General features: G+C 43.5%; 9 protein-coding genes across 10 annotated transcripts; 5 read left to right on the forward strand and 4 right to left on the reverse strand.

Moving 5' to 3' along the window:
- Positions 1-22,912: 22,912 nt before the first annotated feature.
- Positions 22,913-27,107, forward strand: Dbo (Kelch-like protein diablo). Of its 2 annotated transcripts, XM_076909929.1 has the most exons (7): positions 22,913-23,061; positions 23,143-23,277; positions 24,238-24,611; positions 24,683-24,998; positions 25,107-25,804; positions 25,985-26,327; positions 26,418-27,107. In XM_076909929.1, the coding sequence occupies exons 3-7, from the start codon at positions 24,298-24,300 to the stop codon at positions 26,607-26,609; spliced, it is 1,863 nt and encodes a 620-aa protein (XP_076766044.1). In that variant the 5' UTR covers positions 22,913-23,061; positions 23,143-23,277; positions 24,238-24,297; the 3' UTR covers positions 26,610-27,107. The 2 variants fall into 2 exon arrangements, with proteins under 2 accessions (XP_076766044.1, XP_076766045.1); XM_076909930.1 differs by lacking the exon at positions 23,143-23,277.
- A 2,999-nt stretch (positions 27,108-30,106) lies between these two features.
- Ndc1 (Nuclear division cycle 1) lies at positions 30,107-32,226 on the forward strand. Its single transcript, XM_076910231.1, has one exon. It carries the CDS (start codon positions 30,373-30,375, stop codon positions 32,101-32,103), a length of 1,731 nt encoding a protein of 576 aa, XP_076766346.1. The 5' UTR covers positions 30,107-30,372; the 3' UTR covers positions 32,104-32,226.
- Positions 32,227-32,626: 400 nt separating this feature from the next.
- LOC143432960 (WD repeat-containing protein 36) lies at positions 32,627-35,777 on the reverse strand. The gene is made up of 3 exons (XM_076909968.1): positions 34,132-35,777; positions 33,701-33,978; positions 32,627-33,516 (listed from the first exon to the last, which is right to left on the reverse strand). The coding sequence occupies exons 1-3, from the start codon at positions 35,663-35,665 to the stop codon at positions 32,662-32,664; spliced, it is 2,667 nt and encodes an 888-aa protein (XP_076766083.1). The 5' UTR covers positions 35,666-35,777; the 3' UTR covers positions 32,627-32,661.
- A 2,207-nt stretch (positions 35,778-37,984) lies between these two features.
- Positions 37,985-55,544, reverse strand: LOC143433006 (nuclear receptor subfamily 2 group E member 1). The gene is made up of 9 exons (XM_076910046.1): positions 55,508-55,544; positions 53,273-53,353; positions 52,591-52,752; positions 40,479-40,605; positions 39,977-40,184; positions 39,555-39,674; positions 39,132-39,371; positions 38,583-38,664; positions 37,985-38,238 (listed from the first exon to the last, which is right to left on the reverse strand). The coding sequence occupies exons 1-9, from the start codon at positions 55,542-55,544 to the stop codon at positions 37,985-37,987; spliced, it is 1,311 nt and encodes a 436-aa protein (XP_076766161.1).
- Positions 55,545-57,667: 2,123 nt separating this feature from the next.
- Positions 57,668-59,497, forward strand: LOC143433148 (cytochrome c oxidase assembly protein COX18, mitochondrial). The gene is made up of 6 exons (XM_076910300.1): positions 57,668-58,235; positions 58,320-58,457; positions 58,540-58,687; positions 58,767-58,891; positions 59,042-59,152; positions 59,240-59,497. The coding sequence occupies exons 1-6, from the start codon at positions 57,723-57,725 to the stop codon at positions 59,432-59,434; spliced, it is 1,230 nt and encodes a 409-aa protein (XP_076766415.1). The 5' UTR covers positions 57,668-57,722; the 3' UTR covers positions 59,435-59,497.
- Positions 59,498-64,229: 4,732 nt separating this feature from the next.
- Positions 64,230-64,661, forward strand: LOC143433070 (uncharacterized). The gene is made up of 2 exons (XM_076910185.1): positions 64,230-64,324; positions 64,494-64,661. Exons 1-2 carry the CDS (start codon positions 64,250-64,252, stop codon positions 64,653-64,655), a joined length of 237 nt encoding a protein of 78 aa, XP_076766300.1. The 5' UTR covers positions 64,230-64,249; the 3' UTR covers positions 64,656-64,661.
- A 592-nt stretch (positions 64,662-65,253) lies between these two features.
- LOC143433270 (uncharacterized) lies at positions 65,254-79,964 on the forward strand. Its single transcript, XM_076910556.1, has 28 exons — positions 65,254-65,435; positions 66,171-66,632; positions 66,833-67,186; positions 67,384-67,555; positions 67,631-67,918; positions 68,142-69,260; positions 70,084-70,233; positions 70,291-70,689; positions 70,768-71,673; positions 71,932-72,023; positions 72,129-72,277; positions 72,518-72,628; positions 73,041-73,385; positions 73,672-73,886; positions 74,141-74,253; positions 74,380-74,524; positions 74,608-74,708; positions 74,854-75,029; positions 75,191-75,477; positions 75,570-75,777; positions 75,920-76,103; positions 76,277-76,489; positions 76,781-76,906; positions 77,694-77,852; positions 78,130-78,279; positions 78,416-78,647; positions 78,907-79,086; positions 79,318-79,964. The coding sequence occupies exons 1-28, from the start codon at positions 65,361-65,363 to the stop codon at positions 79,452-79,454; spliced, it is 7,248 nt and encodes a 2,415-aa protein (XP_076766671.1). The 5' UTR covers positions 65,254-65,360; the 3' UTR covers positions 79,455-79,964.
- An 8,722-nt stretch (positions 79,965-88,686) lies between these two features.
- On the reverse strand, positions 88,687-482,609 carry LOC143433147 (uncharacterized). The gene is made up of 13 exons (XM_076910299.1): positions 479,465-482,609; positions 463,005-463,055; positions 328,163-328,222; positions 134,598-134,732; positions 117,584-117,793; positions 116,622-116,882; positions 106,379-106,495; positions 106,107-106,220; positions 105,757-105,900; positions 94,234-94,436; positions 89,341-89,492; positions 89,106-89,178; positions 88,687-88,873 (listed from the first exon to the last, which is right to left on the reverse strand). Exons 1-13 carry the CDS (start codon positions 482,573-482,575, stop codon positions 88,852-88,854), a joined length of 4,653 nt encoding a protein of 1,550 aa, XP_076766414.1. The 5' UTR covers positions 482,576-482,609; the 3' UTR covers positions 88,687-88,851.
- LOC143433171 (uncharacterized) lies at positions 385,327-387,580 on the reverse strand. The gene is made up of 3 exons (XM_076910333.1): positions 387,322-387,580; positions 385,921-386,010; positions 385,327-385,706 (listed from the first exon to the last, which is right to left on the reverse strand). The coding sequence occupies exons 1-3, from the start codon at positions 387,578-387,580 to the stop codon at positions 385,327-385,329; spliced, it is 729 nt and encodes a 242-aa protein (XP_076766448.1).
- Positions 482,610-576,716: the final 94,107 nt, after the last annotated feature.

The raw sequence follows: 576,716 nt of genomic DNA on the forward strand, positions 1-576,716 counted from the left end.
GGGAGGCAAGATTTCGGCAATTAACCGTTCGTTCCTTTATTTTCACCATTCATCGATACGTCACCAACAGTCGATTAATTATATTAATCTTCCGATTATGCGGTTACCGCCGCAGTGTTTAATGGTCCGCGTTTTGTACGGCGAATAATCGAAATCGATTGATCGTCTTAGCGATCTGCTCGATCTTAGCGAAGTAATTTTCCTCTAAGCGGAAGTGATTCAAAGTCTAGATGAGAGATTAAAAAAGCGAGAGGAGTTACTGGGAGAAATTAAGAAATATTTCATTACCGACCCACTAAAATAAATACCATGTATTAACAATTTCTCTCGAAGGGTGACGCTCAAGGTGCAAGTATAACCGCTCTCTCGTGTGATCCTCTTATCAGTCCAACGAAAGCAATACGGAAGAGCACTCGTATAATAAGTTTACTCCGATCAAAGGTAGTTACGAATGGATTTCCGTGTGTTATCGTACGCGAAATCTGTAATTAAAAATACCGCCGACAATTTCAGAGCGTGAACGGGTTCGGGAAAAGTCCAAATTATTTTTAATGGTTACCAATGCGCGGCGCAAGTCATCCGCGGTTCAAAATTAAACACGGAGCTGTATAATTGAATGTACGAGGGCAATCATCGGGTGGTCAGAGACAGAGTAGCGAGACGGAACGTTACAAAGTAATGTGCCGGATACACGCCCGTACGGAATGCTCGAAATGGTAGGCCGTTACACGACTCTCCGTGCGAGATCAAATATCGGGCAAGGAATCGCGATCGATTTGGCAGAGCCTGAAGGATGTTGGACGACAATTAATCGAATAACGTGGCAGCTGCTCCTTCACGGTTGATTTTCGTAATTACGATTTTCCTCATCGATTATTCCGTGTACGAAAACGGTTCCCCGTGCCCCGTAAAATTCGTCAGATCGCCTCGTACCGATCGTACAATCACAATCACGCGTTATTTAAATATTTAACGAACCGATTCGTCGCGGCGGCAATTACCCCGGCTAAGGATTCCACCGAGTTCACCGGTCGGCGTTCACTCTAATTAATACGCCGATAGCCTCCTTTTAATTGTTCCTGGTTCGTTTAAGGTAAACGACACGGTGTACTTGATTTCTCTTGGTCGCAAAAAAATTTATTTTATAGCCGAAATTCATTTTATTGCTTGTAAGGATGGCCAAATTCTCTTGTAGATGAAGGAGATTTTGCTGGACGCCCGTCAATTTGGGCCTCGTTCCCGATATACGGGCCGTCGTCGTACGCGTATGGTTATTCGGGTAATCGCTCGCGAATGCTCTTCAATAGTGACGTCAGGTACGCTTACGAACTAGGTGAACCGGCGAGGTGTTCCAATAACCCGAGGAAAGCTCGAGCGTGCCCAGTCTGTGCAGATGTCTCGTACGGAACTGTTTCTGTCAACCCTTTCGCTACCAGGGCCTCGAGAGTAAAGCCTGTTAGAAATGGGTTTTACAAATGATCAACAGCGATTCACTTTTCTATAATTGTTCTTTATTTCTACGCACTGGAAGTGACCTTTTGCTTGCACTCTCTGTAGAGAACTGAAGTAAAGTTAAAACACATAGAACCAATGACCTAAAGTATCGGTTACTAATCATGTGTGCGTGAGGCTCTATCGCCTTTTATATAAACAAACATTAGAAACATATATATGTAAAGTAATGCCATCTCTTCTCACTCGAGGACAAGAGATTAATTTTTGTATTTAGTTTCCAACGAAAACCAACAAAGCCATTATCGTCAGACCAATAACAATCTGTAGATATTTCATTGTTACGTAACATAATTTATCTGTACGATACAAACAATGATTGTAAACTGACAACGAACAGCTGTCACGTATTTTTTACGCTGGATTTAGGAAAGAAAATCGAGGTATCAAATATAATGTGACTTTGGTAGCGAAAGAGTTGAGCTACCCTTGAGCTAGGGAAGGACTCACTTCGTCAGAGTCCAAATGAATATTCCAGACATATCGTGTCGTGGACTACAGAAGTGCACATCGTAGGTAGAAACGTTTCTGTTTCTTTGAAATACTCGTGACAGATGTGTCGTTGGAAAGTGGCGGAGGATGTACCGATTAGGGCCTTTTATCTTTCCACTAAAAATTAATATGGGAACTCGAATCGGATTATGCTGTCCTAGAATTTATGTGCGAGGGACGCTAAACCGGATGTTGGTGACCACGCTGGCATCGTGTCAGAGTTCTATTTGCATTGGCTTATATACTGCGCTTCGTGCTGTTTTAGACGGTACCCCAAAGCTTTCTTAAACATGAATCCTGTTCCGTTTATCCCCCAAAGTCGAGTTCTTATGAAACTTTCAGTTTTCTACATAAGTAAATGGATTAGACATTGAAAAACGCCAGAATTCATTACATTTTCTATCCTTAGTTTATTTCAGTTATCAAATTGAAAAAAAACGAAGATGTAATGTGGATAAATGATTGCATCGATTTATTTTAATCGAAACACATAGAAATTCGTCAAACAACCGCGGCTCGAGTTCCCATGTTTCATTCCCCTAAATACGCAAGGCTATATATGTACATATACGCGTACAGTGGAATAAACGCAAAGATGAAAATACACGACATTCAACAGTTCGTGGAAGCAGCTGTTCCTCCGATGGCAATTCTGACAATGGCACGGCGCGAATAATTCTTGCTGGTAATTGCGACAGTTATTTCTCCCTTTCGAGCCGCATTGTCTTCTGTTCCCCCATCTGGTTCGCGAATCCTTTCTTCCCCTGCTTTCTCACGACAAGTGGAATCCTCGACGATTTCGCGACCTGTACGCGATAGCCACGACGTTCGAGACCGTTTGAACGTAGTTCGAGTGACGCGTTCGCGCTCGCATCGTCCACTCGCCACGATTCCATTAATTCTCCAGCAATTTTCGTGGCGCACGCACTGTATTTTAAAAGTTCGACGAAAATAAATATAAATTCGAGGACCCGATAAGAATCGTGACGAGACGAGAAATAGCAATTGAAGCGGATGCTCGAAGGCGGAGGAGAAGACGCAAGACCCCGGTGGATGTAGCAGTTCCAGCTCTGTAATTGGCAGCTTCGGAAATGCACTATATAGAGAGTGAAAATCAGCCGACAGCAATGGCAAACAACGAGCCCTTCTCGCTGTGGGTGGAAAGGACTCGAACGTAGTGATTACCAAGTTAATTCCTTCCATTATCGAGCCACGAGTGACCTACATCTTCGGGGTTTTCGCTTTCGAAGATGAAACAGCGATAGCTACGAGATCGCGCGAGTTCGTTCAATAGCTGAAGTTCCATTGAAAGAATTAAGTCTTCGATCCCACATGAGAATATAAAAAATCCAATTACATTAGTCGACGTCGAAGCCTGTAATTGTATCAAGCAAAGCGATTCAAATTGTAGATATTCATCGAAAATATACACGCGTATATACGCATCAGTAAGCTTGGAGAAATAAAAAAATGAATCAGTCGTGGGGATCAAAAGGGAAGAACGTGATCCGTACGATAATTCATGTCCACGGTTTGCATATACTTAAATACTTGCATAAAATTTGACTGTGAATGAGAACAGTCGTGATAAAACGACTGGGAATCGATTTAAAGAAGGCATACGATTAAAGTAATTAGCTCGATTGCCATGATATTTCACAGCTGATGAATTGTCGATAGCGGCGTATCGTAAATTCTGACAGAAATTCCTCGCCTCGGATATCGGTAAAAGGTCAATAATACGACTTGAACTAATGTGCTCAAATTATTGATCTTGTGGTTACCCGAATGTCGTTACAAGGTAGGAAGAAGTAATCGATTCCGATTACGATTTCTCCTCCTGATGCCACGAAAAACGTCGACACTTTCACAAAGAGACGCGTGCAGCTGTCCCAGGAGGAACTCTCCGTATTTGAAAATTGCAGACGAATGCGGATTGACAGGGTGAGTTACGTCGTCGTATTGACATTTTGACTTCCGCTTTGTGAATTATTGCTACGAATATACTAAACGCTTCGTACATTGAAAAGTTCTAATTATTTTTGAAGTAAAAGATTGTAGCTTGCATTGTCTAAACTTTATTATTTGAAAAAGCGTATTTATGTTTGCATTTTATGCCATATGGCGTTATAGAAAGTTAAACAGATACAATTATCCGAACTTTATTAATATATGCTGTCCGAATGATAGCTTCCAGGGATTAATAATGTATTTAACAATTAATAATGTTTTATTAAGTAGTCGACAGTTTTTCGCATGGGAACTAATTTCGTTCAAGACAACGTGGTACAATATTTTACAAAATTACCCGGAACTTTTCATTCGTAAATCACCATGATTTACACTTGGGACCTCATTTCCATCCGTTTTGCTTTTCATTACCGGCGTCATTACAAACATTATTCGAGGATCCTTCCATCACGAGCGGCATCATCGGCGCCGTCTCGAAGGAGAAACCCAGCACGAAGCGTTACCGTTTCAATTGCCGCGTCGAAACTTTAAACCGACAATTTATATGAATAATGCCCGGAAATTGTTGAAAGAACGAGAGTAGCAGCGTGATCAAGGAGAAAACGGTAGCTCGCAGCGACGAACTTGCGTGGATCGAGAACGAAACCGGCTTCGCGTAACAATGCAATCGAAGGACCAGCGTTAACGTGTAAAATGTCCAGGGAAAAGGGTTTCATACAACTTAAAACCATGTAAAAGGAAGAAGTCGACATAAATTTAAATATACGTACGTTTTAAATTTCCGCTATAATTACTTTACACGACAGGAACTATTTAAATATTTGCTATACAGAACGTTTTAAACGCGCACAAAACGTAGTAGCAATTACAAGGGGAGAAGGCTCTACTCTCAAAGTTATGGGGTCATAAAATCGTAAAGACGCAAAAGTAATCTTAAACGCTTTAAAATTTTATTACCCACAGCTGGGAGTGTATTAAACCGCTTATAATGAATCATTTAATAAATGTTTATTTATTTAATTACTTACGAACATAAAGCGTAATTGTTATGATACAGAAGCTGTAACAGTGACAACGAGAGAAAGGTATCAACAAAATAAAAACGAGAGAAGAAAGGATAATTTATAGTCAACTAAAAATAAAACTGGAATAAAAGTGGATGCGTACGAGAGGAAAATGATGTTACTCCATAAACATATATCACAGCAAGATTTAAGTAGTATGACTGCGTGTAGTGCATCCACTTCAGACGAAGGAACGCGTGGCGCGACCGTCCTATTAAACGTGGTTCTATCTACTTACTGTCCGGCTGACCAATTCAGAGTATCCGTATCTACTTACAACAGATCTCTGGACGGGCCCAGCCTCGCGTTTTAAGTTACTTTGTGAGACTAATAGAACCAGAGCTATTATTCGTATCTGCATTACGTTAAGTCTACCTTGACCAACGTACCTTTAGATTTATGTCGACTACTGTAAAACGAATTATGCAGGTTCGAGATTACGATTGCATAACTTCCTTATCGAATCCTACAATATCAAATGTCATACGCAAAGAACGTTTGCTCTACGCTAGTCTGTACCACGAATCGGTCATCCGTTAGCACCACTCAAGGATTTATCTTGTCACACTTTTCCCTGCGGCAGATAAGTTTCCCGTAAGTACCATCGACTGACCAACAAGTTATATAAATTCAATCATGCGTATGTATATCGATCACTGAAAGAGCTTCAAAATATCGCAGCCACCGGACAAAACAAGCAATCATGCCTGAAGGCGAACCAGTAACGAACGAATAGCCGTTGTTTGTCAAAAGTGAACGCGAGGTTTCAAACAGGAGGGGAAAAAACGGCACGACGCGCCGATGCAGGCCCGTAAATGGTGTACAGCTGCGAATACACGGCGTGGAGCGCGTATCGAGGGAAAAGAAACGATACCCGCGAAAGAATCTTCCAGTACAGATATTTCAGTTTCTCGATTGGACTGGCTCGGCTCGTTTTTGGACTTACTTTGCCACCGACTCGACCAGAACCGGAACCACCGTGCCGGCCTCACTCTGGGACGCCGCTAATTCCTGGAAGCTTATGATCCTTCCACGACGCGGACATCAACCATTGTTGGGTCGTGTCTCTGGTTTGAAAGTCGCTGAATAAATAAGTGTGAGCTCTAACAAACTATCAGTTGGCTGAACAATTTTTAAGCGTGGTTCGTGCAAACCAGATAAATATTTAGAAACAGAAAGCACATGAATAGGCAATTTTCTTAGCTCCATGCGTGCAATAAGACGTCGATGTTTAAAGTATCATCTTGTTTCGTGGTTTCGTCGACTATATCGGGTTTAAAACTTCAAGTCGTTCTTATCGCGATTCAGTAACGTCAAACAAATAGGACAGCAACAAGACGCGAATAATCGATAACTCGTAAAAAAAACAAGTGAAGAGCATCCGATCCTGCGAATGAATCAAAATCAAAGCTGATCGCTTGGGAGCGATAAGAGCACGGGGTAAAAGAGAACGGGCGAGGAAAAGAAAAAAAGACGCGAAGTGTTTAATGGTTAATTGGATATAAGCAGAAACGAGGGACGAAGAAACGTTAGCCAGTCAGGTGGACACGGTAACACGGTTAAATAACTGGGTCGATGGCACGTGTATCCGATTTCGATTGGATTCGATCGGACCGCGAAACCGTAGAAATTGATTTTCGATAGAATTCGAACAGATTCAGCGATGTATCGAACGTACTATCGTCGTTAGACCAAATGAGACCAATCTTCTTAAGAAATTTCTTCGGAATCTTCAGTTTGGTTTGCTATCTTTCATGTATTTCGAAATGACGGGCTCTTATTTTCTAAGAAGAGTTACGTATAGGAGACCATACTTCCTTCTGCAAGTAGATGTACTGACTCCCGTGTTCCAGAGTGTAACAGGGAGCTCGCATCGCGATGGAAGTACAATAAAATCTTCAGTCGATTTCAAAGGCAAGGCAGTACTCGAAATTCATCGATACCTGGTGTCTTTTTTTTTTGGCCTCGGGATGCGCACGCAGGGATGCTTATAAATATTCCGTAAAGACTTTCGGATTTACGATCGTATTAATCACGCGACAGTCTCGAATAAAAGGGAGCTTATCTAACCCGGAAACGGGGTTTCGTAATCGCAGGAGAAGCGGGCGCGTTTCATCGACGCGCAGTCTGCTGCACGCGCACCAAAATGGAGCGAGAGAGTGAGTAATTGTGGCGAACGCGATTGCCCGTGCGTGAGAGCGATCTGAGCGGACGGCACCTGTTGATATTTCCGAAGTTTTTGCAAGCAGGGACAGAGGTACCTGTTTCACGTCACGCTCCAATAAAAACTCCGATGATGGCCGACGTTCGTTACGGGACCATCGGTGAGTTAAACGCAATCGGCGATCGTACGATTCTGCCAATCATTGCAATTATAATTTCGGTTACTTTGAATTTATTTGAGGAGACGCGATACTTACTTGCATACTCGAGTCATCGCGATATTATCTGTCTCTTCAAGTTTGATATATTAACATTTCACCAAGAACGGCGAGACCCGCGTTAACTTCCCAGCCATTCTGCGCGTTTAGGATCGTTGTTACGTGTGACTGTAGCCGCGTGCCGCGAGAGGACACGGTGAATTTTATAGGAAACACTTTCAATTACACGAAGCACAAACCGAAGCTACTTTTACGTAATTTACAAATGCAATTTGTCTTTTAAAAGCGATTAACAGCTCGTGCAGACAACTATGTTGATATTATATATCGCTGTGGCGTAATAAAGAAATAAAACGATACGTTATAATGTATAGTAAGCTGGTCCGCGAGGTAATAAAAATTAATCTTGTAGCAGGTGGTCTAAAACGTTTGTACAATACATTCTGTACGTGTACACAGGTTACACAGAAGCCGTTTGTTTCGATTCTTACAGGTACACTTTCACCAGGATCGAATTTCATGTTGATTTTTTATGAATTTGTCGAAAAGTCGAACCCTCAGCGTATCGCGCAACGTACGACCGTTTAAATAATTAAATCCTCGAGGGGTAGAATATTCTAGATACGCGATGATGGTCTAGAAGTGGATGGAGAACAGTAATAGTCTAAAAGTAGATACAGGTGTACGGTAAAGACAAAGGAACTGAAATAACGTTAGCCCGTTTCGTTACACGTGCGTGAGAAAAGCCACCCTTAAAGACGTTAAAGGACTCCAAGGAAATGTTAGATTAAGACATTTAAATATACGGGAAAGATCGATGTTCTCTCTGGGTAATCGTTGCTACGAGACGACACGTGCACTACGATGCAATGCTCAATATAAGACTTTTTCCACTGCACAAATGTAAATTTTTTTGTGCTCGACAAAGAAATTTACTCGCACAATTTGTTTAACCACGTTATTCTCACCTGCGGGTGCTTAATCGTCATATTTATGTCAGAAGGGAGCGATCGATCAGCAATTGGTAGAAATACCTTATCTTTTAGCGAATATCCTCGAATAAGACGTCGCGTACACTTTATCTCTCCTACATGCCGATCGTGTTAAGCGATTAAGGAAAAGAAATTGTATAGAGTTCACATCCTTGAGGATGACGGTAATTTATGCACGGCGAACCGTTGAAATCGAGTCCATTATGTATCGTGCCGTACGCAGAGATAGCATTGAACAGTGGCGAGAAGGGAAAACGTAGGTCGCGAGTAAAACGGAAGTGGGATCCAATATTATCTGTACTATCTTCCGCGTCATTGGACAACTTGAATATGCATTACGTTCCTCGACTCCGCGCGCCCATAAAAAAGCATGCCCTGAGAACGATCCATTTATTTATATGCAAGTAAGCGTACGCTTCGCAGGTGTACCCTTGACTATCGACGGTTTCCTTCGTCTTGAGCTGGTTGCACGAACCGTGTGACATCTAACCGATCTACGACCGATGGGGAGGAACGAATTTCGGTATTGCTACCCGCATATTAGAATCAAACGGTCACTAGCGCCGTGGGAACGTTTCTTGCGTGATGTCGTAACTAATCGAAGACGTTGAACGTTATACGTAATAATTAAAAATAGTAATTACAGACACGTTCGCTTCTTTTCAAAGTAATTACGCGCAAACGAACGATACATTAACGAAAGGTGACCATGGCAAAGAATGCGGTACCCTAAAGAAAGAACAAAAAATTAAAATACGAGAAATCACAGGATTAAACATCAATCGTGAAGAGGAGGGGCAGTAAAAAATGAGTGGCAACGAGGAACCAGAGCGACAAGCTGAAAAACTCGAGTACAGAGTTGATGGAAGAACAAAATAGTGTGATACATACGAAAAAACGGTGGAACGGCGACCGAGAAACAGAGGGGGAAGGCCAGAAGGGGAAGAGAAATGGGAATCAGAGAGAGGCACGCAAAAGAGTTAATGATCACGAGGAAAAAGCGATGTACACGCAGAAAAGGACGAAGAGGAACGAAAAGGAACTCGCGGTAACTATGAGAGGGTACGGGTACAGAGTGCATAAGCAAAACGTGGGAGAAAGAGAGAGAGCGAAGACGAAGAAGGTGCAGAGCACGAGCCATGCGGCTCCTGCACCATCTGTTGCACCGTTTCGCTGCACGCCGAAGACGGTATCCGGTACATGCTCGGACTTCGCAGGGACACCATATGCTCTCTCTCTCTCTCTCTCTTTCTCTCCCCTTCCCCCGTATTATCGCTCCCTATACGTGCCCCGATCCAGACATATCTCATGTGCGTAATGTTCTACCGGTTTTCTCAATCACACCGTTTCATCACGATTTCCGTAAACCGTGTACCACATACCATACACTGTGCGTCATCCTTTCATTGCCAACGCGCCGTCTTCATTGAGTTTCCCAAGAAACCCTCGCTGGTATACTTTTTCAGAGAGTCTAACGGTTGTACTACTTGGAAAGGGATGTATCAATCAACCGTATAAGACTCTACTTGAAGAAAGAGAGAAAGATCTTCTTTATCAGAATACAGGTTACATAAGTATATCTGTAAAATTAATCGGGATTTATTAACTGTAAAATTGCACAGGACCTTCGTATAATTTCAATAGTAACGCGACAGCTGATCAAAGAATAAGAGCAAACGTTCGTCACATCGGATATCGAATAAAGCTTCATTCTGATAAATGAAGTTACATTCTATTTCGAATTCGACAAATCGCCAGGCGAAAATAGGTAAGTCTCTCTATATATGGTAGTCCGCGGAGGTGGCTCTCCGTTGTTTAATGAAAAAGAATGATTTCTTGAGAATGCACTGTTCGCGCCCTGCTGCGGGCTGGACAATGAATATTTATGCGTACACGAAATTTCGGAGATCGATTTTGCGATAAATCCACCCTATATGGAGAATGGTATAGCACCCGTATATTGGTTCGAAACTAATTCACACCGAGGACGAATTTTATTGCGTAAAACTGCTAATTTTTATACAACAGCATAACTCGCGCGAATGCTCGGACGTGTTTATTTACAGTCTTAACAATTTAAATGGCTAAGCGGAAATGGTAACACTCTGGCAAGGAGAAAGATTCGATGTTGGGGTCGATAAAACTAGAAGATAGTTCGATAAAATCTGTCTGTAGTAATATTATATCGCACTCGATAAAATGATTATTCACGAGAATCAAAATTCGAGCGTGTTAGGCAAGGGTGCACGTCCAGGAGGAACGGTAGCGTTAGTTCGTGTTGCAATATCGCGGAACGCACGATGCGACAGACGGAACATCAGCCGAGGGACCCTTGCAACTGTCCCCCGAGGCTAGCACGCGTCGCCACGTGGCGAAGCAACGAAAAAATAGAAGACGAGAAGGAAAAGGTAAAAGCCATTCCAGAGGAGCAAACTCACCTTTATATAGCGGTCTCGTTTCATGCTCGCGCTTTAGATCGGGGAGCCGACTCCCAATCAGCTGTCGTGTTTTATTAGGATTGCTGCCTCCGAATGACGCCAAGTCGAATGCCTATTCCCGCTCGAGAGCGTATTGATTGTAATCCTGGATTTATTGGACGCACTGATGTCGCAATTGTATGTGATTAGATTCTTGCGATTTTTATGAGAGTAACATTTAATCTTCTTAATGCATTAGATTCAGCTTTTCGAAGAGATAGTTGAAGCTAGAAAGTATTTTAATCCATCGCTTTTTTCAGTAATTAATTAATTGACATCGAATGAATATTTCTGAACGCTGGATACTATGCGCATTCTCAAAAGTTTGCTCGTGTTTACAATAGTTTGTGTTTTGTAGAATGAAAAATGGAAAGCGTAAAGGAAGACACGTAAAAGACATCTGTCCCGTATATTGAATCTGAAATCATACAACGTCCCCCCTTACAGTCTGTCACGTGATCTCGGAATGTTTTATATTGCCACTCAATATTTGCTGTGGGTCATACGCATGGGAACTTTTGAAAAAGCTGATACTCACGCGTTACTTAGGTTAATCAGACTACCGTGATCGGTTTCGTGGCAAATATTTGCGCCATTTAATCAAAAAGCTAGAGAATCTTCAACTGGCTATCGAGCACTCGATATATTTGTATTTAAACAAATTTAAACGTTTCTCGAAACACCTGCCAGAAGAAAATCATTCTATGCGTTATTTCTGCATCGAAATAAATATCAAAATTTACTACAAAGGTAGAAATCTTGTGAAAATATGGTACTCGGATATTATTTGCCACTCGTGGCGATAAAAGAAGCAATAATAGTTTCTAAATATGTACACGGCACGTGGTATGTACATTATAAATTAGCAACTGCGCGAAGATGCACGTGGGACGTTTATTTACTTGAGCGCAATTCGTTTTTCCATTAATTTACAGGCTTCTGCGAGTGGTAATCAGGTATACATGTATACCAGAAGATTATATTTGAACGTTTTACGGAATACAGTTCCTGCCGTTACGCATACAGCCGTTAGGTAATCAAGCAACACCGTGGAGCCTTCTCTTTGTAGTTTCATCCAATTAGGATCTCGGAAAATCGGGCGTGTCTGATCGAAGTGTGAAATTCTGTTTGCCACATGGCACACGCCCGCAGACAGATTGTTAGCGAGAAACTAGTAAAACTCTTTGTTCCTTTACGGCAAAACTCTTATCTTTGATCGTATCCGATTTTTGCAGACCTTATAATTACGACCGCAATTAATTCGCTAACACGGAGCAGCGCGGGGGTGCGAAGAGAGGTCTGCGTTATCCTTTTGACGTCCGCACATTTTAAATGGTAATTTTTTTAATGCTTCGATGTTTAAAAGCTTCATTGAATAATTATATCAATTTAATGAAGGAGAAAAGAGAGATATGATGTGTTTTATTTAGCTGTATCTCTTTAATTATTGTTTGTACGGAATTACAATTTTTTCTAAATAATATTGAATTAGATAGATTGCAATGTTTCTTTGATTTATCAGTTTGATTAGCATATTGCTCGTATGTATTAAATATAATATACTTACTTCCAATTTCTTTAAAAGCACACTGCGAGATTCGAGAGTACAGTTTGTTGGATTTGAAAAATCGCAGGAGCCAACTGACGTCCACACGGTAGCATGGCAGAACACGATGGGACTGGATTACCGATTAACAATTAACTTAGACCCTCCAGGAGTTCAACGTATGGCTGTGTGCTCTTCCTCGCTTGTTCCTCCCTGGCCAACGGCCCCCTCGCTGATTTCCGCCCCACGTGAACGTCATGTGGCGCATTAATTGGATCGCCACGAAATAAAGGAAGATTCATACTCGACGTCGCTGCTCAGAACTCTACCAACCGTCCTTTATTGAGATATAAATTCAAATATAATCTCTGTTGCTATCGATCTTCTTTAAAACTTGAACTCCAAATCTTTCTTAAAATTGTCACGAGTGTAAAACCATCTCAAAGACCAGAGACTCGTAGGTGTTATACGAAATCAGTTATTAGACATAAATCAGTCCCAGAACCATTCGTCTGGCGAAACTCAAATGCTCTATCAGATCTGAAACTAATGCTTTCCCACTTGGAAACGTTTCTCGTAGTTAATTAAAATTACGTCTGACACATTCTGGCTTGAGGAATACTCGTCTCGCGAATCACGGAAGCTTGGAACGTTCAGCGCGACCGCCATATCGAATCCTCCGGCAGGGCAGCTCTGGCGAGAGCATTCGCAGCGCGAAGTCGTCCACCCAGGAGGACAGGATTGTCGAACGATTAGCGAAAGAAGCGGACGAGGCACCGAAACGTACGGTGAGCCGGTTTTCTGTCGCGTTCCTCGGTTCACCGCGAAAAAGGAAGGGAATTTCCAGCGGCCGCGTCCGCCGTGTCGGATTTTACGGTGCCAACCGTAAGAAGACAGAGAAAGTCTTAACTCTCGACGTCGATGGCAAGAACGTGGTGACAAATTAAAATGGGTGAAAGAGGCAGGTGGTGTTATCTCGGTGCTTCGTTTAATGTTATGTATGCCGGCGAGTTTCCTGTACCGTGCGCCGCAAGGAGAGACATCGCAATTCATATCGCCGCAAAACATAACTCTCGATTCGTTGCTCCTTTTATTCGCGATGCGTGCCCACAGATCGGCAACGCGACTCGCTAGCCCGCCCCGTCACCGATACTTTGTCTTCGGCGTCGTTTGTGTTCCGGTGATACCAGCGTCGAATATCTTGATCGGCGTCCGATAATCTTGCGTTTGGCCAGGTTGGACTGGCTGGAATATTTCACGTTTATCGATCGCGCACCTCGCATCTCGTTCGACGAACGGCTAACGAATAGAAAGAGAGAGAGAGAGAGAGAGTGAGAGGGGAATGAATCGGCTGGAAAATTTAGAATGCCATCTAGCGAACTGTACGGTTTTTGTTATTATAATTCGGAGTGCCGTCCGAGAAAGGAGCAACGCGAGACATGAAGAAACAGGAAAACGGAAATACTGAAAGAAAAGTAAGAAAATGGAAAGAACAAAAGTGGAGTGGAAGGAGAGAAAGCTGTGTGTGTGTGCACGCGTGCACGTCAAAGAGAGAGGGAGAGAAGGGATGGAATCAACGGGTGCGTGACTGCCTTGAGAATGGTCAAGTAACGGAAGTAGAGCTCAGCTTTTGATCCTCGAGAAGCAGTGGGTCACAGGGATGAATAACAAGTTGACCGATAGTTCGATCCAACTGGCATCACACGAAGTGGACGTTCTCGCTGTTGATCGTCGTTTCTTGCTATCGTCGCATCAAAATCCCCAGTCTCTTAATCTTTATCGATTCGTTTACGAAATCGCAGAAGAGAGAGTAATGTTAACACGCTACAGAAGAATAACGAATATTAAGTAACGGATATCAATAATAAAACTGATATCGAGCGTGGAACGCGTGAAACGAATCGACCGTAATCGGCTTTAACGCCTGTGTCGCGTGATGATCCCGAAATGGATTTGCACAGATATCGAGGGACGAGCGATGCTCTAGCATCGTCAAAAAAAAAAAAAGTAAAAAAGGTATAACCCAGGGATCCCCTTCGCGTTTGTCATTAAACGCGCATTACCGCGCTGCTTGCACCGCAATCGACTCGTCCGCGTGACTTTTCATCGAATCGATCGACATCGCTCGTTACACGCGCATATCGTTCCGTAAAGTGACATTCAACAGCGTGAAACTGTCTGCGAGAGCGGCGTCGCTGCGAATACGTGCATCGCATGGATACGTCGCAGCCATTCTGTGGGATTAACAATTTTTAATCTGTGTGCCAGGTGAAAATTTCGATTCACCGTCTATCATTAACGAATGAATCAATAGGTGTATAGAATATTTATAGATATATAGAAACGAGTAATAGTTATTTCATCTAAGAAATTTAATTCATTAATCCTTTGAATACTGTTGGTACCTAAAGGGACTTGGAAAACTTACGCTTGTGATACTGTAGACGCTTGAAAAATTTAAACTTGCGATATTGCAAGTGCTTGGGACACATAAACTTGCGATACTGTAGGCGCTTAGAAAGTTTGAGCTTACAATATCGTAAACACTTGGAAAACTTGCGTTTGTGATACTGTAGACATTTGAAAAATTTGAGTTTGAGATACTGTAAGAGTTTGGAACAGTAGGCACTTGGAAAACCTGCGTTTGACACTGTAGACGCATAATCTATTCTATGCTCTGATATATTACACGTAGAGCAATCTTGACGCGATCAAATTGCTAAATTGATCGAGACACATAAGCAATCGAACATCTTCGAGCCTTCCAAGCTTGCAAAGCGAGTAACACATGCGCGTTATTACTCAACTTTCACTGGCCGAGGATCGTTGGACGCCGGTCACGTAGAAGGTGCTTAGGGCTGCACGGAAACCAGGGAAGGGAGAGCGCACAAAGTCTCGCAGGCTCGAAAAGCTCGCACGTGTTCGAACTCATGAGTTTCGATCTGATTGAGCGCTCAATTAGCCCGAGCCGCCGATCGTCCCGAGGCGGTCAATTATTACGATGGGTTCGAACGTCTCGAGAGCGTTCGAATTTTGTCACGTAAGTCCCGTGCCAACTGGACCGCCGATTTTTAACGTTTCGTATTTCTTCATTTATAAGGCTGCTAAAGATACGTTCTTAAATATCATAAAAACGTCGAATCGTTCGAATTAAATAAATCATTACCGTGGACATTTAAACGCGCGAAACGAAGAAATGAATGCGATAAACAATTTGATACAGCATTCGGTAGTAGAATAAATAAAACGGTATTAACGAAGAGAGTGAGAAACCTCGCATAAATGGAATCACTTCTTGGTTTCCTCGTAAGATCGTGATTTATCGTACGCGAAATGAGACGAAAGAATTTTAATAGCCAATCAGCTGTGGTAATATCGATTTGGATACGGGTGAGAGATGTGACTTATTCACTCAGCTAGCAACGAGCAAACGTATCTTTTATACGGATCTTTTAAAATTCACCAGCCTGGGACCGCAAAACGGAAAAGTATACACGAAAGGAAAAGAACGGTACAGGTGGCAATGGTCAGCTGCGCGTTCCAAGACACCGAGGACTGACTCCCGTACATCGATTGTAAGCACAGTTGCCGGGATGGTCGTGCTACCCGCATGAAGTCGAGTCGGCTTGCAATCTCTGCATCTTTTGTAATTCTGTCGTTTAACTCCTATTTTGGTCAATTTTCGAACAGTAGCTTCTCATAGACGAACGATCACTCTCTGAACCTCGAACAATCGTTTGAAATTAATAAAAAAACTGGGACAAATCGACGAGACAATTCTGATAGCACAGAGGTTTGATCGAAAGAGGGTAAATAAATTATCGCGTCCATGGTATTGAATATAAATATTTGTAAGTTTGTTTATGCAAAGGGTAGCGATGATAAAGAGATATCCATTAATTATCGTCGGTAAAGAAGGAAGAGGGGATCGGTAAGGAAGGAAAAGAAGACGTATGAAGAGTAGAAAAGAAATGGTAATTGAAGTGGGATAAAGAAAACATTGCAACTGAGGAGGAGTAGAGATACAAAGAATGCAAATAAAAAGAAGAAAAAATAAAGGCGACAGTAGAAGTTAAGATAGAATGAAAGATTATGGTAGAATGATATAGTTGCAATTTGAAGAGGGCTGTGCAAGAAAAGCAGAGAAGAAATAAAGTACTATTTTATGTATAAATTTTGTAGCAATCAGCAGGTTGCACTTGAATGATACCCCTTGTTAAACCGAGCCAAGTATATCATAAATAATTTATGCACCATATTCGATCCGGTTTAACACATACACGTTGTGTTATAGACGCATACAGGGTGTCCTAAAAAACCGCCACATATATCTAATAATTTTTTAGATCTATCGTACGAGATTTAAGTTACACTTTCTGCATAAGTAAATTTTTCTAATAATCTTCCATCGAACACTGCGAAACCTATTATATGCTTAATAAAACGTCAAATTTAACTCTGTAGTCTTAGAGTTAGACAAACGTTCATAGAGATACTTCGTTTTGCAAGGCGTAAGAAGCAACATACAAAATGTGGGCACATTGTTACGTAACAAAAGACAGTGGATAAAAGCGTGAAAACTGTACGTATCGTGCTTCATATGTTTGACCGTGTACAGCCACCAGTACGTCTTCAGCTGTCCCTCGTTATTTATGCCTCTCAGTCGAAAAAGTAACAACCGTGGACGAAGAGAGAGCAAATCGCTGCTCTGGAGCAGAAAGAAAGGAGTAGCGGTCGTGTAAAAAGAGCGAAAAGGAAGGGCTTGGCTCCCGCGTGACATTTACTTTCTTGCCCTCTCATTTTCGTCCGTTTATGGTAGAGCACGTGCTATCCAGATCGATCAAACGGAGTCCGCTGAGGTACCTCCATAACTCGTAACGAAACACTCGACTAAAGCCCGGTTCACATCCGACAAACAGACACAAATGAGCGCGAACGAACAGAGGGAACGAAAGAAAAAAAAAAGAAATAAAATAAACGAATATCATAAAGCGCGAACGGATGCATACGGACAGTCAAGGTCTGACTTGCTCATTTGTCAACGTTTTATCCGACAATCTAGGCTCGGTTATCGTCGATTGCAAAAACATCGATGAGGTACAGACACAAAACGGGACTGTTATTGTAACAGGTGGTATTGTTTTATGATGCGTTTGCTAAGAAGCATAAAAACTGTATGCGGTATTGCCGTTGAACGTTTCTGCGCCAGTATGCGTTATGAAAGGTGCCTTGAGGTGGCGTATTGAAGAATTGCTACTACGTAACAATTCCTCGAAAATATCAGTATTACTCCGTCTTAAAATGCTTTGGTAAATTATATATGTGTATCATTCTTATACGACGCAGTGGCCTAATTTGATCCTAACGATTGAACGGTGTTACATTAGTTAGCGTAAGATCCGTACGGCATTTGTCAAGAAAATATCGTTATTACGTCTCGAATTTGCAGCTTACAGTTTTAGAGTATGAGGGTTTCAAGTATCCCTCAAGGAACAGGTTCCGTTGGTGATAACTACATATATACGGTAGTAGTAAAAGTTATGCGGGTCCCTCCCAATAGCCGAACCAAGTGTGAGGGCTGCTAACCGAACCTTCCACTTTGTAATCGTCCTTTGCAATCGTTGCAGACTATCCGCTGTTATGCAAGAAGACTGCTGAGATCTACGTACTTATTACTCGAAGCAATGATAACTAATCGTTACTACTTAGGATGAAAATTACGTTTCTGATTATAGCCTTGCGGAGATAATACGAAGCGATGGCCGTCATTCATTAAATCTCTGTCGAAATCAGAAAATGAAACAAGAGAACAGAAAGAGGAGACACACAGGCCCCATAATTCCGAAATGAATTTCGAAAACCTGTTTATAAAGCTAGTTTCATCCTCGCCTCCGTAATTTTCTATCATTTTTTACCTTCCCCGTTGTTCTTTTGCTCAGAGTTCTCTTTAGTTCCATATACAAACGCTTGGATCGTACAGTTTTTATTAATACTCATCAACTTCCACTACAGACCTTCCTCTACCTCTAAACATCTCTTGATGTTCGAAAAACGATTAAGATTTGATATACGTATAGTTCTTCTATGTATGCGTGTGATACGTAAAGGTGCATACGTTGAATACGTATATTGATTAAATAAATTTTATGAAGTATCTTTATAGATAACATCCCCTGCCTACTATTACTTCCATGGTAGTCGTTCGTAACTTTATTTGCCTTCATCGAATTTTCAATTTGATTCAATTCTAATTACATTTATAGGTGTTACAAGAGGGAAGAGATAGCAGAACTTTAAAGGATCAGTGAAATTTAAGGAGTTTCTTCAATCAATCACTTCACAATTGTATGACTGGCAAGGGAGAAGAGGAAGAAGGAGCAGAGAGAAGAGGAAAGGGACTAGAGAAGAGAATAGTGCATTATATTATTAATTAGATTAGATTAAGTTTATTACTACATTTTGTACTACAATATATTTTAAGGTATTTAGTTGTAATAGTAGAAAAGAAAAACATAGTAATATAAGTATATCTACCATTGTAAAATACAAACTAATTGTAATTTATTGTATATTTTATTGATTTTATTAAATAAATAAATGATTTAAAACCAATGCAACAAGTTTTATCATTAACCCTCAAAGTTAAATTCCTCCACATTACGATACAAGTCGAGAAATCCGGGTCTTAAGCGAAAAATCTGAAAATCGCCATTTCCTGGAAAATGACGTCACTTCCAGGAATCGCCAAAATTCTCGGAATTTTCGATGACGTCATTTCCAAGAAGTGGCACGTTCGGATACCTCCTCACCACTTATGTTCTCCTGATACAAAGTCGAAAAATCAGGTTCTCAAGCGAAAAATCCGAAACTTGGCAATTCCTGGAAAATGACGTCACTTCCAGGAATCGCCGAAATTCTTGGAATTCTCGATGACGTAATTTCCCAGAAGTGGCACGTTCGGATACCTCCTCACCACTTATGTTCTCCTGATACAAAGTCCGATTTTCGGGTTTTCGATCCTAAAAATTGGAAATGTATCAGGAGAACATGACGTCATAGGAGGTATTCTTGCCACTTCTGGGAAAATGACGTCACTTCCAGGAATCGCCAAAATTCTCGGAATTTTCGATGACGTCATTTCCAAGAAGTGGCACGTTCGGATACCTCCTCACCACTTATGTTCTCCTGATACAAAGTCGGAAATCGGGGTTTCGCTGAGACAAAGTCCAGAAATTGATAGTTCTGGGAAAATGACGTCACTTCCAGGAATTGCCGAAATTCTCAGAATTTTCGATGACGTCATTTCCAAGAAATGGCATGTTCGAATACCTCCTATGACGTCATGTTCTCCTGATACAAAGTCCGATTTTCCGGTTTTCGATCGCAAAAATTGGAAATGTATCAGGAGAACATAAGTGGTGAGGAGGTATCCGAACTTGCCACTTCTTGGAAATGACGTCATCGAGAATTCCGAGAATTTCGGCGATTCCTGGAAGTGACGTCATTTTCCCAGAAGTGGCAAGAATACCTCCTATGACGTCATGTTCTCCTGATACATTTCCAATTTTTAGAATCGAAAACCCGAAAATCGGACTTTGTATCAGGAGAACATAAGTGGTGAGGAGGTATCCGAACGTGCCACTTCTTGGAAATGACGTCATCGAAAATTCCGAGAATTTTGGCGATTCCTGGAAGTGACGTCATTTTCCAGGAAATGGCGATTTTCAGATTTTTCGCTTAAGACCCGGATTTCTCGACTTGTATCGTAATGTGGAGGAATTTAACTTTGAGGGTTAATGATGAAACTTGTTGCATTGGTTTTAAATCATTTATTTATTTAATAAAATCAATAAAATATACAATAAATTACAATTAGTTTGTATATTACAATGGTAGATATACTTATATACCTATATTAATTATATTATTATTAATAGTAGATATACTTATATACTTATATTAATTATGTTATTATTAATAGTAGATATACTTATATACTTATATTATATCATGTTTTCCGCTTCTACTATTATAACTAAATATCTTGAAATATATTGTAGTACAAAATATAGTAATAAACTTAAACTAATCTAATTAATAATATAATGCACTATTCTCTTCTCTAGTCCCTTTCTTCTTCCCTCTGCTTCCTCTTCCTCTTCCTCTTCCTCTTCTCCCTTGCCAATCATACAATTGTGAAATGGTTGATTTGAGATATTCCTTAAATTTCATTGATCCTATGAACTTTTTCTATTTCTTCTCTCTTGTAATACCTGTAGTAAAAAGAGAAGAACCATTAGCATCTATATATACTCTACATTTCAAGAGCAACAAAAAAGTTCATATAAACCTAAGTCCTATTCGCGAAAATGGCAGAGAAAATTGGGATTTTTGGTTTCTTCAGAGAAACAGCAGTTTCACTCATATTATTGATTACATCTTCCAATCCGTAAGTCCTACACGAAAATGACAAACAATATTGAAAAGAGTAAGAAATTTTCTATTATAATAGTTGCTATTTTACCCTGAAACTCGAGAACAGCTGGAGGAATAAAAGTTTAAACTTATCTCAGGAGGCGAAATTTGTAAATTACGAGAATTTTTATCTATTTAACCAATTACTTTTAGACGTGGAGGGCAGTAACTTTCACAAAAACTTCTTTATTCACTAAGCTTTCTGATAATATAATAAGTTTTTTATTCCGCCGCACGGAGGCAAGGAAATTCTGTGTGAAATGGTGAAAACTGCAGGTGTTATTATATATAATAATGACTGTATATGCGTTCATAGTACTCAAAGTGTTAATTTCATTTTTAACTTTAAAGGCGGCTTTCCACAGAAAATTTGTAACGACCAATTTTATTAAATGGAAATAGAGGGTGCTGTAACTCCGCAGTGTCCGTATGTGAGCCATTTCTGTCACTCAAGAGACCCAATACTCTCTGCACTCCGGTCCAAGCCAGAGACTTCCTCATCCTTGGTTCTCTTGAGTGGCAGGTATGGTTTCTCAAGTGTAATATTTCTGGCCATGGCCATTGCCCCCGCTTGCCAAAACCAGTGAAAAAACTATATCTTTCTGTCGAATTATGGACTTTCCATTTCCAGCTTCATTCTGTTTCGCTCCACTATGCGTGCTTACAAGAAGCTATATCAAACAACACTCCATTCCTCACCCCTGTACGGCTCCAACGAAAATTCTCTGCCATTTTTGCCAATCGGACCTAGGTTTATGTGATCTTTTTGTTGCTTTTCACGTGTAGTATCAGCTGTAAAAATTTCTCACACAACTAGTGAATCACCCTATATATAACACATCTATCGCCTTCCTGGTTTCGTTTTCGCTTCTCTTTCCTTCTCTTTGCTGCGATCTCTCATCTTAATTACAGAATTTTAGAGAACTGCTGATTAAAATAAAGAAATTCCTTAATTTTCATTGAATAGAATGAGTAAGATAAATTATATCTCCCGCTTTAGGGGTAAGAGAAAGAAAGATATATAAGAAGGCTATAGGAAAAAGTGAGACAGATGATGGTGACTCTACTCTAGAACCTCTCGCGCCATCTCTGTGATAAGTGCTCAAACTGGTCGCACATAATTATCGACAGCGAAGTAAACTACTCAAGAACTACTAGCGCCATCTCTTGGAGAAGCACTGAACTTAATCGGGCATTAGTTTAAATACTTTCATCACAGATGGCGCTAATAGTACTTTAGAAGTTCACTTCGTTGTCGATAATTGTGTCCGATCAGTTTGAGCACTTTTCGCAGAGATAGCGCCAGAGATTCTAGAGTAGGGTCAGCATCATCTATTTCACTCTCTCTTATGGAATCTTTTTCTTTCTTACCTCTAAAGCGGTAGATATAATTTATCTTGCTCTTTCTATTAAATGAAAATTAAGGAATTTCTTTACTTAATCAGTAGTTGTCTAAAATACTGTAATTAAGATGAGAGAGAGAGAGCAGCAAATAGAAGAAAGAAGAAGCAGAAATGAAGTCAGGAAGGCAATAGTTGTGTAATACACACAGGGTGATTTACTACTCGCGTGAGAAATTTTTACAGCTAATACTACAATGAAAACTACATCAAAGACTGCACTCCTCACCCCTCTGCCATTTTTACAAATTGGACCTATAAGTCTATGTGAACTTTTTTGCTGCTTTTGAGGTGTAGCATCAACTGTAAAAATTTCTCACATGAGTAGTATATTATAATATATATAATATATTTTAATGTATTTACTTGTACGGAGCATTCTAACAGGTTTTAATGACTGTATCCTACAAAGTGATTGTGCACAATTCGAACTATGTCGGTAATATTGCGAGTGAAAGTATTTCCGATAGAACGAGAACTTTGCACGTGCCCCAAGACTGTACTCGCCATCTCTGGCTGGAAAGGGAAAACGTGGATAAAGATAATGGGATTCTGACCATTTAAAGAACATAGTACCTCCATCTATTAGGCGTGAACGGAAAGCAAAAGGTAGATTGACACAATTGGCACAACGCGAGCATAACCCTGGGATTCGGTTTGGAAACGAACGAATCAGTATTTAGTGCATTGTGTGTCATAAGCGGAGATATCAAAATGAAAATACCCTCGTGATATCTTCAGTGGAAAGCTGGTAAATTGCACTTTTAACGTGGCTCCGTTCCTCCCGAGTGTGCGACAGTATTCAGCGCCTAACATAATGCTATTTTAACAGTATCGTGAAAAAACGAAGCTGCGACAGTGATCAGATTTTTGTTTATCGTTCATTAGCTGGGGAACTACCCAAACTGTACAAAAATCCGAACGAATTTCACAGTCATACGTCAGAAACCCTCATACCCACCATACAGTGAGTGTCACGGCCGTTTGTACTATCACTTTCTCACGCCTATAAGTTATCGAATTCCTTAAAAACACTTTTACATGGAGCCATCATTAAGATACACACACACGCGAAGCGAGAACGTTAACCAGAATTTCTTTTATTCATCAGCATGGAAAAATATGCACATACCTATACTATACTCTTGTTACTTTGTCAGTTTTCGTTTTTTAATATTAACTTTAACGCCGATTTTGTAATGGCAGCATTATAATGTTCTAACCCGAGAGGAAAAATTGTAGTTTTATGTTATCTGTTTGCATTTGTACTTTATATAGATAGCATCCGAATAATTTTTAAGCTTGATACTTGGTCTGCACCGATGCTTTGGTGATATCTTTAAGATGCATCAAACATCATGTTCTATAGTAAATTCCTTACTTATATGTATTGTTAACACATACACACACATACACATATACACACATAATTTATGTGTAAACTGAATGTACAAATACTAATGAATTACAATGAAGTGATTACAGCTCCACTGACAGAAAACTTTTCTCACCTTTGTTATTTTTTTCTTTATTCACATACATTCTTTGGTTTTCTCACATCTCATCATTGTAAAGCAGGAAATTACTTTTAACGTTGCTCTGGTCAAAAGATAGAAATTGGAAACCCATTTTAGTGGCTTTTACAGTTTTAGCGTTAAATAAGTCAAACCTGTATACTAAATACATAAATAGTTCAGAATGTTGTAACTATCTTTTTGTATATTTTACTTTATAATAAAGTTCATTGCACATTGCGAAAACATACCCACAGCAACACACTTAAAAGTATAATTACCTTATAAATACCTCTCTAATAGAAGAACACAATCTTCATCACACAGTAGCTTCTAAGAATTAGATAAGTTCGATTAAAAACATTTACTCATATATTGTTGGTGTATAGAAAAAGAAAATTGTCTGATTGTAGGAATCTGCAAAGATCAGAAGGCCTGGTGCAGGCACGTTCGAGAGCCGAGGTGGTTAGTGAATGGTGTTGCAGATAGACTCGGTGTGGGGTTGGGCGTCACCCCCGCTGCGCCTCCAGCTAGGGGGGTCTAGGGGCGCCTCGGGGAGAGCGGCCGCGGGCGCCCCATCCTCACAGAGGATGGGTGAAATGGTCGTGGAACGCGCACCTTCACCAGCCTGCCTCAGCCACACTTCGGAAAAACATCCTCGAGCTACGCTTACAGAACTCAATGTTCTTCGCCGTCATCGAGAACTGTGCGATGTCGTTCTCAATGTCGGCTCTAGAAAAATATTTGCGCATCGCGTTATCCTGTCGGCGTGCAGCCCGTACTTCAGGTAAGGTGGTGCAGTTACAGCTGAGCGTTGGATAAGTTAGCTGATCCTAATATGTATGCTGATTTACGCAGAGCAATGTTTACTGGGGAGCTGGCGGAATCTCGACAAACTGAAGTGACGATCCGTGACATAGACGAAATGGCAATGGAATTATTGATAGACTTTTGTTACACTTCTCACATCATTGTCGAGGAAGCGAACGTTCAAACTCTCCTTCCAGCAGCGTGCCTTCTCCAGCTAGCAGAGATTCAAGATATATGTTGCGAGTTTCTGAAGCGCCAACTAGACCCCTCGAATTGTCTAGGTATACGAGCGTTTGCGGATACTCATTCTTGTCGTGAACTTTTACGTATCGCGGACAAGTTCACGCAGCACAACTTTCAAGAAGTATGTATATTTCCTCTACATTTCTCCAAGCCTTGGAAAAATATTCGCGTAATCATTGGATTTTCATTACCGATAGTATTACCTGTTAATTGTATCGTTTCAAACTAGGTAATGGAAAGCGAGGAATTTCTTTTATTACCTGTTAGCCAATTAGTAGACATTATTTCCTCGGACGAGTTAAATGTTCGTACAGAGGAGCAGGTGTTTAGCGCGGTTATGAATTGGGTCAAGTACAATGTCACAGAGAGAAGGCAACATTTGGCGCAAGTTCTTCAGCATGTACGACTACCCCTCCTTAGTCCGAAATTTTTAGTCGGGACCGTTGGGTCCGACCTTTTAGTTCGATCCGACGACGCGTGCAGGGACCTAGTGGACGAAGCGAAGAATTACTTGTTGCTTCCGCAAGAACGGCCGTTAATGCAAGGACCTAGAACACGACCTAGAAAACCAACTAGACGCGGCGAAGTTCTATTCGCCGTTGGTGGATGGTGCTCCGGTGATGCGATCGCCAGCGTAGAAAGATTCGATCCGAACACTGCAGATTGGAAGATGGTCGCACCGATGAGTAAACGAAGATGTGGTGTCGGAGTAGCCGTACTGAACGATTTGCTATACGCGGTAGGCGGTCACGACGGACAAAGCTACTTAAATAGTATCGAACGATACGACCCACAGACAAATCAGTGGTCTTGTGACGTTGCACCTACTACATCGTGTAGGACTAGCGTAGGTGTCGCGGTACTTGATGGTTTTCTTTACGCGGTAGGTGGCCAGGATGGTGTCCAATGTTTAAATCACGTCGAAAGGTAAATCATTCCATTATATACACTCTACATATAATTACATAATTTATCTTACTCGAGTTTTATCTCATTATTGTGAGAAGATATTTGATAAGTTGAAAAAAATAGTATTATATAAATAATGTGGATTTATCATCATACATATTGCACAGAAAACAGATACCAAGTGTTTATTTTGTATAGATACGATCCTAAAGAAAATAAATGGTCTAAAGTATCACCAATGACCACTAGAAGACTTGGTGTAGCTGTTGCTGTATTGGGCGGTTATTTGTACGCCATCGGCGGGTCTGATGGACAGTCGCCTTTAAACACAGTAGAAAGATACGATCCAAGGCAAAATAAATGGTCTCAAGTATCGCCTATGTCTACGAGACGTAAGCATCTAGGCTGTGCGGTATTTAATAATTTAATTTATGCTGTTGGAGGACGAGACGATTGCATGGAACTTTCGAGCGCAGAACGTTATAATCCCCACACTAATTCTTGGAGTCCAATAGTTGCTATGACGTCGAGAAGAAGCGGAGTAAGTTTAAAGAAGCGCAGTAATTATCAATGATCACTTTTAAACTGGATTGCATTAATAAAAACATTCGTTCGCTTGGCACATTTCCAGGTGGGTTTAGCAGTAGTGAATGGTTTATTATACGCAGTGGGTGGATTTGATGGAACTGCCTATTTAAAAACAATCGAAGTATACGATTCGGAACAAAATCAATGGAAATTGTGTGGTTGTATGAATTACAGAAGACTCGGTGGAGGTGTGGGTGTAATGCGGGCTCCACAAACCGAAAACTACATTTGGTAGCTCAGGCCCCCCTCTTCAGTCCAAATGACTGAAACTCCTTTAACTCCTCTTACACCGATAACTCCTGTTACACCCGTAACTCCTCCCGCTCCTCTATCGGTTCCTGTTGTTATAACTAATACTAGAAAACGCTACCGCCGATCGATGAGCATTATATAAGTAACATACCGTTTTACAAGACTTTGCCTTTCTCAATATCAAATAATTTTTCTCATAAAATACTCTACGTTCGTTCATAATAGACTTGTTTAGATAATCGTTCATTTGGAATCTCAATCACTTTTATTTAGATATGTGACAATTATTTTATATTATCTATGGATATATATTAAATATACTTCCCCGTTTACGAGGAGCATTTATTCTTTGTAAATGCTTTTAAAATGCCGTAATTTTATCATTCAACAATTATTCATTTTTTTATGTAAGGCTGTAAGATATTCTTTTTATGCTATTTATACATTTTATTATACATTAAAAGATTCCAGTCGTTTTAGACTTAAGCATTATATTCTTATAATTCCTTTGTTTAATAACGTAACTCTATGTATAATGTGAAAATCTAGGACGTTCAAAGCAACAGAAAGGCAAAATCTCTTTAAACACAATATTCACTTCAGTAGAAAGCTTGCAGCTTCCATATTTTCAGTGATTTCAGAGAACAAAATTTTTAAATCCATATTGACATCAGAACTTCGTTATGGAGGGGCTGCTTCTGCACCCACTAAAAAAAAAAGGAAGCAAAAATAAAGATTTAAGTAAACAAATTGTTTCTGTCTCGATAGTATACTTTCTATATGTATCGTACTTTTATCAGTAAGACTGAACTGAAACCAAACGTTTATGTAAAACTAATAAATGAAACAAATGTTTTGAAATGAAACAAAGGCTCTAAGCACATTTTTGTTTTAAGACAATATATGAAATGTATGTGAGTTGATTTCATCGTGTACTGAACATCAAAATTATTAAAATTACATTTCTCAGTACTTTTATATTTTTACAAAAGACAAAGCTTGATAAATTTACGTTGCGTTTGAAGCGATAAAGGAGTAGTCTTATTGTACAAAATGGTAATAGGGATCATTATCCAACAATTTCATAATGTAACGTTTGTGATAATAATATAATAAGAGCCAGTAAATTTTACTGATTGTGAGCAATATTTTACTAATATATATCAAAATATTGTTTTGTAATTAGTTAAATAGAAAGCTGTAAGGAAGGTATGTGAATTTGTGTCGATTAATTACAGAATTGAAAGTTTACGAATTACTAGTTGTGTTACATGTATGAGATTGTTGAAGAAAATAAAACATATGTATAGTATAAGGATATACTGACGATACAATGTAACTGTTTCTACACAACTGGTTACGAAACATCACTATTAGAAATTGTACAAGTTCTCGACAAACGTACGATTTTCTCTAATGGAATAACCGATTTCATTTAAACGAGGATCGCGAAAATGTTTCTATTTCTTTATAAACATAATACATTTATAAAGTCCGTGTAGCATAAATGAAATAATTAAGTTGAGTTCGATCAAAGATCATTCACACCAAGCAGATCAGTTTTGTACTTGATATCTGGAACTTTGTTAGGATTAAAATATATCGTGGGTTACGTGAAAATAGGGAGGGGTGTTTAAGTCAGAATATTCCTGGTTTCAAAATTATTCTTTCTAAAATTACAAAAGTATTTTTACCTTTTGATTTGCAATATTCCTGCGGTACTTACATTTATATCAATTTTGATGAATTGTGACCTTCATGAACCTCCCAAAACTGTCAACTTTGGGGATCTGTATTTTTAAAGAATTTCGAAACAATTCTATTTTCACATGGACTACAATATATTTCAATTTCAATAAAATCCTAAATATCGGATTTAAAAGTAATCCGCTTGGCATAGAATGACCAACAATTCACTTACAGATTTAAAATGGTACAAATTATTGCAATCACAATGCAAAGTTCAAATATATAAGTGTTCAATATTGCATTTAATTTACAAGTAGTTAAAACTGTAGTTTCAGAACAAAAAAATATTACTAATACCAGAGTATCTAAATTACAAATCTAATTTGGTTTAAAATTATACACGAAACATTTTTAGAAAATGATATTTACATTCCCTTCTATATTAATGAGGTTTATTATAACTTTAATTTTATAATCAACAGATATCCAATAGAAAATTAGTGGAATCTTAACTGTGTTGAAGTAAAATTACTTTATATTATTAAAATGTTTTGAATATAATGAAATAATTTTATTACATACGTGTACATGTATTATTTATTTGTCTATAAAAACTAGTGGAATTATTTAGATAGAACTATTCAATAAGTAACTAACATTCTAAAGTTGCAATTAATCAGTAAAATACTTAACGAACCTTATTCATTTTTGCACATTGAATTCACCTATTAAATTGTGCTCACGTATTTTCTATATTATATACAGTACTTTATAAAACGTTAAATATCACATTTCTATTTTAGACATTTTTGTACTATACTTTAAAGAATAATCAAATCATATGAGAACCAGCAGTTTCTAAATCTTTAGTCTTTTATCACTTAAAAAATTCATTATAATATCACTGTGTTTTTCAACTACAATTATTGTGCTAAATGTTTCAAAAGAATATCAGTATTTTTTATTCAGCTACTGCTAAAATCTAATCCCTTTTAGAAATATCTTATCGTTTGCTTATACTAATGTATCCGACAACCAAACATGCTCATAGTGTACATTTGAAAATGTGCATCTCGTATAACAGCAGTACAATGATAACGCATTGGCTAAAGTTTTTTGGGTAAGGCTATTTTTTGCCTTTTCCCTTTTCTTTTTCAAGGTATCTCATTTTTATATCCTCCTATTATACAATCTCGCAGAAGGAGACTACCGCCTCTCAGGACCTCTCACTTGGCACCGATTACTTAACAACTGGCAGTAAGAAGTCCTGATCCATTCCAGTCATCAAGACACAACACAGCTTTCCATACTAAAATATATCCATCCTCCTCTATCATCTCCTTACAGATTCTCCTCAGACACTTACCCAAGTATTTATTCCCGGTAAATATTAATTCAGAATATCTTTTGGTCATTTCTTTTCGTCCAATCTGGTGCTTTGCTACATGATGAACTTAAATGTATCGCCAATAATGTTGCCATCATCAATGATGTACCAGTCTGGATTACAAAGGGGATTCCCCTTAGGCGCGTATCCAACGTTATCGCTGGTGGGTCGACGTTTTTATACATTTTTCTTTCCTCTCTCATACTTTTCTCATTGCATATTGTATTATTCTTTTTTTTAGCTAAACTTTGTTACTCCTTTTCTACATTTCAACCCTTTTTTCCTCCTTTTAGTCGTCTGCTCTTACGATAAGCAGAGATTAATATGACTGTATTCTGATGCTTACTGCACAGGGATATTAACGAATACATTTAGTAGTAAGTAGCGAGTATCCTTAATGTTCGTTCCATGAGAATAACCATAATGGCGCGCTTAATAAATTCAACGGAAAATTTACAATTACCGGCTTTTCGAAAAGACGACATCGTATCGTTTTCATTTGATAATGAAATTGCACATTTGAAACGTTAACGTTGAATGAGAAGTTTGTGTAAATGTTACATCGTTAGAACGATGAGAATCTAAGAGTTACGTTCAGCTTATCGGGAACGAGTCCAGTAAAAACCTTTTGCAAGAAAGTAAGGGTTAACCAGCGCAAGTAAACAAAACGATGCAGACGAATAAAAAAGGTTGCAAAGAATTACTGATGTGGCGGATGTTTCTTGCTGTGATCTCCAGTATAGCCGTACAATTTCTTCTTGTCACCTGTTTACTATTAATTACAAATTTGGGTACGGATTACACGTCATGGATTCAAAATACATGGAACACGATAACCTCCCTCCGTATGTGGAGTTACTTCTGCGTCCTCGCCACCGTCACGTTCTTCCAGGGAGTTATTTGTAGCAAAAGCTACTCGAATACTCCGACCTATATGAAGAGTAGATTTAAGAAGTTTTGCGGGATATTCACGTCTCAGAATGTCTTGATGGGCACACTGCATGTAATTATCGGAGGCCTCCTAGTTTGGTTGCATTTGTCGGTGAAAGGAGGAAGATATGGATTTTTAACAACAGACTGCAGCATAATTTACGGATCTTGTTTAATAGAGGAGCATTACTTTTTATTCTTAAGTGGATTTTGGTGCGGATTATATTTCTTCTTGAAGACTGGCATCTTTCACATGAAATATTTGAAATTCCCTGTAATATTTTCATCGAAGCTGTCTCGATTTAAGGCAGGAATATGTACCTTGCTTCCATCGTTAATGGCTGAGTGCATATGGCCATCAATGTACTATTTAATTGCTTATTATTTTGTGGGTTCTTATTGTCGCTCTACAATATTATTACTAGCATCCGCACAATTAGAAAATAAGCCGTTGGACAGCGTTTACAGATTGCTCAATTTGTCACTGATCTTCCAATTGTGGTTGTATCATTTGGTATTTATATTGACAATTAACAGTATACATTTACTGTTCGAGTTACACTTGACAGAGTGGGTTCCTTTGGAATTCAAACAAACCCGTGTATTTAACAGCGATGAATCTGGAGTAACATTATCAGACGCACTATCCATGGATAAAGTGCCGATAATGCAACATCTGGGTTATTTGGACCTAGTTACGATAGCACAGAAAGACAAAGGAAGAAGAAGCATATTATTTACAATCAGTCAGCCCGGTGGTCATCCTTATAATTGGAACTGTGTCATAGAAAATTGTATTAATCACATAAAAAAATTTTCCGATGATCTTAGCGCAGCGTGCCTTAAAACTCAAGAGCCAACATGTTCGACTACTCAGAGTTCAACAACCGTGCCGAATTTCAGTGAATTTCACAAAGAATACATATATCGAATGCGCAATTTAATACCAGAAAAAGTGCCCGTACCTACCGAGCAAAGCGACATGAAAAAAGACGTCGACAGTGAAATGTTCATTCAGAAATTCATGAAAACTAAATGGAACAATTTTCTCGTGTATTTATATTCTAAACCACTGATCTTTTATATTTTCGGCGAAATAGAAGGTAGTAAAGTGTGTCACATCTTGTTTAATGCACAGACAATAATTTGGGCTGTAGATGCAATTTCGTCTTTGGCTGTATTATCGTTGAACGAAGATTCTTACGGAATCGCGCAAAAAGATCTACCGCTTATAATCAATACTTTACTTGCATTGAAACAAGCTCTTGATAAGCTGCAAAAATCAAATATTATGATAAAGAAACAAGACGGAGATGATAGATTTATTAAACAAATATTTCATTCTTTGCGTGCGGCAACAAAACGAAGTATTTACAGAATAGTTACGAGTTTCGAGACGTATATCGGTGATTTGGCATTGGAAACAGCAACAGTGGAACAGCTACATAGCTTCGTTGCATATAGAGAATAATAATTTTTATAGTTTCATAACAAGTCCCAATGTACATACTGCCATATTTATAAATATTTTACCTACTCTGTGAGATACTTTTTTTAGTATCAAAAGATATTGCAAAGATTTTAAGGTCATTTCTGTAATTGTTATATGCAAACGATACTGGTCTTTAACAGTCTTTTTTACTGAAATTTATGGTTAAGTGTAATCTACAGAAAGAAACTAGTTATATATTCCAAATTCTAAATGTGATGATACCTATAATTAAATTTATAACATGTTGCAATAAATTGATTATTTTTGAAGTAATTATATTTTTTCTTAATCACTCATCTGCTACAATGATATAATTCTAAATTTTTCATTTTTAGGATATGAATGTAGAAAGAATGATTCATGTATATTTTATACAAACTTGTTTTCCGAAAGTCCATGATTTTTGAGTTATATCATTGTTGCAAGAAATAGAAAATATGTATTTTAAAAAAGTCCTACATAATATACACGCGCGCATTGAAAAGCGTATATGAAAAATATATAAAAAATAATAACTAACTTTTATTACAATATATGTTACATTTTTTTCAAAGCTTGTACAACACTAAGATTATAAAATAACTTATCTCTCAACAAAAACCAAGCTTTCGATTGTATTTCTTGTAATGTCTTTAAATAATTTGTTAACGATTCCGTTTCTACTATTGCCGTTCCATGACATTTTAAAAATACGGCTAAATAAGCTTGTGCCAATTCGAAATCAGTTTTCTTTTCCATCATGTAGTGTATCATTTTCATAAATTTAAGCAACAAAGTGTCCGATGTTCTTTGGTCCGCTGTAAGTGACTGAATCTCAAAATCGATAGAACTCGGACTCATACATTTTAACTTTTCAATAATCTCTTTGAATTCATCATTCTGCACAGATAATAATGATTTGCTAAACAGAGTGAGATTCTGGAACTCGGGGTGCGTGATCAGCTTTTTGCTCGACTCTGTGCTTTGAACATCCGAGAAATCGAATTTCAATTCTAACGACGGAATTGTCGGCAAGAAAAATGGTGCATTTTCAGGAGCTTTCGGTGGTTCTTTTGGTTTGTTTCGTTTTCTTACAATATCTATGTTTAACAGATTTTGCCACCTCGAGTGAGCTAATCCAGACATCGTAATAAGATCGTCATGTAGTTGCTCTGGAGAAATGTAATGCGGTTCTGGTTCAATGAGTTCGTCATCTCTAGAGTCATTAGCTTCTATTATTGCACCAGGAAGGCCAATCATTGGGATCGGATCGTCTTTGTTTATTGCTTTTAGAGAAACATGAGAGTAAAGTGTGCGATTTGACCATAGATATATCCCTAAGTTACACACGTGTGCCGTGACAAGGAATTCTCCAGTCGGAGAGAAATGCAAAGACGTACACGCTTCTGGAACCTAAAATATTGTTACATTCGACTATCTAATATTTGTTGAACAATAATATTTCAAAATTATAATAGGATATATATTTAGGATGAAATTGAATCGATTTTTCTTTCGTTTTTCGCTAATGTCAAGACTTTAGAATAGCAATGAAGTATCGTTATTTCTATATTTATATAAAATTTGATAAAAATACCTGAAAGATATCCACTAAATTTGAAGAGGGTATATCCCATGTACGAATTGTACAATCCATAGATGCAGTTACTAGCCACCTAGAATCAGGACTGAAGCATGCATCTGTTAGTTGTGCTTCGTGTCCCTCAAAGTGTCGAACGATTTTTCTAGTATCAAAATCTATTAATATAATAGTAAAATCTTCCAATGCTACAGCTACAAGGGAACTTTCAGTCTGATATCTCAACCATTCAATTGGCTCATCCAGTATCATCTTTGCCACTGGCTCTGTTTCTCCTTGAAATTGTAATATACAATTATTGTATTTATGTATCATAAAATGTCTCATGATGTCAAGCCAAGTAATTCAAGTATTTAAATTGTATGATAGCAAACAATATATATATATATATTGTATACGCAAGTATATAATATATAATATATTTTTACCTTTCCTTGGTTTAAAAGTCCAAAATTTGATAATTGCATCTCTTCCAGCAGTAATTAAAGTTTGATTTAAAATATCTACCATTAGACCTTTTACAGGACCTTGATGAGCTCCTTTATCAGTACCATAACTAGCTCTGTGAATCCCTGATTGTATATTAAATTTTTCTACATGACCTGTGTTATATCCAATAACAACAAAATTTCCACATTTCGATAAACATACGCTAGTTGCTGTAACGTTAGGATTGTGCTTAAATTTTTCTGGCTTTAACTTGTGCTCTCCCATTTTCGCCTTGTCAAAAGACCATGTAGTAACTGTAGCCAAACCGGAATGTACAGCAACAATATTGTCCCATTCTTTCTCTCTTGTTGTTTCCGCCGCGATTTCAGTAATTGGTGGCATCAATAATGGATCTACAGCGGCTCTTCCCCTTTTCTTAGCAGCTTTTCTGTTGAATGATGCTCTTCCCAAACTTCTGTTGAATATTTCGGTAACTGTAGAGAATATCCTTAACGATGAATCACTTCCAGCTGTTAATATGTTGATACCCTCGTTTCCATAAAAACGAACAAGAGTAGGAGGTTCCGAGTGAGCCTCTCTGATCCTCAAAAGTCTGCCAGCCCCATCGGCCAAGTCAAATATCCATAATTTTAACGAATTGTCAGGAGAAGACGATACTAGTAATGGTTCGTTAGGTAAATATTTTAAACCAGTCACAGCTCCGAAATGGGCTTGAAGAAGTTGACTTTCTACTTTTCGCTGTTCCAAGTTCCAGAATACAATGTGACCGGACATACTTCCTGTAGCCATAATCGGATATTCATCTGTTCTGAAGCTAATCGATATTACGCTACCCCAGTCTTGTACCAATTCGAAAAGAGTTTCGTCAAACTTCAAATTATGTAATATAATTCGTCCATCGCTTAGACCTATAGCTACAACATCTATCGCAGGCGCTTGCTCGAGCGCAGTTATTGGCGCATTCCAACCATTAAACGTATGAATCATTTTCAGAACATTCAAATTCCACAGTTGCAATTGACCCTGTTCGCTTCCAAATAATACTTTGTTTATGTAAGTATTGGGGTGAATCAACGTGGTTATTTTAAACAGCTTATTGTTAAAATTGAGCTCCGTTATTAACTCCTGCGACTTGATATCCCACATTTTGACATTGCTGTTTTCATCAACGGATATCAAGTATATACCGAAAGGTAACAGAGTGTGTACCGTGTACTCGTGACCTTTGTAAGTCATCTTTAACTCTGTTCCTCTTCGCCAAGCATATATCTCGTTTCCACATGCTGTGTAAATGTGATAAGTGTCACCAGCGAGAGCTGTGATGTCGCCTGGATGCGTTCCTGACACGGTAAGAAGGGTGAAATGCGAACAGCCGTACGTGTGAAACGCATTACCCACGCATGTTACTATAAGATTTTCCTTCCGCCTTTGAATATATCTTGTTACTAGCGGAATATGATTGCTGACATAACCTAGTGCACGATTCTTTAAAAATATCTTACTGTGAACCATTGCTTCAATATTAATTCTATATCAAATACAATGTTTACATTTAAAAGTTAGGTTAGAATACACAATCATGCTTTCTATTAAGTGATCACGAATGCGGCCATATTGGAAGGCATGAACTACGTCATTTACTGAGGGTGTAGTCGGGTAACTTTTACGGTTTGAAAGAAAAATGCTTATAAAAAATATAATTTATAGTAGATACTGCCGTGTTTGTATTGAATTTAATTAATATTTAATTAATATAAAAATTGAATTAGGTGTTGAATAGACTTAGAAGAAACCTGTTACGATAGATTTGGTATAGAGCGTCATCTTGAGAAGAGATTCGTTAATTTATGGAACTTCAAGTCTTATTGTGACCTCTAGAATATTGAACGGAGAGTTCAGGAACTATTTTCAATTCAAATATCGAATAAATTTTTTCTCTCAGTAGGTACGAAGGAATTCTTCTTTGTCATTTATCTCTCTGCATTAATGATAGTTAAATAAAAAATTGAAATAATACAGCTTTATATTTATTTAAGACAATCATCGGTACAGAACAGTTTCGTCCCAGTTATTACCAATATAATTGTCTTTTGGTCAAACAACATTAGTATTTTAATATCTTTATTACAATAGCGATCCAACAATTGTTTAAAAAATTATTCTGTATCATTATATTCTTTAAGTACATTAGGTTTATAGAATCACGGCGAATATCTGTGTAAAGACTAATCTACTAAATGAAATATCAATTTTGTACATAGATAGGGGATGGATTGGAGAAAGCATTATTTTAATGCTAATTGTAAGTGACTTTTTTTTCTTTATAATTTCATTTTAGTTATCCGCTGTTTCCATACGTATATATACGGATTCGTATAAATCATTTGTATGCTAAGTAATTCTTACACGTACGTATGTATACGTATAAAACATTGTGTCTGTTCTATAAAATGAAAAAATTCCTTTTTTACAACAAATGTATTAATGCCAGTGAATATCGAATACACTGTAGTAACAAATACGATCGTGTATCAAGTGAAGTCACTCATAACTTTAAAACAATTATACATTATTATAGTATATATTGTAATACAAGATACAACTGTTAAATTACAATTATAATAACACTTTGATAATACTATCTACAAATGTGGAAGAGGAAGTAAGTACGTACATTGATATGTGTGAGATGCCGATAAATACGTTTAAAAAATATATCGTATAAATAATTTAAATATATATCACATGAATCACAAGGAAAACGTGTAATTGACTATGTAAATAACCATTAATTAACGTTCTATTATTAAGGTATTTACAAATTAGTAGAATATCCGTTACTTATGAAAGTTTATTCCCATTACGGGATCAGTTTTTACTCTGAAAATTATGTTTGCCTCGTATAGAAAATGAATGTAAAATTTGTTACTAACGATTCGCTTGGCTAATGAAGGGTGTCTTCTATTTATTGAGCTATTAATTTCGATTCCTCGATCGACCTAAACGAATTGTCAAGATTAATATCAACAGTGAATAAATGAAAATTCAACAGCTACGTAAATCTTGCTTATAAAGCAATCAAATTTCAGAAGAAACGAAGAATAATGAACACTAGATTCACCTTTCCTCGAAGATTCAACATCTCGAAGAGCGTGCTTTGTACACGGCAGTATCGTCGTAAAAAGTATTACGGAAACATAAACCGTGATGGCCATTTCTTACAAACGTTGTACGAGTAACACTCTCACGAACTCCTAAGCTACCAAACGGTATCTTACAGTTTATTACGATTACGGTTTTCTAAAAACCCCAGGTCCTATGATCACAAAAGGGGGACAAAAAAAAAACGAAATTTATACCTACTGCGAATTATACAAAATCATAACTAATAAAGCTTTACAAATATTCGTTCGTTATAATTAAAGAGCTTAGAGCAGGCGTAGGCGACCTTTTAAATTGAGTTTAAAATTGATCTGTCGCATCCCTGTATTTTTTTATCCACTAATTGGATCAATGAGACAATGTAGTTTATATAAGAATTTTCCATATAAACATCACTCGTTCTAGGGACTCAATTTTCAAACAAATATCACGCGACACCTTCATCCCCTAAGCCCTTCAATCCGTCCAACTGAATGTCGCTTCAAGGTCAGCGAAGATTTATCGATCTCTCGCGAAAAGGCGAGCGATCTTTCGTAGTTTTTCAGTCTCTGGCTGCGAGCTTTTTAAAAACTCGTTTCACCACCGACGATGGCTCGTTTAAGCTGTCGGAAAGACGTCGAAAAGCCAGAGGAAACGTTCACGTACGCGTTGGATACTGCTTAACAGGCCTCAGTTGGTGTGCCCTTTCATTTGGTACATGTCGACCAGCAAACGAGAAATGGGAATTTCGCCTATGGTTTCGTGGAAGAACAGACGCTCGACCAATTTCGGGAAGACGGACGTCAAACGACCGACCACGTGCATCAACGTCCCGCTTCTGCCCGGTTGCCGTTGATAACGCGACTTCGTGTAATCACCCAGGATGCATTGAGCCTGATCTTGCAACATTTTGATCGACTCGCTGGCGTGAAGCCCCTCTGTTTCTGTCGGGTGCGTCATTTACATTGAGCTCGCGATTATCGAGAAATATTTATTTGACGTACATTTCGAACAGATGCAATTTCAACCTCGAATCGTCAAATATATCTTCAATTTAAATGATTTAAATGAAAGTTAATTTTGTAAGCAGTTTAGTTTTCTTTTTCTTTTTCATGAAAGTAATTGTTTCAGAAAATCCCTTCTCTTTCGAGAATTCTCGCATGTATTTGTTTAACTATATTGAATTATAAGTTGAGAAAAGATTGTGTATATTATAATTAGATTTGCATGAACGTGTGTGTGCACGTGTTTTGTATTTTATGTTGAAATATTTGTGAAATTTTCTTACCTGGAGTGAACAGCGCTACCGCTTTCATACATCCCCATTCGCTCATGTCTGGTGAGAGTTGTCTAAAACGGCATATCGTATCCTGAAGCATAAATGTATCGTACGTAAGTCTACGATTTTTCTTTACCAAAATTCGTTCTTTTATATTGCTACATTTCTTTAAATTGTGATTAACCGCAAGTTATTCAGCCAGACGTAAGTAGATTCAGCTAGTTGGACACAGCCAGCGGCGTCTGGCTGAATCGTCGTGCAATCTGAAGTAACTATAGTTTTAATATTTTTGTATTAAAAATATGATTTTACGAGTAAAACAAAAAATTACTTGAAAAGAAGAAGATTTTGCAATTAGCAAGAAAATGAATAACGCTTCTATGATTAATAGTTGTTGGAATATAAAGAACTGTTTCAAGCTTTAAGATTCAAAGCCTGGCAAAACGATTACTTCTCTCCTATATTTCTCTAAAATATAACGTATGAAATGAAATCTCAGATATCCAATGCAAAATGAAATTACAAATGTTAAAATATCGCGACGATTGGGTTAATTACTTGGATTGTATTTAATTGTTGACTCGTTGTAGCCTCGTCCGGTAATCTTGCCCTCACTTGCTCGTCCTCCAATAAGCCAGTAATGTTCCAAGACACGGACCACTGTGCTAGATGAAGGAGGAAAAGCTGCGTCCAGGATCCCTCGAGTAACAGTAACTGATCGTTCTTTGAAAGAGACTGGAACAGTGGTAGACAGCAAACCCATCTTACAGCCATGAACAGTAAACGGGCTGTAGTTTCCTGAAATACATAAATAAATATTGTTTCTGAAATTTTCTAGCGCGTTCACAATGCACAGTAGAATATTAGATGATATTTTAAGATATCACGAACAATAATAAAGTTCAAAGAAGTGTTTTGTGAATTACTAGATCAACTTTATTATTTCAACTGTTTTAATTAATTCCTGGTATAATTTGCTACCTGTAATAGCTCTCGCGTCGGATTGGCATTTGGCAGAGTCCCCGTGGAAGTGTGACTAGTTTCCGTTTGTTCCAGAGAGTATTCCGTTTCCGATTGCAACGGCGCATTCCATACGAGTTCCTTGCGAATAGAGATGCAAATACATTTCAAAATATAAACGACACGATCGTTTAATCTTTATATTTGTATACTAAATTGCAAACAATTTCGCTGCTTATTGTATACGAACAAATTCCATTGTATCTGTTTGTCCCATAAAAAGCTAATTTCGCGGCAACGAACTCGAAACGAGGGGCGAAAGGACACGACAAAGCCGTGTCGTGGATCGTTCAGTTTCAGTTTGCCGCGTGGAAACGGACAGATTTGTGGGTTATAAAGTTTTCGAGGGGGGAATCACCAGAAAATCGGAGAGAATTACTTACCTGGCATTGCTCCGCGGACATTAGTATCTGGAGAAGGGGTGGTTGTGGCGTTAGGGCGACGCTCGAGGACGCCGAGTAGAAGGTCGTAGCTGATGGAGAATGGGGCAGAGCCAACGGCGCTGGGGACGAAGAGGAGTCCTCTGGTGGTTTCTGTACCAGTGCCACTGGTCGTGGATAGGGCGAGAACCTTTGGTCGCACCTGAACTTTCTGCACATATTATCCTTAGCGTCCTTTTATTTGAGTAGTTATCGAGATCTAACTACTAGGTGTACAGTTTTAATATTAAGATAATTCATTGTTGGATACAATAAAATTTCAGATGATTGAAGTTTTTCCAAGGTAACGTTACTTTCTTACTGTGTGTGTGATGTTTGATTTAAACAAATATTTCTTTAGTGTTATTGAGAGACGCTTATTTGAAATGGTAAGTAGCGTAGTTATAATATATAGTAGCACAGCTGTAAATTTGTAGCACAGTTTTGGTAAGAACTTTATACACACCTTTGCTGGAGGAGCACGTAAGGGGAACCAAGACCAGCCCTTAATCGATCGCTGTGTAAAGGTGGCGCGATCGATGACTGTTGTTGATGTTGCTTTGGTTTCCTTGGACCTCGCTCGTGTTGCACCGCTAAACAATTACAAGAGGAATTTAGATTATTTTTCTATTCAATTTTCTTTTATGAAGAATATTAAATTATTATAACGTGGAACTGGTTGACAGTATTTTTAACTCTCCAATTGCTGTCCAGTAAAATATTTAGAATGTAACTTGTAATATTCTACCGTGATTCTTGGTACATAGTGTTTAATATTTGAAATATACCTTCGATACGATCGCAAGTGATCTCTTAATGCCAGAGTATCGCCTTGAACGATTCTGTCGACGCCACTCAAGCGTCTAATGAGGGGAGCAAAAAGGAGCGCGTAGGATTGAATGCGGGGTTGTAAATTCCTTTAAATAGGATGAATTATATCACAAAAGTATCAATTATACGTCGGAAAATTGTAAATGAGAATTACAGTGGATTAGAATAAATTATTTGCGTGCGTAATTCAATGGAACTGTAGTCTGAATGGTGATTGTCAGTGTGAGTGCATGACTGATTAAGAGCTACGATCTGAGCGATAGAAATTGCATGCCGAGCGAAGTGTTTCTGTTATTATTGCATAGAACTATGCAAGTAGAACGTAGTAATGTCTCTATTCGTTACCTTTCTCTAATATAAAGAGATTTAACATATAAAATGACTGTTTATTTATCGCATACCCCACTGTGTATCTCCACAACCCCTAAAGTAATCTAAAGAAGACGAATTCATCTAAAATTGTATCTTCCCGCACAAACAATTAAGTCTTCCACCCCCACCTCCAGGTAGAAAATAACCTCGCCTTGTCCACGAGATCCTAATCTCACCCCTACAAGCGTCATCCGCCAACAAAGCAACCCTCGCGTCCATCCGTCTCAAAGAGGAGCGCCTTAGAAATCAAACTATTCAACGTCGTCCAATCAACCCTACCACGATCTTCCGCTTCGTTCGCGCGCCAAGAAAGGTCGCGTCACACTTTTCACGATCGCACCCCCCTCCCGCCTCCAACCTCTTTCACCAAATTATAAAAAAAAAATAAAGGGAATGTAGAGAAAAAAAAGGGCGAACTCGTTCTCGAACGCGCGATCTGTGATCACAAATCATCCGACGAGATAGAACGGTCCCTCGCTCGATCTCCCGACGCGGTCTCCTATTAATATCGCCTAAGAACTTAACTGTGGGAGCGAAAAAGTCCGCGCAGGTTGCGCGGAATTGGGATCAGGGGTAGGGAACGGTGTACGGCCTGTTCGAGATGTACGAGCTGTATTCCTCGTGGCCCGGTTGGCGGGGCGGAATAGCGGTAGATAGGTCGAATAGTACGCGTTTGGGGGTGGGTTTGAATCCGTCGAGAGGAAAAGAGATGGAGAGAGCGGTGGGAGGGGTGCACAGGGTGGAACGGGTGGGTGAAATGCGGTGGCTGGCCGGGCGTCAGCTTCCACGGGGTCTCCTTGTCAAGGCATCGTCAGGGTGGAAAGAGAGTGGTAGACGCGGAGGGCAGGTTGACGGAGGAAGACAGGATCCTCGAGCAGACACGGGTGTACACACGTTGAAATATGTAGAGGACGTGGGGGTGTACGCGTATGAGGGAGACAAAGGTAGTGGAAGACGGAGAGGTAGAGGGAGAGAATGGAACTGCAACTGGGTGGCAAGCACATCATCATTAATGAGGCTGAGCGGATAGCAGCCGTGGATTCCCACGTTCGCACTGGCGTCGCAATATCTGCGCTTTATCCGACCTCTCGCAGTGCCATTGGCGACGTAAGTAGTATATCGTTCGCCGATCCGCTTGACGATGGGATCGCGTGCGTGGAACTCGAGAGGAACCGGTCGCGTTTCGAGGAAGGTCACAGCTCGGGGGGTTGGGAACGGGGTCTTTTGTTACGGGGACAATTAGCAGTCTCCAGCTGATTTTCATCTTGGGGAATGCCTTTCGCGTTGATTGTGTATCGCATGGTCGGGAGGTTCGCGTGGCGTTCGACGAATAAAGTGTGGGAGTCAAAGTGCTGCTGCGAGCGTGAAACGCCTTTTAATGGCGTGGTTCGTTCACGTTTGCTGGGATCCCAGGTGCATCTGCATCTGAATTTAAACGTATTAAAATACGGGTTTCATCGTTGGTATTATATTATATTTTTATCTATGGTTCCTTTAGATTTGTATCATTTATTTTCTACTGTGTTTATTTAATAAAGTGGTCTAAAGAAAACCCACTAATTGACAATTTAGAGCTTTGATCGGAGAACGGTATTAACCTCTTTCGTAGTGGAATAAATTAACCCGTTTTGAGAGTTATCTCTTTCCAAAATATATTAATAGGAGATGTGAAAGTACGGTTCTGATCGAGCAACAAATCGAAATGGAAATTGAAAAAAATTGAACGCGACGAAGTACAAAATTGAAATAGATCGCATACCTAATGCGTACTCAATTATAAATGTGTTGGAACGGTTCGTTAAAAATACCTGCTACTCTTAAATCAATTACCAGTTCGAAACGATACGTTTTGTAAGCAGAAATACAACGTGCATCCAATTAGCTATAAAGTAAGGCGAGGTGAAATCCGCTTCGGGTCTGTTTGCTTTATCGTCGACTAAATTGTCCGTGCATCGGAACAGGCACAAATATTATTATTTTCCGAGAGTAATAATTGTTTTTTCATCGGAGAATTTTCAGCCGGGGGAAAAACCAGCGAGAGCCACGTGCTTGTTTGCTTTGTAAGCAAAGCTCCTCGCACGCTACGCGCAGCCGAGATATTAGAATATAAAATTCATTTTTAAAAGTGTTCTTCCTCTTTTTTGTCGGACTGTTTCTCGGTACGTTGTGTCAGCTTTTACACTACTGGTAACAACGTAAAAATATTTAAATTTGATTGTTAATGCCCGACAGATTATCACGTTTTACGTCAGCGTTCAGAATAATTGGTTAAAAGACAGCAGAAATAGAATAATTAAATGTAACTTTTAAATTTGCTACGTGAAATATCCTTGAAATAAAATAAATGGATTTTCTTATCGAATAATCTAACAATCAATGAAATTCGTTCAGATGTACCTTAAAGAAGTTTCCTTCGATATTACCTAAGGGAATTAAAGACTGTCGAACATTTAAATATATTTTAAACGATATGCGATTGTAATACGACTAAAATTGAAAATATAATAATTAGTTACAAGGACAATTCGTGTAAATCACGCAGATCGTACGTTACTTTTCTTATCGTAAGCAGGAGTGTTTTTTACTTCGCATGCGCTAAATTATAGAGCGAGGACTTTTTCTTCTTTTTTATAAAGCGTACCTATCCTTTGGTCTTAACATATTAATCAGTAATCAGAAAAATAGATAGTTGCGATTTAATCTCAGATATTTTTAAAAATCTTCATTTTCTAAATTAACATCATTTTTATATGGTCCAGCAAACATCACCAGTTCAGCAAACATTATTACTTACTTTAGCAAGGCTTGCAACAGCCACATAAGATATATAATAATATACAATAGCCGAATAAAATTAAATTAAAAGAAAAATAAAATACACAATACACGTGTACGTGAAATTAAATTGGAAAAGAAATGAAATTAATAGATAAAATCGTACCCCAGAATAGATGAGGCGATTTAATGATGCCTCGCACGAGAAACACCAGCGATAAATAAAGAACACGTCAATCAACGGTTCGAATATCCACGAAAAGTGGTCGCACGCAAGAATTCGCGCGCAGACGGACATCGTTGATCTCCGTCGCGGAACAAACCCCCAATTTCAACCCCGACGTTCGTGTCTCGACGGATCTGGGTAGCTAGAGGAGCGCACGTTCCTCTTAATTCACCGGGACAATTTTTCGCCCAGTATGGAGGGCGAGGGGGGGCTTAAGGGGACGATTTTCGAGTACGTGCGTGCTCGCGATCCGGACGTCGAATGGACGCGGGGATTTAGGATCGCATGCGCTGGAATGGACCGCGCCCTGTTCCCTTTTCATCCACCCGCTCTCTCTCTTTCTCTCTCTCTCTCTCGTCCACCCTGATTCGTTCCCTCTCTTTCCATCATCCCCTATTTCCCTCGCGTCTGGTTCCGTCCCGCTTTGCCAGCGAACGATGCTACATCCAGTGCACACAGAAGCCACGAGCCAGCGTAATACTCGCGTGCCACGTGTGGTCCACAATGCGAGTTCCCACAGTTGAGTGGCGTCGGGCTATGTACGCGCGACGCGGCCAGGTTAGGCGTTCGCGCTCTCCCATTCATCCTGGGGGTGAACGGGACGGAGGAGGATGACCGCTGGTAGGTCACGCGACGAACGGAGCTGGAGGATGCGAGCATTTGGGTTAGGCCGATAAGACGAGGGACAGCGGGCGAAGGAGCGGAGGCTTCGAAGGAAAAGGGAGCAACGGGGGGTGGTGTTTCGGGGACGGTCTCCCCTGGAGCAGTGAAGATGAATAAATTTCTAGCTGCGAATGAGACGGATTAGAGACGCAGGGAAATAATGTAATCGAATCGTATTAGGATTATACATCATATTATCCTATCATATTATCATTGGGGATCTTTATACATTGTAGACTATATAATATAACTTGTTTATTCTCTTACCATAAGCAATTTGTATTAGAGACTTGAAATGAAGCTTTGCTTTGTTGCAGACAAAATTTGAGTACAATAAAGAACGAAATGGTTACTATAAAATAACGAATTCAAGGTATCAATTGATAGCAAGATCAAACTAAGCGGATCAACAGTCTTACGATAGAACTAGAGCCGAATTAAACGGAAACTCGATTAAATGAAATTCCTCACCCTCTCCCGGAGTAGTCTAAAAAGAGTACTCGAAAGTGGAGTGGCAAAAGTGGACGAACAAGCGAAAGAAGCGGACGGGAAGGAGGTGAGGAACGGCGCGGGAGAGCGAACGGTAAAAAAGCAAGCGGATAATGCGGCACAAGTGTACCAAGTGACAGACATGGTCGTAGAACGGGAGCACGTGATGCACGTACGTATACGCGGGTTGGGGGAGTAACGAAGTTCGAATGGGCGCCGCGGTGCCGTGCGCGCGACCCTCCCGTGGATGTGCACCCTTGCGTGGGGTCGGTGCTCACACGGGCCATGGATCACGGTGGCTCACACTCTCTATCCTGCTAAACGGTAAACCGATCTGTGAACATTTCAGCAGTCAGCGATCTCGAAGGCTAATCCTCGAGTGAGTGGGGTTGATACATCGACTACCACTACCACCACCGCCGTCGACGGCCTCGCCTTCACCACCGTCAGCATCGCCATCAACGTTTCCGTGCCGACGATTTTAGCCGATTGGAGGGGCCGAATTCGCGATTCGTGTGTCGGACCCGCGTGTACGACGCGCCCGTACACGTGTTACCACTCCCGATAGATTCATATGGTCCCCGCGCGTGTATGTAACAAACGGTGTAAGGGCGCGAGGGTGTGTTGGGCGCGACGGATGCCGGAAAAGGGTGCCGACCCTGTGAACCTGTTTCCTGTCCTTCGAAAAATACTATGCGACTGTACATCGCCGCGTCGGGGACATCGAAGAGCTTGTTCGCGTTTACCGTGTTTTCGAAGCCCAGCTTCGAGATGTGCGAGCGCATCGAGGTGTTGCTGGTAGAAGAGTGCATCGTTATATTGGCGCAATGGTTTGATGAGATTGAATGTCAGATTTTAATAGATGTAATTTTATGACAGGTAGCTTGAGTGTAAATAGAAGTAGGTTTGTTTGGTTGAAACCTTCGAGGGAACTGAGCTTGATGTAACAGACCTTCTAATTACGATAAGGATTTTAACTACTTTAAATCATTTTAGATACTTGTATGAATATCTATTCAGTGATCTATCATATGAGGTTTTCTGAGAAAATAAGAGAATATTCTTTTAAATCGATGCAGTTAAAAATACTATTCGTCTCCTATATTATTGACTTATACTACTGCCTTTTTGGGGTATAACGTTATACTGTTAGATTCAAGCAGTAAGATGGCAAATGATTGTGTGTTAACTAATGTTCTATCAAAGAAAAACGAGTACAGCTTCTAACGGAACCTGTACAAAAGTATTACAACTTGATTTACAAAAAATAATGTTATTTAAAAATATTTAATCTTGTATTTTCGTACAAGAGAGCTATAAGTTTCGGTGCGAAGGGATGAGATAAAAGTTGTCTGTAATATTAAACTTTATGTTCCACGCGATACACACGGCATTAGTAGAATCTGATCTGTTGTCTCTCCCGGAAATTGTTGCCCGATCTATGACCCGAGTAGGTATGTATGTTATGCAGATTAACAGAGGAGGGACAGCGCGTGACATTTCACATATGTTTAAATGAGATGATCAATGATTAATGGACTGTCCAACAGGATTATGTGTCCAATAGGACCCTGCATAAAGGACCTGTACACGGAGATTCGTAGTTGCATAAATTCAGGCACAAATCAGTTGTCCCAGCGTGATTATGTTATCTACATTACGAACTCTGTGCAACTACAACTTGCACAAAAAATGCATTGAACCTAACACGTAAATTAATGAAATACTTTGAAATATCTCTAGATACTATGATCTACAAACATGTTATCCCTAGAACACAAACTCTATCGTTTACAAATGGGGATGTTCGAATAGATTGACGACGTATTCGTACAGCGTGTTTAAGCGACCAGGTAGATAGAAAACCATATGAATCTTTGCTTAAAAATTCAATGTTACCTGTATTACATAGTAATCACTCCATTTTGACAAGTTTTCAACTACGCAACGTCCAAATGATACGATATTAAGATAACTCTAATATCCCCTATCCAAGACATAGGGTTACTATATATCCAGCTTCATCGATAAGTCCACTAATAGTTCCTAACTCAAGAACAACCCTCCCTCTCCTCTCAATTTTCCTTACAGCTCCACACTGTCAACCCTTTAATTCCCAGCGACGCTACAAAACTGTGCATTCATCGTCGCCTTTCTTCGTCGGGGCGGTCTGAAATGGGGTGCTTGGATAGAGCAGTCCTCGTACGCCGACGGACGCGTATCACCTCGCGAGATGCGTAAGCTCGCGGATGGCGATTCCCGTGGCTCTGTGAACCGTGTCCATGGCAGGCTCTTCCGGGCGTTAGTATGACAGGTGACGATCAAAGCCTGGCTTAGCGCAACGACCCGTTCCGTCCGCACACATCACGCGTCCCACCGCAAGAGGGAGACCGTCCGTTTCGCTGTCTTCCTCTTTTCACCCTCGCGTCGACCCGCTTCCACCCCCGTCTCACTTCACTCGGATCCCGCTTTACAGTTTACCGTTTATGTGGATGGATTGATGCTGCCGGCCGCGTGTACGGCACGCCTCGCTTCGTTGCGTTACCAGCCGTCCACTCCCACGCGGCGCCCTACCATCGTTCTCTCACCCCTGCCGTCGATGGTTTCCCGCCTCGCGTCCGTCTTTCCTCGTTGGCGATCGGTGGTCGACGCGAGCACGCGGTCGAACGATCGCCCTGCGAAACGGCATCGCCTTAGGCTCGCTACTTTTCACCGTCCTTCCCCTTTTTTCGGCTCCTCGAAACGGTTCTGCTCTCCGCCTGGAAGGGAAGCTCTGCGGGCGTCCAGACACGCGCTCTGTGGCTTCCTCGCGAGGACTTCTCGGTGACCACAGCTGGCAGGCTTGTTGACTGTTTCGCGATTTTCAAGAAAGTCACTGACAGTGCGAAGATATCGTAAAGCAGACATCTCAAAGTATACGATGAAATGTACAAATTGATGCGCAATATAATCGTTTGTTGTTGAAACAGAGCTGATAGCGATCGCCTTTCCTGTTTGTCGATAGAGGAGTTCGATTTTCGAACGAACTTGGGTCAATTCGTAATCTTTCTTCTGAAGATGTTTCACTGAGATGCATCGTGTCGCGAGATGCTTCGAAACTTGTTAAAAATAAATCTCACGTCGATGGTAACGTTTGTATTTCGTTTGAAATGAAAACGGAAGCTAGATCGAACCGTAGTATCGCTCAGCGGTCGAAGTCATTCCAATTATTTCCTTCGCTACGGACGCGGGAAGCGCGAACGCTGGAAAGTTATCCTGGAAACGAAGTATCGGAAATAATCCTGATTTCCAACCGGCGAAAGGGGCAAACACGGGGGCGGCCTGGGTTTAATTCCGGTTCAAAGTGCTTGGGTTACTTCCAGAAAGGGTGGCTTCGAATTATGAACGGAAACAAAGAGATTTAAACTTGGAAGTTGCGGGCCGCGATCGATTGGGCATGAAACGAGGCGAAGTTCGAGGATTCCAAGGGCCTAGCCGCGATTCGAATGTGTACACTGGAAATTATGTTGACCGTACGGCCGGCTGGGACTAATTGCAACGGGCTCGTTTATTTCGTTTTAACAAGTCAAGACTTGATCTAGCGCGCTTTGCTGTTAATTGAAAAGCTTCGTTGCATCCTATCGGATTAACACGAATCCATATCGGATAGTATCGAAACGTACATACTAAATATATCTCCAATTTCGCAAATTCTTAGGTCGAACGAAAATATTTCATATTTTCGGTAATTTAAATTCAAGACACATACTAGATGAAGCTAATTGACGATAAAAGACAATTTCAATTATTGCGAAAGTCTATGTGCCATTTGCAACAAGATTCGAATATCAAGCGAACGAGAACCTCGAAAAAGACAGAGAAGAAAATTGGCAAATCAAAATCAGGCGAGCAGAGTCACTCGTGGTGCATAATTCTTTGAAAATTCGCGAGATGAAACGGAAGCCTCCTCTGCGGAAAGCGGATAGAAGACAGCTCGCCATGGGTCCCACTCTCTTTCCCTTTACAAGTTACAAATCCGACGCGGTAAGCCGCTTGGTAATCTTCTGATATCGTTTAACGGCATATTTCGCGAAATATACGGGTAGCTCGGGTCTGCGCGCGGCCGCCGGGGCATTTCGTCGGCAAGGTAGACGGGCAGAGCTAGTGACACCGCGGGAGGGACGAATTTCCCGTGGGGGTGGGCGCTGGTACACGCTGGTGCGAGGGGTTAGAGATCTCCGGGTTGTTAGGCGGCCGGATGATTGCACGCCTGCGGCGGCGCTTCGCGAAACGGCGGGCACCGCATACATAATATATACCACTTACCCGGTGGTCACCTACGTTTTATGGACGCCTCACAATGTTTCGTTGGCGCGCAGTGGTTGAAAGTACCGAGGCGAGAGTTCAATTCTAGATAAAGCTTCGTCGGATGGCTCCTTGTTGACTTCGATTGCAACATTTCATCGAGACTTGGAAATCTCTCAAGGATTGGATCTTGTCTAGAAGTCATCGGACACTCGCGAAATTCAAAACGAAAAATTCATTTTTAATGAGACTTTGGGAAAGAACAATTTGCTCTCTTAAAAGTATCAGTTTCTTCCAATAATTTTAGCCACCTTCGAACCGCTCGATAATTGCAAGAATCACCTGCGTTACTTCGTCTGATAGAATAACACGCAATCCCGTTCGTGTGTAAGAATCTCACCCCCGTCGCCTTCGCGAGTACAGCTAATTTCCAAGAAACTAAGAGCAGCCAGTGAAAGGGGTCTCGCAATGAGCAGACGCCGGTGCGTTTTCGCGGATGATGACCGTGAAAGGGGGCAAATAAACGAGAGGGACTGAGAGTGAGAGAGAAAGAGGGAGTGAGACGGTGGTAAGGAGTAAACGCAAGAACGCGAGGCTCACCTCACCCCGTGTGAAGTCTCCTTAACGTTAGGAAGCTCTGCCACTAATTGAATCTCCTCTCTTACTCGCGTCTGGAGCCTCAGCAACCGCTGGGAACCGGAGCACCCGTCCTGCATTAAACACCCCCGACACCCTGGCCGCCCTCATCCCCATCGAGCGGTCTGGTCCGCCCCTGGCTGCCTTTCTCTTTCGATATGTACCTCCATCTCTCATCCGCCCCTCTTCCGCCCGCTCGTTGCCTTCCTTTGAATATGCTCCACATTTCTTTCCGTGCCTCGCCGCTACATCCCGCCTTTTTCTTACTTCTCGTTCGTATCTCTGCTTCCTCTTATTCACCTGCCCCGTCTGCACTATTTTTCTCGTATTACTGCTCCTTGGGCGAACCTTCCACCGCCCTACGCAGAGATCCCTTTTCATGTTCGCGCTTTACTCGAACATTTTTTGTATTCCAGTTCACGGTTCCTTGGACGCGACCGTTTTTCCTCAGTTTCTGTTTTGAAGTCTCTCCTCGTTGTACAGCCGTTAATTTGATATCCAATTAGGCTTCCGGTTAAGTGATTAAAGTATTCTCGTTGATCAGGTAGAATAACATAAAATTGATCGAACGGTTTACAAAGAGGACAACAAAGTTCGTATTAAATAGATGTTAATTACTGTCCAACTTTTCGTCGAGCACATAGTGTAATGCTACATCGAAAGGAGATTACGCGTTTTCGAGCGATTGATTAATTAAATGGAAATGGCCGGCGACGTTCGTCGAAGGGAATACACACCGGTAACGTGAATGTTGCGGCGGCGTGTCGAGAGGTGGAAACGCGAAGTAATGATCAAGTGAGAGATCATGGAAAAGCGAAACCTGGCATGACGCTGCAAACTTGTTATTGAGCCTTCGCATCCGAGCGATGTCTATTGGGGTCCCTCGTCGTGTCGTCGATTAATAGAGACGCACAGCATGCCGCCTGATAATCGTCTCTCGAAAATGAACTTTCACTAGCGATTTCGTTGCTCTTCATTTTTCTCGCATTTCATCTAATTTCTGCAGTCAAGTGTATTTGACACAAACGAACAGTGGCATTCGACGTGTCAATAGTTCTTTTTTAGTATTAAAATTGATCAGTTTCATTAATCCATGTTGCGATAGAAAGTGAGAAAGTGATAAACAATTTTTATATATTTTTAAATAATAGCGAAATGTATATATGGCGGAACTAAACGTGACCTTCGATGAATCACATGTAAAACCGACGACAAACAGACTGTTTAACCATGATTGCTGTTTTACTAGGTCCGCGACTACGTTTGCTTAGGAAGGTCTGTCTGACCAATAGCCACCGAAGTCACTGTCCTTGCGGCGCATTCGTGGTACGAAAATCTTTGCTCCGTGAAACCACACGAAAATCGCGACGAGAATGTAAATTTAGTCCATTCGAATTTGAGATTCGTTCTCACGTGTTCTAAATAAATAATACATTTACTGGGCGCGACATTCTGAAGAAATCAGAGGAACCTTTAATCTTTGCTGGAAATTCTACTTCGTTTACTAGCGAAATTCGCTGCAAAATGATGGCACATTTTTTCATTGCAAAATTATCGAAGATTTATTTTCAATCGTCGAAGAATAGTATTCTCGAATCTGAGGGAACATTGCCAGAATAAATGATAACGTCCAACCTGTTTGGAAAATATATTTTCTTCCGTGTTAGGTACATTTAGTGTCAAATTGATTTTATTGCGAGGGAAAATTTTACAAATATTTCTAGACGTGCAATCATTTTGTCGCGAATTTACGATTCGATAAAGCATCTGTGTGTACGCGAAAAGAAATGTTTACTAAACAAGCTACATTTGTTAGTATAGCAAAGACAGAAGAAATAGACTGTTCTAGTGTAAACTTCATTCGTTCGAGAGACAAATCAATTTTGTACCGTTATATTCTTTACATCTTCAGATCTTTCTTCCATTTCATCAACGGTCAACTAACAGATTCGATTTTAATCTCGCGTTTGCAAAAGCAGCGACTCCAAAAATTCTCGATCGTTTATGTAAAGACCAAATCGATTGGCGATTACAACGCGAGGATCTATTTCTTTCGTCTCTGCTATAATTAACAATGGGTGTAGAGTCCGCGGGGAGAAAGATAGGCAGTCACAGCCTGCTCAGCTGGGAGCTCTTCGAGGCCCTCCTCTTGACTGGCAAGCACACCATTAGGCCGCTCCCGGTGTCCTATGATATCGTGGCATTCTTTCCTCGCGCGGAATCACACCTGCGATACCGTTTCTATAGGAGACGTCTCTGATCTCACGATTCTATGTAACCATTTACAAGTCTAACCACTCACCGTCCCTGTTCATGTTGGCCTCGAAACACTTGGCGAGCCGACACGCGCGGCACTGGTTCCTGTGCGTCTTGTCGATGGGGCAGCGCCCTTTCATGGCACCCTGGACCTTGCAGATGTACCTGCGATTGCTATGGATGCTCCTCTTGAAGAATCCCGAACAGCCTGTGCACGACAGAAGAAAATGCGTGCATCCTGTTAGAGGAGCGTCGATCGAGTCTTACACACCGACGGACAGGTCGTTGCGTGGATTTAACATTTCTGATATCGCCAAACGATAATATTAAACAATTATACATTTCACGATTTATTTAAAGGCTTTGATGGGTGGAGAAATTGTGCTGCAAGCATGTAAGTTTGAATTTCTGTATTAATTTTTGTTATTAGTATAATTGAATATTGAATAAAATGTAGCGCGATATTTGCACCCTTCAAGCCCTTCGATCATCCAGTTATAGCCAACAAGCGATTTAAACGAATCTACTGGAGGAAATGAAACTGATTAGAGGGTTATCGTGATACTTGAATGTAAACGGGTACTTTTGATCAGCTGTCAAGCGAACTAATCGTTAAACAAAAGCGAATTGTAATCAACGAATCTGTTATCTCTTATAGAGGGTAAATCAATGTTTGCTAAAGCGTTTCTTATGAGAAAAGTTAAAGTACAGAAGAGCTTGATAATTACCGTCGCAACTGTAGATGCCGTAGTGTTTTCCAGAGCTACGGTCACCGCATACCAGACACGGTATATCAAGTAATCTGTCCCCTACAACAGAAATTTACTTAACAAGTGTTACAAATATTTTTTTCGTCTTCTTTTTATATTTTTTGTCTATTCGAAAGTGAACAATCCCTTGCCTTATATTCTTTCCCGTTTTCGTGCCTCGATCGAACTGTGGCCAACAATTAACTGAACGAATGAAACCTCGATTTGTTTCTGATTGTCGCGAATACGTGATTTACATTGAAAATATCGAAATTCACTCGAGTATACTTTTGCTGTTACAATATATAAATCAATTAATTTATACCATTTAATTTGTAGTTTAAATTTAATTTCATTAACAGCTAGACTTTGGTTACATGAAAATTAAGAAATTAATAATCGCGATACGAATGTAACGAAATCGCTACTTTTCAACAAAATCAATGCATACATTCAATTGTGCGAACAAGCGAACGTTCAGAATATGAAAAGCAAAAAATATAAAAAGTTACATTTTCCATGGTTTAATTGTATAAAACAAATTCATTGATTACGATTTTGTGCCTGAAAGGGAATAGTTTCCGGTGAGTCTGACTATGCACAGACATTTCTACTTAAATCTTACTCTATGTTCTTATACACTTGAACAAGATTCTCGCTGAAAATTTCTTCCCCATATTTGTGTTTCACAAATTTAATTTTATCATTCTTAACAGCTTTACAATTGAAATAATACCATTAAGGCGATAAATATATATAAAAAATATAACAAACACTATTCTCTTACATTCACATCCCTGTACAGTCATCGCCTCGATCATAAAAACAGTTAAGATCACAAAAAACACATGTTTCTATATAAATATTTCACTGTGTCGTGCGCGTTCATAATATTTAATTAACCCACATAAAAGAACTGAACGAATACTGAGAAATGAAACGAGGAATTACAAATTAATTCCTATGCGATGTAAAGTACAATCTGAAACTATCGCATTTTAATTTAACAACCTCCGCGCTTGGAATTCTACGGATGAAATTTTTAAGTCCCCGTGGCAAAGGGGTTAAACCGTGCGATTAATCCGGCGCGAAAGGTATCGCGGAGCATTTGTACGTTTGAATTGAAAAAAAAAAACGTGAAAAGCTGGCGGAAAGAGGAGTACGTTTAAGAAAGCGAGGCGGACCGCAAGAAGAGCTCGAGCGTTAATCTGTTCTCCCCCTTTTCGGAGGAACCCTAATCGTCCTAATGATCCGCGGCAAGAAAAACACGGCCATGCCTAAGCCAACCAAAGCTTCCGTTCCTGGCCTGGGGAACCAACCACCTTCTTCTCACACCAAAAACCTACCAACCTAACCCGATCAGAGGAGTTCCTTCAACCTCAACAGATTACCTCTTTTGACGTTTACACATAGCTGCTAGTATCCTACACGTTATGGCTAAAATAATTATAAACAAATAAAGAAATAGTTGATTTTAAAATCGTTTGAAACGTTCGATCTTTTCACTGTCGTAGAGAATTCACGTACACTGCACACTCTAAACAGTACTTAAAAAAAAGAAATATGTGAAAAATTAGCTAAAACTTGACGTATCTCCGTGCAAATGAAACATCAATCAATGTGCACACAAACAAACAATTTTATACCGAAAACATCCACGAATATCAATTCCTCTGTTTAATAACCAACCGGAAATAATTGCTGTTCTATCTCCTCTATTCTAATCTCTGCTCAAACACTAACCCCAAACTGGAAGCTCACAAGTCAACCGTCGAAAGCGAATCCATTTCAGGGCCACCGAACGAGCCTCGACTAGCGATGAAAAATAAACCAAATTCTTCGGGGCGCGAAAAAAAAACCACGACGAAAACTCGTCCGATAACAGAACCGATCGGACGAACCGATTAAGCGCGCACGCAAAGCGGACGGTCGTCGACAGGTCGCAGGTTCGAGTCAGCTGTCGGGTCACGGAGTTGTCGAAACTCGTTCGACGACGATGGACAGCGAAAAGAAGGGAAAAACTGATCTCGTTGCCGATGAACAGAACGAAAGAGAAAAAAGAAAGAAAATAAAAATAAAAACAGAAAGCGAAAGAAAGGACACGCGTGTCACACTGTCTTCTCAGCACTGCGTACCCTCGTCGGGGGCTGGCGAACCACTCTCCTACGTATCACCGTCGAGAAAAGGAAGAGAGGCACGCCTTATAGAACTGACCTGTGCCCATCCTTCGCGACTGATCAAAGTCGAGCATCCCCAGACGGACGACTGGACCGGTGGTCGTTCCGACACGACGCCGAGGGAGTCGCGCAAAGTCTCGAAGCGTTCTCCGTGATGAGGTGGCTTCGAGCCTCGCCGAAGCTACTCATCTCTCGCTGGGAAGGGCGGGTACCCGTGATCGCATTCGTGTTCAGGCTGGCCGTGTCGGTGTGTGCACGATGCGTCTGTCCGCCTGTGCACGCACGTATAGGGGCTGCTGCCCGATTGGCTGTCGGAGTTACCCATCTCTCCTGACCGTAGCCATACTAGCTGGAATCACGGGTCGTTCTTCAACACGCTCGACGTGCTTCTAGGAGAGGGTGCCCGGCCAGGGTGTGGGCGATGCCTAACACACGTACAGAACTTCCTAAACGGCCGCGAGTCGGCGTAGCTATGACGTCGTTGAGCGGATAGCGAAAGTCTCGAACCTCTCGTGTTCTCAACTCGTCGCTCCAAGGGAACTACGTTGGATCGTGCGCCATCAAATATTGAATTCGTGACAATCTTATCCATTTCTGACACTCTTGACATAGCTGCTAAGATGATTTTCCAAATTCCAATGCCTCCAATTTCTTCACGATTACGAGATGGATAATGGTCTTCGATAATGCTCAAAGACAGTTACTTACCTAGCACTGTTAATGTTACGAACATCTTGAATTCGAGCTGAACGTTTCACAAAAATGATCTAACCACAGAGAAGACTGTAAAATCGAGAAACAATTTAATATAAATCGTTTCGCGTATCGAATCTTCTTCCTGGTCACAGTTCGTTCGTTTCCCCTGAACGAAAGTCAAACCGTTCGACTTCTCGCGAACGGAACAGGGGGATAGGGTCGTAACTATCGCTAGGTACGGGTTTAGTCAGGCTATCGCGCGATGTATACCACTTCTTCGATGTGGCTGGTACGTTGGCCTGGTGGTGGTACAGATGAAGAGGGGTCAGAGGAACGTGACAGGGGGGGATAGGTGGGGAATTCCAACGGGCGACTAGACGGCCCGGGGACTTGCTGGCCGAGTGGCTGACGCGACTATAGAGGGGTAGTGCTAGTTAGCCACGGGAAATGCGGGGGCGGCTCCAAAGGCCACGTTGTCAGACGAACGTTACCACCGTGTCATTGGTCGACTCCACCCCTGAGACAGTACAGGGGTGCAGATCTATGTAGCAAGGGTGGATGGGCGTTACCAGCACGCCCATTCGACGATGGAAAAGAGCCAGGATCCCGACGACCAACCACTGCCTCGAGATTAGACCGTCGTCGTAGGTGGCTGATAGGGCTGCGATGCCATTTGTCGACGAGATCCTACGCCGTCGTTTCTTCGGGTTCCTGGCCGACGGGGGTGGTTGGAAATCGACACGATGACGCGAGAATTGCGGCTTGGGCGGAAGAAGGGATGGTAAATGTTAATGCAAATCTCCCTCACTCTCTCTCTCTCTCTCTCTCTCTCTCTTTCTCTAATGCCTGAGTCGTGAAATGAACGTTGCGCTTCCATTCGAGAAAGTTTCTACGCCGAGGACATGGTATATGCATGGGTTCCACCCGCTTTTTCTTGTTCCTCTTGCGTTCTTTTTTAGCTTCTCTTCGTTTCTAGATGATTTGGAGGCATTTTATACCTGGATGGTTTAATTGTATTGTGTAGATTAAACAGTTGATCAGAATAGTTACTTAATTTGATAAGATTGCATGGACAGAAAGAGTAAGCTATTAGTCTACGTCAAAATTAATAAATATTGTCGGAATACGTGTTTGAATAGTATATACCTTATTTTATAAAATATTCGTGTTATTTCAAAATGTTGTTATTAAGAAGATGGAAAATGGAACGAAATACCTTTCTGTCTCTCCCTCGTCAATCTATATATAACTTATATATGTTATTTAGATTTTGGTCGATTTTAAAAAGCACTATATATTGATGAAATCAAGTTGCATTTAAAATTATTTTTAATTTGAACATTTTACCATTTATCGATTACAACGATGTTCGATTTTATCATATGATGTCAAGTAGTAGAAAATTATCACAGATGGTAATTGATTCAATCGTTAAAGGGTTAGCCTAACCTAAAAGCATCTAACCTGTTTACTTCTTTGCGCAGATGTAAACATAACCAAGTACGTCTTGCTCACACTTGTTTGAGGAGTGTCCAATCTATTTTTACTGTATTATTATGACTACGCGAACATTTAGAAAAATTCTATTGAACTTTAAATATGATAGCAGCAGTTTTATTAATTATTCTCGTTCTATTCATTATGCTTCTATTTCCTGTCCAAATATACATAACAATATTTTGCACAATAATAAAGTATCTGCGGTGTGCTTGTCAAATGAGAGGAAGTTCTCAAGTATTCAAAACACTATATCTCACAAAAATCTCCTTAAGAGATCATTATTGTCCAATAATGATACAATGTTAATTAACAGAATTACTTCTAGTCATTATCCCACTATTGTAAATAACGTTAGGCAGTATTCAGATTCGGCACCTGCAATTGTAAAAAACACGATTACATACAATGGTGGTATTTTTCAAACAATTTCTGAGAGTCTACCCGTGGAATGGGCAACAGAAATTTTAAGGCTAATGCACTATCAAACAGGCTTGCCATGGTGGGCAAGTATCATACTTACAACAGTTATTACAAGGACACTTATACATTTACCATTCACTATACTTGATGTAAGTACAACTAATGTATTTAATAAAGTAATTGCTACGAATGTTTGGGATTACCATACATTTAATATCTAATTATAATTGTAGCATCAAACTAGAGCCAAAAGAGAAAATCTCAAAGGTGAAATAATGGAAATTGCAAAAAAGATCAAAATGGAGGTGGAAATGGAAGTAGCAACTACTCAAATATCACCAGCACGTGCAATCGTTCTTTATACACGTGCTGTAATTATGTTCATTTTTTGTATAATCTGATTCTATTCTAATTTTTAATATACATAAAATAATTTATTATATCTCACAATAGATGTCAAAGGAGCAAAGAGAATTATTTGAAAGAGAAAATTGTCATCCTCTTAAAAGTCTTGTAATCACAATACTGCAAGCACCGATATGGATTAGCTTCTCAGTTGCAATGAGGAATATGTGCTATATGTTACCTCAAGTAAACGATGGTAAGAAGTATATTTCTTTGAGCAGTGTTTTTCCAACACACAGGCAATATAGAGCTAAATATTAAATGTTTCATATTAGCCACTCTGCAGGATTACAATGAGTTGAGTTATGGTGGTTTTGGATGGATACAAAATCTCATAGACATGGATCACTATTTTATATTACCTATATTCTTTGGAATTTCCAGTTTAGCCATAATAGAGGTTTGTAAGGAAATATTTCTTTCCTTTAACTTAAATGTACAGTGAAGAGCACAACTAAGCTTTGAAATGCAATTCATCTTTACCTCTTCTTTTTCAACATCGAATTTAATATTTTATATTTATTATATATTAATGCAATATATTTTTCAGATAAATCAACTATTATATAACGTACCACGTTCGAAGTTCGCCAAAAGATACACGACTTTTTGTAGGGTAGTTATAGTTGCTCTTATCCCTATAACGGTATTTGTACCATCGGTACGTTGTACTTGCATTTTGAGAATCAAAATGAATCGAAGTAAAATAATTAATATCCTTTCTTTTGCTGATTCTTAAATATTTCAGGGTCTATCTTTGTTCTGGATGACCAATAATTGCTGCTCATTGTTTCAAAGTTTATTACTCCTATCTCCAAAAATCCGTAGGCTGGCAAGAATTCCTAAAACTGACGTCGAAATTCAACAACCATATACAGAATTGCGTAATCGGCTTCTAGGCAAGGTGTATTTAAAGAAATCCGTAGCACGAGCACAAAACTAGAGTGAAATAATTTACATATTTTTATTTTGTCGAGTGTATGTAATAACGTAATTTATTAAGGACTGAATAAAAAAACTAATTATTCATCCGTTATTATTATTCGTCATCGATGTGTACGTTAATATGTAGCTCTAGAAGTATTAAACACTGATGGGATTTTAAACACGCATATCCCGTTTCAAAATATTCTTCTCGTAATGAACATAATCAAAATGTTATCCGCACTCTTTGATCTTGGACGTTCTATAGAACTTTAAGATCATAAAAAATGTCACCTTGCATACATGTTGCTGATTATGAAAACACTACATAGAGTTGGTGAAAAATATATGCCTACAGATAGCGTATTAAGTCATCTTTTTGCTTAGAAGAGATACAGCGTATATAACATTCATTTCGTTAACGAAGAACACATTTTGAAGTACGGATTTGCAGGTTCGAGGAACGGATTACAGAAGAAGTCATGGCTAATATCAAGCTTTACACGATTCTATTGTGTACGATTCTTTGTATCGGTTTCTTCTGTGGATTAACGCATGTACGTATTATTTTATAACATATATAATTACAGCGATCTTATTATTAATATTTTGATAACTATTACATCACATATATAACGCATATAATTATAAATAATAGGATAACATTACTTTTGCCTGCTTTTTTTGTTGCGCGTTTCACATTTTCCTTGACCATGCCTTCGCATATATCATTTTATGCTTTTTATTCTTTTTTCTGTATTCTTATATTTGTTTCTTCTCGTCGGATTGTGTTAAGTTTTTCGTCATGCTTCTTATATTTCTAATGTTTTTAATTTCTTGTATTAAAATGTTTTCTTCTTTCTATTCCTTAATCTTTTCGTTTTCTTGTTTCTCTCATCTACCTCTTTCGTGGCGCGCAAATGCATTGAAATTTCGAAAAGAAGAAAACGATTAATTTCTACAAAATATAAATTTTTTCTGCAAGTGCTAATTACATTTTATCAACTTTTAGGCCGAGGTTTATCCTTACCCAGGCGACTGTACAAAATACCAACATTGCGATGCCAGTGGCTGTTTCGTTTTAAGCTGCGGCACAGGAACGGAATTCAACCCAAACATCGGTACCTGTGACTACCCTCTGCAAAACCGTGAAAATTGTATGAACCGTGGATAATGTGGTCCTTAAAATTCTGGACCATCTGTAGATTACATCAATACACGAAAACCAGTTATATATCTTCGAACGAAGAAATGAACAAGCGATAGAGCGAAGGAACGAAGCACAATTTCTATTCCTTCAGCAGTTGTATTCAACAAAGTGAAGCAATTATAAATAAAATTTTTTTCGAACCTACATCATTGATGTTCCCTATTCTTAAACAATAGTAGAAGCTTCTATTCGTAAATTTCGTTGTTGCGATTGAAGCTTTATCCTTTTAACGATTAAACGTGAAATTCGATAAGCAATGTTGTGAACGCGTTTCATAGACTGTTCCATTCTTGTTCACGTAAGTATCGTTGACAATTGCTAATTTAGCTACGAGTGGCTCTGCATGTGGACTGAACAACGTTCGACGCTGCGTCCACGCAGGCCGCTGCTCTTAAAAAGTGCAGTGAAGTAGTCTAGAGACGACCTTTGCTCGGGTGTCAAGCAGATAATCCGTCGAGTAGTTTACGTTGTGAAAAATAACAAATATTCAACAAATAGTTGTGTTGATCGTTCATCGAATCGTGGCTTCTACGTTTCGCGATTTAAACGCGATATTTCTTAATATTGTTTGACACAGTACCGAAGTAATCTTTTGCATGAGAGAGGATGAGATCTCGATTGCTGATTTTGTTGTATGTATTATGTTGCTGGTTCCTCGTTTCCACAGCTAAAAGGGTGAAAGTGGTAAGCTATATATATAGTATAAGAAATCTTCTTGTACAGAAGCGGTCTTTGTTCACGCGTTTAACAGTTATAAACTGATTATATTAAATTAGGGGAAGTATCGATTAAAATGAAGAATCTGCACAATTGAGATATGTAATATGTAAACGAAACTGCACTTGAACAATTAATTCGACGATAAGAAGTAAAGTTCAAGAGTGAATGCTATAATATTCGATCGCTTTTTGTTGTAACTATTACCATTATTTTATTTCTGGATACTTGATAATTTTCCTTTTGTCACGATGTACCCTTTGTTCGTTTTATTACTTTTTTAATTATTTTAATTAATTTAATTTTTCCATCACGTGTACACATTGATTTGATCGAATGATATTTTTCATTTCTCGCAGATCGTTATTATCATAATTGTCAGAATTATTATCATAATTACAGGAATTAATAGATATTTCCGCTGAGTACTTAACTTTGCAACCACATTACTTCCTTTTTATGTACTTTACGATATTCGGCTACACGATGTTCGGCTACAAATGAATTGAAATGAAAGGGATGAATCAACTTTGAAATGAGATGAAAATTAAGAAGAATAAAATAGTGTCTGATGTTTCATCTAAAAAAAAAATACTTCGTAACATTTTTCACGTACGCGGATACAAAATGGTAGAACCCCTTGAGTTATCGCAACCCATGTGCACACGCATACCCAAATAGAACCTTGCCAGGCGCTGCACTATCTTGAATTTCTATTAAATACACGCGTACTCTATAGATTTTGAAAATCATTTTTATCGCAAACGAACCCTTCAATTAAATTTCACATTTTCAGTTCCTATTAAATTATAGTTTCTAGAATCAGTCCTATCATTTCGATCTCTAGCCAAACGTCTTGTAATGTAGGACACAGCGAAATATACAGTATGATCATAAAATTGGGCATTCACAGACGAAGCGAGCGCTTGATACAAGCTTCATTTAGTCCCGCAAAATTGGTTTTTCTATTTTAATACGTTCAACAAGAGTTTCTACAGCGATACATTTGATCAGATTGGTTCGATTGTGCTCTCATTAACCCATTCGCTGGCAGCGCAAAATTTTGTGATTGGTATTGCAATTTCTGTTTGAAGTTTCTGCGTTTCTATATAAACTCCGTTACTTCTATACTCTTTTGTTCTCCAATGCAAAAAAAATTAACATTAAGAAAAAAGACACATTTAAAATGTAACAACTAAATTGGTGTTAGCAATCAGTAAGGCCCTGCCATCTACGAGTATACTCGTGGTTGGCAGCGAATGGGTTAAGAAACGTCCCTGCGCGAGCATTACAAACGCGTTATTCTTCTATGCCCTGCTATAATTGCCCATGAATTCCCAGGAGGGCAAAGAGTTCGACGTGCGACCGTATCCAGAGGACTGCTCGAAGTACCTACTATGCAGAAAAGGCGTGTGCCACCTAACGAACTGTCAATATACCTACGTGTTCGACCCAGCGACCGGCACCTGTACCCATCGCACGCGTGGAAACATCAACTGCGGTCGTCGTACGTTGAAGAAGTACTGGTTCCCCTGATCAACTGATCGACCAGGAAAAACTGTTGTACGACACGAATAAAACCGTGCGAAAAGTGAATCGCTATGCGTAACTCATTCTCCCTTCCGGTTTCCGTCGTCCCAGCGTTCGCGAGCGGCTTCTTCATGCGTCTGATTGCTGCCAACGAGGGCCAATTTGTCCTCCTGGGGTTCAATTGACGCTCATCCGTGGTGTTTTCTACCAGCGCAATATAATCTGCTGTAACCCTTCAGTTCCGTTGATCCGTCGCGTCGCTTTCTTCCTCCCTCGTTTCAATTCGATCGTTCGTCTTCCTTTTCCGTTCGAGAGATCGAGGCGCTCGCTTCTTCCGCGAACGAATTTTCCCTTCTTCGAACCGTCGCGTTGTAATTGTCGAGTCGTTCAGAGAAATATGATGGGCTCGTGGATCGTGTAGGGAAAACGAGGTCAACTGGATGCGATGCTAGTGGTATCGTCGAAACGAGTCAAGGGTGACACGTTTTAATGTCAGTTGTTGTGGCATTCGCTCACGCGGTACATGTCTTTCTACTCTTTCAGCTGATGTTTCATAAAGCAGCTGTTATAGTGTTTGTCTGGCGAAATTTAAACTGGCAGAAGTAACGCACGTGGGTAGAAGAAGAAAGCGTGCGCGGTTTTGGATGCTGCGTTAGCTTCTACAATTAGTTTATTATTTTGTTAGATTAATTGCGCTACCGTTATGTAGAGTAATATTCTAAAGATAGATAATTGCATTTGCTTTAATTAATCTTACAAATGTCTCTTTGAAATTTCTTAACAGAAAATTAAATTCTTGCGACGCTCTTACCTTTGCGTTTCAGCTTTAATGAACGAAGCAACTATTTTGGAAATGTGCTGCTTCTGTGCAACGCGCGTCGAACGATCGACTACGATTAGGATGCGTATTACGACTGAATTTCCCATCGTTACGTGTACTTTAATAGCACGAGGAAAAGCTGAACGTTAAATTAGATTTGTTTACAGTTTAAGAATTGCATAATTTTAATCGATCGCATGATTCAGTTAGACTGATTTAAATGTTTCAGTTAGATACTGGTTCTGAAGATCGCACAGCTAGGTTGCGAAAGGTGTGAACGGCTAATGAACCGCGTATACTATTGACAGAGATCTGATTCATATCTTTGATTTCGAATGCCAGCAATAAAAGTGCATAAAATTTCATCAGGCGTGTACACAACTGTTTACGAAACCGGTAACGGAAGGATTAGGGAAAACGATAGTTTATGATAGCACGTGAAACGGTTTTCCTTGTTTATGTTTAAGAGCTTTTCAGTATATAAGATCCATTTCGTTGGCACAGAACTCATTCTGCGGTACGAATTCAGAGATAAACAGACAGATTGCAGAGAAGCCATGGCCAGCATCAAGTTCATCACGATTCTACTGTGCACGATCCTTTGCATGGGCTTATTTTACGGCTCAGCGCAGGTACGTATTACTTTCTAACATTTCTAACATAAATATTCTCGACACTTTCGCAGTTACATTTTATTAACGATAGAAATTTGCTGCTAGTTAAAAATTTCACTGTAAATGAGGGGATAACCACGAAGTTGATACAAATCAATTAATTTACATATGTTTTCATCAATTCTAGGGACAGATTTATCCTTATCCCGGCGATTGCTCCAAGTTCCAGCATTGCGACATGAGCGGCTGTATAATAAAAAGTTGTGGCGCAGGGACGGAATTTAATCCAGCCGTTAACACCTGCGACTACCCCCTGGCTAATCGACGGGGCTGTTACAACCGTGGATAATGCGATCAGTAAGACAAACCACAGGACGAATGTTACAACTATCCACCAAAGGAATCTATACAAGCTTCAAAATAAATAAATAAGACACGCGAATGTATTTATTGCGGCAGAGTACTTAAATAAAGTTTACTGAGACATACATCGCCGTAGTTCGACACCTTCTCGCGTATTCCTGCTCATCCGTTCCGATTCTCGAGGCTTGCAACCGCATAGCGGCGTTTTTATCAGCTCCCCGCTGTCTGATTGTTGTCAACGAGGGCCAATTTGTACTCTCGGGAGTCAATTGGCAAACAGTTCTGTGTGCACTCCATTGCCGTGTTGATAAAACCGTGCTTCGTCTTGTTTCTCTGTCGGCGCAATAAAACCCCTCTGCGCCCCTTTCGTTCCTCTTCTCGCGTACATCTTCGTTGCTCTCCCTCGCTCGAATCCGATCGTTCGTCTCCTCGCTCGTTCCGTTCCAGCTGGCTCTCGAGGCTCTCGTTTAACGAGCGCTGATCTCACCGGCGACCTCTCGACCTCCGTAACTGATAACCCTTTCCTTTCGTCGAATCGTCGCCCGTTTTTCCTCAAGAAAGGCTTCTGCTATCTGGTTGCTTCTTGGTAAGTACGCGGCGGCAACCAATGCGATCGTGATCGAACCGCGGTTTCGTAGGGAAAACGCGATCGGCTCGACGCGATGCCAGCAGTACCGTCGAAGCGTCGAGGATGATATCGCGGTGTCCCGATCGTTTCCACGCCGTTCTGGTCCTCCTCTGTGTCGTCGTCGCGATCGCACACGCGGTACGTCCTGTTGCACCCTTCTGCTCGCTGCGAGCGATCAGCTTGCGCCCTCCTGCTCGCGCGATTTTCATTACCCGCGAAGGGACCATCGTTCTTATCAACCAATCGATTTTTTCTTTCACGTTGGTTCTTTAACGTGTAGGATATTGCGCGCGATTTAAATTGGCTATTCTTGGTCGTATCTTATTTTTGTGGCAGTGAGACGAGAATTTTGTTCTTGATTCTTAGTTAGAAGCAGTGAGAGAACGTTGGTGGAGATCGTGAATTTGTTTTTTTTTTTGGACCACTGAGTTTTTCATGCGAATCAAGTGCGTCCAAAGTGTGTTTCGAGAAATATTGATACATGGACTCACGTTCGATTTCATCTGCGCATTTAGATTCGTATATTTTCCCGCTTATAATTACGTTTTAACGAGATAAGCGCTGATAAACCGAGCGATTTATATTATTAAAAGGAATATATGCAATGATGTTATTGATACTTGTTATACGCTGTTTCTTTATGTAAACGAAACACGGTGCAACGGGTGCAATTGTGCAATAATGCGTTCGTTTATCACCATTTGTGTTGGATATTATGTTTACGAATAACTCGATGTCGCAGGTCTAATTAAAAATATAGTCGCTCAAACAATTTACGTTAGAGTAGCGTCAACTTCAGATGAAAAAATATGCGCATATGCTTTATAATCTAATTCGTACGGTCTTTTAAATTAATTTTCTTCCTTCGTAAAGATCTACGATCCCAGAGAGGCGACGACAAAGCCTCCAAAGCGACGAGAGTCGATATTGCCATGGTTCTCGCTCAGCAAAGTCGATTCCAGTGAGGACCTAACGCGTTCACCAAAATGGACGGATCCGGACAGTCCAGTAACCAGAAAACCGTACGCGGCGGAAACTGGAACGAGCGAATGGGGTCCTTGGAGGAAGGAGCGCGGAAGCCAGCTAGAGCAGCGAACGATGGTCCCTGACGACTCTCAAAGCACGAGGGATTTCGAGCAACATGGCGACTTGGAGTACAGCCAGTTCGAGCAACAGGAGAATCGAAAATTGCCGCCAGATCCGGCTGTCCCCGGAGATCTACAAGAAAACGAGAATATTAAAGGAAGGAAGGAGAAACCTCCAGGACGAAATGATTTGCAGACGGATCGATGGGATGATCAGGATTATTACGAGGGAATACCTGCTGATAGCACGGTAATATATTATAATAATTTTCCTTTCGTTATTTTGTGCCACTCTTCCTTGCTGTTTCTTGCTGCTTCCTTTTTCTTCAATTCCTTCAACCTAAACGACATCGAGAATAGATGTGTTAATTATGTTGCTGAGTTTGTTATGAGGTAACAAAATTAATGGGAGAATTGAATGCGTTAATCAAGATTCTGATAATATTTCAGAAACCACGCAAGGAAAAGCTACACTTTCCAAAGGAACAGAAGTACACGGTGGCCCGTTACGACGCCAAATCGGGTGTACAGTGTCCACGATTCGATTCGACCGGGCAGTTCGTGTATCCTCCCGATTGCAAATTTTTCGTCAACTGCTGGAAGGGTCGAGCGTTCGTTCAACCCTGCGCCCCTGGCACACTCTTCAATCCAGCCACTTTGGAATGCGATTTCCCGCACAAAGTTCAATGTTACGGCGGCGAGGTGGCTGACTTCCCGTCGAATCTCCATTTGGAACCCTCGGGAAGACGCGAGCCATTGATGCCTGGTCATCGTCAGGGTAATATGCAAAACGAGAGGCTGAAGGTTAGTTAGAAATCCTTGAATAAATAATAGATACGTGTACTCAAAGATATTTGAATACAAAATTTGCGAAACAATAATAGTAACTACGTAGTGAAGAACATTACGAAACGATGGAGCTTGAATTTTTATAAAGAGACAGTAGAGCATACCTTGCAGAGGGAAGCAGAAAAGTTTGATTCAATTTTAATTGCACGCAGGAGCCACGGTGTCCACCCTTTGTCACAGGTTTAGTAGCGCATCCGTCGGATTGCACAAAATTCTTGCAATGTGCGAACGGAGGTACTTTCGTTATGGACTGTGGCCCAGGCACAGTGTTCAATCCTGCTATCAGTGTTTGCGATTGGCCCAACAACGTGCGCGGCTGCGAAGGTGATATGAAACACGCGCGAGTAAAGATACAGTGCATACGATGATTAAGCAACGCTGGTAATCTTTGTCAAATAGATGCTTTAAAATCGGAAGAAGAGGTTACGACACCGCTGATTCCTCCCGATTATGAAGAATTTGGGAACATTGGGAGGTTACATCACGTTAAACACGAGCATCAACCAGCCAAGAAGATCACCTGCCCCGCCTTTTATACAGGACTGTTGCCCCATCCGGAGACATGTACGAAGTTTCTTCAGTGCGCGAATGGTGGCACGTTCATCATGGATTGCGGTCCTGGAACAGCGTTCAACCCCTTAATCTCCGTCTGCGATTGGCCTTACAATGTACCTAGCTGCAAAAAAGGTAACTAATAACGACATCGTGCTGGAGAGCAAAAGGTAATGACTAGACAAAGCAAACGTGTTGCTTTGCAAATAGAAAGATAAAAACCGTGTCAGTAATCCACATTGCAAAGTAAAGATCGTAGTCTCTTAATAAACGTCGATTAAGAAATATCGTTTACGAGCCAGATCTTGTGACTTATATTATAACAAGGTACAATATCGATTTGACATTCGATGCACAGATAAACCACAGAACAAGCAACCGTCAGTAGTTCCAGTAACCACCCTCAGACCTTGGCCCACAGAGTCAAACCTCTGGCACCAGCCCAACCATACGTCACAAGATCATTACAGACCAACCTACAACCCATACGCTAATCATCCAGTATCAACGACGACCCATCCGGAACCCAATTGGGATTTCTTAAGACCAACGTGGAGACCAAGCTGGATATCCCCTCATTGGACGACTCCCTCTCCACAAACCAATCAGCGTACCGAACCTAATACAAATTACGGAAGTCCCGACGACCAGCAGCAACACCATCATAAATGGCACCAAACACCAGGAACAAGATATCCAGGACCATCACAATGGCCACACAATCATGGGACCGATCAGGACTCAAACTATGACGGCAGATATTATCACCATCATCATCACTTTCATCATGCCAATGGACACGCGCACGATTCGAACAAAAATACCGAAACGCAGCAACCAGCTCCACCGTATGGTCAAACGCATCCTCAAGCACCTGGTCAAGGAACCGACGAAGGACACCGTTTCCACTATCACGGTACACATCACGAGCATTGGCATTCCGGAGATTCTGGTCAACAGACGCAACAGCCAGCTTTCGACAAAACGGAGGATGGCTCGCTTGGTCCACCGGATCTTCAACAACCTGACCAAGAAAGTGGTGGCGGAACTTGGAGTACCAACGTGGGAGGCCATCAGGATCCTAACTTGCATCTGCATGGTAATTCTAATAAACTGCCTTCTGGTCCTGATCTGAGGTCCGAGGATCCTGGACAAGAAACGCAACAGCCCTCGTTTGAGCCAACGGACGAGCAGGAGAATACTTCCGATGGGAGAATCGTATTTCCTCAGAACAATAATGGCGGACTTGGTGGAGACAATATTGCGTTAAACGGGAGAGGTGGCAGGACTGGCCAAATGTTTCCTTCATCTTCAAGTACTAATGATCGTCGTAATTATACGCGATCTGGAGATGAAAATAGACAGACTGTGCAGAACAGGACACGTTCGATTGACCCTTTGACGGGATATACTCTTAATACTTGGAATCAATTGGGCCCAAATTACATGCAGCCTCAGAATCGACGTTGGAACCAAGGTGATTTTAAATTTTGGTTTTACAGCCTGATTGATCAATCGGTACAGAAATCGATACATCTTCCTGTTTCAAAATTTGCTTCGTTTTGCACGGAATTAGAAAATTTGGCAAACGAGTAAGAATACTTAGTGAATTATTGATTTTCTTTACTGATTGTATCAATATAAGTTAAATTTTGTCGCTTTCTCCTGTTTAACAATACTTCCTTTAATTGCACTTTTATTTGTTTTCGCTACTCGAGATTGATTTAAGGCATGCTTGAGTAAAATCAGAGAATGATCGCGGAGCTTGCGACAGTGCACGAAGGTCACCATTTTTGTACTTTATCATGCATCATGAGTTTCGAAAGTTAATTCTCACGTATCGTTAGAATAATCGAGATAAAATCTGGGCGCATGATCTTTGAAATAAAAAGCTTTAGGTACAATTTTCGAGATTGCATTCATTGTAATTAGAAACAAATCTGAAGAGATCTCTCCATATAAAAAAAAAAACTTTACTACGTAAGTAAAATTGAGTAAGAGAACTAATCGAAAAGACTTATCTCTATAATCTTCATTTCGGACGAATCAGGATGCTGATTGGCATTAAATGACCAAGGAACAGGTAAATATTCTTAAAGATTCTGAACAACTAATACCCCAAGTAGTATATGCATTATTCTCATTTCTGTTAACATATCAAGTACATAGTTGAATGAGATTATCAACAAAGGGATATAAATTACGTAGTCGGTATTATTGTCCTGCTTGGTGTAAAAAATTTGTTTTCTCCATTAAATGATACTAAACAATAAACGATCTTAAGAATCGATCTCTTTTAGGCACTGTTAACGAGGATGACAAATTTCGCGAGTGGGAATCCAGGACCAACATTTATCAGAGTACGGCTAATCGAGAAGCGGATTCGAAGTTAAATCAATGGACTTTGAGAACCAATGGTTCCCAGTATGGGAAAGGACAACGTCGACCAGGTATATAAAGCCATACATTCAAATATTTTTACATTTTTATCATTATCTATTTCACAGGAGTTAAGACCGCCACGTTTAATGTTTCGAGGCCTGTGTACCAAAATGGAGTATATTACGTGAACATGAATGGCACGAGAGGTTATTTCATAACGAAAGAACTCGAAGTGAATCAAAACCACTCGCAAACCAGATTTTACAGACCGAATGCACTTCCAGAGTCGAATAAATTCAACAGAAACGGTCAAACTGTCTACCTTAACTTCACGACAACGAATTCCAGTCGTACTTTACCTACGGTTATCCAACCAGTGTTTTATATTCCGAACAATCGTCCGTTTAGATATAACAATACCTCCCAAAGCAAGGATATATCTTTTCACGGACATAATCATCGAGCTCCCAAATATCACTGGACGATTAACTCGACATCCAAGAACCCTGATCTAAGAGAATCAGGTAACGTCCTTATTAATTCATAAAAAAATAGTACGCTATTTAAATTCTCCTTTTAAATCGACGTCAACGATTCAACAGGCAGCGGTTACCAGAACGTGTACGTGCCGTTAATAAGTCCACGTCCGCCTGTGCCATATCCATCGTTCAACAAATCGTACCTTTTCCCATTCATGATGGAAGCGAATTTCTCAAGAGGCAACAGTTATTATCCACCAGTACCATCTACCAATTTAGAACCACCGTACATTGAACCTCCTCGCGCGAACACGCATCCAATCGGTTGGCAATATCCAATTCCATCGGTGGTGCTTCAACCACCGCTTATGGAAGTGGAAAACAGTCCCAGAAATTCTTCAAATTATTCGTCAACCAGTAATTTTCAGTCTTTGAGTCAACTGACTCCTCCAACTTTCACGTGGAACGTTACTAACCAATATCCAAAGGTTCCATCGACCAGTCTCGAGCCACCGTTCGAAGAATACAATAATCCTCTGGATAACTCGTCTCGTCCGAGTACCACGCAAAGGACACTGGAGAACGTTGTGACGGATCCACCGGAGGGTGAAACAGTGAAACCTGTGAAGAGATCCGAGAATGCGAGCACCACGACCACCACGAACCCTACAACGACCAGTACGACCACCACGAACCCTACAACGACCAGTACGACCACCACGAACCCTGCAACGACCAATACGATCACCACCACAGATCCAAATGTGCCCACCGTTTGGATAGAAGATGTCAGCTCTAGCACGATCAAGTATACGGAGGATGTCGACCCGGATTCTGAGGTGGACGTTATGGTCAAGAAAGAAGAGTGGAAGCCAGTGTTGGTTTTCGAGAATAAAACTCGAATAAACGCGCAGAATGGGAAGAGGAGGGAACAGGATCGAACAACAACGGAGACTTCTATCATGAAAATTAATAAGAAGAAGACTGATGTTGAGCTGTTGAACATCGACGCTCCTCCGTTTGAAGAAGGTAAGTACACGCGTCAGTTATTAGAGTTCAGTGTTGGTGATGGTCAATTTGTGTTATGATTCAGGAAGGTACAGGTAAGCTTCTTTTCTGTTGTGATGTGTATGTTTTTCTCTGCATAATTGACTGGCTTTCAGCATGCATTGCTTTTGGAATGCGTTAACAGTGAGCTTGAAACACGTTGGAGTTGAATATTATTGTACAAATTGCGATTTAAATATCGTATATTACGGTAAAGTAGTAAAACATATTATTTTGCAGAGGAACCACCGTTCCCGTCGTACTACGTGCCACCAGTGGAACCAATAAATCGTTCTAAAAAAGACCGTTTACCAACGCCAGTCTCTGGTCAGGTATGTAATTTTCCTAAAATTTTAAATAGAGAATTATAAACCTTTTGATTACATTGTAAATAATTAATGTTTCATTTCAAATATGTATTTTTCATGTATTTATAGGTAGTTCGACTTAGGGGTGGTTTCGGGCCTCACGATGGCTACGTTGAAGTTCAGGGAGTAAATCCTGGATGGGGAGTCGTTTGTGACAGGAAAAACAGCTGGACTTTGAAGGAGGCGCATGTTGTGTGCAAACAACTGGGCTATGCCGGGTATATCATAAGGATATCTTCTTCTTAACAAAGTGTTTTGTATATTCTTCTTGAACGTCAACTCAAATATAATTCCTTTCCGCCACTGCCCTTCGCTTCTTTCGATTCGTTACATTTGGTAACGACATCCGATGGAAATGAATCGATAAAATTTACGTCGCTTATTTGAAATTCTACAACTGGAACGTATGAACGGGCGAATGTAAAGTGACAGGAATGTACTTTTGTTCTTCGTTGCAGAGGCGCCGAGATGGCTTGGCAAGGAAGAAATACGCGAAACGGCGTGCCAACTTGGATCGCCGCAAATTCCGTCTCGTGTCAAGGCAACGAGGCCAAATTTCAGACGTGCAAGTAAGACGCTGCAACGATCACGATTCATTTCATGATATCTTTTTCTGATAAGACGTTCGCGACGTTGTTGACGTTTGAAACAAATATTGCACAATTCTTTTCGCGAATTACGGAAATAGCGATGTGTTGGAATATCAAAAGTACGATTTTGAATCGAAAAAGTTCCACTGTTAAGATAAACATCGACTAAAACAACTTGAATTACTCGTGGCAATTATTTGATAATTAATTATGATCTTTTATATCGTTGCATAGGTATTAGTAGTGGCGAAGATTACTGTCAGCCAAATAATCGATGAATTCTGTTCCTCGTAAAGAAGACGCATCAGAAATTGCAAAATTGTGCAAAATTTCTTAGCTTGAGCAAATTTTTTCTTAAAAATCGTGTACGATAAAAGGGATATTTTACCAGATTCACGCACGAGCAACAATGTCGCGTGGAGAGAGATGCAATCGGTGTGAGGTGCGTCTTGAATCGATTCGCCCATTGTCGGAAGGACGAGATACCGTACGAAGGACAATGTTACCATCTGGCTGATCCTGAAAGCGGCTTAAATCACGCTGAAGCGTTGGATTATTGTTCGCGGAGACAATCGCGGCTCATCGATATCATCAGCCAAGGGGAGAACGACTTCATCTCTGAGTGGTTGGTGCAAACACAACCGGAAGTAGCGTCGATTATGACCTCTGGCGTCGGTTTCACTACCATGGGTCGTACCATGTGGCTCTGGGAGGATTCGTCCAAGGCGAAATTCAGGTAAAACCTTCTTGTACAATCTCCTGCGATATTTAACAGTGTTTAAATGTTAAACTAAAACTTGCTTTATCGTCAGGTATTCGAAAATTCTTAATTTTGTATAATTTGCGCAAGAGAATGACGTTTCTTTGAAAATTGTACAAAATTAAGCAACTTTTCGTTATATTTGGCAGAAACTTTTCAGCTGTTGCTAGAATATGAATAGAAAAATGATGGTGCATCAGATTTCAACCTTCTCCCGTATAATCGCGTTCATTTGCCTTTTATATTAATTGATCGTAATTAGGTTTGCAAAATGGTGGCCAGGCTGGATGGAGGACAAGAAACATCCCCCGTTCGTCGGCTCCCGACCGCTTTGTCTCGTAATGAAGCGCAAATTTCCCTGTCACGAAAGGCCGGACTCGATTTGCGTTGCTGATTACTTCTTCTGGGACACCGAGGACTGCGCTTCCTCTGGCAAAGGTCACTCCTACATCTGCAAGAGGCCTTACAACGATATTGGTACGAACTTTTTAATTAATGCTTTGGCACAGCTTGCCTCTTGATTCTTAGCTCGTTTGGATGCTAACTTTTGCGGGCTGCCAACAAAATTTTTTCATTTCAAGCAATTACTGACCGCGGGACGAGATTTAGTTACAATAAACACTACATTGGTGCTATAAGAACTATCGCACGCAGTTAACCATAAAAATTGCCACATAATCATCGATTGATCCCAACGCAAGTGATTAATAGATGAAAATGCAATTTTTCAGGTTGCACTTATGGAAAAGGAAGTCAGTATGCTGGAACTGCAAACGTAACATCTTCAGGAAAAGACTGTTTATCGTGGGGAGATCCAGAAGTGGCTCAACCGCTTTCAGTCAAAGTTAGTTCCCTATACTTGTTTACATTCCCATAACATCATTCTCAAAATCATTTCCAACACCCATAGTTAATTATCACTTCATTTCTCAATTATTTTTTTTTAAATAAATGATACGTTGTATCGCAGGTTCGTAATCGAGAGGTGAGAGAAAAATTGCAAACTCACAACTACTGTAGAAATCCAGATCCGAACAGAGATATCAGGCCATGGTGTTTTACTGGACCACGTGGCGAACGAGAGTACTGTGACATCCCACCTTGCGGAAATCTGGGTACACTTAAACAAAAAATACATCTGCAATATTCGTTTGCTTTTAGATAGAAAAATTTCCTTTTAGTACAAATAATTTCTCAGGTTCCCAAAGATCACGTTCAACTGGTCAATGCAAACCCAAACACTTTGAATGTATGCCAGGAGAATGCATCCCATCGCCGTGGGTCTGCGACGGAGAAGAGGTGTTTAATATTCGCTACTGTTAATTACTTTCTGAAAAATTTCGAAAATGAACATCGTACCAACACGATCGAATAATATGTAATATTGTTGAATTTTGTATTACGTACATTTATTAATTTTCACTTTCGTTTGTCGAATTTCAAGGATTGCACGAATGGAGCGGACGAAAGAACCTGTATCTCGCAAATGGACCTTTTCCAGAAGCACGCCAAGCATAAATTGGAGGGACACGACGTTCAGAAGTGGTTGAATACACCGTTGGAGACGTGCGCTCTTAGATGCAAGGACGCTGATTTTACATGTCGATCCTTCTCGCATACGTAAGTTGCCATATTAAATGCTTTCTTCACTTTGTCTGTAATAGAAAACCGTATAAATCAAAAACTTTAAACGACACGCTATAATTGCATAAAAAAATTAATGAGATATGATACTAAAAAATTGTCACTTTTAATTTTTAATTGATTGTGTCTCCATGAAGAACGGTAGGAAACGTCTGTCTCCTTAGCGACAGCAACGTGGGAATGACAGGATCGCTGAAACCCAACAAACAATTCGATTACTACGAAATGAAGGAAATGAGCATCAACTGCGACGGAATGTTCGTTTGTGAAAACCAAAAATGCATAAATCAAACCCAAGTGTGCAACGGGAAGAACGACTGCAACGATCGCAGTGACGAAAAAATTTGCACCGCGAAAAATTTGGATTACGACATACGACTGGCTGGCTCGGACAATAAGCACGAAGGCAGAATCGAAGTTAAAAGTACACTAAATATATTGATAAACTTTTTTTTTTTTTGCTTAAGAATGTAGAATCAGATAAAATTTATATGTTTTTATTGAAAATCGTTGTAGTTTTGGGCGTTTGGGGCCAAGTGTGCGACGATGGTTTTGGAATGATCGACGCCGATGTAATTTGCAAAGAGCTTGGCTTCAAGCTTGGCGCGTTAGAGATCTCACCAGGCGGTTATTTTGGTAATATGGATCCACCAACGACGTTTATGGTCGATCAATTAAAATGCCGTGGCAACGAGACTTCTCTGCGTGAATGCGACTTTGAAGGGTAATCTTACTGAAAGTACTAAACGAATTATTAAATCATATTGGAAGTAACATTCATTTTTGTTTTATGTGTCTTAAATTTTTCTTATGAAACTCGATATATAAATTACCGTGTAAGTTAATGCTTACATTTTTGTCTGTAGATGGGGAGTCCATGACTGTCAGCCGGAAGAAGCAGTGGGCGTCGTTTGTAAGACGGCAGCTAATAGCTGCCAGGATGGCCACTGGAAGTGCGACAAACATCCATTGTGCATTCCAATTGCGTTTATATGCGACGAAGTTGTCGACTGTCCAGATGGTTCTGATGAAAGTTCTAAACATTGCGACGTGAGTAATTGAATTCTATGTCTCTTCAAAACTTATCATTTGCACAAAATGATCACACATCTATAATATAGCTCGTGAAACTTGTAGCCAGACAATAATAAGAAAAAGATTTATGATTTTTACGTCTACATCTCAATAATAGTACGAAATGCAAATGTTAACGATCGCTCTAGGCACCCTTCGAGGTACGTCTGGCGAACGGAAGTTCACCCTTTGAAGGAAGAGTCGAGGTGCGTCATCATGGTATTTGGGGCACCGTTTGCGACGATGATTTTTCGAACGCAATAGCCGGGGTGATTTGCAGATCCTTGGGATACGGTGGACATGCCATTGCGAAGAAAGATGGCTACTTTGGACCTGGAGAAGGTCCGATATGGCTTGACGAAGTGAGTTCTGGTCAAATTTTAAAACTAATTTGTGGTTACCATACAACGTAACACTATTTCCAAAGTTAAACATTTTAATTAACCACTTGCCTTTCCTCTTGGTATTAATAATATATAACTTTAGTATACTCAATCTAAATATTCTATAATAATATGAGGGGTAGTTATCAACTCTTACCTTCGAAATTTCTTAGAACAATCCAACATCGAAACAATTCTCCAGTACGTTACGTTTCGCGTAATTTTATGTTCGATGTTATTTAAGTACAATTACCCTCTTTTCCGGGCAAGGTTATCTGTGTTGGAAACGAGACGCAGCTGAATCGGTGCGAGCACGATCACTGGGGTCAACATAATTGCAATCACGACGAGGACGCAGGTGTAATTTGTACACCTGGAGACGTTAACAATTCCAAGGTAAATCGAGACATTCTCCCCTGGCGGTGGGTGTAGATTCTAAGTAAGATCGTTATTTCCTCGGGTGTTTATTCAATCAAGTCCTGGTGTAGCTGCGTAGAGTCGTTAATGAAATGGCTGTGCTGCGAACAAATTGAAAATTAGACGACAAATTCTTGTCTCTCATAGAAAACGGATTAGGCGACAAATGGACTAACATTTGGAATTAGTTTCGTACGTTTGGAGATTTCTGTAATCGTAACAGGGCTTGAATTGTTTTTTTCAATAAAGAGATATATAGTTCTATAGGGGGAGCTAGAATTTTACTTCTTTAATCCTTCGCCGCGCACACGTGTTAACGTAAAATAAGATCGTACGTGCACAGTATGCACGAAGTTCTTGCACGTTCGAAGTATTGATATTACAGTTGACTTTACAAGAGTCTATTTCACGAATTTGTGCTCTCGAAACTTAAAGACAGGGAAGGAGTTAAAATAAATACAAATAGTATAATTTAGTTAATTTTCTATAACGAGTTTCTTATGTATCGTTTCGATTTCATTGTAAGCTCTAATCTAAGTGCAACGATGTCACGTCGGTTATTTAATAGCACGATTTACTGTTAATGTTGTAATAGTAAACCATCGCGGGATTTGTAAACGATCGATACGACATATTTACTTGTCAGTTCAATAAACGATGAGCTCACGCAACGATCACGAGGCTTGTTTACTTAAATCCTTGACCCAGATCATCCCCTTTGTCCGTCTGACCCACGTGAATGCAATCATCGAATAAATACTTACAGATCTGGGAGACTGTGTCGCATCTGCCGGCGATAAACATCAACGACATACTTCCGGCCAATTGTGGCAGACGATTCAAAGATTTTAACGAGGACGAGGATCTCATATTCCAGAAGGTGGTGCGGGGCAGCATCGCGCCTAAAGGCTCCTATCCTTGGCAGGTACATAAAAATTATTTATTAATAAATTAGTACTTTAATATATGTCAAAAACGAATTTAAAACAAACTGAAAAGTATAACGAGGAAAACTCGATTAATGTGTTGATTCGATAATGACAGTACAAGAGAAAGATAATGCAAAAAGATTGCATACTTTGCAATTCAAGTTATAGGTTAACGAAAACTACGTTCTTCTACGCTGTGCGAGAATGAAAATTCTCCAATAATTCAGAACTGAAAACTAAATTTAATTTGAACATTGTCTACAACATTCGCAGGCCAGTATTCGTGTACGAACGCACAGTAGATCGAATCATTGGTGCGGAGCGGTGGTTCTTACCCCATTGCACGTACTCACCGCTGCTCACTGTTTAGAAGGTTACAAGAAAGGCACTTATTTCGTCCGTGCTGGTGATTACAATACAGAGGTAACCAACGAATAAAAATCAATCAAATATAATTCGAGTAGCGATGTTTCCATTTTCACTTTTCAACGTGAGCTTTAAACTCACGTTTGCGTCTGACACAACTCATGTCTTGTCGTGTATACTTCGCATACGTTAGATAGAGGAGGGAACGGAAGCGGAAGCCAACATCGAGGATTATTACATTCACGAAGACTTCCGTAAAGGCCATCGAATGAACAACGATATCGCCCTCGTGTTGCTGAAAGGCCGTGGAATTTCTCTTGGCAAAGATGTTATGCCAATTTGTCTGCCCACTGAAGACACCGAGTATGTGGCGGGTCTTAATTGCACCATCAGTGGATTTGGCAGCGTCGAGACTGGACAATCAAGTGAGTAACTCGTCAGACTCGTCGCACTCCTTTTCACGATGTTGCTCACTGTTTTCTAATAAATATCTGGATTGCAAATTTTAAATTACACATTACACATTAAATTACTTAATTGCACTATCAGTGGATTTGGCAGCGTCGAGACTGGGCAATCAAGTGAGTAACTCGTCAGACTCGTCGCACTTCCTTTTACGATGTTACTCACTGTTTTCTAATAAATATCTGGATTGCAAATTTTAAACTACACGTATTACTGCAGCTCATGCGAAAGACCTGAGGTACGGTTGGGTACCGTTATTGGATCAGTCCGTGTGTCGTGCTGAATATGTTTATGGCGCTGGTGCAATCAGTGACGGAATGTTCTGCGCCGGATATCTCGACGAGGGTGTCGACACCTGCGACGGAGACTCTGGTGGACCATTAGCGTGTTTGCACAATGGTAACAATAATTTCTCTTGTTATATACAATGACCGTATTCATCAGAAATATCACTGTAATTAATGTATTCTGAGAACATTAGTATTTTCTATTTCTTATAAACTGGATTTCTTGCTCAAAGCAAGCTGTCGATCGACGAACGAAAAACGAAAAGAAAAAAAAAGAAATAGCTGAGTGGGCTATGGTCAACTTTCACCGAAGAATAATTTTCTTCGTTCCTTTGTGATGCAGGAGCTTTCACGTTGTATGGCCTCACCAGTTGGGGGCAACGTTGCGGAAGAGCCAATAAGCCTGGCGTTTACGTTCGAGTTTCTCACTACCGCCAGTGGATCGACCAGAAAATAAAAGAATCCCTCGGAGGAAGATAAAGTATATGGATTCGTGAAATTCTCTGCCATGCAATTATCGAATAAGATCTTTTACATTTAGAAAAATAAAAATATCCGAAGGATATGTTAGATCGTATGATATAAAATGTCGGATTTTCTTGCAATTGAAATTATTCTTTTTATAAATTTAGACAGACATCGTTATTCGTTAAAATAGCGACTGTGTGATTTTATGGTCCGCTACCAACGCGATTCTAAGAAAAAATGATCGTAAGACGAATTTTACGCGCTTCGCGTTGGATTTAAGTAGTACGAACGACCAAAAGTCCGACATTTCGTATTACGCGTCCCAATGCGTGCGATACTTATACTTAAACCGTTTACTTCGTTTGCATCGTACCATCGAGTAAGATGTATCCATCGTAAAGTCATACTTTCATAAATAAGTTTTAGATAAATTATCATGTAAGTTATTTTAAGCCTCTATCGTTGTTATTTGTAACGGTTTTAGTTCTTTAACGAAAATAAAGAATTTTACAGTTATTTGTATAAAATGTGGTACGAAGACTGTAGATGGCTGTATTAGTGGGTGGTGGTCATTCTGCACTTGAGAGAGACCACAGGGAAACTACATTATGAGACAGTTTTCCCACAAATTCTCACTCGCTTAACTATCCAGTTTCTGCATAAGGCTTTCCTGACCCAACTCCATTATCCTCGCGTTTAAGGCAGGCATGAATTTACTAGCAGGTCCAAGATGAAACACCCTTGCTATTCTCTTCCCTTGGTCTTCGTCGTTTTTTCTTTATTTCTTTTACACAGCTCCACAAACGTTGTCACGTGCTCTTATTTTCTTATAGTTTCGCGTAATTTTGAAATAAAGTTTAATTAGTAAAATTAACTTACCTTAGACGAAAGGTTGAATCAATTCATCGAATCGAGCACTGCTTAAGGAGTTTCCTTGTGAAATAAATATTATTTCGTAAATTATTTAGAAAACTTATTAAACTCTGTATCATGGCGTCTATACGTGTCTACTTACTGTTAGAAAAAATTAATTTGCGGCGACAGTTTCGTGTCTGCTGAACTAAAATTAAGCAAATAATATTATGTGATTATTGAAGTTACAAAAGCTTGAGAGTAATTAAATGAAAGCTCTGAATTAAGCTGGTTAAATTCTAACATGCTTTTGATATAATACTAGTTGAAAGAATACACATCGAAGAAACGTCCATTAATCTGTAGTTTATTTCGTAAGACATCATCGTTTCTACAATAATTGTAATTGCTGTCTTGTCGCTGTTACATGTTTGAGCCTATTTATGTACAATAGTCCCAACATATTCGATCGTACGAAAACGAAAAGCGTTGGAACGGAAATTTTCGACGTTTCCAGTTTCTTCTTTTTCTTTTTAGAATTAAATCGACACCTTGAAAAAAAAAAGAAAAAAAAAAAGAACGAAACGACATAGAAAGATAAACTGGGAAAGGGTTTCGGTAATCTACGTTACAGATTGCAAAAACTGTGTAGCATTAGTACGAAATCGTTGTACGCAATCTATTCAGGCTGTTTGATCGACAGCTTGATCAACCGTAAACAATATATTTTCTTTTATTGACTCTGTTGCAACTTTGGCAGTTATTCAGTTACATGAATTAACCCTTTCTGCTTGCTTCAACACGTTCTCCATCGTATTTATTCAGTGCGAAATTAACTAAAGAGTTGTCAAGTCAAGAGAAACGCGAACGATGAAATGTACAACTAATTGGGCTCGTAAATGCACGTAGAAAAGTTCATAACGAAGTCAAGTCACACATTGCTCTTACTTTAATTGTGCACAGGGTGGCCCAGCTTTTCTCGACGGAACTTTGTTAGTATGGAGAAATATTTCTAATTAAAATAAGAAAGATTTCGTTCTGTGACATTAAATGAAAAAAAAAAGAATATTGCACACGTAGAGTCTGATTTGATGGTTCGTTAAAAAGTTGTTACAAAAGTACGAGGTATGGAGTATGTAATATTATACTTGCACATACATATTATATGTCATCAGCGATAAAAAAATTAAATTTAGAATGTATTGATTCATTAATCATACGTGAAAGTGCATTTCTATTTTGCAGCAATAGTGAGTTCACTATTGTTCCCTTTGAATTGTCATTTTCGTTACCTTTTGCTACAGTAACGAACAAAATCGAACGTACTAACAAAGTCTGGAAAACGCTAGGTCCTCCTATATAAATATCTGAAAACGACATGGAAATAGAATGCTTTTAACTCGCTCGGATTTCCCGCATAATGCTCTAAGTGAAAACACATCGTGGTGAAAAACTGATAACGCATTTAACTGCGAACGAAAACGAAGACAGGTCCTCGCATTATAGTCTACATTTTGTTCTATACACCGCAGACTTAATCACTTTTCGATTAACAGTCCCGTAAATTTGATACTCTATATATATATTGACAAATATGTTCCTTAGTTTAAAAACTTTCAGTTACAGATCCGTTACTGGTAGAAAGAGGAAAATCGGGCTGTCGATTGTTCAGCTAGTTACACGAACTTTCTCGTTTCCGTGACGAATGTAAGAAAAGAAAAAAAAAAAAAAAAATAATGAGTAGCAGCGCAGCGGTTAAATTCGGTCGATAAAAAACCGTGACGATCGACTTTGCTCCTGTTCTCCAGTTTTCTTTTACTTTATACTGGAGGAAATCGTTTCCCTTTCGATGTTCGTCATCCTCGTCTGGAAACGGAAACAGCCGATCGTCGAGTGGTCGTTCTGGATGGAATCGAAGAGAAACGTAGAATAAACGGAATTACACGCAAGCGATATCGGCGAATGAAAAACACGCTGACCTACACGCAAACCTCTTTATCGTACAATTATATAAACGCCTTATAATTAAGGGAATGTCGAACAAAAATAGCCTTAGGACGAAACTTAACGTTAACTCTAACTCGAATATTCTTAATTTAGGCATAACGCGGTCCGTGTTCCGGCTCGATGGAAAAACATGCCGCCATATTTTTGTATACTTTCATGTCGATGCATTCGTTTACGTGTGTGTATCGCTCGTTTAATTAATTCGACGAACATTTCGATCCAATTTAAGATATATAGAAACACTACAACAGTACAAATTGATATATTTGGTTAATCGATAATACTTAATAATGTATAAATTTACCGCACTAATTTTAAAAGTATCATATAAAAACGGTATAAAAGATTGTATCTGTATACAAATAATAATTCACTGTATTACACCGTGTTCTTCCTGTTATGATTCATCAAATTAAAGTGATCAGAGTAGTACGTTCGTGTCTTACGTTTGCACGTACACACGTACGTCTCATAAACTGCAAATGCAATGCACATCGAATTATTTGCAACGACTCGATCGACTTAACCAATAAATTAATCAACATCCCGAAATCGCAATAAACCACGTCCTGACTTTATCTACAGCTTACGCGTATTCTTACGCGTAACGATAAAACTAAAAAGTAGAACAAAACGAATACGACAATAAAAAACCAAAGAATCGAATAAAAACTCGGCCCTGCCGTTTCTCTAAGTGATACCTCTCAATCCGAATAAATAAGTTCCTCGACGGGAACAAAACTTCGATACAAAAATATATACGCGACTAATAATCCTCTGTCTAATTAAAACCGAAATAAATAATCATCGATTGCATCGAGGCGAAAATCTGAAACCCGGACTTGAAGAACCACCGATACAGGCGGCCCGTTGTCTTCGAATCGCGACGCGAACACGGACCTCCGACTAACGATCTAGTGACTAGACAGTAAGCAAGTGTGTTCACGTATTCTCTCCTAATCAATCAATCAATCAATCAATCAATCAATCAGTCAATCAATCGTTTAAGGATGAAAGTAGTTCTTGTGTACTAGAAGGTATCGTTAGGCGATCTCGGGTCGATCGATCGGCGATTAACGTAGTCGACAGGCCTCGCCTCCTCGTCGACAAGCGACGGCGTACGAGAAGACCCCAAACGTCGGGACGGGGCGGTTTCAGCTTCGTCCCCTCGCCTTCTCCGCCGCCGTTGCTCCTCCATTTAAATTCGATATTACGGCCTATCCAACCTTACACCCTAGATAACGCATAGATATACGCATATGTTTATGTGTCATATAATTATATATATATACACGACTTTTTGTTCCTCTTATGTACAGAATCGCAACTATCAGGGTGTTCGTTACGTAGTACAATGTCCTCACCGGGCAGAGAGACGCTCTCGTGCGTGGCGTTGCCGTTTCGTCATCGTTCTGTTCTTCTTTCGTTTCATGTTCGCACGAAGAACGATTATCGCTGCACCCTCGACAGACTTTCGTGCTGGTCGTCGAAGAGTCGCTCGTACGGTCGTCCCAGGGACGCCGTCTTTCTTGTTTTCGGTGCTAGAAAAATCGTTAGAAAAAAAGCGATCGGTAGAAAATATCGCAACGAGGCTAGCCTGCGTCCAGCTCGCGTAGTCTGTCGAGGGGGCTGCGAATGAATTGTCGAATCGGCTGCCTTCGCGAGGGTCCCGTCTGTTTCTCACCCTGGGCGCGTGCAAAAGTGATCTTCCCGTGTGGTACAGGAGAGGGAAGTACTTTTGAGTTTGCAGGAGAGCGCGCGCGGTTTCGTTCGCGGGAACGAGACGCCTCGTCGGACACTGGACCTGACAAGATGGTGATCCGTTTCGATGCTTACGTGTGTGTGTGTGTGTTACCTCCTGTGCACGTGTGTGTACGTGTGTGTCCGTTTTGTGTGCGGTGCGATAGAGACATTCCTCTTGGAATATTGACAAACGCGACGGCGCTTACGCGATTAATACTCGTTTAACTATTTAGCCCTTACGAATAAGTCCGTACGGTTAATCGTGTATGGTTTATGATAAACGTGCATGTGGTTAATTGTCGACTGTTCGTTACAACTCTAACGTGAGAACGTTCTCGGGGCGGCCGTGTCGCCGGACTCCTTTCTTGGCCTCCTTTTTTTTCTCGTTTTTTTTTTTTTGAGCGACCATCTGGTTCGCGTCGTATGCTGTTTTTTTTATAAAATCGATGCAGGAAGAGATGAGATACCGAGATGGGTATTTACAGGTGTGTGAAGTGTTTCTAACGAAGTTTCGTACAAAGCGATATCGTCCTCCTTGTACCAATACCATAAAACGGTGACTGGATAGGTATACATTTTACAAAATTCATCATTGATTGCAATTAGATGTAATCGTGGTAATTCGTGGAATAGAAATTTCTAAAAAATATTGGTGTTCGCTTCTGGTTTAGGTTTAACTATGAAATATCGTTTTATGATTGCATCGTAAAGTGAAGGGTGAAAAATGGAGGCACTCTCCTATTTGGAAAGTGAATTTGCACATTTATGGTTCTGATGTAAGGGGGATGATATACGATATTTAGATGGATACGTAACGATTCGTAAAGTATGGCTTACGATGAAGTGTGACGTTCTAATAACTAAATAACAATAATAACGTGCGCGTTGCGACGGAAGTAATTAATTAGCGTACACGTTTTTGAATAATTATTACTTTATGTAATATTCTTTTTAGACTGTTTAATTTAGGAAAGAATTTGTTTCTGATTTCAGATAACTGAAACACGCGTGGAAAATGTACGCGGACTGTAAATTGTAATCACTGTGGAACGTATTTCTAATTAATCTGAGCGAGATCAAGAAATGCACCAAGTTAGAATTTGGTAGGGGATAGATGGGTCATCTAAGCTGCATTTCAATTAAGTCCAACGATTACGTTGGATTAGCTATAAGTTAGCCAGAAAATTACATCTAGATTGGGTTCAGATGTAAATTGGACTGGGAGAGAGTTGGCTGCAAGACATGTAAATTGATAGGTCGCCTTGAGTTACACTCAATATTAAATAAAGCTCAATTTCTCTAAATTGCAAAATACCAAGATTCCACATTAACAGTTCGACGAAGGATAATTAACGGTACGATTAAATTAGCTCCTTGGAAGCTCCAAATTAGCTACTCTCTTTACTTTTCGATACTTCCGTCCACGGTACGTACAATAATTTTGTATAAAAAATTAAATTATCCGAATTTCAATAAAGCTTACAGTAGAGGTAACGTTTTAATACTGTTCGAACACCCGAAGCTGTGTGTCAGTTGTCGATTTTTATCGAAGATGTCTCGAAAGAAAGGAGTCTGGCGTGCAAACGGGCCACCGATTTTTGGCGGCTCGATCGATGAATTATACTTTCTTTGTTGCGCGATATCTTCGCGTAGACTCTGGTTCGTCCTCGTGTGTGCATACGACGCTACTCTGTTGCATATATGATACACTTTTCTCTTTCTCGTACTGAGAGAACTACGCGAGCGAAATACGGGGGAAACTAAACTATTTACGCGACACAAAACAGGCCGTTTAAAAGAAGAATACACTTTCGTATAAATAAACGAAATGAACGCCTTTACGCGTTAGCCGTGCGATAGAGAAGTGTGTAGAAAAATATTCTGCGATATTAAAACATTGTATACTGAATATAATACGATCGTATAAATAAGATAGGAACAGTAGAAGAAATGATGCACCAAACTACAAGCTAAAAATTGTAGGCAAGAAGAGAATTGCCTTTGATTCGCGTGCGGTTTAAATAGCCTTTAAATCGATACATTCGACAATTAAAATACAACGAAATAAAGAAACTAACGCGGTTAATTAATAATAAAAAGAAAGTTTGTACACATTTATCGAATACATTAAAACTCGACCAATCTGCTACACTATCTTGAACACAAGCTCAACTTGCATCAAAGAACTCGCGGTGCAGAGTGCTGGAAAAACATACAAGAACATACGCTCGTATATAAATAATTAAATTAAAATAAAACAATGTATAATACATTTTTCGTTTGTCAACAGCGCGTTTGCGTAGTTTCTAATTACGCAAAAAACAGCTTCTCGCGTCTCCGCGCATCCTGCGAATATTAAAAATACAAGTATTCGATACGTTGTACGTGTCTCGCGATCGCTCGTAATTGTACGCTGATACTTAAACGTCTAATGACTGCAAATGGTGTTTCTCTCAGTACGCGAATTTGCGAATTAGCGAGCGGAAGGTTCGCACAGTCCGCGTTTGCGTTTCCTCCCTCCGTATGGCGAGTAGATCGCGATCTCTCGGTTCCCTTCACGTGTCTCGGAATAAACGAACTCTTGGTCCCCATTTTTATCCTCAAAATCCTTCCCCTCTCGCCTCGTCTTCGTCCATCCCCTCACCTCTGCGCTTCGTTCTGTCTATCGCGAGTCCATATCATAGAATTAAACGAAACGAAATCATCGCCACGACCTGTTACCCCGACGGATCTTGTGACCTCTTTCACTGGTTTCATTTTGCCCCGTCTGGAAAAGAAATCGTCGAGATCGTCGCCGAGGAAAAGCTCGAAGCCGCGTTTCAACGGTGACGAACGCGTTGGAGATCTGCCCTCTGTTCGATCGCATCGTGAACGATGCACCCCAGTGTCTATCGAACGCACGCTTAGAAAAAACTCAAGTCTACTTTGAAGTGTCTCGCCTTGTCGTTCATCCAGGAATTTCGATCGACGACATCGAGTTCAACTGCCAAGCTGAAACCAGCGTCGGTTTTTAATACAAGCCGGCGGCTAAATTTCACGAACGCATTTCCCAGCGACAACGGGCTGCGAATCAAACTGGCCGTCGGGGAACGGGAACGATTTACCCGCGCGTAACCGTTTTCCCATGGAAAAAAGTTTTAATCTCGCGCGCGCACCGCCATGTGAACCCTCGAAAAAACCCAAACGACACCGTCACCGTCGGGACAATGGAAATGCTTTCTGAAAAGCTGCTAACGGCGGAGCACCGTGGCGCGTTGCCTAGCGAGTCGTGCCCTCCCTTTCTTCTCGCGTCAAACGTTTCACCCCTATCTCCATCCCTCACACCACCCCCCTATCTCCCTCCCTTACCTCTGTCCTCTTTTTTCAATCTCATTCACGTTCGTTAAGTACTTGCGCGACGACCGTCGTCCGTCACTACGTGTAACCTAGAACCTTAAAACAACAACGTTCGAGCTTACTCTACAGGAACGAACCTATTTATTCTTTTTTATCATTTTTCCATTATTCTCTGTTCACACCTAGGAGTTTCGTTAGCGTATATCAAAAGGACTATGTACAAAATGGTCGGCCAGGCGGTGAAAGCATCCCCTCGAGCGCTGCGAGCGCGAGCCTCGACTGTTGGGTGCTCGTTCCGCGACCGAGGTCACGCTTGTCCGCCCGGCCTCGGGCTTAGGAACTATACTTACTGCTACGCGATACTGTTCAGTGAATCCTTTCTTTTTTTTTTTCTTCGTGCTCGTTCCAACGGATCGACTCGAGCTTCCAGCCTCGCGCGGGATCTCGAGGCTCGTCCCGTAGACGATGATACTCGACCGGTGCAATCGGTCGCCGTTTTCTCCGCGCGAACTTCGAACGTCTCGCGATTGTCTCTCTCCATCGAGGGGGAAAGAGTCTCCAATCGTTTGTCACGCTGTCAGAGGATTTGTAACAGAGAATGGTCGCGGTTCTACTTTCGTATACAAAGGAAGCTTGAAAAGTGGCACATGAATAGAAATCAACGATATCGTTTGAACGTGTAAAAAATGCACAACGCAGCAGTGCAAATAATTTTAGTTAAATATTAACTAATTGACCGTAGAGAAAAGATCTGGTGATCGTGGATGGATTTCACGGTGGCTCGCTACCGTCGAACGGTAGCGGTTGCGAGTGTACGTCCGATTGATTTGTGATTCGCGATCTTCTCAAGTCCCGCAGACGCGTGTAAGAAATGCTTGGAGAGGGTTGAACGCTGGATCGTCTCACCCCCGTCGCGTCCAAACGTGCAACGCTGCAAGTGGAACGCGATCGAAACGATCGCACGTAGCGTGTTACGTGCTGCTCTGTGCAATTAATGCGAGTGGATTGCGTCGTTGCGAATTGCATTTCAACGGCGTGGATACAGGGTGGAGGAATAAAGTTTCGAGGAAAGAAAGTGTTACGCTTCCGTGGAAAGCGTCAGGACGACTGCACCGATCTTCCTGCTATGCCTAAACGATGTCCTTAAACGATGCGAGATCACTACGATGAATCCTTTTCTGCCTTCTCTCGTTTTTTCTTGATCGCGAGCACAAATCGCTCCATTTTTTCCGGAATTTTCCCTCCTTCCCTCCTTCCTTCCTTCCTTTCGCTACACATCTCGCCTTGTTCACGATCCGCAGATGTTCGCCCTTCTCTCACCTCGCTCCCTCGACCGTTGACCCTTCTTGACTTTAGACTTTAGACTTTTCGCAGAAGTGATTCGTGGATAATTAATGTTTAGAACGAAATTCGGAAGAGTGCGTCTGGCTCAATATCGCTCCCATTCGACGCGGTGTACGGTTGCTCTTTTTCACTGAGCGTTCAATTCAGACCTGCCGACAGCACGTTAAGGAAAGGGGGATATGATTTAAAACAATTGACAAATGTACGCTGGGAAGGAATTCTGGCTGACTCGAACAGATGATTTTTCTTAGCAGCAATAATGAAATGGTTCTATCTTTGTTGTTGAAAGTTCGAAGGAAGTTACGAGAGAAAGATGACAATTTGAATAAATTTATCTTGGACGTAACAGATTTTAGATGTCATTTAGTTGCGTTTACTTACTTCAATGCTTTGTAACGTTCTTTCTCTGGATTGTTGTCTGGTGGCTCGCACTCGAAGGATGCCAAAGCTAGGGCTGCGTCACAACAAGAGAAAACATTATCTTTGTTAAACATCTGAGAACGCATCGAGGTTGAAATCTACTTCACCGACAAATAATTGAAATTTAATCTGCGATCTTAATTGATCTATGAAAAGGAGCAAGTAATGCTTGTAATTAATGCCAGCAAGTGTTTACCGTTTTCAGTCAGCACCGGGCTCGCCTGAAGAAAAGCAATGACACGCGGATTTTTCTCAAAGGGGCAAGCGACCTGTTTCCAAGCAATGAATTCCGTCACCTGCTTAGCCAACTGCCAGAATTTTTCGAAATTGATGTGTCCGTTTGGTAATCTGCAACGAAATCGCAGAAAAAGATACATATCTGTCCCAAGAAATTCGTAAATAGCACCCAAATTACGAATTCATCTTTCCAGATTTTTCCTGAGATGTTTAAAAGAATTCTCGCTCCTTCAAATCGCAAATATTGAAGTGGAACAATAAAATTATCCTTCGAAATTTTATTCACATGATGCTATCTTCATGAATAATACCAGTGGCCGGAAGTTCCATTGTTTTGAATAAATATTTGAATCCGTCTTTGCAAACTGAAGGTGCAAATATGTACTTTGAAAACATTTTTTTAAATTAAGGAAATCTCTCATTGGGAATACAAATTCCGCACTCTAAATTGTATTACATATTTCTAAAATACTATTACTAGATTATTTCAAAACTTATAGCAACTTAACAATAGTAAATCGATTATTTCCATTAGTTTACTCGCTTCATCTTTAAAATTAGAATTTTCAAAATTAAAGGAAAGCAAATCGCTTTTTAATTCCCATCTAATTCTTAAACCTTGAAAGCTGCATCAAAATCAAGGCGAAACACTTCGTCAGTTCCAACATCCAGTTAAAAACGCTCTCGTTAGAGCAATGTGGATCGATAGCAACAACGTTACATCCCTTAACGTACACGTTAGCCAGTGTTTACAAAATGTCAACACTTTCAAATAACGATCACTTGCAATTTTGTTGAATTCATTTCAGACGATTCTGACCGCGTCAGTCTACGCGAGATGCGCGTTGATATGTTTAGTTAATGATTGGCTTCGCTACGTCGTTCCGTTTAATTGCAAACACGATCAGTATCGTCGTCAATTCACTGCGCAGATTTGCGATTAATAAAATTCGAAACCAACCGTTCGGAAAGTTTTCGAGCTATTCAAGCTGCCTATTTATTGACCATCTGCGTTGCTCTTTATACTTTAGTGCACGTTCGCGTTTCATTGCGTTACGGCGCTTTGCAGTATTTAATATATCTAATAAAACAAGTTTATTTTATATCATTGAGCGTTCAGCTACAGGTGGGCTGCGACGAAAGAAATTAGTCTATGCAACGAACTGGACGAATATGGAAATTGAGTGGGACGAAATTGCGTTCGGTGCTCTATTATCGGGTAAAAGCAACTTTGCGTGCGTACACCCTCCTCTGATCCACGTGCTCTTATTGTACGCGGTTAATATCGAGAGTGAATATTTTATCTGGCAAAAGGAAAGTTGATGCAGTCTGCTGGCTTTCCGCGCTTCTTCATTTTGTAATTTCAGGAAGTGAGTTCAAAGCGGTCAGTTCGCGAGGAGGTCGCAGAAAGTTTCAGATTAGTCTTTTCAAGTTTTATATGCTTTCCGAAGGCAATGTAATTTTAAGTGCAAATAATCTTGGAACTTGTTAAGATCTTTCTCAAGGGGAAAGAAAAAGAGAGAGAGAGAGAAAACTAGAAGAAACGATCGCGCTTCAGATGAATCGTACAAAAAAAAAATGGTGTTTCAATATCAGTATAACATACAGTGTTAAACGTAACCATCGATACAATAACCGATTTCACATACAAACACTTATAATTACATTTGCATTTTGTCCAAAAACCTCATCCTTTTTTCTCTTCAATATACATCGTCCAACCTCCAACAATGCTCAGTAAATCGCATTGTCGACGAAAATGAGTCATGAATCTTCGTCGCAAGACAAAAGAAGCGATTGCTTCGCGGTTCAGGTTTCCGCCAGAGCCAAGACTTCCTTCGTGACAATCGAGAAAACGAAACAACATTGCGGATGGGCGCGCGAGGACACGTACACGGCGGCGCGCGAAAAGCGTCCTGGAAATTACGAGTCGAAGTTGGGCAATTTATCCTGGTTCGGAGGCGTGCGAAATCGCGTGGCTGCGATGCTCGGTTCCGGCCGCGCGATGCTCGCGTTACGTTCACGTAACAGACATTTACATATGCGCAGCCATTCGTCTTCACCCGGCGGATGCCTCGATCGGTCAATATCCATCTCGACGTAGCCTCGAGAAACCTATCTTTCCACGCGATGCCTCCACCTGCTCCTTTTCCTCCCTCGATTGGCCGGATCGAAATTCCATTACGGATTCGGTCCACGAACGACGAGGAGGGATAATTGTCAGAGACGTACTCCCCCCTTTTCATTATTAAAACTGTCCAACATATTGTTGGTATTTTTGTTCCAGAATATTGATGGGATTCAATTTCGTGTGATACTATTCGAGTTTTTAGAATTATCTTCTTTTCCATCTTACATACAACTGCAAGCTTTTGTTTTCTTTTTATTGTAGGATTACGTTTTTGTTGCTGATTTGCCATACTGGTTTCTTGATCTGGTTGGATGCTGGTACAACGTATTCGCAGATTCCATGAAGATGTGGCGACCACCATAGTCGCCTTTGCACCCTATGGCGCAGGACGGAAGAGAATACTTGACCCTCGAAGCGAAGAGACTGAAGACATTAAACATATGTTTGATTCCAAACTTTCTCTTCGTCTTCGAGGGTTAAGGACGTTTTCTGCGAACGTACCCCCTCCTTTTCGACATCGAAATGAGGGGGCGAAAACAGATATAATGTGAGGGAAAGGAGCCCTCAGCAGTTAGTTAGTTAGTAGTTATGTTTCGAACAGCATAGCGTCGATACCTTGAGCGAGTATAAAATTTGTTATTTATTATTTATCAAAATAAATTATTTTGTTCCTTTATTCAGAACGAGCATCATTCTACCTCATCCACGTAGGTTTTCCAAAAAGATTTTCACTGGAACCCTTTAAGTATTCGCTATATTCGACCATGCGTCGATCTGATCGTGAGATGCAGTGAAACGTTCCGCCACTGTTCAGACGTTGGCTGTCCGCTCGACTTCGCATATTCCATGGACCCTTCTTCCGTGCGTCCGTCATTTCGTTGATAATATACGCCGTTATGAGTTTAATGCACCACCGTTACCCCGTCTGGTGCATCCATAGACGTGTCCGCATGTACGTGGGTGTATTATGCACCGCTGTTATCCAGAAAATACCGCCTCAAGTAGAGGAACCACTCTGAGCAGGAAATTTTTTTTCTAATGAAACTTCTCGCGGCTTCGCCAGAACCTTTTCTGAGCGGCGCAGTTTCATTTCGTTCGTATGCGTGATGAGTTCCTCGAATGAAAAGCGTTCTGGCCCGATGACCCTTTGTGTAAAATGTATCCCACGGAACGCGATTTATTAGCGCACCGTAAGATGTTTCAATGGACCGTGCGAAAGTAACCGTGTCGAGGATATTAGTATACTGATTATGTATTTACTGTCGCAAGCTTTCTTTGTACCTTTTTTTGTTCAGCTTGTAACGTTAGATTACGATTCTCTTTAGTCTGAAGTAAACGGACCTTAATATTATGGTATTCACAAATTATTTAATTTTATGTAGGACAGTAATATCATAATAATCTATTTATCTACATTATGCTCTTTATCTATGCAGGAGAAAAGAAATGTAAGTTTTAGATTTTCAATATGGTAGAAATTTATGTTTAGAATTTTTAAGGAAAGTTAGGAATTTTCTTCAAAATTGGTTCAATTAACTCTTAACGAGTGCACCAATTTACCAATGAAATAAAAAGTATAACGAATTTTAGTAGCTGGACTAGTACAACCTGTGATCTAAAACGTGCAAGTAGTATCAGTCAATGACTTAGCAGACATTGGAAGAATTTCTAGAATCTATGTACTTTACGTTAATATTAACTTCCCTTACGTAGTGATTCGACAAAAAATGTATATAAAATTATAAATTCGAAGATAAAAACGCGTTAGTTGTCCGCTTTTTAAGCTAACAAGAAAATTTTCATGCTGTTTTAATAGAAAAGGATTTCGCCCCTCTCTCTCTTTCCGCGGCTGTTTTCTCTCCCTTTTCTCTACTTGCCTTCTTTTCAACAACTTCCAGTCAAGCTGCGCGGAAACAACTTTTGCTATTACAAGTTTAATAAGTTTACACGTACAGCTTTAGACGGGGTTGCGTCGCGGAAGGGAGAAGACGGCGGGGACGTTTTTCGCGCTCAGGAAGGCGAAAGAAACGGCACGGGCACATTCGTCGCTGTGATAAATACGTTCGACAAAAAGGAGCGGAAGGCAGAGGAGCACTTCTCGAAGAAAACGAGCTTTCCGTCGATGTACACCTCCGCGGAAACAGAATTATCGGAGGTTCGAGCAACAACTTGGCGAAAAAAAAAAGTTCGCGTTGGCCTCGATAGGAAATCGTCGATCGCGTTTCAACGCGAGGCTAAGCATTTCGCGCCTCTGCTTCCCGCCAATTTAAATTAGTTTATAAATATTCGTCCGTGGCCAAGTAACGTATTCATCGTTGAGCGTTCGCGCAGAAATGCGAAATTCTGAAATGGTTGGTTCAATCAAAGCGTTAAAAATACCGCCATTTTCGTTTAATTATCTTCACGCACATTTCATAATTCCTGTTAAAACGTCGCTCCTCCTATCCACAATTTAAATGCGTCCAACAGATAGAAGCATATTCAATTCGAAATAATTCAAAGGTAGTTTCTTTTTGTTCGTGGAATATTTAAAGAGATGGCAGCGAGAAAAGAGACACGAGCCAAAGGAGCTCGTCGACTGTGTTCCGAGACAAAAACATAATTATTTAAGTGATGAATATTAGAAGGGGAGATTTGAAATTTTCATTTGGCAAAAAAATCGCCGCGAGTGCTTTTAAATGATTAATGCCAGCGGAGTAAGAGCGGATGGTTTTTACTCACTTGTTGCTGCATCCCTCGTTCAGGAAATAGAGATCCTTGACCAGCAAGCTGAAGAAGGGCACGACGATCCTCTGTCGTTCGTCCGTGGCGCCCACGCTGCGCCACATAGCCGCTTTCAAGGTGCTGCGATAGCTGCTAAAGTTGCTGCTCGGATCCATTTGGTGCTCCAGGATCGAGAATTTCGCCAGCTGCACCTTTGACCACTGTAACAGAAAATAATTTCGCGTGTCTGTCAGCGGAAACGTTGCTTGTTAAGTTGTTGGGCCGGAGTTTCTGCATGCATCGGTAAATCTCGGACCGTGAAAACCTTCTACGTAACTTGCTTGCTCCTTGATATTCCCGATTTAATTAAGTAAATGCTTCGCGAGATTTAGCGGAGCTTCCAATATTTTCACGCAGAGTATTCGCAGTTTTCAACGCGCACGCATGCGTAAATACGTCAGCGACGAATTAGAAAAATCAGGTCGAAAAGTCAGCTACATTTTCGCCCGCGCTCCGCTCGATGCCGGGTATTTACGTTTATTTTCCGATCGCCCGTTTTTCCACGTACACACCTATAGAACGTCGCGTGTACACACGCGTAGGTGGAAAGCTCGAAACAGGAACGTGTTCACGACAGACAATAAGTGCATCTGACTCGGCCGTCTGGATACAATGCAATCGACCTGATCCCATTGCCTTTAACCCGATACCCCTTTCTCTCGTGTCTACCCTATACACATTGAATTCTATCCGCCGTTTGCACGGTCAGATAGTTACCTCTGCTTTCCGACCCCGCTCCCTTTCTTTCTTCTCCTCCTTATCCCTTTGATTTTTCGAACCCACTCGCCTCGCCACCCGTTCGTTTTCTATTCATCGCCGCATGCGTTTGACCTACTCTTCTCTCGTTCGTTCCGTCGTCGTCTGCCACCGTTTTTCGGCCCTTTGTGCCTTCTTCTATAATTTTCGGGTATCTCCACTCTTTCGTAGCCTCCTCGAACTGGTTCCTCCTCTTTCGAACTCGTCTTTAACCTCGCTTTGGTTCTCTTCCAGTTCTTTCATTTCAATCTGTGCCCATTACGATCTTAACGCGAATAATAACGCCATTTAGACTCCGTTTTCTCTTTCATGGACATCGTTGCGCTATTTTAATATCACGCGTATTATTCATCGATCGATGAACAGTATATTATAACATGATTGACATATAGCGATATAATTAAATGTAAGCACGAATTTTAATTAAACATGTATAATGTAAATGTTGCACTGACGCAGTATATTTGTAATGAATGATAAAGGATCGATCGATCACGATGTAATGAATAATTTCTTGAGCAGTGATATTTCGAATGCATCACGCGAACACATTGCAGGGTAATAATGAAACTAGAAGAAGACGACGGCGCACGCAACGTAACAGAAGAGGGCGGGTATAAAAACAATCAATTGGATTTCCATTTAAAGCGAGCGAATTAAACCGACGCATTACTATCGAGCGCAAAACGTGTAAACGAAGATAATTAATTTTACGCTGGAATAAACTTTCGAAAGTGTGCATGTCAAACACGCGCTGAAATTCTATCATTCCCAAATTAAAAAGAACACCCGTATCGATGCGCATTTTCGCAAATTGATATCGTTGGAATTTAGTAGGGCGGAAATGTGTATCGTCCCCCTTACGCTGAAACCATCCAGTTTAATGTCATTGCAATCATTTAAAACTACGTTCTATAGTACAATTTATCGTTCGAGCAGCAAATTGTTTCGTTGTATTTTCTCAAGAAAATTATTGAATCAATATACTTCCTTGGGGATGATTTCGCAATCATCTGTAGGAGGTGATTTAAGAAGACGTTCGATTTCAAAGTCTTTATTGCTCTTTTCCTTTCCAATGTTATATCGCCTTCACTGCCAACTGTATGCTACTCAAAAGGACACGGTTAAGGACGAATGTGTCCTCTTGAGGAAGTTTTTCCCACTTCCGTGTGGGCCGTTTCCCACGCGCACTTGGGTCCTGTCTGTGTCACCCACTCAAGACGAGCCGATAATGCCATAAACCAGTCTCTAAATGCCTACACGCTGTTACATTATTCGAAGATCACGCGAACATCACCCTTCATTCAAGTTCTATTCTCGAAACGAAATTCTAATAAACGCGTCGCCTCTCGTTCGTCTCTTCGAAATGCATCGCATCCTCGCACGCCACTTGGCGGAGTGCTGGGACGTTTTTACGGACGGCGACGAAGGCGTGAAATCGTGGCCAAACATTTACGAGTGGCGTGCTGACGCGTGAAAAACGCGAAACGTTACAGAATCTGTTAATCAAATCTAAAATCAGCCGTAACCAGATCACGGTACCTAATTGACGTCGGCTCGCGCGTTAAAAGCGAGGCTCGCCGGGAAACGCGCGGCGGGCGCGTACCCGGCGCTGGCCCGAATTAATTTACCGGAAACTATTTCACCGTTCCCCGTCGTTGTGTGCCGGCTGGCCGTGTTAATTCGCATTAATTAAACTGAATTTCGTTTAGCCCGGGACTTTTCCGGCCGACCAATTAAGCAACGTTGCGTCGATTTCGCGCGTATCGAACAGAAATCCCTCCTCATCGCCCTCTCGCCTTTTGCTCGCGAGATTCTTTCTTCTTGGCATCGCCAAGAATTTCCACGTCGATGGGAAGCGTTCAGCGAATGAACGGAACGCGAAAAATTCGTCCATCTCTGCGAGGAACGCGCTTACTATTTGAAGTTCGCGCAGGACGCGATAGAAGTAAATCCTGCGCTTTAGTTCGCTGCTATTCAACGTGATTCTTCGCGAGAAATATCTGCAAATTAGATACTTCGAGACGTAGAAGAAATATATAGAGAGATGCAATTTCTTTCAACGAACGATCGATGCTTCGTTCTCGAGAAAAACGGCATCGAAGATACTTCAATCGCGTGTATATTAGTGTCGCTGGAACATCCACGAGCGAAGCGAATGTTGGCGCGCAGCCCTGAACAAGATTTACGTATTGTGCAATTTGCTATACTGGGATCTCCACTTGATCGGGTACGAGTTTTATGCCAATCAAATTTATCGCGCGTGTAAGAATCCTTTAAAAATTTTCGCGTTATTGAAATTCGTGATATACGTTGCTTCGTTGAATGCAGGCTGGCGCGACCTTAAAACGCGAAAAATCGTCAGATTGATTGCAGAAATCGTGCTGAATATATGCTGATGAATTCCGGAATAAATGCAATCCGAAATATTCGCTCGCGACTCTTGCGATTCTTTTCCATAAACATGAAGCAAATTCGAACATCGACCAACGAACTTTACTCCGCGGGCAGATGCAACGTCTCCTCTCGCATCTCTGAAATTAGTAGTTTACCAGTAAGAATATTATTCTCAGTTCACGAAGGAAACCCGTGAAGAATTCGAACAACGTCGTCGAAAACGAGCAAAAAGAAGAACGCGATTCAACCTTCCGCTAGCTGCCCTCGAGATCTCCCATCGCGGCTCCTCTGCAGGAATCATCGTCCCGCGAACATCTCCAAGAATTATTAACCAGGGAATGATACATGGGCCGTGTTCCGGACGAGAATAAGGGGTCGAATGTTCGTCGCAGATGCGCTGGATCCAACCGTGGGAGGAGATCTATCTCGTGGGGACTAAATTCTTTAAGGATACGGGGTATCCCTTCGCGTGTGCGAGCGGCTGCATCTCACGGACGAGAGTGGGTTCCTTTGCTCGTCGCGGGAACCATTTTTCTCCACCGCGGCTGCGATTCGATTTCTCGGGAAATGCGCTCGCCCGCTCGAGAACAGGAAAAACAGTGCTGGATAGGGAGACGGAGAACAAGAGAGAACCGGCGGATCCGGTAAATTGAAACTGGATGGGAAATGGTCGGACGAGGCGGAAGGGGAAACAGACGCCTGGTATCTGCCCTCTCAGGCAGGAGGGAATCCCGCGAGACAACGCTGAAGAAACGAGAGGCTGCTTCGAGCGTCCCGCTCGAAATCGGGAATTCTAATTAGGCAAAATTGCGAATGCTACCCGAAGACGATGGCTTCGTGGATTTTTCAGACCCTTCCCGGCGCGGGAGCACGCGAAATAATGGCGGAGCGCGGGAAATGAAGACGGTCGAGGAGGTGGGAGAGGATGGGGATGGAATTTTTGGTTCTTTTCGTGGCTTAATTCGACTGAATCGCCTATTTCTATGGAAAAGATTGGATAATTTAGTCGAAACGGTATATATGTGTATGCAGTCTCGAGGTGAGGTTATGAAGTGGCGATCCGAAGAAAATGGTAATTTCTAAGTTTATACCGTTGCGAATTGAATAGCGCATTTAATCGAAGTAAGTTTGCGAAGTAATTGCTTTGTTGGTATTATTATTGAAAGATGAAGTATCAATTTTTTGCAAAGAAGAATTCGTAATTTTAGAAAATAGAACGCGCAAGATGGAATTTAATAACGTTTCTAACGAATAGTGAATTCCTTCGTGAAACGACAATCATACTAAATCTGATATTTAAATTCGACCGTCTATTTGACGTTCGTACCGGAATGATATCTTTCTTTCTGGCTATTTCGCGAGTTTTCCACCCCAGACGAATATCAAAGCTTTTCCCTGTAACGTAACATCATTCTGGTTATTCGTCATGTAATGTTCCGCCCGTGGTTCTCCGTTTTTCGCGTTTCCAGTTGATTTACATATTAAAAACCCCATTTGAATTGGACTCGGGCAGTTTTGTCGCGCAAAAGGGCATCGCGTCGCGTAGGATTGGACGGTCTCGACGTAAATTATTAGCGGCCAAGTGAAAGGGCCGAGTCAAAGGAAAAGAGAAATGTGTATATTCGCATTTCAAATCAACGTTTCAACGATTGGAACCCGGAAACGTGAAAAATACTGTTCGTATAAAGTAGTTTCTATTTTGAATGTAACGAAATTTCAGTTCAGCAATCACAAGTGAACAGACTTGATGATACTTAAAATTCTTTCTGTATACTTTTGATAGAATTTTAGAGGAAATTAAATATCCATCATGGTGAAATGTTCTTTTTTTCAAATGAATATTACCAGAGTTTATTTTATGTATAATTAACGCGACCAAATAAATCTTGTTTCATTTGTAAAACTCTGAATATTTTGTGAAAAATGTCTTCGTTATTCCCACTTCTGGGAATCGTTCAGCACGCGATCCATTAATTACAAATATCATTCATCATTCCATTTATAAACTTTACAAGCAATGCATTAAAAGGCAGTATATTACAAAAACGTCCTTACTATATTAGCTGATTATGGATGGATTATGCGTTACTTCATGAGGAGCAATGCACATGGAGTAATGAAGTTAGCGAATGATAAATAGCTTTTGAAAACGATGCTTTTCGTTCTAACAAAAATATTTCGATACTTCATCAATTTATTATCCCCTCTATATGAACACAAGACTTTCTATTTGAGAAAACTTAGTAAACTTTACTTTATATAGAACGTATCTAACATAGATAAATTTTGTTTAAAAAACATTTTGTCAATCACTTATAATTTCGTATCTTTCTCTATGGATTTTTCATTACTCTCGATTCGATGGAGTTTCGCAGTGTTTCAAAGACCATAGCTTTTAATTAAAAACCAGACATTTACGCACGGCGAAGCCAATAAATTTCGCGTAATTCCAGTGAAAATTATTCACGCAAAACGGTGGAAAAAAGTTGCTCGCGAGGGGAGGTAAATCGTCGTGATCAAGCGTAATTAAGTTTTCTAAAGTTCGCCAAGTTATGGTGAACGGTCGGATATTAAATATGCATTAGCTGAACTTAAACCGGCTGCGTGAAAATTTTATAAAGCGTCGAGGGGGTGCAGAAAAAGGGAAACTCCGGGCAAAGGGTCAGGTTCGGGAAAAAAAACCCGTGAAAAACAAAGTTTCGATCGAATTTTTCCGTCTTAACTGCGTCGCGAAAATTTCCCTTCAAATTCATGCAATCGTTTTAGACGCTTTCTATAACTCTCTGGATTCTTCACGGAACTGTTACCGGCTATTTGCATTTGTTTAAATTCCTCACATTCAAGTTTCTTGCTGTGTATTCTTAAACTAAGCATCTAACAACGTAACATAACTTTTTAAACTGACTTTCAAGAGACAGAAGTTGGATTATAAAGTGATAGAAATGGTTTGAACCAAACAAAAAAAGAAAAAAGATTATTGAAAGGTTTTTAATTATTTTAAGAGTTCGATAACTTAATAACTACATTCGTGTCATCTGAAATGAATCACCTTCGATCGAAGCAGTTAACTTCCATTTTCCACCAGTCTTAGACTTAAACGAGGCAGCAAATTGAAACCAATCCACACAGTTACATTCAATCCCTCCCCGTTTCTACCCTTCGATATTTCTCACCTCACTCTACGACTAATGGTGTTCCAATTTCTTCTCCTCCTCAAAACAATACTAAAACGGCGCGAGTCGTTCCTATCGAACGACCTTTCTTCGTCGAAGACTTCGAACGACCACCGTCGAACGCGAAACTTCCTTACCTCCGCGATAATGAACGCGGAGAGGGAGGATGGCTACGGGGGTGAGCGATATCTGGTCGGTGGATCGCAACGACCGAACGTAATTAGCTTTTTCATGGGACGAAAAGCGAGTTGGTGACTCCCTTTCATCGGGGAAGAAGAAGACGTCACTTGCAGATTATCTCCGTGGTAAATTAAGCCGCAGCGTCTGGCCTGGTATCGTTCATCTTCCGCGACGTCGCCAGTATCGGTGGCTTACCCTTCGAACGGGTGGAGGCAAGCTTCGAGATACCAGGCCATCGAGTCGTACACGTCGACTTTCGAGGAGAAACTCGCGGAACTTGGTAGTTCGACGGACGAGCAAAGAGAATATCCTCTTCCCTGGTAAATGGAGGACATCTCGGGTGGGTGTAGGTAGGGCGGGGGTGGGCGGTAGTTGCCCAAGGAGCTGAAACATCGACCTCCATTCGGAGATCCCGGATAGATTCTACGGGAGACGAGATCAATCTTTGGATTTACTCGGTGATTCGTGGTAGGGGGAGGATAAAGGGTTTTACGGGTACATTGCGGGCATGCAACCGAGGATGTTTGACGCTGATGATGTCGAACAAAGGGACGTGGGGGATGGATGTCCCTTTCAGGTTGAGATTGTTGCAAATGTTCAGAGAGAAATATGTTCTTGGAATGAAACAAATAAATTCTTCTTGTAAAATAAATATCATTCGAAATTGGTAAAAGCGACGAGTTTTATAAATCCAAAACATTAAAATCGATCGAATCAGCTGTCATTTTTCAATTAGCTCGAGAGTGTCGAAGTAAATTATTTATGATTGTCGAGTCGTTAGTTCCAAAGGGACAGACTTATCGGATGAAAAGTTGGCCAATGTTTACGCGATTGCGTCGATTTCTGCGTAGCACGGGGAGAGAAGCAACGCACGAGAGTGACTGAACAGAGGCGTTAAATTTTCATTAACGAAAATTACGAAGCTGGTCAAGCCGCGTGGTCGGTGATAGTTCCAGCAATTATTTTAAGCGTGGCCTCTGTAAATCAGCTGGCTGAACCAAATGAACCCTATATAGCAGCCCCCGTCGAATAGAGCCGGTGGGATATGTCCGCGGGACACACCGCGTAATTAAAAACCAGGAAAAAAGGGAAGGGACGTTTAATGGTTTCCCGGTCCCGCCTCGTAATTTGTCCGACGATAAAGTCGTGCACGTTCGTTGATTCGTCAGGAACTGTCGCGGTCGCTCTGAGAAATAGAATTATCTTACGTCCTCTCTGCCACTTTCGGTTTTGATCGTTTCAGCACTGCGAAATATGATGTCGGACGTTTCGATAGTTTCCAAATGTAGGATACAAGTTTTAAATTGACAATTGGGAATCAATTGGTTGGTTTTTGATCAGAGTAGAATTATAAATCAGTTATTATGTAATTTTTGATGACAGTTGTTATCATTCCAAGCGAATTTCTAGATAATAATCTGTTATAGTGAAAAATTTTACGAGCTTTACATTTAATTTTAAATTTCCCTTTGTGTTAATAATTTCGTTACTGCCTTTATCTCTTTAATCCACCCATTTCCCTCCTATTCTTCAAACGACACGCACAGGAACAAGTTCTGTGACAACTGCAAAGGGTCATAACGTTGCATGCTAACTACGTCACAGCGTCACAAATATTCATTTGCGGAGATGCATACATTGCAGCCTTTTCATTGCGAGCACTACTGACGCATGTCGTCTCTCGTTGTCTCGACTTGCATGAACGCTCGTTTGGAGCACAATGGCCGACCTTTTTTGTCCCCGAGTTTGTTCGCGCGACAGTTCGATATTCTATTCGTTTAAAGAAATAACTGATGCCAGAGTCTGTAACAAACGCGAAGTAAAACTTGACCACGATCGGAAACACACGGGTGTCGCAAATTTTGTTTAGACAGAGAACCGAGCAAAATTAAAAACGATAATTGATTTGAATTCGAGCGTCCATTTTGGTTCAGGATTCTTTGATTTACTCTGCTTTTCGCTTTATGACGCGGCTCGATTATTTTTAATAAACTAATATGTTTCAGAGGATACGATAAAATAATTACCTTTGGCGAAGCTTCTTTTTTACGAGGCGATAATCGTGGTAAGCTGGAGGTATTTACGAACATTTTCAGGCGTGGGCCATCGCGATGTGAAATCCTCCGGCGAATTTAGGAGCGAAAAACTGTCATTTTATTTATCATAATGGTCATTCCATTTACGCGCGCCGTCCTACCGTTTAATCCAATTCGCGGGGAAATCGTCGGCTTGATCGCCCGGGGAAATATTTCCATTTAAATCGGATCGTCGATACAGGATCGGAATCTCTGTTAATAGCTTTTGTTATGGGCCTGCACTGTTATTTTTAACCTTCGTCGTGTTATTTCGATCGTCCTCGAGAATTTAGCGACTCCATTAGCGCCGCCTGTAACACGTCAGGCCAGGTGCGTGCATTTTTAAACGCCGAACACGAGAACCGCCTTTTATTTTCGAGTCGCCCGATTGTCGATAGATGGTTACGGAAATTCTGTTCTGGAGCCATTTCTGTTTCCTCATAAATAGCAGCTATTTTTGTGGAATATAATTATTACATTCAAACAACAACTTCTTCTAAGAACCTCGTCTTTCAATTTTTAATTAATAATACACGTTTGTAATGGTAATTCTATAAATTTAATATCTTTCACATCCAGTTAAACGTACGAAGAATGAATCAAATTTTTTACGCGATCAATCTTTCATTCTCCGTTAACCACATCTTTCTTCTCAATCATTCATACAGATATCTTAATTTCCAATGATCCAGAAAATGCTGAAAAATCGTAAAACAGTTCCGCACCAATACGATTCTTTTCGAAACAATTCGTTTCCTCCGCAACAGAATTCGTTCCATCTTCATCCTTATATTTTAATAGAACTCCTTCGACCGATCGACCGATAAGTACAAGTTCGAACAGTCCATTACATTTTCTTTCGGAAATGCGGTCCTTTCATCTCGAGCAGATTTCTCAGCGGACGAAGAGAACAAGGCGACACGAGTAGTCGTCCTCGTTCCAGGAAGTAATATCGCGGTGGACTGACAGGAAGTACCGCGATATGTATCGACTTCTCTCGCAGCGGTTCCCTTTTTTTTCTCTCCACTTTTTCCTTCGCCGATTTTCCCTTCATTTTATTCCTACCGGTGGAAACGCAATCGTGGCAAGAGCGACACGGCATTCGATTATTTCGCCAGCGTCACGGATAGGAATGCGGTGTTTTCGTTTTTCCTCGCCCCTCAATAAATTCGCGTTACAGTCGCGTTTTGTTTTGCCGCTGAATTCTTTGTTATACCCGCGGACGGTGCCCGAATTGCGTTCATCTCTTGATTGAAACGCAGTCGTTTCCTCTTTGTGGCTCACCGAATCTCGCTTCATCTCGCGCGATGAAATACGGGACCGGCAAGTGGCGCAACGATTTTGCTGGGATCACAGTTCCATTCTACTCGAACTCGATCTCATTTGGCTAACGCAAATTACACCCTACCGACACGTAATTGTTTCGTCAACTTTCGCCTACGTTTTTGCTAGAAATTTTGCTGAATATACAGACCACTGGAGAGTGAATTGAAACCAAGGCGATCCGCAGAGTTGGATTATTCGAAGGTACTATTTTCCTTGGGAAACTCAACCATTATACGCAGCACTAATTCATTTTTTTACGTCCACTTGTACGCTGAAGCGTAAAATAAAATTTGATTTACGTTCAAATTCCGTGTGCGAGGGGGGGCTCAATTTTTCTTCCGGCTCCGTGCAGGTTGCGCAATCACGAATCCAATTAAAACAGCTTCGACTCTCCTCCACCTTTCGTTCTCTCTGTTCTTTCTTTCCTTTTTTTTTCTCTACGGCGCTGCTCTACCGTCAGAAATGTTCTCCGTTTTCGGAGTCCTCGTTCAGCGACGCGAAAATTCGATCCCCTGCGATTCGTCACGGCTAACGCTGGTCGCCGTGGCGCCACGCTCGATTTACGGGGATTACAGACCGCTTATTGCCGCGTGCGCCCTCCGCGCGATGCTGCAAACGAGCGTGGCCCAATCCGACCAGCCATCGACACCCTCCGACGACGACTGGACGCCGTCGTCATTTCGACGGAGGACGAAATAGGAAAGGGGACACCGCGGAGAAGCGTGTTCCCCCGTCCCGCATCGTCGATCATGTTTGGCTTCAACTTTTTGTATCGCGCGGTACAGTCGATCATTTTGTTCGTCGACGACTTCTATCGGACATGATCGATCGGCTGGACGTTCATTTTGCTTTTCGATACTCGACGGAGATCGTGAATATGCATCTCGAGCGGTGACTTGCTTTATGACGCGACAGCAGGAAGGAACCGTCGCGTTCAGACGTGAAATAGAGAGGAATGGCTTCGAAGCGCTGTGATTCTAATCAAATACTGTGTTACAGAGAGTGACGCAATATTAAAATTCTTGAGATTCTAGGAGTCGAGATTCGAGACGAAACTTCGAAGCATAGAATTGGATACAAGGATTTGATTTAACAAGAGAATTTATGTACTTTAAGTAATAAACGTGTTTGTGTAAAATATTTGTAATCTGATCTTGAGACAATAAAGATGCGATGCGATATTATTTAGAGGGAGGGAGTTGAAATGGTTCGATAGCAATTAATATCTAATTGTATAACTTAATTTGATACGTTTGTATAAAACAGATAATACGTTATTCGGTAGGCATGATTTAATAATAATTAATTGTAAATTAAATGCATCCATTTGACGAACTTCTATATAACCAATAATATCGTTCATTCTGGAACGATTTAATAACCTTAAATTATGTGCTTTATTTTCGTGCAATTGTATATTTAATAACAATTGCTTACTAATTGAATCGCTCGAGGCAGCGCACTTTTTTTTACGCGAACAGTTATATCACAATAGAGCACGTAGAATTCGATAGGGGAATCGATCGCGCACGCTCAATTTGTCAATTTCAGATAATGTAAAATATGAGACTCACCGTTTTCTTCAGGCGAGATATAGGCGACATGTTCAGGCCGGCGATGATCGCCATCAGGGAGTTGAAATTGCCAATGTTGAAGCACTCACGGGCTGTTTCGATCCAATATTCAACCACGCGGACACGTTGTTTCTTTTTTGCATGCTGTAAAACGGAAAACGCCATTTTTTCAATTATCATTTTCCAATTGTAAAATATCAGTGCACGAAATCAAACAATATCTCCGTGTCTCCCTTCAACAGAGAAATTACGTTACGAACTATTCTTTCGATATTTCTTTCCTCGAGCATTCGTCAAGGTAGAAAAGAAACTATTTCAACGATTATATATTATATTTATACCAAATTTACCTTGCACACTTCAGTTGCGACGAAGTAGCTCAGTCTATTAAACCATTGGATGTACGACTCGAGGTTGCGCGTTTTCTTCATGTCTTTGAACGATGTTTCGAAATGAGGGGATTCCTGTTCGCATAGAAACGAAAATTTATGATTAACACAACGCTCTCTTCATTCTATGTATCACTTGACAAGATTCTTCGAATATAGCTAAAAGCATCGACTAAAGGAGATTGGTATATAAGAAATAATCGTGTTCAGAGGCGGAAAGGAAGTGCACGGACCTTGGCGAATGCTTGGACGAATTCTTCGGGGCCGATGTACGAGAGCCTCTCCAGTTCCACGTGGGTCAATTGTTGTGCCAGGACCGTGGCCGACGGACACAGCTCGGTGATGTCCACCTGAAAAACGGGATGACAGTTCCATTCGGTTCGAGTGTCGAAGAAAGCGTCGCCGGGAAATCGTGCGAGAGCGCACTGGGTGGTGTGCCGGGCGATGATGAAAAGGAAGGCGTCAACGAGGAATCGATTCAGGCGAGCGCGGCAAGACAGAGACCGGAAACAGCCGGAAACCGGCGACCACGTCGCAACGCCTGCCTTTTTTCGATGCCAATTTCACGTGCTTCTGCAGCGTCGAGTAAATTCGCGCGAGTTCTTATCCGCTTTGAGCACGATTTCGAAACGGTCGATCAGCGTCGCGACCGCCTCGGACGCTGCTCGATGGAGAACTGTCGTCTGGCGTTACGTGTCGTTCGAACATTGCGATGTTTCGCGAACGATTCTGGGAAACGCTCGACGCTATTTCGCGTGCTCCTGCTTCCGGGAACGGTAATCTTTGCGACCGGATTTTCTGGACTGGTATTTATATTATCGTTCAGGACGATGATAACGTTTGCGAATTGGTAGCGAAGTAAATTTGTAGCGTCAATGTATTCTCTTCGCATTTCAACATGTACCATTGAATATTATATAAAAATATATAATCAAGTATAGCGTTAATAATAAATAGTAGATATTAGTGGATTATAGTATCTTCGATAACTATTCTTCTTTCTGTCTTAATATTTCTTTCACTACTGTAAAATACGAAAAATCGCACTGCATTGGGACATACAAATTTTCCATTACTGCGAAATTAAAATTCAAGCGTATAATTTCGAAGGAAACTCCAACAATTCGACAGACGACCGTTCGCTATTATGGAAACGAAAGTTTTTGATCCATTCCAATAGATCGAGCGCTAATCCCTCCGCCATTAATGTTACAATGGGCGAAAGGGAGGATGATTGATCGGTCGTTAAACCCAGAACAGAGGGACCTAAGTGGAACAAACGCTTCGCTGGCGAACAGCGAGCCCTTTGGCCATCGCTCGTGCCGCGTGTTCGTGGAAACACGTTCAAAGCCATCGTAATTATTTATGCCCATCGTCGCCATTGTAGACGCTAGTCGCGCAGAGTAAAAAAGGGTAAGTCCGACGGACATTTCAATTTGAATCGAACGCGCGAGCATTCATGCCCGCCTTCCTGTCGGACGGTGGCGAAGCCCGGAAAATTTATACCCTCTCGGCCAGGAGCGCGACGCTTCAAACGCTGACCCCCGGGTATCGCTGCTCCTGGCGTCGCTTGGCTCGAAAAGCGACGAAATTTCGTCGCCGACCATCTCGTCTATTACTCATGCCTTTATTGACGCGCGCCTTTTGTTCCGCTTGTTTCCCTTTTCGATTGGATTTCTGCCACCCTCGTCCCGCGATAACTGCCACCCCCTTCTACCCTTAAGTTTTCCTTTTGTTGTTTCACGTCTATGCCTCGCGAAACGATATTTATTCGCGAGCGTCAACGAAGAATCGGCGACGTAGGAAACGGTCGAGCTTCGCGATAATAATAACGAGAGACACTGTCAGATTTTACTGTTACAATTGACGGCAAAAAGAGGAATTTATTAACTGCATTACTCTCCTCGACTAACGTTAAAGCAATTCTAAAGAATTAATATCAGAGTATTTAGCCCGCGAATGGGCTGTAATTATTCTTCGATGAAATTTTTGCCGTCCCCGGTAAGGAATTACGAGCAGTTGAAAATGGCAATTAACGTGGTCAGATTAGGTAGAAGTAATTGCCCGAGTTATCACAATTAGTCGGCTGTTATTAACGTTTTAACGAAATATATGGAAATCGTTTCTAATTGCGGTTCCTCGTGGCGATCGTAGAGTGAATCGTAAAATGAAAATTCTTTAATCGCGTCCACTCGATTTGATCTAATTTTTAAAATAATCCCAATTTTTTCTGCACTCTGTTTAAAAGCAGGTGTAAGAACACGAATGTCAGTGTCTCATCGTTGCAACGCAATATCGCTGCAATCATTGAACTGCAGTCTTTTTGGCAACATTATAAATTCAATAATAAAGTATTTATGCTTCGAATCACCAACGCGAAACCGTGTCAGAATTTCTGGAACGTCACAACTCGTGTCTCTCCCGAGGAAGCAGGCGCAAAGAAGTCTTGGCGTTTTTCCCTCGAATTAAATGCAGTCGTTCCAGCGGCACCCAGTCGATAGTCGGGACGCGACGTTTCAAACGGCGCCCACCCCCATCCCCCATTCTCCTCCACGAAAACGTCATAACGTTTCCTTGACGCGACGAAAGTAAGAACCGTCGGATTCGAACGAGATCAGTGAGCCGCGTGATTCGGTTACGAGGTGAATGACGTGCCCGCGCACCCCCTCGCCACGTTCCCTCGAATTAGATCGCCGATCGAATTATCAATGAGGGGAACGGGCCGCGGTATAACAGCTGAGAACGATTTCGACGTTGGCTGACAGCATTGATTCCGATTGCTCGTGGCAAACAGAACGCCAGCGAAACGTTTTGATTTACGTGCAAATTCATCCCTCGCGCCCGTTCCACCCCCTGTAGCGCTGCGTAACTTCAACATGACGAATTATCGAAACAAATATAACTCTCTCTCTCTCTCTCTCTTTTTCGCTCGTGTTCTCAGCGTCTGTCTTTCAATTCGTTAAGTTTTCAGGCTCGATGCTCTTCCGTTTTCTTGTTCACTTTTTACGCGACAAAATGTATGAAGGATTCGAAAAATTATGTCGACACTGGACATTTTACGATGACGAATGAAACGAGGCACGTGTCATACGTAACTTCAACATGACGAATTATCGAAACAAATATAACTCTGTCTCTTTTTCTTTTTCGTTCGTGTTCTCAGCATCTGTCTTTCAATTCGTTACGTTTTCGAGCTTGGTGTTCTCTTGTTCTCTTATTCACTTTTTAGGCGACGAAACGTATGAAGGATACGAAAAATTATGTCGACACCGGACATTTTGCGATGACGAACGAAACGAGGCACGTGTCGACGGTACATAAAATCGAAGGAAGAGATCGTGCTCGGGTTGTCGAGCGATGTTCCGTGTTCGATTGTTTGGAATTAAGAGGAGTGCAAAGAAAGGCTCGGTATCAGCAAAAATATCAAGCAATCCCGCGGACTACCCTGTTCGCGCTGAAATTGGCAACGATCCCCGAGGATGGAATTAAATATCGCACGGTACGTGGTGGCTCGTTAAACGTGCGCGAGGTTCCAAAAATTTTCGAAGAAATTGAAAGCTTTCACCGTCCGTATAAATGAAGTTAATTTCCAGCGACCCGTTGGCTTTTTGTGAAGGGTATAGCGGGAAATTAACACCGGTTGAAACTAAAATCCGAAAGCAAATTTCAAATATAATGGCCGTACGACGTGCATACGGCAGTTTCTCTAATGTGTATTTTAAACATCGCTGTATCACCCCATATAGTTAAAAGCAAAAAATTAATTTTTGCGATACAATCTGAAATGTCGACTGTTCTAATGGTGAAAATTGTAATTTCGAAACAAACACGAGATTGACGCTAGATTATCGTGTATGTATCTCATTAATTGTTATTCCACGAACTTGAGATCATTGCGGAACAGAGAATTTCGCAAGTTTCACGTCGGTCGGACTTCGTGGACGATAATATTTGCGGTGTTCAAAGAAACCACGGGGAAGATGCTGCGCAATTCTCTCGGGGACCGTGATATGCAAGCAAATGCAACGATTCCCCGAGGACTGTTATAGTTTCTTGTATCGAACAATTAATGGTGGCTACGAAACAGTAATACACACAAAGTTTAGGACCAGTGTTACGATTTCATCCAATAATCGTTACTTGCAATATCAGTTGTTCAATTCAGAATGATTAAATGGCAGTTCCATAGTTTTCGCAATAGTTTTTGCACATTACAAGATTCTTGCTCTTTCAACAAATAATCGATTTACAGAATACAATTGATCGATCAAATTATACGGCATCAATAACTTTGATATCGTCTGGATGATTGTGCGCGAACAATTCTTTAAATAATTTTTGCAAAAGTGATGTACAAGGTGCATTAATTATTTACTCGAACATGATCAATATCACGCATTTCCACGAAAATACTAATTAATATAATAGCAAGCAATGCCTATACGATATTTCAATAAGAACAGCTGCAGCCGGTTGTTGGAAACGATTGTTATTATACTTTCATCGTTCGCAATCAGCCGGACACAGCGTCGACGCGATAACTGCATCGCGAACTGCGTACAATCGATAACAATAATAATCGAATTGCGCGCGATTACACAAAACTGATAGTGACACGCTTTGATCGTTTAAAAGCAGCCATTAAAATCGGGCCGGGCCGCTCGTCGACATATACAATACCATGTAACGGAGTTAATGCGGATTTTAACGCGTATTATCGCTATCAATTAAAGTCCCGTTATCTCCAGTAACAACGTTAACCCGTACATTTAAATACAACCCGATAGCGAGCAGCAACTGCGTTTCGAGGGCCTTTGTGTTTGTCCCTTGCATCCACCCCTCGAACCATAGCGCAGCCACCCCTCCCGGCAACCTTTCTCCCGTCATTACGCGGAAGAAAACGTAATTAAAAGCCCCGCACAGTTCGCGTAAAGCAGAAAAGACGGATGTTACGTTCTATTTCACTACTTTACATTTGTCGCACTACTGCTGGCAGTAAGTTATGATTAAAAGTAAAGCAGATTTTTGAGATTTCTTGTTAATAATTCCTTTCGTCGAGAAGGAGAGATTGCTAAACCGAAATAAGAAACTGCTGTGTGAAAAATATTGTTGAATGGAAGTTTATAGCTGCAAAAGGTTTAGGTTTGTTGTGAAAATGTTTGTTGCGAAACAAGTGGCGATGTTTTGTAACACGTAAAAAAAGAAAAGAAAACTTTAATTAAAAAGGGCAGCGTGTTTTTCGTAACGTTCGAGCTTGCACATATTTGTATATTTTTTGTAGAAGTTGTTTCTCGCTCACGTGTAATTTAATTAATTTATAAATACCTTTACCTTATTTTCAGAAGAGCTGAAAGCGAAGTGTTTGTTCTAATTAAATTGAAGCATTTTTCGAAGACTTATTAAACAATAGTTTTCACACTTCTGTCCCTGCAAATGGAATTTTAAAATCACAACTGGTATTTTTTTATTATTTTCAGGCTTTCGTTTCAATCTCTGCCAGCACGAGAGGAGAAATATAAATTGTCGATTATATCTGATGCTTCGAAGGTCAAAGAGTAATTTTATCAGAAGAGTAGCCATAGAATGCCCGTCACGTGAATTGCTCGTTGGCATTTTTCTCTTTTTAAATACCGAAGCCTTCGAGAAATGAGCCTTCCAGGCGAGCAGCCACTCAGGTGCAATAAAGGTCCTGTTCTGGTTGAGCAGTTTGGTGTGTTCCAAACTTCCTTTTAGCTTCGCGCAAAATGATTAAACTCGAGCTTTTCTTTGTATTGGGAATACATACAAAAATCCAATCAGCTCAGGGTGCGTAATAAATACCTTTAAAGGGCCTGGCTGGAATTTCAATTGCCATCGTAAAGGCGTATAATTTTTAAATTTTTAATCAAATTAATTATTATATTAGATACTGCGATAGTAGAAAATTATTGAAAAACATAGCGTAAATATTAAACGTTAATTATTTTAAATTAATTATTTTTGAAAAATGAAGAAAATCTACTTTATTGAAAACATCCTTAGTCGCAAGAACAGCGCACGGTGCATTCAACACACACATCAGACCATTCCTTTCGCGACGCTGACTGTACAAAAGGTTAAGATATTTAATTAGAATAGCTGAAAGAAAAGTCGCTACAATACTTTCCTTCTTATCTCGCATCGCATTAAAGATAGGAACTAAAACTTCTTCGCTTCTGTTAATAATATTCCTCTTCTCCTTACCCTTATCCTTAACTCCCTCTTATATATAATCCTCTTAAAATTTCCTTCTACTAAATAACGAAATAGAAGCTGCAGCTCCGCCAGGCAATATTAACTTCTTCTTTCTATTAAGCGAGATGCGCAGAATTTTATACCTAAATTAATCTCTCTAACCCCGCAATCGAAACTGTTATTGCTCGTCGAATTCGTCAGAAATATCTCTGCCTACGGCTACTCCTTCCGACGCCATTTTGGTTGCACTTGTCTCACGCTCTTTCCTACGCACTCACCGTGAGAACATCGACAAACCTACCCGACAATATCGTCGTTCGAGCGTTAACAACGTGGCTCCTCGATATAAAACAGGTTTGCAATCAAGTAGTTCCCGATCTTCCACGCTTAGAACTTTTCTGACGGAAGAAAAAAAAAGGAGGAACGACGGAACACAGCGTCGACGGGGACAGGAAAAGAGATTAAGGGCGTATTATTGGTTTCGCGAGTTACGGCCCGCTTCTTGAGAAAGTTGAACCGAAGCCGTCGTCGCGGCACGTCGCGGGAACGAGTTCAAAAAGCGCGGCGAACTTCCACTTTAATAAGTCGGATCTTCCTGAGAGCTCGGCCCGCCCCGTTTCCTTATCTACTTTTTTCTTCCCCGCCGCCGACGCCGCGATATTTCTATTGCTCTTCTACGACTTCCTGCATTTTCGATGCAATTCCAGCGTACGCCATGGCCGCAGATAGGCGAGCTACATGCAAATACCGTTCTCCAGGAGGGGACGTTCCGCGCCGTCCAATATTCTTCTTTATTCAACGGTGATACGTTTTTTCTCCGCCGCGGTTAACGTTAGTTTCGCGGTTGTTGCTTTGCGATCAGGCCAAAGTTTTTTCATTTCTTTTTTTTGCGTAACGTTGGTTATATTGGACAAAGAAAGGGAATTTTAATTGCGCGCGCTACTTTTTCGTCTGCTGCAATCCATTTTACGAGAATATTTTCAGGGGAAACAAGATGGAGCGTAGTTTTTTGCTTCTTGATGTAAACTGTTCGAACGTATCTCGTTATATATTTTCATACGAATTGATTGTTTAATCAAGTATAAATGCACAGATTATTAAATAGATAATGATACATGCATCAATTTTTTTCAAGTTATTATTATTTTAATATTAGTTTGTCAGAAAATAACTGTCTTATACTTATTTTGTTACGAAAAGGAGAGGAACAGGGAATAGCCATTTGTCGAACACGTATGATTACTTATTCTTCTTTTTGTTACGGGTGCGCGAGACTGCGTTTGCATTAAAATTTTTCATATATACTAGACAAACTCGTAGGTGCCTTCCAGCGCAAAGATGCATGTTATATTTATCGTAACAATTTCCACTGAATCACAAAGGAACGCGTTACGGGATACCTATTTGGAAAGAATGTTAAAGCAGCGGCTTTTAACAATTTCCGGAACCATCTGATAGGAAATGGAGCAATTTCGTCCACGTTTAAAGGAGGAAGTTATTTATTATGCCGCAGGAAATTTATCTCCCTTTGATCATAAAGATGCCACTGTTACTCGTTCCTTTCGGATGAAATATGCGTTTAACGTCAGGACACCAAGAAAATGAAAGATCCTAAACGTCATATCTATTGTCATTTGATACAAGAAGTAGAATATTAAAGATCGTCTGAAGGAAGTTTAATCACACATCAATCTCGAAATACCTACACGAACCAAATATCTCTTATGCGAGAATTCAATCTGAATATTCAGCCTAATATCATCCGATATGTCGAAAATGATCGCCTCGATCTCGAGTCCTCCTGTCATTTTCAGTTATCATCGCACGAGATAGAGTTCAATCTATCGAATAACGTTCTCACGGTCTTACGTATCGTATATCTTGCTGACTGCATTTGCTATCGAGGAGTCGAAAAAATCAAGAAGGATCGAGTACCGAAGTATCGACAAACTGGAACACTGTGTAGCAGCTAACGACGAGGTACGCTAGAACATCTTTTACTACAAAAATAGCGCGACAATCAAGTTACTTTTAAGGAATTGTTTTAAGCGTTTAATATTTTCTAGGCATGAAGTAATTAACTTTCTTCAAGGACCACGATGGCACATGCGGACGCTGTAAACCGAGGATTTCCGAAGGGTTGGCAATCCGTGGTCGAGCACCCTTCGACCACAACGGTAGAAATGTCGGAACCAGCGGAAATCTTGTTGCTTTGTCAAATTTCTTATCAGCGAATACACCCCTGTCGAACTTGTCGCCGTCCTTCTAAGCAAACACGCTAAGACTACAACAGGAGATTGACTTAAATTGATATTCTAGCTCAGCCAATCATAGGATCATAATAAAATTGTAAGAACATACTAAAAAATAAACAATCGTCAGACAGGCGGTCTTAAAAAGGGAGTCGAAGGAGACGCATCAAAGTAGAGGACACTAGTAAACGGAACTTGTTATATTTTAGTCACCCGATGGAAAACGCAGGATAAGAACTTTACAGCTACCCCTTCAACTGTTATATCAAGATGCACTGTACTAACGAAAGGATCAATCTGTCGAAATAGAAGAATTTTGGGACACTATAATTGTTTGAACATCAAGGGGTAGTTTTCTATAATATCGCATCGTCGACAAGTGAATCACGTGCATTATACTAACGAAAGGCTCAACCTGTCGAAATAGAAGAATTTTGAGACACTATAATTATATGAACATCAAGGGGTAGTTTTCTGCAATATCGCATCGTCGACAAGTGAATCGCGTGTTCGAACCTAAATAATAATCGCCTCGCTTAAATACTCCTCTTCCCTAGATGTAGTAATCGAGGAACGACGGTGCATGTATCCCGTCTGTCGAACGGGCGTTAACCTAACCAGGAATTCGAGGCGGCGGTATCCGAAATAGGTTTCCGGACGGGCGCGACAGCCGCACAACGAAACAATTGGGGGATGCGGTAATTTCTCCGGCCGCACGATCATCGATGAAGCTCGTGGCGGTCGCCGCTCACGCAATTCCGTCCTGATTAGCCGCGCGCGATACGCCGGCATATTTAACTAACTAATGCAGTTGCAAATTAGCTATTAGTAGGTGTTACACGGTGTGGCAGATAGGCGAGGGGTAATCAAATTAAACGGAATAGTTACCGTCTCCACGTGTCACGGCGCGGTAAGGTGGAGGGGGATGGGGGTCGGGAAACTGCGTAACCCTGTTAGCCTAACTGCACAAAGTGCACGCGTCCCGACGCGGGGGTGATCCCGTAACGCGCGTGCGCCACGTGAACGTGTGCATTACCAGCCACCGTGCGAATAACATGTATAAACAAGAATGATGCATAGGTGAAATCTCCGCGGGCGTGTCCCGCGCCCCTTTGCTTCCGGGGGTGCGTTATCAGTATCGCGTCTCCGTGTCGGTGGAAAATATTGAAACGTCTGTCAAAGAGGTGAACGTGGCTGGAAAATCGAGTTCGACGCGGGATTGCTTGATACCCGGGAAAGGAAGCTATTTTAGTCAGCCGACAGAGAGTAGGGGAACTTCTCACTTTTGACGCAGCCCGGCTACGGACACGTACAAAATGCATGCAAATTCGATCTATGATGGCGATGCGTCGTAATAAATTTCCCTCGGGGCCCGGGAACAGAGAGCGAGCTCGAGCGAGCCGCTCGTTTCCTTTTATTCGGGAAACTATTAGACGGCGTTGTTATTGTTATTTTTATCAATACACTCGCACGGATGCGTTCGTACTCGAGTTAACGCACTCGAAAGGAATGCTGCTACGGAACGTTCGACGGGGAAATCTGATCGCGAACGCGCGCACGTCGTCGAGTGTTCGTAACAAATGTGTGCTCGCGCGTGATGCTAATGCAAACGGTGGAAAGTGCGTTCGTATCGATGCGATCGCAAAGGATCACGGGCGAGCCGTTTAAACGGAAACAGACACCCTGCGTTGCGGGGATGGAATTAGTGTTTGAAACGAACGGAAGCCGGGTAGCGCAAGTAGCGAACGGGATATTATCGGTTCATTATGTTGAAAGTTGTTGCAGGTCTCTGAGCTGTTGCTATAAACCAAGTGATCGTTGTCAGACTCGATAGATACGATCAGGTTACACGATGCATCGAATATTTAACGTAAAGAGAGAGAGAATATAAATTGTTTCGTGCGTGTAGAATTTTTGTTGGCTAATTTACATTCTGTGCGATTATATAGACAGTTATTTACGATTTCACTGATTCGAACGGAAAATTCACGCTACGGTTTCTCATACGAACCTGCGAGAGCTGTTCAGTCGTCGCCTCGGTCGCGAGTCTGGCCAGGCCCTCCTCGTACCTCTCCAACGCCGTCAGTCTGAGCAGCAAGTTTTGCAGCAATGCCGAAACTTCCTGCCTGGCCGCAGCGTCGACCGCAGCGACCTTCTGCGTGATGGACCTGACGTGGCCCATCACCCTCTCATCCCGGAAGTCGTACGGGAATGTTTCCGTCCATTCGGCTAGCAGCTGCACCAGTCGCGGCACGAAACGCTGCAGACGTTCCTGGAACACGCCAGACAGTTTCCACCAACCTCCTGCGCTCCCTCCCTTTTTATTAGTCCAGTTCTATCCTCGCACGCGCGTTACCAAACAAGTTTCGAATCGGGCGAGAGAACATGGACGTCCGAGAGGACGCGCGGTGTAGACGCGTAAAGATTGAATTTACTAGGAACAGGGATGTTCGATGCTGTTTTCGATTAATTATTCATTCTATAAATTAAACATCTCAATTTTGAATAAATCAAAGAGACTAAAATGTTCGCATCTCGTAACATCCTCTCGTTTCAAGTTCCCGTTGCAATCCATACCCAGAGAAGAATCAAACGAGACAAAAAGGAAAAAGAGAAACATCGAAACGGAACTTCGAATTACAAAGAGAAAATAGAAAAACAAGGAGTAAAAAAAATATATATATATATAACCAAAGGTGGCAAAGGTAGACGTGTGGAGGGAAAGGGAAGAGTGCTCGCCGGGGTGGAAATTCATTTGCGAGTGAAACTTTTCTGGCCTGGATACGCGTGCTCGTTACCACGGCGTGGAACGAGAGCGAGCGTGCCGGGGTGATTCTCCGAAGGGGGTGAATGCGAGAAAGGGGGTCGTGCTCGCGAGACGATGAAACGATAATGCACGCGGTGGCCGTAAAGTGCACGCCCGGAAGCCCCTCTCGGCGGGGCTTTTGTGGGCCGAGGTATTCGCGGGCTCACCTTGCCGCCCTCCCCATTCAGGTTTTGCTGATGCTCGCAGAGGGCGCAGACCTCGCCCAGGAGCTCGTGCGGCTTGATGAAGAGCCTGGCGCTCAGCAAAAAGGCGAAGAGGTACGCCCGATCGGGATAATATTCCTCGGTGGGCACCATGTGCTGCACCAGAGCCTCCAGCGAGCCCGACACCAGGTTCCCGTCCCGATAGACCAGGGCCTGAAATGAAACGCGGAATTGGTTAATTGACTGCGACTGCTCCAAGGGCTCGCGGTTTGGGTGAGCGCCATCACGCCTTCGCGTTGCGAGAAGGAATTGTGGTTGCTCGCTTGAATAAATTGGGCATCGATGGCTTTCTTAACCGGTTAAGTGCGTTCGACGTCTATACTCGTCGGACCAAATCTCTACTACGGTGCGTTTCACGTGTACACTCGTCGTGTAAAATAAAAAATTAACATTCACTATAAAATCTGGAAATCTCAATAAAATGTAATAAGAATATTATTTGGTGGTATGTTCCCTTTAAATACATAGCTTGAAATTTTGTAAACTATTTTCTTGTTTTTCTTCTTTATTCTTGCTATCTTCAATTTTTCTTGTTTATGTATTTTATTATTTTTTGACAGTTTTGAAGCTTTTAGTAAGAATAACGTATTCAGAAACGAATTGTTAGCTTTTTTCACGAATAAAAATGTAATCTTTCCTCGTTTTTCGTATAATGTATAATAGTAACCACTTGCCCTGCGTTTGACGTGTATACACGTCGTTGCTTGTTTTTAATTTCGCACCCTGTGGTGATCTTTTGAAACTAAATTCCACAGTTAACTGGTTAAAGCGATTACTTGTGTCCTGTTAACTTACATTCAAATCAATTATTATACCATTAAGTGTACAAACGCGTGTTTTATTAAATTAAGTATTTTGTGATTCGTACACGTCGAATTGACGCGCGTAAAAAATGTGTGTAATTATTTATACATTTATTGCTAGATAAGCAGACGAATCGAGGGAACGACAACCCTAATTTTTTCCCCGCTTAAAGTAAACAGAGGTTGACACAGACGAAATGTAGGAAAAACAGAGAAAACGGGGAACTACAAGAATAAGCGAGGACCATTCGTTTGATAATATTTCAACTTGTATAATCGCAGGATTTTCGCTCGCCAGGAGTGGAATGCATAATGCGATGTTCCCTAGCGCCTAGTCCCACTGGTGCTTGCGATTCTCTATACAGTTTCAATCTTTTTCCCGCAAGTGCTCGCATCCGTTTCCATTTAAGGATGGGACGCGTATATAAATGGGAGCGCTTAAATGCCTTCACTATTTATAAGTCGGGCCAATTCGTTAGAGTCTTTTCCTGTTGCACGATTTTTTTCATTTGACAGTGGTATGCGTTAGTTGAAAAATACAAGATAACATTTTCACTCGACGAATTGAATTTAATCCGCGATTACTGTCGATTAGAATAATCCATTAATTGCAAGGAATGCCAGTGACGAAATGTTTGCGAATTAAATGTTTCGGATTTGAACTCCGTTACGAGTTTTAGGATTGAATTAGAATGGATTTAAATTCAAACTGCTCTCCCTCTGGAAGTACTGGCGGTCTGATCGACGCAATGGTGCGAATTGGTGCTGTGACCCTGGCTTCGACCGCCTGGGACAGGGTTTGTCTACAGAAGCCCTATTGATGACTTTAGCAAGCATCCTCAGGCGCAAACACTCATCCTTTATTTTTCTTACTTATCGTCACTCCTTCTCCTGCATACCTTTCTACCCTGTGCCATGTACAACAATGATGGGGTGAAATATTTTATCACGTCTCGCGTGACAATGGACACCTGTACAAATGGGCATGCGTCGATCGAGGCGAAATTGAAGTCACTAAAACAACGTAGGTTGAAGGCATAAGTAACGGACACGGTTAATTACTATTACGATCTTGTATTCTTTAATTGTCTTGAATATTTCAACGAAAAAAATTGATTAAGAATTATTAAAGTGTGGCAGATTTAAATTCTGAGCGTATTCGTGTGACGAACAACAGTTAACATGACAAATCGTATCGCAAACAATTACAAATTATCAATTGACAGTTTACATCACGTTAAATCATAGCCGTGCGATATTTAACGACAGATTAATGCGTTACCAGCAAACATATTAATTAAAGTAACGTCGTCGCGCGCGATTAAATATGCTGATGCATAAAGCCGAATCTGATTGGAGGGGAAATACGCATCCGGTCGATAATGTCGTTAAACCGATATTTAGCGGGGACAGGATTTAAATTCGTTTTAATCACACAGAGAGTCTATGAAACTGATTTTCGATGACTCGTTATCGGAACGGAGCTAAGCGCGTTGTAATAATCGTGGAAATTTTCCAGGATCGATCTTTCTGCAAAGTTCTGAGACGGATATGTTAAAAACCCAAGCTGTATTCTAACTTTATGGCGATATAATATGTAAATATATCATTTTGACTGCAAATGTTCATAAAATGAATACTAATAATGAACGATACTCAGATTCTTGATCTCAGTTAGACTCCATCTCTTTCTCACCCCTCTTCAGTAGCGATTACTTTTTAAAACAGCCTCTCAACGTTCATTTCTCCCCAACCCTTCTCTAACTCTTATCGCGAAAGGATACGCAACTCTGAGCATAAAATCCTTATACGACGGATATGTTAAAAACCGAAGCTGTGTTCCGGTTTCTAACTTTACGGCGATATAATATGTAAATATATTGACTGCAAATATTCATAAAATGAAAATTAATAATGAACGATATTCAGATTCTTGCTCTCAGTTAGACTTCTTCCCTTTCTAACCCTCTCTTCAGTAAAGATTACTTTTTAAAATAGTCTCTGAACGTTTATTTTTTCCCCAAAACCTTCTCTAACTCTTATCGCGAAAGGATACGCAACTCCTGAACATAAAATCCTGATCCCACGTCGTGGTTCTGCTGGTCGTCCCCCGTTAATGTCCGCGACGTTCCAAGGGCGGCGGTGCGACGGTAGAAAACTGTCGCAAGTTGGTATGTGAGCGAAATCAGAAATTCGTTTCGGCCAGGACACCGTCGAGTGCCTCCGAGCCTTTCACTCCGTCCGTTAACAAAGTTTCTACCTGCGCCCTGGTTAAATCTGCGAGCCATTAAAGTTGCGCGGACCTCCGCTGGGTAAAGTCCGTACGACTCGCCGTGGATTCGGACGGCTTAAACTTATCGCTGGAATTCCGTATTGACGGGGTGGGCCCAGTATTCCTGCCTCGTAAACTTGCCATCGACAACGCGGAACTGCGACGGAGGGTGAGGCGAAACGGTGGCGCGCACGTCTCTTCGGGGCTGATTCGACGAAAAACTTGCCGCTGGCCTCGTTCGAAATTTCGCCCCGCTGCGGAGCTTCATCCCGCTCGACGAATGCAAACGAACTACGGCCACGCGAGAAAATCTTGCGAACTTCCCTTCACCCGAAGTTCACGTTCTGTATAATTGCCGTTCGGATTGCGGTGAATGAAGGTTGATTGGGATTAATGAGAGGCCTTGAAAATGGGGGATGATTACGTGAGAGACTGCTAGGGTAGAATTCAAAGGAACATCCGTTCGACGATAAAATTATTTTTCATAACTACGAATTCTAATCGTCTACAGGAATTCAGAAACGCTGTGCTCAACAGCGTTCTTCTATTCATTGAACGATTCAAAAACCGCGGAACGAATGGCAACGTTAGAACCCAGGTTTAAAACGACTATAGCTCGCGAGCATGCTGAAAGCAATAGTTTATCCGAGATTTTAAACACACCAAACAAATCTCATCGCTGCCAGCGAACAATTAACTCGATTCCGCGGCGAGCTCGTCTCAATTCCGCGGTGGTTTCCGCCGCGGCGCGAATTCACTCCTGGTACCCTCATTCATTCCCACCTGCCATCCGGCGAACAATTACCGCGCGCGCCTTCTTCGTCCTCTAATCATGCGCCCCACAGTTACGGCCCACCTAAGAAGAGTCTCGCTTTTCGGAAGCGAACAATCGCGGCGCGCGTTTAATCGCCAAAGAAGCCGGGAAGCGAGCTCGCGGAACACGGGGGTCCCCTCTCTCGTGTCTCAGCTAAACTTTTGTCGTAGCCGTGACAATCGCGGCCATTCTAGCCGCGAAGCAGGGTCTCTCCTGCGTCGCTCCTGTCCGCGGTGGAAGAAGACTGGAGAGGGACAGGGAGAGGGGCGGAAAAGGGGAAAGGCGAGCAGGGACGAAGAAGAAATGCACGCGGTCCAACGGTTATAAAACATTCCAACGTGACGGGGCGGCCATCCGGGCTTCCACGGAGCTTGCGGGCTGCGGACCCACCGTTTTTGTTTCCGCCATCGATCCCGCGCGGTCCACCCCGCCAGACACCGTTTCTCCTTTCCGCGTTCTCGTCCCGCGCTTAAACCGCTTTTGTTTTGCGCCTCGTTTCACGTCCGCCTGGGAACAACACCGGCATTAAGCGAGCCTTCCCCGGATAAATTGGCGATAACGCTGTTCGTCATGCGCTGTCCCGCGTGCACCGTCCCGCCCAGCATGTTAATAAAACGGAGTGTTCGAGAAAATGTGGCCTGGCTGCTTTTGGGGGACGCGTGCTTTTTTTACGGGACGAGGACCAGGGTGGGTTTCTTGGTCAGGTAATCCGCTGGGACCCGCGTTGCATGACACTTTCTACGGGTAAAAAATAACAGGCGATTTTATGAGCTATGTATGTGTATACATTCGTCTGTGTTACTCGAATGGTTGCAGTTTTGACGCGCGTGGAAAGATGATTCAATTGGAGTCGCACGACTGATATTATTAATGACGATTGTTGCAATATTGTAAGAGGCATGAGAATTGGTGTATTTGTAATTGCAGTAATTTTTCAGACTTAGGTTCGCGGTGAGTAATTATGGCAGAACCAATACTAGATTTCTTCACAGCAACGAGATTATGAGATAACGACGAGGAGGTCGTTTTAATTAAAAGAGAGCTATAATCGAGCGACGATGGTTTCCGCTTTAAGGAGACAATGAGGCAAATGACCGGAAACTTTGGTTCTCGAAATCGTCTAGTTATTTCCGCCGCTCCCATGGTTTTGTTTCGATTTCTTATTGTGCCCCGCCGCTCTGCTATATTTCTTCCCTCTGCTATTTTATGAACACAGCCGTTCCATTACGTCCGCACTTCATTTATATGAAATAACAGACTCGGTTGTTACTAGTTAATTGAATTTTCGTCGACGTACTCATATCTGGTAATTAATGACCGATATTTCACCGGTGCAACAAGTATAATTTATCAAAATCCAGCCGTGAACAGTGATGGTACATCGCGAAATTCACGAGAGACAGCGAGCCTCGAGCGAATTTTTATGACTCGCGATAATTCAGAATTCTCTGAACTAATAGAATCTCGGTACGGGTCGAGCCAGCAGGCGCAGATTACCAATTAAGATAAATATAATTAAGGCAAGTTCAGACGTCCTTATTTGTCTTGGTAAGTATGACACGGGACCTCTGAAAGCCGACGTGACGCGATCTCGAATTTGCGCGGAGCCAAGGGAAACTTCAGCGTGAAATAACAAGCGCGGCGCCGCCGTGGGAAAATTTCATTTTCCGCGAGATGCGTCCGTATGCGGATTAGAAACCGTCAAACTCATCGAGCCCCGTTATTCCCCGGTAGACGCCCAGGCCCAAGAGGAATATCGAGAGGGATGAGAAGGTGAATTCAGGGCTGATGCATCGCGCCTAAGATCGCGTCGGGGAACGTAATAAGTGATCGCGAAATAATGAAGAGTTTTCGAGAGCCCCAGCGAAATTTATCCAGCCTGATGGATTCCATTAGAGCTCGTTCGCTTTTCATTACACCCGGCTCCTCGATCCGCGAGAAAAACGCGTCGCTGAAAGACGAAAGGTCGGCGAAACGGTAGAATAGTTTCAACGAAAATTAATCCGTCCAGCAAACAAAACAAACGCTCGAGAGCGGAGTTCTCGGTTTTTGATGAACTGAAAACGTTTCGAAGCGAGTCAAACGGTTGACGTTTGCGACACTCTGATTTCCAGGCGTGAAACGCGACGAAAGTGAGAAGATTATGGAAACGTATCAAGAATACGTTAGATAGTTTGATGAACTTCAATACTTGGAAGTAGAAAAAGTAATCTTCATTGAGAACCGTATGATTCTAACATTAACTGAACCTTTTAATATAACGATAAAATAGATTTTTAAGCAATTTTTAAAGCAATCCTTCTGAAAGATACGCATAGACACTCACAAAATAGCTCGATATTCTTTCATTGTTATCTCAAACAATTCCATTAGATACAACCGAGCTGACCAACGAAGCCTGCTGTTGTCTCGTTGATACCGACGGCTTCAAATTTACGGTGAACCCTTATGAAAAGCTGGATGCCTCGCAGGCGTGTCCGCGCTGAGCTTGCAGAAGCTTCGTCGTACAGATCGCAATCGCGTGCGTGAAGTCTCGAAAGGGTTGCAAACGTGACTTCTTTTCTTTGATCTTGGAGATATAAAACGTGGTACAGTGTCCAGTATTCGAATCTCCAAGAGAAGTGTCGATTTTCACGATATTAATCATCAACGATTCACTTGGTTTACCAATTTTGCCAGCCTCGCGACCATCGCATCGCGTCGCGAATGGTTCGATGTAAGCGACGCGTGTATTCTCAGTTGGTCGCGGGTAGCAATTCCGTCGATCGTATCCGAGGGCGAGAATCGTTCGCGATCAGCGTTCCGTTTCGTTTCACGGTCATCGTCGAACGGCGCCACCATTTTGGAGAAATTGGACGGAACGAGGGTCCGAGTGATCGCGATAACAAATTTTCCAAAGGCGACGCTGGAAAATAGGAAACGACGACCGGGCAGAGATTGCAGTTTACGAGCTGTCGAGCGTCCGAGGAATTTCGCCAGGGCTCGCGTGTACCATCCTTTGTCCACTAATCTTATCGTCCTTTCTTTTACGGCGACTTAATGGAATTTTAAACGCCCGCGCCTTATCGCGGGGCCAACGTCCGCCGCGAGGGTTAACGGGCACGTTACGGGAATCCTGATTAAGGACCCTGACCGTTGTAGAATGCAGGTGTAACGAGTGTACGTTTCGTTGCATCGGAATTTTAACCGCGCTTTATGTGAGAACGTATCGTTTGATTATGACAAGGGGATGTAACAAGGTTTTTTACGTGAGAAGAAAAAAAGTAGTGAAATACTAGCGGAAAATGATTTTATCTATTAAGAATTTCAAGAAAATCTGTACAATTCAACGTGTACGAACGTATCGTTTGATTGTGACAAGGAGATGGAACGAAGTTTCTCACGTGAGAAAAAAAAAAAAATAGTGAAATATTAATGGAAAATGATTTTGCCTAATCCTTAAGAATGGAACAATCTTTTGTTAAAAATGGGCATATACGTCTCAGTACAGAATTAATACAACTTTACCATCCACATGCTGTTCAATGTTACACGCATATATGTTTTCTAAACATATGTCTGACAAGAATTTCAAGAAAATCTGTACAGTTCAATGCGTACGAACGCATCGCTTGATTATGACAAGGGGATGGAATGAGGTTTCTCATGTGGGGAGAGAAAAATTAATGAAATATTAGCGGAAAATTATTTTACCTTTCGACGTACGCTATTCCAGCTGGATTATTCGCTTAACTATTTGAGATGTGTATTTATGGCGGGTAAACTGTTTTAATATCCGGTGCCAGTGCGTGGAACGTTTTTAGGATGAAAATAGAACTAAAAATTAACGGGTTGAAGTTTGTGAGTGGATTACGTAGAGCTGCAATTTGAAATCCAATTGATGGACTTTAGGTTATAAAACAAGATTCATTTCAGTGGATTTTCGCGACAAACGTAATTTATTTTAGATAGTCCCATAAAAGTTTAAATTAAAAGGAGTGATCGCTTCATGGAAATAGTTTATTCCTTGGATTTATTTAATTTTTGTACCCTTGCGCGTTATATCTTTAATTATTATTACACTTAGATAATAACGTTTTAATATTTTTTTGCGTATCTTCGAAAAATTGAAACTTACGAAATGTACGAAATGAAGGTATTCCACTCGAGCGGAGAAGCCAAGAGTAAAAGATATGTAAATAATAGTAGTTTACTGGAAAGAATAATGAACAGCCGCGTTTAAATTCCTGGCAACGTAGAAACAAAGGCTACTCGTCAAGGGACCGTATTTAATTAGTCCTTGTTGCGATTAATTTGCGCGAGGACCAGGGCGCGAAATGTTATTTATTTCTTAATTAAATTTCAGCGGAGTCAGTAAACTCTAGGGCGATTAAAAGTTATTAATGCGTCGCTCTCCCTAATAATCGTCGAATTTTCTTAACAAGAAGACGAATTGCATGTACGGATCGTAATTAATCGAACAATTGCAATAGCTAATTAAATAACACTTCCACAGAAATTTTATCATTAATTTATAATTTCTCACCTTCACCCTCTTGTTACGAATCCTCAAGAATGGAATAATCTTTTGCTAAAAACAGACATATACGTTTCAGCACAGAATTAATTACATTCACATGCTGTACAATGTTACACGTATATATAACTTCTAGACATACATCTGACAAGAATTTCAAGAGAACCCGTACAGTTCAACGCGTCGCACGACAGCCTTTACTTCCAAGCTTCGTTTCCACCCTAACGAAAGGGTTAACCCGTTCATTAAGAGGATAAAGTTCTCATTTCACCCAACCTCCACCACCACTTCAACACCGACGATAAAACGCGACCAAATAGACGTTGCTTAACACCCAGCGTTAACGTTCTCACAAAGCGGATCCGCGATCGCCTTTGAATTCGCTGGGACAACGGAAGCGAACACGGAAGTGGCATCCATTCCGCGACGCTTTCTACATTATGCAGTTCGAACGGGAGAAGGGAGAAAAAAAGGAAGTCGAGCAATATGCCAGAAAAAGTGGAGGCGGTCGATGGGGGTGGGCGTTGCGCGGAAGGAAAAATTCTGAAGGCACGCTGATGCTACGATCCTTTGTTGCACCGCGTTGAATCTTCCCTTCTTCTCCATTCATCTCATCCCCGCGCACCAGCGTTGCTCTCTCCACCCCTCCGCCATCCCCTTTCGACTCTTCCACTCCTTTATGGCGGTGGTTTTTATGTATCCGGCTTAATAAAACGTTCAACACTTCCGTCGTTACATCGCGTGTTTACCAGCATCCGATCCTCTCTTGCGTGATCATCTCTCGTCCCTGTTCTTGCGCTTAAATGTCGCGAAATGCGATTAAAATGCATGGAAAGAACGCCTGGGCGGGGACAAAGTGAACGGAGTTTTCCTCTTTTTCAGGTAAACACGGTGCTTGGTGATAAAGGGTGCGGTGTTTGCGAAGTACAGCGGCGGAAATGTGAAGTTCTCCTCGACTGAAATTAATTGGGTTACGTTTGGGGTTTGAGATAAAGCGTCGTCGAGTATCTTTATGTATTTAATTGTACTGTTTGTTGAACGTGTTGCTAGACGTCTTCAACTGAAACGAACGAAAATTTGAAGATACAGAAAACGAGAAAGTGAAGTCTGGAAAATGTAAGACAGGGTAACACGTACGACGTAACGCGAACGCGTACGCATGATTAATGTAATTTCAAGTATATTTTTGTATATACGTATAATGGATTTATGGCTTGTAAAAAGAGTTGGAAAATTTCTTCTGAAAGCAATCACGGATCGTGACACGGCGAATTAAAAGCGACGGAGGGTTCCAAGTTGGCGTTGCAGTTCGCAACTTTTGCTCGCGTGCAAACAGAGAACGGTAGCGGAGACGCAGATTGAACGCGAAATTGTAACTTTCCGTGTTTTCGATATACGCTCCGCGGAAACTTCCCGCGGTGAGATGATATAAAAGATGACCCCTTATTGCTTGTTTCAAAGTGAAACGAGAAGCTGACAGATGAGACGTTCTCCTCGTATAAACACGAATTATGGAAATACGACAGATGCGAAATCGTGGAGAATTGAAAAACTGGTGGAAGTCAGCTAGGGTGAGCCTGGTATAGTTTTCGACTCGAGATATTATGTCTTCTGCCACGTACTACGTGTGCGTGTATTTATTTTAAAGGAAGCTCAAACTACGATGCATTCTGATGAAAAAGGGAATTAAATCATTTATTAATTGTTATTCTGTTAGATTATCTATTATAATTGTTATTGTACTCCCACGATATTTTTGTTCTGAACGTTGAAAATATGTACTGTAATTCAGGATTGGCTTTCATTAATTTAATTTCACGTCCCCTTGGAATCAACAAATAAAACTTTGATTCGCAATTAGTAATTGCTACGCTTCTGCCCGTCATAAACTCACTTTAGACGGGTGTTAAATATTACAATCGTATAACCGCGTTTATATTCGATGTTAGCCCATGAATATGGAATCAGGATGGCCCGAGGATCAGATTGCGTAATTATCTTTTAATCGAATCAATCATTATTCGATACCGTTTTAGAGTGAGCTCTTTTCCATCGATTTTCGATGAGAATATTTGAATATATGTTGAAACGTGCATGCACGCAGCTCGCACAGTGTAATTCGAGAGTTCTCTGTCGAAACGATTTTAAATCCTAATAACCGATGCAAAGATGAATAAAATAAACATTTATTTCATGCTAGAATTTCTGTGCGGAGCGTTTTTTGGAAACTGTTGATAGAAAATTTAGGAGAGACTTCAGAAATCACTAAACAATTAAGAACGACAAATTTTTATGGTTACACAAAATTAATCGGTACGAAAATCATTCTTCGCGCTTCTTCTTGCGATTTGTATACTTTCCACAACGATTTCCACGATGATGCCCACGGTTCGAGCATCTTCGTGCAACTCTGACGATAAAACGGGCCACGATTTTACGGTCTAAAAAGCGAAGGAAGCATTCATCGGTAAATTGACGAAACAGTGGCCACCTTAAAGCAGAGCAGCCTTCAATGCACCCTGAGAAAGGGCTACTCGATGGAAGTGGTCGGGGAACACCGAAGTTAATTGGAGCGTGGTTCGAGGAAGCTGAAATGAAGACGAAAGAAGAAGAACATTTGGAATTGGCCTCGATAGAAGCAGCCGAGAAAACGTGACGAAAGGGGCAACGGGCTTCGCGAACCAGAGATACGAATAAAGAAAATACGAATTAGCGCCACCGTTCTAGCTTTCGCGTCTCCGTTAACCAAGAAGCCACTACAAATATTTTGCACGAGCGTTTCGAGGCTACCTGGTAAGGTAATTAATGAAAACAAATAACGCGTACAAATGAAACGTTAGCTGGAGTAGGAACAAGAGCCGCGAGGTCCCCCATAAATCACGCATTACGCGTACGATGAAGCGGAACGCGGGCGAAAGAAAAGCGGAGTAAACAGGGGTGGACGAAGAACTTCCGCGAAGAAAATAAATAAGACTAGAATTGTATGAAAGTGAAGGAAAAAGGGAGAGAGGTGTAGTTTCTACCTGGCGAGAAGAAAGCGGTGGAAAAACCGTGGGATACACAAAGAGAAACGGCGAAACAAAGGTTCCTAAGGGAGCAAAGACGGAGGGGAACGCGTCGAGAGTGGAAGGAACGGCGAAGAATGGCGCGGTTGGTTGGTTGGTCGCTGCAAAGAAATTTGGATCGCAATTACGGAATTAGTTTTTCCCCTGTTCAGCCGTTGGTGCGCGGAGAGTAGCGTGGAAAATAAAACCTGGACGGATGTGTAAGTGAAGTACGTGCTCGCCTCGCCAGAGCGAAGCCGCGCTTGTCGCGTCGTTTGCTACTTCCGGTCCTCCGCGGACGTCGTCTGACTGGTTCTCCGGCCGCTCGACTGTTTGGATCATTTTCGCGGACGTTCTTTGACATCGCAATGTGTTCTCACTTAAAAATCCACTTGTGTTAGTGGATAATTGTCCTGATGATTTGTAGTTGTTGTGGATATTCGTTAGTGTTACTATTTTTCACTTATTGCTGCTTTCTGTGTTTGAATATTCGTTAACGCGAGTAAATGATGAATTAAATTACACTGAAATATAATTCGGATAAAATAGGTAATACTTTGTAGATTTTGTTTTATATTTATTTATATAGAGCCAAGAGATATTTTTTGCTTTATAAGAAGAGTGGGGACCTTGATTTTGGATGCGAGGATGCACGATTTTTTCGCAGTTGCTAATAAATCAACCAATCTATTTCACGAACGTAATAAATCATTAGGACGAACTAAATTATTATGTATTACTGTTTCGAGTGTTAATTATTAAAGAATTGAACATAATTGTAATTAATCTACGCATTAATACTCCGAATGTATGCAAATAATCGAACGTTTGAATAAATATATATGTATATTGTATATGTTACCAATTACAATGGATTAAATGTGTTGTATTTCTACGCTAATTAAACGGCTATTGAATATTAATATGCATAGGATTCGTGTAGCAATGTGAAAGTAGAGAAATTACTCGCGCGACCGTGGATTCATCACAACTCAAATATTCTTAGGAATTCTCTTATTAAGAAATTAGCAAATGTATTTAACACAGAGAGAGAGAATGAGAGAGAGAGAGAGAGTGAGAAGCAGAGCGCAACTTCGTAGTCAGCATGGTTTCCGGTTAATTGGCCAACTCAGATAAGCCGAAATGTAGGGAACTCCCATGAAGATACGGTTAAGTCGATGCGATTCAGTTTCCGTGCAGACAGAATTATAGCGATCGCTCCGCTTTAATTAGCAAATCTACCTTTGCCTCCAAGCTTATTTGCGAGAAATAGATCGTTTAGGACATTAACGCGTGGGAAAGACTGATTAATTTTACGTGACCCTTTTTATGAAAAAAAACTAAAATTGATCGAATGCCTAATATTCGTAAAAATAAGCCATTGCATCGTTCGATGTGAAAAATTAAGGAGGACTTTCTTGACTTCGCGTAGGAATGGATAAGCTAAAAACTGCTTTGTCCATTCGAGGAAAGCGTTATTATAATAATTAGTACATTTTTTAAATTCTTAACATTCTCAATTTTACCACGATCAGATTTTAATAGTCATACGAAAATGCTTATTCTTAATCAGGTACGAGCTTAATCCTCCTTGCAGGTATACAAAAATTGATGACGATTTTTTTTTTTTGTTTCTCGCGCGGATCAAGGTATCCGTTCCAGGAAAGCCGTTGAAAATGTTACCAGGAAGGTAGAATGACTTGCTGAAAGCTCTTGTCTCTCAGCGAAGATGAAATATTCGGCTGCAGCCCCTCTCATTTTCCTCTGGCCCTATCTCGGTTTTTCGATTATAGAATCCATATAACCAGCGCGCGCGGGATCGACGAAGGCGGGCTATCTTTCTGCAGTCTCATGTAAATCGATAGCACATCGTCGAAAATTGCAAAAAAGCCGCTGGCATTAGAACGGCGAAAGGAGGTCGGGGGGGGGGGCGGTTGGAAAAAGGATCAGGGGGGAATGTCGGCGCGGTCGACCTGTAATGGTGGAATAAAGCAACGTGGGGGTAAAAAGAGAAACATGTGGTGGGGCGCGAATTAAAATTGTCGACGGAACGAGAAACAAAATACAAAAGATCGCGGTAGGAAATGCCTTGAAATGGGTTGCAGACATGCAAGGGAAATTCACTAACGGCGCACTCGTTTCTAACTCGCAAGGGGACGATTCTGCAATGCACGTTTAATGGAACTGCGGATTTCAAGGATAGCCAAAAATATTCGAGAAATTCCTGTCGGCTACTGATTAGTTTCCGATTTTCATGTAAATTCATTCGCGTAAATCCATAGCATCGACGTTTTGAAAATGATCTTAAAGAACCTTTAAACGTTCCACGTTGCAGAGTCGCAAGATCAACGATAAAGGAGAAACGTATAACAGATATCTTGCGTCTCGTGTCAAAGATAAAAGTCTATTCCCCCCTCGTTCCTATTTCCACAGACTTAAAGAATCTCTCTTGTACGGGCGCGATGTGAAAAATCGCAGATATGTGAAAGCGCGAGGAATAAATAGCCAAGATTTTTCAGTATCAAGGAATGAATAAAATGTGGCTGGGGGTGGAAAATGAAAAGATGAAAGGCGGCGGAGTCTGACAGAAAGGAATTAGGGCATGGTGCAAATAGTTCGCCGCGGAAAGAGAAAGAATAATAGAGTAGATTAACGCAGTGGATGCGCAGACGGTGGGCAAACCAGTAAGACAATGGTCATAACCAAAGCGAATATAGCTACATCGAGCAGGATTTAAAATCAAAGCTCGAAATTCGACAATAAAAAAATCTACAAATACTATAAACGAATGTTTAAGAAGCTTTACGATGCCATATCGAGAATTTCCAATCGTCAGTTCAAAGTGTTACGTTTAACAGGCAATAAGGAAAGTAAATTAACGCAGTGGATGCGCAGACAGTAGACGAACCAGTAAGACAATGGTCGAAACCAAAGCGAATATAGCTACATCGAGCAGGATTAAAAATCAAAGCACGAAAATCGACAATAAAAAAATCTACAAATACCATAAACGAGTGTCTAAGAAACTCTACGATGCCATATCGAGAATTTCCAATCGTCAGTTCAAAGTGTTACGTTTAACAGGCAATAAGGAGAGTAAATTAACGCAGTGGATGCGCAGACAGTAGACGAACCAGTAAGACAATGGTCAAAACCAAAGCGAATATAGCTACATCGAGCAGGATTAAAAATCAAAGCACGAAAATCGACAATAAAAAAATCTACAAATACTATAAACGAGTCTCCAAGAAACTCTGCGATGCCATATCGAGAATTTCCAATCGTCAGTTCAAAGTGTTACGTTTAACAGGCAATAAGGAAAGTAAATTAACGCAGTGGATGCGCAGACAGTAGACGAACCAGTAAGACAATGGTCGAAACCAAAGCGAATATAGCTACATCGAGCAGGATTAAAAATCAAAGCACGAAAATCGACAATAAAAAAATCTACAAATACTATAAACGAGTCTCCAAGAAACTCTGCGATGCCATATCGAGAATTTCCAATCGTCAGTTCAAAGTGTTACGTTTAACAGGCAATAAGGAAAGTAAATTAACGCAGTGGATGCGCAGACAGTAGACGAACCAGTAAGACAATGGTCGAAACCAAAGCGAATATAGCTACATCGAGCAGGATTAAAAATCAAAGCACGAAAATCGACAATAAAAAAATCTACAAATACCATAAACGAGTGTCTAAGAAACTCTACGATGCCATATCGAGAATTTCCAATCGTCAGTTCAAAGTGTTACGTTTAACAGGCAATAAGGAGAGTAAATTAACGCAGTGGATGCGCAGACAGTAGACGAACCAGTAAGACAATGGTCAAAACCAAAGCGAATATAGCTACATCGAGCAGGATTAAAAATCAAAGCACGAAAATCGACAATAAAAAAATCTACAAATACTATGAACGAGTCTCTAAGAAACTCTACGATGCCATATCGAGAATTTCCAATCATCAGTTTCAAAGTGTTACGTTTAACAGGCAATAAGGTGGCGCAAAAAGTCCGAGCCAGAAAATCGGGACGATGCAGAAATCGAGGATGCTTATCAGCATCGAAGCGCAGAAGCCGTTTCGATTCAGGCAGTCGTTCCGCGAGTTTCGAGCTGTCGATCGAAAGGCTCCACCCTCTCCATTCCGTCCCAGGAACGATCCCTGGTGCTCGTCCGTTCTCGCCGCTCGAAAACCTCGACCAGGCACAACGGAGGAACGTAGATAAAGGTTTTAATTCCGTGCGAATGGATCGACGCGCGAAAATCGGACGGGCGGATCGAACCGGTTGCCGTGGGTGGGATAGAAATCGCGCGTCCGACGGGCGGGTCCCGACTGATGGACCGGCTGAAACAATGGTTAACTTCGAAAGTAATCGCTTAATGCCAGGATTTCCGGGGTACGTCTAGGAGCCCTCTCGATCGAACCTTCTTCCCAGCTCTCTTTTTAAAACCCCGTCGGGATCGAATCCTGCGTGTGCTGGTAATAAGCGCTGAATCCCACCGTCTGGATGCCATATCCCCGTGGGATTTCGATTTAAGCAACGTTCTCTGGTTCATACTACTTTGCCTCCGATTGTTTCGTCGGATTTTATACAACTTTAATTCCTAGCTTTTCCCAGAGTGGAATTACTACTGACTAAAATGAAGAACGGACTAATGGAACAAAAATGGAACAATAAGAACGTAAGAAAATTATCGCCACGAGGATAAGGCGAAATTTAAGAGAACGCATTATGTCAATCCATCGTTAGATACAATGTGGAATACTTGCAGTCTATTCTGCATTTAATGCATAGTCGCATGCGCACAGAGAGAGAGAGAGAGAGAGAGAGAGGGATAGTTCTCCCAACAATGAGTGCACACTTCCGCAGTCTCGTTATCGAGAGTTATCGGGAAACGACGATAGCGAGCCGTTACGAGCCAACTCGACTGGCGAACGGTAGGGAAAATTTTCCTGGGCATTAGACCGGCGCACGCCAATGGCTTGTCCTCCCGCCTGTTTAGTTCCCCGATGGAGGCTGGCATCCGGCCGATGTGAAGGTGGCCGCGAAATAAGACGAGAGGCTGAGGGGGGAACAATGCCAGCCGTAGCGGTGAATGACTCACTTTGTTGCTTTCACTGCGAAACTTTCCTCGTCGTGGTACTACTTTTAAGGAAGTTCCGAAGGAACAGTAACGGCAATCATTGGCCGGGAGAACGGCCGATTTGTTCTTGCTCGCTTGCCCGGGAACTCTAGCCTTTTTCGCTCGCCCGTTTCTCCGCTCGAGCCGTTTCTCTACGATACTGTTACGCGCGTCGGAATCCTTCCGACGTTCTAGCGATCTTCTCGAGCAATTAAAGCGACGGAGCTGAACGGTATCGCGTTCGAACGGCGATGCTCCGTTTCCGTTCGAGCGTGTCACTCGATTTATTTAAAAATTTGTTCGAAACCATTGTATTAATTAGATTTATTGATTTCCTTCTCGCAACTGATGTACAGTTGATTTAGGGAAGATATAGAGCTACTCACGTGTTCTGTGTTTATAGCAGCACCGTCACGAATGTCCTGATGATCGGCACCGGAACCATTGACCATGCCAGAACCGGCGCCAGCACTTCCGCTTCCTTTCCCACCGATCCCGCCAGCTGGTGTTTGCGGCAGGCTCTGCGAGACAGAGGAGAACGTAATTAAAATAATGAATCGTCAACGCGCAAACATCAGGGGAGCCTGTTTGTTCCAAGTGAGACAAAAGACGCGAAAGAAATGCTTCTGTGTCCGGCTCTGTTAATATTTTAATACCGCTATCGCGTTTCCCACGGAAAAGACAGAGTAAAAGCTTATGTTTCCCGCGTCCTTGAAAATCTCTCCGCGCGTATCCAGCGTTAATTTCCCACCGAGGAGATTTACGCGCGGCAACCAGGAAACAAAATGAGACGGTATGCAAAAATTGCTGCGATACCACCGAGGAATTCAACGCTGTAAATTACCGCGGACAAAAGAAACGCCGCTAAGAAAGCCGCGGCGTTATTTGTTCGCCGCGCGTTTCCCCCAGCGGGATCCGCGCGGTGAAATCTTGCCCCGATTTCGCCACCCTTTCGCTCGTCCGTTTCTTCCATTCGAAAAGCTTTCCTCGAACCGTTCCAGCGCGCGTTCGAGCGCTCTCGCCCTCTTCCCGGTAGCGAGCGGCTTTTACGAGAGGGATTAGATGGTGCAAAGGTGCTCGTAAAGGGAAATTTCGTCGAACGTGTTTGCTCGTTCATATCAGTCTGAGACCGGGTAACGTTGCTGAAGAGTTCTCCGTAGCGAAGGGTGGAAGCGTGGCGCTGGAAATTGTCTCGCAATTATCTCCGCGAGTCTTCGCGACGATCGACTCGAGGATAGAAGTTGAATGAAATTTTACTCGATCTTAATTCTATCGTCTTCTTAAAGAATGCATCGAACGATAAAAGGAAATTAGAGTTGGCAGAAAATTCTTGAGCGATTGTATAACGACGCGGCGTGAAACTGAAGCAACGAAACGCGTTTCAATGAGAATAACGTTCAGCAGCGGAACTGCTTAAGATGCTGAACGGACACGGCGGGGCAACGGTATTTTAAATTGCACGAAAGAGGTGAACGCTGCACCTACTGCACTTGAAATTTTGTTTCAACCTTTTACAGTTTAAAGACCTTCCAGCACGTTGATATAAAAACTGCATGAAAACTCTTTCGACCTCTTAACCACTTAAAAATCTTATAATTTTTTACTTAGTTCTCGAAATCACTTCAACTTTTTACCACGGCGAAAGGAAAATGGGTAATCTCCGCGAAGAAATGAAGTTTTTCTATATTATCGTTACCACCTAAGAACCGATGAGAGCGATTAACATGATTAATGGCCCGATAAGGCCGTGTTTACGTCCCCTGCACGATTCAATCATCGATTTTTAAGGAGCCACGGGAATGGCTCGTAATTACGGCGGCGGTACGAAATATCGCGAAATTTCCGACGCAATATCGCGGCTTAATGACGGCTGCCTTTTAATGAAGGATTATGATACGCTCGTTAGATCGCTCGTCAAGGGAAACTTTTCCATTTCCACGTATTGGTATCGATCGAATCGAGAGGAAAAGGGGTGAAATATTCATGGAACGACAGGACGTGACGCCACGTCGATGGCAGGGCTCTGATGTTTTAATTATATCTCCCACGTCTAATACTTTCCCCCTATCAGAGCGTGCACGTGGTAGTCGTGGTATCCTCGCCATAATTCTAGGTATTGGTGTACGTACATTCCAATTTGCAGAAATAAAATTCCTTTGATCGAGGTTTAACGAAACATGATCAATCTGCCGCTCAGCCAATTATTTTCTACCTTCATAAAATGTAAAAAAAATCGCGACAGATGTAAATGATAATTTGTATTATATGTCATTTAAATGAAAATTCATATTATAAAATGTAAAATTATTAGATGTCTGATAGAATATTGTTGAAATTCGTATCCGTAACGTTTATAATAAATGTCTAAAATACGTTAAAAAATGGGGAGTACTTAATAAACCAACTCGAAATGTACCAAAAATCAGCGAGAGCATTGCTATCCCTCTTCCATCGATAAAAAGTACAGAATAGTAAAAAGAATAGTAAGAAGAATGTAATTACAAGAATCAAGAATCACGTAGCGACCAATCCATTACCGTCCCTCGTTGAACCAGATCCGGCCGGTTATTCAGCCTTAAATCGCCTTCACGATAACGCGGCTAGAAATGCAAACTTAATTGCTATCGTTCTTCATTTCTCAAAAATTTCTGCGAGAACACAGCACGCGTGATTGTTCATGGAGATAGTATAATTAATAGTGGTTGCGTGCTTAGTTTTTTTAATTCGACTGCAAAGTGTTACGCTTATCTTGCGCATAAATTACTCTTCGATTCGAACTCCATCATTAAACTATTTGATTACGAGTAGATTTAGATCGTTTAATATTTTTCTCTATATTGCTTCAGAAACGACGGAATAAACCTTTCTCTTTTGTTCTAATGCCACACTTTTCTCACTCTTCGATCTACGTTAGGATACGCGGACAGATAATCGAAGCGGCGAAGTCGACACGAAACGCGACATTCGCGGGTCGAAGGTTGCCGCGGAAGGTATCGCGTCGCGAGACGACGATGACGAGGATCCGTTCCATTAAAAACGCTTTTAAGAATAGAGGTCGAGAGTCGATAAAGCGATATTTGGCCTCCGTTAATGGATAGCGGCCGATCGAATGGCACTTTGTAGGTGGAAAAGGAGCTGGCAGGTCGATAGGCGAACGGGGCTCGAACAAGTGGAAGGAAACGGAACAGGGAGGGAATTGGTCGCGGGAAGAAGCGGCGGAGTGACGAAAGTGAGGCCAGGTGCGACCTCAAGCCCGCTACCCTCGCCGTCGCCGTTTACTCCTCATCCCTTTGGCTTTTATTTCATGTATTGGTAATAGCATAGAGTGCTTCTCTCTCTCAAAGTAATAGAGGCTTGAACAGCCTTTAAGTGACGTTCGCCATTTTACGATCGGCTCTTTATAGACGATCGCTCCCCGTTACCTTTATTCCACGCTCGATGCACCCCGGCTATCTTTTATATCAGCTGCAAGGAGGCAAGTCCGGGCAACCAGCCACCTGCCGGATGATATTTCTTTTCCTTTGTTTTTTTCTTTCCTTGCCGCAGCGACGGCGGAAAGCGATGGTCGCTGGGGGTGGTTTCGACGCGGCGTGTAAGAGCCACGATCCTTTGAACGTCTCTGGGTGTTAGGAAAATGATGGAATTGGATGCGAATCGTATCTTACGAATCTAGGACAATTGGGAAAATTGTTGACATCCAGCGACATTTTCCATTACCAAAAATCAGAAAAATGCATTGCTGTTCTTCTTTCATGGATAAAAAGAGGAATAGTAAAAAGAATGCAAGATGTAAAGTAGTAAAGACGTATAATAATCAATAGTAAAGATGTGTAATAACGTTGTGATTTGTGTTATGATTCAAACAGATTTGTGATTTAAATATTGTCGTTTGAACGGATTTCAATGAAATCTGATTTATATCAAATTTCAGTCTGTTAATTATTTCCCCATAATTTCCTAAATGTTACAAGACATTCGATGCGAGACACGAGACAGCTCCACATCCTATTACATACATATACATATTCTTATCATTAAATTAAGCCCTTCTAAGAGAACAACTCCTATCTGTATCGTATCTGAAACTTGCGCCTTTGAAGATTTATCTGAAACCGTGTCTTTGAATACAGAATCTTGTCACCGTGAAGGAGTTGCGATAGTAGCTACTAGTTTCTAAAGTCTATGCATAATTTTAGATTAACAAGCACCTACGTAGTACGTTGCACAGCATATTCGCATCATTAACTACTGGATTAAGTACTCGACAGTCAGGAGATGTTTGCAGTGCATTTAGAAGGAAACATACCTCGGTGTGAGCGATCGTAGAAAATGTAATTCGATGATAAACAGCTAGCCGTGACTTTCAACGGAACTCTAGGCGAAATCTGTTTCTCTTTGCGACGATGAAAATCCTCTTCGCGCATTCGCGACGTAACGTAACAAAAATTCAGGGTAAAATTCAAAATAACAGAAAATTCAGCCGTCTGACGTTCCTTTGAGGGCATTCGCGTGTTTCTTATTTTGCGGGGTTCCGAAGTAGGGAACGAGGATGGGCTTCCTTTCGCATCCGGGCATCCCCTCGACTTTTCGGCTCGCAACTTGCGCGCCGCATTTCGCCCGGACGCGTGCTACTTTTTTGCACCCCATTCGCACCCAGCTTTAATTATTGCGCCCGTTCCGCCGCCAGAAAAAGCGGCGAGCTCCGAGTGCACTCGTTCTTGCTTGGATAAGCGCGAGAAAGTATCGAGGAGGGAAGAAATACGAAGAATTTTGACTCTACTTTCCATCGTAACGTCATTGACGCTTTACAAGGGAGAGAATTAATAAATTCCGTGAACGTCGTCCGTCTAATCGAATTATTAATCGATCCTCGAGAACGCGTCAGTGGCCAAGCTCTTTCGATCGAATTCACGTTCGAACAGACCATCCGATAACTTTCGTCTCGAGCACCGCGCATCCATCCACCCTTGTCCTTCCTTCGAGCCCACGTCTTTTCACGACCCTCTGTTCCACGCGCAACGATTCGTCTTTATGAAACGCGACGAGGGCGCGCCTACGAGGCGACGGTAGTCGAGGACGGCCGCCCAACCGAGAATTCCCCGTACAAAACTGAATTTTCCCCGGCGAACGCTGCAAAGTGCAGGCTAAAAGAGCGGGTAACTCGTTTCCCGTGGAACTTGGCGTCGACCAGGGGGATGGAAAAAGAGAGAGGCGCGCAAAGAGTCGCGCAGAAAGGAGCCGGAAGAGTCTTTGCCGCTCAAAAGATTAAATCGCCGTGAACGTATTTATTCGGGCTTTCAAGCGAGGGGCCATGGATACCATATTCCATCAAATGGGATTCCATGGAGCGTGTCGGGCCGCGAACAGGTTTCCTGTTCCTGTGCAACGCCGCGATCGATGCAGATTCGCTGGCCACCGCTGTCTGGTCGCATCGTTGCCATCGATCGATTACGTATCACGCGTGATCGTGTTTCATGGAAAGTTTGCTGTCGTGATAGTGTCCAGATTTAATGGTATTTGATTTCAGTAGGCTAGGTTTGTTTCTACACAATTCTTCAGTGAACCTTTCATTTTTAATAACATTATTACCAATACTATCAGGAAGTTTGATTGTTTATACGATGTCCAAGCTTATTTCTATATTTTAAATGTAGATCGTAGAGAATTCCAGATTATATCAGTCATTACGCGTACAAACGACGTATATATACGCCCAATTTACATACACGCATTATTTATACGATCCATTTCTCTTGGTCTCTCCTGCAGTTTCTCTCCGTTTCTACATGACCGTTTCAATGGTAGCACTTAGAGAAATTATTATTAACAGCACGAAACATTGCGACACTGGGCACCCGGGGGAGTTGGAATTATTTTTCTTCACCGCGGGTCGCCTGATCGCCGCGTAGCGGCACGAAAACGGGCCGACGCACCGCAGCCGCTTAAGGCTAATGACTTTCCGTGTCGCGTTATGAATTTTAATGGGAATTATAATTATGAAACAGCTCGTGGCTGCTCGTATCGGGGAATGATCCTGGGATAAGGCTCGAACGGACGACGGAGGGTGATCGATCACTTTTGAACAGCAATTATTCCCCTTTGTTACTTCTGGCGTTTTAATTTCTCCCCGCGGGAGCGATGTGCATGCTACGCGGGAGAAAGCTGATGCTGTTTTCCTTTCACGATTTTATCCCTCCCACTTTGTCGAGCTAATTTACTGCGTTCGTTAGCGTGTCGTCCTTCGCGTGACGCAACGGGCCAGCAGAGATCGATATTTAACATGTCACTTAAGTTAGGAGAAGGAAATTTATTGAGTTAAAAAAATTCTATTATAATCTGAAAAGATGTAGCGAATTATCAGATTGCTAGATTTTTTAATATTGGATTGTTACTTCAATGGAAGATATAATTATTGCTGAACATGATCAATCCTTTCTCCATTAATAAAAAAAAGAAATTGATTAAACTGAACTCTCGAATAGCCAGAATCAGGTGGCATTAAAAAATGGTGAAAAGTAAAAAATGAAGGAGTGAAACGCGAATTGAAAGGTAAAAATCGCTTCTATCCACTTCCACGCACGAATTAATTCATCATCAGTGATCAAAAGCTGCTCGCGGTACGCGCAGCTTCCTATTAAGACCTACCGCAGAGCCGACCCGGCATTATAAAACGTGGCCGCGATCTCTGACGGATAAAACTGCAGCTACTCGATACGGGATAAAGTCCTGGCTCACTCGAAAGCGGAATAAAATTTCTGTTCAACTCTCGATCCGAGCCCACGAAGAGGGACAGGAGCCAAGAGCACGGAGAAATCCTCTTTAATCCGTCTGCTCGATGTCCTCGTGCTAAGTCACAGGGTTTTAAAGTCTGCCAGCTAGCCAGACAAGACACCGCGGGCTCGTGATCGGCTCTTTTCAGATCGATAATCGAACGTTCGTTCGAGGAAGCGATATATACGCGCGATATCGACGTGTGCTTATGGACAAACGCTTGCTCGTTGTTATTTTTTAGTTTATGTTTTAACAGAGGACACTTCACACTTGAAATTCATTTTTAATAGTAAGTTTCAAAAATAATTAAATATATTAGCATAATAGTACAGTTTTGCGTTCTACTTTAATTTTAAATATTTAATTCCACGTTTTATTCTCGTTCTCGTCTCAATTCGAAAGAATCGAGGTATGAAAGTCCTCCATTGATGTCATCTACGGAATAAAACAAAAAAGTTGCAACAACGACCGTATGATTTACACGCGTCCGTGTTCGCAGGAATCACTCAAAGTGTCCGCAACGGAGAAACAACTATCACCGTAGTCGTAATTTTTCCCCTCGCGTCGGCGTGGAATCACAATTTCCAGCGACACGGTGGTTCTATCTCCGCGTCCCCCTTCGCGGTCCGCTTTCAACCCCTTGGCGAGCGGCGTTTGTGTCGCAGCTAAAGTGAACTTCCTGGCTGAACTGGAATACCCGTTATGAACTGGATCCTCGTCGGCGCGAGTGCGAAAGTGGCGAGCGGGAGGGCGGAAATAAGGACTAAAGAGTGGATGTGCGAACGTGTTCAGGGGATGGGCTTTGTAAACGTGCGAGCACCCTGCGAGGGGATCGGCTAACGAAAGCTGACTGACTGAAGGCGAGAGGATGTAGCCTGCTCGACGCGTTTGTGTGGAATTTTCTTGCCTGGACATTATCGTACCTACTTGCGAACATTGTGTACGTAGGTGTTACGTGAGATTTAACAACAATTACGTATAAAATACAACAGCAATGGAATTATAATGTAGGTAAAGTGGAACCAAATATCAGCCAGAAATCTAGCTTACATCTAAACCACTTCAGCCTCGAGTCTGGCCATAAAACCAGCCTTAATATTCCTGAGACAAGGAGCGAAGTTTATCGAGATCTTAATTAACATATTACTCAGCGCACCAACAGGTTCGCGTTACAGTTCGCCCTGGTGAGCTGTTGCCAGCCTCCATAAAACACTGTCGTAAATACAAATGACCGCAACGGGCGAACAAATCGTGGCACACGCGAGTCGAGTAAAATATGAAAATCCAGAGATCGAGAAAGTCTGAGACGCGCGCGGCCGTGGATGTTCCCGGGAGAATGGCCCAAGGAGCGGCCGCGTAACGATTTCCATGGTAAACATTCGCCCATTGCTCACGCTCGTTGCTGCGGTTCAAGTTAAATTGCCTTCAAAATTGCATCCCCCGCCCGCTGTTATAATGTTAACCCAGCCACTGACTCGGATCGCTCGCATAAATTTCACCCGTTGCCCGCCGCCAGGATACGCGGCAGCTTGGCCGCGCTGGTAATTGACCGATGATAACGATAAACGGACAGTTTTATGTCGATCCATCGACGGTGACGTCGCTGCGCCCTTTGTAATTTAGCGTCCAAGTGATTCTGTTTGCTTCCCTTCTGGAAACTTTATTGCGAATTTTCTCGCATTGCATTCTATTTTTATGTTTTTATATTTTGTTTTTATTTAAGCATCGAGGAAATATCTGAACGTACTTATATTGGGGGAATTATGAAAATAAATTATAATTTGTAAGGTAAGTTTGAGTTAAGCTAAGTCAAGTTAAGTGAATGATAAATTGCAATTTGTAAGTCAAGTTTTGTTTGCCTTCTGGAAAGTTTATTGCGAATTCTCCCACATTGCATTCCATTTTTATTTTCTTTATATTTTGTTTTTATTTCAGAATTAAGGAAATATCTGAGCGTATTTATGTTAGGGGGACTATTGAAATAAATTATAATTTGTAAGTTGAGTTCAAGTTAATTTTCAATGATAAATTGCAATTTTTAAGTCAAGTTTGTACATGTAACAAGTATCTACCATATAGGTGGGAAAAGTCCATAAAAGTTCGAGAAGCTGTTTAAAACCGTTAATTACAACGGCAGCAAATTTCGCGTGAACTTTACTACTCACTGAAGCCTCTATGTTTATCAAGCAAAACTCAAATTTAATTTAACTTTTCGCATTTATCTAAGAGCGCGCAGGGATGTTTCGTTCGGACAATAAATAAAATCAAAACCGAAATACACCAAAGTTGCTAATATTTGGTAAAACATTCGTCGAGATGAAATATAGGTGACACAACAACGCGATAAATATTTACGAATTATAATTGTAACGTACGTTTTGTGGCGAACGACTGACAAAGAGGAATCCGTCTTCCCTTCCTGTTTGCAAAGCTGTAAATATGGCGTCACTTTTTCTGGTTGGCTTCTCCGCGAGACAAATATCTTGCGGACTCTTGATCAGGCAAATAAAAGTCCAGCGATTTGTGTGTATTAATCAAGAGGAGGGAGAGACGACGGACCATTGATATGCGACGCTCGTCTGCGCGCAGAAGAGCATGAAATATTTCCACGAATGGAACGAGGACAGAATTTATCTTCAGACTGATTTTACGAATCGCATAATTTCTTCGTCTCCGCCATGGAATAATAATACAGCTGAGTATTCTGTTCGTTGAGAATTAAACTTAATCAGAATTATTATTTCCGCGCGACGAGCTGCTGTTCTCCGTTACAATTCGCGATTAAATCTGCACAACGATCACGTTTATAAATCCCACCGTCTCGATTCCAGTTTCCGGGTGTAACATTTCCATCGTCCGCGTTGCAACATCTCAAACAACTCTCCGGCTGGTGAACCACAACAGAGAGCGAGAGGAGCCGCAAGAAGAAACGGAACCACAGTCCGCGTCTAAGAGCTCGAAATTCCGGCGAGTGGCTCGACGCGAGTGGCTGGAAGGACTTCCTGGTATCCAATTAGAAGACGAAAATCCGTTTAATGCGGAGGCTCCAGCGAATCCGTCCCCTGCGAACCTTCTCCCCGTGACAAAGTGTCGGATAAAAGTGGCTGGTCGGCTTTTTAAGCTTTTACGTTCGTAACATTTCGCGGACGTCTCGTGGGTGTCTGGCGCGTCCCGCCGGACGGTTCGTCCTCTGGCGTTACTCGTGGCGATGGAAGCCACCCAGCTGGGGACGGTGGGGTAGAAAAAGCTGAAGGGAGAACAGGGCGCGACTGAAGTGGACAATGGGTGTTCTGCCAGGGAGTACAAAGGCTCTTCTCCTCCAGTACGAAACTGGCGCTAGGTAACGTACTCTTCTTGGGAACAGAGACGAATTGAAACGCGAGAGGTACGAAGATCGCGGGTAATAAGACGCGAGGACGCGGAAGGAGGAACTTTGAACAAAGCCCTCCCAGCGGTCGCGTTAATTCTTAAGCACCGAATTACTTCCACGATCCTGCGAACCGAGGTCGCTTACCCTTGTCTCGAACGGGTTTTTACGGTGCACGCGAGGCGAAAGGAGGGTAAACGGATCGCTTGGATCCTCAACCGCTGTCTACAACGAACCTTAACGACGGAAGCGCGAACGAGTCGAACGTCGCTGAACGCGTATCGAGCAATGGAGCCGGGGACGCGTAAATCGCGGACAGAAAGCGTCGTTCCGCTGCATAATGGGTTTCCGATGTACCTACGGCGCGATCGAAACCAGCGCGCAATATTTATCGGCGGCCGCGCGCAGATAATGCGCGCTGCTACTGAAATTTACGCCGCGCGGCCGTCGAAACGGCGCGATCCGCGGCCGCCGCGACGCGACGCGCTCCTCTGGGCATTAATCTTGGCCGGATCGATCCCGTGGAACGGTATTGCATTTGTTTCACGGCCAGCGGTGAAACGGAACCCTGGCATCGACTTGTCGCCCGCTATATGAACGCTGCGAACGTTTCATCGGCGCTATCGATAAGCGGGACGGGGACGAGCGTGCAGGTTGATAATGGCCACGGATGATTGGACGGTTTGTGACTTTGACAGTGGTCTGTACGCCGCGTACGCGTGGGGGAGATTAGGGTATTCGAGTTGGGATCGATCGTGCGTTATGAGATACGTTGATGCTTCATAAGTCGACTCTTATTTCTTTGCGAAGAGAAAAATGGAACTGCCATTGCGATGTATAGAGTGTGAGATGGAAATCGAAATTTTTAGAGTTTATAGTACTCGATGAGAGGAACAAAAAATGTCTAATCGACATAGGTCCTAAAACCTATCCTTTCGCATGTAAATTCACTTTTACCGTAGCGCAAGTAGTACAAGTCAGTCATAAATAAGACATACATAGTTATTTCCCATTATCAATACTTTGGTCTATATTATTTAATTATTGTTACTTGTTTACGTATAAAATAGAACATTTGCGATCGTTTGAAGGGAAAAAAGCGAAAATACTTTTATTTTAAAAAAGCGAGCGAAGTATACGTTCCGTTAAATACAAAAGTACGTTTCATTGGAATTTAAACCCGTGACGGGTATTTGTAGCTACGCAGGAATATTTAGTAGTGGTATTTGCATTCTGGGGTAATATCATTACGTGTCTGTATGCATTTTTAATAATATTCGTAGCCATCGATTTAAATATTCGCATAAAGATTTCAATGAAATTAACGCGCACTCAAATTGTTACTCGCAAAATGCTGACTTAAAACAAGGATATAATGTTGAGTTCAAAGACCTTCGACAAACATTACGCACATTTATCCGTACATCCTCCTTCTTTTTACACCTTTCGAATCGAATAAAAAGTTTTCACGAATCACAATTCTTTTCACTTTAGAATAATCAAAAATGATATTTATGATCAAAATATATTTTGACAGATATTTTTGACAATTCTTTTCCCTCTTTCGTTCGCGATTTGTCGATGGCGATTCTCGATGACATTTCAACATGGAAATGTCCGGTTGCGCTGAAACATAATCGAATCGCTCGTCCTTACTTCAAACGATATCGGTCGATGAACCGTCATTTACATTTATGTATGGTCGCAGCCGCTGGAATAATGTCTGTTCAATGATGTGACAGTAGCCTGTGCAGGGCCTCGAACGCAACGTTGAAGAGACGAGCCGCCTAATTACCCCAGTCATCGACGAAGCCTCATTCGGGAGTAATCATCCGTATCGACTAATTCGACGGACAGGCAATCACCCGTTATCGTCCGTCCACCTCAACGTCCACGCTTCGTTCATTGGTACCCATCATTCGATGCTTAATTTTTTAACCCGCCTCTAAACGCGTTTGCTCGCCCAAATTTTCACGTTAGAAAACTGCAGTGATATTCATCGCATTAACACGAAGATTTCCATATTTCTTTTTCTTATCGATTGCGTTAACGAGACGGAGAAATAGCTGAATATACAGAGCATTAAAAAAGTTTAAGAAATTAATAATTCCTCTTCCGTTGATGTAAATTAAAAGCTCAAAATTATCGTCACAAAGGGTATACGTAAATGTAAAATAAATGCCAACATGTGTTTAACAAATTATTCCGAGTTACTTTGAAATTTATGAATTAAATAACTTATCCTCATAAATTATTTCCCTCGCGCTTTCAAAGGATTTACATCCTTCCCGTCCCGCGGAAATTATACGTGACTGCTTTTCTACGTGTAATTAAGTATTAGCTTCTTTTTGTGGACGCTCTAATGATTAAGAGCACCGTGTCTGACATCGGAAAGCAGGAAAACCGCGGTTACGAACGTTTCCGGTATCGCGTGCTCTTTTTGGAGTGTTAAGTAAAGCTAATTTCGACGAGCCGGTGAACTCGCGTAATTAGGAACGTGCCATGTTCATCCTGCATTTCACAAGTACACGCATCTTCGTTCCAAAGTATTAGAACGCTCTTGGAGCGCATTTAACGAATCTTTACCGTACCATACAAGTTATTACTTTATATTTTCCACTTTTTCGACGTATCGCACGGAATTGTAACCGAGCGAACTATTCTAGCAATCTCTGTTTGTTTGCGAGTTATTCGAAGCGGGAAATCAGTAATTACAGCGAACCACGATAATGAAACGGCAGAAATGCATTTAAATAACGCTGGTAGAACGAATTAATGCTACCAACGGTAACGATACAAAGGATCGAAGGCACGCGGTTGAATTAAATCGCTCGTGATTTAAATATTCGACCGTGCAACTTTCGTCTGAAATTGAAAAAGATGATAATGCAAAATGCACGCGCTCTCTTGTATTTCGTTATCGATGTTTGGCGTTGGTCCGACCGCGCGCATAATGAAGCCAGCACGAGCTGAACGAAGCTGAACGACGCGTAACGGAAAACGTGACGAGCGACAGAATTGTTTAACAAGATCGCAGGAATAACGAGCGCCACGTATAAGCTGAATTTTTTTCCTTTTTACGCGCTTTCGTTGGAATACCTTCGAGGCAAAAGACAGTTATTTAAGGAAATAAAGAAAAGTCACGGAACAAGGGGCTGAGTCCGTGAAACGAGGCGAGTTCCCCGTTTGAAGAAGGAAGCCTGGGTATCGCAGCGCTTCAAGGGTCTTGCGGTTCAAAGAGCGACGAATAAATTACGCGGCATCGCCGCGGAAACGAATACGCGCGCGAACCGTTTCTTCTTTTTCCGGCGCTGCCCGTATTTCTCCCGTTCGCCGTCTGTGAGCGGCACGGGAGGAGATTGTTACGGCTAGCAGCGAGAGAAATGAAAAATGGTCCGCTATAACCGTTCGTCTTACGCGGGAGCCTGTTGTCTCGTAAGCCGAGATGCAGAAGCTTGCAAAGCCCCCGCGACGCAGCCTCATCCGTGACATTAATAATTACGGCCTTGTGTACCCACGAAAATTACTCTCTTTATCTGTCCTCCTTGTCCTACGCCATCTTGCCGCGGCCGCGCCACCCCGCGCGCACGCCACACACCAACGCACGCTCGACTTTCCGCCCTCTTCTCTTCTTACCCTTTTTTTTATTCTTCTTCCGGCCACGGCGTTCCTTTTCCACCGGCTCCTTTTCACCGAGGTGGTTATATTTACGAAGCTTTAATCCCCTGCCAAGTAGAAAAGCCCGACTTTAGCCGTACCACCGCGAGCGTGGCAAAAGTGTGACCCCTTAGAAATTTCGTAAACGCTCTCCTGTCGTCCCGCCGCTTTTTATCGGTCCAAGTCTCGCGCGATAAAAGTCCTGACGCGCGTTCTCCCGTTGGTATTCGATGGACTTCCGGCCTCGTGCTTCTTCGAGTTGTTCTCGAGTGCCAATTTCAACGAGAATTCTCTGTTTCGCGCACATCGCTACGCGTTATGATTCTAAATATTACTACATTTTTTATTAAAATATGTACATATAATTTGCTAAAATTTATCATCGAGTAGAATAGAATTGTACGAATTGTTAGTGCAGAGAGTGAGTATAAAAGACGGTTAATTAACGTGAAAATCATTTTTCTCGACACGTAAATAGAGTTTTTAATTAGGATCGCACAACTCGTTACCTAATGAACCGACGGACGTACACACTCGATTTCTTGCTCGAGCCATCCGTCCGCGTTCTTGCCCCGACGCCACTTCTTATTTCAATGCTAGACTTCCGCGTGCATTTTTGTCCGTTAGTTCCGTCGAGAGTCGTACGTTCACGGAACTGTGAATTCGTCGTCGAGCACGAATTCGTTTTATATTCCGTACTACTTGTTGTTTACGACAAGGACAGGCTTGCGACAATACACGCGACTCTTCAACGAGGCGTACACGGCGATGCTTAATTCCGTGGACGTTGCGTTTGACAATTGTAGAGAAATTCTGGGAATCTTGCTCTCATCTGTTCAGCAAAAACATTCGTTTAACATTAATTACTGTGCACTTGAAGAATTGCCGAATTTATAATATTGTGAACCGTGACTGAAATTCGTAACTCTCTATTGGATTTCTAAAGAAATTTACTAAAAATTTTAAACATTTGTAAATCAATACCACAATGTCATGTAAATCATTGCTTGATAGATGTGCTGTTCATAGAATGTTCAATTTTAAAGTAGAATCTGCCGCGGGATGTTATGGTATAATTTTATTTCGTCGGACATTCCCAGCGAACCACTGTATTATTTCTCAGCCATGCACCGCGCGATTTCATTTCACGATATTTACGCACGATAATTAGGTAGACTGCGCTCGTCTCGTAGACGTGTACATCGCGATATAATGAATTGAATTACCCTGAATCCTCCTTTTAACCGAGCAGTCAGCCAAACCAGCTCAGAACCCATCCAGTTATGCAACTTCCGTCTGATAAATAGACGCGAAACTCCTTGAATCGTAATAATAACTCGAACAAAGGTGGGCTTGCAGTCTAGCTTAAATTGCGATACGGGATTCACTCATATTAAACATACGCGTCGATGTTTGTCTGTTCGACATGAATGCGCGAAACAAAACTTTCTTAGAGTTCCTCGAAGCAAAATTGTTCAGACTCGAAAGGATGTCTGCACGCTACGAAAGCTATATAAACTCTGAAGTCAGTCGACGAAAACACTTTTTGCCCCCCCAAAAAATGACCACTCAAATCGATGCGTATCTTTCGCTGTTCACGCTTTTGCTTTTACGTCGATACATCGAAGCGACTCGACACTTCGAAAATTTATTTAAAATAAAAAACTAGAGTAAACTTTTTATCTATCGCGCCCAAATGAAATTCTATATAAAGAGGATGAGTTATAGCGCGGCAATATTGAACGGCGAGAATTGATACCTGTGCAATTTAAATAATGAAAAACGTGAAATCGTTCTCATACGCTCGATCGTGGAATCGAACGAACAAGCGGGATAGAAATTTTTATCGCAACGAGTGAGCGCGGTAATTCGCACGATTGGAACGCGTACCAACGCGAGAGATCGATGCATCCGATTTGCATAGCCCCGAAAACGCGCATAGATCAGGTTAGAACAACGGCTGATAAAATCAGCCGAGATTCTGTTAACGCGTCGAGGCCGCCAGGTCGAAGTTGTAGAACGGGTTCGCGCGAACAAGTGCGCTCGCGTTCTGCGCGCGGCTGTGTGCGATTACCAAGTGTTCGGAAACTTTTGTTCAGCTCGCGCGATGGGGATCGACGGTTCGCTTATTATTAACACAACACGAGTTACGACACCGCTGTGCGCGCGTTATCCGATCGGCGAAACAAAATCGAACGTTTCGATGATTGCGTCGAATGGATTCGAACGCTGAATACTCTCGTGTGCGCTACCGTTTTAATTTCGCAGCTAGCTAACTTTTTGTTTATTTCGAGATTCAATCGAACGGTACGGCGATCATGAGAAATAGTACAGAGATAGTCGCGGAGGACCCGTTGGTTAACGAACGTTTAATAATTCAATTAGAACCGGGGCTGAATATCGATTTCTGTAACTTTTTCACCCTCATCCAGCCCTCCTGGCAATTCCTCGGCTCCTCTCAAGCTTTGTAACCGGAGGCGCAGCAATCGATGGGAATTTTATCACGCTCCTTGTCAAAGGAGAGAAAGGCTTCCATTGGATCTTTCTAATCCACGTAAGCCACCGTTCAAAGGGATCTCAGACTAGGATTCACATTTAAATCCCGGTATGACGGAGGCACGAATTGATTCGCGCGAGGAAATTGAAGTTTCCTGTTAGCCGAAAATGAAATCCCCCATAAAATAACTTCGTACGCCGCCTTGTCGATAAATTGATTCCGTAATGGAATCAAGCGGACGACGATTCTGTTCGTCTTGCTCCCAATAAAAGTATCGTCGATCGATTGTTTCGAATCGATATCCTTTTTTTAGGATTAACGTGTCCTCTCCTTTTTTCTTTCGAATTAATCGAGAGAAATCGAACAGAAGGCGGAGAAGAGGATATGAAAATCGGAACAAGCCCCAAGAAAATATATCGCGAAAATTCACGGGTCGGCTAAAAATGTGCAGACCTCTCGCGCGGACTCGTTCGCGAGAATCCATTTCGTCGTTCTCTGTCCCACGTTAAATTGTCCGCTGGGGATAACACGCATATACGCTTCAATTATGGATCGCGGATCCATAAACCAGATTACCATCCCGAAATCAGTAACTATTCTTGCCACGGTAAAAGGGTCATTTCGACGCGAAACTAGAATTCACGTTTACCTGTTATCTGTTCGAAACTCGTTTCACCATGTTAATTCATTAACCAAACATAATCGATACGCTGCGAGCAACCGAAACTTAAACTCGCAGCTACTCAAAACAAAACGATTACCCAATCAGAAATCGATTTTCGAACATGCGAGACATAACCACGATTAAAGTGAATTTATCCGCTAATCGACGAGTAACGAATCCCAAATCTCTGCTGGCGTATTACAGAATCTAATGCGCGTTCCTTGCATCCGATTCTCCGGCGACAGGAGGAGCAAGCTTTCGTCCTGGTCAGAAAATAACGCGTCGAGGCGGAGGCCGGAACTGGAACGGCGGCGGAAGGGCGGGGGCGGAAGGGTGGCAGATAGGATTGTCTGCGAAAACGATTGCGAGCGTAAACATAACTGTAAACACATTCGAATTCCGTGCAGCGTGACGGTGGCTTGCTGCCAGTTGGGAAAGTTTTACTGGAACCGTTGCACAACCGGGGTTGCACATGTCTCTGCGAGAGAGGCGTTCCACGGGGTTGGTCTGGTACAGCGGGATGGAGGCGGCTGTGGCGGCGACGGATGGTGGCGACAGGGGGGAAACGGACTCGTTCGGCACGTTGTGCATGTGTACAAACGGATTGATACGGCTTTCCTAACAAAATGCCACACGACTCGGGATTCCTGACCCGACTGCGTCCCAACAGCGCTGAATGGAGTCCGTGGGCCGCCTCTAGTCGCCGTAATAATCGGGGCTTCCGCCAGGAATTTAAAATAGACCCGGCTCGCTACAGCTGTTCCCGCGTCCAATAGATTTTCGAGCACCGTCGCGCACAGCGAAATCCTCGCTGATACACGCAGGAGTTCGTCAACGGTTGCTGGAATCGAACGGTGATTAGGCTCGCCACCGAGCGAATCCTTTTGTCCGCGCGTTTGTTCGACGAGTATGAATTTCTAGCCCGGATTTCGTTCAACCCCTCCCTCCTCGTGCGAATTGTTAACGATTTATCTCCCGAAAATCTTCAGTGGTATTTTGACGTTTAGCGATGGGAACGCACGATAACAGCGAAACGCGAACCAATTTTCTCGCACGATGGTAAATCGAGATCGATCGTTTCTGTCGAACGCTCTACGCCCGTCGTAACTCCGTCGACGCAACGGAACAATATATATTCTCTTCCGCCAATCGAACGTCCGCTCTGGCAAGCTGGAAAATATTTAACGGCGCAATCACGGCCGCAAGGAGAACGGGCGACACTCGTCGGTCGAAGAAAAAGGCGGAGGACACCGCCACACCCCCAGCCGGGGGTTTAATTTGGCGCGGCGGAGATTCAGTTTCGCTCGGGCAGCAACGATCTCCATCAAAGTGGAAACTATTTCCGGCGACGGCTTAAAGTGGGCGCAATTTTCTCGACGTTCGCCAAGATTTGCATTCCGTCGAGAGTGCAGTTCCTCTTTATAAGCTTCTTAAATTGCCACCGTGAGCCGAGACTGGCGGAGGACACAAACGGGGCGGCGAGCTTGCTCGGGGACGAACATTGCCAGAATTATTCTCTGACCGTCACTCGTCGCGAACCGACCAACTGTCACGTGTTGTGTCACGGATATGAAATTCCATTTCTTCATTTACGATGCTATTTTCCCAAATATTTCGTTATCGATCGCAGACATAGTTCTCGACGTTTTACTGAATTAATCTGTTTAATTAAACGCGCGAGATGATTGTTTACATAAAGTATCTTTTCTTTGCAATTAATATAGTTGAATTAATTTTTCGTTTGAAACGTAACGAATGATTATTATCGCACAGCGAACTCGACTCGTGTTTATAATTAGCGGGAAATGATTTCTGTATTCATGATTATTAAAACAGTGCTCAAAGTTATTTACAATTACAACAGAGCAGCCTGAAAGCCATAGTAATACAACGTTTCCTTTGCAATCAAATTGTGAAATCCCTGCATGGGGGAGCATAACCTGTTTTTCATTTGTCCACGGATTAATTATTTTCGAATATAATAACAATTCCGCGTGCGGTACCGCGAAGCCCTTTAATTAATTAAAATTATTTACCGTGCACGGTTCTAGACTCGAAAGGCATCTCACCGATAGCTAATTATTTCAACACCACTGACAGTATTATCGCGAAACAATTACCAGCCTCAATTACGTATTGTTCTCGTTTACCATTCGCGCGCGCCATTTGTACGAGATCTATTAATTGGGAATTTACGCGTGATTTAAATTTAATAAACGAAACGTTGCCAAGGGGCGAACCAGAATTTTTCTGAAAAATCCGTAAAATATCGCGGATATTCCAATAAGCGGGGGAAACAATCGCGAAGCAGCGAAAGTTATGCGACGTGGAAACAAAGATCAGGGAAGAGAATCGATTGCCTCGGCGTAAAACGGAAATTTAGGGCAGCACGTGACCAGGAATAATCGAGCATTCGGCGTGGCTCGCTTACGAGCGAACACACCGACGAATTCTGATTGCGTACATAATCGCGGGAGCGACGGTGTCGGATCAAATATTGGATCATTCCACTAGCAATTCATCGAACCGCCTGATCAGTGGCCAGGCTGACAGATTCCGATGGAGTTAAGTGCGTCGTGAGTAATGGAAATAGTCGTTGCGCGATATTAACTCTCCAACGTACATCGTACGCAAACGCGTTCAATTCTGAAACCCGGAACGTTTCTAGCGATCGTGGTCGCTGGTAACTTTGGATAACGAATCGCTCGTTCGATTGTTCACAGAAATGATCGTCCTGATATTTCGTTCAGAAGCTTGTTTCCTTTGACGCGTTTCATTTATCATGAAACGCGTTGCTTCGTTTAGCTGTAGAACTGAAAGAGGAAAGATGGAAGAAAAAGAGAGGGAAGAACGTTGGTAAGGTTACTTAGCAGGTCCTGCTTTAGACGTGGGGATGTTAGAGACAGATCAAGAAGTGGTATATATGGAAATGGATGGAAAGTCGTGTGCCTTCAGGAAACTGTGGGTGTTGTTGTTCCTCTAGTGGCGAGTGTCAGAGGACCGCCACTGGTTAATAATTAAGTTTTAATTTGTACAACTACGTCCTGCATCAGCTTGCGAGTACATAATTTTAATAATGCCAAGAATCTGCAGGAGATTGAACTATTTTTCGTCGTCCTTACGTTCAGCGTTTCCTTGCTCCCTCGCAGAGGGACAGGACCTCGAGTGTCTCAGGTAACTCAACGATTCCAATGAAATCGCAGGTTGAAAGGACGGGACAATAGACTCTCGCTGAGAGTTAATATCGCTAGGCAAGAGGGGTGTGGCGTGTGTGCGTGAAACGGTGCGTTCAGGTGACAAAGGGGTGCTTCTTGTCTGAAAGGGGTGCGCGGAAATAATTGACTGCGCGAACAAGCGAAGGCGTTTGTCGGTGAGGAAATTTTCGAGCACGTTGGAGGAAAAAATCGAGGATTGTGTTGGGTTGGTAAGAGGAAAAAAACGGTTAACGTGCGTTGAGCTTGAGTTAAGGGAGTGAAAATGGTGGCTTGAGTCGGGGTAGAAATAATCAGGATACATCGCAGATGTTGTCGTAGAAATAAAGAGTGGCATGTAATGAAAGAAAATAAGATAAAATGAAATTCTAGGACTGGTGAAGGTAAAAGTGTTAAAGAATCGAGAGAAAATTAATTAAAAAAGATAATAGTATATAAATATGAAGAAATAGTGAATTAAAAGTGAATATATAAGAACAACAAGCAACGAGTACTGTACAGTTAAAACAGAACGAAAGCATAGAAGGATAAAAAATAAGAAGAGTGAGAGCAAAAAAATGTTGAAGTATCCCGTTGTAATTCTAACGTGAAAAGAGGGAAGATTGTAAGCGTTGTAAATGGACACGCGTAACAAGATCCATTACTTTCCCGGAGACGAGGCTAAATTAAATTGTTACAAGACAGATCATAAATATCCTGGAACCATTTTGCATATACGCGCACAGTTTCAGGTTCAAGGTATATAAAACCATTGTAATATCAATGAAAATCGACGTTGAATCAATATTGTACGTTACTATTGTTCTTACCACGAAATGATACATTACAAACGATATTGCTAGCTCCATTCAACCACAATAATTCTGAATGGCACATATGCGCCCTTATAAAACGGATATAGCTTGCGTTATGAAAAAGGCAATAGCAGGAACGAATGTTTAAACGTTCTTATGTGGTCATTTTTTACTGAAACTGACGAAATGAAAAATGGAAACCAACAATCCCTTTAGACTGTTCGTCGTTTGTTTCGTTCTTGTTTCAGTTGTACAGCGGAAGAAATGAAAGGTTACACCGTATGGGAGGTTGGGAATATACAGATTTATGTAGTATTCATGGGAAAAATATGTGTGCGTAATAAATGTCGAACGTAAAGAAACGGGCAAAGGAAGAAGGCGAGACACGGCATTCGTAAGGAAAGCTGTGAAAGGAGCTTACATCAGACGTTTCAATCTTCGTTGAAATATTTTTCTATTCTACTCTTCGATCAATCATTTATACTCATCCTTATTTACCGGATAATGTAGCATTTGATTCCTACGTACATTATCCATTTCATTTTTCCTCAAATCTTCATACGATTGCAACGAAAAACGATGTTACACGGAAATATAAGAAACAACGAACGTTTGTTCTTTAAGAATAAAGTTGCACCGCCATTGTCTATACATACAAAATTGTCTCTCCTCCTCTACACTACCATTCACGAACAAATCCATCACGCGTTTTCTCCCCATTTATACCCTTTCTTCCGCCGTCCCAAGCGTTCGCGTTCTTCAAGATCCTAGTAAAATTCATCAACGGACCTTATCTTGTCTTCAAGAACAGACCGCGTCGTCTTCAACGTTGCTCCTGAAATCCATCTCTTTCCCCATCCCCGTCACCGTCACCACGGAAAACCCAATTATCCATTCGCAGCCACTCTCCGCGGCCATTTTCCACGATGGCGTCTCGTTGCATCCGGCCTGCGTACTTAATGCGCGCAAAGCTGTAGCCCAGATGCGCTCGACGATGCCCGGGGACTAACGACGGGCGAACATCAAAGCTGTGTTCGAACGCAGTTCTCAAGAACCAGCCCATATCGCCGGTAATCCCAGCTGTGCAGTATTCATTCGTTCAACTCGATCTTGGTGCCGTCGTACCAGCAGCCGCACCCCATTCCAGAAGCATCAGAGGAGGCACGAGGGCGTTTCCGCGCGCGTTTCGAACAAGCGCGTTATTATGGAAAATCTGTGCGGCGGTCGACTAACGCGGATCGCGGGGGAACTATCCAATTACTTGGAATCGCCGAAATCACCTAACCCGACGCGCGGCAGCCACTAGCAGGGAACCCACCGCAGGGAACGATCGCGCACAATCTCCCTATAAGGCACTCTCAGGGCGAACGGTATCTGGGCCAAGGACGGTCCGTTGCACTCGACACAGTTACATACCCACCGCACGCGTACGGTGCAATTAATGGTGCAATTTACCCGGGCCCCGAGTGCGCCTGTCGAGTCCACGACTGAAGCGATACCCTACCCAACGTGAACGTGGCTCGAGTCGAAGGGTGAAACGAGGGGTGGGAGCTAGCGGGACGGTTTGCCTCCGTGCAACGTGGTTCAGTAGAATGTGGCGGAGTGAAAGTGCGGAGGGGCTGGGGACGAGGGAGGGGTGGAAAAATAATTTCGCCGTGGCTGAAACGAGGACGACGTTACATAGGGACCTCGTGACCGGAACGATGCCTTCTCGAGAGTAAACCACCCCTGAGGGCGCCCCTCGTGCCCTGTTTCTTCTTCTAGTTCGCCCGCGGAACTCGATTCTTCTTCTTCCAACGCTGCCTTGGCCTCAGAGCTTCTTTTCTTTTTTCTCTTCACCGCCCCGCTGCCGCGTTTTCTCCCGGCCAGCTTCAGGCACGTTTATCTTCTCAGCTCGTTCTCGCGACTCGCGCTCAGCGTGTTTGTTACCGGTGCCCATCGTCGCGTCTATTTCCCAGGAGTGGCGTGTTTGCCTTAAGTCGCCGAAAGATGTATCCGAGGGATCGAGTCGTAAACGCGACCAGCCGTTTTCTAATTAATTAGATCGCCGTGTAGGAAGCTTCGTGCAGCTTCCAGTAGATTCGCGTGGTAATCCTTACTTCGAGCGAATTCGTTTCGAATAACGTTTCGTTTTCTTCAAAATATGACGCGTAAAATGTTGCAACTCCGCGTCGTTATTAATTTTAACGTTCACGAGCGTATGAATAGTGGAACGAAAACAATCTTCTCGAGCGAAAAAGAAAACAATGAAAGAAAATGCACTGGAAATGTCTCCGAGGATAATGGGTTGACAAATGAGACTCGTTCTCGGTTGGTGCAAAAAAAAAAAAGGGTGCATCCGGGCAATCGAGCTTCTTCTTGCAACCCATTAACGTTGGCCCAGGCCAAATAAAGGGACGGGTTTAGCCGGCGCACGGAAACCCAAACGGTGCGGCGGTTCGTTGTTTAACACCCCTTTTCCCGTGGTGGAATCGTGGCCGCGCACCCCCGGGTCGTCTTCGCCGTTGCGAACGAGCTGCTGCATTATTCAACGTGGCTCGACGAATGAAATTTCTCTGCTACCATCTCTGACAGAGTACCCGGAACTTTACACCTTTCGCCACCCGAAATCCGCGCGACTTCAATAGCGTAAGCGGATATCGTGGCCACCGTACGCAGAGATTCGCAGGGGGTTGTAATTTCAACGTCACGCGAGTTAAATATTTCCTGGACTCGTAATGTTTTAGCAGTGTTTAGACGCTGGTCGACTGACTGATCAGGGCTGGCTTTGGTGATGCTTTCGAGATGTTATAATATAGTTAATATTTGTCATTTTTAAATGAATTAACCACCAACTCGCTCAGTTTTTCTAACTTTAGTCAGTTGTTGTCATTTTTGCATGGAAATTGCGTTGAAAATGTTCCTGAAAATGTATTTATACATTAGCTAATTGTGAAACAACAACGTATTATTCACCACCCTTTGTTTGGAACAGTGGATACCCGAATACTTTATCCGATAATTACATTCGACCCTGGAACGATCCTGTTCTAAACTTATTTCTAGACTGTTCGCTAGGAAACTTTTATATTCAGATAATTTTCATTCCCCGATGCCCTCCGAGTTTGTATCCATGATTACTTTAAGTTTACCGCGTCTCGAATTGGTTAAAGTTAATCGAAGGGACCGCAAAGCGCAGTAGGGGACGATCTCTTCGGAGTTACTTTCAAAGGAATGCCCCGGGTCTTGCAGGAAATTGCGTTCCCAGAAAAAGTCTTCTACAATGGAAATTGATAAAAAAGGAGCCGCGCACTCGTACACGCGATGGTTCTTACAATCCTGCACACGTGCATGTGTGGACGTTATTGCATTCTGCAACGTATGAATTTCGTAGAAAGAATCGTAGTGAAATTTATCAACGAAGAAGTACGTTTATGTGTGTGTGTGTACGTGCGTGTGAAATGTTCTTGTACTATTATGAATTTTCATTCCAATACATATTATTGAATATCTGTAACATTAGTCTTATTTAAAAGTATCTTATATCGAATGCACGCATGTTCGCGTAATTTTCAATAGAGTACGGTACAATTTTATTTGATTATTAATTTATTTTTAACGTTAAATCGTAATCCAATTCGAAATTTAATTCGCAAAATTACGACGGGGAAAGGCTGGCTACGCGCATTTTAATGTTTTTCATTTATCGCGGTGCCAGAGCTGTTAAACTACGGCGCACGCGGCCATTAAAAAGAACCGTAAAACTGGTTAATATTGCCTTCCATTACTGGTATTAAGCTGTCACAATGGGGATAAATTTAGCAATAAAGCCTCCTTTATTTTTCGTAGAATAAATTAAAGTCGAATATGAATATCTTAAATATCGAATAAATAACTGAACGAGTGTATCGTTACCAGTAACTGAATCACAGTCCCACAACGAAGGCGGTAACAATTATTTTAATCAAACTTCTGCACTTTAGACGTAGGATTCAGTCGACTGTCGGATCGCTAACGATTTTCCTTCGAATTACTATCGTATCCGTGATAGAAAAGCGAGATAGGAACCCGCTCCTCGAGAGTCCCCCAAGCCTTCATATTTCACAAGAGAAAATTGAAAAACAGATGGGAGGGTGGAAGAAACACGATTCCACCGACGAGATTGTCACCTACGCGGGTGGCTGACGAGCAGACTCTTAATAGGATGCATGAAAACAGGTGCGAGACAGGATATGAGAATTCAGATTTTACGTCCCGCGATTCGATCGTCGTAAACTAAACGAATTATTGTTCCAACAGATACCTTGCTTTATTTCGACTATAAAAAGCAACGAAATTTACACTCGACGTTGCAAATACGCGTACGACAATATAAATTTTCAATGTCATTCGACGATTTCAAAATTGTCCATCGAGTTTTTAATTTCGATGCGAAGCTAATGATATATATTTTTATCGCGAAATTCCACTTTTGTCCACTTACAAAATCAACCATTGTAGTGTCTTGAAACACGGTAAGCAGTTTTCGAAGCGTCGATGATTAATTCCGCACGGATATTTAGCGTGTAACGCGTACAACGGGTGGTAACATACGTTTTATGTATTACGCTCCACTATCGAAAGTATCGCGTTCAACAAACATCGCTACAAACTTTCAACCATAAATTAACCACGACGTTAGCACGCATCAGCCTCGATCAAGCAGGCTCTCATAATCAGTAAAGGGTAACGAGTGCCCCAAACGCATTCACCCTTCGTTGAACGCGTTCTAAACGCTACCCCCTTCGCTCGCCACCGTACGAAGCTTTTTTCTCCCGTGCTAATACCTCGAAACGCTCGCTCGTTTCATTTCGCGTTTAAAGAATGCAGCAGCGCTCTCGTTCCACTTCGATTATGTCCTGCTCGTTTCGCCTGCCCGAGCACGCATTCGTCCCTGTTTCTCGATCCCCGCGTAATTGGAAGCCCGTGTTTCATCCGAAACGCCTCGCGATTTCTTTGTAATTGGAACGACGCCGTCTGTTTCGTCGTCGAGACGTGAAACTGTCCGCCGTCTGTCGCCTTTATTCCGCTCGCGTTTCCCTGTACCTTCGCGCCTCTTATTTCTCTCGCTCAGAGAGAGTGAGAGAGAGAGAGAGAGAGAGAGAGAGAGAGAGAAAAGAGAGAGGACGTCGCGAGAGATTACGAGGGCACGCGGACTTTTCAACGAACCACCCTTTGTTCGCGTCCAGGCTGCGTTCCGGAAACGATCCTCGCGTTTCGAGAATTTTTCATTCACTTTTGATATCCGATCCCATCGTCGGGAATTAAATATTTGCGCGCTTAACTGACGGTCCACCGTGAGCAGAGATTCGGATTGTTTTATCGCAGCCGGGTATTTTCCGGTTCTCAGCGTCGCGATCGCTTTGAACGTTATCGTCGAGGTCGCTGGCGTAACTCGAGGATCGAGGAAGAAATTCTCTGCCATTCGAATCTATCCTCTGACAGATTTTTTTATTCCGTGGTTGGATCGAGTATTTCATTCTTCAGATTTCACGCATTTCTTTTTTTTTTTTTTTTGATAAAGTCGATCGGATATTGTAAATTGTGCGTATCTACGAAATGGAGTCGATGGAATTGTAGAGTGTGTTATATTGTACGCGTTTTTATACAGCTTCGCGAAATTTTCGAAACAGCGCCACTGCGAACGGTAGAATTAACATTTTATACGAAGGTGCGCGCATTTATTTTGTTATTTCATAATGGCAGTCCGGCAAAGCATATCATTATTTCGCGATCATCGCAAAAACGCGGAAGCATCGTTTTGCATTTCGCGATGCCGCTGCATACTTTATGCGACCAATATTCAGTTGAATATTTTATATTCTTATTACCAGGGGATAACAATCCGAAACCGCTGCTACGAATGATGAATGAATAAATAATGCGAGGAATAAGCGATGAATGATAACGATGAATAAATTGCAAACGGCAACGTTCGATACGTACACTTTTACTTTTAACACATGGATAATATAGTAAACTAAACGTGAAATAGCGAAATGTTCAAACTTGCTAAAATTATTTCAACCCATTGCCGTTTGAAGTTTATCAATTCTATTCGAAGGAGGCGCATCGAAACGTCTCCTCTCTCAATGCTTCAGTTTCTCTATTTAATCTCAACGATACACACGTGCATACGATCATTTCTGTTAATTATTGGCATCGTTAAATTAACGGATATTCGCGCGATGACGCGCAGCGATCGCTGAATCTGGATTCGAGAGAACGGAAACGATGAAAGTGATTCGATCGCAACTTACAACGAACAGGTATTTGCGCCTGGACGAACTGCATCGTATACTGGAACGATAAACGCGGCTCGTTGCACGCATTATGCCGAAGAAATGGAACGAGCCGAGCGAAATAGCATAGGCGCAACACGGTATTTTGTGGCTGCTTTTTGCTCCACTCACCACCCCCTTGCTCGTTCGTGTTTGTCGTCCCCTGCTACCTGCTCGTTTTATCCATTCCTCGTTGAAGCTCTTATCGATTATCATCTCTGGCGAGTGCACACGCGATAGAAATTATTCGTTCGTTAATTGATAATTTTCGTTCGAATAATCGTACAGCGAATTTTTGCGCTCGAAACGTGGAATCGAATTCCCTCTTTTACGAGTCGATGTTGCCCCTATTTTAATTCATTACTGACACTCTGTGCGATTCGTGTTCGATGCATTTTGTTACGTTCAAATATTTCCGTATTTGATTACAAGATTATATTGCAAAAGCTTCTGATTACGTTCGTTAAAATTTCTTCGAAGAGCAACTAAATACCCATTTGAATGTAATCGTGAAAACTAAAGTAAATAATATCGTTAAAAGTCGAAGCAACAGCGATCGATGCTGGTGAATTAATAAAACATTGTGAAAATTAGGCGAATCGATGGAAAATTCGCACGGATAAAATACACGCGCGTTCACGATCGTTCGCGGAGTCCCAGACGAGCGTAATTCCTTGCGCGTCTCTGGGATTCCCAGTTTTTCAACGAGGTCGCTGAACAACCCTTACGAAGCCAACTTGAAGCAACGATGACGTCTCTCTCGTGGGGATCTCGAATTTCGATCAATGAACGGGAGTAACCGTAGACTAATTCAAAGTGGAAATTCTACTATCGGCCGCGGAACTTGGTGGAGGGCCCTTTAAAACCACTGGAAAATTGGTCAGTCCTCGAGTGCCGCGTACCCTCTAATTATGCAACCGGGATATTGGAATAAAGGGAGCGGCACAGTTAACTGATCCGCGCTCGTCGAAACTGAAAGGGATCGGGCCAAGGATTGATGGAATTGGCCAAGAAGATTGAAGAAAAACAACGAAATAGGAAAAAAATGGAACACTATGTAGAACGAGGAGGGAATTCGCGCAGCTTGAAACCAGTTTCGAGAAGAACTTACGCGAATGGTTCTGGTTTACCGGAAACCTCTGAAACGAATACGATACAATGTTAAAAATAATTGAAATACTTAGAACGCTACATTGTAATCACATCAAGCAGGATATTTAATCCGAATTTATATTTTCATACACACAATGAATCGTTTTAATTATAATAATGAGAAATCTCCATTATCTATTGTATGATTACGCGAACAATGTTATTTCAGGATATAATATTCCCTTAAATTTCGAAAATGTAACAAATATTCGACGTAACGACCATTATTGTGAATACTCTGCAATTACGTTAGAGCATTATAAGAAACAGCGGAGAACAGCTGACAGAAGCCACGTGCCACGTGTGCGAGGGCCATCAAGTCGCGAGATCAAAGAACGTGAAACGTCCTTAAAGGCTTGACAAACGACGCGGCAGGGGCAAGTTGAAATCGGTAGGAGAAATCACTGAAAGTGGAAGAGGATCACGTGTCACGTCAAATCGTACTGGCCAGTATCATTTGTCTCTTCGTGGATACAGGGCTGAAGAAAACGTCAAAGGGAACGTTTCGCGCGTTGTCTTCGCGAAGGAAGTTAAAAGGAAACGAAAAAAAAAAGAAGAGGGAAGGAAACGCGAAGGAAAGATAAATGGATGGTCCTAATAGAATGAAATAGCTTTCGAAACGTTACAAGGCCGACGTGTTGTTCGGCGAATCCATCAGTTTTATTCGCCAGGCGTGCAACTCGATTCTCCCGACGATTGTTCCGCAAAAATTGATCTGCTGGCGATTTTACATATCAAATTCTATCCGATACGATACATGCTCGATGGAAACTTGATTTCAGAAATATCTCGCGCGATATTTCTTAACGTCCAGTTAAATATAATCGAAATAAATCTCAAGTAGGCGAGTGACCACCATAGAGTAACATTTAAGTCGATTATATTAATTATATAGGTCTGCAATTATGCTGGGTGACACAGTGTCCAAATTCCTTTGGAAATCATTACACAGAAATTATAGCAAATAGATATGCACATATATGACTATACTGTTTCACGCAGATTAATTTCTTTCTCGCTGATCCGCCACTTTCCCTCCAAACCCCTCGAAAAAAATTCTTTGTTTGCTTGGCAAACTCGCAGGAGAGTCTCGCGACGCTGTGAAAACCGCAGTTTTCACATCAATTCACGGCAGCCCCCTGGTACCCCACTATTTTTCACCGCGGCCGACTGACAACAATGCCGATGGCCAATCGATAGTTACCGCCACCCCTTTCGTCGCCGCCCTACGGACGGCCATCGACGACTTTCGGTCATTTTTCATCCCCCTGTCCTGTCCGCGTTATTGCGGGCCAAGAGTGACGGTCGGTGCCCGTACAATACACGCGATGGCCACGCATTACCGCTTTGATTCTTCGTATTAGCGGACAAAAACGGCCGCGCGCGTAACCCACCCCTTCTCGTCGACGCTGGCTCGAGCGTAGGCGTTTAACAGGCGAGGACGCGGACACGGCGGCTCTGTTTACGATGATCGAGGATTGAATAAAATTTTTGACGGTCCCAGCTCGGTACGAGCCTCGATGATGCGCGCTCGCGCGCATCTATTGGGTGTCTAGTTTACGAGGACGGGGCGCGGCACAATGGGTGCTACAGTTTTATACCAGACTGTTGTTTCGCGATCGAGTTACGCCGTCGCGCTTGTTAACGCGTGTTAGCGCACCGCTTTATGACACGGCCGCGATACGAGGCAATTTTCGAGTAGTTGCATTTTTAGCTGCTCGTATCAGATCGTATTTCGAGGGTTAAGATGTTCTGAAAACTGGGACAGACACGCTCGTAGTTCAAACGGGAAGATCGTCTCGTTTTTTTGTCTACTGATTTGAAGATTAAACGAGCAGTCAATTAATTAATTTCTTTAATTCTTAGATCCTTCATCTTCTTGGTGAACTACTTCCTTTCAATACTTTGTATATTTCCATCGTTACAGAAGATTCTGTGCTTTTTTATACATTCAAATTTTCCATAGATGTACAAAGACGCGCAATACTCTAGATTACTATATAGTATACTAGAATTCTCTCTAAGAGAATAAACGCACAGTGGTTCCACCATGAGCTCATTCGTTCGATTGCAAAAAAATCACCACCTAACTTCCTTTCAGTGAAACAAACTATAGACTATTTATTTCAAAAGAAAAAATAATCCCTTGAGCTGACATAATGAATTCGTGATAAGAATATACGTGAGAGACGTCAGACGAAACTCGTTCGCGGAGACCTAGCAGAAGCCAACGTTAAAACCGGCCAAGATCGATCGTGCCGCGCTTTCATTCGCACCCAGCAACGAGGCAACGCTGGAATCGTGACGTTCACAGATCGGTACTTTTCGAGGGTGCTCGAAATGAATTTCCAGTTTTGCCCCCGGACCCGAAATAGGGCCGAGATAAATCGGGCGCATCGATCAGGTTAAATGTCGACGACGCGCGCGCGCGCGCGCACAGAACCCTCTCCAGACTTCCGGCCGTCGATTTTCTATGCTGAATGAAAAATCACGCGGTCCTAGGCTTGAATACCAACCGCGGCGGGTACCGAGGCCGCGTAACAAACAGATGCCTCGCGATTTAGCATATCACGTTGCCAACGCCCGTTGTATACATGTATGCATAAAGGAGAGATTCGATTTCATCTGTGCCGGCTGAAAGATCGCTTTTGATGCCTCCGCGGAGGACGCGTGTGCGTTCGAAACACGCCCTGGGTTTCTTTTTCTGGTAGTCGCGCGCGATCCCTCGCGAGTCCCAGGGAATATACGACACTGCCACTGTGTCAGTGTCTTTCGAACGTTTTGCACGACTGTTTCGCTCGAAAATACACGGCTGGAATTATGTGAGTGATTTTAAAAACGGCGCTGGCTTCTTTCGAGGTTGCTCTTGACATGTTTTATTCAGAACTCGAGGAAAGTATTGGAATTTCAAACTGGTTTACGTAATGGAATTTAATTATACGACGATAAATCCAGATATTACGTAGTATTACTTACTGGAGAGTTGGAAATAGTTCAAAGTAACAGCTAGGTTAGTTAGTTTAAGGGACAGCTAATTCAGTTCAATTTACTACCTAAAAATAAGCATACATCTAAGAAAATTCTACCCAGGATAACAGATATCGCTCGTAAAACTAAGTTCAATGAAATCGAACCAGAAACGCAAGCATTCACCGCAATTCGAGGGCCAATATAAAATAAAAAGCAAAAATGACAGGCGTCGCGCTTCAAGACTTACGCTCGCGACAGCGCTCGTGCAGAACGGAAGGGTGGTGGGCTCCACCTGTTCGTCGAAGATAACCTTAAACTCTTTCCAATCCTATATCCCGTGACTTATGGAGCCGACACGAGACAGTATTAAGGCGAGTCGGAAGGTTGTGTCACCGGGTCCGAACGAGAAAGAGCAAGGACTCGTAAGCTGGGGGTGTTAGTTCGTAGCCTGGTCACGACGCGAGTAGACGACGACGGAGGTGGTGGTGGTGGTGGTGATACGGTTCGTAGGTGGTTCTCGCCACGCGGAAAGGTATGCGTCGGAATGGAGGAGGCGCGAGGAACGAGGCAGATGAGAGACTCGAGGGACTGCATTATGCATCCGAGAGTGGCTGGCTACCCTCGTCGTTCAGGCGTTGAACGCGTACCGTACGGTTCCGCCCGGGATATTCGAGCTCCCTCGAATTTATGGAAGCTACCAGGGATCGTGGGGGGGCCTCGCTCCCCGTACGCCGTGTTTCCATTCTTTGATAATGAATAATTGCGACGTTTAACGTGCCGCGTGTGAATTTCGAAGCTTAGACGGGATTTAAAGGACCGCCGGGGCAGAGCGTCGCGACACCGTTCCGCGCCAGCGATTCGAATTCCCCGCGTCGACCAGGTTTAAGGGGGATTTCGCCTCCCGTCGGCTTTGACAGGACGCGGGTCCTTTATATCGCGCGAGATGCTCGGATTGCGTGCTGACTCCTTTCGAATTCCACGCAGAGTCGCGGTTCGAAAATGGTAATGCCTGAACAGCGCTCGAACTCGACGATAACCGTCTGGAGTATAGTTTCAGCTATTTTCGTTGGCACAAGCGATCAGTCGTACCTCTGGGAACGCATGCATCGCGTCGATGTGTGTCTTTCATCTCGCAAACTCGATGCACACGTTCGCCTTGTGCATACATTTACGCTCGATCCTGACCTGCTACTTAAATCGAGTCTATTGCCGATCGACAGGTCGCCAAAGAAGATGTCACCCCTGGGCGTGTTACGTAAGTCGAGGGGAGTAGAGAGAGGGATAGAGGGTGAAGAGAGAAGGACGATGACCCTCTGCGCGCAGTGGTGCGAAACTGCTCAAGGACATGTACAGGAACCGTCACAGTACCGTCGACGGATCCTGTCGATGCCACGGCCCGACAGGCTTAGCGCCAAAGCCCTGTGATTCGATTCGAACCGGCGACCCAGATCGCCTCCTGATATTTGCCAGACGATCCATGACAGATCCACCTTTGCTGGCACACTGACTTCCGGTCCGCCACGTTTTTACGCCTCCGCTTCCAGCATTCGTATAAATAAAGATGAAACTTCTGCTGGCCCGGCGAGAATCGGTATTGCTTTTTCCCATCCATTGCCGGCTCCTTTCCCCTGACCAGGTATTCGAGGTTCAGCGAGAGTTTACAGGAATTTTCGTCGGACTCGATGAATATTTGAACCACCTACACGAAGTACTCTGAATGGTTATACTTGGATACGATTTGTATAAGAAAATACCATAAATTGGAAGAACACGGCCAATAAAAAATAAAATGTTCGTATTCTGACACTTTCCATCTTCAGGTTACGACGTCCTAACGTCAGATGTCGATAAAAAAAAAACTTCTTTAACAAACGCATCTGTTCGAACGTTAAATGAAAACAATACGCGGCAGAAAAGTTCCTTTGAAATCGCTTTTTCGCGTATATCCTCCCCGCGGGCGAGAGGGCAGAGGAGCAAAAAGGAAATTGCGCAATACATCGATTCGACCGTTTATCGTGGAAACTACGCTTTCACGCCGAGTGCAGGCGAACTATAAAAATAGTTCTGCCGGCGCGGCCAGTGATTTGTCTCGCGTACGGTTCGCCACTTTTCACCTGCCATCGATTTCGTTCGCTGCTTCTGTGCCCGATCGCGACCCTTCCCTCTTATTTTAGTTTTATAGTCGGTCTACCGCAGTTGCAGCTGCGTAACGCTCGGCCCCAGAGCGAGCGGAGGGGCCGCGCGTATCGAGAACTGCATTACTTTGATTTATATTTTATTTATTACCGCGTCGTGCGCCGCGCGATGACGTACCGGGTCAATATTAACTGGACGCGGATACATCTGGGTGCAACTTTTTAACTGCGATTTTAACAGTCTCGAATTTTACAGAAACGAGCGCTCGCGTTACCGTTGGAGTTTCGCTGCGAAATTTAGGTGCTTGTTATCCGTACGAAATTGGGGATTTTGTTTGAGGAAATAAATTGTCTGGATTCAGAGAATGTTGTCCTAATACTGCTTAAAAGATCGAATAGTAATTTTGCTTGACGCGTTAAACTTTCACTCGATGACACGTTGAATCATTTACTTTTTAACGACCTCCACCAATGAGAAGATTAACTATTCTAATTCATCGCGTGTCCTTCACTGTCTCATTTCTAACTTTTTCCACATTTTCGTTCATTTTTCACTGCTGAACGTCGCGTTAGGAAGAGAATAGTGGCGCACGTGTGGCGATTTCAAGCGATTATCCAGCGGATTAATTGTCACCCGCTGGGAAGAGAGATTGGCAGATGTCCTGCGAAAGGACATCGTCATAGGATTGCACGCGAATTTTCTCTACCGTGACGTATGGAGATTTAAGTCGCTAATGTCAATTCGAGAATGTAGTCGAGCGTCAATTAATCGAATGCCTTGAACGGTGGACGGAATTGCAAGCGAATAGCTTTTGGACTTCGTATACCTTGAGGTTCTTCAATAAACATTTGATGTTTCATGAAACAACATCGATTGCTGTTCTATAGCCGTATATATAGACGATTCTATCGTATTGAAACGGTACAAGCTGTTCAGTAAGATCTGAAATGGTCTGCTTCGATGGAAAATGGCAAAGTCTGATCAACGGTTGACTCGTACTACTTATCGCAGTTTTTCACACTTTACGCTGCGAATATGATTAATTTCATACATTTAATCCTCATATATTCCTGTTTTATGTTCTTTGCTTCCTTATCGATATGTCTGAGATTAAAATTGATCAAAATTCCATAGTCCTATCGCATTAATTTAGTTTATAAACTTGCAGAGTGTTCTAACAGAGAAATTCTAACAGGAATGTTATACAAATTTAATTTTAGATTCCTCCTACAGTTTCGTTCTTCCCTCTTCTACCTCGATCTTCGAAAGACTCTCAGCTGAAGATAATCTCGAAATTCCACGCTGCAACCTTATTAATTTTCGTAACTTCCAAAATGAACTATGAAAGTTCTCAAGATGGTACAATAAAGATTTACAATATCAGATCACAACACGAATATCTTTCAAAATTACCTATTCATAAACTCAGAACACTCGCCAAGAGATCGCGTGACCCAAATCCCATCGAGTCTCATCGATTCACTCGTTTTACAGCCACGAACTTTCCAATCGATCCATCCGCTGTTCGAAGCCTCAGCAGCTTCTTTAGAACTCAGTAAATAATTTTTGGCGAAGAACTTCGTCTCGCAAGACGACGCCTGCTGGTTATTTCGTTCGCGAAGGAGCGCCCTTCAGCGCCAGGCGAAAGTGGCGCTAATTTCCCGTCGACTTTGTGCCGTGCTCTCTCCCCGCTCGAGATTTACAACGGCGCGCGGCGAGCTGCACGGCCGTGGTAAAACAGAGCGGAGGGCAGCCTCTTAAAGTAGTTGCGGAATTCAATTTTGAGAATTAAATTTAAGCCCCACTTTCAACTATATCGCGGCGCAATAAACCTCGACTATAATATACCGCGACGGTAACGGGCAGATAGAGAGGGCCTGCCAGTATCGCGTGCACAGGGCTCTCTAAACATTTTCATAAACTCGAAGCAGATTTTCCGTCTGGCGAAGAAACGACGCTACTGACGGGTCCTTCTTTATTTAAGGTGATCGATGATAGCATCTTTTGCTGCGCGAGAGTATCTCTATAGTACGTGCATTTTTCAATCAAACGTTTGTTGAACAGATTCTACACTTCGTTTTAATCTTCCTTTTTCGTTGCCTTTGTATATAGATTTACGAAATCCAGTTTCAGCCAGTTTAAACGATCCAACGTTAAATATGGTTGCTATGAATACGTGGTGGCCTTTCGACACTCGCCATTAGAGGGACAGCACTGTTTACACTTTCCTGAAAGTACCCGATGACCAATCCTTTCCAATATATAGAAGTTCTGACCTGTCCCTGATATCTCAGCGTCCAAGGCAGGGTTTGCTAGGTAGCCTTACTGATGAGTCCACTAGCAGGCCCAGGACGAAACGTTCTTCCCCTCTCTTTGCCTTCCTTCATTCTATAGCTAACCGAAGCAACGCCGCTTCAAATATATATAAAAATAATATTATAAGAATAAATTAATATTATAAAAAAATTGATGACAGCGAATAAATGTATATAGATTTACGAAATCCAGTTCCAGCGAGTTTAAACGATCCAACGTTAAATGGTTGCTATTAAAAAATTGATGACAACGAAGAAATCTTGTAAAAGAACCTCGAGAGAGATCAAATATTTGACGAATCCAGGGAGATCAGTTGCGAACGAGATCCAGAACCAACCCCAGAACCGAGAACAAAGCTAGCCTCGGGATCGAGGTGGTAAAACCGCCTCCGAGTCGAACACGGTGATCCTTTTTTGAAAACAAATCGTTTGATCGCACGGCTCACCAGCGAGCCTTAAATTTCCGGTGTCATCGAGGATTCGGGCGGTCTGTAAATCACCCTCTCGCGAGCGGATAGAAAAATTCCTGGACGACTCGCGCTCGTGTTTCCAAAGGGTGGATTCTCACAGAGACGCGTCCACCCATTTCTCCATCCTCGCGTCTCGCGTCGTTTTCTCTTAACACGCGAGGAACCGCGCCGTATATCAGCGGATACCCGTCGCGACGATCGCGTTTCCGATTTCTCCGCGATATTCCGTCCTCGCGACGAATCCCACGCGGTCCTTCGAGCTAAAGTTTCGCTCGTTCGATCGTTTCGCCACGAGCTGAGCTTCGTGGCGTACGCGAGATTCACGGTTTAAAAGTTTCGTTTATTCTGTTAACATTTGGATTGGAATCTAGTTGCGCAGCTCCTCTGCGACTACGCGTAGCTGGTTACTGTTCGAGGGTGGCGGCTGTTTTCGTTCGAAACAGCATCTTGTCGTTTCAGGTAAAACGTATTTAATTTTTGGGATCGAAGCAGTAAATGGATCTACTTCTTGATCGGAATTTTGGACAATTTTACTTGGCAAATATTCGCTTGTTAACAGTGAATGGTCAGTATTGGGTTGCGAGGTATCTCGACGGAAATGAGGGAAGGATTAAAAGCGGCTTACTAAAGCTTCGGAACTTGGAGCATTCATCGGTGAAATGAAAAGTTGAGCGAAGTTCAATGGCCGCGCTCGGCAGGCTCATCGTGAAAGCAGCGGTTCCCGGTCTAAATTTTGCGATATCAGTGACCCCAACAGATGTTCTTTAATGCCCCAATATATTCCCAGCATTGTCCGAAACTTTCCCTTGTTAGATCGATTCCAGCGTTCTCTCGACCCATTTGAATCGTCAACGATTCGCCAGGAACTTGGAGTCGGCCTGCGCGCAGCCTTCTTCCATTATTCGCTCGAGAGGACGCGTGCAATTACGACTGGTCGAAAATTCGGACATAATTCGACGGTGAATTGATTCCTCAAACCAGTGTCTTACAAATAAAATTCTCTTCGCAACTACAGCATTCATTTTTCAGCACGCGAGTTAACCATCTCGAGTTTCAATAAGTAAACAAAATAGCAATTAGTGGCTGCAATTGTTTCATTCTGTTCAATACGATCCTAATAATCAGATATCAGATCTATTGGCCCATGTGACCTACATAAACGAGAAGCTTAGATATTCCACGACGTAGCGAGCTGCTCAATCGATTCGAAATGGACACGTAGCCCTTTCGCAGGCACAGGATAACGTCGAATTTGTTTTTGTTAACGCGCATTATGCCAGTCAGAGGACGATCCCTTTGAAGATCAGTCGCTAATTCAAACCTATTTGCAACGCGGCAATTCTCCTGGTATTATATCGTCGTTTAGCCCCCGTGATGCTAGCTGATCCATTTAAGACCGACTTCCAGCGCGTTGGTAACAGCCAGGACGAGAATTAGACAGTGAACTGTGTCACATTACGTAACAGTCGATTACTCGACGACGACGTTTTCTTAAGCGATACGTAGACCGCTGTTGTGTATCTTTCTCGACGCTGAATCGCGTCGCGCGATTTTCTGACAATCAGCTTCCTGTTGCGACGTTGCGTCTAAGCCTCCGCGTCGTTTGCGGATCCTGCGATGCTCGATTATGAGCGATTCGACGTGGGAACGCGAATTAGCATCGCGCTTAGATTTTCAGCTTCACTTGCGGAGGATTAAGTTGGTATTGTTTGAAACTTGATGAAGTGCTCTTGGTGCGTTCGCGTTTCTGCGCCAGTGTATCCTGCTCGATTGTGCTCAGACGGTGGAATCGATGTAATTAGGGGACTGGTGCAATTACTGCGATTATTGCTGTTCGACTGTTGCTGAGATACACTTTGTATTAGCGTAAAAAACTATGGAGACAAGGGTGTTTTAGATTTGATTGTGGCGACCACCGTAGTCGCTTTTGCATCCCCTTCGAAGCGAAAAGATTGGAGACCTTAAATATATGTTTGACTCCAAACTTTCGTTTCGTTTTCGAGGGTTAAAGACGTTTTTCGCAAACGTATCCCCTCTTTCTCAACACTGAAATGAGAGGATGAGAATAGACGTAATGCGAGAGAAAGGAGCCCTCAAAAAGTTAGTTAAGATTTGATCAGTATAGCGTTTAGACTTAGAGTGAGCATAGAGTTTAAGTTTGTTATCTATTAAAATAAATTATTTGTTTTCCTATTCCGGACAATCATTCTTCAACTTCACCCACGTAGGTTTCCCAAATGATAAACATTGATTCGTTAACACTCGTATTTCGTTTAAAATTTGGAGTTTGGAAAGCGCAGGTATGTGTACACTGTTAATTTCATTGTATACAGAGTTTTGTATTATAGAGACAGATTTCTAATTGTCTTTCAAATTGAAAACGTTCGATTATCCATGCGTAAAAATTCCACGGGACGCGTTTAACCCCTCAGAAAGCGGTACGTGTTGCTGGGAAGATTGAAAGGTCGAGCTATACGCAATCTCTGCGAGGCAGGAACTCCGTTTCGCCTCGAGACACTGCATCGCAATTTCCTCCGTGAATTTCCAGCGGCGCGTTCCTTTTTAAACACTTCGTCGAGGGAAATTTATGAATTTACGTAATGCTTTCTCGTAGACGACGATTGGTCGCGAGCTAACCCGCTCCTCTGCCTCGTTCGCGCCCCTTCGTCCCGCGTTCGTGCTACCCTTTCCTGTTTTTCCGCGCCCCTTAACCCGGCCGCGAGGAAATTGATCTCGCTGGAACACACCGGAAAAAAACGCGAAACGGACGCTGTTGAACAAAAGCATACCCTGGTATGCTCCTTTTTGTCAGCCATTGTGATAGTGAAGTCGTCGAGCAAAGAGAGAAAGGTGCACGCTGATTTATTCGCGTTTATAGAATACGCACACGCGAACCTGTATTTCATGAGAAAGTAAACGAACAATTGGTAACGTTTCGCGAATTGTTTAAACAAGTCGAATTTTTTCAAATCTGCAAAAACGAATCGCGATATTCATAAATCTACACGGTTTCGAGATAGATGTAAGCTAGCGAGTCTTCTGAATTTGTTTTGTTTTCTGAATTAATTTGAAATCAATATAAATTAGCTTGTATCGATAGAATATACTTTCTTGTAGTAATTCTTTCTTTGTAGCTGTAGAATTTTTCGAATTAATTCGAAGCAGAGATTCACTGGAATTCTTGGGGATTGATCAATGGAGGATTCAATTTTGTTTTGTTTTCTGAATTAATTTGAAATCAATATAAACCAGCTTGTATCGATAGAATATACTTTCTTGTAGTAATTCTTTCTTTGTAACTGTAGAATTTTTCGAATTAATTCGAAGCAGAGATTCACTGGAATTCTGGGGGGTTGATCAATGGAGGATTCAATTTAACTTCCGACAAATTGACTTGTAGCGTGCCTAAGTCCGAAAAGTTCCCGGGAAGTTTCGAAAATTGATTAACGACAAAGTCTATTGGAATACTTGGAAATCAGTTTCCAGCGCGATCTACCGGAATTCTGGGGCGCATTTTGTCGGAATACCGGAGACTGCTTTCCGGCGAAGTCCTTCGACAACTCGACAATTTCCGTGATAAAGTCTATCGAGATCTTAGAGGACACCAATCCTGGGACGAGATTCAGTATAGAAAAACGACTTTCGACGATGTTTACAAAAATTGCTGCCAACGTTTGCCCGTTAAAACGTTCCAGTTTCGACAGACGCGCGTTTTTTGAGCAACTCGCTCACGCACGTACGCTGCAATAATCGTCAGTCGTTCGTTACGCGATGTGGAATTTTCGCGGGCAGCGAGATATTCGGCGATAAAGAAATTTCCGAGTCGGTGGAACGCTCGTAACCGGCGCGCACACTTAATTCACGCGGCAACGCTCGCGATACTCGTTCCTTCGTCGAGGGCTGCTTCTCGCGCGCCGCTGCTAAATTGGTTACAACGAGCCAGAAGTGGCCTGAATCGGCTCGTTTCATTAAACTGAAAGCAACGGGCTGATTCGCGCCACGCAGGTGGCCCAATTAAAAGAAACGAAGCCAGTTTATGAACGTTCCCAGGGCTCGAGCCGGGCAGCGGGGCGGCGTTTAATTTCGAACGAGCCGTTCCGCGGAGGCGAAATTCCGAATTTCCCGACGAGTTTCACTCTTCAACGCTCGCTCTGTCTCCCTTTACCTCGGTTTTTTTTTCTTCTTCTCTCAACTACCAACTGCAGCGTGGAAAGGACACGATGTTGATTTTTCATGCGAGCACTATTCAACGTGACTTCCTTTCCCTCTTGTCCATCCAATGGAAACCGGTTGTTCCGGTTTCCTAACTACGTGGGATTGAAACATGCGTTCCTCTAACTGTGAGCGCGATACTTTTCGTCTGAATGATTCTTGCCAATCGAGCTATCGATCAGAGCTTCAGATTTACAATACGAAGAGCAGGCAAGCAAATCGATGAATTATTATCAAAAATCTTGATCAACTTTTTCTTGCGAAACACAAAGTGTAAGAGTCGAGAAAAGGAGTTTCGAAAGAACGCATGGAGAAAAGGTGAGTTAGAGAGTGATGGAGGGAGAGAGGAAAAAGAAACGGGGTCGTTCGGTGTTTCGTTTCGCTTTTAATAAAGCTGACGCGAAATTGTTCGCATCACGCGTTTACGGTTTCATTTTGCCGTTTCGCGTGCGCTGTAACGGCTGACGCGGTGAACGTTCCATGGCGGAGAGGGTGGTGCACGCGTGCACAGTGGGCACCGTGAATTTTTCCTCGGTTCTGGGGACGCGGGAATGAGTAATGCCACGGTGTAAACAATCTTTGGGGCGCCTGCCTAATTGCGACTTCCTCTGTTTGATACTCGTTACTAAACGAAAGAAATTCAACTTTTCAATGACCATGCAGTGGGTCCTTCGTTTCGTGAGTCGTTGCGATTTTTCGCGAGGCACACTTTCTGCTACCCCCGTCTTATTTTCGCCATCCTTTGCGCTAGTTTCTCTCTCGCGTCTATTCGCATTCTTTCAACTAGTTCAATCGATTCGCCTTTGTTTTCTCATTTTTAATTCTTTGGAAAATGTTTCTGCAACATGTAGTATTATTTTGATGGATCGAAGAGTATATATTCTGATTGAATACACTAAATGGAACGCAATAAGAAAAATGTACACTTGTCAATGTTTTTTCCACGTAACACGTGATTTTATGTTAGCTTTTAGGTTAGAAGAGGAGAGGAGATCGTTCGAGAATCTCGACTCTGTTTTCTCGATAGCAACAATAGTCTCCTCAGTGAACGTCGTTTAATGAATATCAAATGGCGCGTGTAATGCGGAACATTGTCAACAGAACGTAACACTATCGGGGACATTGCAAAAGAGAGGGGGATAGCGTTTTATCATTCAAACGTAAGGCGAACATGCTCAGAATTCCATTCGAGTGCCCGTCGTTTCGCATAGCCGAGCATCCCTTCGATGCAAAGAAGTCGTGAGAATATTTAAAATAGCTGGAATTCTAGCACGTGCTTGCATCGACACAAAGGAAATGTGGTAATGGTAGAAATTTATTCTTTGAAGTTCGTTCGGGGCTATATCAGGTGACGTGAAAAAAGGGGGAAACGTGCTTACAGCTTGGAGAGTGTACTGGCGTTCGTAAACATCCCTTGTGTATTCCTCATCAATTTCGATATCATAATATTGATACTATTTTACTGGAATATACAATTACCTATGTATTTGCGGGAAATTGAAATACACACAACAAAAACAGAACAGAGAAGCTCACTCATAATAAAAGAAAGAGTTCTATTTCACTGGCATACTGAACGCTGTATAACGAACGAGTATCTCGAAACTTGTTGCTAACATTCTCCTCAGATCCTTTCTATTTGTTCTCCATCCCTAATCCACAACAAAGAGACACGTACCATACCCGCGCTCTGATTTCAATTTGTTTTAGAAGTCTCGCGAGAACACGCTTCGCCGACAGTCAGTAGTACAAGTAAATAGTTGGTCAGACGATGAAGTAAATTGTTTTCCTAAGACCAGTTGACTCTGGTTCGTTTAATTTAAAGTGTACACTGCGCTACAGGTTTGGCGACAAGTGTACTTTACAGTTGTCATCAAGTAATAGTAAACAACAATTAGTTGTTAATTTTGTTAATGATATTTGTGAAACGTGGCAATTTTTATTTTTAACCAACGTGTAATTCTTCTGTGATTTTTTCATTTTTGATTTAATAGACAACACACGCATAAATTCAGTCCTGTAGAATTCAGATTGTCAAAGAAATGTATTGTTTGGCTGGCAAGAAGGGAAAACGGCACGACTATTTCAGCCAGTGGTACAATCTTCGAATATCTTCTGTCATTACTACCCTCGCAGACGAGGCCACTTGAAAGATAATCACGGATTTCCAACGGTCAAAATTATCCGGAATATTCAGACGGCATTCGATTCAGAACGGGTCCAACCGCGATATTAATTCTACGCCCATTTCGAATAGTTCCGCCGGTTTATCTTTGATTGGATTCCAGCTATCGACGATCTCGAATCCACCCTCTATGTATAATCGACGCCCCTATTAATTTATCGGTCCCGCGTCTGTGTCAAGAAATTTCGCGCGTAACCGACCAATTTCCCTTAGAAAAAAATTATCTGTCGACGCTTTAACATTTTCACAGACTTTTTTCGACTTCCAAAAAAAAATTGCAACGAAAAATTATGTTACTTTCGTGTACAGAACCGTGCCCTTCGAAAGTATACTTTTAATATGTGATATTCCAACTTTGTTATACATTTATTTCGAGATGTTGCAAGGAAGTTTCACGGTTGAGAGCATCGAAGAACAACGATTCTCTGTGGCGTCTTACGGCCTGTTCGATTGCCAAGCGTTTTGGCGCGACAAACCGAAATTCATTCGCTTAACTATCGTCCCCTTTATCTTTCCGAAAAGTTCGCCTCCCCAGACTTCCGGCCCCTTTAACATCGCAGTCACACTTAACCAGCCATTAATTAAATTTACGATCCGAATCACGAGTTTCGAATCACGCCAAGTTCCTGGCTGGCCCGTTAATCCCCGAGAAATTAATTACGCGAATTAACAACTTCACGGGGAAACTCGTGCACCGAAACACACCGTCGTTCCGGTTTGATGGCGGGCTCACGTGCATCTCGCCTTAACGCGCGAATTTTAACGTTCGTCTAATTACTGCGACGACGTCGACGGTTCACAATATAAATTACTCCACGTGCACTTTTTGTCGAATTTTACGTGTACACGATTCTGCATTACCATTATTTGACTATAAATATATAAACAGCAACACAAACAATTTTACTTATCCAAAATAATTAATAAAGCTGCCACTACAACCAACGGCACGAAAATTGTCATCAAAAGACGAGCCACTACGCTTCTACCTCTGAGAATTCTTTCTAATCTGTCTCAAAGCTAGCCGAAGCTTCTCTTCTAAAATACCATTTCCCTCTGTCGACGAAATAAACGCGACCGAAGGGGTTACAAGAGTCAAGCGAGGCAAATAAAATTCGCATTTCCGTCGTCGACAGGACGCGACGCTGTTTTTTCTGCCAGGGGCCATTATCTCGAGCATCAGATTCAGAAATTCCGGCGACAGGGTCCCCGGAAAAAGGGACGTCGGTCTCGCAAGAGAACGGTCCGCTTCCGGGACGCGACGTCGCCCCCTTCGAAATCGGTATTTCCGCGACCAACGCGCTCGCGCTCGCGCGTTGGTTTTGCTTCCTGGACGCGTCCTTCGAGTCACGTCCACGGGTGCTGCGACGAAACGGCGTCGCGAACGAACTTCCAGCGGGTGCGGGACCGTTCGAGCTGACTCGCTCGATGCCAAAAAATAAGAAAATTCGCGGAAAATTGTGGCCACGAAACGGAACGGGGGAGCAAGAAGTACAATGGCGATAGAGGACGTGAAATGAATTGTTCGATAGAACAGAACATTTCGCTGGTTCGTTCTAGAGGTTCCTCGTGCTCGCGTTTACTATAACGAAGGCTAATTGCGTGAAGCATGGAACGGTCTGATGATCGCGATGACAGAGTCTGAATAACCATTGTGTTTTGGTACCAACCTAATCGTAATACCATCCATACTGTATTACCATTTCTACTGAAGAACTTTGTCGTGGTCGACAAAATTTATCTCGATCAGTACTGAGATTTACTTACGCCTGATTCACGTTCGAAATCGTGTTCCAAAAAATTCAATGCTTACCTAAAACAGAAAACAAAACAGGGTCATTAGTCAATGAAAGTTCAGCGACATAGTTATTTGTAATATAATAATGTAAGTTAGATATAATAAATAACAGATGAAATATGTTCGAATATAGTGACTGCTTAAACGTCATAAATAAAGTAGGTAACAAAAAATTCCATATATAATATCGATGCAATGCTATATTTTATTCATACATTTTTTATCTAGTCTCCATTGAATCGCGCATTAATCTTCGCGTATCACAATAGAAACCTACAGAGGCAGAACATGACAGAGAAATATAAGCGACAGAATCGAGGGGGACGTTAAAGAAGATGGCGCGCCTAATCGTGCATGAAATCGGACAAACAGTCCGCGAATTTCATCAAATTTCACGGATAATTTCCCAAGAAAATCGCGGAATAGAAGCGGCGCACGAGGATGGCCGTCCGCGGCACCGGAAATTGATATCCTTTCGCTTCCAGCGAGCTCGTCCTTCTCTCTCTCTCTCTCTTTTGAGCCCTCGTACAGCGATGGGAACGAATAAAACAGACGCGAGAGCCGCGTTGTTTATCGTCGATCGATCGCGCATCAATTTTTTCACGGTTTGATTTGCACGCGTGGGCAGTTTCGCGCGGTTTATCGTAGAGGCCTGCTCGCGACCTGATAACCCGGCGGATTGTCTGAAATTTATTGGATCACTCGTCCTCGAATCGTCGCGAATAATTATGTATTAGTCGCGGGACAATTTGTTATGCGGTCGACAGCTCTCGCGCCGAGCGTAATTCATTCGCGGTTCGCCGCTTCATTATTTTCTCTGCCGATGACATCGCCCGTTCATTGATTCATTCGTGTTACGACGACGATCGAAGGAACCAGCTGCAGCCAGTCGACGACTACGCTGAACGAAGTCTGAAAACGTGCGCGCGTATCCAGGCTCGAAGGCAATTAACTGGTGCCTACCTCTCGATTCGTTCCATCGTTGGTCAAGCAATTATGCGCGACGTTCCAAACGTTTAATCGTTTTGGAAATTATCTTTAAAACGTCAGTCGTTAAAACCAACGACGGTACTTTATATTCTGGTATTAAACGGTTGTTCGAAAACTCTTGTGGAACGGAAACATTTGAAAAATCGGCTCGAATCTGCGTTCAACTTTTCTAACTCGCAGCGCAGTGACAAATGCCCAGTTTATTCTACTCGCTCGTCAAATGGAATCCAGTCTGCTAAAACTACGTTTCTCCAAAACTGGATTTAATTTAGTGCCTCTGACAAAAAGTTACACGAGTTACGAGCGGCGTCCAATGAAACGCGAGGGACGCAACCGTCGCTCGAGGCGTAAGGAAATTAAAACGACAGATTAACCAGCAGCGGGCGTACAAAACGGTACGAAGGAAATCGTGGCGGTGCGATTCGCGTAGTTCCACGCATTCCGCGCAGAAAAATCCGTGCAGGAATCTCGCGGACGAGCCATCCGCGCGGCTCTCGTGCATGGATCGCCTAAACGAATTCGTGCGCGCCATCGCTCGCTCGTTTCCTCTCTTCGTCCCCTTTTTTTCCCCTTCACCAACCCCATCCCCCTAAACTTCGCGGTTACGTCTCGTGTGAACAAGACGCAGCCAGACGGTCGAGGCAAAAAGTTTTCACGCGAATCTCATTTTCTGTTCAGCAATTTGCATCACAATGCTTGGCGCAGCTTTGTTTTAGGGGCGCGAGTCGCGCGCTGAATAACGACAAATTAACGTTCACGCCACGACGGGGCGCGGAGCAGACGCAGTCCGCCATTTGAATTAGAAACAATAAGTTCCTAGCCCCTCTCTCTCTCTCTCTCTCTCTTTCTCTCTCTCTTGACTCATCGAGTTTCTCGAGTACAGAGCTACGTATGCGTATCTTCGTGGCGCGCTAACTCGACCATTTCTTGAATTTATCTTCCCGAAATTTCGTGTAACCTGAGGGCTGAAAGTTATGCGTCGAGGTGGAGAACAAGCGGTTCGTTAAATTAGTCTTTGCTACTGCGTTTGTTGCAGAAGAAATCCTTTGCTGCAGTAACTGGGAACACTTTTGTTGCGTGTAGTAGCTTCGAATCTAGCAAGCAATTATCGAAACAACATGGTGTCGATTTCACGAGAAAGGAAACAGGGATACAGGAATTCTGTTAATAAGGCTCGTATTCCGATTTCGTGCCGATCGCGCGTCGTTTCAACCCCTTTTTCCGTCGAACGATCTGCAACGTAGCTTCGGCTTTTAATTCACCCCTTGCGAACGTTCCGTGTACCGCGTTTTATACTTTCGCCGTTCTATTTTTCGTTGCTAATTAACGAACGTTCCTTTCAAACGGAAATCCTCCGTTTCGAGTTGCCAGGTTTCATTTACAAAACGGTCAATTCTGAGCGCTCGTATCAGCCTTGCCGGATAATTGAATCGAGTATCGAATCGAAATTGTTTTAATTAACCGTGCTCTAATCGTTAGAAGTGGCCATTACAACTGTTAGTACGCTTTTGACAATTTTATCTTTCAATCTTCATACGCGTTTCGTTGAAACGTGGGCAAATTTTCAACGTCACCCCCTATCGCAGCCCCCACAAATTTCAACCCTTTAAAATTATCGAAATCTTTTTGAATTTTTTCTCGTTTATCGGTAACGTAACATTAAAAGGCAAGACACGCGAAAAATTGCAACGGCACTGTTCCAACTGATTATTCGAGAACCCACGATACAGCCCCCGATTCGCGTTTCGAAACTGGATCGAGGAAAGAGATGTCTGGTACGTGCTGGCCGCGGAACGATACTTTATGGGTCGTTTCAGCCGGGCGAACGATGCTTAAAGATCAAGAAAACGAGCCCTCCGGGACGGTACCTGATCGGCTGCGAATAACGAATGAATATCTAATGGCGCTTTACGACCCGATATATACGGGGCTCGAACGTGCACCCTTCGAGCGAGCGGACGCCATTTTTCTTTCCGCGCCCAACGCTGTTACGACGAAAGGGAGGACGACGCGCGGACGACGGGACGCGTCACCGTGACAGGGTTTTCTTCGTGGAACGCGTTAATGTCCCCGCGAAACGGTACGGCGAGAAGGACAAAAGGGGGACGAAGCATTTGACGAAACTACACTTCCACGCGGGATATGTTTATGGCCGCGTTTGTTCCAGGGCTCGCCGTATGAACCCGGTTTATGATCCGTACGTGACTCCTCGTTGCTTCTTCGAATTAAGTATAGGCATGTTCGCTTTTTTATTGCGACCGTTTTCTCTCGCTTATTTATTTGCACGTGTATACTCGTAGGGAGGGATACGTGTTCGACTTTTATACTTCAGCCTCAGAATGGGATCTTTCCTTTAATGAAACAATTCATTTTAATTCTGAATACATGGTTGCATATGAAAGTAATTGTACCTTTTACCGTCACCTCTAATTAATTGCAATTGTTAAGATTTGTATTTTTTGTTTGTTTGCAGTGGAAAAGTATCGATCATCCTTCTCGCGAAGTATCTACAATTTCAATTATTTTCTTATACAGCGTGTACAATCAATCCATTTTAATTCTAAATACATGCTTGCATATGAAAGTAATTGTATCTTTTACCGTCACCTCTAATTAATTGCAATTGTTAAGATTTGAATTTTTTTTGGAGTGGAAAAGTATCGATCACCCTTCTCGCGAAGTATCTACAATTTCAATTATTTTCTCATACAGCGTGTACAATCAATCCATCAAAAATGCCAGGGCGTTTTTATTAAATCACACGCAACGCTACATTCCCTTTTCATCCTTTCAGCATTCGTGTCCGCTTCCTTGTAACCCAGGCCAACGTTTCATAGAGATACGTATCAAGCTCGTAGAGCGCTTACGAGCTGACACACGCACGTTACACGCGCAAACGGAGGTATCAATCAAACGTTTATGCACGCTACAATGAGTACGCGTATCGTGGGTATGTATTTATATAACGCGCAACAAAAGACACCGCGCCTATATTGCCGTCGCGAAACCCGGATCCGATCGTGCTACCTGCAGCTGCGGGAAATTATGAGAATAATTCCCGTTAATTGGATTTCGATGATCGCGCCCCGTTCGTTTCCGCTCTGCGACGTGCCATTCAACCGCGACTGTTTCCACGAGTCCGAGGATTTTCATTCGATTGTTCGACGAGCATTGTCGCGGGTCGGGCGTTTAATAATTTCGAGTGAATACCGATCAAAGAAGCCACGCGGTGCATTGTTCTCGGTTCGTGGAATCTCGTCCTTCGGGATGCACTACGGGCGACGCGAGAGACGGGTGAATTAGCGGACCGATTGGATTGTCGGGTGAACAATGCAATTTGCATCTGCCTCTTCTGCTTCTCGAGCACTCGCGGAGTTGTGTAGTCGAGTCGTCTAATCATATCAACAGCCGCCATCTTCTCGACTTTTCACGCACGGAAATGATTGCTAATCGATATGGATTGCTGCGAAATTAAAATTGTTCCCACGGTTTTATCATTATTTCATAGAATTTGAGATATCATTTTAATATTAGCAGAAATTTTTTGTCACTCGCGACTTCAAGAATTGAATATTAAATAGAAAATGGATTAAGAAAAATTCTAAAAGTAATAAGAGCTGTAGTTTGTTTAAAATTTTGAAAAAAAACGAGGCATAAATATCATTCTTCTTTTCCTTTTCACGTGTAAACATTTGCTCTCGTGTCTTCGGTAGTTCTGCTCGCGAAATATGAATTTTCAATCGCACCGTCTTCTTTCACGGCGCAACTTTTCTTGCCAGCAGATAGTTTCCCGACAAACTTCCCGAAAATTTCGTTCCCCCGCCGCCAGCCAGGCCTTCTCTTTTTTTTACACGGAACTCGAGCGTAAAACAATTTAAGTGGCGGCACGTTCGTGCGCGCTGCGGTCGATAATGAAACCCTTCCATGTGACGGATTTTTGCGGCTAAAAGAATCAGGGTAGTTTCCGCAAAGTGCTCGGGAAGAAAAGTTTCCCCATAAATCTGCCTCGAACACTCCCTGTTCGTTCAGAATTGCATACACCTCCACCTACCCCCTTGTGAACTATGCGCGCAGACCCCGCGAAAGAAATGTCCCAAGCTGATAAAATATGGGCTGTCTCATTTTAATCAATCATGCTCGTCACCCAAAAAAATGCTCCAAATAAAAGTCACTCTATTTCGAGGAACACGTAATTAAGGAGCGAGCTATATTTTTTAACGATCGAGTTTCGCACCGTACAAAGAACATTAATAATATATCCATAATTTTTTATATCGTATGACTCTTCTACGTTTTATTTATTAAAAAATTTCACGATCCTTCGCGCGTTTATTTCTGTAGAATAAAATTGCTGGCAAACATTTCTGTGCTATTATTTAAGGATTAAACATTTTCAATACTTCCAGCGTCTTATTCACACAGTTCCAAGGCGACTTCCTCGACAGCGACGATATTTTCTATCGATGAATTTCCCCCGAACGTTAATGTACCCGGGGCCAGTTGGAAAGAAAAGTTTCTCTATAAATCTCCGATTCTGAGGCTATTGTCCGTTGAAGAATATACAGACTGATACGCGGGCGGAACGTTGCGGGGGCACCGCTTTTATGTCGGTTGAAATACGCGTGAAATCAAGAAGTCCCCGGTGAAAAATCAGCGGTCGAAGTCTTTCTCGTATCTGCACGTTCCACTGAGTCAGTTCCTTGCGCGCGACAGTATATCGGCAACGGGAAAAGTGCAGAGGATTTCTTTATTCCAAACGACACGGGAATGACATAAATCTCGAATGTCTTTAGAAACGTGTACAATACCGCGTACAATTTAAATGCCTTATTTCCTCCGCTCCTCTCCGCCTTGGTCAAATTTATTAACAATAATTGTATAAAAGTACTCGCGAGAAATATAAATACTTGTTAGAATGTGCGAAAGTCAGAACGATATGCTATAATATCGTTCTGATAATATATAAGATTTATTTTTTACGCTGTTCATTTATGCCAGCTACACGTGATTATGAGTACCAATGAATGGCGTCGTAAATAGTAAGAGTGGGCGATTCAGAGTTTCGCGAGTGCAAATGGAAATCCTTGAAAAACGCGAATGAAAAAATTTCACCGTTCGTTGCACGCGGAGATACGATCGCGAAGCAGGGGCCATACGCTCCGATCGGACACGCTCGCGTCGAGAACGATAAAAGCGGATAAAGCGGACGTTCATCCGCGAGAACCGAGTTCAACCGCGATAAACGAAACGGGAATGTTTCGCCGGCGAAAACGGCAGTCGATAAATCGTATCGGCAGTCGCGTCGTTTTCAACGACCGATCAAATGTTTATGCTCGATACGCCAATGGTAATTTCGGAAACGCTGCTGCGAAACGGCTCCTTTTCCCAGCGGTGTCGGCCTCGTTTCGCAGTAGTCGTTTGAGACATGGAAATTCTCGAAATTTTATACACGACAACCATCAAATGTTTCTCCTCTCGCGAGTGAACTCGAGATCGCAATTACGCGGAGTTAATCCTTCTTTAGTCAGTTGGATGAAAGATGATCGAAAGGGGTTGCGAGTCGCGTGAATGTTGCACGAACCTTCGCTTCATTTGCGAGCAGATTAAGTGCCTGTACGGTCCCATATTCGATGCATTTCTGATAGCATGCAAATTTGAAGTGCCACGGCGGACGCGGAAGGATTAGGACACGGGCATCGATTCCAAACTTGAACGGAAACCATCCACCGTCTCGCCACCCCTTGCTTGCGCGTTCCACCGAGACCGCCGTATCGATGCCATTCAACTCTCGACTGTACGGTTAGAGCCCTTCGAACCAACCATCGCAACTCATCCAGCCCCTCTCAACGTGGACTTATGACGTCTTTGTTTGCATTCGACCGATCTCGATTATTCTGTGGACATTGTGTTATTGTGCGGCGATCCATGGTGGATCCTTTTGAATGCTCAAAGGGAACGTCTTGTATCTCAGCTTAGGACTCTCTAGCCCCCCTTTGATGCGAGTAAACCCATGTATAACGACAGATAACGTATATCGTATCTATTAATGACGATATCTAATTAATTAACATTTTGATTTGAGAAGATTAGTAGTCTCGTGTAAATTTTGTTTGCCTCGTTAAAAATAATTGTTCGCTGCTCTGTCTGCTATTGAAATAACTATAGGGATGATCGAAGGGATGTTAGATATCCAAGGAATTCGCAGATAGCAGTAGAAAAGAAATTTTTATCAGAATTCAAGCACATTCATTAACTTCTGCTAATCAACTTCAGACATGGAAAACGTTTTACAATCCTTATTACTTTTTTGTTCAACGTTAATAACACCTGACACAATTACAACAAAATATATTTGCCTAAAACTACAGGCTTTTGCATTAATATATTCAGAAACATACCAATAATACGGATTAAATTTAGCGAAACTTTGAAGAACCACCGCTTCTACATTTCGAATTATTTGTCAACGAAACTAGGGTTGTCGAAAGCAGAGAACCTTCCCCTGTAAAATGGTTTTTGTTTCACGTCGATATCTGTTCCCGTTCCCGAGATATCGTCGTGTAAAGACGAGGGTAATTTCTAATAGTTTCCTATCGTCGTCCTCGTCGCGCACTCGGAAGTCTCGCTCGCACGCACTTCATTGACCTACCCCAAGCGGATCAGCTGTGCGCTGGTCAATGACCGATAGCGGAAGTAAAGGGTTATTTTACTATTACTAGTTAGCGTACGCATTTCTAGGAAAAGAAGTGGGTCACGGCGGGTCCAAGATGGCCGACCGCCCATTCATAACTCCGCGCGTCAGAGAGTGTCAGAGCGCGTTAGAGCGTTCAATCTTTAAACGCCTGTAGCTCTGGAACCGTTTGAGATATCGGGATGAAACAAACACCGTTAGAATCGAGACAGTTTCTGCTATCCCCTCAGCTGTTATTTGTAAAAAAATTTGCGAATCTTTTTGGTGTATTTTTCGATGAAAGTTAACATTGAGAAATATAATAACGATTTTTAATTTTTTAGAAATATTTTTGGGTAGAGATGATTGAAGGGCTGTTGAGAATCCAAAGGATTCGGAGATAACGTTATCTCATAAATCGTGTTGTTGTACTACACGATACAGCTGTTGATATGCAGGCTCTGAACTCTTAAATGTTTATTTTCCGTCTGCGTACCACCCAATTTCTGCATTGCGTGGATGTATAATAAAAGAGGGAAAGAAACGGAAATTCCTTTTTCGTGTATGTACTTCCACGCGATTTCGCCCCGTTACAAGTGCACGTAAGCCTCAAAAGCTCGCTCGAACATCGAACAGCACTTTCTTACCGCGCCAGCGGCGTACCAGCGGTCCCAGCCACAATAACCATCGAAATCTCGTGCCGTAACCGATGTAACTCAGCGTCAATGGACTCCGAGGAGTCTCCTCGCACGTCGTACAACGTTCCGACGGAGTACGAGACGGGCGAGGATGGCCAGTAACAACCTGTCGAATCGTGACTGCGATCGAGAACTCGCGCTGCGCAGCCTCGCGTTAAGGGAAAAATATTTCAGCATTGAATTCGATCGACAACCCCTCCAAAATGAACGAAAAATTGAATGAAAGCGTCGAGATAACTCAGTTGCGTTTGTTACAGCATACGTTACTGTATTTAATCGATGCATCGTCCGTATTAAAGCGAATTGAACTGACTTGCATTTGTAGCCATCATTGATTCACAGATTTTAAGTTAAGATCGCGAAATTGCGATCGATACCTCTTTTTTAATACGTACATACAAAATTTTGGTTGGAAAACGCAAGAAAGATGTATGTACGGTAGAAGAAGGGGATGAAAGCAGGGGAAGGTGCAAAAGACAAAGGGTGCTCGTCGATAAGAAATCAATGCTGATCACGTAGCAGAATAGGACGACCGTTTCGGGGACGACAAGCTTATCCTTTTGGGATAATCCTCGGTAGCAAGATTTGGAATCCACTGGCAGACTCGTAAATCGCCATAGGCGCCACGGATTTCCTTGGGCGGTAGGCTGAGTTTTCGGGGCGGAACACTGGGTGGATTCGAAGGGTCGCCACGAGAATTCTCAGCCGCCACGGGGCGCCGGACACACAGGATGAATAAACGTGATCCGTGCGGAGAATTAGTAATAACGGCTGATGAATAATTTATACGTCGGCTGGAATGAATGACTTTTAAAAGCTTTTCGCTTCCATGGTCGCATTTGAAAGTGAAATGGGATTTATCTCTTAATTGAGGGGCGATTTTTAAGTACCAAAGATTGAAAGAGCAAACTCGGGCCGACTTGGAGGACACGTTTCGTAATTAACATCGAAGAGCTTAGTTGTAGACTGGTACAAAGGGAGTACGCGAATTCGTCCTTTCATAACGTATCGAGTGGGCATCGCGGGTTGAATGGCTACCTCGAACTTTGATGAATAACTTCGTTAGTAAACTGACTTGCGCGTGTGCTCGAGGATCAGCCATAATTTCGTAATTACAGCACACGGGAGAGAAACCCAGACGCGAAACACGTAACAGCTTAAGTCTCTAGATAAGATGCCCTCCTACGGGGTATAACGTATTCCGTCGCCGTGGCTGAAACCTTCTGTTTAAGAAACTTGTATTGAACGTTAAATTAGTTTTAAAATAATGAAGAAGGCGATTTTCCTTACTTTGCAGGTATCTCCTTTTAAACTAAGGAGTAGGCACTTACGCTCTTTCAAGAACAAAGTTACAGCGATACAACTAAGATCATTCAGTTTCACGGGAAATGCACTATGGTTTATAGATACACAGTTAATTTTCGTCAAATTTAAATATATTATGTTACCTATCACGCAGCAATATTTTCGTGCAGCCATACAAACTTCGCAGTGTTAAAATGGAACGTAAAATCTAATCGAAAAGCCTCTTGAAAGATATGAATGCGCATAGGTACTTTTTGCGCCGACTATACTCATAAAAATAGCCATTTGCTACCCTTCTGATTTATTACGCAACCGTTCCACGAACTTAAAAACAGGGGAATAAGGGTCGCGTATAGGTCGCATCCCATTATCTCCGTCCATTATCAATAATATATCTGATAATTATACCATTCACACAAACTGCGATACTTTCGAACTAATCGCAATATCGATGGTAAAACTAGCCGGGTGAACCGAGCCGAACGCGAAGTAAACGGCGTAGAAAAACTCTCTGGCAAGAAAATGGGTTGTCAAGTTGCCCGTAGCGAGGCCTGTACACACTCAGCGTCAACTACGATAGAAAATGTCTCTTACGTACCTCCACGCGCGGGTGAACGCGAGCACGCGATAAAATAGAGGGGTTGAGGGCTCTCGCGTTCACGTATGCACCCTGTCAGACACGCGGTTCCACTGGTATACTGGGTGGAGGGTGGAAAACGCGAAAAACGCATACGGAGGAGGGTGGTTGCTGGCAGGCAACTAGCCTGCTGCCTGAAAATGCTGACGACTGGCTCTCTTACCCTTTCGAGGAGTATCTTTTCCTGGTAACGAAGGGGTGGATCTTGAAAGAGTCAAGAAACGAAATCTTGCAGCGTGGAAATCTATTGCACCTACCACATACTCGATGGAACCAGATTTTATGCAACGTTTGATTTACTGAATTTTTACTCTTATCAACAGAATTCACTGCCAAGTTTCGTTCAGTTATGCTTGTAATCTATTCGCGTGCAACTTCATTTATTTAATTAAAGTCGTAAACACGCTCGTATGTAATTGGAGTTATTGCAGCTATGTATCGCATCGTTGAATAAGAAGAAGCAAACATTAAATAAGAGAAGATATTAAAGAAACTAACACGCGTAAATCGAAGAATCCTTTCAGGCAAAAAGCAAAGCATACGTTCCCAGAGAACAACCTTTTGCCAGATCACCAGTTCCTCATCTTCCTAATCGAGTTAACGTTCATTTCGCCGGCTGTTTCCACTCCGCGAAGCTCAGGAATAAATCGCCGGGGCAATAACCCGAGCTATTTGTTTCTACGAATTCGCAAGCGCGACTACCGTACAAGTGTCGCAATAAAATTCATCTTCCTCCCATCCACGCCCCGACCACGTCCTCCTCCCTCGCACTTTTCCTCCACTACGACCCTTTCCTCCTCCGACGCGAAACTTTCTTCTCCCCCTAGTCGCGTCTGTTTTTCCTCGAGAACGCCTTTCACTTTTCTTTTTATTCTCTTCGTCGAGCATACAGGCTGATTCATTTCACTCGGAGAAGTACCCACAGGAAGCGACAGTTCTATGATTCACAGAGAGATATTCCTATAGCGACAATTAATCGTTCAAACGTTAGCTCTTCAGGATTATTTTCTCCCCTCACTTTCATCTCGAATCCATTATCCTTAAACGCTTATTTATCCAACTTCTAGTGTACTTAAAACGAAACAATTTTCAGGCAATTTCGGATAGTCGAATTAGATGGATCGTCCTGTACACGCCTACGGGTCTCCCCTCTACTCGTTCATTCACGGCCGTTTGGTAGTTTGCCAATGCGAGAAAGAAAATTAATCGTTTTCCACCCCGTTAGCGGCACCCAACTCCAAGGTCCACCGTCTCGTTGAGTTACCCTGCTCTCTCCACCCTCCTCACCTTCATCCACGAGCCACTCTCGAGTCCTTGCTTTGTTCCGCGCGACTGAAATTAATCGCAGCCGGACGTGGAGCTTATTTGTTTCGGACAGTTCGATTTGCCTGTGACGAGAATGCTGCTTAACGGTGGCGCGGATGGACGCGCGTATTTCAAGGGGTGAAGTATTGGACGCGCGTTAAATGGAGGACGGAGTGGAGGGTGCAGGGGGTGGAAAACGTTTCGGAGGTCAGATTATTTCGGTTCGATTAGATTAGTTCCCGAGTATCGAGCACGTAATTAATTGCGGCCGCAAACGTGGATGGAATTGCGTGATCGATCGGAAGATCGACGAACGAGCGTCCATCGACGAAAAACCTGCAGCCTCGTTCGCTTTTGTAGCGCTGGGAGTCGAGTCGAGTCGAGTCGAGTTTAACGCGCGGCTTCTTCTTCGCGCAGGTGAGTTGCTCGATCGGTTTCCCTCGCCGCACGGGTCGGTAATGAGACCCCGTCGCTGCCTTCGTTACTGCTTTAACAGAAGCTCCTTTGTGAGCGAAATAAAGTTCGACTCGCCTCTGCTTTGCTGGTGCCGCGCCACGCTCCATCACGCTCGCGCTCCTGGGAACGCAGGGTGGTAATGGCCGCTGCCGTCTCACCCCTCGTTCCTCTACTTTCTCTCTTGTCCCTCGTTACTCGGAAAGTCACGATGTCACGGGACTACTGGGCGATACGAGGGCACGGTTGGACAGGAACCGAGCGATTGAACCTGATATCGATATAACAGACCGTGATAACTCGATCGAGGATAATTCAGTTTCGAGTTGCGACGCGGGGCTCTGTCTTGCTAATCACTGGAGACAGACAGGGTTAAACCGTTTGTTGGCTCGTGTAATTTTGAACGTAGTTGAACGTTTACGTTAGTTTGTGTATTATAATTAATTCTGATTTTAATTTTGGGTTTGATTTCGACTGTTTTATCCTTTATGAGTTATTAGCAGTGAGTCTTCTTATGGCGTTTGTAATACTAGTTCCATTAACCGTTTCGCGACTTTCGACGCTACGCAAACATCGTAATACCGTTTAATCGTTGAGAAATTCATCATACTATTTACTCTGAGGGGAGAAAAGAGAATTTCGTAGCCAATCGCAATAAATTTCTTAAATCCCGACGAACGCGTTAAACGTGCTCTAATGGACGCCGTACTAAATCGTTACTAGCGATTATGATAATCATTAACAGAACTAATATTAATCCTACGAGCAATTCAAATATTTTAATCGTACACATCCTTAATTACGTGGTAATTATTCATTCGGTATACTGTAATTGGTAAACGTTACGCGTACAAACGCGTTTCCGTGGAGACCAGAGGGCAATGTAAACCCAGTTTAATTAACATATTAATAATAAACCGTTGTCATAAAGGGATATTAATTAGAATAATATTTTACGCATTCCTAATCCCATGAATCCCAAATTTCTAACAATAATTCTGTGTTTCTTGTCATCTTCAGGTCCGTATACTGTGTGTTTTCTACAGTTTGCGATTTATCAACTGATAAATTCTACGCTGGAACCAGATGAACCACATCTTCCAACTTTGCATCCTTCCTCGCGATTTTTGAAAAAAAAAAGAGAATTACTCAGGCTAAATGCATTTGTACCAAGCTCTATAAGCCACACAATCCCGTTATCGCACAGATCTCTATGAATTGTAAATTTATTCAATAGCTTCGCTTCTCGCTGTCACCGCGAACGAAACAAGCATTATTTAAATAACTTCTCGCACCTTTCGAGGGGTGCCATCTTCGCTATCAAGTGGCATAATTATAATTCTAAAAATGCACATTCCCTGTAATACTATTGTACACTGCAATCGATTTTACAACAGACAAAAATTTAGTTACTCAAAAATAAAATTACAATATTGTTTCTCTGTTCCATATTGAATATTCAATTCCTTTGCCACAAGAAAGTTCCATGGTCACGTGTCTATCGTATCGTCCAACCTAAAAGAAAGAAAACGCGGATCAAATTCGCGTATGACCGATGTATACGTCGATAGCAATCGAATAAAATGGTACGATCCGATGAAAACGAAGCGTATCGGTTAAGTCTCGTTCCCAGGAGCAACGAACGCGAGACGCGTCATCGTGCGTAGCCACGCGAACTTCTCGCGTGGCAGTCAGCCACGGCTCCCTCGTTTACGGGACCCTTCGACGAGGAATGGACCAGTTAAAGCGAAGTGGGCTTTAACTTGGAACGCTCATGGATGCAGAAGCGGGAAGGGAGAGGCTGGGACTGCGTGTCGCTTGTAAATCGTCGGACCTGTGGTCGCAGGTGGTTTGCGAAAGTGAGAACGGGGGCTGCCCGTTCCAAGGGTCTGTAGGGGGTCTTCCACCCCTTATTGTTAATGCGCGCGCGATCCTGCCACCCTTGTACTCGCGGACGCGCCAATTTATCGGGACAACGTACGCTTTCTGTTCGATTTACATTTTTATATAATACTCGACAAATATTGCATGTAACAGAATGTGAAAGCTAAAGTCGAGAGGCTTTTAAAGCGCTTATCAACGCTTTCAATGGTTAAAAAGTGGTCGATTGTATAGGAGAGAGTTGTTAGAAATGCTGACTTCTAGAGAGTATTAAAAAATGAAGCTGATGAGGTGCTAGAGGGATCGATGATTACCATATTTGTTATTAATTCTGCTTTGATGAATTAAGTGTTTAGCACGTCGTGTTAATAAAATCGATACGTGAGATGAAAGATCGATATGTAAAGTTCGTGAAACGAGAATTTGACGAGGTGGACGCTATATTATACAAACTACGTGCAAAATGGTTTATTTGCCAAGAAATATCGACAGAGGCAATGTAAATTCTGCATAATATCGATATTAGTTATCGATTAAATGTTCGTAAGACGTGGCAATATCTCCATCGCTGTCAATATAGCAAAATCGTATACGCGATTTACAGCGGCGGTGCTTTAATACCTGTATTCATAAATCTCAAAAGGAGCCGTGGACCGGAGAGCTGCGCGAGTCGACGGTAATTAATATATAATTAACTTCAGTCTGCTCGCGCTCGCGCGTTTACGTACGATGATTCTGCTCGCCTCATTAAGGGTTCGCTTCCACGAACGGAGATGAAACCAGAGCCGAATATATAAATCAGCCAAGAAGGAAAAAGAAGAGGAGAGAAACGAACGTTCGTCGAAAGTGCAAGAGAAAGAACGCCTAGCTCGAGAAGTAAAATGGTATTTTCTTTCGTACAGCCGTCGATTTTCTTCAGCGATTCCTCTGCAGCTCTTCCTGTTTCTTCCACTTCTCGCTCGCCATCTCTCTTGTTTCTATACCGTCTCTAGCGCAGAAAAGCCAAGCGAAGCGCAATATTAATCAGGCCTCAATGGGTCGAACGTCTGAACCTACATCAGGAAACGTTCGTCCAATCGGGCTGAAAGCATTCTCGCTGCACGGGATGCTTTCCAGCGGTCCTTCCACGTCGTCCTGCTGATGAAACGCTGAACTGGCCATCAACGCGGCCGCACGCGAATTTCCATAAGGCATTCGTCGACTGAACGCCGCGCTGAACCTAACGATTTCGCTTGACCGCATCATCCTACGGGAGATCGATCGAAAATTGCCCGATTGTTTCGTTCTCTCTGTGCGTGAGCTCGCGAATCGCAGACGCGACGAATTATCCGTGTCACCTTGGCGCGGAAGATCGTTCTTCCTCGTCGAGCATCGACAAGTCTAAAACCATTTCACTGGCTTCAAGAAAACGAACGAATCTCCAACGAGAAATGAGAATAGAATTTAGAATCGCGTTACTTTGGAAATTATCCCGCGATTTTGAACTTCAATTTCATCTCGAGGAGGCAAATTCGTAAACTGAAGGGCGAAAGAGAAACGAGGATTGTTTAGAGTCGATTAGGAGATTGCTCGTTCTTCAGCTACGATGAACGATGGGAAGATGCGAACGAGGACGGGATCAGAGTCTAACGATGTTTACTCCAAGTTCATCGCGGACAAGAATCGCTTCTGATTCAACGACGCTGGACATTTTCGGTGATGATGATCGCGTTCCTCGTTGACCACGTCGAAGAGTAACGAACGCCGCGACTACAAATTGGCCCGTTGGGGATGATTCTTCTCGCTGGTACCCGGTGCATCGTCGACTGCATATTTCAAATTGTTTCTCGGCTGATGGCACGACAAGCGGAGTAATGGCCTTTAACGGCGATGATAAACCTCGACGTTCCACGGGTAATAAGGATTCTTTCGTGAAAATTTGCAGACATGTTTTTCCAGTATGCTTTAGCCCTCTGTCCTTCGTCTCTTTTTACGACGACGGTACCAAACCACTTTGTTTGCCATTCGACGAATGAATTTTTCAAGAGACGTGCTTTAAATATTCTGGACAGTGGAGCGATCAGAAGGATAGGTCAGATTTAAGACGAGATTCTCGCTTGCAACTAGTAATTGGTGTTTCTTATTTTTGTAACTTTTATATGATAGTATGAGATAGTATTTTTGTTACCAATATTTTTATTTAATCGTGGCAGATAATTTTTGGAAAAAGATTTACTTGTCATTTATTTTTGTAAAGAAAAGAATACGTGTTTCGTTTATTATTATATAGTGATTTTGTTATCAATATTTTATTTAATCGTGGCAGATAATTTTTGGAAAAAGATTTACTTGTCATTTATTTTTGTAAAGAAAAGAATACGTGTCTCGTTTATTATTATATAGTCTTTCGTTATCAATATTTTTACTTAATCGTGGCAGATAATTTTTGAAATGGATTTACGTGCCATTTATTTTTGCGAAGAAAAGAATATGCGTCTCGTTTATTGTAAACGATATTTTGTGCGATTCTTGTGGTGGAACTGATTACGCCAAGCTACTTAACTTCGCGGCGTACGAGATTGTTTTCTGTTACGATGCGCGGATGTTAGAAACCCTTAAACGGGAGTGGAGTAACGGATGTATCGTTCTTTGTAGAGATACGTACCGAAGGACTTCGCAACGAATGGTACTCGTTAGTGGATTCGTTATCTTGCAAAGTGAATCACGAAAACTACTTCCTGCGAGAAACGAGCCTTTAAATTTCCCTATCGTCCCGCGGGCAACTTTCCTTAAGCTGATTCCTATTGAAACCGGATGCCTTGACTAAACTAATGGCTGCATTAGCTCCAAACAATACGAAATAATTAAGAACGCCACGTTACCTCGACTATCCTCGTTCGTTCCTTAATTTAATTTCCAACGCGTGTAAATTAGTCGATTCGTTCCGTTTGTACGGTCTCATTGGGAGCAATGAACTTAATCAGCGTTTATAAATTATACCATTACCAGCCTCTGAAAAAACAGCGATTAATCGAAGGGAATTTCGATTAGCGAAAAATAAATACAGCTTTTTAGAAGCAGCCCAGTGATTAAAGGTAAGATCATATGCAAATTCTGCTCTGACCACATTTAAAAATATATTTAACCTAATTTTCGCATCGCTTGAATTTTAAAATTATCTCAGCCGCACGACCTATTGGAATTATCAGATTGCTCTTAAATTAAAATAAATTACCGCGGGATTTTCGAAATTCGAATAACTACTTGGAAATTCTGTGAACGAAAGAAAACTTTGGCCAGAGTTCTGTATAAAAAAAAAAAATACACGAAGAAATGTATCGATGCGATTAGTGATCGATGGACGTGTGCTTGCAAATTCTGAACGTACGACTAATTTCTTTATTCGAACGATAGGGCCAACGTTAACTAAATGTCGCCTAGCTGCTCGACTCGCGAAACGGAATTACGATATTGCGTTTCATACGTTGAATAATAAATCAATCGTGACAAGTAACAATTTAATATCGCTATATCAGCAGTTTATACGAGGACCGATTAAAGCATTCCCCTCTTAGCTCCGAAACAGATTTATTTCCGTCGGGACGATATTTTATACGCGGACTGATAAATCGCATCTAGATTGTTCTATTTTCCAAAGTAATCGTAGCACTTTGCAGCAAGCGAGCGAACAATTCACGCAACACGCGCAAGCTGATTAACGCGTTAAATATTTTAACCGGGATAGATGAATTTTTAGAACCAATTTGTTACATCGATCTGTACGTCTCCGAACGAAATCTCCGGACGTTTAAAAGATCCAATTCGTGCGATTAAATATTTTAGAAGCTTTGAACTAAAGTAATCATTGTTTCATAGAGATTAAATTGTTTTTCTGACGCGAAATTTCGACGCTTCCCTTGAAATAATTATTAGAACAAAAAGCATCCGGTCGACGCGCGAGAGTGAACCATTCTAGCGGTTTAAAAGATTCTTGATACGATAATATATCAAACAGATTGACGCGTCTATTAACCAAGCCCCGCAGCAGACCCTAATTTCCGACAGCAGCGTAGCTTTTACCGGCAGCCAATCATCCCCTCGTCGTTCCTACTCTTTTTCAGTCTTGGCCAGATTGAAAAAGAACGATCCCCTGTTGGGCATTTTTTGTACCTCGGAAAAACTCTGGTCCCTTCTTAATAACCACTTCTCCCCGTTATCCGTTCCCTCGTCTTTTGTTTCCCACCCTTTCTACCCTCCAACGAACCGCACCCTTGGATTGCGATCCATCGATTTGCATTTGAAAAATTGCTGGCCCGTACAGTATATAATTGACGTCGCCACAGCAGTTTTACAGCTGTTCAGAGTAACCAGAATTAATATTTCGTGCATAGGAATTCTCTGATCATAATTTACAATGAACAATTCAGTTTTCAAACCAAATTCGATTTAATAATAAACTATTTACCCCGTTCTTCCGTTCCAAAATTCGACCAAACAATGAGTAAGTGAAATTAGAACAATCTGTACAGTTCGCGATTCGAACATCTCGTCCAAGTAGGTTACAGTAAAATAAACAATTTAAAAGGTAAGCAGTCGCGCAGAGCGCAATTTTAACCTGCACGTACGTGGTAGAGAAGTAAACGTGTAGCACAATGGTTCCCGAAGGAGAGCGTGGCTCCCACCTATGCCACATTTCTGGGATTTATGGTTACATCTGGAATCGTAATGCTTTAAACGGTGACGGGGGACGAACAATTTGATTCGGGAATTTTCTGAATAACTACAACCATGCTAGATAACGAGGAGAAATCGATTAACGAAGCGTTGAAAATGCTGCGTTTCACTTGCAACGCGAAGTGTTCCAGAACGGATTCGTGAAGAATCGAAACGTTTAGATTCAGTCGGAAGAAAGACAAACAAAAGTTCGCCGCACAACAGACACTTAATTAGTAAATTAAGCTCCCTGGATTACTCGTAGAGCACACAGACTGGGGAAATCGACTCTTATGTACACACGAGGGAGCAACTTAAAAAGAGAACGCGCGGAACGAAGTTGGAGGGAAAGTGGGTCGCAGGAGCACAAGATTAACTTTCATCTCTGTCCATTCGTAACTGCGTCTACGTTAGCAACGATGCACGGGGATATTTCGGGAAAAAAGGTCAATCGATACCCGTACGAGATGCATTTGGTCTATATTCGAGGCGTACACGCCGCGTATCTCGATTTAATGACGCCACTTGGGTCACGAAGCGAAAAAGTACGAATCACCGATAAACACGGTAGCAATCGCCGATTCAGACCTTGGCAGGAATGGCAGCCGCGATCGTGGCTGGTCTGGGTCATCGAATTACTCATTTTCGGATACTTACTGCCTCGATCTGCCTAATATTAGAATAATCAGAGCATATTTAATTAATCTTCGATATACGATACAAATTACCATTGTCAAATTAAGGAAAAATAGGACGAGAAAACTCAATTTTGGTGCATCGCGCAAAATAGAACCCTGAAACGATTGGTTTTCAATCAAATCGAACATGCAAGTATTTTTGTTCACCGGAAACGGATGAAAATATTTCGCGACATCGTGGTGGGGGATGAAAATTGGCGCAGAGTCGAGCGAAGCGTCGACGATCGGCAAATCGAATCCAACGAAAAGAGAAAAAAAGGAATGAAAAAGAGAGGAAGGGGTAACAAGGAAGGGGACTAGACGGGAGCCGAGAACTTTGATCTATCCCGATTTTCAACGTCGATGACTCCTTTTGTCCTCGAGACTGAAAATTCGGTCTTCGTTGCCGTTATGTAGGGCGAGCTTTGATCGACGGGGCTTGATTTCGCCGGAGATCAGAGAAACGGCCCGTGCGTGGCCCCCGCGACCCCTTTTCCGTCAAGCTGCGCGAAAAAAATCACTCGACTTTCGATGAAAAGCCGAAATCATCCGGTAGAACGGGGACAGACGTTGCTGACCGAACGAGAAACTGCGGACGTTCGAACCGAGGAAATAGGGGACTCTTGACAGGGTCAAAACGTTCGACCAAACTTTCCAACATCCCCCTCTGCCTATCGTCGCTTTTTTCGTCCGTTTCACGAGCGCGTGACTGACTTTTTATTTATTTTTTTTTTTTACCGTTTGTTTCATCATGAATCGCAAAGATCGATCGACTGGATTGACGGAAAAGCAATGATTGCGAGATGAATTATTCCAGATGCCCCAACGCGAATACGCGGCTGGATGGATTATTGGCGTTCTGTTGGACCCGCGAAATTGTGGAAAATTCGTAGAATACGATCGACGAATTAAAATCTGATCGAGCGTGTCGGATGAATTTTGTAAAAATAACGACGAACAGAAGTAAAGGCTGTAAAGCCCCCGCGTATCGATATTATTTGTTAAGGGAACGCTCGCCAATAAGGGAAAGAGAGACGCCGCGCGCAACAGCGCTGATCCAATTACAAACCATCCAGCGCAGCCGGAAGAGCGCTTTCATTTAGACGGATTTCCATTATCCGAATCCGGCTTTCAATTCGGCAACGAGCGTCACGGGTCAAATAATATCCGTCGCGTTTCGTAGACGCGTTCGCGATTTCAATGCAAAGCCGCGCGCGGTCTCCTTGTTACCAACTTTTCGTTTCGCGTCCGTTTGTTTCGCTTCCATTTCACTTTTCTGGTTAATGAAAACGCCCGATATTTACGGCTAGCTGCTATTTTTCCGATAACAAAAGCGTCAAGTGGACAATTCCCGATTCTGTTTCGGTGCTCGCGCGGGGAACAGCAGAGAAAGGGAACGCGGGGGTGGTTTCGAGCCGCAAGAAGGTCACCGCGACGGAGCGGAGGACCATTTCTCGCCAAGAAGCGGTACACGTGTACGAGCAACCGCACCAGACGCGGATTATAGGACAAATGAAAAATGTTTCTGCTCGATAAAGCGGAGCGCGGCATTAATATTCAGTTTTCAATCGTCTCGCGCCCGATCCGATTGAACGCGATCCAATACGTTTGTTCGTTGGTCCCATTCAATCGTTCTATATTAATCTCGACGTAGCGTTTCTCCCAGTGGCCTGCCGGAACGAATCGATAGTAATTTACGACGTCGTAAATAATATTCTTACATAGGTGGGCACAAATCACGGAATTATTTGTTGCTACCACCACCGTCGACCACCACCCGCAGTCGTCCGTCTCCTCGTACTCTGTCGATTCGGGACATCGTACCAGATCTAGAGGATCGCCTCGCTTTTTTTTTTTAGAAACACGCGAACGAACGAATGAGAAATAACTCGCGTGTTTCGTAGCGACGTTTTCAACGCGCGGCTCTCTTCTTTAATTCAAGTCCAATTTATCCCCGTTTGGATTCGCGCGCGAGAAATTAATTTATCGAACGCTCGTCGAGAGACGTTATGAACCTCCGCGAGCCAACTGTAATTTTTTAAGGACAATTATTAGGAAGTTTTCGCTTGTGACCACTATTTCTGGATTGTAAATGCAATTAGGAACGCGTGAATTTTTCTTAAAAGGGAAATTCAATTTTAGTAACTACAGAGTGTGATTGAAGAAGGAATTAATTGGCCTTTAAGACTAAGGAGACCACATCTCTCCAAATATTTCTCTTCTTTATTTTCTGAAGCTCATTTTTGTAACATAGGGAGTTCTTAAAATTCTTGTGGAAAACCTTTGAAATTTTTTGCCTGAGGAAACAATCTTGAGTGATGGCTACGTGCATATACGGTATCAAACAAATCGTAGATCGCTATATTTCTACAGATCTGCGAAGACACGATCACCAAGAGACAAAAGTGTTTATCAACCAGGCAAAGAAAAATTTGTTCGCGTAATACACCTTGTGCGCCAATCTAGATACGTTTAAAAGTTAGACCAGCTCCCAAGAGCGACCTATAAACCAGGTAATTATATTTTTTTTTCGGGAGCGGCAGTAAAGCGGGGCGCAATAAAAACGGCTGGTGATAATAAATTCTTTTTCACCGGGCATCCTCGCCCGTGTCTGGTAATAAAACCGCCACGAGCAAAATAAGACGTAAAAGGGATAATGGTACTTATCATGGTGCGTACTTCGCATTTAATAGAACGCATTACCCAGAAATACAATACACTGGACCGCTTTGTCCCCGTCGTTTGCAGCTGCGACGTGTAACCAAACTTCGTAACGCTCGTTACGTGGAAAACGTAGTTACGAATTCGACGATGAGATCCGAGCTATCTCGTAATGATCTTACCTTCTCTCCTTCGAGACTTGACTGTGAAACAATTGACAGAAAAGCTATATAAAAACTTGGACAACTTTCTTTCTCCTCTGGATCAGAAGTGCTGTTCAGAAGGCTAGATCAGAAGGCAATACTCTGATGGAAACTTTGAAAGACAGCGATAAACTTTACTCACTTGGACACGAAGCATTGAGACACACGTCCACAGTACTATCTTTCAGTGATTGTACTCGTGAATGTCTCGCTCAACTGCGCGTGGTTCATAGCTATCACTAATTTGTTACACGAAAGTGTTACATATGTGTAAGGTAATTTTTTCAGATTTTGTGAAGCAATCGCAAGGATATATCATATAGGCGTCGTAATTTGTAAAATTCAAATAAGATTTTAACAAACATTTGTGGACGAATGTGATGTCAGGATTGGTCGAACGTGATAGCAAGGCTGTAATAAAATTCTCCCTTTTTTTGCGCTTGTCGAATGGCTCGCCCTTAAGCATGTTAAAAAGATCGTATTCCTCGAGAAAAGCCGAGGAAAGTTTCACGTCATCTTCGCGGTTCCGTGGTCGCCCGTATTCTGAACGAAAGGATAAAAGCCATCCGCTAAAACTCGTTATTTTCATAAACCGTTTACGATCTCGTTACGCTCGTGCACTGATTGCGAGTTACAAAACCGTTTTATTGTACCTTCGAGACAAGCTAAGAGAGAAATGGTCCCTCATAGAATTTTCACGTAACAACGTGGATAACTTTGTACGCGTGGAATTATTAAAGTGTATCTTTTCGTGGCATAATTGTAATGACTATGCGAAATTGTGCGCGAAGGGTTGAGTAATAAAAGCTTCGTCCTCGACTTCGCAAACTGGACGAATTTTTTCATCTCCCGATTAATTAAACGAGATATTATGGAAATTTGTAAATTCGCGACTTAATACGAAACGTTCAATCAAAATTTCGCGACGATTATTGAGAAAAGAAACTGTCCGTTTCTATTGTATACGTGTGTCGATATAGATCAATTACGGATCGTCTACCATTCTTCTCTCTCAGCATATTAGGTACGCTGCTTGTTAAGACGTTCGAACAACTTTAAGAGATACACTTAAAAATCTTGATGAGATAATCTCTTTACAATGAAACAAAGTAGCCAACCTACTGTTGGCTCGTTACCAGAGGCTTTCCCTCCTTAATATTTCCCCCCTACTCGTAATTGTAAAACTTTCATCGTGTAATCGAATCGTTTTAAGAGTGTTCGAGTTACTTTCGTCGCTAAAATATTAAAAGCCAATATCAAGTTCTTCGCTCGACTTCTCGAGCTTAGATTCGCATAGTGATTAAGCTGTTTTAAATATTTTACAAATATTCAAGTTATTTTGTTTTAATTATTGCAAGAAGGTTTAATAGAAGCGATTATTAAAAATTATTGGAGAATGAAATTTATATTAAAATATTGTAAATTCGTATTATATGTCAGGTTAAGTTCAATTGAAGATATCAAAGTTTTTGAATATGTATACTGTGATGGCTGAAAATGGTCATTTCGAAGAAAGATATATGCTCGCGTTCCAAGTGTACCGTAAACATTTTCACGAAAGAAGAGCACAGTTCGCGTATTAAAAGCACGATGAGACGGCGGCCTCCCTGAAATCAATCCACGAGAGACACAGTGCTCCGCAATTTTATTTGTTTTTTTATCTTTCTTTTTTTTTGGCATTGTTACGATAGCGCATAGATTACGGGGTCGTCAGGAAATTGCAGGGCGCGTTGGTAAGGCGGCCATTATTCGGAATCATCGTGCCGAACCATCAGAATGCTTGGGAAGATGAATACGAAAGTACACGCAGCCTTTCATCGCGACTCGCAACAAATGCATCGTGAATTTCCGACCCCGCGATACGAACTTCTCAAAGAACCGAAAATTCTTCTTAACCCATCTTCGAGTGTTTGTCGTTCGTGCTTTTTCCGGCGAGTTACACGAAAATTCAAAGTTTCGTGTCGATTCCACGTTACAGTCACCACAAAGTTATCGAACGCAAAATCAGATTTCTGAAACTAACGATAAATTACACGTTTAAATATTCTTTTGCTCTGCCTTGAATCCTTTGCATGTCGAAATGAATTCCGTTAAATATTTCAATTGACACTGTATAATATTAATTTCGAAGTATCCGCTAAAAATCAAAATGGGCTTCCATGCTACTAAACTCGAGTCTGACGCGATAAAAAAGGTAGAAAGTAATAATGATAGTTCACTAACGTGAACTTTGTGATTCTTTTGCTTTACCTTGAATCCTTGCACGTCGAAATGGATTCCACTAATTATTTTAATCGACACCGTACAATATTAATTTCGAAATATCCGCTAAAAATCAAAATGGGCTTCCATGCTACTAAACTCGAGTCTGACGCGATAAAAAGGATAGAAAGTAATAATGATAGTTCACTAACGTGAACTCTGTGTAATTAAGAATTCTATACCACTTTTGAGGAACATCTCGTACATTCACGAATTCCAACGCCAGCTACTCCTTCCCCAGAGAAGGGTGGCGAAGTTTCGTCATTATACGTAGCGAAGTGTCCCGCAAAACCGTGCGCTTGGAAGTTCCACGACCTCGATTTTCGATCGATGCCTGCGACGCGACGCGACGCGGCGCTCGTTTCGGCCGACAATTTACCGGTGCGCTTTCGTTACACTTCTAATGGCCGTTTTGACGACCGCGTCAGGAAGAGTGATAACCATCGCTAACGGTTGTTGATGGGTCTCGCGACGATGATAAGGCGATTCTACCGGCGGATTCTGTAATAGCATCACGATCGAAGCGAGCGCAAACGCGATACGAAGATCGATTTAAACTGGCGATGACGCGAGAACCGCTATTGTTTCGACTTTGCTGGTTGCCCTTGTTTAACTTCCCTGCAAGACGTGTTTGGCGCAGAAGAAAAAAGATAAAAATGTTTCCATTTTATGAGATGGAGATTTACGATGACAGAAATCGTTCTCGTATAGAAATAGAAGCTAAAGGAACGAATAGAAACTGTAGAATCGGTTTATATGTCTAGGGTTAAAGGGTTAAGGTGGAGCCCTGTACGTGTAAGCTGTTCAAGCCGTTCGGTTCGCGCAATACTCGAGGCCATAGAAAACGATCGATTTCTATAGCTTGAAATGGTCTGCACGGTCGAACGGTTGGACTCTTGCCCGCGTGTTACAAATGTGGAACCTCGTGTCCCCCTGCAGCTCCTAAAGCACAGTCGGCATTAGGTTTCTTGCCATATGTGCCACGTGTACGCGATGTATCGACAAGGTGTCGATCAGTCATCGCTGCGTGTCCACCTCTGCCACATCCAAAATCGGTTATCATCTCGAATCTTTTGCTGAACGCGTGCAGACACTGTTGCCAGAAGTTTCAATATTACACGAAGTCTATGAACCACCCTTGACTAAAAACAGTGTTATATTCTTGCTTTTTATCAACTTCTAACATTTAAAAGAAGAGAACATGCAACTCGATACTGTGATTGTCCATTACGTGATCCCAGTTCGACCGTCTCGAATTGTCGATGTTATGCGATCGCGCAGACGAAATGCCAGACGCTAATGCCAGAAGTTGAATATTACACAAAATCTGTGAGCCACTCTCAACTAAAAACGGTGTCATATTCTTGCTTTTCATCAACTTCTAACATTTTAAAGAAGAGAATATAGAACTCGATACTGCGATTGTCCATTACGTGATCCCAGTTCGAACGTCTCGAATTGTCGATGTTATGCGATCGCACAGACGAAATGCCAGCTTTACACGTCCGCTAACTTTTGATCCAGACGATAAACGCGACGCTGTTACTCGACGCCACCGAGTGCGGCCGGTATTCGCGGCTCGGATGACGATGTGTGCCATCGAGACACGGGGGTTTGACATCGTTAACCGAGTTGCACTCGACTTGGTTATAATGACCCTGGTTCAAAGCGGCACCCAGGGGGCTTCGGTCATCACGACACCAGTCTCGACACGCCGCCTGGGCGGCTCAAAGGAACACCCCTTTATGGTACCCGGCCACCTTCCGGCGGAGTCGCCTACCCCTCGATCCGCGCGCGCGCGCGCGTGTGTCAGCCAGACACGCGTACCACGCGAAGATGCTAGTTAACCGGTGATTAAGTGCGCTCCGCTGTTTGCATTCGCGAGAAATTCCCTCTTCGGGGTATTGTTCGGTGGCTGGCTTTGCGGGCGTAATTTCGCGCGGCTGGATTTTTGCGCAAATCTGTCTGGACGACCTTCGAAATTGTACTGTTGGGCGCGAGAAGGGTGTTGGGACGTTTATGATTCGCTGGGGTGTGGAATTATCAAATCTTTTTGCGTATCGATGTAAATGGATGTAATAACAAACATATTTGAGTGTAGTGTACGAAATGGAAGAAATGAAATAATATTTTTTTCAAGAGAAATCAATATATAGCTAGTATTTCAATTCGCCTGATAAAAATATTTCGTTTTACACAAATAATTCATCATTTTAACACGTTGACGCAAATGACGTCTATAGTCGTTGTGCGTATTTTAATTAATAAAAAAAGAACAGCGTTAGTACGAAGTGTACTAACACATACACATACACATGTTAATTATTGAGTAACACGTCTAGAAAAAAAAGTGATAACGTGCCAGACAGCAACATACAACTTACACCCGATCACAAAAATGTGCGTCAACGTGTTAGACAGTGTGAAGGTCTCTACTGCTTTAGAAGTAAGTGCATTGATACGTAGATCGTGTTCGAATACGTCAAAAAATGAAGGGATCGATAAATGAATGTATTATTTTACTTAACCGCCATTTAAAAAAATTTAACGGGTATAATAAATAATTCCCGGGAATTTAATTATTACGATATCTCAGCAATTTTCATGTGATCCAAAATGCGAAAGCCCACGGTGATCTCCTACTCCGTAATATCAGTTTTCTCGTTATAACGTGTTTACAATGTAGCGACGTATGCGAAATGTTCAAACGTAAAGGATTCGAATAAATATTTACCAGATAGAAATGCGGCTCAATATCCAGCGAGTTATCAAGGTACAGGGATATCGAGAATCATATTCGAAACAACGATATGATGCTCTTTCGATATTATACACGGTGAGATCGACGTTTTATTGATTCTCGTGAAAATCATCGGCCATTTCCTTACAGTACTACCTTAGTATTTACTTGTTTAACATTCAAAAATTAACAAACATACGTGGTTGAAGAAACGAAGTCCAGCGTTTGCAAAATTTTATCATTTAAACAAGTTTCGAGACCTGGAATATCAAAGAAATTTGTCGAAGTTTCTCTTGAAACGACCCAATCGTAGAGAGAAGAACCGTAGGCCGCGCATGGGCAGCCGAGAAATGTTTAGCGATCCACTTGAAGGCATGGTCAAAATGAAGGTAGAAATGTGGCTCCTTTCAATGATGCACTCGAAGATCAAAGGACGACCTGTCCTTCTATAATCCTTTTCCGTGGAGCCCGTATCGACTCCTGAATCGACGCTCCTCGAGCAAGCACTTCTTATTCAATAATCCATTCACCCATCGTCCGTGTTCGCAAGCACCACTAGCCTGCACTTCCGCCCTTCATAATGACACTTGAGAACCTCCCAATCCTATTTTGCGATGTGCTCGCGAAATCTAATAAGGAGTTAGAACGGAATCACGAAGGAACGTCGCTCGCAAGTAGCTCCAACCGCGAATAATCGCCGTTGCTTCGATGTACCTTTTCCTCGTCTCGCCTCGTATCAATGGTAATTGCCATTATCAGCCATTCGAAGTGAAATTCGTGTCCTGATGCGTTCGTAAACTTTAAAACAAGCCTCGAGGAAAGTACACGGACAAGAATGGAATTACTGAAAATGAAATCTCGACGATTCGTGAATTTCACCTAAATCTTAACGTAACGTACAAATAACGATCAACTTTAGTAACGTCATTCAGTCATAAACCTCGAAATGAATTCTTCGCCGCGAGGTTCAGGAAATAACTTTCGAACGAACGCACTCCGTGGCTAAATTACCGAAGCTTTAATTATCCACCGCAACAAGAAGAGCCAGGCGGGATCGATAACTCTAATTAACAACACGGGCCATCCTTAATTAAAGGACACAGGAGGGAATAAAAAAAAAAAGGAAATTAATCTCGAAGAAAACTGCCAGCTCGTCCGAGGAGTAACAGTTGCTTCGTCGTGTCTCGCGATCGATCGCGAGAACGGGATGAAAAACCACCCCGTTTCACGTGTCTGCTTAATTATTCTAACCGATTTCGGTCCGCTTTTAATGGACTCTGATCAATGGACACGATACTTGAAATCCAATGGCATCTCTCTCCAGGTGATTAAATGCTCGCGAGCAATTATCGAATTGGTAATTAACCGGATCGATATGTCGATTAACCACTGCCACGTGGCTCGGAATTTCGCGCGCGTGCACAGCGATGCGCGCGGTCGACTTGTGTGCGGAAGAAATCGAATCGTCAAGAAATTCGTACCTCCATTTTGACCCATATTATTTCGCATTCCAAGAAATAGCTTCGAAATTTGAAAAATTTCATATAAACGAAAAACATTTGAAATCATGCAATAGAGCAAGAGAGAGTTACTTATATTATAACCATGTCTACTTTATTTATTTTTTAATAGAAAACATGTATAAAAAAATGCTTAGAATTAAAATTTGCTTAGGTTCATTTGCTTAATATTCATAAATATACCGAAGAAAAATGTCACATTTCATGTCGCTCTGACAACAATTATTTCAAGTGAGAATTTCGTTTAAATAATCCTCGCGAACTTGATAATTCAAATGAAAAATGCAGCTAAATTGAATCGAGAGAATTAAACGGCGCTGAGCCAACGCATTCGCGGCAGCGGAATAACCGCGTATCATTACATTGTTAGCGAGAGTACCTGCAACTCCGCGTGGAAGTTAAAAGCAAAAGAATCGCGTAAACGTAACATACGAAACCGGAGAAACTCGAGATAGAACGCCTTATTTCGAATACAGACGAGCATAATGTGGCTGACTTTTTTTGGAGCATGAAAAGCCCGTTTTTTTTCTTAAGCAAGCGGAAGAGAAAAGAGGACGAAAAGACGTGAAAGCAAAAGCAGAAACCGCAAGGGACCGGATATCCCGACGAGCCTTACCTGTCTCGTCGAGCTTAAAACTTTCATGCTCCCTTCTGAATATTCTTGTTTTCAGTCTACGCAAACGAAGCGCGGAAATATATTTTTGGCAAGCGAATTTTCTCTAATCCTGGCTACTTTCAGAACGTATCGTGTACGTTTGATACTGGTGGTAACTCGTCTTATCAAAAAAAATGTTTCTTCCTCAGCAAATGAAGAACCGTTGTTATCCAAGCAATAAAAATTCAGAGCCACACAATTTTTTCATAACGACATTACGTACGTTTCTATGCGCGTTTCACTAGTGCTCTACATAGTTTTATCATTCTAGCGTCCTTTTTTTAACGCACATCCTGCTTTTCATAGACATTTACCTACTTCGCGTATCCCAAGCTCCTTTTATCGTTTCTTTACGTTCCACTTACATTTCATTCTTCCCTTTGGTTACTCGCAGCGTTACAACGCACACAACCTCTTATTGAGATTAAAATCTTACCTCTCGCGAACGAAATAAATATTTGTTCAATTTTGAAAAGTCAACGTCGAAGTGTACTCCGCTTTCGGAATTTTTCACATCGTTTATCAGCCTACATTATGAAAGGGGCGCGTCTCTCGTTCAGATTTTTCCACAAAACATTCAGCGATCGCAAATATGTCCGTAATGTCGCTACGAACTCCGCGTGGATAATTTTGAACGTATCTCTATCTAAGATAATTACGCGTTTATGGAGAGACCGGAACCGCTTGTTTCAGCGACTTCTGCGTCGTCGTGGTGCTTAAGGAGTAGACCAACAAGGCGGACCCAAGTATGGAAATTAAATTAGCTTTTATCCTGAAAGGAGGCGGGCGCGGTAAATTAATCGCTACAAAGTCTTTGATAAGGACCAGCTCGCGGTGCACCGTTTTCTTGACAACCCTCCGGAACCGTGGTTCCGAGGTAGAAACTTTCTTCGACCCTTTATTTATCGCGGACGCTTCCTCCCCTTCCAGCTTTTTCCGTTGTGTCCTCACGATGTCTTTTGGGGAAGAAGAGCAGGGGCTGCAAATAATTTTACGCTACCACGGCCAATTTTGTCGGACTTTTATCAATCGACGAAGCGAATAGTTAATTTCGAAGGACGCTTTAATACTTACGCACTGTTAAACATCTGTCATTGCTATCATAATTGACACTGCGTCGTTTATCTTCGGAAATAGGGATCGTTTCCGAAGTTTAATAAGGTTTCAATACGCCGTGGCGTAATTAAATCAAATACGAGAGGCGGTATTCAAATTAATAACTAATTTTATCATAATAATATTCAATGTTCGATTTAGAGTTTCGTTTAAAGTAGAGTTTGTAATTATAGGATAATGATGAAATTCATTTATCTTTTTCCCTCATTAGTTTCTAGGGAATATACGTGCAAAATTCGACAATGGAATTCTAACTTTATTAATGGGTCATCAATTTGGAAAATCCAGCCAGCTGAGTTCCTCAACTTTTGGAATTTCAGTTATTCACCGTGTAAAAACTATTCAAACTCGATACATGATTTCATGAATAATAAGTCGAAAATTGTTACACACAACACGTTAAGCGACGTTAAACAAGTTTAAAGTTTTCTACCCGTGAATTTGTCGCCTACCAGTCGTGGAAATTGTCGCGTTACGACATTTCGAAAATTATAAACTCAGTCACTCAGTAGATTCGTCGAAATCAATCGAGTACGATTCTATGTCCGTGAGGAAACGAACCACAGTTCGTGGTATATCAAAAGAGGAAGCTTTTGAGCTTGACAATACCTCGATACAAGATTCAGAAGACAGAGTATATCCACTTACGTCCCGCAAGAAATATTTCTTTAAATCGTTTACGTTGCTGTACACAGTTAACATATTATGCTTCGTCTAAGTTAGAGTAGGACGTCGAATATCCATTATTAATTCGACTTTCTGACAAGGAACACACTTTTTACATAGACTTAATTTAAATATTATGCGGTGGAACATATCCGAAACATTATCGATGCGTGTAAATCCAGTCCGGTGGAAAAGCTAAAACCGACACTACACCGCTCGCGGATCCAATATAATCCGGTTTCACCAGGCAAAAAGCAAAAGTCCAGCGAACGTCCCGCATTACTTCGAGTGTGGCCTAAATAAATTCAAATATGCCCGCCGTGATTGGATTAGCTGGCGGAAACAAACCCAGCCGAACTATCTCGAAATCCTGTCGATTTCGATTAGTTCCACGCTGATGATCGCGCCGATTTTTAAACGCCCTCAATAATTCGACGAATAACTGGCCAGAAAAAATGCTAAATCGATACCATATCGTGAAACAGCCCAATACGATAACATCGAACGTAATGAACGCTACGTTTTCACGTTCTGAACCATAATATTATCACGTAAAAATTGATTTTAACGCGGCGTTACGCGTTGCTCATCGAAGCAACTTAACACATTGCTGATCGGTCACGAGTTAACTCGTGTTTTCATGGCCAAGCGTTGGTGAACACCCACGAGAAAACTCGTAATAAGCTTTTTTCCGCATCTTTATTGTTTTCACGGCGCACTGTTGGAAATTTTGTAGTGTAATTATTTGGTCTGCATACCTCGAGTTGTGTCTCGCACGTAGGTGATTGTTACACTTTTTATCATACGAAAAAGAAGTATTAAGATTTGAATAATAAATAAAATCTATTAAAGTTTATTTATATTGTTTCACTTCCACTTCCGCTTTCAAAACAATAGCCGGGCACACGGTAAGGTAAATTTTCAGAAAAGTTTCTGGTCAGCAATGTGTTAAGAAATTCGTACGAGCAACGAGCAAAATCGAGCGTGAAGTAAATATAAAACGTACCTTGTGCTTGGTTCGATGGCGGTGGTAATGGTTGGGCCTTGGGTGCTCGACGACGACGTGCTCGGAGGTGGTGGGCCCGAGGGTGGGGGTGTTCGCTCGGGGTGTTCTGGAGTGATGGCGGCCCGTCTGCGACGGTTGCTGTTGGCTCCTCTTCGGCGACTGTTGCTGCTGTTGCTGCTGTTGTTGCTGGTCTCTGTGCGCCTCGTGGCATCGACACACGGCCGATCCACCGCCACCCTCCGTGGCACCCCCGCCGCCACCACCACCGAAGTACCCACCCCCGCTTAGAGCCGCCGCAGTCAGCTTGCTGGCGTAATAATACATCGCGCACATTTATCCGGCGAGAGCTTAACACCACGGCCCGCACGCCACCTCACTGCTGTCATCACTGACGTTAGCGATGACGCTTGATCCTGCTTAGCGCGCCTCTTTAAGGGTCCGGCGTTGGCCAGGTGACTTTCACGCCGGTTGACGGACGTCCGTTCGACGGCTAGTCGATCGATATTGTAAATTTCATTCGTCACGGACTCGCTTTATTTAGATCGTGGTTAACTCGACGGATAAATGACTAGCTGATCGACAGAGATGTCTTTCGATGATGATTTTCTTATCTGTCGATCTCTTTCTGGCGTTTATTCGTTGCTCAAAGAAGTCTCGAGAAGGACGCTGATGGATGAAATTGTTCGCAGAGATTCGATTTCTTTGTTGGTTCTTTGAATATTCCGGTTTAGATGGATTTGTACAAGATTCTTCACGCGTTTATAGGCTTTAAATACACTAGGGTTAAAGAAGGCACTTATTATTCTGTTTCACAAGAGTTCGTGACCACGTTTCGCTGCGTAGAGTAGATCGATGGATCTGTAGGGGAACGACAGGTTTGGTCCCAGCTTCGAGATTCGTGATACGTTGCTTACGATTCTTCGAGGGCGTTTGCTGTCCGTTAATAAACCGCGGATACACTGTTTAAACTTAGTTAAAACTACGAGACGCAGGCTGACGCGACGATAAATGAAGTATTCGCGACGCTGGCGCACGACACACCGGCTCACCTTGCGGTCGAGGCGCAACTGGGAAGGCACACTCGCGTCGGAATTTCCGGTAAACAGTTGGAGAACGACCGCGTCACGACTAGGCGAGGAGTTCTGTTATTAAATCTACTGCCCCAAGGCTAATGTATTTCCATTGCTATCGATACGCATAACTTGCCACCAGTGATAATAATATTCCTATCGTGTCGACTTTGTAAATAATATAATAATGCAAATGAATTGCTGTGTCTGTTATTCAGAATTCTACAGGTATAATGTCAAATCTCTTTGCAAAATGAAATAAATTAATTGTTTTACTTGTATTAATTTTTCCAGGTATTTGAAAAGTATCTGTTGCAGCGATGTTGTGTTATTTATTACGGAAGTGAACAGATCTATGAAAAATACTCCGCGATAAAAATTCGAAAACTATTCTAACACGATACAGGAGTTATCGAAGTTTTAATTATCGTTAGAAATTGTTAATTTTATGTTATGTCATGAAAAATTCACTCTTTTCAGAGAACGTTTGTAAATCAACATGGATATAAATAACTCTACGTTGTTTGTCGCGTAATTATCATACTTGTTACCGAGTTACACACGAACGAACGCATCGATGCGAAGCAAACACAATTAAACGTTGCTGGCGTGAACTTTAATTTCGGAAATAATTTCTGCTCTTCTCAAAATGTTTGCCATCGTTGGTGACCGCGTTGTTACAGAGCCACGTGGATTGACGTTTAAATCGATGCTGGAATGCGGACCAACGACGCGAGGCTGAAAATTATGCCGTGACAATGAAACACGTTTCGGCGGCTGCCCCTTGATCCTCTTCGAGTATGGTTAAGTTTAAAGCTAAATCGATTCGACGAATTTAACATTGTTCTGAATAATATCCACGCGAACTTTTATGCAAACACGAAAATTCGATCGAAGTAGAAATTATCTACATAGTGGAATCATCCCTTAAAAGTGAATTATCAATTGAAAATTGAATAGTATTATAATGTAGTTGTTAAAAATTTAATCTGTTTCCATAAATTCATAGAGAAAAATGTACTATACCATTGATGCGTATCGAAACACGATAGATTCAGTGGTATTCAAAGCAGAAGATTAGCCACCCTTAACTGCACCCTCTTCTTTTCCAACTCCGTCACATCGATCACAATGAGACAACGGACGATTTCGCAATTAACGTGAACGAGCAGGAGGGGCGAGCGTCCGCCTGAAGAAACTCGTTCGAACGGACGAGCAGGAGGACGATAAAAAGGGAGTAACAGCCCGCCTCGACGAGGGGTGGAACCGATCGTCGATATCGAGCGCGCGAAAACGGAGTATTGTTTATGACGAATCTCCACCACACGCGCGCGCCTCTATTTAAGGGGCTCTGGGGATCGTTCACTGTTATAATCCCCGTAAATCGTCTTCTCCATAAAAGTCGAATGAATTGCGAGCGCACAAAGCGGCGGGGCATTAAAACGTCGTTGGAAATCCAAGCAGCCGTCTCTGACTGTTCTTCGCGTAAATATCGCGAGGATCAGGGGAACTGAGGTAAAATATACGGTCGATCGAAGCTGTTTGCGGGGGTTGAAATTGTAGCAGGGAACCAGGTGTTGTGATTGCCTGTGGATCGAGCCTGCATCGCGCGTATTGTCGATTTCGAAATGAGTCGAAACGAGGCTGTGCAAAGGGCACGATTGTAATTAAAAGTTATTAAGTTCTTTCGTAATGTTACTAATTCACTCTGGGAACTTGGAGAAATTGATTTTGATTCGTCAGAAATTGATTATTGTTGGTCTTAATTATCGTAAACCGATTTAAAGCGAACGAACCTAAACTTTAATATTAATAACTTTTAGATATGTAATTGTAGTGTTATATTTTAATTGTAGTATTACAAAATAAATTTTGTTAATAAAATTGGAGTATCGTACGTTAAATATTAGTTTTGCAAGCAACAAAATTATTGCATGCTTTGCAAATTTGAAAAAGTGTATCAGACCAACTTCAGGAAGAGTCGGCGAGGTGTTTTGCCGCTTCAGAGGAGCAATTAAAATTTCCCGTGTTTAGTTGTAAGTTGAGCATAAGCCAGGGTTATCAAGGGGAGTGGTGGAGATCAAAGGGAAGCGGCGATATAGACTTTGGTATCGGTGCAACGGTGCGGCGTCGTTGGGTAGCCTTGAGAGGATACAAGGGTTGGCCAACCCTCGCAGAGGAAGTTTGAGGGTTCATCGAATTATCGAGGAGGTTATTATTAATTATCAACGAATTGCCATGAACCGAACGTTGCATTCTTTCGTCGTGTTGGACAATCCTATAGACTTTCTCAATAAATTATAAATTTTTAATTTATAGACTGCAACAATCTAAAAAAAATTGATACCAAACTCTTCTAACGTAAAAGTTCCCTAATGAGAATTAGAAAAACATTAAAAGTTGCTTGATAAACGTCACGTGTCTTTAAAATATCTGCAGAAGTACAGTACAGTTCCTCATCAGCTGATTCAATTCCTTCATTAGTAGTAATAGTCAATAATTCGATCACCTTTCGAATAAAACCTTCCACCTCGTAGATATCTCAATAAATATACCTCCATACTTATTCACTCAACCTATACCATTCCATTATCTTCTTTTATATAAACGTACAGGGTATCCCATTAAAAAACAGCTGAAAATTATTTTCAAACTGATTACTATTGCTACACACATTTTCTCACCTCAACGCATACAAACTAATATATCAAACTGATATATATCAAGAGTAACAACAGAAAAAAGAAAAATCTAAAAAATATATTAAATCGAACGCTTCATACCTACTCTTGTACAAATCATATATACAAATTTCTAACAAGAGGAACGACCGAAATCGAATTAATTCGGTACATCGTGGTGATTGCCTCCGCAGCAAACGCAAGCAATTCTATTCGATCGGTATCTGACCGAGACGAGTAACGAGCCAATGAATAAATTATATCACGCCTCTCGTATTACCATGAACGACAAACTGTGACGGGATACGGTAACGCGTTCTGAAGGACTTGGACCGGTACGTAATAATATCTTTTCGCGTGTCACACGTGGGTGTGATAATCATTAGTCGCGAGCTATTATACAGATCAGACAGCGTCGATCGACTCCTAGCCGTTGGCCTCGATGTCGATTAAATTATTCGGGTGCGTGGACGAAAAGCAGACGGGACGAAGCCTAGTAAATACCTGGTCGATGTTAATCGTATTAATTGTGAACCGATTTGAAGCTGAATTTATTGGACAAGTATTATTTAGTTGTAGCGAGCTTGGACACGACGGGGGGAATAATAGGCAAGCGATAATTGGTACGCTCTGGCTTCGTTGAGGGAAAATTATCTGCGTATGTTGGACAGTGTGTATTTTAATCATTGTTGACGTTGCAGTGACAATAATTGTCTTCTCAGATTGATAGCGAATCTGATTCTTAATATTTTTGGTAAATTAGTGATTTGGATGAATGTTGGACGGTGGAATGATATGAAAACGTGATATGTTCGAGATTGCAGCTGATAGGGTGAAGAAAATCATGAATTTAACATTTTCTATACGTACATAATATACTGTAAAATAATATATAGATGTAGCTTTACTATAAGTTTGGTTTCTTTGTACTTTTTAACGTATCTTTCGATCTTTTTGGTACATAAATAAATAGAGTTTAATAGTCGCAAGTTAATTCCTAAATTATTGAAGAAAGTAGCCCTCGATGGCTCTTCGACAATTTTCAGGCATAACGATCAATCTCGGAAAGTCACGGAACGAGAAATGCTCGCAGAACCAACAAATGGCCCCGCTAAACTTGATTTGGAACAGCGTCAACCGTATCATCGTCAAAGGAACAATTCTCGTTTCAGCAGATGTTAGACAATCAAGAGGAGGATAGCCGCCCTCTCATGGGACGCGTCATGCGCCAGAGCATTACCAGATAATGCTAATATGTTACCAGGTGTCACGATTGTCTGTGATCAAACCGACGCGGATGACGATCCCTGACAAGTTATACTCGAAACGCGCAGCGGAATGCAATTACGTTTAAAAACGATCGCATTTCTATATAAAATAACAAATCTCCTTTATAAAATCATACTTTTTAGTATATACCATAAAAATTTCGTCTCTCGACGTGTTCCATCAATTTCATTTTATAGGATGCATTATATATCTCGTAACTGAAACGAATAAGAAATTCAATTTACATGAAGCAAATATACGAGAAATAACACAATCGATAACTGTCAATCGCAGAAAAATACGACGAAGCGAATTTTATTTGATTCACAGCCTAAATTCATAATCACCATCAATCACTTCTATTTTCCCAAATCGATGCACACCCGACAGCGTCGGACGATAACATTAGCAATTCAACAGCGTCACGATCGACACTGATCCGACACCAATCCCTCAACCGATCTAATATTTAACGCCTATTAATACGAGCCACCATGCTATTCGCACCAACTTCTTCATTCCGTTTCGCGTGGCGCGCAAATTCGATTATTTGTCCATCTGAGCGGAAAGCAACTGAGGCCCCGGACGTGCGCTCTCCCTAAGGACACGGAACCGATCGCAACGACGATCGACAATGGATACCACCGCGCGGCGGTGGCCATAGCCGAGTTTATCGACGGATCTCGATCGTAGCATCAATTAATTATCGAAACAGTGACCGCGCGGTCATAATTATCCGTTCGGTCGCCTCCGTATCTGTATTTATGAGGACGCGTGCGTCGAATACTCCGGCTATTTGCGGCCGTACAGTCGCGAATATACCCCTCTCTCGTCGAACGCTGGTCAATTTTAGTAATTACCGTGGCACAATGAAAATTCGAACGCGTCCCGCTACGTCTGGAAGAGTGGGAACCGCGAGCGTTAATAGGGGCGGGAGGGTGGTATCGATGCGGACGAAATTCCGATGATGAACGCACACTATCGTTCATTAGCACTTGACCACCCAATATTGTCTCTAATTTCTATTTTTTCAATCATTTTAGATTCGTAGGCATTTGGGGTCTGGTTTATGGCATTGCCTGCTCGTCTTGAGCGGGTGACATAGACCAGATTCAAGTGCGCGTGGGAAAGGGCCCACATGAGAGGAAGAAAACTTCCCTAAGAGGACACGTTCGTCCTTAACCGTGTCCTCTTGGGTAGCATACAGTTGGCAGTGAACATTGAAATGGAAAAAAGCAATAAAGACTTTGAAACCGAACGTCTTCTTAAATCACCTCCTACAGATTCATAAGATCGTTTTATACCCTGTATATCTGTTTATTGGAACGGATACAAATATGGCACAGAAAATTGTAAAGGTGTCGAAAAAGGGTATTTAGAACGTCAAACGATGTTTGCAGAATTAGTCGAATGCATCGCACGTAAAAAAAGCGTATTGTGACGACATTAGCACGGGGTTCACAAAGACACAGGTTCGAAAGGGTGTTCGCAGCTCGCCGCGTGACTAATATCGCGAATACAATAGTGTAACAGGGGCCATTTTTGCGCAGAGGCGTGCACGGAAACTGTAATGGCATTTTTTCTGTCGCATCGCGTTGCGGGATTAACTTTGCGATGGGCAGCTCGCGATCGATGAAACCTATGGAATCGATATTACGTGCTATTGCGTGAAATTTAGTTTGAATGTTAAAAAGAGGCTGGGTTCCTTTTATTTCTGAACGAAAAACGCGGATGTTCGCGGTAGAAAAAGATGGACAAGCATCAGACGGGAACGTTGCTTGGTAGAAATAAAAAATGGACCCCCTACAATGGTACCAAAGAAAAACGAAAATTACCTTACTACTTAATTCTACAGAAAATGGAAATTGAAATTAATATTAATTAGCAAAACGCAATTATACATTTTTAATTAAAATACATGATTTACCATATTTAAGAGAGCCCAATTTATTTTAATGTACCAAAACGGGAAGCAATATTCCAACGAGCATTATTCTGAAATTGAAAACCGTACAAACAACGTGCTCCATGAAACTTGCAAAAGCGAGATCATTTTGCACTGCAAGCATCGCCTTCTGCGATTGTCGTTTTTAATTATATAATTCATGCGCGTGTGGTGGTAAACGCACGCGATTTCGCATCTTTCTCGCACGGTCAAACGTAAAACAATGAAGAAACCCTTTTGAGGGATTTAACCGGTTTCCCAATATCCGAGGATTACGCATTTAAATGGCGAATTAAAAAAATTACCTAAAGGGTATCTTTGTAACTCGTTGAACGCGTACAAAAGGACGCGTTGCATTCTACTGGTTGCTGATAATTTCGATACATCGACATTGCTTTCTCTCAGAGAACGCAGAATGTCAATCTTCGAATTTTCTGAAACGATTTTCCTTAATGAAATGCTGCACGGTTCGTTATTGAATGGGGTCGTTCCATCGTGCTCGTTTCGTTAACGCTGATTTCATCGTTTTCATATGCGCGATTAGCCGTAGCAATTTTATATTTTTTATTTATTTTTCAATTTTTGTTTGGTTGCGCTATTTTTCGTTATTTGTGCTTTTTAAATGAACAAACAGCAAGGGCACTTTGGAAAAGCGTCAAAAATAGTTGATAATCGATTAAAAAAGCTCGAGTGTTTAATTGTTTCATTTTTATTTCTATCTTTTCAGGTTGCACACTAACGAGGTAACTGCTGAATAAGTTCGATATCGGTAGCGATCAAGTGTTGGGCGTTTTAGGGGATGAAACGTCCGTACTGAGCTGCAGATATGTTCAGTTATCTGAGATCCATTAGCGGAACCGAAGTAAGATTCGAAGGATTAGCTACTAAGCTGGCTTCCAGTACTCGATCGTTTAGGTAATCAATTCTCCAGGAAATTGCTCGATACACACGATTCTCGTCGACACACATGGATCTCGTGTCGAGGAGCGATTAAGGTGCTTTATCAAGCACTTACTGAAAGGTTTTCTCTCCGTATTTTTTTCACCTTTTTTAACTGATCGAATCGTAGCTATTTTATATCACTTAAGTACTTACGAGGTATAAACATTTAATACGAAATACGTTTATAATTTTAAATATTTTTATAGAAAGCAGTCTGCCATATTTCTGGACGAACGTGTTAGAAGAAGCATGGGATGGTAATTAATTTCACGTTTCTGTTTCACGATTTCTTCGTTTTCCGTCCATTTTAATGAAGCAGATATACCGGCTCGCGGTTTAAACCATCCGCGAACTTCAAAGAAAAGTAGCGACGTTCCTTTGTTAGGCTTAAATTAATTAACCAACGTTTCTGTTTGCACTGGGGCATCTGAATACAGTGTGTACGTTAATACATTTCCTTTATGCGCCGAACAATTATTCAGATGAGCAATTTCTACGATAAACAATATTGAAGTATTTAAAAAACCTGCAAAATAGTTGCGCGTTGCTTCCAACGCAAAATAGAAATAACAGCGAACAAACTAAAATGATTATTATCAATAAAACAAAGTACCAAACACTAGTTGAACAAATTTCCATGAAAAACACCCCTCTCTGTCCTCCAAAATGTTTCCACTTAAGCATCCGATTCCTTCGTTACAACAAACGATATAAGAACCTAATCCAAACGACGTTTCTAAAAAATGTTCACTCACAAAGATTCCTTCGTACGTACATAGAATCGCGTCTGAAATAGGGCACAGGGTCAGCGCGGCGATCGTTTAGAGGGGTAAAACAGCCGGCAATCGAGAATTCGAGCCGCTGGAAATCCAGGGGAACGCGTACCGCCACAATCGCTAATGAGGTTAATCCGCGATTCCGTTTACATTTTCTCGTCCACGAGGCACGAAACGAAGCCAACCAGCTAGCTCGCTGGAGGGGAAGAAAAAAAAAAAAAGCTGGCCGCATAAAGCGACGTGGCTGCGGGGGTGGCGCGTTAGAGGGTGCGGAGCGAGGTGTACGAAGAGAGAGAGAGAGAGAGAGGAGGAGAGAAGGATGTAAAGCAGGACGGGGATGCATGGCGGGGGTCACGAAAAATTACAGACGACCTGCGATGGGAATAAGAGCAGTGTGTTACCCTGTACACCGTTTCGAGTGCACTGCACTCAAATACACCCTCTCCAGGGCGTCCTCCATTCTCTTCCTCGCTCGCTCTCCCGCTGGTACTCGTTCCCGCCACTCGTCGCGACCCAAATGAAACTTCGTCCCCGCTTCGATCAGTCGATTCGGGCACCTGCGTGCCAAAGGTCGTTTTTCTTTTTACCCCTTTCGTTCTTTGCTTTTCCACGCCGCTCCCCAGCGACGATCCACGTCGTCACTCTTGCTTTTTCCAACACCGATGATTACTTTTTCCACCCCTCCGGCTGTCCCTTGTCGTCCGTCGTTCGTCAACGAGAGTTCGACGCGCTCCTGACGCCTCCTTCGCAGGAGAAATGTAATCGAGATCGCATCGACGGAATTGGTTTACACCCGTTTCAAATAAAATCGTCGACGGTCTTTCGGAAATTCTGCTGGACTCGGACGCGTTCCTCCGCGTTCGTCGATCCTCGAATTGTGTCAACCGTTTTGAAATGGGTCCCGCGAGGAAGTCACGTTTGATATTTTATCGAACGATTTTATTCAAGGGATCGCATTCAGAAAAGTTTCCGGTGAACCGCGATACTGGGACAAGCTGTTCGCAAATTCATTACATCATCGCAAAAGTTGAAATTAACGCCGCCAGAACTTTCCACCGCTGCCCCTCGAACCTAGTTAATTATATCGCGGAAACAGCCCCTCGAAACGCTCTCGAATCATCAATATTACAATTGCGCCGGACCAGGCGGGAAGGAAATTTTCCTGTAATCCCTGTTTCGCGAGTTGTTAACGCGACGAGTTTGCCGACGTACGACGAGACGATCCCATCGGTGTGGAGATAATCAGCTCGATCCACATCGGATGTTTAATCGTGAAATCGACGGATCTAATCCCTTCCTCGCTCGCAGTAATACTTTTATGCGTTGACAGAGTTACATGATATATATTTCTTCCTTTCTTTCTCTGCTTAGCGTCACTGGGCAATTAATTTAATAATCGCTGAATAATATTTAATCGAACGAACAGTAATCCTCGATTTTTTTAAGGATACTCGAGGAATAAGTTTAGTATTTTGTTACTGAGGAGGAATTTATTTTCTTCTATTCTTCAATCAACAGTTCAATTATACACGCTCTCAGAGCTTCAGCGTAAAAAGTACAGCTGTTGGAATTAAGCAAACTTTTTTACCCGCACATTGTACGCGTTATTTTCACGTACGCTATCGAATGAAACCTCGTTCGGGGAGTAATACCTTAAAATCCACATAGAAATCGCGATCGCGTTACTGGAAATTCAATTCGCAGTCGCGTTGGGACTATGGTGAAAAATTCACGATCGAATAATCGCGACTCGGCTGGTTTTTTAATCTCTAACGGGACAGATTATTGTCGACACGATCCGACAATTAACGAAGTTCCCTAATTACCGTTCGGCCACGGTACGCGAGATTTATATGCGAAATTTTTACTCCTTTTTTTCTCCTCGTTCGGCGAATATTAATCTCGTCTCAGTTAATTGTACAAATGATAAAATTACGGGGAGGTATGCGTTTAATAAACCCGTATAATTGTGAATATAGAGAAGTGAAATTAAATACAAGTATGAACATTATTAACGACATATGGAATACGAGAGTATGAAAAGTGTAATATTGGACGAGGATGAATTTGCTGGATAAGTGAGATTGCAATTACTCTGTGTGATATGCAAGGATACGTGCACTTTTAATTCTAATAAATTTTACTAATTTCTCTTTTATTTATTAGACGAGTTTATTTTGACCAAGAGTAATTATCCTGAAATTGAAACTGAAATATGAAGAGTTCTTAATTTCCTTCTTCTCTTTGAAATACAGTTATTATATGGAAATTATATTGGTAATAAAACTTCACAGCTGCTGGACATTTATCCTAATAAGAATTCATTAATTATTCTTAATTGAACCGAGAATGGATAACGAATTTTTCTTTATCTTCTTTTATTTGTAACCGATCTAATTAAAATACGAAGAAGTTACAGCAATTGATGCATCAGAGGGAGCTCCTTGGAATAAGAATGAGGAAGAATTACAAACTCAATTTTTTAATACAAGAGAATATATATATATGTAACTCTTGTGAAATTCAAGAAACCATCGGACGAATTTCATTACCTTTGACGCCAACGTTTCCAAGATCTCCCAAGACCTCCCACGATCTTAAAAGAAGAAAATTAAAATCCCTCAATTGCCATTAAGACTTTTGTAATTTAAGTTCTTCAAATAACCGTAAGCTCAAAGCTTCTGAACCTTGGCTGTTGAAACGATTACTCGTGTAGCGAAATTAATTAACACCGTTGGCTCAATCGAATCATTTAACAGCATTGAAAATCTAATTGCAAAAATATATTTCACACACAAACACACACATAATGATTTTAAAAACCTAGAAAAATTGTAAATAAACGTGTAAAAAAATGCTCGAAAAAGAAAATATCGCGATCACGAAGAAGTGAAATAAGCGCTAACTTCTTCCGTGCCTCAACTTTCGTCGACAAGTATAATTATCGCTATTCCGATCGAATTTTTCGCAATTATTCGTCGAAAGATTGGCTGCATCGAATCCACTGGAGGGTAACGACGAGAAAAACGCGATTGGTTAGAGTGCACATTGTGCAACGATTTCCGATTATTGGATAAAACGGGAGGAAAATCTTTCTAGGGGATTCAGCGATAATACAGAGTCGCTGGTTCTCAGCGTTCGTGGAAAAGGTGGCGAGAACAAACAGAGTGCGGTTGTCTCAGTTAATATTGAAGTTTCTTGCCCTACCCCTTGCTCTCGTAGCTCAGTCTGCCCACTAAGTCACTGGGACTCCTCTCTCCCTCTCGTTCCGTTTTCAACGTTCAAAATATAAATCTCGCTGATTTATGTCCCGCCTTGAGAAGAACGGTTGCGGAAACCTCGAGATTGCGGACAGTAAGAGGGACGAAACGAATATTAACACTTTCGTAGTCGACGATTATAACGCGTGAGCCTCGAGTTTGAAAGCAAAGTGCCAATTCGTTAATTTTTGTAACTGGTGTTTGCAGAGCTTTGACGAAAATTGGATCAAAATTGTTTCACGGTGTGATTGCAAGTACTTGTCACTTGAATTTCAGGTTACCAATCTGAATACGGAGAACGTGAAACTTCCAAATGTGAGAGTAGAAAAATTCTAAATTGAACGTATAAATAACGCAGTTGACTCTGTTTTCGCTCGCGTGTTTTCCTCGTTCAGAGAGGACTCGTATTTTAAAGGGAGATACACACGGTCATTAAAGAGATCTATTATGCGCGATGAATGGCGAACGACTTTAAATCGTACTTAACCCCGTTTCCTCCGGAAACCTCCGTGAACTTGTGTCTGTTCGAAAATTTCACGTTCCACTTAAGGCCATACTTCGCGAGCCAATGGCGGGCCGTGTTTGCCGGCCAGGAAATGAATGGCACTCGAGTGCTACATCAGGCAAATTCGCAAGGCGATAAACAAGCTTCCGCAATAGTCAGGATTACGGATAAGAGGGGCCACGTTGCGAACGTAATGACCGCGAAATTGCGAAACCGAGCAGGTATCGTGAAGTTGGTCGAAACTTAACGAGCTGGCTTAAATAGATCCGACGTTTCTACGATTCCCTCGATCCTACAGTATTCTCTTCCCGTTGAATAAAAGTAGCCATTCTTATTTCGCGTGCAATTCTTGTGATCGATGCGAGACAGAGAGAGATAATCTCCTAATAAAATTCATTAAATGTATAAAAAATGCGTTTCCCACTTAAAAATTATACTGAAAAATTGCACCTCCTTAAAAGAAAATTTTGCACTTTGCACTTTAAACACATTTCTCGTATTTCTTTAAATACGAATCGATTCGAGACCAGTTTGATCGAATTTAGCGAGGATCAAAGTTATGAACGCAATTTCCTTGTAATCTTGCTGAGAATTAGTAACACCCAACGAACATGCGCAAAACAGACAGGAGCAGATAGAAATCGGCTAGACAAAGCTTATTAAAAAAATATGGAACATCGACCTGCACAAAGGACTCTGTTACAGAGAGGCTTTCTCTGAGGTTCGGCGTTCAATCTCGGATGCCAAAAGACTGGAATACCAGCCTGTGGAAAGCCACGACGCGGCCAGTCGTGCACACACGTACGTAAACACACGGGGGTGGGGTTGGACGAGTCGCGCCTGAAGGACGATTAAACGGAATTTCGATGCACGACACGAGCAGATTCATCCCCCAGCTGTTCCAACCCCGTCCAACACTTCTTCCTGGCTAGCATACGCCTCTGTACATGGCGTGCTAGTCCTCCAACGGATGCTTCTTCCTGGTGTTGTACACCGGAAGTACCGACGAGTCGCACCGTCGAGGAACGGTTAGTGTTATACGCGCCCGTCTGTGTTACTGGATGTGCGTCAAAATCTGCGCGAGGGTGCTCGTCCGTGAATGAGGCGGCTGAAATGAACGCGCGCATTACGATCCCACGCGAGCCGAGCGGATTGTTCTCCGCGATTCTGCGAATTGTCGGAGCTTAATGGGGAACGGTCGTATTTTTGGTACTTCGTAAAAGCTTTCGCCGTAATAACTCGTTCTTGTTTTACGCTGGCATTACGTTAAAACCGTCTCGAACGGCGCTGAAACAAAACACCGTTCTCCGCACGGTATTATGAAAATCGTTAAATCCCAAAATTTAATGGTACGATTCGAAAAATTATCGAACAGTCCACCACAATTCCACACTAAAAACTTTCTCTTAACGCAGACGAATCGCCTGGTTCTACAGTGTACTTATAAAAAGTCGACTGAAATCTCCGTAAAATGTGCAGAATCACTCGAGGCTGTTTGTAATTTTCAGAATCACGGGAAAAATTGAGCGCATACGAGCAATCCCGCTCTGTAAAATTCAAGATCGTCAGCCGTGGCTGGTACGAAAATCCCACTGGCACAGAACACGTAGATACGCGAAGCCCCGCATTTACGTGCTCGCGGTCTACCCAGAAAGAGATGGACGGACCGTGGCTGGATGGCGCGGGACCGAGACGGGAGACTAAGGGATCCGGCTAGGTATAATTCTGCAGGTTGTTCCAGGCTCGACATAACTAACGGTCCCTCTCCACGACTTCGCGTACCGCTGAATATAGGCGTTTACGCTGGGAAACCCATTACCGTCCGAACCAGTTCACCAGCGCCGTCTCCCACCCTCCAAGCCACCCTCTATCTCCCTTCTTCACTCGTGGCACCGCGGATCCATCTGTTTCTGCTTCTATCACGGCCCACGAGACAACATCGGGGGACCATTGCGTAACGAACAGCCGCAGCGCCACCCAACATTCCCGATCTTAACGTGAAATCCTGCGCGGATGCCCGGCTAGATCGCTGGAATCCGCGCGATTCGCGCTCAAAATGGGACGTCTAGACGCTCGAATGCGTTTTTAGACGCCTGTACAACGGACAGGATGCTGTGTGAACGTGACAAGTTGGTCTTTGAACAGCACTGGTTTCGATTGTGAGTACGGGGTAGATTAAAAATATGAAAATAATTAAGGGGATGTTGGTAGGATTAAACGTAGGCAATACATAAAATTAATTTTGTTCACTGAGGATTATTTTAGCAATATTCTCCTCGTTTGTAGCTCAATTTCGTTGTAATTGTTTAAGTATGCGATACACAATGCATTTTTAACAAAAAAATTTTATTTCAAATATACAGGTGGAGGCATACCGTTTATGCTCATGGAATCAACGCTATTGCATTTGGACCAACCGAAACTGCAAATGCGCACGGTTCTCGATACAACCTAACCGCAATGCAACCGTACGATCTTCAAACGGCAAATCTTCGAGCTCATTGACGTTACCCTAGGGGTTGGAAACGGCAAAACCATTGGTCAGTGGCCATACGACAGGAGGAAGCGCGAGTATAACGCGAGTTCGGTTCGGGTACGTTGGTCGAACGGTTCCGGACAGGAAACGAAAGCCTTGCCAGCATCAGGCTTTGAAATCTGCATCCTAGTCCGCCATCTGTAACTCCATTACTCCCTGGCCGTATTGTTGGCTGAACAATACTACTACCAGGTAGTTATTGTTGGCTATACAGGAAATTCGACTGCTTCCCTTCGCGAGATTTTCATGGGTGATTTCGGTAGCCAAAACAAGACGAGAATTAAGAACGACGAAAGCACGCGCGTGGCTTCGTTCTTTACATAAATGGTTTTGAAGATATGCAAGAGTGCGTCGGTAGTGCGAGTCAATTGCAAGCGTGACACGTGACGGATCTTCAAAGTCATTTTTCTCAAAAACCAAAGGTCCAACGTAATTTTGTTATTGTTGATCTTTGCCTTATTTGGTTTTCTAGAATCGTTCTTTAATTTTTCAAACAATTATAAAATACTTGTTGAACTAATTAAGCTAGTTAACTAAACCAGTGGATATACACTTTGTCGTTGTATTAATTAATGTTACGGCTTAGTAATTTGGCAAAGATGTTACTGTACTATGTTTAGATATAAACACTTTATTGTTACTATTTTCTGTTGTTTTTTTATTGTTATTTTTCTTGTATTTATTCTTCTACTGTACATTATAAACCCTTTCGTCGTTCGCCACTACGAAATTGGGGATACATTTATCCGCCATTAATTCTCCACTTCTCATCGCCATATCTACTCGGCAACCCCCTGCCATTTTCTATTACTCCCTTCCTGACGTCCAACACTAATTTCATCGACCCTTCCCGCCTTTCATACACCACCATCGCTTACCTTTTACTTCCAACGGCCCTGCATCAACTCCCATTATCCCTCTCCCATTCTCTTTCCCTACTATTTACTATCATCCATGACCTACCGTTTCCTTTTACGGGCCATTAATCAAGCAACTCTCGACCGTCCCCCGTCCCTCGTTCTTACGTCTTCCTCCGCCACACCACTTAGTCATCGATTATCCTGAAAACTTCACGTGTATTCCACGTGTTTATTCATCCTTAAACGCACTTTTGCAGTTAAACTTCCATTATGTCTTGCTCGATACACGCTACGTTTCCCTTGTGTGTCATAGTTTGTCGATGTAACTTCTCGCGCGCGCCCCTGGAATTTCTGTCTTCTGCGCGAGCGAGCTTGATGGATGAGTAAAAGGGTACCGAAGCTTCTGACACTCCGCGTTTCGCGCCATTATTATTGCTCCGCGTATACAAATGGCCTGGCTGTTATAACACTTTTAAACTATTGCAAACGGAAGTATCTTCTCCAGTCGAAAAACCTATTGTAGTTGGTCCCAACGCTGTTAACAAACGTTCCACGATTATTAATTATTATTTCGCGTCACTCACTTTACTCTCGGTGTACGCATTCCCATCAATTTCACCCCTGAACCATATTGCATGCAGTTGATCCTAGCTGTCGAAATTGCATCAGCAGTTACGTTCGTCTTCCGTGGGACGGCCACGTTCGCAGAATTCGAGCGAGTTCCGGGTCAGAGCCGATTCTCCAATTAATTCCAACGTACGACGTCGAAATAGCCAGCCGTGCCTATTAACTTAACCGAATCTGTAATTGAAATATGACGTGAAACGCGATGAAACGGCCGTCGCTTCGGGCAATGCCTAATCCCTTCTAGAATCAATGTTACACGATTTATTTCTTAAATTAAATAGCGAGAAACTTAGAACCTGAATCGTACAGTTTTGCATTGTATTTGATTAATCGTACGTGGATTAAAAACGAAGAAAGACCTTCCATGAAACGACACGGTCGCAGAATTCGAGCGGTTCCGTGTCAAAATTGATTTTCCAATTAACTCGAACGTACAACTTGACAGTGTACAACTATTAACCGAACTAAATCGGCATGGAGAGCAGAAACCAGTGAAACAAACGTGGCTCGAGTGCACGTTCGTCCAGCCACGGGTTTCGATGGACTCCCTCGCGTAAATCGTTGCTTGCGTGGGCGATTTCGGAGAATTCCGGTGTCGCGGGGGTTGACGACGAGCGCCGCGGGGGAAGAAAATAAAATAGCGGGAATTTTGACAGCGAGACTTGTCGCGATTGTCGGGAGGGGAACGACGCGATTGAAAAACTGCCACGGTTCGCTGTTCCGCCTATTTACGAACGTCGCGCGACCGTGCGCGAGAACCATAGTCAACGGGGGTAGTTTTTAGCGCGCTTGCTCCACGAGCAGCGGACATTTCTCCTCGCGCGCGTTCAATCATCCGCCGCGCACTCGCGCGATATTGAGTTTACAGCGGCTGCACGTCGATCGATACCGTTGCTCCCAGTGTTTAGTTATTACGCGTTAATGATCGTCAATTAATCGGTCGGGTGAAACCTATCGCGGGATAAATTGGGTCGCGCAAATTTGATTCAATTTTCAAACGCAATATTTGCAACCCCCGCGACGCCTCCTCGAGCGTTTCGCGATTTACGCTATTTTATTTTGATCACCTCGCGTTTAATTATCATCGTTCGATGTTTGCTTCGATTCCTCGTTGATCGTGGTCATTTCTAGATGAGAAACGAGGAAACAGCTGATCGTCGTTCGTCCCAGCCGTACACCCCCGTTTCTATTCTAATCGATGGAAATAAAACGGAGGGACGAGCCAAACATCTCGACTGGCGGAGCAGATGTAACGAATCGAACGATTTTTCGTGGCCTCGCCTCTTCGGAAGAAGCGGGTTCCTAAATCGCGATTTCAATTGCTGCCGCCGGCATGGTAATCGTATAAATTGTATTCGCGTACGATCGAACCGGCCCCAGAGAGTTCGAGAGGGGATAAAGAACCATTTGGGTCGACGTCGTAAACCACCGAGCATCGAAGTTTTCGAGATTATGGCGGATTAATGCACCCGTCCGCCATTTGCTTGCCTGCTGATGTAGTCTGCTCGTGCGTCAGCTTTCGAACGGCTCGTTAGGAACAATCTTCGTCCTCCGTATTCAATTGCTGAGCTTGCTCGATAGTTTCTTAGCCGTTTTCAACGGCAATTAAATCCACGTTCGCTTATTTCATTCCACCTGACGTTTCAGACACGTCGATGTTTGCAAATTTCGAATTACTCAAGATTGAACGGACAGAAGTAGCTCGCTCTTTTAATTTATTTCAACTCTCTAGCTATTAAAGCACAGATATGGCGCGTGATTCAATTCGACGGTGATAACCGCGTTAATTATACATCACGTAATTCCTAATCAGACTTTGCATATTCGAATCCACGGTGCGTCGGTGTTTTTGTCATTCCCCGATACGGATTGACCCAAATTCCCGAAATGCAACTTAATCGACGCGTTATGTTATTTCTGCGCGTTGGATTTCCGAGCAACGCGAATATAATTTCGGCGGCGGGTAAATAAACGGCGAAAGTCCGAATCGGGGCTCCGATAATATATTCATGCGGTTTCACGGAACAGAAATCTACTCTGGGTCCGGGGCACCGTAAAATTTAGGCGTCCGTGTTATTCGGAATTATAAGAATTTAATGACCCATGAAAATCGATGCGCCATATGGCGGCGTATTGCGATCCCGGCTCGCAGTTCGCAAAGTTTCGATGCCGGCTTGAAATGCATACGAGAGATTCGGTTCAATTGATCAGATACAGCCGTTTCGCTTCAACTACCCCCCCGTTGTTTCGATATTAAAGAAACAGCACCAGAGTATTTTATCGGCGCGGTATAAAATATAATTTGGAATTCAATGAAACTAAATTTCTTTCCATCGCGCGGCTATTATCGCGCGGAAAAACGGAAACGGAAAACGAATCGCGTGGAATGAAAAATATGCAAATACCCGTACGACTCGTTCGCGGTCGTTATCCCGTTTATTCGCGGACGAGAGATCATTAGAATTCTGGCGCAGATGGAAACTTTCTATTTCGTCGTTCGGCAACACTGACAGCGATACCAACAGTTTCGATAACCGGTGGGACACGAATTAGTGTCAGGCAAGTTTTATTAAACTGTTTCCCGAGGCCCTCCCTTAGGAACTTATTTCGAGCAGCGTAGAAACTCAGTTTTTCGTGCCTGGGAAAGTTTCGAAACTAACTTGTCCAGTGTAGCAGTAATGCAAAAACGACAGATGGCTCGAACTTCCGGGTAAAACATCGAACTTCCTATAACGTATTCGCTTTTTCGAGGCCGCACGTACCGTGCCCGGGATCGGACTTCCTAACTCCGAATCATTTTCAGCGTAAACAATATTCAACAACTGTTAAATTCGCGTTCATGTAAATCGAATCGCTGCGAGCGAATTTAAAAGCACGGACGTGGACGACCGGGCGAGCCGTTCATTTCGAAATTAAATCCCTTTAATAATATTTATACTACAAATGAAATTTAAATTACTCTCTCATTTCAATAAAAAAACAAAATTTATTTACCGGAACTGAGTTCATTTCGCGTCCATCGCTTTCGCTCGAGTTACAATTTTTAGAGCCACGCTTATCACTGAACTAAAAAATCTGCAAAAAAGGTGGAATAAAAATTCAACAGAAAACTAGTTGAAGACACAAAAAAATAATAGAGTATAGCAAACACTGTGGTCAACAATGTTTGAAGAAAAACCAACGAAAAGATTGCAAGAATAAATTAGAAACCGTTGAGTATTCAGACTCGAGGAGCTTGAGAAACAGCCCTCCAACAAAACCAATCAAACGCACCTTGATCGTTGAATATATTTCGGAAATTTACGTAAAACTTCCGTGGAAAGCTGGCATTCGCAAGGTAGCCACGGAGTGGCATTAAATTCAGCGGGTGGAGCCGAGATCCAGCGGCGCGAATCAGCCCTGGCGCCGAGGGCGCGAAATTTATTTCGGGTTCGTGGACGAGCCCGTCGTTCGAACTTTCTCGTCGAGCGAAAAACGACAGATGGCCCATCCCCGCGCGGAGTTTCGGGTGAAACAACGGACCTTTTATAATGTATTCGGCCGGGGCGGACTGTCGTGCCACGTGTTGCTGCGGAACGCAGATGCGACAGCTGCGTTCCGCCGCGAATTTCAAGGCACCCGGCCAGCACCCCGACTTCTTTCCGCCGACGTCAGCTTCGCTCGCGGCCGTGTTAAATCGCGCGACGAGGGAAACAGCTTACGCGCGAACGTTCTTGCGAGCCTGAAAATTTGCAAATCCTATGAACCCAGCCTGTCCGCTCGCTTCAACTTTTCCCTCGGCGTGGCCTTCGAGTAACTTCGTAGCTACCAAGAAGCTGTCCTTTTAGGGTCTTTCGATATTTAAATATGTTATTGTGCGCTTGAATTGCAATGATTAATTATAGATCGTAGTACTGAAGGATTTAACCCTTTGCACTCCGAATTTTATTTCAATTTCGTTACCAGCAACTCACAACGCTTTTGGGTTCCGAGTTTGTATCGAGATCTTGACTTATATTATTATATTACCTCTGAGATACACCTAGCAAGATCATTCGAACTATCCTCTTCCTCGAATATATTATACTCAAAATCTACTTCTTGCCTATAGTCATCATTATCACTACTATCAAAGTCCTTATTTATTTCGTGCCTTTCACTCATCGTAAATATTTAGAGGGTGTCAGTTATACAATTTTCAAACTTTGAGCAGGTTGATGTAAGTTACGTAAGTTTTCTCTCGCTTAATAATAATAATAATAACAATAAACCGGTTTGGTAAGAGCGTCGGTAATGTGTGCACATCTATTTATTTGAACATGCAATAATGTCGAGTGTGATTCGACAATGGAGCCCCTGAGACAAAAACTAATGTCGAGTCACACTCGACATAGGACTACAAAGATCATCGAACAGTTTGGCAGCTTCAACTTTCGTTCAATATTGTTCGATATATTTTGTGATATATATTTGTATGAGATCTTTGATTTGAAACGCAAGAAAAGAATTTTCTACCGTACTTGTTGCTATATCGATTAGCCTGTGGAAAGTCTGGAACGATTCCAGAGCGATTATTGTTGCGCCAGACCGCGAAGCCTGCAGGAACTCGTATATCTGTCGAAAATTTGGAAATATTTCCAAGGTCCAAATTTCACTTTGCGAGACAGAAGACTTAGAAAAATCTTCCTACAACTCTGCACTGCGATAAAACAGTTTGATGGCCACGCGTAAATTAATTCCACGTCTAATTGCTGCTTCACTTTTCCGCGGATCTGTCAACAATTGTCCAAGAACTCGACAGGCTTAGAAGCTAGCTGCGCGAAACCGCAACAAGTGAAATTATCTTTTCGAGTGTACATTCGTTCCAAAGTTCAAGCAGCCATTAAACCGGCGGAACTTGTGCAGAAATTAAATTTAAAAGACGTCTGGTTAGTTTATGTTCCAATTAAGACCGTGTGCGTATACATCGGCGAGAAAATAATCTCGAGTAGAAGCGCGCGATTCGAGATTAAAAGGTGGATGAAACCAGAGGATGAATCGGACGGGCACGCGAGAACGGTGGGATTAATTGCGCGAGTCAAATCGAGCACAAATAAAAAGTAATTCGCGTGGAATTGAGCGTTGGAGACGTGGCGTTGTCAACTGGTTGAATTAATGATTGCGATACTTTGGTCGCAGCCTCGGTGCCTTCCGCGTCTTCGAGTACAGAGCTGGTGCATCTTCGCAATGAACTTGTTGCCTACAACTTGATTAGGATTACTTTCAGATATTTTGGAACCACTCCAACATCTATACTTTCTAGTTAAATTCACCGGGTCGCCTCGATTTTGGCTTCTCAATTTAATTCGAGAAAATTAAGATAATTATGTTACGCAGACACAACAAGAATCGATTATCTGGAAGAAATATCGATGAGCTTTAAATGTTATAAAAGGATGGCTTTGAAAAACATGTTTTATGGTTACGTATGCTTTTTCGAATAGCGTAACTTTGTCACGAATCGTAATGGGATCGTAAACAACGGAGATATCTAGGTCCTTCTGTTTAATGCTTCAGTATGTACATAAAAATCGTAGTTTTCCATATTTCTATCCTTTTCTTTTATTCATTTCTCTTCGACAAATATGTCCTACTGCTGTAAAAAAAGATTCAAACAATATTTCTGATCCAACAGCTGCGCAGTGTGTTCCATTACACCGCTAACAAAAGTTTACCTCCAATATTTCACGTGCTACGCTTATGGAAATCCGTGACCCAGCAAAATTTGCAACCACTTTCAATACTCAATGCCACCATGAGTCTTTCGAATGTTACAAGGAAAAGCGATTTGTGACGTGTTTAATTTTCTCATAGATTATTACACAAGTATTTTCATATTTTACGAGATATTAAAATAACTTATTCCAGTACGATTATATATGTAAAAGTATCGAGAAAGAGAAGAAGGAGAAAAACAAAAATTTGTATAAAATGAATGCAATATTAACTCTTTGTGCTCGAATGGCGACTCTCACTCGCCACGATGTTTCGCGTGGCAACTCGTGCGGCTGTATTTATGTTGAATTTCGTTATCTCCAATTGATAGATGCGAAGTATTGGTTCGAGAATGTGGTCCCTTAGACTGTTTATATCTTCGGTTGGAAAGTGACATTGTGACGTAAAATTCTACGACTGTAGTCCTGAATACGATGTGTCTAGCGTTAGTACAGTTTCGACGGTCGTAGCGAGCACACGTATCGCGAAATTTTCCACCACTCGTTTTTAATTTCGAGCAAGTCTAAACAGTAATGACGTATCGGATGTGAGAAATAGAAAAATTAGTGTAACAGACAGTGAATCCGGAAATAGCAGCGATGACCCACAAGATCCTGGCACTTCAGAATTGAATACAAACACTTGGTAAGTGTTTTGTAAAATATTACAATCATACAGAACTTGAACTCCGATAATTACCTTTGCAAAATGTAAACACAGATAATATATCAATATATAATACTTTCGTATGTTAATTCTTCTGTAAATTCATTTACGCGCGAAATCGTCTCGAGTTGCAGCGCCGCCCAACCAAAAAAGTCGTCGATCGCGAAGGGTTAAAATTGAGAAAATTGAACACCCTCGATGGATTTATCCTCGAACGACCTTTTAAATATAATTTCGACACACGAAAGTTGCTGGAGTGGCACAAAATTATGTTTAATTCCTCGAGATCGTGCAGAAAAATGTACCCATCGATGAGGGTATTTAACAACGGGGTCGCGCGCAGATTTTTCTCACGATTATCCGAGGTATCGATCGAAACCGGTTTATCGAAACGTTCGGAAGTTGCCGCATCGGCGAGTTTCATTTCGTTCGGTCGACCGATGAACGAACATTAAGCGCAGGGTATCCGTTCGAGTGAAATTAATAGGTAAACAAGACTGATACAGCGTACTCACGTTATGAAACGATGTTTCGCTGCCCTCGCGATAACTACTGATTACTACCGCGGCGTGCGCGCGTTAAAGTGAACAGTAATGCGAGGGCCGACGTTTCATAAAACCACCTACGTTAACTGGCCCCCCGTTCACAATATCGGCGATACGCGCGCATCGTTGCTCAAATCGACTCGCAATTCCCACTTGGGCGTTGTTCAATTAAACGGGACCATCGCTGGCGTCGCGCCGTGGAATTTCGTCGCGATATCTGATAAATCAGCGCCCTTCGAGCGCTAATAGAAAAGTGTCAATCGGACCTGCGAAGATTTTTAACAGTTTGAGAAATCATTTCTTCGATGATTACACTGAGATCGTTAGAAACTGTCGATCTTTTTATCTATCGGTAACCCTTTGTTATCGTTATAAACGAAAGACGATAGATTTTCAGTTGGAAAATTAACAAGTCGACGAGAATGAATGAATCAACTTCGATCAGAAAATTGAACAATGGCTCCTGTGCAGGTTCACGTTCGTTCAGTTTTGAAAGCACGCTGAATCGTAGCCCGCAGCACTGACTATATCCAGCAATTAACATTCGCAATTACCAGTGTATAATCGCCACCACTCGCTACTGTATTATTCATTACGATAGGAAATTCATATCCGACATAATGCTTCCAACTACGCGCATCATCGTGACATCGCGTACCAACTTAGATACGTATTATCCGACGGCACAATACAAGCCCATCAGCCACTCTTCCTACTTCACGATTCAACCCCATAAATATTCAAGCCTTGAAACATTCGAAAACGTCTCGAATCGAACGGGCAGAGCCGCGCTCCGCGGAACGGAAACACCCATTTTCTTGCCATTTCCCAGGAACAATAGAGCGAACAGACATTAGCGGATCGTCTTACGCTCGGCTCGCTCGTTCCAGTAATGCGAGGGGGAGTAAGCGAGCGTGGCATCCGCCCGCCATTACTGTTAACTCTTTTCGGTCAAGCCGGCGGAGAGGGCGGATTGACGTTTTGGCAAATGGTTCTTCCGCGGTTACGGTGAATGCGCCGCTGCAAGATGACTCGACTCCCGGTACTGTTGGCTGACCCGACGCTGCGGTTTCCCCTGTCAATGCCTTTGCCCTACGTATCGTGTGTACCGCCATCGCGCGCCGTTCTCCGGATCGCGCTGACCCACTATATACGCCATTGCGTCACTCATCTCGAGCTTTTCGAGCGTGAACGTTCCTCTCCGAGGGAAAAAGCGCGAGGCACCCCCTGAGCTTTTTACGCTCTGAACACTGTCGCTTTTGAACGCTGGGACGTGTGTCGTAGCTTTCCTTCGTAGGTATGTCTCTGTGGACGCTGTGACTTTGGTTTACAGGATTTCAGGAGCATTTGTAGATGTAATCTTTCTGTTGTTTTGTAATCGTTGCATCGCATAAACATTGCATACGTATTATAATTGATACACTGTCGCTTTCGAACACTGGGACGTGTTCGTAGCTTTCCTTCGTAGGTACGTCTCTGTGGTCGCTGTGACTTTGGTTTTCAGGATTTCAGCAGCTTTCGTGGACTGTCTATGCTGTTTAGGTGTAATCTTTCTACTGTTTTGTAATCGTTGCATCGCATAAACATTGCGTACGTATTATAATTGATTAAAATTTGGTGGGTTCAGATTTAATGGGTCAGTTGAACTTTGAGAAAGTATGTAGAAATGTTCGTGAAACATCAGACATTTCGAAAGACATATTCTACAGTAGAAGAGTACAGAAATTGGTCAGACGGGACGCATGGAAATCAGATATCTAACGATAATAGTAATTTATAAAATACTGCGATGCACGCGACTGATTTATCATTTATTCGTCGGGCTTGTCTCTTGACGCATTATAATAAATCAAGAAAGCATTCAAATATATGGGATATTGCCTCAAATGTACGATTCATGGGGGCGCATAATAATGAACAATCGCGTGACGGCAAACATACGTGCGCCATGCTAACCCGCGGTCATTATCATCTAATTGCATCGAGGTGTGCAATCAATTACGCGGAACTATCGGAGGCCGAGTGAGAAAGATTTCTCTGTCGAGCGGCCGATATAAATTTCGCGTCCCGGTGCATTTAGTATATATCTCGTTGAATTATTGACGCGTTACACCGATAACCATCGATGCTATACCGTTGCGTCGTGGAAATGAATAACGCGGACTCGAACCTCGCTAGGATTCCGAGTTACGGTTCTATCGTAAAACACGGAACGAAACTTCGCGATACGTCGCACTGCATCGTCCCCTCCGTAATTGATCCATCAATTTCGCCGGGTTTTCACGAGTTTCAAAATGTCCCCAGCGATTCGATCGCCTCGAAACGGTCTGGCATTTCTGACACTGCGAAATACTGTACACTAACTTGTGGAAGTGTGTTATAAAATAGTGAAAACTGGCGAGAATATTTAAATCGCAAGGGTATCGGTCCTCGAAGACGAGACGCGAGCTCCTTAACGCACCTGGTGGATACTTGGCGAAATCTCAAGACGCATACACAGTCGGAGCACGTGGCAGGGTAGAAGGAGCGTTACGAATGCTATCTCTGACATGTAAATTCAGAGGAACGTCGAAAGTGCCCGCCATATAGAACCGCAGCCGTTCTAGGTATAAATTACTTGCATAATCCAACCACGTTTAGGGTAAATCTTGAAAGCTCGCGATAAAGCTTAACCGACGACCACTCGAACAGAACCGATAGCTAAACGCTTGGAACGATCGATAGACAAAACTGTGAGGAGATGCTCTTGCCTCGGAAAAAACAAAATTTTTTAGCATCGAGACTCTGTAACCGCTTCATAATACTGTCTATTCACGATTTTCTAGATCACCAGTTGCAAAATTCAACGATATATTCCCCGTACTCCGTTATTTTTCTCATAGCAGCATCGTGTGCCAAAAATGTAACCAAAATTTCGTCCTTCGACGTCATCCAGAGGATCCGCACTCCGCTTTAATAAGACCACGGACAATTACCCTGAGAGCGTACTCCTTCGACCCCAATTTAAAATTCGCCGAACGCACCGTAATTTCTAGCAAACGAAATTATCCGATCCCGTCGACGGCGACGCGTAAACGCAATTAATTAGCCCGCCGATCAACCGGCGCGGCGCACTCGTTTCTCGTTTATCGCGAGAACGGCCGTTTTATTAGCGGCTCGAGCAGCGAAAAGGACCGAGCACGGCGAGTGTATCACCGTGCCGGCGTCGGCCGTGCTTTTAATTAAGCTCGCCAAGCGGAACGCCTTAACGATCGATCCCCGTCGTAAACGTTACGCTTTTTTAACGTCCACCCTACGGGCCCCAGGCCTCCCTGAACGCGACGGCGACGAACCACCGATGGTAGCGGTAACCTTTGCGCCGATAATAGCCCACCGCAGCCCCCTGGGAGAATTTCCCTGGCGGGATGGCGGTCGCACGAAATCCCCATTTATCATCGACGGAATACTCTGCATAACTTAGTTACGAGGCCGACGCGGCCGCACTTTTCTACGCCAGACGCGGTTTGATTCGGTTCCAAGTACGTGATCTCGCGGGACGAGACTTCCTTGCAAGGTACCGCCATTTTGGTATCTCGCCGTAATGGGATCGAGCTGCGCGAAACTTTGGTTACATTGTGTACGATGCTCCTCTCGAATCGATCTTTTTGAGGCATCAATTCTTTCAAGGTGATAGATTGATTTTTTTGATTGATTAGTTCATTGAGATGACTTTCTTTAGATCGATTTGAAACTTGTAAGATATTTAGGTATTTTGAGGCGTCTTGTTATGGTTTGCTCGAGCTATGTGATTCTTTGGTTACATCGTCAAATTTTCGATTTTTTTGCTAGGACGATAGAGTAATAATTCTTCTGTTTCGTTCTATTCTGCGAATGAATTTATCGAAACGGAATTGAATCGATTATGAATAACAAACTGTGCTGGACTGAATAGGTACGATAAACTGTGCGAATATATTTTTTGTTCCCATACACGCGGTGAAAATAAATAATAAGCGTTTTCAATTTATTCCCAACCATTTTTAACCGAAAACGCTCGTGTCTGAAATAAAATTCCGCCGCTCGCTCATACGAATTTAGCAAACGTACGTAACAAATCGATTGTGGATTACACGCGGGCATTTACAATACTTTTTCTATTCTAGAAATATTTCACCGTCTCTCTCTACCAACGCGATAATTAATCGCAAAATTTATTGCGAAAAACTTACCATTTGTTCATTTCAATTTGAATCGTTCATTTAAATATACCATAAAATTATTAATATCTGCAATTTCGTACTCAGACATCTGAAGTTTAACTTTCCCCAGTGAGCTTCTCTGTAAACCATTTTACGAGAAATTTCTATCAACGGTGCGACTTGTGAAAATGTATCTCCAATTATTTTTTCATCTTAGAAAAACCTTTAAAAAATGAATCGATTCAGGGTTATGCTATCTCACGGAGGAATTTCTTGTATCGTCGACTGAACGCAAGATATTAATCGATTATGACACGCACATATCGAGCCAGTTCGAGGCAGGGTGGTTCTTATGGCGAGAACAAGTTGCCACGAGCTAATTTATGAACTTCACCTGTAATATTGTTTCGACGTAACTTCAACGGGAATATTGGTCCGCGGCGTTATTCAATTTACGAGCCGATTACGAGCAGCTAATAACATCGCCGCGAAAATTGCCGTTGCCACGTCTAAAGAAATTCAATTGAAATCAAATATTCATTAGGGCGGTCGCAGCCAGCGTGCGGGGTTAAGTAAAGGGACGGTGGATTACGCACGAGATATAATCAGCGGCGAATATATTTCATTAAAACCGACCCGTGTCCCTTCAGTTCGTCGAACGTGAAAATCTGGCAGGGAATTCGAACGTGCAAACGCGGTATTACCGATCAATTTTTTTAATAACAAAATTGCAGCTGCAGGCTCAATTTTGTCATTTTTACAAACGAATTGGAAAATTGTCCATTTTCGAAAGCTCGAATATTGGAATTTCGCATTCCCCTTTAATTATATTTAAATTAAAAAATAATACATTTCGTAATTTTTACTCTCTCATCGAAGTAAAATTAGACGAAACAGAGAACAGTGAAGCTATTTAATAAATTCCAGTAGTTTCAACGCGCAGAATCCACTCGCTAGCGAAGGTCTAATTATAATTTAGATAAGTGTACCGAGCAATCCAAATATCCGAGACGTTGGTAAAACAACGTAAGGATTATTTAAATAATGGAACGTAATATAATCACTTAGACAAGCAGAGGGATCCGTTGTTCAACGGATGATGCTGGACTAACAGCGAATTCAGAGGTATAACGCCCTACGGGTACAATCTAGCTTCTCGAATACGTTATTAATAAGCTCGTTCAAAAATTTAATATACCTAAATTAGTTTCCTATAAAAATAGCTGCGATCTTAGCCACGGAAAAACACATTCTTACAAGAAGATCTTACGAGAGCAATAAACCAGGAAAACTAACGGAACGCGATCAATTAAATGTAGAAGAATAAACTAAGCACCAATTTCAAACAAATTGAACAAACTCTCGATTACGTGGCAATAAATAGGACAAGTTTCTCGCTGTTACAACCGAACAGAATCACCGGTTCGAGCGGAATTTCGAGCGTCGTTGAAGACCGCAGCGATCCGTGCATCGCTTGATCGAGCTCGTTCAACCACGAGCTGAGAGTCGCAGCCGGTTCCCAGCGTCGCCGTTCCCTCGGTTGTGTGTAGAAGGGCGCGCCCACGGGGGATGATACCACCCCTCCGCGTGAAAGAGAGCACGTCGCGCAGAAATCGGCGCTCTTTGGAAACTTCCGCGACGCTCGACCGTTATTGAAATTCTGGGGAGGGAATTTTTGCACTTCGGAGGACCGTCGCGCCCGCGGGCGTAAGTTACATCGCAAGTATCACTCGCTTATTTTTCCCCCGCGCTCGCTGACACGGGGGAAGAAGAAAGTTTCCGCGACGCGGAATATTTCCGGCCGGGGTTACGTAAAACGAGCGCCCGCGTCGCGGCGCGTCGAGAAGGGCGGTTCCAGGGGCGCGCGCGCGGCCGCGTCCGCGCCGACACCCACCGCCGCCGACTTGTTTCCGGCTAAAAGCATTATTCAAATTTCACCGCGCACTCCCAAACAATATCGACGAAAATTGAGTTCCATTGAGCCCCGTGGGGGGAAACACCAAAAGGCGTTATTAACTTTTAGTTATTGGTTACGTCACATCGCGCCTGGCCGTTCGCCGTGTTCCATTCTATCCGTTCGAAAACCGTCGACATTCCCGGTAACAGGCTTTACTCGATGGACGAAGAAGGGAAACGAGGGTGAGGGAGGTTGGCGGAGGGTGGCGGAGTCGTCAGAAGACTTAAAACCGCGCGAGTTACCAGCCCGGTTGGGGGCGACAGGACGGATTTGTAAATCAATTCGAATGCAAAGTATACGCGTCGAAACGGGCCGAAGTGGGGTACGGAATAAATTCAATGGAAAATGTGTTACCAGTACGATTGCATCGCGATTGCATTGGGATATTTTTCTGGTATAAGTGAATGCTGGTAGACACCTCTGACGGCAAAGCGTGTCAAAAATGTAACGATAGGAAATGTATTTGCTTTTATTTAAATGCCGCCACTGGGTTTTCACGTGTTAAGATTGAACGTGCACGGACTTCGAGTATGAAATATCGTACGTGTCACCAGCCTTTCCAATATTGAATTAAAATTATTTCTACTACACGCATACATCCATTTGCGCAAGAATATGCACCACTCGGAATTAGAATTCGACGAAAAATTGGTAAAAATGAAATTTTCCATCGTACGATGATTCGAAGGACTGAAATCACAATACAAGAATCCACCAGAATCCGCAATCCGTTTCATCCCCTTGAAACTTGCCTGAAGAATCTTCTCAAGAAATCCTCGTGGATCTAAGAGAAGCGACAGTAGCACGCGAGGATCCTCCAAGCGAAGGCTTATCCTATTTGCGTGTCGGCGCTAATTTATTCAAAATCGCGTCTGGAAGCAGTAGCGAGCGTTTAAACGAGCCCCATAAACCGGAGCTGATTTTGCGCGGCTTCGTCGACGCACGTGCGCCATCATGAGGTGACTGCTCTCTTGCGAAGGTGCAAATTTCTGACGGCGCCCTTCGCCGCGTCGCCTCGTAAATGGCGAACAAATCGGCGAGTACGTCGGCCTGTCCCCCTCTTCAAAGTTTACGACCCAATGAATTGAATCGTTCCGTTTCATTGAGGAAATCGCGTCAGTTCGGTTTGTAGCCCGACGTCGAATCGGGGAATCTTTGTTGTGTCGTGTTTGCGACTTAGTGGATTAGGGGGTGGTAGTTTACGCGGGTTAAATATAGAGGAATCGATGGCGCTGGCTAAGAGAAATTGTATTGGTCGTTGCAAGAAGTGACTTAGGTGCTTGTGAGAACGGATTACCCGTTGATCCCAGCTTAGTTTAATGGTTCTAAATAACGTTTCAAGCATTGGGCCATAAATTGATATTACGTGTGAAATACGTGGTTTATCAGAGCGCAAAAAAGGTGAAACTATTTTCAGAATCCTAGAGTCGTATGTGGTATCTTAATTTTGTTAAAAATACGGAAGACGCGCAAAGTGTTGTAAAATATGTTTTTTAAACAGTCTGGGGAAAGGAAAATTTCTGAGGCACGTATTAGGTTTTATTCCGACAATTATTAATATTTTAACTGTTAATTATTATTCCGTCCGTGTTTAATTAATTTCTAGCTCTGCTGACAAATACGAGTTTCGAACGTTCCAGCTTAACGTGCGCATAATATGTTTCACTTGTTAAAAGTTGCGAATGCAAGCGGATTCGAAAACTTCCACGAACTCCTGTGTATGTTATTAATTCATGCACGAGGAGGCGGCACGGCGCTCCTCGTGGAACAATTAACGAGCCACTTTTCTTTGCAGGAATTAACAAGAAAATAGATCCGTCTACCCAGCTTACAGGCCACTTCTGAAACGAACGAGTGCTACTGAAGCGTCGCAGACGAGACCACGTCGCAGCTGGACGTTTTCCATCCGTAACAATCGAGACGATCGTTCGAAGGGCGACCAGACAGGCCGCTTAAGGGGTGCTCGCCTTTAATCCGCGCGACAAGTTCAGCAGTTATGTAATTTCGTCGGCTAATTCCTTATTATTTCCTCTGGTATCAATAGAGGAATTATGTCATTCGTCTTGCTCCGCGGAACTCTCGATAATGAACGTGTTCCCCGCAGCTGCGCTTGGAATTTCATCGCGGCCCTACAGAGAACGTTCTACAATTCGTTCCTCCATTCAACTCGAGACAAGCCGCAAGCATCCGTGAATAATTCGAGCTCGAAAGCCGATCGAACCGTGTCTCCGTAATAGATTTCGTTCGTTACCTCGCGGAAGAATTCTAGCCGAGGGGGAGAAAAACAAACTGGCGCTGCGCAGAGGCAGCCTTTTAAGTTCTGACAATTAGGAAGCTCCTCTTAGGGTTGTTTCTCTCGGTGGGAGCTAGAAGTTCCAGCGCGCCATTATCGTTGAGCGGCGATCGATGCTCCTTAAGCTCGAACGAACGCGTTAAACAAATCTCACCGATCGCAGTTCGCTCGAGAATCAGTTGCAAATTGGGATAAAAACCTTCATTACTCTTAACGAGCGAAATGTAGAAATAATCGAGATGAAATTCATACATTTTCAAACTAAAAATTTCCTTACAAACACATTTTACCGTCGACGAATATTCATTAGTTCATAAAATATGCGAAATCATTTTTGTTTTCAAAAGAAAAGAAAGCAAACTGACAGTTTCTGGTTAATTTATAGACGCTTCAACTACACTTTCACCGTGTCCCTTACAACAGAACCGAAGGCACCCCTCGATCACGCTCAGAAATGGGATACCACTCGTTCCGCGAATCACCCTATATAACGTATCCCCAAAGTCAACACCCACCACTATCAATCCAACTCCAACACAAAATCGACTCGAGGAACGTTCGAATTGAAACCGATCCACCATTCATCCAATACAATGCTCGCAACTTGGAAGCGTTAAAAGGCGAAAAAGAGGAAGCTTCGAGGGGGTGACGAACGTCAGCTGCGACGGAGGAAGGATGGGCGACGACAACAGGAGTAACAGAAATCGCGAGAGGAACGAAGAAGATAAATAAGAATCGACGTGGAAGGCAGCGGGACCGTTCGCGTTGCACCCTTCCTCCGCGGGGCTCGTTCGAGGGGTTGAAGGGGCGGGCGTGACGGGGGTTTGTTCTGCGACGGGCGCAGGCTGCATTTCAAGCAGGACTAACTCCTCGCCCCTCGAGGTCCTCGAGTATTAAGTCTACGCGAACATCTTCACCCCCTCGCCCTTCTTGGTTCTTCGCTGGTCCTCCGCGACTATTTCGTTCCGCGCGCCGTCGTTTATTATCGCTGTTATCTCTACGGAACGATCTCCAATATCGTCGCGCTTTCGTTCGCTGGCTAGGATTAATGAGATCAACGAGCGAGGTACGTCGACTTCCTGGTACCGCTGCAGGGATAATTGTGGAGTAATTGGTAATGAACAAGTTCGAATGACAATTTTGTCCGCGTAATGTTATACGCTCGCTGTCCTCGATCGATTCGAGATGCAATAACTTTGTCTCGATTACTTGAAACAGAATATTCGATTGTCTCATGGGCGTGGAGTATAAAATTGTTTGCGCGGAAGTATAATTGGACGCGTTGTGCTATTTTATTTTTGTATCGCGACGTCTATACTGTTCGATAGCTCGACTGATTCCACGAGTTCGTCACGATTCGAAGGTCTGATGAGTTCTCTGAAGTTCGCTACAGTTCGGAAGTTCGTAAGATTCCGACTCGTGGTCTTTGCAACTCGAAGATTGCTAAGACTCCGCTCGTTCCGCTTTTCAAACTTCCCACGAAGGATGTAAAAAAATTCTAATTTCACGATGGCGTTAGAAAAATGTGCGAATTTTTAAATTGCGTCGCGTTTACTGAAGCTGTAGAAATTTGTTTCCTCGCGCAAGCGTCACAGATTTAAATTATTATTTTCAAATCCAATTGATGGCTTTGAGAAAAATTACATCGTCCCTCTTGACTCGATAACGCAAATCCATACACGCGTCTAGTCAATTTCAAACGGTGATAGAAGCGCAAATGCAGGTCATTTGAATGGGAAATGTGTTTGCCTTTGCGCTATATAGAGCTCTGGGACAGTCTGTACACTATCACTCATAATTAGACCGCGGTTTGCGCATTCACGGGAAATTTAAGCGCGTAGAAAGACTCAGAATGCGCGTAATATGTAAAAATATGGAAAGCATCGAGAGTACAGTACAAGTTCCCGCATTTAGAGCGTGAAACAAATCTCTATACACGTTCCATTACTTAAATTGCGTTTGTGCGAATTTTGCATCGCGCAGACCCTCGTGGCTTCCTTGTAAGTTCACTCGACAAGCTTTACCCTTTAACGCTCTAGCAAATTTCGATTCGAGAATCAATTCGTGCTGTTAATTAAAACGAAATAATTTGCCGAATTAATAAACATACCTACACTCGTACGTCCACGAATTGCTCGCGTTTAATGACACGTAACATTTAATTACATGAATGCTGTACAAGTTTACCGAACCCTCCGCGCTCGGTGGCCTCGTTTGAATATCAAACGGCGAAAGATGACAAGCGGTGGTGAAATGACTCTTTGCGAAATAGTGTCGGTGCTAACGTCGAGCGCGCGATGGATTATACGATCAATCGAGTACGGTTATCTTTACGGTTATAAGCATCGTTATAATTGTAACGTTACCGAGGGGGATTTTCCATAAAAGAAGGGAACGGAATTGAATTTGAGAGCTCGTGAATCCCTAATGAAGTACGGTACTTTTATAACGAATGAAGAGACACGGCATTAAAAATAATATCTAGAGCAGCTCGTTGCCTCGAATAATACCGTTCCCTCCGTATTAATTCCTCCCTTGCCTTACTGCGTTTTGTTATCTTAGCGTGACTCCTTCGTACTTCTCCGCTACTACTTTACCGGTTTCTGCTGTCTCGTTCCAGTTAAAATACAACCAAACAGAATGCTCATCAGAAACAGAAACAAACGAATAGTTTCCTTAAACAATTGATCGTTCAATGTAAATATGAAGTCGCTTCTTTTGATTAACGTAATTTTTGGACAAACTAATTTTTAATACACCAAACATAAGAATCAAGACTTTCTATATTCGAACGAATTCGTTGCTTGTGTAGCAACGCAATTTCGTCAAGATCAATTAACCGCGTTCGATTGTCCTCCGTACTCTTTGTCCATTTAATGAAAATTCCTACGCGATATTTTCATCCCCATCGCTGCACGAATTTTCAATCGAAAGATTGCCTTTTTGTAATAAAAAAGAAACGAGCGCAACGTATCGCAGCGATCGAACAACACCAATCTCGATAATTCCATATTATGTTGTATTATATTCCCCCGGACATTAATTTCAATTATCTCCATTAAATCTCATAATAACCCGGTCAGTATATAATATCAGGCAGAGGTTCGACGAAACCTCGCAAACATACGGGATCACTGAACACAATTTCGATGAATATCATCGAGGAGCGTAATTCTCGCAGGCAGAGAAAACAGACGGGCGATAAGAAGCGCCGCTGAACTGAATTAGAAGAACGTGCATCCAGTTCTGAAGCGATGGACGGAAACGACAGTGTCCAAGAAAAAAGTGAAGAATTCTGAAGCATTTCGAAAGGCACATCGCACGTGGAATATCGACAGACTTTTAAACAAAGGTGTGCATTAACAGTGGAACCATAATTGATTCCAGAAAAACACAACGATGGATAAGAATGCGTGCGAATTTGATCATACAAAAATTAGTTTGATTGCTTTTGCAATTGTAATGTTAATTTGTATATACGCAATTCTGAGCAAGTTTTACCCACGAAACAAAAATTCAATATTCCATAGTAATTTCTAAAAAGAATGTTTGATCCACTACTAAAATTATTTACTTCTCTTTTTATTATTCGAAGAATGTGTTTCGTACAAGAAAACACGTGTCGTACAACTTAAATCGTGGCGGACATTATTGCCTAGCTTGGAATCTAGAATTTGCAAGAAAATTATGGTACAAGTAGTATAGTGCGATATTATACCGTCTTGTCTCACTATTGCTATTCTCAGATTTCCCTGCACGTACATTCTTCCCCCCAACAGCGGAGCTGTTCGACGCGTTCTTTTCTGAACAAACGGGAAGGGTTAAAAGCGACCACGGTCGACATATGTATGAAACTGTATCTGCACGCGAGGACGGCTGGGAAAAATGAACGCCACGAGGGCGTGAAACGCGCGAAATTTCCTCAGGAAACGAAATAAAACTAGCTCACGGGCGTTCAACGGTTCTCGAGAAATTTCACGCGGACTGGAAACGAGGCGCGCGTTCCATTTGACAAAACGAAACGTTCGGATCTTCGATCCGGGAGTTTCCCGTCGCGTCGCGCCGGTTAAATAATTTTTCTCACTACAAACGAGATTAATTAACTCTGCTTCCGCAGTTCGAATACCATGCCTTGCTAATTTTGCTCGACGTAATTGCCACACTCGGTGTATTTCGAAAAATGGCGGCTTTTGCATCGAGAAAACTCGATAACTCTAGTCATCCGTAAAATTCTGATCGTTTGCTAATAAATATACTCGTGGAGGATAGACCTGACTTCCATGTTTGTCGGATGAAAGTAAACAATAACTGTTAGCTACATTTTGTGTTTTTTTACGGCTCTGTAAATTTTTATCATATTTTCCGGGGAAGCGTAAAAGTTGTTCAGGTTTTGTGAACGGAAAATGGGTCAGTTCGAATTCCGTGCTGATATACAAGACATCGCTTGCAGCGTGTATGAAATATTTTTCTTGCGAACTCTAAATCAACACTTGTCCTCTAACATTTTCTCCAGCCACTTTTCTATATTTGCTTGCTACCTGTTTCTCGTTACATATTGGGTCATTCTACAAATAATATTTTAAATTACGTCCAAGTTTTTTAGAATAATGGTAATACCAAATGACATTCAAGTAACCAAAATGGAACGTATCTGTGGAACTTTCTGCAGTTTCTTGCGCGAGTCTACGTCTTACATCCCCCTTCCTCCCATTTTTCATGTCGAACATTCGCGTACACATCGCGTGCACGTATTTCAAATACATTTCGTCGACTGGTCCTCCTGTCGCGTTCATTTAATATTCGTAATTAAACAACACTCGATCGTTGATTGATAACACATGCGAACTCGCGATACAATATTATTCCAAGCCCTATTTGCAGTACACGTATCACGGCCACCATCGCGTGCTTTCTTTTAATTGCACAGCTCACCAGTCCTTGGATTGGCGAACGGTCAACTGAAACACGAGCTTCGAATAACACACGCGTTCAAACTAGACACAAATCAGCATCGCTCTGTTATCTGAACCTCGATGAGGTGACCCGCGATGCTTACGAAACGTGCAAACATTTTTCCCAGCAAGATCGAAGTGGGTTACACCCAACAGCGATAACAACGATAACTGTGCGCGCGTGTATTAAATAGATAAGTGGTGGCTGTCACGAGTCCCCATTGTCCCACGAATTCTAAACAACTCTCAGAAGAGACACATTATTTACAGGATGACCTAATACGATATACTTGCACGTATTTTTCCTCTCATCCTCTACACATATTACTCCTCGAATCGAATCGTCGATACAAATCTACCCCGCGAAATCCTCAAATTCTACCCTTTCGTCCACTGAATCGACGTCGCGAATCAGCCTGCTCTCCTCGAGGAGCTCGTCAGGAAGGTTCGACGAGGGTGGCCCGTGGCATGGCTCGCTACTTACCACGGCACTCGACGAACTCGTGCCGGCGCGTAATTAATTCGCGAATCACGGCTGGGACCAGGCACCGTCGATACTCTCCCCTCTCTGTCACGTTTCCTCGCGATCTTCTAATTATCCACGCCGCAGAGCAACAACCGAACAGCAACGATTCCAGCACTGCACACTTCCGACGAAACCAACCCAAGCAACCTCACCGGTTGCGAGGCGACCACTGCTTCTCGAGCACACAATTCACTGTGTGTCGAAACGACGCACCACTGGTACCAGCTGCTGGCGAACAAATTCACGCGCGACCGATCCGGGATGCTGTTCGCGTGCGCGCGAGCTGATCGAGCACCGATCGCAGGTCGATTAACTCGAAGGAACGGAAACTGGGGGACGAGAACGGTGCGTTTCCCGCCAGCGCGGACGAGCGGCGGGCTATTTCCTGTTTCCTCGGTAGGAGAGCGAGACGGGACTGAGCGTCTCTCGGGCGGCAGGCCTCGATCGGCGGGGTGGCACCCTCGGTAACGGGGCTGTGGCCCACCGCGCTTGCGTTACGCTCCTGCGCGCGTATAACCATCCCCAATGTCTCTCTCCTTCCTCCTCCATTTCTCTCGCTTCAACCATCGCCGCGTTTCTTTTTCTTTGTGTCGCCGTATCGCGCGAGCCACCGTACCTCGCGAGCTTCCTCTTTGCCGCCGGAAACGCACGAAATGCCGTAAGAGCGAGCCGCGGTTGATCAGATGGAAGAATCGTCGACCGTGTCGGTGGGAGTTTTTAAACCCTCGCTAATTAACCCTTTGCGAGTTACACGCTTTTCACGTGAATTTGTAATTGTTACGTTTTTTTAAGTTTTTTTTTGGGGGGGAGGCAGACAAATTTTAATTTTATTTGTAAAATTAATTGATAGGTTTGACGAGTTTGGTGACGCGTGATGTCGTAGGACGCTTTGAAGAAGAAGAAAGGAACGTATTTCGAAGTTTTACCATATCCTCAACCCTTTCGCCATCGCGTAATTAAAAATTTGCGTTTGAGATACCCAAACCGCGGAAAGGGTTGAAGCACGACAACGCGCGCAAAAAGGAATTTCTGAACGACAAAGCGTTTCCAGTGCGAGTTTGTTAGCGGCTGCCGGAGTGTGCGCCGACAAATTGGATTAGAAGGGTGTTCAGATGCGTGATGGTATCGTCAGATGCGGTGTGTACGTGTGCCAAGTAATTTAATTTTTTTAGGGAATGATGGAGCGCATTACGGCTTGCTGCTTTCCATCAAAGATCCCTGCATTCCTTCTAGGTTTCTGGTTGTTTCAATATTTTCTCATGGTTGCGTGTAACACTGAAAATGTGCGGAAAATTTAGTGCGCTGTTAAAAAACAGGATACATTCGTCCTCCATTGGAGGAGAATAAGAAACATGTAAGGGTATTGATCGAATAATACACGAATGTTTGACTGGAAGAGAGTGTGTACGCGGATTAAACGATATTTCTGGCGGAATTTGGGATAATGATGTTTTACATCTGAAATTTTTAACGATCGAAGTTTCGCACAAATAAATTCCCGCCCAGCGCTCTAACCGTGGCTTATCGTAATGAACAGTGATTATTTTTTTATGGAGAGCGACGGCGTTTCAGATATTTGCTAACCAATTTTAAATTTACGAAACTTTTAACGATTTTATTAAAACGTCGAAGCTCCGGCCTTGTACTCAATGCGAAGTAACAAGGACCCACCAATTTTTTCTCTTTTAAACGGGGTTACCCATTAAACCGCTAATTTTTAATTTGTTTGTAACTCTTTATTCCCTCACGCGATACGAATATATTATTCCATTAAAACAATTTTACGTACAAAACCCTTACGAGCGAATTTTTAAATTTCCTTTTACATAATCAGAGTATTATACTGCATTATATTTGATCAATCTCCTGAGAAATGAATCGCGCGAATTTAGGTGGATTATTTCGCTTACGCGAGCGTAATCTGAATGTTAACATTAATTTTAACGAACGTTTGCCCATATTTTTTCAAATGGAACGACCGTACCATAGTTAATTCGTCGTCAGACAAATTGAACAGAAAACGGAATGTTAAATAGACAGTTTTACAGAGGACTGTTTTAAGTTACACGGAATTAAAATTCGTACAACGTTTAGAAAGCGAAAGTATTTAATGAAACCTTGAAAAATGCGAAGAGAAATTTCGTTAAACACATTCACTTCGTGCCAAGAGAAAAGAATGGTATTCAGCGATCGTGTTGCCCTCTTAAATCAATTACAAAATATTCGTCTCGACCGTTTCGAGTGTCCTCGAATGATCGCGTTTAAACTCGAGATCAGAAAGTGCTGGGGACTGGATTCAGATGTAAGGAAATATTTTTCAGAGAGATTTTCTTCGCGGACGTGAAACTACGACCGGATGAAACTGAGTTATTTATTTCCTGCCTTGAGGTAGCTCGCGGTATATTAAATGCTTACGGTTATCTTTCCTCCAGTTTTGCACACAAAACGATCAGCGTGGAAGCTGAGTTTCCACGCAACAGATGCCGCGGACAGATTAGAGAAATATTCTTGTAACCTGTAGTAATTTTCTACGAGTTATTTTCAACGCCACTCTTGGTACGAGAAAGGGCAAGTTAAATATTACACGTTTCAACGGATAAGACGCTGAAGAAGATGAGTAGGCATTATACCTGGTAACTGGAATATTAAACGGCTATTCAAGTGTAATGAAACTGTTAATAGCCTGATTATTACACTTGTGTACTTACTGTATTACTGCAAACACTTTCATGCATATACTTATACTTAGCGGTCGCCTCGAGGTAATTTAAAATAAGTTTTGAATAAATATATAAATAATGCAACAAGTATACACTATTTTGTAAAGCATATGTATATTCTCATTACGATATTCCTGTTAATAATATAAGAAATTCGTTTTTAATAAGAGTTCTGAATTACTAGCGCTGTCTGACCATTGCTTCTGCTATTCTACTGAAATGCACGCGATACCACTTTCAATTCTCGCTCTTACAATTATTTTTCAACGAAACAGCAACACATTATTTCATCGTATCCTAAATGAAATATTCTGTACCGATCGTAGATTTAATTTTTACATTAACAACAGCAAGTATGCTTAACAATTTTCTAAACAATTAGAACCGCTTTGTTCGGTCCGATTGTTCGTAGCTGACGAGAAATTAGCGAGCTAACGCGCGGCCTTTTTTATCATCGTCGACGGGGCAAGCTGCTGGCGTGATCGCAGCATCTGCATCGCGCACGAATTCGCGTTTGCAACCGCGTTATGAGCATTCTCAGCCGGGGGTTAGCGTAACAGTCGCGTTGCATGCCGTCGCGTACCTGTCAAGCAAGTGATTAACATAACAAACGCATAATAACGTGGCAGTTGCCGTGTCTCCGCCTAAGGGAACCGGTTAAGTTACAGATGTGCACGCCAGAACGGAGAACTTTGACGATTTGTCTGGCTTCATAGAGGCATCAACGTGTACGCGGTCCGACGTTTCCACGGAGTTCTGATTATCGTCGATTACTCGAACACTTCGAATTGCTCAGTGCGGTCATTTCGACGGGAATGAATATTTGTTATTTTAATTTTTGTTTTTTTTTGTTTGCTACAAGTTTTAGTTAGTCTTAGTTAGCTACAAGTTTATACTCCTCTTCATTCGTCTTATTAGACATTAAAATTATTAGATTTGAAGCCTGGGGACCTGAATTTTAGCGAAGCTAACGGAACGATAACTTTCAGGAGTGCACGTGCTAAGGAATTCGAGAATTCTTTGGAATTTATAGAGATAGCTGCTTCCGGGAGTTTAAATCAACTCTTAAACGTGAAGAGCATCAGTTTATAAACAAGGATATGTTACGAAGCTCGAGTATTCCTTTGCCAAGTTCTCATGGCGTTATCATCATTTATTGTAATTTTTCTTCAATTCTAAACAAATTGTTACGAATTGGATTGATATGATTTAAGCGAACTTTAATTGAAAAAAAAAATGGCAAAAGTGCCAACGAATGGAATGGCAGCAATGATAAAAACAAAGAAATGGCGAACAGAGAAGGCGTATAAATTTCCAGCGAATTCCTGAAAAAGGAAAAGTGCAACGGGAGCGGACGTAGCACGGGCGATGCGTCTCATTTACGAAAAAGGCTCGAGATCATAGTTAGCCGCGCCTGTTTTCGCGTTGCGCGCCTTTTAGTATAATCATATCTACAGCCGGCTAGATGGCTCAGATTTGAACGAAGCGCAATTAAGAAAGGTGGTTGCACGCGAGCTTCGCAGAGAATTCCCGGCAGCGGCTCCTCGCCTAATCCGCTCCGCTGCCAAGCTCTTAACAGTTGCTCGCAAAATATTTTAACAGCCGCGAGCTAGACGAAATTTACTCTTTGCCGCGTGCGCAAGAAAAACCCGGGGGAAGTCGAATGCAATTAACGCGCGAAGCACGCGCCATTGCGATTTACGTTCGACGCTGCGCGAAAGATACTTGGCGATTCAGGATCATGCACAATATTGAATATATTTTTTATATTACCCTCGCGTTAACATTCATACTTCTATTATTAGTATCAGTGAAGATTATAACTTCTTTCTTCGCAAAAAATAATATTTTCCTGCTATAAAAAAATTAATATTCCTGCTGAGTGATCAATGTCGATCATTAACATCGTACGTGAAATTGTAATGACTAGCACGTTGGTCATAGAATCTGAAGATCTCATTATGACTCTGTCGTATGAATTGCGTTAAAACCCAATGAAAAGTATGAGCAATAAAACCGAATGTTGACATTGCAACGACGCGGAATAGAGCTTTAAAATGACCACGATTACCAATATACCGCGCGGAACGTACGTTGAAAAAGAAACAGTGGGACCTGAAAGAGAACAATACGTGGCGTTCATATCGAGGTATCTTCCAGCAGATCTGCAGCAAGTGCGTTAACCAGAGACAGGGACAGCGATATTACAGCGCTTTCCGACCCGATAAGGATGCATATGGGACCTCTTTAGATTGCAGACACCTTTAAGAGAACCCAGACGTTCCCACCGCGATAGGGCTGGCGTGGGAAGTACCTGAAGCCCAGGTTCTTCTTAAGCTCCATCAACTCGACGTCGCAATGAGATTAAGGGTAGCCATTATATCGTACCATCATATCGCGCTTTCGAATCGATTGCTCGAAGAACAGTGCAAGTTAAAAATCAACCACTTCGAAGCAAAACAGTCTAACACAAATTCCTAACCACGCAACGTAAGCACGTCTCCATAAAACAGAGGGATTACACGTAACGAAGCGTCGCACCCTAAGCCAAGGGTTGCGCGCAAATCTCAAAAAAGTCCTTTCGAACGCTTTTCAGTAAAAGACCCGTCGCACGAAATTAGTTTCCGTTGGCAGTCACTCACGAATCGATTGCTCGAAGAACAGTGCGAGTCAAAAATCATCCACTTCGAAGCAAAACAATCTAACACAAATTCCTAACCACGCAACGTAAGTACGTTTCCATAAAACAGAGGGATTACACGTAACGAAGCGTCGCACCCTAAGCCAAGGGTTGCGCGCAAATCTCGAAAAAGTCCTTTCGAACGCTTTTCCCTAAAAGACCCGTCGCACGAAATTAGTTTCCGTTGGCAGCCACTCAGAATTCCGCAGAAAATTCGCATCCCTGGCACAGCAGGCAATTGCACGCGGAGGCAGGCTCACCCCATAGCAAACCGTGCACGCGCGCCGTCGTGGCATTAGTTAAGTTATGCTCAGTTAACGTAGCGATAGCTCGCGCAGCCCCGCACGCATCTCGAAGCGCGAGGATTATTCGAAAGCGCACTCGCGGCAGCCAATTTAGAAAGTTGCCGGAACTGGCTGTTTGAAAGACAGCGCGCGTATGCACGTACCTCGAGGCGACCCGTTTACGGCGGCCCACCCTGTCGTTACGCGCCGCCATCGCAGCGCCTTTAGAGGGCGTAATTTATAACGTTTACGGGCGACGACAGCCTGGGACCCTCTAATTCTTTGCTGGGCCGGCTGGTGTAACGATACATCTTAATAACCGCGGCCTGGGTACTTCGCAGGCAATAAACGCGTAATTACGTCATACCGGTTCATTACGGGGCACGCTCGTTCGAGTGCACTCGGATTCTGTGTCGTAATTATAAGTTCGGCACAGAGTGGAGGGATCGAAAGAGGATCGTGGGACGAGGCTCGGTCCGCCTCGAATTTCAAATAGTTTGCAAATACGTAACACGAAATATGAAAGTATAATTTTTCCACAGAATTTCTATAAAAATATTACCTCGTTAACCTATTCGCTGCCAAGCCCAGATTATATGAAACTATTTCCATTGCCATTTATATTTGGAGTGGTATTGTTTACCAAAGTTCTGTAAATATACTGTGAAGCCAGTGTATTATAATATATTGAAAGTAGGACGAGTATACTCGTCCTTGGTAGCGAATGGGTTAAATAAATTTTGGCTCACACACGTATTCGATAATAAAAAACTATTGCGTGTTGTACCGTCAAGCTTATCGTTCTGGGTACTCGATAGCTACCGATTAAGATCAGCTATCTGGTTTCAAGTTTTAAACTTGTATTTCACTTCTAATTTACAATATGTACAAGTATCTTAGGATTAAAATGGGGAAAAAGGAAAGGATTAAGTAATTAGGATTATATATTATATTAATTAAATAAAAAGGATTAAAATTTGCGTGGGTTGAAATGCGTTGTAATTAATGAATGATTTTGAGGGCGAAGATCTGTTTGATTATACAGAGCCGATTAGAGTCGTCGCGGGTGGTTGGACTGGTGGAAGTGGAAGTTGTGGATCAGTGATTGGTAAAGCCCTTGGTGTGTGTGTCGAGATGATGGGTTGGATGGACGGAAAAAAATAGAATGGGAAGAAAGCGGGAAGATGCTAAAAGGCGCGGGCAGGTATAGAAACAGAAGGGGTAAAAGCGAGTGAAAGTCCGTCGAAAATCTATTGGAGATGCCCATGTGGTCGCAGTCTGGTTGAGTGATTTCAAGGGTTGCAGAAAGTGAGGAGATTTATGACACGGTGCATGCTATCGAGACAAATTAAGGCCAGGAATTGCGAAGTATGCGTAAAGTCACGTACCATGTGAATTTGGCACCCAGATGGCAGAAAAAAACTAAAGACCCTTCTCAAAAATAGCAATCATTCCGACTGTGACATAAATCTCGTAATGAAATATGGGATAAGCCTTGAATTTTATGGTTTTCGGGAACCGAACACGTGTCATAATGTATCCCGTCACGAATAAATAATTCTCCCAAATCAAATTCCATTTTTTACATTTCCAATTGTTGATACCAACTGCGAGGTGCTCTCGTTCATTTTTAAATCTAATTTTCTGTGTAGTAAATAGCTCGAGGAGTAATCGACATCGCGCGAAACGCATTAAAAGCCAGAGAAAAAGTTCGGAGGTACCCTGCCGCGAAGAATTTCCCGATGGCCCGAGGGGAAGTTAAAATGTCGAGGCAAGAAGCATGTACATCCTCGCAGATCAGTTTCCCTCGTTTGTCGTGCACTTTTTCCACCGTTTCGCGGAACAGTTTGCCCGGCGCCGGGGTACCAGGTACTTCCAGCTTCTCCGATCCACTTACGCCTTCTATACGGTACCACGAGGGAACATTCCCGTACGTTATTACCCGCCCTCTAGCCATATGTGTACAGGGCTCAAGGGCCACAATGGAAACTCGAAGTAAACTCTGCCGGACGTTACGACGCAACTGTTTCGACTGTTCTGCCACGAACCGTTTTGTGTGCGTTCGTGGGACCACGTGCAATGGTAATCCGAGCGAGGGATTCGCGTACCAGTGATGAACGCGATGTTCATCGATGATCAAGGGTCGCGAATCGTGTTCAAATTTGTACAGACTTTTCGTTGGTTACAGAATGATAAAGTTTATTGTTCGTGAATTTTGCTTGTGGATACAGGGTGCATTTTAAGCGGGCGAGTAAAGTTTCGACAAGAATTTTGTGACGAAGATGTATGAAACTGGGATATTAATTAATGTGCACGTTTATAATAGGTGCCTCGAATATTCAGCAGTGTATTATTTAGAATTTTCGAAATCATACATTATGGGTTATCGATATTATATAGGTATGTAGATTAATTATTGTTTGCTATTAAAATTCTTAATTTCTAAATGTGGAATAATTTTTGTCGCTTCTCGCATTTGCTAGTAAACAGGTTCGTGTTATTTTAATATTTAGAGAATGAAATAACGCAATACTTTATTCGTTAATGAAAACAAAATGCATCATGTTCGACAGTACAGCAAACTTTTTGATAATATTGTTCGTACTGCGTACATTAAACTTTTTGATATTATTTATGCTGTATGATATTCAGAAATTTTAACTCGTTAAATAAACAATAATTTAGTACGAAACGTACACGAACAGCAGACTACATATTTTTCATCTGTCTGTTCGCACGCTAACCTGTTCTACTTTCTGGATGTTAGCATACGCGTAGAGTTATACTACTTGTCGCGCGGCTGGACATATACTGATTTATTCTACTCGTAAGCTGTCAGCCTGCGCGGTAAGTACCTTAGCGACAAACGAGCAATGGACCGAATTAATTTATCTTCTAAACGTCTTCCTCTATATATTAACAATCGTTATTAGCGAATAAAAATGTGATATTGTAAAATTCAATTAAAATCAATGTCCAACAATTTTTGAACGAAGTATAAAATGATTTATCACGTAACTTAAATTCACCTTATTATCTCCTCGCTATAAATTGCGATTTCCAAAAGCGAGAAGCTGGAGACGATCTAGAATACAGATAATGAAAGATACTACTATCAACGCTAAATACTACGGAAAATTACAGTAGGTAGAGGAGACGCGTGTATATTCGAGAGATTGGAACAGCTCTCTACCACTCATTTGTCACTCCGTTCACCAAGATTTCTCACAGCTGTACGTACATATCTTCATTCCAAAGTTATGTTTAATTCAGAAACTGAAACTACGGTAACGATTCCATGCAAGTTACCGCGGCGAGAAAGATATTCGCATCAGCGGCTGAGGATGAGGGAAATTCGAGATAGGTTTGAAAAAGTCATAAAACTTAGAACGTGTACGAGAACGTGGATTATTTTCGTTCAGTTTTCGCATTATGATAATCTAACGATTATTTTCTACAACATAATATGGAATTATTTAGAAGCATTTTATATCGTATTCTGTAGAAATCTTTCACTTTACACTAGTTTTATGAATCCTATTGTACGTTATGTTGCGTAATAATTTTAACAATGGTAGAACCCATTCGAACATACGCAGGGTGTGTGCGGATAGCTGCGCAAACGAATAACAATGTCGACGAGAGAACGGAAGAGACGTTTGCAGGTGCAGCTGTATCTCGAAGTGTCGCCGGAAATAACGAGAAGAAAAGCTCGAGGATTTTGTGCTTAGACATAGGCGCAAATTATCTGAATATGTAGCTGAAGAAAAGGAAAAGCCAGCGCACACGCTGAATCCTTTTATACCCGTTATCTCAAGTGTTCTCATTGTTAGCAGGCGATAAGAAGAAAGGTCGTGGCAATTTTTAAGGAAAAAGCCAATTTTTAAACCCTGTACACAGAATATTTATAAGAAATCTATGTTCATATTTCAATATAATCTATTTTTCACATTTTCTTTCGTTTCTAGTTTTATATAATTTTCACATAATTCTGAATAATTTAATTTTACAAAAACATTTCAATCTCTCCCTATCTCTCTTTTTCTCTCTAATTGAAGTATGCTTCATCGATTAATCGAAAAAATTCGTAAATTTTACAAGAAATAATCGAGGCAACAGAGATTTGCAGGCACGCACACGTATCCACTAGGTTCTCCTTCGATCGCTTCTTCCCCTCTACGTTCTCTCGCACGGTCGAACGGAAAACTCATTCTCGATCTACCAGCAAAATGACCAGCAGCTAGTTTCGATCCTGGCCAACGAGCCGGCAGCCCATGCCGCGTGATTGGTCTATCCTCGCGGCCGCGAAATCGCATTAACTTCGGGTTAATATCCGCGGAAATCGCGGCCCCGGATCACCAGACAATTATCGTGGCCCGACAGCGAGTACCGGCCAATCGTGGACTAGGATTTTCATCCTAGCCGCATCAGGCTTCCTCGTAATTTCTAGCTGCGCTTGATACGCGCGTACCCCACTTGGCTCTCTCCACCCTCGTCTTTTTCTATTCCATCGTCACAGGACTACACGCGTACTATTCGAATTCAGAACTTGAAATTATAATTTTCGTGATTTTAAATAATATGTTCTGTACGTTGAATATTATCTTGATTGGGTTAATCCTTAAGAAAAAAAGGAAAGGAGTTGAGATTCTCGTGGAGGGGTAGGAGCAATGAACCCTCTCCTGGTTCCAAGAGGAAATAAATTAGGAAATTCGAGGAGACGTCTGATTATAATATAGCGAAAGGTAGATTTTTTTCGCTGTAGATTATCACTCGCCATAATTTACGGGCCAGATGATGAGGAGATAGCCTCTCGGTGATACTTAAGTTCACCCCGCGATTCTTTTCCCTGGCAGTGTGAATTCTCATGACGAGGTACTCCGATGTGTAATTAAAACACCTTTTGTCAACCGGCCAGAACGTCTTATTTATTATTCCAGTAATTTGTACGGTGTAATTACAGGACGATATTTATTAAAGTAAACATTATAGAGACTTCGTTCAGCGTTCGTCGAGGTAAAATAAGGCTTCCCCGTTTAATTAAAATTCGACGCGAATTTTCCTAACAATATATCAACCGTTTGCATTAAAAGTTAGCGCGGGGAAAATATTATTTACCGAACGAACCAACAAACTCCGTATTAAACGCGTTTCACCGCGCTGCACCTCCGCCAGTTTTTCCAACGAGCGCAATTAAAATTAAAAAGCCAGTCGATAACAAGGCTCTGGTTAACGATTTCCTTGACTCTCGTGCGGGAACGAATTTCCACGGGAATTGTCACCTTAAGCGCGGCGTTTGGGAAACTTTTGGGGCAGGGTGGGCCGCGGACGGGAACAGGGGACCCGCGTCGACTCGCGAGCGCGAAAATTCGCCAGCTACTAACGCTCCCCGTTCCATTTTCTCCGTTAAATCGGGCGATCGAAGAAGTTGGGCCGATTCAGAGTTCGCAACTGCGATTTAGTAAACACAGGGGCGACACCGGCCGGATTAAGCGACTCCTCGCCAATTCCACGCTGATTTCCCCGGCACCGACAAAGGAAATGAGCCGCGAATGCCAACGAAATCCCACGGGTTTTACGACGTCTCTGGAACGTCCCCACGGTAACCGTCGCGATAAGAAACAATTTCGAAATCTTAACTCAACGGGTCCGCCAAGTTTTATTGGCTGCAATGTTCGTGTAAGTTTCGAGAGCGACGATTTGTCGCGACCTACTCGTTCGTGGCGACATTATGCATCTCCTTTTTAAGGCATGGAGTTGGACAAACAAATAGCGCTTAAGTATCTTTTAATTTTCGTAATTAATACTTTTTTCCTGGATTCTCGTGTTGAACAACTCTGGTCTGAAGCTGGTAATTACGGTGACAAATGACCACGGACATATTTGTTCGAGTGTTGTGAAGCTTGGCAATTACTGTCGACGAGACAACAGGAATCGATCTGAACTGCGGGAACTAACGCGTTTAAAAACGTACGCGTACAGCGTCACTTCGTATTCTACTGTAGAATTACACGGCTGAACAAACTCAGTATCGCAGTTGACTGTAAGCAACCAAAGTCAAACATCTCTCGCGCCCCATAATTTACGCCAACTGTTAATTAGAGGGGTAACGTGTATAATTCACAACAAAGTGCAACGAGGGGCCCGCGTGTTACTGCGACTGCCGCTGAAACCTGTATACTTCGTTGTCGCGAATTTCGACATAAATTCAAGTGGCAAATTCCTAGCCCATCGCACGGTGTTATTAATTAAACCGACGCGTGTTCGATCGGTCCAGAAGCAACAATGGTCACCGGTTCATTAGAATCGCAGCCCCTTCGCTAGGAATTTGCGTTATCTGTCGCCGACACGCCGCCTTGCACAGTCATCCGACGGTTGCATAAAACACTGATATCGATTTCGTGGCGTTAAACGAGTATTTGCAATTGAACCTTCAAAACGCACGCATACGCGTCACAAATATTATTTTAGTCTCGAAGGCTTCGTACATTTTTTAAAATAATTATTCTCCAACATTATTTTAAGTATCGTAACATAAAACAAAGATTTGCATCGATGGTGGAAGCCTAAAGAACTGTACCAGTTACATAAAAAATTATACACGTCTGTTAATAAAGGCATGTCCATATGTTGGTTTCTATTGGAAACCAAATACAAAAATTAATCTTTTATTCTCGAATGGGAAGAGATGTCATTTCTTTACAGATATATATTTCTAAAGTCTGTTTATATGAAAGGCGATGGTGCCTCGCGCGCACACATGATTAGTAACCAATGCTTTAAGTCATAGACTCTATATATTTTAATTTTAGTTCAGTTCTTTAGAGAGAGTGCAAGGAAAAGGTCACTTCTAGTGCGTGGAAATAAAAATTATCATAGAAAATAAATCGCTATTAGTTACTTATAAAACCCACTTCTAACACTATGTTTCTTGTAGACTAGCCACTTTTACGACCCAACCGGAAACGGCGATTCTCGCGGACCAAGCTCGTCGAGCGGACGCGCAACAAGGGGTTAAACGCGACTATCGCGCGCGGAACTCTACGAAGGCGTAAAAATCTGACTGCGGAATCTTTCGTGCTTAGATTTCATTTTTAACCTGGCGGCTGTCCAAAGGTTCTCGATAGAAAATCCACGGGTCCGTCGCCACGACGTATCGAAAGAACCAACGCTTACGATGGAATGAGACTCGACGTCTTTAACGTTTCGCGGGACGCCGCTGCGCGTGGTAAAAGGATCTCCACGAGGTAAGAAGCTTACACGGATTCTGCTTGTAGACGATTCAGATCGTGACTGAAAAGACGTGACGTTGCTGGTGGTAAATAACGTGTACTTACATTTCGGATTAAGTAACTCATTATGAAGACCAACGTTGCGTTAAATCGCGACGTTTCAGAGCAATTAAGCGTTCGTATCGATATGAATCGAGAAAGAAAATTAGAAAATCGCGATTGAATGTCGCGAAGGTTCTCGAAACGACTGAAGATAGTCACGCGCGATTATTGACGACGTTTCAGATCGTAACTGAAAAGACGTGACGTTGCTGGTGGTAAATAACGTGTACTTACATTTCGGATTAAGTAACTCATTATGAAGACCAACGTTGCGTTAAATCGCGACGTTTCAGAGCAATTAAGCGTTCGTATCTTTGAATCGAGAAAGAAAATTGGAGAATCGCGATTGATCGTCGCGAAGGTTCTCGAAATGGCTGAAGATAATCACGCGCGATTGTTGACCGCATAAATACAACGCGAGGCGTTCTGCGTCGAAATCCAGGGGCTGGTTTCACCCTGCTTTAGATTTAATTCCCAGGCTGGCAGCGGGCCAAGGAATCGCGGCGCGGCGTTCAACCGCGTCACGGTCGAAAGTGTGACGTTCATTATATCGTGAAAACCGCGGCGATCATAACGATCTATATTGTATTATCCGGGACTGTGTCACCGGAATTCCTATTTTTCTACGCAGTCACGTTCGCGACTCTTTCGGAACGTTTATGAAAACCGGTCCATTCAAAGCGCTTCGCAGTGCTCCGGGATATCCTTTTTAACGCGTACAGCGAAACCCACGTGTACATATATGTATCCTGTTCATATTTCGTCGAGCAACGTGTTCGCGCATTGTTCGATTTGCAGGCGAAACAACGATTTTTCGACCAGCCACGTTATTCGAGTAAATGGAAATAGAAAATTCGCCACCCGTTCGATTCGCTGTTCCTCGATATCCTACGTGGGACAAGTTCTTTTTTTTATTTATATCTTTAGTCCGCGATTATAAAGCGCGTGTACGCGCGCATAACTGGCTGTGGAAATATTCGAGCCCCGATACGTGACGTTAACCTCTCTTTATTTTCAATTTTAATTCCGTTTTTAATGGACAATAAAAATATCTCGCGCCAGATTTACAATTTAGTATTACCGTATCTGTTGCAAACAAAATCGGGTGATCTCTGGCTCGTATGTCATGCGCGTATCCTGGCGCTTTTTTATATCGAATGCTCCTTTCACGTAACTCTAATTGCAATTACGATTAATTGAGTATCGTATTTAATGCGCTCGATCTTCCACTATACGTTTCGCAAGCAACTTTCATGGAATTTAATGTGTCAGTGACTCTCGCATCGAAACGACGCGCAGTGGCTCATTAACACGAGGCAGCGTCGAATGAAACGCGCGCTAAATTCGCCCTGGGGATGAAACGAGGAAGAAGCGGGAAAGAAACGGAGGATATCGAGCTCCTTTCTCGTTTCCTGGTGGATTTTTCCGCCGCCAGGCGACAATGAAAGGGGGCGTAAAACCCTTAACGATACGAGGCGGGAAGAAAAAGCTCGTGAAGCTCGACGATGATTGAGATAGCAGGCTGTAATTAACTTTAGATGCTCACCGAGACGTTCGATGCCGCCCACGTCATCATCCACTTTGTCTCTTGCTTCTCGTTTGCGCGAACCGGAAGCTCCATCTTTCCCTTCTTTCCCCTCCTTTTTCGTTAAATACTGATCAGTAAATACGTGATATGGCGAGACTGCACGTGATATCGAGAAAGTATTATACCATTTCTTCCGATTAATTTTCATGGGAGTGTGAACGCGAAATTGCGGTGAAATGTCAACAACAGCGAGCAGAAATTTAAGGTGTTAAGATGTACAGTTGTATCGAGCAATTTGAGCCCATTTCGAGTAAGCTGAATATATATATATTTTTTTTATTAACAGAACTCGAATATCGTAAAAATTCTGGGAACGAACGACGTGTCGCACTTTCCCAGCATTTATCAAAATTGTCTCGCACGTATTTATCATACGCTTCGCAACAGCTGCATCGAAACGCGAAATATCAAAGTACAAATGAATTTGTCAACGACTGTCACAGATTTTTAATCGTCATCCGACGGGACGCGGAAATACGTAGATACGGAATTTGATCTCGTCTAGTTTTATTACATTTCACAGATTGTCAGTGTTAACCTCTCTCTCTCTCTCTCTCGCTCCTTCTCTCTCTTTCTCTCTCTGCGAAATATTTTTGAACGAAACGACTGCCGTTTGACGAGTCGACAAAAATTCCGACCGAACTTCAAACCCGGTTCGAAAACCGTGCGCGCGGCGGAACACTTCGCTTGGTATCGCGAAATGAGACAGCAAACATCACAGGTACTCAGCTATTCTCGCGGGAATACCATCCACGGGGGCGAGGAATTTTCCCGTGGAAGGATCGCGTGTGCTTAAGCCAGGATTCCTATGACGACGCGAACGGGAAAAGTGGAAGTGGAAACGCGAATGCAAATTATTTAGAGCCTCTGCGTGAACTTCCGCGGAACACGCTTCAAATATTCAAGCGTCTAAATACCAACGAAAAGTCCGTGCTACGCGTATTATCTCGCAAAAAATTCGCTCCTCTCCAGATCTCGATAAAACGTGTAACGATGGCGTGATTTAATTTTTGTAACAGGCGAACGAAAACGTAACCACGGGGCACGCGAGAATGGGACGAACCGATCTCGGATGCGACAGGATGATCGTGTCGACGTAGAAACGGGAACAAAAAAGAGAGCTCAGGGAATGAAACGCGTTGAGCGTTATCTGCTGCTTTCTGGTTAATTAAATTTGCATTTGTTTCGCTTTGGCGCGACGCACCAGGACGATGCGGCTCCTGTGTCCCGTGGTCCGTCGATCCCTCGCCAGACAGTATGGTCTGGTGTAACGACCGCGTGCATGTACGCGGAGCGTCTCGTCGAAGATCTGTCGGCGGACGGGAAAGAGGAAATCCTTTAATCCCGGAGGAACGGTTGTCCTTCCCATGAACCACTTTGTCAACTGGCTGCGAGACAACTTTCAGCAATGGTACACACACAGACACGCGCGCGCGCGTCGCCGCACCTTTGATCCGTCGCGGATAACCGATCGAATATGTCGGAGTCTCGATATCGCGAGAGATTAAATATTTACCGCCGTTTTATTTTCGATACGAGTGTCTAACGAATTTCAAGGGATATTTTGTCGTTTGCGTGTACGAGTGTTACGAGAAAAATTAATTCACGCTTTTTAAACGGCGAGATGTTATCGCGGTCGTGAAAGCGTTAACGTCGAGTGGAAAAAGGAAGTTGTGTTTTTCTGGAGGACTCTTGGAATTTCTTTTTGACGGCCCCTGAAAGTTGATGGAGCGAAGGTTTTTTACAACTCGAAGGCGAGTTTCACAAGTCACAAGATTCACGAGCGAACTCTCAACTTCTCGAGGATCATGTTAATATGGGAGAAATTGCTGCGCGATCTTGAATTGTCGAGGGTCTCTTCAATTTCTGAAAATGGAAGTTTGCGACGAAAGTGGCAACAGAAATGGTTAAAAAATATTCCAACAAATCGAGGTATACCACGTGAAGCTGTGACAAATCTGAATGAGTTACTTAGAAATCCAAGAAGTATGACTGCGAAACAGAAATAAAGATTTTCGAATATTTTTTATAAACTAGAGGAACGCTACGAAAAGATCCTGCGATAAATGTGAATAAGGGCGTCGAGAACGTCGTGTACCTTCCGGTGGGAAACGGATGTTGGTCCCGATCGTTCGACGGAACAAAGTGCAAGCCCTTTCCCACGCGTTCATCCGTGCAACAGCGTTCCAATGGCGCGTCGTTCCGTAAGGAACATCTCGATCTTGAAACGTCAACGAGGCGATCTGAATTCGTTCTGCTTTCATAAATCTAACGAGAATTCGTGCGAGGCACGGCGAGGATCCGCCGCGTACATCATTGCTCGACGCACGACAAAGTAACGCGCCCAAGAGTTATTATGCTCATGATCATTTGAAACGAATCGCTCTGATAGAAAATAAAACAGCGAACATTAACACTACCGCGTTCGACGTAGCGAAACAAAAGCAAAAATCCATCTGAAGCGCGGCGGATCTGAAAAATATTTGCGATGGAAACAAAAATTCCCGCCAGACGTGGCGAATAACGAATCAATTTGTCAGCATTCATAGGAAACCGATATCGATACAGAACGACGGCAAATTCGAAGGAACGACGCGCTGTTATCCGAACGGGGACCGTCGGACGACAGAGGAAATTCGATCGAGAGAATCCAGTTTGCCATATGTCCATGGGACGATCCCGATTTCCCTTCTGTTTCATAAATTCGCCACGGATTCGTTCCATGCAGGACGTGGCCGCCGCCGCGTATACATTATCGGGGGGTTGCGAGCGAAAACGCTCGCGCGCGCGCGCCTGTTTCGTACGAATGCGTCTATACGGTGGTGGATAAGTTATAGGTCCCGTAGCGAGCCGTAGATCCCATGGACGCAGACGTACTGCGATCATTATCCGCGAATTTATGGCTCGGTCGCAGTGCCGCGCTTTCGTGTGCCGGCGCACCTGTTAAAAGGCCCTACGAAATCTATCGGACGCGCGTTTATTCGCTGCGCGTCGTTTAATCAACGAGATAATTTGGATCAGATGACGACTCCGTGAATTGCTTGCACGGAAACGACGCGTTGTGATGCACGTCAGTCAGTTCTTGCTGTGCATTGGTATGCGTTTTATCGACCCACGAGATTTTGTTTTGTATTGCGTATAACTGTGTTCCACCTTTGAGCTGTGGCTGGTGAAATTGCCAAGCAATGAGCGTAATAAAAATGAATTTTTGAGCAGTTATAAATATCTGAAAAGAACTTGATAGAGTTTCTGAAAATTTATTTTAAATTATGTACTCTTGTCGCACGTGTAAACTGTTAAATACAAAAATTAATCTTTTATCCTCGAGTGAGAAGAAATGGCATTTTTTTCAGTTATATGTTTCTATATGTTTTAACTTTAGTTCGGTTCTCTACAGAGAAGTTAGGGAAAGGTCACTTCCAGTGCGTAGAAATAAAAGAACAATTGTTATACAAAAGTGAATCGTTGTTGATTATTCACGAAACCCATTTTCTGACAAATATTAATCGCAAAGTCATCGAAACAAATGGTGACACTCTTGGAATGTTCTAAATTCAATTCATCCCCCGTATAGCTACACAATTCCTTCATTCGAACCGGAAACTCTAAATCAAACTGTTCCTCTTTTTTTCAGGCAGCCGCACCGCGAACTCGGCCATCGACGGCACACGAACACTCCAGCGAGCAGACGTACACCGTGTAAACCGTTAAGCGTGAGAAAATTAACACGTGGCCAGGGCAGACTGCCTCGCCGTCTTTCTTTTTCCAGCCAGTCAGCAGACAGGGGTTGAAGCGCGAGACAGGGTCGAAAGCTCGTCGGTTGAAGTGGTCGTAAGCGGGACCGAGAGGGCAAACATTTCGACCGCGACGGGGATTCACAATGCGGCCTGGCACACTCGTCGCAACTCGACGACTCGCCACAACATTATGTAACGTTGCACGTTGCACTGTTATGTGCGAAAAACCACGGCTGGCTCGCGCCCCAAACCCTATCGCGGTCTCTCGTAGCTGGACTTCTTCCTTCGCGAGCAGTCCTCGACGTCTTGCGCGATCCAAACGTGCAAATCCTTCAGTTTCTCCCTAGTTTACGATGAATTTGATATGCAACTGGTTACTGAACATCGATAGCCTTTTTTCTCCATGAATTTTTAGTGAAATTTGGAAAAAATAAAAGTAGGGATATTTTCTGTAATTATAGATAAAAAAAATTGTCGAATCGTATATAGTAAGTTAAGAAATAGTTGGAAATAGTCATGGTGTTTGTATCCAATTTATTGAGTGAAGCTTTTAGTGCTGCATGGTTATGTTGAACAGCATGAAACACTCACTGAATTAAATTCATGAACCAACTGATCTGAAATAGTGGAACATTTCAGGTATTGTTTCACTTAGATATTAGATGTTGGTTAAAAGCATACATGGGATAGGAATTTCGTAATGGAGAGTAGAACGGATGAGTATTGTAGATGATAAGGGTTTCGTAAAGCCATCTGAGCGTTAAACAGTTTAAGCTCTGCGAACCTAAATGAATTACGTTGCGCTAGTCAAAAGCCAAACTGTTCGACCCTATGAAAGTTAACAATTTGGTTACTTTTAAGCTAAATGTTAATCGCATGATTCGATATTAAATTTTGGAAACAATAAGCTAAATTGATAGGTTCTGAGCAACTTTCCCTTTTGTGCGTCTAAAATTTCTGCCATTTTTGTACACGCGATGCCAAAAATTTTCAATTTAAATACTTGTTAATAATTAATTTGACAGTAATTTATAAACAATCGCGTCTTAAGTTCGTATTAAATCCGTTGAAAGTTTAGAATAAAGATGATCGAGGCGTATGTTTGCATTTTGTTAGGGAGTTCCCCCTTAAACTTGGAACACAAGAAGAAAAATAAGTCGAATTACGCAGGCACATATTTTTTCCTTATTCATGGCTGAAGAAAAATTTCTGTAGAAACGAAACTTTCTGCAATCTCATTTAATTTGTTCTCTGAACCAAAGACCCATAACAAGACAGCCAGCATCGTTAGATAACTTTAATTTCTAAAAAGACACGACATTTCTTCAGAAACGAATTATTCCCAATGTCTCCTCGAATTAATATTATAATTAGTATAATAAAATGTAACAACAGATTTATATCAGCCCACATAAATACGGGCAAAGGACAATTTAGGTTTTAAGAAATGTTGTTTGAAACGTCTAGAGAAATTACGACTAATTTCACGCGAGAGAACACCGGTTGAAAATATTAGAATGGTGAAAGAGCACGTTTCTTAAAATGTCCACGGCGCCAGATGGTTCGCTCCCCCTCCAGTCGTAATTTGTTTTCCATTAAATTCCTTTTTCTTCCCTCTAATGCAGAATTTAACTGCCTAAAAGCAAGGGGAACAGTTAAGAGGAAGTTTATACAATTCCCAGCCAGTAACGGCTCATATTTCGCGGAAAATGGATAAACGAGGAGAGGATTGAATTCCAAACGGAAGGAAGATCGTCGTAAGTTGAGATGTCGTGACTCTCGCTTTCCTTGTTAACTGAAAAATTTCACGAAACCCATTGCAAGAGACGACTAGCGATAGTTGACGCTCACAAAATTGTAGAATTCCTGTTTTGATATGGTACAATGCAATTTCTTCTAAAAAATTCTAGGAGTTACATACCTATTCACGTCTAAGTAATTCTACACAGAATTTTCTTTATATAAAATTAGATTCCAAGTGTTTAAGACCCTATTTTACTAGTTTCAAATCATAACTAGATTTCTCTCCTACTTTATTATTAATTATTCCTATTTACCACGTTATGTTTGCAATATTAATTTCTCAAATTCAATTGAAAATAGCTCGATCGCTCGAAAGCCACGAACACAAAAACGGCTCCACTCCCGTTTTATTCCAACGAAAGAGACACTCGAAAATTCGAGAACTCCGAACTTTTCTGAACCTGTTTCCCCGACAAGCTTAGAACTTGGCGCTCTTGTCTTCGGGGCCGTGTTCAAACGCGACAAAGTCGATAACCGGTGCTGGAAAACACGGATCGCTACCAAATCCGGGCGTCTCGGAACTCCGAAAGGGTCTGACGGAAGTTCGCGCAAGAAAAGCAAAAGAGGATCTCGTGGATGGCGAAATCGAACGCGCGTCAGGGGTCGAGCGAGAGAGGGGGTCGAAGAGGATCGAGAGTGGCCTAAGCAGCCGGGACGTTGAAAATTGTTGGCGGCTCTTGAAGGACTGCGAGGGAGGTTGGAGAGGGCCGTGTGATTGGTCCAACGACCCGGACATCCGTCGCTTACGAACTTGGCCCACCGTTAAATATGGCAACCAACGGGCTGGCCGACTAATGTGATTGCTGGCAGACTGTTAGAGGACGCTAAAAGCACCGTGTCGTAAACTCTGCGTTCCGCGCGAGGCTGAAAGAGGAACAGAGAAAGGAGAGTCGACGAGCGCACATAGACACGCATGGACTATCGGTTGTTATCGACTAACAAACTTGCAGTACTGTTGGACACGTTCTTGCCCCAACTTCGTCAGTAGGTGAATTTGTATCGCGTTCACATGCTTGAACGAGAATCTTTAATTGTTGATTTCTTTTCTCTTCGTGGTTGAGATGTTATCTCGTTCTTCATTAGCGTATTAAATACCAGAAGAAGTAACTAGTTTTTAGATCGACGCGATCCATCTGGCGAGTACCTTCGATCAGCTAAGAAGATGAATGCTTTATAGATCGGTGATAATTAGCGTGACGATTCGATGGGTCGTAATTGATGTTTTCAACGACAGCTCATTGATGGATGGAAATAACTCGTGATACCATTTCACTGTCACAATCTGATCTATCATCGTTATAATTCTCTTTAATGGTATCTGTAGCTGACGGGTACACCAGAAACTTGTCTATCGATCACTTAAGGAGCCCGCCGACGTTACAATTTATCGAATAATGAACCGTAGAGTTAGCGATGGGCTCGACGCGTCCTCGTGAATTTCACAACGAGGCGACTCCCACGTCAGAGCATCGAATACTGATCTGTTTGAAGGAAAACCATAGAGCTCGAGAGGGGTTGTCGTGTGACAGGGTCGTATCGACCGCAGTGCGGCTGCAGCATAAAAGTTCAGCCGCAGATTGCACGTTCGACAGATTCGATCAGTGGATAGATAAAATTTCCTCTACGATTTCAAAAATTACTTACTCACAGCTGAACACGATGACCAGTAGCGAACGATAATCGAATTTCATGCTTACCTGAAACAAGAAACGAAACAAAAATTAAATATCCGTACCTTTATTTCCTAAATAGATTTACAATTAACAATCGCCATTATTTTTCTCCTTATCGTTGTTTCGTTCGCATTTTCGAAAACAGTTTTATTCCACTGCAAAACAGCGGTATCCATTTATTTATGTACACGGAACACATTTCGACGCGACCATTTACGTGCTTCACCCTGTACTCCCGAGATCAGCCGCGTGCGCGCGACACCACCACCGAAAGGGTTAATCCTCTCGGAGGAAAATTCATATGCGCCCCCTTATCGCGACTGCTATCCGGCGAAGCTGCACGGGAAACGTAATTTCTCGTCGAATTTCAATGTTGCCCGGTCTGGCCGTCCGCGTACCCGCGATCTTTCGTTTCACTGGGTCACACGTACCAGGAATAATCGCGGTATCGTTAATGTATTCTAGCAGGAATCCACGGCCGAGTCCATAAAGCCGCGTTACCATAACCCCTTAATTGGCCCTCCCAAGAGCGGCTCCGGGACGGTTCCAACCGTGTGTCGATGCTAAATTTATGGAACCCCAAGGTCCGGGCTAATTCAATTACCGTTCCCATTAGGGCAAACTCTTCGTGGCACGATTCTCTGTCATCCGTCGAGGGTTTTCTTGCGAGCGGAACGTCGTGGATCGCGTTGGGATCTCCGCTCTATTGCAAAATGTACGCCCGTCCTCGTTCGATTCGAGTTGGGCTCGCGCGACTCTGCATCCAGGATCGTTAGGGACTTTCGCGGTATCCTCCCGCGCGTTTCGTGGATCGTAACGGATTCTCGTCGATTTCTCGCCACCTCTGACACGAGATCGTAGTGGAATAAAATAGCAGATGTTTAGGTGTACGATATCGTGGTTATTAAATATTCAATCTCGATTTTCTGCAGAAGGAAATCTTCGAGATATGATTTCTACGAGACGTTTTTGTGAAGACAGCACTTGGGTCGTCGACGCTCGCCAGGAACGATCGATAAACTGTTCGCTATAACGAGAACGATCAAGCGTGTTCGTTTATCTTACGGTGAAACTTTGACGCAAATGTTCGCCCTCAGAGCGACGTTCTCGAACAGCTGAAATTATACGTGGTTCAGTCGCGCGATAGAGTCTTCAGGATCGCGTGGAACTCCTCGCAGATTACGTCCCGCCGTATCCGTCGCTGCTCCGCGTAAACGTCTTTTACGACCCTCTCGTTTGGGCCGCGCTCTAGAAGTCGATCGACAGCGAATGACTTCGTTCGACTCGTTATTTTTTCGCGAAAGCGATCACAGTTTTAGATAATGACTGTATCAATCGTAAAGGGTGGTTACGACCACGCGAAACCGTAAAAAAGTTGATCCAACGACCTGGTCCGCGATGAAAATAATCCGTGGGCTCAGTCTTGGGGTTTTTACTAGTCTTTGAAAGAACGAGGTTAGTTAGATCGTTGTCGATAAAGAAGGTTACGTTCTTGCGGTAATCGTGATATTAAAAGATTAATTGACAAAGATTTACGAACACGGTTAAAATTCAATATGTCCAGCAAAAATTGTTTTGCTATAATTATATTTCCAGTTCGTCGAATTTTGTGAACCATTTGCGACGTCCCGTCGCTTGGCTGACGTAAACGAAGTTACATCGATCGAACGATGGAGCGATCGTACGAAACTGGATTTGGTATTATGCGAACGTTATTTAACCATCGATGATCGCGATTAACGAAGAATAAATTATCGTCGCGTTATTGTTCTATGAGGCGCGCCAAAATTATCCCGGGCAGAAACTGCATTTTAACGAGTGCTCTTCATTAAACACAGGCATTCGTTCGATCGTTATTGCGATCATAATTAAATCTCACCCCAGCTGACGCAGTTATTGTCATTAATTGTTATAACGTTTAAGGCGGGTGCTCCAGTAGAGGAAAGAAGGCTGGCGATGAAAAGAGAAGAAAGCTTGTTTCGTTCTGAACAGACGATAGAACCGCCTAAATTCATTAGAGGGTGAAAGAAACAGGACGAGGAAGGGAAGATGGTAGAGCCTGCTTTATCTTTGTTTCACGACTCTAATGATTTCTCTCATTAGGTAACATTACTTAGCTAGGAGTCGCGCAATCGAGCTTAATTAATAGCATTTGTCGCGTTCGATTATCCTGATTTCGCGGCGACCCTGCGCCATCGTCCATACCCCTTTCGTCGAGAATAAACGTGCTGTAGAACTTCAGCTATTAGTGCTCGTCGTGTTTCTTCGCTCGATTGTAATCAACGATTTCTACTTGTTCGTTTTAATCGACAGCGTCTTGAATCCTGCATTAAGAAACTTTATACACCTTTAAAGATGAAAGGGTTATCTTATACCGTACTCGTTGCCATTTTCTCGAATGTGATATTACGTTTTTCGAATAGAATTATATAGTTTTTTGTATATACGATGAAATGCGAGCACCTTGATCTCTGCGAAGCGTACTCAGATTTCTGTGCCAAAAAATATTAATTTAGAAAGTATTCCAATTAAGTCGACCGTAATAGCCGGCTGCCTTCATTTGCCTGAAATAAAGCGCTCTACTGTTTTTAGCAGCTTACTGTGACATTAATATGAGCTGCGCTATTGTACAAGGCAGATTTACGGTGAAAGAAGCGTATTTCCACGGAAATAGCGGTATTCTCCGGATTTTTGAAGAGGAACGATGTCGTGGAAATTTGTTTGAAAATAATTAATTCCCTCCGTTCCTTATTACAATTTCACGCGTACGTATAGGCGTTTAGCGTGGAGCAATTTAAAAGAACATTTGTTGGAAAAAATGGAACGAAAATGGAACATGGTGTCGGGACGTTCGTTTAATCAAGACAAACGCGTTTTTCATTGTTAGTTCGTTTAACTTGACTGTGAAAATATCGTTTCGGAAAAAAGATTGCCTCGATTTCGAACAAAAGGCAGCGAGCTGCAGCGAAACAAAAATGCGAAAACTGGCCGAATAACCAGTTCGAACGCAACGAATCGACAGGCGAACTAGGGACCACTTTATCTAGTAAGTTTAACCGATTTTGTAAAAAATCATTTCCTCTCTGTTCCATATATACGCGTATACATTTACAAAATACGTTGATGAAATAGTTTCGCGTTCCCCGGTCTTTTTATCGATTTTCACAAACATATCCAAACGCGATATCGAACATCTATATAAGCTGAATTTACACTGTCGTATTTTTCTGACAATTTCATGCTATCAGCTGTGAAAGATTTAAAAATTTCATGCCTCGCAAAACTTCAATCCCATGTAATACTCGTGACAGTAATAATTTCAGTCATTTCCATTAAAGCGCCAATATCATCAGCCTTCGATTAATCTAAATTCGCAAACACGTTGCCTCGCAATCTTGTTCCTTTGATTGAGTTCGTCTGTAATCAACGCAATTATTACACCCACTTCATACAAATCGATGAAAGCAACGCTGTAAAGTGTCAGCGGACAATTTATAAGAGGTTCGAAGGAAATACATCCGGCGCATTAAAAGGAAAAATGGGGTTGATCCTTAATTGCGAACGGTCAGGCAATCCTTCACGTATATACGATATATATCTATATATATATATATACATCCCTGGAACCGATCCTTTCATTTAATGCCATCGATTTGGGGCTGACTATCGCTCGACGAACGAGCAAAAGTCTCCGGCGCTTCAAGTAGCTACGATCGTTAAATCCCCGACCTCATCGACGACTTAACCACCGCTCGAATCCGGAAGAGATAGTAGCCATTCACGGAGCTACGAATGAACTCCTTCGCAGGGCTGTTTCGACGGTGCTGGACGCGGCCTTTTATACGGGCCCCACATTGGACCTGAGGTTTCCCATTAAACTTTCGCCGACCTTGTCCTCTCGTCGTCATAATTTCACGTTCCGCCGATTACTTCGCTCTCGCTGCTACGCTTGTTCCCTTTGGATGGACGAATCCGCGAGCGAGGAATCGGGAGTAATTATTTCTTTCATATGGATTGTTACGATTTAACGAGTCTATCGCAAGATCTGTGCTAGGTAATATTCTGATGGATAATGCAAAACTTATCATGGAAATTTTTATCTCTTGCCCCTATTTTTTAAATAATTTCTACTGAAATAATAATTTTTATTATATTTTTAATTTTTTACAATAATTTCTAAAAATCTTAAGATGTGTTATTTCACGTTGAAATTTTGTGGCGAGCTATATTTACAGTTATGTGTGTATGGGAATTTAGTTCCAGAAGAGATTTTCTGCGATTATAGTTCATTATCTGAGTGATCGACGAGCCGTTTGCGCGATAAATAGTCTCAAGTATTATGAATCGTGCGCAGTGTTCTTCTGCATATTTATAACAGCGTATTTTAAGCAATTAATTAGTTTATTAATTAGTTTTGTTGTAAAATTGGAAAAAGGATCCTCCGTTTTCTTAATTACCTCCATGATTAAGCGCACCCATTTATGGAACAATTCGCTCAGCCTCACATATAAAAAGTTTAATTAGGCTTACGGAGGGAAATAAAAAAATCGAACGTAATGGAGGATTGCGCTTAACCCTTGGCACGAATTCAACAAGGAAAATCGCCTTACCTATCGACTACCTTAAAACCATGAGAAATGGCTTAAAGAATAAAAGCGGAAGGCGGAGGAGGGCGGATTGCTCGTTAAACGATAGGAAACTAGCAGTTATTTAGACGTTTCTAGACGTTGCACAAAATCACGATCAACTTCGGAATCTCGATCGCACCAAACTTCTCCATTATCACAGCCACTTTTGTCTCCATTTAGAGACCAACTTCGCTGCTACTAAATTACACAAAAGTGCAACAAAGTCTACAGACTCCATACTTCAGAACTTCCGCGCAAAAGACTTTAAAACTCCAAGTTACCTCCTGGTCATTCAAAGTACATTCCGCCTTCCACATCCGCATCGGTAGCTTCATCCAAAGTTCACGGAAATGTATATAATAATTCACAAATACGTGACATATTACCAAAACGAAATACACTAACAACAACCAGCGAAAGCATTAACGAACAGTGCAAAAACCTTCGTATCTTTAACAAACAAAGTATCAAATTTACTCTTCGCAATGTCTATACAAACTCTAAACCCGTATTTACAATCACAGATCTATCATCGACTGAGGATCGATGAAAATTTCAAGACTCTCCTCGAATCTTACGCTCGTATTTACCAGAGCGTGCGTAAGAGAATTAAACGAGAGACGTGCGCGACGATCGTTCATAATCGGACGCATATTGGGGGCTGCAAATCTCTGGGAGAAAAATTTAATTAACCGTAAGGCCGGAATCGAAAGTTGACCGTAACGGCGTCCCGGATCTCTGGCACGACTCCAGCCGCGGAAATCGCCTTTAGCCATCTAACAGAAGCGCGCAACGGAGGCGATCGTGGGATGGGCGAGGAGGAACAAGAGAGGGTGCAGGATCTTTAACGTTGAGGTAGGACAGGTCTAAGCTTTCCACGAGCAGGTCTGGCTTTCTTACCCTCGTCCTTTTTGTTCCTGCAGGGTCTCGCGCGCCCCCGAGACGCCCTCCACGGCTTCCAGCGTGGCGTAGGGGGAGGCGTGACGAAGCGGCCTGTGATTTAGTGCACGGCCGCAGTGCGCTTCTTACGGGGGCGAGGGAAAATCCGGGACCCACGATTTTAAAGGGAGATGACGGCCATTGCATATCTCCTTTGTGTACTTTCGCTGGAAGATATGGCGCGCATTACTGCACGCGAGTTCGAGGCAGCCAATAGTGGCTGTGAAATGTATGCGCGCGCTGGAGGATTTTCTAACGAGGAAATTCTTTGCCACGTGTAGAAGTTTTGTTTTCACTGCGGTGGTAAAAGAAAATTTTATATAATCGGCGCTTGTGAATCAGTGGGACGGTTAAGAACGTCCTTTGAGAATGGGTGAGAATAGTCAGGAGTAGTTTTTTCTTTTTTTTCAGATTTTTTCATGGATGAATCAGCGTTTGGAGAGGAGAAGGGTTAATGGGTTTACGTGGAATTGTTGCGATATTTTTTGGAGTTATGTGCAACAATGTTTTTTAGCATTTTTAGAGGAGATGCAGTGCCAAGAGTGTAGCATTTGAAACGTAGACGAATTTCATTCTGAAAGGTGGAAACGGTGTGACCCACTTCTTTCTATTGGAAATGCGTACGTCGCCGCTGGCGATTGTAGAAAAGCGCCGATTCAGCGTCTGTCGTTGACCAGAACACGTGGGTGGCGCTTGCGATAGGCCAGTGAAGGCGTGCGAATGAAAGCTCTGGCTGTTCGAGCAAGTGAGAAAAAGAGATGCTGGAAATCGTGTAACGTTTAAACGACTAAATCCAGGTTACGACGAGTGGACGTAAAATGAGAAACGTTGCAATGGAGAGTGACAGATTTGTAATGACGCAGGTAACGAACCCGTTCGAGTAAAAGTAATTAGTTGCTACGCCATTTTCTTCTCTGCGTTAATTAAACGACTGAGCGGATAAAGAATAATATTCCAAAGAAACATATTCACCGCTTAAACATTGAAATGTAAAAGCAGAAGGAAGGAATGTCACAAAATTACCATTTCCTTGGAATCGTTATAGCGATTCCTTCCTACTCGGTTCTAAATTATTTTTAAACGGAAGCTTTTATGATTCCAATTATAACAGTAACCGTAATAACCGTGCTATCGATTCTCTCCAGATTGGACTTGCAATACTTCAAAACGAGGGGCTCGATTACTCCTCCGTATTAAGCTGACACAAAAAGCTTCCTATCTCGGATTGATCTATGAATGGAAATTCAGGATCAGTCGATGAGATTGATCGCTTCTTCGTTGGAAATATTCCCTTACACGGAAGATGTCCAGCAGAGAGAAAGAGAGAGAGGAAAAGAAAAAAAAGGATCACAGAAATTTTATCCAAGCTACAATTATCACACAAAAGGTACGGTCACAACTTCGTATCCGCCATCGCTAGTCGGCTGCCCATTTTCCTATCCTTTTCACCGGCTGTTCCTCGAGCGGGAAACAGATACGGAGTGCCAGCTAGAAACCTGGCTGGATCGTTAAAAGTCTCCAATTACCGGGTGGAGTCGTGAACCTCCCCGAGGAGTCTGTCTGCAGCTCCAGCTGCAGCCTGACCGGCAATCGCGCCCACGTTTTCCAGCCTCGAACGCGGCTACCAGCTTGAAACCTTCGCTTCTCTCCTTTGCCTTCTTTCTCCCTTATTTTTCCTCCTTCGATTCGTCGCTCTTCGTCTGAGATCGGTCGTAGTAGCCTCGCGACAACAGTCGATACGTCCAGTGGAGTCGAGGAAAGTGAACGCTCGCTCGTGGACCACCGTTGCGAGCGACTTCTAAGATCTATCGATTTGTGACACTTTTCAAGAAGATACTTTAATTAACGTCTGCGATATTATGTTACGTTCACGTGTGTAAAGAAAAGTAGAGATGAAGAGCACGAAAGACGGAGAAGATCGGAAAGTTGAAGTGTCTTTTGAATCAGAAGATGCATTTGTCCTTAAAGCAGCCAGAAATAGCCGAAATCCGGTCACGGAAGAGCGATAATCCATTTTCGTCAAGGAATTATTTATTTGTCGCGGATATTTCACGCGGGCACGGAGCGTAGAGCGTAGTCGCGTAGCTAGCAGACAAGCAGATATGCAGTCCGAACTGAAGTAGTAATATAGGCCGTGCAATATATCCGTGTCAGGTTGACCAATGTCCTGTCCAAGCCGCCATACATCAACTCCTGTATTGTGGCCACTTCGGATTATCCGGGCTTTGAAACTGCTAGGATTTCGAATTTCTACGCGACGACTTTCGCCGCGTTTCCGCCTGTCTCGAACGCTCGTCTCCGCGGCGTTTCTCGTTTCGGATTCGCGGTCAACATCGTCGATCGAAATGGATCGCGTCGATCCTTTTTACGAACTCAATCGATACAGAAAATTCTATTCCCCTTGTAACATCGTATAATTTGTCCATTCGCATTGTTAAAAACCACCAATTGCAATTAGGAGAAAAGTGCATACGTCTAATTCTTCCACGACGCGACACTCTGGGTACACGGATCTAATATGGCAGAAACGCGAGCAATCATTCTGGCCCAACTGAGACCGGCAACACGAACGCGCGACAGTAGTCGTGCAATGAGAAGTGATGGGAGTAGATACAGCCACTTCCAATCGGGCCACCCGGAAGTAGATAGAGCCATTTCCAATTGGATGGCTGTGCAGCACGTTTGTGTTAGTTAGCCGTGCTGCCTCGGGAACACGGCTCACGTTTGTATGTCTAAGTATTGCGAATTACCTTTCTACACACAACAGTACACCTACAACACGATACCTGCTCGACTAGAAGATTTCAACGTAATCCAATCATCTTTGATTACATAAAAAAAGTATCAGTTAGCGAATTTCGTAAAAAATGATATCACTTAAACACTGTACGAATTTTGCTATTTTTCGATGCTCGATATTGTGCACTATCTCTGTCGCTGGTTGCACGGTTCTACCCTAAATGCTTCCATGACCTCTCAATCTGGCGCGGATCGACCATCGCGAGGACCAACTCGATCCGCCATTCGAGACTTTCAATCAAACTTTCCGCCGCGCGACGGTATAATTCAGTCGGATCACGCGCGGCGGGTTCGTTTACTTTTATGAAAGAAACGCGGGAAACAGCAGGGGTTCGATTCTCGCCCTGTTGGCTTATTGGCGCGCGCGCAGACCAAGCATCCGGGCCAGGGAAACAATTAAGGGGGACCCACGATCGTGATACACGTTCTCGTTACCGCAGGAACTCCGGCGAGGTGTTGCCCGCGCCCTGTGTGAAACTTTCGTCAATTAACCGGCGAATCGAGGCACAAAAGGAACAATCCACCGGCCGACCTCGCGATCAATTAGAACGAGCAATATCTCGAGGAGCCGGAGGAAGCTTATGGCCAGCGATCGATCGCTGTCGAGCCGTGAAATGTTGGCGTTGTCAGAAAATGCTGTGGATAATGGAAATTAGGAACTGATTCCTGTTAGTACCGTGCATATTGTGGGAGAAAAATCGTTTGTCTAAAAAAATTAGGAAGTACAAAGAACATTTTGCAAGTGGTCGTCTGTTTGGAGTTGATGTTTCATGTAAAATTAGGGAGGGCAATCTTAACGGCGCGAAAATAATCACGCAATCGTTTAATTCGAGGAACCAATGAACTGGATAGAGTTCTGATTTACCTTCGAGCACTAGCGTGCATTTCTATCTATGATACCACCGCCGCTGAGAAACAGGAAGTAATCTTCTCCAGAACTCTCCAAAGTCCAATTAGAAATCCCAGGTTCTTCGCTGTAAGTAACTGAACCACGAAACTTCGCAATAAAACAGCGGGCAGGGTTATTTTTTATCTCTGAAATGGCACACACAAAAAAAGAAGGAAAGCTATTCCAACCCTTAAATCCACGCGATAAATTTCAGCGGGAGGATGGAGGGGGTGAAAGATGTATCGCTGTAATCTGCACATATTGCGGTCTTAATCCAGAAATAAAAAATTCCATCTCTCGAAATCGATAAAATGAGGGTGTAGATTGGCCGATATCCAAAACGTTGCACCAAACGGGCTATAAAATTCTCACTAATCCCTGACCGTGGATAAAACGAGGAATAACAGTGGTTTATTTTGCAAAGGGCGAGAGAGAGAAGTCGGGACAGTCTCGAGAGAAGAGAGGGTCCCATTCACGTTTCACGTCTGCCACTTCGGATCGATTAACTTCCGCGGTTTTGAGGCTGTATACTAGCTATTATCTTAATTGAAAACAGTCGGACAAGTTTAGTAGGATTGCAGGATTAAGTGCGAGCGAACCTCTTGGCTCGTGGTTTCATTATCGTACAGCGAAGATAGCGCGTTAAATGTTCTTCTTAATCTCGGGGACTATGCCTGGCGAGATACACCTCGAGCGGAATAAAACGCACCTTCGAATTGGTTCTCCACGGGACGATTTTTTTTACAGCGTCGTTGAAAACAATTTAGGAAGTGAAATTGGTCGCAAACGCGGAAATTTGTTCCTACGAACTCTCAGCTTCGAGGAAATCGAATTGTGCAAATTGTACAGTTTGGATAATTGACTTTTAAGTGGCCACAAGTAACGTGGTAGAGCGGAAAATTGTGTAAGCGAGGAAAAAAAAGTCGAAAACGTAGAACGAAACTTTTTTGTTCGAAGTTCTGTGTTCGGGAAAATCGAGTTTGAGGATTTGTTGAGCACGCGAGCAATCGGTTAACGTCTGACTAACCGCATTCAGTACGGATGTTGACTACGATGATGTTATTCTACACTTTCGAGTTGCTTTCACGTGTAGAATAACCTCGTTTTAGTTACGAGCTGACTGACAAAATTAAATAGCATAAATTTTCGCAAAAGTTTATCATATTTCTCCTGCTTTCCAGTCTCTCCATTTTTCGTGCAGAATCACCTCCTTCTCGCAGATTAAGTTCTAGCACAGATTACAAAACTAAAAACAGTGGAAACGAGTAGACGGTTAACGAAGGATGACTTAAAATAGCACTAGGAATTTTACAAATTTATGTCGTCATCCCACGTGGTAGAAGGATAAGGAAACTCTAGCACATGTTGCGGTTAATTTACAACTTTCTAAAAGTTGTTCCATGGATTAACTGGTGGGCAGAACTGTTTCGAAATGCAAGAGTAGAATGGTTCTCCCGTGGCAATCGCTTTAAAACGACTTTATTAAGCCTCCGCCGGCATAAACGTATATTAAGTTTTCACCGTGAAATTACGAGACTAGCTTCCACTCGCTTCACCATACACCTATGGAAATAAGCTAAATGAATAAATACTGATCGCTATTAATTTTTAAAATCTCCTTTACATTCGTGGAAGGAGCTTGTGGGAAATAAATCTTTCTCTGCAACGAATTCCACGAATCTCGCGTACGGAACAAGTAATTAAAAAAAAAACCTTTAATTTAGAACAGCTAGCAGAAAATTGTGATTTCAAACATGAGAATATTAAATAATTAGATAGCCATAAAAAATCTCAATTTATATATCTCTTTCAGGTCTCGTGTAGAAATAAAAATTGCAACTTTAAGCAACTGGTTCAAATAATAAATTTGCCAGGAGGAATACCTGGTGTATTTTTCGTTTAGGAACATTTATTCTACTTTGAACAAACCCCAAGCGTTTCTACGTTTTTCCCAACGAACGTTCCCGCATGTTTGTATTTATAATCCATTTACAGGATGTATTATTCGACAGCCGTGTGCCGTGAATTCCCCCGGAAATACGGGCAACGGGACGTCTGTCCGAGTAGCTTGCCTGCTACGCCAATTCAATTTCGGTCGATATAGACCGGCGACACGATTCCACCCGGCGAAGAAGGCGTCGATTGAAATACTGATCGATCGTAACGTCGCGATCTAACAAGATTTACGGATCTCTTTGCGTCTACGTGGCAGGCTCGGGCCAACTTCCGAAAACTTTCGCATTTTATTTACTCGCAAGAGTTCCCTGGATCGAATAACAATTACCGTGAGCCCCAGCGCGAGATCACTTTTGCTGGCGTTTAGGGAAATACCCCTCTTGTCGCGTCGAGGCGGATCCCTCCAACGACGGATTGAATTAAGTCCCTCCATTAGCATTCCGCTTCTTAACTTTTCCAAACTTCCGCCTCTATATTTTATTTATACGCATCCATCTCAGGGATCGTTTCGATACCTGACCAGGATGAACAAAGTTTCTCGCGCATATACGCTTATACTGTCGATCGTACAAGTGGATATTTGAATCGATGTTTAATCTATAGTTTGAGGTAACGCTATGAATTATACGATATCGCTTTCGTACCTTTTAACGTGGTTTCGTAAAAATGATATTAGAGAGAATAATCTCTGCTATTATCGCGGTACTATAATGTGACGGAAAGTCTAGCCCGCGGCGAGCCCCGTTCCCAGCTGAAATATCAGAGAGTCGACGTTACGAGTTAAATTCGTTCAGAATTTTAAGCGGCCTCGCGGGCTATCGCGAAACTGATTTCAGGCGGAGACGTAAAATCGCCGGGATCGGCGTTGCTGGCCCCTCGCAATCGTTTTATGCGTAGTTTAATATTAAAAGGTGCTTTAATTCATACCGCCCTCGGCGATCTTTCCAGCCGCAACGAAACTCGCAACGCTCGGTCCTTGGCTCTGTTTAGCGTTAATTAGTTAGTAAATGGTAACAAAACGCGAGTTAAATGTTGACTAAGAAAGGGTACGTTCGAGTTTAAGTAGCGTTAAACCGGGGAGAAGAATGTTTAATCATTTTTGTTAAAAGCTTATGAGCCATTACTTTGCTTGCGCGCTTTGAATGAAAAGGATTTCAAACATTTCGATTCACTTTGTACTTCCTTCTGTTGACCGTGCGATTTTCATTTTGCGCTGTTATAAAACCCGCGAGGGCAATTATTGAGTCCGTTGAATGTGGCAGAAAACTGAAGAAATGAATTTTATGAACGAGATAAATGAACGTGGTCCAGTAAAAAAAGAATAACGATCGAAAATTATCGCAAATATTATTCTATATATCTCTACTTATTGACAGTCCTATTAGTCATTAATAATTTACATATAAATTCTAGTACATTCGAACTGGGGCGTACCGAGTGACACGTTAGTTAGTACTGCAAAATTTGACCACGAGCATATGTTCGAACGACCATGTTATTTGTACGTAAATTAGATGTAGCTATCGCGTGTGCATTTGTCCAATTTCTGAACGAGTCCAGTTATGAAACATGTCTCTTCTCGCGAAACATACCAACGAGTATAATTACATACTGCTTTTTGCCAGAGCAGAAGATCGTGTGAACGAAAATGCAAAAACTTAACATCCTATTATTCTGTTCTACAACGATGTCGAATAAGCTATTCGAAAAGAATTTAAAGAGCTGACAGAACAGTGAAAAATTCCTTCGTCCATCCAGATCCATTGCCAAGAACGACTCCGCTATCTCATTCGAAACGTGTCTCGTCTATGGATTCGAACGGACAAAAACTCGTGGACGCGATATCCGCTCTCGTGGATGAGAAAATGCTAGCAGCTAAGTGATTGCGCGTCGTCATAGGGGATGTTGCTCGCGATAGGGTTAATTGCGCGACAGTTTTGCAAACGCACCGACAAGTCCGCCGGATCAAAATCGTCGCTCGTGAATCATTCTGTCGAGGCGTCTGTAATTCACTAAATGTGTCCGCGCCCGACCCATGGCGACCCGTGATGGATTTGCAAACGGAATTCATAGAGTGCTGACAATTATCGCGAGCAAGATCTCTGCCGTTGAATAATTCGGGTCGACTTCGAACTCTGACCGAACGAAACTGCGCGGACGTGGCCGGTCATCGCCCAGGGATGATTGATGAATAGATACGTCTAACAGTTCGTGTTCCGTATTAGCAAGTTCAGCGAAAGGGTGGTGGACTGGCGGTGCAAGAACCTCCCCCAAGAGTATCCATTAAATTCGATCGAACAATTAAGAGTTTCGCGCAAGTAGGACGATGTTTTATAACTGGCAATTTTTAAACGATACTTATCTTCGCCATAAATCTGGCGTATTCAACGACAACGAGTTAATACTGGGAGGAAATTTCAATGGCGAGTTCGACGATAAAGCCAGCAAGTTGCGACGTAGGATTCTGAAAATTACCCGCTGAACGTAACTACGTAACTAATGGTAGCCATGCATCACCATCCTTTGCAACCGGTGCATTATCAAACGTAAGTAACGCTCAAAATAGCATCTGTACAATTACAGGCGCGAAGCCACGAATTATTTCTCATAACACTGGAATTTGTAGTCTTGGAATGTACCAATCTGCCGAGAAATATACCCTCCGCACTGCAATCTCCGCGCAATCGAGTGACTTTTGCAACGACCGCTCTGCGAGCGATACACGACACCCACAATTACGTACACGTCATACTATACCCTTTCGTTCCGAATTAATGTCCCATATAACAGTTTTTCCGCGGAACAATTGGCCCTATGTATGCATTTTCACACTTTTTCACGGAATCGAGTGACTTTTGCAATAACCAGTTTGCAAGCGGCACGCGACACTCACAATTATGTATGCGTCATACTATACCCTTCTGCTCCAAATTAATGTTCTATATAACAGTTTTTCCATGGAACAATTAGTCCTATATATGCATTTTCACACTTTTTCACGGAATCGAGTGACTTTTGCAATAACCAGTTTGCAAGCGGCACACGACACTCACAATTATGTATGCGTCATACTATACCCTTCTGCTCCAAATTAATATTCTATATAACAGTTTTTCCATGGAACAATTAGTCCCACACGTGCATTTTCACACTTTTCTACGCAAGGTTAAAATGTTCCGTATCATTTGTAGAACTCCAATCTACTTCTCTCGCGTTACAGATGGTATTACAGTATATAGCACCATCTGCGTGAGATATCCAGAACGTTACTTAGAGCCTCGAACTAAGAGGAGAAGTAGCTGCCGTAAGAAATGCCCCTCAGAAAAATTATTACACTGTATCGCGCGTATATCAGCGCCTCTAAGAACTCTCGCGAAATTTCCACTAGCGAAAGTAGACGATACTCGACGTCGAAACTGGTGAAAACTATGTCTCCGCGAGATTTATGGCCGGCGACTCGCGAGGAAGTAGTTATCGAGGGCGCCCTCTTCGACCGCGAGATCGATCAAGCCAATTCTAATCGACCCGCGGACACGCTTATGCCAGTGAACCACGGTCTACCGGTAGCATGATTCATGAACGGTAATTTCACGGTCACGTAGAGACCACGTCGTCGCGCCTTGTCGTCTTATTCCTCTTATTTACGATCGAATGTATCAATGGCAAGTCTGATACTGTAAATAACGTTTAAATGCACGGCAGTTCGACGCTGACTCAGATCAGGAATGACCACTCGACTCGACGAGTTGTTTTACGATGATTTATCGGTATCTAGAGTACACACTTCGTTCGAGCACTCGTTAGCATCAACGAGTGGTTTATTCGAGTTTAGACGTATAATTACCAGCGAGAACTTTGCTCAAGTGTGTCTATATACAGTTCTACGGTATTTCGATGTTGGTTAACAGTCAGCTACTTACTCGTAAGGTGAATATAGTACTGTAAAAGAAGAACTGGGAATACACGACGATTATGTATGAAAAGAGACGAAAAATGAGTGCTTTTTCTGGTGAAAAAAATACTATTGTAGTTCGAGGCGATAAATGTCGAAATGATTAACGACACGCGACTAATAAATATAAGATTAAATTTCACACTTTTGGAGATTGTGTGCCGCGTTCTCGCGTCAAGTGGGAACAATCCCGGGACGATCGTAAAGAGTGCGCCCTGTAAAATAATGAATTTTTTTCACGAAACTTCCAGGTACCTGTAGTACGCACTTAGCTTTGTCCCTGTAAAAGTTTTGGCGGGAGTGGGAACAAGTTTTCTGTTCGGTAAAGTCTGACGAGGGAGTTAAAAGTCTCATGGCGGATTAAACTTTAATTATTTATCGTAAGGTGGAGAAGTTCTCTGTAGAATGATTCTTCGTGTAGTTATTTGCGCTGATCGCTGAGTAGCCATTGTACTGTCGTCTTTTACTTTACAATTTCGTTAAATCGCACATGGAGGATTAGCTTCTCAATGGAAAATGTAAGAATTCTTCTCAGTAAAATGTGCGATCTTGCTATTTGCAGCATATCTCATAAAATTAGAATACAAGTGGTTCTTTAAACCGACTCTACGACTCGAAGATTTCACGCGAACCGTCAACACGAAGACATAACTGGGATATAAAACAGAAACTGAAGTAATTATTCGTGGAGAGGGGTGCACAGACGAAAAGAGAATTTTGCGCCCCTTTCTCTCAACGCGAGAAGAAATCTAAATTCGCGAGACGAGAACGAGTCACGTCGAAACAACTGAAACGGAATTACTCCGTTTATTATGAGTCTTATGCAATTCAACGCCGACTCCATACTTCCGCGAAGTTTTCCCGTTAACGACGACCCCCATGAAATTTACTGCCGTCGCGAGATTCAATTTCCCCTTTCGGCAGCGCCCGTCGAATTAGCGGGGTAATCAGTTAATTTTCGCTTATTCCGGCCTTCCCCGCGATAGTCCGTTGGCATTGTGTTATTTCAACTATGACGGCCGCTTCAGTTCTTTTTTTCTTCCCCCTCAATTCTGTATTCATTATGACGAATGCAACAGTAATAAAGGCGGAGTATTTTTATGGATATTCGTATTGGTAATACGTACGTGTATTTTTAATACGCACTTGTAGGTTAAATCAAAGATTGCATTGCAATAGAAGCAACGGAAATATAATTTACAAAATTTTCATTCAATGACACGTTCACGTTATTTTGTTTATGTTGCTTGAAAATGAGAACACGTGGTAAAATACATTAGATAAAAAGAATTATTGTCTGAATGTATGTAACCTTTTCAAGTGCATTGAAAAATTTGTTCAATTGTCTGTACGCATACACTTGTCAAGAGAAATGAAAAATGAAACAATGTCACAAAATTCAGTGAATGTAAGGACAGATTTGAATAAATGAAGTAACTCTCGAGTAATTTCACCCCTTACTGATCTTTCTCATCGAACGTACTCTACTATAGACTCGGATCAAATTTCAAAATATTAAAAAAAGCAGTGAAACAACTGTATCCAGCAAATGTATTCGCAGCTACTGAAAGCTCGGTCTACTGAAAGAACTTGTCGAAAAGAGGGAATCACATGAAAATTTCGTGAAAATTCCGAGAACAGCATTGCAGAGGGTGGTACACCATATATAACGGGAACAATGGAATTTTTTTTGTTTAAACGCGACACTCTTGACGCGTCCAGCCAATGAAACGATCGCTCGCGAACTTCCACGGAAATCCGATAAAAGGGGTGCGGGCGCGCGGTATTGCCGGTGAATGGGGTTGAACCGTGTGAAAGACGGAACGCGAAACGCGTAGGCGCGTGTCCGTGGCTTTATCCCACCGTGAAGCAATATTCCGCAACAATCAGACAGTGTGACTGCGCGGCGTCTGCCGGCAGCGTGCAATTAGCAAAGTGCCGGCAACGTTACCCATTACACATTGTACGCATAACCGACATTCGAGCCGCGAACACGCACCGTTAATGGCGGCAAGTCTGTGGGGGATGACGGGCTGAGAGAGCTAGAGCACCCGGAATGGTTTTGCACGATGGTGTAGCACCCCTTTAGAGCACCGTTGTTCGCGAGAGATCTCCTTATTTCGTTCAGTTCTTCGTTGTATAGACATTTTTGCTGAGTAAGTGAGAGAGAGAGAGACTCTTCATCGATATATCTGCCATTTGTTATTAATATAACAAATTTTATTCGAACGCTACTTGAAGCTAATGTTGCTTTTCATTGGAAACCAAATACAAAAATTAATCTCTTATCCTCGAGTGAGAAGAGATGGCATTTCTTTTCAGATATACGTTTACCTGTATGTTTTAACTTCAGTCCAGTTCTCTACAGAGAAGTTAGGGAAAGGTCATTTTCAGTGCGTAGAAATAAAAGAACAATTATTATGCAAAAGTGAATCGTTGTTGATTATTCATGAAACCCATTTTCTAACGGCTAACAATGAAAATCGATGAAGAGGACTGAAAGAACGAATCGTTTGTCGTGGTGAAACTATTTGAGGAGTATCGCGAAAGGGGTTGGGGCATGTAGACAGAGGTGAATCCTGAAAATGTGGTAATTTAAGTCTTATGCGAAGGAGGATCTAAGGACCGCCAAAAAGAGGAATCGTTGGCCAGGTGTTGCGCGAACTCGACGGGGAAACGATTTTTAAGGAGACGACGGCGATCAGGAGGGGCGAGAGGATTTAATAAAAGGAAAAATGAGCGTCATAACCAGGCGAAAATAGAATGGAATTTATAGCATTGCATCTGCGCGCGGGAAGCTCTGATAGGGCGATGATATTTTTCGCAGCCAACAATTCCTATGCATCCGTTCGAATTCTCTAGAATGGAAAAAAAGAGCCGACACGCAAACAGTGAGGCCATCGAATTTTGTAGAGAGCAGAGGCGAAAGGAGCGAAAGTGAAAAAAACTGGCGTATAGAGGGCAAGAGGATTGTGAAACGTGGCCAGAATTGTACTCGCCATGTCAAAGACTATTATATCATAAAATATATAAAATGTGAAGGTATTTAATTAACCCTTTGCGCTCGACGACTTTTTCAGTCGGGCGACGCTGCAGCTCGAAACGATTTCGCGGGTAAATGAATTTATATACAAATTAACACGCGAACGTGTTATATTTTAGTATATTATCTGTGTTCATATTTTGAAAGACATAATTATTGGAGTTCAAATTTGGTAGTTGCGTTTGGTGTGATATTTTACATGCACTTACAGGCATTTCGAAATGCCGGAATCTTGTGGGTCCATCGCTGCTACTTCCGGATTCACTTGATGTTGCCTCTATTACTTTATTTTTTCTATTCCTCACACCCGATACTACATTACTATCATGGATAGATACGTTTCTGATCAATTCAAAATCAAACTTGCCTTAAAACTTTAAAAAGAGTGGCACAAAACTTCGCGATACGTGTGCTTGCTACGATCGTCGAAGCTGTACTAACGCTGGATATATATTCGACGTGAGGACTACAGTCGTAGAGGACTTTTGTTTTGATCCCCATTTTACGTCACAATGTTATTTTCCCACTGAAAACAGAAACAGCCTAAGGGACCTATTCGCGAACCGATACTTCACTTCTAGCAACTGGAGATAACGAAATTCAGCATAAACAGAGACTGTCGCCTCTCGCTCGAGCTGCTGTGCGAAACATCGTGGCTAATATCGTGGTTAATATTTTACCTGTGTTTTCTCCACTTGTGTTAATAAAAGTGTAATCGACTATTGACTGAAAAATGCTGAGTTTTTCAATCGTCGAAGAGTAATTAATTTTAGAATCAACAGAACCACTTTCCCTTAAAAAGTTTATCTATCGCAATTTTCATTTCCCTTTAAATAAATCAATTATCCTCGAACGACTGAAACGTTCCAGCTTCCAAGAGAGGAGAACCGCGATACTGCTCCTTAACCGTTCGCTTGCCCTATAAATAAACCAGACCGTAAGTGAAAGAGCAACGAATCAAGAGCACGTTTCCTTCGAGGGATCGAAGATGTTCTCCGGCGGAGTACGCTAAAGTGGTTGGATTCCCGGCGACGTGCGAATCGGAAAGGAGGGGAGAGGGTGGGGAACAAGAGGCGAGAAAGTTGTCACGAAGAGTATAGAGTGGAATAAAAACTGGAAGAGGGATGCTCGCAGACAGTGGACGCAGAAACTTGTTCCGAAGTTTATCATTACTTCGCGCCCGTGCATCAGAGAACCAGAGTTGGTACGCCCCTGGCCCGATACCCACCGGCTAATATCATTTTAAAACCAAAGTTTTCGCGCAAACTTTTGTTTATTATTTCCCCGTAGCCGCCGGTTGTCGGGCCAGCGGGGAGGATAAAAATGTTCCAAGGAATCTTCAATCGAACTTCTTTTATCCGGGGCCATGTTACTACCCCTCAGACCGCCCGTTGTTGCGAACTTATCGGGCGAGTATCGAAAGCGTCGGATGGAGATCGCGAGCTTGCTACTGGATAACGTACCACGGCTCGATGGAGAATCGCTTGATAATGGAACGTTCCATAACGCTTACGCGACAAGCGTTGTTATTTTATTCAATGGTAGTTTTTAAAAGCGAACGCGTTATCACGACGGGGCTTTGGAATTTTTCTGCGAACCAGAAATATCAATGAAAGTCTGACAAAATTTGTTTAAGCTTCCAAAAAAAAAAATGAAAAAAAACTTTGCCAAAAAAAAGAAGATATACGAAGATATAAAAATACGATTTCATAGGAGAGTTGGTATTTAAATTGATCGAAACCGCGTTGAATTGACGTTAGAATTGAAACGATGCTCGGACAGGGAAAATCAAAACGTGGTCGATTATATGAGAGAAATGTGAAAAGGGATTTTTTTTTTTTTAATACAATGGGACTCCATTTATCCGAATTCGTCGGGGACTAGCAGTCCGTACAACTGGATCAACTCGTTCAATAGTTGTTCGCTGAATCTTCCCTGGTACCTATGATTTCTCGTGCCGGAGTAACGCTCTGCAAGTAGCTCGCTGAAATTTTGTTCCAATGAATGGAGTTCGTATAAATGGAATTCTACTGTATATCCACTCAGTCAAGTACGTACACTTCTAGCCGAAAGTTTTCACATTTCAGTTTTCGTCGAATCCTATCTCTTTCCACTCTCTTCTTTTTTTTATCGATTTCAAACGGAAGCTCTCTACATATGTTAATACCAATTTCTTTTATTCTCACAGATTTTTCGCTGGCCAGTCGTTCAAAGTCTAACGCAATTTTAAATATTTTTTCAAATTCCTCCACTCTTCACATTGGAGACCAAGGGTAATCGCAAGCTTTTAACGTCGTACTTATCTTACATACGTAGTGTCTCATCGAATCAATCCTCCGAAATGCTCCAAATATATTTTTATATCTTCTAAAATGGCCTTAATTTAAAAAAAAGTGAAGTATCATCATATCCATCAATTTACACAATTAATATAAAAAATTGTGTAGAATCGATGTTTGGAATGTGGTATCGACGTCTATATACATAGTAATACCACAACTGTATAATATGTCCATTTCAAAACTAGAAACTAGATACAAGAGTGCATCAAGCTTTCTATCTGAAACGTATCCACGTCGCAGTCTCAAAACAGTCTCTCTCATGGTTCTGAATGATCAGAGTCGATAATCGATGACGCACACCCCAGGAAATTCCAAATTCTAGATCTGTCGTCGCGTTTACCCCTGCGCGCGTAAGGAGCCCTCTGTAGGAGGCTGCGTGTCTATAGACAGGTTTCCACGCCTATTTATACGTGTGTATTTGCAGTCGCGAGCGTGTGCAAGCTGCACTGCAGACGGGATTCAGGTTTCTCCTTTTGCATCGCAATGACGCTTGTTATCCGTGGCAACGGCACCGCAGATGTACCATTTATTGCTGGCGTGGCGACTGCGACGCAGCACCCTTAGCCCATTGTGACCGTGGCCGTGGGTTTTTCAAACGTCGCGACCGTTCGAGTCCTATTGGCCACGTTCTTTTATCTCGTCGCGACGCCACTTCGTTACGCCTGACAATTTGCGACGACGATTCTCGCGCCCCGCCAGATAGACACCCGCTGTCTTCTCTGCTTGTGCCATTTATTCGTCGAGCTGTCGTCGCAGAAGATGAAGTGCGGTTTTGAAACGAGCCACGCTGCGTCGCGGCTTTTTGGCGGGACTTTTTAAAGTTCGTTTGTGGAAACACGTTATATAATATAATGTCCCTTTACAGTCGAGGACTGTCGACGTTAAAAGTGTTCTCGTGGAAAGCGAAATATTTTATTTGATAACTGCGGTTTTTCGGGTTTTTTTGTCGTTATTTCGTGTGAATGTTCGCTTCGAATTGTTAAGTTTAACAAAGCGCGTCGATCTTTCGAAGGAAAACCGCGTAAAGCAGAAGCACGCGAAGATAAAAGTTCGTTCGAAACGTCACAGAGAATTGAGAAGTTTTATTTTTAATTGAACTCGAAACGATACGTGCGATTTTTTTTGTATCGTGTTGACACTGACACAATGTTTCTCGACTATCAACACGATCCTCTATGACTGTATCGCGATATTGATTTAATTTCTCGATAAATTCGCGATAACTCGTGGCAAAGGATTCCCTCGAGACTCGCCTCCACACGTGTCTTCGTTAATCTCGATCGCGCGTCACGTTCCACTCGTACAGGATATTCGAAACTAAATTTTCAAAATTAATTTACCAGCAAAAATATCGAGAAGCCAAAAATGTTACGCTTGCGTTCAAGAAGGAAACAGGTGAAACGACAGAAATATTCGAGCAACGCTCGCAATGGAAGTAACTTTAACGACGCTCTCCGTTTGATCGTGCGCAACGATCAACGAACTCAAAACGGGTCCTGTTCGGCAAACACTTTGCTTTTGGAAGCAGGAGAGAGTCACAGAGGGTTAAGTCTGCTGACGTTAGAGATCTCTGGATCGTTTGCCAGCCGGAAACAGCCTTTGAGCCCGTTCGTGCATTAAAAGAGAGAACACCGATTCCACTAATAAAACATGAACGGAAACGGCGAATACATAGAGCGACACGTGCGCGAGGGAGCGAGTAAAAGGAGAACGCAGCGATAAGGAACTAAAACGACGGTAGTCGACTTATGAGATAAGTCTTTAAATTGTCTGCCAACTGTTGCAGAACGGTCGACGCGAGCACCAGCCACCGATGGCGTCGACGATATATCGACTGGCCGCGATAACCATTATCGATGTCCCGTCAAAACTGGCGAACAAGGAAATTAAAAATGTAACCTACCCACGTCCAGCGTAATGGCACTCGACGGCCTCTGGGGCCGGCAGCCATTTTTCAGCCACGGCTGACGATCGCCTTGGAGCTCGGTCCCGTTCAGTTCTCCGCGATAAAGAAGGATCCGTCTGGCGTTACCCTCGGAAAAATTGATAAATCAACCCCGATCCAGCGAGAATACAACGGACACGGACGAAGTGTAACGTTCGTAGCCGATGCTCGAATCAGCCATCGCCACGAGGACGATAATTCCTTTCTCTCGAACATTTTACCCAGCTCGAGGCGCGTCTAACGAAATGCTCGTCGAACTAAGCGTCTCCACAAATTACCCCCGTCGATGGGGTTAACAGTGGAACGCGGGTCGCCATGAAATTATCCGAATTACAAAACCGTCGAACGTCTCGTAGGGTCCATTAGCCGTATGGACGAATTGTCTCGCGTATCCAGCGAAGTGAAGACCAAGCTGGAAGTCACTTAACGAGAGGATTTCGAGCTAGTCTGGTGACCAGTCTGGCCGCGAAACGTGGGCTTCGTTGGGAGGAGATACCAAAGGAGGGGGAGAAAACCGAGCGAACAGGGAAGACAAATTGCGCTGCGGAGGGAAGAGCCGTAGTTTTTAGGTACGCGCGTGGAAAAGCTGGACGTGGGGACGTGAATTAAAAGGAAGTTCGGCTGGAGAATGTCCCTGCGGAACGAGCTCGTTGCCCCTGTCCAGTCGAGCTCTAATTAGAAGGATTCGAACCGAGGAGAAGGGGCTGGCGAACAGGATAACGCGCGGCCCATCGCCTGTTTCCTTATCGCCCTCCAAGGCTTTACTTTTCGAGCCCGGATAATTGCAACAGGAGGCTCTAACGACCGTCGAACGGCTCGGTTCGTTCAGGAAACGGGTTACACATTTGGGTTCTGCCGCGCGGTCCTGTCGCGTCTCGCTGTGGAAATTTCATTGTTATTTCGAAAGTTAGGGAGTTTGTTAACGATAGGATTTGTGGGTATTCTGTTTTGGACAGTTTCAATTCGGGTATGTGTTACATTGTCGTTAACGTGGATGAACACGGAGTAGAGGAAGGTAAATTGAAAGTAAGGAGGTTGGGATTGAAAGGTCCCTTACGTATATTGTGACGCATTGTCTGCTCGCGATCTGTTCGTGCAATTTAATCTACTCGATGCACTTTAGGAAACGATGATCTGACGTCGAACAGCAGAAGATCAACTGGAAGCGAAGAAAAAAGAGAAGTAAAGCGATATTTTTGTTTGTATATTCGTCGCGTACAAATTCGTTTTAATTCCATTCATCAAATTACGTATCTATGTACATAGCTATAAAAAAAAAAGCCACTATCCTTTCCATGGACAATCGAATGATCACGCGTTCTTTCAACTCTCGTACTCTCGTTGAAACGAATTTACTCGCGTTACGGAGAAAACTTGGTGGCTAGCAGATTATTTCCGCTAACACTCTAGTTCTGAGCTACTACCGGAGAAAGGAAGAAGAAATCATCGTTGAACGATGAATTAGAAATAATTGTCAAGAAGAAGAAACGCGCGAAAATACGAATCACCCTGTACATCCATGGCGTAACGTTCATTTAAAAACAGTAGAGTAGAACGTTGCACAAAGATTTGAAATATCTCTTACAAGTTCAAAAGTGAATGAATACGTTAAAAGTTGAATGCGATTCGTGGAATAAGAGGCAAGTGTCGAGCAGATTTATGAATGTACAAACGCGAAAAGTATTATTGTAAACGCGACGGAAGTTTCGTTTAAGCAGCTAAAAGACTCGAGACACTGAAGACTCTCTACGCATTAGATTGATTAGACACAATCTACGTGCTTGGCGATTTCAGGAATTTAAACGATCTGCCGAGTATCGATAACATCGAGGATATTGTAAATGCTTCGTAGCGTGTAAGATTATTGACTCGTAGTCTGTTGCATTTATTACTATACTAAATTGTTTGCTAAGAATCATGCGAAGGAAGATATTAGAATTACTTCTTTAATAAACGACTGAATAAATAAATAAATTTATATATTTATCTAACTTTTACCAAGTGCCAATACAAGCACACCATTCGATTAGAATCACCTTCTTAATCTCCTTATCGCATCCTTCAGTAAAAAGAACCAATACCCTTTCTTTGACAGTTTATTTACCCCTCGATTTCCACCTGAGCTGTCCACGCGACTGGTGCTCACGCGCCGTACCAAATTAAACAGCCCCGTGGTCCTCTGTTTTTCGATTTCGATCGTCCGAACGAAGTTTCAAAGGGCTTCGAGGTAGAGCAGAACGCGTCCCGTCGGAACGAGCAGAGCTTGAAATCGATGCTCGACGAGACGAGTCCCATCCCTCGTGCAACTTGACGAGGCAATCGGGAGGAAGAGAGCGATTCGAAGGAAGCCGTCCGGACAGGTCCGCAAAGGGCCGCGCTTTTATTCCACCGCGTCTGTTGTATAAATATTTTAACATTTGTTGTCTGACATCCTGTTAGTCGGTCGAGGTAGCTCCCGTCTCGAAATAAATTCCTCCAACAGAGACGAACGATCCTGGGGCCAAAAGTCTCCCCGATGGCGGGCGGAAGAACGACTGATAATGGCAGCCGAGATACGGAGATATATTTGTCGATCTAATGGACCGACCATGGGAACCGTGGTGTTCTTGGATATTCCGTGTATCGCGAGATGACCACCTTTTGTTCGGAGGCGAGCCACGGATCGAATGTTTCTTCAGGCTGAACGAAGGATGAGTCCTGTTCGCTGATGGTTTTTTCAATCCTCCGTTTCGATCGAACGACCAGCGATCAGGGACGATTTATAGTAACGAACGCGGAGAAAGGAAGCGTGAAAATCGACTGGCTGCGGAATGCTGCGGAATTTATCAGTGAAGATATACTATGGGTGGTTTTTCAAATAATTCTCTGGTACTGTGCAGTTTTGCGTGGAGTGTTAAATTATTTTCTTGAGGACAGTTGCTTATTGGTAGGGTAGATTAATAATGTCTGCGTAAAAGAGGCATTATTTTAGTTACGTTGTAGAGGAAGAAGCTAATGCAACAATGGAAAATGCAAATTCCATTATAATGGCCGTCGATGTATGATTCTTGAAAAGCAGAACAAACGAAGTTGCTCTCGGAGAATTTTCCCTTTCTCCAGTTTCTAAGTAAAAGAGTACGTAAGCAAAAAGAAATCTCCTCAGCATCCTACGTTTACAAGCTGATCCGACTAAGAGAAGAGTGGTTAAGCCACGGGGCGGCCGCTCAAAGGAGTTTTAAAGTTGAATAAATAACGCAAGGGGGGACGCAAAGAAACCAGGCTAAAAGAAACAAAGACCCGTAATTAATTAAATTTCTGAAACGTAATAGAATCTTCTTGAATAAACGGAGAGGAGCGTCGATAACCCGTCGACGTGGAAACTGTTCCCGAGACGCGATTTTCTATCCTTTAAATCGATCTACAACGAGTTGTAGACACTCTACTGTTCGATGAAAGAATGTCCTCAATGCCATAACCAAAAAGGTAAAAAATAAAAATTTTTCTGAACATTTCCAGATCAAATCCTGTTTATAATCAACGAAAGTGCATCAAAACTTTTTACATTTCATTCAAATTTAATGAGTATTAAAAGAAATAAATAGAATTATATCAGGTTTACCAACTTGTAACAAATTCAAATTATTTCTTTACGTGTCGAAATAAATAAGTCTATCATCCGTTGAAGGAAATTTCTAATAAACACACGTCACTTAGACGTAGGCGACACGATACTTCAAGTGTTAAAATCCTTTTACACGCGCATAAAGGGGTTGAATAATTTTATTAAATTTAATAGACCCAAAGAATGGGCCTCTCTACCTCGAGGCTGCTGATTCGACGTTACTTTCAGCCGTTTGCTCAAGGAAACGAAGCTTCTGAACAGGAACTCCGTGACGGTTAATCTAGATGCAATCAGTCCCCTGTAAAATTGTAGAGCCGGTTTACTTTGAGAGCGAACGATCCAACCAACTTTCGTGAACTTCCACCGCGCCCGCCAAGCCGAATAGTCTCAGTAATTATTCTTTAATTTTCTGCCCAAGGACTCGGTATTTTCACGAAGTAATATTCCAACTGGTATAAACTGCTCCCTGGGGAGTTTTTGTCATTTTCATTCAAGCCGTCCCTATGTAATTTTAATTGAAAACTAAAATCCCACCTTTTTCATTCCGCTGGAATTCATTTTCACGTGAATCGTTCAATTTTTTAATAATAGAAGAGAAGGTGGTAACGTGGCACCCCTTTGTATGCAAAAGAAAAAAGAGACTTGGGGCCGCACAATAGAAATAATAATTTCAGTGCCATTCGTTACACGACAAGTTAATTACGCGCAATTTAAGTACAGACTGACACGAAAGGACAAAAGTACGGGTGAATGTAATTGCGACACAATTTCAAGCAATTCATCGTGAAATATTTAAATCATTTTATCGTGTATAATATATATTCTATTAGCGTTTTTAACATTGTTTTAAAAATAACTTCAACACCGCGTTTATATCGTCGCAGCGTTAATTTAATGAAATTCTTAATAGAAATTTTCTACGACATAGCCCAGAAATTTCTAAATATTTTTCTAGCGACATTAGAGATCTTTCAAGTCGACTTACTTCTGCCGGATAAACGAAATTTGATGGTGATATTTAAAAAACCGTTTCTGCACCACCCCCTGTATATCAAAACTGCGAAACTCATTATAAACGAAAGCTGGCGAAGGCGTGCGTGCACGGAACAGCCCGGAACGAATGGATTACGAACAGTTAAGCAGCAATGGAGGCGAACCAGAGGAATTTAGAAGTGAATAGGAAACGCGGAAGGGTGCGAGGTTGAAAGCGGAAAACTTCATTAAAATGCTCCCTTTTCGTATCCACGGTCGCATTCCTTCAACCCAGATTGAAAGAATTTGCGTGAATAAGGAAAAGATAGGGCTGATGAAGTTTCCAATGCTGAAAGGTTCATAACTTTCAGTAACAATCAACTGACGTGTAATTAACGAAGAATCTTTCTCTTTTATTTTTCACGTACTCTGTACATTGCTCCTTTCTCGATTTATTCGTTCGTCAATCGCCTCTCTTCGTTCGCAACTTATTTTTGCTTAACTGATGACACGTTCGAAAGCGACCTGCTCTGACTGTCTCCGGTATCTCAGACACCCCTGGGACGTCGTCGTTTAATCGAGCCTCGAAAGACATCGACCAACAATCCAGAAATTTCAATATGGTAGCTCAAACTTTGGGGAAGAAACTGCACCGATGGGGAAACGAGTTAAATGCCGCGTGAATTAGGAAGTCGAGTTTGCAATGCTGTGTTGTCGCGAACAGGATATTACTCAGGACGCAATAACGTTTTCTGTAAAAAGAAAGTTGACCAAAGAACGAGTTCTTGCTTCTTAATGCAAAAAATTGGAGAGTGGAATTGGAATAAATTGATCTGCTTGCATCTATGCCCTTTATGAGACGGGTAACCCTCTATGAAAGAAATTATTGCATATATTTTCTATGCAATTACTAAATTGAAAGAAGGTATGAAAAAATTATGCAATAAATAAGTACATACACGAAAAATGTTCTTCAAAGGAAGTGTTAAAACGTGCCAATTTACGTAATTACATTTATCAACGTCGTTCAGCCGCAGTCAGGGCTCCACATCGTATTTGAATATTTCAATCAATTAAATACACGAAGAATTGAAACGCAAAGCTCTCTTAGCTTCAGAAGAGAACAGGAAATTAATGAAATGTCATTATAATATTATGTGAATCATAAATAATTAAAAATCTTCGTAACAGCTCTTCATTATCTGCAAATGACATTAAATCAAGCTTACGAATGAAGAATACGATATGTCATTACATATTCGTCTGTACATTTTCACGTGACACAAAAAGAGATCATGAACATCATGATCATGAATATTTATTGTAAAAGAACCTGTTTAATTGGGCGCACAGAGTGCACGAATCGTAGCTTCGAATCCTAATTTTGCAAGATTGATTAACTTTGAAAGTAGACTCGACAAAGCTCAATCATACAAACTGATATTGAGTTGCGGGTCCTTTAAATGAGATTTACACCCCTCTAAAGAGCTCAACACGGAGTACACTATTACCAAGAAAAATGACTTACGCGTTACGAATTATGGCTTATTACTCTTTCACAGTCCACTTCAAAATATAGAACAACATAAAGTACCGTGGTAAGACAATTTGTCGTAAAAGAAATTGAAATTAACGAAGGCTTGAAAAAAAGGAACTCGCATAAAACTTGATGTTACAAAGGAACGAACGAGCTTTCATTTCGCTGATGAAACGTCAATTTCGAGTTACGTATTTTCCACTCTATTCGGACGGGGGTGCAGAAAGGGGAGAGGGCGCGACTTTAATATTTCATACTTTAAAAGCGCGAAGCGCTTATCACGCGCGAGTAAACAATCGAAGTTGGCTATTGGAAGTTACAATCGACCGATTGCCGGTGGTTTAATAACGTCGAGTCGTTACTGTCGAAGTCGAAACGTGGCCACGAGTAATCCGAAGAAATTCCCGAGAAAAGTTTTAATTAACCGCCGTTCGATCCACTTTCGAAGGTACATCTGAATTTTCTGGCCCACCAACAGCGGGGCTAGATAACTTCCGGCGCCGTAAATATACCGGTTGATTCGATCGTAGCCACGCTGAAGTTTTGGGGGATTTTCGAATTTGCTGGCAAATGAGGCGATACGTTCGTTTGAAGAAGAACGGCTCGAGTGCAGTTCGGGTGTTCGAGAAATTTTTTTGTTTGTTAACCCTTCGCGGTTCAAATTAGGTCGCTGGCGACGCGAGCGATATTCCACCAAAACGAGAGAAGAACCGAGCAAACACGTTTGTCGATTTGGAAAAATCATTTATAGATCCAACAAGAAATATGAGAAATATTTTTTCCACTATTTTCAGATTTCCTCGTAGCTTGGAATCTCAGCAAAGCTCGATTGAACTACCCCTTGAACGTTATTCCTCGAGTATTGGGACAGCGTATATCAACCGAATCCAAACAACGAGCCTTAAATTCCACAATGTTGAATACACGCAGAGCAAACGTTTCGAAACGCGATGCACGGGAGCATAACTTTTACATGCCGCTCGACAAACACAATTTTCGCGCGAACCGCTTTCTCAACCGAAACAAAGTAAAGCGAGCGCGGTGTTTAATGCGATGCCATTACACGCGACGGAGGTGAAATTAAACGCGATGTGCACACACGCGGTACAATTTTCCGTTAGGGCGCAGCATCTGCGTCGCGGCAGATAAGATGTTTCCATCTGTGGAGGCGGTAGCCCGTGCCCTCCGCGTGTCGCGCGAACCCCCGCTACGCTTCGCCGCTCGAAAAGCACAAACCTCATATCGTACGTCAGCAAATATTCATAAGTTAAATATCGCCTCTCTCGGTAGGAGGCTCGGGATGAGAGCTCGTGATATAACATCGCCACGGTATTACGTTCCACGTGAAAATCCCAACCCCTTCGCGCGCAGCCGGAAAGTCGCCCCCGCCGCCAATCTCCAACCCTTTCGCCTTTCACCTTCCTCGCGGATCCTGTTCGCCTCGCTTTTTATATAGCGCTTCTGTTCGCCGTTCGTCTTACTTTCGCCATGTTTTATTTCGATACACGGTTGTTTTACGAGCGAAGTTAGACCCAGCCGTATCGTGATGTTATTTCTTTTACGTAGGTACATACACGCATGCTTATCTCGGTCTCTACTTTGCGACATTTGCGTTTTCATGGGGAAAATCTTATTCGAGCAATCCCATTCCTACGTAATATAACCCCAATGAAATTATTTAAGATTGTCTTATTTGCATTTCTATCATTATTTTCCGTAGACAAACTACGGAAGTTTACAATTTTAGTTACTTCGTAGGCACTGATGTGTTTCGATATGTTCGTTTCGACGTGCTCTCAAATATTTCCATTGCAACTGGATTTCAAATCGTTTAATGCAAGCAAGATACAGAAACAATTGACTTTCAGCAGTGTACAATGAAATTCCTAGAGACTTTACATGCGTAGCTAGGCGTTGCTCCTCGCGAACGTCTCGGTCGAGGCAAGCGTTTTATCCGGCTCGACTGCGAAGGCTCTACCGAGTGTATCAGAGACATTTTCGCAGTGGCGACAGCCAGCTCGTGAAACGACTTCTACGGTAGACTCCACGGGATTCCTGCGAACGTCTCGAGTTCCTCGAGATCCTGGCGAACGCTTGGAATTACCGGGATAAGCGTTCGCGTTGGAATCAACATCGAAATATTTCTTTGAGCAGCAAACCGCCACGACGCCGTGATCCTTCGACCGTCGAGGGAACTCAGCCACTAATGTCCTCTTCTTTCCACGGCTTTTATTTACCCTGCCTCTTGCGTGTCAATGGAAGGATAACACGGTCAGGCTAGGTTGTGCCTCTCTTCAAGGAGCGTTTCAATGGGGTCTCTCTAATTAATTAAGCGGTTCTTTTATCTTAGTCTTTAAACGAAATATGTACCATCCGTACTCCTTGCGTCTAAAATTCATGAAATATTAAAAGATCAAACGGTGAATTGTTCACAAATATTTGATGCTTTTTCATGAAACGTGAATACATATTTTTCCTACTCGTAGTTTGATTAAATCAATGCTCTGACGAGAGTTTTCCTTTACGCGTGGGCGCAGCATTTTGTGTACACGGTGAAAAAAAAGGGTGCACAGAAAAAAATCGAAATTTAATCGAATTAATGTTTAATCGAGTGGTCGTAATAAATTGCAAATACACTCGAATATTGATTTCCAATTGCGATATTTCTAGCCGTCGCAATATGGTGTCTCTGATCAAGTAAAATTCGATGCCTCATGCTATCGGGAAATAATATCACGTCTTCTGGAAGACTGCCAGCCACTAGCTACGACGCAGCTTTGTGCATAAAGATTCGATATATCTCGGACCATCTTGATTGTTTCAATCTAGTCTCCTGCGAATATAGCTCTGAAGAACTATACGTAAATCATACTTCGACGCAATTTTATGTAACTACAATTCCAATGTTAAATTGTCGTTTCTGTTATGTTTAAACATTTCCTTTAAGAAAGCATTTTCGACAGAATGTTCCTGTTCGAGGGCTCGCGATATGCAATCGAAACGTTCGCGAACAATCCGAGTTCCGAAAATTACACGGGACACACCGGAAAAGACAAAAACTGGGCATCCGCAAAGTATTGCGAAAGTTTCGCCAGCTCTTGCTAGAATGAACTAAGTTTCGAGACCCTGAAATGAGTTTACTTCCCAAGATCAGCCTGGATTAGGTAATATCACGCGCCGACTTATAGCTGCGGTGAACACGTTCTCATGAGGAAACGATTTTCCAAATTACCTTTTGTTTGCGCTTGCTGATGTAGTCATTGAATTCTCTATTCAATTAGAACACCTTGCCAAATTCCTCTTTCATCCTCGTGTATGAAACTCCATAAGAAGAGTAAAATGAACGTAGTTGAAGCATTAACTCGCTATTATGCAGAGCGTAAATGGTTTTATGAATTGCAATTGGGTATGCATGGAAGCTTAGAATGACAGAATGTTTGGAAGGAAATAAATAACTGCGTGCAATCGAGTTCGAGAAGTTGAGGTGTAAAAGAATAGCGTTTGGTATCGAGCACAAAATGCGACTGCGAAAGTTTGAGAATTTTTAAGGAGTCACTTGAAACCGAACAACGAGAGAGTATACAGAGAGAGTAAAGAAAAATAGCGACTGTAATTAATAAAGTACATATAAATACAACATATTAGTGGACATGACAAGTTGTTTAACCCCTTTCAAATAATTTTCCTAGAATTACGCGATTCAGACAGACTTGTCAGGTTTGTCCGCGCAAGACACTCCTGTACGTGCCTGCTATAGCTCGTGTAACCATAGAACCGAGCAAGTTAGACCCTGGTACGCATGGTCCATAAGGTGTCACAAGCATACCCGGGTATAGACAGACTTGACAGGCTCGCTCGAACTGCGTAACTGATTTTAGACGACGGTACCCTTACGTCGAGTATCGTATCCCAAAGGGCCTGGTACTACCCTTAATTGCATCGTACTCTTAGCTAACTCGATCGACGCTACCACCCCCCGTCGTCGCAACCCTCCTCCTTCATACTTTCGCCTCCTGATCGTCGAGCAGCGAGTACGCATCCTTCTTTGTTTAAACCGTTCTCGTCTGCTCGATCCGCGGAAGGATACTCGTGTAGAGCGACGGCGGAGGATCCTGCCAGCCGACGAGAGAGCTAATGGAAAGTTCATTTCGGAGGTACGATGTAACGGGAAGAGTTTCGGGAATGGGATCTTCCGCCGGTTGGTGCCAATTAAAATTTCGCCGACGGACTGCTCTTGGCCCCGATTACTGCCGGTGATGAAGACATCTGCGTCTTGATGGCCGAGTTAATCGAAATGCGGCCCAGGGAAATGGAGTTGCTGGATGTTACGCGATGAGCGCGGATCAGTTTCTTCGAGGCGCTGGATTTGGATACGCGGAGAACGGGTAACGGAAGTTGAATGCAACTTCTGACGACCTCGACGAACATAGCAGATCGTTACCGTATCTCAATCACTAACATTCGTGCATTTTTTCAAACCGTTGGAGAACGGTTTAAAAATGGAGTTGCTGGATGCTACGCGATGAGCGCGGATCAGTTTCTTCGAGGCGCTGGATTTGGATACGCGGAGAACGGGTAACGGAAGTTGAATGCAAATTCTGACGACCTCGACGAACATAGCAGACCGTTACCGTGTCTCAATCACTAACATCCGTGCATTTTTTCAAACCGTTGGAGAACGGTTTGAAAATGGAGTTGCTGGATGCTACGCGATGGGCTCGAATCAGTTTCTTCGAGGCGCTGGATTTGGATACGCGGAGAACGGGTAACGGAAGTTGAATGCAAATTCTGACGACCTCGACGAACATAGCAGACCGTTACCGTATCTCAATCAGGTAACTTTCGTGTATTTTTTTGAAACCGTTGGAGAACGATTTCCCTTCGACTTAAAACGAGGTCACGATCTCATTAGAAAGCTTGAGAGAATGCTGGCGAATTATCGCCGATGTCACAAACCGTCCGACCATATCCCACTTTCGAACGATCATTATCTCGCGGGCATTATTGATTGGTCGCGATCAAAAGTCTAGACCCGGATAATAATACCGGCAACGTTAACCCCCACAATGGCCGAGACGCTCACGTCAGCCGCGCCATTGTTCAACGATCCTCGATCGTAGACGTCGCCGTCCTGACCGTCGTCCCAGCCGCCACCCGCCTTGCGCCCCTAATGTTCCGAATCGAACAAAGAGCCCGAAATCGAATAGCGAAACGATCCTTGCTTCGTATATCCGGCCGACCGGAAGAAGGGGCCTCCCGTGGCATTCAGTCGAAAGACAATCGGTCGATTGAATCGGTCGAGGTTAGGAAAACGCGAGCCACGGTCAGATGCTGGCGTGCCCCGTGGCTGATTCGATCAATCGACCTGAATTGCGCACGGGACCACGACCCCGCGATCTTTTACGAGCGACCAGGTTGCTCTTGTTGCCGTTTTATTTCTTGGCCAGGGACCACGAGATCCGGCTGGTTCCCTTAACGCTCAACGTGGACCCGAGTTTACGGTTAAGAATACCGGGAGTTTCTTGAATTTTTTACAAATATACCACAGAGGGACGCGATCTTTCGTGGCGAACGGTAACCTCCATTAAATTGTCCGTGCAGCCGTTTCACTTCGCGGACCGTGGCTATAAAACGAGTCCGTGATTCGTCGTTACGGGGCTCCTCGAAATTTGTATCTCGAGCGAGACGACGATAACGATAACTAATCGAGAGAGAGAGAGAAAAAAAAAGAGAAGCAAGATCGAGAATAAAGGGTGAAGAAATTGCGAGGAAAAAAGGAGGAAGATAAGGAAAGAGCCAGGTCACTGTTAGATCCCCTAGGAGTAGCTCACGTAATCCTTCGTTCCCTTTTTGCCCCATTTCCGCGCCCTCGTCCCGGGTTTTTGCAAGTCAGCCAGGCCTTCGATCCGAAACTAAAAGTCGTGCTTACGAAGGGAAGCGTTTTCAATTAAAGCGGCACATTCATTAGGGGTAATTAGGCTAGCGCCCGCGAGTAGCTACACTCCATCAGCTCTTTCCTCCGCCCATTCGTCTCTATCACGATGCATCACGTGATAACCAACACTGCCGACGGAAAGCTCTTAAGCGGGAAAAGAAGACGCCCTACTAAAGGTCCCGTGACCCCGAACCGGGACCCAACTCTACCTTGGTGTTCGCCGTTGAAAGCCTCGCGGAGAACGTTTTACCACCGGCGACGGTGTTTCGTTCGACGCTAAAGATCGAGACGCTGCGCCGCGACTCTTCAGCTGGCTGATAGCAGAATGCATCGCGAGAACTGGCTTCAGAAAACACTTTGAAACGCGAGAGACAGTGCTGGAGAAATTCGCGAAACTGTCGCTGACGTGACTTTACTGTTCTTTCTTTCTTTTTTTTTTTTTTTTTTTTTGTTTCATACTTTAAACGTTCACCAATTCTTGCTATTTTTGGAGTAGAACAATCGTAGCTTCTCGTTCTAATAATATATATACGTTATTTCGATGCCTCTGTTGGAATTAGAGTAAAGTGGAAACATAGACTGCACGTTGCATTAAGCAACGAAGCTCTTTTCTATCAGCGAGCGTTAATCAAACCTGGCAAGAACCGTTAAAGTTCCCAAATTCTATGCAGCTTTGTCACGTCTGACCGAAATAATCAGGGGGCGCATCAGCGTTTTCGTGCAAGCGAACTTCACGAATCCGCGTGCAAAAGTTTCGCCCGTTTCAATTGCGACAGCATCCGAGCCAACAAGCTCCCGCAATCCCTGAACTCGGTTATTCGCCTTTGTCCGGCGGACAATCGGTTGCCACGGCCGTTTCGTTCGTCTTTCGTCTTATCTGTTGCTCGGAAGGTTCCTTCGAGGAGGCGAAACGAGGGGATCCGACGCGAGCTCCAAGTGCGACGTGGAATTGCGCCGAGTGCAACCTCTACGACGAACTTTCGGCCACTTATTTTAATACGTGCCATGGTTTCGCGACTGCTACGACCGGTTCTCTGTGTCGACTGAAACATAAACGAATGTAACGCGCAGAAAACCTCTTCTGTTATCGCGATTTCACTTCGACTTGTCGAATTCTTAATCGCACGAAACGTACACGTGGACGTGTTCAAGCATCAAAAGTTTGCAGATTTAAGTCGCCAGCTCGTCTTACTTTAAAATGTGTAAAATATTATACATCGACGATCGCGTGGAAAACATTTATTACACTCGAATTAGAACAGAACATGTCGCCGACAAGTTCGCGGATAGATAAAAATCTCCATTCAAAAGTAATCGATAGTCCAACGATTTACGAACGGTGGAACATTTTCCACCTCCGTTTCGCACCCTTCCGGAATATCATTTACTAAACGAGCACAGCATCGCGGACTCAAATAAATCCGCCTCGTATTACCGCGATAAATCGCGTGAAAACGCATCGAGGGCGTGGTGGTAAGCGGATTAAAAAATTAAGCGTCGAAAAATTCGCGGCGGAAATCCATGGCTGAGCATCCTCGAAAAAAGAGGACGAGGAAGGGGGGGTGAAAAAAAATGGGGCAGTCGCGACATGGTTTCACCGCGGAAGGGAAACTTTGGGAACGTCAGACACGATTAACAAGCGGGGAACGTAATTTCGCTAAAAGCCGGAATAACGAGGGGCCGAGGTTCGAGCCGCGACGATCACCAAATTTTACATCAAACCCCCGACACGTACGACGACGATGTTCTCAATTTTCGTTGTAATTAGTTGCAGCCCGGCGCCTGGCTCGATCGTATAACACTCCCACGCGGTGGGATCGATCAACGGAATCTCGTCGGCTAATCGTTGATCGTGCTCCTCGCGAGTTCCCGCGGCGACGGGAATTATCGTGGCCACGAAATTTGATGGTAATTTATGCGATACCGTTATGACCAGTTAATATTTACATTAAATGATATATCGATTAGCCAATCACCCATTTAGGTTAACTAGAACCATATTTTGATAAAAGTTGAATCGAGCGTGATAGCGGGACGCGTTATTCGATTAATTAGAAATCCGACTAGCTCTGATCGAACGTGCACTTAATAGAACCGATCGCAAAATATTGGCGGCAATTCGTTTCCACGATTCGAAACTAATTACGAAGGAATTCGGTTGGTGAAAAAATTCTCTAGCTTCGCGAGAGCTCGCGTTAAAATTCGATCGTACTCAACAGCGTCGCTATTCCTGCTACTGAAACGATTAATAGGCTAACCGAGACTCTGCCCTCTTATTAAATGAATTATCGTAATTCAATCGGTCGACGACGCATCGAGTATTCATAGAAAAACGACGGACGAGCGTGGCTGAAAAATGGAACCGCGCGGCAGCGAATTTATGCGAGGCTGCCTCTCGCGCGAAATTCATTTGCAGCTCGCCGGGATTCAACTTTTATGAAGCATCCCCATTGTCTCGACGTGTGCCTCGCGATCGATTCGATCGGGCAATTCATCACGCGTCTCTTCTTCGCGGCAATCTGCTGAATGGCGGAACGGCAGGTCGGAATCCCAAGGAGGACGAGCGAGGGAAAATGGAAGGCTGGAAACCGGTCGTAAAGATAAAGAAAACGACGAATTGATTCTCCCTTTGTAAAAAGCGAATCGATTACGTATTCCGGCTGCGGAAGTTTTCTTGCGCGAGCGTTGGACATCGTCGCTTGCATTAGGTATAAGGCAACGTTTTTAGCGGGTTGCAAAAAATTTCTCCTCTAGCCGGGTCAAGATAGAACCATTTCAATTGAAAACTGGTTCTCATCCGTCGAAAATTTAATTTTACCATGCCAATTGTTTACGACAGTTCGTCGACAAATCGACATGGTCGTATGCATACATTCTAAGGCAATTCTGTGGATAATTTCTCTAATTTGAATAATCAGCCAGTAAAAGTAGCCAAGATAATGAGAACAACGATGCGCATAGTGGGTCTGGCGGGGACTCTCGCGAAAGAATAGGCAACCGGTTCTCTGTCTCGAATCTTCTGCTCGTCGTTACGATCCACGAGAACCCGTTGCTATTCCGCGCGAGGGTTGGGGGTGGATATTGGTTTTCAATTTGCATTCTCCCAATAGCCATCCATGCATCATTCCGAGTTACAAACCAGCGAACCAAGCAAGCAACCGATCTCCACCACCCCTTCGAGATTCCGGGAGGGGTACAGAAAAAAAGTGGAGAAAGAGACGGGAAGGGTAAAAACAGAGTCTGAACGAGAGCGTGGAACGGATGACACTGGATCGATAAATATTTGATGGCGTCTGAAAGCAGGTTAATCCCGTCGAAGGCTATGTCAGCTATTCGTCCTGATCTCGGCTGTGTTTCTGGTCTCCTCTCGTTCCCCCCTGCCACCCTTCGCGTCCTTTCGTCGCCTTCGTCACTTCCTTTTTTCCCCTCCTGATGGTTTCGTTCTGTGTAAGCGCGCGACGATGAATAAATAAGCCGAAGCGAATGGGAACGCGGGTTAGATCCGGGTGAGAGGATGATGGAACGCTGGCGAACGGTACGCAACGAGGGAATAGACGACAACTGGATGAACGCGACAATGCGAGGGTTGTTCCACGTGGCGAGGATAGAAGCTAATCGATTTAAATGTTCGCGTGAGAAATTACTTTCTGGTTTTTTTTTATTTGTCTCTCTGAGATGATATGTTTCGCGTGGTGGGATGAAAAATGGGGTTGAGGATTCTTATTCCCAGATTGCTCTTTCAACCGGCATCTATCGTGAAATTGATGAAACCTTCCAACTATTTGGAAGAAATTTCAGTTTTCCCAGGTAAATTGAATTTTCGACGGTGCAAGCAGAAATTTTTAAATATCCAATAGAGAAATTGGAATTGCACGGCGAGATTGTTGCGAAACCGAAGGAAGCTGGAATCGATACGTGCGTGGATCTGAAAAATGACGCAAGGATGAAATGGACACTTCAAAAATAAATCTAGAATATTTTTACGTTTACTGAACTATTTGTTTTCGCAGTCCAGTGTATTCGAGAATAGGTTTGCTTTAGGGGAGGTTAATTAAACTGTGCGGAATCACAGAGTAGACAAGCACGCGACGGAATTTATAATCCTTTAACGAGAGACGAGGATTCTCGCGAAACAAGATATGGAGGGGGATTCAGTTTTCTTTGGGGCGTGGAGGAATCGTAGAGAAACGCGGAAGAAACGTCAAACATCCACCGGCGGAGATGAACGGGCGTTCACTTTGTGCCGGGCGCAGTTAATAATGAACCAAGACCCGGCAGTTCTCACGCTCCGCGAAACTTTCGAGGATTCTGAAACTTCCGTTCTCCGGAATGACACCTCGATGTCGTTCCACGGGACACGGAAACTTCTTAATCGGTTACCTTAGACTGCTGCATTCTTCTTACCGGAATGTTTAGTTGATGCTCTATACCCCGTTGTCGCGTTTCACGTACAACAAGTTCTTGAATTATACAATCCTGATTTATACAGAATCTCAAAGAGAAACATTACCAATTTTCTACAAACTCAATATTTTTATTAACAATTTTTCTGATTCTATTTCGTTCTTTTTTTTATAATTATTTTTATCATCGCACTTCCCTTTGATGACAGAAGGTAAAAAGCATTTGGAATCGATATTTATTTCAATGTGGTCATTCGACGCAATTATTTAAACGCCTATCCGGCAGTTATTAGCTTACATTTGGAAAAAAACCAGTAACTGGCGTTTCATTAATCTCGATATTGCGATACAAAGCTTAACCGGTCAATAAATAATGCTTCATATATTCAAGTACACAGATTTACTTCCGCTTTTGGTTTATGTATGACTAACGAACTTTTTACCATAAGGCTGATATATGGTTGCACGGAATACCAATGCTATGTAAGTTAGTGTACATCAGATAAATGTGCTATAAATGCGCATTGGGAGCACGAAAATGGTTTATGGATTTTGTCGACGATATACGATGAACTTTTTCGCGTTATTTTTACCACATACCCCGTTTTATTACGCGCACGATGTTCTTCACCATAAAGTGTAAAACGTATTTCTGCATGTTGTTTCCAGGAAGGGTTTTATGAATTATATTAATTTTTCGTTCGCAAACCTCGGTTCGTAATCCTGGCAAATTAAATCTTTCGCCTCCAAGAGGTTAATAAACAAGTTAATTAAAAAATTCTGCTGCATAAGTAATTGTATCAACGCTGAGGGAAAAGTAAGCGGCTTGCAAATATTGGTATATTTGCGCTATAAACTTTCTGATTAAAAACAGAGCTAATTGTTTAAATTCTGATTCAACTTTATATATACAGCGCAGCAATTTAAAATTCATCTAAGAACTAAGAAGTAAAATTTATTCTATAAATACTTTACTTTAGTTTTAAAGCATACTTTCCTGCAAAAGACGGCCATTTTAATTCTTCTCCCGGCGATAATTATTGACTAATTCAATCACCCCTTGATAAATGTCCATAATTAATTACTTGCGAACAATTCTTTCAAAGTAAAGTAAAACTTTTGCTTCAAACGAAATCACGAAAACTGTTCAACGAAATAAACCGGTAATAAAATAGTTATATAATGAAAGAACGAACGAATTACTCGAACGCAATATTATAAAACAGTTTCATAAAGAATAAACAATTCATAAAAAAAAAACATACATATCCTAACATTTCTGCAAATTTAATAAAATCAACCCATTACATTTTGAAATATCAAAAAATGAAAAAAGGAACACATTTCCTTACACAATTCAACTATTACAGCAGAAATCAAAGGCAAAATTTCAAAGAACGAGATGCTTTAAAAATACGTAATCATTTCCACCATTTGGTAAATTCCACGGTAGTATGCGGAGCACAGCTCTCGCAAGCTCTCAAAGCAGTATAAACGCTCTCCATGTAATTATCTATCTCCGTTAATAACGGAACCCAAAGTCTCCATCCTAAACGACGCGATCCTTGTCAGTGATATAAAATCTTGGGAGACGGAGATGGCAACGGTCGAGGGACGCGAAAGCTTCCTCTTGGTGCCGCGAGCACCGTGGAATCGCGAGTAAATTTCAGCTTCGGGGCCGGAAACTCACTGGCCCGTTTCCAGCGGTGTACTACCAGCCTTTCTCGGCCGCTGGTTAAACACAATCTAATTTAATCCTTTTAAACCGTCTAATCCGCAGGAAACCATTCAAATAAATACACAATCGCGAGCGCTCCGCGCTGCATTTCACCCTCTTCCGCCCTAGCAACCCTTTGCGCGCGTCACGTCGTTACGTCTCTTTCGCTCGACCATTTCACCTGTTTCCGTTCGCCTCTGTCTCCCTCGCTGGCTCAGCGTGTACGATTCCTCCTGATTTCGTCTCTTTTATCTTCATCCCCGTTTTCCATCCCTCCCACGCAATTGGACTTTCCTATTCGCGCGGCTTCCATTTGTTTTTCTCGTTTGCTATCTTTTATTGCAATTTCATTTCAGAGATACTCTATTTTATTCGTATTAGCATCGTAATTCCAGTTTACCAGTCTCTTATAATTTTAACGGACGATTCACGTGTTCGATTATTTAGATGTTAGCTAGGAACTTGCGTAACGTTTTTCTACCATCGAATAGAAACGGACGTGGCCTGTACATTTGCTATAGAATGTTTTTACTATAAAAGTGATACGAGCTGAGATATTAAACGTTTGCACGTAAATATATGTGAGACGATCTGTATTCTATCGATCGGTCCTTATCTAGCGCGCGTCTATATTCGTCCATCTGCAGTTCTATTTATCCAGCTACAAGACAAACATAAGAGATACTCGAGACTTTTATCGTCCGAGTACTCGAACACCGAACAAACAGAAATAAGATCGGGCGGAACGAAGAAAATTGATTTCGTGTTTGAACAATATCGAACGGACTGTACCGGGGCAATCGATGCCGATGAACGAGCGAACAAATTCTCGAGCAATCAATTTTTATGCCGTGATATTTGTCAATGACGAATCATATTTCGCACGCGATCGAGTTCCGTTTGTTCAAAACTGACCTGTTCCAATTTATCGCGAATAATTGAAATTTCGCTGCGTTTATTGGTATTGCGTCTGACTATATACGTGTTTATCTACTTCATTCCAGATCTGTTCATCGTGTTCATTAACCTCTCGATACTAGTTAGTTTACCCCCTCCCCCCTTCAGTTACCTGCGTTAATTCATTCTCTGTATTGTTATACACGATTGCTCGTAAAATTCGCCCTTTTAAAATCCACCATAAAATCGTTATACAATGTACACGTTGACAGTGCGCACGTGTACGTAACCGTGACAAAGTTTACGTATATTTTTCAATATTAACTGGAAGGTATATATCGGTGTAACAAGTAAATTGATTGGCACACGTTCGTAACGAACGTGGAGAATATAAAAGTTAATTACGAGAAATGTCGAGCGACCCTCTGCGGCTGTCCAACAAATGCTTGCAAATAATTTCTCGTGCTCGCGTGAAAAACGAGAACGGAAATAAGGGAGGGGTTCTCTGCAAAGGAAATTCCACGAGCGAAGACTCCCAATGAGCAAACCATCCACCGGAAGTGGAACACTGCTTTCCTTCTAACCCGTTCACCAAATTTTTCTCGACAGCGAAACGCAGACAAAAACCCCGAAAAAAGAACGTTCACAACTTTCTCGGCTGGCCATTCGGTTTGCCTGGCAAGTTCGCGCAAAGACTGCAGCGTCTCGTTAGCGAGTTCCGAAAAGTTCCGCTGGTGTATCCTATTTTTTTCTTTTTTTTCCCCTCTCGCACGACCATCGTTCAGTGGAGCAAAACGGTCAGCACTCGCGTTTTGCCATATACGTGACTCGATCCACCTTTTCTCATGGCTGTCACTGCTGTTTCACCGACGCGTTTCCACGTCTCTCCATCCCGATGGAAATTTCCCGATCTAATTTCCCGTCAAACGAGCATCCGCGCGAAACCCTCCGGAGGTTAGACGCGAGATGATTTTTCAGCTGGCCAGTGCAGAACGCGATACGAAAGCGCGTGTTTACTTAACTCAGCCGTTTGATGGAAACGTTTTTCGAGCAGAATTCCATGTGGTTTCGACGTTCCTCTCGCTTCGCGTTGACGGAGATCCCTTTTACGTTGCCATTATTCGTAGCTTTTGAACAACGAAGAGCTACGAACCGTGACGATTCGATCGCTTCCTGGGGTAGTTCAGACCGCAACGTTAAGTGGTTTATGAAATTCTGATTTCGTTCACTACAACTTCTTTAATTACGTATCCTTTTTAATTGAACGTATTCTTTTTAAGACAATATTTAATGTTGAATTGCTTCCATATGTCAATAAAGAAACAAAAATGAATCTTGTGTTAGGAAATAGAATCCAGTATATAAACTGTGAAATAGTTCTATCTAAAGAAAAACACGTGCAGACTTTGCGTCGTTAATTTTCTTTAAGAGAAGGGACCCCAAATTTCCTATGCGGTGTCCTCACAATTAGTAGAGTCTTCAAAGCGTGCGGACGTTCCATTCAAGCCTTAAAAATAAAGTTATAGAGTATAAATTGGACAGTTTTTCATTTATTATTACCCATTTCCAACATTTAAAGAAGTAGATGGGGCGGATTTGAATTTGTAAGAATTTCAGATGAAGTATTTACAAGGGAAGAGTAGCGAACTCGATAATAAGTCGTACAACTACAATGGTGGACGCATTTAGCACAGTAGTAACACGCACCAAAGTTGTTCGAACGTTTAGATGGTTGGAACAGGACAAAGGTGGTTTGTTGGACCAGTTACAGAGGATCTTGCGTTGGACGTCGAGTGGAACGTTAGTTTTCAGACGAGAGATCGTTTAGTCTGGCGCGGATAGAAATTTTAAACGAGATTTGTTGTTGGTTCGAGGTATCTAAAGAAATCTTGGAAATTTTCTCTCGATTACGTTAAAGCACTTCTCATTTCGCTTTCTTAATGTTTTACTTCTGTCGCATCGTGTATCAAGACTCGATTAAAACATCAGCGAGAGGTGTTCGTTACGGTTATCCAATTTCAGAGCTGTTCAGTAAACCAGCCCATCTGGACCATTTCCAGGGAATAATTTGCCGCGCGAGCGCGGAAGAACTCAGGATCCATTTTAGGGCCACGAGTGGAAAACGCGGAACAGCTATCCTATTCCCCCTTCGTTTATCTTTCTCTGCAAACATTACTATCACCGTGTATCGTCATGGATGTCGCTATCGTTACTAATATCATTGTTATTAGCTGAAGTCTTGGGATACGAACGCCTGGCTATGGCAAAGTTTGCCGTGCGACTCTAATCCTAGGAACGACTAGTTACCATTATCGTGGATATGTCTGCTGGCATAACTAATACCAGATATATACGTTCGAGTGTGCTCAATTTCTGTGCAGAAATAACTGCTAGATAATCAGAAGAGTAGTTTGAAGCTTCATTTTCGATAGCAACCACACAGTTGATCATTAATAGAATTGCTTGGACCATTTTAATAATCTCTTTTCTTTCATTCGATGTATTTGCAACAAACGTAACTACCAGAATGATTAAATCCGTGTTAATGCTGGTAAACTAAATTCATCCCTGTAAATAATTCATCATTCAACAGACCCTTACTCGGTGCCTTAATTACAGCAGTTTCGAAATTGTAATGAAATGATCAGACGCGGAATAATTAATGGTTGCGTTATCATTAATCAAGCAGTGCCCGCGACTGCAGTAATTCTTAACCGTAATAAATGATATACCACGTAGCAAACCGGACGCGCATCAATCCAAAAGTGATAAACAAGCAAGATGTTACTCATTTCGGTCGCTACTATATCACAGATGTCACAGCTGCGAGTAACAGAGTCGGACGCGCTAATACCGGACTATCCGGCCTAGGGTTCACTCACATATCGGATCGCTTATTTTCAGAAGTTCCCCCGCCAGAAGACGATCCGCTGCGCGCGATTCGCAAGTTCCCGTCTTAAATAATTGAATACACATTGCTCGCAAATTTGCAGAAGAGCTGGTTAGCAATTAAGCCAGATTTAGCGTATCTCAGCAAACAGATGCGATGGTGGTACACGCATCCAGGATTATGTACGGTGGGATTAATCTGACGGCTTACGCGATAGAATAATGATACGCGCGGAAGTTTCGCGTGGCGTCAGATTGGGAACCACTTAACCGCCCCCTCGAGCGCGCACAAGAGGATGCACGTTAATTCAATCAGCAACTTGTACGCGCCTGTTCATTCAAATCGCCTACTTTCAATTACAATCCAAACGCACATCCTTAACATCCTCCGCGAAGTAAACATTACTAATTGCGAGACGGTGCCATTTCATCCCCCTTTGACACTTCTGATCGCAACAAATTTCACCCTGTCTCTCCAAACTCTATCGCGTTTGTAATCCAAATTCAACATCCTCGCATAGCTACTCATCGCTCCGATAAAATTACAGGCTGAAGAGCAAAAGTGCCTCCTAAATTGCCACACGAAGGCACCAATAATCGCGGAACACTCTGCGCCCTATTCGTAACGATTACGGAACCGAGTCAGCCGGAAGGACGCCTCCGCATCGCGACGAATAATCGCGTAACAAACCTGGTCCACGACATCGGCTCTTCCCGGGGTCTGGGCTAGCCGATGATGAAGCGGCAGGCAGTACGCGCGACGCACGCGGGCATGTGCGCGCATCGCAGGCAAAGGTAATTAATCTAAAGGGTATCAAACGAACGGGCGGCGAGCCGTCGCCGACCGTGACAAATTGCCAGGACGGGGCCTCCGTCGACGTACCGGCTACACCGCCGCTTCGACGCGGACGAGGCTTACGGCCTCTGCGGCCACGCCGCCCATCCGCAGGCGGAAGTTTCGCGCGCGTGAAACGTCGATCCGCGGAGCGCGACAACGCGTTGACAACCTTTGTTAACGATACGCGCTCGCGGTTTCGTTCGCGCTCGTTCGGCCATGGCCCGCGTCCGAACTCGATTACCGCTGGATTGCGACGGACAAAAGTTTTTTTTTTGGGGGGGTTCTGGGCTGGCTTTTCAAAAGATTTGGAGACAGCTTTCACGCGAGATTCCTTTTTTTTGTAAACCATCCGTCATGCGTCGAGCAATGTTATCATCGGCTTTTCGAAGATTCCTCCTCTATTTTTAACCAACAGTTTTTCGGCTATAATATTGCCCAACACGCGTTTGATTTTTATTCCTGACTCTTGATTTATCTACGAGGAGTGTTCGATCGATCGCTGGAGATCCGATAGCACGCTCGACCGTATCGAAAACTCGTGCGATCGTAAAGCTCGCGCGACTGTGAGAGCTTCAATCAGGGGGTTGCAACCGTGTACCATTATAATTCATCGTGAATTTATCTGGTGGAGTAATTACAAAGCAAAGAACCGAATCAATTTAGAAGTTTGCCTACAATTAATAGTAGCCATTGAATAAAATTAGACTTTAAGTGCAGAACAAGCAGAGACATCCAAATCTGAAAAATCAATTACAAAACACTCTCTGAAATACCAAAAACGCAGATCAGAATGCCTCGAACGTATCGTTCGAATCACGTGTCGTGTTCCAAAATCGGGGCTCAATAAAATCCAGCGAACACAGCTGCGACTCAGGAACCTAAGCGACCGCGAAATAAACAAGATCCTTTCGATGCAAATGGCCGCCGAATCCCGACTATTTCCCCAGATCGAAACATTTCCCTCGACCGTGAGTCGATCGACGGAGGTCCATTTACGACGGGTCCCACGTTCTCCTCGTTAAGAAGAATTCTGCGTGCGATCAGCCCCTGCACGCGACGCGCGAAGCTTCCACCGCGGCGGAAGCAGGACACAGTCGAAGCGATGCAAAGAATCGCGCTGAGGAAAATGATATCGATGCCAGTGCGATCGTTGCATCGCTTTTGCCCGTCGAGATTCACTCGTTCCGTGCGCGTATTATGCAAATCCGGAGGCGGATATCCGGCCGTGAAACGGCGGCAGAAGAAGCAGAACGCGACGAAGATAGCTCTGTGCTTCTGTCCTTGATAAGATCGATTTTAGTCGATGGCCGTCCGCATCGTTTTTGGGGATTACACGGCTGGGTGGATCGTGCGTGTAATATTCAAAGACAGAGAGATTGTTCGATGCGAAACGATATCAAAAACTATCACAGAGGGATGTAGATCCAGTTGAGAAATTGTTCAATGTAAAGATGACTAATGAATGTTTGAATTTTTGCTAATTTTTTATGGAAATATATATCCACAATTTGATTCGAGAATTTTTGATAGATTGGAAGTCGATCGCTTTAAAAATGGAATACTTTTGGAAAATCGAGGGGGATCGTTAACGCGTTGACGTTAAACGTCACACTTTAATAAGCTGGAAAAATTGGGCGTGTCGGAAATTGGAAGTTGTTAAAGTAGATCATCGAGATCGTTTGACACCTCTGGATCGACATGGTACAGGAAACCCATGACGCGGAGACGTCGTTTAACACGAACTGGTTAAAAACATCTGTCCCAGACGTTCAAGATATCTTCTAAGTATTCGTAACGCGGAGCTCATAGGCGTTCCAAAATGAGATGTCGCGAAAGCATGCTCTGGAAGCACATACTCAACCTTTAAACCGTTCGAACTAAAAATCGAGTCAAACGCTGTGTAAGATTGAACAGTTCACCCACAAGACACGCTTAAACGCAAATGTTAAACAACTACGAACAACCCACTGACGAGTTGCAGTTACAAAAATCAGTTCAACTGAAATCGTGTCACTATTGACAAAGCAATCGTAAAATATTTGCTTCCGATTCGTAACAGGTTACTCGCTCGATTTAATTTACGCGTTTAGCCCGCGCATAATGTATCGACGCGTAATTAAATCGATGAAAAACCAGCAGCGCGAACCAGCTTTCTCTGCAGCGTTTCGAAAGCCCTGAAAATTCCGCGAGTCTCGCGTTTCAAAACCAGCGAACGAACGGAGGAACAGGAAAAAAACGTCGAGCGAGACTTGACATCCGGAGGAAATTTTCGCACGGCTCTATCGATCGATCCGTCGAGAGGGGAGGGCAGCAACGTTTTCAAAAAAAAAAGAAAAAAAGCAAAAAAAATGACCTGGTCCGCGCAAGTGGCGCACGGTCGGCACAATCATACGCACAACCGGTGATGAACGCCGGGGTAACGCGGGAACGTTGAGCCGGGAATACGCCGTCCCGTGACTCGATTTATCACTCGGCCACGCCATCGAGAGTCTGCCCGCGACGAGACTAGTTATTCGTAATTACTCGCGTCACGGTGGAAGGCCGTTTCTCAAAGTAGACAGTCCAGCCGCCGGATGGAGAAGTTTATTGGAACGCGATCCACGGGTTTCGCCCCCGAAGGCTCGCGACGAATGCCGCCTCTAATATCCGTTTCCCGTTCGCCAACGCTTCCTTCGTTTTAGTTTCGAACCTCGAAACGGACGATCGCGCGTTCACGTTCGCGTACGTGATCAAATTGATAGCAACAAATATTTCTTTAAAAAAGACCACGTATATTTTATTACCTTCTCTTTTTTTTTTTAAAGTCAATAATTTTGTGATGGTATTTTGAACGAAGGGTTCGTTGTTGGATCTCGTGTACATAACTCTTTTTAATGGAGGTAATTAACGAGCGCATCGAACAGTGGGATTAGAGCGTTAGAGCTCTTTGTCACGAGGAAGCTGGATCTAGTGCTCTTGGCTCAGCAGCAATTGCTTCATTAGCATATATACTCGTTTCTAAATCATAATGCACTTAATTGGTTTCGATGGACGTTCAATTACCAGCAGCTATGCTTCATTCGATCGCAAGAAATGTAATAACAATTTTTGTGTAAATATTCGGGGATTAAAATTCCCGGGGATGATCAGTAAAAAGAACGGAGGACGAAATTTACCTCGCGCGGTGGTATCTCGTGTTACTTTTTTACCGATGCACACCACCCAAGCACAAGTTTGCGTAACAAATGTTTCGCGCGACGCGTTCATCCGTGTCGCGAGGGAAGTAAAAAATCGAGCGAAACGGTCGCGTCATAATTATCAATCGCTTACTCCCGCTCCGTCCTCCGCGAATTTTAATCAGGGCCGCGGTTGGAAATATCCGCGCTGTAATTACGATTGTAACCGTTTCCTGGACTAATTAAAATTTAATGCACTCCGTATAATTGATCAAAGTAAAATTGGAAGGAAATCGAGAGGCGGCCGTAATTAGGGGAGCGTGTTCCAATTAATCCTTAAAGTAAACCCTACGTAGAACAGGAACGAAGACGAACGACCGGCTGGTCATCCGTTGAACGATCGCAATCAACGTGGCAATATATGAAAGGGTCGTAATACGAATATTGCATACGACGAACGTGCCACGCCAGGAGAGCCAAGTTAGGTTTCCATCCGTCTCCTCCTGGCCGTTTCATCCCCCTCAGCTTTCAACCCTTCTCTGCTCCCTGACTCTTCGTGAATGTTACAACACAGTCGACGGATTTTAGTTTCTGAAAGCGATCGACGTTTGGAAGAATCGCTAATTAGAGTTTCGATTTCAAAATGCTTCCCACTGACAGCAGTTTATCCCTGGGATAAGTTTTTGATTAAATACGCGTACAACATGGAACTAGCTACAAGTAATTATATTTCACAATTGGGATTCCTGTGTATCCGAGACAAAGTTAAGTCCATGAAATGTAGTCGAAACGAGTCGCGTATAAATTCTCTTGTAATGAATGAGAACGATTAAATGAATAATCATGTGATGTAATGAGTATAAGAGTAATTATATGAAACATTGGTAAGAGAATCGATTAATAAATTCATACTTAAATGTTTAACGGGGAATCGTAGAAATTTCAAGCGTTTAATTGCAGTTTCTTTTAGCTAAGAATCAGAGAGAAATGTAGAATTTCTCTCCAAAAGTGAAGAACCAGAGGAGGACGAGTCCTGCACTCGAAGCATGGCGATCGAAGGCAAACTGAGCGAACCGATTCTGTTGTATACATCGCAGACGCACAAGGCGAACCAAGAGACACCGTTTCCTCCATCCATCCCGTCTCTCGACCCTTATTCAACTGTTCCTCCTCCACACTCCATCGACGTTACAATATGCGCGGCACATTGTAATCTGTGAGCTGGTCACTGCCTAGGCAGCCTCTGGCAACGATGATATCAAATGTGATTGACGCGTTGCCCGTTCCACAATCCCAATCCTGTTTGGCGCCACGCTACCATCATCCACCATTGCACGGACCCCAGCATAGTGCAGGTAGGATGTTGAACAGGTCACGCGCGATTAACTGCTACCACGTGGGAAGGTCAGTGGGCAGAAAAGTGGATGCGCGGTATGTTCGATGACGGAAGCTTGAGACACGACTGAGCAAGGTAACGTGGAACCAAGTGGAGAGACAGAATTGCAGATAATAATAATAAACGAATCCCTCTTGTTATGTATTATTAATGAACGCAAAATTTGTTTTAACGTAGGCGAAAATTGGTCTTTAAGTCTGAATCGAAGAGAAGTTATTTCTAAATTCCCTTGTCCATTTAAAATCTGCACGTTCAATTTCAGTCTTCCGCTACTGACCACCATGGTATCGAATTAATTGTATAAACCTTGTTCGAAACGCTCGAAGCTTCCGTCCCGTTGAATGTTCATTTGAAATGAAAATGACTGGAACAAGGGCGGCGGCGATGTCGCACTTGGCACTGTTGACATCGTCATCACGCGGTACGCTCGTTCCGCGCACGCAACAACGTGCCAGCAGGATTATCCGCGGGTTGCGTTGTTGAAACGAACTGCAAGCACTCCTCTAATTTCCTGATCATACAAAAGCACGCGTATACACCCGCGCGTGGTATGGACGGACACGAGGACGCGCAAGCATCGCGCAAAGCGTCGATTCCATCGATAGCCCGCAAAAAACTGATTCGTGCTGTGTTTGCCCATATCCCAGCTGTTTACCAACCTGTTCCTGATTCTGGGTCAGTTCGATTCGACGTGAATTTCGTGCTTTTGCGGTTATTAGTGGCCACGATCGTTATTAAGGATCAAACCTACTCCGTTGATTCGTCGATCTGCTCGCGAACTCGTCAACGCGGATGAATCGAGCTTTTGAACTATCAAGGATGCATGTTCTGACGACGAATATTCACGAAATTATCACCATAGACGGGTAATCATCTACTAAAGCCTGTGGATGTGGAGTTCCACATGTCAATTACTTTCTATTCACCAGATAAACCTTTATTCACATCGCTGTAAGGATGCGTTTGTCCAATGTCTGACTAATGAACAAGTTTACTACTAGTATTTCTTTATCACTTGATCTGAAGTTTGTTTACTTTTATTTTTTCAATCAATACTTTAGTGTAAGAACAGTGTATATCTCAGTCTGCTAAAAGAACATCCAATGTGCAAAATAATTGTGTGTAACGCAGAAATACAATCTATGTCTGACTATTTTAAATATGTTCTACTGCGTCTAGACTTTAACTCGCGAAAGCTTTCATATGGGTTATGTTACGTGAATTTTTTTTGATCCTGTATTTTAACGATTTTTCTACGCTGAAAATTCAATATAAAATTTCTAAATTAATTCTAAATGAATTGAACAGGTATACTCTGTGACTCGAAAGTATTAATCGGTCAAAAGTAACAAACATCACTCTTCTAATGGTATTTTAAAACAAATCAATCTATCGCTCGAATTTTACCTGTTTTTAGTAGCTCGTATACAAGTTATTTGAAGCATTAAAATAACTATTATCGTCGCAATGTGCGAGGGTGCAAACGTCACGTGCATTCATGCGACGAAATCAATTTTCCTTGCTACGGTTCGCCGTCGGACGACAACGACAACGTTAATTTTTTTGCCAGCTGAGTAATAAAAGCAACCGAGTATCTGAACGATAATCACGCGTTTTCTCGGGATATTTCTTCGTATTTCTTCAACCGTTTAAGAAGTCGGTTCTATAACTGGAACTTTCATCTTTCGCCTCTGCAATTCTTTGCGCGAACCTCTATCCACTCGCGGATCTTTCTATGTATCGGGACGTCGTCGATCGAGCGATTTTATTTGATCAATTTATAGATCTTTAATAGACGATGGGGACGGAGAAACGTGCTCCTCGGAGATTCCCAGCGAGACACCACTTTAGTGGTGTTGAAACTGACGATCGTTTCCTTTTACCGTCCTGACGAAGTTAATATTCTCTGAATCTGGAGCTGAAACTTTGCTAAAAAAACGATTGACTAATATTTGCTGAAGCTACTGCCAACAGTTTCCTTTCTGTCTCTTTTCCTCTAACTTCATTCGAATATCATTAAGACACACACTCTCAATCCAACCTTTACTCTTTCGCATTGTAAGTACAATGAGATCCGATCGATAGAATTATTCACCCTGTGAGATATGGATTTGAAAACAATTTTTAATATTTAACAGACACTTTGAAAAGCTCACTTTCGATCGCTTTATTAAGACACTTTGGTTGTTCATCTGTATTCGACGCTCGAATGAAAACGGTCGAACTCTTCGATGGGATGGCCGAAAGTGTGTCATTGGTACGAAAAATTCCATCGTCCCTACGGTACGATGTCCAACTCGTAACGGAACGAGGTTCGATCGACGCGACGTAATTATTCGCGTCTCGTTAATCCACGTCACGTCGTCCCGGCGGATATTTCATAAATCATCGAGGGCCGCGTGTGCTTCGCGATGGGAGGCAGAAAAGGAAAAAGTAATCGACGGAATGATGCGCTCGTCACCGGGGAAAGTTAGTCGCGAAATGGCGGCCGTATTGTTTTACGATCTCGTCGCCAGGACGAAATTAATCGGCCATACCGTAGCCGCCGTACGGACATCGACGATTAATTCCTCGTTTTATCGCTTCCTGATGTAGATTAATTGACATTTCAATTTTTTCCAATAGAGAAAAGCATTCAAGAATTCACGAAGAATTTTGCGCAAATGTAATCCTTCCTCTAAAAAAATTGAGCTTCAAACACAACTTCAATACTTCTATTATTTCAAAATTTTCCTCAAAGATAGCAGAATATTTCACAGCTGAAATTTTCAAACCGTTTCTACCCAAACTGTAAGATCGTCGTTCGATGGGAAAAGCAATTCGCATTTGCCATATAAGAAATTGTTGGTGGCATCAGGAACGATCCGACGAGCGCATAAGCCACGACAGAACCCAAAAGTAATCCTTCCTCTAAAAAATAAAGCTCCAAACGCAATTTCAGTATACTTCTATCATTTAAAAATTTTCCTCAAGGGTAGCAGAACATTTCACAGCTGAAATTTTCAAACCGTTTCTACCCAAACTGTAAGATCGTCGTTCGATGGGAAAAGCAATTCGCATTTGCCATATAAGAAATTGTTGGTGGCACCAGGGACGATCCGACGAGCGCGTAAGCCACGACAGAACCCTCCGAGTGAAAGGATAATTTAACCTTGGTAATCGACAGATTTTCCCCTATATCTGCGCGGCACGTAGCGGGTTTCCGCAATAATCGTCGACACAATGCCGCTTAAGCTTCTGGGCCGTTCGCTATTTATTAGACGGAAGCGCAACGCGGAGGCAGAGCGACATTTATATTCATAACGAAACCGGTTCCGTCCCCATTTCCGCCCGCCACCGTCGATATTTACCCCCGGCACACATCCTGAAAATCGTTCACCAAATCTGCCGCGCACCTTGCACCCCCTCCTCGTACGAACCTTTCTTATTCTTATTCGCGCGTCCCGTAGCCCATTCTCGAGTCCACGTATATCGATTGTTGATTTTTGCCCCCAAGATCCAAAGGGAACGCCCCTAAACAACTACAACACCGATGGAATTGATGGAAAAAATAATATTCCGTACTTTCAGCTATCAATACTTGCCTTTTAGCGTCGAGATTCTGCTCGAGTTTATTGAATCGAGATGTAACCGTGTAAATAGCTTTTTTTACGTTCCATTAAGCAAGCCATGTTACAGATGTACTCGTAAAAGGGTTCGAGAAATAAAGTTTCACGTCAGATCGTAACATCTTGACATCGAATGTAGAGTACGAAGTTTTACCGTTTAACATTTCAACCATCGCTTCCTGGCTTGAACGTTTTGCAATGAACGCACAGCTCTTTTCGTCCACAAATATTTCAGATGATGCATGAGAGAGTCGCGTCACTTTTTTCCAACGAATGCACAGTTCTTTTGAATCTACAAAAATGTTTCAGATGATGTACGGGAGTGTCGTTTAATTTTTTTTCCCTGATGAATACACGATTCCTCTGTATCTAAAAATATTCACGGTCGAGTACGCAAGTCATGAATCTTTCACGGTTATAAACAATACTCCGGACAAGTAAACAGTTGCACGACCGAAACGATATTTCAACATTCCAAATCCGAGCAAAGTTGCCTTTCGTTCGGCTGAAAAGTGAAAAAAAAAAGGAAAATACAACTGTTTCCATTTTTACCGGAAATTTCAAATATTTTACTCAATTTAATAACACGCCCTACGCGGGATCGCAGGGAATGTGTCGACAATTTATATTCGCGGAATAAAAACGTGCCGCGGGTACGATGTGGAACTCCATTTCGAGGCACTCGCGACTGATCGTTGAATCATCGTTTTTTAAATAACAGAAAAATATTGTCGCCGAGCGTAAATAAAACAGGGGACACGTTCGGTAACTGTGACATTACGTACGATATCAGTCTCGCTGGAAACAACGGTGACGGACAGCTGGAGCTCGACATCGCCAATCGGATGTAAATCGGACGATGCCACGGTTCGACACGAATCTAACGCGCTGTTTGTCCCAGCGGTGCAACGTCTCGCAAGTCCATTGGTACCCAGCGCAAAACACGACTGAAATGTAATCAATGCAGAATCGAGAATCTGCATAGTTCAGAGTTCAACTGGACACAAGTTTAAGACGCGATCGAGTAAATACTCCCATAGAAACACTTGAGATACGTTTGATACGTGATCCAACTGTGGTATTCGATGCTTTGGTCGAACAATAAAGGATAACTAGACGACGAAATCGAAGCGCATTCCTAATATCGCGTAACTGATGTCAGACGATCGTACTTGATCATCTGGTAAGTTGTATAATTTTTTAACAATTGTTCCTCGCAGAGCTTTTATTGAATTCCGGGTTCAACAGAAGGAATCGAATGTAGCACGTATTAAAAAACTTCAAAGATCTTATTTCAGTACAGGTTTCACAGACTACCAGTGACTTACAGTAATCTAAGAACTATGGTGAAAACTATATAGTATTTATAAAGCTAAGAGTGAGTAAGTTAGGGTACAAAAGTTAGTGGACACGCGAAACAGCAGGCTAGAAAAATTGAAATTTGTGAACTATGATCAAGATGTTTCTGACAAATTGAATCTTAAGAAGTTTATAGCGCGTTGTCAGTGTTATCAAAGTTAATCACGCAGCACTTCGTACAATCCACAATGTCCTCCAGGACCACCTGACGCCATCATCCCCCGCATTTAGCGCTCTAATCCTCACAGCTCCGTAGCAATCATGGCTAACAAAAAAAAAAAGACAGCAGATCCTCGATGCAGACGATAAGAAGCCAGAAAACGCTAGCGTAAGTCCAACACAAAAGTTGTTAGCTCGAATGGATCCGGGTAGCGAAACAGCCGGCGTTCGACCGTAATTTCTATTCAATCGGCAATACGTTTGGTAAATCCGAGCGAAAATTACTCGCGTCGCTCCCGTATTAATCCCGGTTGGTAGAATGGGGGGTGCTGTACAAGCGGTCCTGCTTGCTCTTCCGTCCCGATGAACGCGCGACCGGGAAAATCCGCCACGGCGGCCCGTTGCCGCGCCGCGGATGTGATCACGCCGCGCGAACATGTAAATTCAAAACGAACCGGCCGCGCTCATTACAGGAACCGCCGGCATCAATCGTCGCGACGCGACCCGCCTATTTGCGCTCCGTGCCTTTTCCGATCGCGCCACGCGAATCCACTCAAACAGCCCTGGGGCTGGTTCAGAGACCTTCGTTTGATACGTTGTCGGCGATCGCTTCGGTTGTTCCCGTTTTATTACTTTGAGAAACCTACGTGGGTGGGATAGAGTGACGTTCACGCGGAAATACGTAACAAAATAATTTATTTGAACAAGTAATAAATAACAAATCCAAGTATCGACGCTATGGCTGCTGGGTACGCAACTACTAGCTAAGTAACTCTTGAGGGCTCCTTTTCTTCATATTATGAAAAGGAGGCGGCAGGTTCGCAGAAAACGTCCTTAACCCTCGAAGACGAAGAGAAAGTTTGGAGTGAAGCATATGTTTAATGTCTCCAGTACCTCTTCGCTTCGAGGGTTAAGTATTCTCTTCCGCCCTGAGCCATGGAGTGCAAAGGCGACTACAGTGGTCGCCATATTACCATCCGATATGTAATAACGCGAAACGAAGAGTTCGCGTCGCGAGGAACGGTGAACGGAAGTATCTGGCGTAAATTGGGTGGGGGATGAAGTTAACCTACTTGCGTTTAACGGCGCGTCGCGTGGATCATTGGCGTGTTTTTTTTTTTTTAAATGAGAAGGGTAAATGGTTCGTTGGTCGGTGCGACGGTTCCAATTAAGTACGCTCGGCCATTTGATTGTGTAACGGCAGGGCTGGCTGTGTTTGCCGGCTAATTTCGAGTTCAGATCGATCCTCGAGGGACGCGTTCGCTGTTTAAACGCTAGTCGACTCCAAGTTAAATGGTCGCAAGGGTGGCGCTGAGCTGACACGTTCTTGTCCTCGGGGGCGGAAAAAAGAAACCCGTTCGTCGTGATATCACGCCCATTGCAAACAACCAGCCGTTCATCGGGGTTCGTGAGTTAAATATTCATCGAAATCGATCGGTGCGGAGTCGACTCGACACGCGTCGGTCCACGCGGAGGTCCTGATGCCTCTCAGCGATCGTCGTACTTCCCTATTAGACCCGCAGCCATCTAACATTCATGAATTTAACCGATTCGTTCAACTTTTACCGCGACACAGGCAAACCTAATTGATTTAAACTTCCGTCGCTGCATTGATACTAGGGACTGAAAATTATAGCGTTAGATGAGAGTAGGAACTCGATTATCCGAACCAAACATGGCGTATCTCGTTCGAATAATCGTACGACCCTACTTTTATACAAAAGAAACGTTAATATCGATTAAGAATAAAATCTGTCTTTGATCAATCATCGTTAATTTTTACTGTACTCGATTTTATGTAAAATTAAAACGAGAAATATTTTCATTCGGACGTTATACGTGTATTATTCGCAGGTAAATTAGACGTATCAAAGAAAATCGATTTCCAATTAACGGCCCTTGATTCGTTCCGAATAAACGACCGACTTCCATCAACTAATTACAGATACGAATCGCAAAACGATCCACGAATTGCAGCGAATCGAGCGCGATGCTTGCCGATCGAAAATATTTGCACGGAGAGTCGAGTAGTTCCGTCGTTCGTCAAATAGAAAGGAAAACAGCGAAATTTAGAATCACGCTGTAACGAACCCGCCAGGCTGGAGCAACGAGTTCGCGGAATAACAGCCATTGTTTCAATTACATTAGTTCTCGGTTCACCGACGTATCCGCGAAAACTGTCGCGATATTTGTCTCTGCTTGAGCGGTGGTACCGAGAAAACGAGGATTCGAACAGTTTGGACAAATAGAAGAGAATACACGATTGTACAATAAAATACATTCTCGAAGGCTGCTTAAAAACATCGCGATCTCTCTGGGACAACGGAGATGCGAATAACTTTTCTAAGCACGTCTCATCGGGTATCTGCACGGTATTCTGCATAATTCCGCCATTACGAAAAATTAATGCTAGGCGTAAAGGGACTTTGCGCGTTAAAGAGGCCGCAGAAAGGGTTTCAGGGCTGAATGAGTTGCTTGCTGCGGTAGTTACTTTTAATTAGACCGTTGGAACGTTCTATCTTCGAGCGTTTAAAAGGGTAGGAGAGGCAGAACAGTGACTTAGCAGCAATTTTTACCCATTAAGAGCCGCGCAAGAGTCTCGCGAGACCTGGTTCACGGAGAGCAAGACCAAGATTCCGCCGTGCAAACCTTTTCCCTTCTATCTCTCGTCGTGTTCTTAGAACCACCCTCGCCGTCCCTTTCGCGCAATCTTGGAATGACGGATTTATTTGCCAGACAGAGGGTGTAATAATCGCCGAGAAATATACTCTGAATGTATCTTAGCAACGGTTGTTAAATAAATATATAGTTATTTTAATTTTCATTCTAAAACGCGATTGGCAATATTTTGTTTTTCATTTCGAAGTAATTTGAGAAAATGGAGAATTCCGTTTCATTACGAAACGCGATTGGTAATCGTGAACGTTCAATCGTTAATTATCGTTTAATGTAATTAATAACTGTGACTCGTCGACGTCCAGCACGTTTTAAGATATTTTAATGAAACATTTTACTCGAAAGCAATCGCGATACTTCAGCCATGTTGCAACACGATATGCATCAATATCCATTCTTTTGAACAACTAATGACAATTCAAACCTTTAATGTCGAAAAGTATTTAATTACGAAACGTTTGATTCATTAGTACCGATATACACGAGCGCGAAAGAATGAATTGCCGTCGATATGGAATTTGATCATTTTTCGATACTCACCCTTCGACTGTTCCCATCCTTCGGGTTCAGGTCCGAGGCCACAGTGCCGAAAATGGTTGGCTGCAACAGAAAACGCATTCGTTTCAACGCATTCCAATAAAAATATTCATCGTTAATTGAACGCCCTCTCTACATAACATTCTCTCTACATAATGGACCATTATATTTTTTATACAAGTAAATGCTTTTCCAATTACTTGCAAGGATAAAACAAATTATGCAATTCATCGTGTCCTTCATAGTGGTAGGTTAATGAATCGAATAAATGAGCCGCCGCAAATGAGCTTCCCACATTCCAGCAGAGGTCCCATAACTCACGATCATTCGCGCCGGATAATGCACCCTTCTAATGGACGTTGCTCTCAACATTTCTCGACGTAAACAATATTACTCCGCTATCGAATCGCTGGATTCACGTACGCCGTGTATTACGCGTTAATTCAAGTAACCGTCGCAAAGACGTGATCGAAATTCACGCTCGAAAGTATTTTCAAACTCGAAACTGACTAAAATTGTACAGCAATAAACGCAGACCGCGACAGATAGCATTTCCGCTTGTCATCGCGGAAACAATACGCGGGTGGGGGAGAAAAAAAAAGAAATAAAAAGAGAAAAAAAACAGGGAGCTGCAACTGGCGCTGTCGTCCACTGGAAAATCCGCGGGACAAAGGCGAGTCAATTTTGGGGCGCGAAAAACATCGACGAACGGCCATTAGAAAAGCGGCAATTACATCTCGCTACTTTTAGGCAGCCGTGGTGGTAGCGTCGTGCTCCCCGACGCCTCTCAGAGCCACGTCAATTCGAGGCATGATTTCCACGCGTGAAATCGTCCGGATGTTACGGTCAAAACTGTGAATCCGAAAACGCGGCTGTAAAACCAGTCGCCTCGTAAATCCACGCGATGGCGTCTAGTTCGATGGCGGTCGCGGGCCCGCCATTAACTGCCCCTGACCGAGAGAATGCGTTCGCCAATAGTCGCGTCGGATGAGGAGAGGGGCGAGAAATATAGAAAAAGGAAATATAGCTCGGTTATGGTTGAACGTGGAGTTCGTGTGATTTAAGGATGCAATCTCGTTTAATTTGTACCCTCTTCGGCGCGAGTGCATCTAATAAAGTAGCTGCCGCTCCACTGAGCCTGTTATAACTAAAGGAGATTAGATTCTGACCACTGTGGTTTCATTAAAGAAACCGACGGCTATCTCAACCGCGCGATTAAAAACGAGAATCCCTCCGCGAGAGAGAACAAACTGTTCAATCAACCGAGATTTAGACGCTAGCCGTGCAAGTAGCGGGGCGTTCTGTATGTAATTAAATCCACCGTGCCTCGGCTCGATTGAGATCAGTCGTTCGGACAAATCAATCGGATAGACGGGGGGGAGGAAAAATGAAGTCGATGAAGCACGAGTGGCACTTGTGGAATCGATAATTCCGCGACTTTCAACGGAGAATAATTCCGCTCATCGATGGTATCGGCGTTCGAGGTGTTCTGATCAGTCCAAAGCCGGTCCCGATCCATTAAGCGTTCTTTTATTTCCGGGATAACAGTTTCCGGCGGCTGGCCTCCCTTCGATATGACGACGCGCTGGAATTAAATAACGCGCGGCGAATCGCGTCCAGGCGTCTCCTCTCCGCGACTTAGCCGATCGAATCGGCGGCTGGTATTTATGATTTATGCGACGATAAAGAGAGGAGGAGACAAAGAGACGGGGAGTGACTAGGCTCCAGCTTGGGTGGCGTTTGACAATTACGGAGAGTGATTATTTTTTTCTTTTATAAAAAGGGAGGAGATCGTTGCGGATTGCTTTCATCGGTATTTAACTGTCGAATCACGGAACATGATCGATCGAGTATTAAATCATATTTCTCTGGCGTGTTTTGTAATTTGTTTATGTTTTTTTTCAGTCACGTTATCTTGTATAATACGTAAGTAACATTAAATAAGTAGATTCTCGATACTCTGGATTCTAGAATCACCTCTTTATTTCAGATCATCCACGACTGTACGTTTCAGAGTAGATTCATTAAAAAACAATAACTATAACGACACGAAAAATTAATAATGAAGAGAAACTAAATTGCTGTGTACAACGAAAATCATGCTAATTCCATTCTCAGCTAAGAGATTGGATCTGTAACGTCGAAAGAAACAAAAGAGGGAGAGGAAACTGTTACTCCCAAACAAAAACGGTTCGCCCAGTCCACTGAAAACGGTGAATTGGCGAGAAGAGTGAAAAGAGGAAAAAAAACGGGTCCATTATCGCGTTTAGAATAGCTGGAGCACCGGTCGAAAGGGGCGCGCAATATCGAGCCAACAATTGCAAGTTCGTAGCGTCGAATCAATATTACGTTTTACATAAATAAATGTTGCCAACGTTGCACGGATACCTCCTCTGTGCTGCGTGGCGAATCGAGTTTCTCCGTAATTGCGCGCGCGTTACAGCAACCATGAAAATTAATTAAATCTCCGCCAGCGGGGCCACTCCCTCCCCTTAGTATTATTTATCCTCTGCTGGGACAAATTTCAAAACATGTAACTCTTCTGGTCAATGAACAGTATTGGTGCGCGAGCGGCGGCGGCGGCGGCACCACGGTGATATATGAAATCGTTTCTCTACGATGCATACGTTCGACGTAATCGTAAATCAGCGAAATTAAACGAGCACAAAAGTCGTTCGACTAACGAGGATCGATAACGATACCATTTAGCGTGCGCAATTTTCCTTTAAGCCTCAATAAAACGGGGATCGAAAGAGGTTACACGTTTTCTTCTCCTTTCTTTATTTTCCTTTTTTTTATGGAAAAAGAAACCTTTATTGTTGCATTTGTGAAAGGTTTCCAAAGGAAAGTGATATCAGTGCGCTTCGAAAGAAGTTGATGCGAAGACTCTTAAACTGACAGCATAAAAACTCACTCGATATAATTGTTATCAACATGGACGCGTACTTATCGTAACTTTAAAAGAGACATTTTTCTTAACCGTGAGAATAACAGAAGTGTAACGAATGCAGATGATTACGTTTCACAAAAAGGTGTGAAACACTTAAACAGATTCCAAACTGGCTGCAATATACGAATATACTCTTCGCACGCCATCTGAAATGTAACAAACACATGCAAAGCGTAATGTCAGACACTTTTATTTCATTCGTTCAACTCTTTCGTTCGCGCGGAAACTGTTGAACGTAAAATTTTTCGAACGAAGGTAATCGAAGATAGAATAAAAGTTCAAAAAAAAATGAAAGCACGAAATCTACATACGCGGTTATTGAACTCTAGCACATGTTCAAGAATCCAATTTCTTTCGAACGAACGCCCGCTCCGCCATTGCTGCGTAGCAGCTGAAAATCGCTAACTCTAAAATTCTAGGGGGTCTAACATTTTTATTCAGCGGCCACCGTCGCGAGGAAGTCATCGGAAGTTCGAGTAACGCGCGGCGAACTTCGAGAACAGCGGTAATCTCTGCCGATCGTGCATGGCGCGATTCGTTTCCGGTATCGGACCAAGATTCCGTGAGCAGTTTGCAATTTATGACGTAACACGGTCAGATACGACACGTTCGAGAGGAAAAACACGTCGAATCGATCCGAAACGGAGGAACACCCGCAACACGGAATCCGCACTGAATCGTTCCCCCCTTATCTTTATACGCTTCGACGGATCGGTCAACAATCGCGCGTTCCCGATTCAAAAAATCGACAAGAAAATGGCTACTCGGCCAGTTTGCTCGCGGCCATTTCTTCCAAGTATTTCTCCTCGCGTTTGCTATGCTCCATATTTGAACGAATACTTTTTTTTTACATTTCGTACAAACAGTTTAAGTTCCGTGAAATTCTTGATTAAACCATAATTAATCAATATAAAGTATTATACAATTGAATTTATAGTGATGGAGTGTGGCTTTCTTAACTGGTATGCAAAAGTATATCGCAAAATCGATTTTGGAGGCAAACTTTCGTATTTAAGTCATTGTTATGGTAGTTAGAAGATATAGGAATGATACTTTTTTTTACATTTCCTACAAACAGTTTGAGTTCCGTGAAATTCTTGATCGAACCATAATTAATCGATACGTAATGTGTAATACGAATTGAATCCATAGTCTTGGAAGTATGGTTTTTTTTAACTGGTATGCAAAAGTATATCGCAAAATCGATTTTGGAAGCGAACTTTCGTATTTAAATAATTGTTACGGTAATTAGAAGATATAGGAATGAAATTCTCTGGTATCTCAATTGAAGTATAAAACTAGGAACGCGATTAATTACGATGAATTATCGAAGAGCAGTTAGTCGCGTAGAAAATCTTGTTCCGTTCTACGGAGCACGGGAAAAAGAATTTTGGTCCCACGGCAATATCGCGAGATTTACACCCGAACGCGATCATATAAAGAACATAAAAGATAGTCTTGTTATCAGTAGCGTACCAATTTCGCAGATTTCTCTTTGTTCCGCATTGAAAACTGTGTACAATGGGAACAATGGAGAAAACAAACAATCGAAAATCCCTGGCGGAATTTCATTCCGAAAAGAGAGACCATGTTTTACCAGCGGAGGAGCGGGGTGGGGCCATTTTTTAGATACAAAAGTTAACCAGATGAACGCTTTTCGAAATAGAGACAATGGAAAAATAGATCTTTGTTCCGCTTATTTTTTTACTATTTAAACAACGTGCATCCGGTTTAAGAATAAATGCATACAGACGCGAATAAAAAGCAGCGAAACGAAATTTCGAAACAACAGAATACGAAGTGTGTAACATAAAACTGCAGGGTTGCTCGCTTTGATATGAAATATCAGCTCGTCTAATAAATATTTCAATATTATTAAAATGAACATTTTCGCAACGAACGACGCGTCAGCCTCTCTTCGCGTTTGTTTAAATTAGCGAATGTAAAAATACACGTTCCACGGTAGCTTGCGAGAAAATATTGGAGGGAAGTGGTCGATCGAACGTTGTATGTTAAACAGAACGATTTCTCTATTAGGGACGCTGGGAGATACGTAAGTAACCGAGGGTTCGAGAGATTATCCAAAACCACGGGAGCTTTTAAGCGGTTGTTTGAAACGGATGGGCCACGGTTGGTTGTAAATCTTACAGCTCGTTAAATTATTCCGTGTTCCCCTTTGCTGAACGCTCTCGAGCGGGTGATTAACGGGCTCCTTTGAGAATCGAGTAACCGATGTCCGTCTTATTTACAGAGTACTCTGAGGCTCGGATGCGCGGGGGAAAAACTGGCGATGACGGTGACGCGCGTGCGGCGTTCAAATTCCTCCTGAGCCACCGTTTAGGGATGAAAAATCGGGCCGCGCGAGCAACTATTCGCGAAAATTTATGGAAATTAAGTTTCGTGGGGAAATTTATGGACGAAATTTGATCCTCTGCTGGGCTCTAGAATTTCCATCGTTACGTGACGATATCTCTCTCGTCGATCTGAAATCTGTGATAGAAATTGACGGTCATTGTAAGAACCAGCCGTTTACGCTTTTCCTGTCTCCGTTTTTCTGTAAATGCGAACGATAGGTACGACGTGGATTCGGTTGATGAAATATGAAGTGGCGAGGAAACCGATACGCGAGTGTATCGTTTTTCCCGTGGTAAGTACGAAGGAGAATTTCGCGGAACCGCTGAATCATGTCGGAAAGTTTAAAGAGAGATATAACGGAGTTAACGAGGCAAAAAAGGATACAGAAGAGCTGCGGGGACGTGAGAAAAATGAAAAACCAATACGTGCGAGTGTCTCGAGATCCTGGCGACAAGAACGGAAAGAATAAAATTTCAAGAGAGGTAAGTAAGTAGAATAAGAGCAGGGGGCGGAAGAATCGGGCGGGTAGGGCCAAAGAGGATTATACTTCAAACCGTACCAGAGGGGGAGCGATTTAAGTTTTAAATGTGGACGGCGGAGAATAAATGCTGGCACGATTTCGCCAAGTAAACATCAAACACCGCGTAAAAATCGGACTAATCCACGTGACGCTGTTTCAAACGCAAAAATGTGTATATGCATCCGTTTATAATCTTGTACATCGTTCGCAATTTGCTCGACGACATCGTTAATCCCGATCGCGGTTCATCCCACGTTAAAAAGAAGCTAGCAAAAAAAAATTGACGAGCAGCGAAAGGTCTTTACACGAAGATTCAAAAGAAGGCAATCTCGGTAACTAAATCGATTATCCTGGCGCGCGTCGTTCAATTAAGGAACACGCCGGCATTCTTCAGGAGCGATCGATTATTGCGAGCGTGAAACATCCGCCCCAAAGTTTTCGAGGGGGGGCCCCGTAGGCATTACAGAAACGAGGTCGAAGGGTGACAAAAACTTTGGGAACGATCGATGCGCCACGAGTGCAAAGAATCCACCCCCTCCCCCATGCCCGTCTGAAATTCTTCAAGAGAGGACATGCAGAGCGTCGATCCTGCGGGGTTGCAAGGAGAGCTCGCAGCCTTCGAAGAGAAACGAGGGTGGTGGAAGAAGCGGGAGAGGGAAAAAGGAGGCGAAGAACCGACGGAGAGAAAATAAATGAAAAGAAGGAGAAAAAGAAAAAGGGACTGAAAAGGATCCGGAGACAAACGTTGGTCCATTGTCGTGAGTGGTTCGCCACCAGAATTTCTGAAGGAACCATCAGGACTCCCTGGGACACGGGAACGGGAGCTCGGAGAATAACGATGATCCCAACACAGTTAGCGAGTGATTTCGTAGGCGTCCTCCAAACGGACCTCATTACGACCCGTTGCAAACAGTTGGAGAACAATTCTGAAACGATCGAGACGTGCTCTCGCCGGAAATAACAAGACGCAGCGGCCGCCCGATTTCTTTTCATTTACGCCGACGAATGGACCGAGAATTCTGCTGGCTGTGATAAGGAATTGCAAGTTTATTATCCACCGTAATTCTTTTTCACTTTTAACCGTGGAGTGAACGCTCTGTTCTGTGAAATAGCGAGAATTGAAAATTGAGAAGTTAATTCTTTAAAGATCTAAGACAATATTTATAATGTTTCCTTAAAGATTCTTTTCGAGAGAAATAACGACGACAGTTGGTATTCGCGTAACGAATAAAATTTAAAAATATTTGATTTCACAGGTTTTTGATAAAAATTCATATTACTGCACGTTCGTTTACCTGCAATTTTTTAATAAAATTGCATAGTCCAAAAAAGTGAATGTAAAAGTATATTTAAATACTTTCCGTCGTCCTCCGTTTCGGTGCATAAAATGTTCTTCGAAACGGTTTCGCGTGCAGTTGAATTTCAGCTTTGCAAAACGATCCAATTTGACAGAAGTCAGGAGAATTAGCCGCACGAATTTCACGGGTTCCAAATTTGCATACTTTAACGCATCGTGATATTACATCTGCGAACGATGCTCTCCTCCAGTTTGCGTCGTGCACAGGATAAAAACCGATTCACTTACGATGGGAAAAAATGTATCATGTTTTTTGCGCAAAAGGCACGCGGCTGAACGACGCGATAAATTTGCGAAATAAATTCCCAGTGGTCAAGGGACAAACAAATTTTCGATGCTCGAATCCGACCCGCCTCGCGGGACGAATGTCCTATCTCTGGCCGGATTTCTCTGTCGCGGATACTTTTTTAAAAGCGCTCGAGGAAAAGGGGGACGAAAAAGTGTTCGAAAATATATGTCCGCGACGCAACGACGCTGTTGCGGCGCGATTACGCGCGCAACGGTAATCTCGAGCGGGGACGAAATAAATGAGATTTACAACTGATTACGTAATGACATTATGCATTTTGCACGACAGCGGGAAGTTGAAGCTTGATAAATTAACTCGGGCGCAATAACCGTTCCCTGTAACGAAAATGAACATTTGTTAACGCTACAACTTTACACCCGCCATAAATTAGTGGGCGCTACAGCTGTCCGTTTTGCATATTGTAATACTTGATGTTACGAAAGGAATTGCGTCGCGCGTACCAAACGAAAGATTTGCGAGCAGAGAAGAGCGCTTCATTTTGGATTTGATATCATTCTGATGCGCTCAAAAAATTCTCGTCAACCGATTCAAATTTCGGATGTAAATATCATTTGATCGGAAAACGTTCCGCGAAGTCGCTGGAGGTATTCTCCAATTTGCGAGCCTAATTCTGCCTTCTTCCTACCCTCCTTTTTACGAGCATCGCAGTCACCGCTCGAGCGACGGGATGTAAAGGCGGACGATCGTCAAGGCGAAACAGCGGTGGAAATAAAACGTTGTCCTGGCAGGATAAGCCGCGAGAAGGATCGTCTCTGAAGTGGAAATCCCAGAACACGGCAATAAGTTCTCCACAGATACGATCGAAATTTGTTCCTCGTTTCGAAGCTGCGCAGCTACTCGAGAGACTTTACCCTCTCGTTACTGGAATTTGCGATTAGAACACGAGTGGCTGGTAGAATTCCTTCTGCAATAGAATCACGTTTCTCGTCGTTCCTTCTACTATTGTTCTTGCATTTTTCGACTTCGCGGAGACGAAGTTTGTTCGCGTTTCATTAATCGATCCGCAGGGTCTTCGCGAGCCCTTCGCAAACGCTGCTCTCCACCCCTCGTCCCGATGCGCGCGTACGTTTCGAGATCGCAATGGAATTTCGCATCGGCCCCGAAAACCCCCGTCAAACGAAATTTCCGTTTACAATAACCACAAAGGGCCGAATAGCGGGGAGGGAAAAAGTTGCGTTTGATGAACACTTCCGTGTTGGAACCGATTGGGGCCGATTGGACACGATTGGAACCGTCGATTTGCCAAAAGCAACCGGAGGGCGAACGCGGCGATGGGTGGCAGAGGCTTTGAAAAAACGGGGGCCGTGGCGGGGTGGAAAAATCGTTTTAAAGCCGCAGAACCGCGCGACACTGGAGTCGAGGGGATGATATTTACTCGCGTCGCTATTTCGTATCCCTCTGCTGAATGTACACCGCGGCGAGCAAGATCCCGTCGGTAGAGCTGGTGGAATAGTCGTAAACCGTCACCCTGAACTCTATCTTCCTGCCTATTAGGCTCCCCTCCGTCACCTCGTAACCCACCCCGTTCGATTTCGCCGCGTTACGATTATACGGAGTCGAAAATCGCGGTTCCCTCGTTCGAACGAGGGTGCTGTTCCTCGCGAAGCGAGCTGAGAAGTCTAATGCTCCCATTTGGGGGATGGTGTCGTTTCGAGGTTTATATCTTCTGTACTTATTTAACCGAGGATTCGATCAAATCGAGCAAAAGGAATCAATTCCTTTCTATTTTTCGTTGAAACTGGAATTTCGAGGTATGGATTTATGTGTTAAAAGAATTTCTTAATGTTCGTTGGCGATACTGAGCACCCTGGAACACCCTTGCGACGCGCGAACGTGTGAATAAACCATTGTCAGACTTTATCAATTCGATGTCGAGCAAGAAAAAAATTCCACGGTTCCGCGTTCGTTAGTTTCGATAGGAAAGGGACGATGCAAGCGTCGACGTTTCCACTTAATTTCGAGGGCAATCCGATCAGAATCCGCGAGATGAATTTCCACGCTGCTCAGCTCGCATCGAGCGGACTCGAGGGTCCATATTTCGTGGCCCGTTTGATACCCCGGCACCGTGCTCGTCGCGGAACGAACCGATAAATCTCCATGAGCCATGGACGGATGTCCATTGTCGCGGCGATCGTGACGAGATTTTGGCGTCGACGTCGATATTTCGGGTAGACGCGGCCGCCCCACATTGTTCGCCGCGCCGTCTATTAATTATTAAAGTGATAACACTGATGCACTGCGTTGCCCTGTTTCCTGTCGGCTCGCTCCGCGCAACCCTTTGTTATTTGGGACACGAGAAGCCCCAGCGGATCGACTGTTTGACTAGGGAAATTATATACTTGCCCCAGTTCGCTCCGTTAATTATTTAAATTCCCTTTCATTTTGGAGAACACGACGGAGACGCTTAAACGGTGCACGCCCTCCGTGAGAAAATGATTAAAACGCTTGCTGGAGATTCTCGTCGTTCGATGTGTCTTCCTCGAAGATCGAGTAAGAAATTTTTGTTTGGTAAATTACGAAGAACACTAGAGTGCGCGTGTTCGAATGAGAACAGGAAATAGCTGAACGAGTAACCGAGATTTTCACGATCGACGATAACTTCTGATCCAATCTCGTCTCGCTCGCGCTCGCGCGCAACACCCCCGTTGATTTACACCGGCGCGATTTTACATTTATGTCTGGTGACGTTTTGAAAACGCGTCTGGCTGGCACTGTCGTATTTCCTAGGGCTCGTCGGAACGACGTACTTGCCGGCGAAATCAATCTTCCGCGCAATGAATATTTCCCCGTCGCGGGCGGTATTTATTTATTTCTCAGCGCCGACAAGAGGTTCGATCAGAAATTCCATTTCGTTCTATAGTCACCGTAAATGTACACATAATACGGTGCGTAGCTTTGCATAAGGATCCAGCCGAGATTCAACCCCCTTCTTCACCCCTTCCTCTCCTCCTCTCTCGCGTCCTCTTCCTTTTCCCCGCCCGTCCCGTTTTACGAGCGCCGATATTTCATCGGGAATAGATCGCATTGTGAGATTTCGAGCTTATGCGGCTGATATATTAGTCGAGCAGTCCAGACAAGAAACAGATAGCGTCCCAGGCATCGATTAGATTTTGCTACGCAGGTCCGTCGATTTCCGTTTACGCGGTGTAACTCTAAATAATTGCTACTTCCGTATTTATTTGTCTCTCGGATCGTTTCCAGATAATGGTGTTTATTTTGCTTCCCAGATAAAAACTGACGACGTGGGCTATCTATCGAAGAATATTCTTCGTACGCTAGCAGCGCAACCGATCGAAACTTTGTGCTAATTAATTCCATGGCACCCCTTTGTGCGAATAAATTGGTGCTTCGATGTTACCCGTTTCTTAATGGCAACTCGACGGAGAGCCTGGACTAGTTAGCCGTGTATATCAACCTGGCGCGTGGCAAAGGGTTACCAAACAACAAGTTCGTCGTGTGTTATCGAGCAAACTGCATTACGTAACCGGAGCAACGCGAATGTTAATTGTCTTGGCGTAGAAATTAATTCGATCGCTTCCGATAGACACGAATTCGAAAGGAATCGCTTGAAGCGAGAAGTATTGCCCACGTGTTGTTTGCAGTGACATAAATTTATCCCCCACGTGTTCAATTTAAGATATATCTATACGCACACGCGAGAAATCTCTAATTCTTCACAGGGCAACGCGAATGTCAATTGTCTTGGCGTAGAAATTAATTCGATCGCTTCCAATAGACAAGAATTCGAAAGGAACCGCTTGAAGCGAAAAATATTGTCTACACGATGTTCGCAGTGACATAAATTTACCCCCCACGTGTTCAATTTAGGATATATCTGTACGCGCACGTGAGAAATCTCTAATTCTTCACAGGAGGGCAACGCGTTAAAAGTTGAAACAAGGCATGCAATGTCGTTCAGAGCTCGGAAACGAAATAACAAAGGAGCAGAGTTGTTCGTATTAGAGAGGTGAGGACACCGAGTCGTTAACCACTTCGACATGCAAATTTGCTAATGTCCGTGGTAGCACGCCGCGGGACAGTCTGACAAAACTGTGCGTGGCAGACAGACAAACGTAAAACGAGGACATGAAAGCGACGTACCTTCCAGCGGGATGAAAGAGAAGGGAAACTATGGTTTCCCACCTTCAATCGTCGTAAGAAACACTTTTTTCACAACTCTCTTTCAAGTCCAAAGAAAAAGAATAGAAAAATAGAAAATTGTGAAGAGTAAATATGCTTCAGACTAGGTCCTCATCGATTTCAATAAAATTTGATAAGGTAAAAAAGTCTGTGTCGACAACAGAGTGGCTGTAACCGTAGCCACAGACAGCTTCCCGTCCAGTGTTCAGGAAAATACTTGTAAAGTTTTGGAAACACCGCGCGACCGTGTAAATTCAGAGAGTGGAGCACTTCGTTCAACAATGGCTGCAGCCTAGTGGCTAGTGTGGGGGGGCTTCCAATTTTTTTGTCCCAGCTTTAAATTCCACCGGGGGTAAATTCCTCTCCGGACACATTTTTCTCGCAACTTTTCTCCAACAATTTATTTACTCACTGTTAAATAAAAAACAGTTTTACGATGAGAGGAAAATAGTAAACTATATTCGAACGAGCAGCGAGGGTTCGCTCTTTTCAAGAAGTCTACGTATGATATATACATTTTGAAACGTTTGATTTCAACAAAAGTAATGAAAAAAGCCAGTGCCACTTTTGATGGAAACCTATGATGCACGCTTTCACAGAACACGAAGTGGATATAAGCGCAAGCTTCCGCTAGGATAAGTTCGAAAGGGAGGAAGAGTCGAAATGCATCGACAGGTTTGATTAACGTCATACTCGTTTTAATTAACGAACTGCAGCTCGCATAATACAATGCAGTATTGAAGCATTATAAATACCTCGCATTGCTCGCGTAATTTTCATTACGTACTGAAAATTTAATAAAGTATGATTAATAATCGCATCAGGCAGAGGACCGAACCATATTTCTTTCCACTTCGATCGAAACAAATTAACGATCAATTTCTCTGCCGTCGAGATTTAATGAAGCTTTTGCAAAATTTAGTAAAAAAATATGAAAACTGATAATCGTATAAGGCGATGCGTTTATTCTTCAGCCCTTAATTCCTTTAATTTCCGACGTGTTCGATACGAAGCGAGCGAAAAACGGGAGCGAACGGGGGTAAGTATGAAAACAGCATTACGGCCGGCTCGTTTCGTCTGCAGTTAATGCAAAGCGTATCGCAGACTGCGCGAGCTTATCGTAATCGCGCTTTATACGATGCATCGCCGTTTGCCCTGAAGATTTTCTGTAACATCGACGGAAAAACGGTGAAAGCAGTCACGGTTCGCCAAAGGCGATTAAAACTGCTCTATTTGGGAGCGCGCGAGCGGAACGAGGCGGATCGATCGATCGACTGTCGACTTTGCAGCTGAATTTAGTCGACCGTGCCCGACATCGCTGCGCGCGGAATGAATGCTAAATTGCCACGCTCGCGTACATACGCGTAAGCCTTATTTGTCTGGCGAAAGAGGCGAAACTATATCGGACGAGACGTACCATCGGCACGTAATTTACCGTAAAGCTAATGGGAGCCATTTCTCAAAGTGATTTTCAATTATACTTGCTTATAATCGATCACGAAACGTGAAGTGTGTAACGTTCGATTCTACAATTCCCAACACTCAAACATTAAAACTATTTACATTCAAACCATGATCACGAGTAAACACAAATCCACATAGAATAAAATTCTATGTACAGCCTACTTATTATATTGTACGCGTTCGTCGAAACAAAGATTCATAGCTCTCAAAACATCCTAAAAAAAAAATAGCAAAGAAAAGTGTCGATTTTGAGATTTACACACTCCATGGTTTACGTCTCGAGTATATAAAATTGTAGTCAGAAAAATGGATTCCACGAAAGCAAACCATCGCTCCTTCTCCCGTTCCTAGCATCGAACCTTACCGTAAAGCTAATGGGAGCCATTTTTCGAAGTGATTTTCAATTATACTTGCTTATAATCGATCACGAAACGTGAAATGTGTAACTTTCGATTCTAGAATTCCCAACACTCAAACATTAAAACTATTTACATTCAAACTATGATAACGAGTAAACACAAATTCCAATTAATTAAAAACAGAATAAAATTCTATGTACAACCTACTTACTATACTATACGCGATCGTTAAAAATAAAGATTCATAGCTCTCAAAACATCCTAAGAAAAAAATAGCAAAGAAAAGTGTCGACTTTGAGATTTACACTCTCCACAGTTTACGTCTCGAGTATATGAAATTGTAGTCAGAAGAATGGATTCTACGAAAGCAAATCATCGCTGCTCCTCCAATTCCAAACATCGAACACGAGGATACGTTTCAATACAATTCACGCATAGATGCGCTTCGTCCAACAGGAATAACGCGAAGCATCTCCCGCGACGAATTCGCTCGACGCAAACAACCTGGCGCGAGCAAACAAACGAGAAACCAAGTCAAACACTGGTCGAAACATGAAAATTCTCCGCGACGGATGGCTGACGACGAAGCACCGCGCGATGGAGTCGCGTCTCTTAAATCACAGGCGGAAAAATCGTTAGACCGTGTCCCGGAAGGAGAGTTCTGGGATCCGTATGGCAAACAGAGCGAGCTGCGCGAGGAACAGCTGTATTATTCGCGGAAATGGGACCGCGGAGGAAACGGGCGCGCCAGCAATGGCGGAAGGCATCGGACAAATCGTTGCTCGATGCCGTTCGACGATATAAATGAAACCGGCTCGCGGGATCGCGGCTAAACTTCCGTCGTGAAGACGCGACATCGGAAACGTCTCCTGCCGGATACTTTTATAGATATCGCTCTTCCTGTCCACATCCTTCCCGATCGAATCGTTCCGAGTGATACAAGTACTCGTGTTCGAAACGCTTGGCGATAAAATACAGATATTTATGTATTTTTTTTATTCGTTACACCGTTGTACTCCCTTTTTTCTGTTGAATTTATTTGACTTTCCATTGCTCGCGTTGTTTGGTGATTGTTTGGTGCACTTTGTCATTCGATTTTTCGTTGTTCAAAAAGGGAGATGGGTGTGGAGAAAGTTAGATGGATTTTTCGTTTGCTTATTTATTTGTTTATTGGAGGATTAAATTGTAAAGCACGATGGGAGAAGGTTTGCGAGAACGATGGCTTGCAGCAAGATCCCTTTCAACGTTACATAATGTCCGCGTGTACGCACGCGAGAGTACGAGTGTACCATTTCTTCGCGTGGAACGATGTTATGCACCGGAACGACGTGGTATTCTTAGCTGGTCTAAAAATACGCAAATAAATTCTTCGCTACCAGCGATATAACGAGCTTTAACGATTTCTGCAAGTATTCTATTTGAAGTCGCCGTGCGGCAATCCAGACGAGCCTAATTGAAAAATAGAACACGCGGCTCTGGATCGTCGTTTGAAACTTCTCAATGAAACGACGAACAATTTTCAAATCATTCGAACGAACGCTCAGAAGGCAAAAGTATACTTTAGCTCAGAATATTTGTCATAAGCAAATTGAGAGAAGTAACAGCGAGCAAGAACGAGTCAGAATCGTCGCCATTTTGTCAATTGTTACTCGAAAAACACTTAACCAACAGAAAAACAAACTGAGAGTTAAATCACAAGTTCAATCGACTCCAATTATAAGTAACGTAACCAATTCGAACGCATCTTGCTGCACCCTCAACCCCTGTGGATTCAACGGATGCCAAGGGCCCAGCAATGGCGTCGTTCCAACAGTTCCCACGTACACCACGACCACCAACCGAAGATGAGAATAATCACAATATATTCCAACGATATATATCCAGCAACAGCTGGGCTGTAATTACCACCAGCGAGCTATCAATGCCTATAACGCGCGTCCATAATATCGCGTCGTTACGATAATAGGCCAAGACGTAACCTCCTGACGCGTCCGTTCCTCGGTTGCTCGATGCTAACGGGAATACCACCGCCTTGAGGAACGGCGAACAACTTCCCGAGGCCGTCGTCAGTCGCTCGTATGTGTCTCGAGATCCATTCGAGTCGACTGCTCGCGTGAAATTAACCACGCACACGGCTGCTGTTTAACGGCGGGAGATTAATCGCGTTTGAGCCGTGACGTGGAAATGTTACGCTGCAAACATCGTGCCGTGATAACACGATAATAGGGACGGTGGACGTGAAGAGAAGAAGGTGCGAGGTGATATAGGAGAATCTTGCAAATTTTTTTATTAGATTTGCAAAGCAGTTCAACGCGTGAAGTCGAGGGCTGCGCAGGATGGGTGCACAGTGCATTGGTTTGACGTTGGCGCTTGTGCATCGTGGTCTGAAGATAGCAATTGCTTTAATTGGATTTTAGCGATATTTAATTGGAGATCGTGGACGGACGGTAAATCATTTTACGAACGTTGGGAATCAAACTGTTATTTTTACAGGGCAAATAAAATTCATACGAATTTACCAAAAGCTGTGCTTTAGTTTGCCTCCATTTCGCAAGGAACCTTTATAATTATCGAGCAAAACAACGCGATCGGTGCATCGTTACGTCGTATCGCGCGTATTAAATAATATTTTAACAGCAGAGGAACGAGCATTAATTAGTGCGTAGATTAAATATGCTTCATTAAGGATCACGTTGATTTTGCATGATTATCTGCGAACATTTTCAGCTTCCTGCCAGCAACTGGTCTCCATACCACCACGCGCACCCTCTGCAACACCGTCCGCCCGCCCCTCTCGCTAATGCGTAAAAACGTTATTATGGTAACGACTCTGCCAACATGCATAATATCGTAATCTGTTAGAGTCGTTATATGGCTGCCAGCTAATGACTCAAACAACACGGGGAATGAGAATAATTGCCGTTTGTTCCCCCCAATTTGCGTCGCGGGACGTTACAAATGTTTAATATTTCGCGACATCGCGTGTGGAAGGAAATGAGGGTGAAACTTAACGCGCTGGAAACCGTGCGAGACTGCACGCTGAATTTCACCCGTGAACGCGTGACGAAGAAAACCGTATGCGAGGCGAACAGTTAAAGTTTTCGTCCTTAAAAGAATACCAGACGTCTCTAATTATTCCTCCTACTTGCGACACTTCTGATAGCGTGTCTTCGCTGCGCCTTCAACCCTAAACCATCATTATATCTCAAAGTACATAGATACACGTTCTTTATTACGATAATAACCAAAGTTACTCTTTTCGTACCCTCTGAATCAAAGCATTAAAATCAGATCCATTCTAATCGCCCCAAAGCTCCAGCACCATTGAATCAAGCCCACCACCACCGTATCCCAATCATACCATCCACCCTGAAAAATCGACGCCTTCCTCCGCGTCCCTCGAATCCACGAACGTAGAACCTGCCCGTTGACGAGCGTAAAAAACAGGCACGCGTAAATTCGAAACAATATCGACAGCTGGAAACTGGCAGACAATACCTCGGCAGTTTTCAACGATCGCGACGCAACGGTCTGGCGTGAAAAAAAACAAAACATAACGATCCTCCTCGCGGCTCGCCGGATTTCCTTTCGCCTGGCCGCGACGGGGGTTAATCGTTCTTTGATGCGGCTTTTCCCAAACGTGCAATCGGTACCTTGTCTCGGTGCCCTTCTCCCGCCTGCTGGCTTTTTCCCTGGTCCCTCGCCTCTGTCCAGCGCTCAGTCGAGCCGACCGCAGAGCACGGGCTGATTGCTGGTGGCGGCGTAACGAGCGTGCGAGCGGGGGTTGCGCGTAAACGCAGCCCGCGGTCCGCGTCGAGTGTTGAATGCACTCTCGTGGCCCGATCGAATGCAGTTTCCCTGTCCTCGCGGGGGATCCAGTCGGCGAGATCGTTAACCGAGCAATTCATCTCGTCGATCCACTTCGCCGCGCGGAGTTTCGATCCCGCTGAGATACAGTGGCAATACCTGGGGGGCGGCTCCAGGGGTGGGAGGATTCTTATTGGACGCGGTTATCGATCGGCGCGCCACGTCAACTATCGGGTATTAATTGGCGAGCGGTTGGTTTCCGGTCGCGAGCGCTGTTTTTGAGCAAGATTGTTTGCGGGATTACCGTCGACGGATCGGGTTCTATGCATTTGTTAGCGGTTTCGAGGGTCATCTGTTCGTCGTTTGAATCGACGTGGCGCGGGGGTGGGTGCACGCGCGCGCGTGCATTCCCGTGGTCGAGGTCAGTCCTGCCTTGGGCTTCTTTTCAATTTTGCGCTCTTCACGTAGGACGAGTGGTCTGGGTGTTTGTGTGTGTGAATAAAAGCTCTCGAGAGTAGACGGGAGAGATAAAAGGGAACACGCCGCTGCGCGAAGAAAGATGGCGAAACCGCATTGTCGTGCGAACAAAGATGTATTACCAGAGGAAAGATGCGTTGCAAAGGAGCCAGATAGGAAGAGGATATCGTTGTAAATACTCTTGCTCGCGATTACCACGGCTGGCCACTGGATAGAAGGCTTAACTGTTTTCGTGTAAAATCGATGCGGATCGCGGGATTTATACAACGAGAGGTTATCGGCGCACGTTGAATCGTTTAAATTCAAGTTACGACAAGGGGGCTTACAGCTGGGGTAATTAGGAGGTATCTTTACTCTTAGTCGTGGTTAGCGATTGGGGGATGAACGCTCGAGGAGTACAGGGTATTAAGTGGTACGTGGTTAGCGGTCAAGGACTTAGTGTTTTTGGATTCTGGGCTCTACGCTTCTCTCTCTCCATAGATTTCAAGTTATAATATCGGATTATTTGAATCGAGTCACGAAATTGTAAAAGTTTCACAGGCTAAACGATTAACTCCTTATCCCACGTAATTAAAAAAGTATTTAATTCCACATATCGGAGAATCATATCCTTCCAATTTCTATTACTTTAACAGGCTTTCGATACAACGCGAAACGAAGTGATCGCGTTCCAAAGGGGTTCTATAACGAAAAACGTCATCGGATAGCACTTGATTAAATCGTCTGAATCACGATCGACGAGCTGGCTCCGTTCGAAAGACCGCTAGACTCCAGGGAGGCGTAACGGAACGATCGTCGCCATTGGAATGCAAGTTAACTCCCGTTGAACGGGCACGCGAGCAGGTCGAAACAATCGGCAGCTCGCGTCTTAATTAGCCGGGCATAATTTAACGGGCGGCGCGTCCCCGAGGCAGCCAGGCATCCGCGAAATGCACGCGAGCCGACGGTTTGACTCTCTCAAATGCGAGCGACGATTACCTCGAACAATGCCGTAGATATCGAGTGGCCCTGGCCAAACAAGCGATCGTGTCCGTTCTCGAGTGGACGTTCGTATGGCGCTTTGACTTCGAGCGTGGAAATCATTTCTGGCCAATGTCCAATCGTGGAACAGTCGTTTCGTTGACGACTCGTCATACGGTGATCGTGCTCGATCATCGACGCGATTAGAGTCCTCGAAATGGCAGGAGGACTTCTTTGCGCGGCGTTCGTCGCGATTGCACTTACCCACAGGATGTAGCCGATCAAGCAGGTGATGATCGCGATCATAATTCCGTAAGCCGTGGGCAAAGTTTCCTCGTTGGATTCCTCGCCGCTCTCCATGTTGCTGGCCCGCCGTGAACTTCGAACTCGCGAGCGCTCGCCTCCACATTCGCGAAATTTCGCCCGCGTTACGAACGTTATCGAGTTAACCAACTTTTATCGCCGCGTAGGATATTAACTGTAAGTGGAGTTTGCGCGTAATTTGCCGCAACCCTTTCAAATCTCCCTTTATTGGATCAAGTAGTTTATTAAATCTGTTAGCTATTGTAGGTTATTTTAGCGACCTGTACCGAGACTGACCAATCGCACTAACGAGAGACAGAGCAGTAGAATAAAAAATCGAACGAATTCAAGCTTCTCAAATCTGGTTCACTGTCCACTTACAAACGACCAAATTTTGCTAAACAGAAACGAAGTTGTTCGAAAGGAATTGGCGTCATCGTGAAGAATTCACGATGTCGTTCAGCAATACCCATGGTACCCGCTGTTACAGAAGCGACGCGATAACAAAAACGATCCATCCAACGCAACTGCGCGATCTTTCGCGAGGCGAGTTTAAACCAATCGTAAAAACCGGTGTGGCGGCCGGCAGTTTCCGGCAAAAATCCTGCAGTGCTCAAGGCAAATCCTTCTTATCGGGAAGCAGAGGGCGAGCGGGGGAGGAGAAACTTTCATCTCCAACAAATAGCGACACGAAAGCCCGTTGTCCAGCAACAGTAAATCGATAAATCTGGCTCTGTGCAGCTATTCGCCGGGGGAGGCGTTCGACCAAGAAACACGAGGGCGTCGCGGGGCCAGGCGGCGGAAAGAAAGCGAGGGCGAGCGATCAAGAGGTAGAAGGGAACAGGGCGGCGAACCTAGTTGGCTTTCGAGAAGGAGGGAAGATTTATGGTGGTCACTTTATTCGAGAGCCAGCCCCCGTGCTCGATCATTTACGAGCTCGGTGAACGGGCATTTTTTTCTCTCGCGTGGAAACTGCGCCATTGCACGACACAAGTGCTCCGCCGTTCCTTTTCACGGTCGAGAAGGTGACCTAGCATAAACGCGACCTTGATACGCGGTACCGTTCCCTTCGATAAACTCGTACCGATCGAGGGTCGTCGCGCGAGGGAAGACCGTGCGACGGGTATTAATGATTGTTCTATCGCGCGGAAAATTTGATTCACCGTGAGCCAGAGTCGTTTCTCAAAATCCTCGGCTCGATGGAAGACCGTCGCACAATTTCAATCTCGATATTTCCATTTTGGACTACAAGGAACGTTCTTCTCTCGCTATTTTTCATGCTGATATCACAATTGTAAGAATAATAAATTTGTGGTTACTTAATTGCGCGAGAAGTAACTGTAAGAATCGTACTAGAGGAGAGAGACATCAATTTCGAGTAATTATAATTGCAATAAAAGTTCGTTTAGAAATCTGAGCTCGATGTCACTCGAAATCGATCGAGGATATACTGTTGCTCGTACTGCAACGAACCTATTAAATCGCAGTTATTAATATCGCTTAAACAAACCAGTGAAACGGAGCGATACCAGTTCACCAAGAGGAGAGACTCGATTACGCGTTATTTAAATAAACGAAGACATTCCACAAGTGTTCCATCAAGGGATTACCGTGAACCCTCCCCCTCTATCACTCTCGAGATCCACTGTTCTAAATTTACCGCGTTCTGAATTACGTTCGACGCATCTTCAAAGCCAGACGTACGGCAAAATTCACAGTCACGACACCGAGAAGCGCAGAACGGCTTCTTCACTGCGTCGCATCGACCGCGACGCTCGCCTCCGCGGCGGAAACGCGTTTCACGCGACCGTACTCGGAAGTCGTGGCGGCGAACGGGTGCAGAAATCGGTCGTTCATCTTTGGAGAATTCGACGGATCACGGTCACGTATCGAAGACACGATGACGAAGGATCGACACTGACTGATCGGCGCGGGAACCTCCGCTCGCTCGTCTATTTTCAATTCGACGGTCAAAGCCGATCGAAGGGGCGAATGGTAGCGGCGGAAGGACGCGTGGAACGTAGGCGGAAGAAGACGGTTCGCGGGCCACGGACGCTCTAGAGGCCACACTGGTTTCTGCTTTTTGGCCAGCGGGCGTCTGCTTCATCGTTGACCGTTTGAACGCGGAAACGCGTATTAATAGTACGGTGAAAATGGAATCTAGGTGAGCAATGGTGAACAGCCGCTGAACGAGCTGTTACGCGACGAACTGGTCAGACGAATTCGCAACGGGTTTCACATGGTGTTGATTTATTGTTCTCGATCACCCTATCGGTCGCTGGACGAGTACTGTTGAAGAATTTTGGAACCTCGAAAATTTGGAAAGCGAGTATTTCTTTTTTGGAATTGTTGTGTATGATTTTTCCTATCATCCATTTTGGGAATTTTAATGCAAACATTGAACGACACTGCTGCGAATATGCGAATATGTAAAGCTTAAAATTTTAAAAATTGTATAGAATCAATATATATAAAATGGTCGAACACGAAAAGCATAAAAACACAGTTGTATTTCATTGTGTTTTCGCTACAAAAGCAGCACAAGTTTCAGGATCGGGTTCGCTATAAATCTGATCGCCATTTGTGGAAAGTTCCTCGGGGAATACAATAGATCAGCGGAATAGCGCTGGTAGAAACGGATCGATCCTATAAAATAGTCCAAAAAAACAGAGAATTTCCCACGTCTCTGAACGTTTAAACATTTGCCAACGATATTTAATCTTACGATCGTCTTCCACGTAACGCTATATTACACTGCCAGCCATATTTCCGTTTCCACTATTTTTCTAATATTTTCATTTCAATGTTTTACATTTGCACAGTTTGTATCGTCGTATTCAGTTAATATTCCTTTGTCAATTGAAACGCAAACGCGAACGTCGATTTCAGATGCCTGCTGGCATCACCGTCTAACGCAAATGCGTGACAACGGCCATCCGATCAGAACTGATGTCGGTTAGATACAGTCACGTCGAATCAGACGCTCGTACACCAGACACAATAAGTTCCAATCGACGATCGCAGAACGCAATTGTGCAAATGAGGTTTATACAAACGCGAGCCGTAATTCTGACTTGGCCAACGCAAACACGTGTTACGAACGTCTGACTAGAAATATCTGTGTCCACTTGTCGCCGTCGTTTCTCGTTCAACGAACCTGTTCCTGTTCACCAAGCTAGAGTAAGAATTAATGCTCGCGTACAAATTTACTTTCGATATCACAATTGCAAATACACGGTCTCTCTTTAAATAAAATATTGCAATTCCCCTACGAATTTCACGAAACGAGGAAACATTTTTAATTACCAAAGTATCAAACGCGAGTTCGTCGATGTTCTGAAATTTTTATCAGTCGACGTAACGCTGGCGTCACTGTGCAACGTCCCTGAACGCAGACACAATTTACAGGCGTGTTTTCAACGAGAGCACGAAAGGAAAGTTCGCGGTGTAATCGCGATAGGACGATAAACGTGTTGAACGTAAATTTAATGGAACACTTGTAGTCTGCGCGTCAAATATATCTCCACTCTGCCATGAATATGTTAATTCCGAGGGACGAAGGGGGCTACGGTGTTGCCACGAACAAAGTGCTATCTCCGTAAAGCGAACTTGTGTCATTTACGTCTTGCAGAAGTATTCAGATGCAAATTGGAATCCACCGTGGATCCGCGCGAACGAAGAAACCGCGCTGAATCGACGCTAATTTCGGTGTTCCGCGTATCTAAATAAGCAGAGCAGTGCCGTTTTTCCCTTTCGGGTCAGACGTACCAATTAAGCATCCGTGGCACGTGAAATAGGACTCGACGCGAGTCGGCGGAAACGAACAAAAATCGATTTACGTTTAAAACAAACACCGGTTCGCGAGACGTTTGACAGCGAATATAACGGAACAATGATTGCTCGGGTAACAATTGGCCCGTTGTGCGAGAATGCGGGCTAAATCAGTGATAAATAGTTACGTTAATGTGGTACAGCGGGGTTTAGAAACTTGCGAGCGCGTGTCGAAACTGTAATGAATTGTTGAAACGGCTACTCCGCTGCTCTGATTGATGAAATGGCCGTCGAAACGGAAATATTTCTTAACGCCACGTTTGCCACGATGGATTAATTAAAAATACGTATTCACGTAAACATCTGCGATCTGGTAATGATGAGAGAAGATCTTTTTGAGATTTATCATGGAAATTGTTAATTGATCGCTACGGAGATTTATTATCATACGTGCAAATAAATGAACTTAAAACGCGCTACTGGCGCAATAAACAGTCAGCTGTTGTCGAAACAATCATCCATGCTGAAATCAATCTCGAATCCAATTACAATCGCAGTTTATATGCTCTCTATTTACGTTCAAACTGTTTGTCTTTTTTTTTTAGTATTTCATCCGGAGAACAACGCGCCTCGATTGCGATTTATTAATTGCGTTCAGAGTGCAAACAACAATTCCGTCGAACAAAAGTTCGTTCCCTCCCGAACAAACGTTCGATTGTTCTTGATTAAAAAATTATTTTATCTGCACAGAAAATTCGCGTACACCAAAGAAATTAGCAAGTTACGACTCTTTCGTGTTGTCGTTGAAAATGGCATCGAATGTATATAAAAGAGGGAATCGAATCGAACGTAAAAATAAAAATACAATGCGTGGAGAGCCACGAGCGAAATGTAAAAAGAAAAGGGAAACGCAACGCGCTATAAAATCGGAGTAAACAAGGAATAAACAGATAATAAAAATGGGGGTTCGCGATGCGCAATCAAAGAAAATGGTACGCGGAAAATCGGGAAATATTTTATTGGCAAACGAGCAATTACACGGGCCAGCGGATACGTTGCTGCGTTTATTTAAATGTAAGACCCCTCCCCACCCCCGTTTTCAACAAACAAACCCAGTTATCGGTTGTAACGATCCAGTTTACGTTACAACAAAACGTTACGGCCACGCTGGTCCATTATGATAAGCTATACGAGAATTTATTCCGGAAACCCTTGAATCGGTTTTAGGAAGCCGCAATCTGTTACAACAATTTCCACACAAACTGCCGCGTAAATTTACTATTTCGCGCACTCTACCACTGTTGCGGTAGTATATAACTGTTCTTCACAGTTCGCTGCTATCAATTGCATCGTACTTTAGTTGAGCCGATGCGAACACATTCGTGGGTAAAATTGATCGACTGTAACAAGAATCGATGTAACGTTGGAAATATTTGATCGGCGACATTTTGTAACGCATTAGAATTGTTGTGAATTCATCAAGAAAAATATATATTTGCATAGCCAAGTGTTGGATTATTTCACATGTCAACGGAGAAACAAAAATGAATCTTGTGTTAGGAAATAGAATTAAATATATAAACTGTGGAAGAAAAACACGTGAAAACTTTGCGATGTCAATTTCTTTAGGAGGAAGGACCCGAAATTTCCTACGCGGAGTCCTCACAATTAGTAGAGCTTTCAAAACGCACGGACGTGCCTTCAAACCTTAAGAATAAAGTTAAAGACTATAAAGAATTCTAGACAGCTTTTCATTTACTTTTATCCATAATTCAATACCACGAAATTTAACAAAGGCTATCCAATAACTACCGGATCGTCTTCCAAGCCTCTGCGTCTCGACGCAGACTTCTTCGCGACCCTTTAAAAGCTGCAGCACATCCGAATTTCACGGTTAACCTGTATATCAGCACCGCGACGCATTATACACTGTCAGTCATTTACCTCGGCCTGAACGCGCGGGACGAAAAGTTTCCAATTAATCTGAAGTTCATCAGCAACCCCCGGTAAAAGTGGGCGGGCACGCGGGACGGGGCGAGTCGCGAAAAACGCGTTACGAGGATGATCAAAGCAAACTTAGATTGCAAATTGCAAAAGCAAGCAGACCGCGACGCGATGGCGGGGGACTGCCTGGCGAACGCATCAGTGGTGTTCTTCGGTCGCGCATAAAATGCAATTTGGTGCGCGCCAGACGGCCCGTTTTTAAGGGAAATGTCCACGCGGAGCGGTCGCCTTCTAACCGGCGGCAAATTACGAACGTCAACGCGCAACAATCCCGACGCAATTTTTCGATTTCGCGAATTCTCTGCCAACGAGAATTCGCCACCGGATGATGGAATCATTTTACAATGGGAAACTGAACATTGTCAGTAATCGTCGTTAGGCTTCTCGAGAGATTACCCTCTTCGAAACGATATCAAGCTAAGGACTACGTGCGTAGATTTAAGTCGGTTGCAATTCAGTCGAAACTTTCCAAGCCCTTGTCAGGACTTTGAAACTTTCTATTGGATTGTAAATGGCATAATTAGTTAAGTTAAGTTTAGGTTCTCGCCGCTGGATCGTCGTTGGATCGCTGTTAGAACGCCGTGGGATTTTAATTACAGATACTTTTACATATTATACACATGTAATTCCCATATTCCTCTGTTCACCTTTATAATAAAATTGTAAAGAAATGCATTTTCTTATCCAAAGTGAGAAACAGCCATTTCTATAGTCTTTTATCGCTCGTTTATCAAAACAGAACAAATTGTTCTCGTGTAAATCGGTTCGTGATTAGTCAGTACTGATGAACATGTGTTATACACTCTCTTGAGCACTCTAATTTTCCACTTTTTCAGTTCGTTCTTCGTCGATTCTTTATTTGCGCACCAAATTTGCCTTTTATCGCTACATTGTGAAACAGTCGAGATTCAATCAAACTGATATGGTTTTCGGTGCCCATCGAGATTTCGCAGCCCTGGTCGATTGGTGCGCCCATTGGGTACTTGACCAGGGTATAGGCTTAGCACAGTGGACGCGTTTGTGGATGTCGTCGCGTCCTGTAACTCCTACCCCGATGCGTTGGGGTCTTCGAGTCTGTTGTAAGACGGATTCGGATGGTCTATACGATTCGCCTTCGTCCATGAGCAATGCGTCCCATTGCTAAGCCTCCCTAAGATCTCGATGGTACCCGCATTCGCCATTGGGGAGAGCGTGGTTTCGATTGTTCGCGATTCGCGTCGGGTACGGTTCGCCAGATGCTGAAGCGTCAGGTTAGAATGCTCTCGCAAGTGTGTAACACAGATTTATTGGTACTTGTTCGTTTCGCGTCGCGAAATTCATTCATTTTTGCTTCGATTCAATTTCTTTTCTTAACTTTAGTTTAATTTAATTTTGTTTCAATTCTATGAAATACTGCACCATAGAACATTTTTCGAGACGCTTTAGTTTTACTAAAGTCTCACTTTAAGTATTTCACTTTGGGTAAGATAATCCTCGACATCCCTCTCGTTAAATCCATACTGTAAATTCTACAATCTAAGTTAGATTTTGGAGAATATATTATGGCATGTATTATGATGGATGGGATTAAGGTTTTAGGGATAAGTTCCTGAGTAGTCACCTCCACAGGGTGGACCTGGACCCTTGGTAATATCATTGGTATATCAAGCTGAGAACTACGTACGTAGACTTAAGACGTTTGCAATTCAGTCGAAACTTTCCAAGTCTTTTTCAGAACTTTGGAACTTTCAATTGGATTGCTAATTGTATAATTAGTTAAGGTACAGTTTAAGTTAAGTTAATTTTAAAAACTTGCGAATAGATCTACGCTGGATCCCCTTGGGATGCGTGAGTTCTTAGTTAAAAGTATTTTGTGAAGTCGATCACATAATGGAGCAGATCAGTTTCCAATGGTTGTTATTGAAGTCGAAATTGTAATTATTTCGACTTAATACTTGTTGAATAATTGTATAATTCATCAATTTTTTCATGCATTCAGAAGTTCATTCTTCCTCGAATAATTATCAACTGGGATACACAGGAACCATTCTTATCCACACAAGTATTTGTCGTTCTTCTTTACCGACAATGGAAAGAATAGAAGTCTCTTTAACCTTTGGTTGCACAGTACGTACTTCAGATTGATCAGTTATCGGCAAGTTACCATAGCTAACAGTCGGTAAAGCAGATCGAACGTTAAAACATCAGAAAAAAAATTTTTTGTAAACAAACAAGCATCAAATTGATCATAAAAAATATAAAATAAAATTACATACTCGTTGTGTAAAATACAATACTCGTTCGATTCAATGAACAAGGGGACTCGATATATCAGATACCTTTTCAAGAATCTCAAAAGAAGAGAAAGAAGTCTAACTCTCATAATCTCGATTGTATTCAACGATACATTTCTCATCACCAGGAAGACGGTAAGGAAACGAACCGGGAACTAATTCTATGCAAATCGAGGAGGCGTGGCATAGAATTCCTTTCTGTATCATTATCATCGATCCGATATATTACGTCTTACGTGCATTCACTCGATTGCAGGTGCATAGAAGCGTGTCTCCGAGCGTATCGAGCGATTTCCCGGCGATGCATTTAATTGTGACAGAACAATGCGATGCGCACGAGAATGTTATCGTTCGGGAAGTTCGCCAATGGCACGATTATGCTAATGCTTCCGCAGATTTATGATTCATCCTTGGAAACACGGTCGACGAAAGTTGTGCAAAAAGTGTAACTTTGTTCGCGATATCTTCCTCGTTAATTACGACGCACTCCTTACACGGGATAATTAGTAAAGTTACACAAAAATCGAAGACTGTTGTACAGTGCGATGTGTCTTCGTTTCTTCCCTTCTCTTTCGTTTCTCGTTCTCGCGATATTTTCGAGGTCCACGGGAAATTATCGTGGTAATAAAATTACGACGCAGCTCCGCGTACAATCCAGCCATGAAATATATAGAGCGCCGTGGAAAAAGGAAATTTCACGGCACGAAAGTTTCCTGCGTCCGCAAAAGTTTCCGTGTCGAGTGTACTCTTCCGAGGCAAGCCGCGAAAGGGAAGTTTATGCCGCGAAACTTTCACGCGGCCCGCGTACACACGGTCTATGCAAATAATATAATTTTCTTAACTTTCTTGTCGCGAATTTCCCCCACCACGAGGAAACACTGATAAATTTACGTTCGCCCGTTGTTATCTGTGCAAACTCGGTTAGAAATTCTCTGGTACTTAACATTCTACGAGAACATTTCGTTAATCAGAGTCATTAGTGCGCCATATACAATTAAAAACAATCCTCGTTGTTTCTCACGATGTACACCCAGAAAAACGCTCACTATTTGCAATCAAAGTATTTCCAAGCGCAATCGAAAGTTCGATCATCGAAATTACTACAACTTCCCAATATCCACACGGAAAACCGTCCACAATCTCCGACGAACACGTTGGTGATCGATTAATCGGCTGGTCCAGCCCGTCGATACTCGGTCCTCCGGCCAATCAACGCTCGGAAAAAAGGACGCAAAAGAATCGCTCCGCCAGTATCCCAGATTTCCGAGCGATCATTATTCAGTCCGTCGTACTCGAGCGTACGCGACACGATCTTGTCTACGTTTTCTTGCGACGATACCAAGCCAGCAGATCGTTTTCGCGAACCACCCTGTCGTCTGGAGCGAGTCGGTCACTGGAGCTTCTCCACCGCAGACGTGGAGCGAGGAAAAACAGCGATCGTTAAGGTGTCCTCGCGCGTATCGCGAGTAACGAGCATACGACGTTGCCTTTGTGGTTTTCGATTAATAGCGTCGCTTTAAAAGTAAGGGGAGGGTTGGCTCGCGTGGTTAAAAAATCTCTAAAATTGAGAGGGGTTGCGTAAGGGGTGAACGATGTACGGAAATGAAACGATAGCGGAAGGTAAATGGTCAACGTTGAGGATGGAGTAAAGAATGTTTGGCGAGGAGTGGAAGAGAGTGTTCTTTCTTGGTTCGATCCTGTGATTAAACTGGAATCACCAGGGGCTTGTATAGATTGGGAAACAATCGGTGCGGGCATTGTATCTACGAACACTTGACGGAGTATGTAGGCACAGCCGATTGTTTGGTCGTACGGTATCTCTATTATAGAGAGGAACATCTATTGTGGAAATTAATGATGACAGCTGCGGTTGGGATAATGAAATATTATACGTAATATTCGTTTAACCCTTTGCTCGACGACTTTTTTCGATCGGGCGATGCTGCAACTCAAGACGATTTTCCTCGTAAATGTATTTATATACAAATTAACATCATCGAACGTGTTATATTTTAATACATTATCTGTATTCACATTTTGAAAAACATAATTATCGGAGTTCAAGTTCTTTAGTTGCGTTTGGTTTGATATTTTACATAAACACTTACCAAGACATTCTGAATTGCCAGAATCTTGTGGGTTCATCACTGCTACTTCCAGATTCACTGTCTATTACTCTAATTTTTCTATTCTTCACATCCGATAATACATCACTGTCATGGATAGATCAGTTTCTGATCGATTGAAAATCAAACTTGCTTTAAAACTTTAAAACTAGTGGCGTGAAACTTGGCGATATGTGTGTTTGCTACGATCGTCGAAGCTGTACTGATGCTGGATATGTGACTACAATCGTAGAGGACTTTTATGTTAATCCACATTTGACGTCACAATGTCACTTTCGAACCAAAAACAGAAACAGTCTAAGGGATCTATTCTTGAATCAATGCGTCGCTTCTATTAACTGGAGATAACGAAATTCAGTATACACAGAAACTGTCGCCTATCGCTCGAGTTGCCACGTGAAACATCGTGGCCAGTGAGAATCGCCATTCGAGCGCAAAAGGTTAATATTCGTATATAAAGGGAAACAATTTGTGTAAAAATTGAACATTTTTCTTTGATTGATCAATGAATTGAAACTTCTACTCTACTTATAAAAATTTTTACGTAAAATTGAAGACTCTCAGAAACAGTCAAATTAGGATAATTATTCTTGGAGAACGTGCATCCAAAAGACAGCTGGATAATTAGATCGTTGAATGGAAATTTTGGAGCGCGCAAACAATTTTTAAACCTTGTCTCTCTGTCTTGAAACACGAAACATTTACAGTTTATTTCCAATGGCAAGTAAACCCACGGTGATACACAATCCCGTGGAACGTAACAGCGTCGTTCCAGGATTAACCTGGTCTAGGGTGGTTTATACGAACGAGGGAGATTGCAGCGAGAGAAGAAAGGAATTCCCGTGTTAAGTTTCCGTTTGTCGTGGTATACGTTCTCCGCCCGTGTTGTTTCAAGCCTAATTACTCGCGTGATTTTGTCGCTTTATACGGTGCACGATGCTCCTAACTCTCAGTGATATCTTCTGCCAGCTCTATGTTTGGTACGAATCGATCCAGTGTTATAATTAATGAACTATAATATACGAAACGAGCAAGTACGATTCGATGTTTGTGATTCTCTCAAATTCCTATGTTCAGAAAATAGATTAATCGAAGCATGGTCTACATTTAATATAATTATGATATGGTATGTCACGACACGTTCAATGCGATTCAACTATAATCATAACAATGAGTTAGAAATTTAAATTACGATTATTGTGCGTTGAATGATTAGAATTGGCGTTTGGTAATGCATCATTTTCAATATTTCTGCAATTTTACAAAAAAACAGACGTTTACAGTCTCAAAGTGTCTCGTTGTTCTTAAAGAAATCACGCGATTAAGGATTATCGCGGTATTTCCAATAAAAAGAAATGTTCAAAGCAATCTGATCCATCTAACTCTAATCAAAGATGCATCATTTTCCATTAACGATAAAAAAAGAAAGGAAATCAACTAAACCAGATTTCACGCAATGCTCTTGCGAGTTTCCTCGAAATCACGGGCGTACGACCGCGTATCCGGCGGCGGGGCCACGTTTCGAAGCTTTTAATCGTGAAAACGATCGCTTGAACATCGCGAAAGCGTGTCGCGCGATCGTCTCCGAGATCCGGAGGAGTGACCTAAAGCCAGCTGGCAATGGTGATAACTTTCAGCTCGTACGAGCCGACAAAGCAGCTTATATGGCAAGTTACACGGCAACCCGTTTCGCCAAAGCGGTTTTCTATCTCGCGCTGCTCGCTCCCGCAGAATGCAGAGGGACAGTCGCGGCTGTATTAGTAAATCGGCTGTACGAAACAGGCTCGCGTCAGGAAAAAAAGGTACGAGGACGGAGAGAGAGAGAGAGAACCAGCAAGACACGACGGAAGAGAAAAGTCGCCGTTTAGCTGAATCTATCAAATTTCTAATTAGAGTCGCGGGAAATCAATTTCGTTACGGCTATTCTGAGCGCGGTTCCGATCGATTTAACCGGGCGGAATGCTGGATCGCGTCACTTTTCGACACGCGTTCCTCGATAGCAACCGATAGAGAAACGCTCGGATAAAACTGTAACTGCGCAATTCTGCGCGATCGTCGATATTTTTCTGCGAAAATTTTGCGTCGCGTGACTTATTAAACGACCACGTCACGCGAGCCAGTAATCAGACTTTAGGGTGAGCCGTTAGCAAATTTTGCTATGGACATCGATTTATCTCGACGTTAAAGAGCTTTCCTTGCCTCGTTGTTGTTTTTTAACGCGAAGTTCTGAAGTGTTGGGAAATCGTCGTGATTTTTATGAGAAATCTGTGTTCTATCTTCAAATTTTTCGAAACAAAATTAATTATCAATCGCTATTATATTCCTTCTTAATTATATTACTTCAAATTTGGTATTGCGTCAGTAAAAGTATTGCACTTTGTTTTATGTAAATTCGTTTCAATGCTTCTATGAAATAATCGATTGGAAGGAATTACGTGACTCCATTTAAGAGAACACCTGAGCTTAATTTTTCCTGCTATAAAATATAAAATATTTTTGTCTTTTCCATTGATAACCATAGATAAATTTGCGTTGATACATCTTTTTATTGCGTTATCGAAAACAAATGAAAAAATCAAAGTAGAATCACTGAACAAAATGATTAATTTTTTATCCTATCATTTGAATGCATTACAATCGAGCGCGAATAATCTTTTTTTCGAGTTTTCCGGAGTAATAAACTGTTTCTGAAACATTAAGTTGAAATAATTAATTAATTTGTTCTGCCTTCTAATTTGTTCGATCGTTATCGACCATATCTTTCGTTTGCCACGGAAATGTTGCTCCGAATATCGTTTCAGTGATACCTCGAAACGCGTTTGCACGTTTGTTCTGCGTTTATTTACTTTTACGCGAGGCGCAAGTAAAATTTCAGTTACCTCGGAAGCTTCGGCGAGCAAGATAATTAACTCGAGTTATCTGACATAATAGCGTGGCAATTTGAAACATAAATGAGAACGCTATTGTCTTTAATTAGCGTTGGTACTGTTCAACATTGTGCGTCCATTGAATTAGCTGATACGAAACTTTAATTACAGCAGAAGTTAGAACGGTACGATTGTAATTGTCTTAATTAGTCGTAATCACTGTAATTCCTGATTATTGGTATTTCTGTAAACGATGTTGCTGATAATATTGTGGCTCTACGGTGCTCTAGGAGTGCGTTAATAATTATTGTGAAATGTAACTTCACGAACGAAAAAGTCTGATTGACTTCCTCGTTGTCCAAAATGAAATCGAGAAATCCGTAACGTTACTTATTTCCTTTCTTAGAATTAAACATTGAGCAACGTATCCAAAGTTCGAGAACTCGCTTTTAATACGCAAATTAGGGACCCGACGAACGGATTTCGTTGAACTTTCCTTGTTTTCGTAACGTCGAACAAACTTATCAGCCCCGCAAAGTTTCGTCTTCCGTGGATCGTTCAAACGTATCGAACCATTCCACGTAAATTACCGTCGACCATCAACCAACAATTGGAGTGGTCGTCGAGTTACTTGTTAAAAATATCCTCAAAGAGTCATCCATTAAAAACAGCATAAAAAGAACACCTATACCAGCAATTATCATAAATCCGTAAATAATAATCTCAACTCTGAAAGAGGTTATAAATTTCCACAAACTAACAGTAAACCTATTAGTAACAAAATGAATGAAAGAGACACATTTTAAACTCGAAGAAAATGTTTGGCATAAGCGACGTTAACGCAATGCGAACTCTCCTCTCACCATCTCGTTCAACCCCTCTAAGACTTAACAAATCCAAATGAAACCTAGAAACATCCTTCTGAGAGACATCCGTCGCATCACTTGACTCGAAAGAGCAATCAATGAAATAGTGAATAGAATCGCTTACCGCGGAGTTGGTCGTCTGAACGAGCACCTTCGTCCCAAGCCCGGCGAGCCCGCCGAGACACCTACGCGCGCAATCGGTATCGCTGTCCTCGCAGATCGGGCAGCCTACCGTCGACGATCCGCTCGCCTCTCTGAGGACGTGGTTGCTGCTGGTGTTCGTCGTGTATCCTTGGTCCGAGCTCGCGTTCGAGTTGGGCCTGGACTCGTCCGAGCTGTCGAACGGCTTGATGTTCCTCTGCCTGTGAACTATTCCCACCGGTTCCCATATCTCGCTGGTCGACGAGGCGTAGTAATTGTTTTCCTTCGTCTCGCGGCTCCTCTCGTCGACGACCTTTCCGCCCCGTGCCACGGTCACCTCCTCCTTCGTCACGATGGACGACTTTACGCTCAAGGATGTCTCGAGTCGCACCGGGGCCCTTTTGCACAAGCATTCCCGGTTATATATACCAAGGTATCACTGTGGATCTCTTTCTCTATCTCTCTCTTTCCCCTTAGGAGGACGCGAAAGAGTCGACGGGATGGGTGCTCGCGTGGGAGGCTTTCCGCTACTCGTTTTCGGGACGCGCCGGTTAAACGGGTCACGAGAGTCGAGTCGGATAGTGGGGGGGTTATGGATGTCCACGATTGGTGCCTGAGGTTTTTCGCGTTTTGGTGGACAGAGAAATCTCGGAACTTCGTAACGGGGGCAACGCGTATGAGAAAGCGTGGATGTACTTCGTTGGATGGAACGTGAAACCGGGAAAAGTGAACAGGCCTTCTGGTGGCGCGCGTTTTAAATAGGGAGTTTCTTGTTGCCTTAACATTTGCGCAGGGGAATAGACGGCGAGATAGTTCTGGAAGCCGTAAACTGAGCCACGTAATTTTTCACGCTTCCGCGTTTTAAGAGCGGTAATGAAATTAGTACCGGGTACATAATTAATCCACTTATCGGCACTCTCCAGTGAAATGTTTCGGGGATTTTTTACGAAAGTTCGAGCACGGCTCGTGCGTCAGTTCTCACGCGAACTCAAAAATCAGTGAACGTTAACAACAGATAAAAATTCGCAAACGTGTCATCGATTACTGTAACAATAAACGCGATGACTCTTCAATACAATCAACTCGATCGAGGAAAAGAAATAAAAAAACAAAATACTTCATCAACTACCCCGACAACGTCTCAGCCATGCTGAAAACTCAACATGCTCAAAACGACACGGCAAACAAGAGACTCCGAATATAATCGAACGCGAAGCAAATGACAGGATAGCGGTAGGACTTGAGAGCGCGGTGTGCCCGCAATTTATTCTAGATTAGGGATGATTCGAGCGGATCCACGATGATACCTTAATATCCCAGCCTTAACGAGGATCTGATTGAGCAGATTGCACGGTGGCACCTGGCCGGTTATCATTGCCTCGCGGATGGCTACGCCGTCAGGGCCCTCGAGGGGTATAGGGACGCCGTTTATCAGCAACACTTCCTCCTCTCTCATGGTGGACTTCTTCTCGCAGTCCACCACCTTCACCCCGGGCCCGAGGATCGACTCGACCGTCGACTGGATCTCGTGGTCGTCCATTCCTGAGGACGCAGAGAGAAACAGGCCGCGTTGGTACCCACCGCGTGGACTTTTGCTCGCGGAATCCTCCCCGTGCGAAATCGATATGGACGTGTGCTCGACGTGTGCCTCTTTCGCAGGAATTTTCATATCGTTTTCAGACCGCGTATCTTTATTTAAAGCGAGCTGATTTAGCGCTCGACGAAGACACGACGTATTTGCGCAAGGTACACAGTGGATCTGGTGATACGTTGAAACTGGATACTTCGCTAATGCATATATCGCGGAAGGGAAATGTTAGCAAGGGTGTCAATGATGGATACTATTTATTTTTCGTGTTGTTTGGGTTGGTGAGTTTTTTTGGACAATTTGCGACGGTTCGTGTTCGCTTTGAATAACAGCATTGGTGCTTTGAGAGATTAATTGTGGCCTGCTTTAATAGGGGTTTGATTAAGGGATGATTAATGGGGTGGAAGTGATTAAAGGAAGAAGCGTGGTGTAATTAATTTGATGATAAATATATGGGTAATGTATCGTTAGGTGGGTGGACCAAGTTTTAAGGTACACGTAGAGCTGTAGATGTAACGTGTGCTGATTATAAAATTTAATCTGTGTTCTATTAGATTTATCATTTCTACGGATTCGCGTTTTACTTAAAATTGCTTGTTTGATATACGTAACTTGTCAACTTGTCAAAAAAAGAATAAAAATCGAGAAAGAGCAAACTCGTGGCTTAATTCGAGAAATTGCATCTTCTTCGTAAGTGCTGTCAGCAAGCAGAATATTTCAAACGGCATTAGCAACAGCGTCGTAATAAAGAAGCTTCTGAAGCGAATCTTCGTTCTCGAGTTCTTGAATCCCTCGAAATTCTTTCGACAGCATTCGAGGAAACTGATGCACGACGAAAGGAATATCCGCTGTTGCTGACGCTCCTGCAAACTGCTTCTGAGGCGATTTCGATTTCAGAGCGTGACTTAAAGACGCGCAGAAAGATCTTCTCGAATGTTATTAACCGCGTTAATAATAACCGAGTCGAGCAACGAATCTGAGCAACATGCCGTTTTCCATTTCACCTATCATTTTATACGAGTGCGATATTAAAGAAATATCATACATTTCTCCTCTTTCGACCCAATTGCAACACGCGCAAGTCGATCGAAAAAGTTCTCTCGCGTTTCGCAACGATATTTGCGAGCAACTTTCGCGGAAATTTTTTTCAACATCTTCCTCGATCCGCCAGACAGTTCCATAACCCCGAACTTTTTACTTGTTCAAACGAAGAACTGGCCTAAATGAACTCTCGAAGTCGTGGACTTTCGAATTTCCAGCAAAAAGTACACGCCAAGGAGCCAAAATTAGCATACAGCGACACTCACGATTCGTTGATGTATTATCCTCCAGTTAAATCGACGATAAAACCAGGGACGTCGAGAAGCGCGACGCGTGCCTTCGCGCAACGTGCCAGATTTTACGTGCAGCTATCGCGAAATTAATCAAGCAGGAGTAAATAAATGAAATACGGTACACGTTAACCGGTTAATCGAGGGGCGATTAATCACGCGGCGTGGCCGGAGATTACGAAATTGTATTGCGCGACATCGTCGCCGCGATGGCGAACAGACGAGACGAGTTCGAGGGTAATCTTAACGTGATAATTTGCACCTGCCCGAGACCCACTGACTGTTAGCCGCATTGAAATACATTCGAGGGGGACACGATGCGGCAATCAGCTGCGCGGTGAATTGCAAATCAGCCGGCGACAAGAAAAGCAAGGCGTAAGAGTATCGAGCGGAGAGATCGCGGGGCTCTAGCCGGCTAGTCACGATCGAGCCAGATCAAATCGATGATGACACAGAGCCCGAGTTTTATTTCTACCAGACGAGTGTCCCTCGAGCGTCTGCGAGACGTCTGGCCAAGGCTCGTCGAGTGAAATCCATTCGTAACGACGTTTGCGCCTGACAGATCTAGCGACTTTCATCTGCGAGCTCTGTTTCGACGATCTGATTTATGGCTACAAAAACTGTCACCATTCGAGTATTCTATTGCCTTATTATTGTTTGAAAAATGTACGTGTCCATAGATGGGAGACTACAGATTTACATTCAATTATAGTTAATGGGATAATCGAATAGTTGAATAATTATGGACTGAATTATACAGAACTTCGACGGCACACATATTCGTACAATTTTAATTCCCACTCTCTCTTGATTCTATAAAATGATGCGATTAATAAATATCTGTGCAAAGTACTGTGAATTACAGATAGAGTAAGTTGAAAGAACCGATGGAAATCAGTGAACGATTCCCCGCGAAGATCAGAGTACGAGATCCAACTTCCATTAAGAATGTCGCCATTAAAAAATGTACGATTACAGTGGTTCGTAAAATTCGCGTGGAACAACCTGAGCGCTGAGAGGATATCGCGACAGCCACCGCGTAATTAATGGATCCCGTTCGTATCGAGTGAAAACGAGCACACCTGGAGGAGAGCGAACGAGGACGTCTCGATCGATGAAGGATCGGCTCGTCGGACACGCGCAGCTGGGTGCACGCGCGCGCGATCGGAGGGTCGCGTTTTTCGAATAATCCGCGAGGCAGCACCGGGGAAATTACGAGATCCCGAGACAAGGATCGGACGAGCGTTCGTGGGCGCGCAGGTACAGCACCTGCGGCTTCCACAGGCTGGACCCATCTGAACTAACCTAACCTAACGCTACCTGCTTTGGGACCAGGGACGCTACGCACCTGTATTCGAGGATCGTGGCTCGAACGTAATGCTTGTAGCGTGGTCGAAAGCCTTAAGAATTTTGGTGAAGGTGTCACTTTGTACACCTTATTTTTCTCAGACCTCTTCCACTTTTAAATATTATAATAGATGATATTCTATACTAATAATTACATCAAATTTCTATTGCTAATAAGCTATTTAATTTTAACCTATTTTTATTTCCACTCTTAAATATTACAATAGATGATATTCTATACTAATAATTACATCAAATTTGCATTGTTAATAACCTATTTAAACGTTCGATTCGAGCTGCCCCTTTCACATGAGTCGCCCTGTACATCGACCAGCAATATTTCCCCGCGAAAATCTCGCGCTCCATTTCCGGCTATCAAACGTGTGCCGTTCATCGTGCACATTTTCTAATATCCACATCATCCAATCTTCCCTTAAAGACCGAATGAGAAAGAGGCGCCCTATCTCGCGCCCCGTTGCATTATTCATGGCCCGGTGCAACAATAGACACGACGCATTTCCATCACAACCGTGGAAGATTTCAGCGAGATAAATGAGAGGCTTCGCCTTCGACCTCGGACGCGAACGAGGATAAGAACGTCACGGACAATGACGCAAAGGATGCGTTAGACGTACTTACTCGGTTCACGCACACGCTCGAAAATCCGCCTTCTTCGTTCGTTTGCATCTTCGAGGAAACAACGAGACGAGATGCGGAGGAACAACGTTATTTATGGCGAGAGAAAGGCGTCGCGTTGTTGTTTGCAGCTTGAGCGGTCTTTTTCATGCGACGAAAAGAAGACGCCAGTCGAAGGGGTGCGTTTTTAAGAGAGATCGTTAACGAAAGAGGCACCAAAATTTAAGAACAAACCGCACCTAACTTTGTCAGTCCTCATTTGTTCTAACGTAATGTTACGTCTCGATTGTTGTCTCACGTGCGTGATCCAACGACCATTTTATTTAGGAAGATGAGGAAGTTTCCTCTGAAAACATCGATTACGAAGGCTATTAAACGGATTAACACGGGCAATTTGCCTCGTTACGGCACACGTAAATCACGCTTCTCTCTAAATATTTTCAATTACCAGCGCGATTAAGCGTCATCGAGGCAGCGAACGTTCTCACGTGGCCGTAATCAACATCTTGATGCCCATGCATCCTTCAATTTCCCATGGAGAAAGCGTGCCATTCGTGACAACCCTGACACTGTCGCAACAAGGTTACCTGGCGTTCTCCAATTTAAACGATGCGGTATTTTTGCCAGTATCAAGTCCCAAAAGTGCTTTCTTCGATTCTAGTCCATTCTCTCTTCGATATAATTTTATTAGAACGCGACTTACAGTTTTGTAGAAAAAAAAAACCTCTCTTACTATAGCAATATATACAAACAACGCCAAATGTCAACATTTACAATAATAACAGACACCTACGAATAACTCCTCCACTGCTAAACTATTTGATCCTAACTTAACTCAACCTATTCCCACAATTTCCATAGCTTTTCGACCTCGTCCTCCGCGTCAATTAACCTTCAACCTCTGAGCGGGTTAAAAAATTGCCCTGTCCGCAACGACGCCTCGAACCTGACGTGTGTCCAGCACCTCTATTTTTAGCCGTAACAAGACGAGCGTGGCAGAAACACGGACGAGGAAGAAGGTGGGCGAAGAAGCGACGTGGAAGAAGTCGATGGAAAGGCAAAGTGCGTTCGCCAGGACAGGACGGCTAATTAATCGCAGGCGCGGTGATTAAGGGCGAGGGTGGTGGGTGTCGCGGCGCTCTATTCGCGCGACGCGGCAGGCACAGAAGCCCAGGCTGTTCGTAACTGTTCGCAACCTTCGCAAGTTCAGACGGCTCCCATTCGGAGTCATTAGTCCTAATCGCGTCGCTTTTGCAGCTGCCAACCGGCACGCGGATGTTCGAAGGGCGGAATTCGGATGGATCGACCAACTGCTTAGGGGAAACACTCGATGACGGCACGCAAACTCGAGCGCGTGCGGTTATTCAGCTGTGCGGATAAATTCTGGTGGTGAATGCGGGCGATTTGTTTCGTATGGACAGAATTTTACAAGTAAAAAGCTTAGAAGGATAAACGAAGGTCTGAGACGTCGCTAAAGTGACCCTCTTTGTTAATTCGAATCACTGTAGAAAGAAAACGAACGAAGTTATACTCGTGTATCATTAAACGACTGAAAATAGTGGCGCTATTCGAAGAATAAAACAGAAAAGTTGAAGACACGACTGGGGTCCCGTAAAGCGACGCTAATCCCCGTGTAAATAGGGCGAATGCTAATTCGCGCGCACCGATAAATGATTCAATTAAAACTGCAAAGCCGTCCGAACGTGTACCCGGTTTTTTTCGACGCGTGCTAGCGCGAAACCACTGCCAGCCGACGAATTAATTAGATTCCCGCGGCGTAATTAAGACGCGGTGAACGCGGGATGCACCGAGCCAGCCAAGCGGTGGTACACACTCGAATAATTGCGTCACCGTTCTCCACTGTCGTCCACTGGAGCCGGCGGAACGGGAGGTTGAAAACGGACTCTACGGACAGGGGATGAAAAGCCCCGCGCGCGAGATCCAGCCGGATAAAGAAAACGCGAGTCGCGATTGTGTGCAAATTGCACGCCGCGGTGCCCCCCTCGTCACGGTGAAACGGCGCGCATTCCGCGGAAATGCCGCGGAAAGGTACACGCTTCTTCTTTCGCGTCGAGGTTATATAAGAATGGCGCGTAAACACGCGACCAAGTGTCGAGGATCTACCTTCCAATTATCTAACGGCGTGTTTTCAACCCTCGAAGGAAAAACTTCTGCACATCTCTGTTTAAATCTATGATTTTCGATCTCTCGACGATTGGTTTTCAGTATCGTATCCGTGTTCGCGATAGATCGTTTGTAGACTATCGTTGAGGGTCGATCGTTATCGGCGATTAATTGAAATTGCTTGTAACCTTGGACATTGTCGTGCAAATGAACGAGGCTATTGAACAGATGTATGTCGCGTGTAAACAAGCGTGACGATTCAATGTGTCGTTCGATTCCGGGCGAATTAAGCTTCCATCGTATTTCGTGCTTTAACTCGATTATTAAATCCATTAATCCCAGGAATAGTGTCAATTATACTTTCAGATTTTTTACTAACAGTCCCGTGTAATTTTAAATCACCATGTGCTAATCAACGACTCAAGCAATAATTTTTTTCAGTGTGACATTCTTTACTTCTCAATCACGCGTTGATACACGTGTTGGGTGTATTTTTTCGCCCAAAGTGCATTGAAAAGGAACAACGGACGCGCAACGAAACCGCAACAGTATTTCCGTCGTTTCCCGCGTTTCCTGATCGTTGCCTGGCAATAACTATTATCTGGGTTACTAATTAAAGTGCGCGCATCAACAAGTGGGGAACCCGGTTCTCGGTTCATTATCTTCCCGTCTGTCCTCAGTCTGGTTCCCCCGCGTCGCGTCGCTACCGAGCAGACCGGATAACGAAATAGACCGGGCGAAACGCTGGCGCCATCTTTATTTTACTTATTGTTGTTTCCGTCCAAGGGAACGCGGATCGCGTGTTGGTGAAACGGGCCTCGTGAGAACCGAGACCGTGACTCCCTGACATCTGGAAAAGGGGAGAAGTCAACAATCCGAGAAGGGACCGAGAGGTAGATACGTCCGTCGTCGTGTTAGCCATTAATTAGACCACACGCCCGCTAATTTGCACCCGTGCCTTTCGACCGCTTCCGATTGATCAGATATTACGTTAGGTGCTCCGTTGTAGTTTGTCACGGAGCGACGTTTTGTGCCATTCGTGCCAGTTTTGTATAGAAAACTCCACTTTTATTTCTTTTTTTTTTTAAATATGACATAGTTAATCCTTTGATTGACGTTGGTGTCAACAAGCGCTTGGGAAACTTGCGCTTGCGATACTGTAGACGGTTAGAAAACTTGCAATGCGACAATGCGGAAACTATTTAATGCAGAGTACGAAGAAATAAGTAATATTGTTTTAATGTAATGGAATTCAGTGGATTCTCAGAAAGGTTTCAGGATGTTCTTGATATACATCGCGAATGAGTCCCTACTCTATGGTACAGCTGGTGCGTCTAAAAGTCTGCCATAGTGAAAGGGTTAATAGAGTCAGTGGGACATTTCTGTGGAATATATTAACGTAAATCAGGAACTCGCGCGTTAATCAGAGTGTAAGTAATATTCTAAATTACGTTGTAAGAGTTTAAAATACAGGTTCTCCTCGAATTTGATTATGTATACTTCGCGAGAAATTTGATACGAAAGAATCGCTGTCAAATCGTAGTGATCTAAATGACTACGAGCCGGCGAATAAACCTGGTAACAAGTTGCGTGACAAACGGAAACAAACGACAAGTCACTTTTCCTTTTGCGAAGCAACGTTCGCGAGACCAGTAAGCTAATACGTTCACCACTTACGGCTGGGTGTCTCACCAGCGTTCGACTAGCAACCACCCATGAACGAACACGTTACTCGAAATATTCCTACTCCATTCAATATTCCAAGGCACGTTTCAACATTGCGTTTAATTGAATCATTTTCTTTATTTCTGCATACGATGCAAAATGCACGGAAAAGGCAATATGAAATGGAATACATAATTAGTGATTTAAATATTCGATGAGCGAAAGCACGGCTTTCAATTAAACAGAGGGGTTATTGTTTGGTTCCATTGGTTGAGTCAATGTTTAACAAAAGCAATGCAAATTACAAATAATAACAGTTGACTGAATGCGTTAAACGGTGCGTCGATTATTTGTGACTGTAACTAAAGTAATAGTGAAATTTGATTATTGTTATTTATACAGTGCAAGAATATCTGTACGTGTTTCACTGCAGTATACGGTGGATGATATACCAGCGAGGAAAACGATGAAATAAAGTGCACATGTTATATTTCAAAGTCGCCTTCGGAACACAATTTCCTTCCCTCGTAATATCCTTCGACGTTGCCTTGTACGTCGATTTTCTGAAAATTTCATTCTGCCTCTACGAATTTAGCTTTTATTCCCATCGAGAATATCAAGCAGAACATACGGTGAAACTAAACAGCCAAGAGCGACGAAATAAAGCTTTGCTTACAGCGATAACTAATTGCGAACAAACGTTGTACAAATTCTGGTCAAACAAAAGAACGAACCTCGAAGCAAATTCGCATTTGCATGTAAAAAAAACCAGTCCGCTCTTATCTCTTCCTAATTCTCATTAAATAAATCGAGTTGTGTTAGCGATAAGTGATATACACATACAAGTAGATACATATCGTAAGTACATATCACTATGCGAAGCAAGTATTTACATAAAAAAAAAAGCAAATGTACGTACGTTTTCTCTAATCCAAAGGTATTAAATGCGAAAAGCGAAGCTGAAGTAAAAATGAAATTGAAAAAGGGGAAGGAAATTGAGTTGATCGATGCTCGAGTCGATATTAGTTCCTTAATGCACAGGCAATTACGTCAAGCGCTTGTAACACTAGCAGAGACGTGCGGTTCGATGACGTTTAATATTCAGTTAATTAGTCACGGATCGTAACGCGCTGCTTTGCCACGGCCGTTTTAGCCGCGTCTGGTTAATGCGTTTCGTAGTAACCCACGGGTCGCCGCCGCGAAACCTGTTCGTCAGCGTGCGCAATTATCGTCTTAGAATCGGCGGAGTATCGTTCCTTCGAGTACGAACGTCGTCCCGTGCGATCGAGCGGTCGTTCGAGTCGTGAATAAAATTTCCACGGTGGCCAACAGCCTCGTCGACACGAATGGAACGCGTTTCGAACGAGTCTGACTACTGGGCCAGTATCGTCGGCCGGTTCAGAGCATTTTTTCGACGAACAAAATTACATCCGGGGACCCCTCTTGCATAATAATGGCCTCGACGGCAATATCAGTACATTCTGTGCATGTAAAAGTTATCAGTCGCGAATTGTCAACTTGAATCGCACAGTTTTCACAATTTTGCAAATTGTAATTGATAATTTCCACTTTTGGACTTGTGATTAGCGATTAGATGAAGAGTGATAAGTAAAAAGTGTTTTCTTTTACGCTTGATACATTTTGAGGAAACTTAATTTATCGCGTGCAACTGGACAAGAAGAAAAGAAAATAATTTGTCAGCTTTTCGCTACGATTAAACTAAAAGTTTACACGTAGTTTTCGATGAACCATCCGCGTTGGATTATAATTTACGTTTTTAGTCATACGCTGATGATAATAGAAGATAGAGTAGTAAAACACGAGGGATTGAACGTGGGTATTCTCGACCCGTAACATTCGCGAGATATTGTTTGATAACGCGACGCCATATAAATTCAACCATCACGCCCTCAAAGAAATCTGCATAATGCACACCGTGGCTGTTAAATGCAGAGTGTGAAATTGTTCCGCTCGTGCTCTAAATACTTTCGGAATTATGCCTCGGGCTTGCGCGGTTCATATTGTTGGAAGAAGGCCAGGAGTGCTCTGTTAACGCGATTTAAAATTGAAATTGTATCCAGTCCTATTGTGACGTCATCCCGTTCCCGAGGAGCTTGTTCCTTACGTGAAGTTATTCCGAGTCGCGTCGGTTAATAACGATGATCAATGCCGCTCACAATGGGCCGATTTAAATATTAGGTCACCCGGTAAATTATGGAATATCTCAGTTGACAGGTTCAAGTGTGCGAACCTCTCTTATACAAATATAATTTGTGCAATGCGATTTACAAATTGAATTCGAGTCGTCGTCGAAGGTACAGAAATGAATGCAGGACAAGATTTGATATCGATCCACAACCTCTTCGAAATCAAAAATGACGTATTACATCAAATAGCTTTTTTAATTGGTTATAAAAAATATCGCAACCCCTATACAACGCTTATGCATAGATAGACCGCATAAACTTCACTGTTTCCACGCTTTTAAAGCAAGACAAACCCGATTGTCGCTCCTGGCAATCTTCGCGAACGCACCCCCTGTTAAACGGTCGATTTACCCCCGATTCGTGGCATCCAAAGCGAACTGAACGCTAAGCACAGTGTACACTGCGAGAAAAATCTTGTCTCCTCGATTTTTGCGGCAACGTCACTGTTGGAGTCTAGCCAGAAGGCGCGATACTGTGAAACCGACGACTGGACGGGGTGCAAAAAGCGCGGCGGACACCCTGACGGGGCAAACGAGCCATCGTCCTCGCCGATTCACGCGGTCCGTTTTCCTCGCGAGCGAACCACGAGCACGGCTACCTCTCTGGGTGTGCACAGGGGGGATGACGGCCGTCTGGAATTTGCATTGCAGAGTGAAATTAGCTTCGCAAAAACTGGCTGGCCTGTAAAGAATTTGCAATGTTAACGAAGCCCGATCGCTGCGTTTTCGATGCACACCCGGGCACGTACCCTCGTTTGCACGTTAATTCGCCTCGGCTTAAGTCCGCTCGTGCAGCTTCTTCCCCTGGCGACCCCTTTTTTCGTCGATTCGTCCTGTCCTCTGTATGTACACGGGGTGTTTAACCCTTCTCACGGTGTAATAAATTGACGAAACCCACACTGATGTATATGCAAACACGTAGGCATCTTCTCAGCGACTAACTCGATTCTATTCTGAGCCAAGTGCAGACAGAGCGGATTGATCGTAATCATCGAAATGATCGGATTAGTTTCTCCGCTGCGCCTGTAGCACGAGCGGAACGGTTCTGCTATAAAGAACATTAGGAGGAGAAACGTGAGTTCCTCGAACACGTAACGGAACGCGTGTCGCGAATTCCGCGCGTTCGCCCACTTTCTCGAAATGGCCGCGCGACGACGGACGGGGAAATCTTAGACGTTTAGACATATTTCCCTCGGTCAAGTAAATAGTCGCTGGCAAGCACATTAGACGGGTCAACGGTAATTCTCTGCGACGTTCAATTGTGAACGCGAGAGGCACGCGACCCGCATGCATCGCATTTTACTATATCCTCTTTAATTAAAACTCTGTCCACCTGAAGAATTCTTTGATTTTCAACAAGTGCTTTATACTTGTTCGAAACGTTTATTTCGAACATAATCTCGACACACAAATACGTATCAATTGTTCTATGTTATATCTATAATATCTGTGTAAATTTTCGCAAAGATACGATCACTCGATTGATAAAAGGAAAAAGGTGTTCACTCGTTCTGCCATACAATGCAGCGTCGAGGAACGCAGAAAGAACTTTATTTAGGTTAGTAGAGCTTGCGAAAAAATCGCCCCCTTTTAAGCGTCGACGTACCGAAATATTCCTTTGAAGTCATCGGTGTTAAAGTGGGCGCGAGAGAAAACCAGTGCGTGAAACACAGTGTCCCAGAACAGATGGTACAACCAGGCAGACGGTTATTCTGCATGTAGGGTAATTCGAAGGGAGAGTCGAGCCCTATACAACTGAGACAAGCTAGTTGCGTAACTTTCGAAGTATCCGCTGTTCTCAGATCATCGAAAGTCGCACAGATTCACCCCCTCTTCATCGACCAATTCGATGTTCAAACTGTGTCCCAACCACTTCGCTCTTTATTAAACAGATCGTATTGCTTGCCTAACTGTACAAGTGTAGATATCGTTCAGCTAACCCCTTGTAATATCGCGCGAGACTCGTGATAGGTTTTATGGGGCAAACATGAGAATAACGACGCGTCAGACTCGAGGTCCGTTTATTGCGATGGGTGTCTGTGCGTAGGCACTTTTTTATCGACTACGGCACGCGCCTGTCGCCAATTAAATTATAGGGCAAGGGGTTAAGCTTGCTCGTCGCCTCGACGAATAGCGTAAGAAACTCAACTTTTTGTCGTTCTCTCTGTCGCAAAAAAAGACCATACTATTTTTCTTTGCGAAGGAGAGAAAGAATAACAGAAGAAATTGCGCTTCGTTGGAGATCGCAATTCAACGAAGACTAAACTGCAAGTTCGTTTTTCTATATTCCATCGAAACGCTTCGTTGAAAGTTACATCGGGACGCGACCAATCGAGGAAGATAATTTGATTAAATGCCCGTCGAGCGAGAGAAGAGGAAAAGAAGAAACGGATGAGTTCGAGTGCACGCGAGTTTCTAGGGAAATTCCAATTTTTCGCGTCGCGAATCAAAGTCTATTCTCTGTCGACGAAACAGGGTGAAACGGACCATAATCGAATAGCCTTCGACGATTCGCAATCGCACGTTTGCAGCCTGTAACATTTGTCGCGAAAATAAAATATAAAGGAAGGTGTGGAACGCTTGCACGAAAAATTGTAAATTGATAACGAAATAAATTCGTTGAGTCGGAAAACGTATGAGATTCGAACCGAAAAATCGCAGCTCGATTTCGAGCTGGCACCTCGTGTTCAAAAAGGCGGCGCCTAACGAAAACGCGCGTATCGCGTCGCGTCGCAGGAGCAGAGGTGGAGGAGGATGAGTCAGCCAACGAATTGATATCGCTGCGCGATAATCAAGCGACGCGTCGTACTCGAATGATGGCATTTGAAGAGGGAAAAACGATCCGGCTCCGTGGCGGCTGCGAAACGTGTCAAGTGATTGGTGTCAAGAACGAGAGGCAGGAATCGTCGGAGAAACGCGTTTAAGCAATCGCCTTACGGGATGTAATGCATTTCAGGCAGTTAAGATAATCACGTAACGCCAGTTAAGAAAGGGATCTCCGTGGCACGGCGGAGATCCACGGCGAATAGAGATGTTTCCCTGAAGGGAAACGAGCTAACGACGTCGAACGCTGCCGGACAAAAATTCATAGTCGTAACGGCTCGGAACGGCGGGTAATTACGTGATTACGCTCACGTTCCGCCATATTTCTGTGCAGGATAAAGCATGTAAATGTAACCGCCTCGATAGCTGCGCGAGACCTTCGTACACACACGAGTACGATGTGCACGAACAAAGTCGACCGTGTAAATGCTCAACGAGACCGTAACGATAGCTGTTCGGTTTACAAAAAAAAAAAATCGTTTACATAAGGACATAATTTTAACTTTCACGCGTCCTCTATGCGCTCGCTTACGCTAAATCACGTTTCCCACGACACGCGGCGTGCAATTTTAATGCGAAGCATTTTTTCCACGTAGCGACTAATTTTCAGGCTATTCGCCGAGGTCAAGTCGGCTGCCCCGCGTTCCCCACGTGTACGCTGTAAATCGTTCGCGAATGACGCTCGTGGTATTTCGTGCCGCGAGATAGGGCGACGCGTTTATCTCGAACCGGCGATTGCACTTACCAGAGAAACTGGACGTAGCCTCTCCCTGGGCTATCGATCGACACCGACGAACTCGTCGCTAAACGGGATACAATTCGAGTCGTTCGGTTTTCCCGCTCCAGCCGGAAGTAATTGCTCGATGACGAACGAATTCGAGGATGCGAAGGACGGTGGAGGATCTACGGGGCGCGACGAGGTCTTAATTCGACGGTAACTGTTGAAAAATAAAGTGGAACCAACAGTGGAGAGAACAGAATTTCATCGCGAAATTAATGATAAATCTATAAAGATGATATTAATAAAAATACGTAAGTCAAATACCAACAAATATTTCCTGTATATTAAAGACAGCTACCTGTAGTCATACGAAGAAGAGTTTTACAACACTACGGAATGAGTCAGCCTTTTTACAAAACGGCTGGACGTCTCTGATACCTTTACAGAGAGGCTGGATCCCTCCAGCCTTTTCGCAAAAAGGCTGCGTCTGATCTATCGAGCTTGCCCACATACCAAATCCATATTTAACCCTTATGGTTTATTCATACGAACGTTACGTCTCGAAACTACCAACGAAGACACTAAATAAGCGAATATTATTTGCGAGCGCCTACTTCGAGGAATTAACGGATACACGAGCCCCGGATATTTCGTTCAACGGCAACCCTTTGCAGCCATCGAACCTCAGATCGATATCCAGCGAACGTGAGCTCGTCGAAAAGAATCGTCCACCCAAACGATGGCCATGGACCCCCAAAAATATTCACCCTAACCGAATCGTGCGCGCGTGCAACGATAGTGACGCGATGGCGCGAGCGATCAGCGAACCAGGGGGATGAAACGCGCGCACCCTCGTGCGATGCGAAACGTACAAGTGGAACGAGGCAGCCCGTTAACGCGCGAGGGGATTACGCGGGAGAACGTTCGTCGACGTAAGGGTGAGTACTCGCAATTGCGACGATTCGCCACCGCAAATTGGTTTATCGTGTTACCCTGGCAGGCGATCGAACGGAAACAAAGTGCCCGCCGTCTGAGCGGAGAACGAGCAACCGCCTGGGTGGCCGTATCGGCTGCTCGATCAATCATCCGTGAACACGGCAATTGACGGTAACTTGTAGACGCACGCCGCGGCCAATAAGGAAGCGAGCTGCGATTGATTCGAGATACGCGGGGGTTAAACGATCGCTCGCAAGAAACCCGAGTTTGGGACGCCGCGGAGTACGTTGATGGTGGTCGTGACCGGAAAGTACCGTTCGAATTCGGGCAAGAGAGGCGATCGCTGGGTTGTGTTGCAGTGAACGTGTTGCAAGCGTGTTCCGCGACAATCTGGTGTGTCCTCGTGCGGCTTGAAATCGAACATTGAAACTGAATCGATACGATGAAAGGATCTAAGCAGTGTTTACAATTTTAATCGTTACTTGGAGAAATAATTATGTATCAAGAAGTCTGATTACTTAATATTGAACACTGGTGCCTGTATTAGGTGGTGTCGAGAAGACGTAGAATATGTACTCGTAATAATGAAAAAAACCTTCCCAAAGCGCTCTTAAAAATACGTTCGGTGCAGTAAAACGTAGCTCATCGTAAACTTAATAAGACTACTTAACCCTGTAACCATTAAAACGATGTCGGAGCGCGCAAACGAACGGCGCGAGTCCCTGCACGGTCCCAGGCAGCGTCTGAAGCGCCAAGGAAGCGCAGCTCCGAAGTTGCACTCGTCAAAAATGCGATCGTAACCCATAAAAGCGGCAAGAAAAATGACGGAACATCGAGGCTCGAGAGCGACGCCGGTTGAGCGACTGCCAACAGAATAGAAGAAACGGCCGGCGAGGAGACGTCCGCGACCAAATATGGCGCGCGTGCAGCTTTGACGAGGCCACTTCCCGCGCGGATCCTACGCGGCCCTTCGTCCTTTTTGCCGTCCGCCGCTGCTCCCGGCTGTATTTATAGTTACGACCGCGCGAACGAATCCCGACAATCCCGTCGGGTGGTCGAAAGCCGGCGACGGGGTTGTATTTACGTCCCGTTTAACTGCATAATGCATGCGCATCGACGAAACGGACAGGAGGGGCGCGCACCACCCCTTCGAAGCCGAGGGTTTCCGTCCGGTGCACCGTCGCGCGCGACTAAACCAGGACCAGTTCCCTATAAAAAGGCCGGTGTGAAAAAAAAGGAAACGAGGACGACCTTCGACGGTTCCGACGCCGTCAAAACGAACCGTAGCGGCCATTGTTACCCGTCCCTAGCCGGAACTCTGATGGTTAAACCTGGTTTCCGTACGCGATGTTCGTCGCGCGTTAGAAATATGCTGGGTTAATGGTTGACAGTAATAGTAGTGGCATCGAAAAGAGAAAAACGTAATAGTGCAGGTTGCAATATCGATTAACGTTAGATCTGATTTGAAATCGGGTGAATCTCGTTGCATGTTTCTGTATGCAACGAAATTGATGGTGGTCGAGTGGCGCCAGCAATCCACATGGAAACTTGTCTTTATTCGCTCGTTTACTCGATCAAATTGCGTAGAGGATTCACTTTCCTCCTTCCTCTTCATGCTCGTTCGAACGAGTGGATGTCCGGATTTAACAAAGTTGGCGACGCAACGCCTAGTCGCCCAAGGACTTATGGTTATTGGTCCGCTTGTACCGCTTTTCCTATTAACGAGCTTGCACGTCTGCTGAAGAGTCCTCTCGACTGTTTCGCGGACTTTTATACGTTAATGAATGCAAGCAAAACTGGAAGTTCGGTACGAGCTGTTTTCCCTCCCCTTTCGAATTCTTCGGGCATCGTTTATGGAAGCGGAAGTTTCGAAAGTTCGCCTCGAGCTGCTAATTTGTACGTGATTTTATGATTCGATAAAGCGTGTTCTCTGGAACGAAGTTCGCGATAGTTTCGCAGTTGTTCCTCAAAAGTTCGTGAATTAATAATAGATTTATGAAAATCGAATCAAAGGTATTAACGCGCGCGAATCTGTTAGTGTTTCATCGCGCGAGAAAAAGGATACTATTTCCGTGTTACAATTTCACGTCATCGAAACTTTTACACGGACGTTCATCTCGTTCGTGTAACCGTGGGCGCGTGAAATTAATTTTATGCAAACTCTAACCGCTGAAATTGCATAAAAATCGAGGAGAATCGAAGCGCATCCGACGCTATCGGAGGAAACTGGGACAATGAAATTATCATATCTCAGGCAAAAAGCCGATTCCACTTGGCGAGGGGCTGTTCACCGCCGGAAATAGATGGGGCGCGTTTGATTTCGCCAACACCGAGGAGACTTAATTGTCCAGGTGCGCACAGGCTGATTCACGCAACTGGAACAAAAATTTTACCTCTTCCCTCGCTGCAATTACGATAAAACGAAATATGTTCATCCATACATACATTCTACAATCACGCTATTGTATAATAAACATACAAAACATAAACATAAATCTGACAAAATATAGTTCCACTTCAGTCGTAGATCTTTTTCCAAAAATTTTCGCGTTCGACCGCCTATTGGTCGATGTTCCTCGCGACGTTAGATCAAGACGCGAAATATACTTGGACTGTGAGACAATGCGAAACGGGTCACCAAATCGAGGACGTACGCCAAATCGTCGCGTCCCTCTGCTTCTTTCAACACGGCCCGTTATTAATTTCGCGATATTAAATAAACGTAGGACCGAGCGTGGTTCGTAAGGAAACTCACGATGAATGCCACGCCATGGTTTCAACAGCGGCGATATTAATTACGGTTTAGATTGTACCCGCTCGACGAATGATCGTTGTTGCGGCGGCCGCGCCGTCGGTTGACCGATATTCCGGATTTATACGTTGGAAATTTAATTTCGCGCGGCGGAATAAATCGAGAGTTTTTTTTATTGCGCGATGAAAATCAGGCGACGATCGATGAACGAGGTGGCTCGAGTGATTCAATGGAGGGGGAGGGGTGCGGATTTAAAGGAATTTCACGGGGATTAAATTATTTAATACGAGGCGGCGACGCGAATGAAATATTTTCTTGGATATTACCGAGTTATGCGCGTGCTGACGAAAATTATTTTATTCTTTCGATAGCAGTGTAACCGTTGACGGAACTTAATAAATGGAGGATTAGTCAGTTTTTCGCTTGAATATTCGAGGCTTTTCATTCGATCGAAACTTCCGTTTAATCCTTTCGTATGGGTTGTAACGTTCGGTTGTTCGAAATGAAAATTACTATATTCTACGTACTTTATCATAATATTAATGATCGAGTGAAAATTAAAGGAAAGGTGATTATTTTATATTCAACTTTACCGTTCGAGATAAAGTAAATTCGTCTGCGAATTATACTATCTGTGCAGTAACGTCCGTTAATCAATTAACGAAGTTCACGATCCGCGAAACTGATTAAAATACCAGAAACGTCCGAAGAAATCGTAAGAAGAGGCCAGGTTAATTCCATTTATACGCATCGCCGGGTGTCGCAAGATCGTTGCGTTTACCGCGTGCAATTGCACCGTCCACGCACACCAGTGCAACCAAGCAGATAAATCGGGCGCAATTACCATCCGCCAAATTGAATCGCGCGTCACAGCCAGATGGAAGTCAGATCTCTCCCGTTATCGCATCGAGCCAGCTCATTATTTGTCTTCGCTAACGAGATTGCCTCTTCCTTTCTTTCACGAACCCATCTGTCCGTCAGGAAGACCAAAAAGTAAATGGAGGTAGGAGAGGAAGAGAAGAAATCGCGTGAAAGAGACAGAGAGAGAGAGAGAGAGGGGGGGATGGAATTCTGGGTTTCAGCGATTCCACGGCGCGAGCAGCAAATACTTTTAATTACTGTCGGCTGCTGGGGGTCTCCCTAATTACACCTCGGATCCTCGAGTCTCCTTTCATGTCCGCGAGTGGCCAGCGAATAATTAAAAAGAATAACTGTCCGTTATTACAACGGGGAAGCCAGTGATCTGTGGTTAAGTTCCGCGTGGCTGAACAGTGGATAAGTTTTACGCGTGCAAATAAACTGGGAATACGGAACGGTATTTTCAATTTTTGCAACCGTTGTTCAACAATATCAATGTAGCACGTATTCATTTGATCATCTTTGCTATTTAGTATTTTTATAGCAATAAATATTGCCAATAGTAATTGGTAGAAAAGTTATTAACAACGGAGAATTCAATTACATCGTGTGATAAAATAGCACGCAAAGTTCAAAGGTTCGATGACGCGAATGTAGATCAATAAAATCGTCGATAAGGTAATATCCACGCGGTGTGAGTAAAAAATTTCGGACATCTACGCGTCGTCTGTCAGTTGTCAATTTTTTACTCCCCACGAACCTCCTCGTTAAGTTTCCATTCACGTGCGACGCCTATCGTGCCTATTACTCTTGGTGTGTAAAGGTTGCGCCGCCTACGCCAGTTAACTTAATGGAATTAAGGTTAGATACATACTCGCGTGACGTCGAACAATGATGCGCGGCTGAGATTGACGGGATTTCGTTCTGTTGATCTTGTTATTGTTCCGATGATAAGCCACCAGGAAGAACACCTTATCTGGCTAGCTCGCTGTTCGTCTAGTTAAACTGCTCCGACCAGACCGTCCCGTTATTGTGTAATTAAAACTTACCCTGTTCGCCAAGATGCTCGCAACGTCCAACTACGTAACTCTGCTATAAAGTCCGCTGTAAATCCCGCGAAAAGCTACAAAACTCGCGTTCTGTGAACGCAACGAAGCGTATACTACTCCAGAATCACGGTGACGTCTGCTACTGGCAACGAAACTAAATCATAAAACCTTCGTGCCGTTCATCTTTAATATCTCACGACCGAACGTACGTGTAAGAACGCGAGGAGACGCCAACCGAGTGTCCGTTGGGGCAGACCGCGGAGGAATGGCTGGGTTTACGGAACAAGTGGTCGGAAGCAACGCACCAGGAACTCGAGTTCGAGGATGCAAACGGCAAGTAATGAACTGTGAATTCGGTGAACGCGGTGTCGAAGAGGGAGGGCAGGAGTGAATCGAGGCGGTAGACGGCGAGAAGATTGAAAAACGCGAGAAAGATGGCTCGTCGAGAGGAAAGGAGAGAACCGATCGAAGGGTGCACGCGAGGGAGAGGCGAGAGGGTTAGGGAGGCAGCACGTGCCGCGGCGACCGCTCGAAATCGGTCCGACGATTCTGGACAGGAAACGGGCCCGGCTTCACGGTCGATGGTCAGATCGTATCGATGAAAATTGCAATGACCTCGCCGCGGTGAACGGTCCAATTTCGCGGGAGAACCACGCGCTTCGCACACCGAGACGACGATTTCGAGCCGAAGTTGGGCCAATCGAAGCACGCTCGATCGTCGTTCGTCCATCTACTCGCGTATTGCGTGCACACTGTGATTGCAACAGTGGTAATGCATGGAAGACGAGTCTAGGGAGTGTGTAGACCGTGGTGGTAAACTGTCTCGTCGCTATGGGCTGGTTGTTACTATAGTGCAATGGTACCACGTGGATTTGTAATAATAAAAACTGAAGGATATTCCATTTCTAACGTAGATGTTTCTGGTTTTTCGTTTATTTTCAACTTTTAGATTTCTACTGAAGATTTTTGCATCGCTATACAAAACACCTTTTCCGTTCCTTCTCTCCCTGTCTCATCCTCTCTTTTCATACGTTCTCTTGTTTTTCTTTTTTTTTATGAAACCTCGTGAGTATTGCAGAAGAGAATACCTAATTGAAGAGAAGTAACCTTTGTTACAAGTTACGAGCTGTTGTTATATTCGTTAATAGGATCACCGCCAAGGTTGGCGGAAGCGGAAACAGAACCGAAAAACGGTATTTCTTCGGTATAATACGAGTACCGCGCGAGAGTCAGAAATTTATCTCTGCATATTTTTACGAGAACGAAAAACAACCGCGAAGAAAGAGACATCGCGAAAAGGCAAGCGTTGGTCGAGGGCGGGACGAGAAAAGCAATGGGGAGTGTGCGAGTAAAATAACTGCATTCGCAGGCTTCGTTATCTTTATCGCTAGATGTACGTGTCGAGAACAAAAGTTAATTGAGCTGAAGGGACACTTTAATTTGAACGTCGTTGCAATTAACGATGAAGTTTCACTTTGTTCTCGGTGCAACACTGTGCGTTCGATACGAAAGTTCATTACTCCTTGTCTAAAAGACGCAAGTTTGCTATTTGGAATCTAATTAATGTCAACCAACTCTACGAATAGAAAACTCTTCGACTCTTTATCATAAAACTAGAAATAAACTAGGCAAACTCGAATAACCGAGGAATCGCAACAGTGAATACCAATATCTTATATTAATACGACAATGGCGGTCCCGTCTATTGAAACCCGCCTATTCATACGTCGAATCGATGGCAACCTCGTATTCGTAATCGTATACGTATATCGAATACAGTTCCTTCTAGCCGCACAATATATCCGTCAGAAAATGCTTAGAAACTCTAACGAAGTTCCTGCGCTAATAAAGTGTGTTCATCCAAAGGAGCAGCTGGAAAAGAGCGGCTCTCGCAGAACCGCGATGCCCTCGGGGCACGTATAATTGCAAGGTACACCTCTTTTCGAGGGCAAACGTGGCCGCTCGAAAATTTCTCGGTGACCCGTATTCCTTTAATGCCGCCATCTCGAGGCTGTTCCACGCGCGGACGATATTGGCTGGATGTCATGAAAACGTTCCGCGAGGAAAAATTGCCGACCGCGTAACGTACCAGGCCAATCTCGCCGCGGCCAGCGTCGACTTTTATCCCCCGTTGGGATTCAATATCATGTAAATGGTAGCGCGAAAGGGTTTACCAAGTCTGGCCAGAACGACGCTCCCACGGGAAACCAATCGACTGTCGAGAGTAACGCGGAATTAAAGGGACGCTCGATTGCGTTCGACGTCGATAAAAGTTCCGAAAGTGATCGTTTCGGTGAAGTTTCGCAAATTCGTGTTACCTCGTGTCGTTTGCTTTTGTAATACTAAATTTTATTCCGCCACTTCGCGTTCGAGGCAAATATTTTCCTCGTCGAGAGAAGATCAGCTGCGCGTTATTGCATCGGAAAATATACAATTCTTTTATTAGTACTCTTTCAGGTTTCGTTTCTTCCAGCGGTAGTTCGTAGCACGTGTTGCGAACAGTTTCATCGGCTATATATCGTTCTAAACGGCTGCCAGGAAACCCTGATAGCAGGTAAGATTTGGAGTACACTTAACTCGACCCGGAAATGGCACTTCCACCAGACAAAAATAACAATTAAGCAAACGAACCTCTCTCCGCTTGCGAGCTCCCTTCCTGTAGGTTCACGGAATAATGACGCTTCCTCTATAAAAAAAAGATTGCTCTTTCTGTGTACGAAAAGCTCATTAATCAACCGGTGGTCTTGACAGGATACACCAGTGACAGTTTCCTGCGGCACTCCTGTGCCGTCCTTGATTGCAATTGTTCAACCTTAAATCCGTAGTAAAGTGTTGCTAACGTCTAGGTTGGCGGGAACAAAGAAGCTGGTGCATTTCTATCTTTTTGTACACGCTCGCTGTTTCTGAAGTATTGTTCTTCGCGATAAAGTAACGAGCAGCTTGAAAATAGAAATCTCGTGATCCATCTGTACGAGAAAGTCGTTCAGTGTGGTAAAGTAATAACAGATTGTTCGATGTACAGTTATATCGTTGAAAAATTACAACTTATGTTTATTGATCGTCGACAGCAAAGTGTTGTTACATTACATACAGTGCAAAGCATACGTACAGTGACAGAAGAAAATATTTGCAATTGTACAGATATACAGCAATGTCCATTTAATTGCAATTATTTTTTTCTCTTTTATGTCTTAAAAGACATAATTTGTTAGTAATAATTGTTTTACAGATGTCCAATCTTTTTACAGAAAGACTGGAAGGATAGTTCAGTTGAAAAATATTTTTTTTATAAGAAAGTCGTATTTTACGAAGTGACTAGTATCTTTAAAACAGAATTTCAATACATATATACACCGTGTATCATAAGTTTGAATGCAAGTGGAGAACCAGAGGGGTTACATAGTTCAAAATAAGACAAAGCGATAGAATACTATTTCATCGTACGAGATTTCCAGAAAAAAATACTTAGAAATTCAACGCGTGAACTTGAAAGACACTTTACGCAATGGCTTTCACTACTGAACGTTATCGTGACTGGTTCTGAATGCTGAGAACATTTGAAAGAAAGATTATCGCAGCGTTTGAAGAACTGAACGGACAGAATACTTTACAAGCTGTTTGTTACACGCAATTTAATGCCACCGAGTGTAGCATTGTATAACATTCTGAACAATATCTCAGGTAAGGTTCTTTCAATTTACATTACACACAGACCCAACCACGGTAGCAATTTATAACGATAGCCATTGTAAAAGGTACCTATTGATTTTCAAAACGAAGGTTTCTGATAAACAAAAGTAAAACAACTTTATCTTCGTTCAAGCAATAGAATCTCTCACAAATTACACTTGCATCACGAATAACAATCCACGCGACATAAAGTAAACCGTATCCATTTCAACTTTTACAAACGCTCGCTTTCCCTTTTTACAAAAATAAAATAAAACTCTCAATTACAACCAATTGTCCAATAAATAGAAAAACAATTAATCAGGAACGAGACGCGAAGCGCGTGAAACTTAGTCGCTCTGAGCGAAAATCACGGTTGATCGTCAACGAATAATCGAATTCCATCGATGACCTAATTAAAGATCTCAGTTTCGTTCTCCAGATCGCTGATCGCTTCGTTTTTAAAGTCCTGACCCGGCTGATCGGTTTCGTCCTGCTGCGACCAGACGCAGTGAACGCCGCTGACGATCTCGGTTTGCGTGGTCGCAGAAATCGCCTGCGCTCGGTTGTAGTAGCCCAGATCGGCTTTGTAAAGAATTTCGCTTATGGCGTGCTGCACGACGCTGCGGCTGTGGCACGAGTAGCGTTTCAATTTGTTCGCGACGAACATCCCGTAACTGTAACACTCGTCCGCGTTTGGAGTTCCTGTTGTCTCGACGAACTGTTCCGTTCGTTCCGTTCTCGGTTGCGATTTGCTTATTTTGGCTGCCGGAGGATTCGCAGTATCCCGTTCTCGATTACTGTTAGCCTAGAATCATCGATTCATACCAAAAACGTTTCGTGCGTTTCGAAAACGACTACGCTTTGCACGAAATTCTGAGAGATTTTGATAAACGTTCGCATCGACTTAATTGCTTTCACGATATTTATTCATGTTATGTGCTTGTTTTTTTGTTGTTGTTAGTATTTGAAATTTTTATGGGACATGTAACGCGATTTCGAATACTTACAGAGGACCTCGATCGATAGCCATCTTTGTTGATAAGGAAAGTTAACGAATCGTAAAGGAACCACGTGGATCCTTGAGGTCTCTCGTCTGGACACAGAATTGTTCAGTGAACTAGAGTTCTCGTATTCTGATAAAGATTGGCGATTAGTGAACGACAAATGACACGTGAAACGACTAATAAAACGAGAACCGGATTATTATCTACAATTGCACTTTGCTATTTTGTAGAAACTTATGATAAAAATCAGAAGTGAACGAGAGTGCTTTAAAATTGTTTAAATGCTCAAGATTGCTGGGAATTCTAAGGTATTAAACTATATATTTTTACGACCCCTTGGTCCTAAAAGTTCTTGACCCAAATACTATGCGACCACCGCCCTTTGTTAAAGTGTACTTCCACCGCTGCGACAGGTCATGCGTAGGAAAAAGCACTCCAAGCTTAGTTTAAAATGAATAGAAACGTGGATGAACCTGCGTATACTATCAAAATATATGCGTTTGCAAGTAAGAGATATTTAAACTGAATTTGTTAACATAAAGGCGACGAAATTTGTGGAAACTTTCGTTAAAATTTTCAGACGTTTGTCATATTATTAAGAAAGTAACCACTGCTACAAAATATTCTCATATGAGAATCCCATTTTTTTTTCTTTTTTAATGAAAATGTTTTACAGATATCTCCGTTACTTCGAAAAAAGCAGCCTGCAGATAAACGCGGATATTTTGCCCTTCAAACGCGTCCACGTTCCTTTCATGTTGTTTTAGACAGCGTATCGCTCTCTTTCGCGTGTCTTCCATTAAATTCGATTCTGTTCACGGAGTTTCGAGTGTGTTTTCAAAGAAGTAAGTTACAGCGGTGGAAACGCGTTTTCAAGTTCCCATGTCTATTCATCAACGTGAGAAAACAGATAATGGCAAGGCTGAAACTTTGAAACGCGTATAGCGGGGATGTAGCTTCATACGGAGGAACTTAAATCGCTCAAAGTTTTCAAACAAATTGACTTCTTACCTATATGTAGTTGCAGTATTTAAAAACACTGATCAGACGATAAAGCATTATTACTAATTCATCTTTTATCACTATAAACTAACGTATATAATAACTGAAGCTTTTCTATTTCTTTTAACGCGAACAATAATTCCCTTCTCGACTGCACCCATATACGACTTAAATCGTATCCTGTACGGTAAAAAAGGGGTGCCAAGAGCCAACGAAAAGTGAAAATTAACGCCTAACAACCAGGCTTTCGTGTACGTGAGAAGAATCTCCGTTTCGAGAGTTAACCCCTTGTCTTACTAATTAATCTCAGCGTTCAATTTATTTGGAATTATCTTTCACAGAATACACGATGGCTAAAAAGAAACGAGACGCGTAGGGGTTAAATCCACCCAACGTACCTCCCTCGACCGTCTCGCTGAGCCTCTTCACTTTTCCCTTCTCCCTACGAAACGAGGATAGTATAGCGTCCATCTTCCTCTTGCACTCCAACGCTGACACCGGTTTCTTAATAACTGCCGACAGTTCCGTGGCCAACTCCTGCCAGGCGTCGTTCCGTTTATCCTTCTGATGGTACTCGGGATTCTGCGGGTTCCAGATAATCTCCTTGTTCCTGTACAGCCTCACCAGCGTGTACCCCATATCCTTCGACCACTCCATGGCGTTCCGTGTCCACGCGCGAAGCGAACGGCGAACAGCCGAGCCGAGCAAATATGTACAAATAGGACGTGAACAAACAGCCGTGGAAGGCGTTGGAGGAGGACGAAAAACGCGGTGGACCACAGTAGAATGTCCGTTCTTTACTCGGACAGCGGCTGAAGTGCACTGGCTGCTCGCCGCCTCCCTGTTCGCTCCTCAGGCTGGCTCTGTTCGCGCGTGCACACACGCGACGCGCCGCGCGGAACATGCTCGAAGCACTCGAAAGGGTCGCGGTTTAATGGGCGCTCCGTTCAGTCCGAGCCGACCATGCCAGTGCACACAGTCGCAGACCAAACACAGAACGTCAGATGAAGAGAGAGAGAGAGAGACCAGCCGCGTTCCGCGCGCGGGACTCGCGACCAAAATGGCCGCTCGCCATCCTCGAGTCTACATCTGCGCCGCGTGTTCTACGTGTGGGAACGCGAGCTGACGCTTTTAATGCCGTGACGCGAGGGCACCAACGTCAACTCAGCGAGCGTTAAGTCGCGTTTACGCTGGCTACGATCGCGATCTGCGCGATCGAGTGCTACGCAAGCGTGTTACTATAATCGATTGGTAATCTGTTGGTTTCCAGTGGGAGTTTCGAGGGTTGAGAGACGCGAAGATTGAGGCGGAAAGTGTTCGATGTTGGTCCAGAATGTAAGGTATTTGGTACCAGTCTTGTTCTTGGTTCTCAAGACTTGGGTTCGCACTTTTTGTATGGTATTTCAGCAGTGTTCGATCCATTGTCACGCTTTTTCAATGAATCTATTCTCTATACTGTATTCCTTGAGCTCGAACAATTTCTCAGAAGACAAGTATCCTCTAACAATTCGTAGAAACGAATGTCTGACTGTTCGTCTGTCTCGAATCTTCAGAACCAAATCGTGCAACTTTGACCATCACGTTTCTCGATGATACGAATAGCTCGATCGAATTAGAGCAGCTTTGTGCTGGGAACAAAGCTTCCAATTCCAAGTGCAAAGTGAAATTTGTTGATATTCCAACGGGAAGTCGAATGCACAGAATGCAACGATGTTGCTAAACGCGAGCCTGTCATGCAGCTTCGTTCTGTAATCGTGTCGCGTGTGAACCGGTTATTACATACCTCCTAGAAAACATTAACGTGTTCTAAACGATCAGGTCGCGTGTTGCGTAAACGTAGCAACAAAGTCACTACGGGAAATACTTCATAGCCAGCGTGTCTCTTCAACCGCGTTGTGTGACACGTGTAAACTGGTTGGACGTTAAAGAAGCAACGAAATCCATTTTCAACCCTTTCCTTGCCACCGCTATGACAACGTACAGCGACACACGAAGACCCTCTCTCGCAACCTATGCGATTCTCGTGGCGTCCTGTCGCTTTCTCGATATTCCTGCCAACCCTCGGATTAAAAAACCACAGCGACGGGGTAGAACAAGGGTTGAAGCCACGCTTTGCACGCATACGTACGCGGCTTTACGGTTCGCGAGGTGCACGCGGCGAGCTGTAACTTCACTCGTGGATCCAGGCGCGTATACGCGACTTGACGGATCGTGCAGTTGAATAAGATGGCGAGAGACCTCTGCACGCGAATGCCACGCACGCATAATGCCGCGCGTATATATGTAATCCTCCGTGCACATGCTCGAACAAACACACCTGGGCTCGCGTTCGAGCCGCGCGATGGAACCGTCCGATGCGATCGCGGGAGAACGAATTCTTTATCTTTCTCGCTTGGTACACATACGATTCGATACGCGAGCGAATCGATTATTTCGAGCGTCGTTTGCATAGAATCTATGCGATGATTCATCGGAATGCTGAGGCCACGCGTTCGAATCGAATTTTTCAAGCGTCGTTCGACACACCGTTCGCGAGCACCGCCGCACTCGCTCCGAGGCGACGCGTGAACGCTCGTGTCGCGAGCGCTTCTGGTCTCGCCTTCGTGGCAGAAGGGTAGCACTGTAGCGACACGTTGTTAAACACGTCGTCGTACACGACTGTTATTAGGCTACGCATGACTAATACGATAATCCAGCTATAGTGTTTCCAGCGTAGCATGTAGACCAAATTAAACAAACCCATTCTGGGTCACGGAACAGTCGATTCGTATTAGCGATAACCGATAATACGTGGAGCAAATGTGTCGATAGGAAATTTAGCAGGGAAACGATCGTAATAACTGATCGCAGAGCACGTTCGACGGAATTGAAAAGTGTGTTGGAGATGGTATTCCCTCTGGCAAAAGGGCGCGAAAACGATACAACGATAAATTCTTCGAGACGACTGGCTAGTGTTCGCGCGGGTAAAAAAAATGCCAGCGCGCCGCGCGAAAAGCTCGACTTTCCTTTTTGCGGTGTACGGATTGTATTCTGTAAAACGATACGAATTGATTGCAGCAATGACATTCGACTATAGCCGCGGCGTGGTAACGGAAGGAGGGGTTGAAAACAGAGATATCGGCCTACGGGAGGTAGAAATTTTCGAAGGCGAGGCGTATCTGGAAAAGGAGACACTTCGTTACCGCGTCACGCTATCGGCTCCACATAATCGGCTACGTACATGGTTCTCTCTTATCCTCTACGTGACTCAATTTACTCGCGCGATCGCGCTCACGATTGTACGACGAGCGAGCGTCGTGCTTGTGCTCGTTAGAATCGCGCGTTACAAGTTTCTTTTACTCGCGCGGATTGGCTTCCTTCGATCAGAACATTGATGAAAATTCGCGAACGCAACGTGGCGCGATTACATCTTGAAATCAACGTGTTCGAGTAGATGTTGGATTATTTCAACGTGTAGAAACGAAGATGAAGCTCGTGTTAAGCGGGCTTCTAACTGTTTGTAGGTAACGATCTGAAAGAAAAACGCGTGCAGACTTTGCGTCTTCATTTTCTTTATCTGAGAGGACCTCAGATTTTTTGTCAAGTGTCCTCGCTGTTCGTAAAGTTCTCGCAGCGTACAAACGTCTTTCTGAGTCTAATCAATAAAGACCTTTGTTTTTACAGAATACCATCGAAGTTTCATTTCTCGAATCCATTTCCAACAATGTAGAAAGAGAATATCAAAGAATCCCTTCTTCATTCTCTTCACAAATGCACCTTGTTTCATTATTTATATAAGTCCAGACAATGCGCCTTGCAATATCTCAAAAATGTCTGCAGAATTACCCGATTTCACATTGAATCGCGAATATCCACGATACACCATTTGGAAAATGGAATTTACCAACGTTGAACCTCCCTGAATGTGAAATAGATGCCACGACAGCCCAACAATGTCGTCACGCATATCTCTAAGCATTATATTCCCTTCTATAATAAATATTACAGCAATTACAAGTTTGACTAAAACTCGTTGATTATTAAGCCCTAAAAACTCGATAAACGACAAATTAGAATCTCGTGCAGAGCTCGACAATGATCGTTAGACTATGCGCAAAGAACGGCGAATAGAATGCCGCATTATATCGTGGCGACATTGTTGGACTATATCTCTAAGCATTATAATATTCCCTTCTATAATAAATATCTCAAGAATTACAAATTTTACTAAAACTCGTTGATTATTAAGCCCTAAAAACTCGACGAACGACAAATTAGAATCTCGTGCAGAGCTCGACAATGATCGTTAGACTATGCGCAACGAACGGCGAATAGAATGCCGCATTATACCGTGGCGTCTCCTAGAGAGACTCTTACTTTTAACAGCGTCGAGCGTTCGCGATTAACGTGTTTACGGGAATGGTCCCCGGCCCATTTGCATTTCCATCGAGCGTCGCGTATCGATCGGTATTTATCTCGTACGCGGATCAATTTGCGCGTGCAATTGCGCTTACGGTTACGATGCAAACGAGCCCACTATGCGTCGGGAACGGTAAACTCGACGGGGCACGGAGCCTCGGAGCAATCTCGGGCTCTCCGCTCTTTCGAACGAGCGAGGCTGCATCGGCAAGCGCCGATCGCTAATTCGAATTCGAATCACGCCCCTCGTTCCGTACGTCTACGCACTCGCCGATTAAGCTGTGCGCAGGTAACCGGTGCCCATGCCGTTCGAACACGATGTTCGCCAACTTCCAAAGAAGTTTCATCGTACGAACCGCGCCACGGATAGGATTCATATCCTCATTCGTCTTCGATTTTCCTCGTGGTTAACGAATTCCTGGGAAACGCATTGGAATTTTAAACGCCACAGTAGAGAGTGTTTCGCCAGTGTGGTATTTTCAAATGAATAAAAGATTATTTAATGGTACCGCGCCATTGTCCCGTACCCTCTCTCGATGTTGCTTTAATAGCGATCATCAGTTGCGAATAACTTTGTGAAGCGAGGTGACACGTAATATTTAGCAAAGTGAAACATAGAGTTTTCGAACGAGTCAAAGAGAATAATCGCTGAGGGTAATTGACAATGTAATTTCTGAAAATCTGCAAAGTTACTGCTCTGGAAGTGTACGAGTTTCAAGATCGAAAGGTTTGCGACCAAAAATTTGTCTTCTATCGAAATACTGAATTGTTCGAAGAAAAAAAGAGTGAAGGAGTTTGGAACGTTTCTGGTGAGCGTGGAAACGAAAAATATTACGGGGGAATTGGAAAATCGTTATCAGCGAAGGATGTTCAGCTTCCGCGCGGTGAACGACTTAATTGCTCGAAAACGCGTTTGCTCCGTTTTCACTTCGAGGCGACTTCTATCCAGGGCGTTCTGGGGGTGGGCGCGATAATGTTTGCACGGTTTTGAATCGCGTCGAGCAAACATTGCCGTAAAATGTAGTTCACGTCAATCAATCGGCGCGGAGATATTTTTAAAGCGCACGTCCCGCCGGTCGAATGAATGGCGCTTGCATAAGTAAATGGCTGAATGAACGGGAAGAACGGAGCGCGAGTGCGAAAACAAGAATGGAAGTGTGTTCCTTACCGGAGCTCGCAGCCCGTCTTGTGCATACAGTTTATACCACTGCTGTAACCTCTTTAAACAAGGTACATATTATTTCTACGGTAGTTACTTGCTGCAACCGCAACAAAGTTAACAGGAAGCCCTCAAAAGCACTATCGACGCGTTCTCGTTCTTCAAACTAATTAATTTCACCACTCCATCACAAACTAGCCCTTCATTCGTACGAATAAATCTTGCGTTTAAATAAAATCTGAACATTTTCCACAGTAACATTCACCAAAAGCTACGTCTCATCTAAGTAATGTCCGGAAGCAGCAATTATCTTAATGGCAGGGCGACACCCCCGCGTTTCGACGCGGTGCGATTTCCGTCTGACTTCAATTTCGTTTCGTCTGCGGATCGCGATAAGATCGGCTGATAAAAACGGCGTTTAACGAAAACGAAAGGTGGCGTTATCGCCGGAGACGTTATCAAATAATGTACCAGGCGTTATTCGGCTCGCCAGTCACGAAATACGTGACTGTACGTTTATACATATCGAGTGGCGGGCTAGAAAATTCCGCGTTGGTAGGAGCGAGATTCTAAGAATCGATAGGTGATAGCGTTAGGGATTACGTGAGCAAAGGGAGCAATAAAAGGTGGACAGAAGGGGCGACAGAAAATAGTCGAACACGAAACGCTATACAATAACTTGTTGATTTTGTACACGTACACGTAAAACGCTAGTTTAATCAATGAAATGATGAACTTTTACAAACATCTGCAGTCGAATACGACGCTTTCGAACGTATCCGCGAGAAGCGTAACAAGAAACGTACGTACACTTCTTTCACGACGTTGAAGCTAGCTTTGAACGACATGAAACGACGCTCATTTACCCTTAAACTTCACCGAATTTCACGATTGCAACCAAGAGTGTAATTTATGCAGTTCGAGGGCACTGGGTGCGTTTAGCCAGTCGTGGGAAAGATGTAACGCTGGTAGTTAGACCTGTTCTACATACATTGCAGCCACTTAACGAGCGTCTTAACAGCCGTCTTAACGGCTGTCATTAGCAGGCTTGGACCTCTTTCGCTAAACATGGAAGTCGGTGCCGCGAGGTGAGAGCAATTTCTCAGCCTTTCGATTGCCCCTGGAATTGCAGACGGGACGTTGACGAGGCTGACGGGATGCGTTCGAGGATAAAAATGGCAAACAGAAGTAATTATTAAATGAAATACAGCTTTGAAGTGAGCTTTGAACCTGCGCCATTAAATAAGATTTGCTTCTAAAATCGATTGATTCGATGGAGCACGATTCTAGCTACTAAATGCAGATTAACTTTGAGCTTGGTTGCATTGAAATTTCACGTGTGTTGCATAAACCCTTCCGACCCTAAACTTCTTAATTGTCTATGAATCCACGAGGTTTCGAAAGGTGGTATAACTTGCAGAAAGTTTGTTGCAGAACACGGTGCTGTATCATCCGGAAATACGAGAACCGATATTGTGTTTTCATGGGCGCAGCGAGAAGTCGACAGGAATTTGAATAGGAAATCCTATTTATAATAGTTTTGCTCGTGACACGTGCTATTTCGCGTTCAAGTTACTGGAGGCGAAAGAATCCTGACGTGCCTATAATTCTGTTGAATTCATTGTGCCCCACGGATTTATCTTCCACGTCAGTCTTCCCGAAAGAGATTCTATTTTCCAGGTGGTACACCGTATAAAATGCGTATCGAAAATTCATAGAATCTCGAGTACGAAATTCCAACTAGATGGAATTCGAAAGTTTCCAATCGAAAAACTCTTTTATCTAAAAGAAATACAGCTGTTGATAGTAGCTAAAAAAATCTAAGAGAAAACTACAACGAATCAAAGTAAATTATTCGTGAATGACTGTTGCTTATTAATCAGATGTTGTTTTGATAGAGGAGAAGGTTTTTAATTTACGATGTAGCTTTTAGTCGAAGATTAGTAATCGACCCTGCTCGCAATTTATCCACGGGCAACGGGCCAATCCCCGAGGGGTTCTCCCGGTTTTCAATTTTTTCGGGAATCTCGCGCCTCCGGTTGTGACGAGCCTGGATGCTAGGAGTATCGATCCCGCAGGAATCGCGTATGCGCGCATCAAGTCTTCCCGTGGCAGATAAACATACAGATACAATAAACAAATATCCGATCGCAGTTTCGCGACGAGCAACAACGAAATTCTATTACACGTCTCGCGTCTTATCGAACCGTGTAACCAACGACTCGCGATAGTCGAGCTGCATTTTCGATAAATTCACTTACTTTTAACATATTTCAACTAGCACACACACGTGGTTCAATATTGGCTTATGTTACGTAGCTGGAGAGGAAATGGTACACGACGGACGAACGAGTAAAAACTTGTTCCGTGAAACGAGTTACGAAGCAGCAGGCACGAGAATTTGGAGTTTTAAGGCGGACAATGTACGAAGGAAATTTAACGAGAAATTAATGGTATAATGAGGAGCAGTACCTCAGAAATTAACAACTTTGAACGACAACGCGGTGCAACGATATTTCGAGAAAGAACACGGGCGGTAACTAAAGGGAGCTCTAACGAGAAAACACTTTGGAACGTCCCTCCACATTCGTTTCTACTTTTTTAACGAGCGAGAGGGAGAGAAATTTCACTAAAGCTGGTTGAATTGCCTTAATTAGTTTAGTAAATAGAGCAGAACGAAATATAAGTCAAGGATTACATTTACAGTCTCCCTAGCCCTTTTCTTTTTTTTTTTTTGGTAGGGCTGTAATGGCAGTATACAAATTATAATCGCAATTAAATTCGCGGTGCGCTGGAAATGAAACTGTATATCGTGCTCACAATTTGTTCCTTAATAATCGTTACCCATACAGTCTAAACAGCAATGAATAACCCTTTTCACGAGCTTCCAAAAAATACTAGAAACAAAACGCGTCGCGACGAAGACGAAAAACCCGGATTTAATTAAGAAGTAATTTCCAAATAATGAGTCACGAAACAGTTGAAGACACCTGCTACGGACACGTATAAACTGAGAGGTCTTTCTTCGGTGCTTTCCGCGCAGCATTGTTTGCCAAGTTTTCTACAGCACAATGAAAGCAGCTGGCTCATTTCATGGTCCATTAATTCTCTACAGAACGTTGGAAATCTTAGTACCTATTCCAGAAACGTAGATATAGTTCGACAAATTCTTCCTCTAGACTAAGATCAAAAAATCGTACATCAATACCAAATCCAAATACGAACGACAAATCAAACAGCAATGATTAATTCCAAGTTTCACAAACCATCGAAGCACTTGGAGCTCTTCTTGCAGACATCAAAGTTCGTCAACATCAGATTAGAAATTGGTTAGCCGAACCATCGTCTGAGACCGCTAAATCGGTAAACGGGGAACCAAAAGGAGTCGTGCTGCACAGGCGGAAGAACAATGGGAAGAGAAACACGCGGAACGAACGGACACACGGTCTCTGTCGTTCCGATCAAGGCTACGTACGCCTCCAGAACGGTCCAAACTTCCCCCTCGCCCCTGGGACGGCAAATAACGTGGACGATGACGCCGTCGTGGAAGACGAACGGCAAACGAGTGAACCAGGGAAAGAGGAAGAGAACGAAATAGCTGGCAGCCAGTCTGGTAAGAGGAAACTAATTCCGCACGCACAAAAGGACGGCTCTTCCGCGTGGAAAGCAACCCTGGCGGCGAGAGATGGGAGGGGCTCGCGGGGTAGAAATACAGAGGGGGCGAGGAGGAGAGCAGATTGAACCAGATGGAGGGACTCCTTCAAAGGGTCTACTTTCCTCTCTCTTCCAACTCTCTTCTCTTCTCTCGCTCTATATTTCTCCTCAGCCTACTAATAGTGACTCGAGTCGACGATTTACAAGTACGTCGAGGAACGATCGAAAGTGTTTCCCTTCGTGGGCTTGTAACCGCGAAGGAGCCCTTGAAAAGACTCCGGGGAAAGATTAATCGGTTATGGAGATGCGTTATGAAATATGCATGCTGGGGGTTTTCACGTTCTACTGGGAATCTGCATGAAAGAGGACTGCGACGGTGCAAGGGAATTTGTACTGTTAACTGATGATCGCGATTTAGCGCGTTCGTATACGTCCCGGCATGTTGAATTAAAGGAGGTTCCTGGGTAATGAGTCGAGGAATGGTAAGACTGCGTGCACCGCCTCCGATGCTATTAAATATAACAATGTATGAATAATACATGACAGATTCGCAGAAAAATACATATTTAGTGTACGTTAAGCATGTAACAGTAGATGTTATTCAGAAGTGAGTTTATCCGTCTCGTTTTATGTAACACGAACGAAAACGAACACGAGTATCGGAGAAAGTAGACGTTAATAAAAAACCACATCGATCATCCGCGGGTAGCTACAGTACAAGCACGCATTTGAGGAAGAACGGTTTATTTCGAACCGCTTTTGCGGTCTCGACGGTAGAAAGCGATTTAGCAAACGACCACACGTACGCACCGTCGATGACTGTTTATGGCCACCTACAATCGGCCGGCTTACACATTCGTACGGCGTCCAATGGCTGAGAAAGAGCGAGGTGAAAACCGCAGTGCAGCTTGCAACGCGAGGATGCGTTTATCGCGCGTAACACGCGAATTCGCGGCTCGAACGAGTCTCTGCTTTCCTGTATATTTCATATTCCCCTGGAAACGAACGATTCCCGTTTATTAACTCTCTCTGGTATCAAACAACCATTGCATATCCAACGTATCGCGTATCGATCGTACAATAATAAAAGCCATTTGATATTCGATCATCGATGGAGAGAGAGATGATTAGCAAAGAAATCCAGCTAAATCCTTCGACGCGTTTTACGCAGAACGTCGAGATTCTAGGGAGACGCAAAATGGCGCGCGTATAAAATTTCCCACGCCGTTTCCCGGTCACGTATCGCGCGACTATTACGCGAGTTTGTTGGCATCCCTTCCCTGGCGCTCAAGGATCCGCGCCGACTGCTTCTCGAGCACCCGCGCGAAGAAGGGTTCTTCGTTAAGCCATCTCTCCCCAGAACCTCTTCACTCGCAGCCACTCTAACCGCGGGATATTTCGTGGTCCGCGAAAATTGAAGCCGCGCGGAGGCGGGAGAGAAACGAGAAAAGACGAGCAAACGCGGAATACTGCGCAAGGCCGTCGGTTCGTTGATGCTGCTCACCCACCAGCTAGTCGACGAACAGTAGCCATCGCGACCTTTGCTATCCGCTCGATTATCTGTCAGCAGACAGAGGAAGCTGATCGAGGGGGTGGGTGCGCGTCGCGTTTCTGGACAGTTAATGGAAAATGCTAATTGACTGGTTAATAATAATAGGTGACATGTCGGTATATCGGCGTGGGAGGGCGCCAGGGCGAGAGACAGAGGGAAATGGACGCGATATCGGTATCTAGGACCAATATTTCGATCAGGCTGTCAACTATACGTGCATGGAGAGGGATGTCCAACGTGGTAGCCGTGACGAGCTAGCGTATTTAAGCGTGATTAAGCTGAGCAATATCGGGCTTTCGGTCACAAAGGGAATTTCACTTGCCATGGCTACCTCTCCACCCGACATCACCGTAGAGTGCCGTAACCATAACGTTAATTAACGTTCGTTAAAAGAGGTCGCGCAGTCCCTTTGGTATCTTTGAATTGTTCGAACCCCTCTGTTCGGGAATCCGACTGATTGGATGGTTCTGAGAGTCCCTTTTCGGTATATTCTGTTTATCGTTGACGATTAAAATGATTAAAAATTGACGACCAAAAGGAAATGAATTTCACCCGGGTTACAATAATTCATTTTAAGCTACATTATTTAATATTTAATAAAGGAAAAATTCGTGTTTCTCTTTTGGAGAGGTTCGATCTGCTTAAATTCTCTCTGCTGAAATTTTTAATCAACGTTCCATCGTTTCGACGATCTCATTAAATATTTATTGATTAATCTCCAGTAAAATTTTCCAATCAAAAAAACATTCCATGGAAAAAAAACAGCGTTAACCTACACAATGTCTCTTATTTCACAGTATCGAAAGAAAAAAATGTAAATTCAAGAGGACATCATTACACTCGTTTTATAGTTCTTGGGGCTCGATTCGTTTCTAGCTTGGAAGGACCGTACGATAAAGTCGACCATGGTCGTATCGTCGGGATTCTCTTGTTATCGTTGATCAAAGCGTTTGAACATCTCACGTAACACTCAGACAGACGGGAACGTCGTTTTTCTCTGAGAAAATATGGTACAGTCGTACCTTGAACTTGAGAATGCGAACAATAATTGTGACCCTACTGGTTCCACCAGCACAAACGATTGACGCGTCCGCTGGATGACAAGAGCTACCGCAAGTAGATACAGATACTTCCAATTGGTCAGACGTCCAGTGGATAGAGCCACTTCCAATCGGACGGCTGCACGCGTCTGTGCAGTGAGGCGAGTCAAGCTGACACCATTGCTCGCGTTTCTATGGATAGTTCATTGGATGTTAACCATCTAACAATAAGTTTTGCACTAACCATTGAAACGATTCGGCACTATTACAATGATTTTTAAGTCCTCAGAAAGATTAAAATAATTTTATGTATCTAGCTTTTTTATTGCAAATTGTAAAATTGTGCGTTTAAAATTTCTATGTTTGTTTTAGCAGAAACGCGTGAGAGTTTCCATAAAATACAAATTACGAAGATGGACAATTCTAATGTAGTAGAGTCGATAAAAATTCGCTAGCAAGTTAAAAATCGTGAGAAGATTAAATTATTACGTTAAGAATATAACGCGCTGGTGGAATCGAAATCGCGAAGTGAAATTACTCGGAGAAGCGGCATCTATAAATACGATGCAACGGTAAATAAAGCGCGGATTCGTGGAAACAGCAGCGCTAATTAAACCATCGAGCGATCTCGCGTTTAGTCGGGCCTCTAAATTACGATCTCCGTCGTTCTTCTTTGATTCGAAGCGATACTTGACCGCGGTACGGTTTTAACGTCCCTCGTAAACACTTTCGAGGCTCGTGAACATGCATGCATTTGTTATGAGCGCGTAAGCACACGCGCCGCCGCATGTACCCACTCGAGCTTGGCTTTCGAACATCGAATATGATCGCGGTGCTTGTCCCGCGACGAGCGCCACGGAATACCGTCGGATTTACATTCAATACAGATCGGCGAAACCGACTTCCCGCTTCGATTGCCAGCTTCGATTGTGTCCAACATGGCGCACACAAACTTTGCACCACGGATAACCCCGTTTAACTTCTGCGAATATTCCACTTCATCGTATCATATTAATAAGAAATATTTGCTTACTCTTTAACGACACGTACAAATTTAAGTAATCCCTTGTAAAGAGAGGTTGATAATATTTTTCAGCTTTGATGTTACGAATGATTAACGCCACTTGGGTATTTTCGACTTTAAAATAGCAGAAGCTATAAAAAATTCTTTCGTGGGATTACTCGATACGAATCTAAATACGATTCGAGTAACAATCTCGATCACTGTCCATGGTTGCTTCAAACAATCGTAAAAGAAATTTTTACGCGGCTCGCAGAGTCTACAAACCAAGCAACGAGAGCAATCGCTCGACAGAGACTGTTTTCTAGGTCCGTTCTCTAAACGTGACCGCATCGAGTAAACTTTTACGAGAGCACATCTCCATGAACTTCCGCCGACGGCGTAATTTCGCTATGAACATCTTTTATGATCTCACCCCATAAATCGTGTCCGCGTCAACGAGAATAGGAAGGAAGAAGGAGGACACCGTTGCTCATAGGAGGGGGAGCCAAATTCGTTGGTGACATAAGTGCAATCACGTTGATTAAATGAATTCGCGCCGGGGCTCGTCATTTAGGACGTCTCTAGATTGACGTTTTACAAGCCACTCTGCGGAGGACACTGTTGCTGGAGCTTTCGCGATGGGTATAAAATTCTTCGAGAATATCAAATTTCGAGCAATCTTCTGCTTTTATTAAACATTCTGTTTTCACATTTATTCTTCTATCGTTCTCTTATATTTTATATTCATACCAATAAATAAATCAAATGCAGTTCACTCTAAAAGAATCATAAAAATCAATTTTTATACATTGCAAAACTCAAATACAAAAATAACTTCCTTGCGTCTCTTTCCTGCCCCCTTAAATCAAATAAGAAATGTCACAGAAAACAAATTAAGCGTCTCACTAGTTAGTCCCTCCTCTACGCATCGATAAACCTACCCCCCGCAGAAATCAATTCAATTATTCCTCAGAAATCACAGGGATCACGATTCTACGCAAACAAACAGAGCGTAGTCGGTAGAAGTCCGCGGGAAGTAACGAAAACAGATGGAACCGCGATGCTGGAGCTTTCTAACGAGTCGATGGTAGCTAATTGAAACACCATCGCGACCCACAGCGACGAGGCTAAACGCGACGAGATCGATTCGACGCGCGTCCACCGGTCATTATCAATCCAGCGTCAATCGAAGCGTCTCGTGTCGCCATATCGAATAACTGCGGGGGCCGCGGTTTTCCCCGCGATCCTCGGATCGGACAGAGCAACACGTTGATTTTGGCCCGCGTCGAGCGGATCGATTCCTCGAAATGCCGTCGGATTACCATGAGGGACCTCGAAAGTCTCTACGCAACCGTGACTCATCCGAACGACTCATCCATCGCGCCATCCACGCGGAGTCGTATTCGCAGTCACGATCCATCGCGTTCCTAATTACGTCTCGAGCGTGCCTGAGGACACGCGACTGCGAGACGCCCACGCTTTGATCGCGCACGCCTCGGTCAATCCGAAATTCCTACGCGAGGAATAAGAGACAAGGTTGCGAATGTACGCGATTATCTGTCGCGCGACTGTTACGTCGTTTTGAGGAAATGCGCGAGGAAATCGCTCGCTCTGTCGCTAATGCAATGAGAAATTCGTTTTCTTCGAAAATGGAGGAGGATGGTTCTTGAAGATCGTACGATGCACGATAAATGGTACAGCTCTCGAAGAAATTGAAGAGGAAGCAGCCGCTCGACAAGCCCGTCTAGTTAATATCGTAGTCTGTATCACTTTAGGGGATGTTTTTAGAAAATTGAATATCGATTGAACGAGATATCGCGGTTTGCCAACGTTCTCGGTCCGACAGACGTGGTTCCCGAGGAAACCGGACCAGATGGTACTAATTAAAGAACTTTATCCGGTTGGTCGTAATTGGAAAATTACGAGCCCGTATATTTTAATTAGCGAATGCCACGAGCACCCCGGGCCGCCCTTAATTATTACTCCAGAAATCGGTAACTAATATATCGGCGGAAGTGACAGCTATTAGAAGATCGATAGCCCCGTCGCGTGGAACACGAGGCGAGTCACGAATGATTAAAGGGTGTCTGGATCTACACCCTAGACGAACTTCATTCTCGTTTCTTTTTCAATGCGCGTGACAGAAGCGTATTTATCATTTTTTTTATGTATGATAATTTTGCTCCGCTCAATTCGATGGGTCTCATCCCGTTGTTCGATCAAATTGAACAGTGCCTCACTCGACTGTGAACCTAACAGCGCTGACATCTATTTTCACAGTCCAGTGGCCGCTGTCCTCGCGAATATGCATTTGATTCCTGGATTCTGTTCACCTAATTTCAAGAACGAAATGCAAATTCGAGAGTGTTCGTTCTATAAATTCTAAAAGAGTTTCACTCGCGATTAAAGGTTTAAAAAATAGTTCGCGTCTGTACTTGCAGGTGCGCGAGGTAAGAAAACATTCGCTTGGTAGACGCGATTCGAGGGTTTCGCCGAGCGCGGTACGAAATTCAGTGAAAAACGTTCGTTCAGGCAAATGGATCCACGTAGTGGGAAGAAAAACAGCGCGCCCTTTCCACGGCCGGCTTTTTCGTCTCATTGTCGGAGACGGGATGGCTCTCGAGAACGTTTCCGTGGGCTTTTCACGCGATGAGTCATCCAAGGGAAAAAGGGGCCAGGGTTGGAAAGGCGTGGGCGTTCTTGCGTGTATGTCATCGCAGGGTCGTGAACCCTTGTCTACTTAAGGAAAAGAACGAAGCAGCCCCCTCGTCGCCGTGTATTATCCGTCGTGCTTAAGCTTCATAAAAGCTCGGCTCTGTTCATCAAATTTCACGAGCGAAATCGCGTCACACGCGGGCGAAGGCGAAAAAAACCGGCCACGACGCGAGCAGCCACTTTGCGATTGAGCTTTAAAATGAGAATGATAAAAGCGCTCGCGTAACCCTTGCGATTCCCTTTGCTGTGCGCCACGATGTCACTCTGACAATGAAATTGCATCCGCGAAAAGTTTCTCAACAGTCGATATTAATTTCAGGAAAATATCGTCTCTGATAAGACGTAAAGGTATTCACTATATACCTTCATGATTATTATTTTGCTAAATTAAGTTACCAACAACCGAAAGATAAACCAGAGAACGAACATTATTAAATAATTGAAAAGTATAATCCAGAATAGTTTAAGTAAACGAAGAAACGACTTCGTTAATACATTTCGAAATAAAAATGCTTTTTACTCTTCACCCCTCCCTCTACTTTTGCGTATTTCAAAAGATTATACCGCAGCCATTCGCGAGACAGAACTATCCCCTATCTACGCGATCGTATCTCGCGCATTTGTCTGACCCATAAAATACAGTGAAACAGAACTAATAAAATGAACGATTAAATTTACCGATCCGGATCGGCGCGCGTCTGGCTATAAATCGCCGCGACAAATATTACAATCCCCCTGCGGGAGGTATAACGAGGACGATCCTCGAATAAAGTCGTGCAATTGTGATCTGTCACGTGCCGCTGGAATCCATATCCAATCGGAAGGCTCGCGTTTACCCGGCGAAGACACGAGAGCGCTTCCTTCCTGCATGATGTACCGCACGTTAATCGATACACTCACTTTTAGATGGCCTTCGGAAATATTGTTCTACACGGGCTCGTAAAACGTCGCTAGCTATAACCAGACTCCATATCTCCGGATAGAATCGTCATAAATATTTAATGTCTAGGCAGTAAAAGCTTGGAGCCCTGGATACTTCGAATAAGAACGGAACTGCGGCGAGTCTCGTCCAAAAAGAAATACGCGCAACAAGTCGCGAACTTTCAGATCGATGCACGATGGTCACGCTGTAACAAATTATTTCTGCAATGCGATACTTATGTCACTTTCGTGTTCGAATGAAATCTTGAAGAAATAGAACAGGAAACAGGAAGTTTAAGAACGATATCAGCGAGCGAACAGGCACAGTGCAATCGAATTCTCGAGACGACAGCCTCGATTGGTATCGAAATTAAAAAGCAGGCACGAGGACAACGGAGAACGCTCCGGGATCAGATCTACGAAGAACGTCAACAGCTGTACAAGTATGCGGAATAGCGGGCCAGAGAAAGCGAGCGAGTCCGTCCGAGGATGGAAATTGAATTTCTCAGCTTCCGCTTCGATCCCACCCCCGGCAGTTTCGTCCGTCTCTATTTGGATCGTCCTGCCTTCGCAGCGTGTACACGAGCGCAGCGGAACGGACGGTTCGAACGACACGATGTCCCACGGAACAAGAGGCGAGGGGATGCTGAAGAAGAAAGACCGTCGACGGGGGATGCAATCGATGCAGACGTCGAAAAAGAAATGCGCGAAACCCCTGGTAAGATCGAGGTGGCAAAAGTTGGTGTATAGATTCGTCCTTCCAGTACGAATTATCCAAAAATACTGATCAGACAATTCTTATTGTATATTAGAAATAGAGTGACATGATACAATATTTATGGATGCAATAATCTGAATCTTATGCAAGGATCAGTTCGCAGCCCTGCATCAAGATCGCTGAAAGATGTCGTATTAACCACGAGGATAAGATGTTGGAGAGGGTTCCGTTGCTTAGGGCTGTGGAAGATTCCCCCTTTATGAGCTGCGATGTCAGAATTCTCGAATATATAGGTACACGAGTGTCTGCCGATGTACGAGCGTTGCTCTTGAACGATGAAGCCTGAAGGGGAACAAGGCCAGTAAAATGGAACCGATGGAGGGAAGATAGCTCGAGCGTTCGGCTAATGGAGAGGGTAAATCTGTGTGTTATCTTTTAGTAGGTCCAGAATAGATAGGAACATCTTCGCGGTACGGCTATTTACTCGCACCAACTCTCGTCGAGACGATCATAGTCTCGATACTTGAAATAGGAGTCGGCCTTGTCACACCCTAGATTGCACTCTTCCGTTAGATGGTCTTTTTATTCGACTCCATCGGAGAGCACGCGCACCCATCGATGGCCATCGGGTTCGTGCGATCTAGACAAACGGCTCGACGATTGGTTGCACTGGGGTGATTGAACGTGTACGAATCGAAGAATACGAAAACCTTCAGTGAAACTGAGTCTCGAAGTGACAGAATTCACACTGAATTTGCAATTTAAGGAAACGGAAAATTTCCAACAAACTTGAAACTTTTACTTCAGATCGGAAGTAAACGCTTCTGTCTGTAAATGGTAGATCGAAATCGATCGTCGAAGGTGCGCGTAAAAATTGAACAGCACTGATACCACGCGAGGGGATGCACCGGTTGTCGACAGCCGCAGTCGGTGGCGCGGACATGCACATAGGGGGGAGCCAGTTAGGTATCGTAAGGTAATCGATAAAGGTAATAATGGATGTCTGTAACCGAAGATTACGGTAAACCGCTTTGAATGATGTACACGCGCGGTACCTGGTTCAGGGAGATTGATGAAGATGTAAATTGTCGGGGATAGGACGCAATGTGTGCGTACCACTCTGGTGCCTGCTGCACGAAACGACGTGGTAATTCTACAGTGACAAACTTCGTACGCCGATACGAAGCCATGTGTGGCGAATCAAATTTTCTTGCGACTATGTTCCTAAAAAAAAATGTCTACTTTGCGAATGAAAGGGGACTACGTCTTGTTGCCTTCAAGAGAACGAGGGGAAAAATATCCTGTCTTCTATAGATGCGTTATTCTTTTCTCTCAGAGTGGATTACATATTGTGCGGTGTTTTTTAGCGATTAGATGATATCCGTCATAGAAAATGGAGTAAATTTAAATTTGTAGAAAAATCTAAACCCATTTGGACAAGATTATTCGATACAGTGTGACAAGATACTTCCAATATTTAAAAGTATTTCAAATAATTGGAAGGTAAATGTCTCTCGACTAATAAAATGTTATTGAACTTCCCAAGGTGTTTAACAATCACATAATTGGTAATGTTTATCCCAAGGATCGACAAAAAAATCGCGAATTTTTTCAGACACCAGCAACATATGGGCCCATATGTTTCAGCGGCGTGGTTCCACTACACTTCCTATGCGGAAGCGTAAAAACTGGGCAGCGACGCCACGTGTTTCCGCGGTGTAGCCTTTTTGTCCCACTGAATCACTGCCGTAGCCAACGCGCGTATGCACCACGTGCGTGAAACGCACACGCATCGTCCTCTCGGGAGACGCGGAGGTTCGCGCGGCCCAGCTCGTGTCACGAGCTTACAGTTTTCCTCTTTTTCATTCTCGCCTCGCGATCTTGCGTCTGCTCCCTGCAACGAGTCATCGTCTTTCATTCAACTAAGCTACCATTCATTCATCGATCGTAACCCGTGCAATTTTTAGAGTCCCCCTCATCGAGCATGGCAAAGTATTTTTGCCGCAACCGATGACATTAAATATATTATTGTACATTCACGGTTCAAAGTTGACAACGAGTCTCTATTGTAGCGCGTAAGCTACCACACAAAATAATATAGAATATATAAAAACCATGCAAATTTGATTTGAAACAATCTGTTAAACTAATCAAGTTCCATCATCGATGGTATTCACCTAAAAATTTCATCGAGACTTTTTCTTCGAAGCGCATCTCAGCCCCATCAAACTCCATAAAAGGCATTAAACCGAAGATCGCGTTAAATGACTCGACGGGTATGGGTAATTTCAAATATTTGCTCGTTTAAACGAACTTCCCTCGATCAAACAGTATTACCAAGCACCTCTTTTAATCTTCTCGATTATCTGCGTCGCACGCGTTTCAAAGCGTGACCATCGCGGCTCAGAGTTTTCGAGCGTTCGAGAGAGCTTCCTCCGCCACGGGTACCGCCTAATTTCACCAGTACTCGATGGACGAACGGCTGAAACGATCGGGACGCTGGCCAGCGGTGTAATCGGTAGTTAACAACACGCCATTAACGAATCGAAAGGAACGGCTCGATCGACAGGCCACCAGAGGTTCGCGCGCCGATTAAATTGCAGCCCCCGACAAATGGGTGAACGTTTCGGGATCATTAGACAAACGTTCGGGGACGTTATTAATGTCGACGTCGGTACGTCGTGGAACGAATCGTCCATCTCGTTCGTACGGAATCGTCCCGCCTCGCTTTTTCCGTCGTGAAAAACGTTCCGCAGCGTTCGTATCGATCGAACGAGCCACGCTCCAATTTCGCAGTTACACGATTCCGCGATCTGCATCCCCGGCGTCGATGGATCTTAGTTAAACGGAAAACCGGTACCAGCCGCCACGCGTCTCTTCGATCTCGCGTCATTAACAGCAACACAATGCTGAGTGGCGTCCGATGAGAAAGGGTTGTATCCAGCGTCATCATTTCTCATTTGTTGCCATTCACGTTTCACGTGGACGTCGCGAAACCGTCATATAGTTCGCGCCACTGTTTATAAGTACGCGTTATCGAACACGGTCGTGCGGGTTTGTGTTCGACGTCCGTCGATATTTTCCCGGCTTCAGGTCGAGCTGAAAATTGAATATAACGTGGGAAATTGAACGATTGGACGGCTCGTCGAATGCACGCAATTTGTATTGCGAGAGATGAGCCTGGCGACGCGGTTTATCCTGAATTGCGTTCTTTAAAGTCGAGTCGGTGGTTACGTGTGCCGATCAGTTTCTAGATGAGATACCAAGTACGTGATTGCTTAGCTATTGTTAAAGCCTCCGCTGCTTCTGCTACCGCGTCCCATCGAGCGTTTCCGTGTCACCGGAAGAGCTGTAATTGGCGAATGTCTCGAGTAATCAAGCCTGATCGAGTCGCGGATTTAATTGGGCTCATAACTGTGCCTTTTCGATGGCCCTCGTCATTACCTACTCCCCACTTTTCCCCCATCTTTTTTCCTCCTCTCCGTGAAAAGAAAGCGCTCGTTAAAGCACCGTGGAACGCTGCCGGAGTATGGATCTCGTAGCTGAAAGAGAATTCCAGAGAAAAAAAAGAAGGAAAGCTCTTCTCGAGACCTCGCGAGTGATATCAAGAGAGAGAGAGAGAAAGAGAGGAAGAGAAGAAGAGGCGCGGCTACGGAACGAGGCGTCGAAATGAATACCGTCGTTTCCCCCGGGATTAAGTTCGTGTCCTACTCCAGGATTCAAGGGAAATTCCTAACAACAGGCTGCGCGAAAAGTATTCCTCGAGGAATATTAAGGCTAGCTGTACTCGACGTTGATTCGCGGATATCTTCGACAAGAGTGGATGCATCTTCCTTACAAATGGCGCTTCGTATTCGAACGGAGAACAAAATAGGGGTTTACTCAACTATTCTCTAAACATATCGACAAATCCTGTTTCTCTTACGTCGCAAATACAACAAGAAGCAACTATCGTCACAAAATCTTTGATCGTTAGTCTCCACAATTACTGCCACTCCGTTGAAAGCGCAATTTCCTCGCTGAAAGCGCAGTCGCCTCGAATCTCGATGGCCCTAAAATCGAGTGAAATCGCCAGGGTTAATCCGTCCAACAGTTCGAAAGGCGCCTTTCCCACGACGTTTCCCGATAATCAGATACCTGACGCGAGTTCCGCTCTCCCGAAGCTACGTGACCCACCGGCGAGTATCTGTCGGGGTGCTTCTGAAGAGATTCATGAATTATGTAGATAGATCGTCGTGTGGGAGGGGTCTCCGCGCGGCGGTTGCACGATCATCCTGGCGAACGCTTCTGGCCTGTCGCCGGAATGTTGTTTACCGGCAATGGATTTGATGGATGAATCCGCGCAGCGCGAAAGGGGTGCGACACTCTATCCACTTTATCAAACCGTGGCGAACGGTCGTGTCGTCGTCCTCCGCGTCGTCCTCGTCGTCGTCGTCGTTGTCGTTCGACGGGCTTTTCCGTATTATTCGCGATTGGATCGCGTATTTGCATACGCGCACCTCGAAGAAGCCCATTAGGGCCGCGATCGAACGTCCCCTCCTACCCTTCGATCGTCGGATACTCGAATATGGATCGAACCAGCGGGAATTCTTGTTTGCATTGCCGCGATTTTTCTACCTGGGAACGTTCCTTCGGAAATATTCCAACATCCGTTGAATCCTGAGGTTACGCGCGCGCATGAATAGACACTCTCGGCTTGCATTAGGCGATCGGATGTGAAATATTTGGTTTGCGCGCGCGGTTCGAATAGATGCATCGTTCGATTTTTATTAACGCTCAACGGGTCAACTGAATAATGGTATATTTATTGGTAAATAAATTGTAGAGAAACGTTCATTATTGGAATCGATCGTGGTAGACGCTGTTTCTTCGATGATTAAGTAACCATCCATCTAAATCGAAAAAAGCGAGGAATAAAAAAAAGAGAACACTTGAATCGAAAAATTGCACGAGATCGAAACAATTATTATCACTTCCCTATTCAGCTCTCGTTCGACCGTGGGTATTATTTCCCCGAGACAGTGAGGACGAAATAATTTGTACAGCGCATTTGCAATGTAAATCCGTCGATCCAGGCTACCTGTAGCTAATGAATTTGCAAATGAAAATAAGTGCGGCGAATGCGGCCACTGGAACTTTAATGACAAATCATCGCCGACCGAAAGCGTGTATTTTAACGCTCGACAAACATTTTCGAGCACGTCGCCATTACCATAAAGCAGTTTCTATCCGAGCGTTACGTTCACAGGATTGACAAGTTCGTAGAAGGAAATCGTTTTAACAAACGTAGGAATTCCGATCGAACAGTGGGGCCAAATATAGAATTTATAGGCGGCCAGTGTGTAACGAGTTTGGCCAGCCTATAATTCAAAGCAACCTGGTGGATTATTGCTGTGATTATGGCTGCGTGCATGAATATATGTATAATGCTATTACTTCTTCGCATGATAAATGCACGGATCTAATTCATATTCAATTAATTCGCAAATGTACCTGTTCCACTATTCCATTCCTGAAAAATTCTTAATTTTCTCAACGAAGCACTCGCGAGCTCTCTCAGCTTGCGAATGTTTAAATTTCTCGACGAATCAAAGTATTTACACTGTAAACAAAATGTATTCGACCGACTCGATAGCTACATGTCCGTACAGAGTAATTAAAATTCCCACGAACAAAATGCAGAGATAAAATACAGGAAACGAAGTGGTGCTGATAAATTTTCATCCCGTTAAAATTGTCAAACGGGCGCAATACGTGCTCGCCCAAAGGAATCAATTTTAACGCGATTAAAAACAGCGAGCGCGCTCGAATGAATTTGTATTGTCGAAGCCATACGCGGACACGTGCGTTTTCCAATAAAAAACGTTTATCGCCAAGTGGTAACGCAATCGTATCGGAAAAGATTCGAGCAAGGAAGAAATTAGAACGAGCTCGATCGATCGGTGGCTACAAATTATAGAGCTCGAGTAAAGCTCTATTTTTCGACACTTACATCGGGGGATTGTCTGCAGGATATTGGATTTGGATTGATTCAGTAATATACCAGGCGTTACGGGGAGTATCAACGACAACAGCTAAATCCAATATCCTGCTCGTCATCGATCGCCAACGATTTGGAAACGAAAACGGAAATAACCGTCGCCTCCTAGGCAACAATAAGAAAACGAACGAGCGGTCGAACGAGGATTTCCGCTGGTTCCTTCTAACCGTGAGTCACCTTCGAACAGTGGGGAAGCGTCTTTTGTACAGCAAGCATCATCGTTAACCGAATTGATCGCGAGACGCGTTAATTGTTCGAATAAATTTAATTTGTTGGGACGAGCGAATAATCTTGTCCTTGTGTAAAAGAGAATCGTTTGTTTTAAAAATATTTTCTGCCATATTAAATGGAAGAACAAACCCAGTTATTCGAACGATCGAGATTTTACTTCTGATAAACTGCAATAAAAAGCATCTTGTCCCTGTTGCATAGCATGCTTCAAACAGAGGACTTAATTTTTTTTAATTTCAGTTTCAACGAGCTGCTTGTTGTTTGTAACAAAGAGAGAGAGAGAGAGAGAGAGAGAGAGAGAAAGATGGATAGGAAGAGAGATTGGGGTTATAAAGAGGGAGGGGGGAGATTCACCAACTATGACCAACACAAAGCAACGTCGGGCAAAAGTTTCGTCGAGTACAGACCACTTCGATTTAATTAAACCGTTTGACGAAACGAAAAACATACGAGCCGCGGGAGAAAATAACGCGACGTGGAACTGAAAACACTTCTATGCCATGCGAAAAGAAACGATGAACAATGAAACAAGGACACTTACGTTTGATAGTTAAAACGGGGTCTGAGACAAAGGTACGCGTATGTTTAAAGGTCTGTTGAATTTTTCAAAGCGTACGTAAAGTTACGGTCCGGAGGTAATTTTGCATTCCAAAGACTAAAACCAGTTGCGACTGGAGCGTAATGAAAAAGATGCGCGACAGAACTGTTATACTTTATTATTGCCACTAAGCCGCTCGCATTTCAAGCTTCAAATTTATCTACAATTAAATAGAGAGAAAGAGAGAGTACGAAACGTTCCAAGAAAAATATTTACAGAAACCAACCCCTAGTGTTTCCCAGTTTCGAAACGCTGCGCTCGTTGAGACGCACAGAAAAATAAACCGAGATATGAAACGTCACCGAGTGGAGCGTCCACCGATTAAACGCAACAAACGTCACGTCAAAGGAAGGACCGTACGCGAGGTTACCATCCAGTCCTGTGGAAATGGCGGGAATCGCGAACCTCTCGTCTGCTGTCGTATCGATCTCTCACTTCCGTCCCTTCTCTTCTCTTCCCTGCTCTTTTGTGCGAGCTCTCATCGCGCGGCACACCCTCGAGGAGGTCTTGGCGGCACCGCGGAAACCGCTTTCCACGATTCTCCGCGCTCGACCCGACGTCACATCCGGTGCTAAGCTGGATGGAACGTCCGCCGTCCACCGAAAACGGCATCGCGTGCGCTCGCGGCCGCCGCGTATCAACGCGCTGACAGAAACTGAAATTGCTCTGCGTCCAGCGATACGACTGCCACGATGCCCGCCTTCGAAACGAAACGATCCTGTCCGGAAGTGTGCTTTCTACAATTTTTCCTCGGCTACACCGCCTGCGATTGTTTGCGGACAGTCGATGAAACGTGAACTCGTTGAAACTGCGATGCCAGCCGCTCTAGTTGCGTAACAACCAATGGAGAGAGATGGTATTCGAAAGATTTTCTCGTATTTTTTAGCGATTTTTATATAAGGTATGTCGGGGTATTAAAAGTTTTTATTCGTTCTTCGCTTTCGAAGGAGGAGACGAGAAAGTTTTTGAGAAGACCTCGAAGGAAGAGGTCGTGTGGATTTGTATAGGAGGTACACAACTATGTTTCGAACTGACGGTATCTGGGACAGAGTTGATATTGATTTATATTTTTTAATTTAGATTAATAAAAACTCGTTCTGTTTATTGAACGTTGCAAAACGGGTGCGTACAAATTCATTCGTTACGAGACTCGAGTACTGTTCGTCGGAATTTGAAATTGAAATTGAACGTTAAATCATTTTTAACCAGAATATGAAAGTTCACGAGGAACTGGGTTTATTTCACATTTTAATAAACACCGCGCCATCATATGATATAACGAAAAATGATTAACTGAAAACGGGAAAACTGCGAGGCATATTACGGTACACATTTTTCATTTAATTTCGTGCAAAATATCGGCTCTTGTTTCTCTGTTTCATTATATCCAATGGTATATACTGTTTCTCGTGTTTCGTAATTATATTTCGTCGAGCGCTTAAAACGTTTCATTTCATATTATAAGCTTCTCCAGCTGCAAACGCAACAATAACTGAGCCAATCATAACAAATTAATTAGCAACAGCGATCACTCGCGAGCCTTTTAATTAGCCATAATAATTAACGCTTTCAGGTTAATGCGTATAAACCGATATAAACCGGTTCTACTTACGGATAAATATTAACAAACTAAAGTACATCTGGCTCGTCGCGAATGTCGTTCCAACCAGTTGTTTCTGCATTCGCCAATTAATAGTCAACAATTTTCAGACCGTAAAAAATATCGCCCAAAACTAAATTATCCGGAAAACACATCGTCGTTGATTCTCCACGTTCCTCAACGCCCAACGTGTGCCACGTTGTTCAGATTCCTCGCCAGTCGAGAAAATTATTCAATTATTTTCTTTTCCATGCTCCCTGTCGTAAAGAACACCCATCGCTCTCGAACCATTTTTCATAGGATCTCGCCAGCTGTTTACCGCTCGAGACGTTTTCTTTACGAGCATCGACACCCACCAGGAGACGCGACGCGGAGGATAAAATCTAGACTGTCCTTCGCGACGACCAGCCGCTGGGATAATCGATCGCGAAGATGACTCATCTCTCCTGCGGGAATTTCCGAAGGGATGCAGTTGATGTGGGTTGCCGGAAGAGGAACGAGGACGGCGAAAGAGAACGGGGGAGAAACGAAGGGATGAGAACAAGCGACGTGGAACACCCCGAGGTTGACTCGAGCGAGGCATCCCGTCGTTCTAAGGACTGTTTCCTACCTCGTTAACGATTAACCCCCCATCTCGATGACTTTGTAACACCGTGTCGCCTTCTATCAGAATCTGTACGCGTGTATTTGTCGCCCTTCCTAAAAACCGTCGTCTGGCAGTTTTAATCGATCGACCAGAGACACGGTGAACGTTCCTAGAATTATTCCTGTTAACCAGGTAAAATTGAAACTGTTCTCTCGCTCGCGGAAGAACGAAGCGCACGATAGAATGACTCGCGAATTTAATAAAAGTGCTCGCGTAAATATTCATGCATTCGTTCACAGCATTAACTCGGCTACGTTTGCTCAATTATAAAATCCATTTGTTCGTTTATTTTTCCAATTCCATATAGAGAAAAAAAGAGAGTGTAAAAATATTTCGAAGCTGAATATTCTATTTTCGAACGCGGCGCCCGCGCCGGCACGGCGAAAGGAAAATTAAATTCACAACCGAGGTACGCGCGGAACGCGAACGCAGATGCCTCGACAATGATTTCCGGAAACAGCTCGGAGGCGGAGCCGGAAGGCTTCTTCGAGTGCTCCCGCTCGTTTCCCGACGCATTTTCATTCCTCTCCCATTAACCACCGCTTAGTATTCGTTTTCGACCCAATTATAACTCCCTTCCACAGCCTGCTGGTCGTATACAGGCTGGTTCAGACTAACTGCTACAATAGACCAGTAGACCATTGCACCAGTGAACGCTTCCGGTAGCCAGTCAGTCAAGCGCAGCCGTAACTCAACAAATTCTCGAACAGCATTTCCTCGAAACCATAGTATCAAACAAAAAAATTATATTTTACATTTTCAACTTGTTTCGTCGTGCAAAACAGAATTGTTATACGACTTTGTGAGAAATGTGAGAGCTGAAGGTGGCACCGTCCATTCTGGAGGGCCCTGTACACAAGTCGATAGGGCATCCTCGACGAGAGTCGAGTGTCCCCTCGATTTCCCGTAAATGAAGCTGTACCAAGGCGCAGATAATGCTCGCCACCCGTCCTACGCGCGGCCTCCATTAACCAGGAGGCTCCAGCATTCCACGATTATGCGCGCCAGTCCACCGAGGAATTAACAATTTATTTCCAGCCCGTAAATTGAGCTGTCCCGGCAATAACGAGCATTGCTGAATCCCGCTCGCGCGGCGTTTCATTTCACCCGGTTCGGTATGCGTGCGTACGGCGCCCGCCGGCGTGCACAGGCGTGCGTCTTCGCGGCCGCCAGGATGTTCAACTTGGTAGACGGTTAACGCGTGTCCCATCTGGGCAACGCGATCAGTCATTTCGCGGGGTTTTACTGCCGCGCGAGGCGATCCTGACTCGCGCTTAGACGATTAAACTAACATCTAGACGTGTGCACACCCTGTCGAACTTCTTTCGCGGCGATGTACGATGGATAAGGATTGTATGGCTGTCGCTGTTCGTTCGATTCGCGACTTTTCCCGCGTTTCACACTCGAATAATTCTATGTAGAAACGACACGCGTAAATTGGAAACCTGTGTATTTTATAAAACATGTCGCGCGTATTTATTCCACGTGTTTGCATAAGACGGTGGTAATGAAATATCCGTGGATTTGCTACGATCGTTCGTAGGACAAGCGTAGATTGGTCCTCTTGCATGAAACGCGACTGTCGTCTCTGGCTTCGTCTAACGGCTCTCGCGGAAGGGTGAAGGGGGAGTAAAAGGGTGGGCCCATAATGCACGTCGCTTCTCACCGCGCGCCGTTCACCTTCGGGTGGTTTACATACGAGCATAGATATTACTAGCTGTACAGTATCTGGACTGGACCGCATTGTCGCGTATGCGCGCCCAGGCACAATAACTTTGGCGAACGGAAACAGAAACGTGCTCCAGAAATGGCCAGATAGCGTCTTCGACGCGAGGCTGAATGCCGTGGGGAATCGAAAATGAACTTGGTCGCAGACTGCGCGATAACGACGACTTTCTTTCTGTATTGTCACGTGTTGCTGGGACGCGTCAAGCTATCTCGATCGATTTACTTGAGAACGCGCAGCTCTGACTGGAAATTTCTTCCTTTTAAGTTGCAATATCCTCGAACCACGAGATCGCAATATCTAAAATAAATACAACGTAGAAATTCCTTCAAATGCTGAATTTCAAGAAGAATTGAAAGATAGCTTGAATCATGCTCCATTCGAAATAAATACGAAGATACGGATGGTTACAGTAAAGGGCTGTTTAGCATGAGATCAAACGAGCACACAATTACATTTCAAGGAAGAAACGCGCGAAATAAAAAGAATTTAAACGAACCGCGGCATTTGCGCCAGATAAGCCCAATTGACTCATAAATTTTATTAGTCACTCTGTGTTACTCCTTTGAGCCGTACAGCACGAATTAAGCAACGTTTTATGACGTGGACGAGATTAAATTAACATCGTACGTTCCAACACGTGCTGCGATCAGGCTATCGCGAGTACAAACAGAAGGGAAACCTTTCGAATAGAGTTACGGAACATCTTTCGACCCGTCACAATTTCACCGTCTGAAGTCGTATTACAAAGGCAATCTGGAACGCGGTCTAGTCGAATCGGCATTAAACTGAACGAAATTCTATTCACGGCAACTGCTCTATATATTTCTCTATCCATTAATCTTTCATCTACATGAAATTAACGCCGCAGCCACGTTTAGCCCACTTTTATCGCGCATAAATTCATCCTCGAAATCGATCCCTGCTCGCAGTGTTTTGCATTTTTTAACACGACGTAGCGCGCGAGAGACGTCGATCTACCGAAAATCGCCTGGTCTCCTCAATTATTAAAGTCGCGCGGTAAATTTCCGCCGTAAATTTCGCGTCGGCACGATATACGATGGCACCGGTTTCAATTCGCAGCAGGGCTCCCCGTCCGAGGCAACGCGGCTGTCTCGCGCGAATCAAGAGTGATCGGTAGAAAAAGCACGATCGCAGGTGAACGTATTCGCGAGCCACCTGAACGAGAAAAAAGGGGAAAAACGAGGAGGATCCCTCGAGCGAAAAAGGAGATATATGCACGGTAATCCGACCGCAACACGTTCTCTTTGTTGCCGATCTCGTGTCGAATGGCTACCTGGCCTCTCCATTCTGCCAGCCTGTGCACCGCCGTCGCTTTTTTTCCTTCCCTTTTGTACCTGGCTGCACTCCAGATACATTGTGAGGGCCAAGTACGGCGCCCTCTCCGAGAAGGACGAAAGAATTGCTTTCCATTATGTACGGGGACAAGACGCCGCGTATATGTGTTACGTCCCATCGATAAGTGAAGGTAAGTTCGCGGGTACTATACAGTACTGGAGATGGTACTGGACTTACGAGGCATAGAAGGCATCTATGACAATCCGATGGACCGCCATCTTTGAGAGTGAACTACTAGCGCCGCTTGTGTAAGCGAATAAGTTCCACGTTCTATTATGCGACAAGTGTTCACCTTTAGGAAGCATTCCATCGAGTATTTCGTCAGCATGTTGCGTACAGAGAACACACCGATCCTCAGAAGAGATCGATAAAAAGTCCAGATATGCGGGAGAGCATTTGAAGACTCGCAAGCATTTGAATCGAGAATCTAATAGCGCTTATTTGCCGTTTAGTTTGTTCTGGAAGATAGTTAAACGGGTCTTGTAACTGGCACAGAAGCAACAGGCCCACGTCATATCCAGTTATAGAGTTCAGCGAGCGTGTACGCTGGTTGACCGAGCAAATGCGACACCTTTAACACGTATGCTCGATCAGATAAACGGAAAGCAGACGCTAGTCATTCCCCGGTAAGCGGATCACTTTTCTCGCCGATCGCTCGATGCGCGCATCGATTTGTAATGCAAAAATCACTTGGCGAATAAAGGTCGCCATCTACTTAACAGCATCGCACACGAATCAGATCCGCATCGCGTATCTGTACACGCAGCAGTTTAAAATACGAATGCCTGCACACCGACGCATGGACAACCGAACGTTGTCGATCATCGATATGGACGCATTCATATTTAAAGTGCTACGCATAATGACACGAATGCTCGAACGTGGGTTTGACGCCATTCAAGTGTCGCTGAGTGGACGACCGCCTTAAAAGTGTCATCAGAGCGCTCTGCCTGACGTGAAACCAGGATGATCCCACGTATCCAGTTAAAACGATTTCTTCTGCTTCCCATCGCATGGTTTAACTAGCCACGACAACGAGGATTGTGCAGTACAATTGTATGTCTGATCGACAGCTGAAGACATCTCACGGATCCCAGCGAGTCCGCTTTCTAACCCCAACTCCTCCCAGCAGTGCTACTTTTGCCCAGTCGAACGCCACGTCGTTCCGTCTCGACCCGGCGCACCCAGGAAGCGTTTTTATCCGATCCCCGTGTATCTCAGGCTCGATGATTCCCTGGCGAAGTCGGAAACACCGATTTATCTCGCGTTTATCACCGACGAACAAACAGTGTAATACTCTGTGCACGCTGCGCCATCATCCACCAACGACTCGAGTTTATTGTACGTCTCGACGTGTGTACGTCGACGCGACCGTGATTTCGATGCGAGTGTAGACAGTGAAGTCGCGTAAACTACCAGTCGGAATAAACAATTCGACGAGGACACCAAGTTTCGAGACGGGTTAAAAACTCGGGAGGAAAAACGATTCTTCGACGGCCGCGAGAGCAATTTCTTCGTCAACCCTCGAACGAGGACGCTGGACTTAACGGGCTCGCTGTAGCTTTCTTACTCGTTTCTCTTCGCGTTGTTCGATCGATCTGAATTGTTAACGACAGTGGAAATTTTCATCTAAAAACATTTATTCGAAATATCGTCATGTGATTACATCAAGTGATGTAAATAAAACAAAAGAAGCAACAAAATAATTATTTTTATAATGTTTCGTGTTATGAAATATACTCTTTACCATTGGTTGCTCACGATAGACTTGTCCCTGTCACGACAGCACTGACACCAGCTTCTAACGGTATATCAGAGGGTCAAAAGGAATCTTCCTTATGACTAGAATAATCAAGACACAATGTCTTCAGAACCCTCGACAAACGAACCAACTAGAAGATACAATTCATCCTAACTACCTCTCTAGCGGACCCAAATTACTAGATGCAATTTATCCTACTTATCCTTCTAATTAATTCATCCCAACTATCCCTCCTCCCGTAGCTAGGCCAGTAAGTAGAATAGAGCGTCTACCATGAGCTGCAGCGCGATCCACAACATTATTCAAGGTATATGCCCTCTCCAACAGTCGATGAACGTATCAATCTCGCAGCCTCGAGATACGCAACCACGCTGCGAGGCGCAACAACGAAAAAAAGGTATTGTTAATTACCATAATAAAGTATCACGCGGATTGACGCTAGGCGTGCACCACTTGCATTGAGCGACGCATAAAATCCGTGTCGTTCGTGTAATTACGTGTACGCGGCAAGTAATGGCACAAGTGACTGACGCAACGCCGCGAAATTACTGTCCAAAGCGAGCGACGGCGACAAGGTGCAAGGGCAACGTCAGAGGTGTCGAAAAACGAGGGAAAAGTCCGCACGAGGGAACGGAAAAGAGTGATACGCCGATGAAAATCACAGAGTGGTGACCTATCGTCCCACTTCCATGCTCGATCTAACGTAAGATCGGTCGTCGGGCTAGCCGGGTAAACTGGTTCGATCGTTCGATTCGAAACCAGTTCCCGCGACGGGGCCCGGACGATCCGTCTTGTTCGGTCGCACGCAGACACGAGCGTTCGAAACGTGCACGTACAGGCTCGTTAGCACGTGCGTGTACGCGCGATATCCCAGATTCGAGATCCGATTATTCGCCCATGAGAGGAAAGAGCCAGACGAGATCGTGCTGCGGTTTAAACCGGTAGTCCGCCGGGTCGTTCGCTTCGTGCGCGCGTAACGCGACGCCAGACAGTCGGTCGGCGGGTGGGAAACACGGCGGGTACGCGCCGTGGAAATCGCGGATGCCACCCTTCGCCACGGGTCGCTATTTCCGTCCAACGATTATTTTTCGATGCGCTAAGCGGCAAACAAGGACGATATGGAGATCTTGACCCTGCTGGAGAACCCTGGCTGATTGTTCGCAGCACGGTTGCGAGAGTTCAACGACGAGGAGTGATGATTGACGTTCGATTTAGACGGTAGTCGGGGGTTGTGGAAATTCTGGTGGATTTTAATTATGTATCGGATTGGTTTGAGAGTTTCTGGCGTTCCAAAGATGCGTTTGAGTAATTGTTTAATAGAAAGGTGGATACTGTTTCCAGTTTGACTAATTCGAATGATTCAATTGATGTTTTGCATTTAAATAAAATGACTTCGGTTGTTGATAAGATAGCCGTGTACGTGAGTATTGCTAGACTTTGATTGGAACGTTCTGTCGTATTCGTATTACTCATCAAATATCGTTTTCTCTGAACATCCTTTGTTCTTGCAAAAAATTTTGTTCTAGCAAACGATCGATGGAAAATTGAATTATAATACTCACTGATATGTTAATTCTATGGTAACAAGTAACTTTTGCACCGTTCTCGAATTTCGCTACGAAACTTTTCGAACAACTTGACTAGCTGAGTTACTCGAACGATCTTTTTTGCGAGCTAATCAGCTGTTCACCCTTTTGCAACGAATTGGAACTCACAATAGATATTAAATTCCCATTGTTTGATCTTCCTTCCCCCCATTTATGTACCAATCGACTCTTAAACGTCATTTTCATCATCGTCGTTACCCGTCCGCGTTCCTCGTCCACGGTAGAACTAATCGGTACGTAAGAGGATTTCCTCTTAAAAATCGTAGAACAATGCCCAACGGTAAACAAGAGATCGGCGTATATATGTATCCGTAGAAAGGTGGAGGATAGAGGTAGGCGTGCAGTTATGCTCGATACTCCGCCACGTGCACGAGCGATCTAAGCACGGATGCTGAAAAGAACCGCGACTACCGTTTCCTCCTTTGCACGCCGGAGTTACGACATCCCCTCGTGAGCGCGCGCGAATGAAAAATGAGAATGACGGCACCGGTGTTCCTTGACAATGAACTGGTTTCTGGGTTTTAGCTTCGAACCAGTTCAACGTGAAACAAAAGAAAGGGAAGTTGTACGAACGGGACGTGCACCTCGAGATAATCTTTCAAGCCATCTTTTTAATAATAAACATTAATAAAACGAAAAGGAATTGCGTACTGAAAATTCGTGAATGCACTGAAAATCTGTAGACGATAATATTACAATTTTTGTCGCGGATGTTCCGCAAAGGGACAGCCTGAAATCTTGGAAATTCAGCCTAAAATTCATGGAAAGTCGTGTCCACGCTTTCAACGAGACAAATCGAAACCTTCGCCGGGATAAATGGAGGATTCCGCAGATGAGATAGTATTCTGCCCCATCGAGTAATTCTCTTACGTTACGAAAGATTTATATCCGGTGATTTAGAGGAATCGCGTGGTTGTATCTGCGACTCGTCGATAGTTGATGCCCCAACCCGACAAATGGCGTTTTTACGGATCGCCATCGATTATTTTTTTCTACTATTATTTCTGCCCTTACATCATCCAGGATAAAATCGATTGCGAAACAAGATCGCCAAGACTGTACTATACGTCATGTAAAATGGACTCCGTGTAATTCACGAGGCGTGTAAGAACCGTAAAAGCTTCCATGACTCTTTTTACTTTTTATTTGGAGATACCTGGTGTTTCTTTCATACGAATTACGTATATTCTACCTTTTCATTTGAACGATAAACTTAGTCGACTTGCTCCAAAGAATAAATCAATATCCCCATCTCAAAGTTTTTTCTATCGAGTGCAATACGAGGTATATAAAGAATAATTTTTTATCGTCGTCAACATCCAGTTATTACAAGCAAGCAGATACTTGCAAGCACTCTGTGCAAAGTAAAGGTAGAAGCAATGCTCCCTTATTTATCAAGGATCGTTGCTCGCTGCGATCGAGTAGCTTCGAGGCAATCAACGTCCAATTCATTTTTCAAACGAACAATCTAAATTGTCAAACGAATTGCCAAATTTCAGTAAATAAAACAAGTTTCAATTATGAATGTCAAATCTTCCTTTTTCACGACCAATGAAGCACAATAGAAAAACGATTCTCAAACAATAAAAGACATAAACGACGAACCTTGGTAAAACAGAAAAAGTTACGCATGAAATTCCTCGTCACCCTCAGCGCGGTTCCGGTTCTCGTACAATTTCGCAGATAAAAGAGCGCTCGTCGTCCCAGAAGCCTGGTGAACGGCAACTTTTAATGGGTGGCCGTATTTAGACACCTGTCGCGGAATTCTCGCGCGGAATGCCAGGGCGGAGGTGCACGCGGTTCAGGAAGCGTGAGAGAGCAGAGGCGGAACGCGCGAGGGCGGGGAATAGGGCGAAAACGGGCGAAGAAGACGCGACGCGTTGCACAATAGTTGGCAGTTGGCATAGAGTAGCGTCTACGATCGCGACGCAGTCGCTTGTGGGACTCGCGCGAGAGCGACGACGCGACGAGGGTAAGGGCGCGTTCGCACGCTACCCTCGCGGACAATGAGAGAAAGGGCTGCGCGAAAGAAAGGGCCTCGCGAGGGAAATGAGAATTTCCGCTCGGAGAATTCTCGAGCAGAAACGCGATATCGATGTAACACCGGTTGGGGAATTACTCGCGAGACCGCGACGATCGAATGCATTGGTGGCGTTGGTCGTCGAAAAGATGATATTTCTACGCGAAATTACGGAACGTCGTTGTAATTTGTAATGTAAATTGTTTCATGGAAATGAGACGTCTGCGGTTATGTATTTACGGAGCGGCGCACGGTAATGCACGATTCGCATTGTAGGAACGAGTGTATCGTGTTTCTGGACAATTGAATGGAACGAGTGAACTTGAGAGAAGGAAAAATTTGACGAACGTAGCGAAGTTGTTCTCTTCTTGATTATAGCAATTTTAGAATACACGTATTCTTCTGTATTCTTCGAATTTCTCAATTGATAATCAGCTAATTGGTTAATTCTCTTTGAAGGAATTCTTTGAACAAACTTGTGGCGCGTATTCTACCAAAACTCTAAAATTCGCAGAACGAATTAAAATTCTCATTCCCAATCGTTCCCTTCAATTTCTAACCTTCTCCAACGTTGCCTTCGAGATTAACACATAAAGGATGAATCACGAGATTCTCATGTTTAGTTCTGATGTCTACATAGCTAGGAAGATGTAAAGTGAACGAACGAGGTATGCGAGATAACGTTTTACATTCTAGATTATGCAACAGTTTGAACATCATTTGTAAAATATTAGGTAAACGAGGATTAATCATTCTCCGTTCAGTTGAATTAAAACATGCTGTACAAGTAACCTAATAGTAATATAAATATACTATATCTGTATACAATTACTTTGCTATGATCCTTCAAGTTTTCCACTGTCCAGACCAAATATTTAAATATTTCTAAGGTTAAAATTAAATTTAGCTTTTACCACTGTAACAACTCGAACGAAAACAATTTTACTTGAAAACTTCAAGGATTTCCTTAAGAAAAAATTGTATACGAGCAAGATGAAGTCAGAGAGGCTATAATGTGGCTAAAGCACACAGATTGTCAGATACTTGCATCGAGCAGACCAACGCTATCGTTAAAACTGTCGTTACTCACTTCTTACGCTTACTTAAGCGTTAAGTTTCACCACAGTAATTAATACCGCGTTGCGCTCGGATAACAGTATCTCCTTCACCACCCCACAGATCTCATTATTAATTACTGTTGGCGCTATTAACACAACCCTATGTAGAGCGCTGTAAAGTCAATACAATTTACCGCTCTATCGGTATCCAGTCTAGCCCAACGCTCTCTAAGCTCAACCGGCGTCTCTCTGCTCCTAAACACGTCCGACTTGGAGCGTGCATGCACCGAAAGCCCGTTTACTGGCCCGATGCTTTATGCGGGACGCGTTACACGCGAATAAACGCTGCAAACCGCACCGGGACAAACGAGCGGACGCTAGATGAAAGGAACGAGTGCATTTAGACGCGTGGGATCCGTCTGAGACTGCACCTTCGATATCCACGCGAACGCTGTACACGCGTGCTCGATTCCACGAGCAAAACCCAGCTAAACTTTAACATCTTCTGTCTAATCTCAACGTTTCCAAATCGAACTCTAATTATTTGCGAAGCAGCTGACATTTTTGGTATCCTTGATATTGATCTGCTGAAAATATTTTCTTATAATAGTCTCGATCCATTTACTATTTCCAGGAGTCACACAATATTCTGTGTGTATTATTTTATTGGGAAAATTTGGAGAATGTATTTTCTGCTTGAACTAAATGTTTGTAGTGAAGACAATTTTCGCATCGTTAAAATTAGTTCACCCCTCGATCGATGTAGGAAGAGCAAGATTTTATCGTTGAAACTAGTTCCCTCGATAGCACAGAAAGATACAAATTTCAACGGGAATTAATTTCCATTCGTCGCTGGATACCGTCGGAAAATTTCACCCAGTGTTACACGATTTTCGTTTCTCCGTAATTGTCGATAACGCGGTTCAATAATTTCGTTCCGATGGAGTCGAATTAATTCCATTGTTGCAAACGGTTCGCGAAAACCACTCGCCTCTCCGGACTAAACGGAATTTAACAAATTAACGCTCAGCACCGTGGATTGTGAGTGCCTTGTTCCCGTATTGTCGACTGATTTCCCGCACGAAAAATAATTTACAAATGGCGCCTAGTCGCAGCGATCGCCATCTTGGAAAACCAACAACCGTAAACGAGTTGGTATTTCGTTTAACCGGCGTGTTTATACACTTCATCCACTTAAATAACTTTCCTTTTTGTATGGCTAATCGAAGTACTTAAATCTCTTAACTCCGCGCAAGACAATTGATCCGGAACACGCTTCAGTGGTGGTCGACGCTTAACTACTCTTCTAGGTTCAAACAAGAGTCAAGTGTTTTACAAACATAGAACGCCACCTTGATAAGACGAATTTATTGTAAACAGTGAGGGCTTAACCTCTTGAAACTGTTTGCCTTAGCACGGTCGAAAACCGAAATTGTTTTCCCACCGAGCCAAAAAACGAGAGGGAACCATTTTCCATGGAATGCTTTGTTAATCCTGAGATGAAAGATACACATCTTATAATCGATGTGTCAAGGATATGCGAAGACACGTGAAAACACAAAAATTATACAAGATGGACTTTCATATATATCATTTTATAAATCGAGTAAAAAATGACTGAAATCGCAGTAGTCGAGCGTAAAGATGGGAACGAAGAAAGTGAGACAGCAGAGAGCAAAGTCTGGTAAAAGCGGTGAAAGTGAGCCAGCAATTTGGCAAGGGAACTGATCGCGAAGAGTTCTGAACGGGGGTACCGGCTAATAGCACGTAATCGATAATAATCGAATATCGGTGCACGGCTTGAAACGAGGCGGCGCGCCAAAGTGGCCGGTATAAATAATTTAATCTCCCTCGTGTGTTCGCCAGAGGTTGCCGATCCCTCCGAGTTCGCCAAGGCGGATCGTCCGCAGAGGAAACGTGCAAACGCCCCACGCTCTTACATACTTGTACATACAACTTGTACGCACGGTAGAATAAGCTCACCGAGAATAGATCCTCACTTTCCAACCCCTCCGCGGCCCGCCTCGCCCCTTAACAATCAACCTCGTTGCTTCTGTCTTCTCGCTGTTTTTCTTGGCTCCTGTCTATCACAATGAAAGGCCTCTTCCTCTTTTGTGTTGTGTTTAATTATGCGCGCTGAGAACTGACAGATTTTAAGCACAGCGGAGGATTGGCTGGCCCCAGGGGTCGACGTCGCGCAGAGTGTAAAAAGATTGCGGATAAAAATGATTTTTTTTATCGCGATACCGATTTAGTGGTACTTGGCACTTTGGCCTGTCTATAATTTATATACGAATGTTATATAATTGATTATGTGTGCATAAACGTGATTATGTGATGAAATGCAAAAAGTCAGTCAACCCCAGCCCCTTCGTTTCTAGATACAAGTTACTGTTTCAGATCGTTTCTATTCTTTTCTATGAAAATGTTTCGTGCGTGATGTATGTGATAGAAGAAAGAATATGCTTCAGCGTGAAGGGGTTGAATCGAGATGATGACCTACCAGAAAACACTGTAACCTGTCCTGTGAGAAAAGAGATGCTGGCACGCAGACTCAGGATCCAAGATTTAACGTTCACGATAAAGGACTTATACATCTGCAGGTTCCTTAAAAGCCTTCTAGCAGAACGTTATCCCGTAGAGAATTGATGTTTCACGGCAAGTCACGCAAGTTTTTGCGATCGATTGTTCGTTGGATAAATACAACGTTATTAAGAACAGGTTGAAACAATGTTCAGCGTTCGTCGTTGAGATGTTACATTCACGCACACAAACAGAGAGGTTGCGTAATATAAACCGTGAATTTCATGCAAATTTATGGTATCGAAGACGATATCGAAGGAAGGAGGGGGTTGATTTACATGCAGCTTTGCTTTCGCGGAAACTGCTAAGCATGATCCTGGCGTTCGAAGCGCTATTATGCACGACTGATCTTCGATACTTGATATTCAGAAGTGAATTTAAGAGTTTCTGCGGCATGATTTGCATTTCTGTAACGTAACTCGGGATGATTTGTAAGTTTCTCGCAATATCGAAGACGTCTGAGCACGAGGTTCCATTGAATTTACAAACAGGATCGAAGCAGACGTTCTTAAAATACATTTACCGACGTGTACGATCTAGAACGTAGCACCAACCGTTGAATTAATAATTGCAACTAAATATGCATACGCGTCAACAGCGATCGCTTATTCAACAATTTCCTTCGTCGAAGCTCGTTACTTCTGAAATGCGCTCTATTCAACTAAAAATATCGCAGCTACTTCAATTCTCGAATACGAAAATGAAAACGAATATGAAAATCATGAACGCCACGAGGAGATCGGACGCGTTTCATAAATCGGTAGAGGAAGAGATGAGGCACGATGAAAGGTTTTGTTTATCAGTGCTTGGACCGAGCTAAGTAGCTTGGAATTATCAAGGATTATCTCGACGTTCTGCACAGAACCGAGAAGACGTACAACGCGCTCCATGAAATTCGGATAAGCTGCATCCCTCTTAAAAGGGTCCTAAATAGAAAGCATGTTATACGGTTAAAATTAAATGCTAATTACAGGCTAAATATACTCCTACAATATATAACTCCCGAAAAAATGCAATTACATCGTCTTTTAAATATCCTGCCAAATATCTCTACTGGAAAACCTTTCTACGTTTGTAATATTAAATTCAAGCAAATTTCAATGCGACTCTCTCGTTTGCTCCATAAAAAAGTATCACGCGATTCTTGAACCCTTTTCAGCTGGAGGTACGTAATTTTTCAATATCTACAATAGCGCTGAGTTACTCTCTGTAGACGACGAGAGCTCGGCGGTGTCCGTTCAGGGCCGTCTATAGCGAGTGCCAGGCGATACTTCCTGCAAAGAGAGAGGAATATATCGCGGTAGCGCGAGCATTAATTCTGGATGGAGGCCAGGAGCTGGGCAGAGGCTGGCGGGTACCTGGGGCACGGCCAACCACCGGCCGATTAATTAAATTTTACGATTTAACCGGCAATCCGCGCTTCCTACCGTCGAACGGAAAAGAGCGAAGCCAGATGAACGAGGTGTTCGATAACGCTCCCGTTCCAACCAGGAAATATCAATAGAACTCCCGTGCCTTCGGGAGGATTATGGATCGAGTAATCTTCGAGCGTCCAAAACGAGCGCCAAAAAAGGTAACAGCGCGAGCAATTGCATTGTGAATATACCGTTATCACTGTGAATTTAACGCGCTGTAGCCGGATAAACTTTTCCGCCATCCGTGTTAATAATTATCGTTGTTGGGAACTAGTTCTAGCTGTTATCACCGCGCGAACATGGATTTTTAAACTTCCCGTTCGTTCCTGGTTCTATCGTATCTTGATTACGTGTTATTTAGAACGAATCGAGAGAAAGAAAGAGAGAAGAGAAACGAGAAGAAACAATTTATACACTCTACGAAAGTGAGGATAAAATATTGTGCAACCAAGGTATTCGTATCTTACAACCGCTCCAAAATGGGATCTCGATTCTTGCCCCAGGCTATTCCCTTGCCAGCAGATTTCATATAAAAGATCAGGTGGAGCGTTCGTGGCACGTCAGAGGAAAGCCCTGATTTTTAACGAACTCCGAGTAAAAGGAGGTTCAAATTCGAGAACGAGTCGCTGCGAACGTGAGGGGGAAACGAGTTGGAATTTTGTAGGTCAGAGAGAAAATGGGAAGAGGAAGAGAGAGAGGGAGAGAAAGAGAGACGAAAGCGGCGACGTCGTAAAACAAAGGACCCTGCCTGACCTGACTACCTTAGTAATTGCCTAGAATCTTCTTCTTCTCTCCACTTCTTCATCTTTAGTCCATTTACCAGCATCCTTGTCAATCAAGCAACAGTTACATCATTAGCAGAACGCGTTGTCTCTATCGCGTCACTCTTCTACCAGCAAAATTATACATTTCATCAAATTGAATTTAATACGAGTTCCATTCCTTTAATCAATCGTATTGCTATGAAAATTACACGCAACTGCAATACACACCACGTATTCAAACTTCTCCAGTGTACAAAATCTGACATCCTCCGCGAGCATTAAATTAAGAAAACTATATCCACCGGAGAAACTGCACCGCCTTGAATCGAATCAATCAACGCCATCAACCAGATTAAAGCAAACACGCTAATTCCTTGGCGGAAATCTCGCTTCTGCACGACGAAAATTGTCTGGTAACGCGTTTCAACGATCGCTAACGTTCAGCCTGGATGCATTCAGAGACGCGGAAACTGCCTGGCTCGGCTCCTTTTTAAGGAAAAAGTCACCGACCGCTTAACGACTGGCGAACGGGAGGATCCCTCGAGCAGCGTTCGCCGTCTCGCGGTTCTCACAGAGCCTGTTCCATCTTGGTCCCGGTAAAACCGCGCGGGACGCGCACCTTTCAACGTCGATCGGCGTTATACGGTTGTAAGTAGAAGAGGGCCCCTCATTGTGGACTGGTGTTTATGAGTTGCTTTTATGCTCGTCGGCGTAGCTACGTGTTCAAAGCACGGAATAACGCCGATCGTTTAGCCGCTCTTTTTCGTTCCTCGCGAGCGATCCAACATCGCATTAACAGTCGTTTAGAACTGTTCGATCCCCCTCCTCTCTCTCTCGCTTTGATAGCCCTCGTAGGCGAGGCTATTCATCAACGTTTTGTTTCGTCAAATAAGGAACGGATGAACACAGTAATTCAGTACAGCCTCGCGCTGCCGCCATTTTTTCCCGTCAGTAATCGATTTGCATTTCAGCGAATAGTATTCTTATTCGCACGCGCTTATACGTGCGCGTCCTGTCGGACTTTCAGCGAAATAGATTTCCCTGTCTGACATCTAATTTACTCGCTCTTTATTTTATCTGGCGGAACCTGCGAGCGAACATTAAAAAAAAAAGAAAAGCGTACGGAAAACGTACGATTCTGCTCCAATTTTGGAACTAGCATTCTCGCGGCTACCGCGCGAAGCAACCACTTTTAAAGGACAGAAGAAGAACAGCGATTCGACGATTTTTACGAGCCCGCGCACGGTTCGCGGTGCTTCCCACGAGACGTCACATAAATTTACCTTGCGTCGTATATTTAACCGGCAAGGCCACGGTGCTGAGACACCTTTATCGCTCGCCAGAATTTTCGTCACACCGGCGTTTCCATTTGATCGAGGTAGCCGAAACCTGTCGCCAGCACTCGTCGAGTCAAGTCGAGCGCGTCCCTTTGTATTTCCACGTACACCGTTCGCCATTTACGTTGCCGCACACCGGCGTACATCAATAGCGCGCCACACACGCGCGTCGCCCGTTATTCTTTTCGCCTGCACGCATAGTTCACGTATTAACGGGTTACGCAACCGCCAGTCGTACGTTATGTGGGACGTAGGTAACGTTGTCGCAGACAGAACGAAACTTTTGTGTACGCGACGATCGCGCGCGTGCCCCTTCGTTCCACTGGAAATTCATCGGTACCGGACGTGCCTGCGCGGCTGTTGGAAGGGATGCGACCGGAACTGGAGAACGCTGTCGCGGTTCGCAGCAAAGATCGCGTGAAATTGTAACCGGTGAAATATTTTTGCGAGCAATTCGTACACTTTTGAAATATCGAGTTGGTTTCTGATGCAATGGCTGTACACGTAATAGCACAATTTTCGATGATGTGCTCGAAATTGATAAGAATGAGGACAACGAAGAGTGTCGAAGTTCTTCGAGCCGCCATTAAATTGAGCGGGAAAATGAGCATCGAAATGAGTTTCACGGTTTATCACGAAGTTTGCTTGTAGTAACGAGTTATTCTGTGCGAACCGCTATACCTCCAAAGCCACAGGAATGATCGAAAGGTACTTTTACTTAAGTAGACTCGGTGCATTAGCAAAATGGAAAGTAATATAATTGATACGTTTCATCGACTCACTAGGTTAAGCTCGAGGGAATAATACACGGCCTACGCGTAATAACTTCGAGCTAGTCCGTTACTCGGAATTAACCGTGATCGCTTAATTAAAATTCCCGGGGTACGCGTTTTAATGGCAAAGTTATCGCGAATCCAACGAAATATCCATCCTGCGAGAGACGGAGACGGCTTAATAAGAAAAAGCTGCAACTTTCAGGCGCCAAACAACCTCCCTTGGCGGCTCGTGCTCGAAAATTTAATTCAATTTGCGTGCAGCAACTGAAACGTACAATCGTAGAATCTATATACGCTTTTGTACGACGCTAACGACAAAGAAAAACGCTCGCGCAGAGCGGAATCAATTTGTAAGCCAATTAAACTTCTCTTCCTGTGTGAACGGAGCGTACAGGCGTGTCAAGAAAGTTAGCTATTTGCGAAATGCACGATAATTTATAACGAGCAAGGAGCTGACTTTTTCCTTCGCCTGTTTGCGTTCGTTACACACTGCGTCACAGCAGAGACGTCGCGTTTTCTGTTAGAACGCGAGGAAATTACTCGACACGCGCGTTTAAATATCCGCGTGAAATAACGAATGAACACCATTAGTTTTGTGCAAATAATTTTATTGTTCGACGGGAGATTTACGAGGGGACCGCGATCGCGTTTTATTTTCTGACCAAGCTGTACCACCGGTTCGCTCGGCTGGTCCGCTGATTGTGAGCGAACGAATGGCGGGCCTCTGCGAGCCCAGATCGATGATAGTGACGAATTAGTGCCGCGCAAAGTATCGAAAGGAACAACCTTTTTCCTCGTTTCACTTTTGACGTCTCGCCTTTGTGCACGATAGCTTTGAGTGAACTTTCGAATGAAAGAGAGAAAAAAAAGAACCGTCAGCTTTTAACTGATTTCAAAAATTCAATCACTTTAGTTTCGCGAAACTACTGCTGTACTTTTCGTTGTTAAAGAGACGCTCGCACAGAAATTGTGGAAAATAGATAACAGGAGCAGAGAAATGTAAAATATGTACGTGGAACTGGAAATATTTAAATTCCAACGTCATGGAAAGAGACATTTCAACCGAGGATGGTGGTATTCTTTGCTTTTAACAGCCACGCGAGGATTTTATCATCGTTGAAAAATTGTCTAAAAACAGTGCTCGCGGTAATCAGTCTGCCGGTTATTTTCAGCAGCGATACAAGCACGAAAGAATCGAGTCCAGCTGCTAAAACGAGTTTTACAACTGGCGCAATAAAAACTGCAGGTAAACGACTTGCGCTCGTTTAACTGCGCGTGGAGCGTGAATATTAAACTATGAATATGAAAAATGTCGGAAACTCGAGCAACGATATCGCAAAATCTTACTTGAAACTTGTACAAAAATAATGCAATCACAAGCGCGATCGATAGAATGTAATCTAACAGCGTAATCTGTAGATAAAATGTAATTCGAACGAGTGTCTTGTTTGGAAAAAATGGAGTAAAAATGATCGAGACGATATCAGCACGTTCAGCGCGATGATATTGCACGACTCTAATTGTTCGTGCGCAGGAAAGAATCGATAAAAAAAGAAAGAATCGCAATCAACGAAGCGAGCGTATTAACGTAAACGAGTATTACATAAATCAAAACACGAGGGATGAACGTAACGACGCCGAGGCGGCCATTAAAAAAGGATCCCGAGCTTAATGACCGGCCTGTTCGATCGGCAATGAAATCGACCTTGATCTCTCGCGCATACACGCCGGGTATTCATAGACAGCCTCGATTATTAAGGTCGTTTTCTATGAACCGCTTTGCAACTGTGCATTTATGCAATCCTCTTTGTCTGACGCCACGTGAATGGCGTTCATACTTTCCGACACGCGTCTATCCGTTTCAATGGAATCTTTGGAGCCTCGCTGTGAAGCAGATTGTCCTGATTAGGGACAGCGTCGGGTATTGAGGTAATATTTTCACTTGCGGTTTCAATTACGATACGGTTGAACGAGAGAAAAATGGACTAAATCATACCCGATATTTTGCTATCATCCATCTTCGTTTCGAATAAAAACCGTCGAAGTAGCAGCTAAGTGACTTACAATTTGATATTATCCCTATTAATTTAACTGTCTTATATTTTCGCTAATGCATCACAATTTCGTTTCGTTGTAAGCGATATAAATGGTTGTTACACGTAAAGGTAGAAATAGATGACAGTGATGGAGGATATGAAAGATTATCGAAACATCTCGATCGCTAATGGTACAAATTGCACTGTCATTGACGATGTAAACATCGTTTATTCGCATCGTTCTAACTCCATTATTGCGCTAGCGATCTAAAGACGAATCAATTCCCCTCCCTCCTCTTTCCTGTACGATCGATCGAATTCAACCTCGAATGCCACGCATTTGGAATCGTATGAAAATAATCGCTCGCAAAAGGTCAATTCCGATCTTCGAAAGTAAGCGATTCGCAGCGGGGTGCAGGTTAAATATAGGACGGCGGGTATATTTAACGGAAGTCGACGAAATGAAATATAATGAAGGAAACGCGTCGCGTACGGGGGCTAACCGTGGAAAGCACACCAGGCAGGACCCGCAAATATTTAGCCCACTTGCGTGCGGGCAACGCAAACAAATATTAAACCTGTTGGCGGAGCGTGCATCTGGATCTCGCCGGTGCAGAGAGAATTTCCCTTCACCGTGAAACATCCTGCGTGGCAAGGCTCCCGATTATATAAACACGGCATCAAATTCGCGTTCATTTCTTTCGCCGTGCTCCAAGAATAAGAAAGGAGAATGGACGGAGAGGATCAACGGGTGCGCTTTATGGAACGCTTCCGTTCGATCGAAAGAAGATATCGTAGCAAATTTTTTCAGAAAACTAATATCCTGCTTTTCTAAATAATAAAAATGTTAATCGATATCGATACTGTAACTAAGACAATACTCGTCGAGTAATTTTCTTTGGTAACTCCAATTTTTTACTCCTGTTCTAGAGTCCTGTTTAACTAACGCAATTTTAAATCAAGTTTTATTAGAAATTCATTATTGGAGCATTAAGAGAAAAATAAAGGTCTCAGAGTAAATCTATTGTTCTCCATTGTAGTGTCAAATAATACGGAAGTGAATAATAGCGATGTTGATGGAAAAGAATAGGGCGAACCGATTCGACATCGTTGGGCGTTGTCATCGCGAAGCTCAGGGCGAATTGCCATCCGGTTAGACCGGTAGATTGCCGGCCAACAGTCCGCTTAATCTCAGTACGAAGGCTAATCAGGGGACTCGCATGACACGTAAGACGTTTGTCGCGCAACATATTGCAGATAGAGCAGGGAAAAGTGACGGCGAATAAACAGTAGATATGAAAGACAGCGCCGGGTAGAACCTCGACGATTCCAGGTAACGTAACAGCGTCCTGGTACAAAATACAGATGTGACATTTCTCGATCGTTTCCACACCATCCTGTACATATATATACGTGTGAAAGGTGCAGCTGTAGTAGTTCGTATTTTTCAAAAACGAGCAATCTTTTAGTGCGAATATAGCGACTACACGGAGAATGCTTATGCAAATTTATATTTTTATAAACCCATGTAAGGAGATTCAGAAGAATTCTTACCACTCTTCGGCTACTTTCGTTCATTTGTCGCAGATCGCGAAATCGAACAAATTTACCTAAATTTCGATCGACTTATCTACGTGAAATCAACTGATTTACATTCAATAATATTCTCTCGTGAACACTGTTGAGAATAAAGTAGAAAATTGCATGGTAGGAAGTGAGAATCGAGGCTCGACACAGGTTGAGAGCGCGAAAGGGAGGTTTGAACGGTGTCGAGCACGGTTTCACGCTTTCGCTAGCCGTTCGAAGCAAGCCGGACCGGCCCCGTGGGCATTCCAGCGGGGTATCGGGAGGGCGGCTTAACTAATTTTTAGCCCCCTGCCTACTGACCAGTTCCCCGTGCACGAACCCGACACCGACGTTTGCTGTGTCCAGGTAAATTCGACTGCACGCGTCCGTCACGTTTGCACGGGAACAATGCCGGAATAAAAACCAATAACGAGACGATCTCGCGCTCGCACCATTGTCCAGCGTTTGTTTGATCCGCAAGTGAAATTTTCTATACACGTATCTGTATTAACATCAACGATACTTTTGATCGAATTCACAAACACGCCCCTCTTTCGCGGAACTCAAACAGCACGAGATCGTACGGGAAATAAAGGAGCGACTGGATAAACGAAGATTGTCGACGATTCGATACGTCGACTGAAGTGGTTGACTTCATCGAACTCGTAGAAACGCGAGACATACAAATTGAAAATAAAATTTCTATAATAAATCTTGGACAATTATAAAAGCAAACGGAACCACGTTGAAAGCTCGAATTATATTGGTCAGAATTCGTAAAATCGATTACGGTTATCTATAGAAAACCGTTCGATACCTCGCTCCGCGACTGATCCGAAATTCGATTCAAGTTTCATGCAATAAAACGTAGCAGGGACCGCGGATCAATATTTAAAGAGGCAGTGAACGCGGCTCGGCCAGATCTAACTTTTCCCTACTCAAAGAAAGTTCAATAATTCACGCGGCCGGCTGCACATACAAAAGTTGTCGAAAAGTTCGCTGGGAATTTGTGCGAACGAAATTGGGACGCGATACCGCGGTTCGTTTCGCGTCCCAACCGGGGGTAGGAAAAAAAAAGGGCTCGTACAAATTTAATTCTAATCCCAGCGCGCGATCCGAGAAACCAGTTTCGAAAGAGAGAACACCCCAGGCAGCTGTGCATCGCGGAGCGGGTTATCTAATTTTCAACCCCACGTACCAACGTGAATGGGCGTAAGTTTCGTACAATACTTCTCCCCAGGTGAATGGAGAGACACCTTGGCGCCGAGCCGAGCATATTGTTCGGAAGAACAGACTGCCAGGGGCGCAACGGAGGAAAAAGGCAGGGTGGCCCGTACCACCGTACCGAGGGGCTCACCGAAATTATTAATTACGCTTTCCGTGCACGGATATCCGCGTGCACCCGGATATCCGTCGTGCGAGTGTGTGTGTGTGTCAGTTTTCTGGTGTTCAAAATGTGTGGACGCGTGTAGACGCGTATCTGTTTCACGTCGAATGTCCCCTTTTAAACTGGAAACGAAGGAATGTTCGATGAACTGGTGAAAGCATGAAGAAATCTTAGTACGAGTGATGTTTAGAATAAAATATTAGTGGATAAACTGAATGGACGGGAAGATTAGAGGTAGAAATACGGATTTTGATTTTGTTTTTCATTTTATAGTAAGCGATCCATTGAGTACCTTTTGTTAATCCCGTGAATCGTGATGTACGTATGGGTATTCGATTTTGTTTTGTCGGATTATTGAGTTTCTGCTGAATGAAAGCATTGTTTCTGCTAAATAATTATCGTGATGGATTTCTCGTATTCTTTAGCTATTTACGAGATATTGCTGCGTTTCTGATAATTAAAATTATCGTGGAAATTGTAGATATACCTTTTGATCTAAGAATGCAAGTGCATTCCATAATAGTTTCAATTGTATCGTTATAATTTATAACAACGTCCACGTAAAGATTTGCGTTTCAACGTGGAAAATAATACGTCCATTTATCGATATTCGCACAGGGGTTCTAAAAATAAAGTTGAAGTAGATCGAAAATCCTTTGCGCTGGCTTTTCGAACAAGCCAACACCTTATCGCAATATAAGTAAAAACATTCGATAAATAATATAATCTTCACGTGTCTACTTCACTTTTATCTATCAAACGACACTAGTCGTCGCATGGTAAACCTTAAAACTAAAAAAAAAAATACATGTAAACAGTCTTCCTTGGCCAACGCAATAGCAAACAGTTTATACTCGTTCTACGATTAAAATAGTAAATAACACGTATAAACCATTAAATTATCCACAGTATAAATCGTAATTATAATACAGAAGGAGAGACGAAATTTTTGTTATAACGAAGTACTGTGTTACATTCTGTAACAAATTAAATTTTTTAGCATACGAAGTAACTTGAAACGATTCAAATGGTTGGTGAAAAAAGAATATGATGGGCACTTCAATTATCAACTATTACATTAACGAATCTATTCAATCCTCTTCACGATGAAGCAATCTTTCGCTTTAGTGAACTCCAAGTGCATTTAGTCGTGCAAGAACAAGAGGTTCCATCTAATTAACTACGTAGATTTTTCAATCCAAGAAGCAAAATCATTAAAAACACGTTTCCTGCTACCGTTTAATGCGATAAAAATATCGCGCGCCAATTGAAATGTCCGACGGAATTTTCTCCAATGGAAGCGTAAGCCGTTAATTAAAAACTATTCCATCAATTAAATTACAGTATATCCCCTGAATCGAGACCGGTTAAGGCATTGAAACACGAAAACGGAGAATCTCGAAATTGTTAGATTTCCCACGTGACTCTATGAAATTACCGGCGTAATCAACATCGTTTCAAGCGCGAAGACAGGTTTGCAATTACATCTACGTGAGATGAAAACAGACTGCAGTCCTTCTGGAAAGCGTTCGCGCACGGCAACACCGTGTTTCGATGACACGGGCACATCCACTGTACAACAATTCGAGCGTGTATTCCGTCTTTAATGAAATAATTCAGGCGATACGCTCGATCGATCATCTCCGGGCGGATTGCGAAAGAAGCCCGTCTCAATTCAGCCGGCTAATACCGATCACGACTGAATCGCAAATGACTCTGGCCGTTGCGCGTCCCCGCAGACGGCATTATACAAGACAATTCGCTCGAATTGCCCCTAATTGTTCGAAAATTTCAATAATTCCGCCGTTGCACCGTCCCGGCGATGACTCGAATCAAATTATACGGCTCTCGTCACGGTCGTTCTCGTTTGCTCGCATTTAGGTCATCGCGGCGTTCCGTTTCGCGACCGATTCCGTCTCTCCTTCGCTCAGGTCGCGCAATAAGAATATCAAAGACGACCGTGGACACCAACGGCCCACGTATCGTGTATTAAGTACGGCCATGCACGGCACGATTTCGTACATTGCACAGTTATGAGACTGTCGTGGCTTTCGGGTGCGAGTCCGTGGCCTTTTCAGAGGAATCGTCCAAACGTTTTGTGACGAAATTAGTCGCCACGGTTGCAACTGGGGCGGATTACCCAGAAAGAGATCTGTTTCAAAGCTTAATGCCTCAAATTTATTTAAAAATCATACATACGTATAGAAATACTTGAGTGCTAATTTTTGCACGCGAATTACTGTTTTCAAGTGGCACGCGATTTATTTCGATAAACATTCATTAAAGCTTGAACAGCGATGCAGCGAAGGTCTTACTTTCATTAATAAGAAGTAATGGCATCTTCATCTTCTCTAATTTTAAGCTCGCGTCCTCCCAATCAATCACTCAATATCCTTCAATTTATTCACTATCATGTGAACCTTCGCGAGCGGATTCTCTCATGCAAAACAATGAATGCAGACCTTTGATATTGCTATATACATATATCCGTCGTATTTTTCTATGCAAGAACAACGTGAGTTTTGAACTGAAAGCGTATCGAAACACGTTCGAAGTCTTTTTCTCGTTTCGAGCTCCTCCGAAATGGCAGAACTCGCGGCGAAAAGCCTCGCCAGGCCAGGACGTCAAAGCGTCAGAACCTTTAATTTCGCAGGTACATCGTTCACGCGATGATAGCCGCGAGCGTGCATAGCTATTGCACCGCGAAACACGAACAACAGGTGTGTTCGAGACTCGTATCGATACGAGCTGATGCCACACGTTTGCCAAGGAAACTGGGTTAGGAAAATCCGTGCTCCCCGACGCCGAGCGAGCATCGACCGGTGAACTTGAAAGCGGCGCGCGCTCCCGACACGCTGATTCGAGCTCGCCTAGCTAACTTTTCAAATGCTAATTGGATCGCGTCGGAATCCCCCGACAGAGAATTTTCAATGCTCGAATTCGGACGCAGGATCGTGCCATTTGCTGCAGGCGAGTGGACGGGTAACAGTAAATACGTACGAATACTTTTTTGACACCGATTGGAGAATCTGGAGGACGCTGGATGCGCTTTCGAACGATTTCTAGAGACATACTTCGATGTAATTATGAAACTGGTTCGAGTGATTTGAATAATTAGTCGATCGAACGAGAAATGATTCGATTTCAATTCCAAGTAATCCAGAACAAAATCGCATGAATTAAATTAACGTGTATTTTAAGTAGCATGTGGTTAGATAAGATAATACGCGCTTCTCACGATTACTTTTCAGATACTTCCTTTGGATAATGCCCAAGTTACTCTTCGCGATGTGCTCGAAAGTGGAGTTTAGAAAAATCGATAACTTTACGTTCGATAATTGACAGAGAGAGAGAGAGAGAGAGAGTGAAGCGCGGTAAAATGGTTGGACGGGAGTAGGGAAACGAGCATTATTAATTGCAAATCACGAATGACGTTCCGCCCGTTCAACCGATCGAAAACAATGGCCATTAAAAAAATCCATTGTGCGCTCGAATCAGCGTGACGGTACTATAATTGAAGTAATTGGAGCGACACGAAGTTGAACCGCATCAACAGCCGCTCGACCGTCCGTAACCCGGTCGGATTAACGCTGGACTTTTCATTTTTCGTTTGTTTTTTTTCTTTCCTCGAGTTTACGGCGCGACGCCGTCTCGAGGATCGTCCCAGCGTCGAGGAGCTCGATTATGTATCGAGCCGCGAGTGTCACGTCTCTTGACCGTGGGACGAACGACAACCCACGTTGCCTCTCGCGTGATTTATAGACAATAAAAAATACGGATCTGCCCGCTGCGAAGGCCTCGCGGTAATGATTAGCCGCGTGGGTTGGAAACCGGCATTTTATTTCGATTTCAATGCTCCTCAACGCTCCGCTTATCGGTCATAAACGCGTTGGAGACTCGAATTTCCCGGCGAGAACGTTGCGTTTCTAATTATACTGAATTACCAAAATGTTTAAATGGATAATATCGAATTTACATAACCGTGCAAGCGAAAACAATTCTCGATCGAAACGCGTGCAATGAAAAATATGGAAAACTCGACGAAGGAGATGATACTCCCTTCATTCGCGCAGAGAGTTTCGTTTCCATCGAAACTCGCACACCGTCGATTAAATTGCGATTATAATCCATGAAAATACGTTTGAAGCGGACTTACAACCTCATTGGGATTTAAATTACGCGTTCGCCGCAATGGAGGTAAATGGAAGTCAATTGAAATCGTATCGCATCGTTGCATTATGATCGCAATAAACCGAGGAACGGAAAATTACGGAAGTTGCGAGTAAACGCGGTTCTAAATCGCGGGAAACACGTGACATCAGTGGTCCCGAGGACCGTAGAGCATTCTAAATCGCGCGCGCTTGTTTTGGCTAAACATGGCCGGCGGGCCAGTCGAGTCGACGGTAATTAACCATATCGACGTTTCGCAGGAAAACACAGGAGCGCATCGAATATTGTCGCTCGTACCCACGGTTGTTTCGAGCTGCCACTGCCTCGGACAATAAACACGCAGGACCAACGTTTACATCGTGGCCACGCGAGCCGCGATTTAACCGCGGCGGAAAAAGAAAAAACGGAAATAAACACCTGTTTCGCTATCTACATATGTACATAACCGTGGAGCACCCGTACCGCGGGCGATCCAACGCCAATGTGATATGCTCAGGCATTTTTATTTCTCCTACCCGTCCCTACGTTCCCACCTGACATTTGCATTCGCAACGTGTTAAACGGCACGGAAATACTCGGCTACTTATCTCGCCGTTTCGCTCGTCGCCACGCAAGAAACGTTGGACGTGCCTTGTAATTATGCGCGAACGAATAAAATATCATCGACTCACTCGCTTGCTTCTTCCTGCTCCTGGGCAGAGAGGTAGGGCCGCTCCTGGCGGGTTAATCCAATGGGCACACAGGGTACACAATAAAAACCGACGCTTCGCGGGCTCTCACTGCGCGCAAGAAAATGTAACGGCCAACGGACGCGGTGCGTATCTCGATCGACGGTGGGCCGCGGTTCGAGCAAAAGACGCGGGAATCGCGTGGAATTAAACGACACTGGCGGCCGTGCTCCTGCGAGTGGAAACGGGACGTCGTTTCGATGTGAACACCGCGATCAGACGCGACGACGCGCCTTCCGAAACGCCCCTCGACGATGACATTAATGTTTGTTGACAACGATCGCTGGCTCGCGGCTACGAAATAATTAAAAGCACGACGAGGACGAGACGCGCGGCACCAACGATCCGAACCATAGGAACGCTCGCGGCAGACTGACAAGTGACAATCGTAAGCCGGCGCAGCCCCACGCGCCACGGTAACCCCTACCTCACGCGCGTGCACGGCTCACGCATGTCCGACGTACCTGCCTTCTTCGCGTTTCGTACTCGAGTCGTTCAAACTCTCCCGTGTTTCGATCTCGCCGATACGACGCATCGTTTGCGGATGATTTTCGCCGTTTCTTTTAAATAATTGCGCCCCACAACGCGCGCGGCCATGATGCTCGACCGCGACTAGATAATCGCGCCATCAGCCGACTAATTTTGGCAACCGTGCTAGACTTTAAACTGGTTTCGAGTTTATTTGAAATTCTGATTATCTCGCTGCTTCATTTCGCGCTGATCAACGGGTCTGTTAATAGCTACGTTCTGTGTATGAGAAATATTCGTATTGTGAGAATTGTAACGGTGAGAATATGCGCTGGTTGTTTGGCGATTGGTATCGATGTTCAAATGTGGCGGGCAATGGATACTTTGCATTCAAATGCATGATATTTGCCGCGATTGATGTAACTACTGTGCGTAGTTTTTAGTATGCGGATTGGTCATTACGAAGCACGATAATTTTGTTCTTGATGCTGTGTGTATGCTGTGATTAGACAGGATCAGTTATTTCTTAGATGTATCCGTTGTTTCGTGTTTTTTAATTATATGTACGTATGTATGAATTAAATTGTTCTATAATTTTATGGTAAGTAGCAGCGAGGAAAACCGTCAAGTGTCAAGGATAAATGCAAAGTAATAATTGTAGTATAAATGGGTCTATCTCTTCAAGCTTGGTGAACATGGTAAACGAAATGCAAATATATGCGCATAATAGATTTTACATTAAGATAGTATGTAACTTTGACTTTCATTTACGGGAATACTTCGTGTCGCGTGTTTGTATGCACGTTTGAGCGTAAGAGATAGAATATGCATATGATTAAGGGCAACTTCTGCAGGAATACAAAGCCAGATGTTTTTCATGTAACATATATTATATTAAATACATGTTTCAACTTTATACACACTTTTCCACTTTCAATGACGTACTGTCGTATTTAGAGTAACGCATTCCATTGCATAATGTACGAGTCACATGCACTTGTCTTCTAATGCTATAGCAATTACCTTATAAATCACGTATTTTACACACGTAAATATCTAAATATTATAATTTTTATGACAACTAATGTTTCTATGAAAAACACATCTTACTGTTGTCTATACCAATTATTTTTTCCAAAAATTAAGATAACGTTGATAACAGAATTTGGTTAGATATACAATGAAAGGTAAGTGATGTTTAACAAGAGATACAAGATAATGGAAGGAAGATGAGAGTGTTGCACTCCTCAAAATCGACTTGAACTACGATTGCATTAGAAGCCTGTTCTCTACTTTAACGACAGAAGAATCGAGTCAGTGGTCGGTATGGAAGTTCCCTGCTTGAACAACGTCAGAACAGACCCGATTTCATCTTCTCTCTAGAGATGGCAACAGCCCCGTGAACATCCGGGGAATCCCATTTTCCCCTGAATATCAACTCCGACTAGACCGCGGCCAACTCCAACGATCGATTAACGGGCAAACTTCGCCTAATTGCCGGGACGCTAATTAAAATCGAGAACAAGAACCTGTAACTGATTTACGCGTGCGTTTTCAAGTATACGAGAATTTTATACGAGCATTCTCAAATACATGCAATGGACAAGAATTGTTTAAGAATGAAGAACTTTTAAAGTAGAACGAAATTAGCAAGAGTAGGGGACCAAGAAAAAATTATTTATATATTTTTTAGATTTACTATTGCAATCGCGAAGGAATAGATCATAGATAAATATTGTAACATTTAATTTCTTCGATTTTTTTCTTCGAGAAAGTAAAATTTACTTTAGCGTGCAATCTAAACTTGCTGGTGGAAAGGGTTGTGTTTGTTGATGCAGTTTGTTGTCAAGCTATTCGCTGAAAAGACACATCACTCCTTTCGAGTCACGTAGCCTTGCCTATCGATTGCGTAGTATTTCCATATTGCTCTTCAATTAACGTTCGTGCTTTTCGCTGTTAACTTCGTTCAATTGCTTAGTTCGCATGCTTAGTTAACACTTTATTAATGCGTATGATATGTTATATACTCAAACAAGTATAAAGTAGATACTAGACTTCGTACCTCGGATAATCGTTCACCTAAACAACGTCCTCCACTTCTGGAATTCACTTTACCCACAATTTCATGGCATTCCGTGCTGATAGTTCGAAATAAATTTAGGCGATACATACTACAGAATCGCCGTCGAAGACGATATTGTCTTAGTAAGTCTTTCGATGGCGAGCAACACACCAGGGAATGCACTTTCTGCGAAATTCGATACGAAGAGCAAACTCGATTTAAGCTTTGGTCTCTTGGCTCCGACGTCCTCGCAACTATCGTAACCAAGTGACTCGCGTTCGCTCTTACAGAAAAGGCGGAACCGAGAGTCCTCCGCGACGCATCGTATCGGTCACCAAAGAAATTTTCTAAAGCCTTCTATCGATTAGCACCTTTGACATCTTTCAGGTTAACATCAATACTTATAAAAACATCGAACACTTCATTCTCTTCAATTCCCCGCTTACTTACATCAACAGGTGATTAGTTCGCTCTGAAGTGTGTTCAGCAAACTTCGTCGAGAGCGCAAAAGACAATCGACCGCAGTTTAATCTGTTATCAACCAGACCCATTGCTCCGCCATTCGCGCTATCAATGTTTCGTCGCGCGGTGCAAACAAATTAAAACGCGGAGCCAGCCCCGCGGTGAAGTAATTAAGACGCGGAGAAGCGAGCCGGAACAAAGTGAGTGACCGAGTTACGGCGCGGCTTGAGGAACGGAAACGGACGAACGGGAGCGGTCGAGGAAGATACAAAAGTGGAAAGAGAGCGAGTGGAATCCGGGAACGCGGAATTGTTGGAAAAGTGGCCAATTTAAACGAAGAAACGGACTGAAGTAAACGAACGGAAAAAGGTCATGGAAACGTTGTTAGAAAATAGCGGTCCCGCGGAAAAAGGACGAAGGCATCGGCTGGATCGAACGTTTAAGGGTTGGCAGCGGGATGGTGGAACGGAGAGGGGCGTGGTGTGGGCGGTTATGTGGGAACCACGAAGCAGGAGGAAGTGACGGGAGAAAAATAGAAGTGTTTACAAGAAAAAGGGACGATGTAAGGGTTGCACTGGAAACAATGAAGGCGGCGGAGAAGAAGTAGAATACGGGGACAAAGAAAAGAGTTGCGGAGTTGGAGGAAAGCGGGTGAAGAAGACGAAGGGGGTGGACGGGGATGAAGAGGCCACCGCTTATATAAAAGTTGGATGAAAACAGAGAAATTGTCGGTGGCGGATGAAGGAGGCGCGATGATAGCGAGGCTTGGCGGTGGTATTAAGTGCTCCTTTGCCAGGCACAGACGTCTAGGACGATGATGAAAGCACTTCTTTATTACTTTCTCGCAGTAAGTGCGATTTGAATTGCAAGAAGACGCCGGGCAACCCGGTTGATTTCTCGAAGACGGTCCCCCACGGTTCGCGATGGCTATTAATTTCGAATAAATACCTGCTTTACGACCCACGCCCCTTTCACCCGCACTCAGACCAGTTGAAAAACACAAATAATGAGTCGTACGACGTTTAACGAGCTTCAGCTTCCGGGGACGATAATTGTGCGAGGCTGCTTGCGATCCCTGCGACACCATCGAAGCAAATGCTTTCAAATAATTAATTACCACTTGTAATCTCGTCGTTTTCGAACCAATTTACCAGTCTTTAAAATTCACAATTTATACGGATTTTGTTGGACAGTTAATTACGTTCGTCATACCGTAGGAAATTTACTCGATTGCTAATGGTTCGTAGAATTTCTTCTTGTTTCTCATCGGTTGTATTATCACGAAGGCACAGATCGATACTGAGATTGTTCTGGTCCTCTGTTCAATTTCAATTCGTTGCGTACCAAGATTTGCGATAGCGGTGTTTAAATTCTTTTCTTCAATTCAATAAATTACCCTTTAATTATCAAATAATATTACTATAATTAATAATACAAAATTGTGGATAATGATAATTATAAATAATAAAGCGATATTAAGCTTTCTTCAATAATTAACCATCAAGCTTCGCCTATTGTTCTGTTTATCAAGGGGGTTGATTGACAATGATGATGTATCATAATAAATTTGTATCGACCAATTTTGATGTGGTTGGTACTATTGTGTACCAAATACGAGCATTCAATGGACTCGTTCAAAGTTCGACAATAAATCAAGAAAGAAATTCAATGCTTTATCCGTTATGAAACGCAAAACGGAGAAAGGAGGAAGGAGGTCGCGAGAAATCGGTTCTTATATAGGTCGAACCTGTTTCTGATAACTTTAAAGGATACTCGAGAATCTGATCTTGATATAACCGTTATCGTACTTTCATTCGTTCTTGCACTCGATAATCCTTTCTTAAATCACTCGCAATTTGCTCATTCACCGAACGCTTGGCGTAATTGTATCGTCGTTTGTGAATTAGTCAGTTGAGTAAAGCTTTCGTGTATATTCCCGCTTCAGGTGCGTTCGCCTAAAACATGAGCAAGGAAATACAGTGCACGAAATCTGCATCTTAATGAACGTTCAGCCTAGTTACAGCATTTTATCCTGTTAATTTACAGCGCGCAATGTTGCTCATATTATACCCTATTATGCATCGTTATCTCCAACTGCATTGTTATTATGCTAATCATGTGAAATAATTTCACGTGTTACAAGCTAGTGTTCAGTATGAAGCGCAGGTTCACCGCATTATACTCGAGCCATTAACACAAAATCATTGTTGGCCAGTGAATAAACGCTTTCGTTTTCCACGTTGATAAAACCAAAATAATTTCAATTACAGGTATCATTTATTACATAATGTTTTCAAAAACAATATTTACGGACAACTAAATACCTTTACTCCTATCTAAATGAATTGGAATAATTATGATATAACAGTCATTGATGGTAATGAGATCAGAAAAAGCACATCGCAAACAGGGAGGGTTGTTAGCTAAGTAAATAGTGTATTGCAGGGTAAGCAGATTGGCAGAGATGAGGGTAGAACAACATTTACAATGGAACTTTAAAACGTAGTTTATTTTACGGAGTTTAAACAATATGGTGTTTTACAAAAAGGAAATAAAAGGAGATGGGAAGCAACAGGAACGGGCGTTTTCAGGAGGGTTTTAAAAGGTCTTTAGAAATATCCAAAAGAAACAGAATGCCAAATGAGAAAATAAGAAGAATAGTCGTGGAGGATAATCTGCTTGTGGATGTTGAAAAACAGTAGTTTACTTGGTGCGACCATGTTCGAACAACGAGAAAACTGAAAATCGTAAAATAGCAAACCTAGAGAGACTTATCAGAGGAATGTTACGTCTCCTGCAACATCTATACATATATACAAATCAATCACATCCAATTATACCTTCCTCGACGCCGTTCAACATTCGCACGACCAATAATTCCTCAAATACCAAAGAAGATCGATTTAAACGAGACGCGCCCTTAATAAGTATAAAATAAGTCCAGGACCACTTCTCTATCTCTTTACAACAGACTTCAACAACAGCCTCCGCGTATTACCTATCATTTTATCCCGTAACTCTGCGAGAGAGCCGAGTAATTTCACCGCTTTCAAGATTCGAGAGAATTCCACGACTCTCTGCACGCTCGCAGCATCTGGCTGCAATAAGAATCAAGGTAGCCGGCTATTTACACGGGAACTTAGGCGAACTGAAAGCGTCTTCGGATAGAGCGTCTCGATTCCGGATCCAGAAACCCGTGTTGCACCGCGGCAGAAGAAGAAGAGGAAGAAGAAAAAAAAAAAGGAGAGAGGAGCGCCTCGAACCACCCCGCGACGCCCTATTTCTCAACCCCTCCGCGGTCTTCTGGCACTCTAACCCACTCCCACAGGCGATCCCTCTTGGTTTCTTTCCTCCATCGAGCCCCAGTCTTCCAGCAGAAACTGTCGATATCTTTCGTGCTTGCAACCCTCCCCGCGCGCCCACGCCGATGAAAGAGCCGGAATATTGAAGTTTTCGGTCAGTGCCCGATTTTAACTACACGACCGTATCCCCGCAGACACGACGCGACGACTCGACTCGACTCGACTCGACTCCGACTCCACCGTGGAAAGAGACACTCCAGCGTGGAAAACGGGAGTGGCTTTCGGGTTGGGCTCGGTAGCCGAGCTGGGAACCGAGTGAAACAGATAGACAGAGCCACAGGGAGCGGAGAACGGACGGACAGAGGGATGGATCGCTAGAGAGTCGCTAGAGGAGAATGGCGGATAAAGAGAATGGCAGTGGGGGCGAGGAGAAAGACAGAACTGAGGCCCGTGGTATAAGAATCAAACGGGGAGGGCGACCGCGAGAGGAGGAGAAGATGGCAGAAGGGGTTGGGTACGGAGAAAGAGAGGAAGATGGCAAGTAAACGAAGCCCTTTTGACTTTCTGGGTCAGGAAAGTCGATTACTCGGCACCCTAGCGCCTGGGAGAACCTCTTAACTCTTCGCCAAAGTGTAAACAAGCCTTGATGCCGGCCGTGCATAAATCTAACGGGTGTATCATCCCTTGATCCGTTTCTGAGGATTATTCGAGTAGTGTTGCCGATTGTTACGGGCTCGCCAGATGATAAACGATCGTTTCGTTTCGTTTCTTCTTGATGTTTGGACATTTGGAGCAAAGTGCGAGCGAGGATAATCGTTTTATTTCTCTCTGAGTAATTGCAGCGAGTTAGTGGAATGTTTGATAACTCGTCGCACCCGGTAGACAAGAGAGCGACCGCGCAGAGAGAAGCGAGGGTGCATACACACGCGCGTCCGAGACTTTGAAACAAAAATCGTAATAATTACTAATTAAGCAACAGGCACACTTGAAGCGGTAATTAATGCTTGCTGACTATTTTTAATTATTACGAGTCACCCAACCTGGAACAATTTGAATGGTTATCCTCTACTTTTCAACGAAACTCTTGAGCGTACCTTTTCTTTCCTTTTCGCAGGATAGTCTTTTCATTTTCTCGTCGCGTTGTTAATTCGTGAGTAATGAGTACGTACCATGTCACGACTTAAATTCGTGATTATGATTCTGTGCTATTCTCGTTGAAGATAAATACGTGGAATGTATATAGAAGACATACAATATGCAAGAATGTAGAAAGTACTCGAAATGAAACAGGTGCTACGAGGTGACGTACAATGTTACAGCATAAAATTCTATTACAAGGTAGATTGACGATCGATGAAGCGGTCGTACGATTGATTTATGATATCAACTTTGTCAAGATTTAGTTACCAAGAGCTATTAGCGTCCCGTCAAAATGCTCTGCTTTCCTGTCGTATTAGTTACGGTTACAATAATGGAGAATGATTTAATTATTTCCAGGTGATAAACTCACGTTGGCAACGTTGCTGCTGCAACATGACCAACGCATCGACAACGAGCTGTTGCTGTTTGTTGTAATATTCTAACTGTTTCCGCGATAGTACACGCTGTTACCATTAAAGTTTCGACGTTGCCGGTGAAGTTTAGGTTGGCGCACGGCGATGAGCAAACTCATGGTGAGACGGGTTCATTAAAAATTTACACGACCGACACGTGGAAAAGAGCACGAGGATTAAGCTCAAGAGGATTATTTATGTAATGCGTTTTAATTAATTCTTACAGGATAGTGCGCACAGGTGTGCATCGACTGGATGTTGCATGTACAATAATTTGCGTTTGCAAACCATCTTTGCATCGCTTCGTTTTCGCGATCGAAAAAGGAATGCGGATGAACATTTGCACGCGAAAATAAAATTATGAAAAATATAACGTCCGTTTTTCAGCAGATGTTACATTTGTTTGCGGTTATCTTGTTGCTAGAGTTTTTCAGTGAAAGTTTTTTAAATGTGCTTTTGGATAGTACCGGCGTTTGCGTTGTGGTTTTGTTTGGAGAACGCAATTACGTTTGCCTGAAAAATTCTGAAACAGTTTTGTTAAAACCAAGCAAAATTAAACTTGAATCTACGATTCTTCTAATTAAATATATTTCTTCCATATTTTAATTAAATCTTAGTCGCCCTTTAATATAAGTAATTATCGATGTATAAAAAAATGCAAGAGTATTTATAAGGAACCGTAACATCTTTCTATATCTTCTAAATATTTTCCAGATCTTAATCACGAATGATTAAAGAGGGTGTCTACTGAACGAAGAGGTTAATTATTTTCATTAAACGCCAGAGGTTATTTAGTATAATTAACTTGGAAAGTTTGCGCGTCAGCGTTTTATGCCGCCTCTTTGAAACGAACAATTCGTAGCGAGCTAGACAAATATCCAGCAGTCGAGCAAACTCTTCGCTATAAACAGCTTAATTTTCGACGAAGCCAGCGCTATTCCTCCGATTGTGCAGGTATCCATCGCGAAACTCACCGGACTGTTAACGGTCTAACGAATGTTTACAGTAATTTGGCTCTATTAATCATCGACTCGTCTCTAGCAGGAAATTTTCGGATGCAATCAATTCCTAGTGGCTCTATCTACGCTCATTAACGTTCTTCACTGATAATTATATCTATTAAGTCGCGTTCCCAAAGTCGACCCCTGATTATCACCGTGCTTAAGTTCGCCGCGCTGGCTTCTCTCTAAATGTACCTTCATTTCGTCTTAATTGCGCTAGAAGTGGAAATGATCCCCTTGGCGACAATTTTCTTACTCCGATCCTTTAAGGAGGAGACCTACTTTTTCCGTGTATTTGGAGTTAACCGTGAGATGAGTCGAGAAATAGCGTTTATTTTCAAACGTCCGAATGGAATAGAGAAGTTCGTTCCAATCAACCAACGATGCTATTGGCCATCCATCAATGTCAAATGGTACCTCTGGGCATAATTTCTAATAGTAACATGCACACAAATTATTTTGAATTTCATGCTCGATGATGTTTATTTTAAGTCACTTTATTTTACAATAGCAATACTGTTTGCTAAGATATAAATGTTTTCTGAAATTCCAAATCCCTCCAATCGTTTCCCATCTCTTCGCACGGTCAGTTCGCATCAGTTCCCTCGATACGTTCACCCTCGCCCCTAATTTTTCGAAAACACCGAATCCTCCCGTTAAACGTCGCTCTGAATCAACTTTAAAGCGACCATGAATACCCGGGTAAAAGTAAACCGGCCTTCGCGGCACGGAATAAACGTACATGAAATTCAATAAAATTCACGCACGAAAAAGCTCGAATGGCCTAAGGCCACGCGCGCGGGGGCATCGATCGAAAGAAACAAATGTTATTGCAAGTGCGCGGGCCCACCGAACCGCGGCGAACATTCAGGGCGTGCCACGGACGTGAAACGGGGTTTCGCCGTTTTAAGTTGAAAAGTTTCCCGTTAATCTCTTTTCAGGGGTTGCGCAGCGGGCGCGGGTCGGGCTGGTTACGAGATTTCGCAGCCGCAGCGGGCACAAAGTCGCGGCGTCGGTGCATACGCGGTGAAAAGACATTTGAAACGGTGGCGGCCGTATCTAGGTAAGCTGTACGTCGTCTTTTGAAACCGCGAACGGCGCTACCCCCACGGCGCGGTCATTATTTATTAAACTCGCGATTTAATAGCGCGGAATTCCTGGTTCCAGCCGGGGAGAAATATTAACGGGTCCGCGGAGGTACCTTCTAATATTTATGGCCGAAGACGAGCCCCGTGTCACGGGGGATGTTATTGTTCGGGTAAGATGAATGGATGTTTCAGCCGGTTGAAAAGGTTTTTAGACATAACTCGACCAGTTCGCTGAACAATTGTTTATTATCTCGCGCGAGAATCGTGTGTGGAACGGCGCGATAGTTGTTAGGCGGACAGCCTCGTCGTGATTCTCGCCAAGGGTTCCACTGCGTTTCCTGCCGCACTTGTTAAACAATTTTCAAGAATATTTAGCGATTAGAAGAATCTTCTGTCGCATAAAAGGTAGAAGTTGTAGATTATGAAGAAAATTTGTTTGTTAATGGAAAGAACACGCGCGCGACTGGTGATACGTGTTAATTTCTGGTTTACAATATACGGCTTCGCACCCCCTGTTCACGGCTGCACGCGTACCATGCGCAGAACCGGGGACAAAATAAACAGTCGATCGATGACGCGAAATTTTGCGCGAACCGAATTACATAGGCAATCGACAGCAAAGGCCGACAAAGCGAATTATCACCAACCCATCGGGCAGATGAAAACAGATGCGAAAGTGGCGCGCGCGTCATCGCACACCCCGGTGAATGCACCCTTCAGAGGCAAAGAGTCACAATGGAAGATTTATAAGCCGTGCAAATAACCTATGGCACTCGCTCGACGTCCGTGTTCATACAACGTGAAATACGATTCTCGCGGAAACTTCTCTCGCCTCTGACGAATATCGCGCGAAGCGTGCGCGTGCACGCGTGATTCTTCCGCCAGTGTCTTTCGCTCGAGCTGAGACGCGTGTTTGACGCGTCGCTCGGCTGACGCATCGCTCGTTGAGAATTTCAAAACCTTGCTTGGAAATTGCAAATTCTGCGTTGGAATTTCTAAAGGATTCGAAATTTACGAGTCGATCGATTAATTCGGTAAAAACTTCTCAAGTAAAGGATCGAATCTCTGAGCGTGTTTGTTCATATTTGCTACCAAGTGAAATAAGAAGAACGTTCAATTACAATGGAATGACCAAAGTTAGTCCATCGTCGAAGTTACTTCCCCGCATAAGTTCCACCCTGATAAGCATTTGGATACCAAATTCTTGTATCCTTCAGGTTTAGTTCGGTTAACTTTAATACCAAGTTTGATATAACTTAAACATAATCGAAACTCAATTGATATGCACATTGGACACGCCCGGGAACCTCTACTCCGCAAACTGAGACACCGGAATCTACTAACTAAATGATCAGCTGTACGTCGTCGTTAGTAACAGATGGCTCGCTTTGTAGTTGAGATTCTACTTTTACGATGTACAGTAGGTGCATACAGATTCGTGTAACAATCCCTTGTCAAACTGGATCACGTACAACTTCATTCGAACAATAGTCTCCTGACTAAAACCTACTACAATCACATCACCACATACCATTTTCAATAATTCAACCCTCACTTTCATTAGAAATTACGAATCACTAACTGTCAATCACTTTTTCATGTTATAAAATTAAAAAAAATTAAATACACTATTCCTTACAGTAAAGCGTATCCACGAATCACGTTGACTTCCGTCGAAAAAACTATAGTCGCCACACGCATTGCCATTCATACTCCGAATAGCCTCCTGACTAAAACCTATTACAATCACCACATACCATTTTCAATAATTCAACCCTCACTTTCATTAGAAATTACGAATCACTAACTGTCAATCACTTTTTCATGTTATAAAATTAAAAAAAATTAAATACACTATTCCTTACAGTAAAGCGTAGCCACGAATCACGTTGACTTCCGTCGAAAAATCTACAGCCACCACACGCAGTGCCATTCAGACTCCGACCACGATCAGTGACACAGTAGTCATCGAGCAGGTACCGTCATTCACCCACGGTCGTTCCTCCTTTATTGTCCGCCGGTCCGTTTCCTTACGATATTCGTTTCGACTTCTCTTTATTTCCGTTTGCCTAACGGTGCGGCCGCGAAACAAAGAGGATGGACGCCGGGGGCCTGCTTTTGCACCGTCCTTTTGTGTCTGCTCCTCTTCCTCCGGGTTCATCACCAAACCCCGCCGTCCCTTCGCCGTCCCAGTGACTTTCCATAGCTGGGCGCGGTGCTCGCTGCTTCGTCTAATCACTGGGTACCTCTGCGAGATAAAAAGGGAAACGGAACGGAGCCGGAAGGGCCGCGCGGAGCGACGGGGGACGAAGAAGGAGAAGTCACGACCTCGAAGTGAACGCGACGTGTCCGCGATGGGGCGGCGATCGCGATATCGTTCTCCACCCTCCGTGAAAAGGGTGGTCGACGCCACCAGCGGACGGAGGACAGGTACGATTCGTCCGAATTCGATCCGGAAGAGATAGGGTGGATACTTTTCAGCGAGGGCGGAAAATTGCAATGGGCACGGCTGATGGTTTCGAGTGCGATTGGTAGATCTGATTTCGAGGGAGATGAAGCGACATGCGCGCGATTTTTATTGGATCAGGGAACAATAAAATCGCGGTTGTTGCGCTGGCTTTGTTTGAGGAATATAGGGCATTTCATGGTAATTGCGGTAAATAGCGCGTGGTTGGTTCTTGTGTCGTTGACTGAATGCGAATAGTTGTCCGGGTTGGGTCGCTTAATTCGATGATCTGAAACTATTCGTCGCGTGAAAGAGCGTCTAAAGCGATATATTTCTTGCTGTAAACGTTAAGTAACAATTAAACGTTGAATAAATAAAGAATATAGTGTAATATGTCTGAAATGAGCTTTGATGCCTGAGTCAGTAGTATCGATCGACGATAACGCACACAATTTTTTTTAGAATAAAGCTTTCACTACAAATCTCTCGATAAATATTAATTGGTTCGTCTTAAAAAGTCGATACGAAAGCCATTTATTGCTCACAGATTATTTATTCTCGGTCAGAGTACACGCGCCGTGCGCAAACTATCGGAACGCTTTAAAATGTTTTGAATTCGCTCCGTAGATTTCCACAACCGAGTGCTATCGGTTTATTTACGTAAAAGGCGATAAACATCGGCTGCAGAAGCCTAGAAAAAAATCGGGAGTGCGAAGCATTAATCGATAGGCCAGTTATTCAAAGGCATCAATCGGTCCGTCCGAGCATCCATTGATCTCTACCACTGCCGCGTTACGCCTCCGCCCCTTTATTTACGCTTGTTGCGATTTCCTTCGACAATGCCGTTTCGTAGACTAAATTATTCGCCGCGCCGACTACCAGGGGAAAACAATTTATCGACTGAAGCGTATTGAAAGTGACGAGATCTCGAATTTCGAATGAACCACGAACGGTGTAGGACGGGAGTTTCGGTGATTGCTAAGCTCTAAAGCCGTCTGCAGTTTGTCTTCTACTCGGGATCGTTCAATATTCAATGCCTGCCAATTCTCCTTCGATTCGCGATTAAAACTGCACCCGGAGAATTTCCGCCGCTTTCTTCGCCGGGGCCATTCAAGTTTGCACGTTCGGTTGCTGGATGTTTAATGAATGTAACGCTGGGAAGGGGATTTAACTATCCACGGGTAGGATCTTGGCGAACCTGCCGCAATTTCGAATTCAGGATAACCTAGCGATCGAGACCGTTTTTTCTTCTTCTTAGACTATCTTATTTAAATAATCGAGTTCGACAGAAAAATTCAGTATTTCATTTCATTACTCAGAGCCAATCGAAAATTGAATTCTGGGAGAAGCAACGTTCGCAGACGCCTCTGTTAATTTTTAAAAAGGATCCAAGTCGAAAGTAAGGATCAAGGATGTAAGCAAGGCCGCAGTAAATCGTGTATCTCCAGGATATAAAACTAAATTCGCTGGTGGAATCGAAACAACAGGATCCCATTAAACGCGACCGGCTATTTTTCTTCCCCAGTGCTTCATTCCCAGAAACGGCCGTAAGATCGTTCTCCCAGCACACCTTCCGGACCCTCTCAGCGTCGTCCGTCTATCAGGGCACATTCGCGAAGCTGCACGTGATACAAATCGCCTATAGAACCGTATCGTTACGACCCATCTGGAATTTCTCTCGTCCGCGCGAAAATTGCTCGCACAAAGGCCCGTCTCTGCGCGTCGGAACGTAATTCCACCGCGTTTTTGTCGCGTCCACGCTCGAATCGAAACCGAGAGTGACCCTACAGCGATTCCGTTTCGAAGGGGGAAAAATTTGCCTGCGAAAATCGATGGGACTCGACGATACGCTCGCCAATGGAACGAAACGTATTTGCAATTCATTTTATTAGTGATGGTTCCTCGATACTCTCGTAGAATTGTTTCAGACAACATTATATAGTTCTCCATTCTACTATATAAAAGACGAATTAAAAAATATCCAAATTAATGAAATCGTAGTTTGTACATCCTGGAAAGTAGCACTCATTCGTCGCATGGTAAACGATCGTGTACCAAGATTCAATTGTGGATGCAGGCAACGCCTTAAAAAAGGTGTCACGGACGAGTCGTTGGACACGGGTACAAAGGCGGGAGGAAAAAGTGATGAATCGAGGCCGAGAGACGACAACCGGCGACAGCGCCTCATCGCTGTCGTCGCTGGTTATCGGTTAACCGGAAGTCGAGACGAGCATCTTGCTGTCTCCGACGGCTGGCCGGAAGGAGGCGCACCTAGCCTGGCGGTAACGCGCGCGAGCTTCGTTGCGCCGCTTTCTACTCGCTTTTCTTCTACGTCGAGGAAAAAAGGCGTAAAAAGGGGAAAGAAGGAGATGAAAAAGTGCCGCGAGAAGTCGCAACGAGGTAAAGACGGAAGGTGGTGAGGAAAAGCGGTCGAGAAGTTGAAGGCGGCGACGGTGGGGGTAGATTGGTCGGTCGCGGCACAAAGGGCGAGGGAACGAAGACGTTTGGTTCGAGTTGGAGACGGGCAAAACAAAAGGCGCGATGCTCGTGGTACGACGGAATGGTTCGCGGAGGGGCAGGAACGGCACGCGGACAAAAAGCGTGGCCGGATCTTTCGCTCAGAGGAAAATATTTAATCCGTTCGTTCGGCTCGCAAAGACGCCACTCCGGGCGATCAGCGTCCCGGAATAAGAGCCACGTTTTGCATTTTAAAGGGATTTAGTAAAATAAGAGTTATCCCGACCTCGATCCCGCTGAAGAGATCCGAAGAAGGATTGGCCCTTTCCACGCTACGCGAACCTCGTCTGATTTTCTAAAGACCACTGTACCCGCCCTTTCATAATTCACTTTCTAATTAGCGGCTCCTACGGAGAATATATCACGTTCGCGAGCCTTTTAAACTCATCGTTTACGCGATGAATGTGCCCGCTATCTAACGATCGTCATTTCCATGGTACGAGCAGCCGTCGTACGTTACGACGAGGTCCCCCAGCAAGCATTCCCGGGTTGTGTGTTTTAATAAAAATCCACGCGGGACTTTTCATATGCTCCTTACCCTCATAACATTCGAACAGCGTGCGTTCGCATCGCGGACGGGGCGTGCCGCGCGCCCGTCGATTCGAATTCATAGACAGGAAGTTGGCTCCACCACGTCCGATCGTGGATACGCGCACAGACGCGTTTACACACCGCCGCGCCGTTACGGCGTTTATCATCAAATAGGGTCACGAGTTTTCATTAGTCCGGGGTGGAGAAGGGACGGGGGCGAAATATGGGAAAATTGGAATCTCTTTTCGATGGTCCCGTTTTTCCGGAGGCAGACGATGAGACTTGGCACGAAGAACGAACGTTGGCACAGAGGAGGCGAGTCGCCGGGTTTCGATGGGCTGCCGTTCAACGCCGAACGAGGGGGAGGACGGTTAGAAACTGGCGAAATGTCGATTCGCGGCGACGGTATCGAGCGCGGGGGGTCGCGTTTATTTGTTCGTTGAAAACAAAGCCCAAGCAACAGGCCCTCCCGGCATCGACGTCCTCGTCGATGGCTGCGTTCCGCTCGTCGCTTCCGGCACCTTCGCCCTCCGAATGAACGCCACCAGCGTCGCTAATAGCGCGGGGACCAGAGTTTCGCGCGGATGTTTACCTCGAACCAGTGACTTTCCAGCAACAAGAATGAACGGGAAAATTATTTAAGTCGAATCTGAGATCGAGACGCGAAAGAGGGACGCGTTCAAGTTCTACTTTTTAAGTCCAGCATAGAAATGCTATCGGTTGTTACTGATAGATCGCTGGATAGACGGGTGAAAGCAATTCTATCGAAGTTGCTTGTTAACTTCCATAGAAACGAACAGGTGTCACGGATCGAAGTATTAAAGTTTCTGAAGGATCTGAAGGTCTGGCAACGAGGATAACGATCCGAGGATCGAAGAACATTTCGCATCGTTGACAAATCTCGCTTCAACTCACTTTTAAAGTAGCGGCACATTTGAAGACTGCGAAATAAATACTTATCGCACACGTTCAGTGAAATGTAATTCGTAATTTTTTTCTACCATCCAATGTTCTGCAGAGCAGACAACAATTTGCTACACAGTACACTTCGTTTAGGGTCTCGTCGCTCGTTGCGCATAGTTGAAATATTTGCAGTGACCTCCTGGAACAATTTTGGTTAACGTACCGCGAGCAAATACTTCGAGAGTCGAAAGTTATTTCGACTATCACAAGCCTCAACATATAATATTACTGTCTTACTCTAACTGTTTCTAAAATAAATTGTAGTCCTTATATTTTATTACAAACTCGTGGGAAATATTTCTAAAATAACGAGAGGAAATGGAAAATCATCGAAAAAAATTCGAGACGCGAGTATGCGTCCATTTTCGGGGGTCATTTTCAAACCTGAGGACGACCCGTCGCTCGAGCCTCGAATCCACGAAGAATAAAAAGAGGAAGCGATCGAGCCGAAATGAACTCTATGGTAATCACGCAGGACTTTCCTGTTGAGCACGAGTGGAATATATATATATATTTTTTTTTCGTTCCTTTCTCTTTTCACGTTCGATCGACCTGACTGGAAATATTATTTCGCTCGAACGGTGTGCCCGAAAAAAATGGCTAGACATTCTCTGGCCGATCGTTCAGCTGAAATTTTCAAGGATACGCTCCTCTGCAGTTTACGAGCGGAAAGTGGCACCGAGTTGGGAAGCGCGCCGGATTTACGGCATTGTACCATTTATAGACGGCTTTTTTTTTCTCGTTGCGTATTCTATTCACGAGATTTTGTTTCGATCGCCAGTCTTTCTATCCCCTGTGGCAAATATAAGCTGGTTAAAGTATCGCGAGGCGTATAATTAATGGAAGAGATAATTAGATCAAAACAAAACCAACAAGCACAACTATATATATATATATATATATATATATATATATATATATATATAATCTTGATGAATTTGTAAAAAATTTCATATCATAACGAGCGCACTGAAAATTACGTTCAAACGAAAATTAGCCCGTATAAAATCTAATAAAAAAACAGATTCTTCAACGATGTTATTTGAAAAAGAAGCTTGCATTAAGGGTTTAAAGGGCACGCTGAAACACGAAGATAATTAGACCCATGGCACACCCAACATTTCTACTGGCTGCAACGTCCTGAATGCTAATAACCATCTGTACACACTCCGGCTGGAATAATTTCCCTATACGGCGTGTTCTTCCCGCTGCATATTTTTCGTCTCTCATTAACCGGAACTTTTCACGACTCCCGCATAGATCATACAGTTATTACGTAAAATGTCCCCGGCGACGACGTCGTGGCATTAATCGCGCGGCGTACAACCAATGGTCCCGTAATTTCGAGGCTCAGTCGGATACTCGTTCGGTTCGGAAGCCAGCCAGGGCTGCAGCCTCCGTTGCCAAGGATTTGCATATCTATGAGCGCAGCTCCGCGTAGATACGCGTAAGGTCGCAGGCGGCGAATAGGGAGCCGAGCGTCGCGTTCTCGAGGATAAAGGCGGAAATACGCGGCGTGTAGATCAGCCAGCGAGACGATGACTGGGCGTGGATGCTGGACGCTGAGAGTCGCGTCGAGATGGTCGCCATTTGTAATTGTAATTAGTCGGTCCAATTCGTGGCGTCCTCGAGAAACGCACGCGGACGCGTCGTCGCGTTAAGCGCGATTATTCGACGATTTGCAAATGATGAATTCGAAAAAGATTCCAGCTGTTAGACGAGTGGACCGCGTTCTCGCGCGAGCTTGTTTTTCGTGCTCGCGTCGAGCAACGAGTAAAACACGGTGAAATCTCGCGCGATGAAGTTTCACGGGATAAACATTTCTCTGGTAAACGAGGAGTATCGTGTTTCGTGCCTTTGCGCGATGCTTCTTTCGTTGAATATATATGTGCGCATCAGACACCTTGGGAAGATGCTTGCGGGGTAAGGTATGTTGATTTATGGGGAGTATTTGTAGTTCGAGGGAAGTATGATGTAGTGGAGGAGAAAGAAGCATGGTTGGAAGTTTTAGCGAGATGAACTTCAGCGTCAGATAAATGTAGAATAAAGAGCAACCGATGCATCTTGTGCAATTAGCGGTGATCGTGTTTCTTAAGGTTGCAATGTTGTAAACAAGCTTCAGTAGTCGATGCCATTTCTTTGGACTGGTAGAAAATACCTGACTAATTATCGAAGCGCGTGGAACTTCGAAGTTGTACTTGATCTATCCAATAAGCACTAGTTCTAAGTGCAACACCGGGTCTTATAAGTTTCGAAATTTCGCCTGAGCAAAACAGTTTCCTCCTAACAAGACCGCCACGATCTTCGCAAACAAGCATAATTTCGAGCAGTTTGAATATTGTATAACCGTTATAAGCAGCGAGATATAGACACGGTGCATTTTCCGGACGACTACGCGCAGTGACCATTTAAACGAGGACTTTAACTTCGCAGCTCCGTATGCATTCACGCGAAAGGAGGAAGAAAACGCGTATATGAGAGCGTTCTGAAAGCGGAGAGTCACGTTCAAAAGCCGAGTCGCGCAGGTGAGTCCCTCTATACAAGTTTAAATGTAATTATAAAAGGTGCTCTAATAATTCTCTATTTCACACGAACAATAATTATTCTCTTTCCTATGCGGCGAGGTCGATTTCGTTACTATAACCGTACGAGAAATTTCAATGGCACTCCGTTAAGGTAATTAGAAAATTAAACGTACATGCATAACGTCCATAAAAACGTTCGACAGACACTTCTCGAAAATTCGATTTAAATGAATGCACGGCGCAGAACTAAAAGCACTCGGTTCTATTTACAATTTCATAATCAACCTCGTTTTCCCGGTGAATTTCGCGAAAATATTATAGCAATTTCGTGAACGCCGGAAATAACTTATGATGGGCTCGCTGACGGCGTTCAGGATGTGTAGCGAAAATGTTCCCAGCCTCATGAATAATTCAAGTCCGTACTCAAATTCGAATCCGATATTCGCGGATTACGCAGTTTCAGGTAGCGCGTTCATTTTTCTGTCCGCTTCTTGTTGTTTATTAAAAGATTATAATAATGTACACGATTTCTGTACGCTAGAATCGCTCGAAATCACTCGAAGTCGCGGACGAGCAGCCGTTGCGTGATCTTTCAGAAAGGATTTGGCGAAAGACAGAAAGGATTTCGCAACGTTCACAAGAACGTTTCCGTGTCTTAATTAAAAACGCGCAATCGAGCAGACATCCGCGATTTTCGTCGCCACCGCTTCTCTCGTCTTTGATGCTCGCCGCGATATATCCATCATGGCCGTCGCAATTCTCGCATCGATGGGCGCGCTTCGAACCCGCGGCAGAGAGGAATCGAATTATGCTCGGCGCACTTGTCGACTCGATCTCAAAAAGTTTGTCGGTCGACACGGAATTACCGCGAGTTTTTCACTCTATGCGGTCGCGTTCGTTGGGCGCTTGTTAGTTATTTAGGAAACATCGGTCAAACGTTACGCTCGTATTGCGGTTCCCTCCCCCTCGTTGGCGCGACGATCCAGCGCCATTCGCGTGGTTACATATTTTCGCCAACGGTTTACAATACGATTGACCTGCATTTTACGAGTGCATTCGTGCGCGACGCATTGTCTAGTATATCGTAACGCTGCACGAGAGCTAGGAACACTATTGAAAAGATAACGGCAGCGCGGTTTCAATGAAATCGTGCTGGCATTCATTGCGAACTGATTGATCGCGGGGGAATCAATAAGCCGCTCCGTAAAGCGAATTTCTTTCTAGCGAACGGTGCGAAACGAAAGAATTTTCCGTCTCGGTATTTATATTAAATCTGTATAAAATTAATTGAATATTTCACTTCTACGAACCGAGGATATTAAACGCGTGTCAGTGGAAAGAATTTTCTGTCCCGTCGTTTATATTAAATCTGTATAAAATTAATTGAATATTTTAACTCGACGAACGGGCCATTAAACGAGGTATTCATAATTTCGTAATGGATCACCTTCGAATCGTTACGGTCGCGGATTAATTAGAGAGCTGACGAGGGGTGAAACAGGTACGATCGAGCAAGGGTAAGTCGAGAGTTAAGTAATCGAAACGCGGTTGGTTATCAATCACCCATCGTTCGAAACGTTCGAGTACGTGCGAGGCGATTGTTCGGTGATTAAAGAAGACCTGCAACGTTCGAACGAGCACAACACGGATCGCATTATCGTCCTGATTCGCTAATGCATTCACGATTACTTTTCTAATACGCATTCGATTATCGCGTACGCTACTTACTTTCCCTTCCAGGAAAATGCATCTAATTATATTCTCGGAATTGTAGCGTAGACTGGAATTGAAAAGGGCAAGGAGAACTCCGTTCGCCGTCGTGGAACTCTCGGGGCGAGGCATTAGCATATAAATAGGTATTAGAGACGTGTACATAGCTCGGCAGAACGGCATAGGTGCCTGTTTCTCGTGCACCATGCATTTTGACGAATCTTAACGCTACTTACGAGCTATGTTCTCGCTTCGTCGACCAGTCAAATTAGTGGAGTTCGAAATAGTTATTCGCACACATCGAGTCGTTTCAGCGACAGTGAAGAACGACAGATTATCAAATTTTTGATTCTTTGTTGATTCAATTTTCCATCGAGTTTTAGAAAACTCTTCGTTTACTAAATTCTGCGTCAAAGAAACATAACTTCTCTCAAATATCTTTTACATTTTGCCAATCTATCCTTCATTCCCTCTCGCGCAAGAAAATTATCTACTATTGCAATTGAACGTGACGAGAGAAGAACACTTTAATTTCCATTAGAAAATGACGTATTAAAAGTAATGCAGAACAGGATACGAGCAAACGGTCCAGATGCAATCTGACGGACTACAATAGAATTGGCTGCGCGTTTCCTTTTCCGGAAAGGAAGATCGCGCTTCCCCCTCGCGGAGGGGCGAAGGGAAGGGGATGGAAACTGAGGGGTGAAGAAAAAATACGAGCACCCTCGTACCTCCAAGAAGCTCTTTTCCACAAGGATGGGTTCTCCCGTCGAGTCGCCTCGGCGAGCAATCTCACGAAATTGCACCGCGCGATTTCACGTCGTTTCGCAGACGTTACCGCTCGCCTTCCACTTCCGGTCCCTTCGTCCTTCGCTCGCGCGCGTGGATGGCCGCGTTGCTCGGGACGAAATAACGAACTTCGAAACGCCATTCGAACTCGGGGCAAGCTTAATGGGAGAAAAATGGACTACGCCTTCGATTAATTGTGCGCTGACAGATGGTTTAAACCGGTCGAACGGCCCGGAACCGAGTTTATCGTGAGAAATTGAACCCAGACAGCAACACGATGATGGTATCGATCATTGCGTTAATCGAAGAGTGATGGATTATATACGATTGACGAAATCGCGAGCATCGCTTTTAATTTAGCTCGTAATATCGTAATAGAAATTTTTATCGTTGCTCTTTGATCGACGAGTATCGACACGCATCATTAGCGTAAAATGTTATTTGACTAATCTTGTGTTAATTAATCGCACTATATTTTTCTCGATGCGGAAGATAAAGATCCGCGTTTGTCAGGCAAGCATTTAGAACTCGTTCAAGTTAAAGAGCAGGGAAATATTTCAGCGTGGAAATTAATCCACTGAAGGGTCCAGTTTTTTAGCCACGAAAGGTCCATCGATTTTCCTCCGCTGCAGCGTGTACGGTGCCGTTCCAGCAATTTTGTCATCGAACTCGGATTTATGGTTCTTGCACACGAGTCGAAGCGATCCAATTCCAGCATCGTTCTTACCGCTATCGATCGCTCATTTTTCCCGAATTTTCGCGGTCTCGAACGTCCTCGTGTACATAAAGACGTTTGAAATCGTCGAAGCACAAGACTTATTCAACGAAAACAGAGCTTCAGCAATTATCTATTTTACGCGCCGCTGGCTGAAGCGGTATTTATTGAAATCTGCGTTATACAAAACAGATCGATATCGTTGACGCAAGGAGTGGAAAATAAAAATATTTCCTCTCTCAGTTGAAATCCATGACACGAAAAATGAAAAACAAAAAGGAACAGGATAATTCCGACGAAACACGTAAACTGTAACCGTTCTTTCCTCTCGCGAATCCGTCGCTTTTTAAAACGCGTTTCCAGCGACTAAATGATTTACACAAGTCTTCCCGCGATTCATCGTAGACGAACTCCGACCGTGAATCAAGCGGCGAAACGAAATTATAAAACAACTTATCAACGCGACGTCAGAGTCTCGCGTGCACGTCGGTGCCATTGTAACGAGGCAGCCATAGGACGCTGCTGTCCCTGTCTGAGCGTCCCGCTTGTTTCCCCGACGATTTTTCCACCTACGGACAGGGATATCCAACCTTTGCCCCTTTGTTCCACTTCATTCTCGTCTGTCTGGTGAAAAAGATAGGCCCAGTGGGAATTAAAACCGAGCGGCCGCGTCACGTGCACCAGGTTAGAGTATGTCATGTAGTGGCTTTGTTCGTTCGTACGCGTCCTCTTGCCAGTTGTCTCTAACACGGCTGAAAATCCGCGTAATGTTACGTACCTATGTACGATCGTGTAACACTGCTGCCACTCTTGTATACCGGCTGTCTCTCGTTTTTTTTTTTTGCGCGCGCGAGAAAATTCCTGTACGTATCGATTGGACGAGCGCGACGAATAATATGTCTGATTCGACGGGATCAAATATTTCATGTAATTCTGAAGCGGTATACAGTGAACCCGGTTCGTTTATTGCAATTGGACAGAAGTCACGTGTTTGCACAAACCGCTTGGTATATTGCATAAGCGAGTTTGTAACGGTTCTCTTTTTACAGAGAAGTATGAATGATTGTTTCACAGATGGAATCTTTAAATTGAGAATATTTGTAACTTGTTGGCACTTACCTGCTGCGCACATCGTAAAATAAAGGAATGATTGTCTAAATAGTATAGAAGAAAGTTGGAAAAGATTGAAAAAATGGTTCGACCAAGAGCGCGACGAACTCTCAGCCGCTGACCGTGTCAATCAGGCGTCTAATGAACCAGTTAAAGTTTCATTTAGTAAAACAGTTTGGCGCTGGACAGCCCCATTTGAATTTCGCGAGAAAGGAGAGCGCGACTAAGAAAGAAGCTACGTAACGCGCTTTTCCAAGCGGAAAAACTCACCCGCGCCTTTGGCGTCTGCTTCAGTCCGATGGCTGGCTGGCTTCTGTTGCTCTGTAACAATAATTGAGAACGCCACGGTCAGTGAAATTAATTACCAGGCCCCGCGACATTAATTAGGACAGATTCTATTAACGTTCGACGCGACTGCGACGCTCTGTCTTAATTATACCTGTCGACGTCGGGGCAATGTTATTTTTTAATGAAGCCCGCTTTTGAAAATCGCGTGAAATCAAAGGAAGCCAGCGTGGAAGGTAAAGGAGGATGCTTTTCAGTCGACGGATGAATGGAGGATGATATTATACGATAGAAACAATTGTATCAATAGAGAACACTGACTTCGTATAGTAGCTGGCGCGAATAGATCCTCTAAATCAAAGCAACAAATAATGGCACGCATGAATGTCATATAATTCCGCTTCGCATGCAATATTTCATCTATTTTAACATCAATATGCATTTTACTGCTGTTCTAAAACGACCCCTTTTATTTACAAAACTGAATTCTTCATCTCCACCATCTAAAACTATAACAAAACCATCGTACCCACTAATTCAACTGCTAATATTTATTTAACGCTATCACAGTCCTCATTTTGAACACAGATACCTGTTTTATACTCTGACATCGCCTCTGAATATGGAACAAAAATTCAATGCCCGCTGAAAAACAATCCACGCGCAACCGAGAGCGCGCGACGCGTACTTTCGTGGCGCAGGAAATGTTTTACCGGCAGGCGAATAAATCCGACGGAGAAGAGCGGCCCGTCGCTCAATGCGGCATCAGGCTGACGTAGGTACGAACGATAAAACGATAAATCCAGGGGAACCGTGCAGTATCGTCCTCGTCGGCTCGTCCCGTCATTGCTTGGAACGCGTAAATCTTAATTGGCCAATCGCGGCGGACCGTAGGGCGCCTACCCCTGGCCGTGGCGATCACGGAAAACCCGCCGCGCGAACCTGTTTCCCTCTGACGGCTATGCGTGCCCCGATATCGAGCGACGATTTTATTTCGCACCGCTCGACTGTTAATTAAGGTATCCCTGGTACGTGCCTCGGAACATGCTTCAGCCGTTTCTTGAACGAAACCCGGCGACGGTTTTAATTAACGCCGCAATTGGTTAGTCCGCTCTGTGTACACCGGGAGTATCGTTCAGAATTGCTTTATCGTATTGATTGACGTAGTAGAGAGAAAACGCTTTATTTTCGTCTTCGTGTAGTTATTCGCGTGAATTGTGAATCGATTTTGGATGTGGGTTTTCGTTTGGTTTTTGATTTTAGGGACTAAGTATGGGATACAATTAATATTTTGCGGATTATGTATGGAATGTAACAAAGTATTGTATTTCTTCTAGAAGATTACATACGGCACTTTTTGTGTTACCAGATTTGTGGTTTCAATTTCGTGTTCGATGAACCATTAAAGGGAATATCAATTTGAAGAAGATGGTGGGTTCAAGATGAAGGTAGACAGCGGCGGTCGAAATCAACAACGAGTGCTATACATATCAGGCAACAACGAACGTGATGCTAATTAAGCGGTTTATCTCGATTAATTCCGGATAATTGCGTCTGGTAATTAGACCAATTACAGCGATGGTTCAGCGTTGCGCGAGTAACACTAGTCCTTCTCGGCGCGTCCCCATTGACCGAAATGTCGTAGATTCGACCGTGACAACTGTTACCTTCAAAGCAGTAGCGAGTATTTTCGGTTGTATATTCGCCGAATTATTTCAGAAACGATTCTCCAATACCTCGAAACGGTTGTTTTAATTAACTCATTCTCTTCAGGAGACGGACAACCGAACCATTTTTCTACCGCTCAGTTCGCGAGGAGGATGGTATCGACGAGGAACATCCACAGCTGTAGTTTATCATGGCAGGTGTGACAATCTCATATCACTTTTTCGAGTATCCTTTTTTCGTCCCGCTTGTTTTTTTCATTTCCGCATTGCACGATCACGCGTGTTGAACGCCGCCGGATGAGTTCTGGCTGGGACGAAGTCCCAGATGCGATCGTATTTTCGAATCCATATGGAATAGATCGATCCTCGAGATTAGTAATTGTATTTCGCGTCACACAACCCGGGCCAAACAAGTTTTCCTCTCGGAATTGCGACTTTCGCCAGGCCAGTTCGTTACGTCCCGATCGAAACAACGTTTCGCGATTGTGTCGAGTGCATTGAAAGTGATCAAGTGAAACAGACAGCGTTTGCGGAGGCGCGCCCCTCCGATCGCCACGCGAAATATCAATCGTGAAATGAACTTGCAGGTAGATATTCCACTAATTATATCTCTAATGCCAACAAAAGTGGCTATTCATGTAAAACCATAACGCTCACGAGGAATTAATTTGTTACACGATATATCGTGATTCTTAAGAATCTGTTGAACGTTAACGAAACCTTTGACCTATTATCTCACGACGATAGGACTAGACGATGGCACATAAAGCGAGTACATGGGTAATACGATAGATGGGTAGAGCATGTAAAGGAATATGTGCGCTATAAGTATGGTTCAGCGAGGCATGTCCGCGAAATGGTCATCGCCAGTCGTTGTCGTAAAAGGAAGAAATGGCACACGTAATTCTAATGATTGCGAGCATGATTATGGCGGACGTTAGTATGCTCGATAAAAATTGTTATAAACTTGCCAAACGGCGCTGATTTCATGCTCTAAATACAACGGATAAAGAAAAAATTTATGATAATCGCACACTCCCAAGTATTACTTTACACTGCGCCACTATTAACGCGCAATTATTAAACTACTAGTTAGTACTCTTGATAACACCCACGAGAGTATTAAATTAAAAAGTTTCAAAATTATAGTCCGTCCTGCGCAACTTCAACGAACGACAAGTAAAAGCGATAACTTTCTAAAATGAAAATTGGAATTAAACTCGCCGCGATAAACAATTCGCGCGCTTTCTTATGCTTTAACTACGAGTCAGTGGCACGGTTTGAAAGCGCGCAACATTTCACCCTCCGCGAACGGGAGAATGCAGCGGGCCAGAAAAGTTGAGAAATCGATTTACCTTATACCCTCCCAGGTTCCTTACATTAAGTACTACACTCGAGGCATTCATTTCTCAGGATGGGGCACAATTTGCCCCTATTACTCTCGTTCCCAGCAGTTCGTTCGTAACTGAAATTAACGGCGTTCACGGTGTTAAGTCGGTCTTATCGGCCAGATTCGCGTCGCTCGGGTAACAAAGTCGCACCCGCGAGTCGCGAAGCTGCAAATCGATTTCAATTCCGCGCCGCGGATCGTTCCGATCGACGCCACGGCGCGTGATCCGTCGCCAATCGCGTCCATTTAAGTAACGCGAGCGACGATCGTTCCGCGAGCGTTCCCAAAGTAATCTCCCAAAGACCCGCGGGATCCACGGCTCGTGGAAGAACCAGTCGCGTGATAAAACCGCGCGTAGTCTTCCGCGGAAGTTTAATCAAACTTCTCTGTTTCTTGCTCAGGCGATCGGCGAAATTTGGCAGCGAGACGTACTCGTTTCGTCCGTAATTGCTGCGAGACTTCCTCTCTGTCGAGTTGTCCCCGGTGTTCAGCCAGCGGATGATATTCGAGAGTGGTTCGACCCAGTTCCGATAATTGTCCACGGGGCCCGGATCCTTTAAGTTCGCCGATTCTTCGTCCGTCTTGCCTCGTCCTCTCCTGCTACTCGACCGCCTCGAAGCTTTTCGCTGCTGTTTCTTTCCACCGTTTTTTCCCTATCGGTCGTTTAATCGTCGAAATCCGGCCCGCGTACTGAGAAACACCCCGCCCTCCTCTTGCGCGTTCGAGGAAGAACAAACAATTAAGCTGGCCGTTTCGACGGAAAAAGCGCAAGCTCCGCGAGAATACGTCGAGCCGCCCTCTGAACCTGTCTCCTCCAAGGAGCACGTTTTGCGCGACCAGCGTTGGGAACGGATTTCGTCGATGCTTACTGTCGTTGCTTCGTATATATTTCTCTTCTCTGAGGAAAGTATACTTTATGGTTGTTTTAAAACTATTCCTTTTTATTTGCACAATTGAATTATTCGTCCTTGCCATCCAAAAGGGTAACAGAACCACCATTTCATATACAGTTATTTCAGAGATACTTTTGTCTTCTTCTTTTTTCTGTGAAAAGGTTAGATAGTAATGATAAGATAATGTAATAATCGTTAATATAATTTAATTAATTTCACGTGTCAGATATTATTACAGCCACGTTTTGTGCGACCAGCGTTGAGAACGGATTTCGTCGATGCTTACTATCGTTACTTCATATATATTTCTCTTCTCCCAAGGAAGTATACTTTACGGTTGCTGTTCTAAAACTGTTGTTTTTTATTTATACAATTGAATTATTCGTATCCGTCATCCAAAAGGGTAACAAAACCACCATTTCATGTACAGATATTTCAGAGATACTTTTGTCTTCTTCTTTTTTCTGTGAAAAGGTTAAATAGTAACGATAAGAGTTAATGTAAATTTATTCTTGCGTTAATATAATTTAATTAATTTCACGTGTCAGATATTATTACAGCAACGTTTAACGTGCTCAGTTTGCATTTCAATTAAATGGTGCGGAGTGTGCACGGAAGTTAAAATATTTGACGAAAGGCGAGATATAAAATTTGTATCGTTAATTGCACGGAAGTGTTCCATCGAGAGGTTGTATTTAAAGAAGAAAGTTGATCGTTGTTTAATCGCTGGCGATGTAGCTGAAATTAGCGTGGCAACGCGAGGGGAATTGGAAACAAATCAATTTGCCGAAACGAAGCAAGGCGTGAACGGCATCGCCGATAGGTGAAAAATCCATTAGTGGGTCACGTACAAAGGAACCGGGGATTCCACCGTGTGGAGGAAACTCTCGGTTCTCCTCTGCGACGCTCCATTCGAATAATTGTGCAATCATCACGGGCGCTTTGTACGATCGCTAAAGTGATATTCCAAATCAGGGCGCATGTAGCCAATTCTGAGTGAAACCGTTCGAACGGAATCTTATCGTCGGCTTGACAGTCGCTGGGTAAAATTGCTATCACGTTCGAGGCTTCCCGAACCTCGTCACCGGCGTTTTCGCTTCCTTTTGACGTAATTAGATTCTCATTCGGATTTTATTTTATCGCTGAGTGGCATCGAAGAATCGCTCGAATGGAAAACGAAAAGAAATTCCGATTGCAGGATGTAAGCATGTTAAAGTAAAATATTTCAAAGTGTCTATCATTCAGAAAATACTATCGATAAACCTCGTACGCTCAGCTTGCAACCCTCGACCGTATCACCGTCAATAAATTCATTGTTTCGGCATTTCAAATGTGGCTTGTTCAGCCCTTTTTCATAGCGAATGCGGCCATTGTTTGCTTATCGATCGCACGAAATATTTAATAAAAATCGTTGCGGGAATTCATGGTCGACGTCAAAGGGAAATCCGCTCAGAGTTGGCGTACAGAAGAAATAGAGGGTTAATTTGCTTAGCCGTCGGACAAAGGTATTCTATCAATTGTAAGCGGAAAAAGATGGACGACTGTTCCCTTCTGTCTCTTGCAAAACGAATTTTCGTTACAGCACGTCCGTCCTATGAAAGCTTTCATTCGCGAATGAAGTTTCGTGGGTCGACGAACGACGTTGCGCGAAACGCGGACTAAGAAATGTTCAAACGCGAGTAACGTGGAACGCGAAGGAGATGAAGCCAGAAAGAATGTTTAGAATAAGACGAGGCGTGCTATAAAACATTTTTAAATGGACTGATCAATTATGAAATAAGTTTACAGAAAATCTTTAGTATAACACGTAATCTTTTGTATAACACGATTGATTATTAATTACAACGTGCAGGGAAGCTGGTAAGTTTAATAACATTTATTCAGCGATTTGTTAATAACTTCATAGAAATCATATTTTTAACGCGATGGAGGAGCGCAGTCTGTGACGCAGAAAGGGGTTGGCAGTTGGCATTGTTCACGTCGACTGAACCTGTTTCACCGAAATGAATTCCCTTTATTTCGCTCTGTAATTGATATTATTGGAGTTCAGCTGATATTAATTACTTCGACATTCTGTACTAATTTCAAAAGGACAATTACTCGTAAATTTTCATTAAAACGAAAGTAAACAGAGGAATATTGGCTAGAATATAAATGGGGAAAAAATTGCTGCTTAATTAATTTCGTACGGTCCACATTGAAAGTAATAAATTCAGACTAGCTACCATAAACGAACAAATATTAGTATTAAAATATTTCTGTCCATCTCTTGTTATATTCGTTTATCGTTGTACTTCTTACACTTTCCCCGAATGATTTACGTAACAAAAGTGTGATAGAATTATGTAATGAAATAGGACAGCGATTTCGATGTTTTTAATTGAATAACGCGTGTCGTTCCCTGAATTCTCTTATTTCGGACGGGAAAGTGACGCAAGAGGTAGATTTAATTGGTGCTTTGTTTAAAAAATTTAACGACGAAATCAATCGGCACGAAACGAAGCTACAATTCTATATGGTTTTTTCCGACTGTAATTGGCGGAAATTTTCAATTCGAGCCGATAAAACGTTCGCTCGTTACGTAATCATTACGTGATGTATTAAAAGCGCGTCATCGGTATCCCTCTTGGAAATTCATTATATCGTGCGAACGATAATTATTAAAGTCTGAAGAAAGTAGAGATGTAACGAGGAAATTACTTACCCCGAGTCACTCCCGTCGAGCTTAATACTACACGGTTCCACTTCATTTAATAATTTTATACCGTTAGTTATTTTTATTAACAAGGATGTGAAGTGAGTTACACTCATTCGTTGCGCTCGAGTATTACTGCTCCCTACTGATCAACAGCAGTAATTATGCGCTCAAAATTTACATGGACATCGAATCATCAACTTTTCTGCTAATAACAGTTAAACAGTTTTTCAGTTACGCAATGTCGCGAAATAATTGCATTCGAGGGGGAAGAAGACGCATTATATTGATCGAGGACGTTATTAACGACAGTGTTTAAATCATTGCGTATTTAATTCGCCAAGTGCACTAACTGTGATCGATGACGTTAATTATTCACGACTAAATTACCACCGTCTACTTGTTAACTATATTTGATCAAATTTTATATTTCATTTCGTAGAATTAATCTACTCTCAAATTCTCCGCCACATTTCTATTTAATTGAGATCGATGCTCCTTTTGTTTCTGCGAATTTTGTTCGATATCCCACTTTGTCGAGGGGGAGCAATAAATTAGCGTGGAAATTTTGAAAGAAAGACAAATGTTGAAGCGTAACTAATGTAAACGTGATAGAACGTAAAAGATACAAATGTTCTATCTTTATTTGAAGCAATAGACAGTTTCATGTTTCACGTTACAATTTTAACTTACAAGAACGCGAAATATACGTATGCCAGTTGATTTTCGCAATATTTATCTAGTAACAAAAAAAAAAAAAGTTATGGACGTGCTGTTAGCGACACGCATTGATATACCAGACGCAATAAAAAGTGGAAAACATAAAAAAAATAAAAGGCGACGCCACGGACATTATTTGATCTTTTCACGTTTCATTTTACGCGCGTGAAAATTTGTACCCGATACTTGTTCAGTACACAACGTAACGAACCGTCGCCTATATAATAAAAATTTCATTGCGTTGTCACGCTACTGTTGATCGAAATTTTATATGCCACGATATTCCCCCGTATTTTTCACGAAAGCCAAAAATACGTGTCAATAAAACGAGCACAATTTTCGACCACAAATGCATCGTGAACCGCGACCAAAATTATTGTCCGTGCGGCTCGTTAAACTTTCGAACGACAGTTAATGCTTTTCGCTAAATTGTTCTCTAATTTGAGTTACGCCAGTCGAGCATCGACGACGCCTCGAATTCTTCTCTTTATCTCGAGGACCAGCAATTCGTGGTTCACCACTGTGCATCTTGCGTGCTCGCTGACGTACAAACTGATCCAAATTCAATTCAAATACAGCCAATGTGAGCTCAGTGAATATCGAAGACGATAATGAACGAAGCGAAATACTGGTCGTTGTTGATATTATTAAATGTCGCGATTCTCTCGCTGTGACCCGCGTCTACGCCATTCAGTTTCGAACTTTGACCCGCGGGACAAAAGGGTTCTACCCATCCCCAGCAGTGAGCGGGAGAATCGTAACGTTTTATCGGAAGGGACGACAGAGCCAACGTTCGCATCCATCAGTATGTATCGAGCTGAAAAACGGGCGACCAACATAGCGCGTTCGTAATGAATCGTATCGCGGCGTTTAGCGGGGTCGTATTATTTTTATACGGGGGTGGAACTTGGGTGTAACGGCACGTGAGATGTCGAATCGAATGCGCTGTTTCGGAACGGTTATACGGGTGCTCGATATCTGAAAAGCGGTAAAAGCTGCAACTATGCAGGATGAGGTAGATAAAATGTTGCGAGCTAGCTTTTTTTTTTTTTTATTCAAAACCGCTCTGTACATCGTCTCGAATTTCTTTTTCAGATCAAACGAAACAAGGGACATTCAGTGCACGGTAAAATGGGTCCGTTTATTTTAAATAGACAATATTTTGTGTACAAATTGTGAGGAGTGTTAATTGTTCTTAGTGTTTAGATTAAGATTTAGATCAGGGGTTAATAAATTTATGTAGTGCGAGGACCACATGTTGAACAATATTTTCTTTGCAAAGCACATCCCAATAACTAGTTAAGTAACAACAAATACAAAAATTCTTGAGCGTGTAAGATTTTTATTAAACGAGTCAATTGAATAAAAAAAAAAGGTTGAGGGCTGTAAAGTTAATGTCAAAATTGACATAAGTGTAAACGTAGATTTAGGATTTTCTATTAATTTGCAGGATACGACGATGTTGTTTTGTTTTAGTTTTAATAATCGTTGCGAGAGAAGGGGTTGCAAAGTCGTTTAGCAGAGGAGACGAAGAAAAGAGCGAACATTTGAAGATCGGTGTCCGTTGAAAGAAGCTACATAATCTGTAATACGGTTAATTTATTGTATAGTCCTTTTGTCTTTAGCAAATAACGTTTAGATTCCATTATCCCGTAATTGATTCAGTATATAAAATAAAATACAAAACAAGGTACCGCGCAAATATTGTCTGTGTCGAAATTCTGCGTCGATTCAGCCGCTAATGAAAACGAAATTAATACGTTCCAATCGATCAGAACGGTGCTCGAAGTCGACCGCGACGAATCAATGGTAACGACCGGCACCGCGTTACGTTTTTTTTTTTTCGTCGTTTCGTTTCGTTCGTTCGATCGAGCCGCGCGGACCAAAATGGTGGGCACGCTTCGAAGAAACGAACGCTGAACTCCCGGGAGAAGCGTTTCCGTGGCTCTCTCTATATATACGCATCGAACTTTCGACTTCCTACTTCAATTTCTCCTCTTTTCTTTTTTTTTTTTCGCGATACTCACTTTTCTAGTATCTCTCTGTTCGTCGTGCATTTTTTAGTCGCTGCGAAAGTGTTCCGAGTAAATTCGTAATTCCATTCCGATGGCTATTTCTTGCATCCTCGTGGTCATTTGCAGCAAATTGCAGAATGTACGCGAACCGTATGGAAAATCGACGAAGTGAATTTAAAGAAAGAAAAAAATTACGCCACTCTTCGAGTATCGATTGTACGTAGTAAAAACTTTGGGGAAGGAATATCGTGGTAGCCACAAATTTTTCTGCCTTCGCGTGGCTTCGAACGAATTGCAAAGTACTTAATTAATCGCAGTCGCAATTAATGGTAACGAACGAGTGAACAAAAGTAATTATGGTTACAAATTGGAACGATATTGTACGGCCATCGATTTTGCCGGTTCTAATGAAATAGAGCGGTCCAATAAATTTTAGGCAAACATATCGCAGGGGGTAGGGGGCTAACGCAATTAAACTGCGAATAATATCACGTCCACGTGCAACCCGTTCGTTATCGCGTACCAGATCTTAGCAGCATTCAGAAATTGTATCTTGGAGCCGAGTGGAATCGTGAAGTTTATCGATTACCCGTTCACGGTGTACGTGCTCGGATTTTTATTAAAGTTATCTCGTTCCATGAGTGAAACCGTCTGTTATGAATCTGCCAGGAGCAACGGCACTTTTTCTTGCCCGATGAAATGAGAAAGCATAACGTGCCATCGGGTTGATTTAATATTTTTCCTTATCTCCCGCCTCGCCGATCTATTCTGAGGGATCGTTTCAGTATTCCACGGAGGAGCCGACTTTTCAATGCAATTCTTTTCACCGGAAAGCAAGAGATGAGAAGATCAACTGTTCCGTAACGATCGAACGAATAATTTCCTTTTTTAATCGCTATACAATTCGTATCTAAGCGAGCGCATCTACGTCGTTCGAAAAAAAAAAAACGAGAAAAATGTTCCCGCAATTCTAGCCACACCGTTATCGGTCCCTCCCAAAGCGCGATCGTAAATCCAACAAGCCGACTTTTTTAATACAATTCGCTAAAATACCTCCCAGAGATACCTGCGCTGTGCCGCGAGCGAACGATCGAAACAAAACGTCGACGAAAAACCGTAGTACAACATCGCGATTGTTGATATCGGACGAACGGAACGTGCGCGCGGAACAAGATTCCCAGGCATCCGTATCATTCCGGGTGATTGCAGCGGCGGTTTCGCGTTCGAAACTGGGAAAACCGCGCATCCAGCTACGGACGATCGTTCCAGTTTCTTCCGCGAGCCAGCCGCATAATTCAGGGGCTGCCGTTTCACATCCCTGGTTACAGAGGGGGAGGCAGCGCGGTGAATCCGATTAATTCGCCGTTGCTCGGTCGTCTCGCGTGGCACAATTTTTCGCGGGACGTGCAAACACGCCGTCCTGCAGCGCCTCAAAGGCGTCCAACCTAGCTAGAGGCTCTCTTCCTCGCCCCTGGCTCTTGCCTCCATTGTTACCTCGGACTTTTGTGGACCGTAGAACGGATTGTTTTCGGCCTCGCCGGCGACAGTTCTCATTTTGCTATTCAGAAAAACTGTTGGAAGTCTTTTTTGTTACGCCTTCACTGGTGCCCCGAAGTGTTTGTTCCGCGAATCGCCGTGACTTAGAACCGGAACAGAAAGCACTTCCCGTGGAGCCCTTTGAATCGTGGACACGACGGACTACTCCTCGCGATTCCTTTAACGTCCATGCGTTCTTGATACGTTGTTCAATTTTCGTTTCGACAGGGGAGAGTCCACGAATGGCACTCACTTAGGATTTGCGACGTCGTTCGTGTGGAGCGATGAAGAAATAATAATTTTTATCTTCAGCGGTGGTATTTGTAAAGAGGTAGACGTTTCGCGAGACGGTTTATTAAGTGGATCGATGTTTTCTACAGGAACTCCGTAAATAAATGAGGATGTAATGGACATTAGCTCCCTTCTTGTTGGAACAATTATTAACGCCTGAAGCGATTGATGTACGTATGTGCGTGCGTCAGTGTGGCGCGATGGTGAGGGTGGCGTTAGGGAGGCCATTAATTCCAATTTACAAGGATTATTCTGAAGGATGCAAGCAAGTTGTACGCGAGTTTCGCGAGAGTAATTGCATTCTCTCTGATCAGGCAAAATGTAACTAAATAACTCGAGGGAAAACAGATGGAAAAAATTTAGATGCAAATGTATTTCCCTTAGATCTTGCAAAATCAGAGTGATTTAATTAAAAATTAAACGTTACGCTTTGAACAATGTAACTGTGTTCAGAATGGTTTAGGGTTCGAAAAAATCGTGAAAATGTTTCTACATAGTTTATGAATCGATAGTTGTCGAAATTAATAGCGTTTGCTGTTTGCAATTAGTAGTATCAATTAAGTTTGATAGTATCGTTTCACGAATAACTACCACGATCGATTAATAATTACTCACGGTCAGTGAATAAGACTGTTGATTGGACGAGATGGGGCGACTTACAGGGTGTTTAATTTAAATTAAACGGACGATTCTACAGGATAAAAATAATACGAACATCGAGGTATATTAAGGAATAAAGTGAGATAAAAGTGGAGAATAATAAAATTGTGATTAAGGCTTCGTTTCTTAAAGGTATTAACGTTTAAAACCCGAGGAAAATATCTCTGAGCTCTGGCAAATCTTCCGTCACGAAGGAATGTAGGTCAGGCCTAGATACAGAGGGTGCGGCAGAGTGGTCCTCAGCTTCAGATAACGAAACATTTTCCATGGAATTTTTTCTTATCCTTTTCCTTTCGAACGATTGCAATTCATAAAAAGGCAATTCATACGTACGTACAAATTAGAATACACAAATAACGTAAAATCAGTTCATACAAAATTATTATCGCGGTGATGTTTAAATTTTTATTATATTCAACTACGTGCGCGGCCAAAGCGAACAAATGCGCATCGTTTCGAATCGTATCTCCATTCAAAATCCCAATTAAATAAATTATCGTCCGCCTCGATTTTAACGTATCAATTGCAAAAAACCTGGAAACCCACATTTTATTTCTGAAATTAAAATTGTTGAACCGATACGGTTCCGTTATAAAACCAGACGTGTATCCGTTTACGCAACCGTGCGATATTATTCGCTAAAAAAAAGGAGCAACGCTCGAGCCCGGTAAAAAAATGTAGAGACCGTGTAAGTGATTTCCAATTAGTTGTGTTAGCCCGATCAGAGAAAAAAAGTTCCCCATCGAGCGTATCTGCACCTCGATTCGAGCGTTTTTGCGGATATAGAACCACCCTTGGATGATCTTTTGTCCGGCTATGCTCTATCTGTCCCGTTCTCTCGTTCTGAGTGTTCCACGTTGTACGCATTGTATGCAGCGGGCTCGCGTTATTCATATTTCTATTTCGTTTTACGCTTATTCGAGAGTGGCGGGGATTCGATCGCGGTCGAATTTCCCCAACGCTCGTCGTGGTGCCGTTTTCCGTATGAAACCGTATCGCGTCAAACGCGGCGGAATCTCTCGTCGGTCGAATTACACCCTCTTTACGTTACTCGGATGGCTTTAGGGGTTGGAGCGCGTCGTAGGGCCCCGGGGGCTTTCGAGACCGCGACGTTACGGTGTTCCTCGTGATCTTCGTTGACGCAACACTTACACGATTTAACGCTGCTAGTATGAGTCGCTTATCCAGTGCAGGACATCGCGATCAGTTTGCTTTGGGTTACGTTATCGCGTGTTAATCCTACAGCCCTTGGGTTGGTCGAGTTATTTTTGTATTACAGGTTCGAGTTACCTCGATCGAAGTAAATCGAAACTGCGTTTATCGCTCTGTGTAGCTTTTTATTCAAGTTATTTAACTTCAAGCACTTTCTATTTATTTCGTTGGTCGTTGAGTCGCATGGTTTTCGAATGGCGTTATCGCGTCGACTCTCATTTAAAGCGTTATCAAAATCGTAAGTAACCGCCGTCCCAAAGGTTTCTCGTTAAATCCATAAAGACTAACCGCGTCGATTGAAACGAATTTGTATAAATGGACGATGCCTTTCAAGGATCCTCCACTGTACGCCCCACGCTCTTATCCGCTTAGTATTGTCGCTTTCAAGAGATCAGCCCGGGCAGATACGATTGAGAGGTAGCTGCATCGACACCGCTGCTGCAGGCGCACGGGGTTCATTCGTATTCGTTCCCTGAAAGCCGGAAATCTCTACCGGCGCGGCGGAAGAAGAAGGAATGGCCGGACAGAGGCGACATTAGCGAAATAAGTCAATGGCCCGCCGCGTTTCAATGCCCCACCCGGCAATGCGCTTTCGGGATCCATTTCGATCCGGCCACCGTATCGCGCGGATAAAAATATATCACGCGGGTCAAAAGCGTCTTAAAGGGTAGTCGCTTGGAACGGGATGTCTATGGGATCTTACGCCCTCCCAAGTATCTCTATCTCTACAATATTGCGCGGGAGGCACGCTTTTACGATACTTCATTTCCCTGATAGTTCGACGACTGAATAAATCCGTCCTCGACTCGATTCGAAGAAGTAATTTTCTTTTGACTCCCCACAGTATAAACTGAATTACGAGTCCCTGTCAATTTTAGTAGAAGTAGATTTAAATCGTTCCGTCTGTATACACTTCTGGTAATTTCGATGGTTGGCTGAATTTCGTTGTTGCTGGATCGTTGCAAATTTTTGCACATTATATTAATCGATTGGGTAATTACTGGGTCAGTTTTTCGGTCATGAGACGCGTCGCGTTCAATTAGCGCGGGCAGCATTTTCTTACCGGTGCCGCTGGTTTCCCTTTTATTTTTCACTTCTCCCGTTTACATCGCTAAACACGACCGCGAGCGTTGGAACGAGACATTAATTACGTTAGAACGAAACACACCGGCTTGCCTAGACACTTGCCCTAGCAAGAAGTTTCCTCCGGCGTGCAAACGAGCCAACGAAGCAAATTCTCCTAATCCACTTCGTTGCATTGTTGTTGCCAGTACAAAAGACCGTGAAAAATTCTCTGGTTGGGCTGAGCAAAAACGGATCAGACCCGAGAGAAGTCGCGCCAAGTAACAGTCTTAAACCCCACTCCAATTTACGTAAACAAAAAATTGAAGAAAATAATTAAGAAGGTTAGAAAACCACGAGGAAAAAGCGCAACAGAGGTGTACTGGATGAGAATTTTCAAGCAACCTCGAGGCGAGCCAGGGACGAGCGCAATTTCTCGCGGAATAAAATAATAAGAAATTATGCATGGAAAAGTGTTTGTAAATCCGCGAGCACGACGTCGAAACGTCGACGACTTCCCGCGCGCATCCTGAAGCAGACATAATCCGGGCAAGAGTTTCTAATTCACCCCACTTGTAATCCGTCTCGCTATACACTTTGCATTACGCAACAACCCCCGTCTGCGCCTGAAAGGATTCCGTTGCGACTCGAAGCGATTCCTCCCGGTTCCTTCGGTTCACCAGAGCGCAAGTAAAAAGTATCCCCTTTTGTGCGCGTCGAGTCCTTTACACCCTCCGCGCGGCTGTTTATTTCACGCGTGCACACCAACGCGACAAGGGTGACATCGGGTATTACCGAATTGTATCAGAGGGGTGTTGGCGCGAGAGCCAGCGGTGGTTGCAGCGCCGTTATAGGATCCTCCGTTTAAGTAGGTTAGGTAATGCGCGTCGCGGTCGGAAATGTGAATTCTCTTTACTTCTCCATTGTCCACCGTGGTGTGCAAAGGGAGAGGGAACAGGGTAGATATTTGCTCTTCTGGGAAAGCAAACCCGGGAGCTTTTCATACGCGCGCGACTCGCAGCGCTAACCCAATTTTACCGGTACGACGCCCAACGGAGGTTCGCCGGGTACGTTCTACCGCTCGAAGACCGGTTATTTGCCTTGCCTACACGCCCCAGCCCAGCTTCCGTCTCTTATGTAAAATATTGGCAAAGATTTGGACGGAAAGGTGCGTCCACGGTGGTTGAAATAATATCGGCTCATCGGAGGATCGAGCGTTTGGAAATGTTCCCCGTTGACCATCCTGAACGCATTTTGCGAATATATTTTTGAGGGAATTTCGTGAAACGAAAGAGTACGGGTATTTCGAGATATTAGCCTCGATGTGACGTTTGAATTATACTCGGTCATGCTACGCGTTCCGACTCTGATCTCGTTTTTTACTTGTTTGAACGTGAAAAACCGTTATCTTTGCTTCCGGTAGCAAAAAGATATCTGGCTACACGTACAGTTCGTAATTTATTCCGTACTAGCCGGTGGTAATTGAATAAATACAAAGCCGTCAAAAGATAACGAACTACGCAACCCCCGCGGTGGTTGCAACTTTAACGAAACGCGCGTCTAGAAGAAACAAGGGCGCAGATTTTTAATGAAGTAGATATTCCATTTAAACGAGCGCGCTATAATTCGGTCGTAAAATCTGGAATTCTCTATTCGAAGCACGTGTACGCTCCGGCGTTGTTGCCGTTTGGACGGTATCTAGTTTTGCAACGCGGACAAAGTTGTCCGCGCGGAAAGGCCGGGCGTGGAAGTAGAGTGAAAGGTACACAGGGCACCCGTAACGAAGTTTTCAAAGACAACATCGAGTCTGATATCTAACGAGTTCATTCCACTCGACTGCCGTGGCAAAAACTGCAAGTGGAGAGATCTCTATCTGCCGCCCTTCCGGGCCAGGTCACCCGTCTATCTCCGTCCCGCGTCGTTTTCCCGCTCCAACCGCCCAGTCTGGCCAACCACGGAACGCTGCCGCGCATTACTCAACCGAGACCTGGTGGATCTTAATTTTATAAAGAATTATCGGAAAACAGGAGGCGCACCTTCTGCTCGAGTCACGGACCGCTCGTCTCGAGATGAAACGAGCCTCAGCCGACTCGCAAATTGGAAAATTTATTTCTCTCGACGCAAGCGTAATTATTCGTTTCTCGATTGAGAATACAGACGATATTCAAACATGTTCACTACGTAAATAATGATAATCGATTCTGAAGCATGCAGAAATCGTGCTACCACATCGATACACGCCATGCAAAATGAAAAATTCAACTAACAAAACGTCTGACATCCATCGATCGTTGGCAACCCTACCTCCGATTCTGGTGATTGGATGATCAGCGACGTCCTTGGAGGTTTTTCTGGGGGCACCTTCTTCAGAGTTCCGGTGAACGAAGCAGCGGCGGGTGCGCCAGAGGGCGTTGGGGCGGCCTCGTGGCCGTCGATCTGACATTGAAGTCGATGGAACTGCGAGAAGGAGGTACGCGACGTGTCGGCGCGCTCGAATTGCGGCAGACACGGCAGTGGCATCTGCGACATGCTCGATATCTGAATAGAATTCGGGTCGTTGGTATCGTGTTGGAGCCTGGGCGACAGCTTCTCGCAGACGGAGGATTGGCAGGGCTGGTGATTAGCGTTCTGTGAATAGGAAGTGGTCAATAACGATAAGTGATGGCCGTGGGGCGCGTGCTGGCTCTGCGAGGCGCAAGTCTTCTCGGTTGGCTGTTCCTGGTGATTGGGCAGGGAGTTCGATTGGATCTGTTGGGTCTCGTTCGCGACAGAGTGCGGTGGAAAGTCGGTGGATCTTTGCATTTTGTCGCACAGCTGATTCTGCGCCTGCAGAGTCTGCAGGCGAGCCTGTAGATCGCTCTGTTGATGTTGAAACTGCGCGACCTTGTCGAGGATCTGATTCTGATTCTGAAGACACTGCAGCTTCGCCTGGAGATCGCTCTGTTGACGCTCGAACTGGCTGAGCTTCTCCGAGATTAAATCGAGACTCTGTTGATTCTGTAATTGCTGCTGTTGCGCTGTCAGCTCCGATTTTTCGTTTTGAGTCTCCAATTGGCTCTGCAGATTGTCCGTCTGGCTCTTGCTGTGAGTGAGCAGATTGCTCGAGACGTTGTGACTTTTACGGTGACTGTGAATTATATGATCCACCTGATCGGCTGGCTTGTTCAAATTCGTGTCACCAAAATCCGTTACCACGGTCAAGACAGTCTTGGTGTCTAATTTTGCTTCGCTAAGGGCCGGATACTGATGGCAAATGTTGGGGCTGGCTCTCTGCGAGGGAACCGTGCTAATTGGCGGTCCAAGGTTAGCCACGGAACCGCTGATGGGCTGCTCCTCGAACTCTTTCCTCGAGAGTTCCATGTGCTTGGTTAAATCAGCGCTGACGTGCCGCAGATGACGACGCTGCTCCATTATGGTCCTCTGACTGATGTTGGGAATCGGTTGAAAGGCTGACTGAGTCATTCTGGCCTCCTTGCGTTCCTCCGGTTGATGCATCTGCCTCGGATCCCTCCGCTCCTCAGATGGATTACGGGAACGAGGACTGGTGGAGAGCATCTGATTCTGCATCATGTTCCTCTCGTGCTCCTGTCGTTGCCGCTGTTCCGCCCATATCGTCAGTTCCTGTCTGGTCTTCTCGAAGTTCTGATTGACGAACGACGGGCTCTTCTGGCTGGCACGGTCAGCAGACCCCTCGCGGATCGGCATAAACGGCATAGGAGACCGTCTAACGTCTTCCATCCGCTTACCCTCTATAGTCATCGGTGATCTCCTGTGCTCGTCGAAGTAATCGGATCGCCTGTTTTCTTGCGGTATCGCTATTCTCTGGTTAGGGCTCACGTTGCCCCACTCAGGCTTCCTATCAGCGCCCACGCTCTTCCTGTTCTCCTGTCTCGTGTCAAAGGCCATAGGCGACACTCTTAAGCTCGCGTCCAATCGCCTCTGATCAGGCGGGTACACTTGATTCGTATCGACGCGTTTCGGATCCACCATGGTCCCAGCCTTCCTCGCTGACATCAATATCTCCTGGCTCGCGTCACCAGGGAACGTGAAAGTGATTATGTCGTTTCGTCGCTGGAAGCTGGACGTTACATCAACTGAGATGGATTTCCTGTGCTCAGGCCTGGTCACGTAAAGACCGCAATCAGTGGCCACAGCTTCGCAGATTTTATCCCGTCCAGGCGGATCCCCGTTCGTGTCGACGTAGAGGCCGTCCTGTCTGGTCCTTGGATTCTGATTGATCGCTGTCAGATATCTTCTGTCTTGCGCGTCAGCCACGATCTGCGCGCCCTGCACGATGATCGCCCCGTCGCAACGATGGACCGGTTCCTGCGCTGGATTCTGCGTGGAATCGTACTTGGGCTTTGGCATACCTGGCACGTCGACGCTCGCGGACTTTCTATGACCAGTGGGATCGTGGGTGATCTTCGAGTTGCCACGCGGTGGGACCAGCGGTTTTGGTCCGCGATTTGGTCGTTCGGTAGTCGCGATCGCGAGTCCATGGCCCACGTTCTGGGCGATCGGTTGAATAATCGGTTGCGTTTGATATTGTGCTAAGTCTTGGGAAAATCTCTGCGGGTTTGGCGACTGTTGGCCAAACTGTTGCGGCGGATAGATCCCTGTATGAGGTGTGTATGGCACCGCGTTCATAACCGTTTGAGGATATTGGCTGTACTGGTATTGGGGTTGCGCGCTGAACTGAGCGTAGCTCGGTGGCTGAGGCACGACCACGCCTGAATAATACGGTGGCTGAGGGCTGCCTGACTGAGGTGGTATCTGCGTACCGTGTTGGACGGTCACGTATTGACCTTGACCAGTGAACATTGGGTTCGCCGTGCCACCTTGGTACAGCGTGGGATCTCTGTAAGTGACGTCCCTGGTTACGTAGCCAGCTCTGTCCGCGTATTGCGCTTGTTGAGGGTACATCTGCGGTCGCACCTCGAATTGATTCCGTATCTGCGTGTACTGCGTTTGATCGTAATCAGGGACGAACTGAGGCTGCACCTGGACAGGCAGCGTTTGGGTGCTGGTCTGAGAGACGTGTTGCGCTCTCTCGAGCGCTGATTTTTCCTGTCCGTACTGCTGAGGCGGTAGTTGCCCACTTGGCGGATGTCTGTCCTCAGGGACGCCCACCGTGGATTGCTTTTTCACGGTCGGATATTGGCCAGTCTGTTGGGTCTGCTGCTGCTGTTGCTCTTGGCTCTGCCCGCTCGGCTGATTCTGTTGAGCCCTGTCTTGAGAAAATCTGTCATACTCTATGGTACGATTTTCAAAGCCGTTGGATAAATCCTGCTTGGCGTTATCGGCAGGCGGCTCGGCACGGCCGTTCTGGCACGCTGTCTGTTGATTCTCCATCGTTTGCCCGACCTCGTTCTGCTCCTGGCTATCGTTCACCCCGCCAGAACCGGACTGCGACATGCTGGCGGCCCCCACCGACGGTCGTCCGCCGATGTAGCCGAGAATTCGCCCCAATCCGCACACCGTGACGACTTACCGTGCAACTCTCTGTTGGAAATCTAGATTCTCGCTTCAACGCAATCGTCACGGATCGCGTTTTTACGCCTGGTGGATTCCGGCAGGTCGACTGGAGTCATGTAAACGTCGATATCGATGTCGTTTGCTCTGCGCCGATCGCTGTGTTCCGTGGTCTCTCCACCGAGTTTCCTTTTTCACTACCTGAACGTGCAAACTGTCAGACGGATAGACCGAACGACTCTACTCCTCCTCTCTTTTCTTATTTATTTCCTTAATTCGTAGCAATTTAATCGTACAAAAGGCGAGCGTAGAATTTTCCAGTTCCGAAAGATCGACTATTTCTGTAGCAGCGATTCGCTGGTGGAATTTTGCTCGTCGTCTCTTTGAATATCAACGAACGAGCCCGTAGCGCGATTTAATTTTTACATCTTCTTCCCAGAACGGTCCCGTCCGCTTTTCTACCGCGTTTCGATAATAAATCACAGACTCGACGAGTAATGTCACGTGAAAATTTGAAACGTTTGTCCGGGCAGAGAGAGGTCGTACGCGGTACTCGCATTCCTCATTTCTCCACGCGGCAAAGTGAATGTACAATGACGAAGGTAATCTCTTTTATTGCGTCCCTTTGACCAGATCCGCGTGCACCCCCGCAAATCTTCATCGGGCGAAATAAGCGGTTCCGAACTCTTGATTCTTCTGCCTGGCTGTTTTTATTGCACGGTTCCTTGTCGTCGGGAAACGAAGCAGGATTACCAGCGAAAACTGTTTCTCTAGCCGGTGTTCCTTGCTCGTATATGCTCGATGTACAACGGTGTGTCAGTACGCGACGATTCGCTCGTTTCTCCGCGACTATTTGTCGCGAATGTTCGTTCGAAATCTTCAGGAAATTTGGCTCTAGCTGCCTTGAAAAAGCTTGTATATATAATTTAAATATTGTCTCGAAAGAACGTGGTTAGTCCGTGTAAATTCCTCGAAATGTTAGAAAATTGATTAACTCGTGTTTGATTTCGTTACGTTTTTGATTACGACAGGTAGATTTCGTTATAGTAGCCAGTAATTGCAGCCCTGGTATCGATGATACCGTTCAGGACGATTTCACGATTAACCGGTTCGAATTGAAAGATAACATTTGATTTTCCTTCGTAGCCTCCCGTGAATTCTCTTCTTTTCTATCTAACAATAGTATTCGAACTTATTCTATGGCGTTGACGTGGTAGTTTTTGGACAGAGAACTGTAGGATCGATCTGCAAAAGAAAGACAGGGAATGACAGATTCTGCACATGATACAGTAAATTTCCCTCGTAATATTCGACGCAGATTCAAAATTTGGAGAGTAATCTTCTTAACCTCGATTAACAGGCGAGCTCCATATTCGAATGAACGCGTGATCTCGTTATTTGGAAATTATTACGAACAAGTTCCAAGTAGAAATAATTTACACACAGATACACAAAAAATCTATGAAATACGTCCGATGGTGGACAAGGCGCATAAAATGAGGAAAACCAGACGTATCACGTCTCTCCCCTGCGGGTTTTGAATGATAAGAGCCGCGTCTTGAATGGCGGGCTGTCAGGAATCGGTGACAATCCGTGTTCCAACCGATCGTCGCGACGACAACGACGAACGAAACGTTCGTTGCTTCGAGCACGATCCATTTTACTCGAAGGAGCGCGAATTGTTTTCGTGATTTCCCAAGTGCCTCGTGATCATTTTAGTTCAAGGGAGCGGGAGGCCATCTTTCATTGCCGGAAAGTTAATCCACGGCAAACAGAGACGTTGAAAATTGCTCACCGCCTTGGATAACGTCGTAAATTATCGACGTCCATATCTCAGTTTACCTTCATAATCTCTTTATGACGCGAGTTAACCTTCGTAGCGTCTGACCAATCGCGTAGCAAACTACTTGGAACGCGTACGCACGCCTACGTATCTGCCTTGAAAAAAGTAATCCCCTCGATAGAACTATACAACACTTAACTGTAAGATGTGTTACACTTTTTGAAAAAATATAGCAAGCGATTTTGCATCGAATTTCGTTTCGCTTCTGTGTATGTTTATTTGATTTCGAAACAGTTGTACGTATGGTATTCGCAAGCAATGTCAGCTGGATGCATTCAGGCCTACTTAGCGGTAATTAAAAAATATTTCTTAGGCTCTTCCGTTGGCGAGTTCTTCATACTTTCAGCGGACCATCCAAGCCGTTTTATCGGCTGTATATCTCTGAAGGAACGTTCGCCACGGCGCGAAAGCTCTCGCAGAAAGTCGGATAAAAGAGAAGACGAAGTGTGCGCATTTATCTGTAATAAGCGCCGGCTATAAGTCCGTTTATGAGCCACAATTTTCAAACGATGAGTACCAAATTCACTCGAACAGCCAGCGAGACGTTTAATCATGGCCAGCGATAAAATTAATGGGCTGAAGTTTACTGGAGGACGTTTATCCCCAAAGTGGTCTGGTACTACCAGAAAAACTGGTCGAAACGGTCGTAAGAAGGAATCGACCTGTGGCACACGTCGCGAACCGCGAATTATCGAGCCTCAAAGAGAAGGGTTTGGCATCGCGGACAGCGGAAATATAAACGACCCATCTTCCCTCTTACTTTAAATCAACGTTTCCGCGCAATCGACAGTTTCAACCGCTTTACGAGTACAACGATTCGCAATCAGTTGCCCTATTGTGCGCTCCGCGAATCGCCACGAACCACTCTAATTACGCAACGGGGCATCGTATTACTTGTCATTAATTTTTCTCCCTACCCCCGTCGAAGGGTGCACGCATAAGTGAAAAACGAGAGGATGGAGGCATATCACAATCTCGTTAGAGTCGGATGACAAACTGCTTGGAACTACTCCCTTGGATATGTCTCAGGAAAATTTTCCAGCCACGCGGAGACGGGAGTAAATTGCTTTTGTCGTTTCCCGTGTGGACGTACGCTTACACGTTTTAACGGGCGCGTAAGTGTGCAGTCACGTCTGCATATATATCGTTGCATCTACATACATATCGTTTTTATTTCAAGCGCCTCGAACTCGGCTCTTTTTATTATTTCGTGGACGAATGCGAAGCGTTCCTTCTCCTATTGGTATTGTAATAATGTTACTTGAAATCGATGCACGTTTTACGCCACTCTTAATTATGCCACGCTGCGCGCGTGTTTTAAATATTTTAATTATCGGAGAATGTACACGGATCGCGATATTTCGAAACGAGAATAAATTTATCGTACGGTGTGTACGTAATCGGAAAATTATATTAAGGGTTGCGCGGCATGTACGCGCAACCGCTGTTCGAATACTTACTTTGTATTTAGTTTATATCTGCTCGGGTGTGTATTCATATGTATCGTACGTATATTCGGGTTTGCTAACCGGGCTTTGATGAACTCTCCACGGATAAACAAATTTATCGTTTTCATGCACCAGCACAATATTACTCGCGTACAGTTAAACTAATTACTAGGTCCGCAGCGCAAATACCATTTTCCAGTTAAAAGGTTGATAGTCCTCGTGCTAATTCAAATATTCATTTGCCACTGTAATTTCGAGTGTATTACACGTGTATATATTTCCTACCACGTGTCCGATAGTTTCACAATTCTTTGGCGTGTCTCAGCTGTTCCGTAAAATACTTAAAAATATACTTTGCATAAAATGAAACATCAGTTATTTCTGATCTAGTTTTTTAAAGTAGCAGATATTACGATTGACGGAGATATGTTTATTAAAAATGAAAGTCTATTGATCTCAACGGTAAGAAACATACGTTACACACTTTGCGACCTTATAGAACGAGCTATATCAAGCATTCGTGATATCGTATTATGCTCGAGAAAACTGTATCCCGTATTTATTCTGAGTGTATGTTCTCGTTACATAAGGAAGAACGTTTCTATGAAAAGCGTCTAGAAAAAGTGAGATACACGTAGCGGACACATGTACGTGGGTCAGTCTGATCGAATATAGCGAAGGGGTAAACACCCTCGAGAAGATTCTTAGGAGAAGCACGCCCTCGAAAACATCGAGTTACCACCAGAACTTATTTTCACGTACTATTTTCCCCGAAAGTGATTCGATAGAGATCGCCAATCCATCTTCGTAGAGGTTAACGACACCCTATTGTGGAAGATTTTTAGTTTCATGGCACGAAAACGATTCTCAGTAAAATGGACGACGATCACGAAGAGCGGGATTCTTAAACTGTGCCATACAGTTTATTAATATTAATTTCTATCCTTTGTCCACTACCAAATGACGTGTAAAACGTATCGAATCGACTGTAAAGAAACAAAGTGATACACACGCTAGTAAAATAATGTAAATTAAATGTAACGCTTCGGACGGAATCAAGGATTCGCCTTTAATTAAGCTTCCTGTTTAAAACAGCGCGCTTCTCTTCTGTCACGCGTTTTAAACGTTCTAAAGAAGATCGGTTTTCTCAGAGAGCTTTTAATACGGTACTTGTTTGTAGCTGAGGCAATTAGCGTTACGTGCCGTTGCTTTGAAATTGGAGTTCGGTTTATTACGTCCCGAGAGTTATTTAATATCGCGCGCTTTGTGAAAATAATAAATATATCAGAGCAATAACGTTTCATCTGTATATTTAATTATAATCCAATGGTTTTTCAGAATTATGCCAGTGGATATGTTGACGGTTTAACAAATTTATGATCGCGAGAGGCTGGAATATCTATCACGCTGGAATTCGTGAATAATCAACGTCGATCCGAAAGGATTTTCGTTGTATATAACAACGAAATCTTCATCGCGCGTGAACTGCGTTCGAATGTATCAGAGTGAATCTTCCATCCCGTGGGATTCATCTGTTGGATCACATTGCGTTCAACTAATTTGTTTCATCGATCCGCATTAATGGGCCAATTCTGACGCTAAGCCGGTATCGAAATGAAATTCATAGTCCAATTTCTGAACTTGATTGAGGCGTCGAAATTAATAATCGATCGCGTCCTGTATCGCCTTCCTCTTGTTGCGGAAATCGACATTATACAATTAAACTTTAACACTTACATTCGATTCGTCGATTACAATTAACGCTGTCGAGCGAACGAAATAAAAATTACATTGGAACAATAACGTAATCGACAAATGTGCTCAGCATTGTGTACATTTAGAGCGGTCAATGATTTCTATAATTGCGCGTTACATATTATTAAACATCGTTGCGGATTATAATTAGTTCGCGTCGATGAAAATCGCATTACGAAAGCAGCAAACAATAACCAACGAAAGTGCATAAGACGAGCCGTAATTTTAAATCCATTCCAACAAATTTTCCATTAAGACCTTGCAAAACAATCTGATTATACTCATCAATATAATTTAAGTCACGCTCAAGTGCTCTGCAAATAAAACAAAAATCCTCTCGACGAAAGACAGACGATCTCAAAATAAAAAATTTGTTCAAATTATGAAAAAACACCGGACAGACGTGCCCCTTTGATCGTACCTACACCACAAAGTAAATAGACGGTGCTAAATAGAAAATCTGACGGTAATTAATCCGCAGAGCCAACATGGCGTGAACTGAAATTCGGATGGATCCAAAGCGAAATCAGAGACGTGCAGCCGGTTGAAATCCGGAAACAGGTCGAATTAATCGTACGTTTTTTTATATATTTTTTTTTTTCATTTTCTCAGCAGCACGCACGAAGAAATCCGTATCGAATTACGGAGTTGTCATTCGCGACGGGAGCTCACCGGAAACTGACGATAACGCGGGGTCGTGGAACGGACCGCGAGCGAATTACACCAATTTCCTCGAGCTGGCCGCGGCGCAGTCGTCTGGTTATCGGAAGTGCGATCGACTGTCGCGATGCATCGGGATCAATTGAAATCGGCTTGAAATCCCATTACTTGCCAATACGGCAAAACACGGTAACCCGGTCACTCGGCCATTTATTTCGATTTCCAATTTCCTCCCCCCCCCCCCCCCCCTTGAGTCTGGGTATAACAATAAGACGCAATTTCTATACCAGTCAGAATCTGCACCGCGAGCGGATCGCGCGCTTACGATCTCGTCTGGAAGACGGCTATCCTCGCGATATTTTCTAGATATGAAATGAAAGCAGTTGGTAAAGTTGCGAGAGTCGCCATGGTTCTTCTCGACTCGATTAATTGGGTTCACTGATAATATTTCTTGGTTCGTTTCGCGATGCTTTCATCTGCGAATGCACGCAGAATTTGGATGGAAAATTAGAGAACAGCTAAAGCGTGTACGTGGACTCAATATTTTGTGTATTCTACTTTTACACATATTCCTTGGTTCGTTTCGTGATGCTTTCATCCGAGAATGCACGTAGAATTTGGATGGAAAATTGGAGGATACTTAATGGACTTAATGTTTCGTATGTTCTTTTCTTTTTCTTTATCGATCATCAGACGAATCTTTTTTACAGTTTAACTCAAATAGTTTTATTTTCTCAAATTTACTTTATGCGATCCGAATAAAGATACACAGGCGTGTAGAGAAAGATTGATAATGGTACATCTGGGGTTAATTTCAGACTGAGTTTCCCTAGCAAGGCGTCTTTCGAGCCCTTAATAAAATTGATGGCTCGACCCTACGCTACGCCCAACAGAATTTTCCCTTTACGACCCATCAGCGTCTAGGGTGTCGTAAATAATAGAATATGTCAATTTTAGCTTGCCGAATTCTACGCAAGGAACTTTACACGTTCCGCAGGAATTCCTCGAGACGAATTGTGTGTTGGAAAAAAATGAGACGTTCTACAGGAGTTAAAAATAACGGTACTGCCTGGTAAATGTTAGAAGGTTGTTCTAACTGTCCTTAAAAAAATCCGGAAAACTTGCCTCCCTCGACGCAATATTATTTCTTTCGCAGAAAGAAACTGAGGGACACGCTTAGACGTAACTTAATTATTTAAATGCGTGAGTTATCGGATCTAAAATTCGAAAGATGTGTAAGAATACAAAACGACAATTTAATTACATTAAGAGTGGAAAGCGAGTGCTAGTAGATCAAGCGCGTCCTCTTGTTTCAATCTTCTTGAGCGTCTACTTTCCCTCACAAGGGACTTCGCATTCTCGCATTCAACATTCCTTCTGGATTTCATGTATCCTCGTTCCTTGGATTTTTGAAGAAGTCATTTTCTACGTATCTCGGAGGGCGTAGAATTTTCTGAACATCCGTCAGACGTCTTCCTGTATTCACCAGATGTTACGAGTATTTTTTTCCTTATTCTAAACTCTTATATTCTGTTCTTATTATATTAACAACAGGTACCGTCCAATTGTAACTTCCATATGTTCTCTGTTCGCCATTCGAAGAAATCTGACCACATAAACTATTTTATAGAAGAGCGTTCACATTTTTATACAAGCTCTGATTTTATCAGTGCTAAAGTAGACGAACTTGCTCTATTATCTTGCTCAGTGCATTGTGTGCAATGTGCGATACGAGTTCGCGAATAGAATGATTAGTTTAACAAATATAAATAATATTATCGCCTTCTGACAATAACGTAAACGCATTAAAACCCCTATAGAATTGGAAGATTGCAGATGGTAGAATATACACGTCGCACATACATGACGAGTTATAAAAAATCTGCAATTTCAGAAATTTTTACGTTAATTAATTCATACGCGGATCCACTAAAAAGAATTTCCCCGATTCAGAGATACCCCTCCATTGAAACGACACTCACTCTCCCATAGCGCTGAATAGGAACACGAATTATGCCGTCGAAAACAGCGTAACCCAAGAATTCATTTCATGCGGCTTAATTGAATGATCCCGTTGCGACTGGCGTTGGACCAAATTCTGCCAATTATCGTATCGAGTTCCGTGGTCGATCCGGCCCGATTAAAATCGCCGTCGGCTCGCTGGCTTCTCGCGGGCTTCGTACACGTCTGGTTTAATTGGCCAAATTGGCCCGCGGTGGTCGAAACAGATAAAAAAAAAAAAGAGGGAGGGTAGAAAAGCGACGAGGACGGTGCACCGGGTCGCTGCGATTTAAAATCCACCCGCGACGCGCAACCCCGTGCGTGCAGCGCGTCACCCTCTGCGAGGACGCGTGCAACGCGATCCACGACAGAACGGAAACAGATCGCGTACTGAAACTGTTTAATCGCGTCGAAGTCCTGTGTTGTTGTTCGCCTCCTTCGAGCTCGTCGTTTGTTTATTTGGGACGCCTCTGCCAGGTACGTATGCCCCGAGGCGTATTATCTACGCGTGTTTGTGGCCACGCAGTCGCAGCGGGCAAATTATGGGCTTAGTTGAGCTTGTGTAATCGCAGGTGTAGCTTCGTTCCGCGTGTCGAAGCGATATTTCGACGCAGTCGATGAGCAGCCTGTACGTTTTAGATTAGAAATCGTGTCGCGAGTTTGTGTGCCCCCGTTAATGACTCAGTGCCATTTTGTTGAAACGTGGGTGCCATCGGGAAGATACAGTGTCTGTGTAACATTAATTTCTCATGGTGCGGGTGCATGTAGGTATATATAAATAGAGCGTGGATATGGCTGTTGGAATCGCTCGATTAAATTTGACAAATTAGAAGTTCGTAACCCTTCTGTGTTCAAAGGATGGTCGTAAAGTCCGCTCGATGAATATATTGAAAATTTCGCGCGATGAGTTTGGGAACTGGGGCATGAATTTCTCGGGTCGAATAAACGAAGGGCGATTTCAATATGGAGATACTCTTCGATCAGTGTTGTTCGTTTTATCTACAAAGCTTGAATCTAAACGAGATAAAAGAATACCCTGTACAAGCACTTCACTTTCAATCTAAAGCCGACGCTCGATATTTCTGTTGTCACGCTCCTCTGCAAGCACGAACTTTCTTCGCTTGATTATTTTATCGATGATCGCTTAACCGACGCCAGCGTCCCGCAGCATTTTTCGGCGCACAAGTAACACCTTCAGGTAAGTACTTATTTTTCTAATCATTCATATCGTACACGTTACGAAAATAATAATTATCAAATTATTTTAACGTAATACGTACTTCGTTCGTATATAAAATTGCTGATATTGTAATATTTTTTTCCAGACACTGCGTAATTATTTCATTCGAAAATCTCATTATACAAACAGGTCTCTAAGGACCACAATACAATCTCCTCGTACAGAAAACAAATTTGCGTTGTACCACTCGCGACAAGATACTCGAATTAGCTTATAAACAAGGAATTTTCTTTCGCTGATGGAAAAGAATGTCGAATTAGAGGATTCTTCCAATTTCGTTCCCTCTTTTCCAACCGTTCGCGTCTTTATTCCGTTTTAAGTAGCCGCGCAGCAACGTCAGGGTCGCGCGATCTCCATATTTATCGCACGACCGGAAGTTCCCCGCGTTAAATTCGTAGCAGGCTCGAAAACTGGTTCCCAGTGGACGTCGTGTCCGGATTTCGTGGCGGCAACTCCGTTCCCTTCCAGGAAATGAGAAAATGAAAACGGCGATCGTGTGCACGTCTCGTTTCTTTCTCGCGCGAGTTCGTCCAGCTCGCAGAATGCAGTGTCAACAGCGACCACGCGGCGCGTAAAAGTGAACGACGCCATTTTCCGTTCGTTGTTTCAATTACGCGTAGCCGCGTCGCGGACACGTTCCAACGCGACTCACCGCGTTGTAATTCACGGCACAATTAGGAATACTTGCCCGCGAAGCGGTAAAAGCGGTCGCAATTTAGATTCTGAGAAAGTTCACGTCGCGCGAGACTTTATTACGCGAGCTTTTTAACGAGAGGTTGTTCACCGCTGAACGCAACCACGCGAAGCGTCAGGTTTAACTCCTCTGTTATCTAATAAACAGGCTATTGAGAACTATCGCTTCGTTATCTCTCGTAATCAAATTTATTGTTTAAGATTAGATTATTAACGAGGTTCAGTCTATCAGCTGTCTCGAAACTATTTTATTTTGCATTTTGCTGCGCGAATTTCAGCGCGTCGAGTATTTGGTACTGTAGAGAAGTTAAGAAATAATTTTAAACGCCATCTGTTCGTACACGATTCTGTAGAAAACGGTAAAAAGTCCTTGTTCGGGTAGAATTAAATTTCGTTTCAAGTGAAGCATACGTGACGGGAAATAGTGTGCGCCTAGCCTTACCACGGAGCTTCAGAGGAGTCCTCGAGACGTTTCACTCGAAAAACGTATCCTTCCCTTGGTATCACGGGCGCAGAAGAACACGTACGAAGAAATGCGGCAAAATAAGATGATCGTGGAACTTGAAAGAATCACCATCAAGACGCTAAGCTCTCTCCAAGGGCTATAATAAATGAGACGACCGCTCGGAGGCTTGAACCTCTTCAAGGACTGATGAAAACTACTTCCCTTTGTCAGAGCAGGGAAAGCGACAGAGGAACGAAAAGAGTTTGACGATAATGTTGCGCCACGTGCGGAACGTGGTTGCATGTAGGTTCGAGTATTCGAAGTAACTCGACGAATTGTCAGTGTTTCTTTTTCACGCGAAGCTGCAGTAATTTACGATGCAGGTTGAGATTTATCGAGGAGAGGAGAAGTGTATTGAAGACAGAGAAATACGCGGGACGTAAGACGGTAACGAAGGAAACCCTTTTAATTTTACACTCAAGCTCTCTCTTTCCAATTAATGAAATTGAAGTCACCGAAGAAAATATTAATGAACCACTCGGATAAAGAGAAATGAATAAAGCTCGCGCGGCCCCCGCGTTTCATCGTAACTATGCCGAGTAAAAATCTTTTGTCCGAGATGAAAGCAGTATAATTTCAAAGAACGCGAACGAACGCGCATTATCGAAGGGAAATGGAAACAGTACACAATGGGGAACGGCGGAGGATTGAAAAGTTTACGCGGGGTTCGATTCGTGCGTTGCTTTTTATCGTCATTAATCAGTCGTCCGTTGCTAAATGGCCACTTACTTTCATGTCCGCGATCGTTATGCGTGTATATAGGCACTGGTCGACAGCGTTTGACCCAGTTCTCTTCCTCCTCTACATTTTTTTTCTTTCTTTTTTTTTTCCCCCTCCACTCTTTTCCACTGCAACAATTTGTTCACGTTCGACGAAGACTGAGAATCGCCTGGGATTGAAGTTGCGAAGCTTCAAACAAAAGGTATTGCAGAAAAAATGGGGTCACCGTGCTAACGAAACGGAAACAAAAATCTATAAAATGGATGCAAGTGTTTGCTCAAGCTGATTCGGCGCTGCCTCTCGAATGAATAAAATAAACACCCCTTTCCGCTGCCCTCCACCTTTCATTTCTCCCGTGTATTTTGCCCGCACGCTACGAATCCGCCGGAAATTAGAGCCATTGTGACTCGCACCGACGTCTCAACCTTTTCTTCGAACGATCGACGCATTCTCCCGACAGCTGAACATCTTTCTTGCTGCCATTCATAAATATTTTAACAATAAGAGAGCTAAGGATTTCATCTGCAGAATTTTCTTCCAAGCGTTAGAATCACCGTTCATTCGACACTACATCGATAATTGAATCGTCAATGAATCTACGCGCGCAATTTTGTTCGAATTGAAACCAAAGTGATTAGAAGCTAATTGAAAAGTCTGAACCTCTTCAACGACCCGTCTGTCAAAAACGTCTGCGAGGAATAAAAGTCGATCGAACTCGAAAGACCGCGTAAATTGACGCTTATTAGAAATGTCGAGGAGCGTACCCCAGTGAAGGTTGATTAGCAGCGCGTGTTGCTCACCCGGAAGCAGCCCCCAATATCGATTACCCCTTTGTATCGAGCAGACCCGACGCTCCTCGTGGAAACGGGACTGAAGACTTGTCTGGGCGAAAAAGAAACGGAAGAAAACCGTTCTGTCTGACAAGCAGCTGATTTTCATCGACGCAACGAAAGTAGTTTGTCTCGTTACACGCTTGTCTGATATTAGTTTCGAGATTAAATCCGGGGAAATGGTGAAAGCACGGCTCCTTTGACGACAGGCCCTCCACCAGCCGTTGGATAATAAAAGCTACGACGGCGACTTACGACGAGGAAATTCTCTGGCGGCCTATTCGCGAAACGAGATGGATCGTAGGCCTGGACGTACCAAGTCGATCAACATTCGAGATGGAATTGAGTTCTACGCGACTGCTTTAATGGTAAGTAAAGAAAATTGATGTTTTTTGGCAGATATCGAAGTGTAATCTTGTCAACGAAACGGGGAATGTTATTACGTCAGCTATTATCGATGGTCGATTTTATGACGAATGGATTAATGTAACGTGTAATTACCTATCTTTATATCGTTATTAATTCTACAACATTTCTGTGGTTATAATTTCCATGATTTTCTGTTGAATTTCATAACAACCGTGTTGCTGATGGTGCATGTTAACGTATCCTGAGTCTTGCGGATTTCTACCGCGTTTCTTATTAATAATGCACCAGCATCTTTTTATCACGTTCCCAGGCATTGCATTTGTTAGTAGATGCCCTGTTCCATTGTTGTTCCACGGTTAAAATACCTTTGCGCCGCTAGAGGGGATTTATTTTAACCAAGGTAAAACCTCCCACCGGCGAATTGTTAAAATTCTGATTAAAATAGTATCCCGCGGAAGGATTTATTCATGTTCTCTGAAAGGGGGAACTGATTGTCGATCGCGTTCCGGCATCTTTGAAATATTTCTGAATAATTTAATAGGACACTGTGACCTCGTACGCGATAAATTTCGAATCGAATGTAAAATTCATAAAACTTACACGACACGATAAATCTACGGTACGGATGGCTATCAGAGAACGTGATATTTCATTGTTCGAACATATTTCATTAGGAATGTCCATAATATTTATCTCCGGTTAAATTTCGGGGGGAAAGTTTAATTACCGACTAAAACGCGGCCACCTCGTGGCATTTCGTGCGAAGTGGGTTATGTATTCGAAGAATTTAAATTAAAGAAAAACGAAAGAGATTCTTTTACGTTTCGTCGTTGAAAGGGCTACCGAAATTCCAAAGTATTTTATTTCTGCCACTGTGCCAGAAACACGTAGGAATTTCCTTTACATCCCCGCCTCTTACTCGGCCTCCACCCTGCTGGAATGTCGTACGTCTGTCCGGGAAACGTCCGTTCGGTTCCTTTGGAATACATATAATTGCGACGTGGTCGAAAGGGTTCCGAATTCTTGGTTGTATCGACGCACAGTAAGGATCGAAACTGAACGTACACGTGTATAACATTTTATTCAATGTCTGGATATAGAACGCGAGGGAATCAAGTACGTCTGTTCAATTCCGCTCTTTACTACGTACGTGAGTCGAAATCGAAGCAACAGGAAGTGGCAGAAATCGGAGAGCAAGTAACATCTCTCCTTTCACCGTTGTATTCGTCTCGTCTTACGTGTTGCGAACAAGGCACAAACGGAATGCAAAGGAGTGATCACTGGAAACGAGCCTGGTTCTATGTTTTCGGATCGTTTTATATAATTGGATTACGTATTTAAATAAACATCAAGCGGTACAACGTGTATTAATTCGAAACGGGAGAGACTGTGATACGCTGGAGCGAAAAAAGCCAGGGTGGAGCGAATAAAAATGTTCGCAGACAACGACGGATCATTGTCGATGTCCTGCACGTTCCCCGCGTTAGCTAAAGTATGAAAAACACGCGACGAGGTAAAACATTTTCCACGGATTTCTGGTGGGAAATTTTCACGCTGCGCACGCTAAAAATTCCCTGCGAAATCGTCGATACGAACCTGTCCGCGTGCACGCGAATTTAGCAACATTAATTTTGCAAAGAGAGCGGCCAGCACGCCGCCCGTTTAAAAGCGGATGCCAGCTGCCGCGCGATGTTTTTATTTATTTAGTTGGCCGCAAATTCGAGGCCCTATTTTTTTTCTCCGCCCTCGACGCTTTCAACGATCGCCTCCGACGTTCCTTTCGGTGTTTGCCCTCCGCGCGAATAAAATGGCGGGAAATTAAGTGAAACGAATCGACGAACGGACAAGCTCGATCTCCGCGCTTGTTGCACTCCAGTCCAAAGGTTTGCGCTTCGTCTCGACCGGCTACGCTCGTTCAAATTCACCCTGCTCCGTTAGCGCTTTCTATTCGCGTTTGAATATGCAGATCTGCCCGCGCATTTCCGAAATTAATGCGAGACCAGCGTCGAAGATTCGCCGAGCGTTTGCGTTTCTAATTCGTTTGTAATTTCAACGCGACCGCCGCGGTTTCGTAGTCGACTCGCGACCGTGTCCTCGCAGGTTTTTCCCCTTTATTTCATTCGCAATTGACGACCAGAATTTAAAAGATCGACGGTTAAAGTCGGACGTGGAGGTACGACTTTTACGGCTGCCATTCTCTGGTACCCGAATTTCACCGTCGTTTGACGTCTCTAATTTAACAGAGGGCAAGGGAGAGGTTTAATTTTCCTCCGCGATTCTCAGTTCGAGCTTCTACTTTTATTTCGTATGAAATTGGCGATTTTCATGTTCGACATCGTTTATAATTAACTAACGCAAAACTCGTGTTTTTATTTATTAAGTGGAGTGAGCATAAAAAGAGGTAATTGTATATCTATCTTAATAAGTCTTAGAACCTTGAAAACAATTTCGTATTTTCAGTCTATCTGATCGGTGTAGCAATATTTCACGTAGAATCAGTCATTAATCTTCAACGAGCATACGTGCACTTAAAAAATTACCACGATCGCAGAGACGCGCACGTATGCAGGAGCGAAAGGTGATATAAACCTCCGCGGATCTTACTCTCTGATCCGTGCATCTATTCCCGAAGAGAAATGTCCCCTTTTTTTCCTCGCCTCACCACGCGTCCCGAATTTTCCCGGCCCAGACGTTCGATGCGACGCGCGAGCAATCAATTTCCCAGGGTTGCGCGGCTGCGATTGTTTCCCGGGACAAGGTGTTTGATGAGTCCCCGTGGAAACGCGGGCATTTTAATACAGGTCTCACGCGATTGTTTCACTTGGAAATCACGTGCATTCGGTTTAACCCGCGACGCTGCCGGAGCTACCGCGATTCTGTCACGGTAACTTATTTCTGCAGCTGGTATCGACCCGCGTTTTCCATCGCAAATGGTTACGCGCCACCCATCCAGCGTTTAACACACTGTCAGCGCGCGAGCGAACGGCGTTAAGCGTTCCTGTTTTCTCAGGAAAAATGTATCCGCGGAAATGAATTTTCAGCGCACACACGTCGATTAATTTTTACTTCGAGCATCGATTTTGTACGCAAGTTAATTGAACCTGCACTGTCAGAATTATTTTACACGACACCGGATCAATTTATTTTCGACCAGGTCAGAATCTCGAATTTGTTAAATGTACATTTGAACGTACAGTTTGTCAAATGTTTATTCTTACGTATGATTTCCATCCATCGCAGTGCAAATTATGGTACTTCATATTTGTATCTTAGAATTACTTTTTGATAGTACAAGGACCACGGAATCAATTTGTATTTTACAACACTTTCATTTCTGCACCGCGCTTCTGTTTCACAGTTACAATTTGTATGAATCGGGAAAGCTTTCTGCTAACGAAGATTAAAGTTTAAAATGGAAAGCGTTCCATGTTGTTCGCTCAACCTGGGCGAATTTTTGTTAATAGCTTTTTTAATTACGTTGCCATGAACGCTTGCAAAATACGCGAGGAGTCGATACGTACAAAGCGGTTCACGCAACTGTGGAACCTATTTTCCCTCTGGCTGCAATTAAAAATAATCAAATGTCAGAATATTGAATGAGGATTATATTTTCAGAAATTTCATTCGCAAGTGAAACTGTGCGCTCTATTTATTCCACAACCGCGTAATTTTCTTAAGTGGAAATTTCATATTTTCGAGTACTTTTCGGTCGCTAATTAAACTATGCAAACGAAATCGTTATCAAATAATATTTATAAACTCGTCTGTCTATTAGAATTTAAACGCTCCGCGGGACGACTGGAAAAAAATATTTCCCCAGCGTTCTCATATCTTTTTCAACCCTCCTCTCCAAATTATTTAATCACAGATCAAAGTTCATTTCCCTACGTGCATTCAATTACACTTTTATACGCGACGATAAAAATTCGCTGCCGCGAGCGAAGCGCAGCGATCGATTAAATATCATTTGATTGAAAAATACGGATGCGTGCAGAGATACACCCTCTCGGTTCAGTGCGCGCGTAACTGGGTCAAAGTTCCGGACGAATCGGAGCGAATAAATTTTTCTACGAATAATGCTCGCGAATAAATCCAAACGCGAGTGTATATGAAGCGCACGCGCGCGCGCGCGCGCACATGGTAACACTCGTGCATCCCCCTTGTCCGCAGGAGCAGCTGGTCAACCCTGGCATTAAAGTATCGCGCGACGCGCCTCGTAATCGTGTAATGAATCTGGCAAGCAATCGAGGTCGATAAAAGGATTTTCGACCTGGCCAAATAGAAATATCGCTGTTCTCTTTTTCTATTCGAGGAAAGTATGTACCGTGAAAACGGCACCAGTGGGGCGCAATTTATACGTTCGCGGATAGGTCGCAGCGCGCGCGCGCGGAGCTAGGCAGTATTTTTCACGACGATACCAGCAGGGCCACGATTCACTTTTGCTCGAATACCCTCGTCAACGAATATTACCTGGCCGCGAAAAATGCTCGCATTTGTTAGAAGCGGTGGTTACACCGCGTCGCTCTGATTACGTTACTCCGCAGCCCAGTTAGCAACGCTCGCCGGTGTCTGTGCAACGGGAAGAATCTCTCCTGTGACGCGTATTATATAAATGTAAATTGGCAAACGCGTTTCGAGGCGGTCGCAGATGTCCACGGGAGCGCGGTGTTTCGTTTAAAAACTCGCATTAATATGCATGGAGCGTGGAACGCCGCGGTGAACAAAAAAAAAAAAAGAAAAAATGCCGATGTTCATTCGGATTGTCTCTTTTTCGTCGCATTCAACCGGCTACGTGACTGCAGTTTAACTGCGTGGTTAAACGGTGTGTACGTAGGCCCGTTACCCTCGATCGCCTCTAATTATTCCAGTCTCATCCGGCGGTTTCGAAACGAAGGCGAATCAATGGAAAAAGGTACTAAGTAATTGGCCAGATAATTGGGTTCCCCTGTTTATCGACGGAATTCGTACGTCCCCCTTTTCCTTGGTTATAAAGGGGAATTTATTGCGCGCGTTAGGTTACAACCATCGCGTGTATCACAGAAATAGGGAATATCCTAGCGGGTGAAACTAGAATTTATTACTCAGAGTTCAGAACGTTCGCTTCTCCCGCCCTCAATAACGGACAGACGTGTCCTACGCTGGAAGTTTCCGAAGGCCGCCGTTAGAAATTGCTTTTTAATGATTTTTTAATGCGCCTGTCACAGAGTTGCGGAATTAAAATGTTCTCGAACATCTATGAACTTCGAGCGTCATTAATCATTAGAGTAATATCGTATTTTTATGTGTTTCACCGGTCACGAGCTGATCAATTGCTCGCTTAAACGTGCCGTTAATAGGTCTCTCGTATGAAAGTCAAATTTAGCAGCATAGAAATTGTTTCGTTGAAAAACGCGGACACCTGTCAGCGTTTTCTGCAGCCACCGCGTATTAACGGTAAATTTATTTGAGCGCGTTGAATTTTGAAATTTTGGCTGGACCGAGATCGTAGTTTCGTATCAGCCGCGTCAATTTCCAACCCCCGTCGCACGAAAATGGACGATCGAACGGAGAGGCGGCAGTCGACACTTAATTATGTAGCCGGAGCAAAGCTGGTAATTGAGTTTGCGTGGTCGATATTATATCATATCGATTTCGAGCGGCTGCAAACAACCTTACGTAACGTTGCTTTCGATTGCTGTTGCTGATCATTGCGTAATTGCGACGCCAACATCGCAAACCAATGATGCGGCGCGCGAACAGACACGCGGAGGATGAAATCGCTGTGCTCATCGGTTCGAGATGCATAATTAAAATCTTACGAATGCGTCTCACCTTTCAAAGACGATACACAGCAACGGCAGAAGGTAATTGCGTTACTAATCGAAGACTCATCAATTTTTCTCGCGTCATCCGTCGACAATCGTTTGCACGTTGAACGCGATTTCTCAGAACGAACCATCGAGGTCATCCAAGAAACTGTACACACCGATCACAATAGAAAACCGACGTCTATCTCCCAGATGACCAAAAGGATCATTAGTCGCGTCATCGCACGCGAGACGAGAGCCAACGAACGTATTTCTCGCTCGAAGCACAATTTTCCACGTGCTTGCGCTCACGCGCGCGCAGCTTCACGCGCAACTACCCCTTAAACGTGCGTGTGCACTGAAATTGCGCTTTGTACAGGAAGAGTGCCGCGACGGATCCCCATATGCATCAGCGTACAATTTGCCAAAGCGTGCACTGCAAATGGCTTCGGATGACTTTCATCCTTCAATGGTGGTTGTACCGTCGCGAGCAGGGGGTGCAGTGGAAAAGGGGCGAAAAGGTAAGGATCAGAGGACGCGACTGCGGCGGAGGATACGGAATTTCAGAGGGCGAACTGGTAAAGGGTTTTCACCGATCTAGTCTGCGATTTCCATGGAAAAATGCGAAACCCATTTCCCCGTCGGATACGCGGAACCGTTGACCGAGAGACGATTCGCATGTGAGTATCATGTTCGAGATAAAAGGTGCCGGATGCGTCTTGGTTGCTTCGCGGTGAAATGGGATGCATTCGCGCGGGAATAATTTGGCCAATCGCTGGGTGAGACGACTGTGACTTGTTAACCGTGTAGAAAGAATCTGCACGATAATTGAAATATAGGGTGGTGTAAAAGTTTTCATCTCTGCTGACTCGTCTGCAAAATTTATACGTATAACTTTTTATCCGATCTATTTCGTTCTTTCTATGCGTTTTGTGTGTCTTCAGGTTGTATATTTTTATTGGGTCATTTTTGAGATTAATTTTAAGGGATGATTTTAGAAATCAGAATAAGTATAAGAAAATTTCTATCGCTCCTGTTTCTATTTCTATCAGCGTTGTCCTTGACACTGGAATTCTTCTCGAGACACTTCTGCACGATCTTTAGAAGCGTCTTTAAGAAAATTGGATCACGTAGCAATGGAAGCAGCAATTGAAGCCTCGACGTTAAACTCGGATATGCCTGTGTAACTTTTACCCCGCGTAATTGCCAACTTAAGTAGATAAAGGTTGAAGACGTGTAAAGGTAGAACTTCTCGTAACCGCGCTACTTACACTGCGGTTAGAAAAAAAAAATTTCAACCACGACCACCGAGCTAATCGGGGAAAGAAGCGAGAATTAAACTGGCTTCGTTCCTAGAGATAATGCCTTGGATAAAGTTTCCTCAAGTTACTGTGAAAGAGTTAGTTTCTGGGAAAATCTTTACAGCAGAACACTTTTGCGCGATATCGAAACGCTTTAGCGATTGCTTCTGGATTTTCTGTGATTGCGCGAATCATTTTTAATTCGAACGAGAAATATTAGAAACGATAATAGTTGAAATTTTACAAAACTATGTTGCAACCTCGGCTCTTTAAAAACACAGAGAGACATTATGTTAAATAATAAATTGTTGAGCAGAACTGTGTAAATTTAACTAAAGGATACCATTTTTTAAAAACCGTATAACGAAACTTCAAGAAACACGACATGAAACAAATCATTTCGCAATCGTGGCATATATTTACTACTAAATAACTCATTAAAAACAGTTTGAAAATTTACGCGTTAGCAGTTATACCGTAGCTGGCACATTTCGCGCGGCTAATGCTCAAAGGTAAAACACGAAGGTGGTTAACTTCCAATTTCGTAAATGTCATTCTCGAAATATCGCGGTGAATATTTACTCGGTCCCGCGTTTCAACGAGATTCCGAAACGATCCGCTTATCACCCCCCGCAGCAACGAGCGAGCTCAGAGACAGCCAGGCGTAACGGGGACGAAATTAGAACGGTGTCGCAGTATTTGGCGACGGAAATCAAATTTTCCGTGAGTAATTACCGGGTTGACTCGGTCAAAAATGGCGTCACGTCTGTGGCGATGGTTCCCCCGCTCGAGCGTTTCGCCGTGCCCCTTTTATCAAAGGGAGTAATGCGTCGAATTTATTCAGGACGCGAGCATCGTCGCCAGCGTCGAAGGCTTTTGTAGCGTCAACGACCGTGCGACGAAGGTGGAGCGTGAACATGTCCCGTGTACCCTTTCACGGGGTTCAGTGTATCAAGGGAAGCCAGACGTTTATGGCGCCGCGTTATTGTCGAGCCAGGGGTGGAAAGGGGTTGCCAGGTGCGCGGAGAACAACTAACGAACAGTCGTTCGATTTCGGTTTTCTCGTTTTTCCGCTTGAAAGCTTCTCCGCCAATCGCGTACTTCGATGCTCGTTGCAATCGTCTCTCGATTGTCGACTGTCTCTAGGATTGCGCGAGACGAACTGCGCGAGGAAATTCCAAGGAAGATAATGTGAAATGATTTATTAAGATTGTCGAGAAAAATTGTTAACGAAGGATATTGAAAGTTAGCGTTAGTAAATAAGTAAGATTGCGTCAAATTGATCAAGATATACCAATTCGTTCATTTTGATTTCAATGGGTATGTAGCGTAGAATTGATACGCATGTTAGGCAATGGTTTCTAACTATGTAATTGCAATCATAATTTATCTACGAAGGCTCATACGTTACTCTGGATATGAACCTTGAAATGTTAATGTTCAGCGCAAACGAGGTATATTACGATATTCCGTTCTGCAAGTAGAATAACTCAGCGATAGTCGGACACCGTAGAACGTATCTCTGCACTCTAGAGATTAAAGGTGAAGGATCGTATCTCCATTTCTTTTTTGTCAATATTAAATTAAACCCCTTTCCGATATATCAGAAGCTGAAGCGTGGACGGATAAAGTATGTTAATCAAGTCCATTATAATTTTTCCCAAGAGTCCTTTATATTCGTCGATATATTATATGGCGAAGATACATTTTTTTCTTTCCACTTTAAAATGCAGACATCGTCGTCGGTTATAATTCACTTCGAACGTAATTGCATTGTCATGTTTTAAAATATTACCACTCACACTCTCTTCTTCTCGCGTGTGCAAAGATATTTTTCGGTTTCGTATAATTACTACGATAGTCAAGAGATCTTCAAATCCTTGTGTTATCAGCGTTGAGAGCAGTTGTACCGCGGTCACGAATGGAGAAAGGCTGAGAGAGCAAACACCCTGGGTAGTTTATGTGCAACGTGTACTATATGTGACGGTTACAGTAGGAGCAGATCCTTGTAGACAGACCGTGATACTAACGTGTGAACTGTGGTTTTCAGCTGTTCGGAAGGGAAACGTTTCAGACGACAAGTTTATTGTTTTTGCTACGGGCTTTCAGACACGTATCGCGCCCTCGAAGAAGCGTTTCGCCTTCGTTTCCACTGCATTTTCGACAACGATGAGTCAATAATAATTTAACGTAACAAAATACGTGCAGTGAATTTAAACGAAATTGATCCTTTTAGAAGATACAGATTGTTAAACGGTATAAAAATAATATGAATAATATATCGTATACTTGTACAACAGATAAAGTAAGTAATATGTAAAAAAATAGCGTAACTCGTGTTCTTCGCGTCGAAGTAGAATTTTTTTTGTACGTTTTGCAGAGGACTGTGAAAAATTGATGGCACCACCTAATTTCCAGCGGTTTTACAGGGCAAATTTCCTTCTTATTAAAGTAGGGTGACCTCGATGAAGATGCGGCGGAGGGTTACCAAAGATCCATTAAATTGCCATCAACGAGGAATCTTGTTTGGCCTTCTTTTCCCTCGGTCGAAGTTTTTTTCCGACCGCAAGAGGCGAGCGCAATACACTTAATCGATATTTTGTCAGACGGAAGTAAAGTTGGCGATCGTGCCTCGACTTTTATGGTTAATTCCGTGGGCAATTATCAAACCAGTTGGAGCCGAGATTGTGCAATCAGCGCCACGAACTGATAAATGAAACGGCAATCTCTGGTTTCTTAATTGTTGATAATGAACTCGACGAGGCATCGCGAAACGTTTATTCGAGCGGAAATTCAATTTCAACAGCGATGCATAAAAGACAGAAAACTCTTCAGATCAGCACCTATATCCCCATTTTAACAAAAAACGAACACTAATTGTTCGATAAATTATCGGTGCAACGTACAAGCTTCGCATCCAATCTAAAAGCAAGATTAAACTTTCCAACAGTCTCCCAATAATTTCGTCGTAAACGAATAATTTCCCCCCAAATTCTGCCATAATCGAAATGTCGTGTTTTCCAAATTACAATCGTCTCATTCTCGCAACTGAAAGCACCGAATCCCCTATCGTGGCCATAGCTGGGCGATACCAAAGTGGCACCGAAAGCATCGACAATACCCGCGCGGGCGTGGCAAATTCTCAAAGGAAACATTGAACGTCCCAGACGATCCATTATACGCGCGGAACTCGTGACAATAGTTAATATTCACGGAAGGAGAGCGAGCGACTTGGTCGCGAAAGACTTGCCACAGTTCCCAACTACGACGGGAGCCGTTCAGGGCGGCGGACGCCGTCTCGCAGTGGGAAAAGTTGCCGAAACGTAAGCTCCTCAGCCTTAACTTGAGCCTCGTCACCCTCCTCGCCTTACCCTTGGCGTTCTGCACCGGGAGACTCCGGGAAATAGACGAGCTCCCCTTTTTTTTCAACTCGAATCCACCGTGGAAGTGCTTCCCTCGGCTACTCCTTGGAAGGTGAAGCGTCCGGGACGATCTCACGTCCTCCTAACTGCATTATAATTTCCCCAGGAAATCCTACTCTGGCCTAGAACCGGCTGGCAATGTGCCCTGCCTCGGCACCGGGTCAAGGAGAGCACCGCGTCGCGCGTCACCCTCCCATGAGAAATTTGTCATCCTCCATCAAATCTCCCGCTAATCAGCCGTGCGCATCCAGCTGGGCTTTGCAACTGGTGTAGGGTTAACGAAGTATTCAGCAAGATGTTTCTTTTCATTTTCATCTTTTACTAAAAGCTAAGTTACGTTTATTCTGTGCTCGTTCATATTTTGTTCGCGAGCTGCGGATGCTGGATTTTGTAACGAAACTTTTAAGCTGGTCCTCCTTTTATCGCAGTTTTCGCGGGATTAATTTGGTGAATAGAGATTTGAAATAATTGAACAAAAATTTATACAATGTCTGCGTGGAAGTATTTATTTGTACTGAATGGAGGCCCGTCAATACCGCCATTATTAGCATTCGAAGCTGTTCCGTGCGAAACGTTGGTTTAAAAAAAAAAAGAAGAGAGAGGGTAAAAATGAGTTCGCGAAACAAGAGAAAACGCGAGGGACCAGCGAAACATTTTGTATCGAAAAAAGGAAAAGAAGAACTCGGTCGAATGCGACGAAACACCGCGCGCCTATTCCCCGCTGGATCCTCGTAAGCTCGTTGCTAACTTTCTCGGCGAGCGGGTTAGAGGCGGGGTCTGTAAACTTTGCGTTAATTTCATGCAGGTTCGAAAGGGTTAGCGGGCCTGGTTTGCGAATGGAGTTTAATCCTCGACGGTGCTGTATACCGAGCAGTGACGGAAATGCTTTATGGAGAATGCCTCGACTCCTTCAATCTTCTTCCGTTCTGACGGATTAAATGATTCCTGCCCATTGACCTCGAATTATTCATTCAGCCACTGTAATCGCAACCCTTCCGCTGCTTTAAGAAACTCGCAAGTTATTACGTCGAAATATTTTCGCGTCTGAAGTTATTTGTATGAATTTATTAGATCTTACTTTCGATCTTGAACAGCACTCGAGTTTGAACAGAGGTCGATAGATGAAATCGAGGGACCGTATCTTCTTGCAGATATTAGTTTGGAAATAAAGTAACCTCGAAGCCGCGGTTCTATTGCTGGAGCCACGCCTCTTCCAACTTTTCCTCCAGTTCTTACGCGAAAATGGATTTAGATAAAATTCAGTCCCCTCGATTCGCTTGGAATCGCTTTTAGACGCAATCGTTTCGCCACCGGAAGCGATTCTCTCGCCGCGGATTCTCATTTTAAGAGGTTCGATCCCGCGAACTTGACTCTCCGTCGACTATTACGCTCCGCGTAATTCCCAACGACGAAACTCGGGTTAAAATTCCAGAGGAATTCATCGCTTTCAGCGTTTTAAATTAATGCGTTTAATAACAGCTTTGCAAAGCTATTTCCTCGGATTATGTAAGAAAGAAACTGACATTTTATTGCTTCAGTTCTTGTTAAAACGTGAATAATTCAATGTGAAAGAACGCGAGCTCGTCCATCTTCGATCGAGCAACTCCCTAGGATATTAGGCCAACGTTGAACGAAGCAGTTCCCTCTCTGCTTCGCATTCGAGGTTTCAGTATTTCTGCTTTATCGAATCAATCAATGTTAGCCGAAATAACAGCCTGCGTTCCGACTGCTTTATCGAGCCTCTAGGCATCGTTGCTCCTATTTGCCGCCATTTCGAATTGTAACAACAAAGGCTGAAATCATCGTAATAATAATCGAACCGATAGCGATAGTTACAGTGGGATTAACGGAAACACAGGAACCGCGAGAAGTAACAGAAAAGATGGAGTTAATAAATCGTTTAAAAAAGAAGCTGGAAATTAGCTTGTGTTAATACGCAGCAAGCTGTTAACAAAATATATGGTACGCGAACGTTAAATGGAACAGGAACTGGGCAAACATTGTATTAGCGTTTAATTAATAACGCTGCATGCTCGTATTTGTACGAAACGATCCATATTTCGGACTTTGCCTGCGGAGGATGATACGATTTTCCTATTGATTTACTGGAAGCGGAAATTTGTTTATCCTGTGCTAAGTATTGATTTCCAGGATGAAAATACCTGCAGGAAGTAAAGTTATCAAAGATCGTACGTTTCACGTGCGTTTTAAAAACATCTACGATCTTACATATCTTCTGTATAACACAATGTATACACGATATAATCAATCTAAAACTATAGGCAATTTACAGCATTTCTTAATTTGATACGCTGAGAACTTCTCACGCAAACCTTGTCCACGCACGAATTGCTCGACTGAAACGCGAAAAATTCCTCGCAGACGAATATTCTCGAAGCAACATTGAACCATTGGCGTGGCAAACTATATACGATCTGATAGATTGAGTTGGAAACACTCGCGATAGTAACAGAGCGTGCAGAGATAGGAAGCACCGATAGACGAGATATTCGAATGACGGAACAATGCATCGTCGATCGTTAATCGAGAAAATTGCACAACGGGCCCGCGTCGCCTCTGTATTTATCGCAGTCAAACGTAATGATAATCAGTCGGGAACGAAAGGGCCGGCCGGCCTCGAAATTATTTGCTTTATCCGACGATAACTAATTGCACGCGGCTAATTAGACAACAGTTTCGTTCGGAATTATTGGCGGGCGGCCCGTTGAAAAGGGAAGATTTAGCGGCCCTAATTTAATTTCGAACGGTGCGAATTGATTTACCGCGTGCCAGCTGGAGGGCCGACGGGGGTGTAAACGAATCCTCGAACGTCAAATTAGAGCCTCCTCGTGCCTCCTAATTGGAGGAGAATAATTATTTTATTTACGCGAATTGGAAACGCTGAAACTTTGTTAATTTCGTTGATGCGCCTCATTGAACTTTATCGAAAATCCATTACGCGTGCGTATTCGCAGATTTCATTAAACTCGAGAAAATATTCTTAAGCGTGTATTGGTTGGAGACAGTGTAGAATGCGTTTTAAGAGTACGCACGCCTTAGATACTCGAATACTGGTTTAAAATCGGCATTACTCGCGAGGAAACTGTTTCAATTCTACCCCTTTAGTAGCCAATATAGGAGAGAAACCACAAATTAATGCGCGAAAGTGACTGCAATTTAATTACTGGATTCCACGAGTTGATCAGCGGCACTTGTACGAATCTCGTATCAATTGGAATTGTTTCGCGGAACATGCCATCGAGTATTTCGAGAGTAATTTCTTGAACCACTGTCGTAACACAATTACGAACATCGGTTAGACTTCTGGTTATTCGAGCGCAACATCTCGAATCTGATTCGTTAGGAAACGACGTTGCGCGAACGTCACGTTTCATTTATACAGTTTACATCGTTGAAGTTGGTCGAAGAAAGTGCAAAGCAAATGTTACGCTGACGTAATTTAAAACTTCTCGATGAGAAACGCGAAGAACTTCAATTTTTGGCGAACAGCGTATTTTCGAAAGCAGACTTTTAGCGTATCCTGTATGACGACGCTTCAGTTTACTTTTTGCGCCCACTTTTGCCTTCTTTTTGTCGGATTTTTGGTTGCAACTGGCTCGACGGCAGACAGCCAGGTATCGATTGACAGACATCGATTCAACGCGTATTTTGCGCCGTCTGAGTGCTCCCTAACGGAAATGCAGCGCGCGTGACTCTCGAACAGCGAAAATCGACTAAATTTTAATGTTTGTTTCTGGTTCGCGTCTTTTTTTCCTGCGTAGCCCATAAAGGAAGGCCGTTGTTCCTCGCAACAACGACCGAGGGGGCCGGAAATAAAACTAGCACGGCGAAACGGGTAGTTCGAAACTAATTTACAGGGACACGTTTGGGAACCAAACTTTCCTATGGAACAACAAATAGAATTCCAGCTATTCTCTTCGTAAACGTTTAACAGCACTCGTATGCTCGAATTTCTGCGATTTGCGTTACGCACTAATCCGATAATTAAATACGTGAATCGCATTTCCGTTTAATACAGAGTCCAACTAATTTTCGTCACCTCATTCTCCGAATAAAGGCAATTATCGCGTGCTGCAAACGAAGAACACGATTCGATACCAATTACCTCTTCCCTTCTCTTTTATCGTATAACTATAATTCAAGTTTCCATTCTGGATCAAAGATACGATCGAAATACACGCTGCAGCCGATCATTTCGCCCACAATTAACTCTCACCCCCTGAAGCGTTAATCGCGAAAACGCCCAACGTGAACGCGAATCGGTCGAAGGGAACATCGCCTTCGATCTTCCATCGACGATGGTACCGTCGGCACAGAAACAGAGAGCAACGCAACCGATTCGAAACGTAGGAACAGGAGGGCGTACGCGAAACAACGAGAGGGTTGCGTGGATGGAAGCGAGCGGTGGCGCGTCGAGGAGGACAAGAGGGCGAGGGACGGAACGCGAAGGCGAGAGAGGGGTAAAGGGGCGACACGAAAAATGCATCGTTCTTTGATACGCGAGAACTGTGCACGATCGACGTACTCTCTGTGTACACTCGTCCATAAAGTGTGGAATGCTTGGCCACGCCCGATCGACGGTCCAGAGAAGTAGCGGAGGGTTGAAAAGAATGCCGAGGAGATGGAAAAGAGCAAGAAAGCCGAGAACCGTCTAGCTCAGTGGTTCTTAATCCGGGTTCGGCGCGGATGTTGGGGGTGCGCTTTCGTCCTGTTGGAAATTCGAACCGGGCAACACTGTTTGGGGATGATAAGAGGGCTAGCCGGAAGGGTGGCGGTCTGATTGGCTGCAGGCAGTGGCCTCATCTTCTCTGACATAATTACGAGGCTCGAGCCACAAGTATTTTCATTATGGATAACTTTCACGAATCGGATCACGTAACGTCGATTGGATGAACTTCAAAGCAACGCTGTGGTATCTCAGGGTGCCATAGGCGAGGTTACGTGGAAACTCCTCATATCTCGCATCGTCCAGCTTGCCAACGCGTTGCACAGTCCAAAAGAGAGTTGTTTTTCAAATTTATCACGTACAACTGGCTTAAAGCTATGGAAGACAGGAAGCATCGAAATAGTGTCGCGCAAAATGGCAACGGTAGAGAAATGGTTAAGAACCACTGGTTCAGCGCAGGCTCCCTTTTGACTCCCCCGTCCCACCGCCTTTCCGTCTGTTGTTTTCGCGTTTTTCCGCCTCGGATCGCTGCGAGTAAATACGTTATTGACGAGCCAGACGGTACGAAATCGAACGAGTCCAACGCGCGGAGGAAACACAGTGACTGCTTTTTCCGAGATCGGGCGAGCGAGAAATCTTCGACTCGACGCGCTACCGCGCGCGATTTTTACGCCGTCGAGCTCGCTGCGGATACACGGGACGTGAATTACGACGTTTCCAGAGGGATTACGAAGCTTGGTCGTACGAACTTTTATCGATACCCCGATTTTCATTGTGCCGCTGATCCTCGGATACTTCTCGCTGATGGAAGAGGAGATCGATCTGGAGTGGAAGACACCTGGCTTTTAACATTCTTGGTTCTTGCGGGACTGTCTGAGGTCTGAATTGCGATGCAAACTGTAAGATGAGAGTAAATAATTACAAGTGGTGTGTACACTTGTTGGTACTGTGGAAAGTCTTCGTACATCGTCCATAGTCAGTCTGCGAACACAGACGAGTACATCGTGCTGTGAATATTTTATAAAACTGCATTGTCCACCCTGAATTTCCACGATTTTTTCAAATACTATTTCCTCCACTTGTTCAAATACTATTTGAAAAAATCGTACAAATTCTAGCCGCAAAAATTCGACACTTTAGACGAGTAAATGAAGAGCGCAGCAAATATTTAACGAGTCGCGTGCAAACAGTGGATCATACGGATTGAATACTGGTGATCTACAAAATTTCGCGAACAATCTTCGAATAGCAAGATCGTTCAAATTGGCGACTGCACGCCGCGCGATTCTTCGATGGACTCGCGCGTAGAATTCAAGCGTCGGTGCCGCGCGTCTCGACGTCGAAGTACCCGTTCGAAGTCGGCATTAAGTTGTTCATGCGTCAAATTCTGTCTGCAGGTTCGAGGGGACCCGACGCGAATACCAAACAGTCACTGGAGCTGACTGCGAAACGGTCCAAGACGTACGTCCGCTCGCATCCCCCGTTGAATTCCACGACTTCCGTTCACCGGAATTCCCCGCCTGCCAATCATCGAGCCTCGAGCTCGGCTAGATTGTCGCGCGGCCACAATTTTCGAGTCGCCAAATCGACCGTCTGCGTTTCCTTGTCTTTTTGATCGACGAGCCACGCCTCCGCGGGTCCATTAAACGCGAATCGCACGATCCTCGTTGAATTTCGCCATCGAGAAGCTCTCGACGCCTCCGTCGATCCGCGTTGCTTCTCGCGACCATAAAATATACGACTTGGCAGACCAATCGCGATTTCGATGCTCTCTATGTCTGTTCTCCGAGGAATTCCTGGATCGCATCACGTTTCCATGCTTCATACGTTAATATTTTCTCGAAATACTAACAATAAACACAACTTCCAACTCGTGGGACTGTTAATCAGCCCTTAATCAATGTACGAATTTACTGGATTTATATTCAGCAGACTCTGAAGTCTAGAATATGGGAAGATACTCAATTCCATGGAGGAAACAATTTCGATGTTCGATTTAAGCGGAACGATCTGCGCTTTTGTCAGAGAACGGCAGACCAAAAAGTAAATAGAACGTATCGAAGATAAAAGTGGTCCCACGATAATCCCCCTTTACTATAATCCTCCGACTTGCTAACAATTTCCGCCCTTTTGAACCCGAAAACTCGACGTCGCCAGGATCGATGCCGCTGACAGCGGAAACGTCCCTTTGTGCGCGGCTTCCGCGACCGGCTACGGACCCCGGGATTAATGCTCGTCAACGTGCCGCGAAATTTCCAGCAGGTATTTTCGAGGATGGGTTAGTAGGGTCGGATGCCTCGCGGGATATCGCGGTGTTCCTCGTCCGTGGCTCCTTATAAAAGTGCACGAACACGTAAGGAGCGCGAACAGCGAGGCGGAAACGGGGGTAGGTAGACGCAGCGGAGTGTAACGCGAGATTTCGCAACAATGCGTGAGCTTTTCATCCACCTGCGGCGGCCAAGAATGCCTATCCCTTTTCGAGAACAACGTGGCGGAAAGATGCGCGCACTGGGCAACAGAAAATCGACCGTTATTCTCCCGTTCTCGTGGCTACTTGGGCGAAACCGACGTGTCACGGCTCTCGAGCTTGCAAGATTGCAGGGAAGCAATTTCGATTATATTTGCAGTCAGCTGCGCGTTAATTTTATCTTGAATCGCAGTGGCATAGCTGTCGAAATCCGAATAAGAGTGTTTCTAATTGAAGAAGTTTATTTTTAGGTGGAATTGAACTTGTGATACGTAAAATAAATGTTTCTCTGTTTCGACGGAACCTAATTACAAAGAGTAAAAAGCTGGCTGGTATTCACTCGCGTAAGCCGGGTCCGCTTCCGTGTCCGTTCAACTGCTAACAGATAAAACAATTAAGGAGTTAAAGTTTCGCAGTTAGGCAAAGAAATCTCTAATTAACGATCGTCCCAGTCGAAGGAACCTCCCTGAATCGAGATACTTTCAACTTCCTCTCGCCCTGTTTGCTCAATTAAAGAGCTCTCGATTAATTGCTGTTTTTAGTCGCAGTCTCGTGTCCGTGGGACTGTTTCGATCGATGAAAAACCAGCACGCGTACGTACGGTGCGAAGGATTGAAGGTTCCACGACTGGTTTGAGCCCCAAAATTCGGGTCGCGTTAGATTCAAAGGTCATTTCGTCCATATCCACTTCTTTTTCCGGTGTCAGTGGAAATTTGCCACGTTACACGTCATCCGTCCCATCGAACTGTGCATCCGCTTGTCCCCATCAAAACAAATATTTTCCATACGAGATCCCGACAGCTGTGTGCGAAACTCGTTCACCGTTTAACGAGACCAACCATGCGCACGTTGCCTATCAGCCGTTTCTCTCGGTCAGTAGAGTATGCGATTAACAGTGACGCACGGCGCTTCGAAACGGCCATTTAAGGCCATTTAAGAGCCGTCCATTTTGCTGGATATATGTAAAGTCTCCACTTCTGGAGATTTCATGGAACTTGGAATTAAACAACATGGTGTAATAACAATATGGAAAAATATGATAAACTTTTGGTAAGAGTAAAAAGGATTTCTTTCTTGAGATTCATTACCAAGGTCAGTTTTACTGGCTTTCGATTTCGAGGAGAGATGCTCGCAAGAGTATGTTGCATGTCGGAAAAGAAGATTCCGATTAGGTCACTGACAGAATAATTTAAAGCAACCACGTTACGCGTTTTAGCCTGTATATTAAATTTATGGCCTCGAGTATGGGATTTATAGCCATGAATTTTTGAAAGGTACATTTTCAGATCGATGGTAGGCTGCCTAGAAATATTTACGATCCGATTAGAATTTCCTGGGAATAGTTGGAACTGGAGGCACTGCAATATGAATTGGTCCAATTATCTGATACTGATAACATGTGGTTATATACGTTATATGTTTGTTTTCATTTTTTCTTTCTAATATAGTTTCTGAAGATTTGTTAATAGTTTTGGTAACGATATTCCTTCAATTCATTCAAAAAATATGGGCGTCTTTAAATTAGTGGCTACGAATAAGCGCACGTCTGACTATCGTCGAGTTGTACTACTTGCAAACGCGCCTCGTTCCATTATAACCAATTCCTCTGCAATATATAAAACATATTTAACATTAACAATGTATAACGATCCATATGCGCTCTTTTTTATCCCCAGTAATATTCATTATCGATAAGTAAGCGCACGATATTAATGTAAATATTACACGTCCCGATAACGATATTTAACTACTCGTACATCGTGACTCACGCTTGTATTACCTCCTTTTTTTCTACAATCTATCCAATATCAGCTGCGGAACTAGTTTTAACATAAATAACATCTTTCAGTGCCACGTTCTTACCGCTGGCACGATATTCGCACGCCCTTGTATTACACGTCTCATAAATTTCGTGATGCGCGAACAGATTAAAAATCAATGCGCGGAATCAACACTACGGGGCATCCGACACGAGAAAAAGCAGTTAACCTTTTAACCGCATTTTATGCTCGATGAATAATTGATTAACCGTCCCGCATAGCTCGCGCGAGCCAGCCTCTAGACCGTGAGGATTGATACGCGCAAACACCGCTAATGATAATTAATGTTTCGATTAAAGCGCAAGGACGGTTGTTGCGATCGTGTCAACGAGTGATTGATGAACACCAGATGCGGTCATGCCGTTTTAGTATCGTCGAATCGGGAATAGAAGCACTAATACCCGAGCCGTTCGAATTCGCTCGAGGTCCCGAAAGAGCCGATAAAAATTTCCATCGAGCGATACGCGAGGGGGAGGGTACCCACGGAGGGTGTCCAGGAATAATTAATGGGAACGAAGATGGACGGAACGCTCGTGGCTGTTGGCTCGTGATCGAAATTTAATCAACGCTCGTATTCAGAACGATGGCAAGGACAAACGAAGAGACGCCCGTGTATCGACGTGACGAAGACACGTATGCATCGTATCTCTTGGAGATATCGTATAAAAAATGCTCGTCGAATGGAAAGCTTGAATTTTCTGCGAAAACGGAAACAGAGAACGAGAGGCACACTTTCGCGCTGAAATACACGTAGCTTCCAAGGAGCGTGTTTAAAGAAATTCGAGAATGTTTTCAGGGATGTAAACCACCTTCGACGAAATACTCGAGGGAGCTTGCGCTACCAGCGAATAGGAGATAAGAGGTGTGGAACGTTCGAACCGAATTCGAGCGAATATGTCTTTAATAGCCACCCAGAGAAACAGTCGCTTGCATCTCCAAAGAGATGCGCGTTCGTTCAGCAACCTGCAGGTCGTTCGGCAAATTGAATTGGGTCAGATCGGAAATGCCGTGGATCCGCGCGATTCGCCTAATGGCGGCCGACTATTCGACCAAACGAAGCGCAAAATCCGACGAGATCGTGCCCGTATCTACGAGGAATTTATCACGGCAACCTGGCGGCGCGATACGCTCGTTTCACCGCGACACGTCGCCCGGATGATCGAACCGATATTCCGACTTGAGACATCTCGCGTTCATCCTGCTGGCGACAAGTTGCGCAGGACGAAACAGGAACGCCTGGCGTCTTTTGGTATCGAATGCTCAGCCGTCGTTTCGCGTCGATAAACTCGCAATAAGCGTGCATATGAACATATTACTCGAGTATTTTTTAATTCAATTGAATCGTACGGTTTCGAATGGAACGTCCAAGTAACAAGCATAGTTTTTCTTTCGAATGACGAAACAGGAACGCCTGGCGTCTTTTGGTATCGAATGTTCAGCCGTCGTCTCGCGTTAATAAACTTGCGATAGGCGTGCATATGAGCAGATTAGTCGAATATTTTTTAATTCAATTGAATCGTACGGTTTCGAATGGAACGTCCAAGTAACAAGCATAGTTTTTCCTTCGAATGGCGAAACAGGAACGCCTGGCGTCTTTTGGTATCGAATGCTCAGTCGTCGTTTCGCATTGATAAACTTGCGATAGGCATGCATATGAACCGATTAGTCGAATATTTTTTTAATTCTATTGAATCGTACGGTTTCAGATGGAACGACTGAGTAACAAGCAGAGTTTTTCTTTCGAATGGCGTACTAATAAGAATTCCACGGGGCATACTTTCACGATATTACACGAGAGCACAGAACAGAGGAAGCTGTAACATGGAAGATAATAAGGATCAGTCGGAGTTTACAAACTTTACATTTTCCTGTTTTCCCCGAGCAAACGGAACTTTTCTCGTTCGAAGTCGCGAGGTGTATCAGGAATACGCAGTTCCTCGACGCCACGAACGACTTAACGTCCGTCGAACGAACGTATTTTCATCCCGCGAGCAGCTACCGCGTTTATCCGTAATAAGTTTGCGTTTCGTCGCGTATATCGGACGATTTGGATTACAGATGGAGGCGCGCGGGCTAGAAATTGATTATTGAAGAGGGAATTACGATAAGGTGCGGTTGAATTTTAAATTTCCGCTGAGCCGAATTGAAGAACGCTATTTACGCGGTGGATGGCGAGTCGGAGAGCCGGGATAGGTGTGGCTTACGTCTGAATTAGACCTGGCTTAAATCAAAGCTTCCACGAGAATTGTATTTCTCGTCGAGTAGAGAAATGTGCGTTCACGCGAGCGCGGCTCTGGTGGGATCAGGAATTTTTAAACCGAGAAGCACTGGATTTACCTAATATAGATTAAACATCGCGTAATTTTGGAATTATTGCCAAAAGATGTCGGCGGTCTTACGAGAATAAATAAATCGCGGATATTTATGAGTGCCACGCGTGCAGAAAGCGCGTGTGTGATATTTACGCGTGTAAAATATTATTCAACTTCGAATATTTAATAATATATATTTTGCTACACTTGTACAACGTTACGAAGTGCTCAAAAATATTTCTATAAAAATAATCACGGAACAATATTCCCAAATTTGTAGTTGTTATTCGTTCAAAAAATAATTTTCATTTAAACTTCCATTGAAGATCAATATCGCGCTACGAAAGAGAGAAATTGAATGCCAATCGAAGTTCAAATTACATTTTGACAAAGTTCGTTAGCAAAAAACGGGTCACCGATTTTTGCCTACAAAACAGTTATAAATCCGTGAATATTAGACACAGTCTGCGAACGACAATGGCCGCTTTTATCGAAGCACCCCCGTCGACGCGCGATACATAAAATGCAAATAGTATCGCGGAACCGCGTCACTGTTCGACTCCGTCGTAGGGTAAGGATCTTCGATTTATCAAACTTTCATCCGCAACGCTGTCGCTCGAAGCTTCTAGGAATACTTTTAGCCGTATCCTGCGGATACATTGTTCACGAGGAGCGGCGCGGTTATTCATCCCCGAAATGAGGAACCGAGCGCTGCGATCGATCGTGTCTGGCCCGTCGATAGTCCGCGCTCGGTGCACGCGCTTCGACGTCTGTGCGATAAAAGTCTTTAACGATATTTCGAATGCTCCTTGACGCGTCGCAGGGAGCCCGTGCAGTTGATCTGCCGGGGATTCCCGTGACATTTTGACGGATAAATTTATGATAGCGCGGAGGATGACGTTCCGTTTAATATCGCTTGACACAGTGTACCAGAGAGAGCGTGCAGCTCGGACACTGCAGGGGACCATTGTTAGACTGCCACTGGAGTATACCTTGAATGAGGAATTATTGTAAATAATTAAACGCGAATCATGAGCGTGGCATTTGCGATCTTATGTTACAGTAGAATTAAGGGCAAACTAATCTTAGTGTCGCGAAACAACCAGCTTTCTATTATACCTTAACGACCTTTATCTCGATATTCAGAATGAAGTAGAACATTTTGAAAATGGTACGAAAGGTACAAATTACTGCGCTACCACTGCTATTTAAAACAGAAACAGAAGTATATACTTAATTGTTGCGAACATTAAATTGTTCGAACAGTGGAAACAATTTTCGTAGCGATCGTAAAATGGCCTCCGAGCGCGTGTGCGGGATAGAAAGGAAGGTTCTCGGTCGCTACAGGGTTGAAGCTATTTCGCGCGGCGACAATGGCCACCGCTGGCTTTACGACAGCTCGAAGCCAACGAAGAAACGGAGGAAACAGAAAGGGACGAGCTCCTCGGAAGCGCAATCGGGAATTATTTCCTTTTAACTTCGATAAACAAGTCGCGGTACGACTGAGTTTTATAGCCTTAATCCCGGGTACCCGGTAAGAAAGTTGGATATTCATTCGCGAGAAATTGAAATGGGACAAACTGTGTTCGCAGCGTCGCTTTATGAACTGCGCGAAACTTGATCCTGTCGATCCGCGACGGGGGTCCTGGCGAACTTATCTTCGAGAGTTGCTACCTTTCGTCCGTGGCCGCTACGGCTGGATCGGCAGCTTCGAATACGGACTGCTACACTCGCGAGTCTGCACCGTTGTTACGTACTTCTTCGAACCGTTTCCTCGACGTAGCAGGCGAATTTATCAGGGACCGTGGAAAGTTCGCAAATCGAAGTTGCATCGGAACGTTCGGATGACTGGAGGCTCCTTGCGCGCGTTCACGTCTCGTTTCGCGAGGCTGTTTTTTCTGCCGCCCATCGGGACGAAGAACAGGGGTGAACATTCGTCGAAGGGCGTTCAATATTTCAGTGAACGTGGCACAAGGTACGTAGGTTCCCTTGACCAGTGACACAGTTGGGAAACGGTTGTACAGCTTCCGCTGGTTAATTCCAAAAGGCCAACTCGGGCAAATTAATTTAGTTGGATTTAATCTGAAGTATGAATAAAACCGAGCACTCCGCTCGAGAGTTCCATCGTGGCTATTAAAATTCAATGTCCCATTAGTCTTTCGTTTCAAGAGGGAAGAAACTGTGTAACTTTAAGAATCCTAAATCCGAGTTACACGTCGACGTGCAACATTTCCAATAATCACAACGAAAAACGAATTACATCTTTCGTAAATCTCCATTGGTAGGCAACAGAAATGTAATTTACTCTGTCCCTCGTAACGTAGCGTCGGGTTCAGCAAAAAATCCGTCACTTTTTCCACGCAGTCGTTCGTCATAATAATTTCTCGAAACAATAACACGTGCGTCAAGTTGCCGTTCGTGGAGAAATCCCATGAACAGCCAGCGTTCCACGAGCAACACGACCGCGGCAGCGGGTCCTGTACATCACGATTAAGTAAATTGCGACATCGATACCTTGGCCACGGTGTTTCAACGCGACAGCCAGGCAAACGGGCTCGCGTTTCCGCGTAACCGTCACCGTGGTCGCGCGTAACGCGTCCTGTCGCGGGGACTTGGCCCGCGAGCACCCCGCGCGATTAGAATATTATCGCCATAAGGGCGTGTACAATGGCGCGCGGCCGATCTATGGTTTCGCAGTGTCACGCACGCCGTAAATTAACGCCACGCACCTGCCACAGTCAAGAAGGGGCTCGCTCCATGCGGGCAGCGATACTTTACGCCGGAATTTCTGCGTCCCGTGTTACACGCCGGCAGCACGATCGGCCCCTGCACGCCGCTAATTCGCCGTGCACCAGCTCTCTCCACGCGACCAGCCCCTGCGACCAGCTAATTCGCCGTACACTCGTCCGGCTTATTTGCGTAATCGACGAAGCGTGCCGCCGTTGCGCCGGGAATTTTCAGTTTTCCCGCTGCTACCTCGTAATCGCGTCCAATCAAGGGGGATGGTGTTGAAGTTTGTTCGCGTGGAAAATTGTACTCCGCCAGTTCTTGCTCGTTTACTTTCATTTCCTTTGATCGTTTCCTTTCCTTCTTTTACCTTTCACTTTAGACGATAGATTCCATAATTGTATCGAAGGTCCACGCTTTGTTTGGAGTTACTTAGAACGGATTGTTTTAGTAAACAATTGCTTAACCGATAAATGCGCTTAAAGGTTGTTAGAGAGAGAGCATAAATATGTTACGATGTTTGTTGGAAGATGTATACGAGCGTGTTTCATGTTGCGTTCACGATTGCGCAAATGTTTGTAATGACGTTTTCTTTTCTTTGTTCCAGCTGCAGCGTTATTAACAACGCAGCAATTATGGTCAGCCGAGGGTAACAACCTGGATAATGCATTAATTACAAATGGCACGTCGGGTGACAAAGAATCGATTGGCAACAAATTGAAAAGGTAAATAAAGTGCGCAGGGATTAAATCGCGGTTTGTTAATGAAACGCAGCACATCCTCGGTCGCGGGCGCGTGAAATCCAAATGGGAAATATGAATCGAAACGCGCATTACCAAATTATCGTATCGTTCCGAGCGAGGGACCGCGAAAAATCGCGGATACCGTTAATAATCGATGAAAAACGAAGTCGCGAGAGTGTAGAACGGTGTCCCGTTGAAATCGTAGTATCGAATATTGTAATGAGGCTATCGGAGCTCCTATAAATTTCCTTAATCGGGATACATGCGCGTGCCATTTCGCTCGCGCGATTAAATGAATTTTTCACACGCGATAAAGTATAATACTTTGTGACATTTCGATTCATCGTGTCATGTTGAACATCAATTTGCGTATTTTCAGCATTTTCCTTTCTTTTTTTTCACGCATCATACTTGAAAGCACGTTGCTCGTTTGTATCGTGGAGCACAACAAATCACATAATCTCTTTGCTTCCTATTATACGCTCTCATAAACAAACCAGTAATACTGGGACTACATTTCGCGTATAAAAATATAACACACACACACACGAGATATTTGAAATGTTCGCCTCTCTCGATTCAGATGACACGCATTCGGATGATATATTAATTATAAATGGAAGTGCGTCCGCTTTAATCAGAGGGCATGAACATTTCATACACGGCTAGCTAATGTCGCTATTTATAAGCAGATATCGCAACAGGCAAAGTAGAAAATACGTTAAGATGAAACGGGCCGATGAAATATCGCCCGGACGCGTTGTCCCGCGTAAATTCGCGAAATCCCTGTTACCGCAAATGTAGTCGAACGTGTGCGAAATATCGATACCGCTGGATATTGAATCTACGATAATTCAATTACGATACGCGATCAACGTCAAGCGGGGGCTCCGAATAAAATTACACTCAACTTATTGCGGCGCGTGTGAATATCTGCTCGTTGGTATTGACCATTTGCGGACCGTTTCCATTCACAGAGAGAGTGGAAATTAAAATATTAACCGAGACAATTGCTGCTTTAATCTTATTATAGCTCTCTTCCTTAATCTAACAATTTAATTTCACAGCGCAGACGTTTCTTCGACGTATATTCGAGAGACATAAGAATTTTTTTAAATAAAATACTCGCGCGCAGAGTATTTCATTAGAAACATTTCCACAATGGCTCTCCGCAAACACGCGTGCAGGATATTGAAATAAACATGACGGTTTTATGTTAAATGTCACCACCACCGACGATATTGATAACGTCTGGATATATCATCGAAGTGCAACCTCGATAAACATGGAACATCGTATCGTATTTCATTGTCGTATCAAGCGCAGCGCATCTTCGCAATCGCGCGAGCGCTTGTACAACGAGACGCGTTAAATCGTGTCGTACACCGCCATCGTGCTAACGTTCGTACGAAAGTACAATGGTGGCAATCGTGCGGAATATCAGTGCATCGAAAATCCTTGAAATTTGCTGGCTAAAAATATTCGTTATAAATACGAAACGCGCGGAAAGCGCGGAACAAATGAAATTGCGCGATTCGACTAAGATTCGTATCGAGCATTCAAATTAGTTCGCGCGAACGCGCGCATAGAGACACACTGGCTCTGAAAAGTTTCGAGCACGTCCCGATGCGAGGCAATCGCAATTCCTGGGAATGAACGACCGTTTTGTTAAGAACAACGGTCGTCTAGTTGCCAATTATTTCGTCGCTAACAACTGTAACGCTGCCCGTTTCGCGGTACCTTCTGCGTCCTTTGACAACAATGCGAATATCGAACAACGGGGCACTCTAATTCCTGCACGATTACCTAATAACGTGATACGCGTGGGCGTAATGGCAATAGGAAGCGCATTATATTCTGCGCAGCCATTTCAAACCATTAAACGTTATGCATTTAACAATTTCGCGTCGTTCAAATTAAGTTGTCTCGACGAGAGTATTTCGAGGTGGAAAATTGATCAATCTCGCCGGCGATAAACTAATGACCGAAACGGACCACCACTCTCTCCTGAACGACGAATGAATTTACACATTTTTAACGGCGGCGTTTCAATTCCCTCATTTTTCGCCAATCACGCAACGTCTACCGTTCAATTGTGCGGTATTAACGAATACGAAAAACAGTTTCTGACCGTGCGAAAGGAGAATACTTGAAAAAGTGGCTCTCGCGTGGGTTCGACCGCACCTTGAAAGCATCGAGGCTCGCGTGAAAGTTTCTCGCGAAAAAACTATCGGTTGCGATAACTCGCGTCAGAAGCACCGAGCGGAGTGCATTTTTAAAAGTGTATCAACCCAGTCGTCTGCTCGTTTCATAAACATCCGCGCCTTTTAGCGGGCCATTTTGCATCGCGCGCACCCTCGCCGCCGCCACCCCTCCGTTTTCTGTCGTTTAAAATTAATATCGAGCGCGCGAATTTATTGCGAGCAGAAATCTATAAAAAATTATAGCGAGCACGTTTATCTGGAACAGGGGGCCGTGTTGATTCATGCGAAATCGATGCCAATACTGTTCATAAATATGGAAACGCGGCGAGCCAAGAATCGTTAATATCGCGGACCGTTTCCACGTTTCAATGGCCCTGGCCGGCCTGAGCTCGCCGTTAATTAATCAGACGTCGATAATTAAGGAAAATGCTCGTCGAACGCTATCCATCCTTCGATACGAGTAATTCACGCGCATACGTTTGCGGGTCGAGCGGCATATTTGCTGGCGAAATTGTCTGCTGGAGCTTCTTCGACGAGGGGCCAATTGAAATAACATTCGAAATCTACCCTTTCGTTTCTGTCGTGTCGTAACTATCGATTCTCTCTTTCATAGAAATCAGAATCGTGTTCAAACTGCGGTTACGGGAACTCGCGATCAATTGTTACGAGAATGAACGGAACAACGAAACGCTTTGACAATATTTATTAGAATAAAGCAGAAAATAGCAGCTACGTTATTTAAAAACGCTTTCTATATGATATTCTGAAATTAAAAGACTGAAAGTTGAAAATAAAATTGCAATCACGTTTTAAAGTTCCAGTAAAAAAACACAAATCATAACGCTCTGGAGGGCTTTTATTGTTCCAGTGTTAATTCCTTTATTAATGCGCTTTTACGAACGAAAAGTAGCCGCGTTTCGCCAAGTTTTTGCTCAAAAATACCGAGGGTAAAAATAAAAGCACGGTTTCGCAAACCGTAGCGCGGTAACGTGCAGTTACCAAAAGCGAGAATTAAGAACGTAGGCGGGGTTACATGGTTAAATATTGAAGTACCGTTTCCCCGTTTCTCTCTACCACTTTTTTCCGCCGTTTTTCCTACGACAGTCAAGCTGCGCCAGCCGTGGATGTAAAAGCTCTATAAAATACCTTCGACTCATTTTTCGATATATTCATAACCATAGCCGCCGTCTCGGGGTTCATATATCAATGATAACGTCCTTATTGGACAGTTTGACGACACAGGGATTCCCTGTATCGGTGGATTAAACTGTCGCGACGTTCGTGTGCGTCGTGCGATGAAAACGTGGTCCCTTCGAGAAATTTTTTCGTCGAGAACTTCGAAAAATCATCTTCCCCCGCATTTCTTTACAGTTTCGAAGTCCTTCAAGTCCTGAAAGCACGCTCTTCAAATATTGCGTTGAACAGGAAAAAATTGGCAAAGTTAAGCGAGTTTCAAAGGCAGGGCTCGCAGGTCAAAATGGCGCGTAGAAGGAACTTTAAACAATTTTTTTTAGAACTGTACTTTCTCTTCTTAAGCTTTCTTGTTTTTATGGTACAAAGAAGCAAGTTCCGCAATGAATACTGATATCGTGATTTATTTATTGGTAAGAGTAGTCTTGTTCAAGGTTTTGAATAAAATACGATGTTAATCGAACTATCGATACACCTAGGACGTCGCATTTTGCATAGCATTACGTGTAATCTAGTCCGCGATGACTGTGTCCTGGTTTACGTCAGTAAAATAAAGCTGGTAAGCTTTTAGCGAGCGGACACGTTCGATATTAAACGCGTCAATTTGTCATGTGAAAATTTTCAGAATTTTCTCCTCCACTTCGTTTTAATTCATCAAACACGAGCAAATTCGTACTTTTACCTTAGCAGAAGGGAATTGCAGCATCTGGATTATCGAAGCGTTCGTCTGAAATATTCGTACGATAATGTGTGTAACTTTTTAATAAACGCGTACGGCGCGCCAACCTTTTTCTTGCACAGGAAATGAGCTTCCGTATCCCAGTTAGGAAGTTGAATATGAAAACGCTGGATATATTCTTTTATTCCAGATAAGACGTTCGAAATGGAATTATTATTAAATTTTGACGTCGAAACTTTTATCCAGTCTGGAACTCATATTTCGAAACCTTTGCAAGACATACCAAATGAAACGTAATATCTGCATTTTCTTGCTCGTAGCTTTCATTTTCTATTTACTCTTTTATATTCGAGGTAAGAAAATTCGTGAATTTCACTTATAATACGAGGAAAGTTGATAAAGAAAGATTTAAGATCGCTCGCATGCAGCGTTCTCCTACTTTGCCTGGCAGTCTGACCATATACAGACCTTCTCTACTTAAACTTGCTCTTTATTCACATATTGCTCTTGTTTCTCATTTCAATCAATTAAAACACTTAATATCTTACTACGTAACCGTCTTGTACCGCTAAGAAAATGTTTACTAAATAATATACCTTCTCTACAATTCTACTTAAACAATAAATTTTAATTCAAGCTTCAAAAGATTGCTCAATATTTCTCAGGGAAGAAACTGTCTACACGTAAAACAGTCTGACCATGTACAGACCTTGTCTACTTAAACTTGCTCTTTCTTCACATATTGCTCTTGTTTCTCATTTCAATTAAGTGAAACACTTAACATCTTACTATATAACCTTCTCGTACCGCTAAGAAAATGTTTACTAAATAATATACCTTTCCTAGATTTCTAAACGACTAACAAATTTTAATTCAAGCTTCAAAAGATTGCTCAATATTTCTCAGAAAAGAAACTGTCTACACGTAAAACAGTCTGACCACGTACAGACCTTCTCTACTTAAACTTGCTCTTTCTTCGCATATTGCTCTTCTTCCTCATTTCAATCATTTAAAACACTTAACATCTTACTATATAACCTTCTTGTGTCGCCAAGAAAATGTTCACTAAATACCTTTCCTACATTTCTACATGAACAACAAATTTGAATTGAAGCTTCGAAACCTTCCCAATATCTCTCGCAGAAGAAACAGTCTACACGTAAAACGAATCGAATCACGAATCGCAAATCTTGCTGAGCTCGACTTCAAGAACCGCTTCGACTGAGCCGTATCACGTCCACTACAATGTCCGCGACGAGCGTGGCAGCGTGCACGCTGGGCCGGACCGTGATCGTAACTCCCGGAAGCCCTCGACGGCCGCGCGACGAGCCAGCCGAGCCGTCGTACACGACGGTGATACGACGTCGCCGATTCATGCATCAACGATAACGTTCTTATTGGCTGTGGCGCGCGGACAACGAGCCAGGACGCGTTGAATAAACTATAACGGCGTTAAAGTGGCTCTCGACGGATCGGGAGTGGCTGCGCGCGGTAATTTACGAGCGAGCAGGCGGCGCTAGTCGATAAAACGGACGTGGAACGCGGACGCGCGCGTTAACGCGTGACGAGACGGCGGCGCGTCGAGCTGGCCGCGTGCTTCCTTTTTCCTGCGCGGTCTTTAGTCGACCGCTCTTTCTGCCCGTCGGGACGCGGGTCAACCGATATCCGCGATAACGGCGGACGATGGCGACCCGTCGACACGGAGGAACCACTCGATCGAGCGAGGCCAGACGGATCGCGTTCCGCTGAGAAAAACGAACGCCGCGGTCGCCTCGCAAATGATCGTTAATGAATTTCCCCGGGGATACCCCGGGGAACGCGGACGACGGCTGCGTGGAAACGATTCCCGTCGCCCGATTAAAACCGCACTCCCGCGAAGATATAGGGGGATGCTCGTTTTAATCGGCTCCTCGATCTTTCGGCTACTCGCCTGAGCGTGATAAAAGTGAAGCCACCAACCTGGATTTATACGCGCTGCCGCGAACAGCGTTTAGCGATAATGAACGTCTCCGATGATGGGCATTGGCGCGAGAAAATATCGAGGTTCCGCTGGATTGTTCGTGATGTGGTTAAACAGTGTTTAGGTGACAAGGTCGCTTTAGCCAAAAATGTAATTTGGGACTCGCGGGTAGACGCGGACAGAGGCATTTCGCTGGATAACAAAGACAGCCTTCTACTAGCCAGCTATAGTTCGATACATAATTAATGAAGAGATTTGCATCGGTCAATGCTGAAACTTGACGGTTCGCAATTATTTCGGTGGTGTTGGGTCGAGGTCCATTTAAACGTTGGGATGAGGCTAGTTTTGGCAAGTTTGGAATGCCTGGTGAACGGTAGCAGATGTTTCCAGGGTGATAATGGAATATGAATATTAATTGATTTCGCGTTAATTTTTCTTTTTAACTGAATTTTTGAGATTGTCAAATCTTTGCAAGAGTCGCCATCAGCTGTTGTTCTAATTCTAAAGTTCAATTTTCTTTATCAAATATGAGTGTAGTTTGATTTTTAAATGTGATAGAAGGTATTTATTCGTCCTGGCGAAGTCGGAATTTCAGCAGGCTTGATACAGATTACTAATTAATAACTTTTGGAAACTTCTGAAGTGTCGAGGTGATTCATAATACTCGCTGTACGTGCGCAGTGTATCACCGCCGTCTGCAACAGTGACGAAGCGGCTGAATAATTAATACGAACGAGAAGAGTAACTGCACGAGAAAGTACCGCGTTATTGATCCATCAGATGCTAGCAGTAGTTACATTTCAATTGAAAGTCATCGACCAGACGAAAGTTTTGTCACTTGGCGGTGGGTCAGACGTTTTCGCCACCCATTCGTTGAGATTTAATTATCTCTAACAGAGTGCAATATTGTGGAAAAATGATATACGAGAAATAAAAATATCGCGTTAGCATTTGTATTCTTATTTACATTTATTTAAAGAATTATTTTTATAGTAGTATGTATTTTCTTAATTTAAAACACGATAACAACGTTCGATCGAGAAATTCCTGTACACTCGCTCCATTTCTGAGGCAATTCATTCTCCAGTTTAACGTCCTAAACGCAATAAACGACTTCGCGAACTTATACCAAGCCACTGGAACTCCCTAATCAATTTGGTATTTAGAATTTTTACAGCCGCGTTGGCGGAGCGTGAAACTAATCGCATATACGGTCTTCGTGGAATCGTTATTAGTTGGGAGGCTTCGCGAAACTCGGTATATGAAACGCGTTATAAAAGTTTGCGGTAATAGTCTAAGTTAAGAGTAATCACGACGAAGAGCGTACTGATGGACGATTTATGGATCGCGCGATTCCCCTGCTAAAACGAATTAACCGATCCGCGTTTAAAACGGTGGTGAAAATCAGAAAAATACAACCTACGCGATAGGAGCTTCCTGGAAATTGGACATTTCGCGAATACATTTTAATGCATCGCGCCACGAAGTCCGCGGAAATTTGCTCGTCGAGAGATTGTGTCACCATGAAGAGCGAGCACTTACTTTCACAAAATACCCTCCTCTGCTATGAAAAAATATGAAACTCTCTAGGTTGTCTGTCTCCTATTTCTCACTCCAATCTCACATACTATTACTTTCCTTGGGCATAAATAATTTTTATGACAAAACAAATTCATGGTAGACGCAATGACTTGGATTCGAAGGAACAAAATAAATATGAACTCTATCAGTCTTTTAATTTGTCATGAATTTTCACAAATTACACTGTATTCGATATTTCGTTCTGGGTGGCAATTTCACGAGCGAAGGGAGATCAATTTCAATATCTAAAGAATGGAGGAAGAACGTTCTACTGTCTCAAGGAACGAGCCACGTATCGCGTTCCACCTCGGTTCTGATAACGCTTCCGCGATGCAAATCTCGAATAAGGGCGAAAGGGTCCAATACATCAAGCCGGAATCGCAACGAAACACGCCGAAGGAATATGTAAAGCGCCAATATATATCTTAAAAGGGTTTCGCGTGTCAGAGATGATCGATGAGCGCGCCTCTTCGCCGTATCCTGGATCCATTGGCCAGGATCGATACCAGAGGAACGTAAAGCTTACCAGAGACAGAGAGAGAGGCGGAGAGGAAGGCTCCCTTACATTTCTCAAGTTATTTCAAATGATATTGCGTCGCTCGCCTATGCGATTCGTTCTGGTCTTTGAGCTTTGACTCCTTATGTGTGAAGCAGCGCGAGTGCAAAGAGCTCCGACCGTTAAGTCGTAAGCAATAAGCGATCAAAGCCGCTGGAAGTCTGCGACACGTCTTGGGAAACAGCTTTCACAGTTCGATCCACGAGACATGGATCAACTAGGCTAAATTTACTAAAACATTTGGAGAAGCAACTTTGTGAAAATTTCATTCGATTTTTTTTTTAATCGTTTTACTAAAGAGTGAAGGAAGCTTTCAAAAAATGCATGGTTAATGTAACTTATTTCTATGCGACACGACTGTCACATCAGAACTGTATCGCGACGATAGACTGCTTCGATGAAGCCTAGCAGTTAGCGGATGACTGATCCTGGCAGATCCTTCGTCCATCCAAGTCGAAATTTTAGTTCGATGTACACCGATTGCCTGCGAACTGGTAACCAATCAGTGTCTGGAATCGACGATGTCACCACGCCCGTTTATGGCAGCCCCAACACGCTTTCCGTGAATTGGTTCGACCGATACCTATTTACGATATCTGCGCGATGGTAAAGCAAGGTGGTACTCGCTGTCAGCACGGAGTTTCCGCTCGACGTTGAACCCATCGGTTTTGGATCGTTACAAATTAACGCGTTACCCCTTCGAAACTTCTGATTCATGGCGCGTCTGGAGTTATCGCGAAATTGTAGACGTTCGAGTTCGCCATTGATGAATAATCGTGGGAAGCAAATTTCTCGGTTATTATTCATAGAGAATTTAGGAAATCGTTTGCAAAGACGAGAACTTTTGCTATCATTCAACTACAGAATTCTTGGTTCGTTAAAAAATAACGACATCGCTTTTCGTTGGTTAAATATAAACTGTTTGATCGAAGTTCGTAAACGAAGATAACTAATCTACGTTCGCTGTGTTAGCATAGCAGAAATTGCTGGGAAAATAGCGCGGTCCATTTACATTTTTTGTGCCCCCAATTATTTCTCCAATATTCCCTCAAAACCTCATTGCTGGCGCCATCAAAGTACTGTACAATCCAGCGGTTCGATAAATTATATAATATCAACGATCTATAGCAGCGCTAAAATATTCTCTATATACGAAGATCGTTGCGGACCAGAATTTTCCCCGTTACGTTTTTAATTCGATAATTAATTCGCAGAGTGGTGCGCGTGGGGGGCGATTTGGCGAGGTTTCCACGAATAAAAGCGAAACAAAGCGACCGCCGTTTCATTTGGAGGGGAATAATTGCTGCAGCGAATTTTTGCTCGCGTGAAGTTCGATCGTAACTCGACTTCCGCCGGATTCGACGTCGTTGGGTTTCTCACTGACGAGACGACGCAACGCGCCGCGTAAACACGTCGAAAATTGTCGGTACGTACTACAAGTTTCGTGAACGGGTGCATTTAATTTCAGTCGGACGTCGATGCGGGAAACTGGAGGGCCGTGATTTATCGAAGGGACACGAGAACAGTTTAACGATACGCAAACGTAACTGGGTCCATTCCCAGTTACATTTCGAAATACGCGTCGAGACGCGCCTGTGATTATAATATGAAATTACCATCGCTCGAATCCAGTTGGATCTCATCGTATTTATCTTATATATTGTCGCGTAACAATTTTTGTAGCCGCGTTCCGTTTGTGTAAATATTTCTCCAACGCGATATTTCAGTTGACCATCCGTTCGATGGTTTTGCCAGTTCTCGGACGAATTTCAATTTTTCAATTAAACATTATTACAAATTAAGGTTATACATCGCGCGCAAGAGTAATTGGGATACGTAATTTCATTGAAATGAATAAAATCCACTCGTTGGTTATGCAAATGTGCTTCAGTTTTTAGGACGGTCTTCGATCGACCCGGTATGAATGAAAAACGAGATGGAAAAAATGAGAAAACACAGATGCACGCGTCTCTTTTCTAGTTCGACTCATTAATTATGTATTTTACGTTTCATTGCAAATGTTACTCGCATTGCTCTCAATTTACACGTAACATATTACCTAACAGTCCAAACTAATCATCAATCCTTCGCAAGAATCGTCGTAACAATCCAAGCTGAAAGATGCGATCAGAAGCGTCGTATTCGAGTGACACGTGAAAATTTAGTGAAAACACAGAGAGCAGTGTGAAAACGTTTAGGAAGCGACAATCTGGACACACTTCGTTCGACGAGGGAGCAGGAAGGATCAATGTACGAGGGTGGTTAAGGGCTCATGAGAACCTAATCAACGAGACAGGTACACAAGTGTAGATAACCGATCAAAGTGCTGGCCAGACAACTCACGTCGATCATTCAAACCGAATGGACACATCGTCGACCATAAATTCCCTGTTCCTTTGAACAATTTGCATCGAGCTGGATATTTTTTATCGCCAGTGTACATACGTGTCCAATGGCGTCGTTACATGCACGCGACAGATGCACTTAACGATACGGCTGCATCGAATGCACCGCGTTATCATCCCCTGAAATTAAATACGTGCCCGAAACGCAAGTCTTCTGTTTGCTCTGGTCACAGGTGAGAGCAAGATCCGTCGACGTAAGCACAAAACTTGACTAAACTTTTCTGCTACGCGTTTAGATGAGAGAATTTGTGAACGCGAGGGGTAGTTATTTAAAAAAGCGCTTCGAATTTCACGTACCTGTCTATTACTATGTTAAAAATTTCGAACTTTAAACGATGTACCCGAGTCGCTGAGTTAATCATCGAAGATGTCAGGGTATTGACAGAAATTTGTGACAAAATGAGAAGCAAACTAGTCGAACTTTCTCAATTCTGGACCGATGAAGTTTATGAGAATCCTTCTTCTCCTCGTTTGAACAAACTTCAGCCTTTATCCGAGGTAAATTGTAAAAATCTGACAGTGGATTTCGAAAAGTTCCATATTCCACAAAAAGGAATACCCGATACGAAAGTTCGCGCGGCATTACCAGTGCAAACTTTATTAAAGTTAAGGTTAATAGAGCTCTCCCAGCCAGTTCCCTGTGTCAACTTAATCAAACTTATCGTTAATGTTTCTCGAGAGTGGCGGAGTTTCGTGTCTCGAAATACCGCGACGTTTTCCGTTTTCTGAAACCGGAACGTAATTATCGGACAGCAAGTTCCGAACGAAACTCGCCGCGCGACCCTGTCTCCATACATTTCAAATATTTACGCTCCTCCAAATAATCATTCCTGTGAAATTGTTTCTCGCATCGATTTCTGGCAATCTTCCAAACATCGCCGTCGAAAGAAATCCCCCGTCGTCCACTCGATCGCGCGAGTAACCACGCAACCACCCCTCGGGCAACGGATTAATTAGTATGCCTTACAAAGAACTTAGAATCCCGCGCCTCGAGGCGGAACACGCCCATCTCTCTGTCTCGTCTAATTGGATCCTAGTTTAAGTATACAGCACAGGAAGCTTTTGAGGCCGCGTCATCCCTTTTGAAGGGGCAGGAAGAACCAGCGAGGGATGCAGGAGGGAAGAAATGGAGAGAGTCGCATTTCCTGCTTCAAGATCCTCGGATGCGATAAGCTGACGCGCGTCGCACCTGAGAGTGTCTCGCGTAGCAACGTGTGATTATAGTCGGCGATATTGCGGTGAATTTATCGCGAAACTAACTGACACCTTCCTCTCGAGCGTGTCTCTCGAGTAGTCGAACGAGCGCAGGAAACGCTGGATAGCAAGGCAGCTGGACTGGATTTTTCAATGCAGCGGACATTATCGAGGCTTCGAAGGTAGCCTCGACACTTTGATCTTTTTAAAACGCGTTCGAATTCGCAGCCACCTTTTAAAAATTGCGCTCACGGCGGACCGATAAATGTCGCCTGGCGATTCGGCTATTACGGTTTTAAGTAGATTCAGATAGCGCGCCACGGCCGCTCGGCACTGGCCGAATCTACTTAAAAGTATAATAGCCGAATCGCTGCACCTTTGTTGGCCTGCCCTGGCCATAATTTTAGAGCTTCTGGGGATTAACGAAATTGATTCTAAAGGGAGAAGATAGCAGAATATGCTAATGTTCCTTCTAAATTTTTTACACCCTTAAAAAGAGGTCTTATTAATGGAACGAAAATACGTTTAACGCTTCAAAGTTTCAGAAATTAGTGATTATCTTAGAAATTAATAGAATTGCAAGAGCCTGCAATTTTTAAGTAACTTCGGAACACGAGACTGCTACACGTGGACTGTGGCAAATTAAATTCCCACAAAACCCAGACGCTGGATACAAAACTAATCCGCTTGACCTCTGTCGCGTAACTCTGTCTAAACGCTGGGAACTCGGTTATCCCTCGCGAATCCTCGCTCGAACTTCCTATTTCCATGCCACGGGAGTTATTGCTCCGACCCGCTATTATTTTTTCCTAAACACGAGCAGAAATAGTTCGTGGCACGGTACGGCTGGTGAAGTATGGCGGAAATAACGCGCTTCTTGTCTCGAGGATATTTCAACGAACTCGCGAACCAGCGCAGACTCCTCGCACCGAACATCGCCGTTGAACCAACCAGAAACGAAGGGATGGAAGGAGAAATGCGCGAAGAAAGTTGGCGAGGAAAGAACGAAACGTTTCCACGTTTCACTTCGCGTCGCGTCCAACGTGCGGAGGAATTGATCGCACGTCGCATGTCGGATTAACTGTAATTAACGCTGCGGATTAACGCTGACGATGAACAGCAATTAACTGTGGATCAGCATAGCGATTAATTATGATTAGCGGACAGCACTCATCGGGAAAACGATCCGCGAGGTAATTTAGTGGAAGGCACCAGTAACGACGTCTTTATCAGTGACGTATTGCTCGCGCTGAACTTACTTAACGCTTCCCGCGTCGCGGTTCGATTCATTATTTTCAAGCGTGTTCGTTTGTCCGTCGAAACGCGCGAGAGTTCGCAGCGCGCAAATGCGTTAATCTAATGCGACGTGCAGGGAATTATAGCTCTAGCTGGAAAAATTTCATTTGAAAATTTAGTCGAAAAAATCGGATAACCTTCGCTCGGTGCTGTATAATTATTTAATTACGTTGGACTCGCTCCTTCAAAAACGCGGCGCAGTTTCGCGCGCGCGAAATTCCGCAGTCGCCAAAACTCGTGATAATCAAAGGGAATATTTTTAACGTGTATTTTTGTTCCGGAAAATCGAACAATGAGCGTGGAAAAAAAAACGCTGCACGTGTAAAGACAACTTAAAACGGATCTAAAGGGGTTACGGGGTTCGCAAATCACGCTGGACGTGAAAAGTCGTAGATTATATTCATCGTAAAAACGAAATCGTTACTCTCGTGTGAATAATTTGACACGTAACGAAGTAACTGGAATATTTTACGAGCAACGGCCGACGTCTATCCTTTTTTGTACCCGCGTTGCACCGTTGCACTTGCAAGTGGTACGCGAGGAATGAAGCTTTTTTGCCGAGTCAAGCGAGTTTTACTGAATTGTTTAGTTTCGTAAACAATCGTACGGCTCCCGTGGAACACGGGACTGTTTAATCTTTTATTCCGTGCCTTCATACGTGTCACGTTTCGCAAACGCAATTACGTTTCGCCTGCGAAGGCAGCGTTCCTCTATCAGCGAAGAAAATTCCATAAAATACCCGGGGACACGTAAACGAGTAGTTATAACCGAACGCCTGCAGGCTCATGAATACTTTGCAGATCCAATTATTTACCAGTATCGAATACTGATGAATTCGTAGGGCGTCGTAAATCATTCTTACCATTAAATGGTTACAGTTCTGTATCCTTACGAAATAGGGAACAGCATGGTGTTGTATTTTTAACATCGTTCAGATGTTGTTACGATTTCGTATAATTAAGTCTGCAAGATTTCTCGAAGATTTCTGGGACCTCGATGTCGAGGATACCAGTGGCAGATGTCTCTTATGAATACAAGACGAGTCGTGTGGTCGGAGCTGTTCGAAAGTTGCGTGATCGACGAATATGAATTCTTGATGCATATCGTCCCGGGGCAAACACGGAGCAGGAGAACTGAAAATACTAGGAATCTGTAGTCCCGCGGGTTTTCCGAGTGCACCCTTGGAAAGTGTAGACGAGGGGTTATTATTCTGGAATAACGGTCCGATTTTACGCGACAAGCTGCTGGTGGATAAAATGTCTACGAGAAATAGTTGACCCAAGAACTCGTTAGAGAATTTCAATGGTCACTCGTTACTCGATTAATACACGAAAACCCATTAAATACCATTTTTCAGTAACCCAAAATCTTAGGAATACGAGATTTTTTACAAAATTAACTAAAAATATTGACACTTCAAGAAAAAGATGCGAGTCATTCGAAGAACATATCAACGATGTACAGTATCGAATAATTGTGCATCTGCTCGCGGAGTGAATTGGAAGAGGACGAGGGCAGCTAGCGAGGGTCAAGAATCTCATCGAAAGCACGAAACGAAATAATCGCGAAGCCAAGCGCAGACATGTCTTAAACCAGTGCAAGCAGCGAACGGTGATCATTACCGCGCGGCGTGGGCAACGATGGGCACGCCGGTGGAACGAGCGATGCGGAGGACGCGCGGCTGGGAACAATGCAAAAGGAAAATACAATAGCGCGGCGTGCGGGGCGGGGCTGCCGGCGGAGGAATGCATTTTCTCCTTGTAGGTGCTCGACAACGGTGTCCTACGGCGCTCGAGTGCTTTTAGAGAGATATACGCTCGCAGCTAATTCCCGGGTGGATCCTTTCTAACGTGTAACGTGAATTCTTGTGGAAAATTCGAGAGCCTCGCCCGTGGAATTCCGAAAGCAAATCCGCGGGAACCGCAGGATGCGCTGCTCCATCGAGCATCGATGAATGGCAACTTTTAATGCGCGATCGTTCCAGCCAGAAGCGGTGAATCGAAATCCTCCGAGTCGGGGCGCGTGCACGCGCGTCAGCCGTTGCTGGGTTGTGCTCGCGCGGTTAGAGCAAAGAACTCTATTTGCGTGTTCCCAAGGATTCGTTTCTGTACAGAATTTCGGCAGTTTTTAATAAAAAACGGAATTGAACGACACTCGATTGATCGACGTAAAAGAGAGAGAGAGGAATAAACAGAGCGAAATGGACAGAGATGGAAACGGAAACGTGTAAATCGAAAACAGCCACCGACTGTGCAAATGTCTTTTCATTGACCGTCGAAACGCGTCCACTTGGATTGTCCGGAATTCTGGGCGGCGAATAATCCGTTCACGATCCGTCGATCAAAGGACCTGGCGACGCGCTGCAGCGCACGCGTTACACGGAATTCCCAGCGACTCAGGTAAATGTAAACGGATGCCAACCCCTTCTTATTGCAAATGGCCGCCTGCAAAGGGAGATACGGTCTCGATCCCCTCGTTACGCGCGCCGCGAACATTCGCCAACCACCTGTAATTGCCGGTAAACCGTAAGGACGCACCTGCAATTACGACGTTCATTCTCGACGGACACACCGCGCTAAAAACCAATTAGACGCGGCGACGCACAACCCCCATTCTTCCTCCATCCGTCCGATTCGAAGCTGGGCGCTCTTGTTCGCCGCAACAACCCACGCGGCCGAATTCTACCGCGCTTTTGTTCGTTTATTAGCCGTTGCAGGCAATCAGAATTTTCCGTGGCCCACCCATTGTTCGAGTCCCTGGTTCGAAGCTTGTTGCTTTCCTATCACTGCCCGCTGAAATCGCAGAGAGTCCGTCAGCAACGAAATTTCTCGAACGGTCGCTGAGAATTTTGGCGAAATATCGCAGCGTTGAGTAATCTGCTCGCCGGATGCTAACGAGAAATTGAGCACAGTATTTAGTCGCGAAAGAATGGATCGCGGTAAATATCGGTCTTCTCGTTCAACGGTTTAAATAATTTAACGTTCCACGTAATTGCTTCGCATTTTCCTCGCGATATCGCTGTATATTTGCCGCGTGCACGTTGTTGTTTTAGCCTTCCGGGTGGGAACGATTGTTCTACCTTTAATTTACTTTGTATAGAAGCTAGATTAATGCGTTGCTGACGTGCCGCGTTAAAGTGCCGCGTATTACGGAGGAATGTTATTGCGTTATTCCGGGGATGAGAAATGTTACGATTTAGCAGTCCCTATGTTCGTAACGAATAAACCACATATTTCACTGCTCGCGCAAACGCGTAAATATTATACCTGCGAAGGTTTGATATTACGTCGATATAAACTGAATTCAATTTCCTTAATCCCTTCGCGTGCACACATAAATATAGGCATTGTATTTTGTTTGTTGCACGCAACGCCTAGCGATTCATTTTTATAAACAGAGATTTTATAATTTGTATTTTTGTGTGTTTAAATTAATTGAGAGGAAACGCTGGATTTTATTCGTCGAACCGTAATTTCTATTCATCGAAATTAATATCATAGAAAAAAAGAAATAAATGAACAGCATTCGTGGAAAAATACGTTCGATTTGCCGCAGTCATTCGTGCGATTAAACTTTCGCCCCAAATACTCGCGAAAATCAAAGCTGCGCCGTTGTCCGTTCCGAGAATGATTAAAACTTAATTGCAATTAAAATAGAATGTCGAAATTCATCAAACTTCATTCAACTCGATCTGTCGAGCTCGGTATCGGGAATAATTGAACGAACAGTTAACACCTGTTTGACGCGCATTTACAAATCACGAATGGTCGGTAGCTGACATTCGGTTATCGATAATTACCATTTTTCGCCGTGTAACGACGCATTAAAACGAGTGGTGCTCATTACTTAGTTGGTAATTATTCCGTTTCGTAATAGGCTCGCGTCGCAAATATTGCAGGACGCGCGATTTTATCAGTGAAATTTCTACGGAGTGCCGCCAAAATGTTTGCTTTTCCCTCGACAGCGAACTCAGCTAACCGCGACGAGTCGAACGGCACACCGTATCCGTGAACGGAGTTTCTAACGTAAATCGAATTCGATGCACCGTTCGTTAACATTAATTAGAGAGTGTGCCCTGGCGCCCGAAACGCTTAACGTTGCCCTCGCCGTTTCGATGGAGGTGTAACTTGTACAATCCGAGTAAAATGGAGTTTTGCAAGTTAAGCGAAGTAAATTGAGACGCGTTGTCGTCCTTTACCGCTAAAGCCCCCCGTCATAACTGCATACTTTGTAATACGATGATATTTCGGTGGAACGGTGCTTTCTCTGAGACTTGTTAACTTCGAGGAAGGCGCTGTCGGAGAGGATCCTGTCGGTGGAAATTTTATTCGAATTTATTGATTGTTAAAATACGAAAATGTGCAAAATACGTCGAGGAGTTTTTGTTACGATCGTTATTCATTATTTATTGATATTTCCTGGTAATTATAACATCGTTAAATCGCAGCAATATAAAGAAATGGAAGAAACTACGTATCCATGTTATCAGCATTTTATTTTCAACTTGTGTTTGACTTTCAGTAATTAATGTATTTAAATTAATGATCTTTTTGGCGCAGAATCCAGTTTCGCTAGCAAAACTTTCCATTTTGAATTCAATAGCTCTTTCCCTTCAATTCTCATTCCAGAGATTAAGATCGCCCGTCTTGAACTTCTTAATTGACGCTGAAAATTTCCCGCTCCGTTCTCCACGTGAGTGGTCCTCGTGGCTTTCAAACTTTTATTAACTTCGTCGAGCATTACATTTACAGTAGTCGTACGGTTATCGGCGCGAGGATAATACGATAAATAATACGTTATTGTAAATATATCACACTCGAACGAGCCACACTGATACAATTTTATAAAAAAAAAAAGTAATGCGTTCATACACGTACGCAGACCTTTGCCTCCATTTTACTTCTTCAGAAGAAACAAACATTTCTAAAACACCTATATGAGAAAACGCGAAATAAAAATGAAAGACCTGGCTATAATACCACCGACCAAAATGAAAGACGGACTTCTTCTCCGGAGGAACGATCCGCCCACCATAAATAACGTAGCAGGATTAAGTTCGATCGCGTCACGTTTCTATCAGGATAATTCACCGTATCTTTTAGGGCTCCCTATCTCGCAACCCTTGCCCACAAAGGCCACAGTACCACAGGGAAAGCCTGGATCAATCCGGAAGTATCGATTCGGCCGCTCGAGCCACGGGTCCGCGAGGTCGCTCACAAGCGCGATAAGTCTCCTCGAAACTTGAGTTCCGCAGTGCCGTTGTTCGCCACAATGGGCTCGTTCGCGCGTCGAGTGCTTTCGCAACGAATGATCGGATCTCGCGACGAACGATGTTTCTTAATGTTCCCGTACAAAGCTGGTTTGTTCCGGTACAAACGACAACGTGTAGACGAGAGCCACGCGCGGTAACAGTTTGTCTGGACGCGTGTTTCCATCGGAGGAACAGCTCGCTGGGACGTCATAACGGATGACATTACACCCTCGCAGCGTACGAACTGGAGATGTCGAAATCTGTGAGAGCACTCGCGGTGGTGGTGGTCGTCGTTGCAGAAACAGCAGTTATTCCAGCCGAACAGCGCGACCTAATCGCGCAGTGAAAGCCAGAGCTTGACCATTGTACCGCGAAAGTTTTCCCATTGTTAACGGCTTAATGTGGAAGCTTTTAATGAATGTTGGTCGCCCGGGGACGCGGTGCGAAAAATAATGGTTTTTTTTCGGACAAGCGCGGGCTGCTCGTTACTCCGACCGCCGGCAAACTGCGCTTATTTATTGGCCCATTTCATTTTTCTCCTGCTTGGAAAAAATGGCCCCGCGCTTTGATTCGCGGCAGAGATTTCAGCGGGATTCTTAGTTAACGCCGTGAAGTGTATTTTTCTGTCGTTAATGGAACACGTGTCGCAACTAGGTCAACCGACAAAAGTGATTTCTGCGAGAGAAATTAGCGAGATTTTCGTGGGAATAGGATTTAAATAGGATAGCCGCGGTACGAATATTTTCCAGACCATCCTCGAGAGGCGAGCGAGAGTAGCGAACGTGCCGCGAGCAATGAAACGGAACGCAATCTTTACGCGATACAATAAATTTGATTTTACCGGTGTCGTTCGGTGTTGAAATTCCGTTTGGATAATCTGAAGGTAGGAATTCATTAAAATCGCAGCTCGATAATCCTGGTAGCCGCTTATACCGTCGCCGGACCAGCTGGCGATTTATTGCGGATCGCGCTTTAAAGGACTTCAACATCGCGGATTCGCCTTAGCTTTTACGATTCAACATTTTTTTTTTTTTTTACCGCGAGTAGCTTGGAAATCTGTAAATCACTTTCAGCTGTGCGTTTAACGAGCACGCTGCATGCACTGTTTCATCCCTTCTTGTGTTTCTTACCTCTGATACGAGGTTTCTAATGGCCAGTATTTCCTTCGACTCGATCCTGAACGCGATAATTGTTAGTTTAAAATAAATTCGTGGCATCGAACATATCATGGAGATATAGAAAGCAGTTAGAATTCGAATGAATCGCATTTGTCCGATTTTTCTATGCGCTCGCGTATACGACTCTCGTATTAGCTATCCAAGATAAATCAGCCAAATGGATTTTCAATGTAGAACCGTACGAGTGCCTAAAAGCGTCCGTGGCGGAACGTATGAGCCTCAGAAATGCACATGCGATATCACACGCAGAAGAATAATGGAAAATATAGTAATCTGGGATATTCTTTAGCAAAGTAGCTTTCAGTTCGTGTTTTCAAAACCGTTTCTCAGTAGGACAATAGGCGACTCTTCTGAAAGCTGACGAATTATCAATTTAAGTCATGAATGCATAAAATAATCTACAAAGGAGATATTTCTGGGTCCGCGTATGAGACATTATAAACGTCGTAACGAAAGCCCCCTTCGTTTTTCCACCGCCGTCATGTTTATGCATTACGATAGTGATGTTTTATGCGAACTTTTATATGCTACTAAAAGCTTCGTAAGGTATGTACGTACACGAGCTTCTCTGCCAGTTCCGCGCATAAGATATGGAAATTGCCTTAGTCACTCTAAGCGATCCGGCTTTTTTCCCTCCCCGTAATTAGTGGGCTGTAATATCGTTTCTTGGTAGTGCCAATTTCGCGTAGGACGTTACATGGCTACGCAAGAGTTAATCTTCTAGTCCGTATCGCGAATACGTTATACAGTTTGCATTGTGAAGCATGTGTACTGTGAAACAGTAAACCGTTTCCACTGCAATTGTTTATTTCGATAATCGAATTTCGTAATCGATCAACATTGCCAGTATTTACGCTTCCATCATCTGACTGCATTAAATAATTAAATTTGATACTATATTAATTATGGTTAACCAATCCCCGAACGCACAATACGCGTTACAACGATATCGATTTTAATAATCAGCAACCGTACCGAAACGCACAAAGGAACAGCTGCGCCTCGCCTGGTGAAATTGCAATAAACTGACAGGGTGACGTCGAAAATTTATCTGAAAATTCTTATCCGCGCCGAATTTATTGCCTCGTCGCTTGAATGTTCGTCGACGTTGTTACGTCTGAAATTTTTTCGAAATTGAACAAAACTGAGTCGTCGTCGCGCGATTCCACCACCCCCTCCTCAACCCCTGTCTCGTCAATCGTAGACGTCTCATCGAAAAACAGGGGTTTGAAAATTGCTATTCGTTTGCTTTTATGCTCAAAGTTCGGAATTTTTCGAATATGCACAATACCCGTGAGCAACCTGATAAATCTTGCCACAGACACAGCAATTTGCAATTCATTATTTCACGTGGTAGGCCTGCGATATACCTGCTTTGATTAAACGTCAAATTACCTTGATTGGGGCATAAATTGGGGCATTAGAATCGACGATCAATCAGGGTGACGGGGTAGATACGTTTTCCTCGTTGTCTCTGCCACGCGAACTTCGATCTCGTGCGTTCAGGATCGAACGATCGTCGCTCGCGAGCTTCGCGCAGAGCTTTTTCGTTATCGATTATTTGCCTCGTTTAATGCTCGAAAGTTTCGCGCACAGTTCTTGCCCGAGCAAGTATCAAACGATCACTTCTCGTATATTGATTAAATGCAGCGTATAAAGCGAAATAAATGCAGCGTATCCTTGCTCGAAATGCCTGCTCGATATTTAAATCAATTTTAATTAATGCAATTGAAACTGACGCGATCTTTTATCGTGACATCGGTGGTTCTCAATTTCCAACGAGCGTAAATGTGTATGGCAGTGTTTCGTAAATGCTTTTAACAACTTTTAATCATCCCCTTCTCTCTGCTATTCTTTTTTTCCTCTTTCTCTCTCACTCTCTCTCTCTCTCGCTCTCTCTCTCTTTATATGTTTCTCGTTAAATCATCCCTATTCTAGTCACAGAAATTGTTCTTTTATTCAGCGCCACTTGACGATTTTGCATTCCCAGTAACGTTCGACGGCTCGCTCAGCGGATCTTTAAAAATCCACAGAGGACGCTTCCGATCTATTGCCTTTAACATGCCATTAAAATCGGACGTGATTTCCATTTCGATGCAAATCGTGTAATTACGGACGATGATGAATGACGACAGAGTATCGAGCAACGCCAACGTGCCGATGTGTACGAATGTCCCTCGTACTGTACCCAGAAAACGATTTCTCTTGACGCTTCACCCGTCAAGAGATCAAAATGGCTTCTTCGATGTACACACTGTTACACGAATTAGTAGTTCTTTAAAACGTTTCATAATTTCCTTTGAAAATTTCGCCACAACCTTTTCGCAGCAACGTTTAGTTTCTCTTTTACTGACACTCACTCTTCATTTCTCTTCTTTTATGATTCCTCTTCTCGATAAAGCAACGGATCGTGTAGATCTCTCGCGAATGCGATAAAAAATTTGTATTCGAAACGATGATAACTACGAGTAATAAAGGGAAGAGCATCGGCCTCCGAATTCATTCGACGAACCCTCCAATACCAAGAAGGGTGTAAAAACGAGTCGCGATCATTCACGTCCCCGATATACTATCGGAGAAGCTTTCTCATTTATCCTCCATCGGTCCGCACCAACTCGAGAGCGACCACTCAGTTTCTTCACCTTTAAGTTTCTCATTAATCTTCCCCCGCCACGTCCGCGTTCCCGATCCACCAGTGATCCACATATTTCCCCGTTACGTCGACGTGCGCGGTTTTTGTTCCACCCCCGTTCGTGGACGCGCGCGCGTCTCCCCCGCGATTGTCAAGCCGACGACTGGGCTGGCCGACTGTTAATTAGAAACAAAGTTCGGTAACATCGCGGCCACGAATTATTCCGCGCCGTTGCGCGCGTTTTATCGACACAATGAAGTAGAACGAACGACAGCTAGGGGTGGTTTCCTGTTCGAGCGTTCGCGACGAATCACAGCAACAGTTTGCTTCGGATTAGTCAAGCGTGATTCAAGTTTTTATTTTTACGAAATCAAACCTATACAATATAGTAACCGTAACGATTCTCTGAGAAATTCTATCCGTTCTCGATAAATTGAAGATGGAAAATCGGGGCTTCGAACGAACCACCATGGACGAAGAGATCGTTTGGCTGCATCGAACGTGGCTTCGAGGGTGGGCGAGGCGAAGTGGCGAACGAAAAACAGAGGAACGCGGAGGACGGTGAAAATTTCGCTGGCCAGCATGATTCGAGGTCGGTTGAACCCGGTGAATTTCAATTCTCCACTTTTATCAGCACGTTTCACGTACGACGGAGAGATCCAACGACCACCTGTGTACGCCGCTGGCGCACAGGGTCGTCCGATGTCCGCTACCGATACCGACTGTCAAAACAGGCCCGTGCCGTCGCCCACGGGGCTTCGTCGAGCCCCAATTACGGCTAATCAGTTTCGTCGATGACATCTTTGAGCGTGCATGGCTTTAATTAGAAGCGCGGATGCCGCCTGTCGTCCTTGATTATCGGTTCCCGACGACATAGTCGACGACTGCCGCGACCCCGCCCAGCGGAAAGTAGACGTTCCGATGTTGTGGAACCGGTATCACGAGGGGACGTACGGATTTCCAACCATTAAATCGTTACGTCCGTCGTGGAAACGAACGAAGGATACACACGATTCTCAGAAAAATTTCTATGCTACCAAAGATCGTATGGTCCTTTTAAAAATGTTCTTGGCTCTAATCGACGACTATGTCAATGCTACAGTGATTAAGATGGTGTAATAATTTTTATATGGATGCACGATCGTCAGAAAAATGTTCATGGTACCAAATATCGTATGGTTCTTTTAGAAAGTTCTTGGCTCTAATCGACGACTATGTAAATGTTAAAATAGTTGGGGTGGTGTAATGATTTTTATACGACTGTCAAGAAATATTGACTGTCGATGCATACATTTTTGGTTTCGAATAGAGAGAGGAAAAGGATGAAAATGGTTAATTTGGTGCAGCTTCCTTCAACGGGATGTGGATACACGAGGATATCTGGGCGGTGTAAACGTTTACTCGATAATAATTGTCCCCGCAGTTTGATGCAGATTTCCTATGCAAATGAACCGTTTTGCATGAACGTTTTGGGAGCCACTTGAATACGGTTGCGGTCCACCTGATCTACCGATACGCGGCTTTACGAGTTTGTTATAAACGCGGTGTTTGTTATTTGCCGGGACCGCGAGAGGAATTCCGGCCTCGTTTTGGATTATCTCGATCGCCGCAGAGAGTTGTTTCGACAATTTGATTCGATCATTCCCGGTACGGACGAAGGAAAGTTAATGATAATCAGCTACGCGGTTGGACACGGGAGTCACTTACATTTTTAACTTCGTTAATTAACGCGACGAGCGAATTCAACGAAATTTGACTTTATGATCGCCAGTGCGCAGACAGCGTGGGCCTGTACAGGAAATTCCTCGAGTCTGTACATTTCTAGTTTGGTAAATTTCAAAAAATATGGAACGACAGGTGTAATATAGCTGTGGCCTTTTTCGAGAGTAATACGTTTCGAAGATAAAAGTAGTAATGAACATTTTCTACTTCTCGTGAAGGGAGAAATCTATTTCTTCTCCCTACCTTCCATCTTTTTTTTCCCTTGCCGTTAGTTTTACGGACTTACAGGAAAACTTTGGTAACCCGACAATTCCAGTTCCTTTGAATCTCTGGAGATTGTAGGATATCTCAATAGAAGCCTCGAGCAATTTTTCCTTCTCGCCGCAGTTTCAGTTCCCTCGGAGCAAAGGTACCCCCCTGTTTTCTGCGCTACAACCTGAGAACTGTAATAAAAAAATTGTTGGCGAAAATTTAACGACCCTCGTACCAGACTTTCGTTCTAAATATGGATACGCGTATTAAACTTTCGCCCGTTCAAAGTTCCACCCGATCAACATTTCGGAAACAATTTGCCGTTTCAGGTACAGTTTTAAAGTAAATACACATTGCGCAGCATCGAACAGCAATAGCTGTTCCGCTGAACAGCGGCGGGACATGTCGTTCTGTTTACGAAACTTTCATGCCACTGTCTTCTGCGTTTTCGACCAAATTTAATCGCGCAGTTTTCGCAGTCGATGCTCAAGTTCAAAAGCATCGGACAGGTAAATAAATTTTTTGTTGAATAAACGTACAAACGAGTCGAAGAAATAAAAAAATTGCGCGTTCGATTCCATTGTTCGTCGAAGTCCATGAATAAATCTGATTCAGAGTCCAAAAAACGAATCGCGATACGAATTTATTAAGCGCAAAAGTGAATTTAATATATTTCCCATTGTCTCGTCGGAAATGGACCCACATCACTGGTAGAATAATTCTTCCCGCAACGCGCGATATCCTATTGACGATGATATTTAATTGAAATGCCAAGAAAGAACCAATTATCGAAAAGTATATTGTCCAGCATAATCGAAGCGAGATAATCTCCCATATATCCCGGCGTTAGACGCGCAATCGATACCATCGAATGAAACGTGGAATCACTATAGTCGAAGGTGGTGCTTAATCAAACAGAGCGAAGGAAAGTATTCGTAAGTCGATACCACTGAACCTTGGGGTAGTTAATTGAACGCGTCGATGCTTGTAGGGTTGATTTCGCGGCCGCGTAAACAAGAGCTTTCTCACCCTCGCCAGAGGAAGCACAGGATGGCACGACATCGAGAACCAGCCTCGATTGAGTACTTCGACGGGGCTGAGGACGCCTTCTCAAACATCCGCGCGGTTAGTGTTACCTTGATATATTTCAGAGATGTACACGCTGCGGATTACGCGTACCTCCGTTTCCTGTTAAATCATACAAATCTCTCTCGGCTCGAGTCGAGGCAAACTCTCGAGTCAGACTTTTTCATTCGATCCCTTTGAGCAGCACCCTCGCAGCCTTTCAGAGGCGTTAAAATAGAGCGGCTCCTTTGGCCGACACCTCGGTGTCATTTAATTTTCCCGAAGCGGAGTGAAAAGAAATTCTTGCCGACCAGAAGCCCACAAAAGGTGCACGGAGCTTCCGTGCACGGGGGAAGAATTACGGGCGTCGAAGCAGGTTAGGGTCCCGCGGACGCTTAACGTCGTTGATTAACATTCAAATGGAGGCCTTCAATTCCGAACCGCTCCGCAAACCGTTACATAACGAGCTTTAAGATGCGCAGGAGCGGAGTTCATTGAAATGCTGATGATCTTCAGCCGCGGGACGCGTTCAGGAAGCTAAACGGCGACGAAACCCCGTGGAAGATCGAAGACAAAGTGCATACGAGGGACGCGATTGATCATCGACGATCGTCGAGGCCTCTCGTTTCGCGACATTCCAAAGTGGAATGCCAGGGGACAAACGCGATGATCGATAGAAGGGACGAAGCTCGATTCTCTTTGGGGCAACGTGCGTGAGAACGTTCGAGCAGAATTCTCAGGATCCACTAGCGGAGACTTCGTTCCAGCTCGCAGGATCCCGGGTTTCGTGGCGAAACTAGAAAAGTTCCGCGAAGTCCTATAAATTTCGGTGCCTCCCTCGGATGGGCCGAGGTTATTCCTGGTGCTTTTAGCGGTGGTGCTCGCCCAAGATTACTCTCCTTTTTGCCGGTGTTCCGCGGCACGGATCGAGGTCCGTTGAACATCGCAAAGGCGAAACTTTGCGCCGGAATATTACGAGGAATATCGGCGCGTTACGTCGGGTAGCTGCTCTCCCGTGGAACTTACCAGGCCACGTTTCCTATGCGAGCTCGCCGATCGATTTTTGTTACGAGGGTTGATTCACGTGCTCGCCCTAGCGACGTAGGGCGGGAATCCACGACGTTTAAAGCCACACAACAGTGTAATCCAAAACACTGCGCCGGAGCGACGAGTCACAGCGACAGGATTGATCCTCGAGCGTGTTCCGCCGTGCTCATCGCGAGACCTGTTGGATTTACACCTGAACAACGTTTCACACTGGCTCACTCTATTACCTCGAACGCTGCGACGCGTATTGAACACTTCACTGCGAAACTGTCGGAACTTGGCCTTTATTTCACTGAACCGCACAAGACTTCCATTCAACGGAGGAAACGATTCCCATCCACTTGCCGCGCGGCAGCACTTCGCCTCAGCGGCGAACGCCAACACCTTTTCACGAGATCGCGCTCATCGATCGACTACTAATTAGCCAGCCGATTCAGCAAACTCGTTACCTATAAATGCACCCGGTTAATTATTCCCCGTGTCGCGCGGATTCATCTATTCAGCCGCTCTCGCCATTTATTCCTGCCACGAATCGACGCACCGATCCGTACCGACGTGACGACGGTGTTCCTCCGCGACCGACGATCACTATTCCGACAGACGTCTCGCACCAAGCCGGAACGAGTGTGCTCTGCTGCTGGTTCGCGTCGCGAGAACGAGCCACGTGACAATGTTTCCCGTAGCCAGTACTACCGCACCATCGAGAGAACTCGAGGACTGCCACCCCTGGTTCGTGAGACGCAGACGTACGCGTTCACGAGACCGTGGACGTTAACCTTCCACCGCCCAACCGAGATTCACTTTAGACCCAGCTCCCGTCGGCGAACACCTCCCTCGTTTCGTTTACACCCCACTCCGTAAGTCCGCGCCCGTAGCAACCCCTAGAACGATGCCAACCGGCGTCCTTCTCGCGAGGACGTTCTCAGAGCAACGGGCGATCGACCGTACACCACATGGACGCCTAACCTCGAACCACGAAGGACACCACGGGTGGCACTGCCTCGTGCGACGCGTACAAGACGTCGGGTGCCGCGCTGTTCGACCACGTGTTCGAAAACAACGATACGTCCACCGTCGATCCTCGGCTGTTAACTGTTATCGTGCCGCGGCGCGACTGCCTAGCGTGCGCGTATCATCCGCGACGTACGCCGACCCGAAATTCCTCGTCGAACGGAACACACGCGAGCTTTCGAGCGCGCGCACCATCCAGAGGATATATATGTATCTGTATATATATATATATATATATATATCTATATCACTGACCACTGCTGCGACGGTCGCACAGAATCTGGAGCTTCATTCAGGACTGAAAAGTTCGCGACGGGACCCCCAGCGAACTCGACGCAGCGTCGCTCGTTCCGGAACGAACGACGCCCTGTTGTCGTCGCGGCACGGGGTGAACGCACGACTTTGCGGATGACGATCCGCGCCCTCCACCACCCAGAAACTACCTTCCGCCGTTACCACCGCCACCGCCGCCGCCGCTGCCGCCACCTCCACTCCCCTCTACCACCACCTCCACCACCGCCGCCAACGTCACCCACCTCCACCGCTTTCACAACCATCCCCCACTTCCTCCACCAACACCATCCCACGGATCCACCACCGGTTAGGCCGTCTCTGTATTGCGAATATTACCAATACCGGGGGTTCCAGTTGGGAAATCCTGTTCCACTGCTACCGCCGCCGTGAACCTGAACCGACTAGCCTACCATCCGGTTCGAGGGTGGCGCAACACCACGGACGCAGATATTTAACGGTAATGTTGCACGCTCGCGCTGCACGCGCGTACAACCCCGCGTGTCCCGCGCGCGGGACTCTGCCTGCGTTACTGGATAACAGGATCGCGAGATTATGTAGCGGAACGCCTGACGAACAGGCGCGCGCGAGGGGTGGAAGTGTTGTTTAAACTTCCTATCCGTCACCCGGTGGGGCTGTTGTCGAGCCGTCAACGGGGTGACTGATGAACAGCCGCGCGGCCAGGATTTTCTGACGTCTATAAAAGTTTTATTACGCGTGCCCCCATAAATCTGCCCTCTGCTCGTCCGAAACTACCGGTTGTTAACATTCGTCAACGCGGAAGCGGACTTTCTCTCGAGCCGTTTAGGAACCGCCTGTAGAACCTGCCTTATCCCCCGTCCGTCCGCCTTGTACAGAGATTTCACGAACACCAGCGTGCTCGGTACCTGCGCGAGAATCGCAGCATCGCCGGTGCGGACCCACAGACGCACCGTACACACCGTTTAAACGCGACCAACACAGAGGGTACGACTCAACGCGCCCCTCCAGCCTAGACATCGACACGTAGAACCGTGTAGGGTTCGCGTGCACACACCAGAAGAGAGAGAGAGAGAGGTTCTTCGTGGCTACGAGCGGATCCTGCCGCACGGTTCTCAGCCAGCGGTTCTCCTCCTCGCGCAGGTCAGAATCCCCGTGACGGTTGACAAGAATGGACAACAAGGGTGGCGAGGTCTACGGCGTCCTGCTCGCTCGCTCCCTTGCCGGTTCTCTCCTGGCCTGTGTTTACAGGGCGTCTCGACGCAGGCGCCACCACGGTGTTGGGTGGTCGCGCCTCGAACCTCCGACGTCGATCGAATCCCCAATTGGGTGGGAGATGTGGGCACCTGCGGGACGTCGGGACGCGGGAGGCCACGCTCGAGGTTAGGGGAGAACGCGGAACCCTTCGCACTAGCAGAACGACCTGTACGGGGGCTGCGATAACGCCGCCGCGACGCGCGGCTTTCTGAATGGAGACAAAGCTGCGGCGATCCGTCGCGAGAGACGCTCGACTTTCGTCTCTCGGAAGGATTCGGTTTAATGGCCACTTGGCCAGCCCGATGACCCACTTTGCCTGTTTCGCTCGACTGCACTCGATCGAGTAGGCGTTCACCGCGACCCGGGATCGTCGGCTGTTTCGTTAATGTCGCTCCGTTGCTGGATGTTTTATGGAACGTGTCAGGATCGAGGGTCGCTTGGTCCTTGCGAGGTCCTTGCGAGCCTGGTCCCGTATTGGCGATTGGACGGGGTTTTAAATTAATTTCTTTCGATTGCTTTATCGAGGGACCGTATTTTCTGATACCCGCTAAGTAGTTCGTTGGGAAAATATTGCGAACTGCCGTTTGAGTTTCTATGGAAAATATGGTGAAGTGGGTACTCGTTGCTTTGCATTTGATTGGATAATATTAACGATGTCTTCAGATAGATCTCGTAGAAGGAACGGTTTGATAATGTTTAACACGATCCTACTACGCTATTTTGATAACATGTATTCATTTATAATTTGCATTGGCTATGAACGATGCAATGCTAGAGATGTCACGTCGTTGCAGGCATAAATGCAACACGGAATGCTAGACCATAGATGCAGCACAATGGAGACAGCGCAGCTGTTGTATAATGCATGTAAAAATAAAAAAACCATCTCGCATGCCGATTCGATCGTATTGGTTATTTCTTTGAAAAGGAGAGCCATTTCATATCTGCTTTACATAAACGGTAGCATAGAAATATTGTCCTTATTCCTGCTCGTATAGGGGTTGAAATAAAGCGAAAATATTGCCCGTTAATATAAAAAGAAATACGAGCGAGAGACACACGTTTGATCCTCTATCGTATATACAGGGATTTCTAAAATCGAAGAAAGTTGAATTTTCGTATATTTTTAATAACACATTTCTACCTTGCAGACAAAAAAATCATTCATCTCTCGATGAAACGGTTTTATAGCGCGTTCCGGGGAACACTGTGTATATGAAAAGTTCGATCGAAAAGTACCACGGTGCAGAACAGCAAGCATAACCAGAAAAAAATGAGGCAACAATCACCACCGCGTTGCGATGCAAAAGCGCAATTCCGCAAACGTTTACGCAGTTCAGAGCAACGATAAAGGTCGCATTCCCAGATCACTTAGAACCACGAGTTTAGATAAACGTCGAGCGGGGAACAGCTGTAATGAACATTCGAGAGCTCCATATTTGAATAATTGATGATAGACGAACGAATAAAAGCCGGTGGAAAAAGAGAGAGAGAGAGAGTCGAGAAGCAGGATGGGGAGGAGAAAAACGCGGGGAACGGATTCGCGATAGAGAGAATCAAGTCCTGAGATCGCGTTTCCTTTTGTTTATTCGTCCTTTGTTTAATCGTCCACTCGGTCTTTTCAGGTTCGCCAGCTAATGGAAGAGCGGCTCAGAGTGTGTCAGTGGAACAGGTCGATATTCTGTCCGACGTGACCGAATTGAATCCATAGTTCGCGGCGATAATAAAATGAAAAGGGTGAAACAAAAGTAAAGGCGGAATCCATTTGCTTGGCAACTCGTATGACCAGCAGACGGGGGAATCATTTCCGCGCGGTATGACCTGCATGCCAAGTTTCGCGTGTTTGCTCGGTCCGTGGCTGCGATCCATCATCCGCCGTGCTCCGGTTTATCTTTCCACGGACCCCATTATACCACCATGATCGAGTTCCTGACATATTTTTCGGGGATAAGAACGGCCAAGCCGATCGGAGGCCTTGAAAGTGGCCGATGTTTGATGAGAACATATATCAAAGTCCGGTGCCAATAGCCAGCCGTAAGGTTTTGCTGGAAACTTGGTCCCGCCGTTAACGAGGTAATTCTATTCTACGAACAGGTCCTCGCTCTTTTGCTTCGGAATAAGAGAATATCAGAACTGTTTCAATTAATGCGGTTAAGAAGTTACATTACAGCTAAGAAACGAGCTGCGAGGCTATATTTCAGAATCTAAAGTTTTGCTACGTGGAACAGAAGTTAAGTAAAATTTGAGCAAGGAAATGGAGGATAAAAATGCTTGGTTAAATGTGTAAAATATTATGAACTAAGATAATACTGATATCGGTTTAATCGACTCGCAATCGATAATTGTTCGATGGTATTATATTCAAGTAACATATAGATTATCGATGCATCAGTGTCGCGGCACAATAGTGACCCTGTCAATTATAATATAATACGCAAGAGAAGCGTGTTCGAGCTATAATAAATCATATTTGATCACAGCTCGTTGAAGCACATTTCTATTAGAGCGGATTCGGTTCTAGGTCATGTACCGCGTCGCGCGATCTTGATTGTTCTGCATTATTATGACGATATCTAAATATACTAAATTTCGAAATTAAAAACCACGGTTGACGCAAAATAATTATCAGTTGACCCTATAAAAAAGAATCTTATAATATTCAATTTATAAAATCAAGCAAACGCTTCACCTGAACGTCACCGAATTAAATTTCCTTTAATTTATGACGTAAAAAAATTCAAACCGTTCGAGTATCGATCGACAAATACCAGCTCACTGAAAAATGCCCCGAATCACCGTCCTCCTGAAAACAAAAGAAAAATATCAGCCCGCGCGAAGGCTCTTACACGCCCCTTCAAAATCCACTACGTGTCTGAAACTTAGAAGACCGCCTACGGTTACCAAGTAACCAGTCAGTCACCTGAACACGATCGCAGGTACCCCAGCCAGCCATCGTCGAATAAGAGTCAGTTATTGCTCCTCGATTTACGGACCCCTTCGAGATCGCGTGGTGGAAGCGAAGGGTCGACAAGTTTGAATTGCCAGCTTCCGCGCGGCTGCGTCGGTCTGAAGTGCGGCTCTTAGCTCGGAGGTAAAAGGGCTAGGAATCTTTGAGCAGGAGAACACGAGGCAGGGAGGGTTATACACGCGGATCGGCGCTGCCCTAGACCTTCGTACACCGACGAGCTTTACTTAGCCGAGCTTGCAATTCCGCGTCCCCGTTACGAGACCTCGGATCGCCTGGCCCTCCGGCTAGTCGGTGACCCACCCCTTTCTACCGTCCTCGCCTTCGAGTGTCTCTCCTCTTCTTCTTGCCACTCCGCGGCCTTTCGAATCCTACGATTCGAATCTCCCTCGCGCGTCGCTCCCTCGACTGGCTTACGCCCCCCGGTTTTACACCCCCGCGCGACGAGGGTTCGAACAATGTGGGTTATTACAGAGGGAAACTCGCGCTGGTACACCCAGCGACAAATGTTTTCGAAGCCTTTCGGTGTTTAATGCAAACGCTGTCATCCACGAGGCTGCTTATGCCTCTCGTTTGTCACTGTTGGGACGTCTGACTCTGGTTTGCTTGTACTACTGCGCGATTCTCTCGCGTTTCGACGGATGCAGTGGATTTCTGTTTCAGAGATTGGAGACGGGGTTGCGAGATGATGATGAATGAAATGTAGTTTAATCGTTACGTCTGTCTGTTAGTATACTCGTTTTTAGAAGATATGTGGTTAAGGTAGAATTGATGAGGAACCTGTATTGATTTTGTTCAAGAAAAGCAACTGTAAAGGAGCAACAAGAAAGGTAAGATTGGATAGCGTAAATCGATAGTATCGTAAATCGTGGAGGAAATATTTTTCGTATGATTCTCGAAAACAAGGAGCTTAAACGGCTATCGTATCGTGGATCGGCCATAAAGTTGTCTAGCTAGTTGAACACCGAATTCCGGCAGCATGTTCGCAGCGTCCCTTTTCATTTTTCTTTATCTCTTCCCAGCCCCGGCCGTGCCCTCGTGCAGCCGCGTTATAGCGTTTCCTTGTACTGCAGTTTGCACTTTTATATTGGACGGGACAATCGAGACGCTTTTTGCCCGATTTAAAGCCGACGACTCGATGAGCCGAGCTATTCTTTCAATTCCGGTAAACACTCGCCGCGTCTTTATAAGAAACGCTTCCTTTGTTCCGGAATTTTCCAGCTATTTACCAGACACTCGTGGTCAAGCTAAACTTCCTTTCTTCCTGTTCACGTATTTACGAAGCCGTCAAAGAAAGACAGATTATATGTCTGTACCCGTTGACTTTATTACATAAGCAATTAACAAATACGAACGAAATTAAAGTATCGCTTCTTAGACCCTCGCTGCTTCGATTCGACCATCAAATTCCAGTTACAAAACAACGTCGAAGAATGACCGTGGCTCGAAGACGAGATCGTTTCCGGTCTAATTTCTCAACTCTAACGTCGAGGCGGGACGAGGTTCACGGAGCACGTAAATTGGAACGGGTTAGCCTTAATCAATCGTCACTTTGTACCAGGAGAAATTGGTTATCGAGTCGTGCGGCTAATGGGAATTTCGAATGGCGAGAATCTCGCATTGAAAAGGGGGATTTCCGTGGGTCGAACGTCCGCGGCGAACGGACACGGGGCGAGTGTCCTCGAGTGCCAGACCTCGAGCGTCGATATTAATACGCCGTCGAAATTCGTATCGAGAAAGCGGGACCGACCTCGTTTCCGGGGCTCGTTGAGGCCGGCGTATCCCGCAATGCGCTCCGGAGGACGAAAATCTGGGCGAGTCCTCTCGCTAAACTGGCAGAGAGCATCTCCTGCCTGGGTGGAATAACGTCTCGCGGATACGGAAAACTCGTTACGGCCGGAAGCGCGCTCTCGTTTCGCGAAGTTATCGCGAGAACAGTTTGCGGGACGGAGTTCACCATATTCAGACGTCGATTCCCGGCTCCATTCGAGCATCCTAGCCTTTTTTTTTTGTCTGTTAGTATGATAGGAAGTCGTAAGTGGGTGACAAAGAAAGGGTACAGTCGCGAACAGAAGCGTACAATCCTGTTCAAAAGCGTCTAGACACTTACGCAGGATGTCGCGAGAGTCTTCATTGCGCGATACGTTAAATTCTACTATCATCATCGTTGAATTCTTTTTTCATAATATATTACAATTGCATCCGAAAATCATAACGATCCAATTTCGCAGGCCCCATTCATCACTCTCGACGGACTCGTTCGCAGGCAAAAACCGCGCAACGAATAACAAGAAACTCGAGGCCGCCCACTTGATTAACCAATTAATCAATCACGCCGAGCGAAACTAACAAGACTGCTTTGACGGAACAGAAACGAAGTTCGAGTTCCTAACGAATTTCCACCGTTGCTCGGTAAGGAACGGGCTCCTGCCGCGCCGCGGTGTACCGGAAGTGGATTTTCCGGTTGGAAGGCTCGCTAGCCAAGTCGAAAAATAATCGCAAGGGGGTGGAAGGGGATTACCGAGTGGGCGTAGCAGCGACCTTCCGCGCGGCGGGCGTGCTCGTTGGAAAAAGCGAGTTTCGGCAGGGAAAGCGAGGAGGAAACCGCGCCAAGCCTCTCTGTACCAGCCTGTCCGCGTGTTCAAGTTTTCCTGCATTGCGGAGGACTACGCGATACGTCTGGATAAAAGCCCATCTTCCGCTAAATCGCCGCCGCGAAACCCTTCTTCTCTTGCATTTTCGATCGCGTTCGGTTTGGTCAAGTTACTCGAACTTGAAAGAGCTCGACGCGAAACGTACTTCTCTTCAGACTTTCCACTGACGTCGAGTCATCTATCGATTGTTCCGCTGTAACGTTACACGACGAACGCTTTGAAGGGAATGATAATAAGAGTAGAAAGTAGCGCAGCTAGATAAGCGTAGGGGAAGAAGGTGAGACACCCGAGTGTAATAAATTATCGTCAAACCGGATCGATCGATATTATTAATCGTTTGCCAGGCCGCTTTGCGCGGTTCGTCGGTGGTGGTTGTCTGTGTGCACATTCCTTCATCCGCACACAGAGGCTCGATGCGAGCGCAGTGACGCGGAAGTCCGGGCATTTTCCGGACAAAAGAAAGGCCCGATGAAAATGAACTCGGCTGGGATCGGGTTTGCTGGCTACGCCCGTAAGAACTTCGGAATTAAGACCGGGTCGAGGTGAAGCGATAACGCCGATAATGCCAACCAGGAAGGAGCGGCAAGGACGCGGAGCTGCTCGAGAGATATGGCGCGTCGATCGCGGGGGCGTCCCGGCACGGTGGCGAACTTTGTCTTTCGAACCGTGGAGATATTTCATTTTTTGATCCCCCGCCGTCTTTGTCGGGAACTTCTCGCCGCGGTGAATTACCGACAAGAAGTTTGGCGAACTTAGAATTCGCGGCAGGCTTTATCGTCGTCGCGAGAAAAGCACGCTATTTTCTTTGCGGCCGCCACTGGTTTCCTCCCTGTCGTGTCGTCGTAACGAGCGTTGTATTGAGACTTTTAAGTGTGTGCGGCTTGCAATGACTCGCTTGTACGGTGATATATTCATTGCACAGTGAAAAATTGTTGACGAATTAAAAGAAGCTGGCAAGGGTATTACAAATTTTGTTGCTATAAATTATAATCAATTTCTTGTCCATGCAGTGGATTGATAATAATTGTCAAATAACATTTCGTACAGTACGAACTAATACAAATGAATAAACATGTTTCTCGCTGTAAATTATAATAAATTTGTCGTGTTTGAGAATTAATAACTGCGACATGTCGAGCAGCAGAATAATGAAATAATTCAGAACGTACTTGCACGTAAATATTAATAAACGTTGAAAAATGTACAATGAAGTTTATTAAGCCCCATCGACTCGCGCTTAATACAGGACACGGTAGAATATTGCACCAACTTTCTACGTAACATTTGTGAAAAAGTGGAAACTATTAATGCGATTAAGTGTAATTTCCCTTCTGTTTTGTTTCGCCCTGCGTGAAACGAAATACTCATTCAGGATTCTAAAGCACGGCACAAAGGCGCATTAGACACAAAAGGCACACGGTGAAGCGTGGCCCGAGCTTTGTCCGCGGTCAGCGCGCGATATTTATTTTCATTGTGCAATTATCGTCGTAATGTCCATTTCTAATGCCGGAATATTACCGCGTTTACGCCGCGTGAATTACCGCGGCGCGAAGTAGTTACTCTTCGTGAACTTCCGCGCGAAAACTACCCCTACGAGTGAACCGACACTGATTAAATTGTCACTGCCTTAAATCGTCACCGTGTCGTGATAAAAAATCGCATGGAATGGTAATAAAATTGAAATTAATGCCGTGTTATTCCTTTAATTTATACAGAGTAAAGGATAATTAACAATATTGGATTTCGTGTACAATATTCATCAGAAAATACATACCTTTGCAATGTATCGTAGTTACAAATTTTTTTCAGAATAATCTGTATCTCTTTATATTATTGCAATTTACGTTCATAATAATCTCTGGAACTTTTCCATGTTTGCTCAATCCAACTTTTTAATATCGTTGAAATGGTCGTATTTATAGAATGTAAAATGAACGTAGCATCGAGACGAATAAAATTCGCGTTGGAATCGACGAGCGTGCCAAGAACACCTTTTCCTCGCGGACACCCCTTTCTGCACCACTGTACATTCTCCCCTGCGCACGTTCACGCACACTTTTGTCCGCGCACGCCCAAAGCCACTGGGTGGACACCGCCATGGGTGGTTCAGTGCATTCCACGGGGTTATATGCGTTCACTTTCTCCGCTCTGTCCTCCGTCTCTCGATGAAACTTTCTCCCGGCGAGGGTGTTGATACCACTGCGTGAATATGCATTCGCCTACTTGAATAACGATTCAATTAGGCCTGTTGTTTTGTTCGATGCACTCTAGTGCACTCGACGAGAGTGAAGCACTCGTGCAAGTGTACAGGCTCCTCCTAAAGCACTCCACCGTGTTATTATTCCAAACTTTCGTTGAATATCTCGCTCCAAATTAATATTAACACTGTTGAATTATTCATTTTCCATTATAATTTTTCAGAGCTTTGCTGTACACGATAAAGTTTCATTTCTATTTTGACATGAAACATCTAAAGTATAATTATCAGCTACAAGAAGGTTTCACTTTCTATCATAAATTTCTATGATCAGGCGGATCCTTTTAGCTGCAGCGTAATTTGAATTAACTTTCAAGATACACCATCTCGTACTGAGCTAAACAAAATATTTTCGTAACGCGCGATGCACAAACTCAAAGTAAACGCGTAAACCAAAAGACGATCAAGATCTCCGGCAACAATCATCTACAGCGGCAACAGAGCAAATGCATTGTCAGACTACAACAGTAATTTCCTGATGCATCCGCGTACCGCAACGCAGAATTCCAACGCAACCCTCGCATCTTACCCAACGAGCGATCGCTTAATTACCGAATAATCATCATGCCTGCGGACCGACACGCGTACGGAAATCCGTCTCCAAACATTCGCTCCTCCTTCCAAACGGCGTCGCGTCGAATATCCTTCGCCCTCCGTCTCCGACACACAAAACGCACTCGCAAACGTGCGTTTGGGAACATGTGTACACGTGTATATAATCTGCGACAAATCTGGTTGAATTATTTGAGAACAACGTCTTAAAAAGTCGAAATGTTCACCTACACTAAAAATGCTCTGCAGCTGAGTAATACACCCCTCGTTGATTATTTAATAACAGAGTTACGATAATTTTATGTGATGCCTTCAAGAGTCACGATATTTTCACAAAATTGGAAACTTTAATTATTAACCTGTAGTAGTGCCTGCTAGTTTCACTCGAAGAAGTTCCCTCGCTCACGCGACAGGCCTTCTGCACAATAGTACAAAGCAGGCGGCGATGCATCGCGTCGTCTACACATCGATTCGAGTTACGCCATTCTGAACGACCCTCTCAACCCCTGCGTCGTTACTTCGTCCTCCCTACGTCTTCGTTTCACGGTGCATCTGCTCCCCGGTCGTCCCCTGGCCTCGCTAAACACGCAGCCGCCTGGCTCGTAAACTTTTCCACCCTCGGTCTCGCGCGCGCGGTTAAACCGACCCACCCTCCGGCAGCCAGGCGCGCAAATCATCCGGGCCAACCTGGTGGATGTCGGTGGCGCCGGGTTCGAGAGGGACTCGACGGTGTTTCGTTCGTCGGAAGGCGCCCTAGCGCGTACGAGCACGGTCGAGAGGCGTGGAAGAAAATAGCGGGAACACTGGGGACGAGCGAGGAACGAAAGAGGGGCGAGACACAAGGGTGCACCGGTTCGCTGAGCAAAAGTGGCAACGCTGGGCGACTTAGGGTCAAGAAGTTGAGGAGGGATCGGGGAAATACTTTCAACTGTCGATCGGACGAACGGAACGCGAGACTTCCGCGGTCAATGCGAATTAACTCGATGAGAGGAACGTGGGGAACGGTGACCCTGACCGCAAATGGTCCACGAGGTTTCTAGAGCCGTAGAATTGCGGGGGCTGATGTATGATCGGTGGATGGAAAGTAGTGTGGTCGCATGGTTAAGTATTCAGCGGAGAGAACTCGTGACGGAGTCGTATGTTGGATTAGCTGTTACAAAGTTTCATTCGAACTCTATTTCTATTACAGTTTAGCTTCCAATTAAATTTGTCCAAGACATATGAAATTAGTTTTAACTTAGCGCTGCGCGAAAGAAATACGCTGACCGTACAAATGAAAGTCTCTAATGTACGAGAATTTTTTTCAACCACAATCTAGTGGAACGAAGGACCTAACTCGAAAGTGGCAATTCGCGGTCCCGAGAGGAATTCGAGCACCTTATTCCCTTCGATTCGTTCCCCTGAATAGGTGTTCCCGTTTAGTTTCCATTTTACGACCACATCGTTATAGTAACGTATCCTATCAGTAGCGCGAAACCTTGAAATTCGTAGCAGAAAATTAAAATTTCCATTCTCAATTTCTATACATGACTACAGACAATAGATGAACACGTATGGTTCGCGTACGATGCAAGTTGTCCATGTTGAAACATCCTTTATAATAACCTGGCCAGTATTTCGTTTCCACTCGCCGTGTCTTGTCTTTTTCCTCTTGTCCACCAGGGCATGCGCCTTGGAGGCTTCACTTTTGTTCGGTCAAGCTATACACGAGCACTTCCTTTGCAGTCGTTCCCCTCCCCGAAGGACCGCGTCTCTCCCCCGTGAAATACGCCGCGCCATCCCGGATACTTCCGGGATAATAATTATTCCCATGGAGACGGCAGTCGCGGACCTTTATGAGACAAGAATTCCTGTCGTCTTGCCTGGGAGTTTATTTAACGGGGATGGTCGAAGTTCGACGACGGTATTCGGTTTAGCGAGCCGGCCATTGTTCGCCGCGATGAACGTTGATGAAGTTGCTGGAATACCCGCGGCATTGTTCGCGTTTATTTGCGTGCCAGTCAATCGCGATTGTTTTCGTCGCGGTAGAAAATGTTCGATTAAGTTTATTTCTCGGGACGATTTATGCGCGTCTGTTTGTTTGTGCTCTTGCTGCGACGAAAATGGGAACGGAAGAGATATCGGAAGGTTTCTTGTTGCGTTTTTTGCTGGATAAATGATTAACTCAAGTTTTTGTATGGAATGTACGAATAATAAGGTTTCCATGATTTCACGTGGAACGAACGAAATTGCCGTACAAACGTGTTCGCGTTTTCATGGTATTTTAAGAAACATCTCGTATTTTTGGTTAATTTAATAGCAACCCTTTAAATCATCTGTCTAAATATAGTATATTGACATTTGAAACATCTCTGGTAACGGTGGTATATTTTTCGTTCGTTTATTTTCCCATTTCGAAATAGATTGAAATTATTCAAGAATCTTCAGTTAAAAGTAAATTTTTATGCTATTATTATGGAGCGCAACTACTTACCGTCGGCACTATATTTATTTAATTAACAACGCTTTTGAACGGACAGTTATTTGCATGTATGCCATTTTTCATTCAGCCGTTCAATTGCGAAAATACTATGGCGCGTTTCAATATTTAGCAAAAAAATATTGGCTTCGTGACGATATTTAATATTTCCCGTCGAGTTTCATTACGGTACCGAAAAATTGTCAAGTATTTCGTGCGGAATACATTCTTCACAGCCATGCAGCGAAACAATACAAAAAAAAAAAAAAAAAAGATAATACCCATCGTTTGCACCCGGTGCCTACTACATCGAGCCGCTACAACTCTGCGAAGTTTGTAATTACCTTTAACAAAGGTGTTCTCCGGGGTGGCTTGCGATATGGAAATGAAATTTCCAAACTTCGCCTTGACAGAACCGAGAGAACTGTTTCGAAATTCGACTATAATTTATCGAATTTCTTTACACGCTCACTGACGACTACCAAGCGCCGTTGTCGCGTTTTACGAAAGTAGATTCTTCCTAATTGTTACGTAACACTGTTCCAGGACACCCCTCTCGCGCCTGATTTAAATTGGTAACGCGTGCTCATTGAATTTAAACTTCATACCCGGCTTGTCGAGTTCCGTCAGAGAGTTCGACGTGCACTCCTAATGGACACAGTTGCAACTCGTTACATACCTCGTCGTCACGCTCTAAAAGTACCGTACACAAACTCCTCTCCCACCCCCAACTATGTCAAAATAATATGTATCCTCCTCGATGTAAAACCTGAACGCGATACTGATTCGATCGAGCATCGATTCGCGATGGAACTCGCGGCGAAACGAAACAGATTAACAGGCTGATTTCCGTCAGAGAAAAAACCGCGCGGATGGTCATCGAAACAAAACGCCATCAGCTTTCCATCCTCCGTCCCGTGTCTCTCGCGTAAAAACGAAGACGAAGTAAACTGTGAACGTCGGTTTTGCCGCGTGTTAAGTCGACAAACGTTTTATTGCTACGCTCAACGATTAAACGGCGTTACAAATGCCCTGGGGCAACGTCGACAGCGGACAACCCTGTCACTCCTCCGATGAAGTCGTCCCGCTCAAACAACTTGATAGTTCACCTCTCGAAGCGAGATTGTAAGACTTCTTCGCAAACGAATCTCGTCGTCTGGCAAATAGACACAAGCTGCTTAAGCTCACCGAACAGATTGCTCTCGCCCCTGTCCACGAGCGTCCGCCTTTATTCCCGCGTTTCTCCAGCTCTCTATTTTTCTAGTTCCGCCGGCTGGTCGTTTCGTCGCGTTGCTCTCCATCTGCATTCCCATCGGGCGTCCAATCATCCCTGCGCGTCGCGCCCCCGTCATCGACTCCGTCGGATTCCGTCGTCTTGCAGGAGCGGATCGGATGAATATTTATCGACGCGAATTTAATTCACCATAATTCGATTTTTCTTTGCCCAGGGGAATGAGAATTCCGATTCGTTGGAATTTAGCGACCGTGGAGACGCTATAAGAGCGGTTCGCGTTCCGCTACGTGTCTTTGAGAGAATCGCGAACAAACTCTCGCGTCTGCTGTGGATTCTAATTATTTGGCTCGTCGTTATCGTAGCTCTACCGGAAATTTAAGCAGCATCGATCGTTTCACTCTATAAAAACAATACATTTGCATACGAACGCTTCGCTTTGTGCATGAATCTACAAATCGACCAGGGCGACCGAACGTTTGCGAGCAATGGCGTACTATTTGCTCAGACTACCTTGGCCGCTGCGATACAGAAACGGTATAAAGCACACGGACGAACATTAATTCAGAGTTGAACCACCGGTAAAGCGCGTCCTTTCGCGCGCGCGCCCTTCGCGAGGTTCGACAAAAAAGGGGTGGAAAAAGAGCACGCGGAGGCAACCACTCGCGCTACTCTGTCATTTTCCTCGTAATTAAGCAACTTCTGTTCGTACCGATATTTAAATCGCGAGCGACGCTGCTTAACCCAGATCTCAACTGGAGCATGTTTTCGCGTGTACTGACATGCTAAAAAGTCAACAGAGGAGAGAGAGATAGAGAGAGAGAGAGTAGAAGGAGGCACGAGAAGGAGGCAGTCGAAAAGATGTGAAAGCAGAACACGCATCGATACGTATCAGCGAGAGAAAAAGGGACGGGAACAAAATGGAGAATAGACGAAGGAGACGTCGCTGAATTCCGTTTCTCTTTCAGCGGTGTTCGTCGAAGGAAGGTGGAGGGAGAGATAGAGAGGGGTTTGGTATGCAGCTCGAGGATTCAAACGACGAAACAAGTATCGCGCTGCAAAGCCTCGACGGCTCTGCAGACTTGCGCGACTCATTTTCGGAAGTGGTTCATTTTTTATTACTCCTATTCCTCTCTGTGACTCGTAAAATGTCGTTCCGGAGTATATTCTTCCGATGGATCGTCGCTGAGACTGAGGAACGTGCACTTTTTCTTCCTGCTGGTGAAAGTTTTTTATTGAAATGACTTTTCACCGACTCACAGAACAGTTTAACCGCCTCCCAGTAAACAGTGTAGATAATAGCACATTGTGAAAGGTGTGAAGATAATTTTCATATCGAAACATTCGTATTGGTGGATGAAAAAAATGGAAATAAGGTATCAAGTAGTAAGGCTACATGATTAGGGCGACGTAGCGTCAGGTAGTAGTATAAATAGATCATTTCTGCATCCATAGTATAAAATACGTAGAAAATTCATATAAATCGATTTAATAGATAAATCTACACGATCTCTGCTTCTAACGTGATTCAAATTATCATACAGAGGCGTAAATTTTTCAAATTTCTGCGAAGTACACACGAAGAAGACGATAATTAACGCGAATAGAAACGCGACGGATAGCCGGATCGTTGATCAATTAAGCTGAAAGCTTGCTCAACGCGTTTATCGGCGTGGAGACGATCGTTGAAAGTAACGGATACGAAAAAACACGGCGCACCGAGCGATTCGAATTACGAGACAAATGTTCGAGGAACGGCTGGGCGAGTGACGAGCGCAACTCATTCTGAAAAGTGCTGCCGTTCCTCGTGGCTTCTTTTCACTGTCCAAGCCAGGACACGCAATTTAGAATGCATTTCTGTAATTCAAAACGGGAGGAAAGTTTCTGAATTCGGAAAGGGGGAAGAGAGAAAGAGAGGAAAAGGGGACGCTGAAGAGTTGTGGCCGCGGGTACGTCCAGACGTTGCGCGGAGAAACTTTCACCCTGACGTTTATTTCATTTTCCAGCGGGTAGAAAAATTCTTGCTGATCGTGGAAAGACGCGGCTCTTTCGCGTGTATTTTTTATACCGCGATGAAACGAATATTCAGAAATATCGGAAACACGCGAAACAAAAAGGAAAATTTAAAGAAACTATATACCCATTGCTTATATTTCTTATGTACATACATTATCATCCGAACTTTACAATAACCAGTATACACATTCACTACGAAATTCACACGCGAGAATATTAAAACTCACGGCTGCCCCTTTAATTCTCTCTCCATGCGAAACATCTAAATACAAATTCTATGGAAAAGTCGAAGCATACAATTCGAAAAATCCTTTTCACGTACACATGGCGTCTCTTCCAAGAATGTTGCTCCATGTCACGTATCGCGAACGTGGAGAAACGGATCGAAAACGCAGAAGCAGCGACGGTGGCGTGCGCCACGCGCGGACAGAAAACGTGAGGAAACACGGGAAAGAGACGTCGAACGGGGAGGCGACGGGACAGGGAGAGCTGCGTAGAGAAAAAAAAAACGTAACGGCAACGGGGAGACGTATAATGGCAAAGGACTCAAACGAGGAGACAAGTGTCGCGCGACAAAGAGCCACCGGCAGGGGTTGCGCACGACTCATTTTCGGAAGTGGTTCATTTTTTATTATTTACAGCCTGGTGCACGGAACCTCGCTTGGCCTGGCACCCACCTCCAACGTGATCCAGGCGAGGAGGAGAACGAGGAAGGGTTCGGACGGATGGGACCGCGTGGGACGCGAGATCGAACCTTGGTGGCAGTCGTGGAAAGACGGCACCAAGTGGACGAGAAGAAGGGAAGAGGAAGGAGGAAGGTCCCTTCGCGTGTCGCACAATGGGAGAGGATTCGTCGAAGGTGGGCGCGATCGAAACGGAAGAGGATGGTTATCCAGTGTCGGTGAAGAAAGGACAGGCGATTTTCAAAGCGCTCCGTCACGTCAGTGGTTCTTGACCTGGGGTCTGTCTTCGAAGATGCTTCGCGTTCTTTCTCGACACTCATCTCTTTATACTAAACCTGATTTCTGTCAAATTCTAAACTAATTATCATCCTGTACACAAAACTGTGCATTCTGTTTGTCTGAAATCACAGTAAGAACCATAATCCTGAAGCGAAATATGTAGAAAGACAAGATTGACGAATGTAGATAGACAAACGCGTGGAAGAGGAGACTATTCGATTCGAAGGATTGCTTAGTGCATTGTGGAACATGAAGAAAAGAGGTCCGCAGCGCGAGAAGGTTAAGAACCACTGTGCCGTGGTCTTAACCGTCGACGGTGGAACGAGTGGAGGCAAGTTGCGCGGGAGAAAAAGCTCCTCCGGTGAGAAAGTTTGAAAAGTTGCCGGGTTGGCAGGACCCCGTGAACGACTTTTCATCTGGCCTTCGATCGCCGTCCGTCGAACGGCTAATGTGGCCAATCCCGCGAAGTTTCGCCGAGGTAATTACCAGCGGCGATAAGTGGGACAGCGAGCGATGCCGTGGAGCCTCTTCAAGGGATCTTATTGATATAGTTTTTCCTCGACGGCTGTGATTAAAATTTAATTGGACCGGAAACCAGGTGGTTCGGTTCATGGAATTAAGAGGTCCCGTCCGAGTTCATCGAAGGCTGATTGACACGAATATCGTCAGGCTACGCCCTTTAGAGGCGTCTGTAATTTCTTGACGAGGTGGTTGATCTTCGAAGCTTCCCCCAAAAAAAATAAATTGTGCGCACGATGATAGAATGTGCGATATTTATTAACCCTTTGCACTGCTATATCGAGTGTGATTCGACCTTAGTTTTTATCTCAGGAGCTTCATTGTCGAGTCTCATTCGACATTATTTCATGTCCAAATAAATAGATGTACACACGTTACTTGGTTTATTGTTATTATTATTATTAAGCGAGAGAAAACTTAGGTATCTTAACCTGCTTAGAGTTTCGAAATTGAAATTGAAATAAAATTCGAGGGCAAAGGGTTAAACTATGAATGCACAGTTCCATGTCTGAAAATGTACATGCATAATTTCGTAACGTAATGTTTCTGCAATAACAGTTAATCTAGACGCTCTAAATGAATTTGCCGTCCTTGTTTCGGTTAAATGAGTGTTCAATAACAAAATAGGATCCTTGTGACAGGAGTTATCGATTTTAATATCCTTTAACGTCAAACGGCATTTTAAAGGTTCAACTAATCCCCGTAATAAAGCGCGATACCCGAAAGAATTCGGGCTGCGTTAACGCCGACTCGAACTACTTAAAAGATTATTTTTCAAGTTTATTAAAAGATCGCCGCGGAGCGCGTTATTATACCCTTCGAACTGGAATTATATTAAGCTCGTCGTAATATTTATCGGTCGTTGAAATAGAAAATAACGGAATTAGTCTGCGGATGGTAATAGAATTACATTCAGCGCCGCGCGATGTACACGTTTTAATCCCGAAAATGGCCCGCCTCAGTTTCAATTAGAACGCAGGATCTCCTCGCAGTTTTTGCCACCCGCGTCCATGGAAATTAACAAAAAGAGACCGCCTGCTAATATAGATTTTACGAAATGATAATACACGTTTCTTTACTTGCGTTCGTGCATCGACGCTGCACAAGCGAAACGAAGCAAAAAGTTGTTATAGTAAAATGTATAGAATATTTTGCAAAGAATTTTATCGCAACCGTGCGACTGCTGCGAACAGATATTTTCGCGATGCAAATAAACGAGAGAAACCTTTCCTTCTCTAAGAAAACGAATATCACCAATAGCAGAATATTTTATTATATCTAATTCCTCGAACACTTTTAGACGGCCTATTTTTTTATGTAGGTTATCTATTCATGAAATCTGTACATGAATATTGAAGGCCAGAAACGTTATTCAAATTAGTGACCCGCACAGGCGTTATCATCGCGAGACTTATAACGAACGAAGGGACGAGGGATCGATACTTACTAATTTTTGCGAAACTTCGTGACTCGCAGACGAATAACAGAGTGCACCCGACTTCCAAACAACTTCCACGATTCCACCGTTACCAATACACCGAGTACCACCCGTGGAACACTCGAACTCCGCTTTAATTACGCGTCGAAAGGTGCTGGAAAGTAGCGGAAGTCCGTTTCTGGATCGACGCTGAACCTCCTCCAGCGACGCGTTAAAGGAACATATCGATTAAGCTCGAACCGATTCGTTCTCGGTCGTGGTTAACGCGGACAGGGAGGAACCTGCGTTCCAGACGGTGGATTCTCGCATGGAAGGAACGTTCCACGTCCCGATGGGCAGCCACGGAGTTACGATTCCCCCGTAAAAGTAACCGTAAAGCCTGGCGATGGCTTCCTAATTCCACTTAACGCTTCCACGGTCGCGATGTCCCAACGGTCCGAACCGAACCGTCTGCGGGCTCGTAAACGTCGAGTTTCGAACGTTCTGCGTCCGTCAACGGCGAGCAAAGAAGATCCTCGGTTATGACAACGGCGTTGTTACGCGAAGTCGTATCGACCAGCGCTTAGAAACTTCGAAAGTTCCCCGCGAATGTTACGTGGCCTCCGCGAGGAGGATACTTTGCGAGCAGACGCGCGGCCATCTTCGTTGAATTTTAACGCTTCCTTTCCGGATTTAATAAACCGCTCGTTAACCTTATCGCACGGAAAATACGGAAGTTTGTTTCAGGATCGTTAACCCTTGGGAAGAGGTGTGCTAATGCAAAGTGGCTCCCTCGAATATGGTTTAGAATCCGTTACGATTATCCTGTTTAAACGGCGATGTTTCTCCTTTCGGGCTTTCGCGAGAGGAATTAGCGAAAAACAGTGGTACAGTCTCTCTTGATATATTATTCGAGATTATAATCATTTTTTAAGCGAAACTCTTGTGTGTTGTAGAATATTACACGTGTTCCTCGTTTCTGTGCTTAATAATATAAACATTCGATTATTATTTAAACTCTATGATGATTCTACATTCCATTTCGTTTCATTTCTCGAAACAGTATTATATTCCACGCGACGGGGCAATTATTTATCCGTGACAGAAACTTGAAACATAATAGTCTGCCAAAAAATGTCAGAATTCGATTACTAGGAGCTCGTCCGTCATCGTTCCGTGGCTCAATGAACGTCATAGTCGTGTTCTCGATATATTTTTTACCCCCTTTTGGATGATCGTGATTAATCGGTGGCTTCAGCCACCAAAAGCGTTGGTAACGACGGGTATAAAGCGAGCGAAGGGACACAATTAATTACCGGATGCACTTATTCCACGATGATCCACCCCCTCCATCCGCCTTGGAGAACATTCATCGGGACCGCGCGCGCCAAGATTTTCTTGCGCAATCAATTCCTCCGCGAATTCATCCCCGCGTTATTGTGGCGCGATCGTTCTTTCGTGCGCGCGAGCGCTTCCATTTTCGTGCACCGCGGTAATAAAATTTCCTATTGCGATTCTCGTTAGCACGGTGTGTTATCGGGATTTCGCACATACCCGCGCGCGATTGGATTCTACAAACAGATTACCACACGGCATCCTCGTAGAGCGCGCCCTTACCGGGTCCATTGCGTTTGTAAATTGAAATGTGTCTAGATTACCCAACAGACCTTCGACGTTATTACTTCCCGCTGTTTTGTATCTCCTGTTATTGGCAATCTCAAGCGGTGCGCGCGTTTCAATTTAACGTTTTAATAACTATTTTACCGGAACTTCCGTGTGTATAATAATTGAAGCGATACGTGCGCTGTCCGATACAATTCGTGCTTTTCAACTGGTTCATGGTATTCTACTATTGCAAGTCGTTCTTTCGACGAACGATCGAATGGGGTATCGAAGCTTTAAAATTAAGCTTTTTGTAATTCTTTTACTATCAATCTTTGTTGCGAAAACTGATGTCTCTCTGTTTAAAAAGAATTAACACGTTGTTATTATATAATTACCTTGTTATCGCGCATGTTAGCACCCAATCGAAAGTCAATCGAAGTTACGCGATTCACGACGTAACTAAAATTCGTAATGGTAAAAGTCCCGCGTTAATTTGCGCATCGATTAGCTGCATCCAGGTCCAGCGAACGTCTGATGACGCAAACATCAATTTAATAGAATATAATCCGAGAACACGAGCCGGCATCCAGGATTCGCACGCGGGGTTCTCGTATCACTTATAAATTGGATAGAGGAGTAACGAGCTTAAATTCATAAAAGCTAACGAACAATAATCCAGTTAGCCAATAACCGGTTCATTAATTAACAGCGTGTACAGAGCGTGTGCAGCTTAACGTACGGCCTACTAATTCGGCCAGATGTTCGAATGGATATCAAATTAAATGGGAATTTAATGTAAATTCTTTCTTGCACGTGTTTCCGCTCTCGACTCAGATGCACTCGATCAGTTGTCGAGAAAACATTGGCAGGTTTTCGTACGGAATTTAACAATGGACGTAATCGTTGTTTCATAGTTTATTCCGATTGTTTCACGAGTCATCGCAAACGTTGAAAGGATGCGAAGAACAATCTGTCATGAGCGTTGGATTTCGAAATTTGGATGCGATTCTTCCATCGTAGTCGCGTCAAGGATGCCATTTTCTACTGAGAGACATTGTAAAAAATCTTTCTTCTCGTAGCGAAATAAAAAACGGCTGAAAATCCCACCGCGAAGAGTGAAAAACACGTAACGAAGTGCACGCGGCTGTTTTCAAGTTCTGCTCCCCCGAGGGGTGCATAGCTTTAAAATGCTTAGGTCGCAAGCTTTCCAGCGCGCGGTACGTTCTTGCGTGCGATTGCTGTTATGGTGCACCCTTTAATCGCGGCGGATGCTTTAGCTGTATACAAAATTCCGGTGTTTCATTAAGAATTAAAAAGTTCGCGTAGCTTTGTAGACGAAATAACGAAATGAACGGGGTGGGAGGGCAAAAGGAAAACCGCGCGAATCAGGCGAGCAGCTTTAATGGAAACACTAGGAAACCGTCTACCCCATTTCGTATCTTCACCGAGAAATGGAATAGAACACGCTTTGCACTTTACGACATCAAAGAATAACTGTTTGCGGCAGGAGCATACGTGGCCGACAATAACGCATACCATTCACGTGCAGCACACAACTTCTACCTTTCTAGAACGAGTTCTACGGGACAATGCCAGGTTGCTTTCAGCTAAACTCAATTTCATTTATCAAAAGGGTTAGTTCTTCTTTCAGATATAGAGAGTATTCGAAAACAACGCGCACAGACGCCGGCTGTGTAACGCTCGCGAGTACAAGTGAAGAGACAGAGGAGTTATTAAAAAGTAGAGAAACATTCGTTTCTGCTCTTCTGTTAATACGCGAAGCGATGAGGCTTGACTCGTTACGTTCATTAATCGAACCCTCGATTATCGAAGCTGGCAAGAGACGACGATAGAACTAGAAATGAATTTAAATCAATTTCTGCTGCTGCACACGCGATAATAGATCGAATAATCTTCCCAGACGCTTCGTCTTCCTGTTCGCCATATTTATGGGCCTCGTCACAGTCCTCGTTCACTGTCGTTGCAAAACGAGATAAGGGTGTCGTTATTAACAAGCAATCATTGATCACAGCCAGACAGTCTGTCATCGATCGAGTACTGAAAATGATTCGACGGCGTCTGCCACCCCTCCGGTTTCTGGGACGGATGACGGCTCGAACGGTAACGAACAGGTTTAATCAGTGTCAGGAGTATCCTGTGGGCTCGTACGTCGCGCCATCGGTCGTACTTTAAATCCAGTACACGATGTCTCGATCCGTGAGCGCGATTCGAATGTAGAAGTAGCAGCAGCAGGCAATTACAGGATTATTCCTATTGAATTTCCCAGGGGAGGGAAAGAGTACGGGTGGGACTTGAACGGTTTACCCATTCCTTTCTTTCGCTCCTCTATTTTCTCTTCGTTTCCCTTACGAGGTTTCGTGGAACGTTTTGTTTAAATTACCGCCATTATTATATCGCGAAACGACGCGTAGCGAGCACCGCTTGGGAGAGAAGTACAAAAACGTGGCTACCCTTTCGCTTTACAGTCGATATAAATCGAAACTAGATCGAAATTAAGCGAATCTGGTGGGTGAAAAACATTGGAAGGTAAATGCGTTTTATTGTAGCTGTACGATTTTTTGGTGATTACGTTCGCTTAATTTTCCTGCGATATATGCCATCGAAGGTGCTACGTTTTTTTTGGAAAATTTTCGTTGGGTTCAATTAAGTGATGAAATTCTACGCGATGGTTATTTAATTATACATATTCTGCGGCGGTGTTCCTTACGCTTACAGTTTTCAACTACGGGTCAGAATTTTCAAGCGCATTGGTGATCGCACTCAGCTCGCTAAATCGTGAATTGTAAACTGTAACTACCGCGGCGAGTAACTTGTGCATTAGCTAATGATACCGTTGCTCATTCGAAATGCAAATCCTTCAGAACTCTAGCTTACGCTACGTGGCATCAGAAACTCCTGTCGCACTCGTTCCCCTTCGTTTCACACTTTTTCATCGGTTCAATCTTTACACTATCCACGTGAAACTTCAATTATCACTTGATCGGAACATTTCTCAAAATTCAATATCACTGGTTAAACTAGAAGAACGAAGTGAAAATACATTTCAGCAAACCATAATACACCTCGAATTTCACATAAAGTCGCATTGTCACGTTTCACAAAAATCATCCCCCTTGAATCCACCACGGAACCACCATCCATCCATCCACGAATTTCCATTCCACCGCAAAATCTGCGCTCTCAGCCGCATTTTCCGTTCACCGATCCGATCCTCCTCCCCTCGTTCGATGGCGTCCTCGCGAAGTTTCCGCGAAGCGTCAAGTTTGTAATTGGCACCGCGAAACACGCCAGCGGATCATAATAAACTTCGCACATACGTTTGGTCGTTCACGCCCCCTTGCTCTAGTTCCGTCTCGTCGGGGTTGCTCTAGTTGCGCGAGCATCGCGCGGACACGCGTGCACCAGACAGAGAGATGACTTAGACGCGCGCGCGCGCGAGAGAAAAAGGGACGAGGCTGCGAGAGGGTGAGTTAAGGCGGGCCGCAATAATTTTGAATTCGGTTAACCCGACTCTGACACCGGGGCGAGCGTCTCCGCCCTACTTCGCGAGCCAGCGCCCCGTTTTCCTTGCATCGCCGACCAGGCACCCTCAGACTGCTGCACGCCGAGATAACCGCAATGAATCATCGGGGCTGATAAGCAGAAACGCCCGTCCGTGAACGTTCACGCGGCCACGCGGGCCAATCGTATCGCGACACGGCCCGTTTCGATCGCAGGAATGCTGCGGACCTCGCTGGAATTCGTAGGGGTTGAACCTGGAATGCGAAGCTGTCGGCTATAGCCTATACAGTGAACTGTTTGGATGGAGAACTGTATAGCTATTGTTATGAACTGTTACTATTCATCATTGTATATAAATATGTGTATATTGTATCGTGTATTGATAGATTAATAAGAAAATAGATGAATGCAGTCAGTGGAGTTGGAATAAGTGGAAGATGGATGGAGCGTGGGGTTGGTGGACGGGGTAAGACGTTGCTCTATTTTTTTGTGAGCCGTGTACAGCGTCGAAGATTGTAACTTGGGATCGAATTTTGTTATTTGGTATATTTTTATCTGATTTTTCAAATGAGATTGTAGTGGAACATGGTTATCGATTTGCTTTGTAAGAGAGTAGGAGTCTGGTATGAAAGTACATAATATTAATTATGGAACAGTTTCTTTACGTTCTATAGAAAAATCTCTAAAGGTTACGCGGAAGGGAAGAAAGTCTTCCCAGGTACTTTTATTTTTTAAAGTTCTAATATATCAAGGGGATTAATTCTATGTACGCTTAAGTGAATGTTGAAATTATTATATCAGTGGCTGAAGGATGAACGTTTCTAGTAGACAAACTATTTTAGGTGAGAGAAAAGTCTCTCGGCACGTTGAATAAAATCATGAGCAATTTTTTAAGGAAACTTTCTCGGTGAAAGGCAACACTCGAGGACGTTAGCAATGACAGCGTAAAACGCACGGGGCACGCGATTTCTTGGGACAAGAATTATTATAATAAACACAGGACAAATGGCCTAGTAATGTTGAAATAAATTTTTCCTTCAAGTCTGAAAGTAGCGGGACATAAATCAGCCGGAAGCTGCGAAACCGGTGGAAGACTCCGGCGATAAAACTTTTCCGTCGAGTTGCCCCGGTTTAGCCAAAGATTAATAATGTACGCGATGTGAACGCGGCTTAAGCATTTGTGTTTTAATTAAATCGAAATTCACAATGGAGTTCATTAACGAGCCTGGACATGAAACATTATTAACACCTGACGAGAGGAACGGGACGGTAATAGAAAGAGAATGAATAATAATTTTCAAAAAATATTACGAAACTTCTGGCTCTTTTTTCGTTCAGAATAACCTCGATCGTCTCGCAAGGCAATTGAATAACGTGGAATCGAAGCAATTCAGTTTTAAACGCACTGAATACAGATTAATTGGGTTTAAAATGGTATTACATGGGTAACAGTTGTATTTAAAAAGTTTCCATTTTATATCATTTCATTTACCGTCCCTTGATTTGCATTTTATGGAAATGCCTCCATTGGCGATGCAATGGAAAAACAATTTTATCGCAATACTTACCGCCGTTCGAGGTATGCGTGTATCTGCAGAAAATCCGCAAATAACCGTGCAATAATTCAATAAAAATTGTTCGATATTAAAGTATTTACATGTTCGAAATAACCGCGGCAATTTTTAATCGCTTCGTTTATCGATCGATTTCGCACGCAGTTTGTAGATTTGTCACGATACCAACCATAAATTTTCCACGAGAGGAAAGGCAACAACAAACTGTATATTTTGAAAATTCGATTATTCACGCGCACATGTAGAATACTGCAAATTTACTTTATCTCGATGCTTTCACTAATTCTCCGTTGTATTAAACCATTATTTCTACCGCATTAACTGTGAGATCATAACCATTCTGTGCAGATTATGCGATGTTATCTGAGCGTGGACACCAGTTACACATAACTCCGCACCTAATACTAGTCTGCAGTATCTCTGCTAGCCTCTGTGTCTCATCCTAAAATTTCCTTACTGTTTCCCTTAAAATGTCTGCTAAACAATTCTGTTCACTAATCGTTCTCCTTGCAACGCATTTGACACACAATATTCTACGTGGTCTTCGTAATATTAGGGTAAAAAATTACAGCGTTTCACATACTCCGATTATCCACTTATCTCAATTGTATTATAAATCATTCTATTTCCGCGCAATGTTATTTTACGTAAACGTTTAAAGCGTTAATTCGTGTCAAACGAATTCAGAGGAAATTTAGTAACGACAAAACGAGGCACGGATAGCTGCAGAAACGGTATCTTCACTCGCGCAACACTATCTCCCAAATCGACGCGAAACAATAGCCCTCTCGAAAATCGCGAGCCGACACGGGTCTCATCGATTTCGATAATCCCAAACCGGAACGAATTAACCACCGCGAAACAGGGAATCACCCGCGCTACCTTCGAATTCCCCCGCGCGCGGAATCAATTCGAAAGGCTTCAACGGTTTCGATGATTCGAAAACGATGCTTTTTCGGAACGGCTGGCGTCCGATCCCGGAAATAATTTCAACGCCCCCAAACGCCAACCGGACGGTGAACACCGATTAAAATCCCCGTGCCACGCTCGTCTCCCGCCAATTCCCCAGCCGCCGTTTATCTCCTAACGTTACGATTTCGCTTCTCGTAATCGCGGTTTAACGAGTCGCGCAGGCCAAACAGTGTCGCAGGTTCGACAACTTTTTTCATTCTCTCGCTCAGAGCCCGCCGTCTGAAGTTTTAATACGAAGTTGACCGCCTGAAATTGCCACTTTTGCATATTTTAACGCGACTGCATCGCGACCAGAGCGTGCAGAGCCGGAATGGTCGTAGAGGGAGTCGCGACCCGCAGTTCGAGTGGCGCCCCTGTTGGGGTTGGCGAAGTACGGCCGCTTAAGGGCTGTGGTTCAAAGTGAACGTGACTTCTGCGCGATGTTCGAGTATCTTTGGAATCGTGGCTGGGATCGTGGTTTGCGTTTCAGAGAAAGTTTGGAGACTTCGAGGGCCTGCTGGTGGAATCATTAATTTCTTCGATTGGAAATTCCTGTTGATATCCATTTCTAATTGATCGAATTGATTCTCGATTAGCTCGCGCGAATTGTTGCACGAGTACTGTCTGTAAAAGAAATATTTCTCTCGCGAGCGGCTCAGCTTGGCGGGTCCGTCGATGGGACTCGATATTATAACGCGAGTTGTAACTGCAGTTAATTAATTAGTCACATCGTTAAGAATGATCGCCAACTTTGCTCTGGTTTCAACCAGCCCAGCGAAACTGAGCGTAATGCGAAGCTACGTCGGTAGGTAATGAGAAACTTTAAACGAACTTGGTAATGGAACTTGTACTCTTCTTAAAGACGCTTCCTGATAAAAGTTGTCCACGGAGTGGAATAACGGTTGTAAACTAGTTGGCGATTCTTAAAAGCGAAATACTGAATCATTACTCGCCCGGTTGCGCTCGTCCCATCGTTTGTACCGATTACTCGACCGAGACATTTAATTACGAAGAGAATACCTGTTAATTCTGGAATTGAGCAAAGAACGACGCAGCATCGACGCCAGGATTCTTGATGAGAAAAAAGTACGTATCTCCTCGCAAGTTCCGCTAATGGAAATGATATAAACTTGGCTGTCCGCGAATTAACCAGGCCATCCATTCACCTTTGCGTTATTCGCTCCGATTTCTGAAACGATCGTTCCGTTTCTCGGTAATGCGCGCGCTCTTTGAGCAGCCGTTTTACCGGCTACCAGGTTGTTCTGCCCGGAAAAACGAACGTCGCAACGGTAGAATGCAAACGCGCGAGCCAGTGGGAACGACGGCTGGAAACGAAGACGAAGTGAAAAGTAACACTGAAGGGAAATGTAACGCCGCCGAAGGAAAGCGCGTTTTCGTGTTTCCCTCTTCGTTGTACCGGAAACGTTAGGATGTTTTCGGTGTTGCGAAGACGTTTAATGTCGCGAAGCGTAAACGTAATTTGCGAGGGGACGTCGGTTGATTGTACAGATGATACGTGTACCTTAACAACAACAAAATATTGCACACGCAGCCGTGAAATCTTTCCCTTCTCGCGACACGATTAAACCGTTGCGCTGAAACGATGTACGCGAGAAAGCTTCTGAACGAAATAACACCACGATCGTAATCTATCTCTAATTACTTAAACGAGAAGCAGGTACAATATATATATATATATATATATATATATATATATATATATATATATATATATATATATATATATATATATATATATATATATATATATATATAAGAAAGGAATTTAAACTGAAGACGCAAGGTCGAAATTAAAAAATAGGAGAGAAACGGGTAAGAGAAAAGGAATGCTGGATTGCGAGGAGAATAATTGAAGGAAGTAAAAGGAGAGAGAGGCAGGCGTCTTCATTTTTCACACTCGTTATTTCCCGCTCGTTATACCATCGGGCAGCGGCCAGTTGGTAACCGGCCGCGTTGCCTTTTAATTAAAAATTCTAGCCGCTTGTAGAGGGTAATTTGAATTCATAGGTGGGCAGCATTGTCTCGCGGCAAACGGCGCGCACCCCGTTACCCTCGCCAAGGCGAAAGACGAAACGAAGGAGAAGGTCGGGGCAGGGACCGAGGACAACGATAATTACCCTGCTCTTAGCGGCAATTTCTCTTCGCCAATTTGGCCGCGGTGCAGAGGAGAGGCGAACAGTTTTTGCGTACGCGCACGCCTGGTCCTCCGCCTCGCCTTCGCTTCCGGTTAGATAAGGACGTCCATGGATGTGGTCTAGCAAATTTCGCCTCTAATTCGCGGAGGGAAATATTTAAAAGCTTTTTGACGCGCGATTTGCGTCGTCGAGAACGCGATAAGGATAATATCTGCTTGGTTATGATTTTGCTAATGATTCTCGGAGGGCGTTCATAGCTCTGCGGTTGCAGACGATGAAATAAGGGATGTCTTCCTAGCGTGGGAAGATTTATTAAGGTTTGCGATGTATTTTGGTATTCATTTGCGAGTAGAGATGTTTTCAAGATACGAGTATATGTTCTGTACAAGTAACGTATAAATTGGAACTTTCAGAACATCCCTTTTTGTAGATTAGATGAAGCTAGAGGAGCATAAGTATTATACACATGAATTCCAGTGACAATTTTGAAGTTTTTAGACTCCTTTTGTTCTGTAGTCTAAAGTTTATTCATTTTGCCGTCTCCTTTTAATCCCAAATTATGCTAACGCAATTACAGAGCGTAGGTACAACTATTTAACGTGGAACTTTCACTCTCCCAGCCGGACAAAGACTCTCTTTCATGCCAGCACTCCTGGCCAGCAACTTCCGACCGCAGTCCATTTGTTTTACACGCGTATCACACCCATACGTCATCCACACGCTCGAGCGTTTCCCTGTTTCTACGAGCAGACTACTTTATCCCGACGAAATTCCTAAATTACACCGCTTAAATGGATGAAAGAGGTCCAAGGTTACCACGTCGCTAAACCGGCGCGGAGGAATTTAGCCAGCGCTTGTATAATAAATAAAAATGAAATTTCAGTTGGTAGCTTTGATAAATACGATCGCGCGAACCGTTCGCGATCATTCACGGATGCTACTTGGGGTTACGTGAACCTCCAGTGCATATAATCCAACGAATACCCCACATTTCACGCCATACTCTCGAGTCCTATAACTTTCTTTGACAACGAATTGGTGTCTCACGCCAGTTCCTTGATATACCTTTTACGAGATACGAAATTGTAAGAGCTTCGATAGATTAAGGTGTTTGTGTCTGCGACGTTACGAGATCGAGTAGCGTTCGATTGCTTTTTTTTAGGAT

This window comes from Xylocopa sonorina, chromosome 2, assembly GCF_050948175.1.
Source record: "Xylocopa sonorina isolate GNS202 chromosome 2, iyXylSono1_principal, whole genome shotgun sequence".
NCBI classification, from domain to species: Eukaryota; Metazoa; Arthropoda; class Insecta; order Hymenoptera; family Apidae; genus Xylocopa; species Xylocopa sonorina.

Excerpts from the sequence above, each read along its gene's own strand:
- LOC143433171 (XM_076910333.1), bottom strand. The coding sequence starts at position 387,580 with ATGGAGTGGTCGAAGGATATGGGGTACACGCTGGTGAGGCTGTACAGG. Across the intron at positions 386,011-387,321 it reads CAGCGAGACGGTCGAGGGAG|ACGAGAGACCTCAAGGATCC; the intron begins GTACGTTGGGTG and ends TTCTGTGTCCAG. Across the intron at positions 385,707-385,920 it reads TCGATCGAGGTCCTCTGTAA|AACGGGATACTGCGAATCCT; the intron begins GTATTCGAAATC and ends ACAGTAATCGAG.
- LOC143433147 (XM_076910299.1), bottom strand. The coding sequence starts at position 482,575 with ATGTCGCAGTCCGGTTCTGGCGGGGTGAACGATAGCCAGGAGCAGAAC. Across the intron at positions 116,883-117,583 it reads TGAATGGGGAGGGCGGCAAG|GAACGTCTGCAGCGTTTCGT; the intron begins GTGAGCCCGCGA and ends GGCGTGTTCCAG. Across the intron at positions 105,901-106,106 it reads TCGCAACTGAAGTGTGCAAG|CATGCAAAAAAGAAACAACG; the intron begins GTAAATTTGGTA and ends TCCGTTTTACAG.
- LOC143432960 (XM_076909968.1), bottom strand. The coding sequence starts at position 35,665 with ATGGTTCACAGTAAGATATTTTTAAAGAATCGTGCACTAGGTTATGTC. Across the intron at positions 33,979-34,131 it reads GACTTTTAAACCAAGGAAAG|GAGAAACAGAGCCAGTGGCA; the intron begins GTAAAAATATAT and ends TACAATTTCAAG. Across the intron at positions 33,517-33,700 it reads ATTTAGTGGATATCTTTCAG|GTTCCAGAAGCGTGTACGTC; the intron begins GTATTTTTATCA and ends ACAATATTTTAG.
- LOC143433070 (XM_076910185.1), top strand. The coding sequence starts at position 64,250 with ATGGCCAGCATCAAGTTCATCACGATTCTACTGTGCACGATCCTTTGC. Across the intron at positions 64,325-64,493 it reads TATTTTACGGCTCAGCGCAG|GGACAGATTTATCCTTATCC; the intron begins GTACGTATTACT and ends CATCAATTCTAG.
- Dbo (XM_076909929.1), top strand. The coding sequence starts at position 24,298 with ATGGTGTTGCAGATAGACTCGGTGTGGGGTTGGGCGTCACCCCCGCTG. Across the intron at positions 24,612-24,682 it reads GCGTGCAGCCCGTACTTCAG|AGCAATGTTTACTGGGGAGC; the intron begins GTAAGGTGGTGC and ends TGATTTACGCAG. Across the intron at positions 25,805-25,984 it reads TGTTTAAATCACGTCGAAAG|ATACGATCCTAAAGAAAATA; the intron begins GTAAATCATTCC and ends TATTTTGTATAG.
- LOC143433270 (XM_076910556.1), top strand. The coding sequence starts at position 65,361 with ATGATATCGCGGTGTCCCGATCGTTTCCACGCCGTTCTGGTCCTCCTC. Across the intron at positions 72,024-72,128 it reads CAACGCCAGTCTCTGGTCAG|GTAGTTCGACTTAGGGGTGG; the intron begins GTATGTAATTTT and ends ATGTATTTATAG. Across the intron at positions 75,778-75,919 it reads CGTGAATGCGACTTTGAAGG|ATGGGGAGTCCATGACTGTC; the intron begins GTAATCTTACTG and ends TTTTGTCTGTAG.
- LOC143433148 (XM_076910300.1), top strand. The coding sequence starts at position 57,723 with ATGACTACGCGAACATTTAGAAAAATTCTATTGAACTTTAAATATGAT. Across the intron at positions 58,236-58,319 it reads TACCATTCACTATACTTGAT|CATCAAACTAGAGCCAAAAG; the intron begins GTAAGTACAACT and ends TTATAATTGTAG. Across the intron at positions 58,892-59,041 it reads CCAGTTTAGCCATAATAGAG|ATAAATCAACTATTATATAA; the intron begins GTTTGTAAGGAA and ends TATATTTTTCAG.
- Ndc1 (XM_076910231.1), top strand. The coding sequence starts at position 30,373 with ATGCAGACGAATAAAAAAGGTTGCAAAGAATTACTGATGTGGCGGATG.
- LOC143433006 (XM_076910046.1), bottom strand. The coding sequence starts at position 55,544 with ATGCTCGACTTTGATCAGTCGCGAAGGATGGGCACAG. Across the intron at positions 52,753-53,272 it reads CGGCATCTACAGTTGCGACG|GCTGTTCGGGATTCTTCAAG; the intron begins GTAATTATCAAG and ends TGTCGTGCACAG. Across the intron at positions 38,239-38,582 it reads GGTAGCGCTGTTCACTCCAG|AAACAGAGGGGCTTCACGCC; the intron begins GTAAGAAAATTT and ends CGCACCCGACAG.